The sequence below is a fragment of the Natator depressus genome, chromosome 4 (assembly GCF_965152275.1).
Source record: "Natator depressus isolate rNatDep1 chromosome 4, rNatDep2.hap1, whole genome shotgun sequence".
Lineage (NCBI taxonomy): Eukaryota > Metazoa > Chordata > Testudines > Cheloniidae > Natator > Natator depressus.
Genome location: NC_134237.1, coordinates 110,376,619 through 110,916,339, shown reverse-complemented (window position 1 = coordinate 110,916,339; position 539,721 = coordinate 110,376,619). Strand labels below are relative to the sequence as shown.

The window sequence follows — 539,721 nt, the reverse complement described above, 5'->3', positions numbered from 1 at the left end:
CTTCTTTACTGCTGCTGATGGTGGCTCTGCCTTCAGAGCTGGGCTCCCGGCCAGCAGCCACAGTCGCCAGCTGCCCAGCTCTGAAGGCAGTGCCACCACCAGCAGCAATGCAGAAGAGTAGCAGTACCACAACCCCCACCCCCCACAATAATCTTGCGGATTCCCCCCCCCCCGCCCCCAACTCCTTTGGGGTCAGGACCCCTACAGTTACAACACCATGAAATTTCAGATTTAAATAACTGAAATCATGAAATTTACTATTTTTAAAATCCTATGACTGTAAAATTGACCAAAATGGACCATTAATATGGTAGGGCCCTACCTATCTGGTATACATTTGTGAAAGTTGGTAACACTGTCATTGTTGCATGTAAATATACTGGGGCATGGGAAGATCAAATCACAAGTCAGACCAAAGAATATAATTCAATTTTATTTAAAATCTCATAATTCTTAAAATGTTGGGGTTGGCAATACTGTCATTTATTTGTATCAAGGGAGCATCTAAGGGTCCCCCATCAGGGATCAGCACCCAGTTGTGTGAAGCACTGTACACACACATAATGAAGAAATGGTCCCTGCCCCAATGTGCTTATAATTTAAGTATAAGACAAGAAACAACAGGTAACTACAACAAACAGTTGGAGAGAGCACAATGTAACAGCAAAACAATTACTTTGTGTGATAAGAACCTAGCTGCTATAAAGGAATGACAGGGCAATGACGAATAGGAGTAAGAAGTAGCCAAGGAATCACGAAGCTCTTGCGGTTCAGAGATAGTAGTGATTGACAAATGTTCAATAAATGAATGGGGAGCCAGTTGTGTATCCTGATCTCTATTTTAGATGTCTCCTTTTGTATGTTTTATTAATTGACTATGTTAGTCCATGCTGATTGGTTTGGGTTGATATGTTTTATTTGGATTTGACTATACAAAGTAAAATGGCCGCTGCATTCAGTGCATAGTACTCTCCCCCCTTTATTACAAGGTACATAACCTTTTGTAACTCTGGCCTATATCAACGATTTTAGAAGGCTGTTACTGAGAGATTGTTAGGTTTGAATTTAATTCAATACACTGGATTTAGCACTTACAAACCGTGTCATGGTATCTTTACTGACGAGGACCTTGGTTATCTATCTTATCTGAAAGAAAGCAACTCCAGCAGCAGAGTACGACCTGACACTCTGGTTTCCAATTCAGTACTGGCTCACATGCTATCTAGTGAATCACTAGCGCCAGTACCTGCAGCACATGAATTTCCCAAGGACTGACCCAGTCTAGCCCTGCCTAATTTATGAGATGAAACACTCTCACTGCTTGGAATGTGGTATGGCTCCAGGCATGACAGCATTATAATACATACTAATAGCTCATTCACATTTTTGACTGCTGGACACATAGTGAGCAGATATCCTCATTTTGCCATCCATAATTACGTATCTTTTCCCTAGAGTTTACAGCTAATGCAGAGCCCATCAGTTTATAATAGCTTAACTTGTCCATTCCACATGCAAAGATTTTTGTGTTTTAATTATTATATTGAGATTTTGAAGATTAGTGGTTGTTAGGGGGCTTATTCCTTCACCCACTCACTTCCCTGGTCCTTCTCGCATGAACAGAGAGCAACAATACCCGAAGTCCAAAGGTGCAAACAATTCAATGTTTACTGGGGTGAACTTCCAGCAAGCATGATTCCAGTTTCCTTCCTTAGTATCCTCCTTCCCAGCTCTGACACCACAGAGCCTTACACCTGTGTCCCTGTTCCCATTCCTGCCCTTAGCAAAATATTATTCCAATTTCCTTACCCCCATTCCCTGTTCCCATTTCCCCTCTTTAGCAAAACATGATTCCAATTTCCCCACCCCCATTCCCTGTTCCCATCTCCTCCTTTAGCAAAACATGATTCCAATTTCCTTACCCACATTCCCTGTTCCCATCTCCCCCATCCATCCATACACCCACCCCCACACCCACTCACTTCCTGATTGACTGCAGACTATATAGTAAAACTTGAGTTCTGCTTAGCTATACCTTAACCCATCATTTTCCTGAAATTTAACTAACCAATCCTAACATATTGTAACACGATTATGTAACCAATTATATCCCACCACCTTAATTAGTTTACACCCAGCAAAATTAATTATACAGCAGACAGAAACAATCACAGAACCAGACAGAGATTATACAGACAAACAATAGCAAAGTGGGAACTATAATGACAAAACAATACAGAAGTGAGGATTTCACATCCCAGCTATTGATAAGTGAGTTCTTGCCAGACAGGATGCTATCAAACTAAGTCCTTTTACATTTTCTAGGCACTTCCTTTTCTCTGGAGGTGACAGGCACTATCAGGACAGGATTGTATTCCTAACAGCCCAATAGTACCTTCTTTCAATGTGACTAGTTTGGAATGTGAGGATGTGACCGTTCGCTTCCCAGCTTATGGCTGCCTCTGTTGCTTAGCCAAAGGCCTTAGCCTAAGAACAGGGCCTCAGACTGTCACAGTAAGAGAAGGCCCTTACACCGGCAGACAGTGATTTTGATTCTTTCTTTTGTACCTCTATAACTAGCCAAGTGATAAGAATACACCTAAATTCTGAGAATATAGGCCTTTACAGACAGGTCTGAATATCTATATCCTAACACTGGTCACTACCAGAATCTCATCCCAACCCTGGCAAACTAAATTGAAGCCAACATTAGGGTATTCAGAGCCCTGGCATGAAAAAGTTTAGATTTTAGTATTTATCAAAGATGCCATAGGAAGTAGTTTTAAAATTGTAGTAATGCCTCATTACTATGGTCCCAGTCAGGAGTTAACTGAGGATATCTGCTGTTTTCAGAACAGCAGCTGCTTCATGCTGCATCATGCAATTTATTTGGATTGAAATGTGCTGTTGAGTGCCACGGCCCAGAGAAAGAATCCAGTTTCAAGCAGTCATCCAGTGTCATGTCCATCTTCAGATATTTTTGTTGCAGTTATGGCATCAGGGCACATCACTGCCATGAATGCATTCCAACAGTTGTGCTAAGAGCATGACAGCAGAACACCTTGTTGCATAACAGGGTACAGGTGGACCGAATCACCTCCCCTCCCCCCAGTGATATTCATAGCAGCACACGGAGTGTTTTGAACGATGCCCCTTCAACAGGAGAAGGAGAGATGGAATGTTGGAATCAGAAGGTTCCGTGGCAGTTTGGAGGGACAGTTGCCTCCTTGGAGTCGTGGTGGATGTGAAGAGTTTCTCTTCAGCGACCCTTCTGGAGGAAGGGAAAATGTGCGGTTACATTATAGGAGGAACTGGTTGTTTCCAATATTTTTAACTACTGGAGTTTCACTTTATTTCTTTTCAGTGAGACAGCTGGCAGCACTGGAAAGAGGGATGAGACAGGGATTATTTCAAAGTAGGCACTCTCCCATAAAGAAAGTTTATTTGTATATTAGCGAGTGTAGTGTGAGCCCAGAACTGGAAATCTCCTGAATTCTAATATCTGCTCTTGCAGTGCATCTTTATGGTTTTACACAACTTATTTCACCTCTCTGCCACAGTTTTCCCATCTGTATAATAGCAACAGTGATACCAGTTTACCTACCGCAGAGAGGATGCATTAGTTGATGTTTGTAAAGCGTCTTATAAATCATTACTGCCAGAAGGAATTCTGGTGATTGGATCCCAGGACAGTTTCCCTCAGCACTTTCATTATTTAGACTTTTACGATGGTATCCAGATGTCCATCTCATTCATATTTCAGTCTCCAAATGTCCAGTGCCGCAATAACTCCATCTCCTGCCTAGGATGATTTGTTTGTAAACACCATCTCTAGCACCCAATGTTTTTTCCAATAGATACAAAGTGAAAGCATACAATGAAAGCATAAAATTTGTCTCCGATCCCTCACAAAGGGCTACTAATTTCCTGTAAGAAAAAGAGCTAGAAAAAGGGGCATAACCCTTTGCGATCCATCTTATTAATGGCAGATCCTCATGGTCCTTTTCAGGCTGCTGTTTATATCACTTACTCCTGTCAGATCAGCTACTTATTCTGAAGACAAGACTCTCATTATCCAAAAACATAATTACAAAAAGCAAGGAAATGCTTTGTCCTCAAAGAAGTATGATAGATGGGTCTATCAAGGAAAGTGAGCTAACGGTAAGGTAAGTAACAGATTCTGTTCGGAGATCCAGAAAAATACATAGGAATGGGAAACTTATTAACGGAATGATAACTAAGCAATAAGAAAAACAGTTATGGACAGAGATGCTAAGACCATGGGCATGTCTATACTACAAACTGTTGCCAGTGCGCCACGTTGACATAAAGCTGACACAGTCCGCTGAACAGCTCTGCACTATTGTCATGAGCATGGCAAGCACACAATGCACAGTCCTCCAGTATTTGTAGAGCTGCAAGAAGAGCCATGGGGAACATGGTTTCCTAGAGAGCAGATCGCTGTGGGACATAGCAAGAACCAATTCCAGGTTGTTGGTAGCATTTATGGAGCAGCTGTAAACAGTGAAATGCTGCTTCTGGGCCTGAGAAATGAGCACTGACTGGTGGGATTGCATTGTAATGCAGGCTTGGGATGACGAGCGGTGGCTATGGCATTTTCAGATGCGTAGTGCCACATTCCTGGATTTGTGTGCCAAGCTCACCCCAGTCCTCCAGCACAAGGACACCAAAATGAGAGCTGCACTGACAGTGGAGAAGCGACTGGTGATCACACTATGAGAACTTCCACCACAGGATTGCTACTGGTGAGTAGAAAATCATTTTGTAGCTGGAAAATCCATTGTGGGGACCATTGTCATGCAAGTGTGTGGGGCCACTTATTCTTTCCTGCTATGCAGGATTCTGACTCTCAGCAAGGTGCAGGACATAATGGATGAATTTGCAGCAATGGGGTTTCCAAACCATGGTGGAGTGATAGACGGCACACAGCCTACTTCGCCACAGACTATATCAACAGAAAAGGCTATTTTTCTGTGATTATGCAAGCTCTGGTGGATCACTGGGGATGCTTCTCTGACATCAATATTGGCTGGTCAGGGAAGGTACATGACGCTTGCATCTTTAAGAACACAGAAAGTTACAAGCAGGGACACTTTCTTGACCAACAGACTGCCGTTGGCGATGTTGAAATGCCAGTAGTGACCCTGGGGGACCCAGCCTACCCCTTACTCCCGTGGCTCGTGAAGCTATACACAGGACACCTCGATAGCACTAACCAACAATTCAACTACAGTTCAGCAGGTGTAGAATGATGGTTCAATGTGCTTCATAGATTGAAGGGGTGCTGGCATTGTCTACTCACAAGATTGGATCTCACTGAGGAAAATATCCCAATGGTGATAACTGCCTGTTGTGTCCTGCTATCTGTGCAACAAAAGGGGAAAAGTTGCCACCGTGGTGGATGACAGAGGTGGAGCGGCTGACTGCTGAGTTTAAACAGACAAATACATGGCTATTAGAAGAGCTCAACCTGGAGCTATATGGCTCAAAGAGGCTGTGAAAGAGCACTTTGACAGCAAGCAACAGTAATAGTGTACTATGCTCTACCTGACCCTGCAGTTTGGAGATCTGTTAGGAACTGTGTGGTACTTGGTGTACATGTAGGTATATAACACTGACAATGCATATATTAATTTTGTGGTGTTTGCTGTACATTTATGATTATTATACTGTGTTTGGAATTGTCTCTGATCCTATAAGCTGTGTTACAGTATACAATAACAAGTAAGTGGGAGCTTTCACTACCATCAGGCTTTCTGCAGCATATGTTGGGCACTAATAAAGATGAATTCTTTTCCAAACAATACAGTTGTATTGAGTAATTAAAACATTTCAAAAAATTCTGTGCAAGTTAAAAGCAAATATGTTAAAACCTTAATACATTTATGGAACAGAGCTTAAAGAAAGGGAAGGAACATTCATGCCCATTTTAGCTACACATATATCCATGGTAGCTCGCACATGTCAGTGTATGTGAAGCTGTGGTTGTCCATGAGTGTGGAGTGATAGGGGTAGGGATGCAGTCCTGACACCATGTGGAATGTTGGCAGAGGTGTGTAGGGAGCTCCTATACTGAAGTTCTCTATGGACTGCAAAAGGAGGCAAACCCATGATTGTTGAACCTCTGATCCACAAGAATCTGCAGCATCTGTGTTTGCTGCTGGAGAAGTCCCTTTACATCCTGGTGCATCTCCCTCTCCTTTTCCTGCTGGGATTCCTGAGCCTCTGTGCTGCTGGCTCTTTTTTTCTCCATGCAATATTCATTTTCCAGGCCTCTGTTCATGGTATGATGCAGCATCGGTTAGCAGGATCTCACTTAACATGTCATCCCATGTCCTCTTGTTTCTCCTCCTTATTTGGCCCAGGCATTCTGTGGCAGCAGCTACAGATAAAACACACAAAGGTACCATTGTCAGTGTAGTCACAACAGAAAGCAAAAGTTAAGATTCCTCTCCCTTGCTCCCCTAAAGTTTTAAAGGCATGCTTATTGACACTTCTGCTTCGGAGTGCTTATGCATAGTGCCCCACACAGCACCAGCCATGGTGAGTATGCCACGCCTGGGGTGAGGGAAATGAGGAGGGAATTGCTTGGCTGCACAAAACTATGAGTATAGGGCAATGACACTGAATAGTGGCTCCATTTTCCACAGACAGTGGTGATTTTAGTTGATATATCACTCTTGAGGGTAACAAAGGCAGAGAGAGCACAGCTGCTACTGGTGTCCCAAAGCTACCTGGGCCCATATACTGCTAGCTCATTTACTCCAATGCTGACTGGTGTGGGAAAGTGTCCTACCACGGAGGAAGAAATAAGACTGAAACCTTTGGGAGAGCATTGAAACCCTTGAAACCTTTGGGAGAGCATTGCAGAATACCACCATGAAAGTTTAATCAAGATCTCTCAGGAAGATTCAGAGGACATCCCTGAATACATAAACAAACTGCTCTGAATGTTCCTGGCCCAAACGGCCTTACTCTACAGGGGAATCTTTGTTGTACCACTACCTCTTCTAGTATGAGAAAATTAATGAAAAGTCAATAGCTGTTTAGCTGTCCTGCTAAGTTGGAGGCGCCATCACTGTAATGGGAAATACATTTACACACTTACCCAAGATCCTTCCCCTGCATTGGGCTCACCCATTCTTGACTGCCAGAACTGACTGGACTGCAGTGGAGTCTCAAACAAGTCTGGGCGCATGGCATAGTTGGACCCCCTGGTCGCATATCCCTCATCCTTCTCTTCTTCTTCCTTCTCCACCTCATTGTCATCTTTGCTGTTCACACCACAAGCCTGTGACTCAGGCTGCTTGAAGGTATCCAGGGTGATGTGTGTGTGTTTGGGGTGGAGGGGTTGCCACCAAGTGTGGCATGCAGCTCTTTGTAAAAGCAGCAGGTCTGTGGCTCAGCACTGGATCGACTATTGGCCTCCCTGGTCTTCTGATATGCCTGCCACAGTTGCTTCACTTTCATGTAGCATTGTTGCTAGCACATCTGGAGTGTATAGCCAGCATGATCAGCTGGGCAGTTGCACACAACAATGGAGAGCTCCTAGGTGTGCTCGTCAGCATGGTGAAGCAGGAAATGACATTTAAAAAATTTGCTGGGTTTTAAAGGGGGCGGGGTGGGGGTGGAGGAGCAGCGCTTCTGGTCTTTGTGACCCTGGGCAGTAGAGTTCACAACTGTGACCAGAGCAGTCAGTATTGGGCATTGTGGGATAGCTGCTGGAGGACTGTGAGGGATGACATATGTAACTCCGTGCCTACATTCAGGCTGCATTGATCTCAGTAATTGACCCTGCCTCAATGCCACTCGGGGAGTGGTGTTGCTATGGCAACATAATGGAGCGCTGACGTCGGTGGGAGACAAATTTAAGTGTTGACACATGCACAACTAGGTTGACACAAAGTGGCCTACATTGACCTAAGTTTGTAGTGTAGACCAGGCATTTAAAACGTGAGAGAGAGCAAAGTCTTTGAAGAAGAATGGAAACTCAGTGCACTAGATAGTACAAAAGCCAATGAGACTGGAGAAAGCATTAGTTTAACCACAATCAATGGACAAATGTTAAAAATTATGATAATGATGATGTGATGCTAGTTGAGTAAATAAAACCTCATAGCTGCACATGAAAAACATCTGGCACTATTTTTCATTACAAGCTTTTTTGCCTTTAAGGCTCCAATTTTTATGGTTACTTGCCTTTTTGAAAGCTTAGGCATTTAAAATATATGTAGTTAAATAGTTTAGTTTCTTGGGTCTTCTATAAGAATTTGTATCAAATATTAGAAGACAAAATTGGAGACTATCATCCTTCATTCGTTAAAAAAATTGCATTATAACCACATGCACTTCTGAAGGGTCAAAGACTGTAAAGTTAACAAACTCAGGATAAGTGAATGAGAGTAGTGCTGAATTTTTGCCACAGGTAAAATTAACTCAGGCTCTGTCCTAATACAAACAGTAAATTCTTTTACATTGGTAATGTAAGTTTTATCTCATCTATGCATTTAGTTCATGTAGGCTCATTCTCATTCTGCCATTGAAAAGCAATGCATCACTTAGCAACAACCAAAGTGATATTAACAAATTTAGTTTGAAATCTTTCCCAATCATAGCTGTCATATATTTTTCAAAATACAAAGGGCTTGTATGAAAGCAAAATCTAACACAGTTTCAGCCAATGCTGTTTCATAGTTGGTTCTTAAAAATACTTCTATACACCCCTGGGACAAAATCTTATGTTTCTGACATTTGAGTGGTGTATCAATTTTTATATGTAATCTTTCCATGTGAAGAACACTCTGTACAAGAAATTACCTATGACAGAAACTAACTAGCAAAGACAATCTGCTACTCTGGGGTTGTACATTGCCTAGAATGGTGAGGCCCATTCTTGGCTAGCCATGAGGCACCACCATAATAAATGTGATTAAAACTGGGTGACATTTTTGGATGAATAGTTTCTTCAATGACAAGTGCAGCCGAACTGAAAGTTCTTGCTAATATGACAAAAATTCACCAAATAGTTTTCAGCAATTTTTTGGGGCAGTGGGGTGATAGAGTCATCAGAGGATTTAGGTGTCATTCACACTCTTGCAGGAGCAGGAAGTGGTACCCTCCTTGTAATTTTTAGCCCAGTGGTTAGGATGCTCACCTGGGATGTGGGATACCTGATTAAGTTCCCCCCTCTACCTGATATGGAGCACAGATGTAAACTTAGGTCTCCCTTCTCAAAGGAGAGTACCTTAACCACTGGGGTATGGCTCTCTCAATCTTGCTTGCTGAAGCTGTTCTACTTTGTAGAAATAATTAAATATTGCTTGGAGCAGGGATTTGGGGCTCTCATGTCCCAGGTGAATGCACCAACCACTGGACTATAGAGTCATTCTCACTCTCTGTTTGGCCCAATAACTATTCAAGTAGTTTATACAAAGTGGAACAGCTTCAACAGGAGAGATTTGATAAAGACCTGCCTCAGAATACCCCATAAACTAGGGTATCCATTGTGAAATAGAAAAGACAACTTCAATTCAAATCCCTGCTCCACATCAAACAGAGGAGGAAACTGAACCTGGGTTTCCTACATCCTCACTAAGTGTCCTAATAACTGGGCTAAGAGTTTGCTTTTGACAAACAACATATATTGTTCAATCCCAAATGAATGTTTTCAATTCACCAAATTTTTTTGAAATTTTCTGATTCAGTTCGACCCAAACCAAAATTTGGTTTTGATTTTTTGGGTCTGTCAATGAACCTGAAATCTGTTATTCACCCAGCTTTAACATTAATCTAACACAATTAATAAGAATAAAACCAATATGCATGATTAAATGTTCATTTTACTATCTGTTCCAAAGAGGTAACATAAAATTTACAATAGGGTCAGTGGCAGATTAACACACAGGCCCACGTGGCCCATGCCCAGGAGACCTGACCAATTTGGGGGCCCCATAGGAGTGCCGGAACCTGTGTAGAAGTTGGGCAGGGGGCCACCAGTGCTGGAACTGTGGCCCCATCCCCTGCTCCTCCTCTTCCCCCCTGAGGCCCTGCCCCCTGGCCAGGCTAGAAGCCGGAGCCCAAGAGCAGCCCCCAGCCTGTGTTTCCACTCCCCGAGGCATGCTGCCCAGAGCAGTTGGAGTGGCCTAGGGCTCCCCACAGCAGCCCAGACTCCCTGGGCAGCTCTTACCACAGCAGCAGTAGGAACATCACCATCCGGATGTGTCATTACACAAAGTAAAACTATTTCCCCATATTTATTCCCCCCCCCCACCACCACCACCACCGTTCCCAGACGTTCCTGTTAACTGCTGGAAATGGCCCACCTTGATTATCACTACAAAAGGTTTTCTTCCCGCCTCTCCCCCCCTGCTCTCCAGCTGGTAATAGCTCATCTTAAGTGATCACTCTCCTTACAGTGTGTATGATAACACCCATTTTTTCATGTTCTGTGTGTATATAGATCTCCTCACTGTATTTTCCACTGAATGCATCCGATGAAGTGAGCTGTAGCTCACAAAAGCTTATGCTCAAATAAATTGGTTAGTCTCTAAGGTGCCACTAGTACTCCTTTACCATCTGCTGGATGAGTCATTGTTGCTGCTCCTGCTGTTGCACCACCATTTCTTTAATCAGCTGCTGTTCCTGCTGCTAATGTTGGGCTGCCTAGTGCTGCTGTTGGGCAGCAAGCTGCTGGAGTAGTTGGTTCTGCTACTGCTGTTGCTGGTTCTCCAGTACTCACTTCAGCAGCTTCTCAAAATCCATCTCTACTCCCTCCTCCCCCCAGTTATTCACTCTCTTTCCTCCTCCCTCCATTCTCTGGCCTACTTCCAGGCCTGGGATTCTATATCATCCACATTCTCCACCACATGTGATAGCTTGCTCAGAGGGCCAGGTGGCCTAATAGTTAGCACAACTGATCTTCACCCTCTGTATCTTTCTTGGGGAGTGATAGTGCTGCCTGGTTCCTGACCCCAGGCCAGGAGTGTTTGGGTCTCCCCTCAGCATCTGTGCCTTTGTCCTTAAGTGGGGCATGATAGGGGGATCCAGGCCATGTATCCCCACCAGGTCCCAGCCCAGGGCCCTGTTGGAAGTAACACAGGCAGATTCCTCCCTGTAGAGAGTCTAAGTCTACCACCTGGGGTTACTTCCTACCTATGTGCTCTTCAGTTTGGGGTGTGGACCTTATAACCCACAGTCAATAGCTTCACATATATCCAAATGAGCAGGACTTGCTGATTCACAAAGTGCATGGTGGTTAGAGAAGGCACTGCCTTGGGGCCTTACTTGCTCTGTGGCCCCTACTCAAGCTCCACTTTCAATCTAGCTTCCTGGAAAAGGATTCTTCTCTTTGGCTGCCTATCCATCACACCTTGGATGGCCTTCTGAGCTCCTTTTAACCGGCTCCTCCAGCTAGAGCATGCTCAGCAGGCCCAGAAGGCGGCTCTACCTGGACCCAGTATTGCCTTTTAACCCCTTCTGGCCCAATCTGGGGTTTATATACCCCATCATACTTCTGTTTTTGAAAATCTTGGCCTAATTGTGTAATTTTAAGAACATAAAAATGGCCATGCTGGGACAGACCAATGGTCCATCTAGCCCAGTATCCTGTCTTCTGACCAATGGCCAATGCCAGATGCTTCAGAGCAGATGAACAGAACAGGGCAATCATTGAGTGATCCATCCCGTCACCCACTCCCAGCTTCTAGCAATCAGACGGTAGGGAAACCTGAAGCATGGGGTTGCATTCCTGACCATCTTGGCTAACAGCTATTGATGGACCTGTATTGGAACATGAATTTATCTAATTCTTTTTTGAACCCCATTATAGTTTTGGTATTCACAATAACCCATAGCAATGAGTTACACAGGTTGAGTGTGCATTGCGTGAAGAAGTACATCCTTTCGTTTATTTCAAACCTGCTGCCATTAATTTTGTTAGGTGACTCCTGATTCTTGAGTTACATGAAGGAGTAAATAACACTTCCTTATTCACTTTCTCCACAGCATTCATGCTTTTATAGACTTCTATCAGATCCCCCCTTTGCTGGCTCTTTTCCAAGCTGAAAAATCCCAGTGTTATTAATCTCTTCTCATACAGAAGCTGTTCCATATCCTTAATCATTTTAGTTGCCCTTTTCTGTACCTTTTCCAATTCTAATATATCTTTTTGAGATGGGATGACCAGAATTGCACACAGTATTCAAGGTGTGGGTGTACCATAGATTTATATAGTGGTGTTATATTTTCTATTTTATCTGTCCTTTTCCTAATGTTTCCTAATTTCGGTTAGCTTTTTTGACTGCCATTGCACACTGAGTGGTTGTTTTGAGAGACCTATCCCCAATGACTCCAAGATCTTTTTCTGAAGTGGTAACAGCTAATTTAGATCCCACCATTTGTATCTATAGTTGGGATTATGTTTTCCAATGTGAATTCCTTTGTATTTATCAATGGTGAATTTCATCTGTCATTTTGTTGCCCAATCACCCAGTTTTGTGAGATCCCTTTGTAAGTCTTCGCAGTCTACTTTGGACTTAACTATCTTGAGTAATTTTTGTATCATCTGCAAATTTTACTACTTCACTGTTTACCCTTTTTTCAAGATTGTTTACGAATATGTTGAACAGTACTGGTTCCAGTACAGATCCCTTGGGGACACCCCTATTTACCTCTTTCTATTCTGAAAACTGACTATTTATTCCTATCCTTTGTTTCCCATCTCTTAACTAGTTACTGATCCATGAGAGGACTTTCCCTTTTGTCCCATGACTGTTTACTTTGGTTAAAAGCCTTTGGTGAGCCTGTCAAAGGCTTTGTGAAAGTCCAATTAAAATTATAATGACACACAAATTACATATACTAATACATACAGAATATGTAGCAAAAATGATGTTGATATGTATCCAGGAACCCTACAATTAACCCATGTTGGTTCAGGCCATTAGATGGTATAAATCAGTATAACTTTATTGACTATTTCCATCAGAGGAGGATCCAATGGTTTCAGAGTCATTCAAAGCTTAGTACAACAGAAGCTGTATTCTTTATTTGTATTTATATTCTGAATAATACTACAACTCAAGCAGATTATCTGAAAGCCTCAACCCCCCCGCCCTTGCACTACAGGATTAAAATCAGAAGAGAAAGTAAGGGGGGAGATTCTGTTTCATTATTACATGGCATATCTCTGCTCTGATATTCTGCTCTTCCTTCAAGCATGGAGCTAGAGATTCCACATACCTAAGGAGAGCAGAATATTGGTGTTGGGATCAACTCCTAGCACTGTGTATTGCTTTAAGACTGGCTGAGTTATAGTTAAGGCTATGATTTAGTCATGGGCCTTTTTAGTAAAAAGGGCATGGACAGGTCCCGGGCAATAAACAAAAAGTCACAGCCTGTGACCTGTCCATGATTTGTACTATATAAATACCTGTGACTAAAACTTAGATGTTCCCGTGGCTGCTGCTTGGGAAGGGGGGGAGGAGGGGCCTCTGGGGTACCACCACTGCTGTCCTGGTGTGTGGGGGGCCCTGCTGCCGCTGCTGGGCTGGGGTGGGACGGCCCAGGGCCCTGCCACCACTGCTGCGGGAGGGGGCATGCTGGGGCTCTGCCACCGCTGCTGTGGGAGGGGGAGGAGGGATCCCAGGGCCCCACCGCTGCCACTGCTGGGCAGTGCCGTTGCAGCTGGCCCTGGGGCTGCCTGAGCAACAGCTGGTGCGGCTGGCTGCGGGGCCACCTCAGCTGCTCAGGTGGCCGGGTCAGCCACACCGGCCACTGCAGAAGTCCCGGAGATCCCGGAAAGGCACAGAATCCTGACTTCCGTGACCTCCATGAAAGACTCACCGCCTTAATTATAGTGAATTTCTATTTTTTTCCAGACAAGAATTCTAGGCTACTTTTGTGAACATGCATCTTTCCCAGAGGTCAGTGTTTCCTAGAGTTATTTCCTCTTGATTGGCATGTACAATCTAATTGTAAAATTCAGGTTACCCACAACAGGATTTGGGCCAAATTCAACCATGATTTTAACCCCACTGAGGTCAAAGTAGTCTACATTACGTTTTATATATTACTGCACAAACATAAAAAAGTGCTCCATGCCCAGTAGTTCCCATTGTTCTCAGCTCCAAGCATTTTTTGAAAATCTGGCCTCTTTTTGTAGGTCCCTAAATGGAAATTGCTGGATGCTGAGCTCTTTAAAAAAAAATCTGTCCCAAAGCATATCTGTTCACAAAAGCATTGCTACAGGAATCAGGGTAGTGATTTATGCTTTATTCTAACCCTCTGCAGTAGTGGGGTGAGGTAAGGATGGAATATCAACTTTAACTCACAAATTCTGGTCCTTTGTCTGTTCAAATCATACCCTTATTATTTTAATGCAGGCAATTTTACTTTGGCAGTCCCTGTATAATTCTAATTAGTATTTGGAACTCCAGGCGGATTTTTGTAGCTGATGAGACCCAAGATGCAGTGAAACATATCTGTGATTGCCCTTTCAGCTCTGGCCAACTATAAAGGAAGGCACTTAGGCTGAAATGTTTGATATTCCTGAGAAGTAACCCTTCCTGCCCTACTTTTGTATCAACTAGGATAGCATTACCTACATGCTTTCCATTTTGAAATTGTTACTGTTGTTAATCTCTGTATCCTACAACAAATTACACAATACTAAAGAAAAGGAGGACTTGTGGCACCTTAGAGACTAACCAATTTATTTGAGCATGAGCTTTCGTGAGCTACAGCTCACTTCATCGGATGCATACTGTGGAAATTGCAGAATACATTATTATATACACAGACACCATGAAACAATACCTCCTCCCACCCCACTCTCCTGCTGGTAATAGCTTATCTAAAGTGATCATCAAGATGGGCCATTTCCAGCACAAATCCAGGTTTTCTCACCCTCCGCCCCCTCACAGACAAACTCACTCTCTTGCAATACTTAAGTCATGTCATGGATTGACAGACCCATAGAGGTATGTACTATTGTTGTAGCCATGTTGGTACCAGGATATTACAGAGACAAGGTGGGTGAGATAATATCTTTTATTGGACCAACTTCTGTTGGTGAGACAGATAAACTTTCAGATTTAATAATTTTATTAAGATGATGTTGAAGTAAAAAGAAAATGGTACAGAGTTTAAGCATAGAAGTTTCTGGTTATCAGGGAATAAGGTACAGATTATCAAGGGGTGCGAAATTCGATTTAGGAACGGGTGGCATAAGGAATACATAATCTGCAATCTCCCCGATTGGGGGTAAAAGTTTAACGGGTCAAAGTACAGACATTGAGATATGGGGATATGTTGTTCATATAATGGCTATGTTCAGGTGTGGAGTATAATGAGTGGATATGATGATGAGGATGGATTTACCCTCATTTGGTGGGATTTAATGTTCAGTGAGTTTATGGTTCCAGTTCATATGGTCCAATGGAAAAAATCTCTCACAGAGCTCTTCTTCAGGTCTGGCAAAGGTACTAAGAGGGTCACAGCTAAATACAAAAATCAAACAAATAGAATATGTTCTAACTACTTATGCTAAAGTATCTGTTTGATTTTGTATTTAGTAGGGCTGTCAATTAATTGCAGTTAACTCAAGCAAGTAACACGAAACAAATTAACTAAATTAAAAATATTAGTTGTGATTAATCACAGTTAAACAATAATAGAATACCAATTTAAATTTATTTAGCTGTGACATCCTTAGTATCTTTCCCAGACCTGAAGAAGAGCTCCATTTAGCTCAAAAGCTTGTTTCTCTCACCAACGGAAGTTGGTCCAATAAAAGATATTACCTCACCCACCTTGTCTGTCTAATTCCATAGAGGCACATTCGGAGTGAAAGCTGAGACTCCCTCCTTCCTTAACTCATGTCCTTGAGCTTGGGTATCACAGCACATATGTTCTGAGGAACCACCAATTGTTTAAAGAGCTCTGCAATTTAGTTAAAAAAATTTTTAAGAAAGATATCCCAGTCCAACACATCTTATGACACCACATATTCAAACACTGGCAGCTGACTAAGGAAAAGCCTTATAAATGATGCCTGCTAATACTACTTTGCTTAAGGTTCTGTCAGCATTTCTATTATAGGGATTTATAGTAGAGAGCTGGATTAACCATTAATCCAGTCATAAAAATTGCTTCTGCTGAACCTGGTGGTGGGCTTACTCTTGTAAAACATATACACATCCACACTGACATTCATGTGTATATTTTGAGCGATTGCGTGTGCAAATGGTTATTTGCATGCATAACTACCTGTACGTGCCATAGAAATGCTGACAAAATAAATCTGCACAAGCAATTACCCTACTTGCATGGATAAATGTCAGTTCCCGTGTACGTGCACTTTTTTTGTGGACACTAAGCTGCAGGGTTATGAAAATTTGTCCCCAAGTGTCATTCTGAAACTAATTTTATGACTGAGTTATACATTATTTTAGTTCTCCATTATAAATTCCTATAATAGAATTGCTGAGAGAACCTTTAGCAAAATGGTACTAGCAGGACCATTTATAATAAGTTTCTGTTCATTCAACCCAGGATTAGATGCTAGATACATATTGTGACTATAAATTTCAAGGCGTTGCAGTCCTGAAGTCCTGCAGTCATGAAGACCCCTTTATTGATAGGGCTCATGAAGGTTATATGAGTCACCCGTCTTGTACATTTGCCATTTGTACACCCAGTCCCTTTTTAACTCTACATTTTTCATGGTCTTAAGTAAAGATAGTTGAATGGAAGTTAAAAAAAAAAAGCTACAAATTAACATAAAAGCAACTAAGTATCTAAACACTGCACCTTGGGATAAACACATTATGGACCCAGAATTGTCATAATAAACGTATACAGCATTGCTTACATAGCCCACCTCACTAAACCAAACCCCATATAACAAGTCAAACTTTTGCTGTCCTTCTGAGTCCTGGTCTACACTACAGAATTACTTCAGTATGACTACGTCACTCAGGGGTGTGTATAATCCACACCTCTGATAGACAAAGGGCATGGCTACAGTTGCAGATGTAGAGCGCTTTGAGTTAAACCCACCTTCAGAGAGCGCAGTAGGGAAAGTGCTGCAGTCTTTCCACACTGACAGGAACAAGTGCACTGGCGTGGCCACATTTGCGGCACTTATAGCGGCATTGGGAGTGGTGCATTATGGGCAGCCATCCCACAGAGCACCTCTTCCCATTCTGGCGCTGTGGCTTGTGGGAAGGGGGTGGGAGGGGCAGCACATTGGGTCCTGTCCCAATGCCCCATGATGCATCGGTTCGCATTCCAGCAATCCCTGTGCTTCTGTCCCCATTTGGCACGATCTTTCAACGTTTTTTTGTACTGCGTGCTCTGTCTTCCCTTTCGGTCTGCAAGATTGGAGCCCGAACTGCTGAGGAGTATGCTGATGAGTCTCGCCAGCCCATCACGTTTGGCAGTCAAGTTATTCCTTATGATCCAAAGTGACAGTGAGGGCTCCGACGATGATATCGACTCAAGTAATGCATATGACATGAGTTTGCTTGTGGCATTCACAGACATGCTCACCACCGTGGAACACTACTTTTGGGCGTGGGAAACAAGCACTGAGTGGTGGGATCACATCGTCATGCAAGTCTGGGATGACGAGCAGTGGCTGCAGAACTTTCGGATGAGAAAAGCCACTTTCATGGGATGTGTGAGGAGCTCGCCCCCACCCTGCGGTGCAAGGACACGAGATTGAGAGCTGCCCTGACGGTGGAGAAGTGGGTGGCTATTGCAATCTGGAAGCTGGCAACTCCAGACAGCTACTGATTGGTCGCTAACCAGTTTGGAGTGGGAAAGTTGACCGTTGGAATCGTGTTGATGCAAGTTTGCAGGGCCATTAATCGCATCCTGCTCAGAAGAACTGTGACTCTCGGTAACGTGCATCACATTGTGGATGGCTTTTTACAAATGGGTTTCCCTAACTGTGGAGGGGCGATAGATGGCACACATATTCCAATTCTGGCATCAGCCCACCTAGCCTCCAAGTATGTTAATCGGAAGGCGTATTTATCTCTGGTTCTCCAGGTGCTTGTGGATCACTGTGGGTGTTTCATTGACATTAACGCAGGCTGGCCCGGAAAGGTGCATGACGCATGCATCTTTTGGAATACTGGCCTGTTCAGGAAGCTGCAAGCCAGGATTTTTTCCCCAGACCAGAAGATCACCGTAGGGGAAGTCAAAATGCCCATTGTGATCCTTGGAGACCCCGCTTACCCTTTAATGCCGTGGCTCATGAAACCCTACACAGGGAGTTCAACAACAGGCTGAGCCAGTGCAGAATGACTGTGGAGTGTGCTTCTGGCCATTTAAAGGGTCGCTGGCACTCTCTGTATGGGAAGCTGGCCAATGACAGCATCCCTGCGGTTATATCCGCATGCCGTACCCTCCATAAGATTTGTGAAAGGAAGGGTGAACGATTCACTCAGGCATGGAACTTGGCGGTTCAGCACCTGGAGGCTGAATTTGAACAGCCAGAGAGCAGGGCTATTAGAGGGGCCCAGCGCAGGGCTGCATGGATTAGGGATGCCTTGAGGGAGCAATCTGAGGCTGAAAGCCACCAGTAATGTCTGGTGCCCTACATGGGAGTGAAGTGTAGTGGTTCCAACGTTAGTAGAAATCTGTGTTTGCTACACTGACTTGCAGTGCCTGTTTCTTTCCTGGGCTAAGGTATCTTTTACTTTATGCAATAATAAAGAATGTTTTCAAAGCCAAAAAATCCATTTATTGAAAAGAAACAACTGCTTGGGAAACAGAAAGGGCAAGGGGGTGGGGTGGGGAACGGTACAATCACAGATTGGTGTATGTCCTGTTATCTACTCAGCCTTGCTGTCTGGAGTGCTGTGCAATGAGTGCTGCACTTCAGGATGGCTACACTGCATGGTGATGGGGGTTGAGTGCAGTGGGTAAGGGTCATAGTTTTCAGGGCTGGGTGGTGAAGCTACAGGTGTTGGAGGCAGCTGGTGGCAGAAAGGAACCCAGATGTTGGGGAAAGTGGGTTGGAGGTGACATGGGGGCAGGAGGGAAAGAGTTTTGGGAAAAGGGCTGCAGGGGTGTCAGGCACGGTAGTGCTTCGCAGGCATGGCTACGAGTGCCTGGATCGAGTCCGCTTGTCGCTCCATTATGCTTATAGACTCATAGACATTAAGGTCAGAAGGGACCATTATGATCATCTAGTCTGACCTCCTGCACAATGCAGGCCACAGAATCTCACCCACCCACTCCTGCAATAAACCTCTACCTATGTCTGAGCTATTGAAGTCCTCAAATCATGGTTTAAAGACTTCAAGGTGCAGAGAGTCCTCCAGCAAGTAACCCATGCCCCATGCTGCAGAGGAAGGCAAAAAACCCCCAGGGCCTCTTCCAATCTGCCCTGGAGGACAAATCCTTCCCAACCCCAAATATGGCAATCAGCTGAACCCTGAGCATGTGGGCAAGATTCACCAGCCAGATACCCAGGAAAGAATTCTCTGTAGTAACTCAGATCCCACCCCATCTAACATCCCATTACAGGCCATTGGGCCTATTTACCATGAATAGTTAAAGATCAATTAATTGCCAAAATCATGTTTTCCCTTCATACCATCTCCTCCATAAACTTATCAAGCTTAATCTTGAAGCCAGATAGGTCTTTTGCCCCCACTGCTTCCCTTGGAAGGCTGTTCCAGAACTTCACTCCTCTGATGGTTAGAAACCTTCATCTAATTTCAAGTCTAAACTTCCTGATTGCCAGTTCATATCCATTTGTTCTTGTCTCCACATTGGTACTGAGCTTAAATAATTCCTCTCCCTCCCTGGTATTTATCCCTCTGATATATTTATAGAGAGCAATCATATCTCCCCTCAGCCTCCTTTTGCTTTGGCTAAACAAGCCAAGCTCCTTGAGTCTCCTTTCATAAGACAGGTTTTCCATTCCTCAGATTATCCTAGTAGCCCTTCTCTGTACCTGTTCCAGTTTGAATTCATCCTTCTTAAACATGGGAGACCAGAACTGCACACAGTATTCCAGATGAGGTCTCACCAGTGCCTTGTATAACGGTACTAACACCTCCTTATCCCTACTGGAAATACCTCGCCTGATGCATCCCAAGATCGCATTAGCTTTTTTCATGGCCATATCACATTGATGGCTCATAGTCATCCTGTGGTCAACCAATACTCTGAGGTCCTTCTCCTCCTCCATTACTTCCAATTGATGCGTCCCTAGCTTATAACTAAAATTCTTGTTATTAATCCCTAAATGCATGACCTTACACTTCTCACTATTAAAATTCATCCTATTACTATTACTCCAGTTTACAAGGTCATCCAGATCCTCCTGTATGATATCCTGGTCCTTCTCTAAATTGGCAATACCTCCCAGCTTTGTATCACCCACAAACTTTATTAGCACACTCCCACTTTTTGTGCCAAGGTCAGTAATAAAAAGATTAAATAAGATTGGTCCCAAAACCAATCCCTGAGGAACTCCGCTGGTAACCTCCATCAAGCCTGACAGTTCACCTTTCAGTATGATCTGCTGTAGTCTCCCCTTTAACCAATTTTCATATTGACCCCCATATTTTCCAATTTAACTAATAATTCCCCATGTGGCACCGTATCAAACGCCTTACTGAAATCTAGGTAAGTTAGATCCACTGCGTTTCCTTTGTCTAAAAAATCTGTTACTTTCTCAAAGGAGGAGATCAGGTTGGTTTGGCATGATCTACCTTTTGTAAAACCATGTTGTATTTTGTCCCATTTACCATTGACCTCAATGTCCTTAACTGCTTTCTCCTTCAAAATTTTTTCCAAGACCTTACTACATACTACAGATGTCAAATTACTACTGCATACTACAGATGTCAAATTAACAGGCCTGTAGTTACCCAGATAACTTTTTTTCCCTTTCTTAAAAATAGGAACTATGTTAGCAATTCTCCAATCATATGGTACAACCCCTGAGTTTACAGATTCATTAAAAATTCTTGCTAATGGGCTTGCAATTTCATGTGCCAATTCCTTTAATATTCTTGAATGAAGATTATCTGGGTCCCCCGATTTAGTCCCATTAAGCTGTTCGAGTTTCGCTTCTATCTCGGATATGGTAATATCTACCTCCATATCCTCATTCCCATTTGTCATGCTACCATTGTCTCTAAGATCCTCATTAGCCTCATTAAAGAGAGAGGCAAAGTATTTGTTTAGATATTGGGCCATGCCTAGATTATCCTTAACCTCTACTCCATCCTCAGTGTTTAGCAGTGCCACTTCTTCTTTCTTTGTTTTCTTCTTATTTATATGGCTATAGAATCTTTTACTATTGGTTTTAATTCCCTTTGCAAGATCCAACTCTACTTGACTTTTAGCCTTTCTCACTTTATCCCTACATGTTCTGACCACAATAAGGTAGCTTTCCTTGCTGATCCCTCCCATCTTCCACTCCCACTTTCTGCTTTTTCTTAATCACCTCTCTGAGATGCTTGTTTCTCCAGCTTGGTCTACAACTCCTGCCTATGAATTTTTTCCCCTTTCTTGGGATGCAGGCTTCCAATAGCTTCTGCAACTTTGACTTGAAGTAATCCCAGGCCTCCTCTGCCTTTAGATCCATAAATTCTTCAGTCCAATCCACTTCGCTGACTAATTTCCTTAATTTTTGAAAGTCAGCCCTTTTGAAATCAAAAACCCTTGTCGCAGATTTATTTTTGTTTATCCTTCTGTTCAGTTTGAACTGAATTAGCTCATGATCACCTGAACCAAGGTTGTCCCCTACAACCATTTCTTCTGTGAGGTCCTCACTACTCACCAAAACCAAATCTAAAATGGCATCCCTTCTTGTTGGTTCAAGAACTATTTGATGAAGGAATCCATCAGCTATTGCATCGAGGAAAATCTGAGCCCTATTATTATTACTAGCACTTGTCCTCCAGTCTATAGCTGGGAAGTTAAAGTCTCCCATGATCACGCAGTTTCCATCAGTATTTACTTCATTAAAAACATTAAAGAGGGCTCTATCCATATCCAAATTAGATCCCAGCGGTCTATGGCATACCTCAAGCACTATCATAGGGGAGGCTCTAGTAGTTTTCTTCCCCAATGTGATTTTTGCCCAGACGGACTCTGTCTTATCCATTCCATGGCTTCCTATTTCTTTACATTCTACCTCATCATTAATATACAATGCTACTCCACCACCTTTACCTTTATTTCTGTCTTTCCTAAACAGCACATACCCTTCAATACCCGTAGTCCAGTCATGACTACTATTCCACCATGTTTCTGTAATTCCTATAATAATAATAATAATAATAATCTGGTTTCACTTCCTGCACTGTAGCTCTAGTTCCTCCATTTTGTTACCTAGGCTCCTCGCATTGGTGTACAAACATCTTAATTTTTGCTGTTTGGCCTCGCTCACATTCTTTACCCGATTAGGCACAGACATTCTACCGCCAGTATGACCTATTAGACTGGTATCCACACTGCCCTTCCTCCTTATGTCCATTCTCCTACCCACGGCTGTATCCTTTCTTACTTTGTTTTCTTCCCTCTCAATGCTAAAATCCATGCTTTGCTGCCGGAGCACCGCACTTTTGTGCCAGCGCTCCTCATTCTGCTGGCAGATCCTCCTTTCACTGTCCCACCACTCCTGCACTTTTTGATATTCATTACTTGAATACTGCATAACTTCATGCAACAGGTCTTCCTTGCTTCTACGTGGCCTCTTTCTTATTCTTTGGAGTCTTTTGGCCGGTGATAACACAGACGGCTGAGATCTCAAGCCTGTAAAGGCAAAATGCAACACTTAACAGAGGAAGCATTGTTCACACCAGACAGAGCAGTGATTCCCCTGTACTTAAGGGCAAGCACAGTCTACACAATAGCATAATTTGCCCGTCCCAAAGCGAGCGCACATAACCCACAGGAGCCCCAAAATGGTGAGTAAGCACAGGGTCAAGCATGACTGATTGTTTCACGGCTGTACTGTCTTCTGGGTTTCTGTGCCTTTGGGAGAGCCAACAGTGGTATGGGGCCCCTATACTGAACACTGTCTCCACATTTTCCACAGGAGTTCGTCTTGGAAGATATCTTGCTGCTGAGGGTGACCTGGGAAGCGAGGGAGGGTCTTCTACTGCAATGCGGCTTCTGCCCTAGCCCATATGCAGCTTGCCTGTGTGCAGCAATGGTCCCCCCTCCCCTCACGGCACAGTGGCGCCGACAAGTTAGCCTTACTGGGACAAGGACCACAGTGGCTCTCCCTAGAAAGCTGCGCAAGCGCATTGCCCAAGTTCTGGATGAGACCTTTGAAAAGATCACTGAGGCCGATTACTGCGATGTGAGAAAGCACATCAACTCCCTACTCCGCATCTGGGCATACATGCAGCCCTAACCCTCCTCGCCCCAAGAGCCAGCACTGAATAACTTCCTTCCCAAAATAAAAGCTGCTTACCGGGAACCTCCTCTGGTGTTTGTCCTTCCCCAAGCACTGGTCGCCGTGACTGGCTACCTTCCTCCTGGCTTGAGAACAGCTCTTGACTGCATGCATCTAGGGATTCTGGGGTGTCTTCCTCTGCCTCAGCACCCTCGCTCCCGTTTTGCTCCTCCTCCTCCTCCTCCTGCCTTGTTGCACTGGGCTCTGAAGTGTCCATGGTGGTACTTGGAGTGGAGGTGGGGTCGCCCCCAAGTATCACGTCCTGCTCTTTGTAGAAAAGGCAGGTTGCAGGGGAAGCACCGGAGCGGCTGTTTGCCTCGTGGGCTTTGCGGTAGGCATTCCACAGCTCCTTCACTTTAATCCTGCACTGCAGGGTGTCCCGGTCATGGCCCCTTTTCATCATGTCCCTTGATATCTGCCCAAAGGTATCATAATTCCTATGGCTGGAGCGCAGCTGGGACTGGACAGTTTCCTCCCCCGAAACACTGATGAAGTCCAGCACCTCGCCATTGCTCCATACTGGGGATTGCCTGGCGCGTGGAGGCATGGTCACCTGGAAAGATTCACTGAGAGCACTCCATGCTTGGCTGAGCAAACAGGAAGGGGATTTTCAAAATTCCCAGAGAATTTAAAGGACGGGTCTGGCGGTTGGTCACCTGAGGGCAGGGCAGTAGAGTTCAGAGTGATGACCAGAGTGACTAGAACAGACATTGTGGGACACTTCTGGAGGCTGATCAGAGCGCACTATAGGACCAGGGCATCCACACTGGTGCCGCGGCGCTCCAGCAGAGGCGCAGCAAACGTTATTCCACTCGCTGAGGTGGAGTACCAGCAGCGCTCTAGCTGCAGAGTCAGAGCACTCTACGTGCCTTGCCAGTGTGGACAGGTAGTGAGCTAGTGTGCCCGGGGCTCCTTTAATGCGCTGTAACTTGCAAGTGTAGCCAAGCCCACAGTTAAACTGACCTAAGCACTGGTGTAGACAGCGCTATGTCAGTGAGAGAAAGCTTCTGCCGCTGACATAACTACTGCCGCTCACAGAGGTGGAGTAATTAAGGGCTTGGCTACAGTGGCAGATGTAGAGCGCTGGGAGTTAAACCAGCCTTTGGAGAGCGCAGCAGAGAAAACGCTGCATGTGTTTACACTGTCAGCTGCAAGCACAGTGGCGTGGCCACATTAGTAGCTCTTGCAACACCACAAAGAGCAGTACATTGTGGTAGCTATCCCAGTGTGCAAGTGGCCGCAAATGGGGGGGAGGGGGTGGAGTGTGACAGGGAGTGTGTTGTGTGTATGTGAAACAGTGTTTTGGGGGGCTGAGAGCATGTCAGCATGCTGTCTTGTAAGTTCAGACAGCAGCAGACCCCCTCTCCTCCCCCCCACTCACAACAGCAGCATTCCACACTAATGGTTTGCTTTATCCCGGAGCAGATAAACATGCCGGCTGTCAGAAACGGAGCTTTGAAAGGGGATATCTGCATGCCTGCAGCCTATTTCAAAACAATGAGAAGAGGGGTCACTTGACTTCAGGGGATTATGGGATGTTTCCGGAGGCCAATCACAGTGCAGTAATGCAACACCTCATCCACACTGACGCCCGGGCATTTCAGCCAGGGCACAGCAAGCTTTATGCTTCTCGTGGAGGTGGATTACTAGGAGTGCTCCAGCTGCAAAGTCCAGGCACTCTACGTGCCTTGCCAGTGTGGACACCTCAGGAGTTAGGGCGCCTGGGGTTGCTTTAATGCTCTCTAACTTGCAAGTGTAGCCAAGCCCCAAGACAATGAGAGAAGTTCTCTCCTGTCACTTTAGAGCATCTTCATTAAAGCACTGCAGCTGTGCCAATGCAGCATTTTACGTGAAGATCTGCCCTGGAATTAAGACACATTATTGCATTCCCTGGTTTAATTGCATCACATAGGAATACATTAAAAATCATGGTCTTAATAAAGGCACTGGATTTATGGCTTATTACAACAATCTGTAACCCACCAACCAACCTCTTTTGTCCTATGACTTCAGGAGTGTTAATGGATCACTTCACCTTGAATCGTCCCTTTGAATATGTGCTAACTACTTATGCTAAACAATCAGTTCCACTTTGTATTTAGCTGTGACAGTTTGAATAGCTTTCCCAGACCTGAAGAAGAGCTCAAAAGCTTGTCTCTTTCACCAATAAAAGTTGGTCCAATAAAAGGTATTAACTCACCTACCTAGTCTCTCAAAGGTCATGTCTTCACCGGCAACATTAAAGCGCTGCTCCAGCAGCGCTTTAACGTGGCTTGTGTAGTCGTGGCATAGCGCTGGGAGAGAAGTCTCCCAGCACTCTAAAAACCCCCACCTCCACGAGGGGAATAGCTACCAGCCCTGGTGCACTGTCTACAATGGCACTTTACAGTGCTGAAACTTGCAGCACTTAGGGATGTGTTTCTCACACCCTAATATCCGGGGACCAACACGCCTACAACACTACTGCAATCACATAAGAATAGACTAATTTCAGTTTCAACCAATAATGTGGTCAAATTGTATTGCAATTAACAGGACTAATGAGTTTTTTATGTAATTTAAAACCACGTCTATGAATTAGAAATAAAGGCTTTAAGAATTGCAGGCTTTTGTTCTGACTCTCCCCTTTTGCCAGCATTTTTCTGGCTTCTGATGCTGCCACTTGTGACTGCTGGTGCTACCAGTTCACCTTTCCTGGCTCCAAGGTAGCTCTTGCACTTGTCTCCTTAGCCACATTTGACTCTTCTCCTCAACTGGCAAGTTTCAACCAGAGCTTGGAGGGAGATGTGAGGCTCTTTCAAACAAATCCATACGTGTCTCTCACATCACATTGCTGAAAAATGCAGTGACAGCATGTTGGTATCAATGAATCAACATCCACATGTTGAACATCACACACTGGAAAAGAGAAAGTAACAGTCACATGTGTTTATAGTAGCAGTTCATATACTTGAACCCCAAAGACCAGCAGCTGTGGAAAGTTAAGAAGGGATTAGAATGAGGTTGAGCCAAATCTTTCCATGCATCAAATCCTGACTTCAATGGAGTTGCAGGAATGTAATGGAGGATTTGGCACCAAGAAGTAATGAGTGCTTGCAAATCCCACTGAAATCAATGGTAGCTGCAGGTAACCAGCACCTCTGAAATGAAGACACTTATTTAGGAGCCTAGTTTTCAGCATCTAGGTTTGAAAATTTTGGCTATGGTTATTACTGAAGGTGGGGCATAAGCCCCAAAATTCTATAATGGAGTAAGAGCTAAACTTCTTATGATTGTGAGGAGTTCAAACCTAGGTTTTCATTTCAGGCCCATCTCTAGCTCTTAAGCAGATTGACTTAGTATAGTCAATCATTTTAATTTGAAGATATGTGAGTATCCAATTACATTAAAAGCAATATATCGATTAATATAGTGAAGTAATTAGTTGGATGAGGAAATGACATTAAAATTAATGCAAATGTTTTGAGCCAACAAGCAAAGAACTAAAATCTGGATGCTAAATGCCTAGAGGAGTTAAATGTACAGAGCAAAAAGAAAAGTAGATCTTCTTAATAAAAAGTCATCTCAGCACATTTGAACAAATCAAAATCACATCTGCCTCTCCACCAGAGTGGTGTTAAGGGGATTCTGTTTCTTAGAGGGGCCATACATGATCATGACAAACGTATGGGGAATAAATGATTTCATGACTAAAGCACTGGGAGTCAGCAAATCTGAGTTCTACTTCTGGTTCTGGTTCAGTCTTCTTATGAGATTGGAGGTTAGCCTCTTTATGCCTCAGTTTCCTTATAGGTCAAATGAGGATAATACCACTTACCTCCCTCACAGTGGAGTTGTGAGGCTTAATTAAATGATGTCTATAAATGGCTTTGATATTCTCAGATGGAAACTGCAATTATTATAACGATCACACATCTGGATATTCCTTTGCACTATTATTATTAGTATTATTTATACAGCATAATAGACACACAGTTTTACATAAAATAAAGAAGACAGAAACCTACTCCAATGATTTTCAATCTAAATGAGACATACAGTAATAAATCAAAGGCTAACAATGAAAAGATGGGTGAGTGTGATGCTTCGCAGGGACCCATGGCTGTGCATCATCTTATTGCCACCAGCCTCAAGTGTGAGAGAGTCTTGCTTGTGACAGCTGGGTGTTAGCTCCTGTGATGAGGTTTACTCACCACTCCAGTGCCTCCTGATGGCTGTCATGGGAATTAGCTCTGCTCACCAGGGCGCCTTCCTCTGGTGGTGCCTTGCCACCATCACTTTTGTTCCAGGACCCACATCACTCCCAGGACTGTGGCATTCTCTTCAGTGACACTGCCATCCAGCTGTGCCACACTCTGTGTTCCCTGCCTTCTCCTGAGGGAGCAGTGCCTTTTGATTTGGCCCTTTTCATGGCACCGGAAGCAAACCCTTTCCCCCTCCTTGGCCATAGGACTTTCATTGTCCTTCCCTTGCTCAGCCCCTTCCCCTGGGCTAGCCTTAACCCTACAACTCATGTAAGGGCACTCCCTCTGCCGGTGTCCCTGTTGCCCATAGGTCCAACGTGCTCATCCCCTCCCTGTTCTCCTCACAGGGCTCTTTCTTCTTTCTGTTTTCAGAGTGAGGCTTCTGTTCCCCATTCCAGTAGGGGCATGCTCCCTTCCAATGTCCCTGTCTCTGACAGGCATAACATTCACCCAGCCCTGTCACTGGCCTCTTGGCCCTGGTGTCTGGTTTCCCCTCTCGCTTTCTATGGACCCACTCTCACAGCAGCTTAAGTATACAGAGCTGCTGCTCAGCTAGCAGAGACATACATGTCTGCAAGCACTCCTGTGCCTCCCTCTGTCTCTATTGGGGCCTGAGTACCTGCAGAAGCAGGACCTGAAGCTGCCCTTGCTGCTTGTCAGCCCCTTTTTGCAGCGGCACTGACTTTGGAGCCCAGGCCGGGAGGGTATATAAGCCCTCAGCAAAACATGCTTTTACATATTGAGGCTCCATTGTCTCTCCACCTCCACTGTCTCTCAGATATCGTCTGCAATCTCTGTAATGGGCAATTGTCCCTACCGTCCTCTATCTTCCCCTTATATCAGGGGTGACTGTGTACCCACATTCTCCACCATATGTGATGTGGTTCACTAACCAGATTTTCTTCCCCCCCAGCTCTCCTGCTGGTAATAGCTCATCTTAAGTGATCACTCTCCTTACAGTGTGTATGATAACACCCATTTTTTCATGTTCTGTGTGTATATAGATCTCCTCACTGTATTTTCCACTGAATGCATCCGATGAAGTGAGCTGTAGCTCACGAAAGCTTATGCTCAAATAAATTGGTTAGTCTCTAAGGTGTCACTAGTACTCCTTTTCTTTTTGCGAATACAGACTAACACGGCTGCTACTCTGAAACACTCTCTAAGGGTATGCCCACACTTTGAGCTGGGGGGTGTGATTCCCAAATCACCAAGAGCTAGTGGCTAGAGGTAGGATTCACAAAGGTATTTAGCACCTAACTCCCACTGATTTCAGTGATGAGTTATCTTTGTGTGAGTTAGGTGATGAATTACCTTTGTGAACGCCACCCTAGGTGTTGCTTGGAGGTCTTTCACCTAGCTACTCTCCTGGTCCAAGCTTGTGAGATCTGATACTATTACAGAAGGAGCTGTCACATTTTTGAAGAAACAGGAGAAAAAATTAATAGAGGGAAAAATAAAGATGATATTGTAAATGAGTACAAATATAAATTAGATTATCTGTTACTGATTTTATAAGCATATATGTATTTAACAGATACATTTGAAACACACCCTGTTGTGTATGAATCGATACATATCTGTAACATTTATTGCAAACTGGTCATTTAGACTGATTTTAAAAGGACGGTTTCCAGTGTAGCCTCTTTTGAAATAATATATTGTTGTGAACAATCTAACAGTCAAGCATTCTATAAGAAGTCTCCGGTATCCTGTAGCTATATTGGTGCAAAGGGGATGCCAAGCAAAGACACAAGGAAGGGGACAGGGAATACTTCCTGGTGCAGAGAGCATCCCTGGTAGACTAGACAGCCAGCATACCACCACTCTGCAAAAGCCCTGGGGGATGGAGAGGAGCATTCGGAGACATGTCAGAGGGTGCTCTACAGCAGTGTTTTTCAAAGTTCGGGTCACGACCCAGTGCTGGGTCGCGGCATGTAAGGCACTGGGTCACCTTGCTCAGCACCCAGGGACCCTAGCAGCTCTGGTCAGCACCATCAACCAGGATGTTAAAAGTCCCGTTGGTGGTGCTGCCCAGCTAAGGCAGCTTAGTGCCTACCTGTTCCGACACCGTGCTGTGCCCCGGAAGCGGCCAGCAGTGGGTCTGGCTTCTAGGCGGGGGGCCAAGGGGCTCTGTGAGCTGCCCCCCACCCCGAGCACTGGCTCCGCACTCCCATTGGCTGGGAACCGGCCAATAGGAGCTGGGGACGGGGGGTGCCTGCAGGCGAGTGCCGCGCACCTCCACCTAGGAGCCGGACCTGTTGCTGGCCACTTCGGGCAAGCAGCACGGTCTGTGGTGCCAGGACAGACAGGAAGCCTGCCTCTACACCCCGGCTGCACAGCTGACCAGGAGCCACCAGAGGTATATCCGCGCCCCAACCCCGTGCCCCAATCCCCTGCCCCAGCCATGAGCTCCCCCAAACCCAGAACCCCTTCCTGCACCCCAAACCCATCATCCCTGGCCCCACCTCAGAGCCTGCACCTCCAGCCCAGAGCCCTGACCCCCTCCCGCACCCCAACCCTCTGCCCCAGCCCAGAGTCCCCTCCCACACCCTGAACCCCTCATTCCCGGACCCACCCTGCAGCCCTCACCCCTGCACCGCAACCCTCTGCCCCAGCCCTGAGCCCCTCCCACACCCCTCATCCCCAGCTCCGCTGGGTCACGGGCATCGACACTTTTCTTCAACTGGGTCCCCAGAAAAAAAGTTTGAAAACCACTGCTCTACAGGGGGATGTGAACATATGGGCAGGGGAGTCCTGCACCCTGTTTTTTCCTAGCTGTTGCAAAGCCTATATGGACTATGTGCAGCCAGGTGCAAGTTCTCGTAGCCTTCAGGACATGCCTAATGTGTATCAAGGGCTGAACTGGCTCCTGGCAGCTCTAGGAAAATCATGGCACAAAAGGTGCCTGATTCAAAGCCCACTGAAGTCAATGGGAGTCTTTTCATTGACTTCAATGGGCTTTGAATCAGGCCCTTGGTCCCTGCTCGAAGGCGGTGATGAATTCAGACCTGTCTTTAGCTACATTGTTCATTTATGCCCAAACATTTGGCTTTTTAAAATATTCACTCCATTGTAATTTGTATTAATTTTATATGCACAGTCTGCTTAGTGGCTGGTCTATGTAGCTGGCAATTACTCGAACTTCCCAGTGTCTAATTGTCATACTGCACTATAGCTTTGATGTGATTGTTAATTGTCCACATTTAGTTGCTTCCAAAATAAACCCATCTGGAGTGGATGAAAACCCCCATCAATGATAGACTTGTTACAAAGGAAATCCAAGGATAACCAGCGAAAAATGCAAGAAAGGTCCAGAAATGTATAGGAAAATATGTAGCACAGAAAGGGAGTAGTGCTGATAAAAATATTTAAGTAATTTACATACCAGCAAGAATGAGGAAAAATTGTACTGTTTAACTTAACTTCTTCCATCAAGCTGGTGAATCAGAATGCAACATGCAATTAAAGCACCATTAATGATACAGTATAGTGCTATTATTTTCTATTCCATGCTGCCATCTTGTGTCTGCAAATATATACTGCACATATAATGGCTAGAGTGCTAATCAGGTAGTTTGATGCAGTTGCTACGCAACTGTTGCTGTTGCTGTAATATTGAAATTATCTTCCCTTTGTGCACAGTCCATTATGTGTGACTGCTACCTACTAAATACATGACAGAAAAAGAATAGAAACAAATGTTGCCAGGGCATATTGCTGATACCATCACCAATGAGGCTGACATAAGCATAGTCAATCAACTGGATGGAATATACTTGCTGAAAACTTCATGAAATAATGCACACAGTAAGAAACCATTGCCCAGACAGTTTCTGAAAAGCAGGCTTCCGCAGTGGTTCATTAAATGCACTGGGGAAACACAGAACCACCACCAGCCATGACTGCTGATGAATTTTACTATGGCCCCTAGAATTCAGTGGCGCATCAGAGACGGTTTCCATGGCAAGCATAAGAGCATTCTGCAAGGTTGTTTTTCAGAATGCTATGAAAAGCCGTATAGTTCATACAACTTCTTTGATTATAACAAAGATCTTTATCTAATAAATACTTGCTGCACCAGCAGAGTAAGGATGCCTGCAGGGTTCAGTAGTGATCTACAGCACTTTCCAATTAGCAAGAAGTTACACTCATGATTGACAGCTCACTCAAGTGCTCAGTTCTAAAAGACACAGTAGTAATGTAAAATGTAGGGGTTACCTAGAAGAATGGCTAAAAATTGATATTTTTATTTAAATTTGATTTTTGGATTTAAATTAAATTAAATAATTTTCTTTTTAAAAATATGCCTCTTTAAAATTAAAATTGAACTTATGACAATCTATGTTCAGGCCAAAAGGTACTGTAATTTATTCAAATCCTTTAAATTAAAAAAATATTAAGCAGTACTTATTTGCTGCCAAAGTTTTAAAGAAATTCAAACCACTGAACTAGTGGAAGTCACTGGCTAAGCACCTGGAACCAGAGTTTGTTAAAAGTGCTAAACTGCTTTTGACTGTAGTAGTCTCTTCTGCACTTGTAGAGAGTATTTTCTTAATGTCAGTTTATTCAGTTACTTCAGTTCAGTTATGAGTTCATTCAAAGTTAAGAAACAGAGTAGGAGCTGAAAAAGCAGGCAATCTTTTCCTCTTCCAGTCTATGAATAACAACTAGATTTGAGAGGATGAGCTCTATTAATTCTAAAATCTTGAAAGACATGGTGACCAAAAACAATCACTTCTGTTCAGTAACTGTAGATCATACTTCCTTTGCTTAATACATCAGTTTTACATGCAAAACATGTTTTGATAAACTCTTTTCCTCTTACATATCCAGCACATTTAAAGCAGCTTTATTTAACCAATAACAAATTTAAAATGCTGCTTCTGTGCATTAATTTAATTTAATTCTGATTTCCATCCAAAAAAAACTTGACACACATCACAAGTAAAAATTACTCTAGTAAATAAGAAATGTATCATTCCTCTATTTTCTAACATAATAAAAATGTCAAAGTTATTAATTGGAATAGATGTATGTTATATAGCTTAACATACATTTATTCCAAAGGACAGGAAATATAGTACCTGTCTATAAAAAGGGGAAGAAGGACAACTCAGGGCATTATAGATCAGTCAGCTTAACTTGGAGCAAATAAACAATCCATTTGTAAGTGTGCAGAAGATAATAAGGTGATATGTAACACTCAATATGGATTTATCAGGAACAAATCATGTCAAACCAATGTAGTATCCTTCTTTGACAGGGTAACAAGCCTTGTGGAGAGGAGGCCGCAGTAGATGTGATATATCTTGACTTTAGTAAGGCTTTTGATGCAGTCTCCCATGACCTTCTCAAAAACAAACTAGAGAAATATAGCCTAGGTGAACCTACTATAAGGTGGGTGCACAACTAGTTGGAAAACCATACTGAAACAGTAGTTATCAATGGTTGACAGTCAAACTGGAAGGCCATATCAAGTGGGGCCGCAAGGATCTGTCCGGGTTTGATTCTATTCAATATCTTCATCAATTATTTGGATAATGGCATAGAGGTACACTTATCAAGTTTGCAGATGATAGCAAGCTGAAAGAGGTAGTAAACATTTTGGACAGAATTAGAATTCAAAATGAACTTGACAAACTGGATAAATGGTCTGAAATAAATAGGATGAAATTCAATAAGCACAACCTCAAAGTACTACACTTAGGAAGGTACTTGTCAGGTGTTTGTTTACTGATTCCAACAATTGTCTGTATAGGCGCTCCAGACAACCTACACAAAATTTGCTGACCCAAAGAGCCCCCCATTTCTATTGCTTACTCAAGAGACACAATCCTTTTCCCAAGCCAAAAAACCCACAAAACCCACAAACCTAATGACATTGGAATTATATTATCATCCTCCTCCTCCTCCTCACCATAGTGCCTAGGAGTCCTAGTTATGGACCAGGAAGCTGCTATGTTGGGTGCTATACAAGACACAGAATAAATATAAGAACCCAAGAATGGCCAGACTGAGTCAGACCAATGGTCCATCTGACCAAGAATCCTGTCTGAGAACAGTGGACAGTGCCAGATGCTTCTGAGGGAATAAAGAGAAAAGGGCAATTATTGAGTGATCCATCCCCTATTGTGAAGATCTGAATGATTTTGAAAACTGGAGTAATATAAATGGGATGAAATTTAAAAATGCAGTCACACAGAGACTAACAACAAGAATTTTTGCTATCTGCTGGGGACTTATCTATTGGAAGCAACACAGGAGGAGAAAGACCTGGGTGTATTGATTGATCTCAGATGACCATGGACTGCCAATGTGATGTGGCCATGAAAAAGGCTCATGTAATCCTAGGATGCATCAGGTGTGGTATTTCCAGTAGAGACAGGGAAGTGTTAGTACCATTATACAAAGCACTCGTGAGACCTCATCTGAAATACTGTGTGCAATTCTAGTCTCCCATGTTTAAGAAAGATGAATTCAAGCTGGAACAGGCGCAGAGAAGGACTACTAGGAAGATCTGAGGAATGGAAACCCTACCTTTTGAAAGAAGACTCCAAGAACTTGGTTTGTTTAGCCTAACCAAAAGAAGGCTGAGGGGACATATGATTGCTCTCTATAAATACATCAAAGGGATAAATACCAGGGAGAGAGAGGAGTTATTTAAATTAAGCACCAATGTTGACACAAGAACAAATGTATATAAACTGGCCATCAACAAGTTTAAGCTTGAAATTAGACAAACGTTTCTAACTATCAGAAGAGTGAAGTTCTGGAACAGTCTTCCAAGGGAAGCAGTCAGGGCTTAAAACCTAACTGGTTTCAAGGTTGAGACTGATAAGTTTGTAGAGGTGATGGTATGATGAGACTGCCTACAACAGCATGTAGCTATTCATAGAATCATAGAATATTAGGGTTGGAAGAGACCTCAGGAGGTCATCTAGTCCAACGCCCTGCGCAAAGCAGGACCAACATCAACTAAATCATCCCAGCCAGGGCTTTGTCAAGCCGGGCCTTAAAAAAAGGATGGAGAGTCCACCACCTCCCTAGGTAACCCATTCCAGTGCTTCACCACCCTCCTAGTGAAATAGTGTTTCCTAATATCCAATCTAGATCTCCCCCACTTCAACTTGAGACCATTTCTTCTTTTTCTATCATCTGCCACCACTGAGAACAGCCTAGCTTTATCCTCTTTGGAATCCCCTTCTGGTAGTTGAAGGCTGCTATCAAATCCCCCCTTACTCTTCTGCAGACTAAATAACCCCAGTTCCCTCAGCCTCGCCTCGTAAGTCATGTGCCCCAGCCCCCTAATAATTTTCGTTGCCCTCCGCTGGACTCTCTCCAATTTGTCCACATACCTTCTGTAGTGGGGGGACCAAAACTGGACACAATACTCCAGGTGTGGCCTCACCTTGCCAAATATAGGGGAATAATCACTTCCCTCGATCTGCTGGCAATGCTTCTACTAATACAGCACTGGTGAGGCCACACCATGGTTGGCGTGCTGGATGCTTATAGCCAGTCGTCTGCTCACAAATTGGTTGATGGTAGAAGTGAACAGGGACCAGGCAACCTCCACATAGTCTGGCAGATGAGCTAGAGCCGAGAATCTGTTGCTGACGTCAATACAAATTTTGTTGGCTAAATGTGGCACGCAGAGTGTGTCGATGTCAAACTTCATCAACGCAGAAGGCTTAAATGCTCGTTGGAGCATCAACACTATATGGGCGACCACTAGATGGTGATCTGTGTTCGCCGTGCATTCTGCACCACGATATGCTCTACAGGAGGCAAAGAGTTGCCTATCGCTTGTAATGATGTGGTCCAACTCTGTCTGAGTGACACCATCATGAGAGATCCATGACATCTGACTTGAACCGTGATCCAAGAATGGAAAGATTCTGGGAGGCACAGAATGTAAGGAAGCAGCGAGAGTTATCATTGGGTGTGCCTGAACTATAATGATCAATGACCATTCAAATACAGTTCATAGAGAGCCAGTAATTGCATTTAGATCACCTGATTATCATGTGGAAGGACTGTGCATACTAGATGTTCCAATTGATCGTATAAATGATCTTTAACTGAGTCAACAGATTCCCCTGTTGGCGCATAGACTACTATACAGTGAGATAACCGTGCCGATGTTTAAGACGTGCAATAAGTAAACAAGGAGACACGGGCATCCAGGTTGTCAGGGAGGACTTGGCCTCACCTTGCAGTAGTAGTGCTATCCCATGTAGGTTGGGGCCACTAGAATACAAAAGTAAAGAATCTTCCACCTTGTGACATCTGTGATCTATCAGCCTTGCTTCTGTTAGTCCTGCGATTGATATACCAAGATGGTCCATTTAGCATGAGACAGCGACCTGATGACCATGCCTGTGAAGAGTTGAAACATTCCAAGTTGCAATTTTGATGGACTGTTGGAGATTCCAGGTACAATTGGATGCATTGTCACAATGTACTGCAGATGTGCCTGTCAAATCAGAGGACATATGTTCCCAAAAGGGCTTTGGCATGAACTGGTGATGTTTGCACTGAGTGGAGACGGCACCCACAAAGCATCTAGAGTTGAAAGTGAGGCAGGGGCATTAACCCTGGTGCTGAGTGTTAGGATATAGATATTCAGGCCTGTCTGTAAAGCCCTACACTCTAAGAATTTAGGTGTATTCTTATCACTTAGCTAGTTAGAGGTATAAAAGAAAGAATCAAAATCACTGTCTGCTGGTGTAAGGGCCTTCTCTTACTGTGACAGTCTGAGGCCCTGTTCTTTGGCTAAGCAGCAGAGGCAGCCATAAGCTGGGAAGCGAATGATCAGATCTTTACATTCCAAACTAGTCTCATTGAAATAAGGTGCTGTTGGGCTGTTAGGAATATAATCCTGTCCTGATAATGCCTATCACCTCTAGAGAAAGGGAAGTGCCTAGAAAATGTAAAAGGAAACTTAGTTTGATAGCAACCTGTCTGGCAAGAACTCACTTATCAATAGCTGGGATGTGAAATCCTCATTTCTGTGTTGTTCTATCATTGTAGTCCCCATTTCCCTATTGTTTGTCTGTATAATCTCTGTCTGGTTCTGTGATTGTTTCTGTCTGCTGTATAATTAATTTTGCTGGGTGTAAACTAATTAAGGTGGTGGGATATAATTGGTTAAATAATCATGTTACAATATGTTAGGATTGCTTAGTTAAATTTCAGGAAAATGATGGGTTAAGGTATAGCTAAGCAGAACTCAAGTTTCACTATATAGTCTGCAGTCAATCAGGAAGTCAAGGGGCGGGAAATGGGAATGGGGGTGGGGAAATTGGAATCATGTTTTGATAAGCGGGGGAAATGGGAACAGGGAATGGGGGTGGGGAAATTGGAATCATGTTTTGCTAAGGGGGGGAATGGGAACAGGGACACAGGTAAGGCTCTGTGGTGTCAGAGCTGGGAAGGGGAACACTAAGGAAGGAAACTGGAATCATGCTTGCTGGAAGTTCACCCAAATAAACATCGAATTGTTTGCACCTTTGGACTTTGGGTATTGTTGCTCTCTGTTCATGCGAGAAGGACCAGGGAAGTAAGTGGGTGAAGGAATAAGCCCCCTAACACTGAGTACTAGGTTATTCATGGTCAGAAAAACAAGAGGGAACAATTATCCCAGGAAATACCTCGTCCCACTGCAATGAGACGGAGGTGCAGTAACATGGCTCTTTTCCTGGTCTACCAGTACTGGCTTCACGCTGTGCGACCCGAGCCATTGAGTCTTCTCAATGACTTCCTTCACCTTGGGTAGCTAAGTGCAGCTGTTGCCCTGCATCTTCGTGGCCTGTGTTAGCCATCATTTTCAGGGTTCACATTGGATCTGTCCACCTCCCATAATACCCAAGGTGATATTTCTGACAAGCCTTCATCGCTGATGGCATAGCACCAACAACCAATCCCCTATTTCAGATGTTACACCCCCTCCACCACGGTGAGGTACAGGTCGGACTTGGGGGGGGGGGGACTTGTAGCTATTGGTGACTGCTAATAGCCAATATCCCCAACCACTGGTGATGGGACACTAGATGGAGAGGGCTCTGAGTTACTACAGAGAGAATTCTTTCCCAGGTATCTGTCCAATGGGTCTTGCCCACATGCTCAGGGTCTAACTGATCGCCATATTTGGAATCAGGGGGGAATTTTTCCCTGGGTTAGATTGGCAGAGACCCTGGGTTTTTTTTTGCCTTCCTCTGCAGCATGGGGCACAGGTCACTTTCAGGTTTAAACTAGTGTAAATGCTGTATTCTCTGTAACTTAAGTCTTTAAATCATGATTTGAGGACTTCAGTAACTCAGCCAGAGTTTATAGGTCTATTATAGGAGGGAGTGGACAAAGTTCTGTGGCCTGCAATGTGTGGGTAATCAGACTAGATGATCACAATAGTCCATTCTGATCTTAAAGTCTCTGGGTATGTCTACACTACCCACAGGATCGGTGGGCAACAATCAATCCAGCAGGGATCGATTTATCGCGTCTAGTCTAGATGCGATAAATCAACCCCCCGAGCACTCTCCTGTCGACTCCTGTACTCCAGCTCAGCAAGAGGTGCAGGCAGAATCGACGGTGGAGCGGCAGCAGTCAACTCACTGTAGTGAAGACACCGTGGTGAGTCGATCTAAGTACGTCGACTTCAGCTACATTATTCACGTAGCTGAAGTTGTGTAACTTAGATCGATCCCCCCCACAGTGTAGACCAGGCCTCTGAGTCTAATTTCAAATTTAATTTCGTTCAGCACTCTTGGGTGAATACCATCTGGTCCTTTTGAGTTATTGCTGTTGAATTTATTGATTTGTTCCAAAGTCTCCTCCACTGACACCTCAGTCTAGCACAGTTCCTCAGATTTGTCACCTAAAAAGAATGACTCAGATGTGTGAATCTCTCTCACATTCTTTGCAGTGAATGCACCAATGCAAAGAAGAATAGCCTGGAGTAGAGCAGTAGATCTGTGAGTCAACAGCACAGAGAGGATAGTTGAATTGGTGTTTGCAGATGAAATTACCCAGAGAAAATGTGTAGAGTGAGAAGACAAAGAGCCAAGAAGAGCCATCTGAAACCACACAAGAATTTGGGGGGAACGAGGAGGATCCTCCAGAGGACAAGCAGAAGGAGTAATTAGAGAGGTAGGAGGATGACCAGGAGAGGACAGAGTCATGGAAACCAAAGGAGAAGATTTCAAGAGGAAGAGAATTGTCTGGAATAGCTCCCTGTGTTGACACTTTATTATGAAATAAAAGTGACTTTATTCCAGAATAATTATTCTGCTTGCAAAGTGGAGTAATTTGCAGAGTAAGATAACTCCAAAGTCCCTGAAGGTTTGAGCTTTTTCCCTGTCCAGCTATGTGTCAGCCTATTGGGGTCTGGTAGGTTCAAAGGGTGGCTCTAATTTTGTCTAAATTTAACTCTAACATTGATCAGATCTGGCTGATTCTCATTCTCTCAGGAAACTGCACCTGTAGCAGGAGAAAGGAAAGGACGGTTCAGTACAGTTGAATGTGTTTAACCGTATTTTGAAGATTTGTGTAGCCAGGCTTGAAAAGCAAATTCCAGTTGCAACAAACCCATTGTGTGATTAAGTTACTATTAGTAAGTAACCTTTTCTGTTCTGAAATGTTGTGCACACACAGTGTTACACAGCCAGTGATTGTATCTGTGAGTTAGGTAACACTACTTAGGAATTAGGTAGAGCTATTTGTTTCAGTGTCAACTCCTTTTCTGTGTTTTTCTGACGAAGAGTCTGGGCAGTAGGAAAGCTTGTGTTTGTGTGTTTCTATCCAAAAGACATGAGTTTTTCCTTTGAATTCTTTGTTCCATGCCCTAATTCATAGTTGCCAATGTTTGTGCAGATCCATGTGTGGCACTTTATGCAAATTATTTGCAGATATGAAAACAACTGAATTAGATAACGTGCATACTTGTTAACTTGCATAAGACCATAAACTTTAGCTTAAGGTCAATATACCATTTCTCAATCAGTGACAGGGGTAAGACATGGAGCTGCATAAAACACAGCAGCTATGGCAGGTGGGTGGTCACTGAAGGGTGTCTGGGGAGTAGCTTGTTGTTGAGTAGTGATTATCTGAGAGGTGGGAGAAGCTGAGGGTATTGGAGTAGTTGGAAGAAGCTAGGTTTGTGGGGATGTTTAAGTGAAAGCTGGGAACTGTGGTCTGGAGGATAGCTAGGGAGCTTGGGTTTATGGGGGTGATGTGGAGATGTGGCTGCTCAATGGCTGGGATAGAAATGTGGCGAGAGAAGCTGTTTATAGCTAGTTTGTAGAATTATCCAGGGAACAGGTGGGTGGCTGAGAGGTAGCTGGGGATAACTAGATAACTAGATTTGGGAATATTCAAGGGGGGTAGCTACATGGCTTTGGGGAGAAGCTAGGAACAGCTGGGTTTGTGGGGTGGAAGATGAGTAGTGCTGGATTAGCTGGTGGGGAGGGACTTCATGGGAGTTGTGTGGAAGCTTGAAGCTGTTATATGAGATGTATGACATTCATCAGGCCTGTTAGTTATTTCTCCAGGGCACCCAAGATGGTATCTGAGATCCACCAAGAAGGAGTCAGTCCTGCAGAGGCCAGGAGGCCATTAATCCCTACTGAGGGGGCACCAACACCAACAAAGCCCAGTTCAAGGGTATATGCAAGGCCCACTGACAGGACCATCTTATCCAAGGTTGAGCAGTGCAGAGGAGCCACCAGAGCATATATGATCGTATTTTAAACATCTGCAGTATCTATTGTGAGTGGGGTCTCATTTTAGCATCTCAAGGAGGAGGAGGGCTCTACTTTTTTCTCCCCAGCGCAAGCCCTGACTATCACACTTAAATGTTTTCCAGTGCTTTCCATATCAAAATTAAATTAAAAAGGAATAGTTAGATTAAATTAGGAGGAATGGTCACAAGAGTGAAATGCCTGCAAGCTGCATGGAAACTTTAAAGAAAACATGATAGAGGCTCAAATTAAATGTGTACCCCAAATAAAAAAAAAGTAAGAGGACCAAAAAAATGCAACCTTGGTTAAATAGAGTAAAAGAGGTGGTTAGAGACAAAAAGATATCCTTTAAAAATTGGATGTCAAATCATACTGAAAAAAAACAGAAAGGAACATGAACTTGGGAATGTCAAGTGTAAAAGTACAATTAGGCAGATGAAAAAAGAATTTGAAGAGCTACTGGAAAAGACACAAACAGCAATTTACTTTTTATGTATAGCTGAAAAAGAAAGCCTGCCCAACAATCACTGGAGCCACTGAATGATTGAGGTGCCAAAGGAGCACTCAAGGATGACACAGCCATTGCAGATAAATTAAATGAATTCTTTGCATCAATCTTTACAGCAGAGGATGTGAGGGAGAGCCCCACACCTAAGTCCATACATTCCTTTTAGGTGACAAATCTGAGGAACTGTCCCAGACTGAGGTGTCATTAATTTATAAACAAAACCTCCTTCAAACAGTAATAAGTCACCAGGACCAGATGGTATTCTCCCAAGAGTTCTGAAAGAACTTAGATAAAATTGCAGAACTACAAACTGTGGTATGTAACCTATCACTTAAATCAGCCTTTATATCAGATGATTAGCAGATAGCTAATGTGATGTCAATTTTTAAAAAAGGCTCCAGAGGCAATCCTGGCAATTACAGGCCAATAAGCCTAACTCCAGTACCATTCAGATTGGCTGAAACTAGAGTAAAGAACAGAATTATCAGACACATAGATGAACATGATATGTTGGGAAAGACTCAACACAGCTTTTATAAAAGGGAATTGGGCCTCATCAATCTAACAATTCTCTGAGGGTGTCAAATATGTGGACAAGGGTGATCCAGTGGATATAGAATTCTAGGAATTCCGGAAAGCCTTCAACAAGGTCCCTCACCAAATACTCTTAAGCAAAGTAAGCAGTCATGGTATAAGAGGAAAGGTCCTCTCCTGGATCAGTAACTGATTAATACATAGGAAACAAAGGGTAGGAATAGACAGTTTTCACAGTGGAAAGAGGTAAATAGCAGGGTCCCCCAAAGATATATTCCGGGGCCAGTGCTGTTCAACATATTCATAAATGATCTGGAAAAGGACGTGAACAGTGGGATGGCAACATTTGCAGATGATATAAAATTACTCAAAACAGTTAAATAGAAAACAGACTGCAAACACTTACAAAGGGATCTCACAAAATTGGGTAACTGGGCAACAAAATGGCAGGCAAAATTCAATGTCAATAAGTGCAAAGTAATGCACATTGGAAAACATAATCCCAACTATATCTACAAAATGATGGGATCTAAATTAGCTGTTACCACTCAAGAAAGAGATCTTGGAATCATCGTGGAGAGTTCTCTGAAATCATCTGCTCAATGTGCACTAGCAGTTAAAAAAAAACAAACAAACAAAAAAACAACCTAACAATGTTAGGAACATTAGGAAAATGATAGATAACACAGCAAATATAATTCCATAACATACATCTTTGATACACCCACACCATGAATACTATGTTCTGTTCTGGTTACCCAGTCTCCAAAAAGATATATTAGAATTGAAAAAGGTAGAGAGAAGGGCAACAAAAATGATTAGGGGTATGCAACAGTTTCCATATGAGGAGAGATTAAAGAGACTGGAATTGCTCATCTTGGAAAAGAGACGACCGAGGGGGGATATAATAGAGGTATATAAAAGCATGAATGGTGTGGAGAAAGTGAATAAGGATGTGTTATTAACCCATTCACATAACATAAGAACCAAGGGTCACCCACTGAAATTAATAGGTAGCAGGTTTAAAAGTAAGCACTTCTTCACACAACATAGTGTCAACCTGTGGAACATGTTGCCAGTGCATGCTATAAAGCCAAAACTATAATAGGGTTCAAAAAAGAATGTGATAAGTTCATGGAGGATAGGTCCATCAATGGTTATTAGCTTCCCTGACCATGTTGGCAACTTCATGTTCTGGGTGTCCCTAAACCTCTGATTGCTAGAAGCTGGGACTGGACCACAGAGGATGGATCATTTGATAAATTGCCCAGTTCTGTTCACTCCCTCTGAAACATCTGGCACTGGCCACTGTCAGAAGACAGGATACCTGGCTAGATGGGCCATTGGTCTGACTCAATATGGCCATTCTTATATTCTAAAACTTTTCAGTTACAGTACCACCTCTTTCAGCCTCTTTAGTGTATCTGGATTTGACCAGGTATGCATAATATCTCTTAAAGAGTATTTGCTGTTTGTGCATCCATACACAAAGCATTTGATAAAGTAATATCACAGTCATGTTGTACGGTCACACGATACCTGCTGGCATAAGATTAATTTGGTACTATATTTCTGACAGCAACAAAACTTCTTGTTAAAAGAAAAGGAGTACTAGTGGCACCTTAAAGACTAACCAATTTATTTGAGCATAAGCTTTTGTGAGCTACAGCAGGTACCCATAGCAGTGCCGCTGATTTGAAGGAGGTATACATTGTCCCCAAATGTGAAATAGTTATGGGTGAGGACCTCATCCATAACTACTTCACATTTGGGGACAATGTATACCTTCAAATCAGCGGCACTGCTATGGGTACCCGCATGGCCCCACAGTATACCAACATTTTTATGGCTGACTTAGAACAACGCTTCCTCAGCTCTTGTCCCCTAATGCCCCTACTCTACTTGCGCTACATTGATGACATCTTCATCATCTGGACCCATGGAAAAGAAGCCCTTGAGGAATTCCACCATGATTTCAACAATTTCCATCCCAACATCAACCTCAGCCTGGGCCAGTCCACACAAGAGATCCACTTCTTGTACACTACGGTGCTAATAAGCTATGGTCACACAAACACCACCCTATACCTGAAACCTACTGACAGCTATTCCTACCTACATGCCTCCAGCTTTCACCCAGACCACACCACACGATCCATCGTCTACAGCCAAGCTCTACAATACAACCTCATTTGCTCCAACCCCTCAGACAGAGACAAACACCTACAAGATCTCTATCAAGCATTCTTACAACTACAATACCCACCTGCTGAAGTGGAGAAACAAATTGACAGAGCCAGAAGAGTACCCAGAAGTCACCTACTACAGGACAGGCCCAACAAAGATAATAACAGTACGCCGCTAGCCATCACCTTCAGCCCCCAACTAAAACCTCTCCAATGCATCATCAAGGATCTACAACCTATCCTGAAGGACGACCCATCACTCTCACAAATCTTGGGAGACAAGCCAGTCCTTGCCTACAGACAGCCCCCCAACCTGAAGCAAATACTCACCAGCAACCACACAACAGAACCACTAACCCAAAAACCTATCCTTGCAACAAAGCCCGTTGCCAACTGTGTCCACATATCTATTCAGGGGACACCATCATAGGGCCTAATCACATCAGCCACACTATCAGAGACTCGTTCACCGGCACATCTACCAATGTGATATATGCCATCATGTGCCAGCAATGCCCCTCTGCCATGTACATTGGTCAAACTGGACAGTCTCTACGTAAAAGAATAAATGGACACAAATCAGATGTCAAGAATTATAACATTCATAAACCAGTTGGAGAACACTTCAATCTCTCTGGTCACTCGATTTCAGATCTAAAGGTCGCAATATTAGAACAAAAAGACTTCAAAAACAGACTCCAAGGAGAGACTGCTGAATTGGAATTAATTTGCAAACTGGATACAATTAACTTAGGCTTGAATAGAGACTGGGAGTGAATGGGTCATTACACAAAGTAAAACTATTTCCCCATGTTTATTTCCCCCACCCCCCACTGCTCCTCGGACATTCCTGTTAACTGCTGGAAATGGCTCACCTTCATTATCACTACAAAAGGTTTCCTCTCCCCCATTCTCCTGCTGGTAATAGCTCATCTTAAGTGATCACTCTTCTTACCGTGTGTATGATAACACACATTTTTTCATGTTCTGTGTGTATATATAAATCTCCTCACTGTATTTTCCACTGAATGCATCCGATGAAGTGAGCTGTAGCTCAGGAAAGCTTATGCTCAAATAAATTGGTTAGTCTCTAAGGTGCCACTAGTACTACTTTTCTTTTTGTGAATACAGACTAACATGGCTGCTACTCTAAAACTTCTCGTTAAATACCACAGTAAATAAATATTCTTGTATAACTACTAAGGAGCTGGACAAGCTCCCACCCAACCTCTCAATGATCTGATTAACATATCCCATAGTAAAGGACCAGAAAATGTGTGGGATCAGGCTTCTTTTAAAAAGAGACAATTAAAGTCAGCTTCTGGGAACAACATTTTCAAATGAATTGCTGTTTCAGAGGTTCTGAGCACCTACAACTAACATTGACTTCAATGAGAGCTAAAGATACTCAGCACATTTTAAAATCAGGCTACTTATTTTCTGCACCATGCCAAAAATCCACAGAGCTAGAGCTTCAGCCATAATGTATATCCTTCCTTTTCATCAATTTTCATTCACCTGAGATTTTTATGGTATTTTACATCTATATTAACTTTATTATTATGTATTTATTTATAAAAGCCTTCTAACATAAAGGTATATCATTGCGATAAAAATAAATTAGCCACTAAAGCAACATGACATCAAATAATAAATTACCCAACAATCAACATAAAAAAATCTCAAACATAGGGCCTAGTTCTGATCCCACTGAATACAAAGAAAGCAGGTTTGGACCAGTATACAACTAACATGCACCAATCCAGACCCCAGCCCAACCAAAAAGGAAACACAAACATTTCCAGGGTCACCTGGAAGAGGACATAGACTGTGGTGTGCAGGATAGAGAGCCTTCAGAATTCAAAGGTCCTTCATGCAGAGAACCCTGGTGTTTCATATATCAGGTGCTGAATAATAAAATGAGAGGACTCCATAGTTCTATGACTAACTTGGCTCTTTTTAAAAATAATTATTTACAGAGATGCTGCAAAAGCAGATAGCATTCCAGCCATGTGCACACAGACTGCCTCCTCCAAACTCTTCCCTTCTGCAACTTGCACTTGCCCTCCAAGTTCCGTGAAGGTTGCTACACTCTATGTCCCAGCCTCTTGAAGTTACAAAATAGGGCAGATTAGCAGATTCATTTTATCTGAGGTGGAAATGGAAGGTACAGCAGTTGGTGATTGCACAAATACTTTGGATCAATATTATTTAAGGCTTTATATAGGAAAGAAACACAAACATTCTGTAGATGGTAGGGATCAGTAAAGTTCAGTAAGAGTCCTCTCTCTTTATAAAAAGAAGTACTTGTGGCACCTTAGAGACTAACCAATTTATTTGAGCATAAGCTTTCGTGAGCTACAGCTCACTTATCAGATGCAGTGAGCTGTAGCTCACGAAAGCTTATGCTCAAATAAATTGGTTAGTCTCTAAGGTGCCACAAGTACTCCTTTTCTTTTTGCGAATACAGACTAACATGGCTGCTACTCTGAAACCTCTCTCTTTATGTCATCCAGATGTAAAACCTATTTTTTCAGCAGGATATTATTTTATATCTGTTAATTCAAATGGTTCATATTATAATAGAAAATGACGTTAGTACTGCACATTTCTACCTGGTTAGGTGTTTTTAGCTAAAGACGCTCACTAGTTATTAGCTATATGAAACCTGATAAGCTTGGCTTTGTTTAATTACTAATATTATTTATTCTGTGATAACTAACTAACCTCAATTAATATTATGAATTGTTTGCCCTGTAATGCCCAGATATTCCATTACATTATGTAAATTATTTGCATAGTGATTATGATGTAATGTTATTGATCATTCTAATTATTTGCCAGCTGGTAATGCTGTATAAATGATCTCTCATTAATCACAGATCATACCTTCCTAGGAGTCCTAATGAGGAAAGCAGTAATAGAATGTCATTAAATTATTGGTCACTACTCTTAGGATATAGATATTCAGGCCTGTCTGTAAAGGCCTATACTCTAAGAATTTAGGTGTATTCTTATCACTTGGCTAGTTAGAGGTATAAAAGAAAGAATCAAAATCACCGTCTGCCAGTGTAAGGCCCTTCTCTTACTGTGACAGTCTGAGGCCCTGTTCTTAGGCTAAGGCCTTTGGCTAAGCAACAGAGGCAGCCATAAGCTGGGAAGCGACCAGTCACCTCCTCACATTCCAAACTAGTCACATTGAAATAAGGTGCTATTGGGCTGTTAGGAATACAATCCTGTCCTGATAATGCCTATCGCCTCCAGAGAAAGGGAAATGCCTAGAAGATGTAAAAGGAAACTTAGTTTGATAGCATCCTGTCTGGCAAGAACTCACTTATCAATAGCTGGGATGTGAAATCCTCACTTCTGTATTGTTTTGTCATAGTTCCCACTTTGCTATTGTTTGTCTGTATAATCTCTGTCTGGTTCTGTGATAGTTCCTGTCTGCTGTATAATTAATTTTGCTGGGTGTAAACTAATTAAGGTGGTGAGATATAATTGGTTAAATAATCATGTTACAATATGTTAGGATTGGTTAGTTAAATTTCAGGAAAATGATGGGTTAAGGTATAGCTAAGCAGAACTCAAGTTTTACTATATAGTCTGCAGTCAATCAGAAAGTGGGTGGGTGTGTGGGTGTGGGGGAAATGGGAACAGGGAATGGGGGGGGGGAAATTGAAATCATGTTTGGCTAAGGGCAGGAATAGGAACAGGGACACAGGTGTAAGGCTCTGTGGTGTCAGAGCTGGGAAAGGGGACACTAAGGAAGGAAACTGGAATCATGCTTGCTGGAAGTTCACCCCAATAAACACTGAATTGTTTGCACCTTTGGACTTTGGGTATTGTTGCTCTCTGTTCATGCGAGAAGGACCAGGGAAGTAAGTGAGTGAAGGAATAAGCCCCCTAACAACTACTAGACTCTTGTTTTACATTGCAGGCAAATGTTTTCAGTATTTGTTAAGCCACTTGTTGATCATTACAATAGGAGTGTGTTTTTGTAAATGTGTTTTTCTATATTGGACTGAAATAAATCAGCCTGGAGCTTCATAATATGCCAGTATGTAGCTGCCAAAATTTAAATCTACTTGTCATTTCCCAAAAATATATTTGAAACTTGAGGTCAAATGTTATCCTCTTGCAGAAGGTTAAAACACATACTTCAAACTCCATAAGTTAGCACTCAAACAGTTAGATGCACACCGTCCCTCATAGGGAAGAAGTGTGGAAAGCACAGAAAGGATAGAACACACAGCTGGTAAAACCAGCATAGCCAGATCCTTAATTGAGGACAGGAAACTTCCCCTTTCCTCCTCACCAGGAGGATTCCAAGTGAGAGAAGGCAGCTCTCATTCTTTCTAGATTCTTCACTGCCCTGATCACCTCCAGAAAGCACACTCCATTTCCTGTGTACTTTTTCTATGCCTTATGCTTCCACGCAGCAAGACCACCAATGTCCTCTGGCTTCTAATTCTTGAGAAGTGTGACCTTTAGTGCATCCAGCATTGTCCCTTCCAGGCTTGATTTGGTGTCTGTTGTGTTTTAATAAACTGTGCTAGTTTTATTGTTTGAGCAGAAAATACTGAAATCCTTGGAAAGTTCTGAATGACAAAATGAAAAGGAAAAACTAATAGACATTGAAAACCTACTAGAAATCGATAAATATGTTGATATCCAGTTGATGGCTGGATATGTATGAGATGTCCAAAAGAAAATGCAGTTTTATAATTGTAATTGTAAGGAGTTGTGTTATGGCCAGGCTCTCTACAATTGAACAGGCATCCCAGACTAAGAGAAAACCCATTATGGTTTTTCAGGTTTATTTAGATTTTTCTAGTACAAACAAAAAACAACAAAAATCACTCTAGCAACATCTCTGCTGTCATCCTTCTCATGCACCTGGAGAGACTCTTAGGCACCAAAGCAGAACAGTATATTAAGGAAAAAAGAAAAGGAGTACTTGTGGCACCTTAGAGACTAACCAATTTATTTGAGCATAAGCTTTCGTGAGCTACAGCTCACTTCATCGGATGCATACTGTGGAAAGTGTAGAAGACCCTTTATCCACCAATGTGATATATGCCATCATGTGCCAGCAATGGCCCTCTGCCATGTACATTGGTCAAACTGGACAGTCTCTACGTAAAAGAATAAATGGACACAAATCAGATGTCAAGAATTATAACATTCACAAACCGGTCGGAGAACACTTCAATCTCTCTGGTCACGCGATTACAGACATGAAAGTTGCAATTCTTCAACAAAAAAACTTCAAATCCAGACTCCAGCGAGAAACTGTTGAATTGGAATTCATTTGCAAATTGGATACAATTAACTTAGGCTTGAATAGAGACTGGGAGTGGCTAAGTCATTATGCAAGGTAACCTATTTCCCCTTGTTTTTTCCTGAACCCCCCCCCCGACATTATTGTTAAACCCTGGATTTGTGCTGGAAATGACCCACCTTGATTATCATACACATTGTAAGGAGAGTGGTCACTTTAGATAAGCTATTACCAGCAGGAGAGTGGGTTTGTGTGTGGGGGGGGGGTGAGAAAACCTGGATTTGTGCTGGAAATGGCCCAACTTGATTATCATACACATTGTAAGGAGAGTGATCACTTTAGATAAGCTATTGCCAGCAGGAGAGTGGGGTGGGGGGAGGTATTTTTTCATGCTTTGTGTGTATAAAAGATCTTCTACACTTTCCACAGTATGCATCCGATGAAGTGAGCTGTAGCTCACGAAAGCTTATGCTCAAATAAATTGGTTAGTCTCTAAGGTGCCACAAGTACTCCTTTTCTTTTTGCGAATACAGACTAACACGGCTGTTACTCTGAAACCTGTCAGTATATTAAGGGAAATTCCTGCAGCTCTCCAGGACTCCTGTTCTTCTCTTGCTGTTAGGCTTCGCTACCTCCCCTCTTTCTTCACTGAAGGGAGACCAGCCCTTTAAAATGTATTATTTGTATTTCAGTAGCAACTAGAGGCAGGACCAAACCAACACTGTACATAGACATACAAAAAGAAAGTCCTTGACCTGAAGATCTTATAATCTAAATAGACAAGGCAGACAAAGGAAGTAGTATTATCCAGATTTTACAGCTAGGAAACTGAAGCACAGATAGATTAAGGCCTGGATTCACAAGGGAATTTAAATGTTGCAATGCTCAGCATCGTGGCACCTAGCAAATTGTAGGGACAACACTGTAATCCACAAAATCTGAGTTAGGTGCCTAGGCTCTTTATACAATGAATGGGAAGAGATGTGCCTTACAATGCAACCCACAAAAGCCAGCATGGGAAGCGGGGAGCTGCCTAATCTAGCCAATGGGGGATGCCGAAGATAGGGGTGTGATCTAAACCTCACGCCTCTCATAGAAATTGGCATCTACGTGTGGGTAATAGCAAGGCACCTATCTCTGCTTAGTGCAGGGGTGCTGGAACTAGGCGTGCAGCAGCACTCCCTGGTTTGAAATAGTTTCCATCATATACAGGTTTGTTCAATGACTTTCAGCACCCCCACTATAAAAATTGTTCCAACCCAGGGTTCAGTCCCCCTGCTCCAATCACTCTTTCATTATTTATCCACAGTGGAACAGCTTCAACAAGAGAGACTGAGGGAGCTGCACATCAGAACATCCCATAGTGCAGTGATAAGAGCACTGTCCTAAGAGGTGGGAGATCCCTGTTCAAATCCTTTCTCCCCCTTTGGCAGACAGCAGGGAATTGAACCAGAGTTGCCCACATCTCAGAGGAGTGTTCTAATCACTGACTAGAAGTTTCCTTCTCCAGCCAGATTTTGAATGGGACCTGATCCAGGAGGTGGTCTCTGAGGATGCCTACCAGATTGGGTAACTTGTGATTTAGGAGGAGGAATACCTATCTTTCCCTGCTTCATAAATCGCTCTAGGGCTTAGGCAGGAGAGAGGAGTCAGGATTCCTAGAGTGAGGTAGCAGTGCATATGCCCAGACAGAGACCAAAGGGAACTTTTACCCTGAAAGCTTAGGTGCCAAGTGAGTTTAGGCACCTCCATTGTTCAGCAGTTTTGTGGATCACAGGGGAGCCTAAACCTGGAACTTAAGCACCAAAACCTGAAACTGAGGGCAGGTCTACACTACGAGGTTAAGTGGACCTAAGTTATGCAACTCCAGCTACATGAATAACGTAGCTGGAGTCGACATACCTTAGGTCAACTTCTTGCGGTGTCTACACCGTGCTGGGTCGACAGGAGAAACTCTCCCATTAAATTTACCTTATGCTTCTCATTCTGGTGGAGTACCAGAGTCGACGGGAGAGCCATTGGCAGTCGATTTAGCAGGTCTTCACTAGGAGCCCTAGGAGTTTATCCACACACCCCTGAGTGTGGACTACAGAGGCATGAACTGTAGCATTTCCTAGCATGCTGTGCTGTAACTCCCTGTGTGGATGATGCTGCTGTGAACTAAAAGGTACTTCATTTGCACTGACTGATCCTGATTAAAAAAGCATCCAAACTGCAGGGCTGTGTAGACTAACTTATAGGACGAAATGCAGAGACAAAATTTCTTCATACTTTAAATGACTGCTTCTTGGAGCAGCTGGTACAGGAACCCACAAGGGGAGAGGCAACTCTTGATCTAGTGCTGAGTGGTGGGCAGGATCTGGTCCAAGAGGTAACTATAACAGGACCGCTTTGAAATAGCGACCATAATATAATAACATTTAAAATTCCTGTGAGAGATAAAAAGGCATCTTTTAAAAAGTGGAAGTCAAATCCTAGTGAGGTAAATAGAAAGGAGCATAAACACTGTCAAATTAAATGCAAAAATATAATAAGAAAAGGCAAAAAGGAGTTTGAAGAACAGCTAGCCAAAAACTCAAAAGGCAATAACAAAATGTTTAAGTACATCAGAAGCAGGAAGCCTGCTAAACAACCAGTGGGGCTGCTGGACGATCGAGATACAAAAGGAGCACTTAAAGATGATAAAGTCATTGCAGAGAACATAAAGGAATTCTTTGCTTCAGTCTTCATGGCTGAAGATGTTAGGGAGATTCCCAAACCTGAGCCGTCTTTTGTAGGTGACAAATCTGAGGAATTGTCACAGATTGAAGTGTCACTAGAGGAGGTTTTGGAATTAATTGAGAAACTTAAGAGTAATAAGTCACTGGACCAGATGGAATTCAGTCAAGAGTTCTGAAAGAACTCAAATGTGAAATTGTGGAACTATTAACTATGGTTTGTAATCTGTCCTTTAAATCAGCTACTGTACCCAATGACTGGAAGATAGCTAATGTAACGCCAATATTTAAGAAGGGCTCTAGAGGTGATCCTGGCAATTAGAGACTGGTAAGTCTAACATCAGTACTGGGCAAATTAGTTGAAACAATAATAAAGAATAAAATTGTCAGACACATAGAAGAACATAAATTGTTGTGCAAAAGTCAACATAGTTTCTGAAAAGGGAGATCATGTCTTACTAATCTATTAGAGTTCTTTGAGGGGATCAGCAAACATGTGGACAAGAGAGATCCAGTGGACATAGTGTACTTAGATTTCCAGAAAGCCTTTGACAAGGTCCCTCACCAAAAACTCTTATGTAAATTAAGTTGCCATGGGATAAGAGGGAAAAATCCTTTCATGGATTGAGAACTGGTTAAAACACAGGGAACAAAGGGTAGGAATAAACAGCAAATTTTCAGAATGGAGAGGGGTAACTAGTGGTGTTCCCCAAGGGTCAGTCCTAGGAACAATCCTATTCAACAATGATCTGGAGAAAGGGGTAAACAGTGAGGTGGCAAAGTTTGCAGATGATACTAAACTGCTCAAGATAGTTAAGACCAAAGCAGACTGTGAAGAACTTCAAAAAGATCTCACAAAACTAAGTGATTGGGCAACAAAATGGCAAATTAAATTTAATGTGGATAAATGTAAGGTAATGCACATTGGAAAAAATAATCCCAACTATACATACAATATGATGGGGGCTAATTTAGCTACAACTAATCAGGAAAAAGATCTTGGAGTCATCGTGGATAGTTCTCTGAAGACGTCCACGCAGTGTGCAGTGACAGTCAAAAAAGCAAACGGGATGTTAGGAATCATTAAAAAAGGGATAGAGAATAAGACGGAGAATATCTTATTGCCCTTATATAAATCCATGCTACGCCCACATCTGGAATACTACATACAGCTGTGGTCCCCTCATCTCAAAAAAGATATACTGGCATTAGAAAAGGTTCAGAGAAGGGCAACTAAAATGATTAGGGGTTTGGAACGGGTCCCATACGAGGAGAGATTAAAGAGGTTAGGACTTTTCAGCTTGGAAAAGAGGAGACTAAGGGGGGATATGATAGAGGTCTATAAAATCATGAGTGGTGTGGAAAAGTGAATAAGGAAAAGTTTTTTACTTGTTCCCATAATATAAGAACTAGGGGCCACCAAATGAAATTAATGGGTAGCAGGGTATATTAAAACAAATAAAAGGAAGTTCTTCTTCACTCAGCGCACAGTCATAGAATCATAGAATATCAGGGTTGGAAGGGACCTCAGGAGGTCATCTAGTCCAACCCCCTGCTCAAAGCAGGACCAATCCCCAATTAAATCATCCCAGCCAGGGCTTTGTCAAGCCTGACCTTAAAAACTTCTAAGGAAGGAGATTCTACCACCTCCCTAGGTAACACATTCCAGTGTTTCACCACCCTCTTGGTGAAAAAGTTTTTCCTAATATCCAACCTAAACCTCCCCCACTGCAACTTGAGACCATTACTCCTTGTCCTGTCCTCTTCTACCACTGAGAATAGTCTAGAACCATCCTCTCTGGAACCACCTCTCAGGTAGTTGAAAGTAGCTATCAAATCCCCCCTCATTCTTCTCTTCTGCAGACTAAACAATCCCAGTTCCCTCAGCCTCTCCTCATAAGTCATGTGTTCCAGACCCCTAATAATTTTTGTTGCCCTTCGCTGGACTCTCTCCAATTTATCCACATCCTTCTTGTAGTGTGGGGCCCAAAACTGGACACAGTACTCCAGATGAGGCCTCACCAATGTCAAATAGAGGGGAACGATCACGTCCCTCGATCTGCTCGCTATGCCCCTACTTATACATCCCAAAATGCCATTGGCCTTCTTGGCAACAAGGGCACACTGCTGACTCATATCCAGCTTCTCGTCCACTGTCACCCCTAGGTCCTTTTCCGCAGAACTGCTGCCTAGCCATTCGGTCCCTAGTCTGTAGCGGTGCATTGGGTTCTTCCGTCCTAAGTGCAGGACCCTGCACTTATCCTTATTGAACCTCATCAGATTTCTTTTGGCCCAATCCTCCAATTTGTCTAGGTCCCTCTGTATCCTATCCCTGCCCTCCAGCGTATCTACCACTCCTCCCAGTTTAGTATCATCCGCAAATTTGCTGAGGGTGCAATCCACACCATCCTCCAGATCATTTATGAAGATATTGAACAAAACCGGCCCCAGGACCTACCCCTGGGGCACTCCACTTGACACCGGCTGCCAACTAGACATGGAGCCATTGATCACTACCCGTTGAGCCCGACAATCTAGCCAACTTTCTACCCACCTTATAGTGCATTCATCCAGCCCATACTTCTTTAACTTGCTGACAAGAATACTGTGGGAGACCGTGTCAAAAGCTTTGCTAAAGTCAAGAAACAATACATCCACTGCTTTCCCTTCATCCACAGAACCAGTAATCTCATCATAGAAGGCGATTAGATTAGTCAGGCATGACCTTCCCTTGGTGAATCCATGCTGACTGTTCCTGATCACTTTCCTCTCATGTAAGTGCTTCAGGATTGATTCTTTGAGGACCTGCTCCATGATTTTTCCGGGGACTGAGGTGAGGCTGACTGGCCTGTAGTTCCCAGGATCCTCCTTCTTCCCTTTTTTAAAGATTGGCACTACATTAGCCTTTTTCCAGTCATCCGGGACTTCCCCCGTTCGCCATGAGTTTTCAAAGATAATGGCCAGTGGCTCTGCAATCACAGCCGCCAATTCCTTCAGCACTCTCGGATGCAACTCGTCCGGCCCCATGGACTTGTGCACGTCCAGCTTTTCTAAATAGTCCCTAACCACCTCTTTCTCCACTGAGGGCTGGCCATCTACTCCCCATGCTGTGATGCCCAGCGCAGCAGTCTGGGAGCTGACCTTGTTCGTGAAGACACAGTCAACCTGTGGAATTCCTTGCCTGAGGAGGTTGTGAAGGCTAGGACTGTAAAAGGGTTTAAAAGATCAGGGGGTAGCCGTGTTAGTCTGTATCCACAAAAACAACAAGGAGTCCGGTGGCACCTTAAAGACTAACAGATTTATTTGAGCATAAGCTTTCGTGGGTAAAAACCTCACTTCTTCAGATGCATGGAGTGAAAGTTACAGATGCAGACAAAAATATACTGACACATGAAGAGAAGAGAGTTATCTCACAAGTGGAGAACCAGTATTGACAGGACCAATTCGATCAGGGTGGATATAGTCCACTCCCAACAATAGATGAGGAGGTGTCAATTCAAGGAGAGGCAACGCTGCTTCTGTAATGAAGGAAACTGGTGCAATAAAGTAATAACATGCAAGAAACATTAAATTAGTGAAGATAAATTTAGATCCTGTACTCTCTCAGAATTAGTGATACAAATACATGGCATCCTCTCTCCCACAGCCTGTGAGGAAGGGTTAATACAATAACAATGCATATTCTGCCTATAGTCTAAGTGGCCTACCTAGATATATCTCCATCTTATGTTAGAAAAGATAACATAATTAGAACCTTTCTATGGAGCCCTGGTCACATCCCATTAAAAATGGCAGTTCCTAGCCAAGGGCAGTTTGGACTTCCAGATCTACTTTTATCATGTTCCAGATGTCAGCTTGGTTCCAGCATGCTAATACCCTTGTACACCCATGGGTGGAAATTGAACGGGTATTAATGCATTCAATTTCCCCTTGTGGGTCTGCTCAGTTCCTTTTTTTTGTTCGATGGAGAAAAATACGGTGCCTACAATGGTGGCTGTGTGAAGGGTCTGGGCTAACCTAGCTAAGAGGTTCCAATTTCATCCTTGATGTCATGCAAAAGGACCTAGTTGGTGTAACACAGATTTGCAAACTGGCTGAGCAAAGGCATCACATGGATTGCCCAATTAGTCCAGAATGAGGGCTTTGTCTCCTTTCCAACACTAAAGCAACCACATGACCGGCCACCCTCAGCAGACGGGCAGTACTTACATTAGCAAGTGTTTTTTAGTTGTATCTGTCTGGTCTGTATGCCCTAGGTTTGCCAGGGGCCCCAGAGCTACTGGGAGACTTGGAAATGCTTCATAACCTCCCCATGCCCATGTCTACTATGTGTACCTTAGTAAGGAAGAGGAAATCTATTGGTCTTTGTGAAAGAATGGAAAGGTGAGTTGAAAGACCCCCCCAATGGCAGAGCATATTAAGGAATGTTAAAAATGCTTCTGTGGATCTCTGGTGATGTCTAATACAGCAAAAGGTTCTATTCCAAATATATTGGATGCCACAAAGTTTGTGCAAGAAGGGGGTCTTGTCCTCTGGTGTTTGTTGGCGGTGTAATAAAGAAAAAGGAACGCTGATGCATGCGCTATGGGACTGTCCGACAGTCAGGCAGCTGTGGAAAGAGTTGGATACAAGAGTGAAAATAGTGCTTGGCTTCAGCAACCAAACCTCAGCTGACTGTATCTACTACACGAGGTTTAACTCCACCACAAAAATTTTGCTTCTTGAGGGCCGCACTGATTATCAAGTGCATAATTTTACAAAATTTGGAGGAATAGGCTCGCGCTCATAATAGAGCAATGGCATTAGATCCTGTCTGAGTAAGCAGCAAAAGACAAAACAGCCTATTGAGGTTGAGAGAATTTATATTAATTTGACACCATTTCTTGATACATTTGGATAAAGAATGATGAGATAGCTCAAATAATGCCAGACTTCCACTCCACCTGACTTCTCTGCTCTTCCTGTTCCCACTCCTTCCCTTTGACTATTTGTCTGTCTTTTTTTTAATTGCCACTCCCACCATAACATGTTACGTTTGTAATATTGTCTGATTTTGTATTAGCTGGTCTTGCAGCTTTGACAAGTTGTAAAGATGTGTAATTTCATAATTTTATTGAGTAGCCTGTGAAATGTGCAGTATCTGGTAAAATATACAAGCTATAAGTCCTTAACCTTTTTGTATTTTTGTTTCTTTATGAAAATTAACAAAAAATAATAAAAAACAGGCCCAATAATTTAAAATGCAACAAGCAAATGAAATGAAATAATTACATTGACTCAAATAACCAACAGTACCGAGAATGTCTCTAGAACAAAAATGCACATATACCTTTACCATTACTTGAAACTCCAAAAAAGACAGTACTGTATACAACAGATGGAAATGAATCAGTTGTAGTATGTTCTGAAATTTTGTGGGGGTTAGGACTTGTTTTACATAGGTAATGATTCAGTTAAATTGTATTATTATCTATTTACCCAAACCAAATATTTTGATTAATCTCTTAAGTACCAGTGGCAGTAAAAACTTTTACCTAAGAATCAAAAAGAAAATTGGCTGAAGTCTATTGAACCAGAAGATGTTTTCAAAGGAAGATCAAATGTGAATAAAAGATCTTTTAATATTTTACTAAAGAAAACATATTTTTTAATTTTGGATACCTGAAAGATAGGCTTGGTTTTCATCCCAGAAAATTAAACAAAGAGCAATCAGTTATATTAGGGAGAAATGGATAATAGTGGAACAGTTTAACATGAAGGATTTAATATATGTAAAAGGCTAATTGATCATTGATTAATGTCAATAAATATAGAACAATAAGTCTTTATCACACAGTTTGTGTGCTTCATAAAATCTGAACTATAAAAATTCTTGTAATAGATTAGAAGATGAACCTGAACGTATTATTAATAAAATGATGAGGGACAGAAAAGGGGGAAAATAATATTTTCAATGTATCAGATGATGAATCTTTCACACAAACTGGTATACTTCATAAAATATGAAGAATGATTAGTTAAACTGGCAAAAGATGGGATTTTGCATATTGTGATACATTGGAAACTTGATAGTCTGCACTGGCTAATAAAAATAATATTCCTATTGTATAGCCAGTTAAACCCTAATGAGTGCTTGGTACATCAAAAACATCACTTTATTTGTCGAAAATGAACATTATATTTCCTCTGTCTCTTTTGATGAGTATGAAACAGTTTCCTCCTGATGACAAGAAATTGTTGAGGGGTACTCTGTGACCCTGTTCATGAATATTTTGCTTACATGGTTCTCTCTCTCCTTCTACTATGATTTTCTGTTGGGATTTTTTTTTTTTTTTAGAAAAACAAACAAACATGAGACAATGGATTTATTTGCATTTGTAATTAGATCTCGATTGACTCAAATAATTACACCTCTATTTATAGTAATATATAGCTCTTTGCATCAGTAAATCTCAAAGCACTTCAGTCTTTAATACTTGCTACACCTGTAGGAGGTAGGGAAGAATTATTCCTGTTTTACAGATGAGGAACTGAGGTATAGGAGTGACCTGTCTACGGGCGAACAGGAAGGCTGTAGTGGAGCAGGGGGTTAACCCTAGGTCTCTCAAGTCATAAGGCTAGTGCCCTAATTACTTGGCACGAGGTGTTTATCAGATGGCAAATAAAAACAAGTAATTTAAGGCAGTATTAGACCCTCAGATACAAAAAGTAGAGATCTGAGACAGTGTTTAAATGAACATTCAAAATGCAAAAGCAAAGATAGGCTCCAGAGCTGGCTCTGAATTTCACATCTCTGTGATGGAATGGAAGTGAAGGGTCTGAACACTCCTGAATTTGGTTATTTGAAATGTAGATCCAAATACTAACTTTATCAAAGTTTGGAGTGGTCAGATTTGGTCCATTATAGAGACTCACTGGAGCTGTGAATTTTAATTTCTGTGCATGGTCAGCTATGGGATTTTGGTTTGGAGAAGGGTACTGAATCATCATCGTACTCCTTAGTGAATCCAGTAGCTCCTATGCTATCCCTGAAGCATGAGACTCCTAGATGCATTAAGGAGAAGTCAGACAGAATAACTGAAAATAAACTAATTGGAGTCCAATCATGTGAACATCAACAGGCAAATGTCCCTTTACCACAGTACTTTCTCCTTCCTCCTCTGCTAAACCTCACTCATTGGTAGGATTTCTTCTGTTTCTAATATACTTTAAAAAACCCACCTTATTGTCTTTAGCACTACCAACCGTGGATGTTTCCCTGATTTCTTTAGCTTCATTTATCAACTTTCTACACTTCATAACTTCTAATTTATATTGATTACTATCTGTTTATTTTTATTCCATTTGTTATATATTACTTTTTTATTTTGAATGGATGCCTTCAGTTTGCCACTGAATCAGGATATGCTTTTAACCAAAGATGTTCTTTGTTGAGTGTGGAATTGTGGCTTTTTGACTATCTAATAAACTCTCCTTAAAGAATCCCAATTTCTGTTCACAGTCTTCTGTCTAAATTTGTCTTCCTAGTCAATTTCATTCATAGTTTTCCTCAGCTTTGGGAAATCATCCCTTTTGAAGCACTATATCAATTACTGGTTGGAAGTGTCCTCTGTCTACCCATACTGAATATTTTCCTGTCATAATCATTGATCCCTAAGTTGCCCCCAACAGTGAGTAATTCCCCTTTATATGTCATAAAGAGGTCCAAAGGAGAGTTATTTTATGCTGGGTGGGTGCAATACTATTATAAATTAACTATAATTTTTAGAAACTCTAATGTTTTACTACTGGCTGCATGGAACTTCCAGACTACATCTCCCAAACTAAAGTCCCCCATAAACACATTTTTTTTCTTTCCATACACTACAGACAGGAGCTTAATGAATAATTAATCTTATTCTCTAGTTTTACTTGGTGGCCCAGTACCCACTCTTGGGTTTTGTTATTTATGCATGTGGATCCATATGCATTCAAGATCCCGTGATTCTGAGTGATCAATAACACTAAAACAAGTAATAGTGTCTTTAATATAGAGAGTCATCCCTTCACCCTCCTCTGGCTTTTCTGACCAGGTTATAACCAGTGATTTTACTATTCCAGTTATGCAAGTCATCCCACAAGGTTTCAGTAATGCCAATTATATAAAATTTATTGTAATCTATGAGAATTTCCAGTTCTTGCTGGTTACTCAGACTCCTTCCATTAGTATCTAAGAAGCTGAAAAAAATCTCTTCACATTCTTTGCCACATTGGTTCAATTTTTTTTCACAATGCTGAGTTTGAGATAGTATTGCATCTGTTTTCTTAGCAATTTCATCTTGTTTAGCTAATTTAATGTCCTCCTGGGTGCTCCAGCTGGTCTCCAACCAAGATGATTAGTCCCCCTACCTGTGAGATGTAGGCCATCCTATTCATACAGACTCTTCTTCCTTTCGAATGTGGCCTAATGTTGCACAAAAAACAAAACCATCAGCTTCACACCAGTCATGCAACCAGTATTTCACTTCCAAGATTTTCTACCTTCTCTTTTCTCAATATTCCATGCTTGGTATTTTGCCTAAGATGTCTTACGCTGGGTATGCAACCAACTGAAAAGGACTTGAGTGAAGAAATGCAACTGTCATGCTTGTACTGCAGGAATTGATTATATTTTTTAGTCTAAAGAGGGCAGACAAGTTGTTGGGAAGGAGACATGGATTTTTGTTGAATCTTCTGTGTCTTTACAAATATGCAGAGAACAGAACAGGATACTTAGTCATCAGGTTGCAGAAGCATGCAGAGGAGGGCATGTGGTGTTTACTTGGCATGATCTGTAGCTGCCTCTGCAGCTGTGTGGAGGGTTTCCATTAAGGGCAAGCAGCCGAGCAAGTTCCACATATTCGTATTGCTGACTCACAATTCCACCATGTTTCTGTTATCCCTATAATATCTGGTTTCACTTCCTGCACCAGTAGCTCTAGTTCCTCCATTTTATTACCTAGGCTCCTTGCATTAGTGTACAAACATCTTAATTTTTGCTGCTTGGCTTTGCTCACATTCTTTATGTAGTTGTTTAGCCTAACTAAAAGAAAGCTGAGAGGAGATATGGTTGCTTTCTATAAATATATCAGAGGGATAAATACCATGGAGGGAGAAGAATTATTTAAGTTCAGTACCAACGCGGACACAAGAACAAATGGATATAAACTGGCCATCAGGAAGTTTAGACTTGAAATTAGACAAAGGTTTCTAACCATCAGAGGAGTGAAGTTCTGGAACAGCCTTCCAAGGGAAGCAGTGGGGGCAAACAACATATCTGGCTTCAAGACAAAACTTGATAAGTTTATGGAGGAGATGATATGATGGGATAGCCTAATTTTGGCAATTAATTGATCTTTGACTACTAGCGGTAGATATGCCCAATGGCCTGTGATGGGATGTTAGATGGGGTGGGATCTGAGTTACTACAGAGAATTCTTTCCTGGGTATCTGGCTGGTGAGTCTTGCACACATGCTCAGGGTTCAGCTGATCGCCATATTTGGGGTTGGGAAGGAATTTTCTCCCTGGGCAGATTGGCAGAGGCCCTGGGGGGTTTTCACCTTCCTCTGCAGCGTGGGGCACGGGTCACTTGCTGGAGGATTTTCTGCACCTTGAAGTCTTTAAACCACGATTTGAGGACTTCAATAGCTCAGACATAAGTTAGGGGTTTGTGACAGGAGTTGGTGGGTGAAATTAAGTGGCCTGCATTGTGCAGGAGGTCAGACTAGATGATCATAATGGTCCCTTCTGACCTTAAAGTCTATGATTCTATGATCATGACTCTAGTGATTTGGGTTTGTGTTTTTTTTAAAAAAAAACCTGTCTCATGAAGACATGATGAAAAGGCTGCCAGCTCATGAATTTTCCCTTAAAAGGCCACCATCACTAATTACTGTCAATGGGGCTGAAGCCAGCAAGATGGCCACCATTTCCTTACTGTCTATCTGCATATGGAAGTGAGATTGCCTTTAATAAAGTTATCTGCCACCTCCCACTGTTTTCAATTAGATTGATACCATGCCCACAGGGAAAATGGCTGTCCCTCTGTGGCTCAGGGGGCTAGATGTTGGATCATATTAAAGAAGTTCTGTATTAAAATCACAAATGAGTTTGATTCCCCATAGTTTAAATTCCAGGGTATTACTAATTAAGAGGTCTCTTGGTTTTTGGTACTGTTTCTCTCCCTCTGTATGTGAAACTTGCAAGCTGCTAATTGCGTTAGTACATTCTAAGACAGAGTCTGTTCTCAAAGCAATTCACAGAGAGAGACTCAAAGCAATACTCTAACAACAGACACAGCACCCAGAGACTCCCCGCCCTTTTGTTGTATTAACAACTGTGATTAAAATAGAGATAGAGGATGGATGTGGATGGATGCTTGGTGTGGATAAGAACTGAATGATCAGGGAGGTGCCAGCCTAAGAATCCAGTGTCCATCGGCTGAAGAAGGCGTCAAGTGGAAATAACCAGAGGACCCCGGAGGGCAGACTGGAATCCACCCAACAGCCTCAAGAATGGGAGAACCAAAGAACAAGATAACATCTAGCAGCACGGAGCCGTCAGGAATATGCTATCTGCTGATTGATTCAGCAACAGCATGATGAAGCAATTCCCATAGACTGGCATAGGAAGAAATTCCTATAAAAATAGACTCTAAAAAAGTGAGAACTTTGGGGTCTGATTCTGCAAACCAACTTCCAGGAGCATCAGATGAGCATCTGACAAGGCCCTGCTCCCTCCTCATGTCCAGGCCACCTGGCCAGTGGCTTGGCATGAGCAACTCTAAGGCTGGTAACTATGATAACAACCTTGCAGAACCTGTGTGTGTGTGTGTATATGAATGAATGTGTGAAGAAATATGAGATTGAATGGAATGTTATAGCTATAACTAACTGCTTACTATGATTCTTTCTGTATTCACAATAAATGTGGTATTTTGCCTTTTTTCCCTTTAATAAGATCCTGCTGGTTTTTAATTTATTGGTATAACATAGACAGGAACAGGAACAGTGGAGACAGAGTGAAAAGTGAGGAGGAACAGAGGACTGAGGGAAGCAGGAGGCAGCTGTAGGAATTGTAGGGCACAAGGGATAGAATGTCAGTGCCCCAGCCTGGGGGGATGGTGGATAAGGTGAGTCCCCTCCAAGCAGCCAGGGGAAGGAAATATTGCCCGCTCTCATGAACTGATCGCAAGTCATTGGATTTTGAAGCCTGCAGGAGGATCTTTCATGATGAGGCAAGAAGCTTCTCTGATGTCATAGTTTTCAAGACTGGGCACAGCTGTATACAAAAGCCCCAGGATTAAGGGACAGACCTGCCCAGCCTTTGATGTATGGTCCTATCAGAGTGAAAGGGTCTTAGGGCAGCAAGAAGCAATGAATGGGAGAGTTGGGAAAAAGCTGCAGCAGCAAAACGTGTCTGCCTCCTGCTGCCTTGGGACTTCTCTAATTTGGACCAGCAGTGGAAAAACCTGGGAGGGTGTGGTCAAGGGAGGGTGGGTGTGGTGAAGCAAGGCCAGGGAAGTGGGGGAGTCCTGACAATAGGAAATGGATAGTAGTTTCCTTATCTTAGGGGTGAGGATAAGGTAAGTGAAGTCTCCAATTGAGCTGCTAGGGAGAGGCATCCATTTGTGCATGCAGTAAATAGGGCTAAGAAGTTTTTGTTGTGAGGCCTCCATCCAAAAGCCTGTATCACTTTGGACCCAGATAACAGATTCTCTGTCTCACTGGAAGCTAAGGAGGTGGCCAACTACTGATTCGGGGACTGGAATTGTTGATAGCTGTGAGGATCAAACTACTTTTGCTGAGGAGTTTGGAGAGGAACTGTCAGGCTACTATTCTCCCTGGGCTCAGAGGAGTCCAGGTGACATACATACACTTCTGATGCCACACTGCAGAGACTGAGAAGTCATCTCAGTGGAAATAAAATCAGGGCAGTGTGTGTGCATGCTGCAGTATACTTTCCACTGAAACTCATGTAACAGGGATGTCTATGTCTATCAATAGAGTTCCTGCATAGTAGTTGTCCAAATGCTGATTGCAGATTATATATAACCCTTCTGCCAGGTGGAGTTGGCAGCAACAAAAGCTGGGTTCCGTGAACAGGGGTTTCTCTTAACACAAAATAGAACCAGCTCAAGCCCCCACCCAGTATTCTGGAAAAACTAAACCCCACCTCAGGCACCTCTAGGAGGCAATACTTCCCCCCCACGACAAGCTCTGAGTGTTTAAAAAACAAACACCCCCCCCACACACACAACACACTTTTAATTAAAAGGAAAAAAGGGGACCCAACATTAATTGGGGAAAACAACACAACCACAATTCAAAAAGCATGTGACCATAGGCAAACACCACTCTACAGTGTGTTGGGAAATGTCCTTTGCCTCAGTTTCTCACCTTGCACTGTGAAAGTCCAACAAATCAATGTCCCTTAACACACCACTCCCCCTCCCCGCGCCGCACCCCTCTCACAATTGGCAGTCCTTGGTTAGCAAAGACCAAGAGTTCAGAAGTGCATTCATGGGGGGTTCACTTCCCACCGGAGGGAGGGCGCTGAGCAATCCCACTGCTGCTGCCCCCTCTGCAACAGGCTCACAGCTGCTGCTCTCTCTCTCCTGCTGCTGCATCATGTCCTGAGGTTCCACCACTTAACCCAGCTCTCAGTGATTTCAGCAGGTAGTGGGGAACCTCACAGTCAGCACAGTTTGTGTTGCCTTTTGCTGCAACACTGTCCCCACACAAGGTCTAAGACTTAGCCCCTAAATCTGCTCAGCAATGATATCAGCTCCAGGAATCTTGTCACCTGGAAACAAGGACTCTTAATTGAATTGAATCAGCTAGGTCATTAAACACTGGAGAGGGGCAGGACTCTTTGGGCAGACTCCATGGCTGTGTCTACCTTGCAATTAGACACCTATGGCCAGCCTCTGCCATCTGGCTCAGGCTAAGGGGCTGTTTAATTGCAGTGTAGCCTTTCGAGCTTGGGCTGCAGCCCATGCTCTAGACCCTTCCCCCTCACAGGGTCCTAGAGCCCAGGCTCCAGCCTACGCCCCAAAAGCCCAAGTCAGCTGGCATGGGGCAGCCTTGGGTTTTTAATTGCAGTGTAGACATACCGCATACCACCAGGCAAGAACACGTGTCCCCATCCACTCGTCTCTTCACTGGGATTTGGCATCCCTACCCCCTGCTTAGCAAGTGAGATTTGGTTTAGGGTGACCCCCTCAACCAGGGCATGCTAAGCACAGTTCTGCTGCCCTTCAATCGTACAATCATTACTCCTGTATTCAAACAGAAGAGTGAATTGTAATCCCAAACCAGCCACAATAGATCTCTCTGGCAAAGCTGCTCCACCTGCTGCGCACGTAGGCAGAGTAGGCACGTCAGTGCAAACACGATGTGCTCCTGAAGTCTTTTCCCCCCCAACTCATCACTAGATGTCAGGGGAGAGCAGTTTAACTCTGGTAATGCTTTTTTTAAATCCTGAAAAGACGGAGCACTGGTCTGTGCTTCTGCAGAGAAGCAGGCTGAGGTGCAAGAAAAAGGGAAGTGTATTAGAGTTATACATAATATTACTCATACTCCCCCATCCTATTGCAGAAGCATATGCATCTACAGAACTGTGCCTTCATCACTCCACCAAGGTAGCATATACTCTGTGGTTGACGTACTGTCCAAACAGAAGTTGATGTTTTTCATTAAATTAACACAATCCACTAAATTGTATTTTGTATCTTTTTCCTATTCAGGTGCAAGTTTATAGCTCATAATTAACCCTTTCATTTCCTTCTCCCATTCCAGAATCTATATTTTCTTTCATGCTGCTACCCCCTATGGGGATGCTGGAATAAATTTTAGTAGGGGTGCTATAACAGAAACCACTTCAAGTCAAGTGTGCAGCAGCACCCCCAGGATCCCTAGTTCCATCACCTATGACCCCCCTAATGCATTGAACACACTCTCAATCTCTGATCACCAAGCAGCCACTCTTGCAGATTCAAAGCAGATTAAAATCTCAATTCTGCCATGTTGTAGAAGAGTAGAATTAATACACTCACTATGTGCAAAACCATCACGATGAATCCATGCCTTAACTGAGTAATTGCTTGTTCTTTTCACTGTACCCCCATCTTACTCCACTCCTTCCCCCATTTTATTACGCTCTTTTGCTGCACCTAAAATTTAGATTTTAAAGCTCTTTGATGTAGGCACTTTTGGTCATGATCCTTGTGTCTGGCTATGCTTCACTTGCAACAGGACTTGAAGAGGAAATGGGTGGCTATACATCCTCTTTGTCCTCCCCAAAATTCCTGAGTTAGCTGGGATGCAGGAAGAGGGGTGGCAGTTCAGACTTGCTGCTCTAATTTATCTCAATGTCAACCAGGCTAGAAGAATTCTCAGCTACCCTCTTAGAGCAGCTTTACAATCTCTTTGCAACTCTAGTGGCAATAGGGGTGAATAGTGTTGACCGGGACCTAGCCCCTGGTGTCTTACAAGTTATCTTTTGAGAGAAAATGTCTGTCTTTTTGTCACGTCCCTGGTAACACAGCTGTTGTGGAAAAGCCATTTACTTAATCATCCTAATGATTTCTCTTTTTCCTTTGAGGTCTGCTTTGTCACTTGGGCTTCTGTTTTATACCTGAGATACCTCAATGTCCTCTCATTCTGAATATATTCTTCTTGTTCTTTAATCCCCTCTGTGCTCCAATCCACAATTTTTAAACAGACAACGTAAGGGCCCTCATTTTTATTAATAGCCAGCCTTCTGACAATGTAGCAGCTTGTTCCATTTGATATATTAGAGCAAAATATTGCTACATAATTTATACAGTACTTTTCATAATTGCCTGCAACAAAGCTTTTTTTGTTGGATAATGGTGTCTAGTAAGTAATGTTAGATTTAAAGAATCTCATATTATGAGTGTGTGGAAGACAAGATGAGCACTAAGAAATCTTATTTAGTTAATGCTTACATGATCTGTCTTGGTAAGAGAATGGAGGCTATATTAATATATAGGGAAGGGTGATCATGCTCCAGAGGTAGTACTGCCTTACAGGAACTGTTGGGGACTAGAAAAGAGGGACTATAATTAGGAATAATGGGATGAAACTAAGTAATACTACTAATCATGTATATGGGGCACAGTGGGGCTTACTCCCATCACTTTTTAGGAAAGGTGTTAAGAGCCAGGTAATGTATGTGTAATTGATTGCCTCCTCACCAGAGGGGGTGGAGATAGGAAAGTATTATTAGGCACCTGGGCCTTAGTGGAGGAAATAGGATTTGACTTGGGAGAGAAATTCACAGACAGCAGGTCAGACTCTTGTGCAGGGGAGCCCAGAGATAGGGCTTAAACAGGCAAGAAGCCAGGCAGGAAAATTCATAGGGAGCAGGTTATGTTCCTGTGCAGGAGGCCCTGAGGTAGGGTGAGTTAGGCACTTCAGTGGAATCCAAGATGGTAGAAAAGTGGTTCAGATCTAGGGGGAAACCAGAGGCCTGAGAACCAGACAGAGGCTGTGTAAAGCACAGGCTGCAAGGAAGCAATGCAAGAAGGTTTAGAGGTGGGGTGTATGGGGTAGTACCTCTTTTGGAGGAACACATCATGCTCTTTTGGGAGTAATTCATTTGCTTTGGTCCCCACCTACACCCAGCTCTCACCTATGGCTCCAAGTTGCTGTTTGCATGGGACAGCGACCTCACCCCAGGATACAGGGGACAGGGGCCACACCCCGCTTTGACAAATGGGCCAACCAGGTGAGGGTAGCTGATGGGGCTTTTGCCCTCGGGGGGATAGCGAAACTGCCTTTCTCTAGCATATGAAGACTGTTCCGGTGGACGGGGCGGAGGAAATCAATTTGTGATTCAATGGCCGGGAAGGCGGTTCAGCAACGTGCTGTGGGGCACAGGGAACATGACAAGGTATGGAAGATGTCCTGGTCACCCACTGCAGCTAAGGAGGTCCCCAGCCATAATGATTCTTTGTGCCACTGGAATCTGGCTTCCACAGCCGAGAGAGTGGGACTGCCCCTATGCAACGGCTTTCTCGCTCAAAAATTTCCTGCACAGGTTTTATATTATTATATATCATCATAATCGTCAGTGATGGACTACCAATAGTGGCACAGGAAAAGAGCAGCATATCTGAAGAAGCAGACTTAGCTGCTTAATACAGGATTCCAGGGCTGGAACCCAGAGTAGACTGTGGGGCTGGGTTCCACTACCAACCACCGAGGAAGGGGCATGCTCTGCTCAACAGAAGGAAATATTGAGCCCAGAGTAGGGCTGAAGACTGACTAAAGGATGTACTGAGGAATAGCCCAAAAGGGATGGGGGGAGTGAAGATTCTTTTGTGCACTTTTAGTGGGGCCTTCCTCTTACCTCAGAAAGGGACTGAACTTTGTGACTTGGCTGAAAGGCTGAGCCACAGAAGACCCAGTGAGAGGCAGCTGGCCAGTAGGACAAGGAACCTTTGCAGTGGTGTGCCCTGACACAAGGCTTACATATGGCTTTTTCATCCATAATGTCCTTTACAAATATTTCTTAATGCAAAAGAAAATATATTCCTCTTATCAGCAAGATCTGTTAGTAGAGGATTTCCTAAGTAGAGCTGAGTGAATAACTGATTTTTTTTGGTTTGCTAGGCATTCCAAAAAACTAGGGGGCAGGGGGATTTTGGGTCAACCCCAAACTTAAATGATTCAGAATTTTTGGTGAATCTGAAAGCTGGAAAAAGCTTAATTTTAGCTTAAGCAAAAACATTGTTATCATGTGGATTCATAAGAAGGAGGCACATTCTGGACTCTTAGAGGGCTTTATTAGAACTAAAACAGTTACAGAAGACAAAGGAGATGCATGAGCTCCTAGCTGTGTATCTGGTGAAGGGGACACTAGACTGCTTTCAGCTTGCCTTTTTCTAGCGTGTGTTCTGCTCTTAAAGAGAGTACGTACTTCTACCATCTCAAACAATAACATATATGCCCAGAGCCATAACTAGGCATTTTAGCGCCCAGGGCAAGCAAGCATATTTGTGACCCCTACTGTTTGTCATAATTTTTTCCACCTGGAGGCAACACATGAGGGGTCGTGTGCCCCCGCCCCGATGTTTTTGTTGCAGCCCCCCAACCCAGAAAGGCTGGGTAGGCCATTGAGGCAAGTCAGGGTGGAGGTGGCGCAGGGCTGGCCCGAGTGAGCCCTGCCACGTGGGGCGTTGTGTGTCACTTCTATTTCCATTCCATTTTTCTGCCCCCACAGCTTTGTGCTCTGAGTGGCTGCCCCACTCACCCCGCCCTGTATATACCATAATATAGTCAAATTTATTGAGCACTGCTAACAAGTCTTTCAGGTGCTCTGCTCCGTCTATTAGATCTATGCGGCACCACTGCAATGCTTGCACTAGCAGACTGCTCTACTTGCTGATCTGAAGGATCCTCAGTGGTTCCTTCAGTGCTTTGCCTGTAGGTATCAGTGAAGTATCTGCTTCCTTATCGTCACTCTTCTTTAGGAAGATATTGCAGATGTCTCCTGTTCCTCCAAAACATATGTACTTCAGGAGTCTGTACTTCATAAGATCATGCAGCAACCTCATGAGTCACTATTGTCCTCTGCACCCAGCAAGTACCATTGTGAATCTGCACAGCATCTTTGGGTTTTAAAGGCTCCACCACATTGGACCCTTTTATAATACATCTTTTGTTTACACCTTGTTCCTTATATACATCTAGGTCTCTCTGCAGGCACCAATCCATGATTCATTGGTGCTGCTCTTTGGTTCAGTATAGCCAAATTAGGATTGCCAGTTTTGGTTGGATGTATTCCTGGAGGTTTCATCACATGACATACGATTTAATTAAAGATTAATCTTTAAATCCTGGAGACTCCAGGACAATCCTGGAGGAGTGGCAACCCTAAGCCAAATATGGATCAGTATGTGAGTCAGTGGTCTTTTTTGAAAAAGTCTTATTTTTTACACCATTCTCTACAGGACTATTGGATTGAAGATACCTGGGACTCGAAGTCACATGCTTAAACCCATACTCTCTAGCAAATTTAAATTTATGTCCATCAAACTAAAGACCATTATCAGACATGATACCTTCAGGGATTCCATGCCGGGGAAATATATATTTCATGCACATTACATGTTTTGATGAGATATTTTCTAATAACCTCTGGGTAATGAGAATACTATTATAACATCAAAACAGTCTTTACTGGCATATGCAAATAAATACACCAACTTTAGATCGTGTGCTAACTGTTCATTGTTTATCAACAGAGGCTCTTTTCTGTTTAGGTGGATTTGTGACATGTTTCATGCACAGTACTTACTAACCATTTTGTTTGACTTGAAATGAGTTGATTTTGGGCACTGAACCATTTTTTAGAATAAAAGCAAAGGGCTAGATTCACAAGGGGACTTTGACACCACTGGTATTCACACAACCAAGGAGGCAATAATGGTGCCCCCACTGGTTAGGGTGCTCATCTGGGATATAGGAAATACAAATTTGAATCCCTGCTCTGGAACAGTGATTCAAGTCTCCCCCACTCTCAGGTGAATGCCCTGGCCACCATGCTATTAGGTATTCTGGAGTGGGTCACACTCAATCTCTCCTATTCCACTTTCTATAAATAAATAGAGAGAGCACCGACAAATGTTCTATAAGGATCAATTTTGTACTGGCATCAGTGCCTAAGTAAGAACAGAATTTGGCCCAGAGGTCTTAATGAAAGGCTTGGTCTAAAGCTCATTGAAGTCAAAAGGAGTCTTTCCATTACTTCAATGGGCTTAGAGTCAGGCTCTAAGCCTAATAACTGTATTCAAGACAATAGAGTTACTACATACTTAAACTGGTATAACTGAGAGCAAAACTTGATTCATGAGATGCAGATTCAAAGTGGATCACTAGCTACCATACACTAGTTGTCTAGGTTACAACTAGCACTGAGGAGAACTTACTGTACTGTTTCTAATGGGAGAAAGGGTCTGCATGATAGTAATAGTGTTGGTCTAGGCAGGTTGAGCGAGTCAGACAAGAAAGTTATACAGATACTGTTGGTGGTTGTGCTCTGGTGTTACTAGTTTCATTCTGAAGCTCTTCCCTGAAGATGGCTTACACTCTGATACATGTTTTTAAATAAATTGCAAAATCAAAACATCATGGCAGACAGAAAAATGAAACCACATATATAATCCTCCACAAGATGGAGCTCTGAGCTAGAGCCATAGAGGATGTTCTTTGTGGAATCAAAAAATGACATTTTTACTTTCACTCAGCTCTAATTTTTATCCTTTGCTAATATAATGCAGCTTGCTTTTATACATTATTCATGGAGTAGAGGGCTGGTGCTCATTTTAATGATTTAGATTTTTTTTTATTATTACTATGCTGTGTAGACTTTGGAAGACATTCATTTGGATTCTATTTAGAATACAGGAAGTTGCCCCAAACTTGGATGTGAACCCTAATTTACTGAAATCCCTGTACGGCTGAAAATATTTATTGCTGGCATTTATTGCTCCGGAGCGAGTTGGAGAGAGAAAGAAAAAGAGAGACAACCATAACTTGAGCCAAAAGAACAAGTAACATATGTTGTAGTCATGATCAGCTTGCTGTGTGAATGCAACAGCAGGATAATCTGCCTATGATCAGTTCTGCCTGAATTAGAAGATGCCTCATTGTCTTGGGAGATTTACTAGGAAACAATTTACAAAGTAAGGGTTTGATTCTGTAAGATGCTGAGCCCTTCCTATAAGAAGGATTTCAGTGGTAGTTGAGGTGACAGTACCATGTATACCATAGGTTTCAGAGTAGCAGCCGTGTTAGTCTGTATCCGCAAAAAGAACAGGAGGACTTGTGGCACCTTAGAGACTAACACATTCATTAGACCATAAGCTTTCGTGAACTACAGCTCACTTAGAAGATTAGGTCCATTTTTTTGCAGCAAAATTAGAGCTGGATAAAAAAAGATTCAGCAAATAGAAATATCACTGACAAGTGCATTTTTGGGGGGGCTCAAACTATTCATGAACTTGGGTTGAATTTGACATAGTTTTGGCTGGGGAAAAAACTGGAAAAAATTTCAAGAGTTGAAATGTTTGGTTTTGAAATGGCATCTTGTTTTCACATGTGGTCAGTTAAAAACCACACACAAAATAAGGTTGAAAAGACACCCCACCCCAAACCCATCCAAATTGAAATGAAAAACTCAATGCATTTTGAGTCAAACCAAAATGTTTTTGTTAATTGAAAAGGAAATGAGAATTTTGATAAAAATGAAATTTCAGAATAATTGGTTTTGGTTCAAATTGAACTGGATTTTTCAGTTCATCCCCTGGAAAAATAATCCACTATTTGCTTAGTTCTAAACAAGACAGCCCCCCGTGAGGGCCTTCAGCTGTGCACTGCAAGCAAAAATCATATAAATATTAAAAACTTAGGCCTTGCCCCATCAGTTAGGATTTCAGTTTTGTCAAAAGGCAGTGTACAGTAACAAATCAGTCATGTCTTGGTTTGTTTAACTCGTACAGCAGAAGTGGAGGAAATAGTCACAGTGGTTCAGCCTACGAGAGGGGGGTGTTTTGTAAGAATCAGACCTTCCAAAGAAACTGAAGTCTGTACTTTAGAAAGGATGAGTTACTCCTGGGGGAATTCTGTGCCAAAATATTAAAAAATCTCCAATTTCATTTGTCAAAATGATAATATAATCACTCTGGTTTCAATTATTTTGGTAATTTATTTAAACTACAATACAATGGATGGAGAATGGGAGTGGGGAGCATTGGAGGAAATCCCCACCCCCCCCGTCTAATAGTAATGTAGATAGTTTTGACCCTTTATTTCTAGTTAACAAATATATGCAGCCATATGCTCAGTGTTACATCATAGGCAACTGAAGAGCAAGTGCAGGCTGGGAAATCAAACTCTCAGTTTATATTGACTACTGACTATCTCCAGAAATGTCAGTAGCAAACAGTTCGTGGAGCACATTTTGATAGGAAATATTTTCAGTCCAAAAATTCAGACCAGTTCTAATCACTAAAGCATCATAAGCATTTATACGGCCATACTGTCCTTTACCCCACTCTGGCAATGTAAAGGAGTCTTAAAACTTACACACCTGTTTTGTACTCCTGGGGGAATTCACAAAGACAATGGGAACAATTCACTAAGCAGGCAGGCTGCTAAATTCTGCTCTGTCTGAGGGGACAGAGGCTGCCCCATGCCTGTCTCCTCAGAAACACCACAAAGCCCTGTCCTTCTATGCCAAGCATGCTGCAATAGTGAGTGAGAGGGACTGAGTGTCTGTCTCTCACACGCAGAAGTGCCCATTCTCTCCTCCTCCTCCCCCCCGCCCCGCTGTGATTTACATCTCTACCAGCTGCTCCAGATGCCCGAACTGACCTGCCTGCGCTGCCAGGGAGGGGCATGTGACTGCTCTTGCAGCTTCCTAGTCAGAAGTCATTTTTCTGTGGGGAAGCAAAGAAATCTGCAGGGGACATGAATTCTGCAAATGTGCAGTGATGCAGAATTCTCCCAGGAGTAATGAGTGAGAACCACAATAATTCCCAATGAAACTTAACTCAGAAAACACACACACATTTTCTTTCTTTCTCCTGGTCCTGCCACCAGGGCCCCATGCTGCAGGCAGAGAAGCATATGGAGGCTGTGTGTGAGCTTAGCCAGAATGTGCTTCTATCAATCCCTCACTACTAGGGGAGTCCAAGCTGCCACATGCCACCCGATTAGTGAGCCTTCATGTTCATCTGCAGAAACAATCTTGTAGCTTTTCAAGCCCCAGCTCTTTGGAGTATCAGCTAGCACAGAATCAACTAGAGAATATGCCATAGGGAAATTTAAACCAGGATGTTGTGTAAGAGCAGGAAGCTTTTTGTTTCTTCTCACAAAGCAGCTGGGCAAAACACCCAATGGGAGAATTAAGCACTGAGATGTTTAACAGGGCAGGCCACCTATCAAGTGCCCCCCTCTTGGCCAGAGGTCAAGTTTGACCCTATGTAATTTTCCCCTTCTTCAGGACTTGAAATAAAAAAATCCAGTAGAGGCTCTCTTGTGGCCAGTTATACCCCTCCTTAGGGCCTGGGATTAACAAGACAGAATTCAAACAGCCCTTAAAGTCCCAAAACATAGTGCATCAACATACACATCTCCAGCATCTTCGCCAGTCCCAGCCTACTTTGTATCAGTCCAGCCCTTTCTAGGTAGTCCAGCCCTTCCTTCTTTGCTCTTCCCAGCTAAGACTCACCAGTCTTCCCTACTTGGAGTCCTTTCTTCCAAAGGAGAGGATCCAACATTCTTCCCACACTGTCCATTCTCCAGCTTTGAAAGGGCAACAGGCAACCTCATCTGCTAGTCCCCTAGTCTTCATCCCTCTTGTTCAGGCACCTTTGATCTCCAGCTCTCTACGGTATTTGCTGCAGCTCTCTCTTTTATTAGATCTAGGTGCCTTCCCCTAGGCCAGGGGAGAGCAAACTACGGCCCGAGGGCTGGATCTGGCTCATCAGGGCTTTCAATCCGGCCCATGGGCTGGCCAGCCCTGTGGCGCAGTGGGGCTAAGGCAGGCTCCCTTCCTGCCCTGGCCCCGTGTCACTCCCAGAAGCGGCTGGCACCATGTCCCTGTGGCCCCTGTGGGAGAAGGGGGCAGAGGGCTCTGTGCACTGCCCTCACCTGCAGGCACCTCCCCCCACTGCTCCCATTGGCCGAGAACAGGGAACCGCGGACAATGGGAGCTTCGGGGGGTGGTACCTGCAGGTGAGGCCAGCGCACTGCAGAGCCGGCTGACCTCAACACTAACTTCACATTGCTGGGTGTTAGGCTAATCCAGTGCAGAACTTGACCTCCCTTGTGCTGTCCTCTCCCCTCCCTCCCCCCAAATTAGAGTTCTGAGTCTCCCTTTCCTGTCTGGTTTGAGCAGGTATTCCCAACTATAGGGATAGTAATCCCACTGGTAATATATTACTGGTAAATAGGTTTAAACACTCACTCTAACCGCATACACTGTACAATTTGATAACCAGATACTTTGTTATTTCATTTCTGTCATCAAAAGGTTAATTTAAGCAGCTGGCTTCAGATGCTCTTGCTAGGAATACACAGATTTGACTGGATTCGTCTTTCCAATGGCTAACCTACTGAGGAGGGCTTTAAACTAGGTTAGATGGGGGCAAGACACAAAAACCCATAGGTAAGTCAAAAACATGGAAACCTGGGAGAAGGGTTTGAAACTGGGGGGAGCAGGGGCTATTATAGCAGGGATAAGGGAGAGACAAGAGAGAACGTGGGTGGGTGGAATCAAATCAGTATCTTAGATGTCTATACACTAATGCAAGAAATATGGGGAATAAACAGGAAGAACTCGAAATGCTAATTAATTAACTTCAGTAACCAGAAAGATAATGCAGCAAATAATTAAGCAATCAATTTGCGAACACCTAGAAGATAACAAGGTGATAAGTAACAGTCTGCATGGATTGGCCAAGAACAAATCATGTCAAACCAACCTAATAGCTTTTTTGACAAGGTAAGAAACCTTGTGGCTAGGCAGGAAGTGGTAGATTTGGTTTATCTTGACTTTAGTAAGGCTTCTCATGACCTTCTCATAAACTAGGGAAATACAGCCTAGATGGAGCTACTATAAGGTGGATGCATAACTGGTTGGAAAACGGTTCCCAGAGAGTAGTTATCAATAAAGCTAAGATTTCTCATGGACAATAAAGAAAAATTAATGGAAGCCCATGACCTGTCCCTGATTTTACTAAAAATATCCGACAAAATGGGGAGCCCAGCTGCAGGGTCCCACACCACCTGCAGAGGTTGGGCAGCTGCGGGAGCTGCTCCAAGCTCTGGGGCCCCCCACCGCCTGTAGGGGTTTGGAGCACCAGGGTTCCCCGGCTCGGAGCTCTGTGTTGCCCCATTGTCCCGTGTTCGCTGAGAACCGCTGCCCATAGCAGCCAGGAGCTGCAGGGGGCCTCTACCACCTGTGTCCACGGCATCTGGGAACTCCAGAAGGAACTCCGGCACCAGTGGCCAGTGGAGCTAAATTCATGGAGTTCGGTGGAAGTCACTGTTTAGGCCTGAACTAGATTGTGTCCAGTTCTGGGCTCCATATTTCAGGAAAGATGAGGACAAATAGGAGAAATTCCAGAGAAGAGCAACAAAAATAATTAAAGGTCTAGAAAACATGACCTATGAGGGAAGATGGAAAAAACTGGGTTTGTTTAGTCTGGAGAAGAGAAGACTGAGGGGGGACATGATGACAGTTTTCAAGTACATAAAAGGTTGTTACAAGAAGGAGGGAGAAAAATTGTTCTCTTTAATCTCTGAGGATAGGACAAGAAGCAATGGGCTTACATTGCAGCAAGGGTGGTTTAGGTTGGACAGTAGGAAAAAAATATTAACTGTCAGGGTAGTTAAGCACTGGAATAAAATTGCTTAGGGAGGTTGTGGAGCAGGTTAGACAAGCATGTGTCAGGGATGGTCAGATAATACTTAGTCCTGCTTTGAGTGCAGGGGACTGGACTAGAAGACCTCTCAAGGTCCATTCCAGTCCTACAGTTTTATGATTCCTCTACATTAATGTAAATTATAACTATGGAAGTACATTTGATTACATTAATGTAAAATTGTTGTGAAGGAAGAATCAGGCTCATAATGTTTACATTTAAATCTATCATTCTGTACAAGCTGGGTTGTTACAAAGCAGACATATAATACAAGGGCCTTATTCTTGCCCTTTTTGTATGTATTTTCCTTCTGCCAAACTATGTCCCACAAACTTTGATAAAATGAGCTGTATGATTACAGACAGACCTCAAATATTTGGAAAGGGCATGAGATACAGTGATATCTATTACTGTTAAGTGAAATGAGGCAGGTTAATTTCTAACCTGTCCACTTATGGGAATGAACCACCTTAGCTCTGTCCTGTAGTGTCACCATACAATGCACATGATTATGATGAAGGCATTTTAGTGTATTAGTTTCAGATTAGATTAAACTGATTTTTTAATTACACAGATTTTTTCCATATTTTTTCCTTTCATGGTGTCACTATAACATAAAGTTAAAATTGTTTGGGTGCCTTCACTGTGAGTCATAGGTGCCAACTCCTCCTGGAGCCAGTGGATGTTCGACCTCTCATGGGCGCCCTGACTCCACCCCTGCCCCTGCCCCACTCCCATTCCAACCCCAAAGTCCCTGCCCCAACTCCACCGCCTCCCTGCCCCTATTGGACCCTTTCCGCAAATCCCGGCCCCGCCTCTTCCCTGCCTCCTCCCCTGAGCACGACATGTTCCCGCTTCTCCCCCCTCCCTCCCACAGCTTGTTACGCTGCGAAACAGCTGTTTCATGGCGGCAAGCACTGGGAGGAGAAGAGGGGATGTGGTGCACTATGGGGAGGAGGCGGAGGTGAGCTGGGGCAGGGTGGGGAGCTGCCAGTGGGTGCAGAGCACCCACCAATTTTTCCCCCTGGGTGCTCCAGCCCCGGAGCACCTACGGAGTCGGCGCCTATGTGGTCAGTTTTCTTACCTTAACATGTTTGGATTTCTTTTCAGTGTAACCTTAACTATGAATTTCTAGAATTTATAACACTCGGTTTGGGGATAATTACAACATCCCACAAATCAATCACCCCATTTTAATAGATTTTTGTCCAGGAATTTTCTTGGTGTTTGAGAGTAGTTAAAAATGTCATGCATAAACACTATACAAGAAACCGAAAGAGAATGCTACCATGTGGGATTTCTAAAGAATTTGATATGTAGTATAATCCTTAAATAATTTTTTAAAATGTTAACTTGAGGGCAGATTTGTTGGTACCCAAGAACAGTGCAAGCCAGCCAGAAAGCACTGACCAATTATGCTGGGTTTTCAGCTGATTTGCATTGCCAGAGCAGCACAAAGCAACCTAAAAATACTGGTGAATCTGTCCCTTAATTTGCAATTAATGTATTGGTTTAGAGGGCTGGCTTAATAGGACTGGTACTATGTGAAGAGGGTCAGGTAGAGCCCAGTCACTGAGTCCAAATGTCTGTGCTTTAAGGATTCCCCTGTGCTCTTGCCTCAGTTGCCCTGGTAGTGCTTCCTAAATGTTCAGTGGAGTAGAGACAACAGTGCCATAGAGAGCCTTTCAAGCATTGATGCCCAAACTAGTATGCAGCCACAGAACCTTTTTAAAGAGCAGTGACAATAATGCCCAGTGATCTACTAATGGGACTCTTGACATGTGTCTAGTCTCCCACATAGCACCAAATTGTTACAGCCCACAGAATTCTTACAAACAAACTAACTAACAATAGAGGCTAGACAGTGATTGGTTGAATTACTTCTGGTGTCACACTAGCACCACTGAAGAATGACCTGAGCTCTTCACCTGACCCTCTGTGGATCCAATATAATCATAACAATTGGATAAAATGATAACTAGTAACTGAGCTTAATTACAACCTAATTTCTTTAAGAATAGCTTGTGCATAAGATTCCAGTTAATTTCAATATATGGAGAGTTTGAAGAATGTTATTTTGTTAGGATCATTCAATATAAAAGAGTGACATAGATGCCAATTTTTTTTAAAGGACTAAGTTTAATTTTAACTCAAATTAATGAACTTACTTGTAATTTCTCAGAAAACTCACTCTATTCAGGATAACCTTAACCATGAAGTCGTGACCAAGGCCTCTGTAATAACAACCACATCAAGGATAATAATCCTGAGACAGATTGTGCTACGTCCTAGATGAATGCTCAAGGAGTTTGAGGTTGGTAGTGCACAAGGAGGCTTCCTCAATTTATCCTCCTGCTCATGGCTGGGCACAATCATAGTCCCAGTATTGGCAGTTTTCAGGATTTTATTGCAATTTTTTAGATATTTTGGGGTTTTCTAAGGGTTGTCACAGTTTTTTTTCCTGATTTTTGGCCTTCCAATTCGAACAGTTTAGCCCACATCCGAAACAGCCACCATCTCCCGTTACTGTCAATGGGACTGAAGTCATGAGCAGTACTACAAATATCCTGGTAGCCTTTGTGGGTGAATATGAGGCTGCCTCCAGCAAAGATGGTCAACTTCTCCCGTTACTGCCAATAGGGCTGAAACTACAGTTTGTTCTTAGCAAAAATCACTGACATGCCTCTTTAATCTTTATACAAACCTGCAAGTGACCTATGACCCATGCTGCAGAGGAAGGTGCAAAACCGCAGGGGCTCTGCCAATCTGATCTGGGGGAAAATTCCTTCCCGACCCCAAATATGGCAATCAGTTAGACCCTGAGCGTTTTTCAGTGTTTCCAATGAGGTTGAAGCCAAGCTGCTTTCAGGTAAAATGGTGGCCCTTAGTCACCATATAAAGGCCAAATGGGATAGGAGACTGTAGAGATGCAAGGAATGAAGCTGCAGGGTCAGCAGGGAGGGGGAAATGTGTTTGGAAACAGGACAGGAAATTATGAGGATTTAGAGGAATGTGGGGGAGCAGGAGGAAGACAGAGGGTATTCCAGGGAGTAGGGTATGACAGAGAAGATGTGAGGGATAGGAGGTTGAGGGAAAATGTGGGTCAGAGACTATGAGGGAGAATGCCGGGACAGCTGCCTATACTGTCAAGGGTGGGGGCGGGGAGAGGAAATAGAATACAGACATCCACATCCTAATGGATAGGAAAGGGTCAATAATGAGCAGTGAACTTGGAGGCTGCATTTATGTGTGCATATTTAAGTTTGCATTTTAACCCGGAGATGAATTGACGCAAACCGGGGGACAAGCATCTCCCCCAAAAGAGAAGGCTGGCACACAGTTGTGACTCTCACAATTTTTGGAGTCTGATACAATCTTTGAATGCTTGGGGTTGGGAATGCTGACCTTGTGCTCAGGTCTGTAAGGACGCTGTATAGCTTGTGCCAACAGTGGCAGTAGCCTCTCCTGAGGGAAGATCTAGCTATCAAGGTTCTTATGTGGCTGTGGCACACCACAGCCCACCATGGACCAGCAGAATTGGCCTCCCAGGTGGGGTTGGGGACATGCTTCAGCCTTTCAAGGGTGTCACTTCACCTGTATGTCAGAGGGCATTGTGCTTGCTTGAGGAAGTGACTCTAGGAACTCCAGCTGGGATGCTGAGGCAGGTGTGACTCCATTTAATGCCACAAAGTTTCTCTGTTTCCTTGTACAGCTTGTTCTGCCCTGATGTTAGGTCTCCTTCAAGTACTCTGGCCACCACAAGCTGACTTTAACCTACTAAATTATATCACATATTGCAAGCCCAAGCCCAAGCCTCGACCCCCTATTACCCCTGTCTGCCCCCGAGACACAGCCCTGCTCCCAGCCCCAGCTCTGGGGGTGGGGAGCAGACAAGGGTAAGGGGGCTGGCTTCAGCACCCCTACTATTAAAAAGTGCTCCTGTATGTGCGTAAAATTTGATCAAATGTTCTGATTATATCAACACTTATCAGAAACACTGATCTCTGGTACTCAGTGGGCATACATTCATGAGATTTAATTGGCTGAGTGAAATTTTCATTTTATACTGGTGCTCTGCTAGAACTCATGCATAATTTGTGCCAAAGGTTTGCTTTAACCACTACAAAAGCTCCATGGGTTAGGCCTTTCAGAATAAGGAAAACCCACTTCTGAACCTTTTGCCACAGTTGGATACTCACTCATAGAATAGTCTTCACACTGCCAGTACATTCACAATGTAAACGTTTTCTTTTCAAGGTCAGCGTTTTAAAGCACTAGGCTGCTATTGAAACTGTAGGGGCAGAGCTTGAACAATTCTACTGGTTTTCTAAAAATAAGGAGCTTTATATCTAAACTGCAGGATGTATTTTAAGAGTCTGAACATTTTTCTTTTTACTGCTACTCTTATCCCATCTCTACCAATTTTTTCCTGCTACATACAAAGGCACATCTATTGCAAAGAACTTTGTAAAATCAACACTCTTGAGTCTAGCAGTTAAGCCCAGTTTTGCTGTGTTTGTGATGTGCATTGTGTTCATGATAATTGATTCTCAAATGCATTAGCACAGAATCTGAAATACCAGAGGGAATAAAGCTCTAAAAATAAACATACAGTACTTGAGAATGTCAGCTTGGTTAAATTCAGACCTTATAGCTACAGCTACTGGTACTATTTCAGATTTTAAAATTTAATAGTCTGGTTTCAAAGACTCAGCCATGGTGCCACATTGTAGATGGTCATGAATAAAGGTGCCTAAACCACCTGGCTAGTAACAGGAGATCCTGGGTTCAACTCCAGTGGTACCTCAGTGAGCTGAGCTTGCGTCCCTTTGTCACTTTTTATGAGGATGGGTGGTCTAGTGGTCTAGTGGTTAGAGCACTGGACAGATTCACTTCCTCTGCCAAAAACATCCTGTTTAACCCTGGGCAAGTCATTGGTGCCTCTTTGTTCCCCAGTCCCCTCCATCTAAAAAATGGGTATAACCTCACAGGGATGTTGGGAGGATAAGAACACTAAAGACTGCGAGGTGCTCAGATAATACAGTGATGTGGAGCAATACAAGTAATGACAACCTAAAATACATTTACCATGAAGAGAACTAAATATTTCTCTTCTTTACAATAATCCCTGAAGAGAAAACTCAGTTAAAACCTATCAATTTTAAAGACCCACGTGAGAGATACAATATGTAGGACGGAATTAAGAAATTGCCTATAGCACCTCTGAGAACTGGGTGAAGAAGTTAGATACCATGCTCGGTAACTGACTTGCTTAGGTAACATGCTCTCATATGTGAGTGTAGGTTTGAACCTTGGTATTGATTTATCTTGATAAAAAAAAATGTTGCTTGCTTTGGAAGCAGAAATGCACACAACAGAGTGTTTGGATACATGTCTAGACAGAAAGGACCTTCCTATGTCCTTTTATGGGAAGGTGGGAAAAGGAGTATTTTATGTGTTTTAATTTCTACTGGCTAGTGATGACATTGTACAGTGGAAATTATGTCAGCAACCTCTTTATGTTCAGCTGCACAGCACTAAGCTATGTGTGTGGTTAGTGTGGTGCCTAAATAAGTAGCACTGCATGCCATTGCCATCCGGTAAATCTGAGTAGAATGGTATTAGCTAGAGTAGGACTAAAACCTTGACTTTTCCCACATGAGCCACTTAATTGACGTGGGTCACAGTGGCTCTTTTCTACTCTGACCTCATGGGTAAAAGGTGATTCTTTGCTAATGGAGCAGTGGGATATTTATTGTACATCTATTTGCATTCTGCTTTGTATGTGCATGTATGCACTAAATTGGTTACAGCCCAGTTCTTCATCCCATCTATTTTATATTCCAATAGGAGTAGTGGGGGGAAGAAAGTGGGGACACTAATTAGTTTAGAGACAGAGTTTAGCTCTTAGGGCTTGTCTACACTAACTGCCGGATCGGCGGGCAGTGCTCGATCCAGCGGGGACGGAGGGGTCGGGTCGATTTATCGCGTCTAGCGTAGACGGGGTAAATCGACTGCTGAGCGCTCTCCCGTTGACTCCGGTACTCCACCAGAACAAGGAGCACAAGCAGAGTCAAGGGGAGAGCATCAGCTGTTGACTTACCGTAGTGAAGACACTGCAGTAAATAGATCTAAGTACTTCGACTTCAGCTATGCTACTCACGTAGCTGAAGTTGCGTATCTTAGATCGACCCTGCGCGGTAGCATAGACAAGCCCTTACAGTGCTTGAAAAATTTTATTGACTGAAAGTGAGATTATTTGATTTCCTGCGACTGAAGATATACTATTTGCCACAAATAGTACCCTCTTCAAAAATGATGAGGGATAGATTCTGGCCAGCATATAGGTAGGTGTGCAGTGGTGAAGTGGAAGTAAGGAGCTTCCCCCACTTGTGTAGCCTGCCTATAAGTTAGCCACAATGGCGGCCTCTATACATCTCAGTAGCAGCCCTGTGTTCCCTAGGGCGCACACGGAGCTGAAGAGAATGTGTGTGTGCGGGGTGAGGTAAGGGTTTAGCCCTTAAAGAGTGCTTTACCATTTGTCTTGGTATCTCTGGTGACTTGTTCTTTCAAGGTAGCCATTTTAATCACGATTTAGCTGTACATCTTACCTGCCACAGTTCCTGAAAGAGTTTGTGTTCTTTAAAGCCCCAAAACTACAGTATTGTGCTAGGGTACAAGAAACAGAGTAAGGGAAATGCAGACAGTAAGGCAGCCTGATTAGTGAAAAGTAGATTATGGTGAAATCCTGGCCTCAGTGAAATCAATGGCTAATCTCATATTGATTGGGGCCAGGATTTCATCCTAGGTTTTTAGGGCCAGATCCTCTGAGGAGCTGAATACCTTAATTCTTATCAACTTCAGTTTTATACACATGACACGATCAAGTCCTTCAAGTCCATTCCATTTTAACAGATGGTGGTGTTAGTGGTATAAGCAAGGACAGTTATATATAAAAAACAGGCTAATGTATATTGTAATATTTAAGATGGTAAATGATGGATAAAAAAGACCATTTGGATAAAGGAATGCTGGACTTATGAGCATTTGGAGAAAATCAGTTTAGACATCACAAATAAATATATGTGGAAAGTGTTAACTTTAGCTTTAATTCTGCTTGAGCTTTGAAAAATTATTTGCTCGAGGTGTATTATGGAGACACACACACAGACCAGGTGGCTCATTTTTTGTTGTTTTTTTTAAACACACATACCTCACACAACTTTGATATTAAGTTCTACCTAGTAAGAGTAACAAGCTATGCCAATGAAACTGAGTGCTATTTCTGTTCCCCAAGCTTACAGTTCTAAAAATAAAGGAGCCCTTTTCCACATTTCCTAATCCTTTATCCAGAACTGCAACTTTGATGGCACCAGACAAAGCTTGGACATTCAGCAGCTTCATGAGATATACTCTAAGCAATTCCCAAGAGAATTTAGGTACTGGATCATAAAGCTTCATTGTTCTTTCATGAGACTTCTTCAATTGCATTTATAATTGATGTCCAACATAAAAAAGCAGCAGAAGAACTCAAAGTATTTTAGTTTTGCAAAAAACACTAAATAAAATGATGCAAATGTAGCAATTCTTGCAGCAGCAGTAAAATTGCATTTGTGGAAGTTTTTTGGGCATTTAGGACTAAAAGTACGAAATATTTCTAACAATTTTACACAATGAGGATAGTGGAGTCCTGAAGCTAATCATCAGTAGTCAAGTGTTGATGATTTTAGGATATAAAATGTACTAGACAGCTGTGCTCCATTCACTCTGACTTCTATCCTACCCGAGTCATGCTTACTAGGAAGACTAATTATTTGTCCTGATTAGATTGTAGTCTTGTGACTGGGCTACCTCCCATTGGCCAAACTTCATTATCTATTTTGAGGATGCTGTCTACATAAACTCTCCAAGCTCTTCCATTACTGAGCATAACAGTGGATGAAGCTGACTGTATACTAACTTCTCCTCAACCAGGATTTGGGAATATTGGGTTAGGAAGGTGGTGGAATCTCCATCCTTAGAGGTTTTTAAGGCCTGGCTTGACAAAGCCCTGACTGGGATGATTTAGTTGGGGATTGGTCCTGCTTTGAGCAGGGGGCTGGACTAGATGACCTCTTGAGGTCCCTTCCAACCCTAATCTTCTATGATTCTATTGTTTGATTAATTGTTGCTATTCTTAACTGAGAAGATAGAGGCAGCACTATGATTAAAACACAATGTGTGAACCCTGGTCCCACTGAAGTCAATAGCAAAACTCCCATTGACTTCTGTGTGGTCAAGATTTCACTCAATATAGAATAATAGAACCATAGGTCTGGAAGGGCCCTCGAGAGGTTATCTAGTCCAGTGCCCTGCACTTATGGCAGGACTATTATCTAGACCATTCCTGACAGGTATTTGTCTAACCTGCTCTTAAAAATTCCCCATTGATGGAGATTCCACAACCTCCCTAGGCAATGTATTCCAGTGCTTAACCATCCTGACAGTTAGGAAGTTTTTCCTAATGTCCAACCTAAACCTTCCTTGCTGCAATTTAAGCCATTGCTTCTCATCCTATCCTCAGAGGTTAAGAAAAACAATTCTTCTCTCTCTTCTCTGTAACCTTTTACATACTTGAAAACTTACCATGTGCCCTCTCAATCTTCTCTTTTCCAGACTAAACAAACCCAATTTCTTTCCAATCTTCCCTCATAGGTCATGTTTTCTAGGCCTTTAATCATTTTTGTTGCTCTTCTCTGGACTCTCTCCAATTTGTCCACATCCTTCCTGAAATGGGATGCCCAGAACCGGACACAATACTCTAGTTGAGGCCTAATGAGCACAGAGTAGAGCTGAAGAATTACTTCTCATGTCTTGCTTACAACACTCCTGCTAATACATCCCAGAAGGATGTTTGCTTTTTTTTGCAACAGCTGTTACACTGTCAACTCATATTTTTTGAGGTCCACACATTGTGGTCCACTATGACCCCCAGATCCCTTTCCGCAGTACTCCTTCCTAGGCAGTCATTTCCCATTTTGTAAGCGTACAACTGATTGTTCCTTCCTATGTGGAGTACTTTTAATTTGTCCTTATTGAATTTCATCCTATTTACTTCAGACCATTTCTCCAGTTTGTCCAGATGATTTTAATTTTAATCCTATCCTCCAAAGCTCTTGCAACCCCTCCCAGGTTAGTATCATCTGCAAATGTTATAAGCGTACTCTGTATGCCATTATCTAAACCACTGATGAAGATATTGAACAGAACTGATCCCTGCGGGACCCCACTCATTATGCCCTTCCAGCATGACTATGAAACACTGATAACTACTCTATGGGAACGGTTTTCCAACCAGTTTTGCACCCACCTTATAGTAGCTCCATCTTGGTTGCATTTCCCTAGTTTGTTTATGAAAAGGTCATGTGAGACAGTATCAAAAGCTTTACTAAAGTCAAGATATACAACGTCTACCGCTTCCCCACTATCCACAAGGCTTGTTATCCTGTGAAAGAAAGCTATCAGGTTGGTTTGACACGATTTGTTCTTGACAAATCCATGCTGACTGTTACTTATCACCTTATTATCCTCTAGATGTTTGCAGATATGCTTAATGTTATGTTGCACTTCAGTTGGGACAGTTTTGTGCTTGAGTTTAACATGATATATCGGAAATCATTTGAAAGCTCAGACTTAAAAATGTTTCCACCAAAAGCCCCGTCTATGTGAGCATATAAACCATGCTTATCACCATGGTAACTCAGCTTCTAATCAACAGGAGTTTGATTAGAAACAGGACCAGGGGCTTGGGCCTCAAATGTGTTATTTTTAAGTTGTGTTTTTGATGCCTGTAGACCTTACACAGCTCTGCAACACCACATACCAAAATATGGAATCTGTTGAGTAACATGGGGCAGAATGAACAAAAGGACAGGGGGGGTGTCAAATTTTTAGCTAGTAAATAAGAGGTCTCTGTTCAAACTGGAAAACACATCAATAATACTAGTGATAATGTATTGCATTTCAATAGTTACAGAAAACTGGCACTTCATAACTACTGAATTTTGCTATTATAGTAAATGCTTATGTACCACTTTATTCAAATTCGATAATGATCACTAAGGATTTATTTATTTGACACCTTTCTAACTTTAAGAAATGAAACTGCAATTGATTGTATTAGCTTTTGCAGGGATGTGTACTTATAATCACAGCTATGGGTCAAATTCATCAAAGGGATAATGTTTAGGTATCTTACAAACATATTCACTATCTGATGGAAACTAGGAAAGAGGAAGAGGTGAGGAGCAAAACATAGGATGGTAACAAGCTCTACAGGGAGGAGAACAAAAAAAAAAAAAAGCTGTTAATAGCACAAATTTTCCTCTTGGGAAATAGACTACTCTTGTGAGAAAGTACTGCCCAAGATGCCTAAAGGGGGCAGAATATGGCCAGTAGGGAGAAATTTATCCACCCCAGGCCTGAATAAAAGGCTTTGTGTAAGGAGTTTCAAAGGGGTTGGTGTGGTGGGGAGAAATTGAATAAGTCATGCCAAATCAGAGGCAGGTCATGGGGCTCAATGCAATCCCTCTGGAGCTGCTATTCCAGCCACACCTCTAAGCTGGACCACATTTCACAGTACATCATACATGACAGTGCCACACCCTCTTTGAAAGGGTTGTGGGCCACATTTGCTGCTGTCTCAGGCATCAGCAACTGGCTGCCTGTGGAAGAGAATGGAGAAGTGTATGCGCATAGGGTGTCTCCAAGCAGTTAGGCCTAGGGTTACCACCTCTGAGGTAGCAAAAAATCAGGACATCTGCCTGCCCCTGACTTAGGCCACCGTCTCCCCATCCTACCCACAGGAGAGGGCACCAGCTCCAAGGGCTGCCTTAGGCACGGACCTTGCCAAGCAGGATGTGGTGCTAGCTCCTGTCCAAGTGATACCTGTGCAGTGGTGACTGGGTGCTGTCAGCCCCAAGCTCCCTGTTATGCTTGCTGCTCATGAGCCATCCTGTCCCTGTGGATCCCAGATGCAGAGCTCCCATTGCACAGGTACTGCTACCCCATGGTTCCCCCCAGCCATTAAGGGCTGGGAGAGTCAGCAGGGCCTGACTGCCAAAAAACAGGATTTTTAATGTCCCAGGAAGATGTACAGATTTCTTGGGCCAGCTACCTTAAAAAAAAAAAGGGGGGGGGGGATGGGGACACAATCCTGAGAAAACCAAGCAGGTAGCAACCCTAGGCTACACAGAGAACACATGCACAGGGAGGAGCTCTGAGACCAAACCACCTCCTCCTGCAGGATCTGCAGCTCAGCACGAAGGCCTCAGCATAGTATCACATCAGTATTTGATGCAGATCTATTTCCCTGTGGTCACTGGAAAAGTTCCTGTCACACCTGGAGGGAAAGAGGCAGGCACCGCTCCCTCATTCCAGCTCCATCTCATTCAAATGATTCATGGGTTGAAGGCTTCTCTCAGCCATGTGATGCTGCCACTATAGCCATCTGCCTTCATGTCGGACGTGAACTCACTAGCTGCCAGAAATTCAGAGGTTCAACCTCCTCCTGCCTCACCTATGGAACTTTCAGGTGCTTCTGAACATCTCACTCTGAGAGGGTACTGAGGGCAGGGCAAGTGAAGGGGTGGGGGCAGGAACAATTTAAAAAGGATAGAGTAAGAATGGGAGGAAAGAGTTGTGTCAGATGGGGTGTCATGTGACAAAATTAGCGTCTTTAGAGTTTTAACTAGGACACCTATTTTAAGGCTGTTTTCTCACTGTGTGAGCCAAATAGATGAGTTTTATAATTTGATTCATAGAGAAAACATCCTTAGAAGCAGATTTTTAGTGAAAAATCATAATCTGTTAATTATGGCACAATGCACAACAAAGTCCAGATGTTCCACATTCTGATCATTTGTGACATCTTACAGTTATGTTTGGAAGCTGAGGGGTCTGATTATTCTAGCCCAGTGGTTCTCAACCAGGATACATGTACCCCTGGAGGTACACAGAGGTCTTCTGAGGGTACATCAACTCATCTAGATATTTGCCTAGTTTTACAATAGGCTACATAAAAAGCACTAGCCAAGTCAGTATAACTGACATGTCCTACAGACAATGACTTGTTTATACTGCTCTATATACTGAAATATAAGTACAATATTTATATTCCAATTGATTTATAATTATATGGTAAAAATGAGAAGGGTAAGCTGTCATAAATATAAAGGGAAGGGTAACCACCTTTCTGTATACAGTGCTATAAAATCCCTCCTGGCCAGAGACTACATCCTGTTACCTGTAAAGGATTAAGAAGCTCAGCTAACCTGGCTGGCACCTGACCCAAAGGACCAATAAGGGGACAAGATACTTTCAAATCTTGGGGGAAGGAAGGCTTTTGTTTTGTGCTCTTTACATGGTTGTTTTCTCTTGGGACTGAGAGAGGCCAGACAGAAATCCATCTTCTCCAACCCATCCTAATCCAAGTCTCCAATACTGCAACCACTATAGGTAAACCAGGCAAGGCGGATTAGTTTATCTTTTGTTTTATGTGAATTTTCCCTGTGTTAAGAGGGAGGTTTATTCCTGTTTTCTGTAACTTTAAGGTTTTGCCCAGAGGGGGATCCTCTGTGTTTTGAATCTGAATACCCTGTGAAGTATTTTCCATCCTGATTTTACAGAGATGATTTTTACCTCTCTTTTAAAAAAAAAATCCTTCTTTTAAGAACCTGACTGATTTTTCCATTGTTGCAAGATCCAGGGGTTTGGGTCTTTGATGATTTTGTAACCAATTGGTTAGGATATTATTCTCAAGCCTTCCCCAGGAAAGGCGGTGTAGGGTTTGGGGGAAGATGTCTCCAAGTGGTCTTTCCCTGTTCTTTGTTTAAAACGCTTGGTGGTGGCAGCATACTGTTCAAAGACAAGGCAAGGTTTGTACCTTGGGGAAGTTTTTAACCTAAGCTGGTAAGAATAAGTTTGGTGGGTGGGGGGGGGTATCTTTCCTGCGGGTCCCCACATCTGTACCCTAGAGTTCAGAGTGGGGAAGGAACCCTGACATAAGCAATTTCAGTAATTGTGTGCTCTGAGACTTTGTATTTTTATGTCTTATTTTGTAAGCAAGTAGTTTTTAAGTGGGGTGAAACTTGGGGATACGCAAGACAAATCAGACTCCTGAAAGGGGGACAGTGGTCTGGAAAGGTTGACAGCCACTGATTCTAGCTTACAGGCTAGAATAGTCATGGCTGCTCCATGCTTTCCTCTTTCCACTCCTGTGTAGACCTGCTCAGTGGCTTCTATGGACAAAGGGACATGTCTGCTACACTGGAGTTAGCAGTAGTGAAGCTAAGTTGTTTGATAATAGCTCTTTGTAGCTCCCTTTCCTACCAGAAAAACAGACTCCATTACACACATGCATCTCCTGAGGATATTGCATTCATTCCAGTGTAGTACAGCCTTTCCCTGTTAAACAGCAATTAATAATTCTATAGAATTCTTATGGAACTCAGTGCAAGTTGTGCTGGTTGGTTTGTTTACAGTTCTCCCCACCACCACGCTGTTCAGCAACTATTTCCTTTCTCAGTTTCCTAATGATTTTGTGACCTACTAAGCATGAATATTGTGCAATGCATCTGGGAGTTGTAGTCCACTATGCATGCTTTTACTTAAAGGCAGTTTAATGAAAACATTAGGCATTTATAAGGTGAACCGAAAGTATTTTATTGGCATCAATGTTACTAAAATCATTTAAATCCAGGGGGAACTAATTATGTATGTGGAAAATAAGGAAGACTTGTGCAACTATTTGATACTGGGAAAGAATACATGAGCCCATTGGATGATATTTTGTCCTTTCAGAGTGTGTTGTAACTGCAGTAAGTCTTTTAGATTCACTGGCAAGACTCCCAAAATAGAAGGTTTAATAACTTACACTGCTGAGAATTGTGTACTTACCACCCACACTCTAAATGCCATCAGTGAGGTATGAGTGCTGAGCAACTCTGAAAGCGTTTTTGTAGTTAAGGCCCAATTCCCAACACACCTCACTTAGATCAATGGGGAATTTTTACATCAGTTTTTACCTCCGTAACAGGTATATGATTAGGCCCTTATAATAATGCATGAGCTGTTATTCACTGAGCATCAGCAAAAGCTTTACACATTTTTAGGAACAAATACATTTATTGCATGTGTTACCAAGATATCTACTTTATTTTACTGTGTAAATATATTTTTTTTAAAAAACCCTGTGTGGCTTCACAGTTCTTGCCAAAGGGCTATAGCGTGAGTGAGAGAGAGAGAGAGACACACACAGCAAGCAATAAAAACTGGCATGGACGAAATTACCTCATGTACAAGCTAAATTATTAAGAAGTGCTACTGTACAGTACAAACACCATGGACCAGTATTGATGCTTTTGACCATTCTATTTAGCTTGTTTATGTTGTTTCATAGCATACAGAGAAGTTAAATTACATAACAAAATTCTCTTGCTGAAAGTTTGTAAACACTACTTGTGTGTTCTGTATTCTAAGAAAAAGAATTCCAGACCAGACAGAGAGAGACCGATCAGGCTGCTCCCTAAAATGGGCACAACTCAACCCTCTCTTACTCTTAGGCTGTCTGCAAATTAACTCAGGTAGGCCCAGATTGCATGCTTCTCTACTGAGCCCCTAGTCTGTAAGCAGGACCAGGAAAATCATCATAAAAACATTTAAAAGTGATAGTATACAATGTTAACAGTTTTCAATATGCTGTAGTTTATACACCATGAGCGAGATCCTCATCTAAAGCAAATTGGCATAGATCCACATACTTCAATAGAGCGGTTATACCTAGAGTTAGGCTGGAACCCAATCCCTGATCTGAATCCTCATTTAAATACAAATTGAAGCTCAAATCTTCTTTAGCAATAGGCCGAATCAAAACACTGAAGCTGAACCTCGTGAACTTTGGATTTGGATCAGAACTTTTGGGATGTTCAGATCCAGGATTTTAGGCTGCTACAAACAAGCAGAACTCGCAAATTCTGAGTCTAATGGCTTTGAGGTTCAAACACCAAGGCATGCCACTGCCATAGGTCTTAAACAGAGGTCTATTTAGTCTCCCTGCTTTCTGTCTACAAAATGTGCCTCCTCCTTCAAAGGCCTAAAACAGCATACACCCAATCTCTCATTCTGTTCCACACTCAACCTTGCAGTCTTAGTCTTCTTAGCCTGGATCCAAAACAGTGTGTGTTCCTGCTTGGGTACTATGGTCCACACCTCACCTTTTAAAGACCTACCTCTCACCAACGCACAGCAGTCAGCCCTTGCTTCCTTCCAGGACTGACAACTTGCAGTCTTTGGACGGGGGGATTCTTCTCTTTGGGTGAAGTGTAACTACTTTCACCCTTTTGTAGGTCTGAGATACCAGTATTTTGTCACACTGTTACAGAGATATGAAGATCAAAATCCAGAACTGAGTTTGGATCGGAGGTTCTGGTTTGAGACCATTGAGATAACTAGCATGTTATTTATGTAGCTGGCAATGAAGACATAGGCAAAGAGGAGGAACAATTGCCTAGCACTATCCTCTGGGATTTATGAGTAAACCTACCAAAGAGGCACTCCATCCACTCCCACAAATAAGTCAATACTTTGTTGTCCATGGTATCAAAGCCAAATCTAGTAGAATCAGTGTAAACACCATATCCACATTTACCTACCCCAATTGTACTTATTTAATCATTTAATAACAAAAGAGACAATGCAATATGATTGATATACATTAATGGACTGCCATGCCATATACTATTCAGTGTTGTTGTAGCTGTATTTGTCCCAGGATATTAGAGAGAAGATCTTTTATTGGACCAACTTCTGTTGGTGAGAGAAACAAGCTTTTGAGCTACACAGAGGTCTGGTTTCCCAAACCGGAGGAAGAGCTCTGTGTAGCTTGAAAGCTTGTGTCTCAAACCAACAGAAGTTGGTCCAATGAAGGATATTACTTCATCCACCTTGTTTCTCTCATGCCATACTTTCATTTCTACTTTCACATAGAAGTAGATGACTTTACAAAAATCTCATACATACATCTACTATTTATGGGAAATATACTATTTGTAACTATGGGGTTTATGTTGACATACAGTTTTGTGCAAGCCCACCTTTTGCTCTGCAAAATTCATCACCACCTACTCACTGCCACTATATATACACACCTAAATACACACATAGAAGCCATGTAGTTCTTGTAGGCCTCATTTGACATGAATAATTGGACATGCGTGAGGCCTTATTTCTTGGGAGACAGGATTAGGGAAGTAAATGGATCAGCAGGCTGGAAACAGAATGTCTCTACTAACTAAGATAAGGGGAAACCCCCAGGTAACCATTTACAATGGACAAGACAACAATGGATAAGATAAGCCTGGAAGTAAGACATGCATGACAGTACAAGTGCTGTACAGGAATTGGTTCTGACAAAATGACCAAGCCAATCCCAAAAACATATAATGCAATATATAATAAATGCAGTATAAATGGGTAAATGTATACAAAGGAAGAGGTTACTATGTAACTTTGGATATTCCCCCCCCCCAACCTTGAGTCTGATCAACTCAGCAAAGTTATGTTGATCAAATAAAGGAACCAGAGTTATAAAACTGAAGTTGAACTGAATTCTTGGGAGAACCAAATAGAAGAGGTCTTGGATGGACCCTAACAAATCCTTTCATATTCCTTGTAGCCTGCAGCTCCCTGTATTCACCATTTATCTGGGGAGGGGAGCAAATGGAGGTATTTCAGCTCATTTCAAACTGGGTTTCAATTAGGGCTGTCGATTAATTGCAGTTAACTCATGCAATTAACTCAAAAATTAATTGTGATTAACCTCACTGTTAAACAACAGAATACCAATTGGAATGTATTACATATTTTGGATGTTTTTCCCACATTTTCTTTTTTATATATATATATATATATATATATATATATATATATATATATATATATATATATTATAGTATTTGGTGTTGTAATTGAAATCAAAAAGTGTATATTTTTGATTACAAGTATTTGCACTGTAAAATGATAAACGAAAGAAATATAGTATTTTTCAATTCACATAATACAAGTACTGTAGTGCAATAAAGAGATTGCACTACAGTACTTATAGTGATTTCAATGACAACACAGAATACGAAGTGTACAGTGCTCACTTTATATTTTTGATTACAAGTATTTGCACTGTAAAATGATAAACGAAACGAAAGAAATAAAGAGATTGCACTACAGTACTTATTAGGTGAATTGAAAAATACTATTTCTTTCGTTTATCAGTTTACAGTGCAAATACTTGTAATCAAAAATATAAAGTGAGCACTGTACACTTCGTATTCTGTGTTGTTATTGAAATCACTATATTTGAAAATGTAGAAAACACCCCAAAATATTTAACTAAATGGTGATCTATTATTGTTTAATGGCATGATTAATTGCAATTAATTTTTTTAAGTGCTTGACAACCTAGTTTCAATATATATTCTTGGTATAATTTTTGAATTATTTTTAAAAAGTCAACTCCAAATATAAATTTTTTTTCTCCTGTGGATGTGTGGTTATTACAACCTAATTTCATCTGACTTTAAAAATTCATTTTTATTTTTTTTAGTCCCTTAGATTCAATTGTGCATGGTTGTTGGATTATAGCTTCTTAGTTTTACTAGTTTTGAATGCTGTTTTGGGGTCAATGGTTAGAAACTCCGAGTATCATCTTTAGTGCTGAAATATACTTTTGATTTCTATGTCTGAAGTGACAAAACCTCTTATTGTTATTATTTTGGAAAAATTGCCAAGCTACAGCCAAATCCTTCACTGCCTGCTACAGAAAGCTAGTTCTTGCCTTTGTCTCGTGTACTGTAGAATTTATTATTGTAACGCCTTGTTTACTTACATTTCTTTCTGGTTCTAATAGGCTTTTCAGCCTTCAAGGCCCTTGTCCATAGAGAGAAGGAAAAGAAAAATAAAGGCAAAATATCAGGCTCTTTCATCAAGGTTTTCACAACGGATTGTAAAAGTTTGCTGTTAACCATTTGGGTGTCACACCATAGGAAGAAAATCTTTTGTTGTAATGTTTCCAGATTCATCAACCCCACTACCACTGGGAGTTTATGGAAATAGCTTTTATTCATGGCGTCATTTTCTGATGTTTTGTTTTGATGTGTGGCATTACTTCCGTAAATTATGTCCCACATTCCATAGTTAGCAGTATAATGCTGCAAGATAGTAATACTTCTGAAAACGTTCAGGCAAGCCAGAAAAACCATGGTGACATCAAAAATAAGATGATATGGCAATTCATTTACCAGAGTTCCAAATCTAACTACTGGTCCACCTATTTCTATGTGCAGAGTTTCTTATACCATGCCCATTACGGTGGTATCCAGTGTTTCAGGTTGCCCAGAGTTCATAAAGGCTTGCTGAAATTTTTTGAATGTGCTTCTCAATATCAAAAGGGTTCTTTTTGAAAGAGATAAGTGTTTTCTTTTTGTGAAAAATTGTGACAATATTTTCATTGAAAATATTAAAAGTTATTTCTGGAGAACCAAGTTTCAAACTATTTAATTTTTGTTAAACTAAGTCAATTTCAAATATATGAAACTAAAACAACTTCAAAATTTCTTCACAAAATAGGGTTTGAATGCTCAACTAGTTCTCACTTACATATGTAACAGGCAGGGCTGATAGCCTGATACAAGACCTAGTTTTTAGTTATTTTGCAAAACTTTAACCATTAGGCCTGAAATTCTCCATGTTGGGCATCTGCTTCGGACTGAATCTGAACTATTGCAGACAGAATTGTTCAGCCTTTTTCTCTTCGCCTCTGTTAAATTCTAATGACCATTTTGTTGACAAGGTCTAGTGAGATCATGTTTTGCAGGAGGGACTTGAAAGTTGCCATAAAATGGTCAAAAGGGACATGCCAAGTCCCCTCCAACCTGTCCCAGTCCTGTCTCTTTGCTACCTCTGGTTTCTCATAAAAGTCCCAATTTGGGATATGCGTTGCCCTCCCAATTAAAATCCATCCAAATGTGGCCAAATTATAAACATGTCATAATTAGCACCTGCTAGAATGTTGCAACTAAATTCCCTGAAGATTTCCTCTCTGAGCATGCAAGCAGCTGACCAGGATTTTCTCTGCAATTTGAGCTCCCAGCTGCTCTGGGCTAGTCGAAGTCTGGGTACCAGGAATGAAAGTAGCGACTGTCTCCCCTAAGCTTTCACTGCCCCGTCAAGGTTCCTTCCCCACTCTGAACTCTAGAGTACAGATGTGGGGACCTGCATGAAAGACCCCCTAAGCTTATTCTTACCATCTTAGGTTAAAAACTTCAAAGTACAAACTTTGCCTTGTCCTTGAACCCTATGCTGCCACCACCAAGCGTTTTAAACAAAGAACAGGGAAAGAGCCCACTTGGAGATGTCTTTCACCCAAAATATCCCCCTCCACCCCCCAAGCCCTATACCCCCTTTCCTGGTGAAGGCTTGATAAAAATCTTTAATTTGCATAGGTGAACACAGACCCAAACCCTTGGATCTTAAGAACAATGAAAAAAGCAATCTGGTTCTTAAAAGAAGAATTTTAATTAAAGAAAAAGTAAAAGAATTACCTCTGTAAAATCAGGATGGTAAATACCTTACAGGGTAATCAGATTCAAAACATAGAGAATCCCTCTAGGCAAAACCTTAAGTTACAAAAAGACACAAAAACAGGAATATACATTCCATTCAGCACAGCTATTTTACCAGCCATTAAACAAAAGGAAATCTAACGCATTTTTAGCTAGATTGCTTACTAACTTTTTACAGGAGTTCTGGAGAGCATTCCTGATCTGTTCCCGGCAAAAGCATCACACAGACAGACAGACAGACCCTTTGTTCCTCCCACCCCCACCTTTGAAAGTATCTTGTCTCCTCATTGGTCATTTTGGTCAGGTGCCAGCGAAGTTATTTTAGCTTCTTAACCCTTTACAGGTGAAAGGGTTTTGCTTCTGGCCAGGAGGGATTTTATAATACTGTATATAGAAAGGTGGTTACCTATCCCTTTACCCAGCTGGGAGTGGGGGTTGGCTAGAGAAGGAAACTGGGAGGAGTGCAGGAAGGAGAATGAGACTGGGCTGGGAAAAGTGGGGGGGTAAGATTAGTACTGGCTGGGCAAGAAGACAGGGACTGGGATGAGAGGCCTGGAGAGTGAAGACTGATACTGGCTACTTGAAAAGGAAGGGACTGGGAGGAGGAGACAGGGTTGGAGAAGAGACAGGTTGGTGGGGACAAGGCCGCCGGGGTCAAGTTTGTGGGGAAATGGGAAAATAGTGTCTGCCCATTAGAGTACACTCCCTTCAAGAGCCAGGGATGGAATTTAAGAATCCTGAATCACACCATTGCTCTGCTTACAGCAAATACCTATGAAACCCTCTGGCAAATGTCTCACCCCCTACTAGTGCTAGTCCATAGAGAAGATGGCAACCTTCTACCATTTCATGGATTCATAGATTCCAAGGCCAGAAGGGACCATTGTGACCTCATGTATAAAACAGGCCATAAAACTTCCCTAAAATAATTCCTATAGCACATCTTTTAGAAAAGCCACCCAATCTTGATTTTAAAATGGTCAGTGAAAAAGAATCCACCGTGACTCTTGGTAATTTGTTCCAATGGTTAATTATCCTCACTGTCAAAAAAAAAAAAAGCCGTCTTATTTCCAATCCAAATTTCTCTAACTTCAACTTCAAGCCCCTAGACTGAAAAGAGACTATTGAATAGTTGAGAAGTACTTGTGGCACCTTAGAGACTGACAAATTTATTTGGGCATAAGCTTTCGTGGGCTAAAACCCACTTCATCAGATGCATGCCGTGGAAAATACAGTAGGAAGATATACATACACACAGAACATGAAAAAAAATGGGTGTTGCCATACCAACTGTATCGAGACCAATTAATTAAGGTGGGCTATTATCAGCAGGAGAAAAAAATAACCTTTTGTAGGGATAATCAGGATGGCCCATTTCAACAGTTGACAAGAAGGTGTGAGTAACAGTGGGGGCGGGAGGGGGGAATTAGTATTACTTTGTGTAATGACCCATCCACTCCCAGTCTTTATTCAAGCCTAATTTAATGGTGTCCAGTTTGCAAATTAATTCCAATTCTGCAGTTTCTCATTGGAGTCTGTTTTTGAAATTTTTTGTTGGAGAATTGCGACTTTTAGGTCTGAATTCCCCCCCCCCACTGTTATTCACACCTTATCAATTATTTGAAATGGGCCATCCTGATTATCACTATAAAAGGTTTTCCTCCCCCCCCCTGCTGATAATAGCCCACCTTAATTAATTGGTCTCGTTACACTTGGTATGGCAGCACCCATTTTTTTTCATGTTCTGTGAATATATATCTTCCTACTGTATTTTCCACTGCATGCATCTGATGAAGAGGGTTTTAGCCCATGAAAGCTTATGCCCAAATAAATTTGTCAGTCTCTAAGGTGCCACAAGTACTCCTCGATTTTTTTGTTGATACAGACTAACGTGGCTACCACTCTGAAACCTATTAAATATTTGTTCCCCATGTAGATACCTTATAGATTTTAATCAAGTCACCCATTAACCTTCTTTGTTAAGCTAAATAGATTGAAAGAACTCCATCTATCACTATGAGGCATGTTTTCTAATTCAGTAATCATTCTTGTGGCTGTGCGCAAAGCTTGTTCTATATGGTATAGCCAAAGTTCGTGAAGTAAATAGTATTCCAGGCTCAATTGCTTCCTAATTGCTGGTCCACTGCTGGGCTGCTATTCCTTCTCCTGCACACGGGGGTGGGGAGTAGGGGGGCAGGGCTTGATCAGAATGACATTCACCAGTGTTTTTCCTGTGAATCACTTTCAAGTGATGTTTCAAGTCACTTTTCAACTGACTCCCTAAAGATACAGTATATGCTTTTCCCTCATGGAATAGCTCCACTTTTGCTGAGCACAAGTGGAAGATTTAATTATCAACATTCTGAAAGGCCCTTATAAGTAGCTCTCTGTCACTCTCTCTATCAAAATAAATGATCAGCCTTCACTAGCAGGCCTTAAGTGTGAGTACAAGGGTAAACACTGTTAAAGAAAATATTTGACCATGCATGTTACATGTGTCCCTGATCCTACAATGAGCTCTGTATAGACACACTAGAAGTGGATCACAGCTACAAAGTATAGACAGCATAAGGTCCTGATCCTGCAAAATATCATTCATCTCAGAGAGAAGGACAGACAGAGACATTGAAAATTTTGGCTTAAACGTATAGGTCAAATATGACCATTAAATATGAGTGGCTACTTTTGAAAATCTTAGTTTTCTTCTGTACTGACAAGAGCCCCAGTTCAAAAACATGTAAGTGAGGGTATGTCAGTGGGACTTAAAAACAGGCTTAAGGGCTTTGTAGATTTGGGGCCAGTGTTACTGACATGGAGGATATTAGTACATATCAACTAAATATTAAGGACAACTATTATCACATACTGTAAAGTTAGATCAAGGGTTTTGTCTGGATACCAAAAGCAAGAGGAAGGCACATATGGGGGATTTTAAATGAGCACTGTCAAGTACTTTAATTGTTTAATTTTTTCCTTTCTGTGATATGCTGTCTCCTTGGTGTGTCTGTATTTGGGGTTGTTTTTTATTGAACTGTAGTGTGTTTAAATTATAACAAATTAAAAATCTCTTGCGTCGAGGCACTCAGGGTGCTGTTCAAGAAAACAGAATTAAAATACAACCAAAACAATTAAAAATAACTTTTGATTGGAGAAATAAAGAATTAAACAATGCATTAAAATAAAGTTATAGCATTCTGTTATGCAAACAGTTGCAGGAAAAGCTTCCACATTTAAAGTCCCATTGATTCAAATAGGACTATTCTTAAGAGTAAGGACAATTTGCTTGCAGAGGAGTATAAGAGGTATTGTAGAATCAAGCTCTGGTTGTTTTTCCATAATCTCATGTTCGACCGTTTGACTTAAAATAAGCAACAGGGTGAAAATATGTGAATTCCATTGTATTTGTGCAATTAATATATCTGCATTAGACATGAATTAGCTCTGATAATTACCATTGGTGCTATGATTCATAAACTCAATGCCAGTCATGGTAATAAAAAAAGGAATGATAATTTCTTGTACAAAGTAATGATAAACTTTAATCAGCAGCAATTTCAATCAAAACATACTGACAGTCATAAACATAAGCTTGTAAAATATAATAACTGTTCTTGTCTGACAAGTTATGAGTATTGCAAACAACTGTAAGTGGTAAGCATATGGAAGTATAGGCACCATACACTTACCTATACAAGAGTGTCAGGAACCAATGCTTGAATATTTTATGTTTTATTACTAACAAAATAATTTGGCATTAACTAGATTTGAGACAGGGAAATACGCCCATCAACACTGTTTATTGCAGTTATTTTATTGTCATCTTTGGACATAGGTGAGAATAGAATGTTCTCTTTACTAACCTACATGTCAATAAGGTATTAGGGGTTCAGTCCTGAGGTTTACTTGACGGGTAATCTGAAATGGCTTTTATTAAAGAATTAAAAAGCTGGTTTTTAGGATTCAATTCTGCTCCCAATTAATACAATAGCAGAACTCATACCGACTTCAGGGGCAGGATCAGGCCTTGAAACAACCAGTAGACATGTTTACCTTGTAGACTTAAATTAATCATTTTAAAATAAATTCTTTACAGATGGACCAGGACCAAAACCAAAAAACTCTGGCTCTGAACCAGCCCAAACTCTACCAGTTAAAAAAACAAAAAAAAAAAACAAACAACACACACCATACTAAAAGGTTGCTTCCCACCCCCACATTACACTCGTGTAGAATTGCATCAATGTAAAACTAGTGTACATTTTTCTCCTGACTTACTGTATCAGACTCAAAGTTGCTCCAGAGCTTTTGGTCCATTTTTTGTTATCTAGAAATAACAGGAGCAAAGTGAAGTTGAGGAGCCCACACACTTGCCCTCTCCCCCTATATTATTTTAAGGAGGAAAAGATGACTAGGCTCTCACAACTGACTTCTTCTGGGGGCATCTAGATGGCTGGTCCCAGATCTTCACAGGGCTAGTTGACATGTACAATTCCTTCCCCCACCCACACATTGCCATTTCTGCTCCAGCAAAAAAGTCCGCTCATGTTGCAACTGCCTGCTCCGCTGTACCATGAGGCAGAGAACCTAGTTATAGCCACAGTGGCTCTCATCAGGATTTGGAAAATTTCATCCTAACCAAAGTTCAAGCAAGTTTGATGTAACATTTTGGTTTGGGCTAGCTCTGTCATGCATTTCTGCTCTAAGTGTTAGATGTCATCAACTCCTCTAATGGCAACACCTACCTCTCAACTCAGGTCTTGACCTTTAAGACATGTTTATTTGCCTTAAGTCTGCACTACAGATGTTCTCTGTAATGACTTGGAATCTCAAGAAGCATTTTTAAAGGGTACTTATTTCTTTTTAAAGATAATTAAGAAATGCATTTCTTAATTAGACCACAGAAGCATCTGAGTGAGTACTTCATATCCATTCAGGGTTAGTCATATTGTTGTATGCTGTATAGTTGGAGCCCTGTTGGTCCCAGAATATTAGAGACAAGATATGAGAGAGAACATCTTTTATTGGACTAACTTCTGTTGATGAGAAAGCTTTCTAGCCACACAGAGCTCTTCTTCAGGTCTGGGAAAGGTACTCCAAGCATCACAGATAAATGCAAAGTGGAATAGATTGTTTAGCATAATCAGTTAGAACCTATTCTAAGGTTCTTGAATATGTGCTCTCTCTTTGATCTTTCATTTAGCCGTGACCTGGGATGGGGCTGTAACACCAAGGCTTCCTCCCCGGAGGCACTGCCTTCTTTAACAGCCCAACAGGGGCCCATCTCGGTACCCTCAGTTGGTGCCCTTTCAGCAGCCCTCACCTAGGCTCAGTCTTCAACCAGATCAGCTGGGCCCATCACAGTAACCTCACCTGGTTAGGTTAGGTTCTGGGCTCACTCCCCTGAACTCTGTCCTGCCTGCAGACAGCTGCTTTTCCAGGCAACCAGTACTACCTCTTTGGGCTCCAGGCAGCAACTCTGCCTCTGCTGCTTCCTTTTATATGGCCTTTCTGGCCCCTGGTTGGCCGCTCGCCTGCAGCCACTCTAGGCTGCCTAGAGAACTTCTCCTCTCATCCCACCCAAGAAAAGAGCAGACAGGGCCTTCAGACCTCCAGCAGGGGGCCTCCAGACCTCATCCAGCCCATCAGACTGCTACAAATTAAGGCCAGAAGGGTCCATCAGATCATCCAGCTAACCTCCGGCGTATCAGATGCCAGCAACACCACTCAGCACCCAATAATTTGTTTGATAAGCTTACCCTGTTTTTCTGCAACCACTTCATAATTGTTTTGAAATCATCATCTAAATAGCCTCTGTTAAATTTTTGGTCTGTAGACTATTTATACTGGGAGTAATTGCTATCCGAAATTCAAAATTTGAGTTCTTCATTTTGGTTGGACACCTACTTCACCACATCATTGCTTCTGTTCACTGATTGAATGAGGTTTCCAGTGTGAATATTCAAGGCTATAAATTAAAATTCATTCTGTGAATAGTCAAATGTTACCATGAACTTTCCCACCTGTAATATTTTCTGCTTGAATATTCACAGAAAGTTACTAGAAAAGGAGCACAAACATAGCCAAAGTTAATGCAGTGTTTCACTCAAGTGGATGTTCTTACAAAGTGTTTTGAAGGTTTTCCCCTTCTGTTACTAGCTATATAAATATTCATACAAGTCTGTCAGATCTTCCCCCTTTTCCATCTTTTTTTAGAAACTAAAAGTCTCTTTAAAAACACATTTATGCACATTTTTCATTGGTATATTAGATAGCCTGGATATGGCCTTATAAATTACAGGCTTTCCTATATCATGCAGTCATGGGGCCAAATCTCCAAGTTAACTTTAATGGGATTTTGGCTCAGCAAGGATGGAGGAAAAATTTAGCCTTTGATTTATACTGCTTTCAAATCTCTCAGTGAGGAAAAATACAGAAATAGTTCTTATGTAATACACTTGTGTGCAATTGATTTTCTGCATAACCCATATAAAATGTAATAAAGTCACATTTCACTGAAGTCTTACAAATTCTAGCCTTCGTGAAAATAACGGCTGGCTTCTCCAATCAGTTGACCACGTCAGGCCAAAAAAAAAAGATGTATTCATGCATTGTAGGGTTTGGTTTCTTTTTTTTTTTTTTTTTTTTTTACTTTGGGGGAAAAAAGAAATTGCTTTGACAAAAGCACACCAACATATGTTAAAAATTAGGAAACATGCTGTATCATGTTGTTCTCAGCAGGAATGAGAGATGAGAATGCATTGATAGACTAGGGACAAATTTTTCAAATTTGGGGGCCTTGAACCATGTTAGACACCTAATTAAGTGGCCTGATTTTCCATGGAAGTCAGTGGTAGCTCCAGATGCTCAGAACCTCTGCAAATGTTTTATGGGTTTAAAAAGCTTAACTGCATCCTGTTCATCTTGAAAATTTGGGGCTGGGCATTTTTTTTTAATAAGACTAATAAAGGATATCATGTTGGCAAGCCCTCAGCATTGAAGATATTCCCATAGAATGGTACAATACTTTTAGGTAAATAATCTCCACAACAAGTATGAAATGCTTAGATTTGCCAATTCAGATTCTGGCAGTGTGGATGAAGTCAATGCTTTCAGGATAGCTGAACTGACTTCAATACAGATTACTGTAGTATTCAGCACTTGTGTTACTGTAGTGCTATGCAGGCCTTTTGGATGAGATCTTTAAAACCCAGGTGCCATCTGCTCTTCATGTACATTAAAGACTCCATGTCAATTTTTGTGAGAGCAGAGATTTGCTCTACTGTCTTCTGCTGGGATGGCTGGTTGCCCTTCTACCACCCAAGAGGTGCTGCATTCCAGCGGTGCTCTGGTGTGTGTAAACTTTGTGAATAACTACCCCTCCTTTGGGATGAAAGGTGCTATATATGCACATTTGGCATTGATTTTTGATTAGAGTCTGATTGGATAGTAGTTCTACTTGTGGAACTCCTCTGGGAGCTCAATGGGTTGAATGACTGCAAGATCAGGCACTACTTTTACTAAAGATCTTGAATTGCCACTAATTTGTGAAAACCCATTCCTCACGCTACCTTGGCTGATATCTACTTATTTAGACAAGTGCATACTACTATTTTTGACAGAGGCATAGTTAATATTTGTTCATTTTAAAAACAGCCAACTTATGCTTTCATTGAAAATTAAAGCAAATGATTTACTCTTAATAGGGGTCTTAATTCTACTGGTCAATATATATTTATTTTTAAATGAACTATTTCCCCAAAAGCAAAATGCATAATCACAAGGTACTGATTAATTGAAAAGCAATCACATGCACAGCAGAGATTTACATGGAACATTTGGAGCTCCACTGACAGAGTAAAAAATCTTTTTCTTTCATCCTCTCGTCGAAGAAATGAGGTCCAGCATTACTCAGTCCCTGGCAACAAAACTTGGACTCATTATTCTACCACAAAGCATCCAGAATTTCCCCTTGGGTCCCCGTCAAATTATTCAAGTCCTTTGGAAAAAAAAAATCTTTGACATCCTGAGAAAGGGAATATAGAAAAGATGTCCTCACTGCAGGAAAGTATTTAGAGTTGGTCTGAGATTTGAATTAGAATGCCTGCACTTTCCAGGATAGCATCATCTATTGATTCATCAAATGCATTTCACAAGCACTCAGGGACTGTACAGTAAAATTTTGTAAAGATACTTACAGTACATGTATCCCTTCATCATACCATTACTGAAATGCAGCTATTTCTGCAGTGGGAGCCAGCAACTATCATAAAGAACCGTCAACTCAGCAAAACAATTTTTGGACAGGAAGTAAAGAATAGTATCACATTCATTTGAAGCAACTGGGAAATTTAGCTAGGCAGAAGGCAATACTTGGTATCCCTGGTGAACTGAAGAAAAATGCAGAGCCCAACAAAACTAAGAAATCTCTTAGCTGTAGAAAATATTAGATAATAGGTCAGCTCCTCTGCCCTGTTAAGTACTACAAAGCAGCCTTAAAGCCAATTTAACTGGTAAGTGGAAGATTCTTTCCCAGTGGAATCTCCCAATGATTTAGAGACCCCAAAAAAGCCCCTTCATCAGTCTCTTCCCATCTTCCTACATATCAAGTACATCTGGAGACAAGGAGGCCAGGGCAAGATGTTGCTAATTCTCTGGCTATTCTCAGCTTCCAGAACAGCACCTTGAGAATCTAAGCCCTGATCCCAAAAAACAGTTAAGCATCTGCTTAACTTTATTCATGAGTAGATCTATTGAAATCAATGTCCTTAAAATGCAGCAGATGCTTAAGTGCTTTGCTGCATCACAGCCATAGGTAACAGAGTATAAAACAGAAATCCTGAAACTGCTCTACTTCATGGAGGAAGCCAGTTTTGTGGCCAGACAACCATAGGATTAGAAGGCATCAAGGTGACTTAAAGCACCTTACCACTATGCTGTCCTGAGATGAGCATATGGATCTCTGCCAACATAATTTATTTTATTATGTATATTATAGATCAATTCTGATGTATGTTGGTTTAGACAGAAAATATATTCACATTGCCTAATATTTATAGCCTGGTTTAAAATAGGAATCATTTAATATTTTTCTTGTGTTTACATAAGAATTCAATACACTTACTCATTCTCTCATCCTTGCCTGAATATTGTATGCTCCATCACTAAAACCACTGTCACACATTATGAAATCTGGTGACTTTGATACTATTTGTGCTAAGGTCTCATCTGCTGTTGACAGCTCTATTCTTGTAATCAATGGTAATAGTGCAGATGTGTTGTACAATCAGTGACAGACATTTAAGGGCCAGATGTAGCCACTCTAAGTGTGCTGGGCTCCCATTGATTAAAATGGGAGTTAAATATATTTAAGGGCATCAGGATCTGAACAAGTCAAAACAACAACAACTTCTGTCTGAGTTGACTTAGGAAGAAGTAAAAATTCTTGACTTTTTAAAACGGAGCTTGAATTATTACTGCATCCTAGTCCAGTTTTCATGACCATTTGTTTGTGCAACCAATGAACATTCTAATAAATGAAGTTCTTGGCTCTGTTTTCATTCATGAAGGCCTGGGAAAAACTGAGAATGCAATTCTGGTAATGCTGAGTGCATCCTGGGCTGTTACTGGGAGCCAAGTACCTTCAGCAATATACAAGATCAAACCCTAAGTGTTCTCTTTAGTGGAATCTTGAGAATAAAAAGTTTAGCACTGTGCCTAGAAATAGGGGCTGTATATTTTGTATCTTAGACCTAAACCAGGTGCGGAGAACCTTTCTGCTAAAAATCAGTTGGGGGCCACACAGCCCCATGGGGGGGGCACAGAGGCTTGGGGCTCCCCCTGCAGAGGGGTGAGCCAGTGCTCGTGGCTCCAGCTCTGTGGTGGGCGTGGAGGCTCAGGTCTTCCCTAGGCTCTGGGGTGGGGCCAGAAATGGGTTCAGGGTGTGGGAGGGGGCTCAAGGCTGGGGCAGGGGATTGGGGTGCAGGAAGGGGTAAGCCTCCAGCTTGGGATGTGGGCTCTGGGGTGGGGCTAGGGATGAGGGGTTTGGAATGCAGGAGCGTGCTCTGGGCTGGGGCCAAGAGGTTTTGGGGGGCAGGCTCAGGGCTTGCGTGCAGGAGGGGGTGTGGCTCCAGCTGCAGGTGTGGGCTCTGGGGTGGGACCAGGGATGGGATGGGGTGCAGGCTCTGGTTGGGAGCTGGCATGCAGGAAGGGGCTCTGGGCTGGGGTAGAGGTGTAGGAGGGGGTGTGGGTGCAGGCTGCGGCTGGGAGACGATTACCTTGGGCAGCTCCTGGTCAGCAGGGCTAAGGCAGGCTCCCTGTCTGCCCTGGCTCCGCGCTGCTCTGCTCCCTGAGGTGGCCAGCATGTCTGGCCCCTAGGTGGAGGGACCAGGCGGCTCTGCACAGTGTGCTGTGTGCGTGGCCCGCCACCTCTCAGCTCCCATCGGCCGCGGTTCCTGGCTAATGGGAGCTGGAGGCGAGGGCAGCGTGTAGAGCTTCCTTGATCGCCCCTCCGCCTAGGGGCCGCAGGGACATGCCACCAAGCTGGGGCTTGTGGCTCCAGCCCCATGGGGGAGCGCTGAGGTTCGGGGCATCTTACCCGCTGCGGCACAGAGACTTGCTGCAGGACCGATGAAAAGCAGCAGCAGGCCGGAGGTTCCCCACACCTGGTTTACCAGCCCAAACTCCCTCCTCCCAGGGACTCACTGTCTACTCCTCTTTTGTTTGGCTTCTTGCCAGACTCTGTAACCCCAAACATCTCCCTTCTCCTAAGAAGGGACTGCAAACGACTGCCTCTGCAGCCCTCTGCTCTTCTGAGCCTCCTCTCTTTAAAACTTTAGTAAGAAGGTCCCTTTTGATCGGTTAAAGAGGTGTTTGCTCAAGCCACCCTTATCTCAAATGAGACACCAGTGTTCCTTCTATGTCACTAAACTGCGCTGGCCATTAACACCCAGCTGGCATGCCTTTGTTTTCCCTTTTAAAAAAATTCTTGGTATTTAGGATAAATTAAAGAGGCTATACCACTGCTAACTGTTAATCCTCATGAATACAAAGATATACTATGGACAGCCAGGCAGAGTCCTGCCATCAGTTCACAAGGCTCACTGAATACAATGGGCCAGGCATTTGCCAGGAGGGAACTAGTCAGATATTACATTGATGTAAAATATCTGACAATGAGCTAGCCGATTAAGCTATTAAGATGGGGATATAGACTCAATGACGACTAAACTTCTTTCCTACCTACCTCCCCAACCTGCCCCCCTCCTCACCTGGGGGGGTGGGCGCGCACGGGAAATACCTTTTATTTTGGACAGAATGTTATCTCTCGTGTCAAGGGCATTAGAAAAAAGGAACAATTATTTAGATGTATTTTAGTAAAATCTGCCACCAGGTTACTACTACTTTGTTTTCCAGCGCCAAGAAATGTGCTAGGTGCCTCAGAGTACAGATAAATTGCACATGATCCCTACTCAGAGAGCTTACAATCTAGTTTCACAATTTATTCAATGATGGAGCAAATAAGTTATCTAGATTTGGGAGGTGAGAGGTAGGAGACAAAGTAAAAAAAAAAAAAATTGAAAAAGTGAGGAACCAGTGAAGGCATGTGCACATCATGGATGACCACGCTTTTCTGGGGGTTGTATTTTTGTTTGAACTTCTAATTAGCTTATAACCTGATTAAAAGAAAAAACGGGTTCCTTCCCAGTGCAGGCTCATGTCATTATTTTGTCCTTTTGACACCTCTTAAAGAACAAAAAAACCACACACACTATTGGCTATCAGAATTTTTTTTAAGGGATAGTGAAATTTGAAAAATAATTGAGGAAATGCTAATCATGACCATCTATCATAATACCTTCTTTCATCCAGCCTCTGGATGGGGCTATGCAGATCACACTGACTTCAAGACAAGTTGCTTGCACTTATCCAAGAATAGAATTTATCTCCAAATGTGGGTGGCAGGAAACATTTCACACTTGGAGGTAAAACCTAGCAACTGTTTAACAGCACCCCTGCAATGCTGTGGCACATTTTCAGACATGAAATGAAGAGTATCTGAGCCAACTAAAGCCACAGTGGGAGGTTTAGAAGGACAAGATGTAATTACTCATATTGGAATATAGGAAGGACACCAGGACCAACACCCCTACTTATGTAAATTACCATCAGACCTTTAATACCAACAAATGGTCAGAGCAGCAGCTTTAGACCTGTTCCAAACAAGAACAGGTTTAAATCATCTAAAACCATGCTGGGGTATTGGTTCAGTTCTGACTGGCAGGGAAGTGCGCAATCTACTGAATCAACAAAACCAGAGATGAAGGAGGCAGAAAAATACTTTCACTGTCCCCAGACTAGCAGGTACCCTCTTCCCCACCCCCGTAGAGCTACTTTAATATTTTTGAGACCATAAGAACCGCCATACTGGGTCAGACCAAAGGTCCATCTAGCCCAGTATCCTGTCTTCTGACAGTGGCCAATGCCAGATGCCCCAGAGGGGAATGAACAGAACAGGTAATCAAGTGATCCATCCCATCAGCCATTCCCAGCTTCCAGCAAACAGAGGCTAAGGACACTATCCCTGTCCACCCTGGCTAATAGCCATTGATGGACCTATCCTCCATGAACTTATCTAGTTTTTTTGAACCCTGTTCAAGTCTTGGCCTTCACAACATCCTCTGGCAAGGAGTTCCACAGGTTGACTGTGCATTGTGGCGGTGGAGGGGGGGGAGGAACACCCCACACAAAAAAAACCCCACACACTTACTTTGGTTTGTTTTAAACCTGCTGCCTATTAATTTCATTGGGAGTCCCCTAGTTCGTGTGTTATGAAAAGGAGTAAACACTTCTTTACTTTCTCCAAACCAGTCATGAATTTATAGACCTCTCATATCCCACCTTAGTCGTCTCTTTTCCAAGCTGAAAAGTCCCAGTCTTATTAATCTCTCCTCATATGGCAGCCGTTCCATACCCAGTCATTTTTGTTGTCCTTTTCTGAACCTTTTCCCAATTCCAGTTTTTTTTGAGATGGGGCAACCACATCTGCACACAGTATTCAAGATGTGGGTGTACCATGGATTTATATAGAAGCAATATGATATTTTTGGTCTCATTATCTATCCTTTTCTTAATAAGAAAACAGAATGTTGGGGATCTTGACTGCCACTTTACATTGAAAGCACCCACTCAGAGAACTATCCACAGTGACGCCAAGATCTTTCTTGAGCGGTAACAGCTAATTTACACCCCATCATTTTATATGTATAGTTGCTTTAACTTACTCTGGTAAAATATGCATTTCAGTATCTCAGATCTCAAAATAGCTTTATATTCCAGTCCATCTCAGGATCCCTGAAAAATTGCTTCTATTCCCAAGCCTTTGTTCATCTCCACCTGTAGTATGGAAAGGTGATATACCATATTGAATTATTAATGCATTGATTGTGAAGCTTGAGACTCACACTCACAGATGGAATTTTGTGCTTAGTTTCTGGTATTTATTTAACACATCACTTGTGATAAACCTAAGGAATTCTGGGAGTGTGGGGGGGTCAGAGTTTTCTTTTTCCTAGAAAGATGGTATTTCTGTAAACCACAGCTCTGATCACTCTCGTTACAGTGTGTATGGTAACACCCATTGTTTCATGTTCTCTGTGTCTATAAATCTCCCCACTGTATTTTCCACTGAATGCATCCGATGAAGTGAGCTGTAGCTCACGGAAGCTTATGCTCAAATAAATTGGTTAGTCTCTAAGGTGCCACAAGTACTCCTTTTCTTTTTGCGGATACAGACTAACATGGCTGCTACTCTGAAACTTGTCATATATTCAAAAGTGATTGCTTTACTAATAATTAGAATAATATAGATTTAAAGCCTGGCTTCATCATACCTTTGTAAAGAAAATACAGTTGTGAAGGTGGGTTCTCCCCTCCATCCCCCACTATTTGTAATAAAAAAAGTTATTTAATAGTAAAATCACTTTAATTAGAAGAGAGGTTGTGGACTTTGGGAGTTGGTTGCGCCAGCTGCTTGGAGCCAGTCTTTTTGATCTTCATACTAAATGGTTTCCTTTGATCATCTAGGCAATAGCTCATAAGAGAACAGAGCCTTTACTCATACCTCCCTAAATTTCCAGGTAAATAATGAGATGGTTTGAACTGAGGTAGGAGTGGATGATTGTTTATTATAAAAATTCTCCTCTTTGAAGTAGAGAGTAGAATTAGCATACAAATAAGGGATGCTGCTACATAAGGATATAAGGCTGAAGAAGAGGGATAATTGAACTTGCTAGTTCCTAAATGAGCAGTAGTTAGGCTACAGGTGTGTTCATTTGAAGACTTTGATGCAATATTTTAATAGTGGGAGATGTTTAGATCAAGAAACACAAGCAGGTCTGAGGAGTTCTCTGTACCCTAAAAGGCCAGGATAAACTTGGATCTGAGAGAGAGAAAATGGCAAACTGAATATGAAACATTCCACCCTAAATTGTGCTTATGAGAACAGTTATCCTAAAGGAATCTCTAAAGTCTGACCATGGTCCATGATGTCTGTAAATCTATTAGTCTTTAAACATATAATTTTATACAATATGGTCTATTAACCCCTCCTTACCTGTAGCCATATGCAGAAGGAGCACATTAGTGGCTTTTATGAATTAAAGAACATAGTCTATTGCCTCACATACTGACTGTCCTATAAATGGCTTCAACAAGTGATTAAGTAAAGAGGCAAAGTTAGGGCATTTGATAACTAGAAAAATCTGTTTATGGCATTGGTATAAACATGCAATACACATTTCCCTTCAGTGACAATATAAGAGAAGATTCAATAAACCACAAAATAGCTGGAATTACAATTTTTGTTTAGTCTGGGCATGGCAGCTCTGCTGCTTTCTTGGTCTCTCTGATGTCTACAGCTTAGTGAAAAAAGTGTTGGAGTAAAGGTTTAAAAACAAAACAAAAAACAAACAAAAAGGAATGTGTGTTTGAAAGAGTAGTCTGTAGCATATGACTACAGGAGAAGGCAGGTTTGTAGAAATTTTGGTGGTGCCCAGAACCCGCCCCCCACCTGTCTAAGGCTCTGGGAGGGAGTTGTGGGGGGGAGAGGAGGTCTGGGGTGCAGACCCTGGGCTGGGGATTAGGGTGCAGGATGCAGACTCTGGGAGGGGGTCTGGGGTGCAGGCAAGTGTAGGTGTTATTGTGGCCTTGTACGCAACTCCTTTAAGAGGGGGATGCTATGTACTGCCTCTGGTTTCAGCCCTTAGAAGCCATCCCTGGAGAGGCCTTGAAGGTAAAGGCAGGTCACCTAGAGGTGACATGCCTTAAGACAGGTTCCACCCGACAGGAGTCAGGAACCGCTGGCTGACCATTGTGTGTCTTGGAATGCAAATAGACTTCCAATGAAGAAATTGCAGGGACTTCAGAGGAGAAATTCACCTCTTCTTGTTAACAAGGGTGGGGGAAGAGGTGAAGGAGGGAGAAGAAGAATCCTGTTTACAAGCAAAGAAGAAAGAACTAGTCTAATATATTTAAGGGTACTCCTTCATCCAGGGAGTCAAGCTGCCAGGAGGCTTGATCTCAAAAAAGTGTCTCAGCCATCTTGATTGAAAAAATATTGAGAGTTTGGGTAAGCAGTACCTGATTTGACAAGAGGGCATCTTGTTAGTTGAGTTTAGGCTCTAGAATGTGTGTTATGATTTTGTTTTATATTTAACCATTTGTTTATTGCTATCCCTAAAATTTAGACTTTGTTTAATAAACTTATTCTGGTTTGCAATAAGCAAAGCTAAGTACATTGCATTAAGCGGACCTGTGATCCATGGTATAACCGGTAAGCAGAAGTGTACTATTCCTTTGGAAGCAGAGGATCTGGGAAACCTGTGAGTGTCTGGCGAATAAGGAACTGGGTACTCCAGGGGGATGACACAGGACTCGGGGGTTGGAGTGTATCTACTGCTAACCTGCAAAGGGACAGTAGAGCCTACGGAGGCTGAGAGGGGAGGGATTATGTTGCCTGTGGCTGGTGGAGTCAGGAAGTTGACCTCTGGCAGGCACAGACAAGGCTTCCTCATGCTAATTGGCTTACAACCCTAAATACCCCGGGAAGCCTCTCAGTTGTTTGTTCTGTATGGCCACTTGCTTTTTGCTTTGAGTTTCACATCAGAGATTCAGTCATGATTGCACTGATCCACATTGAAGCTAACATGAAGAAAAAAGAAAACACCAGCGTACTTCACTGTTCAGTGCTTCTGAAGTCTGCTTAGACGAGGTGTCCCGTGTCAATGCAACAGCGTGTTGATCCTTACAAGATCTGTGGTTAATAAACCCTTAATGATGAGTCACCTACCTGAGTTGCATTACAAACCAGCCTGGCAGGCTGTACAGGACTGCTATTAGTTCACCTTGTGCCCATCACACTCCATTCACCACAGACCTAGGCCCAGGGAGGTCAAATCTAGAGGCAGAGTGGCCATTCTATTCTCTGTTGGGCTCAAATGTAAGAGAGGTTCACACAAACCAAACTCCTTCAGTTCAGAGCCAAGAATAACCTGAGTAGCCTGCTAATCTATAAGCCACCAGACACCGAAGACTTTTCAGAGGAGTTGACAGACACTGCCTGATGTAGTGATGAAGTTCACAAGACTCCTTGTTTTGAGAGGCTTCAACATCCCATGCAGATGCTGCCTCTAATGAGATACCCCCAAAACTCCTAACTGAACCCTTCATTTTAGGTTCCTCACAAGTAATCTCCAGACCTACACACCCAGCCAGCCACATCCTGAACTGGATCATCGGGATGGATGTGAACATAAGAGGTGGAAGAACCAAGCAATATCCTGGTCAGACCGCTCCAAACAAGAAGCCATCATTACTGGCATCTGCCCTTCAAAAAACTGAGACCCTGTCAAATTAGAAATCTTTCTTATATAAAACTAGCATCTAAAAGTGCAGAATTAGAGGACTTGAGGTAATATAGCCTCTCCATGGCTACTGTTCTGGACAACACCACCCAAACACACTCTCCCATCCCACCATTCATGATTCTCAAATGTGACAAAAGGCAGGAAGGAAAAAAACCTTTCACATCAGAGGCGGAAAATTCAGTCTTCCGCAAACAATGGACCTACTTTTCCCCTACGATAGGAGCAGTAAAGCCAAGCTCTGTGGCACTTTTCCAGATAGTTCAGTGTTTAATAAACCTGGGCTTGCCTCCTCACAACTGCTGCTGTGGAAGATTATCTTTCACAATGACCATTTCAGATGCAGGCTATCAAGAACTGCAAGCCAAGATCAGGACCAGAAATACAACATCCTGCATCCAAGAAACAACATACTTACATTAACATAGGATGTTTTTTAAACATAGATGGTCACCAGGGCCACTTTCTGTGACTGTCCCTGCGCTTTGTAGGTGGTAAGAGAAAGCAAAGAATCCCTATTAACGGAAACTATCAACAACTGCTTTGATGAGGGAAACCCACCATCCTCTACTCTAAAACAAGCAATAGTCTCTTTAGTGCTAGATACCATTGCTCCACATTAGTGGCCACACAAACTGCTGCTTACTTCTAACCTCCCTTTTTTACACACACAGCCAACGGCACTTGCTCGGTAGTTGTGACAAGGAACTCTCACCTCTTATAAGCATCTCTTGTTGACTCCATGTGAACCTGCACCCCCTCTCTCTGCTTGCGGTGACCCTGTCGACTGTTGCCCGATCGGGCAGGTCTTCAGTAGCTCAGCCTTCCAGCTAAGTCACACAGTCTAAAAATGGATGAACCCCTTCTGGGGTAACAAAGGTCCAACAAGGACTATCACTGTGCCCTGGTTAGTATCTGTGGCCCTGCCTGTGGGACTTAGTTCTTAGCTGCTTCTAGGCTAGCTTTAAGTCTGTCATTGCCCTGATATAGACCAGTTCCCCCAGAGCTCTCTCCAGGGAGATTCTTTGCCTTTGGCAGTTTGTGGTGTCCCAGCTCTTCAGTCAAGTCACTTAACTTCAGTCCCCTTCTGGGAGGGTAACAAAGTTCAGGAAAGAGTTGCCCTCTCCAGGGTCTTTAATCCCATCCTTGGGCCTTTTTAAACTTCCAACCCCTTTCTTGGGCTTTTAATATAGAGTCATAGCCACTTTTGGGGGCTTAGGGCACTTTTCCAGTGGCAGGGACCCAGGCCTGCCTACTACTCCATGTCCCAACCTAAGGACCCTATAGATAACAGCCACATACTGCTTTCTTTTACTTGGTTGTGTCTGCTATTCTCTGGGCCACTTCCCACTCAGTCCCATCACCTTCACCCATTACCTTAGGTTACAGTCCATAGGTTCTCTTTGTCTCATTCCCTGATTGCGCAGGGCCACCCCCAAGCTTCAGCTCACGAAAGCTTATGCTCAAATAAATTGGTTAGTCTCTAAGGTGCCACAAGTGCTCCTTTTCTTCTTGCCTAGAGAGTTTCTACATCTTCTAGGACTTCCTCATCCTTTTAGTCCAAGCCAGGAACTGACCTGCTTAAGCCCTTTAGCTCCTTTTAACTGAGCCTGCTGCACTCTGATTGGCTGCTTTCCTGTAGCCTTTCTAGGCAAGCCTGGAGGACTCACTTCACTGTTCCTTTTCTAGGACAGGGTCTGGTAGAACCATGAGGCCTCCAGAAGGGGGCCTCAAAGGGCCCAGTACACCCACATCACAGTGCTAGTATCCTGGATCACTCTGGCAAGCTTCAGGCCAGGACATACGGTTGCCAACTTTCTAAACACACAAAACCGAACACCCTTGCCCCTCCACCTGCCCCGCCCCTTCCCTGAGGCCCCTTCCCCGCTCACTCCATCCCCCCTCTCTCTGTCATTCATCACCCACACTCACTCACTGTCTCATTTTCGCTGGGCTGGGGCGGGGTGCGGGAGGGGTGTGTGGGCTCCAGGGTGGGGCCAGAAATGAGGGGTTCAGGGTGCAGGAGGGGGTCAGGTTTCGGAAGAAGGATCTGGGCTGGGGCAGGAAGATGGCATGTGGGGGGAAGGTGAGGGCTCCAGCTGTGGGTACAGGCTCTGGGGCTGGGGATGAGGGGTTTGGAGTGCAGGAGGGGGCTCCAGGCTGGGATTGGGGTGTCGGAGAGGGTCAGTGGTGCGGGCTCCAGGTGGCACTTACCTCAGATGGCTCCCAGAAGGCAGCCTGCATGTCCCTCTGCTCTAGGGGGAAGTGCAGCCAGGCAACTCTGCGCACTGCCCCCCTACGCAGGTGCCGCCCCCGGAGCTCCCATTGGCTGCAGTTCCCAGCCAATGGGAGCTGCAGAGCCAGCACTCAGGATGGGGGCAGTGCGCAGAGCCCCGCTGGCCATCCCTCTGCCTAGGGGCTGCAGGGACACATCGCTGCTTCCAGGGACCCACATGGAGCCAGGTAGGGAATCTGCCTTAGCCCCACACCAAGTGGACTTTTAACAGTCTGGTCAGCACCTTTTTGACTGGGTAACCCTACCAGGACATGGTTCTGAGGCACCTCTTGTAGCTCTGGGGTTGACCTCCTGCTCCCCTTGCAGAGGGGAAATACATCTTCACTCATTGTACTTCTTTGCAGCATTTACTATTGCTGATAAGATTCTCTTGTCCTGTGTCCAAGATGCTGCCAGGGTAAATGAAAATATTCTGAAAGGGATCAGGTCCTCTCTCTCATATCAAACCCAGGAGGCTGCTATGGGTAACTGTTTCTCTTATTCAAAGCTGGCTTAATCAGGTACTTGAGGATTTCCCCATCCTACAGAAAACCTCCAATAATGGAGACTCACCTCCGTGGGCTCTATGGCTGTTAGAACACTTTCTTGGGGCCATATGCAGCCAGCATAAATTAAATCAAATCAAGGTAATGAGATATCTCTAATTAAACTTTAGCTGAAGAATAACTCCCCAACATTGGCTGGTTACACTAACTGACATTAACTGAATGGGCAGAGAGAGCTATCACCATAGCAATTTCCCCCCTCCTTTAAAATCTAATTCAGGCAAATGAAGACTACATTGGACATGTAATGCTACAGCTTGATCTGGGGATGGCTAGGCATCAGAAAGGGTCCCCTGAAGTTTACCAGATGACTCAACCAAAAGTTTGCTGAGGGAGCTGGAAATAAGGCTTCGGACAGTAGGAACCTGCCATCTCTTTACAGGATGGTCATGTTCTTGCTCCACTTTTCATGCCATTGCAGCTGATGCAGGTGATGATCTTGCTCTGTACCACAGTGGCACTAGACTCTTGAGGGTTTTTTGATTATATACTCGGGGTTGTGGCTGGCCACTGCACCAGAGGGCCAGGGGAGGGCTTCTTGCACATTCTCCTCAAGCCTCACTCACTCATGCAGAGCCAATTGCTGGCTGTACATTCTGGATGAAGGATAGTGGTTCTAAGACTTTGTGCCATACTTCCCTGTGTGCCACTTGGAGGATTTAGCTACAAAGTTCCCATTAAAATCAATGGAAGTGTGGGGGGCAGTGATCCCTGCTTCAAGTCCCCACTTCAGGTTCTTATACTATCTTTTTCTACCGCCAGTGGCAGACACCAAAGGGGGTCGTTGGCGCAAACAAACAAACAAAGAAACGTCCTCTCCCCTCTTCCTTCTCTTATGGGAGAGAGGAGTCTGTGAGAAAATAAAGAGAGGCAAGGGTGACTTGGAACTAAGCCCTTTGGGCTTAGTCTAAAATAGGGTCTACCTCCAGCCCATCCTCATGGGGCATACCACTCTGAAGTCAGATATTGCAGCTTTGGAAGCAGTGAGGCTTGTTTCTGTTTGCCTCTCACCAGGCCTATCTTGGCTGTCTGAGGTGGGGCAGTCTTCTCCCAGTTTACCACCCATTCCTGTGGAAAGTTTTCCCTTTTAAAATCTGCCCCTCTTCCCCCATATCTTCCAGGCAGAACAAGCCTTGCAGGTGCACCTCACTGATGTCGATTGGGCACACAGGAGCACGTTAGTCGCCTCTCTGCCAGTGTGAGGACAAAGCCCTTTACAGGGAGTCACACAAATAAAATCTATGCACAACCCTTTGAAACTGTACCAATTTATGTCCATAAATAATCAAGATGAAGAATAAACTCCAGGCAATGCCTTTCTCGTGGTATTTAGTATAATGAATGTACATTCTAAAATCAGATTCTCTTCATCATCAGACCATGGGAAGAAAGTGAATCAGAACTACAGATGTAGTGGCAGAGCACCAGTTCAGATCACCAAATGAACTGCTCCTAGACTAGCACAATTACCATTTCTATTGTGTATTTTATATGGCAACAGATACTCAAACCATATTAATGTGCCTCCTTGCAACTCTTAGACAGAAATTCCAGCTGATCAGTTAATTACCTTTACAAAACATGAAGTCAGTGGTCATCAAGAAACGCTGACAAATCATGTGCTTTGTATGTCAGAAATAGCAGGTTTTTTATTGGGCAGTGGTGATAGGACTCATTTGATTTACTGCCTGAAGAGATTTGTACTGATTCATCTTTGAGTACAAAGCAGTTTCAAAACCTGCCTCTCCATGTCAGATGCCTGCCCCCTTCCTATCCCTGCCATTAGAACACCCACAGGTATAAATCACATCTATATTTAAAGACTGCATAGCTCAGCATTTTAAAAAATAGTTTTCAGTTCACGTGAAATATTGTTTAGCTGGGTGCCACTGAAAGGGCAGAAGAATAAAGTGCTGTCTCTTAGCCACAGTGCAAGCTTTCCCCAAGTTGTCCTGCCAATGTGTCTCAGCCCTGACCTGGAGGCACTGCCTACAGGGCAGACGTCAATCTGTCTGGAGTGGCTCAGGAGTGTGGGTACCATCCTCAGGGCAGACTGTTAAGAAGCAGGGCACACACCCAAATTTGTGGTGAGTTCTATATTTGGATTTCATCAATCAAGTATCAGGTGTGAACTCCTCAGGCACTAAACAGCCTCAACACAGAGTCACAGACAGTCCCCTTGAGTATGCTGATCCATCTTGCCATCAGGTAAGCTTGCTTTTGTGATAGGTGATCCCTTACGCAAAGCATTACAACAATATTCAGGTTACCAAAGAACTGGTCAGTTACCCTAGGTTAATTGCACCTCAGATCTCACACCAAAGACACACTTGTAGCCAGTCTTACAATAAATTAACTAAAGATTTATTAACTAAGAAAAAGAAATGAGAGTTGTTTACAAGGTTAAAGTAGGTAAACATACACAAATGAGTTACAGTCTTAGATTCCAAAGGTAATAGAGACTGCTGTAGTATGCAAGCTCTATATATCCTCTAGGGCTAACCCAGGCTAAGCAGCTGAGGAATCTCTTGCTTATGCTTAGAAATCTTGCCCTCCAAAATCCAAGCAGTTTCTTCTGGTTGGGGATTTTTATTTCCTCCCCACCAGAGTTCAAGCTGATGGGACGAGTCCACATTCACACCTCCTTTTCATGGTTGTATGTGTGGTGGGGAGCAATCAACAAAGTCTTTTGTTCTTTGATGTTCCACAAGGGCTTGTCTGGTGTCTATGGACCTTCTTTTGTTGGGCAGGAGATAACACCTCACATGGCAAATCAGCATTTCACACTTGGCAACACTTCTCTCCTCCTGTTAGTGAGTTACATAGTTACTGTGGTTTGCAGTACAAACACTTAATATAACCTCATAACATGGTATAAGTGAAATAGGTTTCTGGCAGTGTTCAGCTGAGGCCAAGGGGCCTTGGCATGAGCTGGCACCTGATCTTTCAGCGCCACAGTAGATATTGCTCCATAAAGCTGTACGTGATTTCTAGCAAGCTAACATCTACAGAGGGACTAGCTATAGCAGTGGAAATTGGAGTATTTCCCTCCATAGACAGTTCTCAATTTGAAGGGTGGGGTAAAAGCCCTAAAGGCTGATAAATTGGAGCAGCTACCCAAATGAGTGCAGGGACTGGGTGTGACGCTCCAATTGGTAGCATTAGGTCACATCAAGACCAGCAGTAGAGGTAAAGTTTGAGATGGGTGCTCCTGAGTCTGAAGGACCTGAGCAGTTCGGGAGCACATGGTGCAGAGTTTCCTTGGACAACGAAAAGAAGGGAAAATACTGGTGCTTCAGTGCAATCTATTTAAGATTGACAAGTCATGCAACACCTGGTTAGAAGGGAATTTGGGTTTCCCAAAGCCAGAAATCATATCCAGGGAAGTGAAGATACAGAGGGAAATGACTACAAGAGATTTTTTTTCCCTGAGGAGGGATGCAGTAAGGGTGTTAAGAGAAAAGAATGGATCATTGGACAATGGGAATAATTATGAAGAGAGGATTATAGAGGGAGTAGGAGTGGTTAGCTACCAGAACTTTGGTCTCCTTGCCCCACCCCATGCCTCACAGACTGGAGGAGGCTGTTGAGGGAACAGAAAAATCACTGGGGAATCTGAAAAACTACCCGAACAAAATTATATTCTCCATGGTGTAAGCAATTGCACAAAACACACAGATAATTATCTTGGTTTTAAAAATTATCATTGTGCCTGTGTTGCTCAGATAATACCTGTCCGTTTTATGCAGATGTTGACTATCAATAACCAAATACATTATAACCCCAGACTTGTCCTCACTATGGAATAATCCTGCTACCAAAATTGAGAATGAAAGAATTTGCTGGGTGACTAGCTAGCACTTCAGCAATTGTTCGGAGGTGGGTCATTTGCATCCTATTCTCTGCTTCCGTAGAAGTTTGTTGGATTCACAGCTGTGGGAATACCTGCACCTATGGAATTTAATATTTCTAATAAATAGATCCAAACTGACAGACCTCCACAAAAGACTCACTAGTCTTGAAATATACAGCTATCTTGGGTTGTACAAAATATCGAGTGGCTTCAATATGTAATTATATATGTTAAAATATTACCATGGACACATAATGAAGAATAGCATGGGGCAAAGAATTAAAAAGGAATATCTACTCTATATAGATATTAACTGCATACTCCTCATCAGTGGCAGCTGAACACAATGGATGGGGAATCAACTATGTGCCATGAACCCAACAAAAATATAATTTATGATTGGTATGGTCAAAAAGCACAGCTGGGAATAAAAGAACTTGGTATGTGCTGGAAATCTGAGGCTCTGAATGGTAGAAAGTGGGATAGTCAACATATTAAAACCTCAAGGGATAATGTTACAAAGAAAATGAACCTATCCTTAACACCAAAACACCCTGAGTCCCAGTGGTGTTAATTCTTGGTGTTCTAGTTATCAGAAAGCATACTTCAACACAAGTTTCTTTTAGGTGTTTCAGGTGTTTTATGAGGATGTGTTATCTTCTAAAGAATAACAGAAAAGAAAAACACAATAGTAATTAATACTACTTACCAGATTGAAAGGCAGGAAAAGCAACAAGTCCAGCCAACTGTAAATGGCTACTCTAAAACCACAGCTGTTTGTTCCTGCCAGACTTAAATGGCCAGTTACAAGAAAAGTATGCTGGGATAGGTTCCTGTAAAATGGTGATCCAGATCTGATAACCCTTATGAGTTTTATTGTGTCTCGCAATATTTGGTGTTTTTCTTAAAGATTCAACTGCTGGAGTTGGGAGAATCACAGTGTTCATTTAAAGAAAAAAATAAACAAGTCTGTGGCCCTCATGGTAACAGAAAAAAAGCTGGAAAATGTGATGAAAGTATAACTGAAAACTCAAAAGACAAATGAAAAAAATCTAGTATTTAATATTTTCAAGCCAGTCTCATGATTTTGAGGGGCCTGAACTATGATTTTTGAATGCTTGGCATTCTCTATACTGGTTACTCTACACTACTGAGTTTCAATAGTAATCATGCAATCACAGAGTGAAGGGGATGAACTCTCCCCTTTCTGAGTGTGAGGGATTTGGCTAAAGGACACACCAAGATTTTCAAAACCAGAGCCTCATAGTTTGGAATAATAATTAGAACTTCTTAGAAAAAGTTTGCGGGTTTTTTGTTTTCCCATGGAAAATTTCACATTTCTGACAGGAAATCAAACCCCCAAATATCTGATTCTGAAATGCTCCCACAATGCCTCTTGGGAGTTGTAGTTCAGATGCCCCATGCCCCCATCCTCCTTTATGGACTGGACTCCCTGGTCAGACTGCAGCTCTCATGATGCACTATAATGCATAATGGTAGTTGCCTGGCCATGGTCCCTCAGGGGAGATGAAGTCCATCTGGGGAGTCCGGCCCATAAAGATTAATCATATGAAGCACTGCAACTATAACTCCCAGGAGGCACTGTGTTGGCATTTCAGAATCAAACTATTTTTGGTCCAAAAATGGAAGTTTTTTCATGGCAAGCAGACAAATATGGAAAATTTTCCATCAAAAATTTGGATGGAAAATTTTCAAACAGCCCTAAAATTATGCCTGTTTATCTTCTTTTGATATATTATGTCTGTAAATTGAAAGCCTTCTATGGTTGGTGCCTCAACTCAGTGTGGGAATGTTGGTAAAGAAGGTAATGACAGGAAGCCTGCATCGACCAAGAAATGAGAAGACCCCTTCATATACATGTCTTACTGCAAAAAGACAACCTGCAAAAATAATCAGTCCCCACTACATATTTCATATTGAACTAATGGGCATTATTGCTGAATGGCCAGTATAGAGAAAAGAACTTCAGGGTTTGTCTACATGGGAATAAGGTATAAGCTAAGATGTGAATTTAAATCAGTATAGTTATGCTGGTATAACTCCATATGTAGACACTCTTATTTTGGTATAAGACTGCATCTTTTGGGTTTAGCTTATTAAGCTAAATTTATTAAGATAAACTGAAAAAAACTACTCGTATAGTGGAATAGTGTCCACACATGGTGGAGGGCAAGGGTGTTATACTGATATCACTATATTGGTATAAACGGTAAAAACTTTCCAGTGTAGACAAAGTCTCAGTGTTACAAAATTACTTCATTGATGTCCGGTTAGGGATTTGGGTCAATTTTTTGACTTGGAGGGTTATGGCTAATTAATTCATCATTGCATTACAGCATTGGCTAATAGAGATGGTGTAATTAAGGTTGCAAAACAGATTGTTATGCCCCCATTATCATAGAACAAATTAAGAACAACAACAACACCTTTTCCTTTCCTTCTTAAGTGATGACCCTGCAATGATTTGCACACATTCAGATGGCTCTCCCTGCATGGAGCTCATTTCAGAAATGGAGCCTCAATTATTAGTTGTTCAGGCTTTTTCCTCTACGTCGGTTTTTCTTAGCAATTCCATTCTTGTAGTTAAAGAACAGAAGAAGTTAAAACTCTCTACCAATTTTAAAAGTGTTGGACTGTGCCAAGGTTTTATGAGTGATGTCTGTTATGTATCCTTGAACTTAAAACTGTTAAGTCCCTGTGGACTTTTAAAGTTCACATCACAGCATCCGGACTTCTTACAAATTGGTGATTAGCTGTTCTTTTCTGCTGGAATACAACTGGCATCCACAATATTGCAAACCCCAAGTGCTCAACATTCCTGAGTCAGACCCACTAAGCAGGATATGTCATTTTAAAAAAAAGAGTTTAATTTGTTTTTGTTCTTGCTTTTCTTCTGGTTTTTTTGAGTCTTTAAAGTGCACATTTTCAAGCTGTAGATCATGAGGGCTAAATAATTACTTTTTAAAAATAGTGAAACCTGAGATTCCTGTTCAGAGTTTATATAAAGAGCAGTCAAAGGAAACTATTTGCAGTGCACACCCAAGCAATTTTATTCATCCTACAAAACCCAGGAACTATGCTAAATATTTTTGAGCACCATCTATTGGCTCCTTTTTCTAACAACTGTTTACATATACAGAGGACTCCTGTAACAATTCCTAAGTAATCACATGTTGAAACAAAAGGTACAGAAATAAGAATTCATAGCTGTGTTTTTTCCCCCTTCCAAAGCTCTCTTGCTGAGAATTCATGTGCCAGATTACAGCTCAAAGTGTAAAATTCACCCATGTGCATTGGGCCACTGCCAGGCCTGTGTAGAGGTGTGAATTTCACCCAAAGTGAATTTAAGAGGTTGGTCTTGCAGTTCCTTCATAAAGAAGGTGTAAAATAGAAATGATAATTACGCTAAATACACTGACAGTTTTAGGTCTCTTAGGCCTGGTCTACACTGGGGGAGAGGGGGGTGTCGATCTAAGATACGCAACTTCAGCTATGAGAATAGCGTAGCTGAAGTCGACGTATCCTAGATCGAATTAGAATCACTTACTTCGCGTCCTCGCGGTGCGGGATCGACGGCGGCCGCTCCCCTGTCGACTTCGCTTCCACCTCTCGCCATGGTGGAGTTCCGGAGTCGATGGCAGAGCGATCGGGGATCGATCACTACCCGCCAATTCGGCGGGTAGTGTAGACATGGCCTTACAGTATTGCTGGACTCCTCTGTAATAAAATATAAAACAGTGTGGTTCAGAAAGTATTATTTGTATTTATTTTGCAGTGCTATCAGCTAAAATGGATCATCTTTTGCAACCTATATCGCGTCCTGATTTTAATGGGGTTGCCCATGCGCCACAATTTAGTTTTATACATGGCCAACAGAGGGCAGAGGATTAAAAATGTTGGACAAAACAGCAAATGAGATTTTTAAAAAAGCCCTCAAGAAGATTAGAGAGAAAGTTTTAAAAATCAGCAGTAGAAATGAAGAACACAGTTCATAAAAGCTTTTCCAGTATTCGGGCCCCCCCAGAGATCACTCAAGGCAGACAAAACTTTACATGATGAAATGAGAGTGGGAGTTGAATACAATAAGAAGTAAGTGTTAAACGACTGTTTCGTATTTAGTTTTTGTAAATGCCTCCTGAATGCTCTTACAAAGGAGACACTAGCTGTATATTATAACTGCCCAATACTGAAGTCTCCATGCTATCTCAGATGAATCCAGAATTGTTGAGGCAGAGCTGTTAATTAAACTAGAGAGATACAAAACTTGTGGATCTCCAGTCATTAGATGGAATCCATGTTAGCATGTTATAAAATACTTAAGAGAAATTTGTAGTCTAATGGCATTTGTGCTTACCGGCTCACAACTTATAAGATTGTAAGCAGCTGAAAATAATTAAATATGATACCATAATTAAAAAAAAAAAAAAAACAAAAACAAAGCACCTCCCCCCAAACCAAACAAAAACAAAAAACACCTCTGGCCCAATATGCACCTCAGGTATAAATACATATTTAAATGATACTTTACCTCCTGAATGCCCAGGATGAACAAGTGCACTGTATCTATGGCACTTTGAACATCAGCTGTGTTTTCTGACATATGATTTACAAGAAAGGACCTGCCCCCTTAAAAAGCATGGCTCTGATGTGTTTACAGTATCACCATTAGCGCTGAGAGCAGCCCTGAAGAGAAAAGGCCTCCAAGTCACGATGATTTTCAGACCAGGAGATAGCATGTAAACTAAGGGCCCAGTTCAGAAAGGCATTTTAGCAAATGCATAACTGACCAGGGATAAGATTACAGACATGCTTAAAGTTAAGCATATGCTTAAGTGCTTTGCTAAATAGAGGCCTATGGGCCTGATCCAGTTCCCATTGAACTCGATAGAAATGCGCACATTGACTTCAATAGGATTTACTTCAGGCCACCTAAGTCAGGTGTCTGGCATATTGGCCTGGCACAATGTCTTTTTATGCCTTTAGATTCTGTAAACATAGGTGCATTGCTTTCTAGCTTGTAAAGTCACCTATTGTGCATGTGTGGAGAGTAGCTTTGTATAAGTACTTTTACAAAAGCAGAGAGGATTTAGACATTTACATGGATATGAGAATGTCCACAGTTACATTAAGACCAAAAAATATTTTTATAAGAGATATAAAACTTTATGTTTCAGAGCACAAACCAACAACTGACTGACGGGGTCAGGAAGAAATGTTCCATAAATCCAGATTATTCCATAACTGTCCTCTATGGGGCTTTTTCCTCCGAAGCATCTGGTACCGGCCACTGTCAGAGACATGATGCTGAATTACATGGCTCTGGTATAGTCAGTTCTATGTAAATCTGAGTACAATATTGAGTTCTTCAATGGAAATTACAATCCGTTGGTATGGCACAGCAGTATTGTTGATAAATTTAGAGAATTAGCTGAAAAAATTCTTTCTGCCCAGGGGCACAATTAAAAATTCAACATTTCTCACTCTGCATTGTGGTACCACAGTATTTTCCAATCTTACCACAGGAACATATCAGTGTTGCTTCAGCTATATGCGGTGCTGAGTGTTAAATGACTGATGGGGCTTATTGTATAGTGGAAACCTCAGTGTCTTAGGCATCTGGGAAGTAAACACAAAGCTATTTAAACCATAGATTCATTAGGCCCCACTCTTGCAAAGTTTTGCTGGCAGTGGGACTATTTTAAAATTTGTAAAATTAACTTCCAGCGTTAGCTGTGCCCTAAGGTAGATTTCTAATTCACCAGGGTTGCACTATCATGGCATATTTTCAGGAAGAGAATACAATTTCAATTAGCAATTTCTCCAGGATAGTTCAGGCACAGACAGGTTTTTCTTCAACATAATCAGGCATGTTTTCCCTTTCAACCGGTCTTTTCTAAAATAGGCATATCAGGTAAGGCCATTAAAATAGAAAAATCAAGTGGCTCTTATGGCTGGGCTCCTTCTTTTCTGCTCTTTTACAGTGTCTTAGAGTGAGGATGGAGTAAAGGACCTTGCTGTACACTCAGATCATATAGCACCCTCTATATGTTATTACACTTTTCCATAAATTGTTTCATTCTTGTTTGCATGGATCAAGACTGATTATCCACAGTTTGGCATCAGTGCGGCAAGTGAAGGCCATTGCCCAGTTCCCCAAGTATGGGAATTGATTAAGAGAAAAGGATATGAAGGTATCAGCTTCTCCAGTATAGGGTTTACAGATTAAATTGTTCAAGATGTTTGGTGGCGCTCTTTGGTGCTACCAGAATACAAATATGTAATACATATTATATTGCCAAACCTTTTGTTGTTTGCCAGCGTGATCAGAACAGAGCATGCCTTCTTTCTGGGAGAGTTAGAAAGGAGCCAATAGTGCATCGTTCTGTACATTGTGAAGGATGGAAAGAAGATGCTTTGTAAATGACAAAAAGACTAATCAGTCCATATCATGCTCAAATTTCCACACTCAAACTTGTTATCTGCCCCCGTACACCTCATATTTGCAATACATGCAATAAAGAAATAAGGGGCCCTGGTGTGGATAGAAAGTGGGGGAAGCCCCGTTGCACTTGATATTGGAAGCCATTTTGTTCAAAAATAGTCACACTTACTTAGTAACAGGGATACAGTAACTGGAAATACTTACTTGGTCAATTTAGTGGTTGACACGAGGGGGATTTGGGCTGTACTCAGGTGCCATATCTTCACTGTCTTCATGGTCACGATTGCCCCTGTTTTGGGCCAGTGCAGGATTTAGCCCAAAAAGTATATACATTGAGGAGCTGATCAGATTCTCATTAAAGTTAATAGCAAAACTCTTACTGATTTCAGTGGGTGAATAATCAGGCCCTGTGTGTTGACTTGAGCAGTTCCCTTGTATGTTCAAAAAACGTTTCTCTGTGTCCATATTTAAAATCTACTGTCAAAAGTGCTGCTGTGAAATCCAGGGCTGACTGACAGGAGGGTAACATAATTCCGATGCTCTTTGATTAGGATACTATGAAGTAAGCTGCAGAAATAAAGCAAAATGAAAAATACATACAAGTCAAAAGTTCCAGGATGGAGCCCATTGCCTATGATTCCTGCCTGACCATAGTCCTTTGGAACTGCAGCTAGCTCAGTTATCAGATGTCTTAGTTGGTCCACTAACTAATTATATGATTATGCTTTTCTAAGCAAGCTCCTGGAATTTCCTCCTCCTGATTTGACAGAACACTTCTTGTGGTTAGTGCTTCCCTCCAAACAACATCTTTCTCTTTGTAAAGTTTTTCAGCAGTTTGAGATAAGTTTCCTTCCTCCTTTAATAACTGCATGACTCCATGGAAGAAAGCTTTGACAATATTTTTTCCTTCCAAATTCTAAAACAATTACACAATGTTCTCCTCAGTGGCAAGATTAGATTACAGTAAAAATATTTGTTAATTTTAAACACTCATTTTTCAGACAGCTATATTGACTCCCATGATCTTGTTCCTTTAACTCTCAAGTGATTTTTCTTCCCCTCTCCCGCTTCTTTACATACTTGTTGGAAAAGCACAAATAAATCAATGGGGCAACATTGTCAATGGCCCTCCTTAACTGCTCCCGCAATATTTATATGAAAATCTGTTCGCATGTGCAAAAGCCAGGATTTACTTGACTTATATATACAGGTTGTTGCACCTGTAAGCCGATATACCCAAGAATACAGCAGGAGCAATTAAACAATGGCCAGGATGTTGAGAGAGAGCATTTTCAGAAGCCTGATGCCAGTCTTCCCAAGAGTGGTACTGGTTTACTACTGGTTTCAGAGTAACAGCCGTGTTAGTCTGTATTCGCAAAAAGAAAAGGAGTACTTGTGGCACCTTAGAGACTAACCAATTTATTTGAGCATAAGCTTTCGTGAGCTACAGCTCACTTCATCGGATCCATACTGTGGAAATGTCTTCTGCAGTTTCCACGGTATGCATCCGATGAAGTGAGCTGTAGCTCACGAAAGCTTATGCTCAAATAAATTGGTTAGTCTCTAAGGTGCCACAAGTACTCCTTTTCTTTTTGTTTAGTACTGACTCAGAAGCATGCTACTGAGTAATCAGTACCATTTCCTGCACATACAGCTGTGTTTTGGATGTCTCCAGTCCATATACTGATCCAGGCCAAACCTGCATATCTGGGAGATTTGATAGGCTCACACCACAAAACGGTCTGATTTATAATGCAAGTCAACTCAACTCAAGTTTGTCATGCTTTTCTGGTAGGCCTTGATGAGGGTTAGGCAAATGGTGTATCATATGGGATGAACCTCAAAAGATAAATAGATTATTTACTTGTTATTTAGGTTGTGATAACATCCATATACCCCAAGTAGAGTAGCGCCTACTCTACAAACACACAGAAAGACACAGAAGCTCTTTAACAACCTGAAAATGAAAAAGGAATCCTACAAAAAGTGGAAACGTGGATGAATTTCTCAGAGCACAAAAGAATAGCACAAACATATAGGGATAAATCAGAAAGGCTAAGGCACAAAATGTGTTACAGCTAGCAAAGGATATAAAAGGCAATAGGAAGAGGTACTTTAAATACCTTAGGAGGAAGAGAAAGATGAAGGAAAGTAAGGCTGCTCAGTGGGGAAGGAGGGCTAATAACTGGTGACATCAAGAGGTATTTAATGGCTATTTTGCTTCATTTGTCACTACAAAGGTTAATGGTGACAAGATACTCCACACAATATTAACAAGGGGGAAGGAACACAAGCCAAAAATAAAATTAATAGGCATCAGGTTTAAAACAAATAAAAGGAAGTATTTCTTCACACAACGCTCAGTCAACCTGTGGAACTCTTTGCAGAAGATGTTGTGAAGGCAAAGACCATAACAGGGTTCAAAAAAGAACTAGACAAATTCATGGAGGATAGGTCTATCAATGGCTATTAGCCAGGATGGGCAGGAATGGTGTCCCTAGCCTCTCTTTGCCAGAAGCTGGGAGTGAGTGATAGGGGATGGATCACTTGATGATTACCTCTTCTGTTCATTCCCTCTGGGGCACCTGGCACTGGCCACTGTTGGAAGACAGGATACTGAGCTAGATGGATCTTTGGTCTGACCCAGTAAGGCCATTCTTATGTTCAAATAGGGAAAGAACAAGGTAATAGTTAGATAAGTTAGATGTATTCAGGTTGGTTGTGGCCTAATTAAATTCATTCTAGGGGGTACTTAAGGTATGCAGTGAAGCAATCTCAAACCATTAACAATTATCTTTGAGAACTCCAGGATAGGTGAGGTCCCAGATGACTGGAGAAGGGCAAACATAGTACCTATCGTTAAAAAGGGGAACAAAGAGGACCCAGGGAATTACAGACCAGTCAGCCTAACTTCAAGACCTGCAAAGCTAATGGAATAAATTATTAAGCAAAAAATAAATAAGTACCTAGAAGATATTAGGAAGACAACATGGATTTGTCAAGAACAAATCATGTCAAACCAACCTCATTCCCTTCTTTGACAGGTTACTGGCCTAGTGGATGGGAGAAGCAGTAGGTGTGATTATATCTTGATTTTAGTAAGGCCGTTGACACAGTCCTCCATGACATTCTCATAAGCGAACTAGGGAAATTGCACGTGACACCAAGTGGGAGGGGGTTGCAAGGACTTTGGATGACAGGATCAGAATTCAAAATGACCTTGAGAAATCAGAGCCTTGGTCTGAATTCAGCGAGATGAAATTCAATAAAGATAAGTGTGGAGTATTTCACTTAAGAAGGAAAAATTGAATGCACAGTTACAAAATGGCGAATAACTGTCTATGTGGTAGTACAGCTGCAACGATCTAGGAACTATAGTGGATCATAAATTGAATATGAATTGAATATGAGTCAACAATGAGATGCAGCTGAGAAAAAAACTAATATTATTCTGGGGTGTATTACCAGGAGCGTCATATATAAGTCACAGAAGGTTATTGTCCTGGGCTACTCGGCATTGGTGACACCTCATCTGGAGTACTGTGTCTACTTCTGTGCAGCACATTTGGAAAGAAATGGACAAAAGAGTCCAGAGAAGAGCAACAAAAATGAAAAAGGGTTTAGAAAACCTGACCTATGAGGAAAGGTTAGAAACTGGACATGTTTAGCATTGAGAAAAGAAGATTGGGTTGGAAGGGACTTGATAACAGTCTTCAAATGTGTTAAGGGCTGTTATAAAAAGAAGAGTGGTCAATTGTTCTCCCTGTCCACTGAAGGTAGGACAAGAAATAATAGGCTTACCCTGCAGCAAGGGAGATTTATGTTCACTATTAGAAAAAACTTTCTAACTATAAGCGCAATAAAGCTCTGGAGTAGGCTTCCAAGGGAGACTGGGGAATCCCCACCATTGGAGGTTTGGAACAGGCTGGAGAAACACCACGGATGATCTAGATTTACTTGATCCACCCTCAGCGCAGGGGGCTGGCCTTTGACTTGTTAGCGGCCTTTCCAGCCCTACATTTCTACGATGCTAGATCAGTCTTGAAGAGTAAACCAGCTAATCTGAAACAAGATCCAAAGAGTGAGTTTAACAAATTAGATGAGGGAGGTGGGGGTAATAAAAAGATCATGTTTACATAACTAGGTATTGCATAATTTAATTGGTCCAAATCATGTGAAAGTTTTCTTTCATAGCTAGCTAATTTTACCTATTCACCTATCTATCTCCGTCTGCCATTCAACCTATCATTTTTGGACTGTTACCTTGTTGGGAGGGTTTTGAGGTTGTTTGGGGCACTAGTCTAGTTCAAGAAGGACATTCCAAGGAGTCTGTTTTCCATTTTTCAAATGTTCTCCTGTTTATTTACTGTAATGACAAGAGTGATATCACATTATACATTTTTTATGAATTAAAATGGTAGCATCAGTCTTAAAAGATTAATAATAAGGAAGGCCTTTTAAGTGTTCTTATGGAAATATAATACAAATGATTAGGGTTTTAGAACATTAGAATTACAGTGTGTAATTGTAATGTTTCTGCGGCTATATAGGAGCCAGTAATCCCTTAATGGAATACAGCGTGCATTTAATTATTTACATGGAAAAAATAATTGCTGATAAAGTCATTGATTGATAGACCCACTGTCTCGACATGCTGAATGTGCTATGATGGAGCAACTCCGCTATCTCTGCAGCCATACTCAATCCAGGCTTTCCTACATTATATTACATGTAATACATCAGATATCTATACACTTCTGTAACGAGAGCTGGGATCTGAGAAAAACACACAGTGCACAAGTACCCCGTAACATCGTGGAGATCACAGAGGGAACTATTCTTTACCCAGAGGCAGTTGTGTAACTTTCCAAGAGATGCACAGTGCATATAATTAAATTATCATAGGGAGAGGAGGTTACTGACATAAGATCGTTCCTACTGTACTAGTTACTGAAACACTGAGCCAATGTACGAGTCCCCTTAGCTCAGGCTAGCAAAGGTTTTGTGGTGAGAGAAACTGTATTTTTAACATAAATAGTATTATGAAGGCAGCAGCTCCCTAGTTAAGGTTGCACTGGTAAGGTTTTGCATGTAAGGCCTGATCCAAAGTCCATTAACTTAATGGGAGGTTTTCCATTAACTACAATAGATTTTGAATTAGGTCTTCATGTTCCTATTCAATAAGATACAAAAGGCCATACTTAAATCCATCTGTGTTCAGCAAAGCAGTTAACTGTGGGCTTATTTGCTGAATAGGGATGCTTTCCTGAATTGGAACTTTAAAGTGGGGTTTAAATCTCTTAATTATACCTGAAAATTCACACAAAGGAGTTGAACATAAACTTATTCAAATGAGGACAAACTTTAATTTTCTAGTTACTTTTAGCACTCATTTTATTGTATTTTCAGAATTCAAAAGGTTTCAAAATCACTCCTTTAAAAAATGTTCCCTGGCAGACACTCCAGCCAGTAGTAGGGGCAGCTACAGATGCAGCCAAAGTAGTAGTGCCTTTACGGTGCACTTGGGCCATATTTTCAAACTTTTCTCTACAACAATATACTTTTTTAAAATGTAAGTTGAGATTCTCACTTAATCACTTGTCTCCAGGATCTCGGGCTTTAAGTAAAACATCCACTATTAACAAGACTCATGATAAAATCATGAGAGTTGGCAACACTGCAATCTGCAAATCTGTCACTGTCCTAGAAAGATTGTTTTCCAAACTTCTGACAGTCTAACTCCACAATAAAAACATACACGTCACCACAGGTTAGTAAAATCCTCAGTTTTGACCTTTTTTGTATTAGATAATGTTTATTTTGATGGCTGACTCGGTAGCATGGCTAAAATCTGTATCTCTCTGGGTTTAAAAAAAAAAAGTGTTGTTAATGAAAAATTCCAAAATGAAAAGGTTACCAAGAAAGAAACACAATAACTACACAGATAGGAGCAAGCCTTAAACTTTTTAGAATGAGAAAACACTTGCAAACTTTTCTCTTTTTTAATCTGAAATTTCATTATTGAATAACTGATTTACCGGGGCATAAAATCACATGAGCCGTGAGGACCAGATCCTTGTCTGGTGTAAAATGGCATAGCCTCACTGGCATTAATTTAAATCTATTAATGATCTGGCTTACAGTGTAGAAATTACTTTCATTTTTTATTTTTTTTGCTGTTTATCCCAATACTGCTGTGTTTCAGGATCTCTTGAGTACCAAAGATTCCAACAATCACACTTTATTCAGCTTGCCATGTTTAGCTTAAGAGCTCAGTTACAGTAACTTTCATGAGGGGCCAATTGTTTAGAATATATTTCTTTTATCAGCTTTAACAGTTTGCAGTCTTTCATCAATCAGTCCAAATCAGGAATCAGGAACTGCTGCATTATTTTATTTGCCCCTTTAACTTCACATATTGCTTAAGTTGTGGGATCTCTCACTAAACTGGTGCAGTGTTAGTGATGCGGCTACTACAGTAGCAGACATTCAAAAGTGGTGTGCCTAGGAGATATCGTGGGATCTTCTATGCACTAAAAAAAAGTATTATGAAGTACATTGCCCTTGAGAATCTTGTGCAGTACTTTCCCTGCAGGATTACACTTTTTAATGGAGTGCACAGTACTCTTCTGACATTCTCAGCAATTCCTGTTCTGTCTGAAACGAATTTTGTTACAATGTCCCAGAATGGATTGCTCTGGTATCATGTGCATCAAGTTGTTCAGTGCTATTTAAAACGCTGTAGGTTCCTGTTAAGCTTGCAAACTGGAATTTTTGAATACTGTATTTGATAGCAAAAGAAGAAGAAACGATAACTTCCAATCCTTTTGTCAATAGTCTATGGAACTCTGTCACATGGAATTCAGTAGAGTGGGCTGCCTCTGCTCAACTGACTCCCTGGACCAGAAGATCAGAGGTATGTAGCTCAATGCTGGGGTGCTTCAGCCTAGGTAGTTCAGTACTATTCCTGCTATATTATACTTCTTTGGGCTTGGTGCTAGCCACTGCTATTGGGCCCTCACTGACACAAACACTTAATGAGAGAAGATATAAACCAATTAAAATGTGACTGTTATATACCTTTAAATACAGCCTTCCCTTTGTGCTAGAAACAGTTGATGATGATGATGATGGTAGGTGAAACACTGATCTCAAGAAAAGAAATCAACAAAGGAATTCAGATCAACTGCACCTATCATTTCTGTTATGTGATCAGTCAAAGTTGGTATGTTTCTTGTCTGTAAGGAACTATAAAAGTACTATGTAAGAGCACATTTATTAACACAGTTTATTGGCACACTTATTGGCAAAGCATACATAAAATACAGTTGTATTATATAACACACTGACTCACTGTGTCTTTACATGATGAATTGAACATATTAATATGGAAATGAAAAAAATTAGTTTCTTTTATAAAGTTTCACATAAATACACCAGAATAATAATAAAAAATTAACTGGTTTGAGGGCTCCAGGGCTTTACAAAAATATGATACAAGAAATATACTATGAAAAGAAATAACAACAAAGCCAACTCAGATACAATAATAAACACAAAAGTTTTAGATTTATTAAGCTGCCCACAAAATTAATGGATTACATGGCTTTAAAATATCTGGATCAACAGCAATTTTACAAAGCATAAACTCTCATAGGACAGGGCATCTTTCTCCACATAAAAATATTTTGCATGTCTTTGATGAAAAAAAAAGACATTTCTTGTTTCAGCACTTTGATAAATGACAGAAGGACTATTGGCATCAGCTACAATATAAATTAAAAATGCTGGATCCTTTAAATGGTTAACCAATGAAAGAAGAGTTAAAGAAAGAACTAAGGTTGCTTTAAATTACTTTTAAAAAGCTGATTTATCTGAAACAAGAAATTGTAGGTGCAAGTTGAAAAGCAGAAAATATTTTACAATTTTAAAAAAGTTTTCCATAGTTATGTTAACGAGATCCTGAGCACTGAAGACTTGTTAAATATGGCCTTTGTTTGATGAGGAAAAAAGACCCCTCCAACAAAATGCTTTGTTTGAAATTTGCCACCAGGTGCTATTTAATTTTCAATTATTTTAATTGAGTTCAGTGCCAGTATCGTGTCATGTGTGAAAGCTTCCAAGAAAGGTACATGAAAGCTTATATATGATTTTTCTCTAATTAAAAAAAATCAAATAGCTGTAGTTTAGAAATAGATACTGTATCTGGAAAGTTTTTTTTTTTTAAGAATGGTGTAAAATAGTAATTATAATCCACTGACATACATAACAGTGGATAATGCTGCAGAATACCCTATTGGGAAGCTTGTGGCGTGGGATTTTCAGATTTGGTCTCCTGGTTAGCAGGAGGTTTGTTGTTCCATGGGCTGTTATTTCCCAGCGCAGGTGAATTGTTGAAGTCTTCTTCATCATCCATGCCATTTGCTGCATCATACTGTGTGTTCTCTAGTCTAGTGATAAGCCTTTCGTCTTCATCCCCAAATTCTCCTCCCATCAGTGTTGGTTCTCCTACCACCATCACATCCTGTGAACAGCACCCAACATTTGTTATATGGAAACCTTGAGAGAGAAAAAACCAACTTAAAATAGCCATATTAGAGGATCTGAATCTGTTAATTTTGTGACATTCACACAATGGAATCAGACGCTCCTATATGGTTAGAGCCATGATGCAAACTTGCACTTGATTTTTAATTTATAAAATAAAACACTGTAAAATCCTCATTGATTTGTATATTCAAGGCACTGGGTCTCAAAACCCCAAAAATAGATAAAAATAGCAAGAAGAATGAAATATACATTTAAAAAATAATCCGACTACAAAAGTGGTCGAAAGTTTGAAATGATTGGTTTAACCTTCTACTTGGTATTTTTATCCTCTATAAATTATTTTAATTTCCAGGCCATAAATTATTTTGTTTACAAAGGCTGCTCAGGATGCAAATGAGTTGCAGTTTTGTAACATTCATGCATTAAATCTAGTACATGACACAGAACTTCTCACACTCAGGCTGTTGAAAAAAGGAACACAGTGCAAAGACGGTAACTCTTATCCCTAGCCAGCGAAGCCCTTTTGCACATCCAATATACTTGACATTCTGCTACTTAATTATGGTAATTAATTTAGGTAAAGTTTTTGATAAAAACAATGTTCACGCTGATTTGACAATTTGCATAGTTAATTAAGTCATTAGCAAAAACCTGCTGATTGCCAACAAGCCCTAAATTTACCATCTGTTATTTCATGGTGCCTGTCACCCAGCTTCGCATAGGCAACCCTGCCGCCAATCTGTGCAGTAAGAGGACCAATCTGTCCAGCTGGTACCATCAAAGGAAGATGAAGAGTGCTAATTATAATTATACTGATGAAGCTAGTAGTCATCAAAAACTGAAGCATTCAAGAAGGAAAGAATCCATCTAATCACTGCTTTAAGTACAAATTGTCCTTCCACGACAACAAGTAAACCACCGACTGTACTACAGTGTACCACAGTTTTGTTGCTGCATGCTAACCAGCGTGGAGTAGAAAGGTGCAAAGCCAGACTGGAAAACAGAGTGCTCTCTTGTTTTCTCTGTTTTAAGGAAAATCAGCTTGCTGTGCAAACCACAGCACTGGGGAAGGAAATACATGGAATGAATCTTTTGATGCAGCTGGACTGGTAGGGCTCCAGATAACATATTTGGTGAAAGTGCAATAATTCCAGATGTCCAGATTTGTACCTGCTGATTTAACCAGCCCTTCAAATAATCCCATCGAACCACACAGATTCATATATAAAAGGATGTATTTCTATTCATGAATATAAAGCATCTGTAAAGTGCAAACAGAATACTATTGCTTGCATATAATAAGATTTTTATTACATATGTACTTCACTCTCCATGAAATAAAACAAGCTATTGCCTATAAATATTTACACTGCTTCATCATATTCCTTAACAAAAGCTGAGATGTTATGGAAGAAAGTGTATATGGTACTTTCAAACTGTACTCAGGGAGGAATTGTGGAATGGAAGAAATGTATTACATAATTTCTTCTTTACATTGTCTTTATTGTGTTACTCTCAATATCAATAAAATATTTCTTAAATCAAACCATCACACAGCTTTGCAACATAAAAGTTTAAAGTAACAAAGGTGTTTATAATCAAAAGTTTGTTCTAATTTAGTCTTATGCCTTTAAAGCACAGACCACATTTATTTTGCAGTGCTGAACCAGGACGGACCCTATTGTGTAGGGAAAGCAGTAAGAGGACAGCAAATTAGATTTGAGCTTGCAATGTGATATGGCAGCCAAAAAAGACCAGCGTGATGTTGAGCTGGATATTGAATCACAGACTAAGGCAGTGATAGTTCATCTCTATAAAACACTGGTGAGACTGTACCTTGACTTCTGCATCATATTCTGGGCACTTCAATACTAGAAAGATGTCAGCAATTTGGATGAAGTTCAGAGAAGTGCATCAAAATTGCTAAGAGGCTAGAGGCCCAATTTAAGAGGACAATTAAAAGAACAAAATATGTACACATTTTACCAGATTACTGCTACAGAGACATATGCTAAATGGGTAGAAGGATTAAAGGGAGAGGAATTGTGTAGGGTGGTCCAAAGAGGTGTAACCAGCACTACCAAGATGAAACTAAGTAAAGGACAATATAACTCACATTGAAGGACATTTTTTCTGATGCTCAGACTAGCAAACTATGGAATTATATCTGAAAGGAATCAGTAAGAGCCCCATCACTCGAGTCACCTCAGTATTATATAGGAAACATTCCTGCACTGGCAGGGTATAAATGAAGGGCTTGTCTTCACTACGGGGGAGATCAATGCTGCTGCAATCGATGCAGCAGGTGTCGCTAATCAATGGCAGAGCACTCTCCAGTTGACTCAGGTGCTCCACCTCTTTGAGAAGAGTAAGGTAAGTCGACTGGAGAACGTCTCCCCTTGACGCAATGCAGTGAAGACCCCGGGGTAAGTTGAGCTAAGCTATGTCAACTCCAGCTATGTTATTCACATAGCTGGAGTAGCGTAACTTAAGTCGACTTAACCCGGGAGTGAAGACAAGCCCTAAGTGACCCAGTAAGTATGTCCCATCTCCAATTTCTATGATCCTTTGCAGATCATTTATTATTCTTTCAGTATAACAACACCCACAAGAGAGAACAACTTGCTTATCTTTCTCCTCACCATATTCAGTATATAATTTCTGTCTGGGAGCTAAACTACAATTTTATTGAGTTTAGTGGTGTTTTCCCTGATCTTACTTACAAGATACCACAGCATTAGTTAGAGAGCACATACTCTTTACATTCTTGCTCTTTGTAGTGTATTATATCAGGCAATAAATAATTTCTCAGGTAGCACGCATGCTATCTTCTCCCCATAGTGGGTTCTCTGCTCCTCAAATGGAATGCTGAAGATCCCCACCCATTTAACCTCCACTCACTAGTTCCACCAACCTCTGAGGAGGACTGGAAGTGACTCCTTTTAGAGCCCCTCAACGCTTCTCCTTAAATTGGCCAGTGGGGGTCACTGTTCTCGAATGACACAAGGCTCCATCCCTCCCAGGGTTGAGGCTGCAGCTCTGGAGTACTCCTAGCTCCTGCTCATGGAGTGAGAAGCAGAATCCAAGAATTAAACCCTAGTCTGTTGCATGGCCACACATACTGCTCTGGGCTAGTTACAGTAGCACATATTTGACGAGATTATTTAAATAAAGATTTAGGCTATAGTCACTCTTATTAATTTACTTTGTGATTAGAAACATTTTTAGCCAAGGAATGTTTAGTGATAGAAAATATCTTTGCAGTGAAGCTCTGTAAATAAAGCAGTGGATGTTTTACACTACGTGATAGAAAATGATCATTTAATAATATAATCATAATAACAGCTTACATATATTTAGTGCCTTTCATACTGAAAAATCCCTAACTGACCCCAAATTTAAATTTATATATATATATATATATATATACACACACACATATAAACAGAACAATAAGACCATTATTCCCTGTGTTACTTCCTGTGATATTAGATTCATTTAATTTAAGCTGTCCTCAAATTTTGATTTGCCCAAATTTCTGTACTTCTAATGCGTAAATGTAGGCATTTTCATGGGCAAGCAGCTCCTGGCTTTGACAATTTGGCACTGTTTTTGACAACTTTGGGCACCCAGGAGTATCAGTTGATACTGGGGTGAGGATGTAGCTCTCTTTCCTTGTCCTTTGTCAATGGGGTTGGAGGTGATTATGCTGAAGGGTTTGAACTTTTGGTTTCCCACCACAGCAACCATGAACAATCCCCTGCCCAAGTGCCTCCCACACCAAAATCTGTGACTACATCCAGTGAATAAAGCTTGACATTTCTGCTAAAATGATGGGCAGCGATAGAGCTGTCATTTAAATTAGGTTTCAGGCTTATCAGCCCGTTGAGATGCATGGGTAGTTTACACTTCTCAGTTTCAGCTGCCCACTAGGTTGACAATCTATTCTTGTTTATTTAGCTGTCATGGTTGAGAAAAAATTCTCAATTGACTTGCACACCTCCATTCCCTTAAAACTAAGGGAATCGTTGAGTCATCAAGAAGTCTCTGGGTGTTCTACATGGATCTGATGGCATGATACTATTCTGCCAGGTGTCACAAGGGTGACATCCTGGCACATGCAGGAAGTTCTGATCTAGAACTAAAATGGTTAATGGATGTGCTGGAGTGGCTTTGGCAAGCAATCCTGAAACTTAATCCTGTGAAGGGCAAGTTCTTCTAGAGGGGAATGGTGTTTCTGGGGCATCTCTGCAGACTTAGGAAAGTGACTACAATGTTAGGGTTTGGAATCTCAGCATTCTGCCAGCTACAGGAGTCCCTTTGTGCTAGAAGTTTATCACTGCCCATTGTACAGTTTGACATAGAAGGGATCACTACTCTGGAGGACCGCTCAGTGCAGTCAGGCTTTCCAGAAGACGAAGGAGAGTTTGATCAGAACATCATTCAGAGTATATCTGGAAAGGGATGCTCTTTTGCATTGGGAAAAGCTGCCAGTGAGAGACAGGAGCTGTGCTCTCCTAAGAGGAAGTGACTGAGAATGGACAGTGGTCTTCTGTAGCCTGATCTTCAGAAAACTGGAATGAAACTACTGTATGACCCACAGGGAATTACTGGCAGAGATATTTCACCCATAATGTGGGCATCACTGCATAGCATGCTACAAACTCTGTCAAACTTCAGGCAACGCAAAGAACAGATAAGCTGGAGCAGTAAAATTCTAGGGCCCCAGCATGGAAATACAGTCACCTTCTCTCACTGCGGGTGCTTGTAACTGAATTGTCAATATTGTCGCTGCCAGAAGTATCGGTCAGAATGGAAGCAGGTCGAGGAGACGGCATCCGTACTACTATTGTAGCAGGAGGGGGAGAAGGCCACTTAGGCAAATAGTGTTTCAAGAAGTGCACTGATAAAGCTTTTGTTATCCCAGTGGGTTTGGACAAAGTCCTGGGAGGGTTTATGCAGGAAGTGTCAGACCCACTGTGGTTTCAATGTCTGTGTTAGCTGATGGTGCTGATTGCGCTATGACCACCTGTGCTGAAGATGAAATATCACATGCCGATAGAGTACTGTGGAATGATGGAGACCTCATACGGGGTTCTGAAAAAATTCTGTTGGCTCAGGTGACAAATGTGGACATTTAGGGGGGGGTGATATCGTGTACAGCATCCAGAGCACAGGCAGTGCCAATGTATGGGCAGTATTGGAGTGGAGAGTTACTGATGTTCTGTAACAGGAATGACCTTATTGGAGACAGGCCACAGAAACATTCTTTAACCTGGAAAACAGGATGAATTTATTTACTAGAGAGAAACTGAGATAGAAGCATAGCATTCACTAGAACATGGGGAAATGACTGTACCCCACAGGAGAGAGGTCTTTGCTGGGTGGAGTTGTATCACTGGAGAAAAAGGGAAACCTCATATTAACCCAATATGGTTCTGGATATGAGCTCACCATTGGGTCCTCCAGAGAAATGATGTGGAGGAAAATGGAACAGGAGCGGGTGCTGCTTAGTTGAGTCACCTGGAGACAGAAGTTGGGATCATCTAATTTCTGTTAGCTAATGACAGCAGGAAGAAAGGAGAAGTTCCTCACTTGCCTGGTGCTTCAACATTTGCAGAATTGGTTAGTTCCAAGTTGTTTATTTCCCATGAGCAGAGAAAACAACAGGTCTAGCCACAGAGAGTGCCATGACAAACAGGGATTTCAGTTCAACGGCAAACTGTAGCCTGAAACTTGTGAAGTGAGGGCATTATATTGAGGATGAACACATGCAAGGGCAAAGGAAATGTAGTATGTTTCCCTCCCTCACTGCATATCGGTGAAGGCAAGTGTAATAAATTTCACCTTTGCTATTGATCACTTTGCTTGTGGATGAGGTTAAAAAAGGCAAACTGAAAGCGAGATTTCTGCGACCTGTAGCCAGCTTTAGAGAACACAAGCTCTTCTGAAATGATGATCCTAGCCTGTATTGTTTTAAAGAAATATGGTCTTGCCTCATTCACTCACATGCCCTTGACACTTCAGTATGTTTAGGTGAAAGGTATATTTAATTTAAAGAAAAAAGATTTGAATAGGTTTATGCCGGAATGCCCTATAACTGAAAACACATTAGGTTCTGTCTGTCCTATATAATAGTATTTTTTTCTACAAAAGATGAACAATTATGAAAATATGTTCTCTATGAAGCTCTATGAAATACAGTGAAGACTGAAAGTCAACCCACATGACTTGGAAAAATCATATGGAATATATTGTACCCTTGTGTGCATCAGAGTAGATGTACAACAATCATTACCATCAATGAGAGCTGCACTATAATAATTCTTTAATTAGTGAGATATAAAGAAAACTCTCTCACCCTTGTGTATCAATGGGTGAAGCTTACTATTAAAGGGCTTGATTGTCCAATAAGATGTGAGTGCCAACTTCCACTGCAGTCAATGAGAGTTGCATGAACAGATCTCCTGGGATGGGGAGGGTTAAGTGATGTGTATGCAGGGGGACAGATTCTGGTTCAGCTGAATTGAGCTCACTAAAGGAGGTGGGAGAAATGAAGCGGTACTAGCTGTCTTTACTGTCCCTTGATCCTGGAGACAGCTGGGGAGCAAACTGGATTCTCTACCTACACCTGAAGGTTGCTTTTTCTTCAACATGGTTTCTCACAGCTGCGAAGGCATCATCCTGGCAGCCAGGAATAGCCAGACGTAACAGCATGTGGCACCTGGAGATGGAAGGAATCTCCAGGGTAGCCAGTTATGCCAGCTTTCTGGATGCTTTCTGCCACCAGAATAGTAGAAGAACAGCCAGAGTTGCGGTGAAAATCTTCTCCTTAGATGAAGGATCCACATGAAAAGTTTGATTTGACAGGGCGAAAATATGAACTTGATATACTGAAGCCAAAAGCTGTAGTAATCTAGGAGGTTGCTCAATCTGTTGTAGAATCAGTCCATTTCATATCGTATGGTATTACTTTTAGATAGTCCACTCCTCTTTTTTACCTAAAAAGTCAGGGTTTCTGGGAGCCCACCTCTAGGTGATTATTAATGGCCTACATCCTTTGTTAGGATCCACAAAGGACCCATCATTTTGTATGTTTATCAAAAATACAATAAAAGTCACTGCATGTTATTCTCTTAGTTCCCATATTGTCAAATTAATTTCCATAGCTTTCAAAATCATGTGCTACCCTCTCTGGATATAAGAGACAATTCACTCACAGTCTGGGGCCTGATTACTCATATGTAGTGATTAAGACAATAAACTTAACACTGGTAAGAGGAAATATTATTTTGCATGCTGCATAATTAACCCATGGAACTATTGCCACAAGATGCCACTGAGATCAAGATCTTAGTATGGTTCAAAAAAGAATTAGCTGTTAATATGTACCACAAAATCATTAATAGTTACACATAAGATAAAAACTTGTAAGGGGCAGCAGTTCTCATGCTTCAGGGCATAAGCCAACTGCTAACTGATAGGGATTATGAGGAGATAACTTCTACTCTCAGGTTATTCCATACTTGTTCAGTGTGGGGTTTCTTGCAGCTTCCACTGAAGCATCTGACAAAGGTCACTCACTGTTGGAGACAGGACAGCAGTCTCGAGAGACCACTGGTCTGGTTTGGTCTGGCAATCCCTATGATCCTATTACGAAGGTTAATGTGTTCATCTGCCTTGCGATGGATGGGAGTCTGAAAGAATCTATCAGCACTGCTACTACTGATAACCAAAAGCCCAACCTAACTCCAGCTGAAGGCAGTGGAAAGACTCCCATTGACCTGAATGGGATTTGGATCATGCCTCCCAAAATTACATCCACTGCTTGAGGATTATTTATTAAAATTGCACTTCAGCACAGATTCCTCACAATTCATCTCTTTTTCCCCTGTATCCACACCATATTATGTAAGGTCTCTTCATGCTTGTGATAATTTTGGCTCAAGAATATACCTTCTTTAAAATTTTAGGGGCAGCTTAAAGTATTGTAAGTGATTCAGGCCTAAAAGGAAAGTGAGACTTACAGGTACCTGACTTGACAGGCTCAGGTTTGCAGCTGCTGTTTTTTTCTTGCTATTGGTACTATTTGCATTGTTCCCAGCACTGCTGTTTGAAGTGCTGCTGGTTGAATTTTTCCTTTTTCTCCGTTTGGTTGTTGGTTGTCTTGTGGGCTCTGCTATAATAAAAATGTAAGAGGCAAAGCAAATTATAGACATTTTAAAGCCCATAGAAGAATTAACTACAAAGAGAAGTGCTAAAAATCTGTTTCTTCTCAGCTTTTTTTAAATTCATGGGTAATTATTAATTTTTATTAATTATTATTATTATTATCATCATTATTATTTTGGAGCGAACCCATGAGCATGTGAATGCTGCATGGAACAAAAAGAAATGGAATCTGGTTTCAGTTTTAGTAGTAATTAATTTTACATCACTATCCATCCATGCATCTCAAAGTGCTTTACAAAGAAACACTATAGTTAAGTATCATTAGAGAAAACTGCGGCACCAACAGGTGAAGTGGCTTGCTGAAGGTCAGATAGTAGGTCAGGCACAGAGCTAACAACCGAATCCAACTCTACGTTCTCCAAGCCCACTGAATCTAACCTTTGGACTATCTGTCTATGTCAAACATGTTTTACAGATAAGAGCAGCTTTCTAAAGTACTGTCCGCATCCAACTGCAATTAAGTGAAAGGCTACATCATTTTCTGCTACTTCAGTCACAGACCTCACCTTTGGTAGACCCTCACAGTAGAATATGTCGACCTGTACTAAAATATGTTTCTCTACTAGTTTTCCAAATATTTATCAAGTCAAGACTATTACGTTCACTTGACTTAAGACCTTTGGCCACAAAAAACCAAAGGTGATAACTTGTACAGTTCACTCAGATTGTGGTATGTGCGTTTACTTTCAATTTAAATTTTTTTTGTAAATGGTATTTTTGTGTTTATGATCAATGAAGTTAAATTCATTGTAAGTAAAAATTTATTGGACTAGAAGACTATTAATTATGACTTGAAGCTGTAATTCCAGAGTCACAGCAGGAAGCTGTAATATATAAACTATGTAATATATAAATTATGGAGCCAGTGAGCATTTCATATACTATGTATTATCTTTTACTTATGCTGAATTATATCTTACATGTTGTAAAACTATTTGAATGTGTATACATCTAAAATTTATTTCATATTATGTAGCATCAGAGTCAGATTACATGCCATTAGAATTATATCTAAGGCCTTGTCTACACAGCCGGGGTAAATTGACCTAAATTACGCTATTCCAGCTACATGAATAGCGTAGCTGGAGTTGACATAGCTTAGGATGACTTACTACAGTGTCTACACCATGCTGCGTTGATGGGAGACACTCTTCCATCGACTTACCTTAATCTTCTCGTTCTGGTGGAGTACCGGAGTCGATTGGAGAGCTCTCTGCAGTCAATTTAGTGAGTCTTCACTATACCCGCTAAATCGACTCCAGCTGCATCGATTGCAGCAGCGTCAATCCCCGGTAAATGTAATCCCTAAGGTTATGTTTAGAATAGTGCTTAACTTTGTTGTCTTATTTCCTTTCCTAGTGGATTGTCCGCAAAGTTTTTCAGTGTTTCTATATTCATTCAATAATAACAACAATAAGTGCAATAAAAATAGAGAGAAAAACATACCTGGTGGTGCCACCATTCTCTGCCATTTTTGAAACAAGCATGTCTTCAGGCAGTCCCGAGGACTTAGATTGTAAGTTTTATGTCTTGACATCAGTTCTTGCATTGGCTCCAATATTACACACAACTGAAAGAATCAGAACAGAATGATTTAATCTAAAAACAACTTAGCATTAAAGTGTTTGCAGAGTCTGAAACTCAGCCATTGCTTTCCTGGTTTTTGTTTTGGCTTTTCCTAGTTAGCTAATAGAGAGTGTCCAATACAGTATAGTTCTGTTTGTGTTGAGACCAGCCTAAATTTGGCCTCCAGGACCTCTCTCCTCCTTTCCCTATGTCACTGGTACTTACACATGCCATGACTACCTGCTCCTCCCCGGCACTGCACATAAGTCCATCTAGATGTCTTGAAAGGTCCACAATCTTCGCACCCAGCAGGAATACACTATGCGGTTCTCCCAGTTATCACAAACCCCACTATCTATATTTCTAGTACACGAATCCCCCATTACTCTTACCTGTCTCTTCTTAATAACTGGGATCCCCTGGAAGGAGGGTCCCAACTATGGGATCGTCTTCCTCTGTGCCAATTTGATGTCCTTCCCCAAGACTTTCATCCTCCTCAACAGCACAGAGGCTGTCAGACTTGGGGTGGGACAATTCTATTGTGTCCTGGAAAGTCTTGTCTCTGTATCTCTCTGTGTCCTTTAGCTCCTCCAGTTCAGCCACCCTGGTTTCAAGAGACCATAGGGCCATGAATTGCTTGCACCGAATGTACACATATGTCCCTGCTTACAAGGCAGATAATCACACATGCTGCATTCAGTGCAATAAACTGGATAGCGCCCACTTACTGCTGGCCATGCACAAACAAAATTTCTCCTGTGCCATATGGGTTTATGCTGCCCGTATTGTAACTAGGGAAATCTACTGAGTCACTGCTATCTATAGATCTCTTAAATGATAATTCTGTCTGTAATCTATTTAATTTCACAGAGAAATTATAACTGGATAAGAAACACAGAAGAAGGTAGAGATGCCTGCAGGACTGGTCATAAGCACAAGCATTCAAAGTGATTCCTTGTTGCCCTCATGTACTGATTGATTTAGCAACTCAGTCTAGCTTGAAAAACCCCTCTGGTTCTGGAATCAGGACATTCTCAGCACATTTCTCTCTCCAGAGCCTTGGACCCTGCAAAGCATAAGGTCAATTCTGGATGCCTCAGGAATAACAGGTACTGTGCTCTGCAGTGACAAGTTCATTTTAAATGCATCTCGCTCAGTGTGAATTGGACACATGTAAAAAGAACTGGATTAACAATGATTGATATTAAATCTTTCAGTCTTTCTTGGTGACCTTTGAGACCCTTTTGAAATCTAAAGTGACTCAAAGAACAAATCCCTGAAAGAGGAAGGGATCATGGTCCAATTATCCTAAGTCTGAAGAATCTGCCAGCAACAATCAGTTTCTTGGTCCTTGCAAAGAGCTGGATTAAAAACGTAAGGACAAGATGCATTTAATACAGGGGCAGATGCAGACCTAATGCACCTGCCACTCTGACGTACCAGTAAGTAGTCTAAATGGCAGTCCAGATTTAACTACACCATTTAGTGAAGTGATTTTTCTCAAATAATTGTAAAGAAGTGTTTGACATTCCCCTGACTTTATCAGATAATCTCATTCTTTTAGTTGTCTTTTTTAAAAAATTATTAACGTTCTACAAAGGTTTAGATCATGCTTAAGGTAACAATCCTTACTTAAGCATCATGATACTAACTATTATTATTATTATTATTATTATCAACAAACATGTGGACAAGGGGGATCTAGTGGACATAGTGTACTTAGATTTCCAGAAGGCCTTTGACAAGGTCCCTCACCAAAGGCTCTTATATAAATTAAGTTGTCATGGGATAAGAGGGAAGATCCTTTCATGGATTGAGAACTGGTTAAAACACAGGGAACAAAGGGTAGGAATAAATGGTGAATGTTCAGAATGGAGAGGGGTAACTAGTTGTGTTCCCCAAAGGTCAGTCCTAAGACCAATCCTATTCAATTTATTCATAAATCATCTGGAGAAGGGGGAAAACAGTGAGGTGGCAACGTTTGCAGATGATACTAAACTGCTCAAGATAGTTAAGACCAAAACAGACTGTGAAGAACTTCAAAAAGATCTCACGAAACTGATTGGGCAACAAAATGGCAAATGAAATTTAATGTGGATAAATGTAAAGTAATGCACATTGGAAAAAATAACCCCAACTATACATACAATATGATGGGACTAATTTAGCTACAACTAATCAGGAAAAAGATCTTGGAGTCATCATGGATAGTTCTCTGAAGACGTCCACGCAGTGTGCAGCGACAGTCAAAAAAGCAAATGGGATGTTAGGAATCATTAAAAAGGGATAGATAATAAGATGGAGAATATCTTATAGCCCTTATATAAATCCATGGTACGCCCACATCTTGAATACTGCACACAGATGTGGTCCCCTCATCTCAAAAAAGATATACTGGCATTAGAAAAGGTTCAGAGAAGGGCAACTAAAATGATTAGGGGTTTGGAACTGGTCCCATATGAGGAGAGATTAAAGAGGCTAGGACTTTTCAGCTTGGAAAAGAGGAGACTAAGGGAGGATATGATAGAGGTATAAAAAATCATGAGTGGGGTGGAGAAAATGAATAAGGAAAAGTTATTTACTTGTTCCCATAATATAAGAACTAGGGGCCATCAAATTAAATTAATGGGTAGCAGGTTAAAAACAAATAAAAGGTTTCAGAGTAACAGCCGTGTTAGTCTGTATTCGCAAAAAGAAAAGGAGTACTTGTGGCACCTTAGAGACTAACCAATTTATTTGAGCATGAGCTTTCGTGAGCTACAGCTCACTTCATCGGATGCATACTGTGGAAATTGCAGAAGACATTATTATATACACAGACACCATGAACCAATACCTCCTCCCACCCCACTCATTACCAGCAGGAGAGTGAATTTGTGTGTGTGTGTTTGGGGCGGGGGGGCGAGAAAACCTGGATTTGTGCTGGAAATGGCCCACCTTGATTTTCATGCACGTTGTAAGGAGAGAGTGGTCACTTTGGATAGGCTATTACCAGCAGGAGAGTGAGTTTGTGTGTGTATGGGGGTGGGGGGGTGAGAAAACCTGTATTTGTGCTGGAAATGGCCCACCTTGATTTTCATGCACGTTGTAAAGAGAGTGGTCACTTTGGATAGGCTATTACCAGCAGGAGAGTGAGTTTGTGTGTGTGGCTTTTGGAGGGGGGTGAGGGGGTGAGAGAACCTGGATTTCTGCAGGAAATGGCCCACCTTGATTATCATAGACATTGTGAAGAGAGTGGTCACTTTGGATGGGCTATTACCAGCAAGAGAGTGAGTTTGTCTGTGGGGGGGCGGAGGGTGAGAAAACCTGGATTTGTGCTGGAAATGGCCCATCTTGATGATCACTTTAGATAAGCTATTACCAGCAGGAGAGTGGGGTGGGAGGAGGTATTGGTTCATGGTGTCTGTGTATATAATAATGTCTTCTGCAATTTCCACAGTATGCATCCGATGAAGTGAGCTGTAGCTCACGAAAGCTCATGCTCAAATAAATTGGTTAGTCTCTAAGGTGCCACAAGTACTCCTTTTCTTTTAACAAATAAAAGAAGTTCTTCTTCACTCAGCGCACTGTCAACCTGTGGAACTCCTTGCCTGAGGAGGTTGTGAAGGCTAGGACTATAACAGGGTTTAAAAGAGAACTGGATAAATTCATGGAGGTTAAGTCCATTAATGTCTATTAGCCAGGATGGGTAAGGAACGGTGTCCCTAGCCTCTGTTTGTCAGAGGGTGGAGATCGATGGCAGGAGAGAGATCACTTGATCACTGCCTGTTAGGTTCACTCCCTCTGGAGCACCTGGCATTGGCCCCAGTCGGTAGACAGGATACTGGGCTGGATGGACCTTTGGTCTCACCCAGTATGGCCATTCTTATGTTCTTATGTTCTTAATAAAATAATAATAATAATATAATAACAACAATAATAAATAATTATCTTATCTATAAGCATTTTCTAGAGAGCCTAATACAAATTTCATTGATGGGGAAAGATACACACATTAAATATTCTACTGCAGTGATGTATGAGTATGTAAGTAATATAGCAGTAGGGATATATTACTGACTACCTGACCAGGATGCTGATAGTGACTGTGAAATGCTCAGGGAGATTAGAGTGGCTATTAAAATAAAAAACTCAATAATAATGGGGGATTTCAACTATCCCCATAATGACTGGTTGCATATCACCGCAGGACGGGATGCAGAGATAAAATTTCTTGACACCTTAAATGACTGCTTCTTGAAGCAGCTAGTCCTGGAACCCACAAGAGGAGAGGCAATTCTTAATTTAGTCCGAAGTGGAGCACAGGATCAGGTCCAAGAGGTGAATGTAGCTTGGTGATAGTGACCATAATAAAATTAAATTTAACATCCCTGTGGCGGGGAAAACACCACAGCGGCCCAGCACTGTAACATTTAATTTCAGAAAGGGTAACTACATAAAAATGAGGAGGTTAGTTAAACAGAAATTAAAAGGTACAGCACCAAAAGTAAAATCCCTTCAAGCTGCATGGAAATTTTTTAAAGACACCATAACAGAGGCTCAACTTAAATGTATACCCCAAATTAAAAAAACATAGTAAGAGAACCAAAAAAGAGCCACCGTGGCTAAACAACAAAGTAGAAGAAGCAGTGAGAGGCAAAAAGGCATCTTTTAAAAGTGGAAGTTAAATCCTAGTGAGAAAAATAGAAAGGGGCATAAACTCTGGCAAATTAAGTGTAAAAATATAATTAGGAAGGCCAAAAAAGAATTTGAAAAACATCTAGCCAAACACTCAAAAAGTAATAGCAAATTTTTTTTAAGCACATCAGAAGAAGGAAGCCTGCTAAACAACCAGCAGGGCTTCTGGACGATTGAGATGCTAAAGGAGCACTCAAGGACGATAAGGCCATTGTGGAGAAACTAAATGAATTCTTTGCATCGGTTTTCACGGTTGAGGATGTGAGGGAGATACCCAAACCTGAGCCATTCTTTTAGGTGACAAATCTGAGGAACTGTCCCAGATTGAGGTATCATTAGAGGAGGTTTTGGAACAAACTGATAAACTAAACAGTAATAAGTAACCAGGACCAGATGGTATTCACCCAAGAGTTCTGAAGGAACTCAAATGTGAAATTTCAGGACTACTAACTGTAGTCTGTAACCTATCATTTAAATCAGCTTCTATACCAAATGACTGGAGCATAGCTAATGTAACGCCAATTTTTAAAAAGGGCTTTAGAGGTGACCCCAGCAATTACAGGCCGGTAAGCCTGACTTCAGTACTGGGCAAACTGGTTGAAACCACAGTAAAGTACAAAATTGTCAGACACATAGATGAACATAATTTGTTGGGGAATAGTCAACATGGGAAAGGGAAATCATGCCTCATCAATCTACTAGAATTCTTTGGGAGTGGAGGGGTCAACAAGCATGTGGATAAAGGGGATCCAGTGGATATAGTGTATTTAGATTTTCAGAAAGCCTTTGACAAGGTCCCTCACCAAAGGCTATTAAGCAAAGTAGGCTGTCATGGGATAAGAGGGAAGGTCCTCTCATGGATTGGTAACTAGTTAAAAGATAGGAAACAAAGGGTAGGAATGAATGGTCAGTTTTCAGAATAAAAAGCGGTAAATAGTGGTGTTCCCCGGGGGTCTGTACTGGGTCCAGTCCTATTCAACATATTAATAAATGATCTGGAAAAAGGGGTAAACAATTAGATGGCAAAATGTGCAGATGATACACAACTACTCAAGATAGTTAAGTCCCAGGCAGACTGTGAAGAGCTACAAAAGGATCTCTCAAAACTGGGTGACTGGGCAACAAAATGGCAGATGAAATTCAATGTTGACAAATGCAAAGTAATGTACATTGGAAAACATAATCCCAACTATACATATAAAATGATGGGGTCCAAATTAGCTGTTACCATTCAAGAAAGAGATTCTGGAGTCATTGTGGATAGTTCTCTGAAAACATCCACCCAATGTGCAGAGGCAGTCAAAAAAGTGAACAGAATGTTGGAAATCATTAAGAAAGGGATAGATAATAAGACAGAAAATATCATATTGCCTCTATATAAATTCATGCTATGCCCACATCTTGAAAACTGTTTGCAGATGTGCTCACCCCATATAAAAAAAAAAGCTATATTGGAATTGGAAAAATGTTCTGAAAAGGGCAACAAAAATGATTAGGGGTATGGAGTGTCTGCCATATGAGGAGAGATTAATAAGACTGGGACTTTTCAGCTTGGAAAAGAGACAACTAAAGGAAGATATGATAGAGGTCTATAAAATCATGATTGGTGTGGAGAATGTAAATGAGGAAGTGTTATTTACTCCTTCTCATGATACAAGAACTAGGGGGTCACCAAATGAAATTAATAGGCAGCAGGTTTAAAACAAACAAAAAGAAGTATTTTTTCACACAATGCACAGTCAACCTGTGGAAGTCCTTGCCAGAGGATGTTGCGAAGTACAAGATTATAACAGGGTTCAAAAAATAAAGATAAATTCAAAGAGGATAAATCCATCAATGGCTATTAGCCAGATGGGTAAGGAATGGTGTCCCTAGCCTCTGTTGGTCAGAGGGTGGAGATGGATGACAGGAGAGAGATCACTTGATCATTACCTGTTAGGTTCACTCCCTCTGGGGCACCTGACATTGGCCACGGTTGAAGACAGGCTACTGGGCTAGATGGACCTTTGGTCTAATCCAGTATGGCCTTTCTTATGTCTTAAGTATTAGTATTTTTTTGCAGACACTTTGCACTTAGCACTGCACAAGATACAAAAGAGACAGTTCCTAATCTGATAAGCTTACAATTTTCATAACATAAAGTCTTCGAAAATTATATTTCTTTTTCATAATATAAAATGAGTGTTTGGACGAATGCATACCATTTTACAGATATGGAAAGACTATATGATCTCCCTGCATTACTAAAACATCCCCAAAAGTACCATACATTTCACTTACTATTCTAGTATTATTATAATTAGTCTCCACCTAGGTTTTTATATTACCCCTCTGACCATGGGATTTGACTACTACGACTACAGTACTACTAGGAGTACTAATAGAATCTATGTGCCATAAGTGATCATGGCCCTTTAAAGCCACAGGAAAACCCACTGTCCTGATAAGCTTACATTCTAGAGTGCTAATCATGCAACTGGATCCTCATGGTTTGACCCTCACACCTGTGTGGAGTCCTAATTACTTCAATGGCGCTACATATGGGCCCTATGGTGCACCCACACTGATCCAATGATCAGATTAGAATCTAAGATAAAATATGAGAGAATGAGCAGCAATATGCCTTTCGAGCTCAGGGGAAGGGAAGGTATATTGCCTAAAACAATGGGGTCCTGGTCCATGACTATTGCTACTAGGCACTAATGGTGAAAGAAAGAAAGAAAGAAAGAAAGGTAAGGATAAGAACAAGAAGATCACATTGGGTTAAACATGCACATTTTTCTTACACAGAAGGCTACTGTTTATGGGCTTCAGAGAAAGAACAGTGTTTTAAGGAGAGACTTGGAGACATAGCAGACAGGGTCAACAAGGGTTCCAAGTGTCTGGGGCAGTACGGAAGCTCCTGTAGTCCTTCAATTATCAGTTCAAGTACATAATACAAGGCCAAAATCTCCTTTCACAGATAATGGTCCAAATCCAGCCCTGGAGGGTCACTGTCATTACACCAAGGATGGATTTGGCGCCACCATTTTTGTTTGAACACTGATTTTCTATACTCATTTGAGAACATCAGTGCATTGTGATAGCACCACAGTTTAGAGGAAAGGGCTAAGAGGAAAGTTCTCTTTCACACTACGGTATAAGAAGTTTATGTCTCTTGTTTCTAACTTTGATTCTCAAACACTCTCTTCAGCCTCTCTTCTTTTTTTCCACCAGAGTTGCTACAGCTCATATAATCTAGGCTTATTTTTTCATGCATAAAATGTTTTTTTTTAAAGCTATCATAGCTCTGCCAGTTATGAGCTGCAGGTGGCAGAACTAACTCAGCTAAGAAACTTTTCCCACTACTTAAATGCTATGGAGCACAAAAGAACTGCATTCATTTCTATCAATCAATGCTTTTTGCATTTTAAAGAGAATGCAGTGGGACTTGGAATCATGCAGTACTTATGTGTGGTAAGAAGGATCACAATCAGCAAGCCAATATCTTTACAGCAAGAAATCCATTTAGTCTGTATGTGTCATACCAACAACAACTCCAAAATTCTACCCAAAGCAGTAGGTTTAGAGGGAGACTGCTTCTGTCTATGGCATATAGCTTTCACCCCTCATAAGGAAAAGCTACATTCATCACCAAGGAAGATGGACTTTTTAAATATTTCATTGGAGATGACGCCTAGAAAATGATGTGGAATATGATGACATAATATTATTTTGACTGAAACAAGAGTGAGAAATTCACCAGCAGCTAGAGAGACTTCCTTGAAGTTTTATTACAACTCAGCTTTTACTCTCCAATATCTGGCATTTTTCTCCAGCTGAGAGCCTGTATCAGCCACTTGGAAAACAGAGGAAACTGTGGAACAGTTGCAGCTCAGACAGATTTACAACTCTTCATAAAAGTGACAACCCTCTCACCCCCCCACCCCACCCCCACCCCACATTTCAATCTGAGCACTGTTCACCAGTTTAGATTCAGACAGTTAAATTATACCTGGAATAGGCTGTGCAATCTTGATATAGTTCAATGCTTTGTTTTACAGCTCTTTTCTTCTCCTCAAAGGTTCTGACTTAATAACAAACAAAGCTGAACACACACATTTTTGCTTTAATTTTTAGGTTGAACTGTCACATTCCAGCGTGTGCTTTGCAACGGCACTTTGTGTATATTCTATACAGAATGCTTTCATTTCAGTTAACACAGGGAATGAAATCCTGGCCCCATTAAATTCCATGGCAAAACTCCCACTGACTTCAGTGGAGCAAGATTTCACCAAAGAAATCGCAATTTGAATGTCAGGTACAGTATATCCAATCACTGTTTTTCAGAGGCCCGCAGGTATTTTTACATATCGTTATTGATACCCCCTTGAACAGCTGGTTGACACAATATGAATACTATTATGTCACACTGAGAAGAACTAGCCTTGAAAGCTTGACCTCTGTTGTGCCCTCAAAGCACTGTATAATAGTACATGGCAGTAATGTATTGAAACCGTATCACCTCTCAGCAGCTCTGAATATCGTGTACCCTTAGGTGAGGTAAATAAAAGGAAGGAAGGGTTTGGGGTCACTTTAAACCTCTCTGCTGATGACTTTTTCAAAATTAATGTAACTATTTTTTTGTAGAACAGAATGGAAACGTCCCAGGAGCATGCAACATATTGCTGAGTCTTTCATTAGCCAGGCTGCAAAATGCATGACTCAAAATAGTTGGTGCTTTTTGTGAGTATTCACATGTGAATATAGATTTTCACCTTAAAAACTGCCTTTAATGGATTCCATTAAAAAGATTTAGGCACCCATGAAAAAAGTATTTAGATTTTTCATGACCCCAAATAGTACTTTTAGTACTAATTTTACCAGTGGTTTTACTGTTTGGTTGGTTTTTTACTTTGCTCTAAGAACTTGCCTGGTTTGTCACCTCTCCTATGACTCTCTTGCAGCACTGAGTTTTTAGTGGGTCAGCTACATGCATTCTTCCTACATCATGAACACTACACCAAAATTAGAATTTTAGTAGATTTCTGCTGCCACAAAACAGAACTAAGCTCAACTCCTTGGTACCTAATTGCATCTTCTTTAGCACCCACAGTACATTCTCTGTACCATGGTATATTTGTTCAGATTTTGGAAACTAACTAGCCATTTTCAAGATATAGTCAAGGCCCTGCATGCCCCACAGCAAGCTGAACCTAAATTCTAGATTTCTGGACTCTGTGGCACTTTGATGTGGCAGACAGGATATTCTGCAGCAGTTTTATTTGAATTAAAAAGTAGCAAATACAATCTGAAAATTAATAATTCAGTCAGTACAGTATTCATTCTTTGCATTGTAGTAGTGCATAGGAGACCCAGTCATGGACAAGGATCCCATTGTGCTAGGGTCTGTACAAACATGGAACTAAAAGATGGTCACTGCCTAAAATCTAATTAGTCCAGTAACCTCTGATAGTCCCTCAGTCATTTATTTTTATATTAATTTCCATTTATTTGTTACTGTCCCTATATTTTCTGTTTTTGCCATGAAGGGATTGACAGCGTTGCTGTGCATAACTGCTCTGTCATAGCCTTTGTCAGAGGTTAAGATGGAGCTTTTGGCACCTGGTTAGGAAGAAGTTTGAACTTCTGGTACCTGGAGGTGGGCATAGGAGGCAGTTTAGGAATGTGGGATAAGCACAGTAGCTGGAGGTTTCCACTAAAAAGACTGAGCTATTGGTTTAGGTTTTCTGAAGACTCTGCAAGATGGCACTGCATCAGGTTATATTTGGCTCACATTTTCAAGCACTTTACGACCATATGAAAAATGAAAGCTGAGAAAGTTGAGTGATCAATGGCTCCATGTCTAGTTGGCAGCTGGTATCAAGTGGAGTGCCCCAAGTTTGGTCCTCGGGCTGGTTTTGTTCAATATCTTCATAAATGATCTGGAGGATGGTGTGGATTGCACCCTCAACAAGTTTGCAGATGACACTAAACTGGGAGGAGAGGTAGATTCGCTGGAGGGTAGGGATAGGATACAGAGGGACCTAGACAAATTAGAGGCCAAAAGAAATCTGATGAGGTTCAACAAGGACAAGGGCAGAGTCCTGCACTTAGGACGGAAGAATCCCATGCACCGCTACAGACTAGGGACCGAATGGCTCGGCAGCAGTTCTGCAGAAGAGGACCTAGGGGTTACAATGGACGAGAACCTGGATATGAGTCAACAGTGTGCCCTTGTTGCCAAGAAGGCCAATGGCCTTTTGGGATGTATATGTAGGGGCATTGCCAGCAGACGTGATCGTTCCCCTCTATTCGACATTGGTGAGGCCTCATCTGGAGTACTGTGTCCAGTTTTGGGCCCCACACTACAAGAAGGATGTGGAAAAATTGGAAAGAGTCCAGTGGAGGGCAACAAAAATGATTAGGGGACTGGAACACATGACTTATGAGGAGAGGTTGAGGGAACTGGGATTGTTTAGTCTGTGGAAGAGAAGAATGAGGGGGGATTTGATAGCTGCTTTCAACTACCTGAAAGGGGGTTCCAAAGAGGATGGATCTAGACTGTTCTCAGTGGTACCACATGACAGAACGAGGAGTAATGGTCTCAAGTTTCAGTGGGGGAGATTTAGGTTGGATATTAGGAAAAACTTTTTCACTAGGAGCGTGGTGAAACACTGGAATGCGTTACCTAGGGCGGTGGTGGAATCTCCTTCCTTAGAAGTTTTTAAGGTCAGGTTTGACAAAGCCCTGGCTGGGATGATTTAGTTGGGGATTGGTCCTGCTTTGAGCAGGGGGTTGGACTAGATTACCTCCTGAGGTCCCTTCCAACCCTGATATTCTATGATTCTATGATTCAGAGCACAATTCTGCACCAAGAGGCAAATTCTGTGACAATTTTCACAGCTGTGGAATACATTGCTATATACCCTGGATCCCTGGCCCTGGATATCGTTAATGACCCCCCATTCCACACTGGGTATGCCTTTGATTCATGTGATGACCTGTCACAGTGAGTCAAGAAGCATCTACACTTGTGATTATCTAACAGGCTCAGAATTGGAGTTTTCAACTGAATGCTTACAATATTAATGATTATTATAATCTAGAGATTATTATGTATTACTTGTATAGCATTACAGGTATGAATGGTGATTTACAAACCATTGAGTCCCTGCTCTGAAGAGATTACTATTTCAGTTAAGACAAGAAGGAGATGTTAGAGACAGGAGAGATTTGGGGACGGGGGAATGGAGAGACGGGTGAAGACAATAATTCAATGAGGTCACCTGAAGCCCTCTTGAGTGTTGCACAGATTTTGTTTAGATGCTCCTGGAGTGTTGCCTCTGGCAGCTTTGAAGGAGTATGGCTGTTTTGCTCATGCAGCTTGCCTGCTGCACATTAAACAAGTTGTTATTCTTCTCATTCATTGTTTGGTTATTTGAGAAACTCAATACAAATAACAGCAGAAAGCTCCTGAAATTTAGGGTCACCTTACCTTGAGTTGCCAACCCTGTAGTATTCCACTGGCCAATTTGGGACTACTGAATCTCCATCCTGAATTTATCAATAACTACTCAGTGCTCGGTTATGTTTATTCATCCTATGCTCTGCCCTGAATGTCAGTCTAGGGCTCTCCAGTTTCTGTCTAACACCCAGAGGTAAGGAATGATTTCTCAATAATGCAGTATTCAGTTGCTCAATTGTTCCCAAGTTACAGAACTCATCATCTTTTTACACCGCTCTGTATCAGCAGCCATTTCAACTCCTAGTAAGAGTGAGAATGGAAAAGAAGCTGTATCATTTCAGGAAGGGCAAAGCTTTTAAAAATTAAATATTTTCTACACATATATTATGGACATCTAGAAAATAAAATTAACTCCTAATATATCACTGACCAAGGCTGCTACTAATTCTTTTTAGTGTTTTGTATTGCAGTATTTCTAAATATTGTCCAGCTATTGGCATCCAGTACTGCCCTTCCCTCCACTGTGCTCAAGACCAATGCAGGGGTATATGACTACATTGCCACATCTTCTTCTTCTTAATCCTGCCGTATCTGAGTAGTGGCAGGAGCAATGAGACCAGCAGCATGAGCCTAGGTGGGCAAGGATTTTACTGTCCTTAAAGAGACGAGAACCTCCTCCCTCAAAAGTTATGTTTATGGCAATTAGCTTGCTCATACTAACCAAAGGGCTTGGCATTTCAGTACTCCTGTGGTCAAGAGGGCCCTGCTTGGATGGTTATATAACTGCTACTGTAATGCTCTGTGAACATCCAAGCACACCAGCTCCCATTTAAAGTCTTCCTCAGGATTCATACTGCATTTGTTGCTCCTCTTTGTATGCCTCTAACTTCATTGCATTGAGGTTAGCATTCTTTTTGCTGGACATGTACAACCCTATTTGAATCTTTGGTTCACACAGAAAGGGGTGTGTGAACCTTTTTAATGTATGCTGCGTTAGCCAGCTATGCCCTCCTTTCTCCATTTCAGGTGAAGCATTCTGGAGATGGGGTTGACATCTGCCTAACCTATCTGTTTTGCAGTATGCTCTTCATGATGTTATGACATGGGTCGGGAGGGATCCTGTTTTGCAAGAATCTTTCTCTTGAGGTTTTATAAAAAGCTATAGACCTACCAATTTCTCACTGCTAAGCCCATTTGATACTTGTTTTCCCTTAGGCTTTTTGAAAATGTAGCTTTTTTACTTTCCTTGTTATTATGCTTAATCACTCTATTTTAGTGCATAGTTTATATGTTTCTAAAGGCGGTTTTATTGCTTATGTTTAGTGCTTCTCCCTTTGAAGTTTTTATATTGTTCTTCTAATAGATTTATATTATTTTTAGACTTCTGTATAGTGGAGAAATTATTCTTAAAGCCCTTCCTCAGGTGGCACCATCTTATTTGTCTGAGCTTTTCAAATAGTTTACTCCTGCCAGGCTCATGCCTCATTTTACTCCTTATATGCAAACTGGGTCTTTTCTTTAGTCCCAGATGATTAGTGCCCTGCAAATCCGCACAGATCCACTTTATAGCCACAGATATCCACATTGCAGACCATTTCTGTGGATTGTGGATGGATGCAGATCCAAATTTTATATATAAAGCCCTGCAAGTCTGTGGATATTCACTTTATCTCTGCGGATCAATTTTGTGGATCGTGTATCAAATGCAGATAAAAATTTTATAACTGCGCAGGGCTCTACAGATGACAAATCAAGTGAACTGAGGGTGCTTGGTTCCCAATTTTGGATTCCTAACTGCAAAGGCAAACTGTATCTTGTAGTCATAGTTTAACAAACAAAGGCAAAAGACCAAAGTCTCATCTCATCTTTGGCTGGGTCTGATTCTCAGATCTATGAAGACCCAGAGTGTGATTAATTCAACATCTAACTCTTCTTATGGTCCCTCCAGATGAACTCTATCCTCATCCCTCCCATGCTGGGTTTCCTGGCATTCTCTACAACCAACACTTTGAGCCTTCTCCTTTAGCAGAGAGCCTAACCACAGAGTAGGGTTAATATAGCCATTACAAGCCCTATCATAAGGCATGGCCTCCTGCAGACCATCAGGTTATCACATAGCACGTGTCTCATCTCAGACACACTTGCACTTAGGCAATGGCCAATAGATTCATAGATATTAAGGTCAGAAGGGACCATTATGATCATCTAGTCTGACCTCCTGCACAATGCAGGCCACAGAATCTCACCCACCCACTCCTGCAATAAACCTCTCACCTATGTCTGAGCTAGTGAAGTCCTCAAATCATGGTTTAAAGACTTCAAGGTAAGTGACCCGTGCCCCATGCTATAGAGGAAGGCGAAAAACCCCCAGGGCCTCTTCCAATCTGCCCTGGAGGAAAATTCCTTCCCAACCCCAAATATGGCGATCAGCTGAACCCTGAGCATGTGGGAAAGATTCACCAGCCAGATACCCAGGAAAGAATTCTTTGTAGTAACTCAGATCCCACCGCATCTAACATCCCATCACAGGCCATTGGGCCTATTTACCATGAATAGTTAAAGATCAATTAATTGTCAAAATCATGTTACCCCATCATAACATCTCCTCCATAAATTTATCGAGTTTAATCTTAAAGCCAGATAGATCTTTTGCCCCCACTGCTTCCCTTGGAAGGCTGTTCCAGAACTTCACTCCTCTGATGGTTAGAAACCTTCATCTAATTTCAAGTCTAAACTTCCTGATTGCCAGTTCATATCCATTTGTTCTTGTCTCCACATTGGTACTGAGCTTAAATAATTCCTCTCCCTCCCTGGTATTTATCCCTCTGATATATTTATAGAGAGCAATCATATCTCCCCTCAGCCTTCTTTTGGTTAGGCTACACAAGCCAAGCTCCTTGAGTCTCCTTTCATAAGACAGGTTTTCCATTCCTCGGATCATCCTAGTAGCCCTTCTCTGTACCTGTTCCAGTTTGAATTCATCCTTCTTAAACACGAGAGACCAGAACTGCACACAGTATTCCAGATGAGGTCTCACCAATGCCTTGTATAACGGTACTAACACCTCCTTATCTCTACTGGAAATACCTCTCTTGATGCATCCCAAGATCGCATTAGCTTTTTTCACGGCCATATCACATTGATGGCTCATAGTCATCCTGTGGTCAACCAATACTCTGAGGTCCTTCACCTCCTCTGTTACTTCTAATTGATGCGTCCCTAGCTTATAACTAAAATTCTTGTTATTAATCCCTAAATGCATGACCTTACACTTCTCACTATTAAATTTCATCCTATTACTATTATTCCAGTTTACAAGGTCATCCAGATCTTCCTGTATGATATCCCGGTCCTTCTCTAAATTGGCAGTACCTCCCAGCGTTGTATCATCCACAAACTTTATTAGCACTCTCCCACTTTTTGTGCCGAGGTCAGTAATAAAAAGATTAAATAAGATTGGTTCCAAAACCGATCCCTGAGGAACTCACTGGTAACCTCCCTCCAGCCTGACAGTTCACCTTTCAGTATGACCCGCTGTAGTCTCCCCTTTAACCAATTCCTTATCCACCTTTCAATTTTCATATTGATCCCCATCTTTTCCAATTTAACTAATAATTCCCCATGTGGCACGGTATCAAATGCCTTACTGAAATTTAGATAAATTAAATCCACTGCATTTCCTTTGTCTCAAAAATGTTACTTTCTCAAAGGAGGAAATCAGGTTGGTTTGGCAAGATCTACCTTTTGTAAAACCATGTTGTATTTTGTCCCATTTACCATTGACCTCAATGTCCTTAACTACTTTCTCCTTCAAAATTTTTTCCAAGACCTTGCATACTACAGATGTCAAACTAACAGGCCTGTAGTTACCCGGATCACTTTTTTTCCCTTTCTTAAAAATAGAAACTATGCTAGCAATTCTCCAATCATACGGTACAACCCCTGAGTTTACAGATTCATTAAAAATTCTTGCTAATGGGCTTGCAATTTCATGTGCCAATTCCTTTAATATTCTTGGATGAAGATTATCTGGGTCCCCCCGATTTAGTCCCATTAAGCTGTTCGAGTTTTGCTTCTACCTCAGATATGGTAATATCTACCTCCATATCCTCATTCCCATTTTTCATGCTACCAATGATCAGTACCTTGCACATCTGAGATCATCTCTTAATGATTTTAAGAGCGAGCATAAAAATTATCTTTGTAATTTAAATTAGCATTAGTTTTAGACTATATTGCAAAGTGCAACACATTGACTGATAAGATCCCCTGCAAATTATATTATACTGAGTATCAATTTGAAAGAACTTGTCATAAATCAAGTCACTGGAAAAAATTCAACCTTAATGTAAGGTACAACTCCATTGACTTCACTGTGCTTTGATGGAGATGCACCATTATGCCATGGATAAGGTTGGCCCACAGTATTTAGGAGAGGACCTCTGCACCTTGACCCTAATATTTTTGATCCAAACCTCCTCCTATGATCTGATGTCTCTCAATTTAATTATGGAATATGAATCAATGCAACTATCCCATATCTGTTGATCTATCTTATTATGACGTGATGAAAAGTATGTGACATTTGAAAGCTTCGTTAATTCAATTTTTTCTAAATTGTCCAAAACCAGTATTACTTACAGATTGTTCTTGTTTCTTTATTATTGTATCCAGTACTAATACAATGCCCAATTTTATTTCTTGCATCATACTAAATTACAGTTAAAACACTCAATGATGTGCACTTCAAAAGATGTTCTTCTATTATTCTTCGCAATGTGCAGATTTTTACTAATCACAATTTCTTAGTAAACTGCTGGCAAACCCAGTCCAAACAGTATCTTTAGGAAACAGCATGGGAAAGGTCTATTTCCCTGCTTGCCATCTCCCATCACTATCATGTGTGATGTTGCTGCATGACATTTCCTTCCTCTCAATTTCTCCAAAAGGCAAACAAGCTACTATACAGCAGTTCTGAGTCAAATCCTGCCACCTGATATTTCTGATACGCAAACTCTTAGCTTTTTCTATTTGTGCAACAATGAGACCTTATCAGTTTTTCTGCTTTTCATCTGGACTATAAAATGCATCCACTATCTCTCTTCACCTGTGTCCTTGGCAGCTCCCTTAGGTTCAGATGGATTCTAGGATGTTGTTTGTCTTGTTCAAACTATTGCTGATCCCAAACAAATCACAGTCTTGTAAAAAATCAAGGGTGTATAGATTGCACTTGAGTGGTGACAATTTTAAGTAGGCAGGTATATTAAAACTTGCAAATAAGTTTAGGAATGTTTTCTTGGTGAAATGTTCTTCAGACAGCAAATGGAACTTTAGAAATAGCTAAGACAGAAGAATGACTAGATCACACCTGACAAGAATATGGGTCTATAATTTAGCAGCACTCTAAAGGTTTTAATATTGTATATAATTTACTGTTTTATTTTAGATGGCAGTTCAAAACATACAGCACATATAAAGTAATCACTTTCTTTATACTGGAAATCAAAACATCATTCTATGCTTTTTGTTTTAAAAGCTCATTTGCCTACATTTTCTTATATCCAGGTTTCCTGTACCAAAAGTCATAACCGCCCTTTACTTATATACACGCACACATGCGTGCACGCACAATCATCCAGACAAACGGAGTCAACATCACAAATGAAGCACATCCATCTGCAGAAGGTTACATGTACATAGCAACTATAATCTTATTTGCCACCATGTAAAAAGGAAGTTTTTCCCAGGGTGTAACCAGCTAACTGTTTCTCTGTCATGAATCTCTTCCCATGTCCACATAAAATCATTTTGTTTCTATACTGCAGCTCAGGCACAAATGCAGTATTTTTCACATAACCAGTTCTATTTTTAGCCTGAATTGGAGGAAGTCTGCAGCACTAATAAATGGAAGAGAAATACAGAACTACACCACATGGTAATGTGCCAATGCAAAAGCTACTTTGGCCTATAGCCAATGAACTGTGGTTAGATGTTAGAGAAATGAAAGTAGAAATACCACTTATAATGGAATGATTAATAAGCTGACAAACTTTCATGCATTTATTTCATACTTTTTGCATGCCAGCTGTATTAATACCAACATTTTCAATTTTGTTAGTCATATTTCTGTAAGCAAGCCTGATTCTGTTACATGTAAGTTACTGAGGCTCTCTTAATTCTACTTTCAAACAGAATGGAACAATATGAATAGCAGATGACGTTTTACTGTGCAAAGTCTGAAAAGCAGGAAAACAAGAGAGCTTTTAAAAAACGTACTAGTAAAGCAACATGTCTGGCCACTAAATCCACGGTTTGTGATTCTCTCTTCCACTGACTCTGCAATTCACTTGTTTATGAAAATTATGAAAGCAAAAATCCTCCGGAGCCTTTATACATAGGGGAAGAGTTCAGAGTTCTTTCAGGGACACAGATTCTTCCCTAATCTCCCCACTTCCCACCCAACCTACAGTACTTGTCCCAACCACTGTTACCCTGTTGACAGATGGATGTTTATATAAAAGACCTTGTGCCTCAATAAAATTCCATTTTGGAGTTACATAAAAACAGCAATTACTGGAAAATGGAGCTTTTTAATTAAATGCATTTGAAGGAAGTAGGGATTAATGACTTTAAAGTAGGAGAGCATTTAATGCTTACAGTCACAGATCATCCCCTACTGAAGCTGTATTATTGCTGTCTGCCAACGATGCTTTTAAGTATTGATATTGCCTGCATTAATAATGCTCTAAACTATGTCCATAACAATATAATTAGTAACACAATATTATATACTGTACCCAAAACTTTGCACTACCAATTATAGCACAGTAAATATAGTTTACAGCAACATGCTCTAATTTGAGTTCTCCAATTAAAGGAATATAAACTTTGAGTAAGAGCTTTCCATAGATCTTCGGGTTTGTGTTTTGGCACATTTCAAATCTCCTCGATAAATGCTGAAAAAACAGGACTTTTGTTTGTAACATTTGCACATCTAGCTATCTCATTTGCAGGTACAGTCTGGTTAGTAGATATGTAACTGTTATTATCTGCACCTACAGTTAACTGCAGTCACCAAATACTGGACTAAATTATTTGCAGACCCAAAATTGTGACTGCAAAAATCAGTGTCCAGGTTGCATCCCTTTTGAAATTCAGGCCCTGTGTCTGTACCCTAAAATGGATGAAGAGCTATATGGCGAATGTGGAAAGCCATCCACAAAAGTCAGAAGGGAAACAACCATTAAGTTTGTGTTTCCGCTAAGAATTCCAGTCAGGTACACCAAATCAATATTTTACCCCTGCCTGTACTCAAGCTGTTCTGTGAAGATCTATACAAAATCAGATATGGGATTTAGGGTGTGTGTGTGTGGGGGTGTCTAGCATCAAATATCAGTACAACGTGCTAGCATATGTGGGTCTAGACTCCCAGAATGGCAGGATGTGAGAGTGTTATGGAGCCATTACACTGTGCTCAGGGTTGGGCTATGCCACACAGTCACTTGGTACCTTTCTAACCATCTGTCAGAGAGCTGTGGATAGACTCTGGGACTTGCATCCAGCTTGCCTTGCAAGTAGGAAGACTGACAAAATATGGGGCCTTTGAGAGCGAGAGAAAGGTCTCCCTTCCTCCCTCATGTAAAAATAGCAGAAATTCAGATCAGGCTCAGAAATTGGATATCTATGAATAATCAGGTAGTACAATCTGCCTGGTACCTTAATAGGTTAAGTGTTGGTGTGTTTAGTAGACACAAAATATCTGATATTGCATCACATTGGCCTCAACAGCATTCAGTACTAATGCCATAGAATCACTGAATGTAGTCCACTGCTTTCCCCTTTCCTAGAAGCATTAAGGAGTTGAGATTAAATGAAAATGAGTAGTAAGAAAAACATCTTCTCACCTGCATTACTACTTCTCTTCCTTCCCTTCTCCTACCAACCTACTAGCATGTTCTATAGCTAGATTAGCAGCACCATACATACTACTTAGCATACCTGGCACATAGTATTTTTTTGTTTTGTAGTTGTGGGTTAGTTGTTGCTAGTTATTGTAGATGGAATGGGGAGGGGAAGGACAATAACTCACAGTTGTCTTATGGAAAGAAAATATTTCACTCTTTAAATTTCTTAATTCACATGACTATTGAGAAGAATAATTTGAGCTGCAAGTTGAAGGGTAGATGTGTTATCTGAGATGCTTTTCAAATTCATCCATTAATTTTAGGATCTCAACAGTGGCAATACTGACAAAGGTCTTTCTGTATCAATGTCACCAGCTGCACCGAAGCAGCACTCTGAATACTGCTAAATGTGGGCATGTCAGAGAGAAAGTTTTACCAGAGTCATCTTCCAGTTGAGGACAGCTGCAGATCTGATGACAGGGAGTGCCACTTTTACTGCAATGAAAACAGCCTGGGTTTTCACTCTGGGGTGGAAAGAAAAGATCTACATTTTCCATATGCCACACAGCTAAGTTACTATAGTAGACTGACAGTATGTCATGATATACTCTGTTAAACAGAACAAATTTTTAGCAATTTGGATCTTATGAGAGAAGGAGGGTAGTGTGAATTCTGCCTTTGGCATGTGGATCAAGCATTATCGCCAATGCCAACACATTCTTCCTCTTCAGACAGTCCACTGATTCCAGAAATTGAGGGCAACTTTTAAGCTGTTTTCTACTATTGTGATCACAGTTACGTAGCCTTTATTTTCAAATGTGCTTTTAATTTGTTCCAGACATCTTAGAAAATACCACAAAGCACAACTGTCAAACTCTCATTGTCACCACTGGGGTCAGAAGTAGCCAGTTCTACTGGGCGGAGAATATTAACTAAGCTAGTCACAGGGTTACAGTGATAGGAAGCAAGGATAGTGTTTTCCTTTTCCTCGTGTACGTGACTTCCTGATGGATCACATGTTCATGCCACCTCATCTAGAAAATGTCTCCAATGGTTCCACTCTCTTCCTGTCATGAAGACTCTATCCCAATCTACCTGCATGCGCTCATGGTTCCCTGCACCATGCCTCCTCTTTCCACAATATTGGTTTTGGGCTCTTCCCAGTTCTCTACTCTATCATTTCCTCTCTCTACACTATCTCCAGTGCACCAGCTATCTGGAACAGTCTGCCTGCTCCCTTACAGCTCACTGAGTCCCCAATCAAGGGCTAAAGTAAGAAGGAGCGGTGTGGCAATGAGTGGCAGCTCACCAGATGCTGCTAAAAGCTCCCCTTCCTCTCACTGGCTTGGGGTAGCAGCGCTTGCTCACAGCTCTCCCTGCTGCGGTGAAGTTGTGCTGAGAGTTCCACCTATTCAATCTACTTTAACCTCTGCCCATCCCTATTTATAATGTAACTCTAGCCCTCCAGTTCTTCTTCACTACCTACTGCCAACAAGGATGCTTACCATTTCCAACCCACTGCATACCTCTTCTTGCCTACGTTTCCACCTATTCTCACACTTTCTCATTGCATTGCTATTGCTTTGCTATTACTACAATGGGCATGCATCGAGGGATACTTGTATAAAAGGCCTGGGCTCATGGGAGGAAGGATGATTTTGTGGTTAAGGCCCTGGATTGGACTAAACTTGGGAAATTTGGGTTTAATTCCCAGCTTTGCCAATACTTGCTATGTGACCTGGGGCAAGTCACTTTACCCTTGATGTGCCTCAGTTCCCCATCTGTAAAACTGGGACAATAATACTTCAATACCTTAAATGGATATTGTGAGGATAGATTATACTTTATCCAAACACAAGTCATTGGGCCTCAATACATGAGTAACTGGGTGAATTTCAATAGCCTACAATATATACAGGAGGTTAGACTAGATCAGTGATACTCAGACTGAGGCTCGTGAGCAGCAAGTGGCTCTTTAATGTGTCTCCTGTGGCTCTTTGAGGCACATGATATTCAAACACTGTGTGATTTAATTATTAACCAATCTAAATTATTGACCTATCCAGATGCTTTTACTATGTTATTAACCAACTGCAGTTGATAAAATAACACTTGGCCAGTCATTTTGCTGTGAGAATTTTATATATATAAATGAAACAATGAATTCACACCACTGTGGCTTTTTTGGGTAATGTTGATCGCTAATTTGGCTTCTGAACCACTGAGGTCTGAGTATCACTGGACTAGATGATCTAATGGTTCCTTCTGGATGTACAGTCTATGAATCTATGAATCTTTCATCAATGATTGTGAGGGACTCAGATATTATACATATGGGGGCCATTTAAGTAGCTAAACAGTTATAAAATTACATTGTGTTGTATTTGTTGTTTTAGAAGCCTCTCCAATATATACAATATTGTGTTCCAAAATGTTGTCATATTCCACTGCAGTGGATATTTTTTAAGCAAGCTCCTTTCTTGCTGCAGCTGAGTCAGAATTTTTCAAGGCTTCATGGCTGGGGCACAGTGTTTGCAGTTCTTGCATGTCATCTCACAAAAGAAGTCATTTATCAGCAAGTTAAACCAGTGTGCAAGACCTTTTTGCTTTATAGCCACCATCCTTTGTAGCATAGATTTAGTTTAATTATGATCAATTTAAATGTAACAATTCAATTACATTTCGTATAACAAAAACAATGAATAAATTGTATTTTCCAATATTCGGATGGTCTTTATGAAAAGAAATATATATATATTTCTTTTCACAAAGACTATCTGAATAATAGAGCTTCCCAATCACTGGATATAATTATACAGTCCAAATTAAGACCCTTATTTGATGCAATAATCTAGAAGGCCAGAATAAAGGACCCACATTTAGGTAATTCAATATGACAAACAGAATGCCCTCCTATTAGACCACTGGGTTAAACTTTCTGAAATACTCGAACCCATTGTGTCCAGTTTATACACACTTCCACCATGAATGTGCATTGAAGATTGAAAAAAAAATGGGTTTGTTTAGTCTGGAAAAGAGAAGACTAAGAGGGGACATGATAACAGTTTTCAAATACATAAAAGGTTGTTACAAGGAGGAGGGAGAAAAACTGTTTTTCCTAACCTCTGAGGATAGGACAAGAAGCAATGGGCTTAAATTGCAGCAAGGGAAGTTTAGGTTGGACATTAGGAAAAACTTCATAACTGTCAAGGTGGTTAAGCACTGGAATAAATTGCCTAGGGAGGCTGTGGAATCTGCATCATTGGAAATATTTAAAAGCAGGTAAGACAAACACCTGTCAGGGATGGTCTAGATAATACTTAGTCCTGCCACGAGTGCAGGGGACTGGACTTTCAAGGTCCCTTCTAGTCCTATGATTTTATGATTGACACATAGGCATGTGTGTCGAAACCCCCAACTTGCATGAGTGCACTGGCATTGTCCATGCACATTTGAAAAATCTGCACTTCTTATTCTAAAAGTCGTCATTTCTTGGGCTAGTTTAATTCACATTATCATTCCTGCTGTAATACACTCATGCTGGAGATAATCTTTTCTCTTCTGTTTCAATTTTTTTTCTACTCATATAGGTGGTACAGAAGAAAGTCAGGTAACCTTCTAAGACTCAGAAATGGTACCACTGGGGTTTGCTTTTACTTCTGTCTACTAGCATCAGCTTCTTAAACACCGAGGATTTTTGTTTTCATGGCCTTGTGAACCAATTTTCTTTTTCCAAATGGCATTTCAACACATATTCCCAAGTGTCTGCCATCTTGTCCTCTACCGACACTTGGTCCAGCAGATGGTGCAAATGGACTGGCATACATAGCATTTGTGGAATCAAGGTCAGAAACCTACTAATCTTTGTTTCTTTGCCCTGTGGCATCACATTCTACTTTGAGAGTGATGGTGTTTGGTTATTATTGTGATTTTGCATTTTGGGGTGTTTCTGAATTATACTACAGCCTTATCTTTTTTGTTTGATTTTTGTTGTTCCCCTCCCCAAGAGTGTCTGCTGTCAGGGGGCTTGTTTCTTCACTGCCTTGCAGCTCCTATAGTCTTTTACACCTATTCAAAGTGAATGGGAAAATGCTTCCATAACAGTTTTCCACTCACTTTGTAAATGACTACATGAGGTGCAAGGCAGAGAAAAATCAGAACCAGAGACTTTTTTATCATTAAATGTAGTTTAACAATTAAGGGAAAATCAGAGTGATAATGTATATTGTGGCATGAGTCAATTGATCAGGACATACTAATGAGTCAGTGTGCTGATGTAACTTAGGCCTTGCCGACATGGGGAAATTGACCAGCATAGCTTTCGTGGAGTAAACTATTTCACAACAGGTATTCTGGTATAGCTCCCCATGTGGACACTTTATTCTGGAATTACTATTGCTGTGCCAGTCAATTTCCCTGCATAGAAGAGGCCCTACATCAAGAAGATAAAAAGAGAGAGTATAGCAGCAAAAACAGCTAACAGAAGTATATAAGTACCTCTTCCTACTTTATTTTACACCCTTCTATTTTTCTAAGAGTACATGCCAAGGGTCTCAGATGGGCACATACTCAGGGCAGGTAGCCCATCCCACAGCTCACGCTGCTCTGGCTATATTCTATTTTTAGCATGCTAGCTTGTTGAGAGCTAGAGCAAATACGTCTCCTCATTCAGGGGTTAAACTAGATGACCCTTGCAGTCCCTTCTAACCCTATGGTTCTGTGCTGGGATCGAAGCGTAGACATGCCCTAAAACTGTGCTTTCTCCTCTTTGTTCTACCTTCTGCTAGAACAGGTCACAGAACCATTTTTTCCCCATTTCTCTACCTCCTTTTGAGGGTTACCAGATCTTCCACAGTTTTGTAACACTATGGTATATGGGAGGCTATGCACCAGTATATGACAGTTTGGGGTGACAACAGAAAGCACTCAGTGCCTTTACATCTAGCACTTGCAAGTTCTTTATATGTGGATATGCTTTTCCCATTTTGCTCTGTGGTCTAGTGTGATGGAGAAGAGAGAGGAGTTTCCTGATGGTATTTGAAAGTCTGATAATTTATCTTAGGTTGGCAGGCAAAGCTAAATCTGTATTTTTCTTCTTATTTTGATGGATGCTGGCCCATGACCCAGGACACAATAGCAAAAAGGTTGGTTGTTGAACCAAACCAAACAAAAAAAGGAGTTCTGGGTGTGGCATCTGTAGGTGTAGCTCACTTTCTATTCTCTGATTTCCCTCTCTCATTATGTTTTTAACTGAGCCTTTGTTTCAAGGCACTTGATAACAGTAGGCTGAAGAAATAATTCATCACTGAAATACTGTATATAACAGAAAGTGTTGAGAGGAAAATACAGGAATAATTAAATTAAAGATCAGATTTTTAATTTCATGCAAATATATTGTGGCCTGTTTACTCATTTCAGATTCAAAACCTTGGGTAAAATTACTCCTTGAGCCTTGATCCTCTATGTCATAGAATCATAGAATATCAGGGTTGGAAGGGACCTCAGGAGGTCATCTAGTCCAACCCCCTGCTCAAAGCAGGACCAATCCCCAATTTTTGCCCCAGATCCCTAAACGGCCCCCTCAAGGATTGAACTCACAACCCTGGGTTTAACAGGCCAATGCTCAAACCACTGAGCTATCCCTCCCCCCAGAGGTACCCAATTGAGGGGCATGCCCCCCTAAGGGGGCAAGGAGGAACATTCGGGGGGGGGGTGGCTAGGACCTGGGCCAGCCCTTACACAGGGGTGGAGAGGGAGTGCCACCTAGCTCTGCTTCTGGCCCCAGGCCCAGCTGCTGACACCACGCCCAGGGATCTGTTCCTGGCCCCACACCCTAGCTGTGGCCCCAGCCTGGGCCCCCTTACCCCTGTCCACCTCCCCACCTCCCGGAGCCATGGCCCCGCTCCCAGCCCCGGATAAGCTTAAGTGCCTGTCTTAGCTCTCCATGCTGAGCAGTCACCTCAAGCCTGTCATACATCCGCTACCTTATTGTCAGAACTGCGAGTTAAAAGACGTGTGGGAGGAGAATGGGCTTGTCTGAGAAGGCAGAGGCTTTATGGTGACCACAGCACACAGATGAGGGGATTACAACACACTCCCCTCTCAGACTTTACTTCTGCTACAAGGCAGGAATAACTTGGCAGCTATGCAGCAGCATCTCATTAACATGGGACTGGGTTACCCTGTCCCGCTTATCACTTTTTACTTTGTATTCCTGTGTACAGCACTCTGCAGGTGCACTGGACAGTATCAAATCCCTGATGTAACACCATGTGGCTCACTCATCCTCAGAGCGTCCCCTTGCGTTAGTGTGGGATGTTGCCTTTACCTTTGGCCCCGGCACCTCCTGCCAGCGCCTACCTCTGGCCCCAAGTCTTCTGTGGCTCAGTCCTCTGGCCACGTCACCACAGTTTACACCTTCCAGGGAGTCATAAACAAGTCCAAATAAAACTAAATAGTTCTCCTACCCTCTTGGACTACTGACATCTTTTCTTCTCTACTTACAACCTGTATCTTAGGGCTTCCCTTGCAGAATCCTATGCTGTCCACATGGTGCACTGCTCCTGTTGTCTCTGTCTTGTGTACCCTAACCGTGGGCTTTTCTCAGTCAGAGAAATTTGTCTCCCCCCTTCGGCTGGACTCTTCAGTCTACTTACTAGCCAGGAGCCAATTAGCTCCTCACCTCCCCCAGGTGCAAAAGCATGACTCATTCGGTGCATTGTGGCTGAGGGGTTAAGCCCCATCACACACCACTAAAGTCAAATGAGTTACATCAGACATTACCTTGTTTTTGAAAAGGTCTGCCCAGTTCAGTTAGCTTGTGCTGAGGTAGTTGCCATCACTGGGCTTGATTGTGCCAGGTGAGCAATTCCGCTTGTTACCACCCTCCATCCGCAAGGACAGCTCCATAAAGAATTCCTGGATCTCTCCTGCCCTACCACTTCAGCAGGTGCTGCATACTCCCTGCATGTGATTGCCACTCCGCTGACTAGTAGAGGCAGGGGGATATGGCCATAGCCCACATACTCCCTTACCCTTTTGGAGGGTCTTGAACCCCATGGGTGCAAAGATTTCTGAATGTGGAGTTTGCATCTCCACTCCAGCCCTTCCCTGTGCATCTCTGAAGAAACTGGACACTCTCCGGCCTGTCCTACTGTCATATAGTCAATCAAAAAATGTGCACAGGGAGTCTAGATAAAACTTTCAGGCAAGAATCAACATCAAACATATTCCCTCTCATCTCATCATCATTTGTGCAAAGGGGGATAACTCTTTACTCTCAGTGCAACTTGTGGTGAGAAAGCAAGATAATTTGTATCCCATGTGCCTAGACAGGACTTTCAACCACCAGGTAGTCTATTACTAAAAAGGGGCTGGATTACTTAATTTTGACTTTCTTTTTAAGGACAATTTGTGAAATAGCCCAATGTCATGAATGAGCAAAATAAATGATCAAAACAACTATATGCTGTTTCCAAGCTTAAAACAAAAGTTTAAATTAGGGCTGTCAAGTGATTAAAAAAATTAATTGCGATTATTCATGCTGATAAATAATAGAATATCATTTATTTAAATATTTTGGGATGTTTTCTACATTTTCAAATATATTGATTTCAATTACAACACAGAATACAAAGTATACAGTGCTCATTTTATATTTATTTTTGATTACAAATATTTGCAATGTAAAAAACAAAAGAAATCGTATTTTTCTATTAATCTAATACAAGTACTGTAGTGCAATCTCTTTATAATGAAAGTTGAACGTAAAAATGTATAATTATGTACAGAAAATAACTGAATTCAAAAATAAAACAATGTAAAATTTTAGAGCCTACTAGTCCACTCAGTCCTACTTCTTGTTCAGCCAATTGCTCAGACAAACAAGTTTGCTTACATTTGCAGGAGACAATGGTGCCCGCTTCTTGTTTACAATGTCACCTGAAAGTCAGAACAGACGTTCTTATGGCACTGTTGTAGCCGGTGTCACAAGATATTTATGTGCCAGATGTGCTAAAGATTCATATGTCCCTTCATGCTTCAACCACCATTCCTGAGGACATGAGTCCATGCTGACGATGGGTTCTGCTCAATAACGATCCAAAGCAGTGCAGACCGATGCATGTTCATTTTCATCTTTTGAGTCAGATGTCACCAGCAGAAGGTTAATTTTCTTTTTTGGTGGTTCAGGTGCTGTAGTTTCCGCGTCGGAGTGTTGCTCTTTTAAGACTTCTGAAAGCATGCTCCACATCTTGTCCCTCTCAGATTTTGGAAGGCACTTCAGATTCTTAAACCTTGGGTCAAGTGCTGTAGCTATCTTTAGAAATCTCACATTGGTACCTTCTTTGTGCTTTGTCAAATCTCCAGTGAAAGTGTTCTTAAAATGAACAACAAGTGCTGGGTCATTATCAGAGACTGCTATAACATGAAATATATTGCAGAATGAGGGTAAAATAGAGCAGGAGACATACAATTCTCCCCCAAGGGGTTCAGTCACAAATTTTATGAACACATTATTTTTTAACAAGCATCATCAGCATGGAACATGTGCTCTGGGATGGTGGCCGAAGCATGAAGGGGCATACGAATGTTTAGCATATCCGGCACGTGGATACCTTGCAATGCTGGCTACAACAGTGCCATGTGAATGCCTATTTTCACTTTCTGGTGACACTGTAAATAAGAAGAGGGCAGCATTATCTCCTGTAAATATAAATAAACTAGTTTGTCTGAGTGACTGGCTGAACAAGAAGTAGGACTGAGTGGACTTGTAGGCTCTGAAGTTTTCCATTGTTTTGTTTTGGAGTGCAGTTATGTAACAAAAAAGCCCCCTCCATTTGTAAGTTCACGACACAGAGATTGGTGCACTACAGTACTTGTATGAAGTGAATTGAAAAATACTATTTCTTTTGTTTATCATTTTTACAGTGCAAATATTTGTAATCAAAATAATAAACTGAACACTGCACACTTTGTGTTTTGAGTTGGAATTGAAATCAATATATTTGAAAATGTAGAAAAACATCCAAATTTTTTAAATAAATTTCAATTAATATTCTATTTAACACTGCAATTAAAATGTGATTAATCATGATTAATTTTTAAAATCACAATTAAAATTTTAAAATCACAAATAATTTTTTGACAGCCCTTGTTAAAATCATGCCCAAACATTGGTCTGGAATCACATCTGTCCTTACCGGGTTACATATGACAAATATGAAAGAGACAGCATCCAGGGGAAAAAGTGCTCCTCTGCTAAGCGAAAAAACCCCATTCCAGGCGTTTCTTTGGGGGCGGAGGGGAATAGTCTTCATTTCCTCCTTTAAAAAACAGACCTTTTACTAGCATTTTGTACAAAGCTTCACACAAGAAGGTCCTTAAATTGTTAGGCTCATTAAGTCACTCCATAAAATAGCATGATGGAGCTCCAAGCTTATTGTCTCAGGGTGACTTCCAGAAAAGATTTGACGTTTACATGTAAAAATATTTTCTCCCTAAACGTCTGGACTCTGAGAGTCAAGCCATGTTCTTTCTGACTCCTGTATCACCATCCTAACAATTCTGCAACCAGAACTGAGCTAACGATATTGTTGCTGAAGTGCAAGTCAGAATGGAATCTAGCCCAGTCTCTCCTCATTGCATTGGCTCTAGAGTGCTTGCAAGAAGTAATAAAAAATAGCAAATCCTTATTTTACTCAGAAATACTTACAAGGAGCTGATCCACTGAAAAGAAGGTCTCATTTTTCTGACAACAACCGTATTTCAAGCAAATTCAGAAGACTCCTATTTTAACGTACAGCAACCCGGGATTCTCCATGAGGATTGGGGATTCTCTGCAGATCACAGAGCAGCACAGACCTGCCAAGTGTCATGCATCTCATGTGAGACTAATACATTTGGCGGCCCTGTCATGCCTGCCTGCAGCTCAGGTGGCTGGCGTCTTTCCGGTAGGCAAAGAGAAGCTGCTGCTCTTGCTACCAGAGATTCTGATGAGTGGGGGATAAAAATGAGTTATTACTACTGCTAGTTGGGGCAGTGAAGAGCTGCTTCCAACCTTGGTCCTACACTTCAGGGGAGTAGAAGTAGCTCTTACCTGCGATGATAAATATGTGGAAAATTCATGTGTGGAAAATAATGACAGACAGGCAGCATGGTCCCGCGATGAGTGCACAAGCCTAGAATTTAGGAGTCCTATGGTCAAAGTCCCTGCTCTACCAGAACCTTCCTGGGTGATCCTGGGCAAGTCATTTAGTCTTCCTGTGCCTCAGCTCCTCCTGTAAGAATAGCACTTCCCCACCTCACAGGGCTGTTGTACCAAAAAATAATTTAAAAATTGTGCAGTGCTCAGATACCATAGTAATGGAGGCCACATAAGTGCCATAGATAGTTCAAGATTTTCAGAGTCCAAAGTATACAGCAGTAGGCATAGCAAGATTTACACTATGAAATAGCTTTAGTATGCCAGGCACAAATGGAACTTTCGGCCATGTTGTCCATGATGTCATAGGCATACGCTCTAGTAAAATGTACATGTAGGAACCTTTTTCCTCTTCATTATTATTTCCATTTTATAATAGCACCAACAGCCTGCAGGCAATGCATTTTCTGGCATTCCTTGGGTGGTTGAAGTCATCTGGCCTTCCTGATGCCACGCAATACATTCAAGGTGTTCAATACTGATAACCAACCACTGGTGCACTTCCTGGACTTTCCTACTGCATCAATAACACACTGCTAATACTTGCTAGCTACTGTAACTTTTATGTGTCAAAAATTGAAGAAAACTCACCAAGTTTTATATACATATAAAAATATCTATGTGATCAGAATAAATAAGTCACCCTAAATAAATCCAGTCTAGTTTCACATTTAATTTTTTTGAGCATTCCCAAATAGAAGGTTTAAATTTTTGTTACCAAAGGCATTTTCTACATGATCATGATGCCTATGATATCCCATAGATTCATGCAGCTTTATTTATTAATATGCAGAGAGCTAAGTGTTAGTAAGCGCTTCTGACAGCCCCTGCAGTTACGAATAAAGCAGCTAATGAGAAGAAAAACTGCCCATATTGGCTAATTCCCAAGTCTCAAGACATCTTTAAGATAGAATGCAATGACAAATGATACTTTTCACCTTTATATACATCACCTTTCCAAGATTACAGCTTGAGATGGATAGCTTTTTAGAATAACACTACCACAAGCATTAGACACAGATCAAACATTTGCCTCCAGCATGAATGCTCTACAATGCAACAAAAATGTTCCAGAATAAAACGAAATGCACTAATTGTTAGATGGAAAGTATGTAGTTATATTCTTAAAGCAAATTAACATCCAGTAATTTAAAAAATCCAAGGGGTAAAGCTCATTGATAAATTTCTCTAAGTCTTCATTGAAAAGAAACTCTGGTACCAATAAGTACAGGTATTTTCTTCTAAGATTTCTCACATTTTGGTGTAAATAATTATAGCTCCACTGAAGTCAACAACAGATCTATACCAATTTACACCAGTTGAGGATCTGGCCCAGCTCGTCGTTGTTCAGGAGAAGCCCACATAATAAGCAACCTTTGGATAATTAAAGCAAAACATTCTAAGACAGAAATGTAGTCACCCTTGTAGCTGTGTTTGCACAATCCTGCAAGATGCCAAAAACTGTCTCTTGAGAGGCGCTGAGCAACCATAACTTCCACTGAAATTCAGTGAGCTCAGCATCTTGCAAAATTGGGCTCAAACTTACATTGTTAGCAAGTATTTAAAAAGTCCTACAATGTCAGCTTGGTTTCTCCTTATATCACTTCATTTTAGGGAAGAGCAGACATTGAAAGAAAACAGTCTCAAATAATTGCCAAAAACTAGAGAGACAAGGTGGGTGAGGTAATATCTTTTATCACTTGTCTCTCTCACCAACAGAAGTTGGTCCAATAAAAGATATTACCTCACCTACCTTATCTCTCTAATATCCTGGGACCAACACGGCTACAACAACATATGCCCAAAACTAGGCAGCACAATCTATTTTTCTTCTATATTTTAACCCCTTTTCTTACTTTCTTTCTTCTTTCAGGCAACAATTGTGAGCACAATTTTGGTGGCAGAAAGAAAGGCAGGAAGGAGTTAGCATAAAATTAAAAGTATCTGGAGGGAGAGCAACTTGTTCATGCATTTCTGGGTGCCATAATTCACTCCTGTGGCTAGGTTCTGCTTCTGTTCCTTTCCCCCCTGCTTCATGTATTTCTAATCTCTACTGCAAAAAACAGTGAAAAATAATGAAAGCTCTCAAAGCTTCCGTGGTTCCCTATCCAACTACCTTCTCCTTCTCAGTCCAAATCAGAGAAAAGCTTTTCCTCTGTAAACCAGATTTGTACTTTTGGGGCCAAATCCTCCATGGTTGCAAATGGGGATAGCGCCATTGACCTCAACAGAGCTATGCTGATTTACACAGCTGAAGATAAGGGCCTTTGTATCCAATATTGTTGTAAATTAAATGATTACAATCTTCACATTTTTCTTGCTTCTCTGAGGCTCCTCAAGGTGTTATTTTTATGATTAATTGTTAGCGTTCATGCATTACATCTTGAAAGCAATGTGTCATACAAGGATGAAATTCTGCTCCCAGTTATATCACAATAAATCTGAAGTAATGCCATTGGTTTCTGAGGAGTTACTCCATTTTATATACTGATGTAACTGCAAGCAGAATTTGGTCCTATATATTATTTAGCATGCTTATAGAATGACTTCCCAAAGGAGTTAAGCGGCAATATGAGCCAAAAATGTTAAAAGATGACTAATTGAGCCAGTCTTCCCAGAAACAGAGCCAGAAAGAACTGACGGAGCTGGCACACAAGGAGTCCAGATGGCCCTCAAGGTACTGTAAACTACCCAGAAGATGCAAAAAAATAAGGTGTCATGAACATTTGTTATTTTGCTGCTAAACGTTTGTAAAGCAAAAACTGGCACTTTCCTCCCAAGTGAAATCTTAATATGGAAAAAGTGAAATTTATCAGCAAGAGGGATTTCCAGTTATTGTTTCAATTTGATGTGGGTCTAAGCAGTGTACAGTTTTTTTCGCAGCTGTATTTCAGACCCTCAACCACGCTCTTCGGTGTTCTAAATTCTTCTCTATGTTTTACTCTTCATCAAGAAGAGAATTACAGGAATGTAGATTTTGGACTGTACCATTCTTCATTCTACTTACAATCTTCGTCATCAGAATGGACGAGTTTTGTTCCATGTTCTGTTTCTTACTGCAACTGTTCTCACAAAATTTATTGTGGAATTTAAAACCTATTATATTTAAGGGAACATAATAATAGTATATACAATATTCTGTCCTTTACATGGCTGGACATTTCACCTCCACATCACAGGCTAATTAATCTATCAGGAATATCAGTCATAATATTGCACATGGCAGAGTTATAAAACACAGAAGCATAATACTAAACATTAAAATAATATTTTAAAGTGGCATTCATGCTTTGACACCTCTTGCCAAAATCCAATAAACTGAAGTGTCCAGTGGCATCTATTGAGGATGTTGAGCATTATCTTTTTTTGAGCCTCACACTCAGAAGATTATTTAGTTTAATAATTGCACTGCGGGAGCTCTAGATTGAATATTAGGAAACACTATTTCACTGGGAGGGTCGTGAAGCACTGGAATGGGTTACCTAGGGCGGTGGTGGAATCTCCATCCTTAGAGGTTTTTAAGGCTGGGCTTCACAAAGCCCTGGCTGGGATGGTTTAGTTGGTGTTGGTCCTGCTCTGAGCAGGGGGTTGGACTAGATGACCTCCTGAGGTCTCTTCCAGCCTCAATCTTCTATGATTCTATATAAGATTTTCCAGCTATTATAGAAGGTAAACCCAAGCTTGCAGCTATTTATTTATTGTCCTTGATCCATGTGCTGAAATTCCACTAACTTCAATAGAAGCTTTGCATGGAAACCAAAGGCAATTTACAAACCACTTAGATATACATAAAATAGACAAGGGGCTGAAGTAATATATTTTACTGGACCAACTTTTGTTGGTAAGAGAGACAAACTTTTGAGCTTACACAGAGCTCTTCTTCAGGTCTAGGAAAGGTATTGAGAGTGTCACAGCTAAATACAAGATCAAAGTGATAGTTCAACATACGTAGTTTGTACATATTCTAAGGCAGTATTTCTCAACCTTTTTAATACCAGGGACAGGCCTGCTGCCTTCCTAAATGGTGTCAGAGAGATCTCAGGGACCGGCACCAGTGTTGATCACTGTAGCAGTGGAGCTATGTCTGCATCCTGAAATCTTTCCTGAACCCTCTCTTCTGGTCTTCAAGCAACCCTTCAACCTCTCCAAGCTCATCATCAGAAGACAGCTCCCCACAGACCAGGACATGCCAACTCAAAGCAGAGCCAGACCCTGCAAGAACAACAGATGCAAAACCTGCAGACATATCTTCACTGAAATGATCAACTCCCTCCACAACACACCTTTCAAGATCCATGGGTCCTACACATGCTTATCACAACATGTGCTGTACTTCATCCAGTGCACTAAATGCCACAATAACAACTATGGAGGTGAAACCTGACAATCACCATGGTTTCGAATGAACTTACACAGCAAAGCGATAAAAATCAAAAACACCCTACCACCTGTGGGTGAGCACTTTTGGGTGAGCACAAAGTGATCACTCCATATCTGACCTCTCAGTCCTCATCCTCAAAGTAAGCCTGCACAACACTTTCAAAAGATAAGCCTGGGAGCTTAAACTCATTACTCTCCTAGACACTAAAAATCATGGACTGAACAGAGACACTGCATTTACAGTTTATTACAACAATCTGCAACCCATTAACCCCCCATTTTGTCCTATGACTACAGGGGTCTTAATGGGCCACTTCACCTTAAATGGTCCCTTAGAATATATACTAACTACTTATGTTAAACTATCTCTTCAAACTTGTATTTAGCTATGACACACTCAGTACCTTTCCCAGATCTGAAGAAGAGCTCTGTATAACTTGAAAGCCTGTCTCTCTTACCAACAGAAGTTGGATCAATAAAAGTTATTACTCACCCACCTTGTCTCTCTAATATCCAGGGACGGATAGGGCTACAACAACACTGCATCGATATACATTATTATTTATATAACACATGGACACATAGCACTCCATTCATTTTACAAATGCATAACAGGTTAAATAAGTTTCAAGAGAATATTTTATATTAACCCAACAGGCTGTTAAATCCCTGACATCTAAGGTACCCATGATGATGTTTAAACATGTTTGTGAATCATACATATTTACACACAAGCTCAAATGAAATAGATTCACAAAGCAACCCTGTGTTTACACACTTATTTCAGCATTGGCTTGACATTCTCAGTTAAATACCATAAAATATGGTAAATTCTCAATGGGCCAGTTTCTGCTCTCACAACCATATAAATCAGCAGTAAATCCACTGACGTCAACAGTTACAACACTGTACAGCTGGTGTATGAGACATCAAAATCAGACCCAATTGCTGTAATTTTCTTAGATTCATAGATTAAGAATGGGAAACTTACAGCCCAGGATAAGACTGGATATTCAGCACTTTCTAACAATCAGGCCTCTTCAAGTTGTCTCAGGTTGGGTATCTCAGAGCTGAGAACCCCAAAACAGCTAGTCACTTTTGAAAATCTTGGCTTACATTTTTATTTAGGGCCCATTGCTATTTTTTCGAATAGAAAGTGGTGAGACTATTTTCCGGTTTGGGGAACATTTGGGTGTACAAGACAAAGCAAACTCAGAACAAGCGATACAAAAGCTACTCAAACAAAACAAAATGGTTAGTTTTGTAATTACAATTGTTATATGTGCTTTCTCACTTCAGTTAATAGTCACATCAAAGTACCATTGCCTTGTCTGTCTCCTTAGCTGTTCCTGTGTGGATTCACAGAGTTCAACCAAATCACCATAAAGAGAAAGTTGAACTCCAAGAAATAAAATAGTTACATTTGCTGCTTAGGATCCTTTTGGCTGTTCAAGCTTTGGTCCTTTGCGAAACAGGAAAAACATACCGATGTTGAGTTTTTTACATGAATTCATGCTATTTGCACAGTCTGCCATTTAATATCAGTGAATGGTGGCTATTCACTTACAGTGAAATTCACTCCTGCCTACATAAAGCTAGAGTAATCAGGCGTTGTGCAAGAATATAAACACAGGTTGGGGGGATGGAATTTGTCTACCAAGCTTACCAGCAAACCACGTAACTGCAATGCAGCTCTTTTGCTGCTAATGCTTCAGACTATGGGACACCCTGTGAAGACCTAGTGCAGCGATTTTAAGCCATTGGATTTGGATCAGTACCTATTCCTTGACTGCCTCTGAGTATACATCCCTCTCTTCACAGTCCTATTTGTATCACGCACACCACTGGTATTTGATAAACAACAAATCATTCTGCCATTCTGACTGCCTGGAACAAAATGTTGGGATTGGCATTGTCAGGTCCTCATATAATCCTACTTCCCTAATTCTCATGTCTTAGTACTATTTATGATTGTATTGCATTCTAGTATAGGTTATTCATCCTGTCCTCTAAAAACTGCCCTAAGGCTCTATTTTGGCCCTCTTTTTTCCCCTCCTTCTATCTTATCTCCCAAGATAACGTTCCTAACATTCTCTCTACCATCTTTCTGTCTTTTTCTAAACTGCCCACATCATGCTATACCCTGATTTCCCACTCCTGAAGAGACTGAAGACCTCTTTGTCTCAATCTCTCTATCAGCCTCCCATTCTCTTTAATCTAGACCTTAATTTTGCTCCCAAGATCATGTGTTTGTATGTCCACAGTGCACCAATAGTCAGTTTGAATTCATGCACAATATATTTTGCTTTTAGGACTCTCTTAAACTAAGACCCAAGAGCCCATCACAGTGTCCTGTATGTGAAAATTTGCCTTCACTACTTCCGCAATTTTGATAGAATTTGTCTCTGCCTCACTTGAAATGCTTAATGCTTTAATCACTTACTCCCTTGCTGCCACCATTCCCTCTTGTTTATTGTCTTCCTAAATTCCTATTATCTAGAGAAACAAATACTATGCCAAGAAACAGAACTGATCATCCATATCTATACTACTGGCATCCGCACTGGCTTCCTCTGCATCTCAAAATCCCATTAAAAATTGCCTTCCTGGTTTTCAAAATTCTTGAGACACTTGCTCCGGCCTACTTTTCCTCTATCTGCCTAAGCTTCCCCATCTACAAAATATGTATCCTTTTTTGTAAAGTGCTTTGAGATTGATGGATAAAAAGTGCTACATAAGAGACAATTATAATTGACAACTTTATGACCTTGTATCCATCTCTTGACTCTGTTACCCTAGATTTGGTCTCCTCTTTACAATATAGCTTAGTTGTATGTTCATCTTTTACTTGAGCTAGCCCCCTATCCCTTTCATCTTGATCATTTCTTTTCTGTAAACTGTTTCTTAAGAACTTCTTTTCCCCTTTCTCTTCAGGTTATGATGGAAGGATTCTTGCTGTAAAGCGTTTTGTGACACTGTATATTAAAGAACGTTATATTTTTTAAAAACTACCTTGTATTTGATTGTCAAAGATGCATACTTCATCAAATTTTCCATTCAGAAAGTACTATCTTATCGTACAAAGAGGTAGACACACAAAAGGGAGGGATACAAGCTACTGTGATTGCCACTAAAATAAACACTTCCTGCAATATAGTGTTCGCCTCACTAGAAATTCCGTGGCAGTATGACCTGATTAAGAACATAAGAACGGCCATACTGGGTCAGACAAAAGGTCCATCTAACCCAGTATCCTGTCTTCTGACAGTGACCAATGCCTGTTGCTTCAGAGGGTATGAACAGAACTGGTAATTATCAAGTGATCCATCCCCTGTAGCCCAGTCCCAACTTCTGGCAGCACAGATTATAGGCAGCACAGGTAGACTGTAGATTCCTCTGGCTATCGTTGTCTGGCATTTTCATAGATTCATAGATATTTAGGTCAGAAGGGACCATTATGATCATCTAGTCTGACCTCTTGCACAACGCAGGCCACAGAATTTCACCCACCACTCCTACAAAAAAAACCTCACACCTATATCTGTGCTATTGAAGTCCTCAAATCGTAGTTTAAAGACTTCAAGGAGCAGAGAATCCTCGAGCAAGTGACCCGTGCCCCATGCTACAGAGAAAGGCGAAAAAACTCCAGGGCCTCTTCCAATCTGCCCTGGAGGAAAATTCCTTCCCGACCCCAAATATGGCGATCAGCTAAACCCTGAGCATATGGGCAAGATTCATCAGCCAGATATTACAGAAAATTCTTTCCTGGGTAACTCGGATCTCACCCCATCTAATAGCCCATCACAGGCCATTGGGCCTATTTACCATGAATATTTAATTACCAAAACCATGTTATCCCATCATACCATCTCCTCCATAAACTTATCGAGTTTAATCTTAAAGCCAGATAGATCTTTTGCCCCCACTGCTTCCCTTGGAAGGCTATTCCAAAACTTCACTCCTCCGATGATTAAAAACCTTCATCTAATTTCTAGTCTAAATTTCCTAGTGGCCAGTTTATATCCATTTGTTCTTGTGTCCACATTGGTACTGAGCTTAAATAATTCCTCTCCCTCTCTGGTATTTATCCCTCTGATATATTTATAGAGAGCAATCATATCTCCCCTCAACCTTCTTTTAGTTAGGCTAAACAAGCCAAGCTCCCTGAGTCTCCTTTCATAAGACAAGTTTTCCATTCCTCGGATCATCCTAGTAGCCCTTCTCTGTACCTGTTCCAGTTTGAATTCATCCTTCTTAAACATGGGAGACCAGAAATGCACACAGTATTCCAGGTGAGGTCTCACCAGTGCCTTGTATAACGGTACTAAAACCTCCTTATCCCTACTGGAAATACCTCTCTTGATGCATCCCAAGATCGCATTAGCTTTTTTCACGGCCGTATCACATTGGCGGCTCATAGTCATCCTATGATCAACCAATACTCCAAGGTCCTTTTCCTCCTCCGTTACTTCTAATTGATGCGTCCCTAGCTTATAACTAAAATTCTTGTTATTAATCCCTAAATGCATGACCTTACACTTCTCACTATTAAATTTCATCCTATTACTATTACTCCAGTTTACAAGGTCATCCAGATCCTCCTGTAGGGTATCCCTGTCCTTCTCTAAATTGGCAATACATCCCAGCTTTGTATCATCCGCAAACTTTATTAGCACACGCCCACTTTTTGTGCCAAGGTCAGTAATAAAAAGATTAAATAAGATTGGTCCCAAAACCGATCCTTGAGGAACTCCACTGGTAACCTCCCTCCAGCCTGACAATTCACCTTTCAGTAGGACCCGTTGTAGTCTCCCCTTTAACCAATTCCTTATCCACCTTTCAATTTTCCTATTGATCCCCATCTTATCCAATTTAACTAATAATTCCCCATGTGGCACGGTATCAAATGCCTTACTAAAATCTAGGTAAATTAGATCCACTGCGTTTCCTTTGTCTAAAAAATCTGTTACTTTCTCAAAGAAGGAGATCAGTTTGGTTTGGCACGATCTACCTTTTGTAAAACCATGTTGTATTTTGTCCCATTTACCATTGACTTCAATGTCCTTAACTACCTTCTCCTTCAAAATTTTTTCCAAGACCTTGCATACTACAGATGTCAAACTAACAGGCCTATAATTACCCGGATCACTTTTTTTCCCTTTCTTAAAAATAGGAAGTATGTTAGCAATTCTCCAATCATACAGTACAACCCCTGAGTTTACAGATTCATTAAAAATTCTTGCTAATGGGCTTGCAATTTCTTGTGCCAATTCTTTTAATATTCTTGGATCAAGATTATCTGGGCCCCCCGATTTAGTCCCATTAAGCTGTTTGAGTTTCGCTTCTACCTCAAATATGGTAATGTCTACCTCCATATCCTCATTCCCATTTGTCATGCTACCATTATCCCTAAGATCCTCTTTAGTCTTATTAAAGACTGAGGCAAAGTATTTGTTTAGATATTGGGCCATGCCTGCTTTCAGTTGCTTATAACTTTGCCAATTCAATCCAGTTGGACTGAAATTTCTCAAGGAGGGTGCCTTTCCCTCAGGCTGAAAGTTTCTGGAAAGTTTCAGGTAAAATGATTTAGCCATTTCTGAGAATGAGTTTAAGAGAAAATAAATTTTTTCTGCACATGTTAAAAAATAAAACTATTATAACTGATTTGTTGAAAAGTTCTGGCACCTCCATGCTTTGGAGCAGGGACTAAACATTTGGCAGGAAGGTCACCTTAGTGTCAGAGCTGTGCCTTTTGCTGTCCCCAGAAAAATCACCCAAATTTGGCCAAATTGTAAATCTCAGGTTGTATGTGCTCTGCAGAGACTTAGCTCATCAGCTAAATCTCTGGAGATTTCATCTGCACTGAACGTGCTCCATCCCCTCATTGCTCCTACCTTTAATTGAGCTGTGCATGCTCATCTTCATAGATCAACTGAGCATGCTCCATCCTGGGGCTGGAGGGGCTGAGCCAGACTTTCCTTGACATTGCTCCTCCCAGCTGCGTGGGGCTGTGGCAATGGAACCGAGAGCAGGCAGATGCTCCTGTGCTCCCAATGCCCACTGATGGTGCCCAGGCAGTGAGGAGGAGGAGGAAACAGCCTGACTGGGATTCAGGGGAGGGAGAGAAGGTAGAAGTGGGAAAGGGAGGAGGCATGGGCAGGACTCAGGAGGAGCAGGGGCATGAATTGGGTGGAGATTAGCAGCTGGAGCAGGACAGGAGCCAAGCAGCAGGCAGGTAGGCGGGAGTCAGAGGAGACAGATGTGTATGGCAGGAGCAGAAGGGAACAGGAAAAGGCTGAGGTGGGGGAAAGAGGCAGAAGGATCTGTAACCACTAGAGCACAATCCCCTATAGAACATGGAGTTGAACCCAAGAGTCCTGAGTGTCAACATTCCTTCACTGTCTAGGAAATTGCTGTGACACCGCTGGCGCTTTATGTATCTCATCCCCTTCTAGTGGTGGGTCCACCTTCCACAGCTACCATTAAAGGACGACCCATCACTCTCACAGATCTTGGGAGACAGGCCAGTCCTTGCTTACAGACAGCCCCCCAACCTGAAACAAATACTCACCAGCAGCCTGCCACCACACAACAAAAACACTAACCAAGAAACCTATCCTTGCAACAATGCCCTTTGCCAACTGTGTCCACATATCTATTCAGGGGACACCATCATAGGGCCTAATCACATCAGCCACACTATCAGAGGCTCGTTCACCTGCGCATCTACCAATGTGATATATGCCATCATGTGCCAGCAATGCCCCTCTGCCATGTACATTGCCCAAACTGGACAGTCTCTACGTAAAAGAATAAACGGATACAAATCAGACGTCAAGAATTATAACATTCAAAAACCAGTCGGAGAACACTTCAGTCTCTCTGGTCACTCGATTACAGACCTAAAAGTGGCAGTTCTGCTACAAAAAAACTTGAAAAATGGACTCCAACGAGAGACTGCTGAATTGGAATTAATTTGCAAACTGGATACAATTAACTTAGGCTTGAATAAAGACTGGGAGTGGATGTGTCATTACACAAAGTAAAACTATTTCCCCTTGTTTATTTCCCCTCCTACTGTCCTTGTCAACTGCTGGAAATGGCCCACCTTGATTATCACTACAAAAGGTCCCCCGTCCCCTCCACCCGCGCCGCTCTCCTGCTGGTAATAGCTCACCTTTCCTGATCACGCTTGTTACAGTCTGTATGGTAACACCCATTGTTTCATGTTCTCTGTGTATATAAAATCTCCCCACTATATTTTCTACTGTATGCATCCGATGAAGTGAGCTGTAGCTCACGAAAGCTTATGCTCTAATAAATTGGTTAGTCTCTAAGGTGCCAGAAGTCCTCCTTTTCTCTTAGCTCATGTGGAGCTCCAGTAGTAGAGAACTGTGCCATTCTGATCTAAAGATTCCAAACTTCCTGATGACCCACGCTGGAAGTTGGTATGGTTCCACATTATTAAACTTCTGTTTTTTCAATTTCTACTTATATTAAAAACATAGGAAATTACATCAAAAATATTACAGTTGCAAAGTCAAGCTCTCAGAAGTCAGGAAATGCCAGAAATAAGGTTGGTGTGCCCCCTCTACTCCACCCGTGTGTATACATTCTGACAGTGTTTAATTACATGATCACATACTATTGTTTCTACAGGGTCCCTCTTTCAGGGCACAGGATGGACTTGCTCTGGGAATATTAGGACCCCTCCCTCATTTGTTGCTAAAATTTGAACTCAAGTGGTGAATGGGGCAGGGAACTCCAGGAAAACAAAGGATGGCCTCATGGTTAAGGCAATTGAATTCTCCAGACTTTCTGGAGAAAAATTCTATCCCTGCTTCTGTCACAGAGTGGGCCAGTCACTTAAACAAAACTTTTCACATGGGGAAACAGCATGTTCCTCATTTTCTTTTGATTTGCAAAAGTGCTCAACTCTTCCAATTACAGGAGCTCTGCTCTGAATATATGAAGTGTTATAACATTCTAAGTCCTCTGAAAAATCAGGCTCTAAATCTCTGAAATTGGGCACCCAGAATTAGTTGACAATTTGACAGTTTTGGCTTTAATCCTTGGCTTCACCTCATAGGGGTGTTGTGAATATAAATTCATTAACATCTGTAAAGGACGAAGATACTATGATGAAAGCACCTTAGAAAAGCCCATGAGGAAATTAATAATTCTGTGTTCAGTGTGGGGTTTAGATGGTTTGCAGTAAATAATACATGGGACCACACACTGAATTATGAAGATAAAAAGAAATATTGAATAGCTACCCATTCAATGAGGACCAGCTATCATGGGCACTAAATGAGGCAGAAGTTCTGTGGGAAAAAATAGCATGTGAACATGTAAATAAGGACTATATGATAATGCACAAGGGGGAACAATTAAGAGGGCAACCTTAATTCTGGCACCTCCTAACTTTTGAGTGCTTGACATTGCAACTTTAATATTCTTTTAATATAGTTTTTTTGGGTGCAATATAACAGTGAAATACTGATCAGATAGTACCACAAATAATTGCAGAACTAGGACCAAACTTCCTGAGCAGAACCCCTAAATGACACTCAAATATTTTGTCCTAACACCCATATTTATACATGCAAACTCCTTAATGGCACATTAAAAGGAATAATTTTATGCATAAGTGTATATTTTGCATGTACAAATTTAAAATGTGCATGCATAACAGGTACGCATATAAACAGTGTGGATGCAATTTAAGTGTCCCCTTTCAAAATGTTATCCCATTATATAATTTATTATGTTAGCCTTCTAAGACTAGAAGTCTGAAAATGTCTAGTGAGAAACCAATTAAGTAAAACCTGGGCTCAAGGGGTTATTGCCCCCAAAATTGACATTTGCAATAGTGACATTTTGTTATTGGGGTGCATAATAGAGAATTGGATAATTTATAATTAAGGCTCAGATCATGGCTGGGTTTAACACACTCATACAAGGACATATGGGAGAAAAAGACCTCTCACTTCCCCTCTGGCCTGCCTGGATCATTGCCCAGACATTGGGTGGGGAGGGCTGACTCTACAGAGCTGGTTCTTCCTGTGCAGGGGGTGGGCGGAGGTTGGGGAATGGGCAGAGCTTTGGTTGCACTCACCCCAACACACAAGTGAGTAGAGCTGAATTGGCTTGAGGGGAAGATGGAATATCTACATCTGGTAAAGAGCTGTAACAAACTACTCCATTCCCTTCCTTCCCCAGAGCAAGGGAGAAGCAGAGGAGGAATTCTGGGCTCCTGATGGACAGCATAGGGCTGTGCCTAAAGGTTCCATCTAGCCGCAACTGCTTACAAAGCTGGAGTGACATTTTTTTAAACTTCAAGTATGTGAGAAATGTAGCTTTGTTTTTTGGAATATGAAATTGTACGGGACAGGGACAGAGAGGAATTTGAGCTCTAAAATATAAGGGAATGGTACTCCAAGTATATCCCTATTGTTCAGACTTGGTTCAAGTCCATTGTAAATTAGATGTATCTAAATTCATACCTAAGGGGCGTAGCTGAGTATCTAACAAAGCACACAGGTAACAATTTACCTACCTAAAATTCTTACAATCTGATAGGAACTGTTCTATGGACTGTCATGTTCATCCTCTCTCTCTGTATAGGGCTCCTATTCTTTACCTAGAGTGTTGATTGAGGGTAGGATATAGTTCTTAGCCTTAATATCTGATTTTTTACAATATCCAAAACTTGCTAAGAAACAAAATAAAAACAGTAGTTGATATTAATTTAAAACCTATGAGGTATCGTTCACTGTTTCTCAGAGGACTACCAGTAACTAATGAATCCTATGCAAGAGCTACAGCAAAGCATGCTGACCTCACTGATAAGCTAATCAATTATGCTGGTACAAAACAAGGTAATAACCAAACCAAAAGAAAACCCATGTTCTTTACAGAACCAGGAGGGAGTGGGGAGAAAGCACATTTGCCAAATCCAACATGGCAAAACTGGTAGGGCTGTAAATTTTGTTTCAAGTTTCCAAGAAAATATTTTTAAGATTTCTACCTCCCTCCAGCCTTTAACAAAATTAATGTTCCTCTAAGCACAGCAGCTTTATTTCCACCAACTCAAAGTGAATAAAGAAAAAACAGAGTACACAGGTTGAAGGTTTGAATAGCCGAAATTGTAATTATCCCAAATAATAGGGATATGCTATACTATAGTGTTTACAGAGTACAACATACACGCTACACCTTTATAACAGCAGTATCTTAAATCAAGGTTTAAATTCTGCTTTTAAAAAGACTGCAGCATAGCTGACTGCAGCATAGCTCACTGCTGTGTGTGCTTTGGAGAATAAAAATGATTAATTCTGCCCATCAGTGAAGTTTTTTCTTATGATTATCACAAGCCTTTGCAGCATGCAGAAAAGAAAAATGCAAATCATGTACAGGCTTATGTTTAAAACCTTATTTAAAAATACATAACAATACTAATTATTAAACATCAGAAAGGTTTAAATAAAAATCAGGTAAAATGCTGACTTTTAAAAACTTAAACATAGCTGCATTTAACAGATTTTTTTTTTCAGTGAACGATTTTACAGCTCTGGGTTAGGAAGGGATTTTTTTTCAAAATTAACAGAAGAAAACGATGGGAAAAGAAGTAAATCAAACTGGAAGTGTATCGTCTCATGTGAGCGCCAATGATGAGCTGCAGATCTGAAAAGAGCAGAATGATCAATTCATCACTACAAAGCAGAAAGAAGCAGAGACTGCCTCGAAAAAGATTTCCTTTTGGAATCACCATGGCCAAGAGTCAGCGAAAGCTTTGTACTCAGGGACCTAATGTTGCCTATTAAACTAACAAAACTAGACCACTCCGGAAGAAAAAAAAAGGTAAGGTTTCATCATTTAATCCCCTTCCACTTCACTGTGTATCGTCCCAGTGCTTATATTGATACCATTCCCCCGCCCCCTGCCGACAGGATGATACCAGCATGGACAGTTCATGCCAAATGTGCACTAATCTATATCTCAGAGTTTCTGCCTATTTCATTAGTCTAGCTCACATTCAACAGTTAGAGAACATGTAGCAAAGGAATTGTAAGGTGTTGGCAGTTGCTAGAGTGATAGAGTGTTGCAAATTCAAAATGGCACTCCCTGAACCATATAAGATTGCACACGGAACACCACCACACATACATCTGATTGTAGAATTTCTACTTGCAACACTTCTAATATGCTGTTTTATTTCACCTCAGGTTTTGTGCTGAATTCTGCTCTCAGTTCCATTGGGGTAAACTTGCCCTGTATAACTGAGAGTAGCATTTGAGCTATTGTTTTTAATCTGATGCTAAATAAGTAATTAGCAATGACCATCTAGTCAACTGGGGGAACAAGGGCATAGCCATAGAGACGTCTTGGTGAGATCTCACCTTAGACCCTAGTCCTGCAAGTTATCCCTGTGCTCACATAGAGCCTCACTGATTTCAGTGGGGTTCTGCTTGGTGCAGGTCTCTGTTTGCCTGGAACATTTTGTAGAATCATGACCCTCACTGAATTGCAGCTGATTTAACTGCTATTCTGTGCAGCTCTGCATTGGGCTGATAACATTTTCATCTTCCAGAATACTCTTGTTTTTCTAAAAGCCCAAACATTTTGAATAACTATTCACTTAATTAAAAGGAAAAACAAACAATTACTAGTGTCCACTGGTGCATTGTTAGGTACCTTGCCTCATTTTACTGTCTTAATAATATTTCCAAAACTAGAAATGATTTGCATTTTAACCATAACAATATTAACTTCCCAGACTCTTATTTCAGTGTGTGCACTGTGAACCCACACAGGAGAATACTTTCAGAAAATAAAAATAAACTAACAAACTTTGAATGCACTTCAAGGTTCAGAAAGCAATGGGAACAAATGCATTATTTAATCATAAAAAAATTTAGACAATGTAGTGCAAAGCTGAGGAAAGAACTCTGGCTCCCAGAGGCAAAGCAGGGTGGAAGCATGGAGGGTATGCCTGCTTTCAGAGCTGGACATGTGCCTTCTCTTAATACTGTTTCTTATTAGGGAGCTAGAAAGGAGGCTGAGACCACTGGATGGTGGTAAGAACTAGCTGCAGTTTTCTCAGAAACAGTGAGTAGAGACAAGAGAAAACAAATAAGAAATCTGAGCAAAACAGGATGGAAAACTTCTAGTTTACAAACAATAAATCCTGTTAAATTATGCAAAGTTGAAAAGAAAGCCCAGGAAAAACACAGGAGCAGATCCAGCTTCCATTCAAGTCAATGATAAATTTTCTATTCACTTCAATAGGGCAGGTCTGAGCCCCAACATTGCTATGTGCTGCTTTGTTACCCTAATTCCAATCACAATATTACTCCCCGCAACCCTCATTAAGGGCTGGTTCCAACCTTCCCTGACTGTCTTAGACCCTGTTTTTGTTATGTTGGCTCAACAATGCTTGTAACCTTTTAAAATTACTCACAATAACTGGCAAGTGCAGTAGCGCTTACCCTGAGGTAGTTGAGGGTGAAGTTAGTCAGACCCATTCGGGTGATGTTTTTGGACAGCTGCTCCAGCACCTGAGGGTCTTGTGCCTAAGTAGGAAGGAAGCAAGGAAATTGGCACTTTGCTTTTGGTTTGTTTTTCGTGGGGGGAAATCACTCTTGTGGAAAAATTACATTTCAAGGCTAGAGTTAAAAGTTAAATAAATAAAACCACTCTGGAGGTCTTTTACTGGATTTCTAATATTAAGCAATACTAATTTGTTGTAAGACAAAGTCCATTTCAGATGGTCTTTCTATAACTCCCTCCTCTGCTCCAGCTCATCTGAAAAGCTAAATGGATTTATATAAAATTACCATTATTTATATTATATTCGCACCTAGGGATCCTAACTGAGATTGGGACCCCAGTGTAGTAGACACTGTACAAAAGATATAGTACGAGATAGTGACCATCCCCAAGTTTGTAATCTTTTTGTATCACATTCTTCTAAATACATAACTCTTGCTTTAAGTGATTAACCCAGTTGTGCAAACTCTCATTTACTTTCATGAGGGTTCTGTGTCGGAGGGCTTGTAGGATCAGGCCACAGACTAGCAGATCTTCTGGTAGGGACTGTGGGTTAGATTTTCAAAGGTATTTAGAAGCCTAAAGGTGCAGATAGGCAATTAGTGGGATTTTCACCTACTTAGGTGCTTCTGAAAATCTCACTAGGTGCCTATCTGTATATTTAGGAATATAAATATCTTTGGGCCTATGTCCTTAAAACCTCTATGGCGCTGATCCTGCAATTCACTGTGTGCAGCTGGAGTCCCATTGACTTCAGTATTTGTACAGAGCCACTGGACTGGCAGGGCCCAGCTTACACATAGAAGATGCTGCTGGGTAGGAGAGAGAGTGAGCTAGAAGGTTCCTGGGAGCTGCAGTTCCCAGCATGCCCTAAGGGAAGGAGAGGGTGGTGTGCAGAAAACTCCTTGCAAGCCTGAGACCGAGCATGAAGCTGTTTCTTCCTCTGGATCCCTGGGCTCTGGGGGATAGAGGGGAATGGGTGTCTGGGCAAGGGGAGCCTCACGGTTGGGTTCTGGGGAGGAGGAGGTTCAGGTATATTGGTTGTGGGGGCCTTGCAGGTGGGCTCTGGGGGGAGGCGTTGTGGGTGTCTGGCTCCCTGTTGGGTTCTGGGGAGGGGGAAAGGGGGCAGAGAAACAGGAACTGAGTTGTCATTGGGGTTTCTTTAACTCTCTGATCCTGGGGGAATTTTTGTGTGTGTCTGTATTGTTACAGACATGCTTGCTCACAGGTATTTTGAAACAAATTACCAAAATACTTGAAACTGGCATGATTATGTAAGATTTTCAGAATTTTGCAGAATTTTAAAATATTGTTAACAGAATTTTTAAGTTTTTGGTGCAGAATGCCCCCAGGAGTAACAATGTAAAAGTACTCTGGAATTCTGGTTCATGTCATAACAGAGAAGGGGCTTTCAATGTGAAAATAGGATCTGGAATCAGGTTCCGAAGTTTTGGTTTGGGCCCATCTCTACCAAAAATGTGTGTATGTATGTAGTTGCTACCTCCTGTGAGTATAAAAATCAGCTTTCACATTTAAGGGGAAATTCTTCCCTCAGCTACAGTGATGAAAGCTCACTGAGTTCAGTGGAGTTGCCTCAATATAAATGAAAGCAGACTTTGGCCCCAAATCTTTGTCATGCAACCCACGATGACAAAATGGGATTCAAGAAAAAATGTATTAGAGCGAAGTGAAAAATAACTGTGAAAATATAGTTACAATATAGTCTTACACGAAACACTGAGAAACAGGGGAGAGCGATGAAAGAAGGGCTTATAAATTAATGCGGTTGCAGTCAGAACAAAATATTTATAGTTAATTGCCTGGGCTGTGAAATTTGCTGGAGTTCTTTAAAAACATAATCTCATCTCTTTGCATTAGGTCAAATGGAAAAAGGATTACTTACATGCATGGCTAGAATGCTGCGTGGGACTAATTCTCTGTACTGTCTAATGGTAAAGTGCCATGTTTTTATTCTCATAAGATCATCAAAGGTAAACTCCAAGATAAGACGCCCTTCTGTGCATACCTAGGATTAATAAAACACATGAAATAAAATCTTCCAGGAAATCTGTGCAGAATTACAGTATTCTCATTCATTTAAACTAACCACCAAAATATCATCTGTATTTTAGTGTTCACTGTCATTGGGTTAATTGTTTCCCCTTCTCTAGAAAAAGAATTAGGGAAAGTAACTTCACAGCGGAGACAATAACTTATTATACTCTAGATTTTATAGCATTGAGTGCACTAAATCTTATTTATTGCACCATATCTGTTTCCCTTTTAATCACAACTGCTAATTAATGACACTAAACCTTTCAGCATAGGTGACTGTTGTGCATACTTGATGTCAAGCTGCTGAACCAGTCGTTCCCAACCTTTTGAAGTTTGATCCTCCCTACTAATGGGTTAATGTATAAATGCTCCATTTGCATCCACTAGCAGTGCATAATGCCCCAGCATGGTTGCTGTCAATACTCATTTTTCTTATTCCCTTTTTCCAAGTGCTTCCTCCCCATATACACACCCACTTATTATTTTTAATCTGGTTTTCTTCTCTCATTTTCTTTCTCTTTTATCAGCTGCCTATACCACAGATTTGCCACTAACCAGAAAGCTACATGCAGGTGTCCCTGGGTCTGCATTGGTAGCTCCATGAGGCTGACTCCCATGTGATATTGAAGCTGAGTGTTGTGGGGGCAAAGAAGAAACACTTAGACCAGTATGCCAGTGCCTGATCTTGTAGCCCTGTACATGTGAGCTGCCCTCCACAGTCAAATAATTCATATCATACTGTGAAGGATGCTGTATTAGAAAAGCAAGGGGGTGGGCGGGCAGGTAGAAGGATGGGTAAATGCAGTTGGGTACTGCAGGAGAAGGGAGGGGAAGTGACTGGCATTCATAGAGCTGCCCACAGCTTTATCTGTGAGCAGTGAAGTATCTGAGTATCATGGGCCTGTCATGCATTCAGTCTTCTTAAGGGTGCCAAATGCACTCCTTGCATGGTGCCCTGGCTAGTGGATCCCCGAAGCATTGTACACATTAGCAGCACTGGAATTCTTTTAAAGAAACTGGTTATGAATTTAGTCTCAAAGCTCCTGTTAGGAGTTAGTATGACTGTAGGAACCTGCAGTGAAAGAAATAATGAAAGGAGAGAGACAGTAATTAGTGAAATCTTCTTACAGTACTGTGCACAGACAATTAGATAACAATCTTCCATTAAAAAAAAGACACTTATTGCAACTTTAATCAAATAATAGCTGAATTAAATAAAACAAATTGTAATGCTAGTTTACTAGTTAGTCTGTTTGCACATTGGTGTGATCACCAAACCCAGATTTATTTAGTTTGTGGTTTTGCAGTGCGTATTTTTTCTGATTAACTACTTATTTGATGCCATTTGGTGTCTCCTCACAGTTTGATCAGCTTTAGCATACTATTCAAAACCACTTAGGCTAGACTACCAGGCATATTGTGCAGGCAAAATATTGTAGGCCTGGGAAAGAGAAACTTGTTAATAGGATTCTCTTATTCACTGTACCTCAGTCATGCATTCAGGTTTTGTATTGCTGATGGCCTATATGCAGGATTCATTCCCTCCCTTGACTCTTTGATGTTCTTATCATTTTCATACTAAGATTAAAAATTTCACACCCACGACTCTAATACACCAGTGTGAGGTAGCTGAGCCTATCAATATTACTGTACTGAGGCCAAGGATCCTGGTTATTGCCAAGTTAATATTAAACTACTTCAGGTTTATAATAATGTCTTATAATAATATCCCATAGGCTCACAAATATGTCTTCTCTGAAATGGTAAGAAATATAGCTCTCAATAGACTTTATTTTATGCACGTATGTTAACAAATGGTCACCGAAAAGCTGGAACACATACCTCATATCATTGGCAAAATTTTACACATCTCATAAAGGAATTTAATTTTCCCCTCTACAAAATAATTTCAGGTATTACTTCTAATCAATAAAATTAATGTAGTTCTTATTTGAAGTTGGCCTCTTTTTTTAAAGAAAAGGTGCCTTTCCCACAGAATCCAAAATCAAAAGGGTCTCCAATTAAGAAAACATTTTCTGTTGTGCTGAATTCATGTTACCTTACTGTGAGCTCTGACATTTTGTTTCTGTGGTAACCAAAATCAGCTGATTAGTTGGCATGGCAACAGAAAAGATGTAATCCCAGCAGACACACTCTAATCAATGCCCCCAGCACAGATGGTCTCCGGAGGATCAACAAGAAAGAGGCTGGCAGGCATTCAGTATACCACGTGGTAGCTCTAGACTAGGCCAGGAAAAAGAAAACTAAAAAAGAACATTTCTCAAACTAACCAATAGCTTTTTAACCCCTTCCTTGCATTGATTAATTGTAGGCTAGTCAGTGGGTTGCACCCATAAAAAATGACCTTAAAATTGCTTTTTATTGGATAGAATGTAGTTTTTCTAAAATAAGAAATCTTTTCTTCCATTTTCAGCCCATATTAATAGATCATTTCTCAACCCTGTTCCTTTACTTGAAAAGCAGTCTAAAGCTTATATGAATACATAAAATTAGTAAGATTATTTACTCAGTAAGAGTTAAAAAAGATAAAGTGAGCTTTAGTGTTATACTTGTGAAGTATGGATGATTGAGTCATTGTCAACTGCAGAGAAAAAAGTATTTTTATTATAACGATATGTGCATGTAGGCTATTACCATTTTTTAGTAGCACTGATCTCTGTAAAGTTCATTTATGTGAGGCTATTGGGAAATACAAAAACCACTAGCACTAAAAAACAGCTCAACTACCATATAAAGTTTGAGAATAAGTAAATTATAAGAGTCTAGGTTAATTCTGTGAGAGCAGTGCTTCCATTGTGTGAAGGAAAAAAAATCTAAAATCCAAACACCAGGGTGACTTAACATGGTAGCTTGGATGTTTAGAACCTGATTTTACTTTCACAGAAGTCAGTGGCAAACCTGTTAACTAGGACCTTTAATCCTGAACATGTATTTCCCTTCTTTTATTAGCTTTAATTCACACCCTGAATGTTATTAAAATATTTGTATTAATTTATTTCCTTTGGTTTTATTAAAAATGTATCATTTACTTCTTAGTTCAGTAAGATATTTAAGTACTTGGGTAACTGTAAGCAAGTGAATAACCCCATTGAAGTCAGTTTTGACTACTTGTGCTTAAAGTCAGGTATATGCTTGAGTACCTTGCTTAAAAAAGAAAAAAATTACTAATCTCATATTTACTCAGTACTATCTAATAAATTGACCTAAGCAGGAAAATATAAAAATGCATAGCATGTGGATCATTGATGCAACAGATGATCAAACCTCTATCAGGACTGTTCCAGACTATTGTATTAAAACTACTTAGAGAATTTTTAGCTTGCAGACTGTTCATCAGACCAAAGTGGGTGCTAAACAACAGCAGTGTGCTTGATGAGTTTGCATACTAAAAATTTATTTGAGCATAAGCTTTCAGAGGCATGCATCCGATGAAGTGAGCCGCAGCTCACGAAAGCTTATGCTCAAATAAATTTGTTAGTCTCTAAGGTGCCACAAGTACTCCTGTTCTTTTTGCGGATACAGACTAACATGGCTGCTACTCTGAAACCATACTAAAAATGTTTACAATAGAGTCACTAAAGGAAGGAAAAACCTTACTCGACCAAATTCTGACATAGTGTTAAGTGAGTGAATTAAATTTAATGTAGTTACACATGTTACATGAGGTTTTAATTTTGTCCACTGTACCCATGCCACGAGGGTACGGTTCTGCCATTACATGTGCTGGGTCCCTATTGACTTCACTGGGAGCTGTGCATACATGTTAGAAGGCAAAATTTGGTTCTAACTCACTTTCGAACAAGACAAGTAATGTTTCTCTTTTCTCCCTTATTCTACGTTCTAAAGGTGTTTTGTTAAGAAAAATAATGTTTTAATTGTAAAAACATATAAAAACAATTTAAGTTTTTTCCTGAAGCTAAGTTGAATCCCTGAGTGAACTTTCTATTGAAGTATAGAGATTTCCATTAGAATCCTCAACAGAACCTTCACTAATGGAGCGTGTACGATGTCACTAAGACTCCAATCCTGCAAATCTTTGCACGATTAAGACGAAACTGCCATCAGATATACGAAGTGCTTCTCTTGAAGTAGATGGGATCTGTATATATTCAGCCCAAGCCAGATTTTGGTCCTTAGGAGTGTTTCACCTTTTATTTTTTTGTATCAGCTGGGTACTATTTCCCCTCTGAAGGAACAGCGCTGTAGTACAGTGTGCTGACAACGCAAAACAAATGTGTTAAATCAGCAAAAGTATTTATTGGATGCTAGAGATTCCAAAGGAAGGGTTCCAAAAAACTGCTTCTCTGTGTAATATTGCATTAAACCAACTGACCTGTGTTCTGCCCTTTGGCCAAGTGCATCACAAAGGGGAGAAAAATCATGGAAATGACACAAATGTTGTTCGAGTGCCATGCAGAAGGGACAAGTAGCTACACTATAGCTTCCCTTCCACTGCACATAGACAAACATCTAGCCATGGCTGCAATATGCAAGCTCTTCATAGGCCAGGTGGTGAGGAGGGATCATCTAGGAACAGCTGGTTTACTTGGCATGCTTCCTTCTCGTTGGGGGGCAACATTATGATGCAATACATGCATCATAAACTCAGAGCCCCAGTAACTTGACTTGATTGGAATGTTTTAGTAAAATCTTTGGTTTGTTTGTTTAGTTGTTTTTTGTTTTGTTTTTTTGGGGTCAGAAAATGCCAGTTTGTGGAAACTAATTGGTTTTGACCAAACCTTTCTCAAGTCCAGGATGGACTTTGTGGTCAAAACACTTCAGAAAGAAAAGAGACCCCAGAAAAGCCAATAGCCTAGTGGTTTGAGCACTCACCTGGGATGTAGGAGATGCTAGTTCAAGTACCCTAGAAATGCTCAGTCATCACAATGCCAGCGGCTATATTCTCTGCCTACACTAGAACCTCACCAGTCCCACATGCCAATGAGGAACATAGAACAGGTTTAACTGTTCCCTAAAGGCTCGGATACATTTAATCAGTTCCCTCCCTCTTGTAAAATTCAAAGAGTGGGATTTAGCCATCTGAGGATGCATAAAAATGAGAATAAAAGAGGATGACCTTGGCTAAATAAGCAACGCATACATTTCCATTCTCACTAACCACAGTTTGTTGTAAGTTTTCATTTCAAGTATGTTATTTAATTCCATAAGATTTTTATTTTATTTTAATTTGGTATATCTAATTGCTTTTCTGCCTGTTTGGTCTTGTTTATATAAGTATAATGCATCCTATCTAATTATGTGATTTAGCTGCAAGACTGGAAGGGGCCAAAGCCTGAAGAGAATTCAATCTTCTATCAGATGTGGTGGACACCTGCTTAGGGCCTGATCCAAAGACTGCTGAAATCACTGTAAATCATTCCTTTGACTTCAATGCACTTTGGATCAGGCTCTGTTGTATTAAAGCACCAGCTGTACTGAGACGTCCCAGTCCCCAGTGGGTAAAATATCTAAATAAAGCATGTTAACCAAAATGTATCAACAATGTAATCATTCACTGTTGTTTTAAAATTAAGATGAGATAAAGTACACAGGCAGCTGAAACTTAGTTCCTAAAAGTTTGGTGGCTGTGGTGGCTTAGTTTTATGTGCTTTCTCTTGCAAAACTTCCTAGGAAGACAGCAAAAGGTGCCCACAAAGCTTTCCAGTCATGTAACAAATAATAATAATACAAAATACAAAGGGATGAAAGTGCTTGAGGTATTAGAAATCAACAAAGCCTTTCAGAAAACATAATTATCCTTCAAATACTCCTTGAAACACACACACACAAAATGTAATGTTTTACTGAGTCTTTCCTGTTACCTTGGTAAACATGGGCTTTCCATGCTGGGTGACCATGGTGCATTGATCACAGTCCACTGTGATAGATGAGTTGTGGTATGACTCTTTTGAGTGCTTGAGAATGTAATACAGGTCTGTTACACCTCCTTCAAAGACAGTGCTAAAATAACGAGGAATTAGGGTCCTTCCAATGGCTGTGAGGAAAATACAAAGCAAAAATCAACAAATACTGTAGGTTATAACAAACACAACATCAGTGTTTTTAAGTGAAACTTTCATTTAAAGAATATAATACATGTTCTTGGAGAGCTACAGAACTAGAGTGTCCACCTGCTCCCACTGAAATCAATGGCAAACAGCCTATTCTCTTCAGTAGGTTTGGACCTCGGTTCGTATAGCTTTTTTATACAGTTGGTGAACTAGCTTCTTTCTTCTTGAAGGTTTGGAGATGCTTGTAGATGTTCAAAGGTTATTACTACACAGGAGCCATGCTGAGTAAATCTTGTCTGAAACTTGGATGCAGTATCTCATTTCCATAAATAAATGTGTAACTAAAACCAGAGTGTACATGTGCTTGTGCAAATACATGCATGCACCGAAACATATAACTCTTTATGCATAGAGTACATACACATATATATTAATACAGTATATACAATATATATGTATAGCTAATATAGTCTGTTGAATGGAAAGAGAACTATAGGAGGAAAACAAAATCCCTGCGATTGAAAAAGGGCCTGACAGTGGGATGCAACATATAAAGCCATAGGCTCAGAGCACAGAGCCCATCTGAGATCTCTTTTTCAATTCAAGTGGAAATAGTTGCCTCTGTAATCTAAAACGGCTGAAGATGCACATGGGGTAAACACGCACTGTGATACAAAACCTGCGTCAGCTGACTTGGACTCGTGGGGCTTCGGCTGCAGGGCTATAAAATTGCAGTGCAGATGCTCCAGCTCTGGCTGGAACCCAGGCTCTGAGACCCCACGATGAGGGGGAGGGTCTCAGAGTCCAGGCTCCAGCCCCAGCACCATTGTTTACACTGCAATTTTTAGCCTTACAGTCCCAGCCCAAGTTAGCTGACCTGGTCTCTGAGACTCGGTGCCGCAGGGTTTTTATTGCAGTGTAGATATACCCTGACCATAGAGATGGGCCATATACGAAGAAAGATTTGACCAATAGAGCAACCTGCATTTGTTTTTTAAACCCCAACTCATAGACTTCAGGGGACAAGCCCTGCAATCCTTGGAAACAATTCCCATTGAATTCACATCACTGAAATCAATGGCAGTTTTGAATAAGGACTGCAGGACGTACCTCACAGTAAATAAATAAATAAATAAATAGAGTTCTGAATGTTTTTCAGTTGCACGGAGTAGTGGCAGTAATAGACATCAAAGGGAAATGTGTTACGTGCAATTGATGTTTTCCTGGTCCATTTTTGCAGACAGTTTGGTTGCTACTGGCAACTTAAAACACCAAGACAATATTTTAGGAATAAGTACTTTATAAACAGATCAATATTGTATTTTTAGAATGACTTAATAATACTTTGAACTTACAGTATATTATGTTTTTCACCTGAAAAATGTTTTGCAAATATTAATTAATCCTCAACATTCCTATGTCTATACTCCTGTGTGGTAGTAGGTAAAGATTAACTCCATTATATAGGGGGAAAACCAAGGCAGATAGGTTTATATGGGGAGGGAAACAAAGCCCTGGTCTACACTAGGAGTTGAGGTCGAATTTAGCAGCATTAAATCGATTTAACCCTGCACCCGTCCACACGACGAAGCCCTTTTTTTCGACTTAAAGGGCTCTTAAAATCGATTTCCTTACTCCACCCCTGACAAGGGGATTAGCGCTGAAATCGGCCTTGCTGGGTCGAATTTGGGGTACTGTGGACGCAATTAGACGGTATTGGCCTCCGGGAGCTATCCCAGAGTGCTCCACTGTGACCGCTCTGGACAGCACTCTCAACTCAGATGCACTGGCTAGGCAGACAGGAAAAGGCCTGCGAACTTTTGCATTTCAATTTCCTGTTTGGCCACCGTGGCAAGCCGCAGGTGAGCATGCAGAGCTCATCAGCAGAGGTGAGCATGCAGAGCTCATCAACAGAGGTGACCATGATGGAGTCCCAGAATTGCAAAAGAGCTCCAGCATGGACCGAACGGGAGGTACGGGATCTGATCGCTGTATGGGGAGAGGAATCTGTGCTATCAGAACTCCGTTCCAGTTTTCGAAATGCCAAAACCTTTGTCAAAATCTCCAGGGCATGAAGGACAGAGGCCGTAACAGGGACCCGAAGCAGTGCCGCATGAAACTTAAGGAGCTGAGGCAAGCCTACCAGAAAACCAGAGAGGCGAACGGCCGCTCCGGGTCAGAGCCCAAAACATGCCGCTTCTATGATGAGCTGCATGCCATTTTAGGGGGTTCAGCCACCACTACCCCAGCCGTGTTGTTTGACTCCTTCAATGGAGATGGAGGCAACACGGAAGCAGGTTTTGGGGACGAGGAAGATGATGATGATGATGAGGTTGTAGATAGCTCACAGCAAGCAAGTGGAGAAACCGGTTTTCCCAACAGCCAGGAACTGTTTCTCACCCTGGACCTGGAGCCAGTACCTCCCAAACCCACCCAAGGCTGCCTCCTGGACCCGCCAGGTGGAGAAGGGACCTCTGATGAGTGTACCTTTTAAAATACTATACATGGTTTAAAAGCAAGCATGTGAAAGGATTAATTTGCCCTGGCATTCGTGGCTCTCCTGGACATACTCCCAAAGCCTTTGCAAAACGTTTCTGGGGAGGGCAGCCTTATTCCATCCACCATGGTAGGACACTTTACCACTCCAGGCCAGTAGCACGTACTCGGGAATCATTGTAGAACAAAGCATTGCAGTGTATGTTTGCTGGCGTTCAAACAACATCCGTTCTTTATCTCTCTGTGTTATCCTCAGGAGAGTGATATAATTCATGGTCACCTGGTTGAAATAGGGAGCTTTTCTTAAGGGGACATTCAGAGGTGCCCGTTCCTGCTGGGCTGTTTGCCTGTGGCTGAACAGAAATGTTCCCCGCTGTTAGCCAAGGGGAGGGGGGTAGGGGGAGGGGCTAGCCACGTGGTGGGGGGAGGCAAAATGCAACCTTGGAATGAAAGCACATGTGCTATGCATATAATGTTAACAGCAAGGTTTACCGTGAAAGAGTGTACTCGTTCTATAAAACGTGTCTTTTTGCACCACTGTCCCTTTTTTTTCTCCACCAGCTGCATGTGTTTCAAGGATCACAGGATCTTCTCCTTCCCAGAGGCTAGTGAAGATTAGAAGGGGAAAAAAACGCACTCACGATGAAATGTTCTCTGAGCTCATGCTGTCCTCCCACACTGACAGAGCACAGATGAATGCGTGGAGGCAGACAATGTCAGAGTGCAGGAAAGCACAAAATGACCGGGAGGAGAGGTGGCAGGCTGAAGAGAGTAAGTGGCGGGCTGAAGAGAGGGCTGAAGCTGAAAGGTGGCGGCAGCATGATGAGAGGAGGCAGGATTCAATGCTGAGGCTGCTGGAGGATCAAACTAATATGCTCCAGCGTATGGTTGAGCTGCAGGAAAGGCAGCAGGAGCACAGACCGCTGCGACAGCCCCTGTGTAACCAACTGCCCTCCTCCCCAAGTTCCATAGCCTCCTCACCCAGACGCCCAAGAATGCAGTGGAGGGGACTCCGGCCACCCAGCCAATCCATCGCAGAGGATTGCCCAAGCAACAGAAGGCTGGCATTCAATAAGTTTTAAAGTTTTGTGGCCTTGTCCTTCCCTCCTCCACCACCCCTCCCGGTGCTTCTCTCCTCCACCACCCTTCCCGGGCTACCTTGGTAGTTATCCCCCTATTTGTGTGATGAATTAATAAAGAATGCATGAATGTGAAGCAACAATGACTTTATTGCCTCTGCAAGCGGTGATCGAAGGGAGGAGGGGAGGGTGGTTTGCTTACAGGGAAGTAGAGTGAAACAAGGGGCGGGGGGTTTCATCAAGGAGAAACAAACAGAACTTTCACACTGTAGCCTGGCCAGTCATGAAACTGGTTTTCAAAGCTTCTCTGACACGCACCGCACTCTCCTGTGCTCTTCTAACCGCCCTGGTGTCTGGCTGTGCGTAACCAGCAGCCAGGCGATTTGCCTCAACCTCCCACCCCGCCATAAACGTCTCCCCCTTAGTCTCACAGATATTGTGAAGCGCACAGCAAGCAGTAATAACAGCGGGAATATTGGTTTCGCTGAGGTCTAAGCGAGTCAGTAAACTGCGCCAGTGTGCTTTTAAATGTCCAAATGCACATTCTACCACCATTCTGCACTTGCTCAGCCTGTAGTTGAACAGCTCCTGACTACTGTCCAGGCTGCCTGTGTATGGCTTCATGAGCCATGGCATTAAGGGGTAGGCTGGGTCCCCAAGGATAACTATAGGCATTTCAACATCCCCAACGGTTATTTTCTGGTCCAGGAATAAAGTCCCTTCCTGCAGCTTTTGAAACAGACCAGAGTTCCTGAAGATGCGAGCGTCATGTACCTTTCCCGGCCATCCCACGTTGATGTTGGTGAAACATCCCTTGTGATCCACCAGAGCTTGTAGCACTATTGAAAAGTACCCCTTGCGGTTTATGTACTCGCCGGCTTGGTGCTCCAGTGCCAAGATAGGGATATGGGTTCCGTCTATGGCCCCACCACAGTTAGGGAATCCCATTGCAGCAAAGCCATCCACTATGACCTGCACATTTCCCAGGGTCACTACCCTTGATATCAGCAGATCTTTGATTGCGTTGGCTACTTGCATCGCAGCAGCCCCCACAGTAGATTTGCCCACTCCAAATTGATTCCTGACTGACCGGTAGCTACCTGGCGTTGCAAGCTTCCACAGGGCTATTGCCACTCACTTCTCAACTGTGAGGGCTGCTCTCATCTTGGTATTCTTGCGCCTCAGGGCAGGGGAAAGCAAGTCACAAAGTTCCATGAAAGTGCCCTGACGCATGCAAAAGTTTCGCAGCCACTGGGAATCGTCCCAGACCTGCAACACTATGCGGTCCCACCAGTCTGTGCTTGTTTAGCGGGCCCAGAATCGGCGTTCCACTGCATGAGCCTGCCCCATTAGCACCATGATGCCCATGTTGCCAGGGCCCGTGCTTTGAGAGACGTCTGTGTCCATGTCCTCATCACTCTTGTCACCGCGCTGACGTCGCTTACTCGCCCGTTTTCGCTTTGCCAGGTTCTGGTGCTGCCTATACTGCTGGATAATGTGTGTGGTGTTTAATGTGCTCCTAACTGCCAAAGTGATCTGAGCGGGCTACCCATGCTTGCCGTGGTATGGCGTCCGCACAGAAAAAAGGTGCGGAACGATTGTCTGCCATTGCCCTGATGGAGGGAGGGGCGACTGACGACATGGCTTAGAGGGTTGGCTTACAAGGAATTAAAATCAACAAAGGGGGTGGCTTTGCGAGAAACTGAATGGCCCCCTCAAGGATAGAACTCAAAACTGGGTTTAGCAGGCCGTTGATTTCACAGAGGGAGGGAGGGAGGAGCAAATGAATACAAAACAAATCTGGTCTATTTCTTGTTTTGAGCCACTTCGTCTATCTTTATACATCTTGCTGGCAGCAGACTGTGCAGTACGACCGCTAGCCATCATCATCTCCTGGGTGCTCGGCAGAAGACGGTGCAGTATGACTGCTGGCCATTGTCTTCTGCTAGCTGCAGATTAAAAGAGGACTCAATCGCCATGAGACAAAACAAGGGAAATGACCTGGCTGAGTCACTCCCATGTTTGCCCAGGCACCCGGTTAAAAGAGCACCTTTTACCAAGGTTAAAAGGACTACGTCGACGACGGCTACCAGTCATACTGCACTGTCTGCTGCCAAAAGGCAATAAACTGCTGCTGAGTAGCAATGCAGGACCACGTCTGCCAGCACCCAGGAGACATACGGTGACGGTTAGCTGAGCAGGCTCCATGCTTGCCGTGGTATGGCGTCAGGCACTGGGATTTCTACCCAGAATTCAAATGGGCGGTGGAGACTGCGGGAACTGTGGGATAGCTACCCACAGTGCAACGCTCTGGAAGTCGACGGTTGCCTCGGTACTGTGGACACACTCCGCCGACTACATGCACTTAGAGCATTTGTGTGGGGACACACACAATCGACTGTATAAAAACGCTTTCTACAAAACCGACTTCTATAAATTCAACCTAATTTCATAGTGTAGACATACCCAAAGGCAAATAGGTTAAGTGACTTAGTCTAAGCCAATAGAGGAGTCAATATCAGAGCCCAAATTAGAACTCATTAATTCCTAGCTCAGACCACTGAGTTCATGTCTGTCTGTCTTGTTCTGTATGTTTTGAGGGTAATTTTTAAAAATGTACTTCCTTTGGAGTTCTGCCTGCATAAGAACTAAGGAATGTGTCCTATTTATATATTTGAGAGTGGGGCTTGGGAATTAAAAGGTCTGACACTTTATAGATGAGCAGTTTTGTGGAAGTAGTTTAGGTCTTTCCACATTAGTTTAAAAAACATCATATATAGCTGTCTCAGCTAATTGAATTGTGACAGAAAATCCCAGATTTTAATAAATCTCTCTTTTTTATTTTCTATCTTATAATAATACAACAGTACAATAGATAGACAAATATAGAAAATATACAAGGGTTTGCTAAAAGTTTTCGCTGAGATATGGAACTTTAACATGGCTATGAATGCCTTACATTACATTGAAGTTTTACATGTAATTTATAAATCTATACTGAAGTCTCTGGATATAGCTGACAAGTCAATGTATAATCTGAACAATTATTCTACCATACAAGCCCCCATAAAAAACCCACCCACACATCAAGTATGTATTAATTTACTATAGTCTTTTAATTTAATTAGAGAAACTAAAGTCCAGTGAATCAGCAGAAGACTTTTCTAAAGCTTTGAGTAACAATTTCCTATGTTGCTCAGTATGGTATACTATAAAATGAGAAATTTTATCCATCAAGTTAATTTCTCACTCCCCTAAGGCTAATTAGGACAAATTAAGTTTCCTGCTAATCATCCTGAGCAGTTACTGCCTGATATGAAAATCCAGGATTTCTACTGATTGCAATAAATGTATATTCACGTTACTTGTGCAATGCATAAATATCATGAACATATTTTAAATGCAATTTAAAATCGTTTGATAGGTGTTTCCCAAAGTGGTCTGGTCACATGGTGCTGGCTTTCCTCCTTGTTTCCAGCTGTTGCAACACATTAAAGAAAGCTACAAATGTATTGAATACTTTCCTGTTATTAATTTACATATAAGCAATGGCTGTGGTTGCCACAGGGATATTATGTGTAGGAAGAGTGAGGGTTTCCACAATCATGAATGGAAAGGGAGGTGTCCCCATGACTATCTCTCTATAAAGATGTGCCCCATGCTGTGAAGGAGCGTGAAAACCCTTTTGCAGTATGGTGTCAATACAAACAATTAATTGAGCATCATCCATACTGTGCACTAAGTGAGGCAGTTCTGTGGAAAAAATAGTATGTGATCATGTAATTAAAGACAAGGGGGATGAATAAAGATTGCACAGGCAACCTTAATTCCAGCATTTCCTAAGTTTCAAGTGCTTGATTTTGCAACTTGATTAGTGTTCTTTTAATGTAGGTTTTTGTGCATAATTTCCTAGGTTTTTAATAAAGCAAACTGAAAAAACAGAAATTCCATCATGTGGCATCATACTGACACCCAGATGGTTCACCCAAAGGTCCTAGTCTCCTTGCCCAGCCAGTATCAGTTCCCCCACTCTTTTTCCCCAGTCTCCTTATCCAACCTCTCCCAGTTTCCCCTTCATGGCTCCTTATCCCACCTGTCTCTCTCCCTGTCCCCCACTGGCTCCCAGGCTCCCTACCTGGGGTCATCCTCCAATCTCTGCCTCACCCCCCACCCCTACAGCTCCTTGTCCCAGTCTCTTTGCCCAGCCAGTCCCAGTTCTCCCTCATGCTATACACTAGCTGTTTGTCAGATTTGCCGCTCCTGCCCTCTTCTCATGTTCTCCCCACTAGTTCCTTGTCTGGGCAGTCCCAGTTTCCTTATCTTCCCCAGCTCTTCTTCTGATCTCAGTGTTTTCCCCTACCTGGCGAACTGGCTCCCAGTCCTCTCCCCATACACATATTCCCCACCAGCTCCCAGTCCCAGTCTCTCTTCCACAGATCTCAGACCCAGCCTCCTTGCCCAACTAGTCCCAGCTTTCCTTCCCACACAGCTACCAGTCCCATCTTCCTTGCCTAACTAGTCACAGCCTGCCCTGCCCCTCGGTCCTAATCCCAGTCTCCTTGCTGAGCCAGGCTGATGTTCAGGGGGCAGGGTCAAATTTTGAAGCCTGGAGTCCTGGGCATAATCCAGTACCCAAACGCGGTATCGGCAGGGGAAAGGGGCGGGAGCTCCCCAGGTCAGGGAGACTAATGATAAAACACTAAAACGATCAAATAAAAACTTTAAAACTCAGAATACAAAAATTATTTACAGCAATCTGAACATATTCACAGATAAAGAAGAAAGCCAAAGCTTCAGACACAGGAGGTTCTGACCCTGACCATGTGGCGGTGACAAGGAACTCGGGAGAGGCAGTCTGCCCACCCTTTATCTCCTCAGATGGAGGCATAAGGTGAGCCAGTGCACATGCGCAGACCAACGGACACTGCTTTCAAAATTCTCCAGCTCTGGGCACATGGAGCACATGCCTACCCACAGTGAAATACATGTAGGGACCAGCACTTGAAGAAGATCAAGCCCTTTCTTAGAGTTAACCACCACTACCTTCAGCAGTGACTGCACATTCTGCAGCCTAGAAGATGACTCTTTTCCCTCTCTTTCACTACCATTTGAGCATGCATTGATCTCCAGAATTTTGTTTTAAGTTATGCATTTAGGAATGGATACCAGCCTCTGCATTTAACTGAGTATCTGCTGCCATCCTGTTATTGCCCATGAAGGTCACCGTGGCTTAAATGTGATAGCAAAAGGGGTGTGAATTGACAAAAAGCAGCTGGATTTAGAAACAAGTAAAAGTTATTTATATGAAAATAGCTACAGAAAAGGCATAGTTGAAATCAGGTATTTTTAGTGTAATCTTATGCCAACATTAGCTAGAATAATGTACAATTTTTTTAGCCTATTCAGATGTGTAACCAATAGGGAGCTATCTAGCTATGTGCTCTTTTGTATACTTTTCAGTGAATCAGAGATCTAAATACAAATTCTAGAACTCAAGAAAATCATGTGGATTTATGACAGTCCCAGAGTAGCAGGGATCCAGAAATCAATTAACTGATTTTTATACTGCTCCAGAAAAGGGGGTGACAAACACCATACTGTTAGAGATTTTCATACTACAGAACCTTTATAAAACTCAAAAGAATGGAAATTTTATATGCACTGTTTGAGAAGGGCTGAAGCATTTCATGGCATGTAGTCTGCTTCCCAGTGAAGTGAAAAGCATGTCACATACTAGCTTTTTGGTTTTCGTATGCCATTGTCACTTAGCAGGGCTGTTTGTGCAGTACTGTCATACCGTTACTAGTTAAAATTATGTTCCTATGTCTTTTTAGTTATTTCTCTCTTAAACAGAACAGAATACCCATAAATTCCCAGCAACTTTGCCCTTGTTCTCCCTGAAAACACTGCCATCTATCTATCTAGGTTTTTATGACAGGTTTCAGAGTGATTTTTATGCTGTGCTTTCATATTGAAGTATCCAGGAGATACCCTTACTTTCCAAACTACCTTTTAAAAAAATCACAAATCAAATTATAAAATGAAGGAGGTGGGTTTTTCTGTTTGTTTCTGTTTTTCTTTTGAGGCAGTTGATTCTGCAAGTTTTCCATGTACAATACTCCTATTTACTCGAGTGAAAGTTCTGCAACCTGTATAACCACAAAAATTAGGCTTTCCATTACATTCTTTGTCATTCACCACTATTTCAGCAAACTATCTGCCATGTTGTTAGCTGGCTAAATGAAAACCTCCGTTTTTAAAAATATCTCTTTGTAGTTGGCTAGCTATAGAAAATATATGGGAATCTGATTGTTTGTTGATGGCCAACAAGTGGTCAGCACTATACAAGATACAAAGGAATAAAGAAGAGCCTGATTCTTACTGGCTTTGCACTTTGTGTCACCATTTACACCTGTTCAAGTGAGTGCAAAAGGGTGTAAATAGTGACCACTAAGGTGAATGAGTAAGGAATTCTGATTTGGTGGTATTTTACACCACATATGCACACATGTAAATGACAACAAAAGATGATGGCAGTGGACCCTCTGCCCCAAGCTATACAAGCAGCTACGAATAAGATTTAACAACCCCGCATTAGACAACCCAGATATGATTTTGTTTTGCTTTTATATGCAGCAGGTCAGTGACAGCCTTTTTATTGGTAAGCATTTAGTAATTGTGGGCTTTGCAAAGAAGTGAGTTTTAAGAAGGGATTTGACTAAACAGAGGGTGGGATGGTTGGCACCTTGGGGTATAGAGGGAGCCCAGCTTGTTGGGAAGTATGAAAGAAGGCACGGCAACAAAGCTAAAGGTTAACTCTAAATACAACCTAAGTGTCTGAAGTTCAGGATCTGAAGCTGACTCTAAGAATTTTATTTTTTAATTATTTTATTTGAAAGCTGTACAGAAAAAAAATCCAGTAGCACCAACAACAGGGTGGCTGTATGAACAGATCAGCCACATGAGAAGCATGGTCCATGTAATATATAACAGTCTGTCTATACTTCCCCTGGGATAAAAAGCCCTGGGAATGGGTGAAGCTTGTGGGGTTCAGCGTTTGTGAATCTCACACTGTTTTGGGAATTTTCAAAATTAGTTTGCGTTTGTGACTCCATGGTTTTTTTCAAGACAGAGTCAATTAAAAGAAAAAATAACATGTTTTCTAGTTAATGGGAAGCCTCTATTATTTGTGATATTAGAGATAAAAGAACACATCTTCCCTTTACGTCCCAAAGCAAGGCTGGCAAAATATTCATGGTATGTGCATTATATTTATGGAGGCTATCGTCTTTCCTCTCACCAAACCTGCTTGTTTGTCTGATGCACCTGTCGTGTCTTGTCTTTTAGCCTATAAGCTCTCTGAGACAGAGACTGTCATTTACTATACGTTTATATAGAATCACAAATGGCAATCTGGTTGAAACCTATAGGCAATAACACAATATAAATATTAAATAATAAAAAAAGACTCATGCCTTTGTCACTTCTAGACTGGACTGCACTGCACGCTGTGTGGGACTATGTCTTAGATTAGATCTATTTGGAAGCTGAAGTTAGTGCAAAATGCAGCAGCTCACTTGATAAGAGCATCTCGTGAGCACTTTACACCTGTGCACCTCTATCTGCACTGGTTGCCTATTGGCCTCCAGGTGGAGTGTAAGGTGTTGGTTTCACCTATAAAGCCCTAGACAGATTGGGACCTTCCTATCTGAAATACCACCTCTCTCCCCAACCTGAATGCCACAGTTGTGATCAGTGAAGGTGCTCAAGATGATTCTCCCTCAGTACGTGCCTGATTTAAGTCAACAGAAGTCTACTGTCCTTGTACTGATTTCAACTGGCTTTGGCTCAGGCGCCATATCATAAAGATGGGGCTGCTGGGAAGCCATTCTTTGTGAGAGCTCCTCTTCTTGGGAATCTGCTCTCATTCCCTTTGGTCTAGAATCTCTTGACTGTCCAGGCATGTGCAGAGCCCATCTCTTGGAGTGGGCATTCAGGGAGGGCTGAGGCTGGCTTTGGGTGAAGTCTCTGCATGGGATGGGACCTTCAATAACCCTGCTGAGTGGAGACTGTTATGTGATTGGGCAGAAGGGTAGGATCCTGCTGGCGTGGGTCTTCTTTATAATAATTTTTATATTGTAATTGACATCAAGGTTGCCCAAAGCCTGGGATGGGTGTTCTTTTATGTTCTGTTTTTGTAACTGGAATAAATAAACTAACATATATAGTACATGATAAGCTGGTATGATACAGAAATTTTATTGGCACTCATCTGGGGTGAACTACAAACTTAAGAGTAGTGTGCCCATCCCAAATTCATGTCACTTAGACACACACACGCACACACACAGAGAGTCTGGTTTGGGTTTGAAAACAAAAAATATGAATTTGCTTATGCCTAGAAGAAGCTACCATCAGATCTGGCAGGCATGCAGGGCAGTCAAAAGACAGAATATCACAGAAGTTCCACTGACCTTATAAATCCAAATTCTGCTATCAAATATACACCATTAAGCAACCCACATGCTGCACCTACATGCAGAATTTTGCACACAAACCTACCCAAGTCTTTAGTGTCCACACTTGTTTCCTCTAATGGATAAAATGTGGCCCCTTTCATTTAGGCATTGTTTAAATGCATCATTTATTTAAAATATATTATTAGTTTTATAATTATTTTATGTCGTGTGTTCATCAGATTTTTTCATTAACTGAATAAATTTAAATGCAAGATTAAATCTATAATTCTATTACATAGACTGTATTTACACATCTATGAAAAATCTATATAATGTACCAACATTACAGAAATGTTACTAAAGGAAAATATGCATTTAAAAATATATATATCCTGTAGACTAGAATAGATTCATACACAGTAAAATGCTTCATTTCCCAAACTTTAGCATTTTCCATTTGGGAAACCAGGTAGTTTACGGTCACACTAGCAACCCTATCATTACCAAGTATATAAGTTTCCTACTACTGTTTAATGTTGATTCCACCTATCCTTGCTCATGCTACATCACATCATTTCAGTTGAAATGCAAATAACTCGCTGTTTGGAAACAACAAATTCTTGGATTCAGTTTAGTACTTCAGGCTCAATAAAGTTTGGATGAAAATTCAAGAGCACACTAATAATTTATTAAGGGTGCTTGATTTATTTAGCAAAACAAAACTATTTCTTTTACTAATGATCCTTAAAGATTCAATGGAAATGAAGGAAGAGTGAGGATTAGAAACTCCATCCACTTTGCTCTTGTACTAAGTTTTGTTATGTGGCTGTGCTGTGTCTTCCTTTCTGATTCCTTGAAATCTTTGACAGGGTTACTGGTGAAGTGGATGGGGAGAAACTGTACATATGATAATATCTTGGTTTTCGTAAGGCTTTCAACAGAGTCCCACATGACATTTTCATAAGCAAACTAGGAAATGTGGTCTAGATGAAATTACTATAAGGTGGCTGCATAATCAGATGAGAGGCCATGCACAAATAGTAGTTATCAGTGGTTTATTGTCAAACAGGGAGAACATATCCAGTGGGGTCCCTCAGGGGTCTGTCCTTGGTCCAGTACTATTCAGTATTTATATTAATGACTTGGACATGGTCTCTCAGCTAGTTATGAATCCACTTTATAGTAATTTCGTCTAGACCACATTTCCCTAGTTGTAGGACATGTAGGACTCTGTTGAAAGCCTTACTAAAAGCAAGATATATCACATATACAGTTTCACATATATCACATCTTCACTGAGTGGAGAGTATATTTATAAAATCTGCAGATGACACTAAGCTGGGAGGAATTGCTAGCACTTTGGAGGACAGGATTCAAACTCAAGATAACTGAGAAATTAGAGAATTGGACTGAAATCAACAAGATGAAATTCAATAAAGACAAGTTCCAAGTACTACACTTAAGAATAGGCTTCCAAGAGAGGTTGTGGAACCCCTGTCTGTGGAGGTTTTAAAGAATAGGTTAGACAAACATCTGTCAGGGATAGTCTAGGAGATGTACTTGGGTCCTGCCTCAGTGCAGGGGGCTGGACTGATGACCTCTCAAGATCCCTGCCAGCCCTACATTTCTATGATTCTATGAATACCATACAGCATAATTATTAATTTAATCTTTTCTGCCTATTTTCAGATATGGTCAGGTTGCTTGCAAGTGTCTTTTTTCTACAGTAATTAAACACTGCTGGTTTGAGAGTTTGCTATACTACAGTTTACATTGGTTTCTCCAAAAGTTTTGCCCAAGCTGTTTTATTCAACAGGGAATATATTTCTTTCCTGTCAAAAGTTTGTAACATCTTCACCAGCTTTGCTGTCCTTTCTTTGCAAAACTCTTAAGTAAGGAACAAATGATGGTTTGCTCCTTCATGAAAATGAGATATTTCTTCAACTCTTTATGGCTGGCTCTAAACACTTGTTCTCATAAACACATTCTCTGAAGAAAATCTGGCATCACAATCTTAATTCCACCGTCTCCCAGAAAAAAATCTAATATTTTATTCATTTTGATTTAAATAATAAAAAGAGGCCTCTACAAAGCTCTGTACAGAGGACCTGGAGACATAATGAATACTACAACAAAACCCCAGTAGCATTAAAATAATTATTCATTAATGAGCTTTGCAAGCCTGCCACCTACCAAAAATAAAAAGTGTCCTTTCCACCCTTTTATGATTCTGGGAAACATACCCTCAGCCCCTTCCAAAACAGGTGTCTTTTGCAGCATACTTGGAAAGTCACCACATATGGGGTATTTCAGAACAAGGGTCCCAGAGCCCTTGCAGAAAAAGCCTTACCAAATGCCTCTTCTCTTTTATACTGAGGGGGATCCAACTTGCACATTAGTTCTGACCATGACTGTGGCAGTGTGGCCAGAGTGAGAGGCAATCTCTCAGAGAGGCCAGTCCCAGGCCATTTACCACAGCTGAGGTCATAACCAACACCTTGAACTCCATCTGGAGACCAATACGCAGCCAGTGCAGATCTCAGGGCACTGGCAGTGTATGCTCCTAGTAATGTCTCTGCTCAGTAAGTAAACCGCTGCGTTCTGCACCAGCTTCAAGTCTCCAACTGGTTTTAAGTGCCCCATATAAAGTGTATTACAATAGACTAATATAATGTTGCAGTGTTTTTTATTAGGCTTACCAATCATAAAAGGATGATATAACAGCTCACATGGCTTGTCATTTGAACAGCTGAACTAGGTTTCTGGAGGCTCACAATAGACCACTCTGTACTCCAAATACAGAATTCAAGACTTCTAATTGAAGATGGATGTAGTTTATAGTCTGCAACTGTTCTGGGAAGAATTATGAACTAATCATTTTCCCACTTTCAATTTTTTTTAAAAATACTGTCAATTATTAATTTTACATGAACGGAAAAACCTATTTGTGATAAAGAACCTTCAGTTTTAACATATAAACGTTCACATTTGGAAAACCAAAACCATCACTCCCCAGTGAAGACCTAATATCTCAAGTTTCAGCTTTGGGTTCAGTAAAAGACACAAATATATGTACTTTTAACAGAGTGCAAATATAACTAACAAATGTGTTACCTTAACATAATCACAGTTACAGTTTGGTCTGTGAGTATTGTCTGTATTAATTATTTTAGCTGACTTGGTTCAAAAACTGCACAGAAGTTTCAAAGGCAAGCCAAAGAAGTTATCCACAGCTTTATGACACTCTACTGTCAAAACATAACAAACCACAACCAAGCTCAAGCAAAAAACCGACAAAATGCAAGACCATAAAAATGATGGAGATTGTGCAGGACAGGCATTATAGAGGAACAAATGCAATCCCTGCCACCACATAGTACCACAACAACATAGAAAATGATACCCAGATAAATGGTCTGAAGAAATAAGGACAAACACATAAAATTCAAATGACAGCCCAACCAAAAGAAATAAACAAAAGACAGGCAAACAATCCACTTTTACTAGATCAAACAGACATCCACCCTCTGACTTTAGTTGACTTTGGCAGTATATTGAAGATTGTATTACACAAAAATTATGTGCATGAACAAGCAAAGTGACATTAAGCCAAAGTGATAGCAGTCACACACTCTCTGGTGCCGTGATCCTGTCATATATCACAAGCTAATTGGAATTGGGCTGGGTCAGAACTTAGATGGGAGACCTCAGAATCAATACTTGGTTGCTGCAGGAAATGGTGTGCTATACTTCTAGACACTACTAAAAGGCTACTGAATTTCAGTGATGGGTTAAGTGACCCATGTACACATTTCATTTTCATTATACCGGGCCAGATCATCATCTGGTGTAAACTGACACAGTTCCATTGAAATCAATGGAGCTATGCCAATTTATACTAGCTAAGGATCTGGCCACTATGTTTGGGATCCTTCCGGATGAAAAACAATATAAACATTCAATTTATGATTATGACAGTAGGCAATCAAGCAACAAGGTCCCTTCTGCCAGATTCACTGGAGCAAACATGTTCTGGAACTCATTTACAATAGTCTGTCTCCAAACATAGTTTCCTCAGTTATTAATTCCCAATGTCCACTCGAAGCCATGCTGATATGCTCTGGAGGGCCATGGAGGGCCATGGATAAAAGATCCTTCACTCTGCTCTGAATAAGTCCTCACCATTTATAGTCTTTGTGTGGGAAGATGTACTCCTGGTACAGTATTACTCTGAATGGAAAGACAGAGAGATCTCTCTCACCAATGCACACCCTTAGAAATATCAAAAAACAAGTCGAGGGGTACTGGGCCAGAGGATTGTGAACACAAGGTGGAGGTTTTCACCTCTGACACTTTTGTTTACATCCATATCATGTCAGTATCAACCCATCTTTATCAGCTGCTCATTGTTCATGAGCCTTTGTGAACTGTGTTTCTGGTCTCAGTCCATTTCATAGTAGACAGATGTGCATATCACAAAATCACCACCACTAGCACTAAACTTTCCAGTCGACTCAAGAGAGCTCAAGGATTGAATGGACACTGAGACTGGATGATCTCTTCAACCCTAAAAGACATCTTTTCAGGTCAGGACTGAGGCGTATTGGCAGGCAGTGTGGGAGGGGAAGCTTGCCTATTCTGTGGACAGAAAACTTCATGTTCCAGGACTGTCAATCCAGCCACTCAACCAGCTCCACATTCAATTTACAAATACTAACAGAAAAACATTCGTCCATATCTGCAACAAAGGCTACTTTGCAGTGAGGACCATGTATGGAGAATTTGTGGGAGGGAGGGGTTTAGAACAATATCAGAAAAGATCTGCAAAACTTCTCAAATTCATAAGACTGCAGTGAGCATATGTGGATTGATACCCAGTGTGATTTTTCTGGTAATTTTATACTGTAGACATATGAACAATATCTCACCAGTGGATAACATCAGTTGTCAGTCACATATATGTTTTATAATAACCAGAAGAATTTTTCCACCCACAAAGCGGTTGGTGGTTAGCTTTGATTTCTTTTTCTACTGCAAAGTGTTTTTTCTTTTTCTTTCATTCTTTTTCTTTTTGAAATGTGAATGAAAGTTAACTGTAGAGAAAGTCAAAAACAGTATTCAAGAGCGTAGACCAAATAATTAGAAAAAATATTCCATAGTTTTAAAATGTTCTGTTCATTTTAAATATGAAGATTGTTTATTACTTAGAGAACCAGTGCACTGCTTTCAGCAATACAAATCAGATTTCTGACAAAATTGTGTCAAAACCATTTTCAACAAAGAGCAAGAAATGCAGCAAGTTTCCGTGCTTCAGTCAGAACATATATTGTACACCGTTTCCAATAAAATCTTATTCAATTATACAGAAATAAATGTACGCCAATAACGAGCGTGTATTGTAGGTTCTGTAACAAATCTGTACTGATGAGAAAATGACCCCTTCCTATGATTTTCTTTCCCTTCACCTGTGAGATATTTTTCACGTTTCATATAATCATTATGCTATCTTTTCTCTATATATTTGCCACAACAATTGACTAAAATTTTTGGAACTGATATATGTAAGGAACAGTGTCTGACAGTTTAAAAAATACAGTGGATAGACAACTTCAGGAACCTGTTATGCTCACGATTTCAAATGATCAGAGAGTTATTTTAATTAAAGAAATATTTTTACTAAACATATTTTGGTCTGAGACTTGGAACATTTCATTACGAATTCCTATCAGAACACACTTCCTCGGGGAACTGGAGAAATTCAAGATGGTAGATTCTCAAATAGATGGGAACAAAAGCCATCCGTTTTTCAAGGGCGTGATACGGACACAGGGCTTGATACAACTCCCAAAGCAACAAATGGGCAGCTTTGTTGACTTCAATGGGAATTGAATCACACCCAGAATTTGTAGAGCTCTGCATGGATATAAAAAGGTATATCCGCATCCGGTCCACTATTCGCAAAAATTGTCTGCTGATATCCGCATTCACAGATTTGCAGGGCTCTAAACAGCTCCACAGGTCACCGTGTAGCAGTGACACAGGACTGTGTCGAGCCCCCAACCACTCCCCCAGCCCCACTTCTCCCCAGAGACCTCCTGCCCTGCCGCCTCACCAGTGCCGAATAGAGGGGAATAATCACTTCCCTCGATCTGCTGGCAATGCTCCTACTAATACAGCCCAATATGCCGTTGGCCTTCTTGGCAACGAGGGCACACTGTTGACTCAAATTCAGCTTCTCATCCATTGTAACCCCTAGTTCCATTTCTGCAGAACTGCTGCCTAACCATTCGGTCCCTAGTCTGTAGCAGTGCATGGGATTCTTCAGTCCTAAGTGCAGGACTCTGCACTTGTCCTTGTTGAACCTCATCAGATTTCTTATGGCCCAATCCTCCAATTTGTCTAGGTCACTCTGGACCCTATCCCTACCCTCCAGGGTATCTACCTCTCCCTTCAGCTTAGTGTCATCTGCGAATTTGCTGAGGGTGCAATTAATCCTATCATCAAGATCATTGATAAAGATGTTGGACAAAACCGGCCCCAGGATTGACCCTGGGGCACTCCGCTTGATACCAGCTGCCAACTAGACATCGAGCCGTTGAAAACTACCTATTGAGTCCAACAATCTAGCCAGCTTTCTATCCACCTTATAGTCCCATTCATTCAATCCATACTTTTTTACATTGCTGGCAAGAATACCGTGGGAGACCATATCAAAAGCTTTGCTAAAGTCAAGATATATCACATCCACTGTTTTCCCCATATCCACAGAGCCAGTTATATCATCATAGAAGGCAATCAGGTTGGTCAGATATCAAGGGACATGCTGGAAAGGGGCCATGACCGGGACGCACTGCAGTGCAGGGTTAAAGTGAAGGAGCTGCGGAATGCCTACCTCAAAGCCCGCAAGGCAAACAGCCGCTCTGGTGCTGCCCCTGTGACCTGCCGTTTCTACAAAGAGCTGGACGCGATACTTGGGGGCGACCCCAACTGCATTCCAAGGACCACCATGGACACTTCAGAGCCCAGTGCAACAAGGCAGGAGGAGGAGGAGGACCAAAGCGGGAGCGAGGGTGCTGAGGAGGAGGAAGACACCCCAGAATCCCTAGATGCATGCAGCTAGGAACTGTTCTCAAGCCAGGAGGAAGGTAGCTAGTTGCGGCGACCGGAGCTTGGGGAAGGACAAACACCAAAGGAGATTCCCGGAAAGCAGTTTTTATTTGGGAAGGAAGTTTTCGGTGTGGGCTCTTGGGGCGAGGAGGGTTAGGGCTGCATGCATGCCTAGATGCGGAATAGGGAGTTGATGTGCTCTTTCACATTGTGGTAATCGGCCTCAGTGATCTCTTCAAAGGTCTCATCCAGAACTTGGGCAATGCGCTTGTGCAGGTTTCTAGGGAGAGCCACTGTGGTCCTTGCCCCAGTAAGGCTAACTTGTCCGCGCCACTGTGCCGTGGGGGACAGGGGGACCATTGCTGCATACAGGCAAGCTGCATAATGGCCAAGGCAGAAGCCACATTGCAGTAGAAGACCCTCCCTTGCTTCCCAGGTCACCCTCAGCAGCGAGATATCTTCCAGGATGAACTCCTGTGGAAAATGTGGGCACAGTGTTCAGTATAGGGGCCCCATGCCGCTGTTGGCTCTCCCCAAGACACAGAAACCCAGAGGACAGTACAGCCGTGAAACAACGCTTGACCCTGTGCTTACTCACCATTTTGGGGCTCCCATGGGTTATGTGTGCTCGCTTTGGGATGGGCAAATTATGCTATTGTGTAGACTGTGCTTGCCCTTAAGTACAGGGGAATTATTGCTCTGTCTGGTGTGAACAGTGCTGCCTCTGTTAAGTGTTGCATTTTGCCTTTACAGATGCAACCTTGAGATATCAGCCTCCGTGTTTTCACTAGCCGAAAGACTCCAAGGAATCAGAAAGAGGCCACACAGAAGCAAGGAAGACATTTTGCATGAAGTAATGCAGCATTCAAGTAATGAAAATCAAAAAAGTGCAGGAGTGGCGGGACAATGAAAGGAGGATCCACCAGCAAAATGAGGAGCACCGGCACAAAAGTGCAGTGCTCCAGCAGCAAAGCACGGATCGGCTGATAAGCATAATGGAGCACCAAGCAGACTCTATCCAGGCGCTCATAGCCATGCAGACGGAGCACTATCCCTCCACGAAGCCCTTGTCCAAAACCCTTTCCCTTCTGCCCCCATGTCACCTCCAACCCACTTTCCCCAACATCCTGGTTCTTACTGCTACCAGCTGCCTCCAACACCTGTAGCTTCACCACCCAGCCATGAAAACTTCGACCCTTACCCACTGCTCTCAACCCCCATCACCATGCAGTGTAGCCATCCTGAAGTGCAGCACTCATTGCACAGCACTCCAGACAGGACGGCTGAGTATAATAACAGGACATATGCAAATCTGTGATTCTACCGTTCCCCACCCCACCCCCTTGCCCTTTGTGTTTCCCAAGCAGTCGTGTTTCTTTTCAATAACTGGATTTTTTGGCTTTGAAAACATTCTTTATTATTGCATAAAGTAAAAGATACCTTAGCCCAGGAAAGAAACCGGCACTGCAAGTCAGCACAGCAAACACAGATTTCTACTAACATTGGAACTACTGCACTTCACTCCCATGTAGGGCACCAGACATTACTGGTGGCGTTCAGCCTCACATTACTCCCTCAAGGCATCCCTAATCCATGCAGCCCTGCGCTGGGCCCCTCTAATAGCCCTGCTCTCTGGCTGTTCACATTCCGCCTCCAGGTGTTGAACCTCCGAGTTCCATGCCTGAGTGTATCGTTCATCTTTCCCTTCACAAATATTATGGAGGGTACAGCACGCGGGGATGCTGTCATCGGCCAGGTCCAGCTTCCCATACAGAGAGCGCCAGCAGCCCTTTAAATGGCCAAAAGCACACTCCACAGTCATTCTGCACTGGCTCAGCCTGTTGTTGAACCAATCCTTGCTGCTGTCAAGGCTCCCTGTGTAGGGTTTCATGAGCCACGACATTAAAGGGTAAGCGGGGTCTCCAAGGATCACCATTTCGACTTCTCTTACGGTGATCTTCTGGTCTGGGAAAAAAGTCTTGGCTTGCAGCTTCCTGAACAGGCCAGTGTTCCGAAAGATGCATGCGTCATGCACCTTTCCGGGCCAGGCTACGTTAATGTCAATGAAATGCCCACGGTGATCCACAAGCGCCTGGAGAACCAGAGATAAATACCCCTTCTGATTAACGTAGTTGGAGGCCAGGTGGGCTGGTGCCAGAATTGGAATATGTGTGCCATCTATTGCCCCTCCACAGTTAGGGAAACCCATTTGTAAAAAGCCATCCACAATGTCATGCAAGTTACCCGGAGTCACGGTTCTTCTGAGCAGGATGCGATTAATGGCCCTGCAAACTTGCATCAACACGATTCCAACGATTGACTTTCCCACTCCAAATTGGTTAGCGACCGATCAGTGGCTGTCTGAAGTTGCCAGCTTCCAGATTGCAATAGCCACCCACTTCTCCACCGTCAGGGCAGCTCTCAATCTCGTGTCCTTGCACCACAGGGTGGGGGCGAGCTCCTCACACAGTCCCATGAAAGTGGCTTTTCTCATCCAAAAGTTCTGTAGCCACTGCTCATCATCCCAGACTTGCATGACAATGTGATCCCACCACTCAGTGCTTGTTTCCCAAGCTTGTTTCCAGGGTGGTGAGCATGTCCGTGAATGCCACAAGCAAACTCGTGTCATATACGATATCGTCGGGGCCCTCACTGTCACTTTGGATCATAAGGAATAACTCGACTGCCAAACGTGACGTGTTGGCGAGACTCATCAGCATATTCCTCAGCAGTTTGGGCTCCATTCCCGCAGACCGAAAGGGAAGACAGAGTGTGCAGTACAAAAAACACTGAAAAATGGTGCCAAATGTGGACAGAAGCACAGGGACTGCTGGGATAGGAACCGATACATCACAGGGCATTGGGACAAGACCCAGAATGCCCCACAACCCTGCTCCCTTCCCACAAGCCACAGCGGCAGAATGGAAAGAGATGCTCTGTGGGATAGCTGCCCATAATGCACCGCTCCCAATGCCGCTGCAAGTGCCGCAAATGTGGTCATGGCAGTGCGCTTGCAGCTGTCAGTGTGGACAGATTGCAGCGCTTTCCCTACTGCGCTCTCCGAAGGCGGATTTAACTCAAAGCGCTCTACGTCTGCAAGTGTAGCCATGCCCTTAGTTCTCACAGCCTAAGGCCTGGTGTGCACACAGTTTTGTACCAGTATAAGTATGCTAATTAGTTTTACTTGGAACAACTCCTGGTGTGGATGTGGTTATACCAGTATAAATGTGCTTTATACGAGCACAGCTTATTCCCCTTCTTACACAGGAATAGCTACAGTATAACTGTGTCCACACTAAAGGATATATGGTATCGTTAAAGTGATAACCTTTGTCTGTAGACAAGTCCTAACTCTATAGTTTGCAAAGGTTATTTATAGTTCTGATTTCAACAAAGACTTTTCTGGCAACTAATATGACTTGAAGGAATCAAAAATAAAATTTAAATTTTACAGCAGGCTATATGGCTAAATAATTATACTCTGTTTTTACCTCTTCTCAACCTGGGATTCACCCCCTATGTCTGATATATTTGACTGTACAATTAATTTTTCATAAATTTAATCTCAACGTCCGATTATTATTGTGAGGCTGGAATATGCACGTTAACAGCAGGCACTTTATTAGCCCTCATATAGTCTTAGAGCACACAGAAAAAATGGCATGTGGGTTAGCTGATGAAACTTGTACATTTTGTTGCTCTAATGCCAACTTATAGAACACAAATACTTCATGAGTGTTGGTCCATTTTAACTAAGAAGAAAATTTCCCCAAAAATCATTTGTAAAAATCCTGACCCTGGAAATGCATGAGTAAATGGAAGGGATGATTAAATAACTATAATAATAAAAATGAGCTCAATTCTGAAATCCTTACTCATTGATTTTAACAGGACTGTTGTCAGAGTAAGGACAGAGTACTCTAATGGCACGCTACAAATAATTCCATAGTCAAGAAATCATTTAAAAAAATTAAAACCTGGCCACAACGCTATAAAAACACCCTTACAAAAATACATGCTAATAAATAGGGCTGTCAAGTGATTAAAAAAATTAATCGTGATTAATCACACTGTTAAACAATAACAGAATACCATTTATTTAAATATTTTGGGATGTTTTCTACATTTTCAAATATATTATTTCAATTACAACACAGAATACAAAGTGTACAGTGCTCACTTTATATTTATTTTTTATTACAAGTATTTGCACTGTAAAAAAACAAAAGAAATAGTATTTTTCAATTCCCCTAATACAAGTACTGCAGTGAAATCTCTTTATCACAAAAGTTGAACCGGCATAGCAAGATATTTATGTGCCAGATGTGCTAGAGTGTCATATGTCCCTTCATGCTTCAACCACCATTCCAGGGGTCATGTGTCCATGCTGATGACAGGTTCTGCTCGATAACAACCCAAAGCAGTGCGGACCGACGATGTTCATTTTCGTTATCTACGTCAGATGCCACCAGCAGAATGCTCATTTTCTTTTTTGGTGGTTCAGGTTCTGTAGTTTCCACATCAGAGATTGCTCTTTTAGGACTTCTGAAAGCATGCTCTATACCTTCTCCCTCTCAGATTTTGGAAGGCACTTCAGATTCTTAAACCTTGGGTCAAGTGCTGTAGCTATCTTTAGAAATCTCACACTGGTACCTTCTTTGTGTTTTGTCAAATCTGCAGTGAAAGTGTTCTTAAAATGAACAACATGTGCTGGGTCATCATCTGAGACTGCTATAACATGAAATATATGGCATAATATGGGTAAAACAGAGCAGGAGACATACAATTCTCCCCCAAGGAGTTTAGTCACAAATTTAATTAACGCATTATTTTTTAAACGAGTGTCATCAGCATGGAAGCATGTCTTCTGGAATGGTGGCTGAAGCATGAAGGGCCATACGAATGTTTAGCATATCTGGTATGTAAATATCTTGCAATCCCAACTACAAAAATGCCATGCAAATGCCTGTTCTCACTTTCAGGTGACATTGCAAATAAGAAGAGGGCAGTGTTATCTTCCATAAATGAAAACAAACTTGTTTGTCTTAGTGATTGGTTGAACAAGAAGTAGGACTGAGTGGACGTGTAGGCTCTGAAGTTTTACATTGTTTTGTTTTTGAGTGCAGTTATGTAACAAAAAAATTTCTACATTTGTAAATTGCACTTTCACAACAAAGAGATTGCACTATAGTACTTGTATGAAGTGAACTGAAAAATACTATTTCTTTTTTGTATCATTTTTACAGTGCAAATATTTATACACTTTGATTTTAACTACAACACAGAATACAATATATATGAAAACACAGAAAACCATCTGAAATATTTAATACATTTCAATTGGTATTCTATTGTTTAAAAGTGCAATTAAAACTGCGATTAATAGTGATTAATTTTGTTGAGTTAATCATGTGAGTTAACTGCGATTAATTGAGAGCCCTACTAATAATAGAAGGGTTTTGACATAGGGAAAGGAGAAGGCAAAGGCTTTAAACCTGGAGGCAGTAACAGTGCCAAATACTGTTTCCAAATACTTTGGGGGGAAAAGTGTTTAGATGTTGCTTAATACTGCTACATTTTTCTGTTTATCCAGTTAAAAGATACAATTCTAGTACCTTCCCTCTTACATTTGGAAAATATCCTTTTTGCTACAATATGTATTGAGTACAATTATATTTTCATTTAGCATATTTGCTAAATTTAAGCAATAATTTAGCAATAAGTGGCTTGCCGTATTATCACAACAAACAAGACCATTGAATAATAAATAAGAATAACTTCATCTTAATTTTTATGGTATCTTTCATCTTGAAAAATCCCAATGCACTTTATTACTTTATGACCAGCTTATAGTACCTTAAAAATCTATGAATTCAGTGGGACTATTCACATGAGTAAGTGTTTACATGTATAAGTCCATAACTTATACACGGGGACAGTTTTCACTGCAAGAAATTACCTTGCTTCTCAGGAGGCAACCACTTCAGGGAATAAAAGATGTTGCCAAACAAATAACCAGAAAGCTAGTGTAGGCCATCCTGAAATTCTCACATGGCTGTGTTTTCAGACAATCCCTTAACTTCCTTTAGCAGTGACCATTATGAACGTCTTCAATGCCCCAGCAAACACAAAGCAGCAAATTATGATTGAGTGCCTCATGCTATACAATGTCCTGAATTATTTTTGAAATGATATGTTGCTGTTTGATTAAATGAATAATTTTCAAGTAAAAAGATTTTATCTTCCTTTTTTATTGTTGATTTTTGAGGTATACGCACTACAAGGCCTATGTACCATGGCCCTGAATCAGCCTAGTACTTGAGCATGCACCAACTTTAAACATCTTAGTAGTCAATTGATATAAACTCACATGTTTGAAGACAGGCACATGATTAAGTACTTTGCTGAAGTGGGGCTCAGCCTGGTACTACCTCCAATACCTTAGCCCATTTAGGGATTTACAGGTCCACACCACCATCTTAAGCTTCACCAAGAGCATATCACAAAGCACAGGTGAGTGCTCATGGTGAGACGCTCTGCTATGTAAGTGAACTATCATACCCTGTATCAGCTTCTATTTAGTCTGGTTTTAGGCCTAGCCCTTTGTACAGCACACTGAAGTAGTGTAACCTCAAGGCAACAAAAGCAGGGATGACAGTTGCAAGATTTGCTCTTGGCTGATTGTAAAAGATAAAAAGGTGACCAGGCTGCTACTGCTACCTGCAACTGGGACTCCACCAGACACCTAGACTGTGAGCCTGACCAACAAATACACTCAGTTAAGGGGAAACAAATTATTCTTATCATCCCCTATGGCTGCTCTCCCCGCAAGCCAAACAACATCACCTCAGCCTTGTCTGGATTCAGTCTTAGCCAGGTGGCTCTCATCCATGTACCACTCTCACCCAGACACTGAGTAAGGTCACTGAGTGTTTTGCATGGGTCAAATGAAATGGAGACTAGACTAAAAAGAGTAAATTGGATGACCCAGCTAATTATAGGGCTATCAGTCTGACACTGATCCCTGGCAAGATAATGGAACAGCTGATAAGGGACTCGATTAATAAGGAATTAAAGGAGGGTAATAAAATTAATGCCAATCAAGATGGGTTTATGGAAAACAGATCCTGTCAAACTAACTTGATTTTTTAATGAGATTACAAATTTGGTTGATAAATTGGTGATGCTGGCAGATCAGGTCATGCAAGAGTGTATTCAGGTCAATTCACTTGTGTATTAGTACAGATCAAAGTAATGGTTAGATGTATAAGAGTGTTTTGGGTGTTTAAACTTCACAAAAACTAATGGGACATTATTTGCATAGTTTTCAGTTATGTGTTCCTGTTGTAATATAATAGCAAACATTTACATTGTGTATACCCCTGTATCTAAATAACCCATCAAATAAATCTTGTGAAATACTAATGAAGGACTTCAGGACTTTAACAGAAAATGCTAATTACAAAGCAAGTGGCTATTATATATGAGTACCTTCCTCACTCACTGTCATCAAAGGAAAAGCCCACATGGGTAGAGACACTGTCAGCTTGTCTTCTGTTCAAAGAAGCTATAAATATGGGATTTATGGAAATATCCTTTATCTCTAACTGTTTGGACTCTTACAGGGAAGTGTACCAGATGCAAAGCCAAGGTCCCCAGAGACAATCTGGATACCCTGAAAGGACTTTCGGGACAGTTTATTACATCACTGCCACCATTTGGAATTACAAACTGTAACTCACATCTTATTACATTTTACCTGCTTTAGCCTCTCAATAACTCTCATTTCCTTTTCTTAGCTAATAAACCTATAGTTAATTTACTATAGAATTGGCTGCCGGCATCGTCTTTGGTGTAAGATCTGGAGTACCAACTGATCTGGGGTAAGTGACCAGTCTTTTAGGACTGAGAGCAACCTGATGTGGTGTAATTTTTGGTTTAAATAACCTTTTATCGCAAACTTCAGTTTGTCTGAGTGGCAAGATAGACTGGAGAGTCTAAAGGGACTGTCTGTGACTCCATGGTATGACTGTTATTGTGATCCAAGAGTTCACATTTGTTACTGGCTTAGTGAAATCTAATTGCAGAACACACCATTAGCTTAGGGTATTTGCTCTGTTTTTCTGAGGAGTCTGCTCTGAGGAAGTCACTCACGGTGGTAAGCCACTCCATACATTGTGACAAAAGGTAAGAGTGTTGATGTAACAGACTTAGATTTCTGCAGTGCATTTGACTTGGCACTGCATGACATTTTGTTTCAAAAGCTAGAATATAAAAGTAACATGGCACACATTAAATGGATTAAAAGTGGCTAAGTGATAGTTCTCAAAATGTAACTGTAAATGGGGAATCATCATCGAATGGTATGCTTCCAGTGGGGTCCCGCAGGGATTGGTTCTTGGCCCTATGCTATTTAACATATTTAAAATTTGCAGATGACACAAAAATTAGGGGAATGGTAAATAATAAAGAGGACAGGTCATTGATTCAGAGCAATCTGGATCACCTGTTAAACTGGGAGCAGGCAAACAATATCTGTTGTAATATGGCTAAATGTAAATGTATACATCTAGGGACAAAGAACGTAAGCAATGGTGGACTCTATTCTGGGAAGCTGTGACTCTGAAAAAGATTTGGTTGTGGTGGATAATCATGTGAACATGAGTTCCCAGTGTGATGCTGTGGCCAAAAGAGTGAATGTGATCCTGGGATACATAAATGGGAATTTTGAATTGGAGTTTTCACCATTGTATTTGGCACTGGTGTGGCTGCTGCTGTAATACTGTATCTAGTTCTGATGCCCAAAATTCAAGAAGGATGTTGATTAATTGGAGAGGGTTCAGAAAAGAGCCAAGAGAATGATTAAAGGATTACAAACCTGTCATATAGTGATAGACTTTAAGAACTCAATCTATTTAGCTTAACAAAGAGAAGATTAAGGGGTGATTTGATTACAGTTTACAAGTATCTACATGGGGAACAAATACTTAATAACAGGCTCTTCAATCTAGCAGAGAAAGGTATAACACAATCCCCAATGGCTTGAAGTTGAAGCTAGACAAAATCACACTAGAAATAAGATGTACATTTTTAACAGTGAGAATAATTAACCTTTGGAATAATTTCCAAAGAGTTGTGAGGAATTCTCCATCACTGGACATTTTTAAATCAAGGCTGGATGTTTTTCTAAAAGATGACTAGGAATTTTTTTTTGGGGGGGGGGGGGGTTCTATGGTCCATATTATATAGGCAGTCAGGCTATATGATCACCATGACCCCTTCTGGCCTTGGACTCTATGACATTTCACTATACTTGCCCATATGCATCTAAAAATAATCTGGGATAATAAATTAGGTGCTCATATAAAGTATGAACAAAAAGATACAAGAAATATTACCCGGTGACCAGAAATGCAAAATTAAAATTGATGCAATTCAAGTGACATCATTGGTTATATTTTATCATTGCTCAGTAATATGAGCCTATTGTAGGGCTATACAATTACAACGTTTTTTGGAAATTGTTGGACAAAATGGATAACTATGAACTTGTCTTCTGAGAATGTGCTAAATTCAGGAAAATGTTGATTCCCTGTTTTCACCATAATTAATATAAGTCTGCTTCATGCACGTTAGCAGACTATACACAAAAAGATGATGGGGATAAATGGGATAAATGGATTAATGGTGGCAGAAAAAAATAAGCTAAAGGCACTTGAAAGATCTCTGAGAGCCAACAATTAAGGAAGGAGCCTGGGTAACAAAATTCAGGAACTAGAACTACTGGTGCAGGAAGTGAAGCTAGATATTATAGGGATAACAGAAACATGGTGGAATAGTGGTCATGACTGGAGTTCAGGTATTGAAGGTATTTGCTGTTCAGGAAAGACAGAAATAAAGGCAAAGGTGGCAGAGTAGCATTGTATATTAACAATGAGGTAGACTAAAGAAACTAGAAGTGATGGAATGGATAAAACAGACTGCTTGGGTCAAAATCACATTGTTTTTAATGAAATAAATACGACTGGAGATTGTATGATTATGTGATTTTAACTTCCCAGATATAGATTGGAGGATGAGTGGTACTAATAATAGTAGGGCCCAGATTTTCCTGGATGTGATACCTGACAGATTTATTCATCAAACAGTTGCTGAACCAACAAGAGGTGATACCATTTTAGATTTGGTATTGGTGAGTAGTGAGGACCGCGAAAAAGAACTCGTTGTAGGAGACAACTTTATAGATTCATAGATACTAAGGTCAGAAGGGACCATTATGATCATCTAGTCTGACCTCCTGCACAACACAGGCCACAGAATTTCACCCACTCACTCAATCTGCTGGCAATGCTCCTATTAATGCAGCCCAATATGCCATTGGCCTTCTTGGCAACGAGGGCACACTATTGACTCATATCCAGCTTCTCATCCACTATAATCCCCAGCTCTTTTACTGCAGAATTGCCACTTAGCCAGTTGGTCCCCAGCTTGTAGCAGTTCATGGGATTCTTCCGTCCTAAGTGCAGGACTTTGCACTTATCCTTGTTGAACCTCATCAGATTTCTTTTGGCCCAATCCTCCAATTTGTCTAGGTCACTCTGGACCCTGTTCCTACCCTCCAGCATATCTACCTCTCCCCCCATTTTAGTGTCATCCGCGAACTTTCTAAGGGTGCAATTAATCCCATCATCCAGATCATTGATAAAGATGTTGAACAAAACCAGCCCCAGCACAGACCCCTTGGGCACTCCAATTGATACTGGCTGCCAACTAGACATTGAGCCGTTGACCACTACCCATTGAGCCCGATGATCTAGCCAGCTTTCTTTCCACCTTATAGTCCATTCATCCAATCCATACTTCTTTAACTTGCTGGCAAGAATACTGTGGGAGACCCTATCAAAAGCTTTGCTAAAGTCAAGATATATCACGTTCACCGCTTTCCCCATATCCACAGAGCCAGTTATCTCATCATACAAGGCAATCAAATTGGTCAGGCATGACTTGTCCTTGGTTAATCCATGTTGAATGTTCCTGATCACCTTCCTTTCCTCCAAGTGCTTCAAAATGGATTTCTTGAGGACCTGCTGCATGATTTTTCCAGGGACTGAGGTGAGGCTGACTGGTCTGTAGTTCCCCAGATTCTCCTTCTTCCCTTTTTTTGAAGAGCACTATTTTGAAGAGCACTATATATTTTTGGGGGGCACTATATTTGCCTTTTTCCAATCGTCCAGGACCTCCCCTGATTGCCACGAGTTTTCGAAGATAATGGCCAACGGCTCTGCAATCACATCAGCCAACTCCCTCAGCACCCTCAGATGCACTAGATCCAGACCCATGGACTTGTGCATGTCCCGCTTTTCTAAACAGTTCTCAACCTGTTCTTTTACCACTGAGGGCTGCTCACCTCCTTCCCATGCTGTGCTGCCCTATGAAACAGTCTGGGACCTGACCTTGTCTGTGAAGACCAAGGCAAAAAAAGCATTGATTACTTCAGCTTTTTCCACGTCATCTGTCATTATGTTGCCTCCCCCATTCAGTAAGGGTCCCACACTTCCCCTGACCTGCTTCTTGTTGCTAACATAGCTGTAGAAACCCTTCTTGTTACCCTTCACATCCCTTGCTAGCTGCAACTCCAATTGTTCTTTGGCCTTCCTGATTACATCTCTGCATGGTCCAGCAATATTTTTATACTCTTCCCTAGCCATCTGTCCAAGTTTCCACTTCTTGTAAGCTTCCTTTTTGAGTTTAAGCTCACCGAAGATTTCTGTGTTAAACCAAACTGGTCACCTGCCATATTTGGTATTCTTTCTGTACTTCGGGATGGTTTGTTCCTGCGCTCTCAATAATGCTTCTTTAAAATACAGCCAGCTCTCCTGGACTCCTTTCCCCATCATATTATTTATAATAGCTTCTTTAATGTTGTATTTAAATATGCTACAAGTCAGTAGCAATTTATACAGCACTTATTACTTAAATGCTTCATAAGACAAGCACATCATTTCCTCTGTTATAGTTTCCTGCATGACTATGGGACTAACCCTCCTCTTATTATTATTGTGAGTAGCCCTATTGATTTAAACTGCACTTCTCCTAGCAGTAAGGCAAGCAAGAGTTGGCTCTGCATGTTGTTCCTTATGGTTACATAAGATATTGACAAAAATAAAGGAAAAATCAAATGAACCCCATTCCTGAATAATATTGGAAGATCTACAGCAGGTGCACTTGAAAAGATCATTCCGTCTTTAGGAAAATTATGGATGCTACCACTATTTCCTATTTTAGTATAGGAAACATTGCTGGAACTTGTACTCTCTCTAACACCGCCATGAACAATTTTTAATTTTGCCCAGTAAACACACAAATTTTGCAGATATGTCACAATGAAGATAATGCAAAATGTCTTATTTGTTTTTAACGAAGTGAGAAACAAAACCAGACCCAAACAGTCCCTTCTGTGAACAGACAAAGCAGAAATCTATGTGACATGTGAGCAAGGCATGGAATAGGACAGGAGTCAGCTCTGTGATAGGCACCCTTCATCCCCATGATCTCTGGCCCAGGGGCTCCAGGGATACCAAAGGACAGAAGAGACAGAGTCACTCCTCAACCTACGAGCCAAGTTGGCACAAGGTAACGTGAGCCAAAATTCTGCTCCTGTAGCTTCAGTGAGGGTCTCTCTACAAAGAACTACTTGCTGGATTTGAGTATTAGTTTGTAATGGTTCCCCCTGTGAGTTGTGCAGTCCCCTGATGGGGTTTCTAGGGCAGCTAGTAGCAGGGAAATATCATTGGATCTTATATTTGTAATTTAGTTTTTTGGGCAAAATTTTACAGTAGTAAACCAGTCAACCAGTAGTAAACCAGTCAATTACACTAGTTTAAATCCATGGTAATTCCACTGATTTCCATTGGAGTTACAATTCCATTGACCTAATGGAGTTACTTCAGATTCCTACCAGGATAACTGACAGCAGAATTTGTTTCACACAGTTTTACTTTTTAAAAATTATTATTTCTACCTTTATCAATCTCTTTGTTTTAAACATGTATTATTTCTCCATTTGTTGCAGAGGAGGGGAAATTCATATTTTTGATGTACTCTGATATTAAGGTGACAAAGAGCATAAAAACATATAAAAAAGAAATACAATATTACTAGCTCACTACAGCATGGCCTGTTATATCATGTTATTTCTGAAAACAATTGCAATAAAAATAAATATTACCAACACCATAGCCTACAAATCTCAATTATTGGGAGATTTCCGATTACAAAACAAAGAAAAACCTTTAAAAATGTAGTAACTATCTCCACATAAATAATTCATGTACACATAGAGGACCAAAGTGTCAAATGGTTGGCTTAATGTTTTATGTTGAGTATTGATATTATGTGTACCTTGTGCTTGATAGCTTAGGACTTAGTTTATACCGACTGCTTTTCATATTTTTAAGCATTGCATAGTGCAATGCACACTCTAAATTGTAGCTCTTTCTCCAGGGGCACGTGATGAAGGGTTTAACATCTTGGTGACACCCAGGCCCTCTCAGAGGTCCAGAGAGGCCCAGGCCACTTCCAGCTTTTGAGGCCCCAGCCATAATAAAAATAAAAAATGACAACACATGGTCTAATCTTGTGCTATCAGAACCGATATATTTTTATTATTATATATGAACATTTTTAACTCTTTAATCTATATCACTTAACAAAAAAGATAAGATAGCAAAGATAAGTGGCTGATTTGCAGATTCACCATTTGCTGGGCTCTTTGGATACACCTTACTTACTCTCCTTAAGTTCAGGTACCATAGTAAGCAGGTCCAACAACGTTTTTAAAGGGTTCTCATCTCTCAAAGAGTTAAGGTTCAAGTACGCCTCAGGACTCAAGCTTCATATTTTTCCAATGAAAATCTGATGTCCCAATTATGCAGTCCCAATTCAAATGACCGAAGTAAATTATTGTCTCTGGAAATCATAGGCACTAAAGTAGCCGTAAATGAACACGAATAATAAAAGTAAGAAACCGAAGTAGAAACTGTGTGTATATTGTGTCCATACTGTGTGCACATTTTAAGTCTTTCACTGTTAAAGCTGCAGACTTTTCTGAGAGAGAAACAGTTCCTACTGGGATGTTATTAAATATGGTAGACAGATTCTATCAAGCTGTTCTGTTTACATCCAAGGAAGCAGAAAATACCTTGGAGATTTGTCACAGCCACTTTTGCAAATTCATATTTTGAAAGAGCTGCTTAAAATACAGAAAACAGCCTAGCACTTCTCTAATGAATGGCATACATAGCATAATATTTCATCTTACAGTCAAGGTATATTTTCAGTAGAAAAGCAGTTATGTTACAACCAGACTAGAAAATTAAATATACTACTCAGAGAGAACAAAACCTCCACACAGTCTACAAAGTTTAAACAACTAAATGAATGATACAGCAGGTAGTAGCAAATATGCTTCCCTGGAAGAGTTCAATCTTTTTGTGAAATGTTACCTGTTCAAAAGTAGATTGTTTTCATTATTTGTAAATCATAATTAGGCACTGTATTGTCATAGCATCACTTTCATTTTAATTATATAGCATCTCTAAATGAAAACAGGCAGGGACAAGTAAATTTAATTTAAGACAAAATAACTAAAAACATACGCTGATCTGCAGCAAAAAGGTATGTGTTTTATAGCCAAAAGATTTAAATTATGAAGATTCAAGTGTGTTTGACTATCGTCATTTTTTGAATGTTAAAGGCAATGTTAAGTATCATAAATATTATATTGTATGCCACGGGTCAAATTCTACTCCCAGCCACACCAGTGCAACCTAAAATTTGAACCATATGTTAATGAACATTAACATCACTATTTGAAAATATCTGACTTATACATGTGTAACAACCCTATTTGGCTACACATTGTTGTAGTCTAACAAAATTCTTTACAAGATAGCAAAAGATATATGGTTGACTATTGGCATGAATGGTGTAATACTTGAATTTGGGAAATGTATTTGAGTTTAGATTTTCAATGGGGAAAGGAAGAATCATTATTTTGATTTTATTCGGCAACCATATAAATACAGCAGCCACCTATGCTATTTCCTCTTTTAAAAAGGACCTTCACTGAAGCAGGCTTGAGTAGTATACAAGAACTAGAAAACAGGTTACCTTCATATTATAGCACACAAAAACAAATCCACAGTTTGTTGATTCTGATTACTTTGATCCTCTTACAAATCTTTAAATGAAATTAAAAGGTAGCAGATTAAAAAACAATAAAAGGAAATACCTTTTCTTACAATGCGTAATGAAGCCGTGGAACTCACAGCTACTGTATGTTGTTGAAGCCAAGAATTTAACAAGATTCAAAAAGGTATCGGACATTTATATGGTTAACAAGAATAGCCAGAATTAAAAGAGATAGTGCTAACATAAATTCTATAAGAGATATTATAAAATCAGAAGACAATCTCTAATTGAAGGATGAGATTTAATGTGGGGGCAGATTATCCCACACCTATCTAATGCAAGGTTTCTTGCACCTTTCTCTGATGCTTTTGGTGCTGGCCATTGTGGGAGACTGGAGATTAATGGACAATGGATTTGATCCAGTATGGCAGTTCCTCCTATGTTCACCCTAGAGAATCAACTTTTTCAAAATATATCACTATGGATATCACCCACCATAGATTTTCAGGTGAGGGAACAAGGAGCAACTTCTAAGTCCTTATACGGCAAGAAAAGGAAAAGTTAAATAAAATAACTAGTGATGAAAATCCTAGGTTGGATCATCCTGACAAAATTCATGCACAGATCTGTCCCCTTCTTTGTAGACTGAGGATTTATCTGCACTTTGTGGCACTATTCCCTCATACTGGTTATCACAGACAGCGCTATGTGGGTCTGGGGTCTGTGCTGGGTGCCCAATAGCCCTTTGGTGATTCCCTGATAAAATAATACAGGAAGTATTACACTTACTGAATGAGGGAGGCAATCTAGTGACAGATGATGTGGAAAAAGCTGAAAGACTCAATGCTTTTTTTGCCTAGGTCTTCACAGACAAGGTCAGCTTCCAGACAGCTGCACTGGGCAACACAGTATGGGGAGGAGGTGAGCAACCCTCAGTTGTGAAAGAACAGGTTGAAACTGGACATGCACAAGTCCATGGGTCCGGATCTAGTGCATCCGAGGGTGCTAAGGGAGTTGGCTGATGTGATTGCAGAGCCATTGGCCATTATCTTCGAAAACTCGTGACGATCAGGGGAGGTCCTGGACGATTGGAAAAAGGCAAACAGAGTGCCCACCTTTAAAAAAGGGAAGAAGGAGACTCCAGGGAACTACAGACCGGTCAGACTCACCTCAGTCCCTGAAAAAAACACGGAGCAAGTCCTCAAGGAATCCATTTTGAAGCACTTGGAGGAGAGGAAGGTGATCAGGAACAGTCAACCTGGATTCACCCAAGGGCAAGTCATGCCTGACCAACCTGATTGCCTTCTATGGTGAGATAACCAGCTCTGTGGATATGGGGAAAGTGGTGGACATGATATATCTTGATTTCAGCAAAGCTTCTGATAGAGTCTCCCACAGTAATCTTGCCAGCAAATTAAAAAAGTATGGATTGGTTGAATGGACTGTAAGGTGGATGGAAAGCTGGCAAGATCGTTGGGTTCAACGGGTAGTGATCAATAGCTCAATGTCTAGTTGGCAGCTGGTATCAAGCGGAGTGCCCAAGGGGTCTGTGCCGGGGCTGATTTTGTTCAACATCTTTATCAATGATCTGGATGATGGGATTAATTGCACCTTCAGCAAGTTTACGCATGACACTAAGCTGGGGGGAGAGGTAGATATGCTGGAGGGTAGGGATAGGGTCCAGAGTGACCTAGACAAATTGGAGGATTGGGCGAGGTTCAACAAGGGCATGTGCAGAGTCCTGCACTCAGGATGGAAGAATCCCATGCACTGCTACAGGCTGGGGACCGACTGGCTTAGCAGCAGTTCTGCAGAAAAGGACCTGTGGATTAGAGTGGACAAGAAGCTGGATCTGAGTCAACAGTGTGCCCTCGTTGCCAAGGCTAAAGGCATATTAGGCTAAAGGCATATTAAGAAGGCTAATGGCATATTAAGCTGCATTAGTAGGAGCATTGCCAGCAGATCGAGGGAAGTGATTACTCCCCTCTATTTGACACTGGTGAGGCCATATCTTGAGTATTGTGTCCAGTTTTGGATCCCCCACTACAGAAAGGATGTGGATAAATTGGAGAGAGTCCAGTGGAGAGTAACGAAAATGATTAGGGAGCTGGGGCACATGATTTATGAGGAGAGGCTGAGGGAACTATTTAGTCTGCAGAAGAGAAGAATGAGGTGGGATTTGATAGCAGCTTTCAACTACCTGAAGGGGAGTTCCAACGAGGATGGAGCTAAGGTGTTCTCAGTGGTGGCAGATGACAGAACAAGGAGCAATGGTCTCAAGTAGCAGTGGGGGAAGTCTAGGTTGGATATTAGGAAAAACTATTTCACTAGGAAGATGGTGAAGCCCTGGAATGGGTTACCTAGGGAGGTGGTGGAGTCCCCATCCTTAGAGGTTAAGGCCCGTCTTGACAAAGCCGAGGCTGGGATGATTTAGTTGGGGTTGGTCCTGCTTTGAGCAGGGGGCTGGACTGGATGACCTCCTGAGGTCTCTTCCAACCCTAATCTTCTATGATTCTAAGTACAGCCTGGAGCATGACAGCTGATAATCTTTAACCAAAATAAAGAGATTTTTCTTTTAAAAAATAGGTGGGAAAAGTTACATGCATGCCTGGATGTTGACGGAAATCAGATCTGTACCTAAAACAACGGAGAACTTCAGTATATAAATAACAGTATTTAAAACTTAAATTTTCATCTTGAATGTACTTTACAAACATTTAATAATTTAGTTTTGTTTTAAGATGTTACAATACTTCACAGTGCTGCCAAAGCTCAGGTGGATCTGCTGAAGGGTTGGGATGACTGACTTTTCAGAGAACTTTCTAACTTTTGTAAAAACAGTTGAGTGTATTCTGATGGTCATTCATTCATGACAACTGAACCTGCTGGTTTATCCTAATAAAAATCTAATACATCGTATCTAATTTTAGCTCACTGCTGATGAACAAGCTTTATAAGGCTTTGTGGGGAAGTAGGGGATAGATTGTTTGGTCTATGAAGAGATTACGAGTGTCGTGTGGCTCATAATGAGTGAGAGTCTAAGGTTCATGGGTGAGAATCACAAGCCTCCTTCCACCTTTGCTAAGGTAAAGTAAAGACTGCAGGCACACAGTAGTGTTTTGAGTGTATTTTACCTTTCAAGGAAATGAGAAGTTAAAAAGTTAGTTTTTTTAAAAAGGTAGAAACACAGGTAATTCAGAGATAAGGTTACACCTTCCACAACAAGCCACACGGTTCCAGTCAAATGAACCATCTCCATAACCTTAATTCTGCCGCAGTAGAGACAACAAAAGCCAAAACTGAAACCTGAGGAACAAAAATAATAGCATTCCATTGCATTAAACAGTCATCAGGGAGCGCAAGTAAAGCGCTTGAGGTGCTATAGCGGGGATGGGGCTGTAATAAAATTACTTCAAAATGTACTCCACTGTGAATTTAAGTTCCATACACATCCAAAATTGTAGGTTTAGACTGTGCACACCAGGAACATCAGTTTTAAATTCAAAATAGTCATGTGCTCTCTCTCTTTCAGGAGTTAGAAGTTCAAATGTAGAAGCACTGCATATTGTTAACTACATATACACTTATATTTCAAGCCATTTTCAGAATACAAGGTTTGAGTATGTAAATGCATGGCTAAGATGAACACTAAGACAAAAATGGATTATGGTTCCATTTCTTCACTAGTACATGTTAAAAATTACATCTGTCCATAGCCATAGCCTGTGGACTCCACTGTGCTAGTATTTGACAATAGAAAACCATTTAAAATAACCTTGCAGGCCAGACATCTATGAACTACAGCTGGAAAGTAGGTGATATAAGTCACCTATGTTACCATCACACTCCTGACATCTCTCACTGTGTGGCTTGAAAGCTGGTCTCTCTCACCAACAGAAGTTGGTTCAATAAAAGATACTACTTCACCCACCTTGTGTCTGTAATCTCTCACTTGAAGATGTCCAAGTGAACAGACAGACAAATTGCAATAACATTATGCAATCATTTCAAAATCCATAAGAGAATATAACATTGCTGCAACCCTAATGGGGCAGAGTTAAGGTTTTGGTTTTCATCTTAATGTGACTCTGACTTGTTGTACAATCACAACTTTCACTCAGAGGTTTTGGGATTTTGTTCACATTAGCATTTTTGAAAGGCAACATATACCCAAAATACTGATGTGCACTTGCAACTTGAACTTCACCTCATTAGGTTGTGAAGTCTTGACTTCAGTGGCAGTTGGATCAGGCTGTATGGCCTGGCTGTACAAAAGGAGTTAGGAACCCCACCTAAGTCTCTCTTTTAGGGGCCTAAATTCTAATTTTGGCTCTGCTGAGGTGTACAAAACATCTGAACTCTGTAGGCACCTGAACTCTGCACCTAAGTTTTTGTGGTCGTAAGTTCCCTAGGTGTGTATGTTTCTGCCTCTGGCAACAGACACTCAAGGCATCTGAGAGCCATTCTCCTGCCTCAGTCACGGAGTGAATGGAAGTCAACGTTATAGCCCCAACTACATCTTTCCAAAATGTTGTGGGTTTAAATCAGACTCTTAAAGTCACATCAACAAGAGCTTTATAAGGCAGCAGCAATAATACCTCAAGCTGTGATCTCATGAGATCTCAAACCAAACATGGCTGGGTTCACAGGTGCTGAGTTCCTGCGTTCCCAGGGGTGCGTGACCCTGCTCTGCACCAGGCCCCACCCCCACCCCCACTTCACCCCTACCCCCAAGTTCCCACCCCTACCCTGCCTCTTCCCACCCCCATTCTGTCCCTTCCCCTGAGCACACCCTGCCCTTGTTCCTCCCCCCGCCCCAGCACAGGCTGCTGCACTGCAGTGATAGGTGCACAGATTTCCGGACACTATATTTAGATTTCCACAATCAGTCTGTAAGGAACTTTAGTAGGCATCTGGCTGCAGATGATATGTAAATGTAAGATCATTATTATTAGATCTGGTTAGATTTTTTTTCAAATTTTCAGAAATTTTTTGTGAAAATGTTTCAAATTATATTGCAAACAATTTTTGCTGTTTTTGATCCGCTTACAAACTGTTTGAAATGTTTGAAAACTCAAAATCTTGACCAAATGTACTGACGTGCATTGTCTTTGTAAGCTCTTTGCTAAGTTTCTTTTACAATGTGGATTTGAAATAATGTTTGAAAGTAATGTGCTCAGAGTATGCCATGTTCTTTAACGATGTAAGCATGTACTTTCAGGACCAAATTCTGATCCCGGTTACACAACCGCTCAATATTCAGAATTAGGCTCCCTGTAAGTGGGCGTATTAAATAACAGTGTACAGAGTGACAGTTACATAGAATGCACAAAATTGAACCTGAATGTACCATGCAATGATCATACATTCAAACAACATTCAGCGGTAACAAGTACCTGATCCACCCATCGTGACAAGTCTTGGACCAACCCAGCAGCTGCTAAAGAATCCTGATCATAGCTTCTCACCTTCACATGACAAGCTCCCATTCTCCCACCTTAGGAAAAAGTAGTTTTCAAGGATAGAATAATTATTGTTAATTTAGTTACAAAGTTAAATAGTTCAGTTAGGACCCTAAGGCCAAAGCAGCAAAAAAGGTGAACAAGGAAATAGGAATGAGACTCCAGGGGTTGTTAGCTGAACATAAGTGGAGGGAGTCACTGGGTTTTTCCTGTAACTGAACAACAAATAGTGTTTTAGTAAATCAGACAGTTTGTTTCAAGAACGGAGGGCTAAATTTTCTTCTGGCATAACTTTCTTGACACACTCCCCTCTAGAACCTGGAACTGAATGAACTCATCATTCTTCTGCTGTCACCAAACAGCTGTGAATCCCACTGGCAAAATGGGATCTTAACTTCCCCCTCTAATGGCTGGTCCACATAGAGAATAGCCTATTACTGCTACCAGTTACTCAACTCAAGTAGCAGAGGTCAGTGCAGTGCATCTAAAGGTCCCAAACCCACTGATGACACAGGTGGGGGTCAATATGGTTCCATATCATGGAATTTCTACTTTTTCAATTTTTTTAAATTAGGATAGAAAAAAAACTGCCTTGAAAGAACATTAAAGGTGTCAAGCCAAACACTCAAAAATTAAGCAGTGGCAGAATTAAGATTGCCCCTGCAACTATAACTTGGCCCTCAAACATACATGCATCTACTAAAGCAGCTACTAAATGTTTCTGAAGGTAACTGACTACTTTAGTTGCTCATTTCATTATATACTATAGTTCATGCATTCCCTTAGGACATTATTTTTATTTTTAGAGAAGCCTCTATTGCTGAGTGTTGTGAAAGGAGCACTCAGGAGATGCGATTAGTAGTCACTTGTTTCAGTAAACACTGAATGTAACATATGCCTCTCAAGTAATGTGTATCCAAACATGCAATTTACAAATAATTAACATCATGTTAATTAGTCACATTAATTTATGCCACTTTGTGGAATTATTTCCTCAGAGTCTTCAGGAATGCTGCCAGCAGTGTGAGCCAAAGAGTGTGAAAATTTGCTTGAAGTAACTGTTGTGACTGGCTGTGACACACAGCTTGAACAACAGGCAACTAAGGGCCATAAAGACTGATTGAAGATCACTAAGTCTTAGAGGTGGGTTATTGCTGACATTGCACATACTGTGTAGCAGCCAGAGAACATTTCATATAAATAGCTCCCTGACACACACGCCCTCCACCCTCTCTCTCCCTCAGTCTCTCATTGAAAAACATGTGCATAAGGTAATCTACAATACCAGGACAAATTCATGTAATTACCATGGGTTATTTCATATGATGGATCTTGCAAAAAAGCTGTTGAAAACAAACATAATGTCAAATCTGAGAAATGCCAAAAATTAAGCTTTAACGTCTCAAAAACAAAGGAGAAGCCATTTGAAATATTGGCTCAGTCTCAAAAAAAAATCAGACACAGCTATCCTTAAATGTGTGAGAATGGGACTTCTAAACACAGCTGTACCTTTCAGCAACACAATATGAACTGTGCCTGAGATAAAAAAAGGAAAGAGTTGCCCTCTGTGATAGAAATAGTCAGGCCACATGCAATTAAGAAAAACAGTGAAAAAAAAAAAATAAAAAAAAACCACAGGAAAGTAATGGATAGGACATAGACTATATCATCAATTTGTGTTAAGGTATCAGAGTTTCAAATCATGCGGATATTAAAAACACCTCAGCTTGAAAGAATTAATCAGTTTCTTGCTAAAAGACGTGGTATGAAAAAAATAAGACACAATGAAAGAAAGAAAGAAAGAAAGAAAGATTATTATTGTAAAAAATGTATGGCTTTTGAAAAATTTTAGGAATATTTTTTCATCCTTTCCCAATAGTGAGATATATATACACACACACATCATGCCAACACAATTCCATATAAACATTCTTTGAAAAAACTACACTTTTGGACCAGCACCATGATTTTAATGCAGGAAAAACTTCCATTGGCATCAGTGGGTGTCTGGCAGCCTAAGGACTGCAGCACCAGATCTTTACATAAACACACTAATACAAAGCGTAAGAGTTGCTTTAACTATTTAACTTTAACTTGTTACTTTCAGCATTTGTAAACATTTTCACAAATGCCTGGCTGTTGTCTAAATACTAATGAATGATTAATAATATGGGCCTGACTCAATGCCCACTGAGGTAAATAGAAAAACTCCTACTGACTTAAGTGGGCGTTGGACTGAGCCTTATAAATCAGCTACCCACCTCTGAAATCAAAGATAATTGAATGTGACACTTTTACTTATGAATATATTTGCAAATTAGTTATTTTAATATTCAACAAGCTCTACAAAGAATTACACATTAAGTACTAAGTACATTTACACATACATGACATACTATATATGACATATATATCATATAGAATTCTCTATTTGTACACATATATAGCTACACATAGAAACAGAGATTTCCACATACACATGGTGCATATTCTAAAAATTCCTTTCTACCCGTAGTTAGAAAAGAAAGGCCTTTTCTAACAGTGCTGGGATCATTTTAGGTTACCTAGCAAAGCCAATTAAGTTAATAACACTGTATTCCAAGCACTACAACTTACATTTTATTTAGGATTATTTGACTCGTTTTGGATTTTATTCTTTGTATCCTTTTAAAATATTTACCCAGTATGTGGCAGAAAAACAGCGTGTCTGAATACATGAAAGGTAGTCACTAATGCCCAACACACCATTGATAATTTGAAAGCAGTGAATCCAGCCTGGGGTTTAGATACAGCCTGCACTTCAAAATGATTTGAAAGGAAACTGTAGCCATTTTTCTCAGTCTGAAATTTCACACAGTACAAGCAGGACTTCTCACCATATGTAACATTTCAAATACACCATGTATTTGAAAGAAGAGCTCGGTCCTTCCTTCACAGAAATGAATGGTAAATCGGGCCATGGGCCTCAGTGGGTGCAGGATTAGGGCCAGTGTTTTTAATTAAAAGCATCTATCTGTAGACACAAGTTAGGCCTTCAGAGTGGAAAAGCCCACCCTGGAGCTCTTGACTGTATTCCTGTGAATTAAGTACTTTGAAGGTGGGCTGTCTGTAATGGTCATGATGGACCTGCTCTCACACGTTCATGCACTCTGCAGTCACTGGTGAAGTGTCCCATTTTTCTCTATGCTGATACCATTTCTGTGGCAATTCAGTGAAACCTTTCCTTTTTCAAAAGTGCCATTTCTGAGCTTGCTGCTGGAGCAGACTTGCTGAAAAATGTCTACAAAACAGTCAACAACGGCTAGGCAGATAGCATGTTTGTTATATTCAACATGCTCATCTCTCTGCTACCCTGTTCTACCTCCTTTCCTTCCATAGGTGCTGGAACTAGGGGTGCTTCCGCACCCCCAGGCTTGAGGTAGCAATAACAACCAAAATACATGGTTTCCCTCCTTCAGCATCCCCGCTATAAAAATGGTTCCAGCACCACTGTTTCTGTCCTCCTTCTGTTTGTTTGTTGTATTCACCTGCTGTCTCTCATCATACACTTAGGGTGCTACCTGTTTGGGGCAGGAACTATATTTATTACATGGTAATACAGTACCTAGCATAATGGGAACATGACTGCCAATTGGGACTTATATATGCAACGTTATTACAAATATATCAAATCAATAATAACAATTACAGTTATAATGGGGACACCACAAGCAAGGGAGTAAAGTCTGATGCCAGAGATAGTAAATCGGTTTCTATCCTGCCTCAGTTGTACCATGGTTTTCCAAAATGTTTAAGATCTAATTCTTCCCTTGATGCCTGCACAGAACTCACAGTCTTAAGTGGAGTTATGTGCACGCAGGGGAAAATCCTGTCCCTGTAAATCCCTGTAGAAAGCGTAGAACCAGTGTGATTCCACTGAATGGATGGGATGGGATAAGGGGCAGAAGGCGATTGGTTGTGCTCCTCCTCCCTGTGATTCCACCTCCCTTGTGGATGCAAAGTGTACTGTTGAGCAATGCGGAGCCCAGTGTCCAGTCCAGTGATGAGAAGAGGACTGGGCCCATATTAAGAAGTAAACAATGGATAACATTTAATAAGTCATCCAGACATTTCCTCTGCCACTATAAGATCAGTGCCTGGAGTACATTTTCTAGTGCTTTGTCCAATCTAGTTTTAAATGTCCAAAGCAATGGGGCTTTCACTACTTCCCTGTGGAAAATATTTTACAGCCTAATACATCTCACTCTTGAGATTGCTTCCTTTGACATGCAATCTGAACTTTCCCTTACTTAATACCATGCCATTACTCCTACAATAGTTACTTAAAAGCGTCTTCTCTGCTCCAAAGTAGACATTTGGAATGGTAGCGCATTACTGCATACTGTATCAATCCACAGTATATACTGGTTGCAGATATGCATATTCAGCAACGTATGGAAGAAGTTAATATTCAGAGGTAGAAGCTGTTTAAGAACATAAGCATGGCCATACTCGGTCAGACCAAATGTCCATCCAGCCCAGTATCCTGTCTACCGACAGTGGCCAATGCCAGGTGCCCCAGAAGGAGTGAACCTAACAGGTAATGATCTAGTGATCTCTCTCCTCCCATCCATCTTCACCCTCTGACAAACAGAGGCTAGGGACACCATTCCTTATCCATCCTGGCTAATAGCCATTAATGGACTTAACCTCCATGAATGTATCCAGTGCTCTCTTATCCAGTTCTCAGGCAAGGAGTTCCACAGGTTGACCGTGTGCTGTGTGAAGAAGAACTTCCTTTTGTTTGTTTTAAACCTGCCGCCCATTAATTTAAGTTGGTGGCTCCTAGTTCTTATATTATGGGAACAAGTAAATAACTTTTCCTTATTCACTTTCTCCACACCACTCATGATTTTATAGACTTCTATCATATCCCCCCCCTTAGTCTCCTCTTTTCCAAGCCTCTTTTATCTCTCCTCATATGGGACCCATTCCAAACCCCTAATAATTTTAGTTGCCCTTTTCTGAACCTTTTCTAATGCCAGTATATCTTTTTTGAGATGAGGGGACCACATCTGTACGCAGTACTCAAGATGTGGACAATACCATGGATTTATATAAGGGCAATCAGCTATTCTCCGTCTTATATGCTATCCCTTTTTTAATGATTCCTAACATCCTGTTTGCTTTTTTGACTGCCGCTGCACACTTGGTGGACGTCTTCAGAGAACTCTCCAGGATCTTTTTCCTGATTAGTTGTAGCTAAATTAGCCCCCATCATATTGTATGTATAGTTGGGGTTATTTTTTTTTCCAAACCTTACTAATAAGTGGAGGGTTTGTTTTTATTTTTCATTTGTTTGTTTAAGAAAATAGACCTCATTTTACTGCCTGCAAGTTTGCATTTTAGGATGAGATAGAACACATCAAAACTTGGCTGGCAAAATGAGGTCTATTTTCTTGCATGTTTATAGTTTAAAATGGCCCAAACTGATTTCAGATCCTGGGCTCCTTATCAAGTTCTCTTTGTACATTCTCACAGCCAAGTTATAAATCCCTAAATTTAGATTATAATAGAAACACAGACGTAACCTCTCAGTACAATCAGATGTGAGTGCAAAATCAATAATGACCAAGACAAACAAAAATGTCTTGCATGCATAGGACCCAATTCTACCATGAACTGAAGTCATATGCACAGAAACCCAAGGGCAGAGTTTGATCCTTGTTATTTAATAAACCAGTACAGGATAGGAAATGTACTTAAAACAAAAATGCATTTAAGATGTCATGTTTTCATTCTGTTTTGCTTGCACATGAAAAGCTAAGCTTTAAATAGTGAAACTAGAGAGGCTAGCAAGGATTTGAGGGGAACTTGGCAGTTTTAGTTTTTCATCCTAGTTTTGAAAACACTTATCCCTTTAGACATATGTTTTTGCTTAGAAATGCAGAGAGGTGAATAAATCAGTTGATCAGCGTTCACCTAGAGCTGGCTGTATTAACTTCCTTGGCATGATCTCACCACTTAAGTCAATATGACTTAAGAGTCTCTCTAACAGTTTATTTGCCTTTAATTCCATATATTTCCTGAATGTAAATGTTAAATCTACTGATTGGGGGCAAAAAAGAGAGTGTTTGCAGGATTCAGAGAGTCCAAAGTTTTACCATCTTAAGACGCAGACGGAGAGGACGGGATTCTCACTCACAGTACTGAATGAACAACCTGCTGCAGAAATCTAGCTATCTTATTTTCTGACATAAAGGACCACCACATGGTCAGTGTTCTGGGCTGTGCTTTAGAAAGAGGTTAAAGGCATTTTTAAAGAAAATAAATCTGTACATCATCATCATAGTCCTGTGGCTTTATTACTAAACTATGCATTTTCTCTTTCTTCTTTATAGACTTCTCGGCAACTCATTCTGCTTAAAGGCCAGTTGGCACTTGCAGCCATCAATTAAAAAAAAAAGTAATAATGATGGCCTAAGAAATGGCATCTCTGGTGAATTTGGAGACACTGGGCCCTATTGAACACATGCAAACATATTCTGCACACAATCAGATGTATGTATGCAAATAACCAATTTGCACGCACACATGGTTAGATATGGGCGTATCTTGCCACGGGAGTGCATAAATTGTGTCTAATATGAAGATCCATCACGTTCTCATAGCAAGGAGATGTTTGGAAACTTGTGCATAAAGAACAAGTTTTGGCAGTATCAATTACCTGCTATCTAGGTTAAGGCTAGATTGTGTATGGGGTGTTCAAGGGACCACGGGGGCACAAGAATCTTCCTTTCAAAATTTTCATAGAGGATAGCTACCAGCTACCATTCCAATCCTTATCTCCCCCAGTGTGAGGAGTGGAACTCCAGAGATGCTGCGAAGGAACATGGCCAGCAGAACTAAGCCGGCACAGAAAGGAAACCATGCTGCACTGTCAGAAGGTGGAGATGATGATGCAGTATGCAGAGTGTCAGGACTGCTGGAAGCACTGGGCTAGATGCTCAGCTGGGGCATATTGGTATAGCCAATGGAGCAAAACTAGCTGAGGATCTGGTCCATTGTGTTTTCCCAGACATGCTGCCTTTGGGAGCTGCAGCCAGATGATGCAGAACCACACGCCGCCTACCATGCGCTGTGACTGAAAAGCCACAGTTAGTTTGGATTAAAAGACCGAACCAGCCATGGGGACTTATCACAAGAAGAGAGTTTCTGCTTCAGTAAACAAGCTCCCTTTCTACAAAACCGCTCCTTGAAATGGCTGATTTTACCACCAGTGCTGTTTCAGTTTGTCTCTAACCAGCTGTGAGATAGGCAACATCATGCCATGTGTGCAGTCTCCAAGGAACCGAGTCCTCGCAACAGTAACAGGACATTTCAAAAAATATAAATAGTTTGTTTAAAGCTGCACATATGCTATGAAGGCTGCTTAAATGAAATGCCTGTGCTGAAGCATTATGACAGAGCCAACACACTGTAATCCCCTCTGCCCAAGGTGACAGGAAGAAGTACATGGGAAAGGGATATTTTTCTTCCTATAAGCTCCAGCAAGCTGTCTCCTGGTGGAGAGTGATGGGACTAATACACTGTAAAAATATAAGAATCTCTAATCAAATATACATTTTAGCATTCATTCAAAGTGGCTAACTGCTTGCTTCTCTTTCTTGGATCAACATTGGGTTTTCATAGCCAGGCACAGTATTTTTCAGAACTACATAGAGATTTTGATTTCATTTGTTTCCCAAGCACATAGCCTTAGCCTATTCTCATATAATCAAAGTCCTAACAGGCCATTTTTGTTGTTTGAGCTTTTTTTCTCTCTTCTGTTAATTCACATTATTGCTACTAGATATGCCACATTTCTTATGGGAGGTCAATCTGAGGTCCTGATCATGTGTGGTCTTTAAAGATCCCATAGCACTTTGAGGTGTTGGCTTTGGTTTCTTTACTGAAGCCTAATTTGGGCTGTTATATTGTGCTTCCCTAAATTTCCCTTGTAGTTTTAACTGGCCCTGCCATTTATCTTCACTGTTCTAAAATGCTGTGAAGAGCTGCAACATGGCATTCTCAAAGTGGCCGCAAGCCAGTGGCAGGTAAAGCGAATCCACTACAGATAGGTCAAGTCCTGAAGTTCTCTCTCAGTTTTTACTCAATTCTTACCCAGGCAAAAACCTTATTGCTTTCAGGGGTAGTTTTACCTCACCTATGAATCTATTAAAAACTAAGTAGGAATATCAGGATTTAGATCCTGAATCAGAAAAGCACTTAAGCAGGTGCTTAACTTTAAGCAGGTGCTTACTGGCTTTGAACAATTGGGGTATCAGTCCAGAGTTTGTAAAGAGCTTTGGGAGCCTTTGGGATGAAAGGCCTTATTATGCATTTAGGATATTGTTATTATTACTACTACATTGTTAAAAGACTAAAGCTGAAGTAAAAATAACAAAAGCTTAGCCTCATGGCATTACTTCTGCCTATCTAATTCCAGCTCAAACTATACACCATCTAGTCGTGGTAAAGAACAGAGAATTTGATCAGGACTCAGAGCTGGGAAGGAAAGTGAGAACAGCTTTGGCTCATGCACTGAGTCTGTTAAAGAGGATTAGTGACAGTGGATTATTCTAACTCTCTGTACAACTGTTGCAGATTCCCCATCTCCCCCCACCCAAGAGAAAAGGGAAAAACACACATACACAATCTGGGGGATGTTTAGCAAATGCAGACTAAAACTATACAATATATATGGGTTTGCCACTGTTGATCCAGCCATGCCACATGCTAGTTTTAAGGTTCCAGTTCAGTAATAATAATAAAAAAATCCATCTGGCTTCTGCAGCATGGCTTCTGGAGCGAAGCAGACTTTTGAGCTTTCCTGGCCACACACAGGGAACTGTGCCGCAGGAGTTGGATGGAGTTTTAACTGAAATGGGTCCTTAGAGAGGAATTGCACAAGACAATGTAAGTGAACACTAAGTAGAAGAGACAATAGGTAGCATGTATTTCCACATCAGCCTATCGCTAATTGGTCTACAGAAAGCCAACACAGAAAGCATGTTTCTAAACTTAAATAAAATTGAAATAGCAAATTCTCTTACTTATTTATAAGTTGTAATTACAGGGTTTAAAGAATCATGTAATCAGCTATGTTCTGCAACTGTCAAATGGAAGAGCACTATTTGTACGAATTAAAACCAATAGTTGGATATCAAGGTATAGCAAATCAAGATCACATAAATATATATATTTTTAAATAGCAGCAGGGATTTCAGTTTAATAGAACCAAGACAGAGAATTACAGAATCACATGAAATGAAAGATGACCAAAATCTATTTGGCCATCTAGTCCATCCCCTCACAAATGCAGAATTGTTTCCTAAAAAGAGTTATATGCAATATGATGCGTTGTGGTATCTGTGAGGATTTTCACAGTGTGGGGGAGGCTTTCATGAGCTCCTCACCAGACATGCCAACCCCCAGGGAAAAAATGCAGAAATTGGGCTTGTTTTTGGCTTAATTAGCTTGTGAGTTGTTTGTTGTCTAGTTTTTGGCTTGTAGCTTGTTGCAGCTTGTTGCTTCTTTTTTTTTTTTGATCAGCTCCCAGCAAGTAGGGGCAAAGGGGGAGCAAGCAGGGGCAGGAACAAGCACAGGCAAGGGGGGGAGAGAGCAGGCCCACCACAGTCCCAGACTGCATGCCAAAGGGATCTAGTCACATAGAGTGTTGGGGTTCTTAGAGATTGGCTTGTTTTGGCCTTGTTTTGAAATGGGATTAGTTTGATTTTTGTCTTATTGTGAAAGTCGGGGTGCTTATTTACTACATGAAAGTTGGCAACTGTGCTCCTCACCCCGATAAACTGTAATCTACAAACTTGGCCCATTACTGTATCTGTAATTTGTACAATTGCAGTTTTGTTCAGAATTACACCTCTGGTTGTCTGGACATGGGCTTGGAAAGGGCCCTATCATTTTCAAACTGTTCTACATGATTTTTGTTTTGCCTTATCCCCAGCAAATGTAATGGGGGTTATATAGCTAAAATACCACAGATGTTTTGGAAATGTACCCTTCAATGTACTGATGTTGCACCTTTTAGTTTAAATTTTTGACATTTATTTTTCCACATTTCAGTTTATATATACCAATGTATCCCTTAGAGCCAACAAAACCTTTCCTTTAGGTCTAAAAAACACCTACAACACATTGAAGTCTGATCATTTGGTAACATTCCTGTTTGGTTCAGAATAAAATATATATAACTGTTGTCTAGAGCACTGGTTCCCAAACTTGTTCCGCCGCTTGTGCAGGGAAAGCCCCTGGCAGGCCGCACCGGTTTGTTTACCTGCCGCGTCCGCAGGTTCGGCCGATTGCGGCTCCCTGTGGCCACGGTTCACTGCTCCAGGCCAACGGGAGCTGCTGGAGGCGGCAGCCAGTACGTCCCTCGGCCCACACCTCTTCCAGCAGCTCCCATTGGCCTGGAGCAGCGAACCGCGGCCACTGGGAGCTGCAATCAGCCGAACCTGCGGACGCAGCAGGTAAACAAACCGGCCGGGCCCTCCAGGGGCTTTCCCTGCAGAAGCGGTGGAACAAGTTTGGGAACCACTGGTCTAGAGCAAAACAGGACAGCAAAAAATAACTATAATACAAATAGGTGTACAAATATTCAAGTTATGGGGCTACATTTGAGGCTGCAACAAAGAGTGCACAACTCCTCCCTCTATCTCCTAAATGTTTACAAACACAATAAGAAATAGACTAGAGTGGATATCTCTAAAAGTGCCTAAGAGACCACAGAGCACTTTGAAAGTAACGATGAAACTGCTCTCTATTCAACAGGTATTCAAAAAAAAAAATAACCATACGTACTCGCATGATGTGGAAACATGTTTTGCATGTAGGTGTTTGCACTGCTGCTCATGTAGATTAGTAGTAGTTCTTTGAAGCCCCTTTCCATTCACATCCACCTCTAATTTGTACAAAACACAGGCCTCTAATCATCAGCTTTACTCTTGACATTACCAGCAGGAGAGTGGGGTGGGAGGAGGTATTGTTTCATGGTCTCTGTGTACATAATGTCTTCTGCAGTTTCCACAGTATGCATCCGATGAAGTGAGCTGTAGCTCAGGAAAGCTTATGCTCAAATAAATTGGTTAGTCTCTAAGGTGCCACAAGTACTCCTTTTCTTTTTGCGAATACAGACTAACACGGCTGTTACTCTGAAACTCTTGACATTGACTTCACTGTGCAAATAAAATCTTAGAAGTTTTCCAGGTTAATATTCATACGCAGATGAATCACTACATATATCTGGAACCAGAAAGAGTTCTAGTTCGTCAGTGTAATAAGCCCACCTACAACAAGTGCTGCACTCAGGCTAACATTTTATGCAAGGAAGGTCCTACAAAAAACCTGCAGTTTCTACAAAAGCTGGTTGTAGCTGCCTTCTGATTTAAACGAAAACTTCTTGCCAGCTAGACGGATGCAAGAGGAAGATGCATACAGACCACTTCAGCACTCTGAGGGTTAAAGGCTCTTCCTTTGTAGTTACTGAACTGTCTACCAAAAAGTATCCTTCAGCAAAAATAGGAAGTAGCTGATTCCATTCTGTTCAGATTCTCTCCCATTACTTGTTCTCGCAACACTGCCTCAGGTTGTGATCCCTTTAAATTCCATATGCTAAACGGGGTCAGGTAATATCAGCACTTAATAAGAAACCTTCAAGGAAAATTAAGGTGCTGCAGGAAGCTGGGTTAGCAAGTCCACAGGTGGTGCTTCTTCCCCTGGAATCAGTACTGAGCTCATACCCCACTATAGTGTTGTAGATCACCAAGTTGCTGGACTTGCCATTTTTCAAACAAGTTGCAACACCAAGGTTGTGACCATCTGGGATAATTACAGATCCCATGTCACTGTTTGGAAGAGGAGGAGTTTTACCCAAGTGTCCTGAATAAATTCCACCTTGTGCAATTACACTATTTTGCCTCAAATGCTCATGGATTTTCAGTGGGGGAAGATACTTTTCTTTATTTCCTGAGCTACGCTGTTGTGTTGCTTTACTGGGCACTGTTAAACAGCTGCCATGTTTCACTCCTATGCTGGCTACAGTGAACCTGTTTCTTCTCTTATTAAAATAACTCTATGGTATTCGCCAATAATGTTCCAAATCACTTCAGTAACACCAGTGTAAGCTGTCGTGTTCCGGACCATTACTCAGAACACTGCAGTTTTATAAGGGTAGTTTATATAATGGTTTACATTTGTAAATCATCTCTGGATCCTTTGTGATGAAAGATGCTATAGAAACTCAAATTATTATTATTGTTACATTCCAGTGCTCCATGAGTGAGAGAGATACGGAGGCAGCATGGGCCTGTGATATGTTTGTGATCAAATAATCCTCTGTGTCCGACATTTCATTTTTACTGGAATCTGTGATTAACATGAACATTGTGCTGTTTCCCATATCCCAGCCCTTTGTTAGGTATGGATTTCATGCACGGCACACAGCACTGCCTTTCTCTAAACCATTTCAGGGGAGCCACAGAGGGGCAATTAGATTGGCTACTGGAGCCCAAAGTTAGCATAGCCTCTACCTGGCGGGCCTGTCTTGAGAACACAGCACTGAGGGCTCTGTTCCATTTTTCAAAAGCCTTAGAGAACATGGCAAAGTGTGGCAGAGCTTTTGCAAAGAGCTCCTTTACAAACAACGGGGTGATTTAGGCTATAATTACTTTACAGGGGCAAAAGTTCAGGAAATCTTTGCTGCTTTCTACATATGATACAAAACAGGCTGCAACAGAGTCTGGGTTTTTTTTCATTTATGCTTCAGAAAGTTCTCTCTCGCCGGCACAATGCTGAAGTGATCCCATTTGGACACACTTTGCAGTTCGCCCTCCTCTTTGATACATTACAGTGATTTGAAGAAGCCAGTAGTAGAAGCAGATAACTTGCTGTAACAAGTAACAGGTGGCAAGATGCCAATATCACTTTGTAGTTGCCATTTGATGTTTGAGGAAGGAAGGATGAGAAATGGAAGGGTACCATGCATGCACCACCGAAAATTCTATTAGTAAATTAAACCAAGGAAAGGAGGCAAGGGCAATGAAAGAGTTAAAGGAATCTAATCTGTGCCCTAGTTTGCTTGTGTGTTCTGGTTTCTTTCTTAAACTACACTACAGGGATGGACCACAAGCCTTTCCTTCTCCTTATTAAAAAAAGCAAAAACTGCTTATGCAGCAAGGCACTGTTGTTAGCAGATTGTAAGGGCATATGGAGATGAGCATCAGCATCAGTACCAATGGAGACATTTACAGGGAAAGGAATCATTCTGTGAGCACCACATATTCTGGCTGCAATTAGACATTAATCTCTCATTCTTCTGTGGTGGGAGGGAAGAAATTATTCTCCTGTTATTTGCATCAGGATATGCTGCTCTGTTCTGACAGCAATGAACACGGAAGGTTATGCAGACTGAAGGCAATAATTACAGCCTTTTGAATGGACTCTGCATCTCCCCTCCCCCCCACCGCCCCCAAAAAAGTGTAAATCCTGCAGTGTTTTAGTCACTAAACTGTGTCTGTCACTACAGACATGCTCCATTCCTTTCTGGGTTTCCAGTCCTTAAAACATGCTTGCACATAGGCAGAGGAAGAATGAAGCAAAGAATCTTGTATCCGTTGCCTTGAAAATGTTGATCTATGTATAGGCTTGGAAGAATTAGATTTGTATTGGTAAATGTTGGTAGACATTGATTTCACTGTACACATATAAACCAATGAAAAAATATTTCCACTGATAATCATCACAATTTACAGATAGGCAAAGTAAGAAAAATGCTGCTTGAGAACTTCTTAGAGTTTCTTAGAGTTATACGGGCGGGGCGCGGCCTGCAGAGATGAACACCCAGCCAACAGCCACCAGTCTCCGGCTGCCCAGCTCTGAAGGCAGCAAAGAAGTACGGGTGGCAATACCGCAACCCCCCTAAAATAACCTTGCGACCCCCCTGCAACTCCCTTTTGGGTAAGGACCCCCAATTTGAGAAACACTGGTCTCTCCCATGAAATCTATACATATAGGGTAAAAGCACAAAAAAGACCAGATTTCACGTGGGGAGACCAGATTTCACTGTCCGTGATGCATATTTCATGGTCATGAATTTGGTAGGGCCCTACAAATGAATAACTACTAGCCTCTATGGGGACCAATCACTAAAGGGGGAATTGACAAACATTGTGCCAGAGAGTTAAATTATTTATTAGGGAGAAGCAGAGTGCTGGGAATCAGGATTCCTGCATTTTATTCCTAGTTCTGGGAGGAGAGAGTGGTCTAGTGTTTACAGGCAGGATAATCATGCACATAGATTTAACATGGTCTTTCAGAAAAAGTGGATAAGACTTGAGTCTGCCATATTAGAGACTTGAGTTCTATTCCCAACTCTGCCCGAAGTGATTTTGTGCAGCATCTCTCTTATTTTAGGAGGAATGATTCTTGACTTCCTTCTAGATCCTTTAGAGTGTGCATCAAACTGAAATATAAATCATACCACTAGTATAGGGAGAAATGTCACTACTAATGACATAGTGTAACAGCAAATAATGCACAGGAAATGACGGGACTTTAATAAGCTAGGATTCATATAACCAAGAACATGCTACAGGATACAGAGATCTGCCTGATTGCTCATTACGGGGAGATCTACCATATTTCTTGTTTTGTAAAATAAGTAAATGAATAAATAAATGTTAATATGTTATCACTGACCAGTTTCTCTGAATTGGCCAAACTGTAATCTGTGTAAAACCGGGGCACCACCCACCTTTACATTCACTCCAATCCAAGAGCTAAAAGCCCCAGGGGTTGTTCCAGCACCTGGGCAAAGGCCAGATGCAGGGGCATCTTGACCATGTCCATTTTCACCTGGCATGTCCCCTGACCCACCAGATGAAATCTGAGTTGCACAGAAGCCACTATGGCAACCCTATGCCACAGGAGAAAATCCATTTTACTGGGAAATAGTCTGAATATACCTAGGGTGGTGGTGCAAAGCAGACTTAGTGCACCCAGGAATCAGCTTGTCTACATGGCAAGTTACTACACTCCAAGTCAGGATGGGAATCTACCATGCCCCAGCATGCCATGCAGTAACATCCTGCATGAACCCTACTACAGTGCGGCTACAGCATGTAAGCTACACTCTGGGACTTTCACTGTCCTGTAGCAGGATTCACATCTGACTTGGAGTGTAGTAACTTGCCATGTAGACAAGCTGATTCCTGGGTGCACTAAGTCTGCTTTGCACCACCACCCTAGGTATATTCAGACTATTTCCCAGTAAAATGGATTTTCTCCTGTAGCATAGGGTTGCCATAGTGGCTTCTGTGCAACTCAGATTTCATCTGGTGGGTCAGGGAACATGCCAGGTGTGCCAAGGTGGTGCATTGTAGATTCACATCCTGGCTTGAATGCAGAAACTTTCTATATAAACGAGCCTCAGACCCATTAATGGAATCCCCAAGTCTCATTTAAATGTAAACTCTACTAAAAGATGATGATGAAACAAAGTGAGTTTAGGTTTGAGATCAATCCAGTAAGAAATACACATGCTCTAGCGTTTGTTACCACATAAGAGTGTGGCATGTCATTATCAAGAAAGTCAGGAGATGGGTGTTACATAGAAAACCCTTTGTTAGATGGGAGGTTGTAGAATCTTCGTCACTGAAGGTTTTTAAGAACAGGTTAGACAAACACCTGTCAGGAATGGTCTAGTTATTATTTGACTCTGCCTTGAGTGCAGGGGACTGGACTAGATGACCTACTGCGGTCCCTTTCAGTCCTACATTTCTATGATGATTCTATGATACTAAGAATGACCTTCAGAGGATCACTGCAGACTATGTGGCTCTAGGAAGAAGGTTAAAAGAGTTTGGGGTGCAAGTGGTGTTCTTGTCCATCCTCCCTGTTGAAGGAAAAGGCCTGGGTAGGGACCGTCGAATCGTGGAAGTAAATGCATGGCTACGCATGTGGTGTCAGCGAGAGGGCTTTGGTTTCTTCGACAATGAGCTGATGTTCCAGGAAAGAGGATTACTGTGCTGGGATGGACTCCATCTATCAAACACTGGGAAAGAGCATCTTTGGACAGTGTCTGGCTAACCTGATAAGGAGCGCTTTAAACTAGGTCTTATTGGGCATGGTGACAAAAATCTAGCCAATGCGCATCTAGACTCAAGTAATGAAGACAAGGGAAAGGGGCTAATTTCTGGAGAAGGAACTAGAAACCATAACTGCATTAAAAAGGCTTGAAGAAAAGCAATGGGGCAGTCGGCAAAATATCTTCAATGCTTGTGTACAAATCCAAGGAGTATGGGAAACAAGCAGGATGAATTGGAAATCATGGTATATGAAGAAAAGTATGACTTAATTGGCATTACAGAGACTTGGTGGGACAACTCCCACGACTGGAGTATCAGCATAGAGGGATATAGCTTGTTCCAGAAGGATAGGTCTAGGAAAAAAGGAGGTGGAGTTGCACTGTACATCAAAAATGCATACACTGCTCTGAGGTCCAAGAGGCAGTGAGCGACAGAACTACTGAGAGTCTCTGGGTGGGCATAAAAAGGGAAAAGCATAGTAGCTATGTTATGGTGGGGGTCTATTATAGAACACCAAATCAAGAAGAGGAAATGGATGAGTCATTCTACAAGCAGGTAACAAGATTAGCTAACACATATGAGCTCATATTAATAGGGGATTATAACTTCCCTGACATCTGTTTGAAGACTATTACAGGAAAACATAATATGCCCTGCAAGTTCTTAACATATGTAGGGGACAGGAAACAGCTCGATCGTCATCCATTTTGGATCTGGTATTGACCAAGAGGGACAAATTAGTTGCGAATCTGAAGGTGGTCAGGAACTTGGGAGGAAGTGATCATGATCTGACAGAATTCAAGATCCGAAGGAAAGGAGGATATGAGAACAGCAATATGAGGACACTGGACTTCAGAAAGGCAGATTTCAACCAACTCAAATAAATAGTAGGCAAGGTCCCCTGGAAAGACCAATTAGGAAGAAAAGGAGTCAAAGAGGCCTGGCAGTTCCTAAAAGGCATAATACTAGAGGCTCAACATCAAGCTATTCCAACACAGAGGAAAAATAAGAAGAGCCACAGGAGGCCAATGTGGCTGTACAAGGAGCTTTTTAGCTATCTAAAAACCAAAAGGAATACATGGAAGGAGGAGCATGTCACCAACAAAGTATACATGGGAATAGTACGAGTGTGTAGGGACAAAATCAGGAAAGCCAAGGCAAAGAATGACTTACAGCTGGCAAGAAATGCTAGAGACAACAAGAAGGAGTTCTTCAAATATGTCAGACAAGAAAGAAAGATCAGAGATGGTGTGAGTCTGCTGCTCAGTGGAGAAGGTCAACTGGCAACAGAAGATGATAGAAAGGCAGAGCTACTCAATGCCTATTTTGCTTCAGTCTTCTCACACTCACAAAAAATAACATGTGACCAGATGATTAGCAACGTTATCATAGACAATAAAGAGGAAGGAACGCAGAACAGGATAAGTAAAGCACACATCGGAGATCTTCTGACCAATTTGAATGATTTTAAGTCAGCAGGACCTGATGCTATTCACCTGAGGGTACTGAAGGAATTAGCTGAAGAAATCTCAGAGCCACTGGCAATAATATTTGCAAACTCATGGATGACAGGAGAGATTTCAGAACACTGGAGAAGGGCTAACGTAGTGCCTATCTTTAAAAGGGGGAAAAAAGAGGAGCTGGGGAACTACAAACCAGTCAGCCTCACTTTGATAGCTGGGAAGCTACTAGAGCAATGTATAAAACATTCAATTTGTGAATACCTGAAGGATGAAGGGGTGATCACTAGCAGCCAACATGGATTTACTAAAAATAATCATGCCAAACCAGCTTGATTTCCTTCTTTGACAGGTTAACTGATTTGGTGGACAGGGGAATGCAGTAGACATAATATACCTGGACTTCAGCAAAGCTTTGGATACAATCCCATGTGACATTCTGACAAGTAAGCTGGAGAAGTGTGGGCTTGGTGGACATTAAGTGGATTCATAATTGGTTAAACAGCTGCAAACAAAGAGCATTAAAGGAATGATGTCAGATTGGAGGGCAGTCTCAAGTGGGGTTCCACAGGGATCTGTTCTGGGTCTCGTGTTGTTTAACATCTTTATTAATGACCTGGATGTAGGAATAGAGAACATACTGATCAAATTTGCAGATGACACAAAGCTAGGGAGGTTGCTTACACTTTGGAGGATAGAGCTAAAATTCAGAGGGATCTTGATAAACTGGGCTACAGACAACAAAATGAAATTCAACAAAGACAAGGTGGATGAGGAGAGCTGTGTGTGGCTTGAAAGCTCGTCTCTCTCACCAACAGAAATTGATCCAATAAAAGATATTACCTCACCCACTGTGTCTCTGTAATGATTTAAGATATAAGTTTAAATTGTTTAATGCAGTGCTCCTTGCAATTCTTTACCACAGTCTTTGTTTTGTTATCAGACTATTACTATCACTTCATTGTGGAACTTCAGTAGACAGCTTTAGACTACCTCGCTTCTCAAATATTTGTTGAAGAAATGTATATTCAAGCTATGTGAATACATTTGCATTTATAGTTTTCTTTCAGTTTGGTAGCGTAAGACAGAAATTTTTCACCCACATGCTAAGAAAAACTATGGTTTTGTGCAAAATGTTACCGGAAAGACTTATTCACAGATCTAAATCTTCTGATATAAGATAAAATGGCACAATACTGTGCCTTTGTTTTGAATTGGAATTATTTACTCCCTATCCTAAATGTTTGTGTCATTGCTGGGCACTTAAGAGCCCCATCCTGCAACCCTTACTCCAGTGAATAACCCTTACTCCTAAGAGTATCTACTTGGTTAGGCTTCATGGAGGGGCAACATGTGGTAAGCCAACAGCCCCCTAAATTCATCAAGGTCTTCAAGGACAGCAGGAAGCTCCTGTATCTCCCCTTAAGGGAGCAAAAGTGAGAAAAGACTCTCCTTTCAGCATTGTTAAGTGGCAAGAGAAGACAGCACCCTTTAAGATTTACCATGGTAGAGAGGGAATCCGCTGGTGCTCCCTTCCATCAACCACTGTCTAACAGCCATTCAGTGTTGCTTTTATTATAGTGGTATAGGAGCGCTCCTATAGTTAAGATTGAATATTGACATCTGTTTAAAGGTGGGCTTTCTAAGTCCTCTAAAATTGACATGCTTAGTTCTATTTCTTTGAAATCTGATGTGCCTCAGGTGGGTACAGAATAGGGTTAGTGACCCAAATGTGGTGTCATTAGAGCCAGAGGTTCTGCAGATAATAAGCCCTGATTTATAGCCATTTATAAAAAAAGTTTCTAGGTGGGTTCCCTTCCCGCAAGCTAGAGATAGAACTATTGATGCCAAAATGGTCTCAATCTATTGAGTTTACCCAAGATAGTGCATGGCAACCAGTAAATCTATGAGGGACCCAAACTGAGAATGGTATTTAAGAAAATGTACATTTTTTTACATTGTGCACAAGCCAATACAGAAAAATGGCTAGAGGGTTTCCATTCCTGCCATGTTATATGCTTTAAAGCTTGACTCATGTAAGTGATCTAAAATCCAAATGGTTAATTGGACAGCTTTGAAATTTGCTGTGCCACATAGGGGCTCAGGATAGCATTAGTGATCTAAATTGCACCCCTTTGATCACGGGGTTCCCAAATTACAAGACTCCCCTTAAAAAAGTTCCATCTGCTGCCCTGTACTGTTAAACTGAGAGGTACTAATGACTGGATGAATCCAACCCAAGTGTCTACACTGCAGTTTTACAGCCTCGCAGCTCGAGCCCCATGAGCCCGAGTCAACTGATCCTGGCCTGCCGCAAATGTGCTGCAAGACTTCTATTGCACTGTAGACATACCCTAGGTTTGCAATTTAATGCACACTTTTCTTTCTCACCACCCCTCCCCAAAAATTCTATGAGGATTGTGACTTTTCATGTCATCAGTAGTCTGCCTGCCACAGTTATCAAACTTATATCGCTTATGATGAATTCACAAGTTGACAAACCTTATAAGAGTGATTCTAGACATGAACTTTCTAGTACCCTGGAAGAAGCTGGTGGAAAGTGAGGCAGTAACTAACTGTAACCCACACCTTAAACAAGATGACAGAGAATCAGAGAGCTGAGAAGTAGGCTATGGTCTTCAGGTGTTTCCCGGAGAACAACAAATGTTAGAGAGAGAATAACTGCATCATAGCTCAAAGTCCTGTAAGCTTGAGGACCTTCAGTGGTTGTCCACAGTGGGATAGAATCTGCAAACAACGAGATTTTGGATGGGTGGAATTTTATAGCTGATCATTTGCACAGCCTCACAACACATTAAATTGTATCATGTTTGTGTGATGTGAACACCAGAACCTTAGCTTCCATATAAATGAGCAGGAGTTGATTCATACAATTGCCAGTCTTGCAAACATATCCTTCAGGGTCTGGTTTGTGTAGCCTGAATTAAATTAAATTAAATTAAATGCTGCAGGGTTTGTTCAGTTCTATCCAATTGTCATTTTCTATTCAACAAAGGTACAGGTTTAGAACAGTATGGATGTTAAATATCAGGGGTGAAATCTCGACTCCACTGAAGTCAACAGCAAAACTCCCACTGACTTCACTAAGACCAGGATTTCACCCTGGGAGATTTGAATTCTATTTACACACCCATGCAGGGAAGCTTGGCCACAGTGTGTATTTCTAGCATTACTCCACATCCATGAAAACTAAATTCAAATTCAATTTAAAAAACCAAAAACATAACAACAGTAGCTAAGTTTCACTGTATGCTTTATATTTAAACTAGTCACACCTGGCCAGTCAAATACATTTACATGCTTAGCTGGGTTAATATCTATTCTATATTGCATTTTTTCAAGTGGCTCCAAACTCTCTTTGTCTCATATTAAGTAACAGCTATTTGTCACATGAAAATACATTCACCGTCAGCAGTCATATCCAAAATGTGTTTGGTTAACAATGCTACTGCAATACGTTTGCTTAACATTATAACATAATTTCTATTGTTCTGAACTCCTCTGAAAAATAACTGAGAGGTATCCACACTAGGAAGGACTCATGTCCTTTTAAGACATCAAAACTTTTACTGGAAGACTGAAAATATGGTTATTATCAATGATGTATTTAGCATGTGTGAATGGCAGATATGCTGTAGATGTGAAAAATAGCTTTGCAGTGTGTGAATACTTTAAAGAATGGTCTATAAACTAGGGAAATGTTTAAAAATACCATATATATGGAATTTAAAAGTTTACTTTACATGTTTTCTCATTGTTTGTGTCTACTTACTAAATATTAAAGCTATTTGTGGTTATTTAAGATTGTGCTCCTCCTCATAGCTTACTGACTCCTATTTGATTCTGCAGTAAAGACAGGATGGTGAATTTGTGAAACCCCATTAATTTCCATAAAAACAGACAACAATGCCATAGGCACAATGGATCAATCCTGAAGCCTTAACACACAAAACTTTTATTGAAGTTTTAGGTACTTTACCTGAGTAAAGACTAGAAAATTTATTATTGTTATCGTTCCTATTTACTATTATTTATTTACACTAGTGCTGACTAGCCCACAATTTACTAGGGACTTTACAAATACTGAAGGACAGTCTTTGCTCTGAGCAGCTTATGCTGTAAAATATAGAGACAGGCAGACCGAGGTTACAGTAGGCAATTTATATAAAAGTTAATTCTCCATTCACCATAAGTAGCACATCAGAAGTGGGTCTTTAAGAGGGAGTTAACAGGGGCAGGGTAAAATTTAATCCAACGAGCGTAAAGTCACAGCAGGATCAAGCAAGTGGAGAAGCAGAAATGTAAAAGGAGAAAGGGTTTTTTCAGAAACAAATTCTAAAAATAAAAGAAAAGGAAATGCAACAAAATGCAGTCCAACAACACTGAATTTTCTATAAATATTCTGTTTTCAACTCTGGTTTAGCATGAAAGTCCTCTTTAAATTTACTATATATTATCTTATTGATTGTATGGGCTAAATTACAGATAGTCTTACATGTGTACGTTTTGGGGGTGGTGGGTGGGGATGGAATGGGGGTAATGAGAACCTCTGTCCCTACTCCAGGACCCGGGCACAAAGCTGGTGTTGAGCATTCCCTGAGTGAAAAAGGAACCCGGAAGCATTCCATCACCTGAAGGGGTTGTGTTCATCTAAATTAGAGGGTGTAGTCAGGTGCCTTCCATGCAACCACTGCTTCCTGGAAGTTAGTGCTATAGGGAGTGTACAACTCTTTTCTGAAGTAGCAGAACAGACTGTTTTTGAGCACACACCCCTCACACTCCTGAGACATTTTCCTTTTATTTGCCCTGCCCCTGTTAGAATGCGTCAGCCAGGGAACTTGGCTGCTACAGCTTCATTTCCCCTTTCCGCACTCCTCCCACAGCAATAGTCAGAAGTTATTCCTAAGTGTGGCTAAGAAATAGGGCTGAAAACTGGTCTTAGATGCTGAGAAATTCAATTCAATGCTGAATTTTACTAATGTTGAGAACAAAGGAGCTGTAATCTGGGACCAAATCCTATACTGATGAACACAATCTACCACCCAATTTACTGCAGTAAGGTTGCAGGAAGTATAAATCACCACACAATTTGGATTCAAGAGATTAGGGTTCTGTTCTTGGCTCTGCCAATGACCTCCTATATACATTTGGCCAAATCATTATTCCTCTCACTGCCTCAGTTTCCACATCTGTAAAATAGGGCTGATCATGCCAATGAAAGATGTATATAAATGCAAACAACTATTATTACTCATACGAATGCATCTGTAAGATAGGACAAGCCCTCCCAAAACACCCAGTGTAAGATCTGACAGTATGTGAATGTTTATATACTTTATCCCCCAAAACTGAGTCCTATGAAAGGGTTAATTCTAAAACACCTCTGAAACCAGAGATCTACAGGTACTCTTGATACCCTGAACATGTAATATTTATAACAGTCATACAACTTTAATTTTTCTTCTTTGACTTAGAAAGAAAGTGCAATTTTTCTAAGCACAGCACTGCAGAAAAAAAAATCGAAGCGCTCGTTACTTTGGAATTTTCCATTCCTCTTTGCTTCTGCCTCAAAGGCAGAGGACTGTGGGGGTTTCATAGCAGAAAGAATTTAGATGCATCTCCCTTTGACTTGCAAATTTTAGAAACAGTGCACTATCTATCTATATGACTGGCAAAGATTTAAGGCGACTTACTATTCCCATAGCTAGTCATGAAGTATTGTACAGCAGCATCACTTTTTCCCCCTCCTTCAAATTGAGTATAATAGCACAGCACATGTAGAATTTATACATATCACAGTGGTGGTCACTAGTGTTGTTATAAAGTGTAATGATAGCAGTTAAAGATCTGCCCATGTTACCATCATAAATGCTGTATTTCTTCAGGGGAGGTTATAACTTGGCTATTATATCTCACTCTGCACTGAAATTTGGCATTAAATATTTTTTAAAATCCTGTTTTCACAATACAGATTAGAAAAGCCACAAGAATCTTTCCCATTTTAAATATTGTGTCAATATGTATTTAAGATAAGTAATCTCAATTTGCAAATTAGATTGTTAGGTGTTCAGATAAGTAAGAGAGACCCCAAAACCAATACATGTAAACTACTAAATGTACATCAAGAACATTCCCTTATTCTTCTTTTATTAATTAAACTCTTGAAGACTATCCCTCTAAAGTTTTCCTCCTATGAAGAGCACTTTCCACTCTGTTTTTGCTCTGTTTTGTTTTCTTCTCTATTGTACTGATATGTACTTTTAAACTCTGTGAGTTTAAAACTAATTTATTTGACACACTTACCCATTCCACAGTGCTGTGTACATCTGTGGTGCTATATAAACAGTCATTGTAACCACGGGTGTTCCTGAAAATGCTCACTACCTGTTGTGCCCACAAAACCCTGCTTTCCCATCCGGAAACCAGGCAACTGCCTGCCTAAGCAATCATTTGCACACACAGCTCCCTGAACTAAACATAAAAAGAAAAAAGAAAAGGAGTACTTGTGGCACCTTAAAGACTAACCAGTTTATTTGAGCATGAGCTTTCGTGAGCTACAGCTCACTTCATAGTATGCATCCGATGAGGTGAGCTGTAGCTCACGAAAGCTTATGCTCAAATAAACTGGTTAGTCTCTAAGGTGCCACAAGTACTCCTTTTCTTTTTTCTTTTTACGAATACAGACTAACACGGCTGTTACTCTGAAACCTGAACTAAACATGCCAATGTTCCTTTTTATGTGCAAATGCTGGTTTTTGAGTATGCATGCATTATTTCCCTCATTTGCAAATTTAGGGCTATTTATCACACCATCAACCTCAAAGCCGAACTTACCACTGAAATCAAAGTTAACACCCCACTGAGATGAATAAGAGTTCACATGTTTCTTAGAGCTATTATTTCAGGCCTTCTGTAAACTCAGGAAGAGAAAAGTCCATCACTTTGCATTTGGAAGGTTATCCTAACAACCAGAAGGACTAGAAACTTAAATTATGAAGAAGATGATGGGGTCACCAGGGAAATACTGGTACAGTGACTCACTGTCATTGAGCATGGGCTCAACCCAGCCCCTGGTGTTATCATAGACCGGTCTATGATAAAATACAAGTAAAATCTATCAAACAGCAGAATTCAGTGTGTAATCTGATTATAATCTAAATATAGATATCAGCAGCGGTAATAGCTTGATCAGTACCTCAGAGTTCACATTATCTCTGCTTCTGAAGTACCCTAGCGTCTTAGAAGCATCTCATTGTTCTAAAGTCAGTTAAGCTATTTACTGTAGTTCATAATTTAAAGAAAACAACATCTTAAACATGCAGTACATTTCACTTATATGAAAGCACATTGTGACCTATGGAATACACATTACAATTGCTCTCACTGAACACTCCTCACAGATAAAATACTCTGGATTTTTTCAAGTTGGAAGTGGATGAAATTAATAAAATCAAAGTAGATTCAGACTCAGTGTTCTGTTCCATTTTGCAATCATGTTATAAACAATGTACTGTAAATCAGCAATGGAACAAATCTAGTAAATGGCTTCCTCAATCCCAAATAAAACCCTTTTGAAGTGCTGTCTGCAATACGTGAAGAGTTGCATGAGATCTTTATATCAACACATGAACTAGTCTCTAAGTCTGAGAAATAAAAGATGGCTTTTAATAAAGTGCCATTTATACAATTACATTGCCGATGAAGTGAGCTGTAGCTCACGAAAGCTTATGCTCAAACAAATTTGTTAGTCTCTAAGGTGCCACTAGTACTCCTTTTCTTATTGCAAACAAGACTGAGTTACATGAGTGTGTAGGTGATAACCTGCCCTCTCTTCAACCACAGCAAGTAAGGGAATGACAACAAAACCATACTGTCTTGGGGAAAACTCTTTCATTACTGAGGTACTATTTATTCCTCCATATGGATCGAAGCAGGAAGTCTTCTCTATTATGTTTTATTACTAGAGAAGAATTATTCTTAAATTGCATCAATTACTTATTTATTTACTTACACTTTCTGTTTTTGTGTAACGCAATTTGGGCAATTAAATAAAGTTTGCTGTACTTTGCTATGTTCTGAAGGCTATTGGTTTCTGGGTTTTTCACAGATTTTTTTTTTCAAGTACAGTCTTTTCATTGTGGTATCTTCTCCTATTCCTAAAATCATATTTACCAACTATTGTGATGCACTGCAGGCTTGGTCTTTCCAGCTATTTTTATAGATTTCATTTGGCATAACTGGGATATCTATTTAAGATGTACCACATTCCATACAAAAACCTACACTAAGAGAATGTTAAGACTGCACAGTTAAGTACACGTGACAAAATTAGGGTTGTACACACAACTTTTTCTCTGCCCCTTTGAGACTATGTGTTATCATGTAATCTTTTAATTACAGGGTCACGTACCGTTTCTCATATAATATATACCTTTTTTCTACACCATTAAATTGTATAGCATCTTACAGTGATTTTTGTACTGACTTTTATTGCCTTGTCACAGTAGCCCAATATATGCTTACTAGCAAAGGACTTGCCACTTAGCCACTCAAGTTTATGGTAAGTATGAGTGATGGTGGGCAAATGTGTGTTGTGATGGGAACCTCTGTTGATTTGTGCATGTGTTGTGTTGTGCTGGGAGATTTGGGTTGATTTGTGTTGGTGGCAAATAAAGGGTGTGTGCTGGGGTGAGGGGCTATCTGTATTTGGACTTGCTGGTTGTGTTGCTGTGTAGGTGGTTGTGCTGATATGTGAGGTGGCAGCTAGGCACAAGGGTGTGGCAGTAATCCACCATCTGTGAAGACTCCCTCATACAACGAAACTGTAGCATGCAAATTAGCTATTGAGCAATGGTGGTGATTGGTTGTGTTATCTCTGATATCACAATGGTCTAGTACTCTTGGCACAGCACAGATACACACCTTTCTGTAGTTGTACACCAATTGCCAAGTCAAAATACCTGAGAACTTCAAAAATTGGTTGGTAAAGAGACTGCAAAACCCAGTGCTGATTCAACCTGGTGATATTCTTAACGGGAGCTCAACCATGCTTGAATTGTTTCCACTGCTTTACACTGCCTCAACAGACAATTTACCTTCAGAGGAACACACAGAGTGACATTCCTGGAATCTTATTGTATAGATTGATTTAGACTTTTTATATGATAAAGTCTTCCTTCTCCAAGGTATGTATTTTATCGTTTTTGTCAGCAAGCACACACTACACATTTTTCCCATTCAGCAGTACAGCTTTGCTTAGGTGCAATTCAGAAGATAAAAATTAAATACAGAACTAATTTAACTGGGAACAAGGTGGATTATATACCGCATGCCAACAATTTTGTTGCTGTTATTATATGTTATTTAGTGGTGCCGAATTCAGTGGAGCATAGAACGGATGTAAGAGTGGAGAATTAGGCTCTGTCATAAGGTGAACTAGCCCTTCAGGTGTGTTGGGTTCAACTTCACCTCTGCTTGGTTTAGCCTGCTTTAGAGGTGATGGGACTAAGAATCCAGTTTTCAGGTGACATAACAAGGCTACCTATTAAGGACAAGCTTGTGGATCAGTCAATTAGTGAGGGAGAGACAGCTTCAGGTAGCTGAAGCCTGCTGGGGAGAAAAACATCAGCTCTCAAGAGACTGTAGGAAAGGCCCAGCAGGAGGCCTGCTTTAGAGTGCTGCCAAGGCAGCTGTAGGGATAGCCAGGCGTGTGGGAGAAAGCCCCTTCTCTGGCTCTGTGTAGGATGACCAGACCATATGTCCCATTTTGGCTGGGACAGTCCCTTTTTTAAGCCCTGACCCAGCTTAAAACTTCATCAGTTGGCAAGAGCAAATGGGACACATGACCACATTTGCCAAAAAAGTGTGGTGCGGAGGAACGTGTGGGGGGCAAGCAGCGATGTCAGCCTTGTGGAGTGGGGGAGGCAGGGCTCGAGCGAGCAGCGATGCCAACCGTGCAGAGGGAAGGGGCCTCAGGTGACCGGCTTGGGCCAGCCCTGCAGGGGGCAGTGGGGGGGGGACCTTGGGCTAGCCCCACATGGTGTCCTGTTTTCCCTTTGGAAAATATGGTCATCCTAGCCCTGTGCCATCAGGGCAAAGGAACTGTTTGAACCTGGGGAGAGCTGTAAAGGACCGTGGCACCCTGGAGGGAGGGCTGTAAGGACGGTGAAGACTTGGGGAAGGACTGGAAGGAACTATTGGATCTGGATAAGAGGGATGGAAGATTTGCTTTGAGTTAGACTGTTAATGAATCAGACCTCGTAAGAGTTAATTTGAACACCTCCCTTGTGAGGTATTTTTATTGACTGGAAAGAAAGTAAATTGAGGCAGTGAACATCCTTGCTGCTAGACTGGGTAAATTGCTGCTAGAAGGCCCTTTATGTGTAGCATGACAGGTCTGCAGGATTTTCTGTAGTGCTATCACCATGACATCTAAGTTCTGCACAAGTTCAAAGAGCAAAGAAGCCTAGAACAAAAGGTTCTTTCCTCCCTATGTTCCTCTGGGGCAGAGAAGCGTGACTTTGTGTGTAGGTAGGACTGTTTGTTTGTGTTATGAGCATCAATTATGAGATCTGTAGGAGCTGAGGAAAGGGCTCCGAGGAAGCCCTTGGCTTAGTCCCTGTGCATCTTACAAACTAACAGCAGTTCTTTCCACATCCCTACACACCAGACAAGGTCCCAGCCCCTTGTGAATTTACTGGTATTCAGAAATATATTGCATTAAACTTTTCACTTTTAGCTAAATTAACCAAGTGCACAGTGATTCCTTCTACTGTGTAAGCTTGGTGGGGGAAAAAAGGCCTCTTCTCTTGTTCAAAGGCCTTTTTATAAGTCAAATCAACACCAATTTTCTCTAGAAAAAGCAAAAGGACCTTAATGAGAACCATTTCTAGTCCAAATTTAGACTTTTTGGCCTCAGTCAGTTTGGCTGTAGAGCTGTTCAAAAAAGGCCACAAGAATTCTCTTTATAAGAGGAAAAGTATATACTTCGTCTCTCTCCTCTTATTAAAAAGTGGCTGAACCATTTTTACTTAAACTTCAAAAAAAATCTCCTTTAGCAGATATAATGCATGAAATATTTCAGCTCAAAAGTGAACATTTCAGCAATTTATGAGTGACTGACAACCAGGAGTTAAAACAGAAACCACTATACACATTCAACTCATCATGCAATCTTAAAAAGGGCACAGTCAACTTCAAAACCACAATTGTGCCTGTCAATTCGGTAACCATTTTTACTACAAATAACACCTGCAATAGAAATGGGTTAGAGAAAAAAAAATTTCTGTTTTCCCTTCCCACATTGGTTTACTCGATGCAGAACTTTTGTATGGTCAGTTTCGCTGTATGTTCTGTAGTCAGTTTTACCTCTTTATGATGGCCTTTCACATAGCAACCAGGGAGAGGCAAAATCTTATGTTTAAAATCCTATGTTTAATATCTAATGCCCATCCAAAACTCTGTGAATTGATAACTCAGAAACCAAAGAACTTAAATTACAACTATACCCAATCAACAGATACAGAAACAAGAATACATAAGGAGCCCTTAGACAGTTGTTTGTATATGATAATCATGTTATTTATTTCTGTTAGCTATGTGCTCCATGGTGTCCCTCTGTGACCGAGAGCCGAAGACATAATTCTATCAGATGTGACCTGACAGAATCCATGATTCATCCTTTCCTGATCAAACAGCCAGAAAGACAGTTATAACCTTTTCTGTTTTGTTGTCTTTTCTCTTTACTTCTGATGGTACTGAAAGCTGTACTAATATTGCGACCTACGTTATGCGCGCTTATACCAAACCTGGTAACCTACAGAAAAATCTGAATTAAATTTGCATGCCAGAAATAATCAAATGGTCTTTATAAAAAACAAAATAAAAACTGTATAATAAAAATTAAATCGCTCCTACATTAAGACTTGTTTTTATCATTAAAAATGTATATTTTATGTCTACAAGCTCACACCTAACAAAATGTCTATCATATATATGCACACCCATGAAAATATACATAAAATTTGTATTTACACACCTAAGAATTTAATCAACCCTTTAATCATTGACAGTTAACAGAATTTGTCAAATGGGTTATTTTCAATAGCGAGCTCAAATCATTTTCACAGTGATAATTTCTAGGGTTAATTGTTGTAGTTTATTCAATGCAATCTTCTTCACCAGCTTTATTTTATCTGCCAGAACACCAATACACTATGATTAGCATAAATTAAGCTAAATGAATTCTGTGGGTTACTAAATTATTTTATACTGATCCTTTTATTTATTTATTTAAAACATTTAAAGGTTATGGATGGGTGAAGAGTTTGATGGTGAATTCCTGTTTGATTCAGAGCTGCTTAAAAACTGGCTGATTGCTTTTCTGGAGCGCTTGGGAGAAAAATACAACTTGAGAAATGTCATCACATAAGCTGCTGTATCATTTTATACTAACCTTTTACAGGGGTACCCATGGTATGGTACTGTGAGGCATGGAGCTCAACATGTACACTCGAGTAACATAAAACAAGAGAATGAGAAGCACCTCGCAATTTGCTTGCACGATTCAAATGAGAAGTAACTCTGGTGTTAAAAATGATATGGACTGACTGCTCCAGACAATGTTTTCTTTACCAATAACAGAAAGGAGTTTGCTCATCTCAAACACTTGGTTCATGCCAGTTTCCCATGCCAATAACCACAAAGATTTTCCCAGTAAATCTGCTAACTACACGTACATCAAATGAAAAGAACTGGTTGGGGTATTGTTCAGGGTGGGGGACCAACACAACAACACATTGTTTCTAAACTGGCAAACATCACACAAAATCTCCAATATCAAAAAAGAGCCTCTCTTTTCCCAGAAGTGTTTTGACTTTATTTTTGAAGAACAAGAATAATGTGTATATCGCTGAATGAATCTCATTCTGCAGGAAGAAATCAAAACCAAAAACGCAGCCATCTCATGCTGGGTAGTGTTACTGTTGTTGAAACTGGAGTATGTATTCTCCATTTTATCTGTCAGCACATCTGGTGCAAATCTACACATTCTGTATCACACCATGTAGAAATAAAACTAGAAGTGAGAGTCACAAAACAGCTTAGTCTGCTGTTTGCCACACGACAGCACAGTAAAGCTGTACATTATTCTAGCTTGTTTCAATGATACAATGACACAAGAGGTGGCTGTTGCAGAAGTAGATCTTAAAGGGGATAGAAACCCAGGATCAAATTTTCATCAAGAATTTTGATGGCAGAAGGAAGGGAATTTAAACAGCTGTTGAGATGGGGAAAAGTGCTGATTATCAACTTTGCAATGACAATATTTTTTAATTCAGCAAATGTTGCTAAAGTTATGCTTGGTAATAAAAAGTCACTTTTACAAACATTTGTTGTTTGAGTGTAAATATGAGAGTCATTATCATTCGTTACTTATTTCTGTGCCAAAAGAAAGGAGCTGGGGAAAGGGGTCATCTGTAATTACAGTACAAATGTAGATGAAGATTATCCAGCCTCCCTGGGGAAGTGAACCAGGTGTCTGGTCAATTATTTCATCACAAACTGCTGAAATGAAAAAAACGGTAATGATGAAGAGGGATGCAACCACTGATGGAGAGACTCAGCTGACTGTTCCATACACACAGTGGTAGCAGAAAGAAACCATAGGAAGCAGAAGAAAACTGGCGTCAGTAAGCAGCAGCATTCCCCACACAATAACTTTTATGAGGGTTAGCTGTAGACTGAAGATGGGCCAAAACCACAAACTTTCATTTATTTCATGCCCTTTACCATAAGACTGGGATTCGTATTCCAATCGCAAATCAGTGAGGTTTTGCAAGCCAAAACCAAATCCACATCCCGCCTTAACCTGTCTTTAGCTAGAACCAGTTGCCAACAGTATTCTGATCAACAAGGCTACAGTAAAAATTTTCTGCCAGTTTGAGAGATGTCATTGTTTCTTTCATCATTCTTCACCATATGTTCAGGAAATCTCTGTCGATAACAACTTTGAAATGCTAGAAACATGTTAAGTCAGAAAAGGACAAAGAGGAGACAAATGGCTGATTATTTCATACAAAAACATTTTGAGTTGCTGTCTTTGCTACCTTTCTGCTGGAAATGGAAGAGCCTTTGATACCTAGACCCACGCCTGCCCAGCTATGTGCCTCTCCTCTACAAGGACAGGCCTACTAAGCAAAAGTGATGACCAAGCCATGGAAGTCGTGTTAGCACATCATAACTGTAAAGATCACAAGGGAAGGGGAGTTCATGTGCCTAATATATTGTATTCTCAGGATCAATTAAGATGTTCTTCATTTTACAACAGAAGAGAGTGAGTGCTCCTCCCAGACTTGGCACTCTGTTCCCCATTCAAGGGGTTCATTCACAACAAGATAAAAATGTAACTCCCCTACATATCATTGGCTGGACAGCTGGGGTTGTGACCCGCTGGGTATCAAACTTAAAAAAAAAAAAAAAAGGCTACCAGCACCAACAACTACATGGGCTCCTGTTCAGTTTGATTATCAAAACAGCCTTACTTTTTAAATATTTGCTTTAAACCAACTGTGCTTTAGCAATCAGCATGGCTGTACGTCAGCTGCCTCACTACAAGTTGATGATGTTACATCATCCCTGCATAATAGCAAGGAATTCACCAGTAAACTTAGTGGAACCCCCTTTTGTTACCACGAAAGGCCACATACCAAGTATAACTTTTCATTGAAGGTCTCTAGTTTGTAAGTTGGAGTGCGTGATGACTGGGAATAGAGACTCTAATCAAGCTCCCAGCATTTTCCTGGCCTCGTATAAAATTTATGTCAAGTCCCAGGGAGGTTTTGTATTTCATTAGCCATTGAGTTAATTTTTGCTGATATCCAGCACTTGGGGCTCCATCCTGCACTCTAGCCCTGTGCTCAGTGAAATCAATGGGACTACTCAGATGTGGCTAAAGTGAAGACTGTGCTTCAGTGCTTTGTAAGATCAAGGCTAGAGTGCTCACCTCCTTGCAGGTCAAGCCCTTGGTGAATTATATCTTTGTAGGAAAAGTCTCATCAGTTGTCTACATAAGCCTATTTTAAAACACCTATGAGTTTAAAGCTCTCTCAAATAAGGACCACCTTTCAAAAGAAGACACAGAGCACATTCCAGTTGTATTTGGTCATACACACAACAGTAGCTTTGCTGCACAGTGATTTTCAAGATGGTATCTTAAAGGCAATTGATCAAAAACAAGAGGGATTGAGGTGGGATTTCAGATGCTGAAAGCCATCTTAATCTGTCTTTCATTCTGAAGAAATTATTGCATCCCATTTTCAAATGGTTAAAATGGACCCTGGATAAAAACTAAGCGATCTGGAACCACTTTTTTTCTCTGGATTCTGTGCATGTTTTCATAATGGCCTGTTACAAGTATTCCAAATGGAAATCACGGCAGTGTGTGGATACATTACTGGCAGCTTTGCTTCACAAATGCTGTAACTTAACTGTTCAACAGTAACTGAATTTAGAGTTTGTAATAGAAATAAATTGTTGTTTTTGATTGGAAGTAATATATAATATGTATATAATAGAAGTTTGATTTAGCAACAGACCGTTTTTACAACAGTTAAAATTTACTTTATTTATTGCCGAACAATCCCAGAGTGACAGAGATTGTTTTCAAGTACAAATGTTGTGTTAAAACATTTAACTTTAATAGCAAACTCTTGTCAAATTGATGTACAGTAATAGAACATCATAAAAGCTTATTTCACACTGTAAACTGAAGCATTAAAAATTAACAGTGTCACCATTATAGACTTGGAAAGAAAGGTTTAAATTGTTATACATTTAGAAAGTGCAGTTAAGAAAGAAGTACAGGTTAGAAAAGGATCACAATTAACAGACTGACAAACTGGGTTAATTCCAAAAATTCCTTGACATTAGCAAGTAGGGAGTAACTATCTACCATTTCTCTAGTTAATCAAAATGATTTAGGCCTCAATCCTTCAAGATGATCAGCACCAGCAGATCTTTGTACTTCTGTGGTATATGAGGCATATGAGCTTGCAAGATTGGAACCTTAAATCACAATATCCATGGGAAGGGACAATATTCTGAAGAACTTTGAGCACTTTGTTGGTACTCAACAAATCATACTGTAAATTAGCAGAGGTTACTTAGGCAACATCTACTCTATGGGGACTACAGCAGCAAAAGTACATTGCTGTTAGCTATGCCAGTATAATCCCATCACGTAGATGCAGCCTTCAGCAATGGAAAGGATTTTTCTATTGCTGTAAGAACACCACTTCCCTGTGTGATGGTAGCTATGTCCACATCAGGAATTAGGTCAACATAGTTACAGTGCTCAGAAGTTTGGATTCTCCACATCATTGAGCTATTCTGACCTAAGTTTTCAGTTTAGACCAGGCCTGAGAAGTAACTTGTTCTTCAAGAGTTGTCTCTCTAACCTTGATTATCAATATTCAATGCTATGAGCTGTCGTGTGTGAATCCCGCAGCAAACATGGCTGTGAATAGGATTCAGCAGTTCTTTGTCCAAACATCTGAGCGCTTCATGCCAAACCTTCTCTATTTTAATTGTGCCATTGGCTGGATGGCAAATGAAGCTGGTAGAGATTTTTGTGATTTTAGCACTCATGAAACTAAATAGAATCAAATGTGGTTGGGGACAAGCACTGCCCAAGTCATGAACATATCACCTAGCTTTGCCAATTTTTAGCAAAACACCCTACAATTCCAGACCTTGATCTCACTTCAGCATAGACTGTCAACTGGGTCAGGCTGTAATGGTGGTTTTGTTATGTGAACAAACATCCACAACAGAAGCAAATGTGATCTGAACTTTGCAGCTTGGTACCATCTCAAAAGAACACCTCTAAGTATTACATACTTTTAGACAATTTTGAAAATACATTTATCCAATAGGCGTGAATGGCTTTTTACAAAGAGCTAACCTTTTAATCGCATTTTCAGGTTCTTGTCTGTGTGTAGCAGGATCTTCATAAAGTACAGATTATTCTGAAAGAATTAGCGTCAGTTTATTTAGGGAGAGAGTCAGATACCCTTATTCAATCTTAATAAGACTTATTCCAAACATCGTCCTGCTAAAGTCAATGTGGAATTAGAATAATATCAGTATGGACAGCAGAATCAGGCCTTTATATTGTACTATTACAGTGAACAAGAGCACCTTAAACCCAGAAGGATCCCAAAGTACCTTATAAAAAATGTATACAGAGATTGGTCACTCACCCCTAGTTTTCCTTGGAGGCCTTTCATCAGAGTTCTAGTCAGGCCCACCCCTGATTCACATCTGAGATATGATGAGATTACAGCAAAAAGTGGTATAAGGGCTGCAGATACAACATAAATTATGGTTTTGCAAACACGCTCCAAAAAAGTCTGAGTGCCTCCCAAAAATTGGTGCAACCAAGCTATTTAAAACAAATTCAGCTCTTGTCTCTTCAAGTCATCTAACCGATAGTCAGAGGGCTTGATCTTATTAAACAGAAGTTTTGGTTTATTTCAGTTTCAGAGGGCTCTGCCTTTGCCCATTTTCACTCTGCCTAGTTGTTGGAAAACGAGTGGTAGCTATATAAAAAATTAAAGGGATAACAAAAGACTAAAACTGTTTTATTCAAACAGATGTTCCTGCCTGTGTCACTAAAAGTGAAATAATTTTAACCATATATTTACATTTTTCACTATTATTATTTATGTTACAGCAGCGCCTAGATGCCCCAATGGAGATTGGGGTAACATTGTCATAGGTACTGTACAAACACAGAATAAGACAGTTCCTGCCCTGAAGAGTTTACAATCTAAACAGACAAGACAAGGGGTACCACACAGAAAGGAAATGATTTGCTGTAGGTTACATAGCAGGCCACGGGTAAAGCTGGCAACAGAACACAAGTCTCCTGAATCTAGTTCTAGTGTCCGACCTACTGGAAGACCCGGCCTACAATAATGCTGATTGCTGTTTTGCATTTTTCCCAGCTTGGATAGCAGAAACAGGGCAGCTCCAATTCACTGCAATTTCATTTTGTTTAATCAAATTCTAGTCAACTTCATTTCCAGATTCTCTGGCATTAGAAAGTGTTTGGGTTGCAAATACTGAAGGTTTTTTATTTCCATCAGAATTTAAAAACAATTTAACTATCAATCTGAGATTCTGTAAAACCTACATTTTAGACTGAGTTCATAATGAATTAAAGAAAAAGCATAAGTTCTCTTCTAACACTGAATGAGAAACTTTATTAGAATAAGGAAAATGGTATTATCTCTAAAGCTACTCTATCTGTGTGTCTTTCCTTCATTGTAGAGCTTCTGCCTTGACTCTTACATGGGCACCCTCTACCCCCACCTAGTTTCCTCCTACACATTTAAAGAAACGATATCTATACCCCTCACATATAGTACCTCAGTGATGTTTACTAAACTGGTCTGGCCCATTGCTCTGCACTACCATGCAGGAGACCTCTGTTCAGTTGTGAAGGCAATTTGTTCAGCCCTTCAGGAAACAGAGCTGTGAACTATGTAACCAGTGATCTATGTACACTAGATCTATGTACCCTGGACAGAAAGCACCCTGTGCCCTGAACCCCAGGTACAAAATAAACACCACTGAACAGCAGTTCAAATGAAAAGGGAAAAGAAAAAAAAACCACCTTGCCTGCGTGGACTGAAAAGCTATTGGCATCTCTCCATATCCCTGTCCTACACAATAGATGACGTAGGTTGAGTTTCATCAGGCTTTTGAATTGTGGCATGGAAAAACTGTGAATGTGCCTTGGTTTTATTCACCTTTGCAGCAAACACTAATACTCAGCCCACCTCCTGTTTGGCTACAAGAATTTAGAAGGAAATAAATAATGTCTTTCACAGAAGCATTTTAAAACCTGCTTGTTTAGCAGTGGTAATTGTGCCTTTTAATATTGGAGTCTAAGTTCAAATTCTGTTTATCATAAGTGCACCAGGTCGTATGCGTGACACATTCTTCCATACAAAGAGAGCTGGCCACTGTCGTAGAGCTGGGTTTGATGAAGTTCTGTCACAAATTCCTATTTAAAATTTCCAATTCTCGTCTGGAATGGTCACAGGAAAACCATGCAGTATGGCAAAAAAATAACAATTTTTTGAAAAAAGAAAGCCGCATAATCTGCTGTATTTCAGTTGGTCTTTATCCTCAAAATCCCAGATCTTTGTTTAAGCTACAAACTGACTATAAAAATCAGCTCACTGGCCTCTCCTTATTATCCACATCCCTGCACAAATAAAATGAAGCTTTTGCTGTAAAGCTGATAAAAAAATACCACACACATGAGCAAGCTGATGTATTTAAAAAGTGGTTATCATTTCTAATCCTTTCCTCTCTCTCCAGGGAATATCATCTTTCCAACGAATATACAAAACACCACCACTGAGCACACATCAGCACTTATACTTGCTTTGATTAGAGATTTTCTAAAATAACAATGAACAAAGTACTCTAGCATTATCATTGATTTTTAGCACCTAGGGAGGCAGTATGACATTAGCGTGACGGTTTAAAATCAGTGACTAGCCCAGACTAGGCCCTACAAATATTTGCACTCATATAAGCTATTTCAGAGACCTTGTGAAATGAACTGCTATACCTATTTTGAGAGCTTTTGGATGCAATTGTCTCTTCTTTGTAGGTAGCCCAGATCCCTGTGTATACTCCAGAGCAGAAGCAGCAGCAGTGGGTCCTGACAATAAATTAATGTCTGAACTATCCTAATGGACACTGGAGAGATTCATTTGGGATTTTGTGTGTGCACTTAGGTTCTACTCACTTTCAGTTCTATGGCAATTGTTCCGGAAAAACAAAACAATTTTATCATCAAATTTAGGCAGATCCAAATGAGTTTTCTTAACCCAGTCAGTTGCCTTTCTACATAATCAGGTTTACGATTTGGACACAAAGTGACTAATGGTCATTTCATGCTGGTGTAAATCAGGTGTCCTCCAACCAATAAAGTTACACCAAAGTAAAACTATTGTGAGACCAGGATCAGGCACAAAATATTAGAATTCATGGTAATTCTTTTTTTGAAAAGGGAACCTGTCCCTATGGGAAGCAACTCCCTGTAAAAAGATTAAACTATCCATCATTGACTTGCCTGATTTCAACCTGACTTGTTATACAGTTGAACCAGATACTAAAAAGTTTGTCTTGCTAACTAAATGGTATAGAGAGAGAAACAGATTTATGCTTTACCTCCAGATCTGCACTGTGAGTCTTTGTCCTTTCAAGGACCTTTCTTTACAAATGGAACTACAGTTATTAGCTATGCATTTAGGTATACCCTAAAAAAATAAAGAACTAAATTACAGAATTCCCTTATAATAGTATATGGATTTCTGCCCCCCTGCAGGGAAGGAAATGTTGTTTCATTAATGTGGATTTTAGCACAATGCTTCTTGCATCCATAGCTGCTATTCTTATATCAGAAGAAGCTGTACATTTCACATAGCATATGATTATTAAACAACATCATATATATCACACTGATTTCACTATAGGGTTTGACTTCTACTAATTTAGCCCCTCCTTAACAAGCTCAATTATTATGAAAAAGGTAGCACACAATTTACATAATATGAACAGCTTAAAATTACAATACAGTATAAAGGTCACTACCAATCAACAGCCATTGCTTTAAAACAGAGAAGGAATTGGAAATTTACATGAGTCTGCCAGTCCAAAATGTTTGGATTTTTTAAAATATAAAATATCAGGATTTTAGATTTCTAAGATCTTCAAGTGCAGATAAATTACAGTTGTAACAACATTTTAGAAGCAGCAGATCCAAATGGTTGAGAATTCTGATATATAAAAATAAAATCGGTTCAATTGATTGAAGCCATTTACATTTGCAATGATAATTTCTTTTTTAAATAAGGACTTGTAATTTCAGTTCTCCCTGACTCTGTCTTCTTTGGTGGAACGTTAGAATTTATAGGAGATCAAACACACACTGACCACCCACAGGATCTGCTTCTCGACAGAAATAAATAACTAGCTGTTTGGGAAAATTAAACTTGATTGAGTATGGATACATGTTTTAAACTACTAAGATGTGTAACACAAGCTACATTAAAGAAGATTAAATATAACATCCCAGCAAATTCTGCTCCCTCCAGCGAAATTAAATTGTCAATTATTTTATTTGGCTATTTCTATTAAATGAATTATCAGATAAAACTAAACTAACACGTGATTAGTCTGAAGTGATCCCAGAAGTGAAACAACAGCCCAAGAATGCTTCAAGAGTCATAGCAAGATAAGGCATCCAGTGTTAGGCTAATTTTCAATGGACTTCAGTCTAGTCAACATTTGATAAAAGCCTTTTGGACCATCAAATACCAGACTGCAGAAGGTACAGAAAACACTGAACGCATATAAGCCCGATCAGTCTAAATGATAGATCTACCTTCGATTTGCCTAGCTTTTTTGGTACTGTTTTTGACAGCTATGCACATTCCTTTTTCAACAGAGTTAGAAGGCATAAGCCCTATCTGTATGGCATTTTTGATTCACATCTGCCCAAATGTCATGGTATGTCTCTAGGGAAAAAGGTGTAGATTGGACTTTTTGTGTCAGTTAACAAAATTATTTTGCAATTCATTCAATTACTTTTCCTGATCTACAGATAAGGGCATCTAACAGTTACAGGGTAGATGACAGACACGGGCAAGATGATGCAGCCACCTCTGAAGTTGTTGTCACACTACTAGTCCAGAAAGGTATGAATGAGAAACAACATAAAGAACTCTCAGTTTCTCACAGAGACCAAAGAGCTCATCTCCACAACCCAAATTGAGACAGCAGGTATGCCCAGGTAACACATACAATTTGGTCTTAGAAATTTGACATACAACTGCAATGTGGCTGAACAAGTTTTGCTCTTTTTCTTTTCTGATCAGACATTTAATAGGGGATATAGATACTCAAGTTTATTTTCTTCTTGTAAGACCTGTGCCTACCTACACGCTGGGGCCATGGATGGACACGCTCATGGTGTCTGGGATGTTAAAAGCATCCCAGCCTACCTGGTAAAGGCCACTCACAAGACAGGCTTCTTCTACTCCCACAGATTTGAACATGACCAGCGTTGGGCATGCTGCCTTGGGAGCAGATTTTTAAAGGCAAAGATGACAGTTAGGTATTTAACTCCCATTCACTGGTAATGGGGATTAGGCCCCTAAATTGCCATTACCATCTTTGAAAACTTCTCCTTTAACAATGCAATTAAGCGTATGTACAAGCAGTCCCACTGACCATTATAGAAGCTCCTGAGTGCTCAGCACCTTTGAAAATCAGACAGTTATTTAGATGCCTAAACATACTGTTAGGAGCCTAGTTTTAGAAACCCACTTCTTTAAAACCTGGCCCAGATCTCCTGGCTGTCTGTTCCCCTGATCTAAGCACTAGACTGCACTGCCTCAGTCTTAGAATGCAGATGAAAGAAAGAAAACATTAAACAAATGTAAATAAGAACTGTAGCAAGTAAAAACACTTTATTGTGAACGTAACAATCCAAGTTGTATTGCCGGAGTTAGCGGTCACACTCTGAAGAGATAAATAATGAGCTAATTTCTAGCTAGCAACACCCTATAGACTCTCTCCGGTAGTTGAGATGTAGTTTCAGTCACAAACTTCACCAAAAGTCAGCAATTTTATTTAGCACCTACAATATGCTGTGAATACAGTATTACCTTCAATAGATTTTGGTTATAAATTCAAGAGAAAAAACCTTGCTCAAGAAATAATATAAGAGCACAAATTCTTACAGCAGCCACTGGACAGGAATCATTGGATTATACAGATTTTTTTGTCTGTGCTGCTTTTATAATCTTGCACGCGAAATAAATGAGAGCATGGTAATTTCCCCACAAAAACAGGTTATATGATAAAAATCTGAGAAAGTCTGTGTGCTGAAATGGAAACTGTCCTTTCTGCCGCGCTAATGTGATGCAGTCAGACATGCTGCAGAAGATTAGAAGCAACCTGCAAGGTTTTATTACCTTTGATTTTTAGCTCTGCGGTACATAAAATTAATTTGTATTTTGCTGTACAAAATCCAGGATTAATGATGGCAGCATAGAAGAGATATTTTGCCTATGCATGTTCTATGAATTCTTAGGATTCAAGCAACATTTACAGCAGAAGAAAAATATCTGCTGTGTGTCTGGTAGCGACGGACAAATCTCAAGAGATTCAGTTCATATAAGCCTTCAAACATTTGGAAGTCTATCTGAGACTTTTCTAAATCACTTTGATCTTAAAATCAGAGTAGATATCTCACATGAATACCCCATTTCAGAAGAGTGTTGATATCTTCTGTGGCCCTGGCAAGGTTACAAATGCTATGAGAGTAGCCCGTCCTATTTCAGTATCTCTACTTCTAATATTAGGCAAAACCATGAAGTGGTGAGAAACACAAAAACAAACAAAAGATTTAAAAAAAAACTAGGTTAACTGCAAAAATGGTTTTGTACTTGGACTACATTTTGGCCAACATTTCCAAAAAGGTGGTCTGAGGAAGAAAGATGATCTTGTGGTTAAGGGAGCAGGGATTGAGAGTCAGAAGACTTAGGTTCTAGTCTCAGCTTTTTCACAGATCAAGAGCAAGTCACTTCACATCGGATTCACCCGTCTCCATGTTTTTCATATAAGAAATCAGAATAATACAGATTGCTGCAGCATTACCAGCCATAAAAAGAGATCAGTAATCATGACTCAGAAATCCCAAAAAATCAGGAGATTGCCATTAAAATCACAACATTGTAGTTTTTTAAATAGATTGTGTTTTTTGGACACTGTTTTCTATTTTTCGAACTCTCTCTGCCCACCTCTAATATGTGTAACAGTTACAAGCTGAAAATTCAAGCTTAAATGCAAATTAAAGATGAGCACACTAAAGTGTATGCCATGGTCTCCTTGCTCCCTGACCCCTCTTCTCCTTTCCTTCCCTTCGTCCAGAGCCCTTCCCCCTTCACTGACAGGGTCCTGCAGCCCCCCCGCCCCCAGCCCCACTCCTACCCAGAGGTTTGTCCAGCAGTGTCCCACAGTCCCCTACTCCCTGACCAGTGGGCTCCCTCCCACATTCCTCCCAATCTCCTGGCAGGCTCCAGCGGGGAAAAGGCTGCCCCTGGACTCTTGCCTCCATTAATGTCCACTTCCTGCACTGTAGTGTGGGGCAAGGCCAGTTCTGCTGAGCTTAGGGTGGGAGGTCAGCTCTGCTGCATGGTGTCTGCTCCAGAGACACAGAGACACCCCAGCTCTGCAGAAAGCAGTGCAGAAAATGTTAACATTTGCATTTTCTATAATTTAATCATCTGAACCATGACATTTTCTAAATGAGGCTCCAGTATGTGGCTGCCCTGCAATTCCGAGAGAGTTCTGCACAACAGAGCTGCTCCTAGCTGGTAGCTTACCTGGAGATGCTTCTTTCTGTACACAAAAATAATACTGATGGATGCCAGGGCTCTACCAGACTTAAAAGAAGTGGCAAGTGGTCTTCAGTGCAACTCTTCACTTCAATAAGTTTGTCATCTTAAGGGGGAAGTACATTTCATGCAGTACAGAGATTCAGCCAATATAGGGGCAAACATACAATGTGGTGTTCTCCAATGCATTCCAAGGACGCTTCTGACTCCAAGTGACAGAACCCATATAATATTTGCCCTGTTTGTGGAGACAGAAAGGTCATAGTTGGAAAGAAAGATCTAGGTAAAAGATAGGCAGGATATTTTTAGAGATAAATCTCTCTCATCCTTGCACAGATGTCCAAAGCCTGAGAATCAGCTGACCCACTACAGTTCTACTGGGGCAGGAAGGGCAGGTTGTAAAGAAGCCTGTAAGGCTACATGTAGGGACAGCTGGGTAGCAGGTAAAGTCAGTGAGTTTATTACTATGCTGATCCACTGGCCAAAGGCCCCTGTAGTGGATGGAGTGACAGGCAGTTGTGTTGGGTCATTCTCTCATTTCCATATTATTTAGCCTTTGCACAAGGGACCAGGATTAAAGTCCATGGGTGGGATTTTAAAAAGCACATAAGGAAGTTAGACACCCACCTTCCTCTCAAAGTCCTTGTAAGTTGAGCACCTAACTCCATGAGGGGCTTTTAAAAAATCATGCTCTTAGAAAATGAAGACTTCTTGCAGCAAATAAGGACGTAGGTTCCAGAGACAAAGAACAAGGAGAATGAGAAAACTTGAAACCTAATTTCTGGGAGCTTCCTATTCTTGGAAAGAACACATGGTAGGAGCCGCCACTGAGATTCACCTTTAGCAAATCATTTTGAGATAATTAAGTCAATCGGAAATCATTTTTGTTGCACTTTTGTCACTGCATAAAATTCAAGTATGAGAACTCTCATGAGGTCTGTGGACAAAATGAATAAGGACTTAGCCAATCCTGACATATGTCCCGAGGAATCCAAGGTGCCACATTTAATAGCCTATGTTAAATATGTTGTCTAAGATATCTTTTGGCAGCTTTGAAGGGTTTGAGAAAATGCTATGAACTGGAAACTTGAGGAAGAACATCTTTAGCACTACTGCTATTGAAAATAGTAATGATGGTAGACAGATGAAAGCTTCTATGTTGTTTAGAAAGAAAAATAAATTTCCGAAGTCCTTACTGCATCTTCTGCAGCAGCAAAAGCATCCATACAAAAAGCACTGTAACACTGAATAAGATACTGAGATTTATTATTTCTATCTGTTGATATCTATTATCTACATTGGTCTTGAAACAGCACCAATTCCTATTCTGCTGTTGTTCCCCACAGCAGGAAACATGAAGGATCTGGAACAGGGAGTTTGACTTCTTCTAGAAGAAGAGAAGGAAGAAGTTTGAACTTTTAAGGAAGGTTTCTGTTGATCCAAGTTCATCACTAGCTCACAGCACCTTATGTAACAGATTTTGGCTACTTCTGAAATATCAAAGAAAGGAAGGGACTTCCCTTTCATGATTTATAGCTTCACTCGCATCATATAGAAACACAGAATCATAGAAGTGTAGAACTGGAAGGGACCTCAATATGTCGTCCAGTCCAGTCTCTTACACGAAAGACAGGACTAAATAATAACTAGACCATTCCTGACAGGTGTTTGTCTAACCTGTTTTTAAAAATCCTCCAATGATGAAGACTCTACAATCTCCCTAGGCAATTTGTTCCAAAAGGTAATGAGCCTGACAGGAAGTTTTCCCTAATCTCCAATCTAAACTTCCCTTGCTGCAGTTTAAGCCCAGTGCTTCCTGTCCTATCCTATCATCCAAGGAAACTTTTACATGTTTTGTTAAGATAGTACATTTACTGCCTGCGTCATTTGTCCTCTATGCAACACAGACCAAGTCTCTCCCCAGCCCGCAAAATATGTGAGAAAACAGAGAGAACAAGAGACAAAGGAAAAGATAATAAATAAAATTCTAAAGCTCTCTCCTGCTCTCTCTCAAAAAAAACGGGGGGAGGCAAGGGGAATATCACACACTTTTTCTATTATTATAGGGACAGGTAGCCTTCTCTTCCATTCCTGTGGGCACTGTCTATAACTCAGACAGATACGGCCAGGGCTGGCCTTACCATGAGGTGAACTGAGGCAGCTGTCTCAGGTGCCAGACTGTGGGGGGAGCGCGCCACTAGGACCCCGAGTGTAGAAAATTGTGTCTGCTGCTGGTGCATATGTCTTCTCTCTGCTCTAGATGCACAGAGATGGTGGAGTGCTGTGCTGGAGGAAGGAGGGCACAAGAGACATAACCGGCAGGCAGGAGAAAAGGTGAGAGGGAATAACAGAAAGCAGCAGGAGCTGCAGGGAGAGAGAGGAAGAGGAGCCTCTTATGTACCTCTCTAGCACCCCAGGAGCCTGGACTGATTAACACCAGCTTCTCAGGGAGCTTCCTGTTTCCTGTTGCTTTCCAGAACCCACTTGAGGAGAACAGGCAGTCAGCGGAAGTAGAAAGAGCCAGTTAGGCCCTTAAGATGCTGATATCTTCCCTCACTCAGGCCCTGCTACCAGCCTGCTTATTTGTCCCCTTCAATTGAGTGTCGAGAGCCACTATAGCTGGCACGGAACAGCAGTCATGAGTGAAAGAAGAAAACACCCCTCTGGGGCAGCATTCAGAAAAAGAAAGAAAGCAAAGGGAACGTTTCTATCTGAGCAGGAAGGAGCTCTCCTGAGATACACAGACACAAATGTTCACGGTGAGCCTTCCAGCCCCAGTGAGGATGTGAGTGGTGAGGAGATGCCTGATCTTCCAGTTAGTCAGAGTGCAGGTGAGCTGGCAGCTACTGCAGCATCCATATCTCCATCTCAAATGGATGTAACCAGGCACATTCCTGAAGAAAGGTGTAGATCAGAGAAGAATGTGGTGGAGGCGCAAGAAACAGCTGCTGCTGCGTTTAGTTCCTTAAGTCTAGATGATCCAGGACTGTGGACCCACTTGAGCAGAAGCCTGAGGGACATGTACTGCATGGGCCACAGCAAGTGAAAAACTTCATGTTCCCCAAAGACAATGAAAATAGAAGTTTCCATCCAACACATTACTGGTGTGAAATCCCCAATGGTGACAAAGTGGAGAGGCCATGGCTTGTGTACTCAAAAACCCAGAATGCTGCATACAGTTTTTTGTTGCAAACTCTTCCAGTCTAATGTTCCAGCCAAACTGGGTTCTATAGGAACAAAGGACTGGAAAAATCTGGCTAGAAATCTGACATGCCATGAGAAGGCGGCAAATCACCAGGGAGCATTCCATAGGTGGAAAGAGCTTGAGATGAGACTAAGGTTAAAGGCCACCATAGAGGATAAACATCAAGAGAAGATTGCATCAGAGTCTCTTTACTGGCAAAATGTTCTGAAAAGGCTCATTGCCATTGTGAGAATGCTTGCTACCCAAAACTGAGCAGTGTGTGGCACTTCAGATCAGCTGTATGTGCCAAACAATGGAAAGGAGTACTTGTGGCACCTTAGAGACTAACCAATGTATTTGAGCATAAGCTTTCATGAGCTACAAAGTGAGCTGTAGCTCACGAAAGCTTATGCTCAAATACGGAACCTAGTGAAAATGCCCCTGCAATGGTGACTGTCACAGAGCATTTTCTAGAATGTATTGACATTGATGATACTACAGGAGCTGGTGTGACAAATGTGCTTCTTAAAAAGCTGGAAGATACAGGAATTGTGATAGCTGACATGAGAGGACAGGGCTACGATAATGGTGCCAACATGAGAGGAAAGAACAGAGGAGTGCAGACACGGATCCGAGAGTTAAACCCTCGAGTTGTTTTTGTCCCTCGCAGTTTTCATTCATTGAACTTGGTGGTCAGTGATGCAGCATCAGCTTCTAGTGAGGCTGCTAAATTTTTTAATGTAATTCAAAGTATCTATGTATTTTTCTCTGCATTAACTCATTGATGGCATATTTTGAAGCAACATCTGGGAACATCCTCTCTGACGCTGAAACCACTGAGTGCCACATGATGGGAAAGTCAAGTGGAGGCGATAAAGCCTATCAAATACCAAATTCGGAAGATAGATGATGCCATAGTTGCCATTATGGAGGAGAATGCTATGACAGGAACTGTTCGTGTGAGAACAGTGGCAGAGGGAAATGGAATCACGAGAAACATACATAACTTGAAATTTCTGTGTGGCTTAGTGTTGTGGCATGACATAGTGTTTGAAATAAGAGACAATAACAATAAGAGACTCCAAGGTGTTGACCTTGATATATCTGGAGCAATGGAACAACTGGACAAAGCAAAGTCATACCTATGGTTTTACCAGTCACGTGAGGGATTTCAAAACATTCTGAAGAGTGCACAGAAGTGGGCAGAGGAACTTGACACTGAAGCTATTTTCCCACCCATTCAAGAATACAAGAGTCACCGAAGAAGAAGACATTTTGATTACGAGGCACGGGATAATCCCATAAGAGACCCCAAACAACAATTCAAAGTTGAGTTTGTTAACCAGGTGCTAGATAGTGCAATACAGTCAGTTGAAGAATGTTTCATGCAGCTCAAGGAACACACCAGTATATTTGGGATGTTGTATGATATTCTAAAACTCTTCACTATACCTGAAGAAGACCTATACCAGCAATGCAGGGCACTAGAGACAGTGCTGACACATGATGACATGTGCGATATTGATGCGAGTGATTTAGGTGATGAACTGAAAGCCCTTTCAAGATACATTTCAGCAGGATCAACTCCAAAGGCTTTTCTGGAATATATGTGCACAAATAAGATGACCACCCTCTTTCCAAATGCTTTTGTTGCTCTGCTCATACTTCTAACATTTCCTGTAACAGTTGCCAGTGGAGAACGCTCCACAATGACACAAGAGAGGCTGGTCAGCCTTGCAACCATCTCAATAGAGCATGAGCTGGCCCACACTGTGGACCTTCAGCAGGAAGCAGTTCAAATCTTTGCAACCAAGGCAGCACGGAAAGCACCACTTTGATTATTCAAACAGATAAAAATGCCAGTGTTTACTATGCAGACAAGAAAAGTTACGTTTGCTGTTCAGGCGTTTGAAAGTTAAGTGTTACTTAAAATTTTTGAACCAGGCATTTGAAGTTGTTAGTTCTCCTTTATTGGGGTAGGTAGCAGAGCAGTACCATGAGAGGAGTAGAACAGGAAGAAGGCAGAATTGAGACCTTTCAAAGTTTTGGCCCAAGCGAGGGGGCATAGGGGCGTCATTTGAGCTCCCCGCCTCAGGTGCCAAAATGTTGTGGGCCGGCCCTGGATATGGCCAAATAAACATACCATCAGTTGATGTATAGGCCTAGAGCTAAGAGTAAGAATGCATGATCAAAGAGATCATCAAGGGATCCAGTGGAGCCTTGAGAAGATGCTGGTTACTCCTAATCAGAAAATCTGAAGCTGAGTTAATCTTCCAAACCAAAAATTTGAAGCACAATTCTGGAGTTCTGCCTGAATTTGGTGAGCAGACCATTTTCTCAAATGAGACATAGAGCTAGTTGGATATTACTTTAACAAGGTAATTACCGAGTGAAAAATAGCTGCTGCACTGCTATGAACCTGAATAATAACTTTTGTAATTACTGATATTTTGGCCTATCTTCATATAAAAAGAATAATGCAGTTTTGCATATTAAAGTTTTTGTATAAAATATGTTCAGGTACAATGTGTAAAATTGTAGGTTTACTCATATGTAATCAAACATTATTTATCCTCCCTAGACTGTCTTTGAACAGGAAAGGAAACATGTAGGAAAATCTGCAAGCTCTATTATTGCCAGTCACCTTGAAAAAATTGGTTATTATATGAAAATCTACTAAAAAGTTTAACTTTTGTGAATGCCTTGGTAGCAAACCTAAAAAATGCACTTAACTTTAACAAATGGGGGTAGGACTTCAAATACATGGCATAATAGATCTTTTCAAAGAGAATTTTGCATGGGCAAATACTTCTCTCAGGTAGCATTACAGAACACCAACTTTTAGGGTATTTTCAAAGAGAACTTTTCCTGAATCCTTATGTAAAACGTTTCACCCTGTGCATCCCTTGTTTGTGAAAACTATTCCACTTTTCCCCCTTTACAAAACCATGCATAGGCACAACATGTTGTGTGCATGAGGTAAGACTTGCCCAAGCATTATTAACTTGGCTTTCATTATCATTGGCTTTCTGGGAGGTTATATTCTCATTGTTCCTAGTATAACTAACCTAACCTGACATATCAAATGGAGAGTTTTCTAAAGCAGAACAACGACAAACAATCAAAGCAGCAATTTGATTTTACATAGGGGAAAACATAGAAAGACAAGCATTTTTGAAAGGCTTGTGAAGAAAATGCAATTTTCTTCTTCCTGGGTAATATTAAGATCGGATATTAATGTGTACATGAAAAGCAGCATCCTGTACTAACAAGGATGCCCGTTTTCCGCCCCAGGCTTCCAGCTCTTTTTGTCTAATATCAGAATTCATTGCTTGAGAACTGCATGTAAAGGGTACTCAAACTCATTGTTGTCCCTTTCGAATCCCACCGACTTCTGCTTGAAAATTCAAAGCCACACACACACACACAAAACCCACAGTTCACTTCCTATCAACAAGTATGGGGAAATATGCCATGGTCTGGAGGGTAGTTGTATCAGTTTCACAAAAACTAACTATGAGTGCTGCATAATTGTGATACCCTTTATTTTAGAATTAGGGTGTTAGAAGTAGAACACGCAGATAGACATCCAGAGAACTTTTGTATTCAAACATACATTCATTATAATGTGGATTAAATAGTAGTTTGAGCGTGAGCCCCATAAATAATAGTCTTGTACATCCTCTCTCTTTATTTACTATCACTTACGGTATGCACGAAAAGGTCTTCAAATTTAATCATGCACTCCATCTAGCCTATACTCATTGACTCATCACCTTACAATAAATAAATTACATAAAAAAGAAAAGTCTAAAAACTATTGACCTTTCATTCTTTCCCTCCTTTCTATGAGCATGTAACATGAGGACCTTGTTTTCTTTACCTCCAGCATCATCTGTGTTGTAGGGTATGTGGATACAGGGGAAGCAGTAGATGAGGTATATCTTGACTTTAGTAAAGCTTCTGATACCGTCTCGCATGACCTTCTCATAAACAAACTAGGGAAATACAACCTACATGGAGCTACTATAAGTTGGGTGCATAACTGGTTGGAAAACTGTTCCCAGAGAGTAGTTGTCTGTGGTTCACAGTCACGCTGGAAGGGCATAACGAGTGGAGTCCCACAGGGATAAGTTCTGGGTTCAGTTCTGTTCAATATCTTCATCAATAATTTAGATAATGGCATAGAGAGAACACTTATAAAGTTTGCCAACTATACCAAGCTGGGAGGGGTTACAAGTGCTTTGGAGGATAAGATTAAAATTCAAAATGATCTGGAGAAATGGTCTGAAGTAAGCAGGATGAAATTCAATAAGGACAAATGCAAAGTACTGCACTTAGGAAGGAACAATCAGTTGCACACATACAAAATGGGAAATGACTGCCTACGAAGGAGTACTGCAGAAAGGGATCTGCGGATCATAGTGGACCACAAGCTAAATGTGAGTCAACAGTGTAACACTGTTGCAAAAAAAGGGAACATCATGGGATGTATAAATAGAAGTGTTGTAAGCAAGACATGGGAAGTAATTCTTCCTCTCTACTCCGTGCTGATTAGGCCTCAGCTGGAGTATTGGGTCCAGTTCTGAGCACCAGATTTCAGGAAAGATGTGAACAAACTGGAGAAAGTCCAGAGAAGAGCTATAAAAATGATTAAAGGTCTAGAAAACATGACCTATGAGGGAAGATTGAAAAAATTGGGTTTGTTTAGTCTGGAAAAGAGAAGACTGAGGGGGGACATGATAACAGTTTTCAAGAACATAAAAGGTTGTTCCAAGGAGGAGGGAGAAAAAATGTCCTTCTTAACCTCTGAGGATAGGACAAGAAGCAATGGGCTTAAATTGCAGACAGGGAGGTTTATGTTGAACATTAGGAAAAAATTCCTAACTGTCAGGGTGGTTAAGCACTGGAATAAATTGTCTGGGGAGGTTGTGAAATCTCCATCATTGGAAATATAATAAAAGCAGGTTAGACAAACACGTATCAGGGATGGTCTAGATCAATAGTGGGCAACCTGTGGCCCATGGGCCGTACGCAGCCCATTAGTGGCAGCCAACATGTCCCTAAGGCCTGCGCCACTTTCCGCAGCTCCCATTGGCTGGGAATGGTGAACCGCGGCCACTGGGAGCTGCGGGCAGCCGCGCCTGTAGTCAGTGTAAACACTGTCTTGCGTCCCATCAACGGATTACCCTGATGGGCTGCCTGTTGCCCACCACTGGTCTACATAATAAATTAGTCCTGCCATGAGTGCGGGGGACTGGACTAATTGACTGCTTGAGGTCCCATCCAGTCCTATGATTCTATGATCACTTTTATATTTTCTCAAATTACTACTATAAAGTAGTATACCATTTTCTCTATAATGTGGATATACATTTACCTTCTACAATCTAGAGACACTATAGCAGTTTAAAATATTTTATTGATGTTTATTTAAGCTCAGATATCATAATGGTCCAATACATTTTTATTGATGTTGGGATAAAATTTTCAAAAGTGCCTAAGTGATAGTCACTTGGGTGCTTTTGACAATGTTACCCCTAGGACCAATAAAAGACACATTTCCTTTTTTTTTAGTTCTATAAAGTACAGTTTGAAGAGAAGTTATGTTATTATGCATTTCCTAAGGCTTTTGTTTTGGTTTTATTAAAGAAAACAGATAGAAAAAAGAAGAAACTTCAATAGAAGGCACTTAAGTCTCCAGGACTTTGAAGATCTACCGGCTTCCAAAAAAATGCAAATACCTTATGCAGGCTCCATGATCCATTGTTTATACCACTTGAACTGTGGTTTCATTTTACCTTGTTTTAGTAAATCGAACCGTGTCACAAAGGAACCTAAGTCTGAATGGGAGGGATAAGATTGATAATAGCTTAAAAAGTAATGACCTATTAAATCGGCCCAGGACACTAAAGACAAAAATAAAACCGACTCACAGCACACACAGTATTCTAATATTTTTATGCATTTGCCAGAGCTGCATTATGTGAGATTGTATATGATAATGTTTAGGAGGGAATGGAAGCAGTAATGGATTTTTAAAAGACATAATTAAATGGTCAATATATTCATGCAGCCACTAGGTGAACTGGTCAGGCCACATGGATTCAAGTGCCAGCAATATGCAGATGACATAAAGCTCTACTTATCCTTCACCACATCTCTCCACACCACTGCCACCAAGATGTTCCCAGGCTTGGATCAGCTCAGCTCATGGATGAAGAAGAGCTGGTTGAAGCTGAACCCAATCAAGACAGAGTGGAAAGAGGGAAACATTTCAAAGAGCTTGCAGCTACAGTGCAGTCACCTTTGGCTGAAAACACCCACCCACAACTGGTCAATTCAACCTGTTGTGTAAGAGTAGTCCTGAACTCCCCACGGATGCTAAGCTCTCACACAGCAGCATCCATGAGTAATGCATTCCACCATCCCGATTGGCTAGGAGATTTTTTCCCATCCTGGTGAATGATGACCTGGCTTCAGTTATTCATACCTTTGTCACTTCTCAGTTACAGCAAGGCAATATCCCTGGGCATGAAACCTTCGATATTTAGGAAACTCCAACTGGTATAGAATTCTGAAGCCTATCACCTTAGCAACACAGGTTACCACAAACACATCAAACCTGTCCTCCACTCCCTACACTGGATTCCCATAGAATATGGAATCAGGTTCAAAGTCTAGATCCTTATTTTCAAGATGCTCCCTGGCTTGGGCCCAGGATATCTCCTAAAAATCCAGGATGCAGATTGGGGTTGACAGCTTTAGTCCTCAGGCCCAGCAGAACTACAGTAGGCTTTTCTGTGCAGGAGACAGAGCTTTCTCAGGAGCGGCCCAACACTGTCAATGAACTCCCACAGAACTGAAGACCAACCCCAGCAAAACCAAACCCTCCACTGCACATGCAATTCTTCCCCTGATGTGAGAACAATCAATAAGTGACATATATTAGTTACGTTGCTCAATACACTACTGGAAGGCACTCAGATACTCTGGTGATGAGAGCAATATAAGAAATTATGTAGAATAGAATAGAATGCAGAAGACAACCAAGGATAGCAATGGCACTGCCAGCATCAATTTAAAGGATGAATGGCTATAGATATAGATATAGATAGATACAGATATAGATACACACACACTCAAACATCCATCCTGCTATCTAAATTGTCATACCACAACAGATCACAAATCCATCTAGCCTGGTATTCTGAGTCATCAGCACCCAATGTTTCAAAAAGGAAGCAGGGAAAATATCATAATACACCTGTTCATTTGTACAATGCTTTATAATAGAGAAAGGAAGGAATTATTTTTTGAAGCCTGCAGGCGATCACAATTCCCTGAAACATTACTGTTTATACTATTGCTGGATAAAACTCAAAAAGGTTCAGAGGTTTGGGTCAGTGTCTATGTGAATCTCTTTGGTCCAGAAATCAGGATGAAAATCTAACAAGAATAGTCTCTCTAATGAGATTACCAGCCTCCTCTGGTTCTGCTTATGTCTGTTACAGAATTCAGTGTTTCTACTTCTAAAACCAGACAGAGCACAGACAAACGAAGACGGAAAATAAAAACCAGACAAGAAGAACAAAAAATATATTTTTGAACACTAAGAAGTATACAGTTCAGTTCTGGTTGAAGATTCAAGCTGAATCTTATGTCTTATAGGGACTGATTCATCTGTCCTTTGTCATGTGTATTAGTACAAGTGTAAGCAATCTGAGGATATGTAAGATATAGATGAAAATTATTATTATTACACAGTGAAACCTGTATTAAGTGGCCACCCCAGGGATTGACAAAAAGTAGTTTGATCTTTTGATAAAGGTAAGCGGTAGTTCTATTTTAAAGGCTGAAGGTGATTCTATAAAAGAATAGATCTTACTAATTTGAGACCAAAATTATTTAAAAATATTTAAGTACATTAATATTTATATTTTATTCAGTACTTGAATACCTAATATAAACAAATATTTAATACAGTAATGCCATTTGCAGCCAAAACGTGGATCTGTCTGGCACAAAATAAAAATGTGTGGGCCAGGTCCACTCTCAAGTATCTGAGTGCAACTCTTATTATGTAAATAAGGTGAGAATTTAGCCTGTTACATTCATTATATTTAATACCTGTTTGGTGTTTCTGTATTAAAAAAATATACTGATACATAGGTACTGCCACTATTTTCTCTTTTTGTTAATTAAAAAAAAGAAAGAAATGACTGAAAACCATCTAATTGGAGACATAAGGTCTGACCCAAATCCCAGTAAAGTCCGTGGTAGGCTTCCCACTGGGCTTTGGAGCAGGCTCATAAATAGCTTATATAACTATGTGAGCCTGTCATTGTTAAGCTTATCTTCACTCCTGGTGTCTCTCTGATGGTGTGTTGCACTCACATGTTGTATCCTATCTTAAATTAGGCTGTAAATTCTTCTGGGTTGGGATTGTGTCTTACTCTTATGTGTGTGTATAGCATCCAATAGAATGGGTCCCGATCCTATGTGTCAACTTTCTAGGTGTCAATACAAGGCAAGTAATAAATAATAACTGTGCAATTGCTGAATCACCATTTTTGAAAGAATTGCCTAAAAGCGTGGAAGCTGTTTTCAGAAGTGCCATCTTTCAGGGATAGAATTTCTGGGACTGATGCTAGATGTGTAATATATTGGCGTGGCAAAGACATTTCTAAAATACTTTGCCTGCTGGCATTTTCCTACCCTCCCATGCGTACTAAAGTTTAAGTCAATGTCAGATTTATAAAAGATATGAAAGAGGAAAGAAGTGTGTTACATTGGTTCACCCAAAATGCTTAAAATGGTCTTTTAAAAAATTTCTCAGAAAAAACAGCTCCCTTTCATTTAAAAGTAAGTAATTATAAAAGAGTTAACAGATATGGGTTATCAGCAAAAGGAAGGGCATTCGGGGAATTGCATGCATGCCACCTAAAGCGCAAAGACAGCCCATCAGAAAAGCCACTGGCTGATAAATGTTACTGCAAAGGACAAGTGTAATGAAAGTAATGGAGAGATTCTCACTCTGCTTTACCGATGTGATACCACAGCCTTAAGGGATCCTAGTCAAAACACCGTATGTAAAACATATTGCAGAATATTGAAGAATTTAGTAAATATCTTAACCCACAAGCAAAGGAAGAGGGGGAAAGAAAATGTGTTAGTAAAAAGAAAATGAAAATGGACTCAAAAGGGACAAGAGAGATGTTGTATTCCAATGTACTTGAATTATCAAATCATGTTTAATGACTGGGATTTCTCAGGAAAAACTAGGAATAAGAGAGAGTATACCTTGACATATCGGCAAACTGTTTCTTTTGGTAAATATATTTTTTTTCTCTATGAATTATGTGAGAGAAGTCAGATAACAGTTTTATGAAACATGGGTATAAAGACAGAGTGCCAGCATCTGATAACAATCTTTCTGACAACAGTTGAGCACATGAGTAAAATGTGGCAGATGGTCACTGTGTATTCCTGGGGGCAGAGTCCCAAAATACACATCTTGTTTGAGGAAAACACCCAATACATCTCAACCCTCTGCTGTTAGATTGCCAGAAAGTATCCAACCAAAGTCTGAGAGATTAATAGACCATCACAGGGTGTAAACAAGGCAAATGGTAGAGGGAATGTGGCTCAGAAATAGCAGCAGCATTTGTAATATGCTTGTCTCATGTATTCACAAAGAGCATAATTTGAAATATGGTCTAAAATACACAGAAACAAATGATTCTTTGTAAAGGCATGGGCAGTACCTACTTAATCACTTTAAAACCAAAACCATGTGCTATTTGGTCCGTTGTTGGCTGCATAGTACTTTATTGTAAAATCACTTCTACAACATGCCAAGATAAATCCAGAATGAAGAGAAAAATACAAAACATATTTCATGCACCAAACAATAAGTACATGAATCACAGTGCATAATGTGCACAGTATATTATAGTCACATTGTACATTTCACCCACAAAATACAATAGCAGCTATAATATAAAATGTATATTCACATATCTAAAGATTTAGAACAGCAATAAAACTAATAAAACAGTATATTTTTCTACCTTTCTAAACTGTGTAAAGTTATGCAAAGGCATATACAGTACGATGATGTAAGCTCATAAAAAAGTGCCTGAAATCCACAATACTTTCTAGGTATAAGCTTTTGAATGTAAAGCTTAGATAAGGCCACTCTGAAGTGTCTTTCTTTACCCAACATAAATGTAATTTAGGTAATTTGTTACAGCTATACATGTAACAACTAATCTCTGTGTTCCTTATAGTATGTATTTCTCCCATAAATACGAAGCTCTCAGCTAATTAGACAGTAACCTAGACATGTCCGATTTCCAGTACAGTGGCAGATGTATCTATTATGTGTTGCCATGTCACTTTGCTCTGAAAGAGTTAACTTTCTAGCTCCTATTTTCTGCAGTGCTGCATAAACACTGCACATTATTCTTACTGAGCATGCTTCATCTTCCCTGTCTCCACAGTCTTGGGCTGTCAATCAACTGTCAGTTCCTACTACATCAGCACAGTGTGCATCATCAGGCTGTCAGCGCAGCAGCTGATGAGACTCTGCTAAGGGCTGTCAATCAAACTTGTTTCTCTTATCCGTTCTGGAAATATTTTGTCTCAGAGAAACAAAGACCTGGGCAACAACGGATCAGAGTCTAGTATTTACTCTTTTACTCTTTTACAAGGATACAGGGCTCTTAACAGGAAACGAACATGTTTTATCCACAACCAGGAAAAAAATCTGTTTTATTAGAATAAGCTGCAAATTTTCTTGTCTTGCATAAACCCTATTGCGGTCTTGACCCAGTAAAACAGGGCGTAATAAATTAAACCAAATTTGATTTTGGTTACATTGTAAAATGTATTTCACAGGTTTCCTTGTTCAATTACTTTGTTCAGTGAAATTCAGCATACACTGTGCAGTGCTTTCAGTTTGAAATAAAGTAACATCTCTTTGACTGGCCTGGGGGGCTTTTCCTCTCCCTAAGCCACAGGAATGTGCGGTTTTACTCCAGCCTAAAGGCCAGTCTACAGAATACACTTAGGAGTCCTACACACCCTTATTACATAACAATATACATTTATTTTGTATAACATTTGTCCTGAAACTGAATTGCAAGATGTTACTCACAGTTCAACAACATACTGATAAGAGTTCATAATAAATAATAGCAGAGGGATAGGGACGTTAAGGGGGTATATGCAAGGGAGAAAAGATATGTTTCCAAATGAGATTTGAAAGACTATGGTAATCTCCCTGGAATTCTGTACTGGAGACAAGAAGCTACAGAGGCTAAGGCTCTTGCACCTACAATTATAAGAATATGAGGCGGGACAGAAGAGACCAGGTCTGACTGATAGGTTGTGTTACAGGTTGAGCCTGGCCTTTAAGAGTTCAACTCCCAGCTCTGAGCCAAGTCTGGTTTTCCTCACAGATCAAAGGAATTCTGGAACTTGTGGTCAAGGCCATTAGAGCTGCAGGCCTGGAGAGAGGCAGTGTTATCTTGGCAAGCAACTTTTCTCAGTGTAGAGAGGAATGTTTTCAACTATAGTGATTTAATTGTGAGTCTCACAGAATTTGGTGTTTTTCTTAAAATCTCAGTCTCCTGGAGTCATGTGATTAAATGAACATCTCAATTTCCATTTTTTTAAAAAGTGAGTTTACAACCCTCACCATTGCCAAGAAAATCTTTAAAACATGAGTGCTAAAAGTTTAAAAATCAGAAGGCAAAAAGAATCAAAAAGTTTTGGTTTTTTTTCAAAATCATAATTTTTCAGACAGTCTCATGATTTTGGGGCCTGAGTCATGATTTTTGAACACTTGGGATTGGCAGTACTATGCTGGGGGGTCACTAGACATTTTTTATTTCATCTGCCAGCAAATTCCATACTCTTGGTCCAGCTGCTGTGATGGTTCTGTCCCCCGTGGTATGAGCCTCCTGCTATTAGTTAACAGTTCGTTGTTCCCAGGGAATAAAGCTATTGTGGTAGGTCATGGTCCCTGAGAGAAAGAGTCTCTCAGGTAGCAAGGACTGATCCTATGCATGGCTTTGACATTCAGGAAAGAGACCTTGAATGGAACTCTGTGTTCTATGGGGAGTCCCTACAAAGAGTGGTTAACTGTCCTGATGACTTGTATTGCTGACAAAGTGGACTGCTCTGTTCTAAACTAGCTGGGGCCTTTTCAGGACATGAAGTTTCATTCCTAGATATAGAGAACTGCCATAAACTACGAGCCTAGAGTGCCTGTCCATCTCCTCCCATTCCTTCATATACTACACTATCTCAGGAGGTCATAACTGGGACAACTCATACTCCATCCACCCAGGAAGGTTGCTCTTGAACCCAGATAATATTGAGGGAACAGTCACTGGCCTAACTGTTTGACAGGTTAGGAGACACTTAAAAGAGAATTTACAGCAACAATGAATATAAATAGGACTAGTGCCTGAAAACATCAATATTACTTCATGACAGAATTATGCAAATATTTGCTAATGAAAGTACAGAAATAAAAAAGTACTGAAAAAAATCTCTATATGATCAACTTTAATCATAATGTTAAGGAGCATCACAACAAAAGCTACAATAACAATAATTTGTTCAGAGGTCACCAATTTTTTTTTTAAATTGTGCATACTGGACAGATTTGAAGTGTACTCACAGTAATTTGATGTTTCAATCACATTTATCAACAGCACTGACTGAGCTACCCACACTTATAGATAGCGCAACCATTATCAAGCATTTGTGACAACAGGAATATTTTAACCTGTGACAAATTATTTCATATTTGGCACTGTTTTCCAGAAACACAACTCCCTCTGATCTAACTGGACATTAATTGCTTTTTGGCTGATGTATCTGTGTCTTCTCAACTGATAACACAACTAGGAAATCTGATATCTGACAAGTTGACTCAACTTAATCAGGACAGATCAGCTGTTACCAATGTTGCTACAGGCTGTAATTTCAGGACCTTTACAGAGTTATCACTCGCTTTGAAAGGCAAGAAACTGTAATTCTGTCAACACTAATCCCAAAATGTGTGTTCAAAGTGACTTATATTTTTTCTTCAGAAAAAGGTAACACTTGTCAAATAAATACCTGAGATAATTGATAAAATGAATTAGAAGTATGTGAGTGATACACTGAAAATCAGTCAATCTCAAGAAAAATAAGAACCTTGAAAGATTCAGAACATTAAGCACAGAGCACAAGCTGTCACAGAGAAGCAAGGGTCACTCAGAATGGATTGAAACAATTTGCAATGCAGTTTTTCAATGTTTCTGTATCTCTGTGTTGCTCGGTGCTAGAGTAGAGTGAATAATTCACGGCAAACAATTTGTTCAATTAATTTTAGCCCTTGCTCCTCCTTGTGGAACATGGGCAAATGGATCACAGTGTTGTCAGATGTATTCGTTACTCGAATTTATTCATGGATTGACTGACCGTATTCTAAAAATTCAGCATCATTGCTTAGTTGTGATTGGTCAGATAACATCCAAGGACAGATCTTCAGCTGGTATAGATCAGAACGGCTCCGTGACGTTGATGGAGTGGTGGCAATTTACACCAGCCAAGGATCTGTTTCTTGGTATTTTTTCTGAGCTCTGAGTGAATGTGGAAGCTCTTCCATCAGGAATACTGACATTTTCCACAAAAATCCCTTTCTGTGAATATTTTTGCCAAGAAATCTGCATCATTTGAAAGTTAATGGAAAGTGAACATATAAAAAGTGCAAACACAGACAAAGCAAATTCATTCAAAAATTCCAGTGAATATTAGCACAATGTTTCGCATTATTTGCCCAGGTCAGCTTGCAACTCACATACTTATATTCACAGTATAGAAGTACACAGAAATTTCAAAACTTAAATTTCTTTCTTTAAGAAATCCAAGCAGTGCATTTTGTTAATGGAACTTGATGGTAGCTTCATGTGTTGTAGCAAGCATACCACTATCACCAGTTCTTAGGTCTGTATTGCTTTTATAGAATAAATGCACAGAAACTAAGGCATAAAATCATAACGATAAATTTGTCTCTTACTGTATCGCTTTGGTCCATCTTCCAAACAAAATGAAAGGGTTAAGGTTGCATCATCTTCAAAAAACTCAGTTGCAAAGGCATCCCACCAGAGGTTGTCACTATCCTAGGAAGAGAAAGATCATTCATTTAACACATGGCAAAAAGAAAATAACCTCTTTTAAAAGAAGATATTCAAAGGATCCCATTTTTGGTTTGGGCTCTGTCTGCACGGAAGGGTGGATGTCCATGCGGTCATTAATCAAATTAATCTACTCATGTAAGGGTCTGTTCTGATTTAAGGAAACAGATAATATATTATTAATAAAATATAATTTATTTTTGTATTACGAGAGACCTTCCATTAAGCTAGGCACTGTTCAAACATATAAAATAACATAGTATCGTCCATACAAATGAGTATTTACACACATTTTGTTAAATCTTTAAATGTTTTTACAAATCATTTGGTACTTAATATACTGTAATAACTTTTTTTTCTTTTCATGTGCTACCTATATGGTATGATTGCTCTTGAGGGTGAGAAGGAACAGTACTTTATTCTGTAATCCTATGTAATGTGATCATTATTAGCATGCACCTACATGTAAGTTATTTTGAAACTAAATGTAGTAGCTATTGGACTTAGATGCATTTATTATAACTATGACCGTCCCATAGGTTAATTAAATATCAGCTAGTTATTTAAATGCACTTGTTGGAGAATTCTTTACTTTTCAATAGGACACGGAAGATGAAACCAGAATTTTAAAGTCCCCCCTCCCCCTCTTTCTGAGACATTCACTGCTCTACACTAATAGAATATAATAATTATTAACACAAGGTAAAATATACAGCATATAACAAATAAAATACTAAGGCTGAGTTGATGATCTTGGAAATTGAACCAAAATTTTTCAAATGTGGGTGCTTAAATTTGGGCATCCAAATAAGTATTCTGATTTTCAAAGGTACTCAGCACCCACAGTTCTTCATGAAGTCAATGGGAACTTGAAAATCAAGTGCCTTATTTAGGTGGCTGCTGTTCAGTTTAGAAAAGAGATGATTAAGGGGGAATGTAAAAAAGATAAAATCATGAAAGGTGTGGAAAAAGTGAATAGAGAAGTGTTATTTACCCTTTTCCACAACACAAAAACCAGGAGTAGGCAGCTGGTAATACTTTTTCACACAATGTACAATTATCCTAGGGAACTCATTGCTGTGGTATGGTGTGATGGCCAAAAGTATGACTGGGTTCAAAAAAGAACTAGATAACTACACAGAGAACAGTTCTATCTATGGTTATTAGCCAAGATGGTCAGGGATGCAACCCCATGCTGGGGGAGACCCTAAATCTCTGACTGCCAGAAGCTGGGAGGGTCAGACAGCGGTGGATCTTTCCAAAATTGCCTCTATCGATGCACTCTCCTTGAAGCTCTGGTACCAGTCACTGTTGGAGACAGGATACTGGGCTAGACAGACCATTGGTCTGACCCAATATGGCCGTTCTTATGTTCAGTCTCCATTCATCTTGGCTTCTGTGCTGAAAACATCCATCAAGGATGCCAATTAACATTTCTTTTTTACAACATAACTGTATCCTTGCCTAAACCCATCCACACATTGACACGCACCGGCATAAATGATGCACATCCTCTTAATGTTCTGAGGACAAAAAGAGTACAGAAAGAAAACTATTTTTGGTTTAACAAACACAAACGAAAGAAAATCTAGGTAGGCAGCTTGTTCCAAAAATGTGGAGTGCATATCTGCAACATGGATGGATATACCAAGGCACTGAGATTTAAATGACTTGCTGAAACTCACAAAGTGACTCAATGGCAAAGTTGAGAATATAAATCAGGAATCCCATGTATTGTAACCACTCTACAACAATCACAACAGCAGTCTATCCAATGGGTGGCTAGATGCAATTTGGTGAGCTATATGCAGACCCAGGTGTGCAAGTGGAATTCATTTCTTACTAGTACACTGCAGCAGCTAAAGGGGGGGCAGAAGGGGGGACATGCCCTCCCCATGTGACCCCCCCACATGACTCATCATGTGACTCCTCCCCACCCCACCCCCAGCCTGGGTCCCCGTGCTCTCCCGCACCCCTCCTCATGATCCATTCCTCATTACCTGGGAGGGCTCTGTCCTCCTCCCACTGCACCAGAGACTTCTGAACCACAGGGCTCTCCGGAACCGCAGCAGAAAAAGGAGCAAAATGTGGGGCCACCCAGTTCCTCTGGCGCAGCTGTACCGCCCCCATACCCACCCCCAGCTCTGTCCTCCGACGGGGCTGCTATACAGACCCCACACAGGACTCAGGAGATGCAGCTGCCTGGAAGAGCTGGGAGCGGAACAGCCACACTGGAGGAGCTGCCGGTGTGGGTTCGCCCAGCGTTCTGCTCCTCCTGTGTCTTCCCGGTACAGTGTACCCTCTATAAATATCTCACTGGTACAGTGTACCATCCCGAACCACGCTACTTGCACCACTGGGCAGACCTCATATGGCCTCAAAACTATGTATCACAGGCAGCAAGCACTTATCACCTTGATCTAAGTAAACAAATAAAACTTGGGATAAAATGCTAATTTAAGTAAAAAAAATGGATATATCATATCAATTATATATATACAAACTGATAAATAACTACATGGTCTTTTTAGACACTCCTCCTCCTGCTTTTCTTTTCTTGAGAACCCTGTTATAGGCTTTGCTCTCAATTGTGTTTTTACAGCTCCTTTTTGTTGACATTTAATGAAGTAATAAGAGCACTTCATAACATTCTAGTTGTTGTTATGATAGTACAAGAGCTTTCTTGGCTGGCTGACAGCCTTCATTCTTCACTGTTCCTCATCAATGCTCATTCCCGCTGTCAGCAGCATCACCAACAGGAGGCAGTGTAATCAGGAACAGAGCAGTTTGGGAGTGCCTGAGAAATAATTCAGTCCCGCTCTCAAAAAAGATGAAACAAGATTTTAAAATAAATAAACACTGACCCCACTTTTCAGAAGTCTATTGTCAGTGACAGATTCCTGCTCTCTCCTGCATGGCTGTGTACCTTTGATGGGTGTGGGCACATGCACACACTGTTGTATTTATTAGCTGAGGTGCCACGGTGACAAGCACGGAGTAGATAGATAGATAGATATTCCATAACAGCACAGCACATGGGCTTCCAACAGCTCCCCTCTGTATTTTGAGCACTGAGGCGTCACTCATGGCAATCTGGTGGGTTGCTATCAAAAGTGCATATAACAGTTTAGTGCCCAGCCAATAATTATGGGCTACCGCTTTCAATCGCTTGCCACCCCATTCTACTGAATTTTTTTGGACATGCTTCTTGTACCTGAAAAGGGGATGGAGGGTTAAGGAAAGTCACGTATCACATTTACAGTTCTGCAGTGGAAAAGCTCCTGTTAGTTCTGTATTTTAGTATGAACACAGCTACTAATGAAAATCCAACAATGAGAGAGGCAAAAAGGAAGCATCACACAATTGTAATGCACACATAAAACAAAGCAAAGAGCATAAGAAAAAGAGCAGAGCTTCAGCTCAAACCTCACGTAGTTTTATTCCCTCTCATTTCCACTAATTCTAAAGGCTAGGAAAATGTAGCAACTACATTATCATAGATTGTCTCTAAGGATAAATAAAAACATCCAGCTTCTATTGCAGTTTGAACATTGTCCAAAGTCTTTTTCTGGTGTTTTTTGCATACTTAAAATCAGGAAGAAAAAAAACCAACCACCCAGTGGAATATACACATTTTGCATAAAAAATTAGATACACTTCCCTGATTAATCCTCTGGTCCAACCTCCTCACAAGTGGGCCCAACCACACTTTTAGTCAAATGGTGAACAAAACCAAGGGAGGTATCCCCAGTCAAATTGCAGAAAATGAATATAATTATTATGAAAAAAATGGATGAAAAATCCCCCTTTCCCCACAAAAAAAGAAGGATGTTGAAGTCAAGGCTGCCCCCAGGCATCTTTAACTTATGTGCTGACAGGTTACGTGGGATTTTGCCAGAGTAATTATTTTTCTATTCAACAATAATGAGAAATTACCATGGCAACCTCCCTTTCACATAGCGCACTCACACACTGGAACACTGAAGTAATGGACCAAATGTAACAAAAAAATTAATACTTGGAAAACTATTTTCATTAAAATAAACTTAAAGAATAGGTCAAAGGGGATGAAAGGACAAACGGAAATCAATATTTAGGTCAGTGGAAGAGACAATTTCTCTAGAAGCAAAATCTTACCTAGAAGCAAAATGTCCCTCAGTCATGACTGTCACTGTTCCTTCTTATCACCTCCACCCCTATTGTTAATTGCATTTTGAAGTGTGGTTCAATTCTGAATAGTGTTCATGAATTGTGGGGCTCCACATTTATTTTCTCTCACTGATTTCCATGTCAAATGGGCTCAATTTTAAAGATATTTTTTTCCTTGACAGTCCCACAAATTCACTCTGAGATCTGGAAATCAAGCTGGATTCTTTTCTCCTTACACACCTGCATCAGTAATAGTCTGCAGACCAAACAATGCCTTCCCTCTTGCCTGCAATGGGGACTGCTCGACAGGGGAGCTGACTCTGCAATTGGAACTTAAGGCCAAATTGCCCCTCTCCAGCAAGGTAAAATATCTACAAAGTTATCCTGTGGTTTTCTCCTAGTTATTCTATTGGATGGAAATGGGGTTTGCTCCCTACTCCCTCTCTGAAACAGGGAATCTGAACCCCAAATGTCACAGGAGGCACATGGTCCTTTGCTTCTGCAGAGCTCCCCACCAACCTGTTGCTCTTCCCTTCCTCCCATAAGTGTGGCCCCAGTAGAGCTGTGCTGACAAGTTTCTACTGTGGAGATCATTGGGATTCCCTCAAACCAGGCCTACAGGGATCAGTGCCTGCAATTCCCTGACTTACATAAGAGAGTTTGACAGCACAGAGGACAAGTCTGTGACAAAGTCATTACAACCTCAGGCTATATCACCTTTACTTTTTATTCCTCACTCCAAGTGAGAGTTTCAGGGGAAGGAATGACATGCCCCCCCAGTCCTCCTTCCTACTCTCAGATTACCAGTCTGGCAGAGAATCTTCTGCAGGTCCAGGAGATGGGTGTGGGGAAATAGTGGCCTAAAGATGGCTGCTTCCATTTGACCAAAAAGAGGGGAGACATGTATAGAGGATCCACACTGCCTAAGGATCTCTGGGGCACAAGATGGCCCTTAGTTAACAAAATTCTGTTGATGACACAGTTGAATCCTGTTCACTCCCTGTCTTCTCAGTTGTCTGTGCATGTGTCAGGGGTGTACAAGGTATTGTAAAATAGCAGTCACTAGAGCTAGTAAATGTGACTCTGAATGCTCACAGGAAGCATGTCTCTTGTGAAAAGGGACCATTTTTACATAGTCATTTTCAGAGAAGAACTGCGTTGTAAATACCAACCTATGTGCTTTGTAAATACCAACCTATGTATGAGCCCTGGGGAGCTTACATTTTAGTTCTGGCCCTGCAATAATTCTTTAGTGACCCTTACTATTTTCAATACCATGTATGTCCTCACTTCTTCTGGCAACATGTAGCCTTCTCACTTCCTTTCAAGTTAACTCTGCACAGGAAACTATTGTCTCTGAAGGGAAAGAATCCCTCCTCCCCCCAAACACGCACACAAAAGCTATAGCTGAAGTTTCTAAGTGCAATACAAGAAAAGATTTGCCTTTAAATACATCTGTAAAAATTGACAAACATTAAAAATTATGGAAGTTAGAAGATAAGATTTGGAAAAAAACTCTGACACCAATTTTATACCCAATTTACACATGCAGACCATGAAACATAAAAACTCTCATTGACGAATAACCCAACTCTGCCCTTGGATTTGCCCCAAATTTAACTCTGCCTACTATATTTAAGGCTCTGCTACAACTTCCACCAAAGTCAGTAGCAGTCTCTCTTTTTACTTAATTGGAAATTAGATCAGACCCTTATATGCTATTTAATTTGATATCAATTTAATGTTGATAATTGATATATTTATCTACATCTACCTATATCTATATTCTGTAATGGACAATATTTTTACGATGTGGTATAAAATGTGTTGTTGTCTGTCTCTGTTACTATTGGGAAATCTGAGACAGAATATTGATATTTGAATTATTTGATTTTGTTTGTGTACAGTTGTAAGAAAACCCAAACTTGTATGAATAAGAGTAAGAACATAAGAACTGTGAAACTGAGTCACACCAATGATCCATCTAACCTAACATCCTGTCTCCAACAGTGGTAAGTACCAGATCTTCAGGGGGGTGTATACAGAACAAGGTGATTTTAGAGAGAGCCACCCCTGTCTCTCCTCCTGGCTTCTGCCAGTCAGAGATTTAGGATCTTCCCAAGCATGAAGTGACATCCCTGACCATCTTGGCTAATAACCATTGATGGACCTATCCTCCATGAACTTATCTAGCTCTTTTTTGAACCCAGTTTATACTTTTGGCCATCACAACATCTATGGCAATGAGTTCCGCAGGTTAATTGTACACAGTGTGAAAAAGTACTTCTTCTTGTTTGTAAAACAAAGCCTTGGAAACAAGCAGGGAGAACTGGAGGTCCTGGTGATGTCAAGGAATTATGACATGACTGGAATAACAGAGACTTGGTGGGATAACTCACATGACTGGAGTACTGTCATGGATGGTTATAAACTGTTCAGGAACGACAGGCAGGGCAGAAAAGGTGGGGGAGTACCACTGTATGTAAGGGACCAGTATGACTGCTCAGAGCTCCGGTACGAAACTGCAGAAAAACCTGAGTGTCTCTGGATTAAGTTTAGAAGTGTGAGCAACAAGAGTGATGTAGTGGTGGGAGTCTGCTATAGACCACCGGACCAGGGGGATGAGGTGGATGAGGCTTTCTTCCAGAAACTCGCAGAAGCTACTAGATCGCACGCCCTGGTTCTCATGGGTGACTTTAATTTTCCTGATATCTGCTGGAAGAGCAATACAGCGATGCATAGACAATCCAGGAAGATTTTGGAAAGCGTAGGGGACAATTTCCTGGTGCAAGTGCTAGACGAGCCAACTATGGGGGGAGCTTTTCTTGACCTGCTGCTCACAAACCGGGAAGAATTAGTGGGGGAAGCAAAAGTGGACGGGAATCTGGGAGGCAGTGACCATGAGTTGGTCGAGCTCAGGATCCTGACACAGGGAAGAAAGGTAAGCAGCAGGATACGGACCCTGGACTTCAGGAAAGCAGACTTCAACTCCCTCAGGGAACGGATGGGTAGGATCCCCTGGGGGACTAACATGAAGGGGAAAGGAGTCCAGGAGAGCTGGCTGTATTTCAAGGAATCCCTGTTGAGGTTACAGGGACAAACCATACCGATGAGTCGAAAGAATAGTAAATATGGCAGGCGACCAGCTTGGCTTAACGGTGAAATCCTAGCGGATCTTAAACATAAAAAAGAAGCTTACAAGAAGTGGAAGGTTGGACATATGACCAGAGAAGAGTATAAAAATATTGCTCGGGCATGTAGGAATGAAATCAGGAGGGCCAAATCGCACCTGGAGCTGCAGCTAGCAAGAGATGTCAAGAGTAACAAGAAGGGTTTCTTCAGGTACGTTGGCAACAAGAAGAAAGCCAAGGAAAGTGTGGGCCCCTTACTGAATGAGGGAGGCAACCTAGTGACAGAGGATGTGGAAAAAGATAATGTGCTCAATGCTTTTTTTGCCTCTGTCTTCACTAACAAGGACAGCTCCCAGACTGCTGCGCTGGACATTGCAACATGGGGAGTAGATGGCCAGCCCTCTGTGGAGAAAGAGGTGGTTAGGGACTATTTAGAAAAGCTGGACGTGCACAAGTCCATGGGGCCGGACGAGATGCATCCGAGAGTGCTAAAGGAATTGGCGGCTGTGATTGCAGAGCCATTGGCCATTATCTTTGAAAACTCATGGCGATCGGGGGAAGTCCCAGATGACTGGAAAAAGGCTAATGTAGTGCCAATCTTTAAAAAAGGGAAGAAGGAGGATCCTGGGAACTACAGGCCAGTCAGCCTCACCTCAGTCTCCGGAAAAATCATGGAGCAGGTCCTCAAAGAATCAATCCTGAAGCACTTACATGAGAGGAAAGTGATCAGGAACAGTCAGCATGGATTCACCAAGGGTAGGTCACGCCTGACTAATCTAATCGCCTTCTATGATGAGATTACTGGTTCTGTGGATGAAGGGAAAGCAGTGGATGTATTGTTTCTTGACTTTAGCAAAGCTTTTGACATGGTCTCCCACAGTATTCTTGTCAGCAAGTAAAAGAAGTATGGGCTGGATGAATGCACTATAAGGTGGGTAGAAAGTTGGCTAGATTGTCGGGCTCAACGGGTAGTGATCAATGGCTCCATGTCTAGTTGGCAGCCGGTGTCAAGTGGAGTGCCCCAGGAGTCGGTCCTGGGGCCAGTTTTGTTCTATATCTTCATAAATGATCTGGAGGATGGTGTGGATTGCACTCTCAGCAAATTTGCGGATGATACTAAACTGGGAGGCGTGGTAGATACGCTGGAGGGCAGGGATAGGATACAGAGGGACTTAGACAAATTGGAGGATTGGGCCAAAAGAAATCGGATGAGGTTCAATAAGGATAAGTGCAGGGTCCTGCACTTAGGACGGAAGAACCCAATGCACCGCTACAGACTAGGGACCGAATGGCTAGGCAGCAGTTCTGCGGAAAAGGACCTAGGGGTGACAGTGGACGAGAAGCTGGATATGAGTCAGCAGTGTGCCCTTGTTGCCAAGAAGGCCAATGGCATTTTGGGATGTATAAGTAGGGGCATAGCGAGCAGATCGAGGGACGTGATCGTTCCCCTCTATTCGACATTGGTGAGGCCTCATCTGGAGTACTGTGTCCAGTTTTGGGCCCCACACTACAAGAAGGATGTGGATAAATTAGAGAGAGTCCAGCGAAGGGCAACAAAAATGATTAGGGGTCTGGAACACACGACTTATGAGGAGAGGCTGAGGGAACTGGGATTGTTTAGTCTGCAGAAGAGAAGAATGAGGGGGGATTTGATAGCTGCTTTCAACTACCTGAGAGGTGGTTCCAGAGAGGATGGTTCTAGACTATTCTCAGTGGTAGAAGAGGACAGGACAAGGAGTAATGGTCTCAAGTTGCAGTGGGGGAGGTTTAGGTTGGATATTAGGAAAAACTTTTTCACTAGGAGGGTGGTGAAACACGGGAATGCGTTACCTAGGGAGGTGGTAGAATCTCCTTCCTTAGAAGTTTTTAAGGTCAGGCTTGACAAAGCCCTGGCTGGGATGATTTAATTGGGGATTGGTCCTGCTTTGAGCAGGGGGTTGGACTAGATGACCTCCTGAGGTCCCTTCCAACCCTGATATTCTATGATTCTATTAAACCTGATGCCTATTAATTTAATTGGGTGACCCCTGATTTTTGTATTGTGGAAAAAAGGTAAACACTTCTCTATTCACTTTTTCCTTACCATTCATGATTTTATAGACTTCTTTAATAACCCTTCTTAATCATCTCTTTTCTAAATTGAACAGCCCTAATGTTTTTAGTCTTTCTGTGTACAGAAACTGTTCTATGCTCTTGATCATCTTTGTTGCCCTTCTCTGAACCTTTTCCTGTTCTACTATATCCTTTCTGAGATGGGGCAATCAGAGCTAGACACAGTATTAAAGGTGTGGGGGCAACATGGATTTACATCTTGACATTATGATATTTTCTATCCCTCTCCTAATAGTTCCTCACATTTTGTTAGACTTTTTGACCACTGCTGCCCACTGACCTGAAGTTTTCAGATAACTATCCACAATGACTCCAAGATCTTTCTTGAGTGGTAACAGCTAATTTAGAGCCCATTCATTATAGATGTATAGTTGTGATTATTTTTTTCAATGTCCATTATTTTGTACTTATCAGTGTTGAATTTCATCTACCATTTTGTCACCCAGTCAACCAGTTTTATGAGATCCTCCTTTAACTCCTCAGCTTTTGGATTTAAATATCATGATTAATTTCGTATGATCTGCAAACTTTGTCACTTCACTGTTCATCTCCTTTTTCAGATAATTAATGAACATGTTAACAGCACAAATCCTAGTACAGATCCAAGGGTGACACCAATGTTTATCACTCTCCATTGTGAAAACTGCCCATTTATTCCTAACCTATCTTTTTTACCAGCTATTGATTCATGAAGACCTTCCCTGTTATCCCATAACTACTTAGTTTCCTTAGGAGCCTTAGATATTAGAATGTTTATGTAACGATCTGAGAGAAACCATACAGTTCAGTTAAACTTTGAATTTACATTTTGACACAGGGCAGAGTTAAGGTCATTTGGCTGTTGTACATTGTGAATTTTTCTGTTTAAATGAAATCTCTGTGTGAATTGGTAGTTGGCAAAGATCCAGTCTACTATGACAAAGACCGTTAGTAACCTTTTTATGCCCAAACCAAAATAATAATAAGCTATATTATGCAAAAGAGTTTATACATATATACCTATATTTAAACTTTGGAGTTTATGGAGTATTCCATTTTAAAGTTTTAAGTGGTTAAAGAATCCTGAGAACATTCTGTTTTACACTGTACTCATCTTTGCACATTGGAAAAGTTTTTATCCTACACTTTTAAAAATATTTCAAAAGTCTCTTTTATCACAATTATTTTCATAGCAATAGCACCTTTCTATGAAAAGTCAGGGTGGAGTTTGTCAAAATATGGCTTACAGTCTACATCTATGGAACAGTCACCAGTGCCTTTATAAATACTGTATTATTTGTTTGGTGCCAACAATTTGTTTGATATTTCACAGCATGCAAAATAAGAGTCAGTCTGTGCCCAGAAGAGCTTCCAATAAATGATTCTTTCTTTTGCCCTGAGCCAAGATGTGTGTGAGAGCAGGAATCCATGATAACATTCCCTGCCTACTCTCCATTCCCTTCTTTCCCCATAATCCCCTTCTCTGCCCTTCTCAGAGATGGGCACATAAGGCAAAAGTCACTTTAAAAAGAAAATCTCTATGCTTCTCTTTGCTTCTGTGAGGCAAGAGTTTACATGTATGATGATTTGGGATCTTTTCTTCCTCTTAGGGCCCTTTTAGGTAAAGCACACGCAAATTTAATCCTACCACCATTTCTCCAAGGTTTCTGCACCTCTTAAATGACCTTCTTTATCTGAAATAATGCAGCAATCAAAGGTATAGCTGACAGTGAGTTACAGCCCCTTCTTCTATTCAGAACAATGGTCCTAACAATACCTGGTAACTTTGCCAGACTAATACTTGGGCCTTCACGTCATACACCTTTCTCAGATTCAGCCAAAGGGAAAAATATAAAGCATGGTCTGGTACAAGATGATTCTGCATCAACGGTTGACATTGATGCATGATGAGACTTGGCAGGGAGAAGAAAATTTGATCATTCCTGCATTCTCTCGTCTTCCCTGGATATGATTTGTTAGGTGTTTTACACCAGCCTTCATTTTTTAAACTGACCCTTACCACTCCTGTTGCTACTTTTGCTTTTCAGCCTCTTTTTTTTTTTTTTTTTTTTTTTTGTCTTATAGACAGGATCTCTTTCAGGGAGAATTAAAAACTCCTGAAATCTTATCCAGACATTATATTTTATCAAAGCCTACAACAGCCAGTGCTCAACAATAAGAATACAAAGCTTTATGACTGCCATTTGTTATTTCACACATATTGGTAGTTTTACTTTCATAGCATTGCTTACTTTAGTTCCCTTACTAGCATGGCTGGATGCCGACTCTGGAACAAAGTGATGTAAAACTGGCACAAAGATTTGAAGACTTGGCATTTGTCATAAGTAGTTTTCTATTCAATTATATTCTCCAGTTTCTTGCCAACAACCTATCTGGTAGCCAAAGCATATCAGTTTCTTCAGCTGAGTTAATAATTAATTAAATCACTGTTTACAGTCCAATTTGGAACTCATCTTACTTTTTGCAGTAAAGACAGTCCCAGGTTTTATCTGTATTGTAACTACAGTATATAATTGCATCACCAATGAACACGGAGATATAATTTCAAAGAGAAAATGCCCTCTAACTCACATGTAAAGAAAAAAAGGGCCTGATTCTCTATACTCATGATTTGAATCAGAAGTAACTCCACTGAAATATATGGAATTACACAAGTGAGTGAGACCCCACTCTCACAAATAATTCCTTCATGGGATATGAAGCACCAAGAGTAAAAGATTTATTGCTCTTATAACATCATGCCACTCTGACATGCAATAAGGGACACCATAATATAATACAATGCAATAGTGGCTCATTTCTAAAATGGGCACTCTGTGAAATCAGATATTTATTCTTTGATCCAAGAAAAATCTGTTAGACTGAAAAATAATACATTAGGGAGGATCTGTAAGAGGCACAGATTGATTAATGTCAATTTCATGGTGTGCCCCACTTATGTTCAAGCAGTTAAAGGCTTGTATAGTTAAAGGGGAAATTGATTAGCATAATTATAGAGATACCAACATTGCTATTCTTTATTCCAGAATAGAGTATCTACATGGGGAAGCTATACCAGCATAGCAATAACAATATAATTACTCCGCTACCTGCTACAGCTACACTGGTCAATTTCTCCCATGTATACAAGCCTTTAACTACTTAAACATAAGTGGGGCACAACATGACAAACTCTAAATATATTTCAAGTAGGACATCTCGTTAGAATGAAGGAGGAAAAACCCATGTACCCTGTAAGTTTGCTAACTTTAGTAGTCAGGAAAAGCAGAGAGAGACAAAGTATCTGATTTAGTATAATAACAGAACTGAAAGAAAAAAAATTATCTCTTGTCCAAAACCTATTATTTGCCATTGTTTACATTTCAGTGCAGCTTGTGGACAAAAGAGAAGTGAATCCTTAAGTATCCACTCTCTGGGTGACCCATTAGCTACCTATGGTAATTATACCTGGATTGCAATGTTTAATGCCATGCAATAGCTCTTGCAAAAAAACAAAAAAACACCACAACCCTGACAATTTATGAGGTATGTCACTTCACCCGTGGATTTAATCCAAACCCACCATTTATATTCCTCTGTGCAATTTTGTAACTATGAAGAAGGATCATGGATAGGGAAGGAAGGAAAAGGACAGAGGAAGCTGGGGTCAAAAAGGAATCTCCCATTGGCACGTGGTATTCTATAGCAAAATTATCCAGAATTATTATGGGACGTTTTTTGTCCTTCTTTTGAAGTATCTGGTATAGGTCACCTTCAGGGATAGCTCAACCATTTGACTCCATAGTAATTTCTGGATTCCTGGGGAGTGGACGGACAGACAGGTCAGTAAGGAGCTAAAATTATTACCATTTTGCAGCTGTTAATAGGGATGAACTCTTCCATCTTTCATATAGCATCCATTTGGCCTGGCCACACTCTCCTTGGTATATATGGTATTTGATAAATCTATATTCTTCAAAGTTGTTTGAAACTTTAAAGATACTGGCACTCTTTATAACAGACTTAAGGAGGCCTCTGCCTGCCTGACAGCAGTATAGAATTTCTTTAATAGCACTCTTTACCCATGACTATTGCAGATAAATCATAGACTTGGGTTTGTGCTTAGCCCAAATGAATTGTGGTTACATTCCTGTGCTCTGCACTAGAATATGCAATAACTCTAGCCTTTGAGAATGGTTTATAGAAATGGAATACAATATTAAGTGTGTGTGCATTATCTTGTCTATTATCCTCATTGGTATGGAGTTCTCTTATTTTATTCTCATATGTTGACCCAGTTTCTTTTTTACCTCGTTTACTTGCATCTATCTTAGTAAATGGAAACTACCTACTCCATCTATCTCACTGAACAGACCTACGCTCACCATCAGTGAGTATAAGCTACCTAATATCATCTGTCACAGTGGAGCAGAAAAAACCTATGCCCATCAACTTCAGTAAACAGAAACTACCTGGTCTATCAATCTTAGTGAACAGAGTGAATCAATATTCTCAAATTCAGTGATCACAAGAGCCACTCATCTATAGCATTATAGCTGGGTTTACAGAAACTAAATTACTACTACTGACAACATTTAAATACTGCATGCTGGAGAACCAGCAGAAATAGTCTTTGTGAACCTCACTGGATTCTCACTAGCAACATTATTGACATAATCCCAACATTTGTTGATATAATTCCAACAGAGCAACAGGTACGTTGCAGACATGTGTGAAGATAAGGTCCCTGTCCCAGAGACCTTATAATGTAAACAGCATGTTTGTCAGAAAATGGCTATGTGGTGAAAAGTAAGAAACAGCTTTTTCATTTGAGGCCAAGAGTTTAGCAGAATTTAAAACAGGATTAGATTTCATGTAGATAATGAGAACATGCATAACTACATTAGACAGGATAAAAATTATGAGGAATATAAACCCTCCATTTTCAGAGCATGAGCTAAGCGCTAACTTTAGAGTTAGGAAAAAACTGTCCCTATGTGCAGGTTATTCTATAATTGCCCACTACAGGATTTCTTGCATCTCCCCCTAAAGCAACTGTATTAGCCAAAGTATAAAACAGGATACTGGACTGGACAAACCACTGGTCTGATCCTGTATGGCAAAACCTATGTTCCAGCTTATTGATAGTTATATAATTCGCAAACTCCCAGGATTGTAGCAAGCTGAGAAACTTGATAGTGAAGAGTTGAGATTATTTTAGACAAAATTAAAGGGATTGAAAAGGCTTTCAGGTGAGGAAACATATAGCAATATGATATCTGAGTGTTCTTGAGCTGCCAGCCTAAAAGGGCTTGGAACAAACTTGCATAAAACTCTGATCCAGTAAAGCACTTAAGCACATGCTTAAAGTTAAACACAGGGTTAAGTGCTTTGCTGGACTGGGACCCAAGTGTATATCTATAGCCTATAAACAATAAAATAATGACCTGTAAATCAAACCAATGAAAGATTATTATTTTACTTCTCATTAAGTGCTGAAATCCATCCCACCAGTCGCAGCAAAATGCGCATCATAATCCTAGGCACCTCTTTCTTCCAAAAGGGATCTTACCTCTTAGAAATAAAGACGCTAGAGATGGGAAAGACCCATTGTTATCTATCCCATCCCCCTTACAGGATAGGATTGTTCCCTCCAGCCTTATGCTAAAGAAGCTTGATCTGCAAAACGGCAGACAGAGAAAGAGACAGCATTTCTGAGATTCTATTATAGCAGTAACTGCAGGGAGAGAGGAGTTCCAGAAATTATTTCTTTTTCTTACCGCCTGTTGACAAACATGTGATCACTTTTAAATTTTATATAGTTGCCTAATAATGTAATTGTAGCTCTGTTTGTTTGGTATCACCCAAACAATTTACAAGAGCATTATTATATAATTCCAGAAAGAGCAGGCAGGCAAACATTAAGGTGGTGGTACAGAAGCTTCATTGTTACAGCTGTGCTGAGAGTTGCACTTAAAGCAGGAATTAAATCTCTTTGTTACGGATGAATAACATAGTGTATCTTCCCCCAAATAAACAGCACTTGCTCTTTAAGCACAGAATGAGTTTTCTGAGCATTTACATATTTGTAAATGAGAGATAATCATTTAGAAATGGCCCCTTTAAAAATATTTTGGTCAGTTACACCTTTTTCAGCCCACTCTGGTAGGCAAATTCTTGACTCACTTCTTGACTTTAACAAAATTTAAAGTACAGGCTGCATTTTAAGTATGTTAATGTGCTCATTTTTTATTTATTAACACTAGCAATTGTAGCCATTTCTGTCTACATTGCAATGATGTTTCATCAACAAACATTACCATTAAAAAAAATATGGTCAAGATTTTTTTTTAAAAAATAGTGCCTAAAGATAGGCTTCTAAATCTATATTTAGGTTTATCTTCGACATTAGGAAAAACTTCCTAACTGTCAGGGTGATTAAGCACTGGAATAAATTGCCTAGGGAGGTTGTGGAATCTCCATCACTGGAGATTTTAAAGAGCAGGTTAGACAAACACCAGTCAGGGATGGTCGAGATAATACGTAGTCCTGCCACGAGTGCCAGGGACTGGACTAGATGACCTCTCGAGGTCCCTTCCATTCTTACGATTCTATGATATTTAGGAATCGGACTAAATGGTCTGACTTTCAAAAGTTCTGGACATCTAGCAGTACCCATTTGAGTCAATATTTGGGCCATCACAGTCAGGGGGTGCTGCTGGGTGCCCAGCACTTGCAACAATAATATGTCTGTGCTTTTATAAGTGTAGTTTTGCAGTTTATAATTTTGCAGCTATAAAATGTTAGAGGCATTAAAATTTAGACACTTAGGCTGAGATCTTAAAAACTGTTTATGGGACCCAGACACCTACTTTTCATTAAATTTAATGGGAATTGGGCATCCAAAGGCCCTAAGTGGCTCTGAAAATCTCAGCCTTGAAATGGATGTTCTTATATTTTACAAGATGAAAACTGAAGGTGGGGCAGTAGGTGCTTACCGAGGCCTTAAATTAACGGAGGGAGATGGGCTGAGTGTTTTGGGAGCCCAGTAAGCCAACAACAGGGTGAGAGTAACTGGGGAGCTGGCAAAACAATCATATCTGCCCTTCTCAAACTTTACACTCTTGGCAGAGAAAGCTTTAAATGATGTTCAGATTTTCTCCTCCTGGTGCTCAAAGCTCTTCAGGCTGCCAGGTTCCTGCTGCTTCACATGAAAAGCTTTGAGTGGCAGACAGAAGAGCTTGGAGCATTGGTTAAATGTTTCACTGCCAGTGTGAAACATTTTAATGAAGGAGCTCTGACTGTTTGGCTCCTCGGCCCCATTCCCTAGCTAGTCCCTTTCACCAGTTCCAGGCCCCTACGCCTCCTACATACTGAACATACTCTTTTTAAAAACTAGGAAATTCCCAAGAAAAAAATCATAGTAACTTGAAGAGATGGGGTTTTTCAAGTATAGTCCCTCACTAAACAGCAAGGAAATCGTATGTCAAGCCAACAGTCACATCAAACAATATCATTCTTCAAGCATTAGTCCATTATCATCACTACACTCAGCCATAAAACACACAGACACATTCCCTTTCAATTCTACAATGCTATCATCACCCTCAATGTGCACATCCAAAACTGAAAAGCATATTACAGTCATGTCTGTGTTATAAAAAATAACAGTTCGGAGTTAAGCTTACAAAAGCGCAAATACTTTTTGTGGGGAGTGAGGGGGCAGGAAGGGAGAGATATGCATAAGAAAGTGGAACCCATTTGGCTTGGCACACCGTTCAGAAATTGTACATGGTGGAAAGCATTAATGAACAGTAGCTAACATATACGAGCTGTCACTTGCATTTATAAAGTTTTGGTTAAAGTAGGCATTCCTGAACTTCCCGTTAAAGATCTTTAGAAAGGTTGTTACCAACAGGAAAACCACTTACCACCAAAACCTTTTTATAGCTATTATTATTGTTATTATTAATAATAATATTATTAGCTAATTGCCAAGCATGTGTTCGAAACTGAACAACAACAACAACAAAAACATAAGAGAGTCCTTGCTCTGACAGGCTTCATAGCTAAAGCAGAGATCTAGAGAAGGCAGGACACATGGGGAAAGCCAGAGGTGTGATCACAAAGTTGTTTGTTTGAATTATTAACTTACTTTTTATTGTTTGTTAAATTTAAATTTTCATTTCAAAGAATAGTGAGATTTATGCATAGTAAGAAATGCTTTATTTTAAAATTCTGTCTGCACTAAGCAAAGTCAGTACAGTTTTCTTTTAAACTGGATATCTTATCTTGTCATCCTCAATGAAAGTAAAAAGGCATCAGTAGCAATAAAGAGAATGCCGTTTGGAGAACAATTCCTTCACAGAAGGCAGCTAGTACATATTGTAACAAATTAAAAACTCTGAAAAAGTCTAAGCAAGTCCTCCGAGAAATGTTATTTAATAAAGCAAACACCGATATTGAATGTGATAGAATTCCATTTGCTATAGAATCCCATCCAACTGAGTTTGGCTGCCACAGAAGCAATTAGAGAAAGCTGTGATTCAATGATTATGCTAAAACCCTAGACAAACAAAGCTCTCACCTACCAAGTGGCCACTTATCAGTAACACTACCACCAAAAGGTATAAAACTCTTGTTGGATTTCATTGGTTGTCACTCAACTAGTGGCAACGTGAGCAGTTATTTGCTAAAAATGTCTAATTACTAATTGCCCTACTGCGAGAACATGAAAAAATGTATAAATCTAAATTTTAACAAAGTAAGCAAGGCCAAGTGTGAACTATGTAATGTCAGGAAAAGCACCCAGTAAGCTCATCGTTGCTGCTGAAACCTAATATGATCCACTGGAAGGATCACAGGAGGCAAGAGTTCAATCACTTTTAAAAAATAATTCTGTATGTTATATCTGATAATCCAGTGGGGCCTCACCTATGGGCCCATGAACATCTAATGAAATTTTAAACATCACAGCAGTAGCCTCTTGTGAACTGCAGACTTACTGCTTTAGATTGTGTGACAGTTAGATCAGCAGTAAAGCCCAATGGCTTAAGATTTCTTTACTTTTGATGCATTGTATTTGGCCACCCCAGCTTTCTAATGCTTTTTAAATTCCTTTGCACGTACTTAAATTATACTAAGCGCTTAGAGACACCATTGCAATACCCTATTATGAAATGTTACCATATTTCTACACACCGTGTTTCATTAGTCATTTTTTTCTTTGAATGTACTTGGACCTCCCGCTACGTCATCACATCTAGGCTATGTCTAAATCTTGCAGATTCTTTCTGCATAACATCTCTAAAATACGACCCTTCCTATCAACTCACGCCTCTAACACTCCCATCCAGGCTCTTACCATCTTGCATCTCAACTGCTGCAACATTTTTCTCTAGCCTTGACAAATATAATCTTGTGCTGATAATATCCACTCAGACTGCTGCTGCAAAGACCATTTTCCTAGCCCATCGCTTAAAGCGTGTCACTTCTCTCTTTTAGAGTAACAGCCGTGTTAGTCTGTATTCGCAAAAAGAAAAGGAGTACTTGTGGCACCTTAGAGACTAACCAATTTATTTGAGCATAAGCTTTCGTGAGCTACAGCTCACTTCATCGGATGCATACTGTGGAAACTGCAGAAGACATTATATACACAGAGACCATGAAAAGACCATCTCTTTGCATCCCTTCACTGGCTCTCCCATATCTATCACAGCAAACTTCACTACTTTCTTCACTTTCAAGGTATTTCACAACCTATCCCCAACCTACCGCTCATCTCTTATTTACTATTGAGATGCTAACTCCCAGCTCCACCCAGACAATAACACCAGCCCTCCAATGCCCACTTGTTACATTTTCAGCCAAGCCCTTTGTGCTTTCTTCCATGCTGCCCCTTGCCCCAGGAACTCACCATAAACATCCACAAAACTCTCATTATCCAACTTCAAAACCCTCCTTAAAACGCTGTTACAAGGACACCTACAAAAAACTTGACAACAGTTGGGCAGCTGCTGTGCTGAGACCACTGCCTATCATGATGATGAATACAGTCTCATTGTTTCCTTGTAATCCCCCATCGGGTCTGTCTGTAGCCACCTGTTGTCTCTTGCATATGATAAATTACTGCATAGCAAACTGGGTTGTAAATCTACAGTGCACCAGCCTGCTGTGCACTAACAGACTATACGGATCCTGCTGCTGCCCACTAAAAGTTTGGTAGTGCACTTTGACGTACTGCGGTTTGAAACACTATGGAACTTCTAATGCACGGTAGCAGGGTCCACATAGCCAGTTAGTGCCTACACACTCCAGGCTGTAGATTCACACCCTTGCTTGCCACACACTAGCTCTCCATGCACTTATATTGCAAGCTCTCTGGGGCTAGGAATGTCTTTTTATTCTGTATTTATACTGGCATAATGGGGTCTGGCTCCATGACTGGGACTCCTGGGCACTACAGTAATAAAAAGATTAAGTAATAATACTAATTATTATTATTATTCAAATAGAATCAAAATGATTTAGTAGCAGTACTGTGCGTTGCAATTCTGCAAAGAATGTGTATGTGGCCCTGAAAAACCTCAAAAGCTTTGGAAGTTCCTTCAAAAGTTGGATGATGTTTCTTCAAAACTTTTGGGATGCCACCTTCCTCAAAACCAATTCCTCCCCAACCAACTCTCCACTTGACCCCCAATCTGATCCTCAAATAGTGAAGAGTCCTTGTGGCACTCCTCATTGTTTTTGCTGATACAGACTAACACAGCTACCACTCTGCAACCTGTCAAATAGTGAAATTAGACCTAGAGAATCCTCTCCCTGTCCGGCATCAAGTAACTCTTGTTCTCCACAACTCTTCTTTTTTTTTTTTGCTTCCCTCCTCTTTTCAGACTTGTCTCTGATATCAAAGAGCCTACACATACACACACACACACACATCACTCTACCTTTTGCAGATATTCCAGCTGGTCTGGCACTACCTGCTGGGCTCGGGTTAGCTGCTATCCTAAAATCATATATTAGGGTCTACCTGGCCTGATGCACTCCGGAATTAATGTGAACCTGTGAACTATTATAACCTCTGCAACATGTGAAGCTTGAAATCAGTAAGAAGCACTGATCAGACTACACCATAAATTTAGTGGGATATAAGCAATGACAAAGGTGTCTATTGAGGGCTGATCACATTGTGTATTAGGTAGGCAGGTACTAAACCAAACTTTCAAAAACTTTCTAATTCAGTAAGGTTCAATCATAGAATCATAGGACTGGAAGGGATCTCGAGAAGTCATTTAGTCCAGTCCCCTGAACTCATGGCAGGACTAAGTATTATCTTTCTAGACCATCCCTGACAGCTGTTTGTCTAACTTGCTCTTAAAAATCTTCAATGATGGAGATTCCACAACCTCCCTAGACATTTTATTCCAATGCTTAACCACCCTGACAGTTAGAAAGCTTTCCCTAATGTCCAACCTAAACCGCCCTGGCTGCAATTTAAGCCTATTGCTTCTTGTCCTATCCTCAGAGGTTAAGAAGAACAATTTTTCTCCCTCCTCCTTGGAACAACCTTTTATGTACTTGAAAACTGTCATCATGTCCCCTCTCAGTCTCCTCTTCTCCAGACTAAACAAACCCAATTTTTTCAATCTTCCCTCATAGGTCATGTTTTCTAGACCTTTAATCATTTTTGTTGCTCTTCTCTGGACTTTCTCCAATTTGTCCACATCTTTCCTGAAATGTGGCACCCAGAACTGGACACAATACTCCAACTGAGGCTTAATCAGTGCAGAGTAGAGCGGAAGAATTACTTTTCAGGTCTTGCTTACAACACTCCTGCTAATACATCCCAGAACGATGTTCACTTTTTTTGCAACAGTGTTACATTGTTGACTCATATTTAGCTTGTGATGCACTATGACCCTCAGATCCCTTTCTGAAGTACTCCTTCGTAGGCAGTCATTTCCCATATTGTATGTGTGCAACTGATTGTTCCTTCCTAAGCGGAATACTTTGCATTCATCCTTACTGAATTTCATCCTAATTACTTCAGACCATTTCTCCAGTTTGTCTAGATCATTTTGAATTTTGATCCTATCCTCCAAAGCACTTGCAACCACTCCCAGTTTGGTATCACCCGGAAACTTTATAAGTGTACTCTCTATGCCATTATCTAAATAATTGATGAAGATATTGAACAGAACTGGACCCAGAACTGATCCCTGTGGGACCCCACTCGTTATGCCCTTCCAGTATGACTGTGAACCACTGATAACTACACTCTGGGAACGGTTTTCCAACCAGTTTTGCATCCACCTGACAGTAGCTCCATGCAGGTTGGATTTCCCTAGTTTGTTTATGAGAAGATCATGTGAGACAGTATCAAAAGCTTTACTAAAGTCAAGATATACCACGTCTACCGCTTCCTCTCTATCCACAAGGCTCGTTACCCTGTCAAAGAACGCTATCAGGTTGGTTTGACACAATTTGTACTTGACAAATCCATGCTGTTATTTATCACTGTTCCATGCTGTTATTTATTCTAGATGTTTGCAAATTGGTTGCTTAATTATTTGCTCCATTATCTTTCCTAGTACAGAAGTTTAGCTGACTGGTCTGTAATTCCCCGGGTTGTCCTTATTTCTCTTTTTATAGATGGGCATTATATTTGCCATTTTCCAGTCTTCTGGAATCTCTCCCATCTTCCATGACTTTTCAAAGATAAATGCTAATGGCTCAGATATCTCCTCAGTCAGCTCCTTGAGTATTCTAGGATGCATTTCATCAGGCCCTGATGATCTGAAGATATCTAACTTGTCTAAATAATTTTTAACTTGTTCTTTCCCTAATTTAGCCTCTGATCCTACCTCATTTTCACGGGTATTCACTATGTTAGACGTCCATTCACCACCAACCTGCTTGGTGAAAACCGAAACAAAGAAGTCATTAAGTACCTCTGCCATTTCCACATTTTCAGTTGTTATTTCGCAGCCCCCCCCCCACACACACACAATTGAGTAATGAGCCTACCTTGTCCTTGGTCGTCTTCTTGCTTCTAATGTATTTGTAGGATGTTTTCTTGTTATCCTTTATGTCTCTAGCTAGTTTGATCTCGTTTTGTGCCTTGGCCTTTCTAATTTTGTCCCTACATATTTGCGTTATTTGTGTATATCCAATGTGCAGATGGATTAAGATTTGGGCTGACTGATGCTCCTTCTGAACTGATTATCCCTCTGAAAAAAGTCTACAGTAGCACATTTGGACCCCTATCCTGCAGTCTCTATGTATCCACAAAACAAGTACGGAATCATGGCAAATTTCTCTGTATTGCCCTGACAATGTGCAGGCATCCTGACCTGGAGGGACCACCAGTAGGATTAAGCTATCAGTATAGTCTTCATGCTCATTCATCCCTTTGCCTCTCGCAAGTCTCCAAGGATACATAATAATTAGTACCAGCGGAGAGGGTTATGTGCGACTGTCCACTGAGAAATGCATAGAAACCACAAAAAGACACTGATAATGTTCAAAGAGAGATACATTAGCACCCTGCCCCAAGCATACAATTCTGTGCACTGTCATCTCAAACACCAAAGCTGATCCCATTTGCTGGGATCAGACATGAAAAGAGAGTTGTTCTCTAAGTTATACAGGACCTAAATCACAATCAAGAATGTCATATGGAAAGATTTAAACCTATTGGACCATCAGAGGTAGGACAACTACAGCGTCTTGCAAAACTTAAAGGACACATGATATTGCATAATGTTCCTATGATAATAAACATAGGCATACTAAATGTCTCTCAAGAAATGTAAGGTGACAAAGTGGTACTGTATGAAGTAACCATGTCTCTAAGAATCTAAGTTTCCTACTTGAAACACTAAGCTTCTCTATCAATCCTAATGAATCCCCAACCGCCACCTCTGTGTCTGAATTGACTATTTTTGCAAATGCAAAGAGGTCAAAACTTGTGGCCTCAATCCTGTCAGAGAGCAAAACTTAGGGGGTAATTTACCCCAAAGTGAAATAAGCTAAAGAGACAAACAGAGATCGGACATTCATTTGAGTACTGCTACCACAAAAATATCGACTTGTAGGAGCCTCTGAGAAGCTTACTATACACAATGCTTACAAAAAAGGAAACATGTCTTTCCAGCCAGGCCTATGATTTAAAGGGTTTGGGATGTCCGTTCTGATCTAAAATCTACATCACAGGTCAGATGCGCCAATATAATCTTCTGTTCCTGGAGTAGTTGTCCTGAAGGAGATGGGTTGCCACTTCTAGCTTTATGTTTGGAATGCTCAGTCTCCTAGAACCACAGGCTCAGTTCAGGTTCAAGGCAACTCGACCCTTTATCCATGTATGGTAAATTGCGCACTGTGTCATTTTGTTTCCTATTTGGTATTTCAGAAATTAATTTGAAAGCAAAGGTCCTGTCTTTTTCAGATGAGTATTAAGATACCCTAGTACTCTAGCAAGTGCCGTAGTTTTACCTTGCTCGTGTTCTCTGGTTTCAGAGAAAAGCTTGAAAAATGTGACCCAAGTGCATGTTAAAAAAAAATCAGCACATGAAATAAAAAACATTATTTAAAAAAAAATCGTGATTTTAAGCCAATCTCATGATTTTTCAGAGCCTGACTCCTGGTTTTTGAATGCTTGGAGATGGTAATATTAAATAGCTTTCCATTTTAAATTGTACAAGTTCGTTTCCAAGCCCATTGAAAGAGTATTTGTGAAATACTGGAAGCTTCCTCACTGATGACACATTAAATAGAGTGCAAATCTTTCACTTAGAGCAGGTGAGGTCATGGTTATCTCTTTGATATTATTGTCTCTCATCCAAGCCAATTTCTATTTGAGCGTTGGTACTGACAGATAGTGGTCTAAATTCATTAAAGGAGATGCAGGTTCCACCCTTCCTCTGCTGTACACGATTTAAAAACATTAACAAATAATTAATGTCCAAACAGGTTCACTTTGGGGACACAGCTGTTCAGAATTGTTTATTAAAAAACTGGAAGACAGATGTGTTTAGCATACTACCTCCATTGTCTTGAGGAAACAGAGCTGCACCTCTTACTCAGTAATGGAGCAAATATTTAGAAAACCTTAAAGCCTTTTTTCGATCCCATCTATGACCTGTCCCCTACACTTATTAACATTATATTGCTTTATATTCAAGGATGTGAGCAGTGGCTTTAGCTATTTACATCTGTATAGGAAAACAGTGGTGCCTGCAGTCGTACGCATATTATCCAGGGTGCGTATCAGGGTGCGCTCCTCAAATTCGTGTTGGTGCTATCCCTGGGCAGGAGGAGGACACAACACAGAGAGGAGCCTAGCCTGACCCCAGACAGCTGCAGCTGCCCCTTCAAGGAGAAGCGGCCCTCTATGAGCTCATGGAAGGTAAGAGACCCCCTCCCCGGTTATGTGTGCCTCTCCCCAAGCCCAGGCAACATAGGGCGGCAACCCAGCTTGGCTGCCAGGGAAGTGCTCCTGCCCAGTTCCCAGTCACTTGCTGCTCCCTGCCCCCATGTCCGCCTGCCCTTACGTGGCCATTGGCACCAACTCCTGGTATGAGACAGATGCATAGCTTCAGCCACAAGCACAGCGACATGCCTGGCTACATGTCCACACCCAGCCCACTCCCAATGCTCCACGCCCGGCCCCTGCAGGCCTCGCTGCCCGGATAGCTGTTGGCCCCTGCCCTGGCCGCCATCACCACAGCCCTGGTTTCACACTATGGCTTCCACTTGAACTACATCATATCTGGGCTCTGGCGGTTCTGCCACTATGTAGGCTACGTGCCCGACAGCGAGGTCCTCATCCAGAAAGGTATGGGGGGACAGGTGGGAGGGTTAGAGGCTGGCATGAGATGGGGGTGCGAAGTGGGATGGGAGTGCCAGAGTGTGGAGCCAAGGTGAAGGTGCAGGGGCCAAGGTGCAAAGACCCCTCTCCTCCAATGTGCGTAACCTGTGAAAAATTTCTGGGGGAACCACAGTAAAAAAAGATCCACTTGTTTTATCTAATTAAATGACAGACTACCCACCATTAAAGAAAGAAAGGTGGCAAGTTCCCTTTTCTTCATGCTTTGACAGAAAAGCTACAGACAAGTAATACAAACTGACAGATTTTTATTACTGAACTCCCGATACCTACTGATGCATAAACATGCAGTTGTTAAAACTTATCACTAAGGCCAGATTTATCCCCTCCTGACTAGGAGTCTGCCAAGGAGTAAATAAATATGCTAAGAATAGCATTCCAAAATAACATGCACTATTTAGTGGTTTCCACCACTGAAACGGCGTGCAAGTGTGCCCCAGAAAATTTCCAAACTGGAAAGTTACGAGAGATTTCACAGTTTTGTGTCTCTCTGTTCTAGGTGTTCAGAAAGAATTGCATACGACACTACATTAACATGAATGTTGTCTGTACAGTGTTTTTCTCCATTCCTAAGCAAAAAATGATTTCCCCTTTCCACAATGGACAGGAGACCTTTTCTACACAGAGACCGCTACACATTATATGGCAACACATGAAACCTTTTAAACAATAAATGTTGTGAGAACAATGCTACAAAAGCAAAGCATACAGAATTTGGAACTAGACAACACATTCCACTCCTCAGGTATTCCACTTCTTTCACCACCACTGTACCAGGAATCCATCACCACTAGATGGCTGTTTCCAGTACAATGCCTTACAGCAGAGTTGGCTGAATAATATAAAAATCTGCCTGCAAATGGTTTGCCAGATTACAAACCTGGTTTGGATTCTGCCTGTTTATGCAGATTTTTTCAATCAAAGTTTTGCTCATGCAAATGTTCTGAACAGTGGATCTGAGGCCTGTAGCAAGGATTAATTTAAATCACAAAACAAAAATTAATTTATTAAATTAAATTTGTTTCCAGGGGAGACACAGGTCATTTATAAAAGGTTAGACCATGCAGTAGGGAGTAAAAAAACCACGATGTGACATAGGTGACCAATCACAACCACGAGCAGCAAACTGAATATTGAATAATGAATGGAACACTTGCTACAAATAGTTAATGAACAATCCATAGTGAGATATGTTCATAGCGATTATTCAAACAATTTCGGACAGCAATTTCATAAAAGTCATGAAGAGGAAGTCCAGCAAATAAATTGTTCATAAAGAATAGCTTGACTAATTCCAGCCTTCAGTGACAAATGCCATTTGAAGCTAAAAAAACCCAACCCCACAATTTAATGCTGCAAGGAGTAATATTTAAGTAGAAAGAGTCCCACAAAAGATATTATGGGACTAAATTCTGCTCCCAATTACACTGAAGTAAAATGCACCAACTTCAAAGGAAGCACTCCAGATTTTACTCTGGTGTAACATAAAGTAGAATTTAGCCCTTTAAAAGGCACATTAGAGCCTTACAGCACTTAATGCTAGACACGTGCTGTATATGCGATGGTCCGCACTTTCTTTATTGTCAGAGGAACAGCAAAAAGGAAATTCTTACCGCCTGGCTTTAGAAATCTGTTTGCACGGTACCTGTGTTGCTAGGTTGTGGGGTGGGGGTTGATTCATCATTATCAGCTTCATTATCACAAGTCCAATTAAGTCGACTGGAAATTCTGAGATAAACCCCACATTTTGTAGTTTAATATGTTGTCTGTTTTATATTTGCAGTGGACTGAAACTTGGCATACATTGTCAAATCAATTTTTTTTATTCTTTTATTTTTACAAAGTATTATATAAACAGGAACAGCTGGTGTTGATTTATAAACACCAGAGTTTTCGTGAGAATTTAACTATTATTTTGCCAACATCTAGGTCTAAGCAGTTGAAGGCAATTATTCAGTGGACAGTGGTTTTTCCTAGTGTTTCAGAAAGAAAATAATTTCTTAATAATATTTTACATTTCTATAACACCTTTCATTGCAACACACAGAACTGTATTGCCTGAATATTAACCCTTAGATCTTTGGCAATTTCAAGATCATTAACTAAACCATGTTTCACAGAAATGCTTAAGCATGGAAACATCCTAAGTGCTTTCCTGATTTATGGATAGAAGTTAACTCTGTGTGTGAGTGTGAGAGCATGTGTGTGCATGCCCACGAATATGAGTATGTGTTAGGCAGGCCATACATCTGGTTTTAAGCCAGACAGTTCTAGTTTTGGAAAGGTTTGTCCCTGTTCAGTACTGGGCATGGTTTTGTCCAGTATCATCCTGGAGGATGCCATTTTACAGAATGCGCTGCTCCTCCCCCGCTGACATTACCTTGCATGTCACGCTGGCAGGGTCGGGGTCACACAGGCCATGATGGGCACACACTGTTCTGGAATGTCTCGCGCTCTCCTGCTCGTGCTTCCTCCCAGTATCCCACGTCCCCACTTACCAAAGCCCTGAGGTAAGTGGGGACGTGGGATACTGGGAGGAAGCACGAGCAGCAGAGTGCGAGAGGGGAGGGCTCCTGCCTCATACTAAGAAAGCAGGACAAACAGCAAGTTATCTCAAGTGCCTATACACAAATGCAAGAAGCCTGGAAAACAAGCAGGGAAAACTGGAAGTCCTGGCACAGTCAAGGAATTATGATGTGATTGGAATAACAGAGACTTGGTGGGATAACTCACATGACTGGAGTACTGTCATGGATGGATATAAACTGTTCAGGAAGGACAGGCAGGGCAGAAAAGGTGGGGGAGTTGCATTGTATGTAAGGGACCAGTATGACTGCTTAGATCTCTGGTATGAAACTGCAGAAAAACCTGAGAGTCTCTGAATTAAGTTTAGACGTGTGAGCAACAAGGGTGATGTCGTGGTGGGAGTCTGCTATAGATCAGCGGACCAGGGGGATGAGGTGGACGAGGCTTTCTTCCGGCAACTCATGGAAGTTACTAGATCGCAGGCCCTGGTTCTCATGGGAGACTTCAATCACCCTGATATCTGCTGGGAGAGCAATACAGCGGTGCACAGACAATCCAGGAAGTTTTTGGAAAGTGCAGGGGACAATTTCCTGGTGCAAGTGCTGGAGGAACCAACTAGGGGCAGAGCTCTTCTTGACCTGCTGCTCACAAACCGGGAAGAATTAATAGGGGAAGCAAAAGTGGATGGGAACCTGGGAGGCAGTGACCATGAGATGGTCGAGTTCAGGATCCTGACACAAGGAAGAAAGGAGAGCAGCAGAATATGGACCCTGGACTTCAGAAAAGCAGACTTTGACTCCCTCAGGGAACTGATGGGCAGGATCCCCTGGGAGAATAACATGAGGGGGAAAGGAGTCCAGGAGAGCTGGCTGTATTTTAAAGAATCCTTATTGAGGTTACAGGGACAAACCATCCCGATGTGTAGAAAGAATAGTAAATATGGCAGGCGACCAGCTTGGCTTCACAGTGAAATCCTTGCTGATCTTAAACACAAAAAAGAAGCTTACGAGAAGTGGAAGATTGGACAAATGACCAGGGAAGAGGATAAAAATATTGCTCGGGCATGCAGGAGTGAAATCAGGAAGGCCAAATCACACCTGGAGGTGCAGCTAGCAAGAGATGTTAAGAGTAACGAGAACGGTTTCGTCAGGTATGTTAGCAACAAGAAGAAAGTCAAGAAAAGTGTGGGCCCCTTACTGAATGAGGGAGGCAACCTAGAGACAGAGGATGTGGAAAAAGCTAATGTACTCAATGCTTTTTTTGCCTCTGTCTTCACGAACAAGGTCAGCTCCCAGACTGCTGCACTGGGCAGCACAGCATGGGGAGGAGGTGACCAGCCCTCTGTGGAGAAAGAAGTGGTTCGGGACTATTTAGAAAAGCTGGACAAGCATAAGTCCATAGGGCCGGATGCGCTGCATCCAAGAGTGCTAAAGGAGTTGGCGGATGTGATTGCAGAGCCATTGGCCATTATCTTTGAAAACTCATGGCGATCGGGGGAGGTCCCGGATGACTGGAAAAAGGCTAATGTAGTGCCCATCTTTAAAAAAGGGAAGAGGAAGGATCCTGGGAACTACAGACCAGTCAGCCTCACCTCAGTCCCTGGAAAAATCATGGTGCAGGTCCTCAAGGAATCAATTCTGAAGCACTTAGGGGAGAGGAAAGTGATCAGGAACAGTCATCATGGATTCACCAAGGGCAAGTCATGCCTGACTAATCTAATTGCCTTCTATGACGAGATAACTGGCTCTGTGGATGAGGGGAAAGCAGTGGATGTGTTGTTCCTTGACTTTAGCAAAGCTTTTGACACGGTCTCCCACAGTATTCTTGCCAGTAAGTTAAAGAAGTATGGGCTGGATGAATGGACTATAAGGTGGATAGAAAGCTGGCTAGATTGTCGGGCTCAACGGGTAGTGATCAATGGCTCCATGTCTAGTTGGCAGCCGAAATCAAGTGGAGTGCCCCAAGGGTCGGTCCTGGGGCCAGTTTTGTTCAATATCTTTATTAATGTTCTGGAGGATGGTGTGGATTGCACCCTCAGCAAGTTTGCAGATGACACTAAACTGGGAGGAGAGGTAGATACGCTGGAGGGTAGGGATAGGATACAGAGGGCTCTAGAAAAATTAGAGGATTGGACCAAAAGAAATCTGATTAGGTTCAACAAGGACAAATGCAGAGTCCTGCACTTAGGACGGAAGAATCCCATGCACCACTACAGACTAGGGACCGAATGGTTAGGCAGCAGTTCTGCAGAAATGGACCTAGGGGTTACAATGGATGAGAAGCTGAATTTGAGTCAACAGTGTGCCGTTGTTGCCAAGAAGACCCATGGCATTTTGGGATGTATACGTAGGGGCATTGCCAGCAGATCAAGGGACGTGATCATTCCCTTCTATTCGACATTGGTGAGGCCTCATCTGGAGTACTGTGTCCAGTTTTGGGCCCCAGACTACAAGCACAATGTGGAAAAATTGGAAAACGTCCAGCGGAGGGCAACAAAAATGATTAGGGGACTGGAACACATGACTTATGAGGAGAGGCTGAGGGAACTGGGATTGTTTAGTCTGCGGAAGAGAAGAATGAGGAGGGATTTGATAGTTGCTTTCAACTACCCGAAAGGGGGTTCCAAAGAGGATGGATCTAGACTGTTCTCAGTGCTAGCAGATGACAGAACAAGGAGTAATGGTCTCAAGTTGCAGTGGGGGAGATTTAGGTTGGATATTAGGAAAAACTTTTTCACTAGGAGGGTGGTGAAACACTGGAATGCGTTACCTGGGGCGGTGGTGGAATCTCCTTCCTTATAAGTTTTTAAGGTCATGCTTGACAAAGCCCTGGCTCGGATGATTTAATTGGGGATCGGTCCTGCTTTGAGCAGGGGGTTGGACTAGATGACCTCCTGAGGTCCCTTCCAACCCTGATATTCTATGATTCTATGATTTTCTGGGGATGCATCAGTGGCTACAGGGCTGGTTTTCAATTTAGGCACAGTAGGCACGTCCCTAGGGACACCGGCGTTCTAGGGGTACAGCGGTGGCCAAGTATGTGATTTTCTAGCCCAATTGAGCTATTTTTACCTGTTAGTTGCCGGGGTTTTTTGTTTTTTGTTTTTTTTTAAAGTTCTGAGTTGTAGTATTTTGGGCTATTTTGCTGCCCTGCAGCCGCTGGCCACACTGCAGGGAAGGAGGGAGCCTCCTGACCTGACCTGCCCCCTGATGAGATGCCCCACACACTGCTTGCCTCACGTTATGCCCCCTCCCCTTCAGGTGACGCTTGCAGCATGCGCAGAATTCTTCTCAGAGGGAGGCACAATTTTTTTTCTGCAGAAAATCTGCTGCAGTTCTACCTTTCGCCCACCACAGGCTGATGTGGCGCCAGAACAGCCTGAGCCAGCTGAGGCTGACTGGTCCGGAGGGCGGAGGCAAACAGCTGGCATGCAGGTGTCGGGTGCATTTTTTCCTCAAGTGAAAAGTCACAGCAGCCTTCTTGGAGCCAGGTTAGGAGACAGGGCTGCTGGGGTCACAGGGCCAAATGGGGAGGGGGAAGGAGGGCTCCAGGCAGGGCCACGTGAGTAAGAGGGAGGGAGGCGGTGAAGATGCTGTGCCTAGGTGTAAATCTGGTCCTGAGTGGCCACCCTAGTATGAATGTACATGCACACACAAAATACATACATATATATTGAATGAGTGGACAGGAGAAGTATGGCTCCTGCCTGGAATTCATTTGCGCTGCAGCTTTGAAAATATCTGAGCTCTAAAACTTAATTGTAGGTAGTTAATAATATATATAGTATTAAATGCAATCACATGCGCACGCACACACTTTCAAACCACATTATTAAATGTGCAAAGTCAACTGCTCAAAAATTAGGAAGTGCCAGAATTGCGGTACCCCTTGTACATATGCATTATGATACAATCTTTAATTACATGATATAATATATTTCCACAGAACGCCTGCCTCATCCAGTGCACAACATGGATGATGCTCAGTTAATGAGCAGACATTCAAAATTGTGTCCCCACGTGTGTGTTTCCATGTGTGTCCCCATACCTTATCTAGTGCACAGTATTCCAATCCTGCTCTGAAGACAGAATAAATTTCTGCATGGACTTTTCTATGGTGTTCATTATAGTATCTGATTGCTTCATAAACACTAATTATTTGATCTTCACAACACCCCTGTGAATTGAGGGTGTGGTATCATCCCCATTTTACAGATAGGAAACTGAAGCATAGAGAGATTAAATGTTTTCACAAATTTTCGTTGCCTAATTCTATATACCTGATTTTTTTTAGGCTATTTAACATTATATAGCTCTCTGTATGTTAAAAACACATCTCCATGTACTTCAGTTTCAGCTGTGAGTGCTCAGCAATTCTGCAAATCAGATCCCCAGGCCTCAGGTCAGGCACCCAGAAAATGAGGAACATGCACATTAGTGGCCACCTGTGAAAAGTTTGGTTTAAATGACTTGCCCAGCATCACGCAGGAACTCTGTGGCAGAAGGGAAAGAATTCATTTCTCCAGGGCAGCATTCAACTTCCTTAACAATAAGATCATTCATTCTCTTCGTGTAATACCCTGCCTCATTCACTACACACCTTCCAAATTCTGCAGCAAATGAGTCAGGGGTCCTACAAACAACCGCCTTCACTACATAACACTGATTCATCCCCAGAGCAGATCCAGGCTGTGCACTATATGAGGCAGAAGTCCTTTGGAAAAATAGTATGTGATCATGTAATCCATAGATTCCAAGGCCAGACGGGACCATTGAGATCATCTAGTCTGACCTCTTGTATAACATAGACCATAGAAACTTCCCCCAAAGGAATCCCTAGAGCAGATCTTTTAGAAAAACATCCAATCTTGATTTAAAAATTGTCAGAGATGGAAAATCCATCACAACTCTTGGTAAGTTGTTCCAATGGTTAATTACCCTTACTGCTAAAAATTGTTGCCTTAGTAAAGACTGCATCATAATGCATATGAGCAAGCAGGCCAAATTAAGGTTGCAGAGGCAACCTTAACTCTGCCATTTCCTAACTTTGCAACCTTAGTAATATTCTTTTAACATCGCTTTTTGTGTGTGATTTCATTGGATAAAAAAAAAAAACTGAAAAAACAGAAATTCCATGATGTGGCATCATATTCACATCCACATGGGTCATCAGCAGGGTTAGATCCACCACACGGATCTCTGCCACTTGTGCTAAAGAAACAACAGATAGCAGTAGTAGGCTGTCATCCTCTATGTGAATGTGCACCAGAGGGAGATGAGACACACACTTTGTCAGTGGGTTTCACAGATATTTCCTGATTGCAGAGGAATAGTGAGACTCAGATGCCATTCCAGAAGGGAGTGTCTCCAAAACTTTTTTGCCAGTTCCTCTCAAGCTTCTGCCCCAAACCCTTCAACCTGCTTCTGTCCATCTCCTGTCTCCGCCGCATCCCTTCCTTGTTCCAATCTCATTCTCCTTGTGTTCCCAAGTCCCAGACCTAGGTCCTAGTCCCGTTGCTCAACCAGTTAAATCTCCCCTTATCTTCCAGTCCCAGTGTTCTCTCCCCACAGTTCCAGACTTTTTGACCACCCATCCCAGTTGCTCTCCCTCCCCACCCCAGTTTCACCAGAGGCCTTGTCCCCATCTACTTCTTTCTCCTCTTCCATGGCGCAGCTTTTGTCCTCTCTGCATTCAACTCCAGATGGCTTCCTCTTCCACATTGCCTCACTGCCAGCAGGAGGGTCTCTGAGAGCAAGGAGATACAGGCTCCCTGTTCTAGTTCATTCCCTGGCTCCAAGCCAGAGCAGGAAGTACAGAGAAAGTCTGACTTTCCCCTGGTAGCCTGGACTGGAGCAAACATGATCTGTCACTCTGTAGGGATGGAGCATGCACATTCTGGTCAGCATTAGGAGCTGAGAGGGGATGGTGCATACTCAATTGCTCTGTAGGGATGGCATGTGTGCATTCTGGTCAATGCTAGGGGCTGTGAGGGGATGGTACATGTTCAGTCACTCTGTGGGGATAACAAATGAGCAGTCTGGTTCAAGAGGTGAATATGGCTGAACCACTCAGTAATAGCGACCATAATGTAATTAAATTTCACATTCTTGGGGGGGGGGACACACCAAAGAAACCCACCACAGTAGCTTTTAAGTTCAAAAAGGGGAACTACACAAAAAATGAGGAAGCTAGTTAAACTGAATGTAAAAGACATAGTCACAAGAATGACATGCCTGCAAGCTGCATGGAAACACCATGATAATGGCTCCCCCCGCCCAAAGACAACAGTAAGAAGACCAAAAAAAAAAGAAAAAGAAAAGGCCACCATGGCTAAACAACAGAGTAAAAGAGGGAGTTAAAGACAAACAGATATCCTTTAACAACTGGAACTCAGATACTACTGAGGAAAATAGAAAGTAGCATAAACTCTGGCAAGTCAAGTGTAAAGGTATAATTAGGCAGGCCAAAAAAAAAAAGAATGTGAAAAGCAACTAGAAAAAGACATAAAAACTAACAGCAAAAAATTGAAGTACATCAGAAGCAGGCCAAATAATCAGTGGGGCCACTGGATAAGCAAGGTGCTAAAGGAACCCACACGGAAAACAAGGCCATTACAGAGAAGTAAATTAATTCTTTGCATCAGTCCACACTGCAGAGGATGTGATTCCCACACTTGAGCCATTATATTCAGCTGACAAATCTGAGGAAATGTCCCAGATTCAGATGTAAATAGAAGAAGTTTAGGAACAAATTGAAGTATTAAACAGTAATATGTCACCAGGACCAGATGGTATTCACCCAAGAATTCTGAAAGAATTCAAATATGAAATTGCAGAACTAATTGTGGTATGTAACCTATCACTTAAATCCACCTCTGTACCAGATATCTGGAGGGTAGCTAATATAATATCCTCTTTTTTAAAAAGACTCTAGAAGCAATCCTGGCAATTACAGGCCATTAAGTTTAACTTCAGTACCAGGCAAATTGGTTGAAACTGTAGTAAAAAATAGAATTATAAGACACATGGATCAACATGATCTGTTGAGGAAGGGTCAGCATGCCTTTCGCAAAGGGAAATCATGCATCACCATTCTATTAGAATTCTTTGAGATAGTCAGACATGTGAACAAGGGGACTCCAGTGGATATAATGTATTTGGATTTACAGAAAGCATTTGAAAATGTCCCTCACCAAAGGCTCTTAAGCAAAGTAAGCACTCATGGGATAAGAGGGAAGGTTCTCTCATGGATCAGTAACTGGTTAAAAGACAGGAAACAAAGGGTAGAAATAAATGGTCAGTTTTCAGACTGGAGAAAGGTAAATAGCAGGGTCCCCCAAGGATCCGTACTGTCAAGTGCTGTTCAACATTTTCATAAATGATATGGAAAAAGGGGTAAACAGTGAGGTGGCATAGTTTGCAGACAATACAAAATTACTCAAGATAAGTCCAAAGCAGACTGCGAAAGAGTTACAAAGGAATCTCATAAAATTGGGTGACTCACCAACAAAACAGCAGATGAAATTCAATGCTGATAAATGCAAAGTAATGCACATTGGAAGACATAATCCCAACTATACACAGAAAATGATGGGGTCTAAATCATCTGTTACAATTCAAGAAAGAGATGTTGGTCTTTCTTGATAGTTCTCTGAAAACATCTGCTCAGTCTGCAGTGGCAGTCAAAAAAGCTAACAGAATTTTAGGAACCATTAGGAAAGGGAAGCTAATAAGACAGAAAATATCATAATGCCACTATATAAAACTATGGTATGTCCACACCTTGAATACTTTGTGCCACTGGGCTAGATGAACCATTGGTCTGACCACCAGTATGGCCACTCTTACGTTCCTATGGTTAGCACTAGGAGCTATGAGAGGCTTGAGCATACTCAGTGAAGATGAATCTTTGGGGGTTTTAGCTGCTAAAATCAAAGTCTTTATTGAGCATGTGCAAACTGTGATTTAACAAAGATTTATGACTTGGCCAAATTTTGATTGATTTTAACAGGCACAGGAAAAGACACATCCCTGACATAAAAGCCCCTTACACCTGGTGAAACTTAGCAAGTTTGCCCAATACTTTCTATTTTAGGATCCTGTTTTCAGTTTCTCATAACTTAACCAAACTTTAACATTTAGACTGAAATTGTCTTTACTGAGTGTCTGTCTCAGGCTGATTCCTCACTCGCCCCATGTAAAAAAACAAAAACAAACAAACAAACAAAAAAGTTCATCTATGTCTGAGAATGAGGCTAGGGGAAAATAGGTTGTTTCTTCATGTTAAAAAGTTCTAGGAACCTTTAATTTTCTAGCACCCTCATGCTTTGGAGCAGGGACTTGAAATGTGGCCAGAGGTAACAGTGAGGTGTACAAAGCACAGTAATAATTAGGTGGCTATTGATGCCGCTGATATAATGAAAGTATAGTTTTCTGTGATGGATTGAGTCAGTAGTTTCAGTGCACATCATTTTAACTGTGTGTTATTTTTATTTTATAATATCCCATTAATATTAAAAGGTCTCTTCTATAAAGGGCCAAAAGGAGTTTCAAAACAAGAGCCTAATGAGACCAGCTACCTAGCTAATGACTATAAAAATAATACCCTGTAACATTCATTCCTTGCATATACCTAGCCTTTACAAAACAAAACAAAAAACAAAAACCAACCATGGATATGGTAGCTGATGTTCAAAAATGGGGAAACAGATTTGTTTAAAATAGGTCTTAGTAGCAAGAGGCTGTTTTAAATGCACAAAAGCAAAGGAATTCAGAGCTAAGATTGATAATCAAAGCATTCTCAGGTCACCCCATTGTGCAAAGTAATGTAAAATAAATTATGTCAGATCCCCTACTTTTCCAAGACCCTCAGTAGATGACTATATAAGATGCAGTTTCTAATCATGACAGGAAGAATTAAAGATGGAATCAAAAACCTTATCTCTGAATATCCAGCTTTTGTGGGTTTAACAAAACACTCACTGGTCCTTTAATACTGTTTTTTTAAATTAATTATATTTAAGGACTTGTAGGTAGAATTCCATTCCAGCTAATAATGATCAAGCTGTCAGCTCCCTAGGTAGCAGCTAAAGTGTCTCATTTTCTATTCCTTAGGTCACAAAAGCTTTTTTTTTTACAAGTCAAGGAGATTTTGCTTTGTTTGCTTTCTATGCACACATGTATGAATACATAAACAGGAGTTTACCACAGATTAGAAAAGGCTGGATGACATTTTACAACATTTGGTAAGCAATTAAGAAACAATTGTTGCACTTGGACCTCCACCTTTTCCATCCAGAACTCTCAAAGCTTTTGTTCTGCATTAAACCCTCATTTTTATTGTAGCACAGTAGTTGTTAAACTTTCCATAGAGAAAACATGCTCCTCTACTGTTATTCTAAATGGAAAAAAAATCTGTTGATAGTTAGCCAGGTTTAGAAGTAAAGACATTTTCATCAGATATAGATAATGATTAGAAAATAAAGTTTGTAATGAACTTCAGTGGGTTTTTAGGACATGTGCTATTTTGATATCAAAGGCCTCGACTGTATAATGAGCTAAGCACAGGGAGGGGACCACTATGCCTCCAGAAACACCCTGGAACGCTGCATGGGTGCAAGGGTCTGCCATCATGAGGCTCATTGCAGGATCAGGGCAAAGGCTATAAATGCATGCAGAAGAGAGCTGTTTGTAGATGAAAAAGTACAGGTCATTCTGCAGGCTGAAAAAGTGACACTCAATACAGCTAAAGTCATTTTTTCAGCACAAGGGGTGCTAGTTTTCCCTTGAAACCAGTCTATACCCACCTGTTATTAATCCTTTAAAATATATTTAAACTGTGAATATGTTGCAGGGTAGCTTCAATTTCGTCTGAAAATACTTATTGTAAACTCACTCTCACAAGTGACATTCTCGGCTACTTTTTACTCCCTGCAGAGTCAATACAGCTATGGATGAATGAGCTAGATCCTATTGTGGCTCAGGTATCAAACAGAATCATTAACTAAGTGCCAGTTGTAGAATCTTTATTAAAGATGATTTATGAGCAAGAACAAACATAGTTGGGCTTGTAGCAACGAGAGGGAGTCTGTTGGACTGGCAATTAGGGTGGTTTTACCACTTGAAAACTGAGCTTGTTTGATATAGAAATCCTGGGGAAACAGTAAGCATCGAACCCCAAGAGATCATTTTCACAGTGTCGTTTTTCAGAGTAGAAATCACACTTTAATGTTTTCCTGGCTTTTTTGTTTCCCACGGTATTGCTGGTAACCTTAAAATCCACAGATGAGTAAGAAAATGGATTCCCAGTCTTCAATAAAGGGTCAGTCTACAATTGGCCCTGCATGTGACTGCAAGGTGAGAGGGGAAAGAGACAAAGCAAAGAACCTTCCCCGTACGCCCACGTGTAACCCACACACCTTCTGGGTGTGGTGTTCTGTCCCATCCAGTGGCACCAAGACCACTTAGAGAGGTAAATGAGTCTGCTCTACAACCTTAGCTAAAAGTTAGTTGACTTTTAGCTCATGCACTAAGCTCCAGAGGTCCCCGGTTCGATTCCGCCCGCCGACAACCGGGGTCTGTTGCTGTTACACATGCACAGAGCCGAGCACAAAATACTAGGGAACCATAACCACTGCTTCATGCTAGGATTAGTTGTGATGCTAGTTTCCCTAAAAGCAGCAGACAAGAGTGATTGGCCGTGGTCTCACACACCCTTCTACAACAGCCATCTGAGCTGTTCAGATGTAAAGAGGTACACATATTGCAACTTTCCAAAGGGTGGCAATGCTGTCATTCTAGAATATCCCCTGGGAGCCAGAATCGCTGCTAGGACTTCTGTTGAAGCGCAGCCCCTCCTGAACCCCACATATCTCCAACACAGTGCCATGTCTTAATCCTGAGTGTGGAATACGTTTCAATATCCCAAGTACGTTGAGACAGGTATTGTACTGTGCCTTCCAGGAGTAGGCATATATAGTATGTAGATTAGTTATGGTAAGCCTAGGGTTTGTCAATTTCTTTATTTTATTCTCCTCAAAGTCCTAGAAGCATAACAAGTATTGTTTATAAGAGAAAAGATTACTGTTTTAGTTTAACACTGTCAAACACTTGGAAAGCACAAAATATTCCATAATCCCCACTATGTATGCCACAAATTAAAAATCAGGGTGGTTTTGTCACACAACAATGGAAGTTTTGCCAAAGCCAAAACATGCCCAAACCCATCTCTAGCAAAAACTAAATCTCCAGTATATTTTATTACTCCCTTTAATGATGATTCACTTAGATGTCTATACAGCACTGCCTTTGGGGCAAAAAGATCCCAAAGCACTTTACGTACGTCTACCTAGGGATTTACAAACTCTTTATAAAAATAATTGAACTCATCACTGAAATTCAGTGACCATGGTGGTGAAATGTTGCAACTATTTCACATGTATGTTACATCACTGTTCAGGATGAGAAGTAAAGCAAGCCTGAAGAAAGAAAGTCAAATTGTAGGTCCGAAGAAAAATCAACCCTTCCAGCTCCCCAACAAATCCTTACCTCCATAACCTTCTCCCCTCCTTTTCCTTGTTTGGTTATTTGTTTAAAGCCCTGCCTCCGCTCTAACCTGAATTTTCAACTCTACAGATAATTCCTTTCTGAAATTCCTTCATAGTTTCCTGCTTAACTGTGTGCAGCCTGGTACTTTCAGGGCTCAGATATTCCCACGGAAATTTTGCACAGATTGCTGCTGAACTTTCTTTGAAGCAAAACCTGGAGCAAGAAAGGAGAGACCAGCACAGACTGGAAGAATTTCTTAAGGTTGTCAACACAGCAAACTGGACTCCAAGAAATATTTCAGAAACCCTGCAGGTTTTTTAGCAATCTAACCTTAGAACAATAGCGAATATTTCTAATAGGTGACAATATAGCCCAGTTTTCTTATGTGGCTACTAACCCCATTCGTTTTCAGCAGTATTAGATCTATTATATGAAAGTACAAATGAATGATATTTTTGCTACATGACATCCTTTCAAAAACAAATCTATCAGAAACAAGCCAATCCGTCCACGAATCAATATTTATATGACAAAACAAATTAGATGGTAAAAATACTACTTTCCTAAAAATTAATATACAAACTTGTAAGTAAATGGTGGATTCTCTGCAACTTGAAGCTTTAAATCAAGATTTGAGCACTTCAGTAACTCAACCAGATGTTGTAGGACTACTCAAGGAGTGGGTGGGTGAGGTTTTGTGGCCTGTGATGTGCAGGAGGTCAGACTAGATAATCATGATTGTCCTTTCTGGTCTTAAAGTCCATGAATTTACTCACTCATTAAAATAACAATAATATTTCACCTTGTAAAAATCTCTCCAAATCATCAACATACTCTAAAAAAAAGAACAGGAGTACTTGTGGTACCTTAGAGACTAACAAATTTATTAGAGCATAAGCTTTCATGGGCTACAGCCCACTTCATCGGATGCATAGAATGGAACATATAGTAAGAAGATATATATATATATATACATACAGAGAAGGTGGAAGTTGCCGTACAAACTGTGAGAGGCTAATTAGTTAAGATGAGCTATTATCAGCAGGAGAAAAAAAACTTTTGTAGTGATAATCAAGATGGCCCATTTAGACAGTTGACAAGAAGGTGTAAGGATACTTAACATAGGGAAATAGATTCAATATCTGTAATGACCTATTTCAGAGTAACAGCCGTGTTAGTCTGTATTCGCAAAAAGAAAAGGAGGACTTGTGGCACCTTAGAGACTAACCAATTTATTTGAGCATAAGCTTTCGTGAGCTACAGCTCACTTCATCGGATGAAGCTCACGAAAGCTTATGCTCAAATAAATTGGTTAGTCTCTAAGGTGCCACAAGTACTCCTTTTCTTTTTGTAATGACCTAGCCACTCCCAGTCTTTGTTCAAACCCAAGTTAATGGTATCTAGTTTGCATATTAACTCAAGCTCAGCAGTTTCTCGTTGGAGTCTGTTTTTGAAGCTTTTCTGTTGCAAACTTGCCACCCTTAAATCTTTTTTTAAAGATCCAATGAAGTGGGCTGTAGCCCACAAAAGCTTAAGCTCTAATAAATGTGTTAGTCTCTAAAGTGCCACAAGTACTCCTGTTCTTTTTGCGGATACAAACTAACACGGCTGCTACTCTGAAACTCAACATACTCAAGAACTTCATTTGTTCCAATATAGTAACACCTTGTATGTTCTGAAACTTAATTCACAAATATTTGGCTTTTGCGACGAATCCTCATTTGTAAAAGTTTTCTCCATGTAGCAGCACAGGTGCCTTGTGCATACAGTACTCTGCAAAAAAAGAATCACCAAACAATTTCACTCTCTGCGGGTGTTCCTCTGGGGTTTCACTGGGGCATACATATGCCAGCTACTGATATTGCATGATCACTTGTTCTGATCATTCAGAGGACTAGCACTAATATTAATATGTATTGAGCCTTTTGACACATTATTCATCAACGAAGTGCACGCAGCCTCTGCAATGTAAGAGCATCCAGGCATCTTTTGCAAATCAACAGTCAGGCAACTAGCCTTGGTCAGACAGAACCCTTGTCAATTTTGAACCTACATCTGTAAATAAATACTCCTACTCCTTCCTTCCCCTAACACTGGCCTCTAGAGTGTTTTATGAGAGGATAGTTAGTAGATTCCATCAGCTCATAGTACACAAGGCTGAGAACTGGTTGCCTTTACAGAATAGGCTGGAAAAGCTGCCTCAACAAATCTGTTCATGCTTAATGTCCTGTTGTTGCCTGCTGACATGTTTGAAACTGCTGCGTCCCCATTCTCTGCTGTTGGTTCAACTGCACATTCACAGGAGATGGATGAAAGTTACACTCTAAATCCATGCCAAAATGGAAGGAAAAACAGCTTCTATGTCCAAAATACAGACCTGCCATTACAGAACAATACTAGTACCTATTTCCCTCTGGCTCAAGAGTTTTGAACAAGAATCACTCCTTTAAGTGTGAAACAAGATCCCGAATTTCATCAATACTCTGGAGTACATGAGACTTATGAGAACTCAGACACAAAAGGAGAGCAGGATTTTCCTTGCATTAGCCCTGACAAAGGTATTTGCTTAAGAAAAAAATTAAAAGGGGGTAAATATATGCATGGGTGATGTGGGGAAGGGGGGAAGTCTATGTGTGCCTAATACATTGGAGAAATTGTTCAAGTTCATTGTTATGTAAAGACCCAGGCTGCCAACCTCAGCATGAGCTTGGGTTATCTGTTGCCTGGGGCTAGTGTAATTTGTTTGTCCTTTAGGAATCATTGTTTTTCACTTGTTTATGTGGATTTAATTCCACCCCTTTTTCCCATTCTTTGCTCCGCTTTCAGTTTGCAGACCCCCAAGCACACACCAGACAACTGTCCTCCTGTATGCTGAGAAACTCATGATATTGGAATTAGATGGGACTGCAGCATTCTACCATATTTCCTCCTCTTCTTCTTTTAATGTTAGAAAAAGAAAATGCATGAACGTGGATAAAGAAGTCTTTGGTGAAAAAATGAGAAATTCACTTAACAGGTTTGAAGAATAAGAAATGACATATACATAAACAGAACAAAAAATGTATCTAAATGACTTTAGTGCAATAAACAAGGGCTACACAGTTGTCCCTGTGCTTCATTGCCATTCAGTAATTTAGGTAAGTGGGTACTTAAGGATTAATCAGTAGGTGTAATATAAAGGAAGGAGAAATGAAGAAGAGGGCAGAAGAATGAAGTGTGAGAATAGGAAAGAGAGAAAGGCAGATAGTAGGAAGAAAATAGAAAACTATATAATATGCAAAGGCAGAAGCACAATGATCAGGGAGCAGAGGTTTACAGTAAGGCTTTTGTGCTAAGATGTGGTATAATATTGTTTTTTGAAAGAGCAATGTTTTCTATCATAATTGCTGTAGCTATCTTTTGTATCCATTCACTTAAAACCTTTCCTGCTATGCCAAGATATTATTGTAAGTTCCACTTAAGAGCTGTATCTTTATAGAATATTTTTCAGGAAATATTCTCATTGAGCCATAACTTGTCATACACACAGAGACCTTGCAGAAAAAATTGTACACAAGAGACCAAATTCAACCCTGACATAAGCCACTCCAGCTCCCATTGATTGCAGTGGGAGTTGGGCTTGTGTATGTTGAGGCTGACTTTGCTGTTAGTTCTCCAAAGCACCATGTAATAGGCTTTCTTCTCCTTCACTCTGCCTGGGATTTGAGATCCTTTTGAGGCTCATGTATGACTTACATGCTGCTGGACATAAAATACATAACCAGTTAAATACTTTGCCTTCTTTTGAATTTGAACTCTTTTTTTGCTGTGTCAATAAGGAAATGAGTCTAGCCTATAAAGGCTAAAATGTAGATTTTACAATAAATAATTATTTTCTATATATGCTTTGTTTAGGATATTTTTATATATTTGCAAGAAGGTTTCTTGTTTCAATAGGCTCAAAAGGTCTCTAGGTGCTCTAGGACAATTGCAACTGACTGGTAAAGTAACTTGTGCAACTTCTGGCCAAAAGTATTGAATGAGGATGGGGAAAAAGTCTTGTCATCGACGACACCACTGTAGGAGATAAAGTAGCTTACTTCAGCTAGACATTACAGGAGGTCTCTGGAAATCTAGTGAGCCTGACAATTTAGTTGGGTTTTCAAACTGGCTGCTTGGAGTTTGCATAAAGGACAGGGGGAAGTTATGGTCTCAATCCTCTGGTATCAGTCAAAAGAGTGTCCATTGATAGAACCTGCCAAAACAGGCTTATTATACTTAAATAATATAGGATTTTTACAATGTAAAGCAACAAGGTTCATGTGGTTTAATAAGTAAATATCATTAGCTTTTTGCCATTGCTTTAACGTAATGGAAAATGGCTCAGTGACAAAGATGCACCTGGCAGTTTCCCAACAGCACAAGGAAACATTTTTGTAAAACTTAAACTTGTTCTCTAGGAACACTAGGAGTTCATTCACTTTTGGAAAATAATAGTCCTAATAAAAGCATTGAATAGCACTTTCCAAACCATGAACTTCATAATGTATAGTGGTTTTATTTCCCTTGTATGGGATTTACAAAGACATTAATCAAGGTCAGTACATTTGTGCACAGTTGATACAAGATCTGCTCCTAAGCCTTGTCACAGTTACACAGCTTTGGGAAATGGTCTTAAACCTTTGCAGGAAACACTACATGGGACTAGCTGATAAACTGGTATTGATTTTCACATATCACCCTTGTCAAAAGGATTTATTGATGAGTTAATGCATGTTGTAGTAAGGATCATAGCAGGATAGCTTTAAAGGATTTATGGGCAATCTACAGGCTTTAATACACTCTGTGGTAAATAACAAACAAGTACTGTGTATATTGATTCTTGTCATGTGGTCAATGGCATCTTTGGCCCGCTAATTGTCAGTATTGACAAACAGTTCATGATCTAAATGAGCAGCTCAAAATCACTTCCAAATGGAATTGTTCCAAACAGAGTTTTCTCAGTGCTTCTCCTCAGAGCCTGTCCTATGCTCATTAAGGAGATGACTAGGCCCTTAATGTTCGTAACTGTGCCTGATAGCCAAGAGGGTTCTGTGCACATTCTTGGCAGTGAAAAGGCATGTTACTACGATTATTTTATTCTGTCTCACCGTAAAAATATTCATACAATAGTTAACTAAACAACAGGTGCATTTTGGCCTAAATCATCCAACATGGGAACCGGCAGATAGGCAACTAAATCCACATTTAGACACATAACTAAGTAGCCTGATTTCCAGAGGTGCTGAGCAACCTCAGCTTCCACTGAAGTTAATGGCGTTACACATGAGTAAATAAAATCAGAACTGGAACCATTTTCTGCGCAGACCTTCAGGATGAAAGAGCTTTGAGGTAAAGTGTTAGCCATTAGTATTATCGTGTTTGTTTTGGGGGGTTCCTGTTTACACCAGCTAATAATCTGACCCAGTATTTACACTTTTATACATTCTTAGTTAGTAAAGGACATATAGGTTGTAAAATATTTGTTCAAACTCTCTCCTGATTTAATTCTGTTACACCAGGAATGAATTTGGCTCATCATGCTGTTTATGTTCAGTAAATCACTGTATTGTAGGGTTAATGAATACATTTAACAGAGCTCCAAACATGCAAAGTGCATATAAATACTAAGTATTAGTAAACTCACTTCATTGTGCCCAGGCATTACAGACTGTATTTTATTTACAGGATACATAACAGCTTTCCAGAGCTCTGGGCATCGTAGACAAAAGTCAAATGTACAACCACACTGCTACAAACAGAAAATGGAAAAAAACCCAAAAGTTCCCTAAAGTTTTCAGAGCACCCTTTCCTCCCCAGAAGCCTGAAAAAAGAGATAGCAGCCTGCATTACAACATAGCAGATTTGGGTTAATTTGGACCAATAGTGGAAGAGTGAATTCAAAGCTGTAGGCCTCTAACAACAAAGAGGCTGCCAACAGCCACCTCAGTTTTGAATAGAAGGAAGCTCCAGCTTGATGTGTTGTTTTAGATAACTCACTATTCAGAGGTCCCTGTAACACCATGGCAGAACAGGAAGAGTTCGGGATGGAATTTCAGCCTAATACGTGATTTTTTTGTGACCATGGTCGGGTGCTAGTGTGAATTTAAAATTACTTCACATTTTTATTTGGTGTTTAATTTCCTTGGGGGGTTTCTACCACTGTGTTTCAAAACCAAAATTTATCGAGGAAATGCTTCCGAACAGACTCAGTCAGCTAACAGTCCCTTCATAAGAAAACCACTGTAAAATGACTTTGAAAAAGCTTTTTATGCAATTAAAAAAAAAAATCTCATCAGTTCATAGTATGGAGCCAGTCTGGTGTTCATATGCACATGAGCTGAACTGGTGTCGCGTAAATACTTCCAAAGCACTGCAGAATACTTTGAAATGTCAATAATTTATGGATTAGCCTAAAAAAAACATTTTAAAAAAAAAGATATTTAGGGTCAGTGGCTAAATGAAAACCACGGCAAGTTATGGTGCAACCTTACATCTTTGACTATTTACAGCTTTGTGGTGAAGTGGACCAACAGGCTCCAGGTCCTAGGAGGCCCCTCCTGGTCACAGGACAGGTGTGTAGCAGGGATGTACTAAAATCTGACTTGTCAGAGACTTTTGGCTGAATTTTACTCAAAATGCTGATAGTAAGCTTTAGCCTCATTTTTTTTCATGCATACTTTTTGAAGCAAGGAAGTGGTGTCATTCCCTTCCTAGAAGTCAGAGCCATCTCAGCCGCTTTTTCTCCTCTCTTCCTCACAGGTGTTTCTTATGTTGGGCACATTTCAGCATGGCTTGCGGAAGCTTCTATTCCTTCTCCGTGGCACAAACTGCTGCTTCTCCTTTCTTGCTCATGGCCAATTCATTTTAGACTCTCCCACTACCTTCTCCTTCCCCTTCCCCTTCCCCTTCCCGCCTGGGGCTCCTGGCTTCCACTCTCCTTCTCAGTGAAGGTGGACTACTGAAATCAATGGGAGTGTTGTCACTGACTACAAAAGGAGCAAAATCAGGCAGTAACAGAGGAATGAGCCCTAGAAAACTGCAGATATAATATTTGCTTATGGAGCTTGGTTCACCAATGCATTGCTCTAGTTTTACATCAACGTTAAGTATAAACAATTTCATTTGTAGTAGCACTGGCATAAAACGGGTGTGCAGTGGTGATTTAAGTATTTAATCCTGCAGTTCAAGAAAGCACTTAAGTATATGCCTAAGGTAACTGCTATTCAAGAAAGCACATGTGTTTAAGCATGTGCTTAAGTTCCATTGACTTTAATGGGACTTAGGCATGTGCTTAAAGTGTCTTTCCTGAATAGGGGTGATTTCCTAAATCAAGACCTTAGTTTGTAGGGAGGCTATTTGCCTCATTTCTCATCCTGGCAATTTACACTTTAAAATGATAATTTTGCCACTATCAGGTCATCTGTCTTAAAAGGTATGGATATGAATATAATCATATAACCTCACTATCTTTACATCTGAATGTAAGCATTCAGAGTAAAGTCTTTAACCTTTCCAGAAGGTATTAATAGATAATTACATTTTAAAAACAAAAACAAGTTATTCGTTTAATAAAAAGACAAAGTAATTCTTTCCTGAACAAACTGAACTGATAAAGTATTTTTTTAGGAGTGAGTGATAAAGTCTTTTTAATTGTAATTAAGGATGCACTGAGACTCCGGTGCAACTACTTCATCCAAATGCAGTATTTTATTTATACAGTACCTTCATCACGGTACAGTAACTGCAGTTCTAATTTCAAAATGTGTGATGAGGACCATAGGAACATATTAATAAAATACACTGTGAAGGCTAATATAGCTAATAGATTCTGTTTTGTGAGGTTTGGAGGTTGACTAATTATTGGTATTGTTTTAACAACCTCCTCCTGCAATTAATGATAAAATATAATATGTATGACTTTATCATGTACTGCTCAACTCAACATTTAGCTTCCAATTTAGGTATTTTTAACAAAAATTGGGGGGGAGGAGAGGAAGCTGGAACTTGCTTTTTGTATGAACAGTAATGAGTAATGTATATTATGTAATTACTCATTACAGTAGTATACACTGTAACGAGTAATCTCTTTGTAATGCTCCCTTGTGCCCTTTAGCATAGTACTGTTTCAAACAGCACTGTGTTAAAGTCCTAGGCAACCCGTGGTGTGTACCAGCAGGGTCTACACAGACCAATTATTGATCAACTCATCAGAACACTTTATGAACCACACCTCTGTAGTCTACATTACTGCTCCATGTAGATAAGCCCTTAGACCAGGGGCAGGCAAACTTTTTGGCCTGAGGGCTGCATCAGGTTTCTGAAATTGTTTGGAGGGCCGGTTAGGGGAGGCTGTGCCTCCCCAAACATCCAGGCATGGCCCACCACCGCCCCCTATCCAACCCCGCCTGCTTCTCGCCCTCTGACAGCCCCCCCCCCAGGACTCCTGCCCCATCCAACCCCCCCATTCCCTGATGACCCCCCGGGGACCCCTGCCCCATCCACCCCCTGCTCTCTGTCCCCTGACCACCCCCGGACCCCCTGCCCCTAACTGCCCCCTGCCTCCCCATCCAACTCCCCTCTCCTTCCTGACTGCCACCCTGGGACCTCTGCCTCCATCCAACTCCCCTGTTCCCCGCCCTCTGACTGCCCTGCCCCCTATCCACACCCCCACCCCCTGACAACCACCCCCGAACTCCCCTGCCCTCTATCCAACCCGCCCCCCGACTCCACTCCCTGCCCCCTTACTGCGCTGCCTGGAGCACCAGTGGCTGGCGGCGCAGCTGCACCTGGACAGGCAGCCACGCAGCACAGAGCACCGGGTCAGGCCGAGCTCGCAGTCCCGCCGCCCAGAGCATTGCGCTGGCAGAGCGGTGCGCTCAGGCTGCAGGGGAGGGGAACAGTGGGGGAGGGGCTGGGGACTAGCCTCCTGGGCCAGGAGCTGGGCAGGACGGTCCCACAGGCCAGATGTGGCCCGCGGGCCGTAGTTTGCCCACCTCTGCCTTAGATACAAGTATCCATTTCTGGTGTTCTTTCAGTGTTCATTGGATAAACACCAATTTCCTTCTTTCTTTCTTTAAATCAGGAGTGTTTTATTGGTGTTCAACAGTTAAAACCAAAAATCAGAAGTCCTAAGTATGAATAATAAGAAAACAGACTAAGGGATTAATAATGGCACAGGAGGAAATGCAAGGGCTATAATAAATAAAGATTGGTTTTGCAGATTATTTAAGCATCTTGTTAGTTCTGATTCCTCCCTTTCCCCCTATTTATAACATCATATCTACTATTCTTTCTTCATCTTGTTCCAGTCTGAAAGACTAATGTGGGACACAGTGGAGTAGAAAGGATGGCTAAGAAGTGGAGGTCAGTGGTGGACAGCTAATCAACAGAAGTGAATTTTGAGAATGGCACTGAAGTAGGATGAGGGAATGCCTGGCACACTGGAAAGCAACAGGATTTGAAAGCACTCAGCATCTCACAAATATGGACTCCAGGTTCTCCCTGGTTCTCCTCCCCTAAATGCATTAGTATTTCATGGATTCCTCACAAACAAATACAATTCAACACTGTAATTTTTGGGGAAGGAGGGAACTGCACTAAGGATATTGCAGTGCAGTTCATCACAGTAATTTTAAGTACAGTATATACTGTATTAGTATAGAGCATCACACAGACTCTCCAGAGAAGAGCAACTGATGCTCAGTTCTCAGCTACATTACTTTTTAAATAACTGTCAGCACTGGCACAGCTGATCTCCAGTGTCTAATTATCACTGGCCATTTAAGTGAATGACAAGATAGCAGGAAAAATCTCTGTCTTCCAGATTCCTTCTGGGTGTTTAAACATAACATGGTTCCTTGATACAAGCAAAAACATGGGTTTAACTCTATAAAAGTAGTTTACGGAGCTCAAGGTGAGATTGCTTTTGTTCCTTTCAAGAAGCCAAAAGCCTTTCACGGTTACAATACAGTATCTCTTTTTTAAAAGACCGTTGATTCTTTCTGCACCACATAGGGTCAGAGAATAAAAGCAGGACCAAAGAGGAATCAGATGAATCTACAGTCACTTTCAAAGTGATTACAATTTGCAGGGTAGATGGGATCCTAACCTCAACGTAGGCTTTAAGCCCAGTTACTAAATATGTTTCATTTACTCTACAAATGGGACCTGTGTTATAACCAGCCACCTGTATTTGAGGTGCTGATGGGCTCTCGAATTTCTCTGTATGATGAAAGGTGCTGCTAGCAGGCTTTGATCCCAGCATCACCTCCGTTTCTTTAACCAGGCTCTTAGAGAATTTTACTCTCACAGCTTTTGTGGAGGCTAAAAAAGGAGACTCCTAAACAAAATTTTGATCTGCACCGCTACTAGTTTCATTCCAACATCCAGAGTCTTCACCTTACCCAGGCCTCTGTTCGACCAAAGGCATCTGTAGTTTTATAAGCTTTGGATTCTGGCTCTGCTGGGCAGAAGGGGCTACTCGTCCACGCACAACCCTCCACTCAGAGATGGTGGAACTCTCTCTCAAATCATATTTTCATTTGGGAAAGGGGGAAATAAAAAAAAGAACTTTCACATTCTTACATAGTTCTGTATTGGGGGAACCCATGTAAAGTTTTGGTTTGAATTGTCCTCAATTCTTATAAATAGTTTTAAACTGTGAAATAAGTAAATAAATGCATGCCTTTCTAACTTACATTGGTCTAGCACTTGCGTGTGAAAGATTTGAGCTCAATTTTACTAACATACATCAGCCCAATTTTTTGGACACTCTGGGTGAGCGTTTCACCCTCTCTTGCCGCTATGTGTCATATATAGGAACAGGAGCAGTGTAAAAGAGCCCTAAAAGCCCCAGGCCTGGCTATGGGAGAATTCCCCCAGGATAGGCACTGCAACAGATGGTTGTAAAGCTGCTTTCTGAGGATGCCCTCATAAACCCTGGCACAGGAAGAACATCACGGTCAGGACCAGGTCCTGGCACAGGCAGAGTCTCCAGCCAGCACTGCAGCTTGTAGGGCAACACAGGAAGGCTGCCATAACTTAGATAGGCCCCCAGGTCGTTTAACTTATGCTGAGAGCTATAGAGCAGCCCAGGATCAGGAAGGTGCAAAGGTGACTTAAAACCAGTATAGCCCCTCCCTCCACCTGAGCCATTAGCTGGACAGTTAATTTCAACTTCTTTTTTAAAGGTACATTTCTAACCCTTTCTGCTTTGAAAAATAACCTTTGAAGTGTAAACCACAGATCTCAGTGGGACTATGCACATGCTTAATGCTCTGCTGTACTGGAGGCAGATTGTTCAGCATCTTGCAAGATCAGCCTCAGCCTCTCTCGCTACCTCTTATCTGTAAAATAGGGCGAATGCTTCCTTTTTCTCTACCTCTGTAGGTCTTGTCTATTTAGATCATAACCTCTTTGGGGCAGGAAGTGTCTTTCACTGAGGGTTTGTACAGCACCTAGCACAATGAGGCCCTGATCTCAGATGGGCTGCTAGGCATTACCAACATAAATGATAAAAGAAAGTATTAGTGATAATTATTAGAGACATTTGCAGGGAAAATAACCTAAAATTCACCCTGACATAAAATTAGCCAGCAGATGGGAGCCTGGCACTCTCAGAGGGCCCAGTTTATTTGAAAGCCAGTCTCTTGTAAACATTTATAAATACTGGCAAATAGATACAGACTTCAGCACAAGTAATTGCATTCCCTCATCGTGCATCAGCAGCAGCTGGTGGGTGTCCATAGCTAACTCATCCCTCCACCACGTGCCCCCACACAGGTGCTTTTTTTAAAAATAAATTAGTCTGTCAATTGATGTGCTGGGGGCAAAAAGGTTTAAAGAGGACCACAGAGAATCATCTGGTTCACTCTTCCAAAAATCCTAATTCTGGCCCTGGCAGGAAAGGAGAACTGTGTCTTCCTCTGCATCTGAAAAGCACCTAGCCCATTCTGAGTGTCAGAACATGCAAAGTAATACACTTTGGAAAACAATCCCCACTATCCATACATAGGGTCCAAATTAGAGATCTTAGAATCATCACACATAGTTCATTGAAAACATCTGCTCAATGTGCAGGGCAGTCAAAAAAGCTAACAGAATATTAGGAACGGGATAGATAATAAGACAGAAAATATCATAATGCCACCATTTAAATCCATAATATGCCCACACCTTGAATATTGCATGCAGTTCTGGTCACCCCACCTCAAAAAAGATATATTAGAATTGGGAAAAGGTGCAGAGAAGGACAACAAGAATGATGAAGGATATGGAATAGCTTCTTTCTGAGGAGAGATTAAAAAGACTGGGACTGTTCAGCTTGGAAAAGAGACAACTAAGGGGGGATGTGACACAAGTCTATAAAATAATGACTGGTGTGGAGAACATGAACAAGGAAGTGTTATTTACCCCTTCACATACCACAAGAAGCAGGGGCCACCCAATGAAATTAATAGGCAGCAGGTTTAAAACAAACAAAAGGAAGTACTTCTTCACACAATGCACAGTCAACCTGTGGAACTTGTTGCCAGAGGATGTTGTAAAGGCCAACAGTATAACTGGGTTCAAAAAAGAGTAAGTTCATGGAGGATAGGCCCATCAATGGCTAATAACGATGATGGTCAGGGAGGCAACCCCATGCTCTGGATGTCCCTAAGCCTCAGACTGCCAGATGCTGAGACTGGATGACAGGGAATGAACCACTCAATAATTTCCCTGTTTTGTACCTTCCTTCTGAAGCACTGGCATTGGCCACTGTTGGAAGAGAGGGTACTGTGCTAGATGAACCATTGGTCTGACCAGTAAGGCCATTCTTATATTCTTTTGTTGACAAAGTAGTCAGGTGTTTGGCTTACTGCCTGGTTTTCTGATTCACTATCTCTAATATCAACATCATGTCTATAAAATGCATAAACTATGCATTTCAGCTGGCTGATTCAAATTACCTTGGCTGGGGAGCATTAAAAAGACATCACACACTTATTTTGCAGTCTGTGGCATTTTAGTTTAAATTCTGCCTGACAAAACAAGCAAACCTGGCCACCTCCAAAACGCAAAACAACAGGTTACCAAGTGGCATGTGGGTGTTTCAAGTCATAAGCCATTTACATTTACAAAGCGTAATGGCTGTTGTGTTTTATGATGCAAAATACATACATGAAAAAGTAACAAAACTTTGAAATGAATGTTAATAGAGACTGGGAATAAAATCAATTAGCAACTTTAATTACGTCACACAGAAAAATTAAGACAGAATTGTAGAAAGGACTATTAACACTGCCTGTATGTATTAATTATAAGCATTCCTATAAATTCTGTTCAGTGACCACATGCGGCAAAAGGGCAATCAACCAGCCCTAGGGCTGGGATTTACAAAAGAGCCCAAGGAATTTAGGTACCTGAATCCCACTGAAATTCAAAGGGAATTGGGCATTTAACTCTCATTTATGACTTTGAAAATCTGCCTCCTAGATCTCCAACACAAATGTGTAGCAATGAGATTTGCACTGGATAAAAGGGAAAAGGGTTTGGATAAGTAAATGGAATAACGTGGTAGTTCTGTAATTGGAATCTGGGTGTTACAGGAAAAGTGAGTGTATATTCTCTAGAGAGGCGACACCATGTAGGAAAGTCATCTTTTGTTCATGCATTGGGATGCTAATTTGCACTAGAACCTTTGCAAAAGTCTCTGTATTTGTGTATATGTGAATATTAATGCACAATAAAGATAGCAATGGAGGGTCACTAAACATTCCCTGTCCGCTGTTTAGGGGGTGTCTGCCTGTAAGCTTTGAATCACTACTCTGAGGTCTCCTGGGAGAAGACTCTGTAGTTTGCAGGGTTTCACCCTTAAGCCCTTTGCAGCTGAGCTCTTCTTTTCTGATAAAATATCTCCCTCAAATCCAAAGATCTATATTTCCTGCACAAACACATAGGGGCTTCAGCCCCTCCCTGCTTCCAGCGCCACTGAGATCTTAAGCCTTCCTGATCCACCAACTAGTCCTCATCTGTGTTAATGCACATTCACCAATATGTAACTTCTGTGGTTGCCATCAGCATCATTAATGTGATGACTTGCCAGAAGAGTAACAAAATGTTATTTACATATTTGTGTATTTAGCTCTTGCTGTGCACAGCAGTTTAATTTGACAAGGGCTTGCTAAAGCATTAACTATGATTTGGAATGAAGCCTGTTGATGACAGGTACTGTATCTGCTGGGTAAGTCTAAAGCATCTAACCTGCTGCACTGTGATCCCTGATGTTTGTGTCCTGTTTTCCAGCTGAGATGAAGAGGAAACTAACTTGTGCTTCTAAAGTACAGTCTTCCTACTCATGCTGACTGATCACGTAAAAGCAATGTTTGCCCAGACAGGGTAGAGCTAACTGTACGGGAACAAGCTGGTTGATAAAGGCCACGTGTGCAGGTCTGATTCCTTTCCAACGAACACAAACTATTTACATCTGTTTGAAATGCAGTAATCCAGCATGAGTAACTATGGTGTAATGTCACATAATACACTGCAACCAATGTTCAAACCTCCTTGCAATCCACGGATGTGATTTAACCTGCCAAGGTGGAGAGCTGCTGAAATGGAAAGGCAGAACAGCGGGAAAGAGGAAACAACTTGAGAGGGAGGCAACAGACCCTCCCACAGGGAAGACGAGACTGCTGGAGCGGGAGGTGAGAGCTGCTCTGGCAGAAAAGGCACAGCCACTGGAGTGGAAAGGAGAGCTGCTCCACTGCTAGCCAATGAAGAATGCAGCATGGGGAAAGAAAGTGAAAGGGGTGAGAGTGGAGAAGAAGGTATGTATAGCAGGCAGCAAAGTCTAGGGAACAGTAAGCGGAACAGGGCATGCAGCCCGGTGCCAGAATGATTGATTGATTGATTTCATATGAAGTAAAAAGTCAATAACTTTTCAATCACAGGCTATAATCCCACTGAGAGATAGTCATTAGAACCCCTAAATGGAATTATAGCCCATATCATTAATATTTGATTCTCTGTGTAATGCTCATTCCCAAACATATACATAATACATAAATATTATGAACGAATTCTTCTAATACTCTGACTGAGGTCTACACTGCAGACCACAAGAGATCTGTGGCATCTTCCCAGTGGTTCCCCAAAAAGGGACAACTCCCCGTTATAAGCCAGGACAGTAAAGGTGATTTGGCATGAGCAACAAAATAAATAGGAGTCACCACAATTTTATATTTACAATTTCAGAGGGAGTTGTCTGAGGGCCATAAGGGGACACCGCTAATCTTAGTTTGGTTATTTAGGAATGTTTAGAATAAAAGAGCAAATGACATATCTACCCTAATAAAACGCTAGAGGGCTTGAATGCCGTCTCAACACTTTCAAAGGACTGTAAATACAAAGAGCCCTACTATGGGAATATGAATATTCACTAGCAACAGAGGGAGGTGAATTGTTATGCAAGTGGCAATATCCATCATATACACTAAAATTCCTCTTGCTTCACTCTAGTGCAAAAGGCTCTTGCTTGTAGACTTTCATACGTGGCTATACCAGGTTTCTTCAGCATTTTTATGAAGCCTAACATAAACCTGGACTCTAATGGCTAGAAGAAAAATCTTCATGCTATGCTATCTGTAATAAATTAAGTTAATCACATTGTCAACAAATGGCTAAGAAAATGTGCTATTTTCTATAAGCTTAAACAGTTTTCTCTCAGAAAAGTTACCTGAGTTAAATATAAATGGAAAAAGCTTACGAGGTGTAAAGACTGACATTTGAACTACAAAACTCGGCTGTAATTCTAGATTGATTAAATACTGTACTAAGCTTGACTGATTTAAAGGCTCAATCATAACAGCTGTTTAGGTGTATCGTAGTATGGAAAGGTCAGTGTAAGGCTTTAGACATGCTCTGAAACATCTATTACAATCGCTGTGTAGAAAACACACATTTACTGCTTTGATTTTTAAGAACATTTATATGCTGCCTCATGGGAAGAATCTCATTAAAAATAAGGATCAGACCCCCGAAAAGCAGCTCTGTCTAGGGAGCAACCCTAGAAGATTCATGGCTGTACCACTGCTCAGACACAACAGGAGAGCTGAGTATGTGTTCAAAGCGACTGTCACCATAATGACACTGCAAGGCACAGAAAGCAATGAAGGGCTAATGGGAGTGAATATGCTCACCAGAGGAAGTAACACAATATGAAAACTGACACAAACTGTTACTAAAATGCATCTTATTATTAACCGATACCATACAATGGGGCAAATAGGGAACCATTTATCTGGAGAAATCAGCCCTTTCTCCTGTTTGCAACTGTCTGCAAATAGAAAAGGAGTACTTGCGGCACCTTAGAGACTAACAAATTTATTTGAGCATAAGCTTTCGTGAGCTACAGCTCACTTCATCGATGCATCCGATGAAGTGAGCTGTAGCTCACGAAAGCTTATGCTCAAATAAATTTGTTAGTCTCTAAGGTGCCGCAAGTACTCCTTTTCTTTTTGCGTATACAGACTAACACGGCTGCTACTCTGAAACCTGTCTGCAAATAGGCTGCCATTCTTATGAATTTACTATTCAAAGTTGTACAATGGTATATGTGAACAAATCTCAACCTATAATACACACAAACTGTTCCTTGGGAATATTCCCTTAAGAATTCAATACACACAGTTCAACATTTGAGCTGTACAAATTGGTAAGCTATGCCACATGACATTGTTTATGTTCCCTGATTGGTTCATGTAACCTTTCTAACTAATTTCGACCCAAAACAAGTTTTGTTTAGTTGCAAATTGAATTTTGCTTAATGATTAACTTAATCTTGGCAGAGGGCCCAACAACAGATTTCTGCAAACTTTCGTATCAAAAGAACTTCAGCCATAGAAATGTCCATCAAAAAGAAAGAAAACCCAAGCATGGGAAGACTATGACACTAAGGCCTGGGCTACACTGGGGTGGGGGTTCGAACTAAGATACTCAAATTCAGCTATGCTATTCACGTAGCTGAAGTCGAAGTATCTTAGTTCGACTTACCTGGCCGTCCTCATGGAGGCGAGTCGACCGCAGCGGCTCCCACATCGACTCCGCTTACTCCTCCTGCCGAGGTGGAGTACAGGTGTCGATTCGTGGATCAATTTATCGCGTATAGACAAGACACGATAAATCGATCCCCGATAGATCGATCACTACCTGCCGATTCGGCGGGTAGTGAAGACGTACCCTAAGGATTACAGGGTGAGGGGTTGGTGTTTAAGTTTGTGTTAACGCCAACAGACCCAGGTCGTCAGCAGGCAGGATTGCACCAGGGACCTCTGGAGCTTAGTGCATGAGCCTCTACCACATGAGTTAAAAGCCAGGTAGCTGTTGGCTAAGGCTGTAGAGAAAATTCATTAATCTCTCTCTCTAAGGGTATGTCTACACTGTGAAGTTGTTGACAAAACTTTTGTCTTTCACAGGTACGTAACCACCCCACACACCCCGCGAAAGACAAAAGTTTTGCCAACGCAAGTAGCAGTGTGAACGCAGCTTTGTTGGCAGGAGCGCTCTCCTGCTGACAAAGCTAACGCTGCTTGTGGGGCTGGAAGTATTTGGTCGGCAAAAGTGCTGACAAAGTACCGACGAAGAGGTTCACACATGCTGACTTTTAACAACAAGGATGTGTCGACACAGCCTTGTCGCTAAAAGCTGCGTGGTGTAGAGAAGCCCTCAGTGGTCTTGGTGCCACCAGATGGGACAGAACACTACACCCAGGAGGTGTGTGGGTTACATTTGCATTAAAATGAAAATCCCAAGTACGGGGAAATTGGAACTATTTCTAGTGTCTTTTTGCTCCGTTAGGAGCAGGAAGGGAACTATACTTGCACATATCCATTAAGCCCCCAATGCCACATACATGTTCTGCATGTGCTAGCAAAAAATTCAGAGGTGAAGCACACAATGTTCTGCTGAGATGCATTAGAATGTTTCTAAGATTTCATTTCTCAAGACCTCTATTACAGTAATAGAGCTCACCCCAGTAATTTTGCTCTTCTGAATATGATGAACATTAACTAAATCAGAACAAAGCCATTGCATGAAGCTTTAAAAAAAAAACATAACTATGTGAGAAGAAACTTCCAATATCAAGTGTAACATTTCCCTTACTTTTTCCTAAAACAGTGAGTCTAAAATAAGAACAGTTAATTCAGGTAGATGCTAGAGTTTTTCACCTGCCACTTGACCATGGTTAATATTGGTGTTAGTTTCACGATATCTTAAAAGGACACCAATAACTATTAGTAATCCATGGCATTGTGAATGTACAAATTCAACATAATCAGATTTGCGTAAATGTTTATCCAGAAGCTCATAGTAATGGACTGATCAATCTTTATGATAACTGCAAGTAGTATTCTTATCAAGTTAGTACAATATAAGTGTAAAACCTGGATGTAAGTTTTAAAAGTTATGAAATTCTAATAAGAAACTAAACAGGGGATACAGTCATGACAAAAGAAAAGGAGCAAATGCTATTTTCTGGGTTTGTTTTACACTTTCTGCAGTCAAATGATGAGAAACACTGGCATTACTATTTGCTGTTGGCCTTGTTGTAACAAAAAGAAATGCACAAATAGAAGCCAAAGGCACCGATTTTCAGAATTCACATCACTCAGAGAAGTTTGGGAAGATCAAATACACACTGATTTAAAACCCTGATGCGTACATTTTAAAGGAGCATTGCAAAAGCACAGCAAAGTGATACATAAGAACAAAGCACTACACTGAAAAGCTAGAAAACATATTCTCCTCTTCCAAAACTACATTCTTTAGCATACAACTCTCCACAGATGTCTTTTAACTGAAGTACTACTATGGACCCATATAAGAAAAAGTACCCCTAACGTTTATTACAAAGAAATGTTAAATCTCCTCACGTTTCCTGTATATAAAACATACCCTATGTACAAAAGTGGTACCCATTTGACCCTATGGCTGCACAGATTTTGAAAGAGATTCAATAGATTTGCCATAGAAGAAGTTGCACTATTAAGTGTTAGCTGCCATGAAGACGGCAAAAAGGAATGATCATGACATGCAATGCAAGACTTTCTACTAATTCTCTCTCTAATACACATATTTAGGGTGATTCCATAAAAAGTCAACCTTTACCTATAATACCCACACCGTGATTGCGGAAACAGCAGTTATTTAAGAAAATAATAACTGTACGTGATCACATCTCCATTCGTTTTGGAGACTACACAAAGCATCTTTGACAAGAAAAGAATTAATCTTTTTTCCATATGTGCTAATGCATGACTCAGTCCCATATGCAGTAACACAGATTTTGGCAGCGTTTACTCATAAGTGTGCAACAGTCATACTCCTATCAGTGAGTCAGTCCTGCTGTGTTTTTATTTTTTGCTGTTTATTTAACACTCTTCCCAGTGTTCAGCAGCAGAATCACTATTTTGCCCTAGGGGCGAGTCAAAGCCAGAAAGGGAACAGAGAGAGAGAGAGAGAGAGAGAGAGAGAGAGAGAGAGGAAAATGTGTTCCCTGATCAAAACTGCAAACACACTGTCCAAAGCAGAAAAAAAAAATCCTAAGAATTTGCTAATAATGAGAATAAATAAATGCTTTTATGGCCACTTACATCCAATGTGTTACTGTGAGGAACTCTAGTATGCAAACATTCCCGAACAAGAGTCCTTTTAAAATATATCTAACTGTAGAAAGAAACCCCAATAGACAATCCTTACTGTTGGAATACCGGGTATTTCATTAGACACCAATATATTTGATTTTAAAATACCCAGTTTTAAAACGTGTGTGTGTGTGTGTGTGTGTGTGTGTCTCTCTCTCTCTCTTTACATCATCAGGTGACCCATATAATCATGCCCACACAATCTCTGGAACACAAGTTTATGTGGGGTCGATATGCATATTAATTCAGAAAGACTGGGGTTTAAAAAAAAAAACCCTAAAAGGAGGAGCATTTTTAATTGTGCATTGCTCTTCACTGTGATCAGACATTCCCTTTCTAAATTCAGAGATCTAACACTCTTTTTTTTGTAATTGGCAAATCCATTCTGCAGGATTTTAAGGGAAATAGTGTGACAAGCATTGTAACTATTTTCCCAATTTGGGGGCCTTATTCTAACCTCTTGTAGGCTGCTATTGAGTGTGCATTTTCTTTTTATCCTTCTAAAATGATAAATATATTTTAGTGAAAAGAAAATGCTGAAGGATTTTAGAGGAGAACTAGTACATAAATTGGGCTAAATTCTGTTCACAATTTAAGTCAATGAACAATTATTGTCTGATGCTTTATTACTCTTCTATTACTGAGTTTTGTTTCAGACTTCATCAGAACATATATCTAACGTGCATCTGTGTACAGAAAATCAGTACTATTACAGGCACAATGGGTCCAATCCTGTAAGGCACTAAGGGTCTCCTGTGAGGTGCTGAACACCCTCAACTCCCATTGAAGTCACTGGATGTTGAGGGTGCTCAACACCTTGCAAGATGGAATCCAGGACAACATTCCATTTTTGCACACTTCCTCATTCTTAAACCTAAAATCCATAAAATACACCCAGCTTTTTATACATCCTAAATCGATGATATTCTCTTAGTTGGCACATCAAATACACTGGAACGTTATGGAATACTTGCTTAACTTTCAGAGAAAAAGTACCCAGTCATTATATTGTTAAAATTCAACTCAGGCAAAACTCGCTATTGCTTCAGCATTTGAGAACAGACAAATGTTCAGGAAAACATCACTTAAAGAGAGCCAGAGTACAGCGTTTGGTTTGGAACATTATAAATATGGTTGAATTCAAAACACGTTGTTCTGATAAAATACTGTTTCTTTCTCATCCTGAAGTAAAGAATTATGTAGATTTTGGATGAGATGTGATGAGTTCAGGTTTTACTGTTCACTGTATCCACTTCTTTTATATTGTTGTGGACCACTTATACTCTTCGTTATATCTATACCTTTGTCTAGTACCAAAATTAAAATACACATTTATTGTAGACAGTCCTATAGAGACTGTATTACCTTCATGTCCACCTACAGCTAGCCTAAAGTCCAAAGCTAGCAAAGGCCTAATCAGAATCTAGAGCTATAGTACTTTGGACTCGTAGATACTAGGGTTGCCAGGCGTCCGGTTTTCGACCGGAACGCCTGGTCGAAAAGGGATCCTGGCAACTCCGATCAGCACCGCTGACTGGGCCATTAAAAGATTGGTCGGCGGAACAGCAGGGCTAAGGCAGGCTCCCTGCCTACCTTGGCTCTGCGCAATTCCCGGAAGCGGCCAGCATGTCCCTGAGGCCCCTAGGCACATGGGGTGATCAGGGAAGCTGCACGCACTCCCCCTACCCCCAGCACCGGCTCTGCAGCTCCCTTTGGCCAGGAACCAGGTCCAAGGGGAGCTGCGGGGGCAGCACCTCCGGGCGCCGACAGCACACACTGTGCAGAGCTGCCTAGTCCCCCTGCCTAGGGGCCGGACATGCCGGCCACTTCCAGGAGCAGCATAGAGCCAGGACAGGCAGGGAGCCTACCTTAGCCCTGCTGCGCCACCGACTGGGAGGCGCCTGAGGTAAGCGCTGCCCAGCTGGACCCCACACCCCAAACCCCCTCCTGCACCGCAACCCCCTGCCCCAGGTTGGAGCCCCCTCCCACACCCAAACTCCCTCCCGGAGCCCACACCCCAAACTTCCTGCTTCACCCCAAGCCCTGTGCCCCATCCCTGAGCCCCTTCCCGTACTCCAAACCCCTCATCCCCAGCCCCATCATAGAGCGCACACCCCCAGCCGGAGCCCACACCCCCTCCTATACCCCAACCCCCTGCCCCAGACCTGAGCCTGCTCCTGCACTCCAAACTCTTTGGCCCCAGCCCAGAGCCCCCTCCTGCACACCAAATTCCTCATCCCCAACCCCACCCCAGAGCCCACACCCCCAGCCAGAGCCCTCACCCCCTCCCACACCCCAGCCCCCTGCCCGAGCCCAGAGCCCCCTCCCGTACCCCAAACCCCTCATTTCTGGCCCTACCCCAGAGCCTGCATCCCCAGGTGGAGCCCTCACCCTCTTCTGCACTCCAGCCCCCTGCCCCAGCTCAGCCCCCTGCCCCAGCTCAGTGAAAGTGAGGGTGGGGTAGAGTGAGCGACTGAGGGAGAGGGGCTGGAGTGAGTGGCGGAGGGCAGGGCAGGGGTGGGCCTCAGGGAAGGAGTAGGGCAGGGGCAGGGCAAGGGTGTTCAGTTTGGCACCATTAGAAAGTTGACAACCTTAGTAGATACTTGCAGCTCTACTGACTATAAATCCTTAATATATATTTTAGTTGTTAATTAAGTCTAGTGCAGATGCACAGTTATTAAAAAAGCATAACAAATTTTTATTTATTGAAATTGGAATAGTTTAGGTTTAGATGTAAATATGCATGATACTCTCTCACTGTCTGTTTAAATATTAAGAAAAGTGAATTTTTAAGTGTAGTTTCTCAGAATATGCATAATCCTTTAGCTTTGAGTATTCAAGGTTTCTCAGCTTCCTGTGAAATTTAAATAGATTTATCCCACTTGGGAATGTTTGGTTGGTGGGTAGGAATATGTAACAACTTCTCCCATCCATCACACTGAACATTTTATAAAAACTAGTAATTTTTGCTTCCTACTCAATACAAGAATAAGGTTTTGCAAATTTTCACAAAGCTCCAAATTGTGGTGATGTGAAATTTCCCAGTAGGACTAGGAAATTCCCAACAGCTACCAATACTTTCTAAAGTGAAAAAATGGCAAATCCTCACTCCCCGTGCAAGACTCTGGTGCAAATTCTACAGCTCAAAATTCTAAGCTACCGTTTGCTACAGCATTGTTACAGTGAAAATGGAAGTAAAGCATTCTCTGTCATGGATAGGCTCGGCGTGCAAAAAGAAATTCCTTATAAACAGGAAATGAAAAAACATGGCAACTGTGAGATGACAATACCAAGGGCCCCATTGTGGCTTTTCACTCCATGCCCTTCTTGGACATGGCAGTGCAGAGGAGTTCAGCTAGCAGCAGTCTGTCCTGGAGGCATGGTTTCTGCTCCAGGGCTAAGGCAACCAGAATGCTGGGAAAGGAATAAAACAGCTAGTTGCTGAACTATTTCACAGGGTTCCCTGCATGTTCTCCCAGCATCACACCTGTGCTGAGAACTGGTGTAGAAAGGGAGGGGACTGTGGGGAGTCCAGCCTTACTGCTGCATGCTTTGGCTTTCCAGAGTTTAGCAGAGCTGCTTATGTTCTGGTGGACCCATGCTTCAAATGCTATGAGTTACAAGGACTGAGACTGTGGATGCTCTTGCACTGAGGGGAGGAGCATACTTTCTCCAATCCCTATACCAAAGGGAAACAGTTTTGTCTGGGGGTTATAGCAAAGGCCCTGAGTTTTAATCCAAGCTGGGCCAGTGACTTGCTCTGCTGCCTTAGGTAAGTCACTTAAACTTTCTCATGCATCAGTCATGCCCCAGGAAAAACCCGATGAATTTTAGTAATGTATGAACTACTAGCTTTTGCAACAACATTTTTTACTACAGAAGCTAATAAACAAAGACCCTAAAACTCCTGGACAAGGTTTTGTATTAAAAAGTCTCTGAAGGAGCCTATGAAAGCATGCACAGAACTAATATATGCATTCACAATGTATATGCAGCTCTGAGATTCACAATGATCTTGTCCACTTCTGAAACAACATACTCAGGCAATTCCACTGACTAATATTGTCTCATTGTCCAGCTATGCTGGAAGGAGGACAGGAGACATTGGATGCTGTTTAATTAGGTACAACATTATTCCTAAATGTCTGGGAGTACCCGGTAGATAAACATGAACAGTGCAGATAATTCCATAATCGTTTACAAATACCTGAGGGGGGATAATGTCAGCCCTCCTCCTTCACTCATCCTGGTCCCCAGCCAACCCATTGGCTGTGACCCTGACACATCATGAAGGTTAAGGGGGGCTATAAAGGAGAGAGGTTGGCTCCCTGCCATACCAGTCATAGGAGCCCTGAACCTCTTGTTTCTGCTGCTTTAAAGAATACCTCCTTTAAATCCTTTACCAATCCACTTCATCTGATCACCATATCCCTTCCCTACAGAGTACCTGAACTGGACATCTGCCCCATGCGCACATAATGAATTGTGACATCATAGCCTATTTCCATGTTTGCCCCAGCTAAGCCCCCAATCTGCTATGGGGAAGGCAAAAAAAATCCACCTCCCCTTGGCCAATCTAGCAGTGTGGTAAGAAGTCCTTCCTAGCCCCTGAGAAAGGAACGACTAGCGCTATGCCCACAATGGATCACGACAAAACCTGGTATTTAACAACTTCCACGGGTGGCAGGGCGGGTGCTGCCCCACCTGGTCAGGGTAAAAGAGGTCTTTTCCTGCATCAGTATGAACCTAAATAGCCCCCCTCCCCCCTTCTGGTCACCTGGGAAGGGATGGGTCAGCGTCCCCATGCTCATCGGCTCTGAAGCTGCTGCAGTCAGTCACTCTAACTCTCTAGCCCTTAAAGGGGTCACACACTTTTCCTACAAGCCACACTATGGCCCCCACTGCTTAATGTGTTGTGAGGTCATTGTTCCTTGTGGCCCCATCAGTCTGTATCCATCTGGTGTCTCTTATCTTATACTTAATTATAAGATGTTTGGGGCAGGGAACAACTTTTCGTTCTGTTTATGCAATGCCTAGCACAATGGGGACCTGGTCCATGACTGGGACTCTCCCGCTACAAATAATATTCATCTTTTATACTCCTTTCACTTATTTTTGAAATTAAACTTTATTATTCTAGTACGCCCTTTTAAAACCCCATATCTGGCAAGACAGATATGTCAACACAAAGCATGAAGCAGCAATCATTCTATTACAGTTCAGAGGTTGAGAGTTTAAATCTTTGTGTTACCAACAAGGTCTAAGTGGAAACTATGATTGTTTCTTGGCCTGGCTCAGATAAGCAGGAGGTTGCTGGATGGAAGAGTCATAACCACTGAAAGCACCAGAAACACTAGAGACAGGGAGAAAAGGGAAAAGAAGGAGGGCAGGAGGGAGACAGACACTTAGTGTAAAGATCACTATTTAATGACTTAGTTTATCAGAACTTCTTTGTCAGAACAAAACGCCCGATGATCATTTCTTGGAAGAATGGAAACGAGAAACAAAATGACAATTCTTTTCATTCCAGTTGCAATAAAGAAAAGAAACGTACAGTATTTGTAAACCACGGATTTCAACAACACTTGTGACTCTCCAAATTGCCATCTTCAGTGAATCACATCTGATTTTTCCATATTTTTATATAAGAACACAAGAACATGCCTGTGTACCTGGCTGCAGGGCAGCGGAGTTCAAACTGGTGACCAGAGTGGTCATGATAAGCATTGTGGGACACCTCCTGGAGGCTACTTAGGGCAACATAAGCAATGCACTGACACTCTAACTGGATAAGACCAATGGTCCATCTTGCCCAGTATGCTGTATTCTGATAGTGGCCAATGTCAGATGCTTATAAGGGAATGAACAGAACAGGGCAATCATCATGTGATCCATTCCCTGTCATCCAGTCCAAGCATCTGGCAATCAGAGGTCTAGGGACACACAGAGCATGGGGTTGCATACCTAACCATCTTGACTAATAGCCACTGATGGACCTATCATCCATGAATTTATCTAATTCTTTTTAAAATCTGGTTATAGTTTTGGCCTTCACAACATCCCCCGGCAAAGAGTTCCACAGGTTCACTATGTGTTGTGTGAAGTGGTACTTCCTTTCTTTTGTATTAAACCTGCTGCCTATTAATTTCACTGGGTGACCCCTGGTTTGTGTGTGTTATATGGAGGGGTATATAACACATCTTTATTCACTTTCTCTACACCAGTCATGATTATATAGACCTCTGTCACATCCCGCCTTAGTTGTCTCTTTTCCAAGCTGAACAGTACCAGTCTTTTTAATCTCTCCTCAGAGGGAAGCTTTTCCATACGCCTAATCATTTCTGTTGCCCGTTTCTGTACCTTTTCAATTTCTAATATATCTTTTTTGTGACCAAAACTGCATGCAGTATTCAAGGTGTGGGCATACCAGGGATTTATATAGGGGCATTTTGATATTTTCTGTCTTATTATCTATCCTTTCCTAATAGTTCCTAACATTCTGTTAGCTTCTTTGACTGCCACAGTACATTGAGCAGATGTTTTCAGAGAACAATCCAGTGACTACAAGATCTATTTTGACTAGTAATAGCTAATTTAGACTCCATCATTTTGTATGTATAGTGGGGATTATGTTTTCCAACATGTATTACTTTGCATTTGTCAACATTGAGTTTCATCTGCCATTTTGTTGGCCAGTCACTCAGTTTTGTGAGATCCCTTTGTACCTCTTTGGACTTAACTATCTTGAGTAATTTTGTATCATCTGCAAACTTTGCCACATCACTGTTTACCCCTTTTTCCAGATCATTTATGAATATGTTGAATAGCACCAGTCCCTGTACAGATCCCTGGGGTACATTGCTATTTACCTTTCTCTATTCTGAAAACTAACCATTTATTCCTACCCTTTGTTTCCTGTTTTTTAAGCAGTTACTAATCCATGAGAGGACCTTCCCTCTTACCCGATGACTGCTTATTTTGCTTAAGAGCTTCTCGTAAGGAACCTTGTCCAAGGCTTTCTGAAAGTCCAGCTACACTATATCTACTGGATTACCCTTGTCCACATGTTTGTTGGTTCCTCAAAGAATTTTAGTAGATTGCTGAGTTATGATTTCCCTTTACAAAAGGCATGTTGGCTCTTCCACAACAACTCATATTCATATATGTGGCTAATAAATTCTGTTCTTTAGTATAGTTGCATCCAATTTGCCTGGTACTGAAGATCCTGTAATTGCCAGGATCATCTCTGGAGCCTTTTTTAAAAATTGGCATCACATTAGCTATCCTTCAGTCATCTGGTACAGAAGCTGATTTAAGCAATAGCTTACATATCACAGTTAGTAGTTCTGAAATAACATTTTTGGGTTCCTTCAGAACTCTTAGGTGAACACAATCTGGTCCTGGTGATTTATTACTGTTTAATGTATCAAATTGTTCCAAAACCTCCTTTACTGACTTCTTGATCTGGGTCAGTTCCTCAGATTTGTCACCTAAAAAGAATGGCTCAAGTGTGGGAATATCCCTCACATCCTGTGCAGTGAAGACTTAAGCAAAGAATTCACTAATGCCATGTTTACACTACACAGTTAAGTCGACACAGGGAACATTACGTCGACCTAACTGTGGAGGTGTACACATGGCAAAACTCCTCCTGCCAACTAAACTCTCCTGCTACTCTGACTTAATAAATGAGATGCATCCACCTCAATGAGATGCATAGCGCTTAGGGCAACGTAGTTAGAGTGACGCAGTGTCAGTGTAGACACTACGTTGCTTGTGTCGCCCTAAGTGGCCTCCATGAGGTGTCTCATAATGCCCATTGTGACCTCTCTAGTCACCAGTTTGAACTCCACTGCCCTGCAGCAAGGTACACAGGCATGCGCCCCTAGGCATTTTAAAGCCCCAGGAATTTTTTAAATTCCTCTTCCTGTTTTCTTGTTGTGGAGAGCTCACATAGCAACTGCCCAAATGACCGGGCCAGTTCCCTGCAGGAAACACACTCCTACCTGGAGTACACCGGAGTTGCTGAATCTGTTGGGTCTGTGGGGAGAGAAGGCGGTGAGTCACACCTCCACTCCAGCCACAGGAACTTTGATACCTACAGGCAGATTGCTCATTGCATGGAGAAGGGGCATAATATGGACATGCGGCAGCGCTGTGCTAAGATCCAGGAGCTGAAGAGTGCGTACCAGAAGGCAAGGGAGGCCAAACATCGGAGGCCAAGCAAGATTAAACTCGATAAGTTTATGGAGGAGATGGTATGATGGGATAACATGGTTTTGGTAATTAAATATTCATGGTAAATAGGCCCAATGGCCTGTGATGGGATATTAGATGGGGTGGGATCTGAATTACCCAGGAAAGAATTTTCTGTAGTATCTGGCTGATTAATCTTGTCCATATGTTCAGGGTTTAGCTGATCGCCATATCTGGGGTTGGGAAGGAATTTTACTCCAGGACAGATTGGAAGAGGCCCTGGAGGTTTTTCGCCTTCCTCTGTAGCATGGGGCACGGGTCACTTGCTGGAGGATTCTCTGCTCCTTGAAGTCTTTAAACCATGATTTGAGGACTTCAATAGCACAGACATAGGTGAGAGGTTTTTTGCAGGAGTGGTGGGTGAAATTCTGTGGCCTGCGTTGTGCAGGAGGTCAAACTAGATGATCATAATGGTCCCTTCTGACCTAAATATCTATGAATCTATGAATCGGTCTGGTGTGTTGCCGAAGACATGCTGCTTCTACAAGGAGCTACATGCCATTGGCAGCCACCCCACCTCCACTGCCGAGAGCCCCAGGGATACTTTGCGAGGGACTGGAGACCATGGCCAGCAGAGTGAACCCCAAGTACGACATGGTGGACAAGGAAGTGGAGTTGGAGGAGGAAAAGCAACAGGTACGCCTGGCTGTCAAGCGAATCAGGATTGCTTTTTTAACTCCGAGGGGTCTAGCCAGTCCCAGCACTCCCGCTCTGGCATGCCTGATGCAGGAGATGGAAGCTCCAGTAAGTGCTCATTGTGCTTTGATGCTCCAGGGAGATGCTCCTGCTTTTTGTACTCAGAGCAGAAGCAGGACTGAAATAACCAACACAGGTACAGTTTGTATCTGTTTCTCATTCCCCTGTGCAGCAAGGCAGAGGGAGCCCTGCAGAAAAGTTTGTTTATGCACACCGGGATGTCCCAGGAATCCTCCATAGAGATCTCTAGGAAATTTTCATGGAGGTACTCTGCAATCCTCTGCCAAAGGGTTCTTGAGCAGAGGTTTCTTAGTTTCTCCATGATGGCCTTATCTTTCTTGAGTGCCCCTTTAGCACCTCAATTGCCTAGTGGATTGTTTGTGAGGTTCCCTGCTTCTGATGTAAAAAATTTACTGTTAGTTTTTGTGTCTTTTTCTAGTTGCTCTTCAAATGCTTCTTTGGCCTGCCCAATTATATTTTACACTTGACTTGCCAGAGTTTAAGCTCCTTTCTATTTTCCTCCATAGGATCTGACTTCCAATTTTTAAAGGATGCCTTTTTGCCTCTAACTGCTTCTTTAACTCTGTTGTTTAGCCTTGGAGACTTTTTTTTGGTCCTCTTACTAGTCTTTTTAAGTTGGGGTATATATCTAATTTGAGCCACTATTATGGTGTTTTTTAAAAGCTTCCATGAAGCTTGCAGGCATTTCATTCTTGTGACTGTTCCTTTTAATTTCTGTTTGAACTAGCTTGCTCATTTTTGTGCAGCTCCCTTTTCTGAAGTTACTGTGGTGGGCTTCTCTGGTATTTCCCCCCTGACAAGAATGTTAAATTTAATTACATTATGGTCACTGTTAGAGTGGTTCAAGCTATACTCACCTCTTGAACCAAATCCCTGCGCTATGCTTAGGAGTAAATAAAGAATTACCTCTCCCCTTGTGGGTTCCAGGACTAGCTGCTCCAAGAAGCAGTCATTAATGGTCTCTAGAAACTTTATTTTTGCATGCCATCATGAGGTGACATGTACCCAGTCAATATGGGGATAGTTGAAATCCCCCATCATTACTGACCTTTCTATTTTTATAGCCTCTCTAATTTCCCTGAGCATTTCACAATCACCATCCTGGTCAGGTGGTTGGTAGTATATTCTCACTAATATACTCTCATTATTCAAGCATGGAATTTCTATCCATAGAGATTCTATAGTACAGTTTGATTCATTTAAAATTTTTACTTTCCTCTATGCTTTCTTTCACATTTAGTGCCACTCCCCCACCAGCACAATCTATTCTGTCATTCCTATATATTTTGTACCCTGATATTACAGTGTCCCATTGGCTGTCATCATTCCACCAAGTTTCTGTGATGCCTATTAGAGCAATATCCTCATTTAATAGCAGGCACTCAAGTTCACCCATCTTAGTATTTAGACTTATAGCATTTATATACAAGCACTTATAAAATGTCTCTCTTTTTAGTTTTCTGCCTTCATGTGATATAATTGAATGGGACTCTTTCATTTGACCGTTTCTCTTCAGTTCCTACCTGTACTTTATCAACATCTATCCTCTCCTCTTTCCCAGGATATAGAGAATCCCTGGTAGTAGATCATTCCCCTATAGGATGTCTCTATCTAAACCATGTGCTCCTCCACACCTGTCGGCTTTCCCCCAGCACTAATTTAAAAATTCCTCTACTTCCTGGTTAAAGTATTGACAGCAAGTCTGATCGGATGGAAGTCATTGCAGGTATGTATTGATTCCAACAAAGCAATGCCTCACTGATAAGATATTAGGTAAGCAGGCCAGTTTCCGGGAAAGTGGTTTAATGACTAGCTGAGGAGGCTAGTTTTCTCCAGAGAATAGGAGGTTTAATGGTTGTCATTGAGTGGAAAGAAGAATACTTAAACCAAATTCCAGCAAGATGGTTGGAAGTCTCCCTGGATAAGGGGAGCACATTGCCAGGAATAGGAAAGGTAAGTCAGGCTGTTTAAGAGAGCTCAAACATTGACAGGCATGGGAACTGGATGAGACAAAAAGGGAACATAACCCAGAAGGAAATGCTAGGAAATAAGGTTATTTGCTTACAGTTTTCCTGTATCTCTAAAAACTTTTTTCCCTAGCCAGAGAGGTGCCAGGTAACACGGCGATATGAAGTTTTGTAATTTACTTTTATTTCCATTGATTCTCTATTTTCTTTGTTAAATAAACCTTGTCTTAATTCAGGTAAATCTAAATTATTGATGATTAATTGGAGTATTTCTTCAAGCAACTCTGTGTAAGAATCATGCTTACACCTGTGATGCTCGACACATAATATGAATGGCAATGGCTTGTCCCAAGGAGAAACAATTGGTCCTTCAGCCTCTGATTCAAAGTCAAAGGCACAGAGCAAGGAATCCTGCACCACCATTGGCTCTCTGGTTCAGATTGTCCCAAAGCATGTTAAAACCCCTACAGACCACCAAGAAAAAGAGGGTTTTGAAAGTTAAATAACCATGTTATGCTTTAAGCCTGTTGGTCCTTTACATAGGAACATACACATATACATAACATACATTATTTCAAATCCAAACAGCTTAGCAATCCATCCAGTTCAGTATTCAACCTTTGGCCAACACTGGATGTGTCAAAATAAGCTAGTACACACAATTCGCAGAACAGTCATCCTTAAATAAGGGAATTATCCAGACCATGGAATTATCTGTATCATGAGCAGTTGTTCTAAAATAGCAGCGTTGTCTAAATGAATATTAACCATCCAGCTTGTAATAACTGAACTCTAATCAGTAACTTTATTTTGAGATAAGGCTGACTGAACTTTTTGAAACTTTGCAGCAAACAAAACAAACTTTAAAATACTGTATTTCCTTTGCAGGGCTATTTACTAAGTATTGATTGATTGCTATTTGTTTAACAAAAATTGTATATGAAAGCGAAAGCAGACTAACATTTTCCTTAAAACTACAAAAAGCCTTCCTCCATTATCCATTTCTAGATCTACAGCCCCTGCAGGCACAATGTATCCCGTCCCCTCCTGTACCTTCCTGACTCCATACAGGATATCCACACCAAAGGAAGCCTACATTTAGTAACACAATCTGTTACAAGGTTCTTGTTTTCCATCTCCCAACAGAATGTATTGCTGCAAACAAATTATTCCCATACAGTAATGGGAATATATTGAAATACCTCACTATCTTTCTGCAGCCCCTAATATATGTTCAAGTGCAGAAAACAACAAAAAACTCACCTACCTATAGTATGTAAATTGGATACAAGGAAAAAGAGTGTAGGCGTCACAATGTAGTTAGAAGGGACTGATGCAATATCATGCTTTCACATCTGGATATACATCCTCAAAGCAATGATACTTTGGAGAATAGGATTATAGCAGCAGTCAAGACTGAAGTGATTCCTGAAAAAGATGCCATTTCTGGGAGTAATCTAGAACTATGACCACCCTCTGGAAACTGATAGTATCTGTCTGCTCCTCCTTCCCCTGCCCCCAAATATCTGAACTACCCAAGGACATCATCAGATTTGTGTTTTCGTGCTAATTCCTGAAAGCACCACTTGGAGGCAGGACTATCAAACATAATTCAAGAGAGTGACAGCCACTGGTAACTGGGGGTAGTCAGAATACAATCTGTGTCCATGAGGCTCTAATAATTCCTGGGTACATAGATTCCACCGTTCAGAAACTGCATCTAACTAATGCATCCAGTTGCAACTGGGATTCCTTCAGATGGTTCTGTACCAATGGTATGTTGTCATAATACCTTACTAAGAGCTGTTGGAAGTTTCAAGCAATAGTATTATGGTTCCTCACTCCCCCAGATGACAAACTGTTATACACTCCCAGAACCTTCTTCCTCAGGTCTATGTGACATCCTGCTCCAACTCCTCTTATTTTCTGAGAGGGAGCTTGTCTGGAGCTGAGAGATAGGAACTCTTTGGTTCTGATGATAGCTCTGCTGGTATCTTGTTGTGTTGCCCTGTGTAAGCTAAAAGACTAATTTCCTGGCAAATTGCAAATAATCCCTTACCTACGTCATCTCAGTGTTGTGAGAATTAAATAGTTAATGTTTCCACAGCACAATGTAAATATAAAGCAGTAGAGAGATTCCACATTTCAAAGAGGAGTGTCATCACAAGGCATTACTCTCTCCTTTCCATTTTAATGGGTTCAACTTCTCCAATCCCATCATAAGGCAATGCCTTCTTTTCTAGATTTAAAAAAAAGTTAAGCTAAGAAAAAGCATGCTGCAATTTTGAATGGGCATAGTCATACACAGATGACTAGCTTCGTATAGTTCAGTGACTAATTATCTCCTTTCTGATTTAAGGTGAAGTATCCTCACTCTTTGGAGACTGCTGATGAAGAGATATTTGAAGAAAAGCTAAAACATGTAACCAAATCTATTATATTTTTTACCTGTTCCTAATAGGTTTTAACATTTGAGGTATAGATTTCACTAGCCTGAATGCAAGGAGATCACATCTTTTATAATATGGTGTTACAGTTCTTCTCTCTGTTAGTTTGAAAGGACTTTTCAATAGATCACTTCGCCTATGTAAATATATGGCAAATATAAAGCTAGTAAGCATTTATACATTAAAAAAACCTGGGAGACTACATGTATGAGTACTGATGAAAGCAGCTACACAGATTCTGCTTTTCCAGGTTGCTTAACTACCTGAAATGCCTCATTAGTAAGATCATATTATTTTGCATAAAAATGTGCAAAAAATATTTGCAAAATAGTCCTTTGTATTAAGATGCTAAAAACATATCAACTAGACAATACAAATCATGGCTAGGAAAGATTTCTCTGTCATAAAGAAGATCTTATTTATTCTGACAGTTTCTGAGGATCTTTGATATCAAAGTCTCTTTATAAGACACTGACAGTCATCAAGTGGATGTTTGTCAAAGTACATTTTCCAGATGTCTAAATAAAACAGGTTTACTTTGATGAGTTTTATACTGATAGCTGAAGGTAGAATACAGGCTTTGCTTCTATTTGCATCTCTTTACTTCAGTGGCTCACAAATTTGCTTCCAGCTATTTTGTTGCACTTTTTGACGATTAATTATTAAAAACTTAATAAAACTCTCTCCCTTTTAAAAAAAAGATAAATACAGTCAGTCCGTCCTTTTGGCTTGTAGGTTTATTATGATGGGAACCAGACGTTCAAGTCGAGAAGCATGCCACAGAGAGGTCACTCCAAAGGACATTCTCCATGGCAGCATACATGGAAAAGAAGTCAGGTTGGGATAGAGGGCCTAATCCTGTCCCAATGAAATCAGTGGGAGCTTTGGCGTTGACTTCAATGGGAGTAGGACTGATTTCTAAGGGACGGACCGTGACTAAACAGATCAAATATCCCATAGAAACAGAAACAGACAAGGAACAGAAGTTACTTCTACAGCCCAACGGCAAAGCAGCACTGATGCCTTTTGCCTCTGCATGTCTGGGTGTGTGAAGGACAACCCCCAATCACACACACACCCTCCGCAAGTTCCCTTTAATCAGGGTTTGTCCTATAGTTCATGCAATCAGTTACCATAGTAAAGCTTGTAACATGTTTAGGGATCCAACTAGATTGAAAGTGGCTAGATACCACAGTGATGGACACAGTATGAAAACAGATGAGATACTGTAACATGAAGGATCGTCATCATTGGCCTGGCTTATTAAAAATGTTTTATAAGATGGTAATGAACCTTTTTTTAAAGCCACTATATATATATATATATATATATATATATATATATGAAATTAACTTATTCTAAAATCTCCTTCTTGGACACCCACTATTTTCAGGGCTTTCTGAGTTTTTTTTTTTTTCATGCAACTCCAAGTCAAATATAACGTTCGTTTTAAATCCTTGCAAAAAATTAACTTTATTCATTTTCCTATGTGAACGGTGGAACACTATGAACTGTTAGTCACAAAGGTGCCAAACTATGTCATTAATAGTTAAATCTCACAATCTCTTCCAAATATTTTAAACACCACTAGTCACTGTGCCCAGGATATTTTATAAATATTTATCTAGGTTTTATGTAAACAAGTTGGGCAAGATTTGGGAAATGGAGAAAAGGAAGCAATCTTCATTTAGTGAAACTTCTGGTTTTACTCTGCATGTAATAACTGTGGAGGATAAAACTTACTTATTCTTCATTAGCAGCTGGTTAGAAAAAATGCTTGACTGTTAAATAAAAGGGGGAATTTGCACAACTCTGGGAAATACCTGAGGAAATGGGCTCAGTGGTTCAGAATTAAGATGAGAGGTAAAACAGAATCCATCCCAACTGTAGGCAGCATTTGAGACAGCTCTCCCCACCTGAGAGTGTATGGTTACTGAAGCCACGTAGTGGGAACCCACAAAATTTTTGACCATGATCACAAATTCCTTTTCATTACTAACCCCATTATATGGAGCCCTGCTCTACCACCATTGGGAGTTACAGAATTCACTTGCATGCCTACACAGTAGCCACCTCCAATCCCATGATGCAGTTGTACCATATTGGAGAACTATCAGGGTCCTTCAGGGACCTGCAAGTATGGGGGATTTTCACCCAAATAGCATTCCTGGATGTATCCAACAGCCATCATTCTTAGAGAGACAAGATGGGTTAGGTCGTAACTCTTGTTGATGAGAGAGACTGGCACACAGAGTGTGTGGCTCTCATCCACAGAAGTTGGTTCAATAAAAATATTACCTCACCTGGGACCAACACAGCTACAGCTACACTGCAACCACCATTCGTGGCTGACACGTCAAGGCTTGAGCCAGGACCAATAGAGTTAAATGGATGATCTCCTACAGCTTGAACTGAAGAGCCAAGGCTCTCTCAGGGGTTTGTAAGAAGCTCATTTCCTCTGTGGATTCTGTACAGAGGGGGGACCTGTAATAAACATTCACCAGTGGATTACATATATACTAAAATCCTTGTATGAAATTAGACAGTTTACTGCAGTATGCAGTCCTCTAACCATTAACAGCTAAACCCATTTGTTTCAAGAATACTTTGAGTCATTTAAAAGAACAAAAATAACTATACACGTTCTTTCTTGAATACAGCAGCAATAAAGGACTTTTTTATTCACTCTAAATTGTTAAAATATATATTTGCAAGAGTGAAATAATTTCTGGGGCCTGTCTCCAGATGCAACAACATTTTTACCAATCTGATGAATTGGAAAGAAGGGTTTTATTTACTCTGCATAGAAGTGGTTTAAAGCTGCATGGAAAGGGTGTTCCTTGGATCCATTACTTAATCAGATACAAATGTACCAACAATTATTCTATTTTCAGTTGGCACAGAATTCAGTCCACAGCATGATCAGTTATCTGTGTCGCCTGGAAGGAACTCTGGGTAAGTCACAGGAAAAAGGTGGGAGCATTGTCAATGTTTCCTGATGGCCAGAACACTAATGTATTGTTCTGACTTTTTTTTTTTTTAACACTATCGCATCATGTCATATTTATTTCTGCAACATCCTCTTTCCAGAAAGGACTTGATACAATATTTATTGACTTGTGAAAACTGCGTCAATATACATACTCCACTTTGCATTCATAAACTTAAAATAAAAAGAATCTTTCATGAACTCTTTGTTGTGTGGATAGTACTATACAGTGTTGTCACCTCTGAGATAGTCCTGGAATTCTTATTTTAAATAATTTTATTTTTTGTAAATTATGTTTTTAAACACCAACAATCCCATTTAGGTTTTGGGCAGAGGGGTATCCTACCAGCTCAATTTCACTGAGGAACAAAACCGCACCATATAGCTAGAAAATATCTGAAGTATTCATCACAGGGTGAAGTTTGTCCCTGGGCCAGAAAACCAGGACAAAGCCTATGCACCACAAAAGTCCTCCAAACAGGGCTTAAGTAAATGTAATTGGTATACTGGCCTTGTGCTAGCTCTCTGCATAAGGATAGATTTCACCCTATGGAGAATATCTGAAAAGCAATAAGTAACGTGTAGGAAAGTTGTTACACAACTTAACCTTTGTGTCTTTAATTATTTGTAATTGAACGTATTAATTAGGTTAAAAAAAATGTGAGGCATGCTCTTTCTAGCCTCAGAGATGAAATATCACTACGGACTCAAGAAGCTGATCAATCTTTGTTTATTTTATTTTGTATGACTGAAATATGGGAAAAATCAATGTGGAACACTGAATAATAGTATGTCAGCTATGTATTTCGCCAGTGATTTGCAATATACGACAAGGTCAGCTGCACTGAGTAGAGAGGCTTTCCAGCACTCTTCAGCACCATAACAGATCCAGTATTAGACATCTTTCTTTAGTTTGTAAAAAATTGCCTGGTTAGCAAGAACAGACTCAATATTTCAGTGCCGTTATGAGTGCTTTCTGCAGTAGTTTTATGCAGTGTAGCCATGTTGGTCCCAGGATATTAGAGAGACAAAGTGGGTGAGATAATATCTTTTATTGGACCAACCTCTGTTGGTGGGAAAGACAAGCTTTCAAGCTACACAGAGCTCTTCTTCAAGTCTGGGAAAGGTACTAAGAATGTCACAGCTAAATACAAGATCAAACAGAGTTTAGCATAAGTAGTTAGCACATATTTTAAGGGACTACTCAAGGTGAAGCCTCAAGGAAGTGTAGTGATGGTCTGGTTCCACCCATATAGTTGTTATTGGGGCATTTAATGCACTGGATAAGGTACAGCACATCTTGTGATAGGCAGGTGTAGGACCCATGGATTTGAAAGGTGTGTTGTGCGGGGTGCTGATCATTGTAGCAGTGGAGATGTGTCTACAGGTTTTGCATCTGTTGTTCTGGCAGGGTCTGGTGCCACTTTGAGTTGGTGTGTCCTGGTCTGTGGGGAGCTGGCTTCTGATCATGAGCTTGGGGGGGTTATTTGAAGTCCAGAAGAGGGGGGTTCAGAAAAGATTTCTTTCCCAATGAGGTCCCCATCAAATACGGTTTGTGGTTGTTTGATAGTACCCCATATGGTTTCCATTGTGGGATGATCCATTCAGGGTGTCATCAAACAACTTGTAACAACTATGTGGGTGAAACCAGACAGACAATCACTACATTCATGAATGAACTCACACAAGAAAATGATAAAAGACAAAAACTTCCTAGATCTGAGCCCTCATCCTCAATGGAAACAACACTTTCAGAATATGAGACAGTGAGTTTAAGTGCATAACTTTGCTAGACACTAAAAAGCATGGACTGAACAGAGACACTGAGTTTATGGCTTATTACAATTATCTGTAACCCATTAACCCCCCTTTTTGACTGCAGGGGTGTTAATGGGCCACTTTACCTTGAATGGTCCCTTCAAATATGTGCTGTTTATGCTAAACTATCTGTTCAATTTTGTATTTAACTGTGACACTCTGAGGACTTTTTCCAGACCTGAAGAGGAGATCTTTGTAAGCTCGAAAGCTTGTCTCTCTCACCAACAGAAGCTGGTCCAATAAAAGGTATTACCTCACCCAACTTGTCTCTCTATTTTGGGCAAGACATTTAAATCTGAGCGCCTACACTTAGGTTACTAAATCCATATTTAGGCACCTGAAATAAAGTAGCCTGATTTTAGAAAGTGTTGAGCTTTCACAAATCCAGCTGAAATGAAATCCAGCTCTAAGGAAAGGGGCAAACACTGGCAGGTGATGAAGCAGCTCGCTTCCACCTCTGCTGTCCCCCTCTACCTGATCAACAGGAAAGAGAGCCTGGGAGTCACCACTAGGAGACGCATCTTGAAGATCACAATCTGCCAAAGGCTGATTCTGACTTGATCTGTGCTGATTCATGTTGGGCATTTAGCCCTCTGTTGCATGGGATTGAATCACTACCACATAACATGTCTGGCATTGAATCAGTACCTGATGTTGCATCATTTCATTAATATTGTCACAGTCTGAAATTAGGAGATAGCGACATAGAATTATGCCAACCTGCAAATCAGTAAATTCTAGAATTTTGATGGAAATAAAGTCTGTCATGCGCATCTCAGAATGGATCACCAACATCAAAACCAGGGCCACAAAGAGCACTTACATCTCCTGAGCCAGGGATGAATATTAGAGGTTGTTTTGTTTTCAGTGATCCTGTGCAGTGATTTTTATTTGAAGGCTCACATAAGTTTTCACAAGGAAATTTTATGACTTATTCGAAAATATTCCCCTGCTCATCTTTGTGTTTATTCTTGTATAAGAGTCTTTTTGTTAGAGATCTACAATTGCCGGAGTACATGAAGGGTCTTTTGCAGTACACTTGAGGAACTCAGTTTTCAAATGAAGGTGCCTAAACTAGGCCACTCACTTTAGCATCTAGATTCCTAAAACTGGCATTTAGTCCTGAAGGTCCCAGATGAATATTAAACATTCCTTATTGTTAAGTCCATGCTCTCCACAAATGTACACTGTATTCTTATTCAACAGCACGAGAATGGCACCAGCATTGGTCCACTCTGTTGACACAGATTAAGATAAGCTCATGTTATAACTATCCTTCCACCTTTTCCCAGTCCTTTGTATATTACAGAGGCTAATTTTAAAACTAGCAAAACATCACATACAGCAGTAGGCTAATAGTGTTCCACCCTGTTAGCAGGTGGTGTTCCAGCTGGGAAATGCTATAGTGAGTTTTTCTGACTACTTGTGCAGCTGGCTAGTTACTCCACCCAGGTACAAGGGAGGTTGAAATAGCCCTAAAAGTCCTGCAGGGAGGGAGCCTCGGAGCAGCCAACCCTGGGGAGAAGAGTTAAACTGGGTTAAAGTAACCATAGGGACAATTATGCCTGAGAAGAAAACTTAGGCTGGCGTTTCCATGTAGTAGTATTTTGGAACGGCTTTGCTGTTAAATAAACCAAACTCCAGGGAAGGTGTGTTTTTGTATGTCTCTCTCTCTCTCTCCCCGTGTGTCATTTTACATGAAATAAGATACAGCCTGCACCCCATTACTGATCTTAATGAAATTTTAACACAAAGTCACATATTTATCTGCATTTTGCTTAAATTTAAAACTAAGCAGAACTATTTGCTCTGGTCCTCCCCCCAGCTATCAAAGGCAGATATTAAAGATTTTGCTAATAGTTTCTAGATTTTCTATTATCCAATGTAACAGAGACTAATCTTTAACGGAGACACCAGTTGGCATCTTGCTATTTTCATTCTTGGCTTCCAAAGCCAAAGGGACAGACCCGTTCTTGGGTCACAGAGCAGTGCTCAGCGCACTTGAGGGGATGGGAGAGGAGCCTAGGGTTTTCCTCCATCTGATTTTGGACGTATACAGAGGCCAGTTTAGCCCCAGAGCAAGTTGGAGCAGCTTCCAATTTCAGCCAGCAGCAGTGTCTTAGGAGCTGTTCACAAGTCGGTTCACGATTGCCACACTCCTCTCACCCTCCACACATTCCCTTCTGGCCCCTATGCAAAGGGCAGCCAGAAGTAGGTGGTGTAGAGCAGTGGTTCTCAACCCGGGGTATGTGTGCCCTTGGAGGAATACTCAGAGTTCTTCCGGGGGTACACAAACTCATCTAGAGATTTGCCTAGTTTTACAACCGGCTAAGTAAAAAGCACTAGCCAAGTCAGTACAAACTAAAATTTCATACAGACCAAAATGACTTGTTTATCCTGCTCTATATACTGTACACTGAAATGTAAGTACAATATTTATATTCCAATTGATTTATAATTGTATGCTAAAAATTAGAAAGTAAGCAATTTTTCAGCATTAGTGTGCTGTGACACTTTTGTATTTTTATGTCTGATTTTGTAAGCTAGTAGTTTTTAAGTGAGGTGAAACATGCGGTATGCAAGACAAATCAGACTCCTGAAAGGGGTACAGTAGATTGGAAAGGTTGAGAGCCACTGGCGTAGCGTTTATGCTGGCTTTATGCAACACAGGGAAATCGCCCCTAGCTGTTTAACCTGGCTGTCCATCCCTTCTGCACCACGCTCAGATAACAGGGAAACAGAGCAAGGTCAAAGGCCTAGCCCAAAGATGACTCCTCTCTATCTGCATTGTATCACCACTGACTTTCAGTCTGACAGATTTTATTTTAGCAGTGTCAAGTTTTGTAACAAAACAATCAAGTTGCCCCCCATCCCCCAAGAGCATAGAGAGCTGGGATAATTGGTTGCAAATCGGCACCAGACACAATAACCAGCTCCAATGCAATTTATTTACTTATTTATTTTGCCTGACAGCTGCTAAGGGAGATTATGGCAGAGAGTGAAGCAGAAAGGAAGATCTCTTTGTGCTGTACCCCAGTAAGGCATTTTTGGGAACTCTTTCCCTAACTTTATATGTTGTGCTTTGTTGGCGGGGTGAATGCATGGACCATAAGTAGAATAAAAAGAAAAGCAGCATGGAGACTGGTGTCTCCTTAAGCTAGGAAGAGCAGGCTTGAAAGTTACCAAGTGAGAAATTCTCCCCAAGGTGGGCTGCTCAGAACACCCCATCAAGGCACAAAGCCCATCAAACAGCACATGGAGAAGGAAAAAACCCTGCAAAAAATGCACACTGCCCAAAGTCAGAGTCTATTATATAGCGCCAGCAGCCACAGGGAGGCAGAATTTCACTATGCCGGGTTGGCAGGGCACAGACCGAGCTGGGGTATTTCATTCCCTTAGTAATTTTGACTACGAAATAAAAATTTCAAACCAGTCTGAATCCAAACAGCTGAATTATAAGACACTCAGTGACAGGCATTATAATGGAAATGCTGACACTACTGCACACATATTGTGGGTGCACACAATCCCCAGGCTGGGGAGTGAATTGCATATTGTGTGCAAGTTCCCAAAATAGTGCTCCCAGCCATAGCAAGGCTGACTGAGTCAGTTGCTAAAGTTTCTCTCTTTCCCACGGGAACTCCAGGAAATTAAAACTGCAGAAGAAAATAAGAGGAACAGAAAAACCTGTAACTGCCCTTTCACACCACCGGACCCGCAAAATGGAGTAATTCTGAAGTATTTTTAAAATTGCAGCAACGCTAAAGAGACATAGTTTGGACAGCACTGTGCCGTCCAGGGGAAAAGGAAAAGGAACAAGGAAAAGGAAGGGGATGTAGAAAGGCAATGCAAGTTTAGTGAAGGAGCTATCAATCTCCTGGCTACCACCAGGCATCCTGCTAGCTGACAGCGACTGAGGGCATCGGTTTCTGAGAACCAAGGCCGAGAGAAACCAAACAAGAACAAACAGAAAGAGCCGGGGGGTGGGGTGGGGTGGGGGAAGAGATTCAGAGGCCCAATCCATTCATTCCAAATCGCAAGTGACATAGGGCTGGCTGGAAAGTTCTTTACTAAACTTACTTAAGCAAACTATTAGCAAATACACTTAGGTCAAGCAGCATTCTCAATAGGAAGGGACAAATTGTGCCCTTGGATACATATACAAGAGTCCCTCTTAAAGTGAAACAAGCCCCATGTATTTACCCAAGGGCAGATTTGGCACCTTAATATTTTTAGCCATTTACCAGTTGCTGCTGTAAGGGGAATGTCCTGGCAGCTGTCTGTACAGTACTGCAAATATTCACGGCATTGGACTCCAATAGCATTACTCAATATAGATGAATGACCTGGAAATATTATGCATAACACAGCTATGTTATGCTTAGTCATGCTACTATCCTTGTTTGTTGTGGCTTAGGGTGGTGACAGATCACAGGGGAACATTATCCTGTCAAAGGCCAAATATAAAAACCTGCTATTCCATACACTGCAAAAAGATTTACAAAACTTAAAATACAGGGGTATGGAGCATACCCTGATCTAACCACATAACTGACAATTGTAACACACTAGATGCAACACTGTATTCAGCAGTTACAAGGTAAATCCATAAAAACAACGAGGCACCTTAAAGACTAACAGATTTATTTGGGCATAAGCTTTCCTGGGTAAAAAACTCACTTCTTCAGATGCATGGAGTGAAAATTACAGATGCAGGCATAAATATACTGACACATGAAGAGAAGGGAGTTACCTTACAAGTGGAGAACCAGGGTTGAAAAGGCCAATTCAGTCAGGGTGGATGTAGTCCACTCCCAATAACTGATGAGGAGGTGTCAATACCAAGAGAGGGGAAATTGCTTTTGCAGTAAGCCAGCCACTCCCAGTTTCTATTCAAGCCCAAATTTATTGTTTTACATTTGCAAATGAATTGTAGTATGATTCCACGCTGTTCCCCACAATTCTCGAGTTCTGTAAACTGGGACTGAGCCTGTCAATGCCAACCACTCTGTCCCCTGCTGCTCTTCTCTCTGCTGTCACAAGGTAATAGAAAAGAGGCGGAGATCCTCATAAAGGCTTGGTGCAAAGGACACGGTCATAGCCAAGTCCTGGGTAGCTAGACCTAGTAGTCATAGCTGGAGTCCACAGTCATGAGACAGGAGTCAAGAGGGGGCTGGCGCAGGACAGCAGGAGGTCAGAAGCAGGAGACAAACTGGAGATCAGAACTGAGAGTCTGATTCCTTGGTATCCTGACCCGGCCTGAGGTAGTAGACAAACTAGAGAATAACAGAGACTTGGTGGGATAACTCACAGGTCTGGAGTACTGTCATAGATGGATATAAACTGTTCAGGAAGGACAGGCAGGGCAGAAAAGGTGGGGGGGTTGCATTGTATGTAAAGGAGCAGTATGACTGCTCAGAGCTCCAGTATGAAACTGCAGAAAAACCTGAGTGTCTCTGGATTAAGTTTAGAAGCGTGAGCAACAAGGGTGATGTTGTGGTGGGAGTCTGCTATAGACCACCATATGAGGGGGACGAGGTGGACAAAGCTTTCTTCCGGCAACTCACGGAAGTTACTAGATCGCAGGCCCCGGTTCTCATGGGAGACTTCAATCACCCTGATATCTGCTGGGAGAGCAATACAGCGGTGCACAGATAATCCAAGAAGTTTTTGGAAAGTGTAGGGGACAATTTCCTGGTGCAAGTGCTGGAGGAACCAACTAGGGGCAGAGCTCTTCTTGACCTGCTGCTCACAAACCGGGAAGAATTAGTAGGGGAAGTAAAAGTGGATGGGAACCTGGGAGGCAGTGACCATGAGATGGTCGAGTTCAGGATCCTGACACAAGGAAGAAAGGAGAGCAACAGAATACGGACCCTGGACTTCAGAAAAGCAGACTTTGACTCCCTCAGGGAACTGATGGGCAGGATCCCCTGGGAGAATAACACAAGGGGGAAAGGAGTCCAGGAGAGCTGGCTGTATTTTAAAGAATTCTTATTGAGGTTACAGGGACAAACCATCCCGATGTGTAGAAAGAATAGTAAATATGGCAGGTGACCAGCTTGGCTTCACAGTGAAATCCTTGCTGATCTTAAACACAAAAAAGAAGCTTACAAGAAGTGGAAGATTGGACAAATGACCAGGGAAGAGGATAAAAATATTGCTTGGGAATGCAGGAGTGAAATCAGGAAGGCCAAATCACACCTGGAGGTACAGCTAGCAAGAGATGTTAAGAGTAACAAGAAGGGTTTCTTCAGGTATGTTAGCAAGAAGAAGAAAGTCAAGGAAAGTGTGGGCCCCTTACTGAATGAGGGAGGCAACCTAGTGACAGAGGATGTGAAAAAAGCTAATGTACTCAATGTTTTTTTTGCCACTGTCTTCACGAACAAGGACAGCTCCCAGACTGCTGCACTGGGCAGCACAGCATGGGGAGGAGGTGACCAGCCCTCTGTGGAGAAAGAAGTGGTTCGGGACTATTTAGAAAAGCTGGACGAGCACAAGTCCATGGGGCCGGATGCACTGCAACCGAGAGTGCTAAAGGAGTTGGCGGATGTGATTGCAGAGCCATTGGCCATTATCTTTGAAAACTCATGGCGATCGGGGGAGGTCCCGGACAACTGGAAAAAGGCTAATGTAGTGCCCATCTTTAAAAAAGGGAAGAGGAAGGATCCTGGGAACTACAGGCCAGTCAGCCTCACCTCAGTCCCTGGAAAACTCATGGAGTAGGTCCTCAAGGAATCAATTCTGAAGCACTTAGAGGAGAGGAAAGTGATCAGGAACAGTTAGCATTGATTCACCAAGGGCAAGTCATGCCTGACTAATCTAATTGCCTTCTATGACGAGATAACTGGCTCTGTGGATGAGGGGAAAGCGGTGGACGTGTTGTTCCTTGACTTTAGCAAAGCTTTTGACACCATCTCCCACAGTATTCTTGCCAGCAAGTTAAAGAAGTATGGGCTGGATGAATGGACTATAAGGTGGATAGAAAGCTGGCTAGATTGTCGGGCTCAACGGGTAGTGATCAATGGCTCCATGTCTAGTTGGCAGCCGGTATCAAGTGGAGTGCCCCAAGGGTCGGTCCTCAGGCTGGTTTTGTTCAATATCTTCATTAATGATCTGGAGGATGGTGTGGATTGCACCCTCAGCAAGTTTGCAGATGACACTAAACTGGGAGAAGAGGTAGATATGCTGGAGGGTAGGGACAGGATACAGAGGGACCTAGACAAATTGGAGGGTTGGGCCAAAAGAAATCTCATGAGGTTTAACAAGGACAAATGCAGAGTCCTGCACTTAGGACGGAAGAATCCCATGCACCGCTACAGACTAGGGACCGAATGGCTAGGCAGCAGTTCTGCAGAAAAGGACCTAGGGGGTGACAGTGGACGAGAAGCTGGATATGAGTCAACAATGTGCCCTTGTTGCCAAGAAGGCCACTGGCATTTTGGGATGTATAAGTAGGGACATTGCCAGCAGATCGAGGGACGTGATCGTTCCCTTCTATTCGACATTGGTGAGGCCTCATCTGGAGTACTGTGTCCAGTTTTGGGCCCCACACTACAAGAAGGATGTGGAAAAACTGAAAAACGTCCAGCGGAGGGCAACAAAAATGATTAGGAGACTGGAACACATGACTTATGAGGAGAGGCTGAGGGAACTGGGATTGTTTAGTCTGCGGAAGAGAAGAATGAGGCGGGATTTGATAGCTGCTTTCACCTACCCGAAAGGGGGTTCCAAAGAGGATGGATATAGACTGTTTTCAGTGGTAGCAGATGACAGAATGAGGAGTAATGGTCTCAAGTTGCAGTGGGGGAGATTTAGGTTGGATATTAGGAAAAACTTTTTCACTAGGAGGGTGGTGAAACACTGGAATGCGTTACCTAGGGAGGTGGTGGAATCTCCTTCCTTAGAAGTTTTTAAGGTCAGGCTTGACAAAGTCCTGGCTGGGATGATTTAATTGGCGATTGGTCCTGCTTTGAGCAGGGGGTTGGACTAGATGATCTCCTGAGGTCCCTTCCAACCCTGATATTCTATGATTCCACCTCCTCCCAGCTTCACTTCTGCAATCCACCACATCTAGCCTTCCTCTATGTTTCATAGTTCTGCAAATGACCATGAAGACAAGTTGGCATGGAAGTGCACAATCACCTCCACGCAGGAAAAAAACAAGTATGAAATCAACCCACCTTTCGGAGTTACAATATAGTATTGTAAACATAGGTGCTCAACCCAGTTTAAGTTACCTTGCTAAGAAAGCAAACCAACCATTTCCAACCCCCGCAAGGAAGGAAAACAGAGAGATCATTGGCGTTCTTATGCTTGGCAAGTGCTCAGATACAACATCGACGGAGGCAAATAGAAAATCCTAGATAGGTAGATTAGGATGGTCTCAGGAAGATGATAGAAATCTGCCATCTCATAAATGAGAAATCTGAGGTGTTTGCTAGAGTATTCAAGAGAGCAAAGGCTGAAGTGTGTGCCCACATGTTTAAGACCTATCAGTTTCAAGAGTTTCATTCTTTCTTCCAACCAGCAAACTTCATTCCTGCTATTGCCGATCTCAGTTAAAACAGCAGAATGTTTCATGCATGTGAGTGTGAGGTACAGAAAGGGGAAGTGTCCAGAGAAGATTATTTGCAGATAAAAAAAAAAATAGTGGAAACTCATTTTACTGGAACAGCAATCTATTCTGGCACTGAGGCCCCCCCTTGCAATGGGTTCAGCCAGCTCAGACATTCAGAGGGATTCAGTGTGGACATAGGGTTAGGAGTTGGATCTCTATGTAGGATCAGGGCATTTGGAAGCACACAGAAAGGCTAAAAATTAAACTTTGAAAGTATTCTTGCCAGTGGAGATAAATCAAGATACAGAAGTTGTATCTGGGACTAAGTGTTTGAATCAGGGAGGTGGCTCCACATAGCAGCAGTTTTCTGATGCTGATTCTGTGAATTCACAGAATAATGCATTTTAGGACATCACAGTGGCTTCCATTGGCAGGACTTCACAGGCCCTAAAAATAATGATTTTTATAGGATAGGTTTTCAGTTGCTCCTCTTCAGCAGATTAGTGGGAGCATTCACCATTATTTCAGTAAACAGTTTTTAAGAGCTGGAACTTAGTCTTCAGATTTATGTCCCTTCTCATCAGATGTTTATTCTTCCAGAATGTCTCTTTCACTCTTGCTGTTCTGGAGCTTCAGCATACAATCTTCTATCTCCTGTAATGATGCTTTCTAAGTAGCAATAATTTATCACTTGTAACGCAGCTGTCATTCATTGGAATCTTGCATATTTTCCCAGGATCCTTGCATATCACCTATGTCATATGTCTTGTCCACATTCAACTCTAGACCATATTCTCTACCATACTTACCTTCTTTCAAACATGTATTGTTATATTAGTCCTACAGCATTACATTTCTGTTTATAGAATGTCAGTTTATTTGTATTTTCTTCTAGTTGTGCTCTTCTATCTATATTAAGCTTCTTGAAGATAGTCACTGACAATTTTCATACCATGTGCCGGTTTCTGCCCTCATGTCACAGGGTTCACTCACTGTTTGGCGCCTCTTGGTACCTCATCTGGGGATTAGCTCCATCAGGTCTGTTGCCCTCCTTCCTTGCACCATGCCTCCCCCTCTGGGATTCGGAGTTCTACCTCTTTTTGACTTGGCCTTCTGGCCTGGTCACTAGAGTCCCTCCCCTTCTGGGGTAGCAAAGTCCCACAGGGTCAGCTGTCCACATACCGTTTCAGACATTCTTCTGCTCCAGAAGTGGCCAGGTCCTGTGCCACTTTCCCAGTAGCTGGTAGGGAAACCTGGGTCCAACTGCTACTCCAGCTTCCAGCCCAGGGACCATATGTCTAGCAACTATGGTCTACTTGCTCCCAGACCCTTTTGCCATTTTCCTGGACTCTTTCCTATTTCCCTTCTCTATCTTCTGGCCCCCTCCTCTGGGTTTAACAGCCCAAACTCCCTCCTCCCAGGGACTCACTGTATACTACTCCTTCCTTTGGCTTCTTGCCGGACTCTGTAGCCCCAAACATATCTTCCTTCTCCCAATGAGTGACTGCAGACTACTTCCCCTGCAGCCCTCTGCTGTTCTGAGCCTCTTCTCTTTATACAGGCCCAACCTGCTCCTTCCCAGCTGGGCTCCATCTTCACTTAGTGCTTGTCATTCAAGCCTAACTTTCTTCCCAGGTACTGCCTATGAGGTTAATTGACCTAAGTATCTGCCCTGCCTTGTGTGGAGTGGACACCCCATCACACCTCAGATACACAAACACGATGCTCACTGAAGACAGTGGGAGTTGCACACACACATCTAAAATTTGGTCAAGTAAAACTAACCGTTACCTGTCTAATCTTTACAGGTGATGTTTCTTAATACAACATTCTCTCCAGTGGTTTCGTCTAGGAATAGGAATTTGAAATTACATAAAAGAACTGTGACATTAGACACAACATCAAAGATGTCAGCCTTAAATTTTATATATTGATTTTCAACACTTCTGCCCAAGTCCAAAAAACTCTTCTAAATCCAAGGTTGTTACTTTGTCAAAAGGCTAATTGCTCTTCTGTATGCTGGCTGGCCTGCCAGCAACAGGAACAGGTTGCTGGGCTTTGGGGCAGACTTTTTTCTGGTGCAGTCACAAGAATTGTGTGCATGTAAGACAAACATGCACATTTGTGTTACCTCTGCACTGCCTAATAGATCATTATTTGCAGGCAGACAAATCAGTGCAGAGGAGATAGCAACCCATATAAACACACATCAATGACAAAAGCTTTTGGGTTCATTTTTAAGCCTTTGGGCTTATCCCTGTATGCTATTCTACTCTGGCTAGTTTAACACAAGGTATGTTGCTAGCACATACGCTTTGCCACAATTATTTTAAAAACTTGTTCATTCGCCGCATTCTCAGAATGGGGGATTTTTCAGTATTTGAAATTTCACTGTTATGAAACAGTATTTATAGTAGTGTTTACTCTTTATTTATAGTTTGCAAATAAAACTCTAGAATTGCTGCAGCTACGCAGGTAAAGAGCTGTTAGCGAAAGGTTTTTGTCCCTACATATTGGGATGAGTACCTATCCTTCCTTTTCAGAGTAACAGCCGTGTTAGTCTGTATTCGCAAAAAGAAAAGGAGTACTTGTGGCACCTTAGAGACTAACCAATTTATCTGAGCATAAGCTTTCGTGAGCTACAGCTCACTTCATCGGATGCATACTGTAGAAACTGCAGAAGACATTATATAGACAGAGACCATGAAACAACCTGGATTTGTGCTGGAAATGGCCCAACTTGATTATCATACACATTGTAAGGAGAGTGATCACTTTAGATAAGCTATTACCAGCAGGAGAGTGGGGTGGGAGGAGGTATTGTTTCATGGTCTCTGTGTATATAATGTCTTCTGCAGTTTCCACAGTATGCATCCGATGAAGTGAGCTGTAGCTCACAAAAGCTTATGCTCAAATAAATTGGTTAGTCTCTAAGGTGCCACAAGTATTCCTATCCTTCCTTTCCTCTTTGTACAGTACCGCACCGTTAAAATATAGCATCAGTCAGTAGCGTGCCCCTAGTGATTAGTGAAGCAGTTAGCCTCAATGGCATTATCTTTTTTCAACAGTTAAGCAGCTTTATTCCTCTGAAGATCACTAGATAGCAGTGCACTCACAAAGAAAGTCAAAAGGTGCCTGAGATAAAAAGATTTGGGTTATGATTCACTAATCAATGTTCACAATAGACATTGGAGTATTCAGGACACACTGTTAATCCCAAATTCTTGATTGATATCATCCCAACTTTAATTTACATGATTTTCAAGGTAATACAGAGAGAGAGTGAGAAATTCTACTTTGATATTGAAATGCAGACTCCACAAAAAATGATTGACACACAAAAATTGCATTAAAATTAACACGACATCAACAAAAGCAAGGAAATTCAAAGATGTGAATGAATTGCTGCGATGGGTCCTTTTTCAGAAAGCCTAAGAACAATGGATGACCCGACAATAAATACCGTCAGATATGGGAATCCACTGGGACCTGATATGAGCTGCATGAGACTCAGCAAAGCAAGTTAAAGAGTAGTTTTAATCCAAACTCCGTAGACCCAAATTTTCAGAGGACTTAACTCAGCCTTGAGACTTGTCCATGCTCAAAAAAAACCCCACATTTGAACACAAAGGGCATTTGCAAACACAAGTTAAGTAGACAGGTACTCCCGGTCCCATACATTTGTATGTATTTGGGCACATGCAAAAAACATTTCCTGTGCAAACTCACGGAAAGAAATTTAAAACTGACTGTTTAAACTGGGCCCTTAACTATTTCAGACAGACACTCTGGATTACTGTTAATTTCACTCTGTGTGTATGGGCACTATTTATTAAAATCTAGTTTAAAATAAATGAAATATAAAGTCTGAATTGGAGCTGGGTGAACACTGTAAGGAATTATTTGTGAAATTCATGGGCAAAAAGTTGTCCTTTGATAAACCTTGTAGACCATGGACTTCAATGTGTCAATAAAACAGTAAGGGTATGGGAAATCTATACATTTTCTTTTTCATCTAAACTATTTTTTTTCTACTAGCCCATAAACAAGAAATAAGGCACCACCATTTTGATAATTTCTTGTCCACTCTAAAGGCCTAAACATTTTCTCTTCAAAAAAATGTTTTTGCACTTATATAAATCATCTCCAGGGATCCTAAAAATCCATTTGCCACAGAAAAACATGGAATTTGCGTATTTACCAGAGAATTTTTAGTTTTTACGTTTTGTGAAAAAAATTTAAAAAATACATTAACTATTAACTAATTTTACTGAAAGTACCAGTCTCATTTATTCAATGAGCACAACCTCCCCATCTTGTGGTTGATTTATGAATGCGCTTTAAATGTACATAGCAAAACAAATTCCAATAAACTGCTTCCAGCATACAGAGGTTACTTAACGGCATATAGAGGTTCATGTTTTAATGCACCTCAAATTTCACTTCTGCCTCCAGACGTAATTAAAGTTATGAAAAAATGTTGAAAATGTTAAAAATCACCCCTAAAGACCACATCACTGAGTTTGTCAAGGACAAATTTCACTTTGATAGTAATGTGCTGTGCTATATGCAGCAAGGCTGTAGATTAAGTTCGAAGGCAGACAATTGTAGAACACATGGAAAGCTCTAAACATAAACTGAATGAAAAGAAATGAAAACAAGAGGCTGAGACAGCAGGTCCATCGACAACAGTAAAAAAACCAATGCACTGTGGCTGGATCATTACAGCATTTTTGTGCATTTAAATTTTTTTTCTGAAAATACAGACATAGAAATTTTTGGTATATGTAAGAGATAAAAACTGCAATTCTATTAATTTTATTTTAATATAATGACTGATGGCACTGGTAGGCTTCGAACTTGCTTAAAAAGTGTAATTACACAATAAAACTGTGTTCAACTGATACCTATATATACTATGGCTAGGGAAACTAAAGTTCAGCATTCCATTTTAAATGCAGAAAAACACATTTTTTAATAAAAAGAAAAGGAGTACTTGTGGCACCTTAAAGACTAACAAATTTATTTGAGCATAAGCTTTCGTGAGCTACAGCTCACTTCACTGAATGCATTCAGTGGAAAATACAGTGGGGAGATTTATATACATACAGAACATGAAACAATGGGTGTTACCATACACACTGTAACCAGAGTGATCACTTAAGGTGAGCTATTACCAGCGGGGGAGGACGGGGACCTTTTGTAGTGATAATCAAGGTGGGGCATTTCCAGCAGTTGACAAGAATGTCTGAGGAAGAGTGGGGGGGGGGAGGAAAATAAACATGGGGAAATAGTTTTACTTTCTGTAATGACCATCCACTCCCAGTCTCTATTCAAGCCTAAGTTAATTGTATCCAGTTTGCAAATGAATTCCAATTCAGCAGTCTCTCCTTGGAGTCTGTTTCTGAAGTTTTTTTGTTGAAGAATTGCCACTTTTAGGTCTGTAATCAAGTGACCAGAGAGATTGGAGCATTCTCAATGTATACCTTCAAATCAGTGGCACTGCTATGGGTACCTGCATAGCCCCACAGTATGCCAACATTTTTATGGCCGACTTAGAACAACGCTTCCTCAGGTCTCGTCCCCTAATGCCCTTACTCTACTTGCGCTACATTGATGACATCTTCATCATCTGGACCCATGGAAAAGAAGCCCTTGAAGAATTCCACCATGATTTCAACAATTTCCATCCCACCATCAACCTCAGCCTGGACCAGTCCACACAAGAGATCCACTTCCTGGACACTATGGTGCTAATAAGCGATGGTCACATAAACACCACCCTATACTGGAAACCTACTGACCGCTATGCCTACCTACATGCCTCCAGCTTCCATCCAGGACACACCACACGATCCGTTGGCTACAGCCAAGCTCTACGATACAACTGCATTTGCTCCAACCCCTCAGACAGACAAACACCTACAAGATCTCTATCAAGCATTCTTCCAACTACAATACCCACCTGCTGAAGTGAAGAAACAGATTGACAAAGCCAGAAGAGTACCCAGAAGTCACCTACTACAGGACAGGCCCAACAAAGAAAATAACAGAATGCCACTAGCCATCACCTTCAACTCCCAACTAAAACCTCTCCAACGCATCATCAAGGATCTACAACCTATCCTGAAGAATGACCCATCACTCTCACAGATCTTGGGAGACAGGCCAGTCCTTGCTTACAGACAGCCCCCCAACCTGAAGCAAATACTCACCAGCAACCACACACCACACAACAGAACCACTAACCCAGGAACAGGGTGCATCCGATGAAGTGAGCTGTAGCTCACGAAAGCTCATGCTCAAATAAATTGGTTAGTCTCTAAGGTGCCACAAGTACTCCTTTTCTTTTAACCCAGGAACCTGTCCTTGCAACAAAGCCCGTTGCCAACTGTGTCCACATATCTATTCAGGGGACACCATCATAGGGCCTAATCACATCAGCCACACTATCAGAGGCTCGTTCACCTGCACATCTACCAATGTGATATATGCCATCATGTGCCAGCAATGCCCCTCTGCCATGTACATTGGTCAAACTGGACAGTCTCTACGTAAAAGAATCAATGGACACAAATCAGACGTCAAGAATTATAACATTCAAAAACCAGTCGAAGAACACTTCAATCTCTCTGGTCACTTGATTACAGACCTAAAAGTGGCAATTCTTCAACAAAAAAACCTTCAAAAACAGACTCCAAGGAGAGACTGCTGAATTGGAATTCATTTGCAAACTGGATACAATTAACTTAGGCTTGAATAGAGACTCGGAGTGGATGTGTCATTACACAAAGTAAAACTATTTCCCCATGTTTATTTCCCCCCTCTGCTCTCCTCTCCCCCGCCCCCCCACCCCCGAACTGTTCCTCAGACATTCTTGTCAACTGCTGGAAATGGCCCACCTTGATTATCACTACAAAAGGTTTTCTCTCCCCTCCCCTCCCCCCGCTCTCCTGCTGGTAATAGCTCATCTTAAGTGATCACTCTCCTTCCAGTGTGTATGGTAACACACATTGTTTCACGTTCTCTATGTATATAAATCTCCCCACTGTATTTTCCACGGAATGCATCCGATGAAGTGAGCTGTAGCTCACGAAAGCTTATGCTCAAATAAATTGGTTAGTCTCTAAGGTGCCACAAGTACTCCTTTTCTTTTTGCGAATACAGACTAACACGGCTGCTACTCTGAAACCTGACATTTTTTAATGTTTTTTTATCTGAGAATTTGGAGGTTTTTTATTACAGAAAATTAGGATCCCTGGTCATCTCTAGGAGGGATGATTTAGCAGGATCCAGAAGGAAAGTGAACTGCATCCAAGACAGGGAAATCACCTCAGCATTCCCCTCAGTTTGCTCGCAGAATTTTAACAAGGGGATACCAGGTGTCTGCAAGAGCCTTCTCGATCAGTGAGTGCAGACTGTTGATACAATGTTTCACAATAACTTATTGGGAGTCATCATAACAATTATCATGTTAATCCATTATGATGTAAATGTGGATTTGAATATTAAGGAATCTCAAATAAAATGTTCTTGTTCATGTGTGTCAGCCCATTTTCACATTGTAACAACAGGGGGTTTTTTAAAAATATCACATTCCAAACAGATGCTAGTGCATATTATGGACCAAAAGTCTGCAATTTTAACTTTAAAAAGTGTTTTTCAGGATAACCAACAACCAGAACTAATGATCTTCTTCATTTCTTCTTGATACCACATCTGGAAAAAGCAGCTACTTGTAGGTCTCTTCTCTTTGTGTGGCAACACGATAGTACAGAGTTGTTAGTCATGGCCTCTGGAGAGGACACAAAGGAAAAGGTTTAAAAGTGTCCAGGGACCTGCCAGAAAGCTCTGTTTCTGTGATTCTATGGTCAGTGATTCAGCATTCTATCACATGGATATGGTAAAAAGTCCCTGTTAAGGGTCTAATGGAGTAGTTTCTTTTGGGGTAGTTTCAAAAATGGATAATAAAATGGTGCATCACTAGAAATAGTCAAACAGGGACACGATAATCTCCAATGACTCTCTTCAAAACTTCCTGGGGGACCTTACTGACCAGAGAATCATCTCATCTTGCTAGTGAGGCAGATTTAACATTAATTGCTAAAGAAGAATTAGCCATCAAAATTCTTGGTCTTGTGCTTTCTACTGTACAAGATCCTCTTCCTCATATTCATCCTTTTCTTCCCCACTTGTCCCACAAAGGAACTCCAAAAGGTCCAAGAAATAAAGAGGAATTAAGAAATTCAAGATATATCATGTCCAGCTCAAAAAGAAGTTCCTCTAAAGTTCAGAATCTGCCATTTCTAGGCATGGTAAATTGTTGCCTATGGAATTCTTGATAATACAGTTAAAAAGAGAGTCAACTCCCATGAAATTCCAGAGGAACAAAACTAAGGACACAGTCCAAAGCACAGGGAAAATACCTGCCCAGAAACAAGTTAAAACCAACAGCATCTCTTTTCATTCCTTCTTTGAGGACACTGATGCTGTCCCAAAGAAATGAATATGTCAAACCTAGACAACAATTAAACACAAAACACTACATGACCAGGGAGTAGACACACATCAGTATATAGTAGTATGTGTTGTTTTAAAGTTTTTCGGCTTAGCACTTTTAAAATACTTAATACTAATAAGCCTAAAGGAAAAAGTGTTTTTCACGGAGGGATTTAAGGAAGAGAAAGTGAGGGCTTGCAACATCAGGTGGGTGGGCATTCCGAATGTAAGAGTATGTCTTTAAAAGGCCAGGCTAACTCAGCAGTAACTTAGGTGTTGCCCCAATCCACGCCCATCTGCACACCAAAACCTCTCATCTGAGTTAAATAGTGCTTCCAACCCAAGCTACCTGTCTTAGAGCCTGGGTTCTGCTTTCACTCAGTCCAGTTACTCACCCACTTTTCAGAGAGAACTAAGGATAAACCACTTAAGTGCTGACAGTCCTCCAGTACCTTCCCACAATTCCCCCATGTGCCCAGAAGAACAGACAACACTGAATTAGAAAAAATCTTAGGGTATGTTCTACCCTGAAAAAAACACCCACAGCAGGGAGTCTCAGAGCCTGGGTCAACTGACTCAGGCTCACAGGATTCACGTTATAGAGCTAAAAACAGCAGTGTAGATGGTCAGGCTCAGGATAAAATACAATGTGGTTTTACAAAAGGTAGATCATGCCAAACCAAACTGATCTCTTTCTTTGAGAAGATAACTGATTGTTTAGACAAAGGAAATGCAGTAGATCTAACCTACCTGGATTTCAGTAAGGCATTTGATACAGTTCCACATGGGAAATTATTAGTTAAAGTGGAGGAGATGGGGATTAATATGAAAACTGAAAGGTGGATAAGGAATTGGTTAAAAGGAAGACTGCAACAGGTCATAGGGAAAGGTGAACTGTCAGGCTGGAGATTGGTTACTAGTGGATTCCTCAGGGACTGGTTTTGGGACCAATCTTATTTAACATTTTTATTACTGACCTTGGTAAAACTAAACTGGTAGTATGCTAATAAAATTTGCAAATGACACAAAGTCAGGCGGTATTGCCAATATGGAGGAGGCCTGGAATACTGTATCATACAAGAAGATCTGGATGACTTTGATAACTGCAGTAATAGAAACAGGATGAAATTTAACAGTGCAAAGTGCAACATCATGCACTTAGGGACTAACAACAAGAATTTTTGCTATAAACTGGGGACTTATCAGTTGAAAGTGACAGAGGAGGAGAAAGACCTGGGTGTAGCACAGGACGACTATAAGCCACCAACGTGATACAGCACGAAAAAGGCTAATGCGATCTTAGCATACATCAGGCAAGGTATTTAGAGATAGGGAAGTGTTAGTACCATTATACAAGGCACTGGTGAGACCACATCTGCAATACTGTGTGCAGTTCTGGTCTTTCATCTTTCAGAAAAATGAATTCAATTTGCAACAGGTGCAGAGAGGGGCTACTAGGATGATTAGAGGAATGGAAAACCTACCTTTATGAAAGGAGACTCAGAGAGTCAAACAACGGCTGATGGGAGATATAATTGCTCTCTATAAATACATCAGAAGGATAAATACCAGGGAGGAAGAGGAGTTATTTAAGTTAAGCATCAAGAACAAATGGATATAAACTGTCCATCAACAAATGTAGGGTTGAAATTAGATGAAGGTTTCTAACTATCAGAGGAATGAAGCCTTCCAAGGGGAGTAGTGGGGGCAAAAAACCTAACTGGGTTTAAGACGGAGCTTGATAAGTTTATGGAGGGGAGGGTATGATGAGACTGCCTACAATAGTGGAAATCTATCAACTTCATGAAAAAACTCGTACAGATACAGACAAACATCATCTTCCTTTCCAAATGCAAACAGATGGACATCATACCAAAAGGACTGAAGGTAAAAAATCCATTACAATCTACATACCACATAGACTATGCTGACAGCTTGTGCCACACACTCTCAAAGAAACTGCAGAACCACCCGATCAACATCCTCTACAGCAAACAGGGAAAGATTAAGAATGAGCTCTCAAAACTGAATACTCTCATAAAAAAACAACCTTCCACACAAACTTCCTCGTGGCTGGACTTTACTAAAACTAGACAAGCCATTTACAATACACACTTTGCTTCTCTACAAAAGAAAAAGGACACTAAACTATCTAAACTATACATGCCACAAGGGGCCATAACAGTGGTTCCCTTAACCCACCCAGCAATATTGTAACTCTATCCAACTATACTCTCAGCCCAGCAGAAGAATCTGTCCTATCTCGGGGCCTCTCCTTCTGCCCCTCCACCCCCACAAACATGATACAGTTCTGTGGTGACCTAGAATCCTATTTTCGACGTCTCCGTCTCAAGGAATATTTCCAACACACCTCTGAACAATATACTAACCCACAGAGACCTTCCTACCAACACTACAAAAAGAAGGATTCTGGATGGACTCCTCCTGAAGGTCGAAACAACAGACTGGACTTCTACATAGAGTGCTTCCGCCGATGTGCACGGGCTGAAATTGTGGAAAAGCAGCATCACTTGCCCCATAACCTCAGCCGTGCAGAACACAATGCCATCCACAGCCTCAGAAACAACTCTGACATCATAATCAAAAAGGCTGACAAAGGAGGTGCTGTCGTCATCATGAATAGGTCGGAATATGAACAAGAGGCTGCTAGGCAGCTCTCCAACACCACTTTCTACAAGCCATTACCCTCTGATCCCACTGAGGGTTACCAAAAGAAACTACACCATCTGCTCAAGAAACTCCCTGAAAAAGCACAAGAACAAATCCGCACAGACACACCCCTAGAAACCCGACCAGGGGTACTCTATCTGCTACACAAGATCCATAAACCTGGAAATCCTGGACGCCCCATCATCTCAGGCATTGGCACACTGACAGCAAGATTGTCTGGCTGTGTAGACTCCCTCCTCAGGCCCTACGCTACCAGCTCTCCCAGCTATCTTCGAGACACCACTGACTTCCTGAGGAAACTACAATCCATCGGTGATCTTCCTGAAAACACCATCCTAGCCACTATGGATGTGGAAGCCCTCTACACCAACATTCAACACAAAGATGGACTACAAGCTGTCAGGAACAGTATCCCCGATAATGTCACGGCAAACCTGGTGACTGAACTTTGTGACTTTGTCCTCACCCATAACTACATTTGGGGACAATGTATACCTTCAAATCAGCGGCACTACTATGGGTACCCGCATGGCCCCACAGTATGCCAACATTTTTATGGCTGACTTAGAACAGCGCTTCCTCAGCTCTCATCCCCTAATGCCCCTACTCTACTTGCACTACATTGATGACATCTTCATCATCTGGACCCATGGAAAAGAAGCCTTTGAGGAATTCCACCATGATTTCAACAATTTCCATCCCACCATCAACCTCAGCCAGGACCAGTCCACACAAGAGATCCACTTCCTGGACACTATGGTGCTAATAAGCGATGGTCACATAAACACCACCCTATACTGGAAACCTACTGACCGCTATGCCTACCTACATGCCTCCAGCTTCCATCCAGGATACACCACACGATCCATTGTCTACAGCCAAGCTCTACGATACAACCGCATTTGCTCCAATCCCTCAGACAGAGACAAACACCTACAAGATCTCTATCAAGCGTTCTTACAACTACAATACCCACCTGCTGAAGTGAAGAAACAGATTGACAGAGCCAGAAGAGTACCCAGAATTTACGACAGGCCCAACAAAGAAAATAACAGAATGCCACTAGCCATCACCTTCAACCCCCAACTAAACTAAATCTCCAACGCATCATCAAGGATCTACAACCTATCCTGAAGAATGACCCCTCACTCTCACAGATCTTGGGAGACAGGCCAGTCCTTGCTTACAGACAGCCCCCCAACCTGTAGCAAATACTCACCAGCAACCACACACCACACAACAGAACCACTATTCCAGGAACCTATCCTTGCAACAAAGCCCGTTGCCAACTGTGCCCACATATCTATTCAGGGGACACCATCATAGGGCCTAATCACATCAGCCACACTATCAGAGGTTTGTTCACCTGCACATCTACCAATGTGATATATGCCATCATGTGCCAGCAATGCCCCTCTGCCATGTACATTGGCCAAACTGGACAGTCTCTACTTAAAAGAATCAATGGACACAAATCAGACGTCAAGAATTATAACATTCAAAAACCAGTCGGAGAACACTTCAATCTCTCTGGTCACTCGATTACAGACCTAAAAGTGGCAATTCTTCAACTAAAAAAACCTTCAAAAACAGACTCCAACGAGAGACTGCTAAATTGGAATTAATTTGCAAACTGGATACAATTAACTTAGGCTTTTAGCAGTGCCGACCGGAGCAACCAGGGTGCCTTTTCAATCGGGCATTCCAGTTGAAAACCGGACGCCTGGCAACCCTATTTCCAAAAATCAGGACACATTCTGCAAGGGCCTTTTTGTGGGCTGGAAGGGACTTAACCTCAGCTGAAGAAATCTATAGAACTGCTACCTGGTAATCGATTCCCCTCTCCACCAGTCATTATTTACAATCTTTCTCTAATACATTTGTAATTCACTGCGTTAATGTGTGAGATCCTGCCCCCCTCTAGTGACTAGTTCCAGCGAGGATAAGAGTTTGTTACTCACTGACTGCTCACAGTTATTCCTTCAGCTTGTCCTTGCAAATCCCAGTTGCAAAACACACTGATGATTAAGATGTCTGCACATATGCAGTCGTGGTTTATTATACATGCTCAGGGAGAGGTCAGCAGTAGGCTCCTACAGCTGTGAACTGATATAGGGTCTTCTTTCTCCCAGATTAAAGGGTCTCCACAAGCTCTTGATTAATACAACATTTAGCTACACTTTGCACCATCCTTTTTCAGAAAGAATCAATTCTGTGTTCAAGCAGAACATTTCAGGATGTAGCAAATTTAGGCTGGAAATTAAAAGGTTTCTATCCATCAGAGGAATGAAGCGCTGGGACAGTCTTCTAATAGGAGTAGCGGGGGCAAAGAACCTAATCAGTTTTAAGGTGGAGTTTGATCAATTTACTAATGGGATTATATGATAGGGTGTCCTGAAATAGCACGGGACTGGACTTGGTCACCAAGGAGGGCTCCTCCAGTCCCATGTTCCTAAGTGAAGTTGCCTGCAAAAAGCAAAGTTTAGCCCCAAACGTATTAATCATGTCTTTTCGGGATGTTTTAGAAAGTTCCATGCTGTGGAGCAGGGTTATATAGTTGAATTAACTGATATAAACAACACAAACTGCACTGCAGTTAAGATCTTTCCTTTAACTAAGAAAAAGTCCAGTAACAGTGTATGCTTTTGCAAAAAGTTTGCCCACACAAAGAATATTATGGGATTGCTGAAGGTGGAAAAGTTTCCTTTCGCTAGAGTGAAAGGTAGCGTTATTCTGAAGTGGAGTATTGTGCAAAGAACAATGGAGAGGATTCTCGGATGCCACTGATTCGTTTAAGAATGGATACTGAAAACAGGGTTTCTTCTTACAGGTATAGTGTGTGGACAGCAGATAAATACAACAGTGAGCTACAAGATGCCATAAGGGAAAGTGAGAGTTTACCATCTTTGGGAATTATTTGGTGATGTCCCATGAGGGGAGAGGTAATGGAGATTGATGTCCAAAAGACAAGAGTCCTCCATTTTCCGTGACTTCCTTAAAATTATATGACTGTCTCCCGCAGAATTGCTAGCCCAAATTAGGTTACTAAACAGTAGTTTGTATTGTGGAAGATCTGAGCAGGATTTTTTAATGGAATCATACTCAGAGCGCAGCAGGCAAGAAGGAATACTCATTTTCAATATTAAAATGAAGTCCATAAATAAAAGTCCCAGTTATTTTAGTCCCCCTACAGGTTTTGTTAATGAGAGAATTGGTGTTGATGAAGACTATTTTTCAAAGATCAGGTTTGAATTTTATGCCAAAAAGGATCAATTGCTTGGAAATTTCAAATGGAGTTGTAAGAAAATTCACAGATTTGAAATATGAGAGTACCATTAGGATTAGATTTTTGGACATGTATTTTGTAGCCTGAGAAGCTTCCAAAGGTATTACATGCATCAAGGTGGTTTGTGTGTGAAGGGTACAATAAAAAGTCATCAGTGTTCATTGTAATCTTGTGGAGGAATTTATTTCATTCTTATTTTCCTAATGCTCCACTAATAAAGATATACAATTATTGAACTAAAGTAATCCATGTTTTAAGATAAATAAATGAGGTGAGATCTTGATTCGTCATTGATTCAGTGTGGTTGGAATTTCATCCATAGCATTTGCTAGTTGCACAAATGCACCACAAAACCCAGTGAAGCCATTTTCTCTCATTGAGCCAGTGTGTTGTATTTTATTATAGCTAACAAGTAAAACACTTTTCAGTAAACACAACTATGAGATAGCTGCCGAGCCCAGCAGTTGAGGCCCTGCTTACAAGCAATACCAGTCTGTAATAGTAACCATCAGCTTGATTATTTTCTTCTCCCTTTTTAGATGGAGTACATAGCCTCCTAAATAAGAGCAAGCTGGGGGATGTTTTTTAAAGCTGATGTTTAGCTTGCAAAAATCCACGACGTGCACACTTGACATTGTATGGAGGCTGTAAGCGTGCCAATTCACCAGCCACAAACCACACATGCTGCCAGTCTCAGCCTGAACACACACTAAAAGGCTACGAATTTCATTTAATCCTCTCCTTTTCCCTCGCAGCCAAGTACCAGAGTCTAGCTGCTGTCTGAAAAATATGTTGAAAAATATTAACTACGAGTGTCTAATTTCTGATGCAAACTGAGAATAAATCTAAGAGTGAATCCTGTAAAAATTGTAATCTACAAATATAGCTAACAACATAGCCTTCAATGTCCCATTTAATTAATTGCATGGACAAAGCTGGGTGGATGAGTTACTTCATCCTATTTCTTGTCGAAGACCAAGCACCATTTTGCTAAATAATTTATATACCATACATTTCTCTATCTGGCTAAACTTGTGAGTTAGTGAAACTTCATCCCCCTTACATGGTATGCTTTGCTATCCAATATTCTCTGATAGTGAGGCTGGCTGTTTTTGACCAAGCTTTCTATATTTGTGATGTGTGTGAAACCGTATGTGGAAAATTCATGTACCTATAAAATCTAGTATATGTAATTTTACACAGCTGTCAGACTAAGGACAACATTTTAAGAGTAATTTTTGACTTCAGGTGCCTCAACTTTTGGTACCCAATTTGAGACACTTTATATACCCCTTTTGAAAACTGAGGCCCAGATAGGTGGGGGATTGGGTTTTTTTGTTTGTTTTTTCTGAATAAACAGAGCCCAATGCTGCAGCTACTCTACTACAGTTTCCCAGGGGCTTCAATGCAAGTTCCACAGACAGAGCCAAATCCTGGTCCCATTGATGTCAATGGCAAAACTTTCAGTGGAACCAGGATTTGCTCCGCAGAGGCGCTACAAACATCAGGCTCTCACTGAAATCCAGGCCACTAGCAGGGGTGCTGGAACAATTTGTATATTGGGGGTGCTGACAGCCATTGAACCAAACTGTAAACCCTGTATAGAATAGAAACCACTTCAAGCCAGGGGGTGCAGCAGCATGCCCAGCACCCCGCCCAGCACCCCTAGTTCCAACACATATTGCCACTAGGTTTGTGTTAAAAAGCGAGTTAAAAATGATAGAAAAATCCACTGAATTACCAGACACTATGTTATTTCTTTTCATGTGTATCTCTGTGGCTTCAGTTTCTCAGTAAAAAAATGGAGAATACTGAACTGAGCTTTCTAAATTTATATTTTTCTGTTGCCTCTCATAATCTTGCTCTGGGTTCACAAGCTAATAGAAGCTAGTTTATTAAGGAAAGTGTGCTCACTAGGTGGGTTTATCCAAGTTCTCACGGACCTAGTATTTTCATACACTTCCTGATAATTACCCTGAATATATAGGTGTGCGTGTGATTGTGTGCAGGTACATGCATGTTTGTACACACACACTTAATTGTATTTGTAATAGGCCACCCTTGATGTTTCAGTAAGTTTAGTCAAGGCATTTTTTTCCCTCCAAACATAAAAACTGTTTTTAAAAGGCATCTACCTTCTACCCACCGCAGACATGGGAGTGGTACTAGTTATCAGATCTCCCTCCACCATCCTTTTTAGTTTAAAAAAGACACTTTCTTAGATGCTGCTCTAGGCAGAGGTGGGGAAACTTTGGATTGTAATAATCATAGCCACTGAATCTTTCCACCTCTAGAAGGGCATCTATGTAGAAAACATCTCTTCATCCCTACCACACAGATATTCAAGAATGTGTGTTAATATTCATATTCTAATTTATTATTAGGAATAGAGCCACAGCTCCTTAGCTAAAAGAAAAGGAGTACTTGTGGCACCTTAGAGACTAACAAATCTATTTGAGCATAAGCTTTCATGAGCTACAGCTCACTTCCTTAGCTGTAATGGACCTAGCCAATCAGCACTACAGTGAACTGCTCCAGTTCTTTATTGAAATTCATTCCATTTTATTTGTATTGCAGGAGGATGTAGCATAATAAAATGGAGAAGAGATCATTTGAGTAGTTTTAAACATCTATGCTCCCTAACCTTCTTGACCAAAGTATAACCCTCTGTCACTTCTGCCCCAGAGGGAAATGGTTCTTTGCAACTTATAGCAGCTTCTGTAACATTTAGTGTAGAATGTGGCAACAGCTAAGATACAGCTACTGTACCTGCACTCAGAAAAGTATCATCATAATATTGATACTATTTTAGCATGTGTAGCACACCAGAGACGATATATGCTTTGCTTAAGGTAGCCCAATTTATGTTCAAAATGACATTTAAAATAGCCCCTTTGCTCAAGACTAAAATATTTAGACTTATTCTATTCATTTGCCTATAAATACAGATGTCTATTAAAAAGCAAAACCGAATACATATCTGCTTGGTACTGAGAGTTGTGTTTGATAAGCCAATAGGGTTTGGGGATTTTTAAAATGTTTATACTGGGCACACAGTGGTTAATTAGATCAGTTGAATGCAGAGCTTAAAAAGCAATGTATCTCCTCTGTCCCCTAGGAGGATCTCCAGCATTCATCTCTACCTCAGTACTTATGCACGTTGCAAGAGTTTACTGCATTTCCACCCAACATCCCAATGAGATAAAACACATAGACCACAACACTAGATACTGTCAAAAAGAAAATCCTTTTCATATGGAGCTGAAGGCAGCGCTGCTGGAACAATTTGTATGGTACATGTGCTGAGAGCCATTGAACCAAACTGTAAACTCTATATCTGATGGAAACCACTTCAAGCCAGGGGGTGCAGGAGCAGCACCCAGCACCCTTCATTCCAGCACCTATGGTTGAAGGTATGTTAAACTTTCTGCTACTATAAGAACAGAGATTTGGAAGGAATGCCTTTAACTGGCATGAGACTACTTTAGAATCACAGAAAATCATGGTGCATTTAACAACAGACATCAGATTACAATGTAGTTGGACAAATGCTGTCCTTTGCTATATTTGTGCAACCCTAGCAAAGCCACTAGCCTGGCCTGGGTGTAATGGAGAGCAAAAATATGGCCAGTAGGTATGAGAACAACAACAGGTGTTAATGACATGTTAATGTTCTTGGAAGATTACAATTATTCGATGCCATTAACAAATAATAATTTGTGGTATTTTCTAATCAAAGTCAAATTTATGATGGATGAACATGTAAAATATAAATTTAATCCTTTTGATTTGTGGGATTAAAACCAAAGTGAAATACTCAGAATCTGATTTAAACCAGCATATAAAATCCTACCTTCTAGTTCTGTATTGTCTATGATCCTATTATTATTCAATTATTTGTATTACTTCTTTGTACCTCAGAACCCCAGACATGGATCAGGGCCCCATCGTGCTAGGCATTGTATAGAGCAAAGAGTCAGTCGCTGCCCCAGACAGTTTATGACTTAAGAGCATGTCTACACAATAAATGCTGGGCACGGGCTCATTTGTGCACAGGCTTGAATCCAGCTAGTGCAGGTAACAGTAGTGAAGACATCACAGCATGGGCTTCAGTGAGGGTTAGCAAGCAGAGTATGTACCCAGGGTCTGTGCCAGGTGCCAGGCTTGTACTGTCATGGAGGATAGGTCCATCAATAGCTATAAGCCAAGATGAACAGGTATGGTGTCCCTAACCTCTGGTTGCCAGAAGCTGGGAATAGGTGTCAGGGGAGGGATCATTTGATGACAACCTGTTCTGTTCATTCCCTCTGGGGCATCTGGCATTGGCCATTGTCGGAAGACAGGATACTGGGCTAGATGGACCTTTGGTCTGACCCAGTATGGCTGTTCTTATGTTCTTATTAGTTCTGAAGCCCACACTGCACTGTCTTCACTGCTGTTGTTACCTGTGCTAGCTGAATTCAATCTAGTTTGGGTAGGATACTTTGAAAACATACCTAAGTATAAGACAAGAGACAACAGATGGATACAGGGATAGATAGACAGACAAGAAAACCATGAGACAATATTTCTTAGCATGGTATGCTGCGGTCTCAGCCACTTGTCTGAAAATTTAATAAGTAGGTGATGGAGGATGGCATCTTGTACTGTAAGATCCTGATTCATTACGGACGTAATGTTCTGTCTGAGTATCTCAGCGTGGTACATCATTGATCACCTGCCCAATTTAAGTTCAAGAAAGAATTTTTCAGAAAAAAAAAATTACAATGAGAAATTCACATTAAGAATAATAGGTAATGAATTATCTACAACCAAAGAGCGTGAACAATTTTCTACCCCAATTTTGGTGTAAAGAGGTTTTGTGTCTATTGCCTATTTCTGTTGCTTAGCACATTTTAGTCACTTTCATTTAACTCTGCTAGTTTGTAGCCATTTTCCACAGCCAACAAATATTCTCTTCATTTTTAGGGGGGGGGGGGTTGGGTTAGCCTAAATCTTAGTTACAAACTTAGTTGGTCCTGCACGGCAGCTACACAACGTTTCAGTATTTAATCTGAGTGATGAGGTGATACTAGGAGTATGAATATAAGATCTAAGGGTCAAATTTACTGAAATGGCATGTTTGCTGTGACACTTATAAAGTACATTACAATACTTCGACAAATTCATTCTAGGGACCGTTAGCACAGTTAAAACCAAATCATCACTGTTTAATTTAACATAATACACTAAACCAGTAAAGGTATTTAAACCAATAGACAATTGTATCCCATGGTATCTGTCAATATCCAAAATAAGCTAAGTTTTAGCTGTTATTTTCAAAAAGATACATATGTTACTTAATAAGCCACAAGGTGTCATGGTGACTCAACTGGTAGGACTCTTGTCAGTCTAGACACGCAGGTTGTGGCTTCAGGTTACGTACCAGTGCTAACGCAGCTCAGTACTAGGATGTCTGTGCTGTGCTGCATATTTAGAAGTGCACATTCTGCAGTCCTTTGGATGAAAGTCAGTCAGTCAAAGTCCAGCCTGGTTGTTTCAGGCTGGCTGTTTTTGTCGGTGTTAAATATCTTAGCTGTCTCACAAGCAATACACTTAGTATGCTGGCGTCTTGACCAATCATTTTACTTTACATTATTAACCCTGTCAGTGTGCTAAGAGGTACTGAAAAGAGCTGAGCTAGTCACAGCAAAAAATAGACTTGATGAATTGAACCTCTTTCTGCTCACAGCAATTCTGTGAACAGATAACTTCCTGGAATATATTAATTATTCACATTTTAGACTAATTTTTGCTAATTTTTTTTTCTTTTTAACTCACTGGATTTATCACCAGTTTGCTGTAAGTACACAATATTCTATATTCAAAATTCAACTTGTGATTGGTCATACAAGCCACATGTACTGTTTCTGTTCCCTGGCTGGATGACCATAACCCTTATAATTATGATGAAGGCTTAAAAAGCCACTGAAGCTTTGAAATGATTCAGTCTAATTTTTTCTTGTTACAGCCACATGAAGTCATTGAATGTCAAGCAGTGTCCCATCCCACATAAAATACACAGGTACATGGCATTCACTAATCTCTAATTTTCCACCATCATCAGTCATTGACACTAAAGAGCTTCATATGTATGCACAGACCTGGTTATGGAGGTGGCAGGAAGATCCTTGCCTGGCTTGTTTAATTGCTCTGGGCCAGGGCTCTGGCAAGGGTTTTTTGGAAATTATCCCCTTGATGGGTCAAGTCGCATCCTATCTCATATCAAATAGGCAACCTCCTGGCTGAATACTTGAGAAGGATATATTAAAATTCACTTTCTCCAAGTATTCATGAAGGTGAAACTCAACTGTTCAATGTTAACAGAAAGCAAACTCATAAAGGGCATGGATTCATTTTTAAATTCAAGTGAATACTCATAGACATTTTTACTGCAGTATTTGTTACACTCTAATACTGAGCTGTTATCTACTGTATTGGTTCCGCCTACAACTCATGCCAGCACATTCTTCATAATGAGCCTACCCTTTATAATAATAATCATGGATGTGCATAAGGTATGGCAATCAAAGGGTTATTACCATAGCTTGTTGGCACACTGTTCATGATTACATGCAGGATTCCATTCAGTGCATAATGCCAAGTATCCCACAAAGCATTACTACATGATAATTATTGCTATGTAAAACAGATAGATGAGCTATATAATAATTGCAGTGCATCATATCTGAACTCCTAATTGCTAAAAATGATACTTCAAATCACATACACAACATTATTAGCTTATTACCTTAAGAGTTAACTGATACTCTTGGGATGAAGACTAGGGACAAGTGACAGGGCTATTTAGTACCTTCATTCAGAGTATATCTTCACTACCCACCGGATAAGTGGGCAGCGATCGATCCAGCGGGACAGTGTAGACATAGCCTGAGTGTAGAATGCTACCATTCTGATTAGGTAGCATTTCACACTGACTTTGCTCAGGTCTAAAATAGCATATATGTTGCAAGGCAATGGAAAATCAAGCGCACATATCTGTTCTGTCCAGTCTCAGATAATCTGAAAGGTTCCATATCACAACAAAGAAATTGGATGCGGAAATTGGTGTTGTTTCCTAGCTTCTTAAGGAATAAAGTAAGAAGTCACGTAACCTGAATTTTGGAGGATAAAAGGTTGCCCATTTTTGCTTTATGTTTTTAAAGAGTTTTTTCTTATATATATATATATGAGTGCGTGGGTGCACGCAGGCACATATGAACATATTGAATTTTGTATACCATAGGTTTCAGAGTAACAGCCGTGTTAGTCTGTATTCGCAAAAAGAAAAGGAGTACTTGTGGCACCTTAGAGACTAACCAATTTATTTGAGCATAAGCTTTCATGAGCTACAGCTCACTTCATCGGATGCATACTGTGGAAAGTGTAGAAGATCTTTTTATACACACAAAGCATGGGTCATCCTTCAGGATAGGTTGTAGATCCTTAATAATGCGTTGGAGGGGTTTTAGTTGGGGGCTGAAGGTGACGGCTAGTGGCGTTCTATTATTTTCTTTGTTAGGCCTGTCCTGTAGTAGGTGACTTCTGGGAACTCTTCTGGCTCTATCAATCTGTTTCTTCACTTCTGCAGGTGGGTATTGTAGTTGTAAGAATGCTTGATAGAGATCTTGTAGGTGTTTGTCTGAGGGGTTGGCGCAAATGCGGTTGTATCGCAGAGCTTGGCTGTAGACAATGGATCGTGTGGTGTGGTCAGGGTGAAAGCTGGAGGCATGTAGGTAGGAATAGCGGTCAGTAGGTTTCCGGTATAGGGTGGTGTTTATGTGACCATTGTTTATTAGGACTGTAGTGTCCCGGAAGTGGATCCTTTGTGTGGACTGGACCAGGCTGAGGTTGATGGTGGGATGGAAATTGTTGAAATCATGAAATCTACAACCTATCCTGAGGGATGACCCAACGCTCTCACAAATCTTGGGAGACAGGCCAGTCCTTGCTACAGACAGCCCCCCAACCTGAAGCAAATACTCACCAGCAACCACATACCACACAACAGAACCACTATTCCAGGAACCTATCCTTGCAACAAAGCCCGTTGCCAACTGTGCCCACATATCTATTCAGGGGACACCATCACAGGGCCTAATAACATCAGCCACACTATCAGAGGCTCGTTCACCTGCACATCCACCAATGTGATATATGCCATCATGTGCCAGCAATGCCCCTCTGCCATGTACATTGGTCAAACTGGACAGTCTCTACTTAAAAGAATAAATGGTCACAAATCAGATGTCAAGAATTATAACATTCATAAACCAGTCAGAGAAGACTTCAATCTCTCCGGTCACGCAATTACAGACATGAAAGTTGTGATATTACAACAAAAAAACTACAAATCCAGACTCCAGCGAGAGACTGTTGAATTGGAATTCATTTGCAAATTGGATACAATTAACTTAGGCTTGAATAGAGACTGGGAGTGGCTAAGTCATTATGCAAGGTAACCTATTTCCCCTTGTTTTTTCCTACCACCCTCCCCCCCCGCCAGACGTTCTTGTTAAACCCTGGATTTGTGCTGGAAATGGCCCACCTTGATTATCATACACATTGTAAGGAGAGTGGTCACTTTAGATAAGCTATTACCAGCAGGAGAGTAGGGTGGGGGGAGGTATTTTTTCATGCTTTGTTTGTATAAAAAGATCTTCTACACTTTCCACAGTATGCATCCGATGAAGTGAGCTGTAACTCACGAAAGCTTATGCTCAAATAAATTGGTTAGTCTCTAAGGTGCCACAAGTACTCCTTTTCTTTTTGTGAATACAGACTAACACGGCTGTTAGTCTGAAAAGTGTAAGGATAGAAAGCAGCAGGTATGCGGGCACTGTGTGTGGTAAGAAAGACAAAATTGTTCTAATTACTCAACTATGGGGCAGGGAGAGTGCCCACTTCCTGGATCCCAATAAGACTAAGGAGCAACTGGAAGAATTGCCCTGGTGTGATGAGCCATGGGGCTGGGCAGTGTAAAGAAGTTTCGTTCCGGTAGAGCTTCAAAGCTCAGGTTCTGCATCCCTACTCCTGCAGGAGTTTTAGCCCTGGCAGCACTTCCAGCTCCTCTGAAGCTTATGGACTCCACCGACACCTCACTCTAGCATCTTCCTTTGGTCCTGACGAGTTTATAAACTTTACCAGCCACCAAGTCCTGACGGCCATGAAAGTTTTTGTATAGCCTATACATTTTTCAGCCAGGGCAATTTTCACTGGTCCCTCAGAATTAAGCTCCACAGTTAAGTCTCCACATCTTACTGTTATCTGACTGTGGGTTATAGCCCCTGGGTAATCCTACCTGATACTCAGTCCTTTCTTATATATTTATATATAAGACAGTTTGGCAAAGGATAAGTCTACACTGGAGCTAGAGGGGTACACACATGCGCTCTATCTTTGTGCCCTGTGCAAAAGTACCTACCCTAGGTGTTGAGCTGGGAAAATCAGCACAGTTGGAATGCTTGGTGCATGACACACATCCAACTTTTGGCAAAATAACACAAAAAATATACCCTACGAAGTAAAGTGTCTAGTAAATATGTTTTGATTTCTTCAGAAGGCCACCCTTAGATATTTTTAGTGATACACACAATGGAAGCTAATGCATCGAATGCATCTAAACCAAATAGGGTATTTTTTTAGGTCTGATCTAGCAGTCTTACTGCAGGCAAAACTCCCACTGAAATAAGAGCACAGGATTGGGTCCATCACATATGATCTCAGTTCTCCTCCTCACAATAAAAACAGCTTTTGGTTTTCAGATAAGATCTGCATTGTAATTTGTGTCTACATCCAATCTGAAGAAGACTGAGTTTTGAACTATTTATGTTGCTTTTTTTTTTTTGCTCAAAACATGCTTTATGTTCTTTATAAACAATGAGCTGGTAAGGATCTTTGCAATTTAAGGAGAAGGTTTACAGAAGAGTGTTCCCCTTAAAATTCACATTGATTTTTCCCCCCAAAAAAACCAAATAAGTCACTCTGTGCTTGCCAACTATATAGTTCATGTTCTATATTATAGCTCAAGAAAAACAAACAAGCAGAAAGCCCTCACTGATTGTAAGCTAAGAATCAACGTGGAAAGGAAGTGAACTGATTTTTTTCTAGCCTCATAAATATTGTTAGTTTGTAGCAATTTTAATTGAAAACAGCCCCAACAGAATTGTTTTTAAAAAAGAGAAAAAGAAATCAGTAAAAAAAAATACAAAGACCCCACGTCAGTCTAAAGGGGCTTGTGCGGTCTTTTTTAAAAAGTGACCTTTACTTTCAGACAAACATGCTTTAAGAATGGTCTTTTAAAGTACCTTGCTGGGTATTAGGATATTTGAGGGTAACATTCTCAAATTCTTAACAACAAGAGTCAGCGTCTCAAAGCATTTTGGGCTTCTCACCACCACAAAACACAACCTCCTCTGAAACAAACTCAGACTTATTATACACATGGTACCAGAGATCTGTTTGTGATATCAAGTTGCTATGTGAACAAATGTGATGTCACAACACAGAATTTTATGACTAATATATTCAAAAATGTATCAGAAAGGAGAAAAAAAAGATGGATTTCATAAAACAGCAATCTGAGGAAATAAGCCAGGGGGGAAAACAGAAAGAGAGAAAGACTCTTCCATTTAAGTATGGAGTGTAGAGGGGTTGTTTTGTTTTGCTTTAAATGTTTGGTTTAATATCTGCGTAAATAAATTTCCAGTACGTTTAAGCAGCTGTTTTTAAATCACTATTTATTGTCTTTTATTGATATTCTTCATTGTGAAACCTTCACTTCTGTGAAATTTACTGTACAGATTAATAAAAGGTAATATGGTTTGATTGCTTTGTTTTGGTTTTAAAGAAAGAATCATATTACTCTAAACTACTTCTCCAGTCACCTCTATAACACTGTTTTCTGAGCCAGGTGTGAAGTTAAATGTTGCATATCAGACATAATAGTTAATGAAAAATTTCACCACTTGTGATAGAGACAAACATATAGACTGCAGGACAATTTGAATAGCCTATAATACAAACAACTTCCAGAAATACAAGGAACCTAGAAACAAGTGAAAAAGTTGCCATATTTCATTGCATATTGACGATAAAGAAATTGATCAAACTCTAAACTGTCAGCAGCTATAAGTGATTTATCTGCAGCATGTTGTAGTATCAGAGGATATTTCAAAAGTGTTATCTCTTTATTTTAAAATATTTTTTAATTATAAAAATTCTAATAAAATAGGAATTGCAGCATCAAAGAAGGAGAGAGGTGGTTTCTTTTATGTTGGAAGTTCCATGAAGAAGGAGATATGAAATCTATTTACCAATTTACCAATACTTTACACTACACATGAAAGACTTCTTACATGGCTACAATAGATTTATTCTCTAAGTATGTTAAACTAATAATATCCAAAACATTCAGATAAATGGAGTACGGATGTACAGGAAAGAAGTCCCATGGTCACACACACAGCAAGAAAATAGCTGCATTTTTATAAACCAAGAACTTCAGTTACCTGGGATAAAAATTAGATGGAGTTTACCCTTATTTCTGTCAGCCAACTTAAACATTTTAAAGAAAAAACTTATGTTTACTTATTAAAATCATGTATGCTAGAAGGACATTTGACTCCCCATGTTGAATTAAGAATTGGTGTATTAATTTACATTTTTAAAGGAAAAGAACCACTGTATCAAACTTCTGTGTGATTTGACTTTTTTTCTCACAACCTTTAAAGAGGCTGAAGTATGGCTGAAGGCTGGTTAACAACCTGGGCTCTAGCACAGTTAAAAATCACATAAGAAAGAATGATTTCAGAGTAGGAGCCGTGTTAATCTGTATTCGCAAAAAGAAAAGGAGTATTTGTGGCACCTTAGAGACTAACAAATATATTTGAGCATAAGCTTTCGTGAGCTACAGCTCACTTCATCGGATGCATACAGTGGAAAATGTAATGGGGAGATTTTATATACACAGAGAACATGAAACAATGGGTGTTACCATATACACTGTAACCAGAGTGATCACTTAAGGTGAGCTATTACCAGCAGGAGAGTGTGGGGGGGGAGACCTTTTGTAGTGATAATCAAAGTGGTCCATTTCCAGCAGTTGACAAGAATGAACATGGGGAAATGTTGGAATTAATTTGCAAACTGGATACAATTAACTTAGGCTTGAATAGAGACTGGGAGTGGATGGGTCATTACACAAAGTAAAACTATTTCCCCATGTTTATCCACCCCCCCTCCACGCCCCCGCTCTCCTGCTGGTAATAGCTCACCTTAAGTGATCACTCTGGTTACTGTGTGTATGGTAACACCCATTGTTTCATGTTCTCTATGTATATAAATCTCCCCACTGTATTTTCCACTGCATGCATCCGATGAAGTGAGCTGTAGCTCACGAAAGCTTATGCTCAAATATATTTGTTAGTCTCTAATGTGCCACAAATACTCCTTTTCTTTATAGGAAAGAATGAGTTTGGTAGTGACAGCCTTTAACCATTGGACAATTCTCTCTACATCACAAAACCATCACGGAATTGGGCTTGACTTTGCTTAGGGTAGACCCAGGATTTAAAAGCCAATTATAGGAGCACTGAAAGCACTGGGGGTGGGACAGGCCTTGAAGTGCAGAAGAGTGTGCTGTGTCTAGCACGGTTTAGAGTTATCAGTTCTTCACCCATAGCTACCATTTATTCCTAGAGAAAACATACTTAAGAAAACAGAAACCTGGAAGCTGTGCCTAAATTGCATTTTGCTGAGCTTCATTTGCTTAGCATGTTGAGCTACAGCTACACATGCTTCATTAGAGGTTATTCTTTATCCCCACCCCATGCCAAACCAATCAGGCTTGATGCAAAAGGCTTTATAAGGCCTGCCCTAAGGCCTCAGAACAGCTGTATCCCACATCTGCATCCCCAAGGAGATAGTAGACCCTGCCTCCCAGGGGGAAGGAGAGGGGGATGCAGCAACGGCGGACCTATGTAGTGACAGCTCCACTGATCCCACCCCACCCTTTCTTGGCCCACCTGAACATACTCACAAGTCCAGCTGAGCAGTAATGTACAGGGAGCCACTGCGAAGCTGGACTCTGCAGCATGTGGGGTGAGAGGAGGCATACAAGTGACTGTCCCACGACCCTCTATCTTGGACCTTCCTTTGCTGAAGAGGAAGGCTGTTGTTGGACTCTTTACTAAGAGTCTGAGGATTTACTAAGAGAGTTATTGTTGTGCATCATGACACAACCAAGATAAATGTTTGTTGAAGGCTGTAAGTGTGAGGTTGTGGGGTTTGGTTTTGTTAGGCGTTGTGGTTCCACCCTTCAGGCGTCCTTGCTTTCGATTGGCCTTGTCCAAAGTAGGTCCAAAAGGGTTCCCAGAAACCCCCCACCCCCTCCCATTCTTCCCTTTTGGAGACTCCATAACTGCGTTCCCCTTAAGCTGCTTTACTTGTGCTACCTTCCCTGTGTGGTTGAGTGTATGCAAGCAGCCTCCATCAGAGGCCATCACCTACATTATTCCAAGGATTGCCTGAGGAAAAATGCTTATTTAGTGAGCCCATATCCCTCAAAGCCCAAGCACATTCCTTCCATAACCTGCAAGGCTCCACTGATCAGGATGTAAGATATCCAAGGCTGATCCTAATAAAACTCTAGAACTCCACAGCTACAAATCACAGATGGGCTTATAAGTGTGTAAAATGAGCGTGAAACTTCCACTCTCCACCTGCAATTAGACAACAATGCGTCATCACAATCTTTCCACGTCTAGCCACCGTAAACATCAAAATGTCCAAGGAACTAAATTTTGTATTAAGGAACCCTGCTCTAACACAAGTATGGGTGATGGCGCTGAAGGTAGTTAGAGAATCATATCTGCCTCAACAAGGAGCAATGCCATAGTCCAGGCATCAGGAACAAAGAAAGAAAAGAAAAGAAGAATTTTAACATCGAACAATCACAAGGCAAAAGTATTTTTACACCTAGAAAAGAAAAGTTCATAAGGGTGCACTTTTCATTATCTGAACTCTGTCTGTTATAGCCCACTGAAATCAGTGAGGGTGACAGCAAAGAGGGGTAAATTACCCCTTCCTCCTCAGAGTAGCCCAACCAAAAGAGCATATATGTAGCAAAATTTTAATGAAATGCACTAGATTTGGCTCAGTTCACGTCAGCAAGGCAACAGGGGAAAGTCTTTCTACAAGTCCTCCAAAAAGTTTTGGCAGTGGAAAATTTGTAACTTAGGTCTAATCAGAAAAAAGGGCATATTTAAAATACTGAAAATACCATTGATGCAAAAAGATTGAACTGCCAGTCACATGTACAGCTTTTCAAAATAACTTCTACAAAATAATCCCAAAGTGATCATTCGATAGCACGTTCTCTTTCCTGCTCATTTGTAACATACTACAATTACATGTATTTGTATGGGAATGTAAGTCACAGAGTTGCAAAAACCAAACAAATAAGCAATAACAAAACACAACACCTTCCACACCCAAGTATCAATCACTGCCAGCAGCTAACGACCTGAGGCAAAACTGAGAATACTTAATGTGACTAAGGAAGCAATGAGCATCTTTAAATTTTCAGCTACTATCAACTGTATTTAACATATACAGACCAATATGTTTAGAAAATAGCAGCGTTAGGAAATCAGTCACTGTCTAGCAGTTAACCAATCAGAAAGCAGGTCACATCTTGTTAGTTGTATCATATACATTAAACGTCATGAATTCTCTGTGGGTTAGCTGACAATTCAGGCATGTGTATTTTATTTTATGATAACCTCGTGTTCCCTTAAAGAATTATAGTACAACAAATAGATTCATCTTAAATTCCACCAAAATCCTTCACTGGGGCTCTTGACACAAATTCACAGGGCACTTCCACTCTACAGAAGGTTATTCATTCTACAAGATTTATACTTCTTAAAGTGTGTTCAGTGCATCCACAGTAAACTACTTTGGAAAAACTGCAGCAGGAAGCATGTGTGCTGCACAGACACATGGGCAGAAATGCAGCCTGATCCAGTCCACACACACTTTTCACTCCAATAGACCAAAAGTGTTGCTTCATTAAATTTTTAAATCAAAAAGTAGTAAAAGTATTTCTACCACTTCTTTTCATTTAGCATATTCTTTAAAGGAGCTGATCTCCATGTACAATTCAATATGTACAAAGCAGTAACAGACTACACAAAGCATTACAACAGTACGTTTCTAGGTATTCTGACAAGTACATGATAAAGTCATGAACTGATCGTTTGTCTTGATAATGGCAACTCTTTTCTAAACATGCACATATTTCAGTATCTGTGTGTTACGCACATGTGTTCTTTAAGGGCTGCTCTTGAATAAGTTTTTTAAAACTCTGCTTCTGGTTGCTGCTATCTTTCATATTTAATGTTAAGACTTTGAAAAACAAATACAGGTCATGGTTCACTTCCCTGCAAAGGAGAAGCTTTAGTTTAGTGCAACTGATCGAGGAATACCTTGCAACATTATAGCTGTAAATGCCAACAGGACAGATCCTGAGCAAACACACTTAAGGAAAAGGAATTTTCCTCAGATTGGCATCAAACCTGAAGTGCTGTACTGTAATTTCAAGATTTCAGCCTATACTGGTATCTACTCAAAGAGTTGCTCTGCGTGAAAATATAATGAGGATTACGCAATTAAACTACTAAATTAATTAGGGTGTTCATTCCTGTGTATATTGTGCTGTCTAATGGGACGCTTCAGCCGGAATTCAGCCTGAAACCTATCACAGTCCATGCACAGTAAAACAAGGCTGAGGGACTTACCTCTGCACGAGACTGCAGCCTCTTGTTCATTTCATAGATTCGGTACTCTGGTTGCACCATGTATGGTGAGTGTCTCCTATAAAATGGGCCAAAAGGAGAAGAATAGAAAGGGTCATGTGGTGTGCTGGACATCTTGCCTGCTTGCAGAGAATCAAGCTACACAGAGTATCATCAACATCCATACAGAGCACATGGGCTGTGTGTTCTTCACAGTACAAAGTAGCAGCAGGCAGGCACACAGAGAGAGAGAGAGAGAGAGAGAGAGACATACACACAGACAGACGCACAGAGGGAGAGAGAGAGAGAGAGAACACACTGGCTGGAAACTGCTGTTGGAGCCCTTCTATAGCAGGAGACAGAGAGAGAGAAGGGGGGGGGGGGGAGAGAGAGAGAGCACAAGCTCCAGAGAGAGAGAGAGAGAGAGAGACTGGATAGCTTCAGGCACCACTGCTTGTTTTTAAAGAAGCAGTTTGTGAAGGGGTCATTTCCTGTCCACACTGTAGACTACTTCAAAAATATAATTTTCTTCTCAGTCTGACAGAGGTCTAAGGTTTGGTTTTAATTTTTCCCAGCCAGGACCCCTTAGGAACCTGGTAGCAAAGGCTTGTTAGCATATAGGTGGTTTAACTGCTGCCTGAGCCAGTACCCTAAGAAGACCACACTTGTATAATATCAGAAATGTGATGACTACAAAATACATAAACAAAGGCCACAACAACATCATGCATTTGGAGCCCGGTGAGTCACTTCTAGAAGACTGTAGAGATCTGGCAGTTCCAAGTGTTTGTGTTTATCTCCAGTGGTTTCAACAGCCTATTACTCTTCTGCACGTTTTTTGCTTTTTACATTTCAAATCAACAGTTAAAGGACTGTAAGGGGGTTTGGCTCACTGTTTCACCAGAGACTAAAAAACACTGTGGAGAGAGAATTTGCACAGAGAAATAATCTCAGTAATACACTTCACGCAACAGAGAACACTCAAATGCTAACAACATAAACCTCCCAGATAGATATAAAAAGCAAAGAATTGGGGGGGGGGGTGTTTAAAGGGGGGGGCTATATAAAATAACTGCTGAAAAATCTGTTAAGCAATAAATTATTATAGATAATCTAATGGATCATTTTAAAATAATAGATCCAGTTATTTTCCAAGACTGTTTAAGTACATAAATCTTTGACCAATTGCAGTATATTATAAATGGAAGAAATCCAAAACTGCCCATGGGAATCACATCTTAAAAGTGATGGGTGAAATCTATCTGACTATTAAATTCATATGAAAGTTCTGGAACCTGTAGTGTGTGGATTAAAAAGTGTTTAATATATAGAAAACTGAAATGGGTTAATCTACTACATGGGAGATTAAAAGTTTTGGGGAGGGAAGTTTTTAATACCCCTGTAAAAAGCTTGTTGAGGCAAGGACTGTGTCTTTTTATATTTTTGGAAGGTACCATGCAGATTTACAGCACAGAAAAATTGTAAAAATTATAATAAAGAGGGCTGAATTAATCTCTGGTGTAATTTCATTCAAATCAGTGGAGTTAGGGAATCAGGGATGGATTTCGCGAATATGAACAAGTTAATGACAATATGAGCATTTTCATACTGCTTTTCATGCATACATCTCTCAGTGCTTTGCAAAGACAGGTAAGTAGTATTTCCCCCATTTCACAGATGGGGAAACTGAGGCACAAGCAGTCAAGTTTTGGCTGGTTTCCTGTTTATAACCATGGGAAACATTTTAGCGTCACCCAATGCTATCAATTGGTCCTAGGTTCACTAGAACTTTGACATGGACTATACTTTGCCAACTTTAGTCAGTGAACCTCAGTTTCAGGATTAATTATGAAAATTTCAGATTATTATTGGTCAAGGAGGGGTGAGATAGGAATCATCTTGAATGCATCAGTAATAATGTTTAGCAGAAAATTTTCCATACATTTTGTGAGATTCTATAACATGTTGCCTATTGAGTTGGTTTGTGGACTTCCCACAAACCTTCTGTCACCATGCATAAGGACTGGCAGACAATATATGGAGACAATGGGTATTTTACTTCCTCTTTTAATATTCACTACATATCTATATTGTATTGGTGATATCATTTCCAGAAAATGCTGATCAACTGGCAAGGGCCACACCAGTGTTACACAAACAAAGTCTGATTCAATTGTGCTGCAATGACAATGACATTACCATATAACATTCAACCGGTAGACAACTAAGGGCTTGTCTTCACAGTGTATTAGTCTGCACTAAAAGGGTGTAACTTCTAGTGTGCATTAGTATGTTGTGCACTAACTGGCCCATGTGCATGCTGCTGGCGCACACTAAAAGTTCCCTAGTGCACAATGATATCGTCCTATTTTAAACAGAACTACATTAATGCGCAGTAGGGAATTTTCAGTGCACACCAGCAGGGTCCACATGGACCAGTTAGCAAACAACATGTTAGTGTGTACTAGAATGTACATCCCCCTAGTGCAGAGTAGCACACCATGTAGACAAGCCTAAGTAAGTGTGGTAAATGTATAAAGTGGATGCAGCCATGATACAGGGTTTTTAACTACAGCAGAACCTCAGAGTTAGGAACACCTCGGGAATGGAGGTTGTTCGTAACTCTAAAATGTTCCGTGACTCTGAATAAGACGTTCCGGACTTCAGACACTGGGGTGGTTGGGGCTGTAGCCATGGGGAAGGGGGGAGGAGAGGCAGGGCTCAAGCTGGGGGGGCTTGGGGCTTTAGACCTGGGAGGAGTGTTGGGGGTCGGGACTTCAGCCCCCCAGCTCCGTTTTTGGCTTCTGCCCTGCAGGGGGCACCAGAGCTCAGGGCTGCCCACAGCTCCACTCCCAGTGTCAGTGGTGGGGGGGGCACACCAGGGGCTTTAGCAATGGGAGGAGCGCTGAGGCTGAAACTGGCACTCCCCTTGTAGCTAAAACCCCAAGCCCTGGCGCCCCCCGCAGGGCTGAAGCCTCGAGTCCCAGTGCTCCCCCTGGCCTAAAGCCCTGAGCCCCAGTGCTCCCAAGGGTCAGAAGCCCCGAGGTCCCTTCCCCCGCCTGGAGCCCTGACTCTCCAACACACACCCTGTGGCTGCAGCCCCAAACCCCTCCTCCCCCACTGAAGCCCTAAGCCCCAGGGCTAAAGCTCCAAGGCAGTACAATACTTTCTAGTTGATATTTTTAATTTATTTATTTTGGGGGGGGGGTGTTTTGTCTCTGCTACTGTCTGATTGATTACTTCTGGCTCCCCAGGGTGTCCGGTTGACCGGTAAGTCCGTAACTCTGGTGTCCGTATCTTTGAGGTTCTACTGTACTTCTCTAGCTATCCGTATTGTACTGTAGCAAATCCCAACAACCTAACCCAGAGCCTAAAACCAGGGTGACACAGATGTCCAGAAAAAACAACAGTTTTAGTTCTTCAACCAATTACATACACAAGTGATTTTTCCCTTCTGTAGGAAAACCTGATTAACAAACCCCATGTCATCAAAATCCTCAACTAACTGAAACTCTGTCATGTTTCCCCACAATTTTCATATCAAATTGACCAACATATAGGATCTTCACCACATGCTGCGCTGGAGGGTTTTTAACCTGCCCTTCAGATGTTTCTGCATGGGAACTGCACTTTATTTGCAAATTAAATCCAGAGGGGGGAAAAAAAGAAAAAAATGTTGCCAGCTCCACTGACAGCGTGTGCACTATGTTTCATGGTTAAAAGGCTGAACTTCACACATTGGGCAACATTTATCAATTTTGAGGAATTTCTGCCCACTCCAAAATTCACCATTTCACAAAACTGCGTTTTGCAGCAAAATGACCGTTTTAAATTTTGCTTGTTTCTGCAAAAAAAATACGGAATAAGTATCATGTTTTGCTTTACTGGGAACCTTGACAGGGAGAGAGCTTATGCACAGAGCTCTAATGATAGGCAGAAATGTGTAATTTTTAATACCACCAACTGATTTATTGATATATTATAAAACCCCTATAATCCACAAGCAGCAATTCAATCCCAGGCTGGTTGTCTGCCACCTACAACCTCTCACTGCTTTTCCACTTGCAGGTTCTCATCCTGACTAACATCATGTTTAAACCAGTAAATTAAAATACAAAATGAAGTAAAAAGTAAAAAAGAGTTACTGGGCCTGGCAGACAATTTGGAGAGGTATCTGCTGGGATCTTGTCTCTTTAAAAGTTCTGTAGTTCTGTGAATGACTGACAGTTATGGGGCGTTCGGCTAGTACTTCCCCTTGGACTGATTACAAACTAAGGAATAACTCAGAGAAAGCAGCGAGTGAGAGAAGCTCCCTGATCTGAACTAGCCTCTGAACCGAGACTTCAGCAAACTAAGACACTCCTTAATCTGGAAAATGGGTTTTCTGAAGCAGAGAGAGGGCATAGGCAGACATGAGGAAGAAAGCAGCCAGTTTCCCCAGTCCTGAAGATGAACATCTCCACGTGTCTGTCTGTGAATGTATGTGATTGAAAGAGAGCGCATGCACAGAACAGTGTGTGTGTGTGTGTGTCTCTCTCTTTCTCTCTCTCTCTCCCCCCAGGCCAGAGATCAGAGCCCCATGCACTTTCAAAGTGTCTAGAATTGAGATTTCTTTGTCTCCATTACCACATACTAAAGAGTTTAAGTTACCTCAACCAATTAGATGCTTAAAAAGCAGAAGTGTGAAAGTTAAATTAATGCAGGAAAGGAAATAATACTTAAGTACAGGGAGGCCCCAGTCATGGCCTGAAAAAAAAAACTGAATTGTGTAGAAGATGAGAATTGTAAAAGCTGGCAAGAGGGGAAAAAGGCACCTTTCATGTTTGCTAGGGAAAGTATACTGATAAACTAAACAATGGCTTTCAAATATTCAGAGGAGCCACAGTATAGTAATGAGCTGGCTAGTGTGTATGTATACTACTGCCCTCTGCTGGATGGAATCAGAACTGCTCCACTGTATGTCATAGCCCCTATCTTTTCCTTTAGTTCAAACAGTACAAACCTGTGTTTTTTGAAGTTTAAGGGTCTCAGTTATCCTCCTCACTGCCACCAAAAGTTCAGAGTAGTCTTTGTTGTGCAGTGTGATGACAGCTGCGTAGTATCCAAGGTTTATTACAATATAACAATTGATACATTGGCCAAGAAGCACCGAGGAAGAACTTTCTTCAGGACAAAAACCAGGAGAGAAAAGGGGTGAACGGGAACAATTCATTCATCCATCCCTGACGTTTGTGCTCTCACACATGGTCTTTTGCAGCCTTCTGGTTGTTGCTATTATTAGAAGCCTGGGGGAGTTATGTTTCTACCCTGCCAGTTGCTGATCATGTTCCTGCATAGACTGCACTGGAACAGGAGCTGTTCTGCACCACACACATACACACCTTCCATACCACAACTAGACTTTTGAAATTATTAATAGTCATTATCTAGCACTGCACAGGTCTGTATACATTAGAGTAAGACAGTGTCCCTGCCTTCAAGAGCTGACAATCTAAGTACCTCTAAAGATTGCAATAATTTGTTTTTTTTTAAATAACTGGTTGGCAGTAACACAGCAAAGTGACATAGTTGTAAATAAGTCTGATTACTGATGCATCTCTGCTTGGTATGCAGCAGTCAGTTTGTTAGTACACAAAGTTTATTTAAGGTGATTTGTAATTGAAGGAAGGAGGAAGAAGGGCTGTTCTCCTTTAGCTAAAGATGTATGGCAAATGAAGATAGTCTAACTACAGGTACCTGAAAACAGAAGTCTTGCGATTATTAATTTATAGGAAGGACTGAACAAAGTGACCTGTTCCACCTTTCTTTTGTTTATATAAAAGTTTAAGTCTTCCCCACAAGAAAAGAAATGGTGGCAAAGTTTTTTTTATTAGATCTGTCAATTAATCAAATTGGTTAGTCTCTAAGGTGCCACAAGTCCTCCTTTTCTTTTTGCGAATACAGACTAACACGGCTGTTACTCTGAAACCTTACAAATGTAAAATATTTTTGTTACATAACTGCACTCTAAAATAAAACAATGTAAAACTTTAGCACCTACAAGTCCACTCAGTCCTACTTCTTGTGCAGCCAATTGCTAAGAGAAACAAGTTTGTTTACATTTACAGGAGATAATGCTTCCCACTTCTTATTTTTACAATGTCCCTTGAAAGTGAGAACAGATGTTTGCATGGCACTGTTGTAGTCGGCACTGCAAGGTATTTACATGCCAGATATGCTAAACATTCGTATGCCTCTTCATGCTTTGGCTACCATTCCGGAGGACATGCTTCCATGCGGATGACGCTCATTAAAAAAATAATGCGTTAGTTAAATTTGTGACTGAACTCCTTGGAGGAGAATTGTGTGTCCTGTTCTGTGTTTTACCCACATTCTGCCACATATTTCATGTTATAGCACTCTCTGATGATGACCCAGCATGTTGTTGGTTTTAAGAACACTTTCACTGCAGATTTGACAAAACACAAAGAAGGTACCAAAGTGAGATTTCTAAAGATAGCTACAGTACTTGACCCAAGATTTAAGAATCTGAAGTGCCTTCCAAAATCTGAGAGGGATAGGGTGTGGAGCATGCTTTCAGAAGTCTTAAAAGAACAATACTGATGCGGAAACTACAGAATCCAAAGCACCAAAAATGAAAATCAACCTTCTGCTGGTGACATCTGACTCAGATGATGAAAATGAACATGCGTTGGTCTGCACTGCTTTGGATTGTTATCGAGCAGAACCCATCATCAGCATGGAAGCATGTCTTCTGGAATAGTGGTTGAAGCATGAAGGGACATATAAATCTTTAGCGCATCTGGCACGTAAATATCTTGCAATGCTGGCTACAACAGTACCATGCAAATGCCTGTTCTCACTTTCAGGAGACACTGTAAACAAGAAGCAGGCAGCATTATCTCCTACCAATGTAAACAGACTTGTTTGTCTGAGCGATTGGCTGAACAAGAAATAGGACTGAATGGACTTGTAGGCATTAAAGTTTTCTATAGTTTTATTTTTGTACATAACTTTACATTTGTAAGTTCAACTTTCATGGTAAAGAGACTGCACTACAGTACTTGTATTAAGTGAATTGAAAAATACTATTTCTTTTATTTTTACAGTGCAAATATTTATAATACAAAATAAATAAGTTAGCACTTTATACTTTGTATTCTGTGTTGTAATTGAAATCAATATATTTGAAAATTTGGAAAACATCCAAAAATATTTACATAAATTGTATTCTATTGTTTAAGAATGCGATTAATCACACGATTAATCACAATTAATTTTTTTAATCGCTTGACAGCCTTATTTTTTATTAAATGAATTTTGGCTACAGGTCCAAAATTAGTTGACTGAACATTCATGCAATCAAAAAATGAAGTGTGTTTCGTGGCTACAGGAAATTTGCTTATAACCTAAGAAGTCTGGAAACAGTCAGGAAACAGAAACAATGCCACATTACCTATAGTAGCTAGCCAATCGCGTAGCTCAAATATTGAATTTTGACTGTTTCAGTAATGAATACTGCCATCAGTTACTACAGTGACAGGGGCCCTATAAATAGATAGGTCACACAGGTGAGATTAGCTACTTGCAAACAGTTTATAAGCAATCCAGAAGGTGAAAGTTGCATAAATTAAATCATTTTAAATAGTGAATATATTCAAAATAAATTGCAGTCCACCATTCACAAACAATTTGTGAACAGAAAAATAGCTAAATTGTTACAAAATGTTTGCCTGGCTCATCTAGCATATACTTTAATGTCTCTTGGTATGAATGAGATTTTTCCGTTATTAATTACTGTGTTCTCTCACCATTAGAACAGTGCAAGAAACTTTTGTAAAAGAGGGGAAAAACTAAATAGGAGCCTGCATGAAGGAACAGGTTTCAGAGTTAACAATGCATTACAAAGAATTAGGTAGCTCACACCTCTCAAGTTATTGTTTCAGGCTTTCTGTATACTCAGGCAGACTTAGCTGTATCAGTTACAGTCCGGTCACATTACAAGGGTTCTTTTCACATACATCATTGCTAGAAACACACAAACATATTCGAAGATGAGATTCTGATACCATTACATGACTTCAAGAGGTGGGGCCGTAGGTCCATTCCTATGCCTTAATCCAGCCCTGGTTGGGCATGTCTGCGCTAGAAATGCCTGTGAACCAGTGACAGCACCAGTGGGATTTTTTTTTTTAATTCCCCTATGTAGGCAAGGCCTTTGTTGAGAATAGAAAGGGAGTTGAAATTTTGCTATGCAAAATGATGAATGCTCAACTGAAGGAAGCTTTCAGCAAGCCTACAGATTTCTGAATAGGCAAACTGTCAGGTTTACATAGATTGTACATGGGCAGAAACCTACTGCAAGTAGGGCAGGGGAGGAAAAATGGGACTGATGCAAAGTGGAACAAGTGATAGCGAGGTGCTACTATGACGGGTCCTCTAAAAATACCGATAGATTAAGTTATCCCCTCTCAATGAAGCTGTTGTAGGTAACCCACTATTCAGTGTGCATTACACATCCCCCTCTGTGCCAGATGAACAGAAAACATGGGTCTATTACAGCTCTCAGCTACAGTATGGCTCTTTAGCTCAAAATGTGGAGTTTTATGCTTTAAGCTCTGGAAGCCTCAGTTCTGTTCTCAGTGAGCTGACCAAGACCTCAGCCACCTTACTATATTGTTCCAGTCTGGGAGGGCAGTACGTTCCGGAAGGCCTGATTCCCCCTTGGGTTGCCCCTGGGTAATGTGAGTGTAAAGTGGATATAAAAAGCTACCAAGTCGCAGATGACTGTGCAAGATAAGTGGCTACACATGGTGCAAGGGAGTGGAGAATAGGTAAACAGGGTGAAGTGCTGGCCCCATTGAAATCAATGGGAGTTTTGCCATTGACTACGATGGGACCATCATTTTACCCAGCGCATTTGCCCTTTTGCAGAGCCAACCTATCTACATTGGACTGAAAAAAGGCCTAATATTTAATTTATGTACAGTATGCATGCACAGCCTTTTGCTGCATTGTGACTCTCAGGGTAGCCATCAGGCCTGTTCTCCAAACTTCAGCATTTTCAGGGGTTGGCTCTCTCTCTCTCTTGTTCTAAGGAGCCTCTCTCCTACCCCCATTCCCCACCTTACCCCCCCATCTCTTCCAACTACTCCAACATTCTCTCTTTCTCTTTGCACCTTCCTTCACAGCATCCTCACCTGTCTCTTCTCTCCTTTTTTCCCCTCTCTCCTCAGTATGGGAGCTCCATCCCTTCCCCAAGACAGACCTCTCTGCTTCCCCCACCACCACCTACTGAGAGCTTGACGGCACCAGGGTCAAGAAGTTGGTTTCAGGGTTGATGTCACTGGTGGTGGTGTGGCTTGGTGTTACAGAACCAGCTGAGAGTCCTCCACTCTTTTCTGAGTGGCTGTTCAACTTGCTTAGTTCCACTGGCTTCTCCCCTGAGGTGAAGCATCCAGAAAGTAGTGAATGCTGAGCAGTCAGGCAGGGAAGAGAGAAGAGGGAATTTCAGTCACTGGCCTCCTGCAACCTCACCCAGAAGCTGAGGAAGTGAACAGCCTGGAGCAGCAGACACAAAGGAAAGTTTTGTTGTTTTTAATATTGGCAGATGGGCAGAGAAGCCAGAGAGGAGGTGAAGGAAAGAGGGAATAGTTCGATAGATTGAGCTTCCAGCCAAAAGATGAAAATCAGGTAAATCAGCACAGAACCAAGAACCAGCGAAATCCACATTTACTCTGGCACATCAGTTTCTCTTTGGGGAATCTGAACACGTTAAAGCAAGCACTGAAGCAAAATGCAGGTGGCATAATCACTCAACTTTAATGGGCAGCTTTCTAGAACGTGTGCCCCTTGCAATCTCTCAGGTCAGCCGCAAAGTTCTTGATCTTACCTCAGTCCCACGCAGGAATTAACAAAATCTGCTTCACTCCATACACTTATGCCAAAGATATAACCTAACTCGCAAGCACAGTTTAAGCAATCCTTTCACCTACCCATCCTTCCCAAATATAGGAAGGCACAGCCTGATTACAACAAACATAACGGGAATGCAGGGGGAAGGGCGTTGAAGTATGAGATAAGAAGAAGCTCACTATGCCTAGGGATCCATGTGAAAGCTTTGGCCTAATTTTCACCTATGAAAGTTCAGTATTCCTTCTTGTAGCCTTTTATTTTATTTAAAGTGAATTTTGTAATGTGGTATTACACCACTGTGGGTTCAGCTCTGCTGGCTACAGTTTCAAGCTTAACAGAGTGAAAGTCACCTCTGCTAGTTGATTCAGAATTAGAGTCTCTAGAAACACAAAGACCAAAGGTAGCGACCACACAGACATTCACAAGTACAAGGTCTGCTCTACACTGTTTTATTAAAGTTACCATTAAAGTTATGATTACCCAAGCATATAGAAATTCTACACAGACCTGTGCACAAGTTACAAATATAGTTATACTCATATCCTTAACAACAGCGTTAGGGTCTGATGGTCTCTCATGGTTTGATCATCAGTAGAGGGATGGTTCATGCTGGAGTCTCCCATAAGGAGCTCCATTTTCCCATTCTGGGCATCCCCTTTTTATAATATGATTCTGTCTATACCTACATTCTGCACATAAAAGTGTCGATCCTCTTTTCTCTTACTGGTCTTTGTCCCCTGGCTACTTAAGGGACCCCAATTTTCTATAGACTGTATAAGTTCTCTTTATTCTCATTAGCATTGACGCACAACCTGTATCCTGTGGTTAAGATACACATCGGAGACAGATGCGCCTTTACAGTATTTTTATGATCTAATATTAATCTTCTGGGTAATTTTTCACAATCTTACCAGTTGGAAACTCTATTCCCATAATCTTAGGGCATCGGGTTATTTTCCAGTCACTTATATCATCATTTCTTGTCTCCAAGGCCTAAGATAGCTAAGCTAAAGTCTTGCAGGCCTCAGCCTACAGGTTCTTGCATTTCAGCTTGTCTTACTCATATCTAATACTTAGTTCCTCTAAATACTGATCAATTGTGTACTTTTATAATCCTACAAATTAACTCTAATTAACATACAATGAATATGTATGATATAACATATTGATTAATCATAACATCACACAATAAATGAATAATTACTCAAATTGTTGTCTACATTCTACCACCATGCCACCCCAGTGCCGATTTACCTGTTAAAGGCCTCGTCCAGCGCTCAACTTTCAGCATATATCAGTAGGTGAAAGCTTACTGTATGAGCTAGATTGCATTGGTGCTGGCAAGATCTTGTACAGCTGCCGAGATAGGACTGAGATAACCAGGCTTTTCACTTTTGGAGTCAGATTATGTTGCAGGCGTGATATATTCCATCTCATAAGGGCAGAAGGCTGCCTATGGATCTCTTCTTTTCTTGGATGATGTTTTACACAGCAAAAGAGACTCAAAGCAAAATAGCTAAAAAAGCCTTATTTTCTCTAGGCTGCATATTGTATTCGGTATATATTTTGTTTACACTAGGAAATGACACTCCAATTACCTCTATCCAAACAACGCAATGTCTCTATTTCATCCTCTCCAAAGTGATAGCATGCCCAGATAACTGGCACAGACTAGTGCCTTATTCATGTCTTTTTAGAGCAAGGGTCCTGAATAGCATCGCCCAGATTTCAGTAGTGGATCATACTAAACCAGACCGGAGATGTGACTCCTATAAAAAGTGAACGGCAGAGGGGGACAACAACAACAACAAAAAGGCATTACATTAACAGTAAGGTCTTTGTTTTAATTTACAAAAGCAAAAGTACTCATCAAAGCTGCCGCAGGACCCATAGCTCACCAGAAACTACAGCACAACACTTCCCACTCTTCTGAGACCACCTGATACAGGAACATATGCAATGCAACACTTTAATTCTAGGGCTGAGTTACAGTTCTGCAGTTTTAATCCAGAATGTGATTGATTCTGTAGTTTTAAATTTAAACCTTGAATGGTTTGGGGAATAGGGAAAAGTTCTGGGGGAGAAACAAGGGACAGATTTTAAACCAGTTACAAAGTTTATTACTAAAAAAAAAACAGAATGCAATTTTACATTAACAGGATAAGCAACAAATATTTTCTTCAGTCTTCAGTACAACCTTCACTTTTTCCCTATAGTTTATAGTGTTTTTCTTTTATATAGATATATATTTAGACATTATATAAATATATACTATACAGGGGCTAGAACAGAGGAGGTAATGATATGTCCACAGTTAAAGTTGTATTGAGACTTGCCCTTACAGCAGGACCAAAATTCTCCCATTTCACACTTCGATTAAGTGAATTCAGACTAGGATTTCTAAGTGCATAAGTGACTCAGGAACACAAGTCCCATTGAAAATCAAAGTGTTTTTGTCTGAGCTTTTTAATCTCCCATTTAGTCTCCATATTCACTAACTTTTGCAGAGGAAAGATTTTTTAATGTTTCCTTGTAAAAATCTTGCCTGGATCAATCTTTCATTTTTAATTTTATTTATTGGCTGCTCCCTCCAGCTAAACAACCCTGGTCCCCAGAGACTCCAAACCTCCTACACACCCTGACAAAATCTCAAACAGTGGCTACTTTTGAAATATTAAAATTAAAGCTCACAGTGATTCCCTTATTCAGACGAATGGAGACAGCAGGAAAACTTATGGAACTGCTTTTCCAAGGCTACAGCAGACAGCTTGTATAGGTGTTTGTATCTCCCATAACAACTCTCCCTGCTCCTATGACCCTTACTAGCCTTATTAATGAAAAGTGTTCAAAGGGCAGGAAGGCAGGGAAGCCCAAGTTGTCAGGCACCCATAACTTAAAGCTCATACTTCTGCTCCATGAGGTATTTTCAGCTGGAAATCGCTCCATCTCCCTCTCCTCCCCTCCTCTCCCCCTCCCCATGTTCCAGGCTCTATCACTAACAAGAGGCAAGAAGAACGGAGGGGAGTTGCCAGCTGTTGCAATTTTATCATGAGTCTTGCACTATTTGATGTTTTTCCTCAAAGCCCCAGCTCACGGAGTCATGTGATATTAGACTCTCAGCTTTCACTTTAATTAACATTTCCAACCCACATAGCAAAGCTTGAAAAAGTGACCTAAGTGCACCCGAAAGGCTCAAAAGTCAGCAGGAAAAAATATAAAGAATCCACTTTCTTTTAAAATCTCATGATTTTGGGGGGCCTGACTCACCATCTTCAAATGTTTGTGGCTGGCAATACTGTTTGCAGTCCTCAGAGGCAGAGCTAAGAGCGCTGCAATAAAGCCAGGTTCCCTCTAGTGAATTTCCTGCGGTCCCCTAGAGCAGTGGTTCTCAACCCAGGGTATGCATACCCCTGGGGATACGCCGAGGTCTTCCAGGGGTTACATCAACTCATCTAGAGACTTGCCTAGTTTTACAACAGGCTACATAAAAAGCACTAGCCAAGTCAGTATAAATTAAAATTTCATACCAACAATGACTTGTTTATACTGCTCTATATAATATTCACTGAAATGTAAGTACAATATTTATATTCCAGTTGATTTATTTTATAACTATATGGTAAAAATAAGAAAGTAAGCAATTTTTCAGTAATCGTGTGCTGTGACATTTTGTATTTTTGTGTCTGATTTTGGAAGAAAGTAGTTTTTAAGTGAGGTGAAACTTAGGGGTACACAAGACAAATCAGACTCCTGAATGGGGTACAGTCATCTGGAAAGGTTGAGAGCCACTGGGCTAAAGGTAAAGCAATGAGCAGGTCCATCAGACATGAACTTCTGCTGCAGAAGGCAAGGACCTCCCACTTAGCCTTGGACAGCTTGGAGGTGGATAACGAACGCTTACTTTCTCCTCCGCCAACACTTCCATTTGCATTCTCTGTCCCTCCGCTCCATCCCTCCTCCACAGCTATTCTTCCCATGAACGTGTTCATTGAGATATCACTTGTAGGTGATCAAAGGGAGGTTGATTGAGCCTGTGGAGGGGACTAATGTATGGAACATAGAGAGGGTACCGAGTGACTTATCTAGCTGGTTTTTAGCTTTTTACAGTATGCAGTCTAGCAACCTTAAATCTAAATTAATGAATTGCTTATGTGTGGGATTGGGAATGTATGTCATACATATAATGTAACATGACCCACTGTCAACATCACAGAGAAACAGGCATAGAAATACTGTACTGAAATAATTTTCTCTTTTCATATCATAACATCATAGAAGCATAGTAATGGGCTCACGGAGACTTGTGGTACATTGCTTTCACATCATAATCTTACATAGTAATGGCATTGTAATTAGGGGTGGACTGTTCCCAAAAGGTTTGAGGTACAGTCCAGTTCAGTTAAACCTCTACAAGCAAAGATGCTTATCTCACTTTATCCTATGTGAAGTCTCCTCCTCACCGTCAACCCTCTCTACAGCCTCTCTTTCTCCCACTCCAACTGTAGCCTTCTCCTCACCCTCTGCTCTATCCATCCCTCACCTTTCTTCCCCTCTCTCCTGCTATAATTTGTTCCTTACCTGATACATCCCATTCTGAACCAAATCAATTACATTCTTACCTCTTTCTATTTTAGGTATTTCCCAATGCAATTACTGATCCCTCCCCTGCCACCCTGTGTATTTTCCCCCATATACAACACTTTGTTTTTCCCCCCACCCAAGGTCTGTTCTGCTTCCAGCACTCTCCCCCAACCGCCCACAAACCTTTGCTTATCTCTCCCCACCCCGAGCCCATGAGAGGGTCTCACAGCAGGTCTGGCATATGCTGGGTAAGCTGCAGGGCTCAAGCCTTGTTTGGTCATAACACTCCAATGACACATTGTGCATCTGAAACCCCATGGAAACCCTGAAGTATATAAAATATGGCAATGGCAACCAGCCCAGAGGAAATGATCAGAGCTGCCGATGCTCTGCCAAGGATTTTGTGAGAGATCAGCAAAGGTAAGAGGGAGCCTGCTGGAAACCATCAGGCTGGGAGAGACATGAGATCAGTGATGGGGGTATTATATTTAAATTAATCCAGACAGTCAAAAAGGTTTTATGCTTTCAGGACAGGGGGGAGAGATTTATTTATTTTGGCAGAGGGAAAAGGGAAGAAAGAATTTTAGGACATATTATTGCTATTTTATATTAAAGCATCACTATACAAACACTTTTGGACCAAATTTTGATGTCAGATACAAATGTTTAAATCTGGAATAAGACTGTTGAAGTCAGAATTCCTAGAGAAACTGGGATCAAAATCTGACCATCTAGATTTAAGTAATTTTTTATTCAAATACATATTTACTCTAGCAATTTTAACATGACATTTCAGTCAAATAGGATATGAAACTCCACTGCTGCTAAATAATAGGGCTGGATGAACTGATTGAGATAACATTAGAGCCATCCCATCCTTGTACCTTCCCCCATTTTTGGAACAGACCTTGAATCAAGCTCCACCCATGGCCAGGTTCTGAAATGTTGAAACTCAAATTTTAAACTTTAGTTCTAACCTCTGTCTTAGACCAGAATTGGAAGCTGTAGAAGTCACACTCAAAAAAAACCTGTTTTCAAGAAATTCCCAGTACTAATATGCAGAGTCAGATTCCAAACGTTCTAATGAGCTTCAAACAAGCATCCAAAGTTTTGAATGGTTACCAGAATCCACAGTCCAGCCTTTTCAGGTTTCCTTCCTTGCTGAAAACGAGTTTACAATGAACACCAAACTCAAATGGTAATTTGAGCATCAAATCAATAAAAGCACATTATATTGGATAACTTTAAAAAGCTATAACAACTCAGGGGCCTAAAGCACTTTTCCGCTGACTGTTGCAAATCAACCCCAGTTTACATGCCAGTAGCTAAGGTCACAATGCCATTACATTTGTAAGCTAAGCAATCTGGGGATATGGACACAAATTTAGCTCCCAATATCAATTTCTTCTGATTCCATATCCCTGTGTATCACCTGTCTCCAATCCACTGCAGGGCAAATGTCTGCAGAGGGTGGCTTCTATGGTCATGCTGAAGGGTTTGGATTTACTTAGGTTGCAGAGGTCAATATATCATATGAAACCAAAAAGGAAAAATCATACAGTGCAGTTTTTGTTTGCTCGGAGCTTCTCTAGCTAATAACTAGAACAGCTCTCCTGCTGTGTGATGCAGACATACTGTATATACTGTTGCCATTTTACATGCATAGTATCTAAAATTCACACATTTTGTTCATTTTTACAATTTTGAAACTAAGTTAGTACTTTTATTTTCCCAACTTCTCCAGCAAATCAGACAGGGGTCCTACAGACAACAGCTTATATTTAACAGCCCTTTTTTTATTCAGCTCTGAGTGCTAAGCACCTTTCAAAATCAAGCCTCTGATACACGTCTAAATATAGATTTAGGAGCTTAACTTTAAGCACTCATTTTTAAAAAATGTTGGTCCTATTACATTGTTGCTCCTTTTCAACCTGAGTGGCTAGTCAAAGTTCGGGGCCCTGGGATGTTCCAGTTGGAAGTAGAAATTGATGGCATTTTGTGTGATGCAATCTTGTTTATGTACAATGAATGTACAAACTCTTGTCTCTCTGAATGCAGAAGGAATTGGGAACAAAAGGAGCATTTTCTTAGCTTACAGCCTCCAAACCTCTTTATCCAATCCCAGACCCAAAAGCGCTCTCTCTCGAGCTTTTTCCAGGGTCATGCTGTGCTTACAGGCTTCTGGTTGGCTATCTTGCCTCTCCCTCTCTCTCGCTGTTCTTTTCTATCTTCAGTTTCTGAAGGTATTGGCGTAGGCCTTTAACATCTAATTATAACCTATATTACATATAAAACCCCTACATTCAAAAAAATCAAAGTAAAAAAGTTAGGCAATTAAAGTTACTTATGCAATTTGCTGTGAACACTTCAGAATTGCATATTTTCATTCTGTTTTTATTTGTGTGGATACAGTGCAATGAAATATACTGAAGCATGCTGACAGCACTGAAATGTAATAATCAAAATCAAACTGTAGTATACAACAGACCCTCCCCAAAATATAGCTGTTAATGGTTTTCAGTTCTCTGATGGAATTAATGAATAGGAACAACAACAATATAGTTTTGAAAATACCGTTTCTTTAAAGTAGAATTTAGAACTTCTGGACCAAACAGGACACTAAGTAGAAAATTTGTGACAAGGATAATTTTTGCTGACCCAGATCAGATTTTCACACAGTAGTTCAGAGGGTTGGACTCTGACAGAATGATAGTTAATATGATTTGTGGGAATTAGGTACATTAAAGAAATCTACTTTAACTGGATATTTCTTGGCTTTTAAGAGATTGCATAAGGAGGCTTTTCACCGAAGCAACCTTAATGGTTACCAAAGATTTATTTGTTGGAATATATACACAATCAATACAACCAATATTTGATATTATATGTATATAATTACATACAACAACTACATTAAAAGATCGTTATTAGTGTCCTTCAGTTTTCCCTCTGCCCTCCACATAACATGCTCCCTGATCAAAGACTCCACCTAGAGCAGTGGCTCTCAAACTTTTGTACTGGTGATCCCTTTTACATAGCAAGCCTCTGAGTGTGACCCCCTTTATAAATTAAAAACAGTTTTTATATTTAACATTATTATAAATGCTGGAGGTGAAGTGCGGTTTGGGAGTGGAGTCTGACTGCTCAGGACCCGCCCCCCATGCAATAACCTTGCAACCCCCTGAGGGGTCACAACCCCCAGTTTGAGAACCCCTGACCTAGAGCATGGTCCCCAACCAGACCATGGACATAGAGATTTCATTTAAGTGATTGTATATATAGCACTGTTCTAGCCATAGCTTTGTGGCTGTGGAGAGGGTGGGAGGTATATGCCCTAGGGCAGGACTTATATGGTTTGAGTTTTGAAAGACTCCTTGTGTCTCTGTGGTTTAGAATTTTAAAGCAATACCCAACAGTCTCACTATGTATATGTGGCTAAGAGTGCCTCCCCCCACCCTCCCACTGAAGACAGGAAGTAGAAGCAGGAGGGGACATGCATAACTGGGAATCTCTCGACCAATTTTTGAGACATACTAGCCCTGTTATGCCTTATTCACTGAACATCAACCAAACCCCACACTGGATACAGAATTACCAATTTCCTCATAGGGTTGTTCAACAACATAGCATCTAGACCCCACAAATAAACCCTTACAAGTCCCTGCTGAGTTACCAAAGTATAATTATCCCCATTTTACAGATGGGGAACTGAGGCTCAGGGAGATTAAGGCTCAAATTTGCAAGTTTTCACCAATTTGAGATACTTAGGGCCTGATTTTTCAGAGATGTTGAGCATCTGCAGCCCCCCGGGATTTCAGCTGCAGTGAGAATGTTCAACACTTCTAAAAATCGGGCCCTAGGTGTCTGAAGTGGGGCACCCAGAAAATGAGAACATGATTAATAATCATCATCTTTTTGGGATACATCACGTAGGACATGTGCAGCAGAGACAGAGAGAACCAAGTTCCAGGTCTCCTACGTCTCAGTACACTACCTTCACCACAATACCATCTTCTTTTCTCCTCCAGCCGTCTCCCTCATTCATACACATCTTCCCACTTCTGCAACAAAAAATTTGGGGCCATCACAGAAAGCAGCTTCAAGCACTTAAAAAAAGTGATTCTTTCTTTGAGCACCTTTCATTCAAGACACTGAATAAGGCAGGGATCCTGTGGAAAAAATGGTTGGGGAGTCCTGGAAGGAAGGAACCTGACTCCCAGCCTAAAATGAGGTGGAATTAGAAGTGGGTAATCTGCTTGGGCACTTGGTCAGGGGGAAGTAAGTTGTGAGTCCTCTTCCCCAGAGAGTTGTGTAAAGGGACTGGTGTGGGCCCCCAAACAGAACTGATGGCCTGAGGGCTGCCAGGCTGGATTACATTGTCTGTTCTAGAAACAAATTGAATATAGTTTTAGAAACAAAATGATAAAACACCAGTATGGTGTTATTCCCACGTTCCCTGAGTAGTGCAGTAAAATCTACTGATTTCAGAGCTGATGAACAGATGTATCAAAATTTAAGAAAATTACACATTTTTGTGATGAAGGACTCCTATGAACACAGATTTCAATGTGGCACAAACAGATAATTGACCAGTTCCAGCTTTTGACACAAAAATACGATGAGGATTTTCCCCTCTGGATTTTAACTGCAGAAAAAAAGAGGCTGTCACCTAAACTTTATCCTCTGTGACAAAGTTCCTGCGCTACCTTGGTGGGTCCTGCGTTCACTGGCGGATTTGCTCGCCTTGGAGCTTCACGGCAGCCCTCAGCTTGGCCGTTTTCCTGAACCCACAGTCCAGGTTGACTCCTCCTGTGTCTGGCCAGGAGTTGGGAGGATTTGGGGGGAACCCGGGCCCGCCCTCTACTCCGGGTTCCAGCCCAGGGCCCTGTGGACTGCAGCTGTCTAGAGTGCCTCCTGGAACAGCTATGCGACAGCTACAACTCCCTGGGCTACTTCCCCATGGCCTCCTCCCAACACCTTCTTTATCCTCACCATAGGACCTTCCTCCTGGTGTCTGATAATGCTTGTACTCCTCAGTCCTCCAGTATCTGCATTCTATTATTCTCCTATAGCCATCTGGCCTGACCCTGTCACACCTCCTTTCCCCTTCCACCATCCCTCCCAAATCCCACATGAACACACATAGATCATGTCTGGCTCTAAGTGTAAATATACAGCCGTAAAACAACAGAGCTAAAATTAAAAGACAAGTCCAAGGAACAAAAACAGCCAACAAATGTATCTTGTTAGACTGCTCTCAGAACAAGATTTTTATCAGGAATGTTGTTGTCAGAGGACACCAGAATAATTTTCTCCTAATAAATTTCTATCTTATGCAGAGAGGCTACAATTCAGCCAGTAAGAGGCAAACTCTTGGGGTATGACTCAGTCAGTTCTACTACCACTGGATTAGATGCGTGTCCACGTTTCAAAATACAGTGAGCTAACAGATCTCATAAAAGGGCTTTGAGGTATTTTTAAAAACATAGTAGTGCTAAAAGCTTACCATTTACTTAAAAAAGATTTGGTTCTTTTGGTTATTGCTGACTTTTCCTTTTAATTCAGAGGAAGGGAGTATGCATAATTTCACATTCCTTGCAAAGCTGAAAGAAAAATATTGGTCTAAATAGGGCTTTATCTTCTTGTGTTGCTGCTTTGATTCACAGAAATTAAAATACATTATGTTTTTATATTGCATTACTTGCAATTCCTCTGAAATATTTATTCTCTCCCTTTAAAAATGTCTGCAAAAATAAGTGTGTGTTAGGATATTAGCAGATTAGTTCAGTCAAACAGTGCTAATTATAGGTTTAATTGCTTATATGTGAAAGTCATTTATTTAAATTAGCTGCATCAAAGATACAGTGTGCCCAAAAACTGAAACATTGTGGTACTGGAAACTAGGTTTGTTTGTCCCCCCCAAAACAAAACAGGACATGCAAAAAAAAAAAAAGAAGAAGAAGAAGAACAATGTCCCTCTATGTACTGATCAGCAAATGTGTTTAAACCCCAAGCTCCCTCCTCCTCTCCCCTTGGGGTCAGAGAGCAGCCTCATTTGAACAATGCCTAATGGAATGCATTGAAATGTGTGGGGGGTTGCAAGGAGAAATACTATTCAAGCCAACAAACTTATTTCATTTGTGATTTAGAGGGGCACTGCGCCTTTTCCCTGAACTTCTCCAGGGAAAGAATGAATGGCCATCTCAAGGTTATGTAAGAGTTGATATTTGGGATGGAAGACATTGTACCACATTAGGTTTTAAATAAATAGGGTTTTTGTCATGTCACAGGAATTCTGCAAAGCAAAAATGTTGCTTAAACGGCACAAAATCCAGTCAGAGACATTCAGGAGTAAGGTGAGTACAGCAGTGATTAAATGAATACGTTTATGAATGAACAAATACATTGTATTAATACACAGACTGATAATATTACTACAGTAGGTGGGATGGACTTGTATTCTGATCTGAGAAGGAAAAAAAAAAGAGCGAAAAGCCAAGGAAGCCTGCTGATTTTCACCATCAGGAAAGCCTAGGTAATTAACATACAGAGGAGTGCCTGGCTGCCCATCCCTCTGTCTTCTTGTGGTGACAAAAGAATGCATATGAGACATTTTTGTAAAAGGAACAAAGAGAAGCAGAAGACCTGGTACTTCCTCAGGTGAGACATATCAAGTTTTCATGTTCCATATCTCTGCTCCTTCAGTACTCAAGTTGTATCTGAATGTTATTGCATTTTTCTAAACCTTCATGTTGATATTAAGCTCCAGTATTCTCAACCACGTTATGGAAGTACAAACACAGCAGCAAAGCCTGGTGACTGCAGAAAGCTCCTCTTAATTTAATAAGGGTTTTTAAACAGACTGCTATGCCCCATTGACTGTGCAGGAAAGCTATTTTTGACGAAGAAGTTCCCAGCTCATGAATATCCTTGTACACGTCTCTCTATGCGTTCCCTTCGTCCACGCCCCCTTCCCCTTTTCCTGCTGAGAGGGTCACATGGCCATAGGAGAGCCTGCCCCCCTATTTACATATCAGTGTGCAGATTACACACTGAAGAATAGTACTACAGTTTACTGCTTCCAATTTTTTTTTAACTTTAAAAATCTCGTTTGTATGAATCTATTTTTATTTTGTTTTTAGTTTGGCATAAGAATTCATTCTGAGTTAGGATGTGCCTATATAAACAATCGTAGTATTTCAGTTTTGTGCTGTATAGTGCCTTGCCCTTGAGATCTCACAATGTGAAAATGTTTACAAACTTTACCAGTTTCAGAGTAGCAGCCGTGTTAGTCTGTATCCGCAAAAAGAACAGGAGGACTTGTGGCACCTTAGAGACTAACAAATTTATTTGAGCATAAGCTTTCGTGATGAAGTGAGCTGTAGCTCACGAAAGCTTATGCTCAAATAAATTTGTTAGTATCTAAGGTGCCACGAGTCCTCCTTTTCTTTTTACCAGTTTTGTAGATGAGTAAACAGGCAGAAAGAGGTTACGATTTGCCTGTGGTCACACAATGAATCAGTGATAGACAGCTGGGAATATGCTCTACTCTGGAGTCCCAGCTAACTCTTCCCTGGTCAGACGCGCCTGACTCCTGTCTCCCCTTAAATACTCGAGCACACACATAAAAACAGACTCTGTGGTGTCTCAGCAGAAATACTATCAGAAAACCATAGAGTATGTAAAAAGGGGCCATAAGGAGACGTTGTTTCAAATTTAGAAAGAGTATTGGTGAGACTTCCCTGAGATTCAATCTCAATTGAGTGGATTTCCATTGTGATCAGGGAACAGCATAGTAAGAGTGAGACTTGGAGACGCAGCCTCAGGGGATTTATGTGGTTATAGCTCTAGATGATCCTGTAACACGTTGGAAATGAGATACAAAGGGCTCTATTCTGCCCTCATTTACACAGCACTTAACTTCAGATTTTCATGCCACTTAAACAAGAATGTCACATAAAGCATCTCACTCATTTAAAATGATATAAACTATTCTCCCATCAAGATTATCCCATGCAGCTCAGATCATGTTACATTTACATGAGCAGAGATGGACTTCGGAAAACTGGGACAGAGATTAAAATAGAGGCTGTGAGAAAATTAAGCTGAATTCTCCTTAATGCTCAGAAGTATACAGCCAAATTAGGCATAGCCATTAGAACTTCTCTAGTAGTCTGTTTACATGTGTATTTATTAGTATAAATAGGTGTGTTGTACTGTAGTTTATATAAATGTACATGCACTTTTTCACTAGGAATCTACTGGAACTTTCAAAGTGTCATGCTCCAAAAAAACTGTCATCTAATCTGCTGTTGTATATGTACATATAATATTGAGAATAAAGGGGATGGTTACATTGCAAATGCCACATGTTATATTCATTATGTTATCAGAAATAAATGTTTCCTATACTTACATATACATTACTGCCATTAAAAAAATATTTGACAGTTACCAAGCAGAGGTATGACTGATCCCTATTTTCCCCCTATATTAAATGTAGAGAAATACCATGTCATCTTCATCGCCATTTCTACTGTATGTGGTAATGTGGCAAATGTTGACTTTGAAGGGAAGCTATTATACAGTGTGTGTAGCACACCACCTTTTATGCTAAATCCCACTTGAATATATTAGTGTGTCTAATACACTAGCCTGCTGTACTACCCAGCAAGGACTTTTACGTTCTAACAGTAAAACAAACGCACTCCAGCCAACCAAAAGAGAAGGATTATCTGGGTATGATATTTTTATGCATACCAATTAGTCCAGATACAATGGTTAAATTTCAGATGCTAACTATTCTGGCTACAATGCCTAATAGGATACCAGCTACAGGTGTGATTTTATTCTCCAGTAGGATCGAGGATAATTTTACTCTTATGTAGGCACAAACTGTACAACTCTCATCAAAGTCAACAGTAGTTTCAAGTACAATAGCCAAGGGCAGAATTTGGGCCTCTCTGTGATCTTTTATTGGTGTGCTCTTCACGATCAATCAAGAATTTATCTGGTATCTACCTTGATTCTTTTTGATTTACGCCTATTTTGTAATATTGCTTTTATATCTGTTGGATAGTTTTAGGACATACCTACTTCAGAGTGTTCCATTTGGGAAATATATAGGTTATCAAAACATGAATATAGAGGTATTTTGCATTGACGTGGTTGTAAAGTGTACTTCATTTGTCTGTGAAAATCTCAAAAGGTTCTGTTTGGGATCAGTTTCTTTGGATATTTATCCAAACTAGAGCTAAGCAAATACTTGGGGGAGGGGGTGGGGATGTTTGTGAATATTCACTCAAACATTTTGAATTTTACTCAGCTGTATTGATGCTCTATCATTTTCACTGTCCAAAATGTTATAGCAACATATGCACTAGCAGAAGTATTCAAAGCTACAGCAAAATGCAACTGATTCTAAGAGTTACAGTCCTGCAATCAGAAAATAGGAACAATACTCTCTTTGTCAGAGGGTGGAGATGGATGGCAGGAGAGAGATCACTAGATCATCTGTTTCTGGTCAAAACAAAAATCTCTTAAATTTCTAATACCCAGTGTTTGCGTAGGACCAGCTTGAGCTCTATGGACCAAAATATTATTCACCAGATAATTTTGAACAATGAATTAATTTGTGAAGTTTGCAAGCTGCTTGAAGATAATTCATGAACAGGAACAAATATATGTATAAAATTACCAATTAGTTCTTTCAGCTCTAATCCATGGGCTGGAAATCAGGACAGAACAACTATTCCTTTATCACAAGATTACTCCTAGTTCACTTCTGGTCCCAGATGAAACTAAAGCACAGGGACATGTCAAAATTCAAAATAATGCCAAGGGATAAAGGATAGAGTGTTAGCTACATTTTTTCCAATCTCAAATAATTTTCAGTTTGGGTTTGATCTGAGTTCCGGTTGAAAGATGAGGGGGCTTCCTATTTTAACCAAACCAGTTCACTTGTCCCCATCATGCATCTATTTACCACCTGTTAGATAACCAAAGGGTGTAGTGAACTGAACAGCTACGGCAGGGTTGGTCGAACTGCAGCTCATGATCTGCATGTGGCTCTTTTACAGCTAAAGTGTGGCGTGTGGAGTCTCCCATGCCCCCACCCCACATTCTCCACCTAACAGATTGGGGAGGTGACGGGGGAGGGAGCTTGGGGCTTCTGCCCTGCAGTGGGGTGGTGGGGTTAGGAACTTCTGCCAGAGACAACAGATGCCTGCTGAGAGTTGGGGGGAACAATTTAAAGGTTTGCTCCCCACCCCCAATTTGAGGCATGCCCCCTCTCTTACCCTCAGTGGCCCCACCCTAAAGTTCCCAGATGTTAGCTCCGCAGGGAGAGGCAACTGCAAAAGCAGGGTTCTCCCTGCAGCTCCCAGCTGTTTGCTGCAGCCTCTCCCAAGCTGCATCTCTCAGCTTGCTGGCTCCAGCAGCTGCTGTACAGGGAGGGAGCCCTGCAACATTATGTGACTGAGTGGGGCCAGCAAACCCTAGCAAAAATCTGGGGGGATGTCACCACACATGGACCCCCATGTGTCTCCTCTGGCTTCTGCCCACTGGCAAGGGAGGTTTTAGGGCTTCACCCCAACAAGGCCGGGGCTAAGGGCTTCAACAGGATTGGGGCTGAAGCCCCAGACCCCCCCAACCCACAGGGCTGAAGCCGCAAGCCCCTGCAGGTGTGCCTCATGTGGCTGAAGCCCCAGCAGGCTCACCCTGGCTCTCAAACTTCTGAAGACTGTCATACACGGCTTGGAGGACCTATACGTTTGGCCACCCCTGAGCTATGGAATGGGTGAAGACTTCTTCAGTCACGTGTGCAGTCTAGTAACTTGTGCATATAAAGAGCGTATGTTTGGCTATTTTTTCAAGCTGTTTTCTTCCACAGACCTCACAAGACTGCTTATCTGGCACTACTTGCTCAGCCAAGGAACAGTGATCATTGACTTTATTTTTATATCTCTAAAACATGATTAGCGCGCTAACCATCAAAGAAGTTGCATACCCTTCACACAACATAACAAAAGAAGGCATCTAGTTGCATTGGCCTCATATGTCATTGTACTACCATATCACAAGTTGCTGCACTGATAGAAGAAGTCACATATCCTCTAAAACAACAAGGAAGAAAAAATGCATCTATAACAGTCTTTGAAAGGTCTGCAAATGCATGTTAGGCACCAACTGCATTTCACCAAAACAATATAAGCTGCACTGACAGCAGTCATAAAGTCACATAGAATTTAAAGTTGCCATTGGGGAACACGACTGTATAAAACATATGCATGTGATATTTCTAAATGAGTCCGTCTTTGATCTTCACAAGGATGACTATATAACCAGAACATAAAATGTGCTCTTTAGGCACATTGCATACAGGTACAATGGTCATTCTTAAAACTTCCACTTGTCTCATGAGTATCTTAAACAACTAAATTTTACCTCAAGTAGCTGGTTCTTCTTGTCGAAAGGGCCAATATTTATATGAACTGCTGGCACTTAAAACAATGCCGCCACAATCTCATGCAGCAAAATGTAACAATAGAGAGGGTAAATAAAGATAATTTAAGTTTTGGGCATCACTTTGGCCAGCATTCTGAAGTCAACAAGAATCCAAAGAAACACCGCGGACCACTCCTACCTTCCCATCTCGCTGGCTGTCTAGTGGAGTTCTTCAAGGGGATAGAAGCAGGTTTCAGACAGTATGAGGTTCCCCTACTTAATTTTTTTAGCTACCTACTTGAGACCCAGGCTGCACGTGGCATTTCCCACTGGGAGAGAGAGGAAATTCATGGATGGAAATAGGCCATTTTTTGCCTTCCAAAACTGCCTTTTACTCAGATATTTTTGTGGGGAAGAGAGGATTGAAAATATGTTTATATTTGTGTGTCATATTTGTGACAAACATGGGACCATATGAAGCCACGTATTTTTGAGCAGAACTCTTAGTGACTTCCATTCAGACTGTACGCTCTCGTCTCATGTGTAAATCCACGAAAGCCAGGCCTGCTGAACATGGCACTCTGTCCCTCTCTAGTGGTGGCTAGGCAACTAAACATTGATGAGCCTGCTACAGCCTGGGCTAAGAGAACTCGCTCTTTTAGCTCAGGCAGTAGAGGCTTATGTATTAAAATGCAAAGGTCCTAGATTTTCTCCCTGATGCAGACAACCCAACCAGGGTGGCAGCGTTACATACAGTTCTTAACACAACATAGCCTAAGCTCTGTTAGAGCCTCTAAATACTCCTGAAATACAAATAAAATGGATACCGATATAAGGCGCACACATAGAGAGAGAGGCAGTTCCAGGAACTGTATGAATTATATTGCCAGGCCCTTCCGCTATCAAATACAAACAACATGTAGGTGTGTACATTTTCAGAGAAATGGGTGCACTGTTACTCATCTAATCTGACAATCACGTATGCTTTATTGAAGTGAAATGAGACAAGCTGAGCTGTTAAAAAGAATTTCCCTTTTACTACTTTAATTTTCCTTCTTATGCATGCTCCTTCATGCTGTAGCGTGGGCACTGAAGGCTGAATGAAAACACCTTAGTGCACCTCTCAAGGGTAGTCATAATTTTTCAGCTTTTTGGGAGGAGAGGGGTTGAAGAGAGATATTTTCCTAAATTCAAAGTACAAAACCTACGGTAATTTGATTGGTACCTGGGAAATAGGAGGGGGAGGAAGGCATGGGGAAGGAAACAGGGAGAGTGAAGATGTGGCAGAGTTTGTATTTCAAGACACAAATAAATGTCTTTACTGTCAAACTCGTATCACCAAGACATTAATTCATCTTGGTCTGTAACAGATAAAATATTGCTGATAGAAAGTTTTGCTGTAATTCATCAATTATAACCATATTTAAACAAACCAAACATAGGCTTTCTGGAATGTAACGTGTATGAAGGATAGTGTACTAAATAAAGTTGCATAACTTTCCACACCTACTTTGTGTACAGTAAACCAAAAGTAATTCTGCAGTTTGACAAAATTTCTGCAACATGGAAAGAGAGACAGTATAAACAGTCCAGTACAATATGGGCAGAACAGCTCATTGCTGTTAGCAGGAGCCCTCTTTCTCTGACAACTTCAGAAATGCATTTTAATAGAATAGCAGCCACTACAAAATGATAGTGTTGGCTGGCCCATATACTATATCACTAATTAATTAGAGAGAAGGTATTTACCAACAAGGTTTCAAATAAGGTATACCAAATGACTGAATATATTAAACGTTAGTATTTTTGATATGATACCAAAGAGGTTTACAGCTGGGAAGAGGCAGAGGGCTTTTTCTAATTTGACTTTTTCCACAAGTATCAGTTAAATACATACATGTGAGGCACTTTTGCAAAGAATCAGAAGATTCTTCCACATAGAAGATAGAGACATAAAAAAGCAATGTTATTTTAGGAGAGGCTGCAGGAAAGTTTGTCCTAATTTGGAGAACTTTGCTTCTCATAGACACATGAATTGCTATGGAGATAAGAAAGGGGAAAGTTAATTTTACATACACATGCGCATATACCAGCTGCTGAGCAAAGCATATTATACAGAAGCCCCAACTGACATTAGAGCTCCATTGTGCTAGGCACAATACAAACACACAGCGAAAGTGTGTCCCGGCACAGAAGAGCTTACAGTCTAAGCAGACAAGACCCAAAGGGTGGGAGATGAGGACTATAAGTATCCTATTTTAGGTTTCAGAGTAGCAGCCGTGTTAGTCTGTATTCGCAAAAAGAAAAGGAGGATTTGTGGCACCTTAGAGACTAACCAATTTATTTGAGCATAAGCTTTCGTGAGCTACAGCTCACTTCATCGATGGAGGCTCACTTCATCAATGAAGTGCATCCGATGAATTGAGCTGTAGCTCACGAAAGCTTATGGTCAAATAAATTGGTTAGTCTCTAAGGTGCCACAAGTCCTCCTTTTCTTTATCCTATTTTAGAGGATGGGGAACTGAGGCACAGAGAGAGTAAGATTCTAGCATCACACAGCGAGTCTAAGGTGGAGCTCACAGTTGAATTCAGATCTCATGTGTCTCAGTCCATTGTCTTCCTCTTTGGTAGAGAATACATGAATAAACTATAGTTGTGACCCCATGGAAAATGTAATAGAAGCAAGTCGTCTGAGCAGCAGCACAACAACTGAATTCAATGAGCAACAACTGAAGTTCTACACAGGAAGAACTGGTTCCAGGATTGGTTCATAAGAATCTCTTTATTTTGGCCATTATTGATACATTCCTGTGAGCAATGGATTTAAGAAAAGGTCATTTGAAATGAAAAATGCCTAGTGCTAACATTCATTATCTGTATTTCATAGTATGCATCTGTGATGGAGGGACTGGGACCTGCTCATTATGTACACTGACAAAACAAACATTGTTCAGAGGGTTTTAACAAGAGGCCTTACCTAAAACGGATATAGATAGCCAAAGCAGTCTCTGAAAGAGGATATGTGAGCTAGAGCCTTTGAGGGATTGCTCTTAATCATCACTAATGGATCTGGATATCCTCAATGGTCCATGTCCTAAAGAAAACAGTGAGTCCAAACCATATTATGTGTGTAGATAACTGGAGGGAAGCGGGGGGCGGGGGGGAAGTGTTTTGGAAAGTAAGGGGTAGTAAGCCCTAGATCGGGGCAGACTTGATAAGAGAGCTTTCCTAATTAATAAAAAAGGAGTTGTTGGTCTCTGGACAGGAAAGGATGCTGACAGCTGGACCAAAGTACTCAGAGAGAAGGAATTGGTTCACGAGGGATGTAAGTGATTCACTTTTCTTCCCCCCCCCACCATAACTAAATTGAAAATGCCTCATCTGGTTTAACTGATGAGAAGTGTATATAGTCAACTGTTTCTTTTGTTTTAATTCCATTTTCTCTCTGGTTTTAATAAATCTTGTTTTGATTAAGATTACAATTGTCTGTGGAATCTAAAATCCTCTATCAGTCTCATTTGGGTTACCATCAGGCCATGGCAGGCACATACCAGGGAAGAAGCCAAAACACCAAGAAGGAAGGGAGTACAGGTGATGGTGTTGATCACAGCATCTTTCCAAGGAAAGTTACTCATCCTTCCTCCTTGGCCTCAGCAAGTAGCCACAAATGAGCACCATTCCTGGAATATCAAAGAGAAGGTTGACATGCTGGCAGAGTCAAAACAGTAAAATGCAGTATATCTGTTAAATACCAAAGACGTTTCAGGACAATGAATGGTTTAATGCCCACCAACACTTACAATTTTCAGAAGCAAGAGGAAGCCTTCATGCCTAATTGGTCCTGTTGACACCTGGTATTATATAGATGTGCATATAGATTTATCGGTTTTCACTGATGCCGGTAAAATCCACGCCAAAAAGGTCTGCTAAGAATAAAAAGCATTGACTTTAAGTTTGAATTTTCTTGCTATAGTTCATTTAAGTTAGACCAGTGGTTCTCAAACTGTGGTGCATGGAACACTGGTGGTTTGAGGAGCTGCTTCTGTAACAGTGTTGAAGTTAGAGAGACAAGGTAGGTAAAGGTAACATCTTTTACTGAACCAACCTAAGTGAAAGAGAGACGCTTCCAAGCTACAAAGAGCTCTTCAGGTCTTCTTCAGTGTTGAAGTGTCTGTCACCTTCAAGCACTTACACAGGTCAGGATCCTTTTACTGTTTCCAAAAGTTTGGTGTGTGGGTGTGTGTGTGGGGGGGAAGCAAGCATCATTCTGCACCCTTCAAGGACTCTCTTCACTGGGCCTTTGCTATACAGTTAACCACATTTCAAATTTGTGGATGACTCAATAATTGTACACAGACACAATGTAGGACAGATCTAAAACTATAAAAACAAGAGGCGATTCAGGAGGAAAAAGTGTGATGGGAAGAAAAATAAGCAGCAAAGACAGAAAATGAGAGGATGCAAATAAACAGCTGCACCCCTAGGATTAAAATGAGTTTATTTTCATTGAGTCTCTGTAACACTGTCTTAATATGAGCTAAACCTTAGGTGCTAAAGGATGAGGAGTGGGAAGGTGTGCATGTCCAAAACAGATTTTTATCCTAAGAAATGGTCCATTATCTGAAAAGCTTTAAAAGCCACTGAGTTAACCCCTACATTTTGAATTGATATAGCTGTCCTTTATACTGTATTTTAAAGTGGTTTTATTTAGTAAGTAAGGTAGTTGTACATAGTTTTGATCTCAGAGGAAATCTACTGTATAAGAAACCCCCGTATACTATGGCTGAAGCCAATGGAATTTCATTAAGCACTCTCAATAACTTAATGTATAATTGCTAGAATTCCCTGTTGCCAGAAGCTGGGAATGAGCGACACCGGATGGGTCACTTGATGCAGGTAAGAATTAGTGCTTTCAGCTTCCCTTGCCAATACATTGGTGGAAAGGAAGCACTTGGCAGAGATGCAGAATTTGCCCCTCTCCCAAAAAGCATGTTTACTGGAAGAAGGTTGTGCGGGAGCCAGGCATGAACCATTCCTCTACCTTAAGAACAGTGCTGGGGGAGGACTATGAACAGCATACAACCTTGTCCAAAAAACAAAGCTTCCAGGAAATGAGCGGGGAGGCAATGGGATGACCATGGACACATCACACCCTAAGAAAAATGTTATTGAAGTGGAAGGTTCAGAACTTCCTCCTGAAAGAGTCCTGGAGTGGAGGATGGTAGCAAGGCCATGAAGACTTCTCCATAGTAAGCTGTGTGGAGCTTCCCCTTTGGAGAAGGTTGCTGCCAAGAGGAAGTTGGGCTGCAGAGCCTCCCTAATAATAATTCCTGCAGATGGGGGCAGAGGGCTGCGCAAACCTGGCACCAGAGCACAAGGAGAAGCTCTCAACAACAAAGGTGGAAGAAGCTCATTTTTCTCACAAGCATCCAGACCAGTCTATAGCTATCCAAGCTGACTCTGAGGTTCACCCATCAGCTATACAGTGTTTGTTTCCTTGATGAGGATTATTTTCCCCCAGGCAGAGCACAACGAGGCAAGGAAAGCCTCTGACCTCCACCCAAGAAAATAACAACACATGAAATGAGGCAGAAGGCTCTCTCCTCTTCCCCATCGTTTCCCCAGAAAAAGAGCTGACGGTGGGAAAGGGCTATAGAGAGAAATACCAGTCTAATCCAAGTTCATTGTTTAGCAGCCAGTTCTAAGTCATGTATTTAAGAGAGAAAGGGAGATTGAATCCTCTCCACTGCTCCCTCCACCCAAACTCAGTTCCTTCCAAGACAGTTGCACACAATTCCTTCTTCTAATAGACATTTTTTTTAAAAAAATTCCTTATTGCTGTCAGCTTCTTTTTATTTAAAAATTGAGGCTGTGACAGCATGTGGGTGTGTGAGCCATGTGCGAGCAAGGTTGGTCAGGCACAATGATTAGTAGAGACATGCCAGAGTACCTACAGGAGATAGTAGGACAGCATTTACAGAATGCTGGTCGCCCAATGACCTGCACATAGCAAGGAATTAATCCACCTGCCCTGCTACTGCTTACCAGCAAACACAGTTGAGTGACCAAATCACTGAATCTTTTCTCAAATATTGGCAAAGTATGTGCAATAAATATTTTAATGCAATGTTAGCAGATTTTTTTAAACTATGAGATTTTTTTAAAAAATAGATTGTAAATTACTACATAGATCAATATAACCTGCAGAATAAATCTTTCTAATAATGATATACAAGAGATTGTGGCTTTATCTGTTGGTCTGAAAAGCCAAAAAGCTGAGCATTTTACCAAACTAGACGTGATTTTACCTTAAGGGAAAAGCCAGAACGAAGCAACACAATGCTATTTAGAAGAGGAAGCATGTGAGGACAGGATTTTCTTTTTTCAGTTCTGCAACTGGAAATTCATTTATCTCAAAGTTTTCAATGCATTTTAGTCTACTGAAAAAACACCATGGTTTACCTGAAGCTGACCCTTTGGGTTCTTTAGGAATCCGTAATGGCAGATAGCTCTGCAGACTTGGAGAAAATGCAAGTGCATTCTAGTATATCAACGAATATAAAAAGAAATTCCACTATTTTGAGGATGATGCTGTAAAGATAAAGTGGGCAAGAAAGTGGGGACATTAGATAATCCCCATAGAAGACTAACTCTTTGATCTCCAGCATTTACATGCATTCCTTTACACTTTGTACATTGCTGGCGTTTGATTTCTTACCAACAAAATACCACTACAACCCACATTTGAGCATTCCAGAAATAAAAATTCTACTTGATCCAGTTACATGCCTTCTAAATGCTGAGGGGGAAAAAGTGAGGTCTCCAAATGACCACAATTAATAAGTTATCAGCCAAACACCAACCATTAATAATGTCTATTTAGTTTAGCTGCCTCTAAATATTAAGTCAAGCATGGCTTCAGCATCCTCCACTAGAGTTGAGGGGTTACCATGATTTCAATGTTCCGTCTCTGATCAAATAGGCAAGTCATGCTCAAGGGATTGTGTAGGTGGAAATGCATTAATGCAGACATTTTCTTCACCACATTTCTGTTTGCATTCTGAACCAAGCCTAGTTTATAAGAGTTGTGCATCAAATTGCATGATTAAAACTCACTTTCACCTGTGTGCTTGCCTGCAGCTGCCGTGGCCAACTGACCCCACCATGGGCTAGTTTTTTCTTTTGATTCAGGTCCATCTTTGAAATATTCACATACTTGAGCAAAAGGAAATAATGAGATATGATTTCTCGCGATATTGCCTGTCTGCTTAAATAAGTGGATATGTACCAAAGGAATCATATCAGTGAGAGTCAGAGTAAGGGAAATGATTCACTAGACTAGCTTAGTAGCTACCTGTAACTACGGAGACTGTTAACAAAATCTTACATAAATACAAATAAATAATATAAAATAAAGCATGATATGGTGTTACTACTAAAATCCAATTAATTTATTATTAAAATTAAATGGAAGCAAATAGCCTGCAAGTATCTGAGCAACAATTCCGTTTAAAAAAAAAAGTGGAGGGGGGAGGGTAGTATTTTTGATAAGGGTGAAGAAGGGAGAGAAGAGAGAAAGCCAAGGGAAGACATTTTCTTAGATAATAACATCAGAGTACAGTTGGCTGTTTAACTGGATATGCTCACTACAGTGGAGAGATTTAAACTGCAGAGAACTCAAGAGTCAGACAAAGCTGGGAATGGATGCTTGCTTAATATTTGCAACACCTCTCGGTTTTAAATATGCGTTATTCATACCTCAGAGTAGTAGCAATAAAACAAAGTAGTCAGAATCAGGGCAGCATAATGCGTGTTGCACATTTCCTTAACTTGACTGTGAATGGCATACTTGAAAATGAATGTCAACTAATTAGCTTGTTAAATACAGTACACAAGGCATTCGCCTGTTTTAGTTACTCCTCAAAAGCTTTCAGGAGTCTTCTTGCTTCTAGTAAAAAGCCTTGCGCACCATTCAGACCAGTTGGGATTCTGATTATGACATAGGAGGACTTGTGGCACCTTAGAGACTAACAAATTTATTTGAGCATAAGCTTTTGTGAGCTACAGACTAACACGGCTGCTACTCTGAAACCTGTGATTATGACATGACACTGCATTCAAGAGCAGAAAGTGGAAACCCTGGAAATCCTCATATATTAAAACTTTAGGGAGAGTATTTTGTTTCCTTTCTGCTTAATTAACCTCTATCAAGTAAGCTTCCTTACTGTAATTTCTGATTCTTGCCAACTGTGTCTATGCAGAAACAGTGTTACTGGGACAAATTCATTTCAACCACATTTGACGTCCAGTTATTCCATTATTCCTTTTGATGGAATGAAATTTGGAGGTAAATTCAGAGATAACACAGTAAGCTCTTTGGGGCAGGACAGTCTTTTACTATTGCGATACGTCCATACAGCACCTAACCCAGTGGATACCTGACCTAGCTGGGGCTGCTAGGTACTACTATACTACAAATAATAATTAATAGTAAAATAATAAAGCCTAGACCATCCTCCACTCTTCTCATTCATTACTTGCTTTCATAGCTCTTTCCTGATTACAGTCAACCACAGAAAACTATGAACACTAGAAAGTGTAGAAGTTTTAGAAGATCACTTCCAAGATATAGCCTGATAAAAGTTAGAGGTACAGATTTGGAATACAAATTCCAGTTGATGAAGCAGAAGTAATCCAAGCCTGGAAAGAGGTCATTTTCTATTTGTTTTCCTATTGCAACTGTAGAGACAAAATCAGAAGCAATTCATACCTGATGTACATAAATCGACTATCTGGCCTGCCAAGCACAGCAGAAATGGTAATCGTTCCATAAGTGTTATCAATCCTGAAGAAATCGACTGGTGACACTTAACTAATACTGAGATCCAAAAGGTAAATTCCTGCTTCAAACTCTAAGATGAGAGATATGTATCAACCAGAAACCAACTTTACCATTAAGGTGGACTTCTTTCTCACTTTTGCGTAATAAGCATTTGTAGGGTTGCCAACTTTCTAATTGCACAAAACCGAACACCCTAGTCCCATCCCTTCTCTGAGGTCTCACACCCTGCTCACTCCATCCCCCCTCTGTCACTCACTCTCCCCCACCCTCACTCACTTTCACCAGGCTGGGGCAGGGGGTTGGAGTGCAGGAGGGGGTGAGGGCTCCATCTGGGGGTGCAGGCTCCAGGGTGAGGCCAGAAATGAGGGGCTCCGTGTGTAGGAGGGAGCTCTGGGCTGGAGCAGGGGTGCAGGCTCCAGGAGGAAGTTTGGGTGCAGGAGGGGGCTCAGGGCTGGGGCAGGGGTGCAGAAGGGGGTGTGGAGTGCAGGCTCTGGGAGGGAGTTTGGGTGTGAGAGGGGGCTCAGGGCTGGAGCAGAGAGTTGGGGTGCAGGAGGATAGGGGGTGAGAGGTGCAGGCTCCAGGCAGCGCTTACCGCAGGGGGCTCCCCGGAAGCAGTGACATGTCCCTTGGCTCCTAGGCAGTGGTGCAGCCAGGAAGCTCTGCATGCTGCCTCCACCCGCAGATGCTGCCCCCGCAGCTCCCATTGGCTGTTGTTCCTGGCCAATGGCAGCTGCGGAGCCAGCACTCAGGCAGGGGTAACATGCGGAACCCTCTGGCCGTCACTCCCCCTGGGAGCTGAGGGACGTTGCCACTTCCGGGGAGCTGCACGGAGCTGGGTAGGGAGCCTGCCAGCGCTGCCAACCAGACTTTTAACGGCCTGGTCAGCAGTGCTGACCAGAGCCGCCAGGGTCCCTTTTCAACCGTGTGTTCTGGTCAAAAAATGGACACCTGGGAACCCTAAGCATTTGATCAAATGTTGATGACATGAACACTACAGTAATTGTCTCAGAAACCCCAGCACCTGTTCAAATTATCACAATAGTGCAGCAACTGAAAGAGTTAATTGTAAATAGAATTAAAACCAGAAAATGTGTAAAAGTTGATCATCCTCAAAGGAAAACACCACTACACAGTGATAAAGTCTGATACTGTTTGAAAGAAAAGGAACAAAATGAACACTCGTCTGCATTACAGATTATGATGTAGGAAGGGGCTGGTAGAAATCCTATGCTTTAGTGTAACAGCAATGGCTGAGGGCATCCATGCAAATGCATAGGTAGGTAGGGTCTAATATATAGGTAGTTCACTCTTTACTCAAATGGCTGAATTCCAAACATACTTGAGTAAACTTATGAAACTAATTATCTCTTGTCCCCAAAAGTGGTCCTCATTCGAATCAATGATCAATGTGCTGCATTGTCTCAAATACAAGTGGCACAGTGCACAAAGCATGACCCCCCTCTCAGTTTCTCTACTCTATTTTGCAATACAGATACTGAGGAAAGAAACCAAACTAACTCTTCCTAGAACTAATGGCCGTAAGGGACCAGGGGCATAGGCGAGCTGGCCTAGCAGTCATAGCTGGGCTGGTGTCAACAGGTCAAGAATGGCCACAAGGCAGTATAGTAGTCAGTGAGCAGGGATGGGCGTAATCACTAGAGCTAGAATCGATAAGCAAGAGTCAGGGTCAGCGTCAGGCCAGGGTCGGAGATCAGAGGTAATATGAGAATGGAATCAGGAGGCAAGGGTCAGGTCAGAGACCAGAAAGTAATGTGAAATCCGGAGTCCCAGCAGGCCAGAGTCTGCATGGTTGCTCAGACAACTTCTTGGGATACCATTCCAGATTAAATAGTGAGCACGGGCCAATCAAAGGCTGCAAGGTGCTTTCACTCTGGACCCTTTGGGCGGCACTTCCTGCGGTGCCTAATCTCCATAGTGCTGCTTGGATGCAAGTCTTCATGGCCTCCTTGTGACAATGTGGGAACGTCAGCTGTTCCAGGCTCCACAGAGCTGGGTTCTAGTCCCACAGATCTTTAAAATGGTATGGCATCACAGCTACTTAATCATTTCTATTCCAGAATGTGCTTTAGTCTTACCCTGCAGAATTTTCAAAGTATTTTTCTTTTTAAAAAAAGTTTCATGTCTCTGCATCTCCAAACACCAAGGAACAAACTGCATGTTTTACAGAAGGTATCATTTGATTTGCTGCTTCTTGAGTTCCTCTCTTGATTTCATCTTCCTAAGAATACACACATTAAGCCTCCTAGAGTGAATCTCCTTAGCAATGAGATTCTTCATTACAGAACTAGCATGTTTTTTTCATACAATAGATTGGCTATTTCTTACTGTTTACCTCTTGATCCTCCAAATTGTCTGTTAGTGGTTTCTCGGAAGGAATATTTTTATTGATTGCTCCTACCACTATGTAGCTCATTTCACATATTAACAAAAATGTTTGCATTTTGGCTTTTTAAGTTAAAAGCCTGAATTCCACTAGCACAGCTACCCCCCGCACCCCCCAGCTAACACCAAAGGGGCGTGGGGGAAGGTGTGGGTTGAGGTTTTTTTTAAGCCAGTGATGCAGTTTTGCACATAATAAAAGCAAATTTGTATTGCATAAGAAGATGGGAAGGAATTGAAAGTCAAAGGGTAAGTTCCATTTACATTTTCACTGCAATATTCAGACACAGCAATGAAGAGCTTGGAAAGAAAGAACTGAGGTGCGTGACTCAAGAAAATAAGTTTCACTGCCAAAAGCTGTGATTTAGCTGCTATGGCAATGGGCATTCTGTACATTTAGAAATAGCAATGGAGACCTTTTGGTGTTTGGTCTGGAACCAAAAAGAAAAAATATTTCGTACCTTTTTCTGTATTGTTTGTTTGGGGTAGGAAATCAGGGAAGGTCTTGAGAAGTAGTTTTCCCATAGGGTGAAGTCTCAGGGACCGTGGAGTTTTCTGCTTGCTTCTGAAGACCTGATCATTGAAGGTTAATCCATTCTTCATTCACTGAAGTAAGTTAATGGGAATTTTGCCTGAGTAAGGGCTGCAGGATTGGATTCATGATGTATTTTTAAAAATCCTATTACAGGAAAGAGGTGTGCATTGGTCAGTCTTCATCTTTCTGTCTTCTATGTCCATGTAGCGTAAGATGGCCTTTCAGTGGGACTACTCGTGTGTGTAATGTTAAGCACATGTATAATATCTGCGGAATCGGGGCCTATACTCTCAGCCACCCAGGAGAAGACAGAGAAAGGAGAGGAAGGGCAAAAGAGAAGAGCAGTATCCTTGCAATGTGTTCAGTGCCAGCAACAAGGAAACCTAAACCATCATTGATTTTCAGAGCAAGCACAAAAGCTAATCAGTTTCTGTTGTTGTTACAAGCTTGGCAAGAGAAGGCGTACGTGGAGCATGGTGGAACTGATAGCAACATTAGCGGTAGTAGTAGGCATCGTCTCTCACATTCTGTCACTAACCTCAGCCAGAAGAGGTAGATGCTACTTCTCTTCTCTCTTCTCAATAAAAAGAATCTCTTTCCTATGAATAATTGGCAAGTTTACTCTTTTCTCTTTAGTTTTCAGTTCATATACAACTGCATTGCATAGAAATCAACTTTTCTGGTCAACAGTATTAAAGACTTCTGTCATTTCCATAGCTGTACCAACAATCCACTCAGAGGTGTTGAGTCATCTCCACTCCTGTAAGATTAACAGGATTGGGTATCACTGGTGGTGGAGAGTGGTTCTGGTTAGTATAAACCCTAGTCAATGAGGGGCAGTCAATTTTCACATGGGATGGAGCTGCCTTTGGGTCCCCTGCAGGAGCCCCCCAATCCTGGGCAATCTCACCGTTCCAGGCAGGAGTCCAGTTCACTCCCAGAATCCTTTTTGATCCAATTACCCCTAGACCCTGGATGCATTCCCATCACAGGTTATTGGCTGGGAGCAGCCTTCCAGGGCCCTTTACCCATATCAAGTTTGCAGTGTCAGTGTGCAGCCAAACAAGGAGCCGGGAGAGAAGAAAAGTCAGCTACTACCCAAGGCTGGGCTCCTCTTGCTAATGGAGCTCAATTACAGCCTCTCTTCCTGGACAAACTCCCCAACCCTTTAGCAAGCTTCAGCCTTTTAAAGCTCCCCATCTGCTGGTGGACCATGTTGTGTAGGTGGGCCTAATTGGCACTGCCCATGTACAGGAATGCTCATTAACCAATGACAAGCATGAATTAACCATACCTAAAACCATTAGATGTCATAATGTGTGCGCTACATTTTCAGGAGATATAGGGGCAGATGGTTCCATAGGAAATGGCTTGGGTTGGGAAGTTTTTTGTTTTGGTTTAAGTATTTGTGGCTGATTGAGCATGAGCCCAGGCACAAAATACTGCTACTAAGATGAGGAAGAGATCAGTGGTGTTCTGTACTAGGGACGGAGGGAATGAAAGATTGGGGGAGGAGAGAAGTGTGCTTGTGGCATATCTTCCTGACCTACTTGAGCTCAGAAAGAATAAGAAACACAAGAAGATAGAGACAGGGAGAGGATTTTGCTTTGTGACCAGCTTTGAAACCTGTTTTTGTCACCACTGAAGGCACATCCATAGCATGTAGCCCTCCTACCCCTTACTCCCCTGGAGAAGGGTTATGTTTACCCCCTTTCCATTAATGATTGTCTTTATAACAATTTCAAAAGGGTGGAAACTTCTTTTATGGGAGAATGAAGGCTGCCTAGTGAGGGCTTTAAGGGCACGAAGACATTAGTAAAATCATTTCCAGCCACTTCATTGATTTTTAAAAGAAACCTAAACAATGCAATTATGTCAGCTAATTAAACTGGTTCTTTCCTGTTGAACTGAATTCCTTTTTGAGCATCATTACTTTCCTTGCAGCAAATTTCAGTACTTTGGTTTAACGTTTCAAGTTAAGGAAAAAGAGGTTGAGTAGAAACTTAAAGCTGTGAGGATATCTTTGTGTGGTACGAGTATGAGTATATTTTATGTGGACAGTGAGAAGATGAGGGGTTGCATGAGCAAAGGCTTGAATGATTTCTAATGAATAGGGTAATTTTTGGATAGGGTAATAGGAACATTAAATACAGAAAGATATTAGGTTTTTTTGCTAGTGTTAGATACCAGTGATATATAGTCAGATTAAAAACAAAGGGAAAAGTTGACAGGTCCAGTTAACACACCAGTGAAAGCAGTGTATAACCGTGTCATTACATCTAATTTCTTATTATGAATATTGTTTCTTGCTGATAGCCTTAGGGCACAAAATGAGGGGAAAGACCTGGCAAAGGTCACTGTCCTAGCAGATGATCCCTAATAAACAAAATAAACTTATCGTTACTGGAACAGACTCTCAGAGAGGAAGTGAATAGGATGCTAGCGTAGGACTTGGAAGCTCTGGGTTCCAGCTCCTGCTCTGCCGTACACTTCCTGTGTGACCATGAGCAAGTCACTTAGGGTCACATTTACAGAGGTATTTAGGTGCCTGTAAATGCAGATAAGCATGCCTAACTCCCATTGAAATCAATCCATTTAAATGGGAGTTGGGTGCCTGAACACATCTGAAAATCCCACTAAGTGCCTATTTGCTTCTTTAGGCATCTAATACCTTTAAAAAATTTGGCCTTTAGTATTTCTGCACCTTGGTTCTCCATCTGTAGAATGGGAATAATAGAACTTCCTCCCTCTTGTGAGGATAAATACACTAAAGAATGATATGCTCACATAATAGGGGCCAAGTCAGTATCTAAAGATGGATGACCTAACTTCAAGAGTGCATACCACAAACCTATTAAACCTAATACAGAGGGACACCCATATCATAAAGGCTATTACTATTACAATATTTTTAAAGATAGGAAGGAAACAGTCTTGAATGAGGGTGCTGGAAATAATATTTTCTGTTACCAAGATTAGAAATCTAGATGTGGATGCCTATGGATTTTTAAGTAATGAATGATTAATAATCACTATTTTTTTCAGCTTTCGTAATGGCAATGTCTGTGTGTGTGTAACAAGGCCAGGTTAAGAGGACACAAAGGGAATGTTTTAGATTAAATCAGATGTGACCTGTTTGAAACCAGAAGCATCTGAGTGGCTTTAATTATGAGCTGAGGAGCAAAAGTTAAGCAAGGTTGAAGATACCAGCTCTTTCACTGAGGTTGGTGAACGGGTAGAGAACTTTTAGAAGTCTGCCAGCTTTACAGCACATAGGTTTTAAAGCCTCTCATTCCATAGAAAGAAAGAAAGAAAGAAAGAAAGAAAGAAAGAAAGAAAGAAAGAAAGAAAGAAACTACATTTTTAGAAGTAATGAAAATCCAACCTGTCTACCTCTAAAGCATTTAAAGCTGAAACATATTCAGCTTTCCAATCCATGAATGGAAGTAAAGTAAAATGAATTAAAACACTATTGCTTTGCTGTAATCTGTGTTGTAGCATATGGTACATGTCTGAAGCTCAAAAATTCATCCCATGCTTTCCTGATGAAGAACTTTGACATAACCAAATAGATACTTCATCACAACAGCAAACTATGTAAAACCCCAATGGGCTAATCCAGGACAGTCACACCAACTAGTCAGTTGTGCCAAAGAAGCATGCATACCATAAATGGGCGGCCTTCAGATCTTCTGAAATTATTACAAACATTTTAGGTAAACTGCAACACAAAAAGTGGAGATGACGTATAGCGGACGTGCACATGGAAAAAGTTATAGGGCTTCCCTAACTGCAAAGTTCAGATCTAGATTAAAACTTTATGAAAGTTCAGGGGATCTTATATCCTGTGTTTTGGCCTGATCTTTCTCAAGTGAAAAAAAGCCACTCTTCCCTATCCCCAAATCAACATCTATTTCCAGAACAGAACTCAATCTTTATAAGGTTCTGCAATGTTCAGGATCCTCTCCTCCACCATTTGTGTAGGCCCACCTGGAAATGTCACAAGAAAGCTTTTTCTTACTGGCTTTTCAGCCTAAGTTTGCAGATGCAAGAACTCAGCATGGTCATGAGAATATTTATCGAAATCAAACCCTAGCTCTGCACTTTGGGGTTCTTCCTTTGCCAGCAGAGAACAAGCTGCTGTCTTCTCGCACAATCTCAAAGTGTACCACAACAGTGTTCCTACAAGGCACCTAAGAATTAGTACAAGACTCAGATGATCACAAAAGTGGTTAAATGATAGGAGGTTTTGATAAGCATTTACTAAGTGCTGAAGATTTTCCAGTGGAATACTTTTCTGTCAGGAAATGCTGATTTGACAGAATCAAAACACTCTATGGGAATGTGTCAGTTTTGTCAAAGCTTTTGACCGAAACCAGTCAGGCAGGTTGGCCAGCCTGGGCTTGCCCAGCTCCCTAACTCTTTGGGAAGCTGATACCCTGGGCTGCCCAGCTCCTTGTGCAGCTACCTGTTCCCCATGGATTCAGGCAGCAAGGGGAGGCAGCTGTTTGGTGAGCTGGTTCCCTGACTCCCCAGGCAGATGCCTCCTGGGGCTTCTTGCCTCCCCAGGTAGCCAGGTCCCTGTGAAGTGAGGTAGCCTCTGGGAGGCAGCTGTCCAGGTAGTTGGGCACCCAGGAGAACACCCAAAAATTCAGTTTCTATTCTCCCAAAAAGGAATTTTTTCTCCTGTGAAAAAATCTGGGTTTTTTTCCTACATTTTATCCCAATTCAGAAAGATTGTGTTTATTTTTGCCAAAAAAATCAAAATTTTCCATGGATGAGAAATTCAGTTTTCTAGTCAGCTCTAATGAACTGGGAGAACAACAACATGTAACCCATGGATTGCATGCAGCCTGACTGGGTCATGAAATACAGACTTCCTCGCCACTTTTTTAATGAAACTACATGGCGAATACAAAACTAATCTAAAATAAGTCTGATTGCTGGCATACTCAAAACACACCAATTCTATGTTCCTATACATCTTCCAAGGAAGTTCCTATGTAAACAAATATTATGGGTGTGTGCATTTTTAAATGTTGTACACAGTATGTGCATATATACATGAATTAGTTACTGGCTTTGAGCTCCTGTTAAGTGGCCACTCCTGAGCAGCCCACCTTAGAAGGACCCTCACCAACTCAAAACAAATTTAACTCCTGACTAGACTAGAGCTGTGGGATTCCGTGGTAGTATCTAGTGCATTCTGCATACTTAGTGGCACTTGAGTTCCTAAGCCCCAAAGTCACTTTTGAAAATGGGACTTAGGCTCCTAGGTCATGCAGATGCTTTTGAAAATGTTGTCTCATGTCTCTTAATTGTCACTAAATTTGGGTTGCAGAAACTTTTCATTTTAAGTCTGCTGCTCAGTATAGTTGCAGAGATTAAGCAATATTGTACAATATTAAACTGATATTCAAGCACTCACCCAAACTGCCATGGGGGTAACTGTGACAGAATCTTCAGTGGTTCCCCCCTCCGAGGGTGGGAGAACCTGACCACGCCCAGTTGCCTCCACTGGGTGGTTCCAACACAGGCCCCACTTCCTTACTATTTGCCAAGGGATTGCTCTGCCATTTGTGGGCCTTCTTAAGTCTCTCTAGAGGGGGGATCGAAATGAACGCCAATGCATTCACCAATTTTTCACCAATTCTAGCCCATTACAAAACAATTCTTTAACCATTCCTAGCACATTATGAATAAATTCTTTAACCAATTATACCTCATAACCTTAGTTGATTTAAATCTTGCAAAATTAATTATACAACAGACAGAAATAATTAAAGAACCATACAGAGACCATACAGATAAACAGTAGAGAAGTAGGGACCATAAAGGCAAAACTATGGAAGTATAGATTTCACAGTCACAACTGTTAAGCTGTTTCTTGTCAGACAGAATGCTATCAAAGTTTTCTTTAAACATCTTAAGATCTGTTTCTTTATCTGGTGTTGGTGGCTACCATTAGGACAGGAGTGCCTTCTTAACAGCCCGATATTACATTGTTTTGATGCAATTTATATGGAATGTGAGGATGTGACTCTCTGCAGCTTAGCTCATGGCTGCTGTTTTTACTGCAGAAGATGACCTCAGACCTTACACACCTGCTCATTTTCCCACTGTACTCTCCTCAGGGTCACAGTGAAGCTGTCCTGGTTCCTCATTCTGCTTTTTAGGGCACTCCTGCTCCTCCCCCACACCCTGCAGTTTCCTCCCTTTTATAGGCCTCCTCCTCATCATGCATGATTGACAGGGCTGGAGTGGTGGAGCTAGTCCTGCCACCAGGGCCTCTCTGACACCTTTCTCGTCCATGTAGAGTCTATGCACCCCACCACAGTAACTATGATACTGTTTTCTATGTTCTGCACCTTAAATTTAAAGTCTGCCTACACATGTGTTGGGGTGGGGAGGGACAGAGCTATGAGGCAGTGTAAGAGCTTAAAGTGACATACTCTACTTCCTCACTCAGATATTTTATACTTGCTCTCTCTTTGTTACTTTTCTTAATCTAAAGTAAGTTGCCTAGACTAACAGTACATGATTTGCAGTGTGCATATGGGAACACACAAAAAGATGGTATTAAATTGTATCTGCTATGTGCATATTTCTCCCTTGCCCATTTTCAAAATACCATTTAACAGGTACGGAGTGAAAAAAACAGTTCAGACCAACAAAGAACCACCTCCCCATCACACAAAACCTTTGCCCAAAACTAAATGCAGACACTTAAAAAAAAATGTGGTTAAATTCCTCTCTTCCAATTCCCCCCTTATTTTACTTTTTTACCCAAGTCTGGGGTCTGGTCAGCACTGGAAGTGCTGATGTGTCACAAGAAAGGCTTTTGCTGACCAACCAGAATTGGGAGGAACTTGAAATTTTACAAGGAAGTCTATTCTCCCAAGACTTCTATTCCATTGATGCAAGTCCTAGAGCTTGGTTCTAACTTTCATAGACTGCAAAATTTTCGAGTCAGAGCCTCTGTGTGTGCACCTGCGTGTGCACAGTGCCTCCCACAAGGAGGCCAGGATCCTGACTGGTGACTCTGAACATCTGCAATATAGATATTAAATAATAATAATAAATAAGGGCCTGATTTACATAGGTATTTAGCCATCTAAAGATGCAGAGAGGTGCCTAGTAGAATTTACATTAAGCAGGTTAGGGACCTAACTCCATTGAAGTTAATGAGAATTAGATGCCTACCCTGATTAGGTACTTTTGAAGATCCCCTGAGGTGCTATCTTCCTAGTTTTTTACATAGTGCTCATCACTAGAGTATCTGAGAGCACCATGCAAATTAAACAAACAAACAAAAACCTCTTAGGGTGTCAGTTTCAGATTTTGGGGTGCTTATCTCTTTTGAGGTTCACCAGTCTCTACTAATTGGCAGAAGTCATTATTTTCAATACTGAAATCCCGAAACATCTACATTCTGCATTTCCTGAAAAGGTGCAACAAGGGGATAGAACAGGATGCCCGAGTTCTCACATTTAAACTCTTTTACCCAAATTAGATATTTGCCTAACTTTCAGAAAATAATTTCCATCTGAAGAATACGTCAGAGTTATTTTGCAGAAGATGGGAAGCTGAACTGAAATCTCCTTACAGAAAGATAGCTCCAGTTTTTAGCATAGACATTTCTCTTTATAAGGTTTTCAAATGATAATGTTCTCCTTGAAGAATGTTAAATGTCTAAATTGTAAATTTCAAATTGCCACTGCATGATGAATTCCAAAATGAGAAAAGGAAGGAAAGTAGTAATTGTTTTTGAATTCCAGCTGTTTGTAAGCTACTGAAAATTCATATTTCATTTGTTGGTTTTGCTTAACTTTAACAAAAGCTGGAGATGCTACTGTAGAAGTGATTAATGGGAGCAACACTGGATAGATTTCTGAGTTATGCCACTGGAGAAGACATCTGATAGGTAACAATAAGAGCTGGTCAGAACTGAGGATTTTTGTTCTGCAGGAAATTCTGAGGTTTCAAAATTTATTTTCTTTCCAAATCAAAATGAAAACAATTTTTTTGACATTTCCCATAAAATTAAATTTTGCGTCATTTTGATAGAAATCAGAATTACATTTGTAACTTTTTATATTATAATACATAATAAGTTTCCAAACAAAAAGTCATTTCAATAGGAAAAACTGAATTGTTCCATTTGGATAAGGCCAAAACTGATCTTGTTGCAATGCTTCATTTAAAATGTTTTTAAACAAAAATTTATCAAATCAACACATTACAGTGTAGAGTTTTGATTTAGACAAAACAGCATTTTCTTATGGATAAACATTCCATCAGAAAATGTTTGACATGTTCTAGTAACAGTGTCATGCCACCACGCTAATCAAGCATGGTGAGGTTCTAGCCAAAAGCCAAGTTCTCTCCTCAGATAAGAATATGCAACCCCCACTGCCATCAATAGGCTGAAGTTTTGTGCAGAGCAGACATCACTTCAAATCCTAGAACATAATGTGAGTTGTACTGAGGCAGCCTTGGCAATGAACTAAGAACATCCAAAAAAGATATGGATGAGAGTTTCCATAAAGGTCACAGGGACACATTTTGTAAAAGATGCTTATGCGTCAAAACATGGACAACAATACCATGCCAGAATCAGTTTAACACCTCAAACAGCAGTGAGCCTATAAACTGCTCTGTCAACTACTCATTGTGTGACCTTTGGCAGGCACAACCTCTCTATAACTCAGATTACCCACTTCCATCCCTCCCAGGGTTGTTGTAAGGCTCCTTTAAACTTTTGTCAAGGGCTCTGAGTCTCCAGAAAAGAGATGCAAAATATTTATTACATGCTATCCAAATCGATCCTGGCTTAAGAGCTGGGCATGTTATCATGAGAGCCCCATTCTCTAGAAGAAAAGGAGTACTTGTGGCACCTTAGAGACTAACCAATTTATTTGAGCGTAAGCTTTCATGAGCTACAGCTCACTTCATCGGATGCGTATACTCAAATAAATTGGTTAGTCTCTAAGGTGCCACAAGTACTCCTTTTCTTTTTGCGAATACAGACTAACACGGCTGTTACCCTGAAACCATTCTCTAGAAGAGATTCAGACAAAGGTACTAAAAATAGTAGGGGGAGAAAAGCTAGTTTATTCTCCAGATTGTCTTGATGAGAGGATTTGTAATTACTCCGTCAAGAGCAGGGACAGATCGGACAGAGGAAAAATGCTTCCCATCAAAAAGTGGAATAAAATCCCAGTTTACCACCCCTAGAGGATTGCAATGCATAAGGCACTAATGGATCAACCAACACCTCCCTCGTCTTCCCCTACTGATACAAATACATACACTGATGTGGACTTTTAAAAATAATTTTGTTATGAATCTTTTCTGTATAGACATGTTGTATCCTCTAATCCAGAGAGAACTAATGAGAACAGGGGAAGAAAAATAAAATCCCTCAGACAATTACGTACTTTTTTGTGACTAGGATTCAGGCAAGCACAATGTATAGTTTTATGTAAAATAGGCATGGAACTACAGAATTATTTTGCCTATAGATGCCCTGCCTGTATGTTCACATGTGGAATTTATTCAAGCACTCCATTAAAAAAAAACCCACAATAGCTTAATAGCCACCATTTGCTGCACTCTCATGACAGCACCACAATGTCTCAGAAGAGAACACATTTCAGCTGCCTCTTGCACTCATCCTTTGCTTGAGATGCAAGTGTAACAAAGCACAGAGAACAAAACAACTCTGATAACAAAGGGAGAATTAAATACTGGCAAGGAAATAAGAAACAAGGTCTTCCCTTCAAACATGGGGAAGGCACACAAGTTCACATTCTGTTCCAGTATGTTTTCTTAGTAAGGTTCCGAGTATCTCAGAGATTTAAAATGTAACACATACTTGCTTCGGTTGCTATGGTAAATCTACTTTTTTTATATGATTTAACTGAAGAGTGCTGTAGATAGTTATATAACTGTCCAAAACACAGCTTTGCCCCATGCAGCTTTTATTTACACCCCCTTCTTTTTTTAGCAAAACTTTGTTATTGTTGTTTCTAATGAATATGCACACACTATTCACCGAAACAAAACGGTAGTGAAGAGGCACAGGAAATTGAATTCCAGGTAATGAACAGCATGATATTTGAAACTGTTTCGGAACCCAAATGTCACAGATGTTAGGATGCAAATACTTACCTGATGAATTCAGAAATGGATGGTGTGACAGTTCTCGGGGTACCCAGGACTCTGGGTCACCTTATTATCGCCTGCCTCTAGCAAGAGGGAGTCTTTCTTGCGGTAATTGGGTGTCATCTCCCTGCCACTCCCAGCCTTTCAGCCACTCAAGCACTCTCCTGAGGGCTTATGCCAGCCCTTCCTTCCCGCTTCAGGTTAGTAATAGATGCAACGCAGTCCCCGAGTCCCCTGGAATCGTAACCCTATGATATCCAGCCCGACACTGGATACTTACAGCAATTCCATATCCTCTGCACCCGTGTACCCCATTTTACTAGTTTTACCTTTAACCATCAGTCCTGTAAACCACACAGTACTTGTGAGCACTTACAATTATACGGAAGTAGAATAAGAGAGAATAAAGATTTAACTAGAAAGAGGAGAGAGTGATGGAAATAAATGGTTACAATACAAACCAAAATCATAAACCGTGACTCTGGGTCTAAACTTATCAATAGTTATTGTGACAGTCTGGCACCCCAGTATTCACCACTATCATGTAATTAGGATATGTTTTGTACAAAGTAAGCCTTGTGAGGTATCATTCTAAAAGTCGTGATCTGCTAGACATTAATATCTCGTTGGATTGTATGTGCTACCATCGTATGTGAAGTTATGGAGTTTGGCTATGTGTGTGTTGCTGAAACATGTTGTGAGGTTGAAAACACCCACAAGCAGCCTTTCAGGTACAACCGTTAAAAAGGCCAAACAATGTTAATGGCTTATTGAGGAAATGCACCCAAGCACAAGAATTACCCCAGAAACTGTGTACAATAGAAACCTCTCAGAGATAGCACTACACAATGGGAACTGTTTGACCCAGGTCACAGCAAAAGAGCTTTCCAGCAACTGGGAAGAAAATATATAAGTGGGACAATGACATCATGAGGGGACCTCACTCTCCCCACAACACACCTGGAAATTCCTGAAGGGCTCAGTGGTACCCCAGTTCCAAGTGTCATCCCGGGAGGAATCTGTCAGTTACCTTTTCTGTCTAATCAAGTAGATTTCTCCCCCCGACCCTCCAAAGTTTAGTTTGTTGGGTGTTGGATGGTTTCTCAAGAACCAGGATCCAAACCTTCATCAAAGCATCCCTTTCAACCCTTCCACCAGCAGTTTTCACCAGTGAATGGATCTAGAGTGCCTTTCCCTACACTCTGTCCTATTATTTAATTTATTTATTTAGCGTTTGCATATTCACCGAGCCAAGCAATAGTGTTCTTAGTGGCCAAATGGAGCTCTCAGAGCCCACTCTGATTAGACGCCACTCCTCAACAATGTGCATCATTGTTTGATCTGTGCCATAGCTGCAGTTTGGATTATCTCAAAGACCCCAACGGTGCTGTCTGACTGCACAAGTCCTTGCCCAGTCCGGAATTGGTTAAGGAGGGCCCACTGATGACATGGCAGGTCAAAGCAGGGTGGGCAAGCTGTAGGATCTGTGACGAGGAACTAATGGGTTGTTAAAGCACCAGTCTTCCCACCACAGGGACTTTGCTGTCACATTCTGGTGTGGCAGCCTTGACCATAGTGGGTGTCGTGATGAAAGATGTGTAGCCGGTGGACTAAACAGGTAGTTGAACAAGGGCAAGCTTGAGCTGGCACGTGCCTTCTCAAGCAACTTGCCACCTGCAATCTCCCTCCTGATGAAAGGCAGAGAAGTGTGGCTCAGAACCATATGTTCCGACTACCACTGCAGGCACAGTCCATCTGTCATCCACTGAATACTGCGATGTCATCTGCTATATTGAAAACAGTCTTTTGTTTCTATTCACAGTCAGGGTGAACCCCAGCCTTGTTGTAGAGTTTCTTCTCTACCTTTGATTGTTTGTTGTGGTCTCTGATGGTTTTCCATTGATTTTTCTGGAATGTTGTGCAAGGGTAGACACTAGAACCGTGCATTATTTTGTCAGTTGACTAGGGAGGGGTAACAGCTCCCTGTTGCTGAAATGGGTCATCACCAAGATGCCTCACCTCCTGGTGACCAATTTCTATTCCAAGTCCATAAAGCATACTTTCAATATAAATACATTATTCCTTAAATATTACCCGTACATATTATCCTTAAGTATACGCAGCAGTTTGTTTTTGAAAATAAACTTACTGTGCCACTGATCATACATTTCAGACGTCAATCTTTGTGGCTAAAAATGATACTCCAAGAAAGAAACACGGTCACAAGCAGCATTTCCAAATACATAATTGAGGCCAAATTTTTGTAAGGTTTGGAACATGCAGATGTGCATGCCCAGTTTTAATTATGTTTTTATTATTTGTTAAGTATTTATACAGTGAGCTCAGCTCAGTAAAAAAAAAACAAATGGACATATGTCCCATGTAGGAAGTCTGAAAGCTAAAGACTAGACAGAAACATATTGGGAGACCAAAACAAAGGTGCTTACTTAATGTCTTTACAAAAAGTTATACAAACGTGTGTGTGTGTGCACATGCACGTGGATGTATAAGAGGGATGGTCAGGACATTTTATTGATGTTTACTGCTCTGTATCTCACAGGAGTAGTGGGTTCCAGGAGGGATTTGAATCTGTGTTGCTAGCAAGTATCCCACCCATTACTAATGCCATTGGTAATGCCAGGTTAACTCAACAGCAGCAATTATTTCTATGATCTTTCAAAAGGTATACGGGGGATTGAGAACGAATGGAATTTATTTTACTTCCTTTTTGATCTTTCCTACTCAGTACTCGCCAAATGCACAACTACACCCACCCACCCGAGTCTCATCAGTCATTGATTTAAACAATGAAATGTGACGCTCCCAACACTCCAGTATTAGCTTTACAATTTACTGTATATATCTACATATTTTATGAGGTATTGGGAAGTTGTATTTTTTTCTGCAACTCATGGACAATATTTAACATAGGGGAGTCCAAATGCATTTTATGAAATTTAGAAATTTATTGGCTGAAGCCTCACAATGCACTATTAGTCTTTTTCCTAATTCTCTTGAATTTTAGGCTATTTTTAAAATCACTCTATTCCCATATCCAAATATCACTTTCAAATTCAAACATAAAGGTCCTGATCACATCTTTTGCAAACCTCTTTGATTTGATTTCCTTTAAAAACATTTCATGCTCAGTCAGTCTGAAAGAAAACAGGAGAAATGGCCATATGTGTACATAAGGTAGAAAGTATTTTAACAATCAATTAGTCTATCTATGATATTTACATAGGGTCAATCATATTAACTAGGTGCTGACAATGCACATAATTCACAGGACAAAAATAATGTTTGGATATATTGCATGCAGCACATTAATTCTGACCCCCTAAGATTAATGGTCTCATGACATTCATTTATTTTACATGCCATAAGGGTGTACGGATTGTACATTATCTGTATCTAGATATATACTGTCTATAAATATACCCACCAAGAAAAAGCGTTTTTATTTAAGAACAAACAGGCATGCTATGAATCAACATTAGTCATTAAAATGATAACATTTCCAGTACAATACCCATAGTTAATGTCTTATGCTTTCATGTTTCTTTTACATCTATGCTGTTCAAATGTCAGTGATTTTAGCACCGAGTTTAACCTTTACACATTTTTTCCTCTTGTTTCTGAGACATTTCTAGTCTCTTTCCTCTGTTGCGTTTAAATAGTAGTGGGCTAGGATGCATCATACACTGGTATTTGAATCCCTCCAAGGCATTTCATGGCAAGTCTACTGATGATTGACACTGTTCTTTCAATGCATACATATAGATCAGCTCTAAAAGCTTGTTAGATCAGTCAGAAGAATGGCACAAACAAGACAAAAGTCTACCTCCCAGTGCTTTATGTGCCAATCCTTGGAGGCCTTCAGTGTCTTACTACCATACACTGGTCTCTGAAAGTGAAATGGAGAATTTATAGAACTTTTCATACAGAAGTTTGATGTTCCACACAGTTAACAAAACTTGTTAAAAATGTGGAAGTGTAGTCAGGAGAATCCTTGATGGAAATCTCATTCTAACCACTCATTCACTAAGTAACCTCAAGCAAATCTATTAGCACTGCTTTAAAATTGGATATAAATCAGGCCCTTATTTAAAAAAGAAAAAGTCAATTAAGTCCAGTTTCCCGAGTAAAAAGCCTTTCTACATACAAGTTCTGATTTGAAATGATCACCATATCTCCAACAAGACAGTCCCTCATTTCAGGTATTCCAACTATGGACCAAAACATTCTGAAAAAGTAAGGAATTTTACAACTTCAATAAAGGTCAAGTAGAAATAAGGTGAGTCCATTCGGCAAGCATTTCAAGGAGAAATTGTTAACTCTAGGACATGAACAACAATAATTCTCTCATAAAGCTATTTCCATCCGTAGATCTCAAAGCCTTTCACAAATGAATGTTAGTGCAACTATCCCCTTATGGGGATATTAAAAATTGAGGCACAAAGAGGTAAAGTGACTTATCCAATGTAACAGTGTCCTTGCCACTAGACCATGCTGGCTCCCTTCAGGAACTAAAATGTTAAATACTAACCACATATGACAGAATATGTGAATTGTTCGTGTTCTCTAGGACTATTGCTGTTTTTGCTTCTCTTGACTGCTTATGAGCGTGTTGTCAACTTTGCTGCCTTCATGTAACACACAGCACACAGCTGGTTTCAGAACTACAGTAAGCCGTCTGAATATCAGTTCATCAGCTAATGCTTACAACCAGCGTTCAAACAGTGGTTGGCAAACTTTCTAATGTTTGGTGGTACAGCAGAGTTCAGGACAGAAGTTTATTTAAAAACTTATCCAAAACTCTTTGGTCTGGAAACTGCATATCTCGTAAGATCAAACTTACAGAGATGATCTGTGCTAAAAGGATGATCAAAAAAGTTCAAAATGATACACAAGAATAGACTCTGCTTTGCCTAAAAGGTAAGAATAAACTATCATCTCATGAGAAACCTAATTTTGAAGTATTTTAGGAGAAGCTGTTCCTACTATAATTTGGCTTATGATTTTGGCTATGCCAAAAACAACCTGAAAACAGCCCTTTCTGTATATTTTGATATTTCTGTTTCTGGTCTCCCTGTATGCACCCTGTCATAAATATAAAGAGAAGGGTAACCACCTTTTTGTATACAGAACTATAAAATCCCTCCTGGCCAGAGGCAAAACCCTTTCACCTGTAAAGGGTTAAGAAGCTAAAATAACCTCGCTGGCACCTGACCAAAATGACCAATCAGGAGACAAGATACTTTCAAAGCTGGAGGGGAGGAGAAACAAAGGGTCTGTCTGTCTGTGTGATGCTTTTGCCGGGAACAGATCAGGAATGCTCTTCATAACTCCTTAAGTTAGTAAGTAATCTAGCTAGAAATGCATTAGATTTCCTTTTGTTTAATGGCTGGTAAAATAGCTGTGCTGAATGGAATGTATATTCCTGTTTTTGTGTCTTTTTGTAACTTAAGGTTTTGCCTAGACGGATACTCTGTGTTTTGAATCTGATTACCCTGTAAGGTATTTACCATCCTGATTTTACAGAGGTGATTCTTTTACTTTTTCTTTAATTAAAATTCTTCTTTTAAGAACCTGATTGCTTTTTCATTGTTCTTAAGATCCAAGGGTTTGGGTTTGTGTTCACCTATGCAAACTGGTGAGGATTTTTATCAAGCCTTCCCCAGGAAAGGGGGTGTAGGGCTTGGGGGGATATTTTGGGGGGAAGACGTATCCAAGAGGGCTCTTTCCCCGTTCTTTGTTTAACACGCTTGGTGGTGGCAGCACAGGGTTCAAGGACAAGGCAAAATTTGTATCTTGAGGAAGTTTTTAACCTAAACTGGTAAGAATAAGCTTAGGAAGTCTTTCATGCAGGTCCCCACATCTGTACCCTAGAGTTCAGAGTGGGGAAGGAATCTTGACACACCCGAACATACAATACAAAACCCACAAAGCTAAAAAGAATACGGTTATCTTCCCAGACTTCAAATGACCAAAAGGAGTCTGACTGGAGGTAAAGCATCTGCTTTTCCCAAAACAGCAGCACAGCATCATATTCACTCATTATTTGTACCTTTCAGACTATTATGTACCTCATTCTATCAGGATTATTAACCAACTGGCCTAAAAAAGTGGTGTTCACTTCACAGACTATACATCATGGGAAAGTATTTACCACATTCACTTTGGAGTAACTGCTCAGATTGCTGACCTGATAGAAAGGCTTGAGTCTATCTAATCTGTGCGCTTTAGTTCTTGGCAAAATTAAAGATGCTGATCATTGCTGTAATCAATATATAGGCAGCAGCCGCCTTCTCCATTTTATTGCTAGTATTATCTTGTAAATATTCTACAAATCTTTCTAAATTAGTTTACTGATCACTTTGTTCTTCTCTAATTCTGTCTTACCAGTTCAAGAGCAACTCTTAAGCGATAAAGTTTAACAGACAGGACAGTATCACCCATCCCATACATGTGCACTTAAAGCTCAACCCGCTGCCACTGAAGTCAATCAAAAGACTCCCACAGATCAGGCCTCTGTTGCACAATTTCCCCATCTTTTGCTGCACTTTTGTTGCCTTCTCCTCTCGTAGGACATGTTCCAAAGCTCACTGAAGACAATAGGAGTCTTACTATTGACATCAATAGTCTATGGATCAGGTTTCTACTCAAAAAAAGAACTCTGGATCATCTACCAATAGATAAATATAACAGTTGGCAAGATCCATACAAAGATCAATTTTACATGGTGGAGCTCTCTACTCCTTTTGTATTCATTCATTAATTACTGTAATGGCTTCATTTCATTTTTAACGAATCACAGGCCACTAACGTTGCAAACATTTTAGCTTTACTTATCAGGATATTGAATACAAAATTAAGGATCCAATATATAATCATATAACTATTGCATGTTACATTATGAACACTGCACTGATCGACACACTGAGTGCTCCGTGAAATAAAATGTTAAATAATAAAATAGAGTCATAGAAATGTGAGGCTGGGAGTGACCTCAAGATGGTATCTAGACCATTCCCCTAAACTGAGACAGGAATAAGTATTCCTAGACACAATCTCCCTCATATCTCACCAGGTTTATTACAAAAGCATACCTTTAAAATAAAGTCCTGAATAAAAGACCAAATCATGGAGGAAAACATTTAAAAGAATGTAAACTGCAGAATTTCTGGCTGAACTTTGTGCCCTTCTGTGCTTTTTCAGATTGCAAAGATGATCCTTTTCAGCAAGTACCTGTGATAAATTAACTAATCAAAAATCTAATCATTTCCAAAATACTTTAAGATAATAGCTGGCCAGATTTGAAAAGATTGTTGTGAAACTGAAAAATGGATAAATACACATTAGTGGTCTCTATTCCAATGACAAGTCTTTAAAATTTAGATCTTTGTGTCTGTGATACTAAAGCTGAAGGATATTTTTTTGCTTGTTACTTAGTTCAAACATATTATGCAACTATCCTGAAACAACAACACATGCCAGGGCCCACTCTTTTACTACAAACTCCACTTTCAATTTAATTATTCATAAGATCTGCCCTGATTATGTGAAATATATTCCAAAAAACACATTTTAAATACCGCAATCTGCAAGTAAATTGGTAGCCCACAGTAACAACATATGCTTATAATTATGATAACCATCAGGGAATTCAACCTTACTGAGGGATAGAAAGGAGGCCCAAGCAGGGAAACCTCAAAAATGTAAGGAAGGAGAAAGCTGAAATGGGAAAACCATGCCTGGATAATGGAAAAAAACTTGGTAGTAAAAATAAGCAGTGATTTCAGTCCAGGCTGCTGCACAAAATTTCAACATTTTTGGTGAACAGAAAATATTGAGAAATTAATTCCTCCTTTCACTGCTGAACTGATTCTGAGCAATGTTTGCAACCTAACCCTTGAGTCTAAATTCTTCTAAAGTACAAATCCTAATTGAAGACCATGCACTAATAGCTCAGCTACTTGACAAAAAGATTAAAGTGCAGCAAACTATTGTTTTATGATACTAATATAATATGCATAGATTAGAGCTGCTATAGTTAATGCTGAATTGAGGTTTCCATTAGAAACCTCATTTTTGAGAGTTCAATAACTCAGCCATCTGAAATTACAGTGAGCTGAAAGTTGGCAAGTTTCATCTGTGTGCATGGTATTCAGTGTATAATAGTATATAAGTGCGTACACAAAGTTTGTAAATTACTAGCTTATGGGTGGATCTCAAAAGGTTCACAGCATTTGGTTTGGCTAAGGATGCTGATCCAAAGTACCTGAGGCTTTTGTGTATCATGAAATGGACTGGAAATCTTTATAAACTGTAATTGTTTTTGTATGTTGGCACCTCTGGTTTGACCCAAAAAGTCCCAGAAATGCAAAGGCCTACAGAATGGGGGACCACATTTAACCAAATATTTCAAATCTTAGAAAACGTATGTTCAGATTTAAAAAGTGAGTGAAAGCTATTTATATTTAACTAAACTGATTCACCTATATACACACTGAGTTCACTGAAAGCAGACAAATATTTAAGATTGAGTTCCAGTTCTTTCAGAAAAAGTCTATAGGGGCTGAGATTTTTTTTTCTTTTCTTGCTTTTATTTTGCCCTGGGAAAAGATTCAACTAAGTGAGTTCTGCAATTCTTAACTTACATAGGATTAAAAAAAATACATTTCTTATGTCCCAAATGAACTTTTTGTAGTTGATTAGCTCCAAAATGGCTTAAGCTAGACACACTTCATACTGGCTTATTTTGTATACTCAATTGAAGGAAAAAATTCAAATTTGAAGACAATCTCTTTAGTAGTTTTAAAGTGATTAAAGTTAGAATATTTCTTCTTGAGCACATTTGTTTGTTTTTTATATTTATTTAGTTCCATACCAAAGTTAAAGTGGATTAGAATACGAAGCATCTGCTGAATTGTTTTACCTGGGTCATCCTTAACTGGAAAAGGATTTACCCTAATGGTAGTTCTTTAAGACTGCCTTCACCTCTAGGAGTCTGATCAAAAGCCCACTGAAGTTAATTTAAAGATTCCTAGTGACTTTAACTGGAATGGGCCATAAACAATCTTAAACAGTTTGCCTATGTCATTAAGAGCCTGATTTGTAGAGCTGCTGAGCACTTGCAGTTTCCATTCCCTTCAGCTGGAGTTAAGTGCAAAAAAATAGTTTTAATGCAACATTAAAGTTGAGAAATCAAGCATAAAAATAAATCAGGAAATTAAAAATGGAAATATTTGTAATGTAACATCAGCATGCTCACGTGCACACAATAGTGGTCTCCTACATTGATTTGATCTGTGGGGGAATAGCAAATGTAAATTTTGAATATATTACTCTTGATAAACTTGATTTTGTACTGGGAACTACTCAGATAGACTCCCTGTACCCACAGAATCCATGGACTTTAGCTGGCCTCTGAGCAGGTTCAGGAGTCTGCCCACGGAAAACTAGTCGCAAGATCTGAGCCCAAGTTAATACACTATACAGTGTGCCAACTCTCATGATTTTATTATGAGTCTTGTGATATTTGGTGCCCTACTTCAAGCCCCAGCTTCTGATTCATGTGATTATAGAAGAAGCTCAGTTTTCATTTTAATAAAAAGTAAGTTTCTATAGCCTCATGACTTCAGAAAAAAGCTTGAAAACATGAAATGAGTGCACCCTAAAGACTCAGAAACCAGAAGGTAAATAAAACCCACCACATATTTATTATTGTTTAAAAAGTCTCAGGATTTTTTGGGTCTGACCAATTATTTTTGAACGCTTGGGGTTGGCAATACTACAGGATAATACAGGATGGGCTATATAACTGTGCATTAGAAATCCACAGGTTTTAACATTTCTAACTTCGTGCTTATTCGTATAATAATAATAATATTTATACTATTTCCATACATATACACAGAGTCCACACACAGCCATCTAAATAGTTATCTTGATATGAGAGTTTGCTATGACTGGTTAAGCAACAAATCATGCAAAAGCAGATGGACACTTAGAATTAATGGTCCAGAAACTGGAAAGAATTCAAAAGAGGCAGGTTTTTCAATACCTAACATATCCTACATGTCTTCAGGAGATTTAAGTAAAAGAAGCTTTGAATTAAATTTAACTTCTGGCTGAATTAGCTAGACCATCTAATGTTGAATTAGAATATGCTAAAATAGTTCTGTTTCTGGTAATAAAAATCTTTGAAACACATAGTAATGAAGAATATTTTTTACTCATCTAAAACCATTATGGCTCAAGCCAGCAGAAAATATTAATTGCCTTTTGGGTCATCCAAGGTCCTGGAAGGCCTTGAAAGCTGGCTTCATAACAAGCAAAGTTATTCAGCAGAAAGGTCCATACAGAAAAGAATCACCTTGTTCCCAAGTCTGTTCTTCAGATTGTAGTATAAGACTCATCTTTTTTGACAGAGCCAGGAACAGCACCTATAAATAATTTTCTTAAAATAATAATAATAATAATAATTAATAAAATCTTTGACCATATAAATTTAAGCACCCTGGAATAGAGGGAACAGGAAAAGAAAAGACTCCTTTGAATTCATGCTTATAATTTTGTTTGGGGCTTAAATACCATGATGATGAGTTTGACGGGGTATTTTTTGGTGAGGACGAGGTTTGCTTTAGTTCTTACCGTCAAGTTTCCAGCTTAATGTCAAATCTCAAATTAAATTTAATATCCCCCATTATACAATAATTAATACCTGAAATCTCATTCCCTACAATGTTGTCCTAACTGAACGTACTTCGTAGAGTCCCCACATGTGACTGAACTGGCTCTACCTTAGCATTCATTCTGGGCAAAGCTTGTAAAGATCTTGCAAAGCCCGTGACAGCTGCATTTTAGGTCTAAACTAGTGTTACTTGGCTACTACCAAGATGAAAGCAGTAATCCCTCAAAAAAGGAAGAAGCCTCTAAGGTGGCCAAGAGGCAATGCTAATCCAGTGGGTCAGCTATCCAGGTAGCTGCTTTCTTTGAGATGGGAATGTTTTCTACACATCTACTAGGTAGCATTAACTGTGTGGATTGATTTTGAGAGGTGCTGAGCACCCACAATGCCAGCGGACTTCAGTGGGATTGGCAAGTGCTCCACGCCTCTGAAAGGCAGGTCCTTTAAAGCTGACCTACAGAGCTGAAGATACATTTTTAGACTAAAATGTATAACTCCTTCCTGTAAACCTTAACCACAAAGTTGTGATTTTTAAAATTATTATTTTAACGATCATATTTAGTTAAAACTTATTCTTAGGTCAGAAAACTGATTTATGTGTATTTCAGGACTTTATAAATCCTGCTCTGGATTTGTATCATACTCTGAGAACTGACTGGCCTGTGTCCAAAATATCTGATTGATCAGTCAATCAGAAAATAAATCTGAAAGATCATTTAAAAAGAAAATTATAAGCTCTACAACAGAGTTTGACAAATCATGCCAATAAATCCCCAAAAATATATTTACATTAATAAATCCTTATATTTTCAGATTAGTCATTTCATTTCTATAAGCATTCAGGGTTTTGATGACTTGAAATCATAACCAGGGTCATAAATCCTGTTCTAGCATTATAATCATTTTGATATTTAAAAATAACATTTTGCCAGTTCTCTTACATTGCTACATCATCTAGAAGAAGAGCCATCTTGGGAAAGGAATATCACCATCTAACAAGTAGAGATTGTAGAAGAAAAATATGGCAGATGTGAGCAGAAATCATTTTGCAGATTATATATGGTAAGGGAAGTGTTCTAAATTTCTCGTGACATCATGAATAGTTTTGGCAATCTCAGAACTGACTATCAAGACTCTTTCCAAATCAAAAATGCTAATGCACGAAGCCCTAAGTTTATGTTTTTTTTTAATGACATCTTGAAAGAATCAGAAAAGGACTATATATATTGAACAAAAGAAAAATTCTGAATACAGATACCTTCACTTCCTGGACAACAATTAATCTGAGTACCCGCGTCTTCCTCTTTCATGTCTGTAGTTCATGCAGCAAACATTTGTGTACTCCTAATTTATCTTTTATTTAATTGATGTGTATGTATAAACATTTAGCCAAAAAGGATATGCAAAGTGTGGAGCTCCCACTCCACATGCCCACAGTATGAAAGGGTCAGGGCTACCAATCATGAGCCCTGATTGATTAGGGAGCAGGCAGAAGGAGGAACTATAAGTCTGGAAGAAAACTCCACCCCAAATTCCTGCTGCCAGCCTGCACCCAGTTGGAGGATGGAGATGCTGTCCCGCAACAGGAGCTCAGCCCCAGGGCTGAGGGATATGTTTGCAACTGCCTCGATCAGCAGGCACAGGGACAATGCTATGAAAAAGCTGCATAGCTTGAGCAGAGAAGATGATGATGATGGAGAGAAAATTAAACCTAAATCCAGGGCTAGGAGACCAGCCCGATGAGCAGCTGAGGTGCACAGCCACAGTTAGGCTGGAAGATTGACCCAGACCCAGCAGAGGAAATCCTGACCAGCATTGTGACAAAGACAATCTGGCATTATAGAGTTGCCAGGCATCCGGTTTTCGACTGGAATGCCCAGTTGAAAACGGACCCTGGCGGCTCCGGGCAGCACCACTGACTGGGCCGTTAAAAGTCAGGTCAGCAGCACAGTAGGGCTAAGGCAAGACCCTGCCTGCCCTGGGTCTGTGCAACTCCCCGGAAGTGGCCGACATGTCTGGCCCCTTGGTGCAAGGGTGATCAGGGAAGCTCCGCGTGCTGCCCCCACAGCTCCCATTGGCTAGGAGCTGCAGGGTGGCACCTGAAGGGGCAGGCAGTGTGCACTGTGCAGAGCTGCCTGACCACGCCTCCGCCTAGGGGTGGGACATGCCGGCCACTTCCGGGAGCAGCGCAGAGCCCCCACCCAGGATCGGCTCTAGGTACCAGCAAAGCAAGCACATGCGTTTTTTTGCTTGGGCAGTTGTGCTCTCGGAGTTCGGGGCAGCAAATTTTTTGCTTGCGGTGGCAAAAAACCTAGAGCCAGCCCTGTCCCCACCTGAACTCCTGCTCCCAGTTGGAACCCCCTCCCGCACCTAAACTCTCTTGCAGACCCCACACCACCTCCTGCACCCCAACTCCCTGCCGCAGGTCAGAATCCCCTCCCACCCCGTAACTCCCTCCCGGACCTCAAACCACCTCCCGCACCCCAACTCCTTGCCCCAGCCCAATGAAAGTGAGTGAGGGTGAGGAAGAGCAAGTGACGGAGGGAGGGGAGCTGGAGTGAGTTGCAGGTGGGGCCTCAGAGAAGAGGCAGGACAAGGGTGGGGCCTAGGGGCAGGTGCAGGGCAAGGCAAGGGTGTTCAGTTTTGTGCAATTAGAAAGTTGGCAACCCTATTTGGCAATTCAGCACAGACTAGGACTCACTACTCTGAGATTCCATGGTACTCAAGCATCAACAGTCACCAGAAGGGGCAAGAGATACCCCATTGTGGGAGTCAGGCCCTGAGCATGGGGGCAGCGTGGACTACTTGTCAGGTAAAATAGAATCACTCTGTTAGAGAATAGGATAGAGAGGGTTGAAAGATTTTTCAAAACTGACAAAATAATAAAATAATAATTATTAATAATAATTCTGTTGAAAAATGTCATTTTTGTCAATTCTAAAATGTTCCAGGGAATCTTATTGGTTTTGAAGAAAATTTAGTCAGGAAGCTTTCACAGATCCAGGATGGAATTTCTGGTCAAAAAGAGAGAGAGAGAGAGAGAGAGACAAAGCACTCTCCACACCCCATAACCTGGGTCTCCCACATTTCAGGTGAGTGCCCTAACCACTGAACTACACAGTCAGTTTCTTTCAATCTCCTGTTGGAGCTGTTCCACTTCACATAAACAAACAAACATTCAATGGGCCAGAAAGAGAGACTGATACTATAGCCTAGTGGTTAGGGCATTCACCTGGGCTGTGAGAGGTTCAAGTGCTTGGTCCAAATTAGGTAGAGCAGGGACTTGAAGCCATGACTTTCACAATCCAGATGAGTGTCCCAAGCACCAGGCTATTGGCTAATGTGGTGGCTCTCTTTCACATTAAAAAAAAAGTGTTGCACGTTTCATTTTCATTCTGCATCACAACAAAAATAAATGTCAAAACCTGAAAATGTGGGAGGAAATGGAATTGTTTTCTGGCTACCCTAGTTAAGAACTCAGTGTATTGTATTACTGCAGGGATTATATGTGTGACTTCTTGTTGGGGCCCCTTAATGGTCCCTGTTACAACCCTTGATGAGCTTCCCTTCCTGGACACTCACTCACTGTACTGGATCCAAACCTTGGGTTCTACATGCTCTTGTCTTGCTGGGGCTAGGCAGTTTAGGCAGTGTCTTTCTGGTTCTGGATCTTTAGGCACACAATCAATGTCTGACACCCTTTTAGCATGGGTACCCCATCGTCCAATTGCTAGGCCCTGATACAAGTACCACCTCTCCCAAGCCTCCCCAGTAGCTGTTGCATACTCTCAGAGCTACACCAAAACTGTGAACTCTCTGGTTTGCTATTTCCCTTTTCTGGAACTATGATATGCAGAAAGCAAAGGAATTTCTAAACACATACACACATTTACTTTACTCTTAAACAACACAAAAGATATAAAGATCCATGGAAAAACAACCTAACATGCACATAAACTTCTGCCAGTTTCTTCACCACCCTCAGTCTGTTCTCCTGTCTCTAACATAGCCAGTGAGAAAGTTTTCCTTTTATAAGCTTCTCTAGTCTCCCCCTGTCAGGTGACTCTCCTCAGTGACTTCAGGTGATCTGTTGCTTGGTTACAAGCTCACTGAGTTTTATGGTTGGGGCAGAAACTAGCTTATTATCTTAGGGTGCTTTCTTTTGAATGAGAAATGCTACAGGTAAAGGAGCCTGGATTTCACTGTATTGTTAGCCTTCTCTCAGATACAAGATTTTCTCTGGACCACCTCCCTGGAGGTTTCAGCACAAGATAAAGGATAAAAGGCAAAAGTATAGGTGCATTAGTCTTACTATCAAAATGGCACTCAAAACAAAAGTTTGAGATAGATACATACTGACTTACACTAATCTGTCACAGTCCTTTTTACTACTGTGGATTGTCCTTGCTCAGATAAAGTCACTGGCATTATATTGGAGAGTAGCATTTATTTCTTGGTTAATTCCAGACTCCTGAAAGTTGTGAAAGGGAACAAAAGGTGTTGGCCACATGGGAGGCAAGTGGGGTTGCAATTTGAGGACAGCTTAGCAAGCAGGGGTGCTCCCACCACAAAGTGTCCTCTTTGCAATAAACCAACATATTTTTCCCTGAAACCTACCCACCATTTGCTTTAAACATGCCAGTTTCTCTCTTTGATGTACTATTCTTAAGCATTTTGCATTGGTGCCCAGAGACGACAAATCAGAATCAAACTCCCTCGTGCTAAGTTTTGTACAAACATATTGTAAGACAAAGTCCCTGCCCCAGAAGCATACAGTCTAAGATTTACTAGTATCTACTATACAGAGAAGACAGCTTTAAATTAGAAGTAGAACAGATCTTTCTCTACCAGCTGGAAAGGAATTGGGATGATAGTTGAAATATGGTCAAATACATCAAATGCAAGAAAATTGCAATCAACAGTGTTGTATCCTGCAAACCTTTCATCTAACACAGAGTTCCTAAACATTTTCATGATTTAGTTTTCTCATAGAAATGTATGGTTTGTGGATATAGAATCTGTGAAGGAATTTTCTTCTTTTTAGTTAAAAAACAGCATGTGTTCTCTCCACCCTCCTCCATCTAAAGATAAAGCACTTTGATACAAAAAGAGTATTTTATGATACAATACATGCCTAGCTAGAAATTAAAATGCTCAGTTTTGAAGCTTTTTTACAAATTAGGAATGGTGATTTTTTGACATATTTCAAAAAGAAACTTAAATTACCACATTGAGCCTGATCCAAAGTACACTGAAGTGATGGAGAAAATTCCACTAACATCTACTCACTGTTGACCACACTTATATGCACTTCACAATTAAAAGTAAAGTATATAGGGATATATTATCCACTAGTTCCCCATACATGTACCTCATGTATGAGCAGATCTCCTGTTGATATAAATGGGTGTTTGTTTGTGGAATGAAGACTATCACCTGACTTGTATATATAAACATTTTTGACACAAAGTACTTGCACAATTGTGATGACAATTAACACAAAAGCTCATGAGAGTTAATGTGATCTCTCAACACCGTTTTGCTTTATCAAAAAAAATTTCCTGCTACCTCACAATAAATGTTTTATGAGAGCTCAGCTGGTAACCACCATTATTTTATTGTCACCCTTGTGTACATGTACAGACAGATGCCAGAAAAATACAAGTTCTTCAGTGCACCAAATCCCATTCTCTTTCAACATAATATACGAACTTTGAGTCTGATTCCTAGGGGGCTGAACTCAGTGAGAATTATGGGAGATCAGAACATTGCAAGATCAGCCCATAGATGTACTATATATTGAATATCTTGTGCTTAAAGGGAGTTACCTGGTGAAGTAATGTCAATGTTAAGAATTCCTTGCCTTTATAGTTGTGTAATTCTCATTTCTTTTGAATATTTTGACTTATCTCAAGCCTTCTTCTGATTTTTTTTCTTTTCTTTTTCCCTGATGAATTATCTAGCTTGTTCAGGCTGAAGGACCCTCTATTTATAATTCTCACACTTAAGGTTTTAGTTCCAGAGGGATTTTTCAGTGGAAAAATCATAAATAGAGGGTCCTTCAGTTTGAACAAATGGATTGATAATTCAGTAAACAAGCTGAACAAAATGAAAGAGAGAGACAGAGAGAGATTCAAAACATCCAGCAGAAACAACAGCTTAGCAATGAATGCGATAAGAATCATTCAGCAATATATGTAGTCACGATCTGAGTGGTTAGTGCACTTAGATCTTGGTAATTTCTTTTAGGAGAGAAAATGAGTAGACAGCAGACAGCGAATTATTAAATTATCCTATTACACTTTTATTTAGAAATGTACAATTCCTGCAGACAGACTTTGAACAAAATGGCTTTTAACAGCAAAAGCAGCACAACTCAAACTCATATATTGGCGACCAGCAAAGATTTTTTTCCACCATCCGCTCTTGGAAAATCCTGTCTCTCTTGCCCAGCCCAGCCCCCACACCTTTTCTGTTACAGCATTCAGTGTCCAGCCCAAAACATTTCCATACAGGCAGTAATTCTGTCTCCAAAACCCTCTGGGTGAAGTCTTGTCCCCAGTTAAATCAATGGGTAAACTCCATGGACTTTAATGGACCCAGGATATCACCCTCCTTTTCATTTCTTTTTGTCTAAAGTTGGCCACCTGGCTCCAGATGGTCTGAAATGAGTCTTTCAGGATGGATTCTCCTGAGCTATCCAGCAGAGCAGGCCCCCATTCCTGCTGGGACTGGAGTCATCAAGTCTACGGTCACTTTGCCAACACAAAAGGGAAGCTACTTACCAACTAATGACCCATCTGGTATTCACTCATTGCCTTCAAATTCCCTATTGCTGGCTTGTTGACACTTACAGTACTAAAAAATTACACACACCCTCTTTAAAAAAATTGGCACGTCTAATTTTTACTAACTAGTATTGCTTTATTGCGAGAATCCCTTTGTTTTCCTGTGAGGAATAGTTTTAGTCTTCTTAAAAAAAATTGTGATTTCTTTACATCATTGCTATTTCTGTACATAAACACTTGCATTACTTCCATCCATATACAATACCAGGTGGGCTGCCAGCTGTTTGTGGTGTTAGCAAAGTGATCTTAGGTGTGATGGCTTCAAAGCAGGCTGGGATGGGGGGTCTTCTGCTCAGAAGAATCAATCCTGATACACAAGTTTCAGGGCTTGTCTACACATGATAGTTAATCTGGAATAAAGTGGCACCCTGTGAAAAAAAATCACAATTTCATGGACTGTGTGGAAATCATGAAATTAGCCCAATACCATGAATTTTCCAACAGCAGGGAGGCAGAAATGGTCATCTGGGTGCAGCAGTCTCATGCTCTGTGTGGACCATAGTGCACAGCAGTGTCGTGTCGGAGCAGCAGTTCGGGGGCGGGGAAGCTGGTTTTATGTGAGACACGGTAACTAGCACCGCTGCCACTTGGAACACAAGCAGCTGTGGCCTCAGTCAGAAGCTGGCTCCCACACGCGCTGGTCTTGTGCAGCTCGTAGTGTGTGTTCCAAGCAGGGGCAGTGCTGGCTACGGCACCTTGCATAATAGCGGCTGCTGAGTCCCCCTCAAACTGCTGCTCCAACATGACGTTGCTGTGTGCTATGAGCCGCACTGAGCATGAGATTCCTGTTTCTGCCTCTCCACCGAGACTGCTGCTGCTTGTGCTCCAAGCAGGGGTGACGCTGGCTAGTGTGCCTCACATAAATTTGGCTGCCAAGCATCCCCCGAAACTGAAGGCCCTACGTGATGCTGCCACTGCCACACACTACAAGCCACACCTAGCACAAGGCCAGGACGCACAACACCCACTTCCACCTCCCCACTGCTGAAAAAAATTGCAGCAGGTCAGAGTAGACTCGGCAGTCGTGCATATTCCATGAAATTTGATCCTTAATGGTATTGCCGTGAAGTCTCAAAACAACAACAACAAAAAACACCTGCAATTTTCACTAGGCTTCAAAGTCATCCTCCCTTATTCCTAAAGTGGATGAACTAGTCCTGATGAACTCCATACATAGATACTCTTATTTCAGAAGAAGAGAATAAGAGTGGAGCAAATTGATACGTTAAACAGTAATAAGTCCCCAGGAACCGATAGTATTCCTGCAAGAATTCTGAAGGAACTCAAATATGAAATTGTAGAAATTGTGGTATGTAACCTATTGCTTATATTAGCATCTGTACCAGATGACTGGAGGATAGCTAAAGTAATGCTGATTTTTAAAAAGGGCTCCAGAGGCATTCCTGGCAATTACAGGCTGGTAAGCCTAACTTCAGTACCAGGCAAATTGGATGAAACTATAATAAAGAACAGAACGATTAGACACACAGATGAATACGATTTGTTGGGGAAGAGTCAACATGGCTTTATGTAAAGGGAAATCATGCCTCACCAATCTATTAGAATTATTTGAAGGGGTTAACAAACACGTGGATAAGGGTGACCCAGTGGATATTGTGTATTTCCAGAAAGCCTTTGACAAGGTCCCTCACCAAAGGCTCTTAAGCAAAGTAAGCAGTCATGGGATAAGAGGGAAGGTTCTCTCATGGATCAGTAACTAGTTAAAAGACAGGAAACAAAGGGTCGGAATAAATGGCCAATTTTCATAACAGAGAGAGGTAAATAGTGGTGTCTCCCAGGGGTCTGTACTGGGACCAGTGCTGTTCAACTTGTTCATAAGTGATCTGGAAAAAGGGGTGAACCGTGAGATGGCAAAGTTGGCAGACAACACTCAATTACTCAAGATAGTTAAGTCCAGAGCAGACTGTGAAGAGTTACAAAGGGATCTCATAAAATTGGGTGACTGGGCAACAAAATGGCAGATGAAATTCAATGTTGATAAACGCACAGGAAAAAAATAATCCCAATGATCCATACAAAATGATGGGTTTCCCAGAGTGGAATCTGTAAAACTATTATAGACTAAAACAATAATATAACTTGAATATTTACAGGAGAAGAGAAGGATCAGCCTGGACACTGGAGGATTCTGACTCAGGCCATTCAGCAATAAGAAGGAACTGGAGAAGCAGTCAGTCCACCCTGCCACTTACACTGTCCGTGCAGCACAGGAGGAGAGCAGGAGCGCAGACGCAGACAAATGGACCCCACTTGCAAGAATTCTCCAGTCTCAGGTGCATGGAGTGCATGGTTACCCACAGGGGAATACACACAGAGACCCGCACCCAAAGAAGAAATAAAATGTTTCTATAGATCTGTACTGTGAATTGAAGCTCTCATTGTTATTGACATACAAGATTCTGAGGCACATCAGCAACAGGAAATAGAGCAGCTCTGTAATGCAGATCAGATACGGAAGGCAATTTTGAGAATCAGGAATGGGAGCAAAAGCTCAAATGAGTTCTTAGAAAATAAGGGGATGAAAAGGTTGTAGGTGGCTGTATTTCAGCTGTTTTCATGGAACATAAACCTAGAAAGGTACTTTTTGGTTACTAAATTTTAACCCAACCTTGATTCACATGGATTTAGAAGTTCAGCAAAAATTTTCTTCCCCATTTTGACATCTTAATTTAGATGCAGAGAGATAAGACATAGAGATGCTGATAAGATCAAAAAGGGAAATCGCTTGCCAATTGTTCCTGACATAAGCAGTCAAATCTATGTTTGTACAGAGGACCCCTAACACAGCAAAACATGTTTGTAGTTCAGAAGTTTAGAACCTAAGCTCTGGTTTTAAGTCTGAGAGTGGTACAGTTAGATATGACTTTTTTTAAGCAAAGTGGAAAAGCGTTGCTGGTCTGCTCTCCTTTTATACTGGGGCTTTCAGCATGCTCATCTTTAGAGGTACCAGTATCTATTCTAACTATTGACAAAGAAACACCTATATACAACATAAAATGAACTAGATTTAAAAAAATACCTATTTTTACATTTTATATCGGATCTGAGATCAAAAACCATAATGGCCAATTTAAATCTGAGGATCTGAATCTAATGAACACATCAATCCTGAAACTGGGGAGGGAATGGATTAGTGGTCCTAGTATGAGTCTACCTATAGTTAGAACATTTGGTCCATATTCTTAGTTCCCTGAGGTTTGTGTATTTCATATATTTTACCGTATGCTGCATTGATGACCCTCTTAAAGCCATTGCTATTTTGGTTTCTGAAGATGTTTAAAATAGTTTCACTGTTCCTTAAGAGTAAGGTAGTCAGATATATACTGTTAAGCTGTTAGCAGCAGGACAGTGGGGTGGGAGGAAGTTTTGTTTCATGGTCTCTGTGTGTATATAATGTCTTCTGCAGTTTCCACGATATGCTATGCATCCGATGAAGTGAGCTGTAGCTCACGAAAGCTCATGCTCAAATAAACTGGTTAGTCTCTAAGGTGCCACAAGTACTCCTTTTCTTTTTTCTTTTTACGAATACAGACTAACACGGCTGTTACTCTGAAACCTGAGATATATACTGTGATGCTGGCAGACCAGGCTATGGGCTGAGCCAAGCACTTACAAATTCATTTCTGGAAACCAGTTTCTTTCGCTTATGTGTCAGTATGCTTAAATGGGTATTGGATTTATAACAATGTGTTTAGACTTTATGAAATGGTTGTAAATTGCTGCATGAATTAATCTCAAATTATATTTTTATCACATGCTGTAAGGTAATATTTAAGTTTTTGCTTTCTACCTGTAAAAAAAAAAAAAAGTGTTCTCTGAAACTGTGAACCCAGTCAAGAGGGATTCTCCTGCCCATCAAAAAGGCCTATCAAAACTAAATGGGCCATTGTGGGACATTACAATACAAAGGCTTTGTTAATTGCCCCTTACACCCATGAAGAGGCTATATGCAAAAGAATTCACTGTGGAAGAAGGAAATAAAGATAGCTGGCAATCTTTCGTTGTTTGGACTCTCACAGGGCCAGAGCTATGAAACAGAACCAGAGATCCCCAGGATCAGCCTTGGTTAGCCCTAAAAGACATTCAGAACTGACAAATTACTACAACTCTGTCACCTTTTGGAACCATAGACTAACTCATTTGTGTATAAAGAAAAGGAGTACTTGTGGCACCTTAGAGACTAACAAATTTATTTGAGCATAAGCTTTCATGAGCTACAGCTCACTTCATCGAATGCTTATGCTCAAATAAATTTGTTAGTCTCTAAGGTGCCACAAGTACTCCTTTTCTTTTTGCGGATACAGACTAACAGGGCTGCTACTCTGAAACCTGTCATTTGTGTATATATGCTTGCTTGCTTTAACCTTGTAATAACTCTCATTTCTTTTCTTAGTTAATAAATCTTAGATAGTTTCCTATAGGATTGGCTACAAAAGTGTTGTCTTTGGTATGAGAACTAAGGTACAAATTGACCTGGGTAAGTGACTGGTCTCTTGGGACTGGGAGCAACCTGAATATTTTGTCATCTTTGGTGTATAGCAACCATCAATCACTAAATCCAGCTTGCCTGGGTGGCAGTATAGACTGGAATGTCCAAGGGGACTGTCCGTGACTCCATGGTTAGACTGTTATAGTGCTTTAGGAGTTCACACTTGTTACTGGGTTGGTGAAATCTAATTATAGAACATACAACCAATTTGGGATCTCTGCCCTGCTTTTTGGCAGTCTGCCCTGAGGTTGGCACTCAGGACTCTGAGCAACTCCAGACAGCATGACACATTCAATCACTTATGAACATTTTTCTACCTGGTGGCAACATTCTGCTTATGTGTACTTCTCAAAACTCACAAGGACGCTATTAAAGCAAAAGTTTGTGTGACTCAGACCTGTTTATTCTTTCAATGTGTTTAATGGTCCAAAAGTTGACAGCATGAGACATTTAACTTCTCTTTCTGATGACACAGAAAAGCAGCAATGCAAATTACCCCAAAGTACCTCACTGAAATGTCTCAACCCTGACTTGCAGGGACCACCTGTAAGCATGTCCGTGCCGAGGCCTGTCTACCAAATCTGAAAAAGGGTACCAGTTAGATAATATAATGTGGATGCATCCACTGTGAACTGGATGAGAGTGGCAATTGATTGAAGATGGGTTGCTGACAATGTCTGTAGCTCGCTAGTGAGCTGGGCTGGCCAGCCTCAAAGCAGCAGCCTAAAGACACTATCTCCCATTATTAACCCTCTGAACAAGTCTCCCAAGAATTTTCATTTGCTGTTGTTAGTGACGGTGCCATTGACAAGTATAAATATAATACATATTTGGAAAAGACCGTTTTACATAAATATCAATATTGTTCCTTTTCCCCGCCACTTTTGGTATGGTAAATTCTAGGAATGAAGGTGTAGGGGTGTGAGGGGGTGGAAAATAGATATAAAGCACCTGATCACATAAGAAAAATTGCATGATGCTGCCTGTTCTTGGTTAGACCCTTTCTGGCATGGTACTATGAATCAACCGACCCTTTTACTTCCACACTTACATAGATCCACTATGAAAGAAATCCCAGGGCTGTTTCATCTCACTTGCCTTATAATATTTATATGCTGCCATTTGGACAGAGAACAGATGTGATGGATTAACTACTAATAAATCAGATGGCAGGAAACACAAAATACCATCAGTTTAAAGAGGCAGCATTAAGAATTCTGATACATGTAACAACCTTTTCCTGTTTTTCAATAAAAGTGTTTCTCTTTCCCAATGGTGACTATCTTTACCCTGTGCCCTGCACCTCAAGGACACCTGGATGGCAATGGCTTAAGTTACAATATATGGACAAATGCATTTATGGTTTGCTTAGGTTTGCTAGAAACAAAGATGAGTAATATTCTTCAATTTGGAGAGACGGCACTAGGTTCCATCAGTATCTTTTTACTAAGACTGTTGAAGTGGGAGTTCTTGCAGTCCTTAGTCTCTTGCTACAAGCCTAGAAATCCCACAAATAAAACAGCAACAAAAATTTAGCACTGTCGGTCCAGTCACATCCTCCTTTGACAGCATTCCCACTTCCCTGACATCTATTTTCTGATGGCAGGATGCAGACTCCTACAACTTCCACAAGGAATCTAGGCGTCAGTAACTCCCTCATTATTATTTGCGAACCTTCTGGCCACTGTTACTGAATTCATATACCATAATAATTATAACAATTTTTAGAATGTAAATATAAAACCGTGTTCTGATGAACCCCCCAAAATTAAGGAAGTTAAAAAATAAATAGGAAATATGGGCACTGATTCAATTCCTGATTCCAAAAAAGGATGAGACCATCACTATGCATTCATGCCTTGTTGAGTAACCTTGTGATCTTATTGTTGCCCTTGTCCTTAGTCCCAACTTCTTGTCACTTGCTTTGTCATGTAGAATTTAGACTTTGGGTCAAGGTCTATGTTTTTACTTGATTTTGTTAGATAGTTAGCACACAGCTGGACCCCGGAAAGATAGTAACTTCTGTAATAATCTCATGCCAATTTTACTCCAGTCTAAGTATTACCTTCAGTGAATAAACTCATGATTTACATCAGATTAATACCCTGTTTTTCACTTGTCTCACTAGGGCCCCAGGTGTTGCACAGGCTTTAATTTTAAAAGTTCATTTCCAGAGCATAGTAATTAGATCAGTCCACAACATCGTTGTACCATACACACTGTAATACTACTCTGGCAGAAAAGAATAAGTTAAGGATAAAGTAACAACATAGTCTAGTCTTCAGTGCCACGTAAGGGATTTTTGCTTTGTGTTGGGGGCGCTGTGTTTTGTTTTTGATGGCTTAATTTCCATTGGGAAACTATGTAGTCATCTTCTTAAAGTGGGAAAAATTAGACATGTTGTATTGTATTAATAACCTTATTTAATTTCAAAGATTAATAATACAATTCAAACACAAACCACCATATACAGAATCAAAACTGTACAGCCATTCATTGCTTAACTCAGTAGTGTCATCTTCAAAAAAATCAGAAGAGTCACTGAGTTTCAAAGATGCAAAACCCCTTGTTATTACAGAACTCTTAGAAAAACCAGCTATTTGCTTATACACATTGATTTTTAAATGAAATACACAGGTTGTATTAAAAGAATTTTAATGCAAGTGCAAAATTAAAATAAAGTATATTATGGCCACAAAACTTTATATCCAAATATTTGCTGTAATTCCCACCCAAAATACATGACCAATAAGCCTATCCCATCCCCACCAACACTGGCAAAATATATCTCTGCCAGATTATAGATTAAATTGAGCAAAAGCATCTTGCCCAGTGCTGATGGCCAGTCTGCTTGGGCAACAAGCAGAACACATTGGTCTGGTAATTAATCAGCATGAAACTAAATCCCTGGCCATTACCATCAAGCAGCCTCCAAATCCAGATTACAATCAGCTCATTATTAACCTGTCTGGATGGGACATCAATCAGGTGACAACTGTCAAATATTTGGGTAGCATCATAGACAGTTCTGGAGGGTGTTCAAAAGATGTGGACATTCATATAGCAGCTGCTGCCATGTTTCAGGCCTTTTAGCGGCCTGTGTGTGGACACCATGGCATCAGACTTGCTATGAAAAATGGTGGATCTACAGAACCATGGTTACACCAACTCTATTGTATGGAAGTGAAACATGGGCACTGAGGAAGGCTGAAGAAAACTGAACTGATGTTTTCGATTCTCGTCATCTTCATTAGCTGCTCCATATCAAGTGGCAGAACAAGATCAGAAATAAGGATATTCAAAACTGAACCTAGCAACTGCCTCCATCCAAACTAGTTTGGTTTCAGTGGTTTTCTTGGTATGGATATATTATTAGAATGGAAGACAAACAGATTCCAAATCATGTGTACCAAGGAATGCTAAAACATGGCCAGTGATCACCGGGACACCAAAAGCTTCTGTGGCACAATAAAATGCCAGTGATAGCTATAAATTGAATATACACCCAGACCATGACAAGCACCTTGTGAATGAGTTGGCACCCCCCATGCACCCTCGTGGCCTCTGCACTGCCCTTCTCTTTATTCTCCCTCTTCCAGGCCCTTTTTAAACAGACCCCACACATTTGTTCATCCAATCACCACCCTTATTGGGTCTGGGTTTATTCGGACAAACTAACTCAAAAAGCAAAACTCAGTCTGTCGCAGAGCATGGCTCTTACTGCAGAGCCTCGGTGAGTGAGACGGTTCCTTCACAGGGTCCTTTTGTCAGTTCTTCGGAGGTGCCCTGTTCTGGTTTCAGCGTGTAGCTGCCCTGCTCAGAGCTGATTCCCTTACAGACTTCCTACCGTCACCTCCCTTTGCTTCAAGAACTACTTCAGCTCTCTTCTAAGGAACCAGCTACCTGAGGTTCCCATCCCGCAGAAGGTGTTTCTGGTTGGCTCATTTAGCAAGCCTGCTCCAGGCTTCAAGTCTCCTGCAAGAAGCTACCTCACTCCCTCTCAGTCCCTTTGCTCTCTCACAGACCTAGCCAGAGATCAATCCAAGTGGCACTCGATCTGCAAGGCCACATCTTTTGGGGACCTGACAGGATGATGACGGTGATCTTGCCCAGGCCCTCCTCGTGGTGACCAAATTCAGACTCTGGCAGACCACAGGAAAGAACTAATTCCACATCTCTCCTGAAAACATGCTGCCATTCACCCCAAGGGTGCAACCCTGGGGAAAGACATTTAGAGCATGCCAGGTAGTAAAACCTGCTGTGATAGGGACATGAAGATGATGCAGTAATAGACATAATCCTCTCCCCCAAATTATGTCAGGGCTTTATATGTTTGCAGGATTGGGGCACATATGCTAACAGTTACACAGGTGCTTAACTTTACGACTGTAAGCAGTCCCATTGAAAATCAGTCTCACCCACGGGACTTTTCATGGTTACTAAAGTTTGTGTAACTGTTTGCAGAATCAGGGCCTGCAGTTGACGGTTGCTGGTTGAGAACTGTTCCCTGACCAGAGTTCTAGCTGACAAAGATATTTTATTACCACCACTACTAATAAAACCTAGCTTTTATATAGTGCTTTTCATCACTTTACAAAGGAGGTCAGTATCATTACCCCATTTTTACACATGAGGAAACTGAAGCACACATGAGGAAAGGGACTTGCCCAAAGTCTGTCATCAGGCCTGTGAATGAGCTAGGACTAGAACCTATGACTCCAGAGTCCCAGTATCCAGTCGAGAAAATGTCAGAGGTTTCATTCCATGTTTAAGGGATCCAGATGGTAGAGGTGCAATAAGGAGGGGAAGGGCTAGACACTTCCCTCTTGGCCATACAGCGTAGGTCTCTCTGATAGGAGGAGGGCAGGAGGGGAGAGGCCCATATAGCCACTCAACTTGCGCCAGTCCTTGGAGATGGGGAAGAAGAAGTGGTGACTGAAGCTATCAGCAACCAACACAGCTTGGAGTGGGGGCAATGGCTCCTCCTGACACTCCAGTCCCCGGGGCTCACAGATCTGGCTCCACGCTTACCAGAACTCTGCGTCGCCATCTCCTCACACTGCCTCCTTCATCTCTTCCACATCTGAGCTGGAAGGAGAGATGTCGCCTGGCGACAATATACATGTGCCACGCAGCAATGCAAAGCACAGGAACCCTATACAGATGATGTGCATACCTTTCTGAAGGCAAGATCCCACCAACAAGGAAATCGGGAATGTAGTGCATGCGCAGAGCTGTGTGGCACTTGGCTGTATGTTGATTAGCTTGTCCCACAGGTCTGTGTGGTGTGAAGGTGGATTTTAACGGTCTGTGTAATAGGTGTGCAAATGCAGGCTTTTGTAGTGACCTCTGCTACTTGGCAGATAGGCTGGGCCCCCTCCTTAGGAAAATTCTGTTTTTTCTGCCAGATGGTACCTAAAGAATATGATCCTGTAAGGTGTTGAGCACTCTAGCCTCAATCTTGCAAAGCGCTTGTAAGCATGTACTTAATGTTAACTTCAGTGGGATGACTCATGTGATTAAAGTTAAGCAGTTGTTAAAATGCTTTGCTAGATCAGGGACAGAGTGCTTAGCACCCTGTAGGATCAAGCCCAAACACTCTCTAAATCAGTGCTACTCAAATTGGTGGTCTGCGGACCGGTGCGGGTCCGCGAGCCATCGGCTGCTGGTCTGCGCGCAAATTGGAAAAAAAAATTGCCGGTCCCCCACATCAGATAGCTTGAGAAGCACTGCTCTAAATCACTTCTCTGTGACCCAATTTATGTTTAAAATATTTTGATTGTACATGAACACTTTTCCTTGTACAATTTAATAATCTGTAGACCTGCATGATAATGTGACAACAGAAAAACAAAAATTTTTCACCCCCAACTTTTTTTTTTTTTCTGATTTCATGACCACCCCTCCAAAAACCTGATGTACCTTTTGTGAATTTCAGCACAGGAAAAAAATAACATTCTAGTAGAGGACACAGTTTAGTCGCTGAATACAAAACATGACATTGAGCAGGCTGGCTCACTGGTCCTTACCTAAACTAAGCGATCAGTTGTGCAACTGTTAAAAAAAAAAAAAAAAAAAAAAAGAAAGCAAGCCAAGGTGACATTAGCATGGAAAGACGTCCATACAACCACTGGGAAATAAATAAATTACTAAAAAAATTTTCTAAAAACAATCAAAAGTTGCTAGATAGTAAGTAACCTTGTATTTTGTATGATTACTTTAAAAAAATAGGAGTAGAGATCTCTCTCCTTTGAGTTAGCAGCCCCTGCAATGAGTAATTTTAGTGCCACAAATGTGAATAAAGAAAGTAAGGCCATAGCCAAAAAATATCTATAATACAATAACAGCAGCAGTACTCAAGACAGATTTAGTGGCACTGCCATACAAAAACTAACCAACCAACCAACCCCAGGGGGTTTTGCCAGGTGTGTGGCCTGTGACTGAAAAAAAATGAAGCAAATCTCACTCTCTCTCTCACACACACACTCTACACTGTTTCAGAGTAGCAGCCATGTTAGTCTGTATTCACAAAAAGAAAAGGAGGACTTGTGGCACCTTAGAGACTAACAAATTTATTTGAGAACAAGTTTTCGTGAGCTACAGTGCTCCTAATCTCTTGGCACCTCACCCTGTTGGGAACTCAATACTGCCATTATCATACCACACACAATTACACTTTCAGCAAAGAATCATCATCACTCGCCATCCTGTTTCACACTATGGCATTATCAGGGCACAAGTCGTGTACGATCACATTCCTTACTCTTCTAAAGCCATGTCTTCACTACAAAATTATGTCGACTTAACTTACGTCGTTATACAGCCACCACAGTTATTAAACCGCTTGTATGTGTACACAGTTGGCTCCTTATGTCAGCACTGCGTGTTCTCACCAGGAGTACTTGTATCCATTGTATTGTCAGTGTGGGGCACTGTGGGATGGCTCCTGAAAGCCAGTAACAGTCAATGTAAATAACACAGTGTCTACACGGACACAGCATGAACCTAATTACATCTACCATGACTCTACTAAATCAGTGTAGAGAGGCACTTACGTCGGTGGGAGCCAAATTTAAGTGAAGACACTTCCACAGCTAGATCGATGCAAGGCAGCTTATGTTAACCTAACCATGTAGTACTTGTGGCACCTTAGAGACTAACCAATTTATGTGAGCATAAGCTTTTGTGAGCTACAGCTCACTTCATCAGATGCATGGAGTGAGCTGTAGCTCACGAAAGCTTATGCTCAAATAAATTGGTTAGTCTCTAAGGTGCCACAAGTACTCCTTTTCTTTTTGTGAATACAGACTAACACGGCTGTTACTCTGTAACCATGTAGTGTAGACCAGGCCTATGTGTCTCAGCTAGTGCATTAATTAACTGTTCCACTAGAAGCAGACAGGCTGCATCACAACATACCATTTTCAATACAAGTCCTGGCAGCAGCCTGCGGAGCCCCACATACCAACTTCAAACCATTTAAAGCTGGTTGAACTAGAGACAGCTATGGGCTCGGACTTCTCTGCCACTGCATTTCCCCTGAAGTGGTAGATTTTGCAGCACCATTATCATGTTGAATCCAGAGACAAAGAATCCAGTGTCATGGCGTGACTCCAGCTCTTCCCATTGCCTCACATATATGAGAAGGAGCGCAGTTTCATTAGCCATGTTAGCTTACATTTATAATAGTACAGAAATTAGAAATGGAAGAGTCCAAATAGGTCAAGTTACCTGTTCTTCCTGACAGAGCAGGATTGTTCCATCCAGGATACTACAGAGGCATTACTTATGGCTCCATAGATAAGACCGAGTTGAGTTTTGCACTTAAAAGCAAGGATTCAGCCTCTTTGCTTGGTGTGACAAATAAACTGCATCCTCCCCCAAATCACATTACTGAGCATTTTGAAATGAATCAATGAGTTTATACATTAAAATTAGTTTTAAAAATGAATTTGATCCAGAAAATAGAAACACATGCTTAAACTTTAAGCACATGAGCAATAACACTGATGTTAAGCATATGCTTAAATGCTTTGCTGAATTGGGGCTTAAGTTTCCAGTACACACACACACATAAAAAGAATAATAGGGATAGAATCAGCATTTTCAGGATTCCAAGCTTGTCATCATATGCAGGGTGACCTCCAGTAGTTCTTGTTTTATGTTTGAATACAGCACATCAGACTAAAGTATAGCCAGCCAATAGTCTGCAACAGAAGCAGACTAGCCATGTTCAGTTGACCAGCTGTCTCAAGCAAAAACATGTCTCTTGTGACAGAAGTCAAACACATAGTAAGTGGCTTTTCATAACCAGTGTTAAAAACAAAAGAGAAAGGTTCCTTGCCACTACAGTCTTTTAAAATGCTCCTCTCTCAGGAAGAGCCTACTCCCCTTTGTATTCAAATCCTAGGGCAAATTATTTCTGAACCCATTCCCTTCTTATTCCTTCTTCTTGATGGCGGGGGGGGCGGGGTAAGGGGGGAAGATCACAAGCTGACCCCAGTGGGATGTTGCACCATATAAGCATATTTTTATAAAGCATATGAAGGTGAATATGATGTAACTGGAATATGCTTTATGCAAAAGGTCTCTTGTAAGGTATCATTACAAATCTTTTAATCTACTGAGTGTATTCATCCTATTTGTATGTATCATTCTTGTATCTGAAGCTAGAAATATGAAATATAACTCTGAGGTCCTATTGTAATTATGCAACGTGTGGGGTATTAATGGTAGTTTAGAATCTTGATGGCTCCCATTGACTAGAACAATTGGTTGTAAATGGCTCTGTTTACTTGCAAACCTCCCTGTGTATGTGTGGACCAGACCAGGAAGAATGGAGGCTGGGGTCTCACAGTACATGTGAACATGTCACCTGATACTGGAATCCATCTTAAACCTGATGCTTTTCCATTTAGAAGGAAGGGTGGGGATCCAGAGAGACAAAAGGTTCCCACCTTGTGCCAAAGCTATAAAAGGGGGTGGAACAGAACAAAGGAGGCTGCCAGTCATGAGAATATCCCGGCTTTCCACCTAAGATGTCTGCTGGAACTAACAAAGACTGTACCAGGGGACAGGGCCCAGTCTAGGAAGGCGTCTAGTCTGTGAAAGCAGCTTATTAGAACATCTCTGAGGAAAACAGTTTCTTAATGTATTAAGCTTAGACTTGCATTCTTTCGCTTTATTTTGCTTGGTGACTTACTTAGTTTTGTCTGTTATTACTTGAAACCACTTAAATCCTGCTTTTTATATTTAATAAAATCACTTTTGTTTGTTAATTAACCCAGAGTAAGTGATTAATACCCAGGGGAGCAAACAGCTGTGCATATCTCTCTATCAGTGTTATAGAGGGCAGACAATTTATGTGTTTACCTTGTATAAGCTTTGTACAGAGTAAAACAGATTTATTTGGGGTTTGGATCCCATTGGGAGCTGGGTGTCTGGGTGCTGGAGGCAGGTGACCTGTTTAGCTCTTTTCAGTTAAGTCTGCAGCTTTGGGGGTGTGGACCAGACCTGGGTCTGTGTTGCAGCAGGCTAGCATGTCTGGCTCAACAAGGCAGGGGTCTGGAGTCACAAGCTGGCAGGGAAAACAGACTCAGAGGTAATCTCAGCACGTCAGATGACAATTCTAAGGGGGTCTCTGTGACCAAACCTGTCACACCCAGCTCCACTCTCCTATAGGCAAACTGAAATGCAACTGCTGGAGTTAGTGAAGACCTTGTTAATATTTTGCTTTGAGATAGGATTTTTACCCCTTCTGGTTTCAACCAGGAAGAGGGATCTATATACTCCTTTCACACAGAGACACAATTTACTTCTCAAGTCAAGAGACTACTCAATTTGTGTAATAACTCCTAAATCCCATTTAACACTTATATCTAAGATAATCATGCCTGACTACACAAGAACTAAAATTAGCCCATTATATCCCTCCTTTAGATCCCATTTTTAGTGACCCATGAGTTGATGCTGGTAATGCAGGAAAAGAAGATAATTTTGCCAACTATAAAACAGTTGGATCAAGAGCCAGATTAGGACCAGAATCCCTGGGAAAAGCCTATGGTTGTCCATAATCAGCTGTCATTTTAAAAAAATTATGTTAAATCCTGTCTATACTAGGATGTGAAACATGTTTAAAAATGTGTTACACATTTTTAAATATGATCTACATTTCTCATCTAGAAAGGACCTATGAGAGTTGTTTTTCTACCACCAGCATAACAGTCAAGAAAACAAAACATTTTACCTACAGACCAAAAAGATCTCTGAGGCAGCCCCATGTCCAGAATACGGGGAAGCTGTAAATGTGGAACAAAGAAAGGCCTATAATATTTTGCAGCCACACACAGCACTAGAAATGGAAACTATCAAAAGGCCAGTGGCCCAAGACATAGTTTTTCTGTTTTTAGTGTTTATGTTTTTGGCTTAGTGAGCTGGTTCAAGGTCAATGCCTTATTAAGTTGTGCACACTGTAAAAAAAAAAAATTAAAAAAGTAACCATCACATCTGAATTTTCTCAACATTGTACTAATATAATTTTTAAAAATTTTGTCTTGAAACTCTGTGGCCATTGGGTTTAGGAAGGAATTAGGAAAGTCGCAATTATTCTTCCTGCCATATTTATCACAAATGAAATGATGGAGACATTTTTACTATAGGTAACAAAAGCCAAATCCTATTTTTACACTTTCTCCAAATATGTGTAAAGATATTTTTAAGCTTAAGCCATCTTCATGGACTAAGAAAGCCTATAAGGAACCCATATCAATGTAGTGACATTTGTGTGTCATGTTATCATATCCGTGTGATATTAGTAGCCTAGCTTCCAATGAAATTGCTGTTTTCTTGGGGCCAAATGCAAAGTATGGGATACTGAGCCTTCTTTAATCTACCAATATGTATATCATATAGTTAAAAAAACTATTGGAGAGAGAATAACACACTGTTTATGTTTATTTATTTCATTAGTGATATGAGATTGCTGACTGGAATAGAAGAAAAACAAGCTGTATCTTTTCCAAGCATCATAAAACACTTGCATGAGGCAAAACAAAGCCCATGTTATTTTATTTAGAATATTAATTTTACTCAGGTCTCAAGCAAACAGCTATAGTTTCATTAATGAAATGCTCTTAAGCTAATTTCCATTTGTATGCAAGCACAGTCATCAGGTTTAGTACATGCACACAGTCACACATACTTATACTGATATCTGCATGGCAAGAAAGAGAACAGGGTGTTGATTTATTACACACAAATTGAATGAATAAGATAACATTTTATTAGTTAGATACCATTATAAAAATGACTATAAAAGGATGCAATACAAGTGGTATATGGCCTTATCAGTAAATCCTCTGTATGTTAGGACCTGGTACATGTTGTAATAAAAAGATAATTAAAAGTATTGAATCACACAACCGTATCAAGAAATAGCCTTCTAACAATGAGCAATATTAGTATTGTAGTATATATCAAAAAAGAATAAGAAGTTAAGCCACTTTTTAGTGAATATTAAAAAAAAACATATAGTTTTAAGAGTCACAGTTTTATATATAATGCCAGGTAACAAATACATTTCATTACAAAAAATATGATTTTTTGAAAAAAAATCTAGTTCTCAGACATTGAGAGTTAAAATTAATTACAAAAGCAGACTAAGGGCCAGATTCTGATCTCAGTTAAGACAGTGTTAATCCCAAGTAACTCAAGTGAAGTCAGTAAATTTATACCAGGTTTACACTGATTTATCAGAGGTTAAAATCTGTCCCTACATTTCCTGGTCCAAGCAGTATAAGGGTGTGGAGGGGAGTATTTCTCTTAATTTTAAAGGCTTTTACAATTTCTTGATAAAAGGATTTCTTGTTTGAGGAGCTTTATCTCATTTTATTAACAAGCATATTTATGCTAAGGTAATATTCACATATTGTAACAGCTTTAAGTAATAAACCATTGCTGAATATTGATAGAAATATTTCACAGATTTTTAATTTTGTGAATAGCAATGCCTGGCTCCTGAAATCTAAACCATTCTCTCCCCCCACGCCCCTTCCACACACCCCTCTCTTTCAGGTCACCTCCCCCATTCTGGTCAGTTTAATATGGAGATTCTGTCTAAGCTTTGTAGTATAGAATAAGCACACAACATTTTCTCCTGGGAGTTAGTTCATGCAAAACACTGCCCCGCTGAGAGAGTGGAAATTTACCCATAAGACATTCTTCCAGCAGCAAGACTCCAGAGGAAACCTGATCAGAATTTTTAAAGACATGTCTTGATTTTCTCCATAATTCCTTCAAAGTTTCTTAGGAAAAAATATAAACCAAATGTTTAAGATTTATTAGACCTGGTCAAAAGAGACAGACAGTGAGGCACAGTCTAATTTGCAGAGAAAAACATAGGAGTAGGTAATGGATTGTTTCCAATAGATTTTCTGCTGTTATGATTTCTTTTTGTTGTTCTTTCCTCCTTCTGATTTTTAGTTTATAGTCTCTGCAGCACTCCAGTTGATCAGCACATCAACTTTTTCGCCCCATCACTGCCAGTCTCACTGACTTTAAAAACAAGGTGTTATTTTGCAACCTTTTGTAAAGTTAAAGATATGTTTTCACTAACTACATCTCTGTCACTGATTTACATCTGAAGAAGAATATGTGTTTCCAAATGGCATAGTTCATAAGAAACATTATTTAATAATTTTTTGCCATTATTTATTTATAAAACCCCAGCGTGGGGGGTGGGGAGGATTAGGAATGCTATATAGTGGCCTTCAAATGCTTTTTAATCAAGAAAGAAGCCTCTAATTCAGAGTGTGATCCAAAGCCCATTGAAATGAATGAAAAAGATTCCCACTGATTTCAGTCAGCTCTTAATCAGGTTTTTAGTGTCTAATCCTTCTCTGATTGATATGAATTATTATAACAAATTTAACATTTATATTGCAGTAGCACCTAAAGGACACAACTACGCTGGGCCCCATTGTACCAGACACTGTACATACACATAATAAATGGGAGTCTCTTCCCTCAATGACAGACCCTTCAATTGCTTACCACAAAGTGTTTGCAGGATCGGGCCCCCATAGCCCAAGCTTACAAACTGAAATCAGTTTGAGATTATTCACACGAATAAGGCTTTGCTGAACTGGACTCTTAGACTGCAACCATCCTCAGGATAGAGACCATGTCTTCCTTTTTAATCTTCAACAAAACAAACAGACAAAGCATGCCTAGGTCTGACCTCATCCTAGGACTTTTACTTTCACTTTACAAGTAGTGAGTAAGCATAGAGAGATTATTTTACAATAGAACCTCAGAATTACTAACACCAGAGTTACGAACGACCAGTCAACCGCACACCTCATTTGGAACCAGAAGTACACAATCAGGCAGCAGCAGAAAGAGGAAAAAAAAAACCCCAAACCAGTACAGTACTGTGTTAAACAAACTATGGGGGAAAAAATGTAAAGCAGCATTTTTCTTCTGCATAGTAAAGTTTCAAAGCTGTATTAAGTCAATGTTTAGTTGTTAACTTTTGAAAGAACAACCATAATGTTTTGTTCAGCGTTACAAGCATTTCAGAGTTACAAACAACCTCCATTCCCGAGGTGTTCATAATTCTGAGATTCTATGGTACCTCTGTAAATGGCATTGGTAAGACAGATACTGAAATACTGTGTATGGTTCCGGTGTTCACATTTTTGACAGGATGTTTAAAAATTGGAGAGGGTGCAGAAAAGAGCCACAAAAATGATTTGAAGGCTGCAGAAAATGTATTACTGTGCGAAATGCATAAACTCAATCCGTTTAGTTTCTCAAGAATGAGATTGCAAGATGACTTGATTGTGGTATATAAGTAACTTCACAGGGAGAAAATACCTAATCTTTAATCTAGCAGAGAAGGGCTCAACAAGAAGCAATGCCTAGAAGTTAAAGCCAGATAAATTAAAATCATAAATAAGGAACTTTTTTTGTTTGTTTTTTAAACAGGGAAGGTGATTAGCTGCTGGAACAAGCTACCAAGAAAGTTGATGTCTTCAGCTCAAGACTGGATGCCTTTTTGGAAAATATGCTTTAGTCAAACACAAATTATTGGGCTCAGTACCGGGGTAACTGGGTGAAATTCTACAGACTGTGTTGTACAGGAAGTCAGGCTAGATGATCTAATAGTCCCTTCTGTCCCTAAAAATCTATCACTCTCTCTAATCAATTACAAAAACCGTTGATGGCAAATGATGTACATTTCAGCTGCAAGCGTGATTTCAGAAGGAAATTTAGATTGGAAGCTATTTGGGGGAGGGACGATCTCTAGCGCAATGAAGCCTTGGCCGCTACGCACTACTGTGACACAAATAACAAATTTACCACAAGGTGAATGCACTAGCTCAGAAGTTCCTCAGACAAGAGATCTAATCTAGTATCAGGGAGTCCAGTAAAATCCTATCTAGCCTCACTGTCTTTCAACAAAACATACACATCTTTATTTGGGAAAATGAACTAAACAAAGTCTTTGTATGTGTTTGTACAGCACAGGGTTCAAATTGCTTAAAATTATGTGGGAATTCTGTCTGAGCAAGAAATGCCAGATTAGTCCCTTTAAAAATTGCTGTTTATATTAAAATTCTACCTGGGCTGTCTCTGTGTAATCTAATTGCATCAATTAACTTCTCAGATACTACAGTGATCGCCACATAAAATATGGATTCGATATAGATTAAATAGATAACATAGGTATAACTGAATGCAGAAATGTGGCTTACATTGGCAAACTGAGGGAAAGAATAAGTCATTTGTTTAATTTATTTTAACCAGTCAAAGCAAGAAAATCTAATATCATTGAAAGGAAACTGTTCTAAAAGCAGAGAGCAATTATGTTTCAGTCTCAAAAGACCGTGGATTCCACATAAAAATCACATAGCTACGTCAATCATTCCGAGTTCGAATTCTTCGTGTAGCAAATGAAACAATCTTTAAAAGTGCAAAAATTACAGAGTGCAAAAGCTGTTCTTCCAACTATTTGATGCATTCATTTTTCACGTAAACGGTCTTCATGTATTTCAGAAGATGCTACACTTGTTATTTTTAAATATAAAAATAACATCTATCATTTTAGTAACACCTTTGGGCATCTTTTAAATAGCTATCTTAACAAAATTATATACATGTTGGTGAAGATAGCTTATGTTCGCCGAAAAACCCACCTCTGTGCATTTTTCTTTAGCTAAAGTAATGAGATCTTTTCCATTTATTAACAATCCTCCACTCCAAAGGATAGCTTAAAAACTTTTAAAATTGCTTTACAAAGACAATGTTACAGAGCACAAATGGTAAATTGTTACTGGGGTTGGCAATCTATACATTGTTTGCTTTAGAAAAAAAAATGAATCTGCAAGGATCTTTCCTTTAAAATTAAGTATTTTAAAAAAAGTTAACACCAGAGCAACAAATAGAGGATGGTTTTATGTTTGCAGGTCATTTCATTTGTCTTTGTGCCTTTCAAAGAGACTTTATCAGATGACTATTCTTCAAATTTAAATGCCCCCCCAACACAATTTAAGTCAAACATATACTTGTTCCAGTATCACATTGAAACCTATAGAATTTCTTGCTAAACTTTACACTGTAGCAACCATTAAAAATAAGTGTTTATCTAAACATTCAGGGCCATACATAACATCAATGGTAGCTCTACCTATACATAGGAAGAAGGCTATAAATGGCCACTAGTGTATGAATTTATGTAATATTCCACATGTGCATTTTATACAATGGCCTCAAGAGCCAGAGATCCATCATCCTACTTATCATTGATCCACTCCCAACTTGCATCAGCTTCTAATTCCGGCATCTGCCTCTCTATCTTAATCAAGTGTGTCCTAAAGGACTCGTGCACCTATTCCTACAATTTTGTCCATTTCTCTGGTCCAAATTTCAAAGCACTCAGGATCAGGAAATATAAAACCAGGCATCTGGCAAGGTACCCAAAGGTAATAGAAAAAAAGTATGTTGTGAGGAACAAATGATGAACCAGTCTTTTATTCATTTTCCTGCAAGGTTTGTAGCAAATAAATGAGCCTTTCTTTTTGGTGCTACCACAGCATAAAAAAAGAGAATCATGGGAACATGCTGGAATATCAATAAATAGTAAATTAAAAAAATTAGCAAAAATGGTTCTCAAACGCCTACATAAAGCTAAGTCAGGACTATAAAAGCTGTTGCATCTAATTCCATAATTTCTTTCTGTGTTTTCGTGCAGTCAGCCATTCTGGGTTGTCCTGGGGTTCACTGTCCAAGACTACTACAAAAAAAAATCACGTAAACTCCACAACACAAATTATGATTTTCATTATTATTTCCTGTCCATGTCATAATTGCCCATAAAGGTTGTTAACTACAAGCAAAATTACTATTAGAATAGAATATTCACCCCTGTTTCTCCTCCCCACGCCAAGATTTTCTAGCTTTATAGGCACACATTTCATCCACTTTTCTCCCCACCTCTTTAACAGTTTGTGAATTTTCATTCCTCTCTAAGTTATGAATATATTATGCTAAGAGATATTGCATAAATGAGGCCATTATTCAAAATGAGAACATTCTCTACTAACAGCATCACTATTTGTGTAGTATAAGACAAAATAAATGTCTCCCATGAGTGACTAAATGCAAAATAAAAACTAACCACTCAACTTTAATAGTTTAAAAAATGCTATTAAACATAATGGCTGCTCGACATTCAAGCAGCACTATGTTTTAAGTGATCTTCATTTTTAAAGAACTATTTTATTTACATTTTAAATATTGATGGTGCATAAAGTTCTGTTCATGTAGTAATGATAGTCAAAAGTATTTAAAATAATTGCCACAAACCCAAAGTCATAAGTTTGCTCTCTCCCTGGGCCAGAGGAGACTGCGGTACTAAGAACACAAACAGCATCTCTGAAGAACCAGTAAGAGATGTCTGCTTTATTCTGGATAGTTCTTGAAATTTTTTTATAAGCTTTCACAGTCCCCAAAAGAAGAAATATCAAAGGGGAAAAAATGCGCCAACCAGGTTATTAAACAATAAAATGGCAACTCAATCCAATGTTGTTGTTTTTAAATGGTTGAAGAGAATTTTGGCTCTAGATATATGTTCTTCAAAATTAACTCTTTAGGCAGAAGCCCTGGGATCAAAATGTACTCGGGTAAAGAAGAAGTTATTTCAAAATAGTATCAACTTCGTTATTTTATATAAAGTGGTAACAGACAGGGAAGTTTGTTTTTTTCTTACAGCCCCTATAGGAAATTACACACACACACACACACACACACACACACACACACTGTGGTTCCCACGGCAGGTACAAGTGCAAAGAAGAGAATACTGCAATTTACTTCTCAAATCACCATCTAGAAGCTATAATACATCTGTGGAGCATCCATGACACATATATTAAGAGAATGTGCTCTGAGCAAAAATGGAATTTGTGGGAAAGAAATACACATGCTGCTTTATTCAGGGAAAACAAATGGTATCACAGGTTAGGGCTGCACCAGGAAGCAATTACTTGGTATGTATCGACCGGCTATAAGCAAGTCTGGATGCTTATAAAACCCGCAGTAAAACAAATAATTCAAACAGGTGGGTAGATCTACAGAATCCACCTGTTCATTGCAACATTGCACTTCTGATAGGAAAGCTGGGTGTGTTCACAAAAGCCACAACTAGAATAATGTATGTGTGTCCATCCAGCTATAGAATGGATAGCATATTTTGTGGCCACAAGAGAAGTATCTTGTTTGTGCTGAATTTCTGGACCATTTTTTACATGGTTGTACATCTGAAGATCACTCCCACTGTCTTCATTTTAAAGGAATTTGAAGCAACACTAAATACTAGCATGTCTTATGTTACCCATGACAGTCCTACTGGTAACGAACTGAATAATGAGAAGGAGTACTTGTGGCACCTTAGAGACTAACCAATTTATTTGAGCATAAGCTTTCGTGAGCTACAGCTCACTTCATCGGATGCATACTGTGGAAACTGCAGAAGACATTATATACACAGAGACCATGAAACAATACCTCCTCCCACCCCACTCTCCTGCTGGTAATAGCTTATCTAAAGTGATCACTCTCCTTACAATGTGTATGATAATCAAGTTGGGCCATTTCCAGCACAAATCCAGGTTTTCTCACCCTCCGCCCCCCCACACACAAACTCACTCTCCTGCTGGTAATAGCCCATCCAAAGTGACCACTCTCCTTACAATGTTTATGAAAATAAAGGTGGGCCATTTCCAGCACAAATCCAGGTTTTCTCACCCCTCCGCCCCCAAAACACACACACACAAACTCACTCTCCTGCTGGTAATAGCTTATCCAAAGTGACCACTCTCCCTACAATGTTTGTGAAAATCAAGGTGGGCCATTTCCAGCGCAAATCCAGGTTTTCTCACCCCCCCCCCATAGACACACAAACTCACTCTCCTGCTGGTAATAGCTCATCCAAACTGACCACTCTCCTTACAATGTGTATGATAATCAAGGTGGGCCATTTCCAGCATAAATCCAAGTTTAACCAGAACGTCTGGGGGGGGGTAGGAAAAAACAAGGGGAAATAGGCTACCTTGCATAATGACTTAGCCACTCCCAGTCTCTATTTAAGCCTAAATTAATAGTATCCAATTTGCAAATGAATTCCAATTCAGCAGTTTCTCGCTGGAGTCTGGATTTGAAGTTTCTTTGTTGTAAGATAGCGACCTTCATGTCTGTAATTGCGTGACCAGAGAGATTGAAGTGTTCTCCGACTGGTTTATGAATGTTATAATTCTTGACATCTGATTTGTGTCCATTTATTCTTTTACGTAGAGACTGTCCAGTTTGACCAATGTACATGGCAGAGGGGCATTGCTGGCACAGGATGGCATATATCACATTGGTGGATGTGCAGGTGAACGAGCCTCTGATAGCGTGGCTGATGTTATTAAGCCCTGTGATGATGTCCCCTGAACAGATATGTGGGCACAGTTGGCAACGGGCTTTGTTGCAAGGATAGGTTCCTGGGTTAGTGGTTCTGTTGTGTGGTATGTGGTTGTTGGTGAGTATTTGCTTCAGGTTGGGGGGCTGTCTGTAGGCAAGGACTGGCCTGTCTCCCAAGATTTGTGAGAGTGTTGTGCCCACATATGGATTTGTGCTGGAAATGGCCCAACTTGATTATCATATACATTGTAAAGAGAGTGGTCACTTTGGATGGGCTATTACCAGCAGGAGAGTGAGTTTGTGTGTGGGTTGGGGGGAGGGTGAGAAAACCTGGATTTGTGCTGGAAATGGCCCAACTTGATTATCACACACATTGTAAGGAGAGTGATCACTTTAGATAAGCTATTACCAGCAGGAGAGCGGGGTGGGAGGAGGTATTGTTTCATGGTCTCTGTGTATATAATGTCTTCTGCAGTTTCCACAGTATGCATCCGATGAAGTGAGCTGTAGCTCACGAAAGCTTATGCTCAAATAAATTGGTTAGTCTCTAAGGTGCCACAAGTACTCCTTTTCTTTTTGAGAATACAGACTAACATGGCTGTTACTCTGAAACTTGAATAATGAGAAAGATCACAAAGCAACCAAGTAGTATACAGTGGATTTTCACATAGAAACTAAAAGACTTCAGCTTTGTAGATGACATCAACTGTTGTTCATACCCACAAAGCTATGCAAACTAAAACAAATGATCTCCAGACCTATGCTCAGTTAGTAGGGTTGAAAATCAGCAGAGACAAAACGAAAACCATGAGAATCAACACCACCAGAAACATCAACAACAATTTCTGGGATTGACGCTGAAAAGGTCCAACACTTCACGTATCTTGGCAGCATTGTAAGCAAACCAGGTGGAACAGACAAAGACATTAAAGTGAGAATGGTGCAAGCCAGACATGCCTTTGGAACCCTAAAGCCGATGTCGAGAAACAGAAACCTTGCCCTCTGAACTAAACTTTGAATATTTAACACAATTGTAAAGTCTGTCTCATTATATGGTGCTGAAACTTGGAGACTTATCAAGACCTTACTATCTAAACTCCCAAATTTTTATAAACAGCTGCCTTAGACAAATCCTCAACATCAGATGGGCGGGGGGGGGGGCGAGGTGGAGATCACAAATGAAGAGCTCTGTAAGAGGACAAAACAGAAACTGACAGAACAGGAAATTATGGAACAAAAATGGAAATGGCTAGGACACATATGAGAGAAAGAACTGAACAACATAACAAAACAGGCATTGGACTGGAATCCTCAGGGTAAGAGGTGATGAGGTAGACCAAGGCCAACTTGGAAATGCACAGCAGAAGCAGAACTGAAAGCTATAAAAATGACATGGGAAGAAGCTAAGACTGCAACAAGAGACCACCAGAGATGGAAAGCAATGGTGAAGCCCTATATTCCACATGGAATAATGCAATGGAAGTCATAGAGTAGCGGTCTTTCACAGGAAAAATAATGCACAGTAATCCCGGTGTCTGATTAACTGTTTAGATATACTATCTCTATCTATGAGTTGGTTATACTGGTTTGCCAAAAGAAACACACAATAAAATACACTGGAATTGAAGCCACTGTGATTAGCATGAAAGATAGTTTGTTCACATAAGGAGACAAATTCATCCCAAGTCTAATTCTATTGGCTACAACTGAGTTACACCAAGGATGAATTTGGTCCATTGAGTTTAAAGAGACCTCACCAAATACAAAAATAAAGGAACCACAGGAGGGAGGAAGAAAAACAAAACATTCAATGACAGAGAAATTAGTCTGAACACTTGTTGAACCATAAAATGTCAGTGCTGTGGAAGAGAAAGGAGAAGCTCAATGAAACAGTAGTGTATCAGTAACCATGCTGATGTTAGCCATGAACTGGTCTCCTCTGGAGAGGTCAGTACTGCCTCAGAGGTTCTAAGAATCCCCAAATCACTGTTCAGAAACCAATTTCCTCCAGGTTTGACAAACCGTGTCATACATAAGCAATAACAATTGAGGCAGAGGGCATTTTCTAGGAATTAATTACTGGCTGGGAGGAGTTTACAGTCCATCCCAGGGGCAGCTTGGACCATTAACCCCAGTTGATCATTAATCTCTAAGAAATGCCCTGTGCCAAGGTCATTATTCCTTTTAACAAACTGAAAATGGAAAAAAAACAGGTGGATGATTTTTTTTGTGGGTGATATGTATCATTTGGTATTTCTAGAGAACTGATGTCCTGTACTATAACATTATCTAGACAGATTATTTGAATCATCTCCATATTCCATTCATCTCAGTCTCCTTTAACGACCTTCTCTAGATGTGCATCAAGTGAAGGATCCGCCAAGCAAACCTGTCTTGTACTAAGTGATCACGGGTGCTGTGTACTGCTTAATTTGTAATGAAAGAGGTGCCGGAGCTCAAGCAATTAGGTGCTGGGGTTCAAGCAATATTTTTACTTTTGTAACTGATGCAGCAAGCCCAGATGTGCTGGGACTATAACTACCAAGCCTGGAGGTGCCGGGGCTCAGCCCTGGCAAACCCTGGCACAGATTAAGCACTGATGCTGTGCCTTATTTCTCTTGGGTTTTACAGGTGACGTTTTTCCACAGGACTATTCCACCAATAAACTTGAAAAAGGGTAAAGTGGGAAACAGGGAGTCACAGAAATAAACATGGCAAGCTTGAATTTAATTTGAAATGTTCATTAAATTTTGGACCATTACTGTTCCACAGAGATACGGTACCAATAGTCGGTGGCATTAAAGAGCAACATTTACAATTCAAAGAAAGAAGTGCATATTGGTTTCTATCTAACCTAATACATCCCTGGTGTTATTGTATATTCTCCACTTCATTGACTTTCATGCTCATGATCACATTTCCCAATTTGGAGCCTTTGAACCTTTCATGAAACCCTCTCAACCTGTGCCTTCTTCATGTTCACAAGATCTTGTCAGCTTTTTCAGAGAAAAGATCAACAAAATCAGCCCAATCTCCTGCCTCCTTTCTTGCTCCCAACATGCTCTCCTTCTCTACCTACATCTGACTGAGGTTTCTTTCCTGCTGTCTATTCTCTCCACCTGCTCCAGTGATACTATTAGGCCCTGTCTCCTGTTAACCCTTACTCCTACTCTCAATCTGTCCTCTCCCCCTCAATTTCCCACTGTCCTCTAGCTGCTTCTCTTTACAATGCATACATAATCTGGTCTTCCCATTCTCAAAAACTTGTCCGAACTAGGAACTTCTCCCTTCCTGGCTCTCCAGCTACCACAACATATACATTTTTCCATTCATTGCTATGGTCTTCAAATACCCATTCCTCTTGTCAAACTGTATCTTGAATCCCTTCCAATCTTCCGTCTGCCCATCTTCTTTCCTCTGAAACTACTCTCCCCAAGGTCTCTAATGACCTATTCAGGGTATTTGGACCATCCGCATTCTCCTCCACAATTTCTTTGCTGTATTTGACATTGTCACTCACATACACTGAAATCTTGTCATCAAAGCCACAGTAGGATGCTCTCCTCCTACCTCTCTGAACATTCCTTCAGACCCTCCTCCTTTGGCACCCTCATTTTCTGTTCTTTATTTGTAGTCTAGTAGCACCTAAAGGTCTCAGCCAAGACAAGGGCCTCAGCACTCTGGTCAGACAGTACATACATATTGTAAGAGACCAGCCCTTCCCCAAAGAGCATACAAACTAAATAGACAGGATGGGAGGGGAAGACGGTGGATTGCCCAGGGTCATACAGCAGATCACTGGCAAAGCTGGGGATAGAACCCAGGATCCTGTCCAGTGCCCTCCACCAAATCACCCAACTTCTTGCTTTACTTTCTTTCACTTACTTACATTCTTTCTTTGGATCAGTGGTTCTCAAACTAGGGCCGCCACTTGTTCAGGGAAAGCCAGCATATCCCTCAGCCCGCACTGCTTCCCGCAGCCCCCATTGGCCTGGAGCGGCAAACCGCAGCCAGTGGGAGCCACGATCGGCCGAACCTGCGGATGCAGCAGGTAAACAAACCAGCCCAGCCCACCAGGGGCTTTCTCTGAACAAGCTGCGGCCCTAGTTTGAGAACCACTGCTTTGGATGATCCCTCCACTCACATACTTTATCTGCCATCATTTCGCAGACAACTCAGAATTCTGCATCTCCCTCAACTTGTTGCCATCCCTCCAATCCCACCTCTGTTTCTGTTACATTTCCAGCTGGATGTCTCACCAACATCAAAAGTAAACATGGTAAAAAGTTATCTTCCCACCAAATCTCTGCCCACTCCCTTCCTTCTGTCACCGTTGACAACATCTTGGTCCTTCCGATGATCATGTTTGACTTCTCCCTCTTGTGCCCTGCACACCCTGGGCCCTTTCCTGTTGCTTCTTCCACCAAAACATCTAAAATCTGTGCTTTTCTTTCTCTCCCTGCAGCTAGCACTCATAATTTCCCGTTTTAATTATTATAACCTCCACCTCTCTGTCCTCCCTGACACATATGGTGCTCCTCTCCAGCCCATGCAAAATGTAGCTGCTAAGATATTCCATGCCTTGTCTGACCAAGTTACTGCTCCACACTTTGAATCCCTCCTCTGGTGGCACCTCCTGCTCTGCTACATCGCATTTAATTGTTTGTCCTGGAAGGTCCTGCATAACTCTGCTCCTCCCTACTTACTGTACAGCACCACTCCCATCCCATCTGCTCTGACAATGACAGTCTTCTGTCCAGTGTGTCCACTTCTCCCACAGACATTTCCAAGCTTTCTTCCATGATACTCTGTAGTGGTCCTCTCTCACGGTTTGGTAGGGAAGCGTGGCCTAGTGGTCAAGGCCACAACCCGTGACAGGCAGAGGGGTTGTGGGGAAAGGAGCCCAGCAATGCTCCCTATAATTTTTGACAGGCTGTGTGCGCAAAAAATTTCTTCTCTGCAAATTTTTGTGCTTCTGTGCAAATTTTTGTGCACGTGGTGTTTCACCCTGTGCGCGGGGTTAAGGATCTGTGTGCACGCACACAGCTTAGAGGGAACAGTGGAGCCCGGGCCCTTCCACTCCACTGGGCTCCAACCCAGGGCCTTTTGGGCTCCCAGTGGTCTGGCACCCAAGGCTGCTTAAGACTGCCATCCCTCAGCCACTTCCTCTCATCCCCCCCCTTCCCACCCCTCCCGCCCAGGGTCAGCTTAGTCCAGGGCTTTCCCTGTTGGGGAAATCCAAACTAAATTAGTAAGAGGGGATTACCAATGTCTGGAGTCCACAGGCAGGGGAGAGGGGTGAGTCCTCCTTTCCCTCAGGGAGGGCCCCTTTGGGCAGCTGCGTCAGAGACTTTAGGCTTCTCTATGCACTGCACTGCTGGAGCTGTGGGCTGCAGGTCTGCTCACCTCCAGCTCTGCCAGCCAAATGAGCGAATTCTCTGTTTTAATTCCGCCAGCAGATGGAGCATTTGCTGCAGGTGTGGTGGGCCAGGGCTGGGTCCAAAAATATTCCCTTAACCCCTTGTTGCCCAGTGTGGGGTTTGTACACCCCATCACATACTCCCATACGTGGATCACCCTTCCTAAGCTTGTCCATAAGTCTACTACTTTCTCCATATTCAAATCTCTGCAAAAGATCCACTTCTATTGTGACAGCTACAAGGATGTATTTGATTATGGGAAGGTTGAAGGGTATGTGAGGATAATCGATCGATTTTTACATATATTTAAAGTCGTACTGTTAGGATGTGACTAATCACCAACCCATTACCTTTACTGGTATTTTATAACTCTTACTCTTATCTTCATATCTCTGATCTATTTGTCTCACCTCTTGAGGCCTTAAGTTATTTGGAATTGACACCAGGCCTTCTTTAGTGTCTATACAATGCTTAGCACATTGTGGATGTGCAAATAAGATACATGAAAAAACACAAACATACTAGTGTACTAGGCCTCTCCCAGGAAGCCCTCGACACTTGTCAGGATCAGGCCCTTTATGTTATAAGCAAGTCCCTTTGTTTTCAGTTTTTATTTTGTTGAAAATTTCCTGGGAATTTATCAGCGCCTATTTCAAAAATTTTAAAACAGGTGAAAAATCAGTGCAAAAAATTAACTTCACAGCTTTCTGGGTAAATATCAGGGTTAATATTGGTGGAGTGGCAGGAGAGGAAAAAAGCAATAAATAGATAAATTAAGAGTATAGAAATCAAAAGCAGTTGTTGGATCATATTAAAGAAGTACTGTATTAAAATCACAAATGAGTTTGATTCCCCATAGTTTAAATTCCAGGGTATTACTAATTAAGAGGTCTCTTGGTTTTTGGTACTGTTTCTCTCCCTCTATGTGTTAAACTTGCAAGCTGCTAATTGCATTAGTACATTCTAAGACAGAGTCTGTTCTCAAAGCAATTCTTTGTAACAACAACTACTCACACAGAGAGAGACTCAAAGCAATACTCTGTAACAACAGAAACAGCACCCAGAGACTCCCCGCCCTTTTGTTGTATTCATCTTGCTTTGTTAACAATTGTGATTAAAATAGAGATAGAGGATGTATGTGGATGGATGCTTGGTGTGGATAATAACTGAATGATCAGGGAGGTGCCAGCCTAAGAATCCAGTGTCCATTGGCGGAAGAAGGCGTCAAGTGGAAATAACCAGAGGACCCCCGGAGGGCAGACTGGAATCCACCCAACAGCCTCAAGAATGGGAGAACCAAAGAACAAGATAACATCTAGCAGCATGGAGCCGTCAGGAATCAGCAGATAGCACACTGATTCAGCAACAGCATGAAGCAGCAATTCCCATAGACTGGCATAGGAAGAAATTCCTATAAAAATAGACTTTAAAAAGTGAGAACTTTGGGGTCTGATTCTGCAAACCAACTTCCAGGAGCATCAGATGAGCATCTGACAAGGCCCTGCTCCCTCCTCATGTCCAGGCCACCTGGCCAGTGGCTTGACATGAGCAACTCTAAGGCTGGTAACTATGATAACAACCTTGCAGAACCTCTGTGTGTGTGTGTGTGTGTGTGTTTGTATGAATGAATGTGTGAATAAATATGAGATTGAATGGAATGTTATAACTATAACAAACTGCTTACTATGATTCTTTCTGTATTCACAATAAATGTGGCATTTTGCCTTTTCCCCTTTAATAAGATCCTGCTGGTTTTTATTTTATTGGTATAACACAGTTTAATGTTATAGTTTAATGAACTGTACATTAACAGTATGTACACATATGCATGCTCGTGTGTGCATTTTCCACTACATTGCCTTATTTTAACAGGCAGCATTGCATTTGCACTCAGATTAATTTATTATTAACAAACGCATCTAGTATAATGTATTGGATTTTCTTAACATAATCAGTACTTTTATGTACTTAAGTGGTCTAAAATTTGGGTGAAAAATGAGTAAAAACTGAGTAATAGTTTTTGTAAAACCTAGGCATTTTTTGGGTGAAAATCAGTAAAAACTAAAAATGAAGGGCTGTAGGTATAAGGTTTCTGGAATAATGTGTGGCTGATCAGACATGCATTCCTCTGAGACTATTTTGAAATCAAAGTTTCATCATGTCATCCAAAAAAATTGTTTTCCCCGGATTTGAAATAACGCCTCTGATTTGCCTTATGGCCCCGATATTATGCGATATTAACAATCTCTGTATGTGTAATATGTAGGCAAACAAATCATGATTATTTGGTAGATTGCCTAGAATTTTATTTACAGGGATAAGCTCAATTTGTACAACTCATTGATTTTGTGGCAGAAAGCTGAAATCATAATTTATGCTGAACGTACCTGTTCCTCAGTTTGGTAATTCCACTGCCATTCTTTAGTTCTTATTAGCATGGCATCAGTTATTGGCCTCAGCCTTTTAACTGTTTTCAGTGGAGGGAACAACAAGAAAGGGTCATGCATCCATTGTCCTCACTAGTGTTTTTCAGCATTGTGACAGGTTCTCACTCACAGGCTGACAGTCAGCGCTGACGATAGGTGGGTTTTCACCTGGCGTTTTCTGGATGGAGAATAACTGAGTGACACTGGACAGAACACGAGTCACTGCAGAAAGGGTTGCAGGCTGTCTCTCTGACTTAGGCTTGGTCGATGAACCAGAAGAACTTGCCTGCAGAGCCTGTAGGAGTGTAGCTGTGTCCAATAATTCTTTTGCTTCTAGCTTTTTATTATGTTCAACTTTTTTTTTTTTAAAAGGCTAGGCTTTTTATACATACTAATAGCTCATAGGATGACAAAATAAGACTTGTCATAGCTTATCTATCATACAAATATATGGGACACTTGCAGTACAGCCTCTTATTGGTTCCATACTCTAGTGTGTGAATGAAGTAGAGATTGACATGAACTAACACATTCCAGTCTTCGGGGAAGTTCAGATCTTGATCTTTGCAGCTTGGACCCATTTCTAGCCTATGGCAACAGTGATGTGAAATTACAGTACTTCCAAAATAAACGTATGCTCTATAAAATGTTTAAATAAAAATAAAAATGTTTCTCTTTCTTGCTTAGCTTTCTTATTTTCTAACAAAGTTAACGAATTTTCGGTCCCTCCAGTTCAATGAGTGGTGGATAATGACCAATACATTTACCCATAGTGCTACACAGTATACCAAAATTCCCATATTTGTGACTTTGAACTCTGTTTTCTCTCATTACGGAAAACTAAATACATTTTCTGTGCTTATCCCTGCAATGCAATAAAAATGAAATGCATGTCAGACAGTGCCCACGTTGCCTTTTTGCCTTGGGTACTTTTCGATACTACAGAGCTTTTAGGAATCTCTATCTGTTTAGATTTCACTTCATGACATCCCTGCAGCAGCAGGCTGAGAATGAGGTAGCAAAAGAAGAATTCTGTCCACCCAATGTGCCAAGGGAAAAATACAGGGAGCACTGTGTAATGCTCTTTGCAGCAATATTTATCTTAAACATAGACTCAAAGGAGATTGCAAACATCTTGGTTGCTATGAGCTCCCCTCCCCATACACTCTTATGTGCCCTAGTTTATCCCTCTTTAATGTGATAAAAGTCTTTTTTGGGGAAAAATATAATTCAATTCCTGCCTCTTCCATTGGTGCTTGGTAACTCCAGTACCACCGGTAGATCTCCAATTTCCCTTCCTTCTCCTGGATCAGAAGCCACCAGTGGAGGAAGGTAGGATGACTTCTCTTTTTACAGACCTCCAGGTCCTTTGCAAAGAAGAACCTGGGATAACTGGAGAAACAATTGGAAAGAACGGGAGAAACAAGCTACATCATGTTATCAACCAGCTCTCTATGGATTACCAGTAGTCCATTGTCTAAGAAAGGTTGTGCTAAATAATGTAAACCCATCTCTAATGTTCTCTGTACTTAGAACTCAACTACCCCTGTCCTTAAGTCTTTCTAATTAATTCTTTTGAGTGAGCAATTTAAGTTTGATCAATACAAAAATGCGATTTTTCTAATTGCAATTTGTTACAGTCTCTCTAAATTCACTGGGCTAAGAATAGAGACTGACCTTTCCAAACCTCTCAGCCAGAAATATTATGATAATGAGCAATGCCCAAGCTTCACAAAGGAAGCCTGCAATATTAATCTTTTCCAACAAACAGATCTTTTATAATAGCAAAGGTTGTTTCCAGAAATAACATCTTTATGAAAATGTTTAGTCCTCCCTACATTAAAAATGTAGGCTCATTTCTTGTTTTATGAGCTTACCAAATGACTACCTGAATATCTTTTAGATCTGGCAGCTTACATGAAACTCTGATTTTAACATACAGAAATAGATGCTTATCACCACTCACGCCAATGTAACATTCTTAATAGAATAATCTTTTGAAAATGAAAGCTTTCCATAATGAAATTCCTCTTTTCTACTGAAATAAAGGGGCCAGGAGAGTGCAAACTAAAGCCTAATTAATCGGATGTAATTTATATGAATGATCTCATAGCCACAAAAGAAATCTATGCTCAAGCATTTTAGCATTTAGGTATCCAACAAATACTCCAAAGAGCACTTGCGCAATGCACACAAGTGTTGATGTTACAGACCAATAGACATTCTGTTTGAATTTTTTTGGAAAATGGAATTTACAAACATTTATTTTAGAAGGTCAACAGTACATTTTCTCTTGGGTGCTCTGGCTAAACAGTCTGGTAAGTTATTATGCAGAATTGTTTGTATAGAGTTATACATATTGACTCTCTCTTTTTTAAGCAAACCATCAGTTTAAATTTCCCTCCAACACAAGAATTTTACTTTCGTTATTTTCAAATACTGCTTTTCTAGCAATCTAACATGTACTGTAGGTGCAGTTTCTCTTTACAGCACCAATGCTCTGTTCCAACAAAGTACTTAGATAGTCCCATTGACTCCAATGAGACAGCTCCCATGCTTAAAGTTAGGCACATCATTTACTGCATTGGGGCCTAACACTTCCTTTCATTCATTGTTTGTTGTCCTGCAAATGGTTTTTATTCAATGCTAGATGTGTAGTAGCAAATTATGTTACAGTCCTTGGATATCCAACATGCATGATATAAACACCACAAGCTCATGCCTCTTTTCTACCACAGTTTTGTCTCACACAATGCAGACTAGCTCAAGGTGCTGTTATAAGCTCATATCACAGAGCAGCCACATCTCCCAGTATCAACAAAAGTAATCTCCTGGCTATGCTAACAGTCATCTGAGAACTACCACATAATCTAATTGAACTATTGATTCCCAACCAAGGCCTTCTATTTAAAATTCCAGAGAGGGGAGAGAGAGAAAGATGAGACGTTTGTGCAGTAAAATATCATGCCCCATAGAGCTTCCTTAACTTTTAGATTCTTGGTGCATTTACTTCTATTTGTCACTAATATTACAGAAAGAAATGCTGTTGTAATGATACTGATGTTTTGTCTGAAATTGTTCATTCTCCTGTTTAACGGTTCCAGAACAAAGCATGAATTTTACAGTAGGTGAAATACTTTTTCTTTAATTACCGAAGATAAAACTGCAAAAGGGAGGAAAGCCAGGGTGCCACATCTCTACTTCACTGCTTGTTATTTATCCATCTAGACACGTTGTAATACTATAGGTCTGACAGAATCTTTTTGTCATTTGTTTTTTGGTTAGTTTTTAATTTAGAAAAAATGAAGCACAGTTTGCACGGGGGAAAAAATATCAGCAGAAAACCTACTTTTGTCTTTATCTTTTTATTCCAATTGCAAGAGCAACAAACTCCCCTGACACAATTATTTTCCATGAATATTAATTATGCCACTGCCACAGTGCATCTTCTAATCTCCCAGAAATAATGCAAAAATTTTGGGGATGAGATAGTAGCTGAATGGAATTAGAAACATTTTGTTCATTTTACCAAAAAACAGAGGTGCCATGAGGGTGATAATATGTTTACATAAACACAAACTCTTCTATGGAGGGCAATTTATGTCAATAGCAGTGCATGAGAGAGACAAGACAGGTCAGGTAATAACTTTTATTGGCCCACCTTCTGTTGGTGGAAGGGACAAGCTTTCGAGGTTCACAGACAGTGGCAGATTAATGACTAGGCCCCCGGGGCCTGCGTCCAGGGACACAGGCACTAACTCCGTGGATGCTCCGGGGCTGGAGCATCTAAGGGGGAAAAAAATAGTGGGTGCTCAGTACCCACGGGCAGCCCCACAGGTCAGAGCCTTCCCCTCCCCCACAGAACCTCCCACCCACCCGTGGCCCCGCCAATTGTCTCCTCCCCCTCCCTCCCTGCCTGCCACAATCAGCTGTTCTGTGCATGCAGGAGACACTGGGGGGAGGGGGGAGGGGGAAGAGCAGGAGAAGGAAGAGGCAGGGCAGGAGTGAGGGCTTGGAGAAAGGGGTGGAGTAGGGGTGGAGCCTGCGGTGGAGCAGGGGTGGGAAGAGGCGGGGCGGGGGCTTGGAGGAAGGGGTGGGGACAGGACCTGGGGCAGAGCGAGGGTCGAGCAACCCCTGGGAGCTGAGTAAGTCAGCACCTATGCTCAGGGGCCCCAGCCAAATTGGGGGCCCCCACAGGAGCATGGGAACCTATGTAGAAGTGGGAGGGCCACCAATGCTGGAACTGTGGCCCTGCCCCCTACTCCTGCTCTCCCCCCCCACACACACACAAGGTCCCAATCCCTGGCCAGGCCAGAAGCTGGAGCCAGGCCATGGTAAGAGCCATCCAGAGAGCCCTGGCCATTGTGGGGAGCCCCACACCCTCCATCTGCTCTGGGTAGGAAGCTGGGGGGGGTCCCCCCAAGAGCAACCCCTGGCCTGTGGCCCTGCCCCCAAGGGCATGCCGCCCAGGGCAAGTGGAGGGTCCAGGACTCCCCAGAGCGGCCCTTACCATAGCCCGGCTCCGGCTTCCAGCCTGGCCAGGAGGTGGGGCCTGGGGGGTTGGTGGGGGAAGAGAGAGCGAGCAGGAGGCGAGGCCCTGTGACGAGAGGGGATTAAGGCTGACCTCAGCCCCCTACCGGGAAGAGGCTGGCACCACTAGCAGGTAGGGTGGCCAAATGCCTGGTTTTTGACTGGAAAGTCTGGTCAAAAAGGGAACCTGACCGTGTCTGGTCAGATCTACTCACTGGACACTCAAAGTCCAGTTATTGTGGATGGAGGAGGAGGGGAGGTGCCACGTCATCATCCATGCCAGCCCCTACTGAGCCGGGGCCACCTCCTATCTGCATCAGGTGGCTGCAGCTCTCAATCCTGTCTCCGCAGGAGAGTCCCTCCTGACCTTGGCTGGGATGTGGGAGGAGAAAAGCAGCAAGCAACAGTGGGGGAGGGGGAAGAGGAGTGGATGCAGGTGGGGCCTTAGGGAAAGAGTTGGGGCAGGGGTGGAGCCTTGGAGGGAAGAGGAGGTTCAGGCACTTCTGCTGGAGTGTCCAGTTTTTAAATATTACCAAGTTGGCAACACTACTAGCAGGGGCTGCGCTTCACAGTGGGGAAGCAGATCACCTTATCAGCTCCTCTGCCGTAAAGTACAGCCCTGCCGCCACCACTCCACGCCTGCCCGAGGCTACTACGCCCAGGTTAAAAGGTGGGCAGGCATGGCCCTCCGACCTTTAAAAGTTCTGGTGTCCCTCTGCCCCCAGAGTGTGAGGGGCCCAAATATTCTTTGTGCCCAGGGCCCCAGTAAATCTTAATCCACCTCTGTTCACAAAGCTCTTCCTCACATCCGCAGCAGTATCAATAGCTGTACATGACTTTTCCTAATACTTTCTTAAAAGACTAGTCACTATTATTCACACCAGCATGCAGTGTATTTAAAAAGGTACACTGGGATATTTTCCAATCCAAGCATATTTACTTCATATAACTAGAATACTTATCCAAGAAATGTGTCTCATATCAACAAATTACATTGTCTAGGAGATTCAATCTGGGTGGCCGGGAGTGGTTTTTTCCCCTTTCTCTCTTTCGTCTGATTATGCTTTCAAATCAAATAAACGTTCAAAAGTCTTTCAAAATTGTTTGTCCATTGGTTTTGTATCCATAGAGATGTACCAAAAGGCATACAGATAATTTAGGGGGACTTCTGAACATGGGCATGACAACTCTGGGGAATGGGTAGATAAATCCTGCCCAAGATCATTTTGAATTGTGCGGCAAGGAGTTCCTGTGTAGATATTTAAAATGCAATTACTGGTCAGAAAAGTGATAAAAAAAATATATCACTGACCAAATCAAATCTAGTTTATAAGTCAAAGGACACTTTTTGTAACTGCCTACATACCACAAGCCATCAAAGTCCACCCACTGACCCCTGAATTGAGTCCAATAACTTGGATTAGCCCAAAGTATTACAGCCCTCAGGAGACACAACCATTGTGTGCCAGAGGCAGAGATTATGAGGGACTGAGGTGCACCAATGCCCAAGGCCCCTGCAAATGTGGGGAATTAGTTTGGTGAGATATATCCACAGGATCCTAGCAAGCAAACTCCACCTAAGACCTAAAAATCAAGCTGTGTTATTTCTGCCTCTTACATTCTAGTAAAATAATTCACTAAAAGCCACAATAGGGAAGCCTGGGCACTAGGGAACCACTATTAATAATATGATAGACTGCGCCAGTGGACAAGTCTTGTACCCACAGTTTTGGGTGACCATGCTAAAACAGGTGATTTATGACCTTTTATGACAATCTCCTGCCTCTTTTCCACTAAGATTATACTGTATAATTGACACTCTGGCACCACTGAAGTCAATAGCAAAACTCCCATTGACTTCAGTGAGGCTGGATTTCTTTTTATGAGAGAGATCCACACCCTACTTTAGTCCCTGTATGCCATGTAAAAGTGCTGGAGTGGCATAAAGGGACCCTAAAAATCCCATATCCAGCCAAGGGAGGATTTCCCTGGCACAGGTACTGTAGTAGGCAGCTGCAAGACTGCCTTCTGAGGACCGGCTCATAAACCATGCACAGGACAAGGATGGGTGTGTGCGCGCATGCACTGGGGACAGCACTGCAGTGTGCAGAGCTGTGGTCCATTGGGAAGCCTGTGGAAGCTACTGTAACTTACACAGCACTGGGAAGCCTAAATTACACCACGGGCCACTCCAGTCTCCAGAGCAGCCTAATTCAGGGATCAGGAGGGCACAGAAGTGGCTTAAAGCCAACACTGCTCTCCTTTTCCCTGGACTGCAAGTTCTATGCTGCATCTCTTAGAGGCACAGCTCAAAATCTTGCTCTATATCTCCTCTCATCTTTCCTAATAAGGGTAGTGGTTATTCTTCTGGTTGCCCCGGTGTGTCCTGCTATTGCCAGACTTAATAGCATTTATCCATAATTCTGTTAACCTAAGACTACCGTTGAGGGTTCTGCTCTCATATACTTTGCAAAAGGAGGTTACTCACTATGCTTGATCTATGGTCACTATTGCTAGCAACACGTCTCCTGCATTTCACCAGTTCCACTTGGTGGTACCAGTTCTCTCCCAAAAAGGAAGTACTCCATTCTTGACGTCCAAATCTTTCTTGCCCTGTCAGAGACTGAGGCAACACATTGCTGGCATCATTAGTGTTAAAAAGTGATTACGTTGTCAGATAATTTTGTTCAAGGATTTTCTTGTATGTTGCCTTATTATTGATATTAAGTCTTTGATGCCTTCAGTGATTTCTAGAACTGGTTGGAAAATTCAAATATTTGATGAACAGTCTATCTCTAGCAATGTCTCCTGTCATATACTTTAATACCCTTTTATACTGGTGAACCCCATTGAAGTTATTGGTTTTATACCAACAATGAATGTGATTAGGATATCCTGTCCCTGGGAAAGTTATCCAAAAATTCAGGAAGTGAAAAGAGCTCAGGATTTTGGGGCCCTTTAGTTACCTTTTGGTGACTTTGCTATAAGTGATGCCTATATGCTGTAAAAACCCAGGAACTTGTCTAATTTCTTCCTTTTTTACACCATCTGGCTGAAGTCTGTGGGGGCTCACTCAATAACTAAGCTAGTGGGGAATTCCTGTGATGAATAAATAAATGCCATAGCAGCATATTATCTTAGATTTAATTTCTGTAATAATAGCATATATCAGAGACCTTAGTTCAGATACTTTTTCCCTATCCATGTGTATGGGGTTTTTTATTATTATTTGTTTTGATGCCTTAAGATAAAAACATACCAGCAGATGAGTTTAACTGCCAAATTAACTATGCAATAAAATTGATGCCAAAAACTGAAGTTGTATTCCCCCTCCTCCACACTGATTCTTGGAGACCTCACTGGTCAGCCTATGACAATCAGCTGCTATTGCGATTGGCATATTAGAAGTTAATTATATATAATTAATTCAATACAGTTTGATTCAAGAGTCCTTCGCCATATTCAGTAGCAAGACCAAAAGTTTTGATTCAAAAATCTAGATGAAGTGATGTAGCCATATTTCCTATCTATAAAGGTTGGTACAACTGCCTGTACCGTTCCTTGCATGTTTCAGCAACACAGGAATTTCCATGCCGATACCTAGAGCCCTGCAGGGATAAACATTTTGTATTTGCATCAGATGCGCAATCAGCAAACATGGTGCAGGGCTATCCGCATCGGTGGATGTGGGTATCTGCGGATATAAAGCGGAGATCCACAGATTTGCAGGGCTTTATGGATACCTTTATTTTGCCTGAAACCTTTTATTATTCACAGGACAATTTGAACTCCTAACAAGACCTTTCCCAGTCACACTTCTCCAGCACTTAGTCCTCCTAACCTGTTCAAATGGCCTCAGACATGCAATGCTTTTGCTCAGCTAACCCATCCTTACCTGCGGCCCACAGGCTGCACACAGCCCATCAGGGTAATCCTCTGGCAGGCCGCGAAACAGTTTGTTTACATTGGCCATCCATAGGCACAGCTGCCTGCAGCTCCCAGTGGCTGCAGTTCGCCATTCCCGGCCAATGAGAGCTGTGGGAAGCGGCATGGGCCTACCCTGACAGGCCGTGTGCGGCCCACGGGCCACAGGTTGCCTGCCACTGCTCTAGAAGGTTGAGTTTCATCTAATTACTACTTCAATAGGTTTGGAGGTGGGGCATGCTGCATCCCCTCTTCCCAAACCTTTCAGAAAGGGCTTCAGTTGCAGAGCTGTGAAAATGAGAGCAGATATTCCACCATTTATTATTATGCCTTTATTGTGACACAACTGTGACAATTATGCCCATTTACAATGTGCTGACATGGATCCACTAACTGAGAATGACATTTATGGTGTCCACTCTGTCAGAGGCAGTTAGGTCACCTTCTGGAATCCTAGCTTGTAAAACAAGCTTGTCGTCCGAAGGCGCTCTTGCTTCTCTTTATGATTTCTATGTTTGCAGGAGAAGACATGACTGATGATTCAGAATTAAATGTAACCCTGTAGGTTGTCAGTGACAGATATGGTATGCATTACATGCACTAGTATTAGTTCAGATGTTGGCGGCACAGTACAATGAACTACTCACCCTTAAGCAGCTCATAATTGTGTTTCCACTTTACCTTTTCCCCCCAGAGTTTCATAAATTCTGCGAACCTGTGTGACTGCAGGTTGTTTGGGAAGGGATGGCGTATTTGGGGGGTTAATATAGCAATATTCTATTAAATCTTTTCAAAAACTGACACAAGTTGTAGGCAACATACTAACAATGCCTCTAATCAAACTGCTGAGTTCTTTTAAAGCAATCATCGAGTTGAGAGAAGAGAAATTCAAGGCTTAAAAAAGTCTTATATCGTCATATTTATGTCTTCTAATTGTTTTCGTAAAGGTGGTGAGGTGAGCTGCCTAACACAATAATACAAATTAACAAACAGAAGACTTTAACTGTATCTCCTACTACAATGACTAGAACTCAGTCCTTTCTAGCTTTTTTGTTTGTTTGTTTCTCCTTCCAAAACTGCTTTACAATACCTTGAGTGTTAAAGCAACTGTATGAGACCAAGTTCTACTCTATTCTCTCCAGTCTTCTGAAGTTATCAGCATCTCAATTCTCAAGGAATATGGATGGTAAATCTTCAAGAGGTTCATTAAACCTATACTGATTTTTCTACAAATGCCTCTTTTGCTTGCCTCTCTTAATTTGGCTTTACAGTACATGGAGAGCTGCTTTTCAATGATAATCTTTCAGCTGCAGAATTGTTGCCACTGTTGTGATCCTTTTGGTCACTCATCCCGCAGCTACATGAGTCAGATTTTTAGTCAAAGAAACTAGGCTTTCAATTTGAGTGGTGCAACAGCAGCAGCAAAAACAAAAGTCTCTCAAAACAAGAGGACTTCACTTGTTAGGTTTGCATGGGAAGGGCCAAATCCGACCTGAAAATAGCCCTTGTAAGGCAAGCGGCATTTGACTCTAGGTGTAGGACATCTGTACAATAAATGGTACTGCCCTGCGGTAGCAACGGCTCTTTTGACAGTGATGGCTTTCATCTCTGGACAAAGTACAGAAGTACATCCTCTGGCAGATCTATGAGGATGTCTTTTCTGATTCAATCAGAAGCATAGCCTGAGAAAGTAACAAAACAACAATTTATATGTGAATACAGAAGAACTTTGCTACAAAAACAACGGGACATTTTAATCCATTGATCCATTTATGGTTCCAATTTCAAGGCACATGAAGAATGATCAAATAATGAGCAGAGAAAGTTGGTCAGTTATCAGAGCACTTCAATAAATATGATTGTTTAAAATATCAGTGGGAGCTTATTTTTCCACACTGACAATGATTTTAGCTGGAGCTATTAAATCACAGAGTTTGAGCTCCCTTCTTTTCCTCTAGGTGACCAATTTCCATCGACAACAGGGCTTGAGTATGTAGCACGAAAGGATAGTTGAGAGACAACAGGTGCCTAAAATGAGTAGCTAGTAAGCTAGGACTGTCAGTTAAGGCAGTAAAACTGGCACATGAAGTAATAGTGGTTAGGTAGCAGCAGCATTAGCGGGCAAAGGCCTGTCAGACAGGACAGCAGAGTTGGCATATGAGCCTCTCCTGGGACTTTCTGATTCTCCCTACCGCTGTCTCTAAATCTCTTTAAATATGATTTACCTATGGTCTTATTCTACTCACCTCAAGCTGAAAGGAATCGGATGGGCAGCACTGTTACTGCGTCACCTCAGCTTTTGTTCTCTCAAGGCACGTCCGTACCAAGCAAACAAGGCGGTTTTTGTTTGTTTTGTTTTTTGCTTTTGTGTTTTTTTAAACATGATCACTAGAAATGGGTTAAAAGCTTAGTGTTGACAGGGCAAGTTGTATCCTTCCCTAGGGCTCACCTCAGCTGGCTAATACATGTTAAAACTACAACTGCCCCATCAACATTAGGATATTAAAACACAGTAGTAACACATTTTGAAAACACTTTTTACCCCTCACACACACAAGCCTTGAGGGAAACCTTCCCTTCACATCCACCAAATGGACTTGGCACAGCATGACACTGCAAGGACTGGAGTGAGCAATTCTTCTTTCCCCAATCCCCTTCAAAGCCAGGCTGCATAGCAGAAGCAAAGTCATTCTGTGGTCACTACTGTAGTAGGAGTATTTGCTCCATTGTCCCTATGTGGGGGTATATCATTAGTGGTTGCAGAAGCCCAAGACACATCTCCTGCAGCCACATGCAGGAAGCTTCTGAGCAAACTGAGTCATACTGTACACAGGGTGTGTGAATTTCCCATACAAGCACCTTAAATTCTGCCTCTAGCTTAGCAAAGCAGAATCACAGAGGTTCCACTGCAGCCAGCATGATCTATAAACATGAATTTTGCCCTGAAGGGAAAAAGCAGTGGCAGCTAAAGGAAAGCAAACAGAAATTAGATACAAGAACTGGATATTCATAGACTTGTAGATTCCAAGGCCGGAAAGGACCACTGTGGTCATCTAATCTGACCTCCTGTGTGACACAGGCCACAGAACTTCTTCAAGTTAAGAGGATGCATAAGAAAAATGGACCAGCTAGTACATAAATGTGGCTAAGCAAAAATAAATATTCAGGAGATAGCTGCTTCATTATTTCCCCTGATGCTTTTCAGGCATCTTCTGTCTAAGACAACGGTGGGCAATCTGCAGCCCGTCAGGGTAATCCGCTGGCGGGCTGCGAGACAGTTTGTTTGCATTGACCATCCACAGGCATGACCGCCCGCAGCTCCCAGTGACCGCGGTTTGCCGTTCCTGGCCAATGGTTACTAGTGAAAATAACTGGTATTAAATCTAAATAAAATGAAGGTAGTTAGGTAGAAAACAGAACTAATTTTATTAATGAAACACAACTAGAGAATTATGAAATGCTCCTCTAGTATTTTTTTAAATCAAAACAAAAAGTACCTCATGCTATAAAAAACAAGCCCCTACCAATCCAAAGATATTACAATGTAGTGTAATTAAACATGTTGTATCTCTCTTTTGTTACTAAGAAGCTAAATAAAGTAAGACACATGCTCCTACTGAACCACCCACCATTAGGAAATCTCTCCGAAGAAGACAAAAACACATATTAAAAACCCAGTCCTGTGCTTCCATGTGCATTTTCTTTTCTGACCACATCCAAACCAGAACTGGCTTTTCCTTAGCCTAAGCACAAGTTTTTCTTTAGGAAAACTGTAGTGAGTCGCTTAGTGGCACGTTGTAAAGGAGAAATGCTTCACTTTGATTCCTGTCAGGTCTGATAATGGTCATATTTACTATGTGACGTACTAATACTAGTTTAAAACTCAAATGTTTGCCACATCTGGCACTGCACTGAAAGATACAGGGATTGTTTATAATCATAAATGCTTGCTTACTCTCTGGAATAACGGAAAGAGTTAGCGATTATGTATTAAAAGCCACCCTGAGGAGAGGATGTACACTTGAGAGCTGCTATTGTAATGGAGAAATATTATAGAAACAATAGACACCCAGAGGAGATACAATAGATACAAGATTATTAGAGCAGTCATTGGCAAAGAAAGGAAGATAGAGAATAGAATGAAAGAAATAACTATCACCCAGAGAAGGAGACATTTTAAATGGCAAAGTTTGCTTCCTGGACAGAGCTTGTCCGGAAAGCAGTAAATACTCATGTACAGTACACGTGCTTCACTGTATTACCCTTCTTCTATTCATTTGGAATTTTTTCTTGTTCCCGTATCTTTTGTAAGAGGCCTATCAAAATGTCTAATGTGTTCGTCAAGACTGCCTTAAGAACCTCTGTTGGAATGTTATTTGGACCAGGTTCCATTCCACTTTTTAACTGATTGAATGCCCTCTCTATTTCTACTCTGGTGATAGGTCCTCATTTGACATCCAGATCTTCTCCTTCCTCTGTATCTGGGGGATTGGTCACTTGCTTTCCATTCAGTAGTTGACTAAAAAGAGTACTGCCTCCATATATTTAACTGTTCCGATGGGTTAGTTATTAAGTTGCCCTTATTGACTTGAACTGGCTGGTTGGTATGTGTTTTTCTTCCTGACAACTGTCTAATGATGTTATAGTGTCTTCATGTCATTTTCCACAGCAGTGGTCTGTACATTTGATGCCATTTTGTCTATAAAGTCTCATTTATCTTTCCTAATGCTCTTTTTGGTCTTTACAGCATATTCCTCCTGGAGTTACTGTGTCTGTGTTCTTGCTTGATTTAGAAGAAAAATATTAAATGAGTGGAAAAAGGTCATATAATGAAGTTGCCAAAGAAAGGACAATCCAGGCAGTGTAAAAACTGCAGGGGCATTCAGTTGCTCTCTTTTCCAAGTAAAGTATTTACATTAAGAACATAATGTTCATACTGAGAATGAGGGGCGATCAGCAGGTTATCTCAAGTGCCTATATACAAATGCACAAAGCCTTGGAAACAAGCAGGGAGAACTGGAGGTCCTGGTGAAGGCAAGGAATTATGACGTGATTGGAATAACAGAGACTTGGGATAACTCACATGCCTGGAGTACTGTCATGGATGGTTATAAACTGTTCAGGAAGGACAGGCAGGGCAGAAAAGATGGGGGAGTAGCACTGTATGTAAGGGAGCAGTATGACTGCTCAGAGCTCCGGTATGAAACTGCAGAAAAACCTGAGTGTCTCTGGATTAAGTTTAGAAGCGTGAGCAACAAGAGTGATGTAGTGGTGGGAGTCTGCTATAGACCACTGGACCAAGGGGATGAGGTGGATGAGGCTTTCTTCCGGCAACTCGCAGAAGCTACTAGATCGCACGCCTTGGTTTTCATGGGCGACTTTAATCATCCTGATATCTGCTGGGAGAGCACTATAGCGGTGCACAGACAATCCAGGAAGATTTTGGAAAATGTAGGGGACAATTTCCTGGTGCAAGTGCTGGAGGAGCCAACTAGGGGGAGAGCTTTTCTTGACCTGCTGCTCACAAACCGGGAAGAATTAGTAGGGCAAGCAAAAGTGGATGGGAATCTGGGAGGCAGTGACCATGAGTTGGTCGAGCTCAGGATCCTGACACAGCAAAGAAAGGTAAGCAACAGAATACGGACCCTGGACTTCAGGAAAGCAGACTTTGACTCCCTCAGGGAACTGATGGGTAGGATCCCCTGGGGGAATAACATGAGGGGGAAAGGAGTCCAGGAGAGCTGGCTGTATTTCAAAGAATCCTTATTGAGGTTACAGGGACAAACCATCTCGATGTGTAGAAAGAATAGTAAATATGGCAGGCGACCAGCTTGGCTTAACAGTGAAATCCTTGTGGATCTTAAACATAAAAAAGAAGCTCACAAGAAGTGGAAGATTGGACAAATGACCAGGGAAGAGTATAAAAATATTGCTCGGGCATGTAGGAATGAAATCAGGAGGGCCAAATCGCACCTGGAGCTGCAGCTAGCAAGAGATGTTAAGAGTAACAAGAAGGGTTTCTTCAGGTATGTTGGCAAAGAAGAAAGCCAAGGAAAGTGTGGGCCCCTTACTGAATGAGGGAGGCAACCTAGTGACAGAGGATGTGGAAGAAACTAATGTACTCAATGCTTTTTTTGCCTGTCTTCAAAAACAAGGTCAGCTCCCAGACTGCTGCGCTGGGCAACACAGCATGGGGAGTAGTTGGCCAGCCCTCTGTGGAGAAAGAAGTGGTTAGGGACTATTTAGAAAAGCTGGACGTGCACAAGTCCATGGGGCCGGATGCGTTGCATCCGAGAGTGCTAAGGAGTTGGCGGCTGTGATTGCAGAGCCATTGGCCATTATCTTTGAAAACTCATGGCGATCGGGAGAAGTCCCGGACGACTGGAAAAAGGCTAATGTAGTGCCCATCTTTAAAAAAGGGAAGGAGGAGGATCCTGGGAACTGCAGCCCAGTCAGCCTCACCTCAGTCCCCGAAAAAATCATGGAGCAGGTCCTCAAAGAATCAATCCTGAAGCACTTACACGAGAGGAAAGTGATCAGGAACAGTCAGCATGGATTCACCAAGGGAAGGTCATGCCTGACTAATCTAATTGCCTTCTATGATGAGATTACTGGTCCTGTGGATGAAGGGAAAGCAGTGGATGTATTGTTTCTTGACTTTAGCAAAGCTTTTGACACTGTCTCCCACAGTATTCTTGTCAGCAGTTAAAGAAGTATGGGCTGGATGAATGCACTATAAGGTGGGTAGAAAGTTGGCTAGATTGTCAGGCTCAACGGGTAGTGATCAATGGCTCCATGTCTAGTTGGCAGCCGGTGTCAAGTGGAGTGCCCCAGGAGTCGGTCCTGGGGCCAGTTTTGTTCAATATCTTCATAAATGATCTGGAGGATGGTGTGGATTGCACTCTCAGCAAATTTGCGGATGATACTAAACTAGGAGGAGTGGTAGATACGGTGGCAGGTAGGGATAGGATATAGAGGGACCTAGACAAATTGGAGGATTGGGCCAAAAGAAATCTGATGAGGTTCAACAAGGATAAGTGCAGGGTCCTGCACTTAGGACGGAAGAATCCAATGCACCGCAACAGACTAGGGACCGAATGGCTAGGCAGCAGTTCTGCGGAAAAAGACCTAGGGGTGACAGTGGACGAGAAGCTGGATATGAGTCAACAGTGTGCCCTTGTTGCCAAGAAGTCCAATGGCATTTTGGGATGTATAAGTAGGGGCATAGCCAGCAGATCGAGGGACGTGATCATTCCCCTCTATTCAAGATTGGTGAGGCCTCATCTGGAGTACTGTGTCCAGTTTTGGGCCCCACACTACAAGAAGGATGTGGAAAAATTGGAAAGAGTCCAGCGAAGAGCAACAAAAATGATTAGGGGACTGGAACACATGACTTATGAGGAGAGACTGAGGGAACTGGGATTGTTTAGTCTGCGGAAGAGAAGAATGAGGGGGGATTTGAGAGCTGCTTTCAACTACCTGAGAGGTGGTTCCAAAGAGGATGGTTCTAGACTATTCTCAGTGGTAGAAGATGACAGGACAAGGAGTAATGGTCTCAAGTTGCAGTGGGGGAGGTTTCGTTTGGATATTAGGAAAAACTTTTTCACTAGGAGGGTGGTGAAACACTGGAATGCGTTACCTAGGGAGGTGGTAGAATCTCCTTCCTTAGAAGTTTTTAAGGTCAGGCTTGCAAAAGCCCTGGCTGGGATGATTTAATTGGGGATTGGTCCTGCTTTGAGCAGGGGGTTGGACTAGATGACCTCCTGAGGTCCCTTCCAACCCTGATATTCTATGATTCTATGACTCTATGAGAATGGCCATACTGAGTCAGACCAAAGGTCCATCCAGCCCAGTATCCTGTCTACCAACAGTAGCCAATACCAGGTGCCCCAGAGGGAGTGAACCTAACAGGTAATGATCAGGTGATCTCTCTCCTGCCATCCATCTCCACCCTCTGACAAACAGAGGCTGGGGACACCATTCCTTACCCATCCTGGCTAATAGCCATTATTATTCTAGACAGAATAAAGAACATAATAATTCAATGTTACAACAAGAACAGGCAGGGTTCAGACAAGAGAAATGTTGTCTAAAGCAAATAGTAACCTTACGCATCATCATAGAACTGTCAATTGAATGGCAATCGCTGCTTTATAAGAATTTTATAGATTTCCAAAAAGCCTTTGATACAGTGTATTGAACATATTTATGGAAGTTGCTATGCCACTATGGAATCCCTTTGAAATTTGTGAACATTCAGAGCTTCTGTCAGCATGACATGCTAAGTAATACATAACAGCAAATTGACTAAGCTATTCCAGGCTACTACGGGCATCAGACAAGGATGTCTTATATCAACGGTTCTCAAACTGTGGGTCCAGACCCAAAATGGGTCGTGACCCTGTTTAAATGGGGTCACCAGAGCTGGCATTAGACTTGCTGGGGCCCAGGGCCAAAGCCCAAGCCTTACCACCCTGGGACAAAGCCTGAGCTCCACTGCCCAGGGCAGGGGGGCTCAGGTTACAGGTCCCCCAATTGGGGATGAAGCCCTTGGGCTTTGGCTTTGGCCCCCCGCTCCCAGGGCAGTGCAGCTTGGGTGGGATCAGGCTTCGGTCCCTCCTCCTGGGGTCATGTAGTAATCTTTATTGTCAGAAGGGGATCTCAGTGCAGTGACGTCTGAGAACTCGTGTCTTATGTCACCCATGATCTTTTTACTGGCAGTGGATTGCACAATGAGAAAGACAACAAAACAACCAAGGGGCATACAATAGATTTTCACGCAGAAGTTGGAGGACCTTGACTTTGCAGACGACATCAACTTGCTATCCCATACCCACAGAGACATGCAATCTAAAACAAATCATCTCCAGGCTCGTGCACAGTTAGTAGGGTTGAAAATCAACACAGATAAAAACTAACACCATGAGAATCAACGTACAACAGGAAATACAACACCACTTTCTGGGGCTGATATAGAAGAGGTCCGATATTTCACATACCTTGGCAGCACTGTAAGTACAACAGATGGAAGAGACAAAGACATTAAAGCCAAAATAGCAAAAGCCATACATGCCTTTGTAATTCTAAGCCTGTCTGGAGAAACATAAATCTTTCCCTCCAAACTAAACTTCTAATATTGAACACTATTATAAAGTCTGTCTTACTATATGGAGCTGAAACTTGATGACTTAAGACCTTACTATCTAAACTCTAAGTTTTCCTAAACAGCTGCCTCAGACAAATCCTCGATATCAAATGGATTTAAAAAAAAATCACAGAGAACTCTGGGGAGGACAAAAGAGAAACCAATAGGACAGGAAATGATGGAACATAAATGGGAACAGCTAGAACATACATGGATGAAAGAACCAAACAACATAAGATAGGCATTTGACTGGAACACTCAGGGCAAGAGGTAATGCAGTAAACCAGGGGTGGCCAACCTGAGCCCGAGAAGTAGTCAGAATTTACCAATGTACATTGCCAAAGAGCCACAGTATCACATCAGCAGCTCCCCCGCCTCATCAGCTTCCCCATCTCCGCTCCCAGTGCCTCCCACCCACCGGCAGCCCCGCCTATCAGCACCTCCCCCTCCCTCCCTGCACCTCCTGATCAGCTATTTTGTGGCATGCGGGAAGCTCTGGGGTGGGGAGGGGGGAGGAGCGAGGGCACAGCAGGTTCAGGGGAGGGTGCAGGAAGAGGTGGAGTGGGAGCAGGGCCTGTGGCAGAGCCAGGGGTTGAGCAGTGAGCACCCCCCCGGCACACTGGAAAGTTGGCGCCTGTAGCTCCAGCCCCAGAGTCGGTGCCTATACAAGGAGCCACATATTAACGTCTAAAGGGCCGCATGTGGCTCCGGAGCCACAGGTTGGCCACCCCTGCAGTAAACCAGAAGATAATATTGAAATGCACCATAGAAGCAGAATTGAAAGTATCAAAATGACATGGGAATAAACTAAAACTGTAGCAGGAGACGGGCAAACATGGAAGGCAGTGGTGAAGTCCCTATTGCACAGAATAGAGATGCATACAAGACATACTGTACAAATACTTTATATCTGTGTATATATCATATCCTGACACCAAAGAGAAGGCATTCACAGGACACAGCTGTGAAAGTACTTCTAAGGCAGATCACGCTAATCCAGAGTCTGACCTCCTACAGGAAACACTTCAGGACCTTCCCCTCTTTGATAAAGATTTTCTACCATAACAAGAATGACATATACACAACCACTTACCATACTCTTCTCTCTGTCTCCCCGCAAAAAAACTCACAATGAAGGGAGAACAAAAGACTCTATGAAGTTTCCAGTGGACATCACTATACCTATCTTATTTTTCTGGGAAGCATTGACATACTACAGTGATGGGAACTATACAAAACTGTAAGATAAATAGATACATTTATATGCCGTAGGGGCTTATATTACCCCCCAGGTTAATACACTGAAACCTAATGCCTGAAGTCACTTCATATTATTTCCTGCTGAAGGTCACTTCTCCAATGCAAGAAGCAATAATTCTTTGGAAATGGTGAATTCCAGTTCATATGTAGAAGATAAATTGCCTTCTGTTCTCTATGCAAGGTATCTTCCCATGCAAAACAACATTGTTAAGTTAGAGTGAAGATTGCTCAAGAGCACTTTCTAACACAATCACTAAAAAGCAAGCAAATTACTGCTCATTACCAGACAGCTGAAATTCAATTCACACGCCTTACCACCCAGTCATCAAAAAATCCAGTGACAGACTCTTTGCCCTTAACACAAACTCTCTTACACTTCCAGCATAGTCACCAAAAATACAGAGGCCTCAAAGTTACTCAAACACACAGCACAACTAAAATAATCTTACCAAAAGGAACATTATTGCAGGAGACAGGAACCTTTCCTTCTCTTACATTTGGAAAGTGCCTATTTTCTTGTACTACTGAAAACACAATAAAAACAATTGTTACAATAAATGTTATTGCTATCTAAGAAATCTGAGGTTATTGTTAAGAGTGTTTGTTTGCTTAACTGAAAGTGTATACAGAGGTAGCATTGCCTAGTTGGTAGAGCGCTGGATTTGGACTCAGGAGACCTAGGTTCCACAGGTGTTGACTTTTGTTTTTGCTGGTAGGTGCTCCTCTCTGCCCCCTCTCCACCATAGAGTAGTGAGGGGGGGGAAGAGGCTGAGTGGGGACAGAGCCTCTGGGTGGAGTGGGGGCAGAGCCATGATCCAGGGCCCACAAAAGATTCATCCAGCCCTGTGGGTGTTGAGCCCCCCCTATTTTTTTTTCAGTAGGTGCTTGAGCCCTGGAACACCCACGGAGTCAGTGCCTATGTTGGGTTCTATCCCAGGTTCGGCAACTGACCTGCTGGGTGACCTTGGGCATTTCACTTCACTTCTCTGTGCTCCAATTTCCCGATTTGTGAAATGGAAATAATGATACCAAACTCCTTTGTAAAGCACTTTGAGATCTACTGATGGAGAACTAGGTATTGTTACTGGAGGAAATTGTATGGCAGAAATGAGAGGGAGGTGGTTTTGAGGCAAAGAATACCTTTGTGTTTGGTTAGGATGATGTTTGGTGATAAGGCATGTCAACCGATGTTGATCTATACCTGAACTGGGGATTTCCTTAATTTTTTAGCAACTGTGTTGATAGGAAGTGCACAACACTTGATAGGAAGTTCATCACAAACACTTTGGAGGATAGAGATAAAATTCTGAGGGATCTTGATAAATTGGAGAACTGGACTACAGACAACAAAATTAAGTTCAAAGAAGACAAATGTAAGGTGCTATACATAGGGAAGAAAAACTAAATACACAAATACAGAATGGGGGATAACTGGCTTTGCAGCATCCCTGCTGAGAAGGATCTGGGAGTTATGTTGGATCACAACCTTGACATCAGTCAGCAATGCAATGCTGTTGCAAAAAACACCCGCAAATGCAATTTTAGATTGCAGTAACAGAGGCATAGCATGCAAGTCACAGGAATGTTATAGCACCGCTCTACTTGGTGCTGGTTAGGTGTCAGCTGGAGTACTGTGTCCAATTTTGGTCACCAATGTACAGAAAGGATGTGGAGAAACGGGAAAGAATCCAGAGGTGAGCAACAAGGAAGATCAAAGGGATGGAATGCAAGCCATATGAGCAAAGGCTGAAGGAACTGGGTATGTTTAGTCTGGAAAAGAGGAGATTGAGGGGGGACATGATAGCAGTCTTCAAAAATAGTTGAAAGGCTTTCATAAAAAAGGTGGAGAAAAGTTGTTCTCTCTTGCCACAGAAGGCAGGACAAGAGGCAATGGGTTCAAACTACAGCATAGCAGATTTAGATGAAATCTCAGGAAAAAACTTCCTAACTGTAAGAACAGTAGAACAATGGAATAGACTGCCTTGGGAGGCTGTGGAAGTTCCTTTACTGGAGGTTTAAAACAACAACAACACACAACTGGATAGCCATCTATATTAGATGGTTTAGACATAACAAATCCTGCATCTTGGCAGGCAGTTAGACCCTATGATTCTATGAATAGGTGTCTTTTGGTTCACTTCTGCATTCTGTAACACAAATAAGTATCCCGTACCTTTCCAAGTGCTATCTGCTCTTTGCTTTGGCCCAATGACCATGATTTTCCATGTTAATTCTTCTAGCTAGAGGTGCTAACCTGAGTTCATCTCAGTCAGCTCTTTAAGATACAAGTTTTATATATTTTTTAACTTAAATTCTCTATGTAAACTATGATCTGGCACATCAGAAAAAGGAGTAGACAGCTCTGCAGTGTCCAATTCACCTGGGCATATTAGTTTAGCTATGCCAGTTTAAGACACTGTTTATATTTTTGACATATTTTATCACAGAATCATAGAATTGGAAGGGACCTCGAGAGGTCATCTAGTCCAATCCCCTGCACTCAAGGCAGGGCTAAGTATTATCTAGACCATCCCTTACAGGTATTTGACCAACCTGCTCTTAAATATCCCCAATGATGGAGCCTGGCCTCCCTAGTCAGTTTATTCCAGTGCTTAACCACCCTGACAGGAAGTTTTTCCTAATGTCCAACCTAAACCACCTTTGCTGCAATTTAAGCCCATTGCTTCTTGTCCTGTCCTCAGAGGTTAAGAACAACAATTTTTCTCCCTCCTCCTTGTAACAACCTTTTATGTACTTGAAAACTGTCATGTCCCCTCTCAGTCTTCTCTTCTCCAGACTAAACAAACCCAATTTTTTCCAATCTTCCCTCACAGGTCATGTTTTCTAGACCTTTAATCATTTTTGTTGCTCTTCTCTGGATTTTCTCCAATTATGTTTCAATACTTATATTGTGTAGTGAAGATGAGTGATTGTTAAAGATGGAGTGTTTGGGAGATGTAGATGGCATGTTTCAGGACTGCAGAGAATCAGCAGACATACAGCAAAAAATTCAGAAAGAAGATTTCTGAACATGTTGAAGGGGCACAACATTCCTTTTCATGAGTTGAAGCTTACATATATTTAAAACCCAGTTATGAGGTTATTTGTGTGCGCATGTAATCTGGAAATTAAATTCCAGAACAGCAGATGAAAATTCAGAAAGTAACACAAGAACTTCTTCCCTCCAGGACCTGACCCCATTGCCTCTCTACACTCCCTGTCTCCAATAGTATCACACAATAGCCCAAGTCCCTGATCTCCCATACATCAGATCACCATGTCTGAAGCCTTTTCTAGCATTGCCAACTCTCCAGGACTGTCCTGGAGTTTCCAGGAATTAAAAGATTAATCTTTAGAGATTCTGTCATGGGATGAAACCTCCAAGAATACGTGCAACCAAAATTGGCAACCCTAGTTTTCAGTAGTACATTTTTTACCTCTAGAACATACTTGGAGGGGGAAAAAAGTGCACACTATATATCTTCTGCTGTTTTATTTGAGATAAAGGCAAGTTTCATTTCAGAGAAATGTGCTCTCTCAAATTAGTACATAGTATCTGCTGCTGTGATAGGAGATTCTACAGATATCAAACCAGATATGAATAGAGCGGGATGTTTCCTTCTGCTACACTCAGATTTGCCAAATTAAAGTATGTTTGTGACGTTTTAGAGAGTTAGAATCATCCATCATCTCTGCTGTCACAAGCTTTGAGTGTGCAAATGGAAACAAGATGTTGCCTCGGAATGCAGCTTTAAACAAGGTTTTTACAGCTTTGTAGCTTACAAAATTCTCTCACTGAAAGACTGTTTGCCTCTGAAAGGATATAATGGGCACTATAACTACAGTTGTAACACCACAAGGAAAATGTGTCATATTAGTCACTGGATGGTCATTTAATAAATTTCAGTATCCCAATATTAAACACATGCTCTTATTAATATTCATGTTATTTGCACAGAAAAGATTAGGTTATCAAAGTACATACCACACTGTAGCCCAGAAAATAGAGGGGGAAATCAAAATTCTGTTGTAGTAATAAAGGTTTCCTTCTCCAATGATAATCAACTCTGCATAATTAAAATAGCTCAGACTGCTGAACTAATTTTCAGACTGGAGGTTTCTTCCTGTAGCAACACTTACACATAAAGTTTCTACTGTGACTGAATTTAATCGTGAGTCTAATTACAATTTTAATGAATATCTTCAGCACTGCATGTAAACTTGCACTCCTCAGTCTTGCTATCAGAGCATTTTAAAGGCTTTTCTACATTTAATATTGTTCTGTGGGATGTTCATGTGAAGCAGGATTTTTCAAACTGAACGTTTAAAATGTGTTTAGGTGAATTAAAGTAATTTGTACCATTTTGGCTTCTCTTCTTCAGAATAGGGTTTTTATTGTAATTTTAAGTTTGACATCCATAGCTCTTGATATTTTTATTGTACATGTGGCTCTAAATAGCCCTGGAAGGCTCAGTGGCAAAAGTCAACCTGAACACTGTTCTGGGTAAACCCAAATTTTTCTGATTGGCAATTTCAAACATACTGCAAACCGTAGCATCTTAGTGGGCACACTGGAAAAACATTGTCAGTAATGCAGCGCCCCATCAAAAACAAATTTCACAAACCAAAACCCTTGATGGCCCTAGCCCCTTTGGAAGATGGAATAGACAAACAGATCTATGGAAAGAAGGGTGGTGGTTTTATGACATATGCTGTGCCCTCCTTTTGCCTCTGAGCCAATGAAATCCCCCGCATGTCATGTCTGCATTCTTGGAACTCTGCAGTTTGGAGGAAATGAAGAAAAGGAGAAGCCACTCTACATGACATTCTCCTTCTGAACCGGACATCAGAAACAGCATTAAAATACAAGCTGCTTCCTTTGAGACCAACTGGAGGGAGACTGGCAGGGGAGGAGAAGGGGGCATCAGAGCACAGAAATGGAATGGCACTCTAGTTTCCAAACTGTGTTGCTGAAATGGGCAATAGGGGAAAGGCACCAGAAGGAAACATGAAGGGATTGCCATTGTGACGGGATCCCAGGGGTGCAGCCTGGGACTGTGGGACTGCTGTGCCCCCTTAACTCTCTCCAGCCTGGGCTCTCTCTTACAGTGCCTTGCTCGTGACCAGCAGCAAACCCCTCCAGGTGCTGTTATCACTCAGCACAACTACATGTGGAGCCCCACACCCAGCTAGATTGCATGAATGCTCCCAGAGCTACTCAGAGAAAGGCACCAGCTGAATTTCCTCCCCCGCCTCTCCCGTGCAGCTCCCAGCACTGTGCCCCGGGAATATACCATCTTTCTCAAGACGAGCAATGCAGATGTATTAACTGAATCAATGGATAGTGGATATACACCAGCCTTTGCAAAACCTGAGCAGATTTGCCACACACTTCATACAAACTCCCTGGTAAAGATAAACAGTAAAACAAATTTATTGACTACAAAAGATAGATTTTAAGTGATATCAAGTGACAGGCAAAAAGTCAGAGTTAGCTACCAAAAGAAAAGAAAATATAAGCACGGAGTCTAAACTCTCAAACCTATTAGACAGTGCAACATCTAGATTAAGCAGTTTTTCCTCACCCCCCTGGGTATTGCAGTTCATTGTACACAGATTTCACCCTTGAAATCTGGGCCATTCTCCTTAGTTGCAGTCTTCCGAGTGTCTCTGTTGCTTGGATGAAGGAGAAAGGCCAAGCATGGGCTTGCTCTGTTCTGCTTTATACCCTGAGTCCCATGTCCTTGTAGAACACAAAGTCCAGGCATGTCTGGTGGGCATTACTGAGTCTCCAGGCCAGGTTGAGCAATTCCCCTGGTGTGGCCTCATGCAAGTGAGTCAATAAATTGTAGTTCCCTTGCTGGACAATGGCTATTGATGGATTGTTTGACACCCCACCCAAACATTGGTTACTTTCCTTGCTGATGCCTCTGGGGAGCGAATATCTGGCTTATTCCTCAACTCACAGCATGTTTTAGTGACAACCATACAACACAATTCTCATAACTTAATTGCATTAATGATACACATATATGGATAGAGCAATGACTTTCAGCAGATCATAACCTTTCCCCTGATACCTTACAAGACATGCTTTATACATAAGATCACGATTATATAAAAATGAGGAATATGGGGGTTCCAGGATGCTCCCCCAAGGTATAGAATGTCACAGCCACTAATGTAGGTAACCTAGGATCCGATGGGTGGGAGCCAGCATTTTCCAGAAATCCTCAAGCTGCACAGGTTTGAGATGTCATAACCCTTGCCCTCCCCTATACCCTCCTCAAGGGTTCAAATACATGGGGTGAAATCATAGGTGCTGGAACTAGGGGTGCTGATGCATCCCCTGGCTTCAAGTGGTTTCTATTATACACGGGTTTACAGTTTGGTTCAATGGCTCTCAGCACCCACACTACAAAAATTGTTCCAGCAGCCCTGGCTGAAATCCTGTCTCCATTGACGTCAATGGCAAAGCTGTTCCTGACTTTAATGGGACCAGGATTTAATCCATGGAGTTTCCTAGTCTCTTTCCCCTCAAATAATTAATCCTGACTCATCGGTTCTCCCACAGGAGAGGGAAATAGATCTTCCTAATTCTGTTTATTTAGGAGAGACCTGGATATTTCTCTCTCTCTCTCTCTCTCTCTCACACACACACACACACACATAGAGAAAATTCTTCCTTCCATGTATCCAGGAAAACACTGAAATAGAACACTCAGTCCATAGAAGATGTTATAAAGAGTGCAGCCAAAATCAAACATAGTTAAGGCCCTAAACACCACACCATCTGGACCCAAATTCTTGGTTATGGCCCTGGGTTTCTATGGCATTCCAGTATGGCAAACTAAAAAAAATCTGTGGCAGCTTCATGTAAAATGGCAGTGTTTAATTAAATATGAAAATTAATGATAAAGTTGGTATGTTATTTCCAAGGGGTTTTTTTTATATTAAATTCAATTTATTTTATGCTGCCCTTAAATTGCAATGTGCCCGAGTTCTAACTGGATATGTCATTATAACACAACTGCACTGTAGAAGTTTGCCAAAGGAAAATTGTATGTTTTGGCAGTTTGAAAGGGAACATCTGGAACCTGGGCAGGCGGCAGGTTTGAGATTATGAGATAGACACATTCTATAGCTGATTCTGCTAAAACAATCGGCAGTGAAATAGTTAAGGGAGAGGAGATGTAATTATGATTAAGTTCCAGAGTTAACACACAGTTAGACTAATAGTGGAACCAATTCAGACCTCTTTAGGATGGCTGAGTTTTGGGAAAAGGGGTTGTTTTGTTTGCACTCTTTCTGAAGATTCCAGCTAAGAGGATTCACAACTTGATTCACATTGTGAAGATTTTCATGACTAGAAATTTAATATTTTAAATGAAAGCTTATATCGAGGAGCACAATTCTGTGGCAAGTGCCTCTGGATACAGAACCATAAAATAAATGAGTTCCAAAATATAGTGGGAATTATAGCTGAAACTCAAAATTATAGTTTTGGAACAAAAAAATGTTTCACTCAAAATGGCCTTATTCAAAAACAATTTTGATTTTAATTTTAACTTTTCAAAAATTGTTGAACACTTTTGATGAACAACTTAGACAGTTAGTAGTTTGTTTTGTTTTTTGCATTGCCAAGTTTGATTGCTCAGAGGATGAGTTTTTTTAGAGATTAAAAATTGCTATTTTCAAACACAAAAAGTGGATACATTCCATGGAAGTTTTCAAAAAAAAAAGAGATCAGTTTAAAACAAATGGAACAAAAACACTTAAAATGTTTGCAATTTTTTTGGTTTTTAAACCAGCTTCAGTTTGAATGCCCATCCAGACACAGCAAGATTTAGTTTTATCTTCTTTGTCCCATTGACAGTCTCATTTTATCAACAGCATAATAAGGACTTGCTTTTTAAAACTTCAAAATGTTTTCAAAAGCAAATCTTATATCAGAATTCTCTGTATCAGTTTTCACTTTACTCTGATGTACAGCAAGATTTCAGCAGATTCCGAATTCCAGAAAAGAAGGGTTTGGCCTTTTATTTCAGTTTCTTGTACACCAAATAATGAAAGTCCCCTTCAGTGCTCTCATACCTGTGTAGTTATTAATTAGCATCTCTCTTCATCTCTGCCCTTAGAATCAGGGAAAGAAGGCAAAACTGGATTTTATTTTTCTCAGTCTTTCATGTCACTTTCAATATGCCCTGTCAGACCATATTCCCTCTCTCAAGTTGGACATACAAAAACTGTGAGTAAATGACTTTCCCTCTATGCTCTAGACCCAGTTCACAAACCCTGTCTAGAGTCAAAGCTTACATCCCTCCTAGGGTTTTACCGAACTAACAAATTAACAATTGACAAAGTCCAATCCAAGGCTGACTGCTCCTAAGGTACCGAAAGATAGGATTGCTCAACCCAGAGGAGATACTGCAGTATGAAGCACATACACAAACAGCAGCCAGTCAATAACTAATTGTACCGAAAACAAAACATGAGGAAAAGCACACAAGAACATCCTGCAACTTGCTATATTTAAGCAATCAGCATTGCGGGAGTTGTACAACTTATTCCAATACATTATACTTAAACCAAAAGGCAGACATCTGCTGTCTCATTCTTATTTAGGGTTGCAGGTATCCAGTTTTTGACCAGAACACCCAGTTGAAAATGGACCCTGGGGGCTCTGGTCAGCACGGCTGACTAGCTGCTAGAAGTCCGGTTGGTGGCACAGCAGGGCTAAGGCAGGCTCCCTGCCTGCCGTGGCTCCACACAACTCCCGGAAGCAGCAGCATGTCCCTCCTCTGGCTCCTACATGGAGGCGCGGCCAGGGAGCTCCACATGCTTCCCCCACCCCAATCGCTGGCTCAGTGGCTCCCATTGGCCAGGAATCGTAGCCAATGGGAACTGTGGGAACAGCACCTGCAGATGGGGCAGTGCACAGAGCCTCCATGTAGGAGCCAGAGCGGGGGACATGCCAGTGCTTCCAGGAGCTCCCTGAAGTAAGCACTGCCCAGAGCCTGCACCACTGACCCCCTCCCACCCTCCAAACCCCTGGATCCCAGCCCCCTCCTGCACCCCAAATCCCTCATCCCCGGCCCCACACCAGAGCCCACACCCTCAGCCAGAGCCCTCACACCACCCCAAACTGCCTGCCTCAGACCGGAGCCCCCTCCCACACCCTGAACTCCTCATTTCTGGCCCCACCCTGGAAACTGCACCCCCAGCCCAGAGCCCGTACCTCCTCCCACACTCCAACCCTCTGCCTCACCCTGGAGCCCCCT

The 539,721-nt window shown here is 41.1% G+C and overlaps 1 protein-coding gene across 10 annotated transcripts; it reads right to left on the bottom strand.

The window, feature by feature from the left end:
* Window positions 1–131,959: 131,959 nt before the first annotated feature.
* LDB2 (LIM domain binding 2) lies at window positions 131,960–415,182 on the bottom strand. 10 transcript variants are annotated; one of them, XM_074951641.1, is made up of 9 exons: window positions 414,837–415,181; window positions 298,618–298,720; window positions 199,283–199,455; window positions 193,288–193,410; window positions 191,324–191,407; window positions 144,104–144,227; window positions 142,453–142,601; window positions 137,340–137,482; window positions 134,264–134,399 (listed from the first exon to the last, which is right to left on the bottom strand). In XM_074951641.1, the coding sequence occupies exons 1-8, from the start codon at window positions 414,966–414,968 to the stop codon at window positions 137,378–137,380; spliced, it is 993 nt and encodes a 330-aa protein (XP_074807742.1). In that variant the 5' UTR covers window positions 414,969–415,181; the 3' UTR covers window positions 134,264–134,399; window positions 137,340–137,377. The 10 variants fall into 10 exon arrangements, with proteins under 10 accessions (XP_074807739.1, XP_074807737.1, XP_074807738.1 ...); XM_074951643.1 differs by having other exon boundaries at window positions 142,459–142,604; window positions 414,837–415,174; XM_074951639.1 differs by having other exon boundaries at window positions 142,453–142,604; window positions 414,837–415,173.
* Between the last annotated feature and the right edge of the window lie 124,539 nt (window positions 415,183–539,721).

Bases quoted from the DNA above. Each gene is read 5' to 3' on its own strand.
- LDB2 (XM_074951635.1), bottom strand. From the start codon at position 414,968: ATGTCCAGCACACCACATGACCCTTTCTATTCTTCTCCTTTTGGCCCA. The intron at 144,228-191,323 runs GTAAGCGCTACT...TGATTCTTTCAG, and splicing joins TCACCCTCAACTACCTCAGG to TTGTGTGTAATATTGGAGCC. The intron at 134,400-142,452 runs GTAAGTCTCACT...TGCTGTTCACAG, and splicing joins GCCTGTCAAGTCAGGTACCT to GATGTGATGGTGGTAGGAGA.